The 545,661-nt window shown below is 37.2% G+C and overlaps 6 protein-coding genes and 1 long non-coding RNA gene across 11 annotated transcripts; 4 read left to right on the forward strand and 3 right to left on the reverse strand.

Annotated features, from left to right (window-relative positions):
• Positions 1–660: 660 nt before the first annotated feature.
• Positions 661–6,234, reverse strand: prelp (proline/arginine-rich end leucine-rich repeat protein). 2 transcript variants are annotated; one of them, XM_067387329.1, is made up of 3 exons: positions 6,027–6,234; positions 1,458–2,440; positions 661–1,380 (listed from the first exon to the last, which is right to left on the reverse strand). In XM_067387329.1, exons 2-3 carry the CDS (start codon positions 2,434–2,436, stop codon positions 1,217–1,219), a joined length of 1,143 nt encoding a protein of 380 aa, XP_067243430.1. In that variant the 5' UTR covers positions 2,437–2,440; positions 6,027–6,234; the 3' UTR covers positions 661–1,216. The 2 variants fall into 2 exon arrangements, with proteins under 2 accessions (XP_067243430.1, XP_067243431.1); XM_067387330.1 differs by lacking the exon at positions 6,027–6,234 and adding an exon at positions 4,872–5,783.
• A 9,840-nt stretch (positions 6,235–16,074) lies between these two features.
• zgc:113307 (uncharacterized protein LOC553753 homolog) lies at positions 16,075–23,828 on the reverse strand. The gene is made up of 4 exons (XM_067387331.1): positions 23,732–23,828; positions 22,706–23,339; positions 21,181–21,498; positions 16,075–16,226 (listed from the first exon to the last, which is right to left on the reverse strand). The coding sequence occupies exons 2-4, from the start codon at positions 23,325–23,327 to the stop codon at positions 16,075–16,077; spliced, it is 1,092 nt and encodes a 363-aa protein (XP_067243432.1). The 5' UTR covers positions 23,328–23,339; positions 23,732–23,828.
• LOC137021115 (uncharacterized) lies at positions 17,094–32,019 on the forward strand. Its single transcript, XR_010895277.1, has 4 exons — positions 17,094–17,214; positions 27,044–27,116; positions 28,115–28,231; positions 31,755–32,019. It is a non-coding gene; the product is annotated as an uncharacterized lncRNA (long non-coding RNA).
• A 1,512-nt stretch (positions 32,020–33,531) lies between these two features.
• Positions 33,532–35,945, forward strand: fmoda (fibromodulin a). Its single transcript, XM_067388241.1, has 2 exons — positions 33,532–34,433; positions 35,772–35,945. Exons 1-2 carry the CDS (start codon positions 33,551–33,553, stop codon positions 35,921–35,923), a joined length of 1,035 nt encoding a protein of 344 aa, XP_067244342.1. The 5' UTR covers positions 33,532–33,550; the 3' UTR covers positions 35,924–35,945.
• A 2,925-nt stretch (positions 35,946–38,870) lies between these two features.
• On the forward strand, positions 38,871–51,231 carry slc6a14 (solute carrier family 6 member 14). 2 transcript variants are annotated; one of them, XM_067388239.1, is made up of 15 exons: positions 38,871–38,931; positions 40,821–40,944; positions 41,136–41,304; positions 41,553–41,684; positions 42,014–42,151; positions 42,451–42,550; positions 45,238–45,370; positions 45,471–45,611; positions 45,701–45,929; positions 48,555–48,680; positions 48,758–48,876; positions 49,013–49,112; positions 49,207–49,316; positions 49,424–49,591; positions 49,722–51,231. In XM_067388239.1, exons 2-15 carry the CDS (start codon positions 40,879–40,881, stop codon positions 49,857–49,859), a joined length of 1,869 nt encoding a protein of 622 aa, XP_067244340.1. In that variant the 5' UTR covers positions 38,871–38,931; positions 40,821–40,878; the 3' UTR covers positions 49,860–51,231. The 2 variants fall into 2 exon arrangements, with proteins under 2 accessions (XP_067244340.1, XP_067244339.1); XM_067388238.1 differs by having other exon boundaries at positions 38,883–38,931; positions 40,809–40,944.
• A 7,909-nt stretch (positions 51,232–59,140) lies between these two features.
• On the forward strand, positions 59,141–78,349 carry taf4a (TAF4A RNA polymerase II, TATA box binding protein (TBP)-associated factor). 2 transcript variants are annotated; one of them, XM_067388242.1, is made up of 15 exons: positions 59,141–60,935; positions 62,628–62,767; positions 68,883–68,996; positions 69,109–69,204; positions 69,574–69,696; positions 70,724–70,813; positions 71,786–71,965; positions 73,064–73,208; positions 73,292–73,400; positions 74,777–74,946; positions 75,041–75,171; positions 75,421–75,546; positions 76,644–76,700; positions 76,793–76,912; positions 77,744–78,349. In XM_067388242.1, exons 1-15 carry the CDS (start codon positions 60,242–60,244, stop codon positions 77,909–77,911), a joined length of 2,463 nt encoding a protein of 820 aa, XP_067244343.1. In that variant the 5' UTR covers positions 59,141–60,241; the 3' UTR covers positions 77,912–78,349. The 2 variants fall into 2 exon arrangements, with proteins under 2 accessions (XP_067244343.1, XP_067244344.1); XM_067388243.1 differs by having other exon boundaries at positions 69,112–69,204.
• Positions 78,350–101,220: 22,871 nt separating this feature from the next.
• On the reverse strand, positions 101,221–384,226 carry cdh4 (cadherin 4, type 1, R-cadherin (retinal)). Of its 2 annotated transcripts, none has more exons than XM_067388245.1 (17): positions 384,048–384,226; positions 381,512–381,623; positions 269,789–269,812; positions 198,960–199,183; positions 183,837–184,025; positions 158,620–158,775; positions 150,270–150,414; positions 140,174–140,346; positions 126,417–126,554; positions 113,591–113,776; positions 111,871–112,124; positions 108,332–108,474; positions 105,591–105,827; positions 105,079–105,312; positions 104,455–104,594; positions 104,155–104,306; positions 101,221–103,006 (listed from the first exon to the last, which is right to left on the reverse strand). In XM_067388245.1, the coding sequence occupies exons 1-17, from the start codon at positions 384,111–384,113 to the stop codon at positions 102,787–102,789; spliced, it is 2,793 nt and encodes a 930-aa protein (XP_067244346.1). In that variant the 5' UTR covers positions 384,114–384,226; the 3' UTR covers positions 101,221–102,786. The 2 variants fall into 2 exon arrangements, with proteins under 2 accessions (XP_067244346.1, XP_067244345.1); XM_067388244.1 differs by having other exon boundaries at positions 104,142–104,306.
• Between the last annotated feature and the right edge of the window lie 161,435 nt (positions 384,227–545,661).

Consider the following 545,661-nt stretch of genomic DNA (forward strand, 5'->3'; position numbering starts at 1 on the left):
GTTCTGCTGTACACAAAGAAATATATTTGAATAAATGTTTGTCACCAAACAGATCTCGCCCCCATTGACTACCATAGTAGGAAAAAAATACTATGGTAGTGAATGGGGGCGAGATCTGCTTGGTTACAAATATTCTTCCAAATATCTTCCTTTGTCTTCAGCAGAACAAAGAAATTTATACAGGTTTGGAACAACTTTAACAGAATTTTCAGTCTTGGGTGAACTATCCCTTTAACAGAATGCAATTTACACTGACATATCTTAAAATATGTCAGTGGCATTGTTTTGTCTCAAGATGCACACCAGTAATGTTTTTTTATGGGCACGTTTATAAAAGCTACTTAAATGCCCTAATTGAACTAAGGCCTAATCCGGGTGTAATCTAAGCCCTGTCTGTGAAACTGGGCCTTAAAGATTCATTTACTCAATATAATGTACTGTACTTGATAATAGTTTACCACAAGATGTCACTATAGACACAATTTTCTTTTGTGCTGGGTACATTTGGCTTTGGAAAAGTTTGTGTCTTTTTGGTGGTGCGAGGATGGCATGAGGATCCTGTTGGAATTGCTCCATTTATTATTGTTTTATTGTATTTTTATGTTATATGAAGTGTGTAATATAGCAGGTGCAAGTATGTTTGAATAGAATTGTTTTCTTTTTATTTATATAGAAATATTGACACAAGATGAAGGCAGGACTACACACAGTACTTTAAAAACACAGGCACATTAAGGACATTTTCAACTACACAGTAGTTACATTATTCCCCTGTTAATAATTCTTTTCATCAAATCTCTAGTCTACCCCTATAGATCAGTATACTTCTTGCAGTTTATTCATTGTAACTACACTAGTTGTCTGTAGCACATACGTCAGTTAATGTACCTTTATTTTTAGGGTTTAATTATTTCCACTCAGCCATTGTTGCTGCTTCTGTTCTGTATAATCACATAGAAACGTTTAATGCAGAATACTCATGCTCAGTTGTATTCAAGACAGGAAATTCAATAAATACGATGCATTGAAGGTTTTTAGGTTACACACTGAAACATTCCTGAACATTAAGGATAAAAAAAAAAAAATGCATTGCCATTTGTTCTTAATTCCTTACTTGTTTTCTCTGGTACTGTTTGATTCAATCAGTACTGTCAAGTAGACAGGAAGGCCTGGTTGTGCACAGGCATGCATAAATCTGTTCATCACTCATAACGTCTTATATTACTATAGCATGGAGGTGTCTGAAGCACATTATGACATCAAAGGGCACAGGAGGAACCAAGTGATTGCCATCCAGACGCAGATATCTCAGTTTGGGTGCTCCGTTTTCACCGTGCGTGTTGTGAGAGTTAGTGGGGCAGATCTCAGTGCCATTTATATCTGCAAAGACAAGTAAATGTGTTATTTTGTGGAAAATATTCTGTGGCACAATACAAAAACTGAAATGAAGTACATACTCTCAATGTTATTGTTGTTGAGGTGAAGTTGCTCCAGCTCGGAGTTGAACATGGGAACAGTGCTCAGCTTGTTATGGGCCAAATGCAAATCCAACAGTGAGCTCACGTTGAACACCATCTTTGGAAGACCTTTGTCACTGAGCTGGTTGTTGTTAAGTCTCACAAAGGCTAGGTTTGTGAAATCCTTGAAGTAGTCCTGTGGAATCTCTTCAATGTTATTTCTGTCCAAGAACAGTTGGAAGAGGCTGTTGGGTATATTTGCAGGCATCTTCCGTAGGATGTTGTGGGCCAGATTGAGCTGAATCAAGTTCTTCAGATCTTTGAAGATGTTCTTTCCCATGCTGCTGTCGCTGATCCTGTTGTGATGCAGATCCAGAAGCGCAAGATGTTTCATCTTGCTGAATGCTCCAGGAGGGATCTTTGAGATCTGGTTGCGGCTGAGTCTAAGCTGCTCCAGACCGACCGGTAGGTCGTCGGGCACCTCCTTTAGCTGGTTCCTCTGCATATAAAGATAAAGGAGGTTTGGCAGCTTTTCAAACACTTGTTTCTCCACTGAACGGATGCGGTTGTTTCCCAGATTTATCCACTTAAGCTCAGTGCAGTTGTTAAAGGAGTCTGCAGTTACTTGATCAATGTAGTTGTTCTGTAAGTACAGATAGTGGGTTCGGAATGGGATGATCGGGACCTTCCGGAGGTTGCGGTTTTCACAGTACAGGGCATTTGGATAAGATGGTGGGCAAAAACACTCTCTGGGGCAGTCTGAGAATTCAGAGGGAGGGCCTAGGATCGGAGGGGGGAAATCTGTGGGTTCCTGGGGTTCGGGTACAGATTTGGTGGCAGGAGAGGATGGTTTCTTGGGGGCAGGAGGTTTCTTGGTGGTAGATGGGCGGGCAGGCTTTGGTCTTGGCCTTCGCTGGCCACAGACATCCGTGATCAGAAGAAGGACAAGAAGAGAGCAGTATGCAAGCCCAGCTTTCATGGTCCTGAACAGAGAAGCAGAAAAACAACATTGTCATTTTGCCTTATCCTGTGCTGATTAGTGCAATAATATAAATTATTTCAGAAATAAGGATTGTGTAAAGTAACACTTTATTTTAGGGTCTTTTAACTAGTTGCTTGTTAGCATGCATATTACTGGAATATTGCCTATTTATCAGTACTTATTAAGTACATATTAATGCCTTATTCTGCATGACCTTATACTACATTCTTAATGCTAATACCTAAACTTAACAACTACTTTACTAACTATTAATAAGCAGTTAATTATTAGTTTATTGAGGGAAAGTTGTAGTAGTTTGTGTTCCCTATACTAAAGTGTTACCGTAACTTTGTCATTTATTGCCAACTTAAGAGCACATGAAGATAATAATTAAAATTAAGTTCAATTTTAAAAGACTAAAATATTGAAAATTAAATAAGAGTAAGTTATTTTTTAATTTATGTTTTAATTTTTGGCATATTGACTTCACTTAATTGCATATCTTGCAAAATCTTGAGCACAATTTGAAACTCCAAGTGTGAGGTTTCTGGGATCTTTTTAGTCTTTTTGGGAAAAGAACCATAAGAAGGAGAGAAGAGACAACAGAGATATTAAAGATACATCTTCATTGTTTGTGTTTTTTTTTTTTCTTTCTATGATATCTTGATCAGGGTCTGGTATGACACAGCTACAAACTGTTAACTGTTTTGTTTTTTCTCTTTGTCAAAGCATGCTGTCATGTTTGCTTCCAGTTTGGCTGGATTATTATGACTTCTACAGACTCTACAGGTTTTCTGCACAGGGCTGTGATAAAGACTCTATTGTCCAATGCAAGACCTAGGAAAGAGTGAGTCTTAATGAGGGAAACAGGCTAAACACCCTAGGGAGCTTGGAGGAAACCAATGCTAGAGCAGTCATAGTGTTGCTATGCTATCTGCACCACTTAAAGTTGAATTGCTAATTGGTAGAACACCAAAAATGTTACATCATTACTTGGAGGATTAAATAAATCTTGATCAAACAGAGTAGCCAACCTGCTCTTAGCCAAAAGTGTTTTTTCAAGATGTTAGTCTCTAGTTTATAATTCAGCTGGTGTTCAAAGGCACAACATATAAAGATGAGCGATGTTACTTGATTTTTGTTTCACATAATATGAGACTATTTTTTAATGGAAGATGACACAACAGTTTAAAAAATTAGAATAATTGGTAACACTTTATTTTAGGGTCTTTTAACTAGATGCTTATTGGCATGCATATTAATAGAATATTGGCTATTTATTAGTAATTATTAAACACATATTAATGCCTTTTTCTGCATGACAGTATTCTACATTCTTAATCCTACCCAATACCTAAACTTAATAACAACCTTACTAACTATTAATAAGCAGTAAATTAAGAGTTTATTGAGGGAAAAGTCATGTTCCTATACTGAATTGTTACCGAATAATTATTATTGTGTATTTTAATAATTGTATACAAGTTTACATTTCTAAATTTCAAATTAATATTAGCTTTAACATATTTAGCAAAATTATATAATATTATAATATATTAATAAAGCACCTTCATCAGGCCAAACACTCTTATCAAGGATTCTTCATCTGTTTCTTAACTTGTATAAAAAACAATGTCTGCCACTAAAGCTTCAATAATTCGGTCTTTGCTGGACTTTAATTTTGCAGGACCTTTAACCCAGTCCCCTTTGAAGCATGTTTTAAAGCAAGTAATGCTCATTTTAGGCCACATATCTTTTGGGTTTATGTCTGAACTTTGACTAGACAACATCAAAATATGTTAATTTAGCTTTTTTGGCCTTTCTACTGTGGAGTCTCATGTCTTTAGATCACTATCTTGCTGTGTTATCGAACTGTGCTTCAGCGTCCATTTTTAGAGAAGTTTCCAGATGTTCTCTTTAGGAATGTTCTGATGCAAAGCAGAATGTTCAAGTTTTAGTTGCAGTTCAGCCAACTGGATGTTTTTCAGGGTCCTCGTGACTTCATCAATGATTTTAAACCACTTTTAGAAATATTTTGGAAGGTTGGCTGATGGGACGTTATCTCAAGTTGAAGACTTGATTGGAAAGAAAAAAAAAAACAGACTTTGAGGAATTTCAGAACCTTCAGGAATTTTCTTTGATAGTTCTTTTTTGAAAAACTTCATGATGGAAACTTAACGGTTAAAAATTGTGAAATTTTATTGAGCAGTGTTAATATAATAGGGTTAATAAACATAGTGGATTAAAACATGTCTAAAATATGTAAACATTATAATATTTGCTTACACTGGGTTACTATTATCTAATATTATATTTGATTTGACTAGATGGGTCAAGCACTAAAAACATCTGTGGTTAACTCCATTGTTTAGCCTAGAGGAATCCTTACACTAGAGAAATGAACATTTTATGAATCCTATGCAGAGACTCACACCCAGGCACAAAACAAGAAGCAGTGCAAGCGGGTCTGATGGATGATCGCAATCAGATGTTTGGCTCAAAGTGTCTGGCTGGATGTCAGCTGCATGGTCATGGAGACTAGGCAGCAGGACTCGGGCCTTGGGAGAAAGAAAACCTGGGAAAACGTTGATTTGTTTAGTTCTCTTCTGCATGCCTGCTTTAGGTCGGGTGTAAATGAGATTGTCCTTTTGCCTGCCTTGTGTTCATTTCAGTGTTGTAAAGCCTAATGATATGTGTGACCATATAAGGAGATTTGGGTCATTACTAGGCATAACAAACTCATAATAACGAAAACATGTTATGAGTCAGTGCTGGCAGGACTCAAAATGGGAGGGATTTGATGTGTTTTAGATTTGGTTAGAGGTCAAAAAAGACAAAAGAGGTCTCTTGGATACCATTTCTGAATCAAGAGAATAATAGTTTTGCCTAGAAAAAGCATTACAGGTCTGCTACCTAAGCAGTTAATATGATTAATGAAAATGTAAGAGTAAATTTCCTCTGACATATCGAGTGTAGGATGGCTCAGTTTGATAGATGTAACAGATGCTTATGGAATCACTATAGCCAGACTCTGCTGTATACTGTTGGGTATTTTAATCATTTTGACTGGTTTCTGACATCTTAAATGTTCACAGTAACAAGACTTTGATATATCAGGGTGGAGGATAGACCTGGACAGGTCGAAAGACAGCTGAATCATGTATAATTTATTTGTTTTCTTGTTCTATATTAGAACAATCTTCTTCTTTCATATTACAGTCAAGGAAACTTTTTAACATAAGTATTAAAACTGAGAACAGAAAACTTGCAAGGAAACATCTACCTGTTTCAGCATTGTACTCATAGGTGTCCATGTGAAAAATCTGGACATTAATTAAGCCCTAAGAAGTGCTGAAAGGTGCTGAGGGAACAGCCAAAGTAATCATGCCATTATTTTCATAAGCTTTGAGTAAATAAATTATTAAAGAATATAGACTTTAGGACTAAATTAATGCCTAAATTTATTCATTATTCATTATTTCATTTCTTGCCAGTATCCACAAATGTTCTGATCAGTACGTATATATGTTGCTTGTCTCATTTGAGACTGATTTGCAGCTATTTTGAAGAAACAAAGTCTTTCTTACCTGTTGCTGGTTCCTGCCCTCGATTGATGAATCCTCTAGCTGTCACTTCACTCTCACAGAGTTTTGCTCTCCCACCTTGCTTTCTCCTCCTCTCTCACTCTGTTTCTTTCCCCCTTTTTCCTCCGTACTTCCCCTGTTCTCCTCTGCTAAGCAGGCTGCTTATTGGGTCGTTCCCTCTTTTCCTTCTGAAGGTCAACAATTCTGTCTCCCTGCCCCTCCTTCAGGGAAAGTGCCTCAAATTAAATCGAAACGTCCATCCCTTAACACCAAGATCTGTTCTACCCTTCTGTAAACACGGATGCATATGAATGGGTGTTAAGGACCACAGGGCCAGTGGGACGGGGTGGAGATCGATGCAGAAAGCGTGGGGTCAACATTCTTTCCAGCACCATCGTCTGCCTGGTCACGCGGATCCTTGGGATACTTCATAAAAATCATGTGCTTTTTATTTAGTTTAGAACCACAGAATACTGGACAGAATTCTTTTTTTTTTTTTTTTTTTTAAATAAAACTTATTGCGTGAGCTCCCCAATTTGGTATTTTCTCTCACACTTCCTTTTTCTCTCTTTCCTGTGCTTTCAGGCCCATGAGTGTTTGTGCCTTATGCAGTGAGCTGCAGCTGCAAAACAATGGTGACGAGATGTGCAATACATAGTTCTTAATCCCAAAGAAACCTATTTGTCTTCCTCACACACAGTTGCACACAGTTGACAATAAAGTCAGACCCACCTTATATTATAAACCCAAGAGGACTTCAACATCTGGAGTAACAACATCTGTGATGTATGGTGTTTCAAAATTGTAAGTCTGAAGAGCTTCAGCATTTAATCAGTTACATTTTAAAGGGAACGTTCAGTGTTGTTTTCCTCTGAGATCTCTGGCAATGTCCCAGATTTGCACATTTGTGCTAAATAAGAATCATGCAATTGTGGGCTGTAATTGTGGTCAGCCTCATTCAGGGATTGATTGGATCTCTAAAACAGCCCAGGACTTATACACTGTAAATCTCAAGTTCAGAATACTCAAAACATTTGAGGAAACGTATTACCTAAAAATATTTAAGTGAACTAACTTTTTTAAGTTAATAGAACTTAAAAACTTTTGTGACAAGAGGGGCTGGCCGAGAGCCATGGAAGCAGAACAAGTCCAGTGTGGTGCACAGGTGTTTCTCATTAAAGGTGCCCTAGAATTAAAAATTGAATTTATCTTGGCATAATTAAATAACAAGAGTTCAGTACATGGAAATTACATACAGTGAGTCTTAAACTCCATTGTTTCCTCCTTCTTATATAAATCTCATTTGTTTAAAAGACCTCAGAAGAACAGGCGAATCTCAACATAACACCGACTGTTACGTAACAGTCAGGGTGTACGCCCCCAATATTTGCATATGCCAGCTCATGTTCAAAGCATTACACAAGGGCAGCCAGTATTAATGTTTGGATGTGCACAGCTGAATCATCAGACTAGGTAAGCAAGCAAGGACAACAGCGAAAAATGGCAGATGGAGCAATAATAACTGACATTATCCTTGATAACATGATATTTTTAGTGATATTTGTAAACTGTCTTTCTAAATGTTTCGTTAGTATGTTGCTAATGTACTGTTAACCCTCTGGAGTCTGAGGCTGATTTGGGGCTTGGAGAAGTTTTGACATGCCCTGACATTTGTGCTTTTTTCATTTGTTCATAAACATATAAATTACAAAAGTGTCATTACACTGTATTCAGCAAAAACTAGGCTACAATAATATGTGAGGAACATGTATGTACATGTTTGTGTTTTTGAAGGAATAACATTTATGCGTGGTTATTGAAAAACCAAAAAAACTTAAGTCACTGAAATAAGGCCAAAAAAAGTATAGTATATCTGTGTTCACAAGACTTTTGGGTATTGGAGGTTGTAAACTAGAGTTTTTGCTTCAAAATTATGTAAAAATTATGCTGCCTACTCCTTCATATAAAACAATATATTGATTTAGTTTTTGTAAGACACTTTTTGCCAAGAAACACAGTATGCGAGGAGGCGTGAATCACCACTGAAAATGGGCCATTCTCACCTGAGAAGACAAAAGAATTGGATAGTAATGAGCTGAAATGACTTGCATATTAATGAGGCATTTCAGTCAGGTAGGCTGTGAAAAAACCTTCTGTGATGTCTCAAGCTCATCATGATATATGAAACATACAGAAAAATATTATTACAACATAAAGTAATGGTTTTATATTATACTTTAAAATATAATGTATTTCTGTGATGCAAAGAGTCTGAATATAGGCTTTTAGTTTAAAAGTATGCACATTTGGAGAAATATTGGATTCTCATATGCTTATGTCAATTTTCTATACAGAGGAGTTATATTAACTTAATATTCATTGTCATTACTATGAGCGCTGGTGTTTTCAATTCATCCTTGAAGTCGGAGGGCGCTCTGTATATTTTTAGTCCACAAATTCATCTAAAAGAAGAAGAGGCTATTCCATGAATGGAGTTTCCAATTCATACAGCAGCAGGAGGGCGCTAAAGAAACAAAAACTCATCTAAAATTCATCTGTAGAAGAAAAGAAAACAGGAACTAACTGCATGTCTCCTAGAGATCGCTAGCCATGACTTTTACATCCAGATAAACACTTTTCAAGACAATAAATACACGATTGAGACTATGAATGCATGTATTGCCTCTGAATTTGTGTCTGAATAGCGCTGGCTCCGTGGGCGTGGCCGCATTAGCGGATAATGAGCTGAATCACGGATTTCTGACATGGCTCTCTTTTCATACAGATTACATAAACACAGAAGGTTTGTTTTCGGGGGCAGAGAGCGCGCTATTTAAAGGGGCCGCAACCTGAATCGGCGCATTTCTAATTATGCCCCAAAATAGAAAGTTAAAAAAATTAATAAAAAAAAAAAAAAAAAAAAATCTATGGGGTATTTTGAGCTGAAACTTCACAGACACATTCAGGGGACACCTTAGACTTATATTACATCTTGTAAAAAAACATTCGATGGCACCTTTAACAATCACAGTTCTCAACCTCACCCAACATCATAATGTTAATTATATACAGTTCATTTACATGAACATCAAATTCAGATCTTGGTTAAATGTTAGATAGCAAATAACACATGCTATTATAACTATCCAAGAGACTGTCATTATATACTTGCATGTATAAAATAAAAAAACACATAATAACACACATAAGTTTAGCTTACTACAATGAAATTTTATGTTCACAAAACTTTTTTCTTACAATGAACTTTAATTATTATTTGAGTAAAACAAACTCATTTCATTTAATTCATTTCATTGTTAACTTTTTTCAGTGTACCAGTCCATCACAACCCTCCACAAATAATCTCCCCTATATTAGCTATCACATGCACATAACAAGTTATAATAATAAATTGCAATTCTGAGAAAAAAAAGGTGCAATTGCAAGAGATAGTTCCACATTTGTTGCAGTTATAAGAAACAATGTTGCAGTTGTGAAATACAGTCGTGATAAATGTTGAATGTTGCAATTAAACAGTCACAAACAACAAATCACAATTGTGAGATATATATGTGTAATATTATTCCAAAGCTGAGATGCTTGTAGCAGAATGAATGATAAAGATACTTTAAATAAACATAAAGAAAACACCAGCAAAGCACATTCTCACTGAAAAAAAGTCCAAAAAATGCAGGAGGGAGGGGTTCTGGAGGAGGACGAAGAGCAGTTGAAGACCGATGAGACCCAGGATCTGGCAGAGGGAAACACCAGGGTAAATATGATGGAGAAAGGAGTGAGGGAGGATGCAATGGAGGGAGTAACCAGAGGTTGACCCAGAGCAGAGCCCAAACGAAGGCCCACGGTAGAATTGATGGAAGGAGGAGCCAGGATGGAATCAGGAGCCCATCTGACAGATGTGAAGTTGTATAAAAAGTGGAGACCCAGGGAGACACTGAAGGCCTGGTGGTGCCATAGGTGGAGATATGTGGATCAAAGTGCGGAGCCCAAAGTGGATCAAAGCACCTGGACAGATTCACTGAACAAGGAGCTGAAGGGAGAAAGCGGAGGCGAGGCCGAGGAACTGGATGGCTTTGGGAGAGGAGAATGAAGAGGCGGGGCAGGACCATCTGTGGTAAAGAAGCCTTGAAGCTGGGCAGAGCCAATGACGATGAAGGAGACTTTGGCAAACACTATGTAACAAACAATGAACGAGAACTCGGGCAAATATAGTGACAGGGAAAATAGGGAAAAAACAGAACACAATTAGATATTAGGTCACAGTTGTGTTTATAAAATCACAATTGCAAAATAAAGTCACATTATAACATATTAAGTCAATTATGATGAAAAAATAACAATTGTGAGATACAAAGTTGGAAAAGTGAGAAAAAATATCAATTGAGAAATAGTCACTGTAAGAAATAATGTCACAATATATGATGAAATAGTCACAATTGCTATATATATATATAAATATATATATATATATATATATATATATATATATAAATATATATATATATATATATATATATTTATTTATTTATTTATTTTTACGCCAAGGTTCATAATCTCCACTATATATTGGTATGTGTTAAATAGTTGTTTTCTTTGTCCACATTGTTGTTAAACTGTGATGTGAAAAAGTGTTTCTTGTGCTGGTCTAGTTATGTTTTTGGGAAGAGCACTTTTGTATGCCGCAAGATCCTTTGTAAGAGACTCCACATTTCATTTAAATCTTAAAATTATGAAAACTGTTTAGCTCTCACTATTCAGGCGCAGGCTGGTCTCTATCAAACATCATTACATCAGTGTTATAGTGGGTGTGATTTTGCATGTGTTGTAATGGCTCTTGCTCGGTACTCTACATGAGTCATTGTGACATTTACTCTGGTAGCTTGTGAGATCATTTAGGTCAAATATTCTGTATGGTAAATTCTCTGCCAAGACTATATTATTTAATACAGTTTCATTGTCATCTGAGGCACATCTAAAGTCTGTTGTTAATTAAAAGTAAAAAGCTGGAAAGGGTGTAACTGGAGTACCCTTTTGGCAAGGAAATGTCTTTCCTTTTTCTTACAACTTAAATTTATTTGCATATCAAGCTTAATTACATGCGTTAAGATTTATTGACAAGAGCTTAATGGTTTGGCGCAGAGTGAAAACAACCAATGTTAGGTTAGTCATACGGATGATGCAGGGTTAAACTGACCCTGAACATCTGAAGGAAGATTTACATTATTGTTCTTCTACTATTGCTAAGGTGTAATGGTTTCCTTCGGCATATGCTTGACAGATGATTGTGTGCTTCTGAAGTGTGCAATCTTGCCATCTGGGTTGTTTTTATTGTGTGTGCTTACACACATTCACAGACAGACACAAATGATTGACAGATGTGCATTCTCAGACACACAGTATGTGTGAACATCACCATCACTGTAGTGCAGTTTATGCTCCCTATATTGACAGTAATTTTGCATAGAATTATTATTTCTACTACATCATGCTTAACAAACCACCAAGCCTTACATTTTGTACTTCTGCCACCTAGACAAAAATAGTGACTTCTGGATCACCTCCCAGCTTTTTCCTCTGTGTTTGAGTTAATGAAGCGCTAGACTTGTAATGCAGTTGTGGCCACCATAAGCATTTTGATTATGTCTTTGGTGGAGGTCTGGTTGATATAAGACTGAGATTCATTAAGATATTTGCTTACCAAGCTCTTTCTCCCACCCATAGAGTCTGACACCAATAACCACCACAACTTGCCAAACCCTCAGGGTAGAGTATGTGAACTCAGCAAAATATCGGAGAAATAGTCAATAAAGCTAGAGCTCATTACCTACTTCATTCATAGCAGAATTTGTGAAAACATAGCAAGGTCAATGCATGTAGATTTGGCATATGATATAAGATGACATTTGAATGTATAGATTATTATGCAGCAATTATTGTGTCAAAGCAGGTTGTAATCACAAGCAACCTTTTTTAATAATAATAATGTAAGTGGGGCTGTAGACCAAATGAGGAAGCTCTAGTCTCTCGAGAATGAGTCCGTCGAAATAATGCAGGCATACACGTAAACTGGAACTTTACTGACTTTTATTTGTCAGAGCAGACATAAATTAAACTCACAGCTTGCGTCACATGCATTTCCTTCTTGCATGCCCTCTATCACACATAAAAACCACTGCGCATGTCATCGCGCCAATTCCCCATACCTGTCCATAACGTCACATGCATAAACAAACCAGATTATCCAACTTATATATCAATTTAATACATAATACAAAATCACATTTAATAATGATAATCCTTCTTTGTTTGTACTGTATTGCAGTAACTCTTTCTGTAGGTTATATCATTGTGTCAGTAGGTGAAGCACCCAATAATTCATACAGGAAATAAATGTTGATGAGTGAGCCAATGAATCATGCACTTAATTGATTTGTTAATTTAGGAACAAAAAATGTGACTGTCTTAATGAGTGAGTCATTGAATAATTCACTCAACCATTTTGTTCAAAAACATTGATTCATTAAAGAACATCACTTCCATGTCTTGCTTGAAATTATGCAGTGTTTAAGTCTACTGTGGCTTTGTTTAGAATAATTTTACAGACAAAATAGTGTGTCTTAAATGTACGTTATCTACTTCATGAATATCTTTGTGGAAAACAGTGAGCAAACAAAACTAAAAAGGGAAAAGGGATATCTTGAGGGATATCTTTTTGTTTTGTTATCTGGTTGGTCCTAGGACTTTTCAGGGACTTATTCCCTTTGTATATTGAAGGACACTTCAATATCTGTAAGTGTTAAGAAGGCATTGCTTACAACTGTCTTTGTCACAACTCCCTAACAATCAAACAAACACATCCAAACATTTTGAATAGTTTGAAACACTGGCCTCTGTTTGTTGGGTTAATTGAATGTTGACTTTGGACTAAATTTGTTGATGTTCCCTTTACTTGATGTTATTTGAGCCAAATTAACTTTTGAATCGACTTAAAGGTGCTAAAGAGGATCTTTTTGTCGACTGAGAATCCAAAGACTGTTAGTGAGTTTTTGAAATGAGCGCATGCGTAAGAACAACCCCCCTCCTTCACAGCTCATTTCGAGGGAACGCCTCCCAAAACTTGTGCATGAGTATTGAAACATGAGTGTTTACCACCGGCATTCGCTGTGTCGTGTTAGTGGATTCATTATGTCGGACTCACCGCAGGTAACTCATAATCTGTAGGTGTTACTCCTGTCTCCTGACAAAAACATTGCATGCGGCGCCTGTGGAGTGTGGAAAGTTACTGGAGCGCGCAGCCGCGCACGTCTCGCACAAGGAATGTCATGGCAGTGATTGACAAGCCAGAGGGACAATCGTTTACGTGATGATCGCATAAACGATTGGCTGATGTTTTTAAGGCCCTACCTCGTGCACAGATGATGTATATTAATATTATTCCTTTCAGTGCACCTAATAAATAGTCTTTTATCAGTTAGTAAAGACAGTTTCAAGTAATATTGCAAAAATGTATAAAACAAAACATCCTCTTTAGCACCTTTAATGTATTTCTGCCAAATGTTTTAGACCCGTTTGTCCTTAAAGAGTTTGTTGAAATTTCTTTTAATACATTGTGATGTGGCATTTATACACAGTGGTTTATTTGATGTGTATTTGCTATATTGATGTATTGTTTAGTAAGTGGATTTCTGGTTAATTGGGTAACTAAAGAAGGCATTTATAATAGGCTTCTATAGCACACAGTACTATTTAATTGCTATCAAAGGCAGTTCTAAACAACCACTGCTACAATATGCACCAGTAAGACCCATGTTTCTGAGGTCTGTTGTGGGCCCACCTCTTCCCTCAGAGGTGATATCAATCTGTCTTTTGCCTCACTAATGACTTTACCACAACTCAGCTATATATTATTCAGTTTAAACAAAACTGCCTCGCTATGTGGTTTATGTATTTTCTCAGCCTTCCAGCTTTGTGAATATATATATATATATATATATATATATATATATATATATATATATATATATATATATATATATATATATATATATACTCATATTCATATATATATATATGTATATATATATATATACTAATAAATATATTATTAATATACTATTAAATATTATCAATATGATGTGTATGGCTTTGTTTTGATGTGAATAAACATTATCTGACTGTAGTCCTCCTGGTTCATCCGTCTTTTCGTCGTTTTCCGGTTGTTTCTGTTGTCTTCACAAGGGAATGTGAAGTCCAAACCAGGCTAAAAAAAATCCTAGTGGAGATCCCAGAGAGAGTTATCTTGAACACATGGTCCATTAACTCAGATCTATATGGAATATGGAGGAGTCATTTATTTGGACTTATTGATCAAACATCTGTTATTTTGTGAAATGTTTTTTGATCCAACACAAGTCAGACTTGTGACGGCTATTGTGTGAAATAAGAGTTCAGTACAAGCATGAGCATAATGGTGTTATTTACTCGTCATTCCATTGGACTGGTGAGAATGAGCTCTCTTCAGTCTCTTGTCTACCATGTCTTAAGTGTTTTTGTCTGTCTACACTGAAAGCAAAAATGCACTCACTGCACAGTGAAAAACACTTAACTTGTATTGCTGCTATGCTTCTACAGATACAGTAGCATCTTTTTATGGTTTTCCTTGTCGAAGTTGAGTGATTGATTCGTCATATATTTGTCTCTTATGTTTTAACAGGATTTTGGCAACCAAATATGGAACTGTTATCCATGTATCCTATATTTAATAAGAACCATTGTAAGAGAAACAAAAGAAGCCAAGACATGTCATTCTTTATCATTAACATTTTTTTTAGTGGACACTATTTGTTTTAGCTAAATTAATTTTGCTTATGAATACTCACTGAGGGACCTGTGATCATTCTTTATGTCAAACAGTGGAATGTGTTTGTGTCCAAAGATTTATTTCAATATTTCAGAAGTGTTTGTCATAAACACTGGAACACAGATGAATATAATTACAAAGTCGATATAATTTGACATGAAGGTTTTTTTTTTTTATTGGAATCTTAGAACATAATTTTTTAAGTCAGGTGTTTGGAGGAAAATAAATTGTAATCAGAGAGGTGATGCAGTGATGGAATATTAACTTTGGACTATAGGTAACAAAAAGCCTTACATTACCCTTCAAAAATTTGGGGTTGGTACAATTTTGTAATGCTTTTAAAATAAGTCTCTTATGCTCGTAAGGCTACATTTATTTGATAAAAAAATTGTAAAACAATAATATTGTGAAATAATATTACAATATTTTTTTTTATTAATATATTAGTTTTTAATTTGTATTAATATTATATTATATTATATTATATTATATTATATTATATTATATTATATTATATTATATTATATTATATTATATTATATTATATTATATTATATTATATTATATTATATTATTAAAAAATGTTATTTATTCTTGTGATGGAAAAGCCGACTTTTCAGCATCATTACTCCAGTGTTCAGTGTCACATGATCCTTCAGAAATCATTCTAATATGCCGACTTGGAGCTCAAGAAACACTTCTATTGTTTTTAATGTTGAATAGGCCTAGTAGTATAAAAGTGAAAAAGTGAATCAATTTAATGCATCCTATTAAGTATTGAAAAAAACTTCCTGTCGCCAGTCTTTTGAACATTAGTGTATTTGCATATGTTTAACAGACTAGTTCTCATTATATCCTTAGAACATTTGAAGTGAAGACTAGGACAAGGCACAAGACTTGCATTGTACATCAAAACAAAGTATGGCTGCCCATATACACATCCAGAGTAAAATCATATTAAAACATTTTAAGAAAATGTACACATTGAATAACATGTTTATTCAAAATATTAGCACCTTGAATACTAAGCAATTAATTCTGCTGTCATGCTTTCTAATGCAGACTAAATACACATATTATGTTACAATATAATATATTATTGCATGCAATTTTAAAGCCTTTTAAAAGCATGAAAATGTAAAACCGCTCATGGTGATGACTGCTTTTATTAGATCAAATATAAATGTTATGGAGGACACGTAGACAGAACACCCAATCAGGAGGTAGCATGTGATACTCCAATTTATTACCGTCCAGCCTCAGGATCTTCATACGTGAATATGATGTGGGTCCTACTGTCCTGCAGAAACTGCTTACGTTGAACTCTGGATGACAGAACAGGAAAGTTATAGCAGAACAGTTTGGTGTAATTTAGTTGGCATGTACTGTTTTTTTAAAGGGGGACTTTAAAAAACAAACATCTAACCAATCAGCATTAAGGGGCGTATGATGGTCAAGGAGAGAGCAAGAGGGAGAATTGAAAATAAGAAATAGGACACAATACAAAAGAGCTCAGAAGAATATCACTGGAATGAAGGTTTATGACTGGGCAAGTGCTTTAGGACCCGCATTTATATTAGAAAAGCTTTCCAGCGCTGGAGAGAGCTAAATGGGAAGGCCAGAAAACAGATGCGGAGGCTGCTTTGATCCCGCTACTCATGTGAGTAACACTGGGTTTTGATTGTCTGGAGCTGCTGTGCTGTTTGTGACTAAAAACGAACACTTTGTACGTTCATTTTTTGTGCTTCCTTGTCGTTCGTTCATCAAGTCTACTTCACCTCACGTCAGCAGCGATTGGGCCGGGGTTCGAGACCGACTCGGAGCAGTGTGGTTAAGATTGAGTGTGAGTTTTGCAGGCGGAGCAATGAAGAGAGGGGTTGTTTTTTTTTTGGGTTGATTTCAAATATCAGCAATGTCCAACAGCATTGTTCCAATAATACTTACAGCACCTTTAATGTTCATGTCACATGTAAAAACATAAAAAATACGTTTATTTGATATATATTTTTAAATTATATTGTCTTGGTTAAGCAGTATGGCAGCAGTAGTGTTATCAGTAGTAGCATTATCATCACTACCAGAAATTATTTATTCATTTGTACTCATTTTTACATTTGTTACTATTTCATAGTAAGCTACCTGTACTTTATCTAGCAGGCTGAGATCCATTTGGATGTTTCTGATCGAGTCGGCCAGTTGACGGATGAACAGTGCAGAACCTGGTTTGGACTTGAGTCATGGAGTACTCAATTCCCTTAACTCAGCCTGTGCCTCTTTCTCTGGATCCATTTCTTGAGCATCTGGATGGTCCTTGTAAGTGCCTAATTTCTTTTTGGAAGTGCCTATTAATCAATAATATTCGATAGATTGATGCAAAAAAAAAAAAAAAAAAAATTCAAAAACAAAAGGATTAATGGTGTTCAATCAATTTATGACGCATAATATCATGCGTGTTGAATATGTGTTGGGGAGCCCTGTCCTACTTAGAGTATAAGAACTGCTGAGAGAGTGTGAAGAGGACAATGTTGGTGCTGTTTGAGCTCGCCTGAAGAAGATATAAAAAATTATCGAAATGTTTAGATGAAGCTTGAACAATGAGACCCTCCATCATTTGCAGGTGATCATGTAGAGAGCTGAAAAAATAGTTTTCTACACCCAAACTGATGGTCAGAGAATCAAATTTATATTTTTCTCCATCCAAAATGATGGTCAGAGAGCCAAATTTATTTACACTCCTCACCACTCTACCCTAAAACCTATCATTCGATTTCACACAGTTGGGACAGCCCGGGTCATTACCGCCCGAATCAGGGATTTTCTTTTATTTATTTTTTTGCATCAATTTGGGAGGATTTTTGGATGCTAGCTTTCTTCAGGGGATTGTTGGCTTTGGTTCATTTGGATGATCTGATCGGGGCGGCCAGTTGACAACCTGGCTCAGGTGTCTGTTCTGAAAAAATGATAACTGTGTTACCTCTTCCACTGTTTACTGTAGACAGAAATAGCAAGACAATGAGGTCAACATATTCAGTGAATAATGTGACATGCCTTTTCAGAGAATTTGAAGCAGACATCAATCCTTCACTAGATCGCACACCGCAGTCAAACTACAGCCCTCGTAAAACAAGAGCTGCTTCCCAAAACGTGTAAATAAGTTGCAGGTGCACCGGCCTTGGCAACTCTTCAAATGATCTGTTTCATCCTGTTTTAGGTACTGACTGTGATGGTAGCATCATAGTTGTGTATCTAAGTTCAAGCTGCTAATGCTAAGTTTGTAGTTTAGGGGGAATCCATGAACTGAAAGACCATGAGGTATCTCTGGTAACATTGAGACTATTTTCAGAACAGAAAATCAATATGCGTTTACAAAGCACTTAGGGTGTGTAACTATTTTTGTATCTGTTTTTCCACTCCTCTATCCAGCAATCCAGCAATAATAATATTATTACCATATTTTCTGAAAATCTATGTGAAAAAAACAGGCCATCCTCAGACTGGAGCATGGGCTTCTCAATACTTTTTCTATTACATTCTTTCTAATTGTTTTCTGAAGGTAGATCTGACAGGATGACAGGCTGATTAACCTTTTCCTACCTTCCACTTCTAGGTTATATATATATATATATATATATATATATATATATATATATATATATATATATATATATATATATATATATATATATATATATATATATATATATATATATATATATATATATACCAAATCATCCATTTTATCATTTTGAATAGTGGCTTGTTAATCATTAGAATATTATACTTCAATTTGAGCTGGTAAACCACTATTAATATCACAATTAGTTGTTTGACAGATTGTTTAATCTTTTCCTAACCTCCACTTCTTTATAATATAACAATAGACTATTTTATATGACTATAATGGTATGTTAATAATTGGAATATTATACTTCACTTTGAGCTGGTAAACCACTACTAAAGGCAAGAGATTTTGTTGTATGGTTCAAAACAGTAAATTATGACCACTGCCTGAAGAAAAAGAATGTCTGCTGAAGTCTTTACAGTTCACCAGTGGCACAGCTCTTGTAACTGAGCTCAGTGTGCTGCTGAGGAGGAGGGGGAGAGAACAGAGCGTGCTTTTAGCACATGTGGATTCCTTTTGGAGTATTCACAGATGTTCCCAAACCTTCCTTCTTTCTTTTCTCCCTCCTTCTCTTTCAGCTAACCTACTTTTTCTAGTCACCTAGTGTCTCTCCAGGATGTGTCTGTCTGCAAACACGTTGTGACAAACACATTAGAGATTGAGAAAGGGGGAAAAGAAAACCAAGAGAGGAGGGAAAGTTTGTTATTTCTCTTCTAAAATCCTGTCATATTTTCCGTCGTTTTCACATGGTCCGTCCGATTCTGAATGTTGATTCTCTCGTGCCAGGGATTATTTCATATGGTTTGAGAACATAGCCTCATTCTGTAAGACGGCTGATCAGGACACAAACATTTGAGCAGTTCTCAGTCAAGCGGACAGATTTGTTTTTGGAATAATTTCTGCACTTGGTTGATATTTAGGACTGTAGCAGAGAAGCTGGGTTGATAAAATTTTCATGGCCCAATATTTTTATGTGTAGGCATCACAAGGCATGGGACAACTTTCTCAGCAGATTTGTGCACAATACAAAATTGAACTAACAGTAGAATGCAAATTCAAAGTTTGACAAAGCTTTGTATGAAAGTTTAGAAACAAATAGGTTGTATTGACCTTTTAAAATCTGTTTGAAATACTTTTTTATATTCAATAAATGTATAGACAAAGATAGAAGAACACTTACTTTCCAAGAATACCATTTACTGTTGAATTTCTTAGAATCCAGTAAGTTCCAAACTAGCTTTAATTATGCTTCATATTCCAAAATTCCGACATGGCCAGTTACATTCCCAAGTGAAACTGAAATTGTATTCGGTTGTTAAGTCTGACGTCAAGCGGCAGCGCTTCCGAGTCCAAACTCTCTACACTCTAAAAAATGCTGGGTTAAAAACAACCCAAGTTGGGTTGAAAATGGACAAACCCAGCAATTGGGTTGTTTTAACCCAGCGGTAGGGTTAAATGTTTGCCCAACCTGCTGGGTAAATTTATTTAACTCAACTATTGTTTAAAAATTACTGTATTGCTTAATTAAAATTAACCCAAAGTATGTTGGAAATGAACATTTATTAATGTTCAATGAATAATTATTAAACAATAAACATTTATTAAATTGCTTATTATTAAATTTATATTAATAAACTATTAAATGTATATTAATAAAATATTAAAGCGTATTAATTAAACATTCACCTTTTGTCTATAATTGTTGCCTCTAATTGCATCTGGTTTTTAATTTCCCAACTATTTTGGGTTCATTTTAAGCTAGCCATATAGCAATTTTTAAACAATAGTTGGTTTAAATAAAACTGCCCAGCATGTTGGGCAAACATTTAACCCAACCGCTGGGTTAAAACAACCCAATCGCTGGGTTTGTCCATTTTCAACCCAACTTGGGTTGTTTTTAACCCAGCATTTTTTATATCTCATACCACAAGAAAACAACAAACGGTGCTAATATACACACACAATGTGGTGTAATACTACCAAAAAATTATAATCATAACCTTTATCTCCATATCAAAATCCCAGATGGCCAGACAGTGATACATCTTTTATAAATTCTTAAAATATTATTGTCTGTAACGCTGTGAGCACGGAGACTGTTGTGTAGACTGTAAGTATTTTAAATGTTTAACTTTACAATGGTAAATGTTTAATATGAATAAAAAGCGTTCATAAACGGCCGTCGAGATGGCATTCTCAAGTGAAATAAGCCGGGGTTTGGACCCAGAAACAGCGTTCCTTATGTCACGACTTAACAAGCAGATAGTTTGCCACACTGAAGTGATATTGTAGATCAAAACCTATCCATTGTTTCCTGAAGTCTGTCAGCGCTGCTTTATTTCCACTATAAACATCTTGTCTCTTGAAAATCTGCAGTAAGATTTAAATGTCATGCTCTCTCTTCTGTTGGAGCAATTTATTGAATCTTTTTTTAATGTAACATCATCACAGAGACAATATCCTAAAAAATACGGTTCTCTGTCTTATGTCTTGTCACAGTTATGCTGTCGATCAACGTGGCATGAAACACTCTTTTGGGCTGAGAAGTTTCCTCTGTCACATTGAAATTCAGCAGTGATGATTTTTCTCAGTGCAGTGCTAAAGAATAAACCTCAGTGTTTTTGTTTTTGTAAAACGAGAGCCTTACTTCAACTCACCTTGGATATGGTTAACCTCAAGGTAGAGGTACTGAAGGGTGGTGGGAACTGTTGGGATTTCTTTCAGCTGGTTATATGAAAGGTCCAGCTCTACCAGAGATGTGAGGTTAAAGGCGCCAGGTTCAAGCCCTTCATTCCTCAATTTGTTGTGTCCGAGCCGTAGGTAACGGAGTCCATTAAAACCATGAAGGCTGTTCTCGGTCAGGCCAGTCAGAGAGTTGTTGGAGAGGTAAAGCTGCTGGATAGATGGAGGCAGATGTTTGGGGAAAGTATCCAGGAGGTTGTGACTGAGATCCAAGAGGTTGAGGCCTCCAAGACCTGGAGAAGAACATGACAGATAGAGTTAATGCTGAGTTTACAGAATGATTCACTTTAATACTTATTGATGATTTATGTAGGGATGCACAATATGTTAGTCTCATGTCAGTTATCAGATATTAGAGATTTATTTAATTTTATTTATTAATTAATTTATTTTATCAGTATCTGTTGTTATTGGATATTTAAAGGTGCTAAAGAGGATGTTTTGTTTTATACATTTTTGCAATATTACCTGAAACTGTCTTTACTAACTGATAAAAGACTATTTATTAGGTGCACTGAAAGTAATAATATTAATATACATCATCTGTGCGCGAGGTAGGGCCTTAAAAACATCAACCAATCGTTTATGCGATCATCGCGTAAACGATTGGCCCTCTGGCTTGTCAATCACTGCCATGACATTCCTTGTGAGAGATGTGCGCGGATTGGCCCTCTGGCTTGTCAGTCACTATACCGTGACATTCCTAGTGAGAGACGTGCGCAGCTACGCGCTCCAGTAACTTTCCACACTCCACAGGCGCTGCATGCAATGTTTTTGTCCGGAGACAGGAGTAACAACTGCAGATTATGAGTTACCTGTGGTGAGTCCGACATAATGAATCCACTAACACGACACAGCGAATGCCGGTGGTAAACACTCACTTTCCAATACTCGCACAAGTTTTGGGAGGCTTTCCTTTGAAATGAGCCGTGAAGGAGGGGGGTTGTTCTTACGCATGTGCTCATTTCAAAAACTCAGTAACAGTCTTTGGATTCTCAGTCGACGAAAAAATCCTATCACCTTTAATAATGTATTATTACTTATTATTTATTATTGTCATTTCCTCTGTTTTTACATTTAAATTACATTTGCCATCATCAAAAACTCAAAGTTAATCTTTAAAGCTAATAATTTATTAACACTACTAAATATAATCTTTAGCTAATCTCAAAATGAATATCCATTTTTATACTGTACATTTATGATGTTGTGATGCCTATATTCACCTGTAGCATTTAGAACAATTGATTTTAGTGTTTAATTAAAACATTTTTTTAGACAAATTGGATATCAGTTTACTGTAATACAGTATAATGGCCGTTTATCAGTTATCGGCCATAACATTAAAATAAATATCATCGTATTGGTGCCAACCAATCATCTCTACATTTATCATTTGAAAGATGTGTTAAAAATATATTTAAAAAAACCAATAAATACCTTTTAAGTCACTCTCTTCAATAATCTTCAGGCGGTTGCCTTGTAACAGAAGTACTGTTAAATTGCCCAAATTTTGGAAAGCACCTGCAGAAATCTTTTCGATGTGATTATATGCGAGTCGCAGTTGCTTGAGTCCGCTAGGCAGTCCGGCTGGCACCTTTGTCAGCTTATTATGGTTTATAAAAAGGTTTACCAAGCGGGTCAGATTGGAAAACAACTCATTATTGAGTTGCTCACTCAGTAGTTGATTGTGATCCAAGATCAACCAGCGCAAGTTGGTGGCATTGGCGAACGCTCCCGTTCCAAGGAAAGTAATATCATTCCCTTGGAGGAACAGGTACTGTGTGTGTGACGGAAGGCCAGAGGGAAGCTGTTTAAGGCCCCTGTGGTCACAATAAAGGGCTGTTGGCCACTGAATTGGGCAGTCACACTCCAAGGGACAACTTTGTGCGTTCACAGCACGAAACCAGCCCGGGTCCATCCGGTCTTTCAAAGTCAACACGCTCGGCTCTCCCAAAAAACGGTTGATCCAGAGTGGTACGCCTCCATAGTCAAAGTCCAACGTGAAGGCCCAAGTCGGCCCACACACAGAGAGAAACAAAAAAATTGACTTGATATCCATTTGTTCGCCTGCCTGGATGAAACACAAACAGCCTATAATAATCCTTAACAGAGTTTATTATTCAAACTAACCAGGAAGCTTCTTTTCTTCTTGCAGCAATAAATAAAAGCTTTCACACATACAGTTTAGAGATAGTTTAGGATAGCTCTAAAATAGCTACAGCAGCAATTCCCAGCAGAGCTTTTGCATTCTTGCTTATTTAATAATAATAATAATAATGCTGAATATAACTTAATGTCTATATAATCTTTTTCATTATCAGCTACAGTTAAACTACTTTCAAGAGTGACCATGCAAGAGGCTAAACTGGTTAAAAATGCTACTTCCAAATGAATTTCTTCCATTCGCTTTCGTCACATTGCAAACACATGCATCATCTACATATGTGAGAGGAATGTGCATACCTTTCGCCTCTCTTCCCCGGCCAATTTTAGTTAGGAAAGTCTCTGAAAAGGTAGTTTTGTCGAGACTATCCCTGTAGACGTTTACGCTGGACACTGAATGGCAACCTGAAGAGTTTTAACTGGCTACTGAAACATTCTTCACACAGCGATGGCCTTTTCTTCCATACAGCTTCTTCTCACTCCTTTTTTTCCAACCTGTCTCGGAAGCCTATGGTTGGAGTCTAACCGCTGCACAACATTTGTCAGCAACGTGTGCTGGCAGCGTAGAAAGGGCAATCTTTACAGACAATGCTGTTGTGATTTAAGATCTTTTGCATTTAATGCACATAACATAATGTGTGGATAGAAATCATGTTGTTGACTGATTGTGACTTATTTCTTCAAAGCTTGATTATGTGTAATGTACAACTGATGTTGAATCATATGTTAATGCTTATGCAAACCATATACTGTTACATAAATGACCTCAGGCCGCTGACTGATGAACTGTAATATCACGTCATTGAGCCAGTGGGAAAGAGCAGTATTTTTGAAAGCAGTATATTTTCTCTTTGCAGACATGCTCTGCACAACAGTCAGCTCTGGAACATCTATAACACAGAGAGCAATGGTTACAGTCAGACAGTTGGAGGGGGCCTGGGGAGCCAAACAGACCCTGTTCGTCTATGAGAGAGCAGGAGAGAAGAAAAGCGGGGGAGAGAGAGTGGTTTAGTTAAGATAGCTTTAGTCCAACACTTCAAAGTCCTTCCATAGGGATGAGACAATGTTTTGGTCTATGAACATCTGAAAAGTCAGAGTGCCCCCTAGCACTCAAATCAACCATAACAATCATAATAATTTCAAAGGTTCTGCATGACCTCCTGTCCTATAGAAATATTGTTATGAATATAATAGAAGATTTTTAGATGATACTATTATGAAATATTATTATATACTTATTATTTATACTTATGATTATTGTTAATTTAAATTAATTGCTTTAAATTAATATTTTAATTACATCATATTATTATTATTGTTCGTTTTAGTTCCATCAACAACAAAAAAAAATTATAATATATATATATATATAATATATATTATATAATATTTTTAAAAGCTCTCTTTTTATTGAAAGAGGAAAAACATTTAAAAAAATATTAACATTAAAAGCACATAACAAATTTTACATTCTTCATTTAAAATTTTATTCAATTTAAAATATATTTTAAAACCTTTCACTTATAATTTATCAAATATATTCACCAAAAATGTTGTATGGACAACGGTAATATTTTTATTTGTGACACTGGACCACAAAACCAGGTCATAAGGGTCAATTTTTTTGAAATTGAGATTTATACATCATCTGAAAGCTGAATAAATAAGCTTTCCATTGATGTATGGATCAATTTTTGTTAGGATATGGCAATATTTGTCCGAGATACAACTATTTGAAAATCTGGAATCTGAGGGTGCAAAAAAAAAAAAATCAAAATATTGAGAAAATCACCTTTAAAGTTGTCCAAATGAAGTCCTTAGCAATGCATATTACTTTAAAAAAATACATTTTTGATATATTTACGGTAGGACATTTACAAAATATCTTAACTTAAAGGTACAATTTGTGATATTTTTTTCCGCTAGAGGTCGCTAGAAGCCTATTCAAAACAAAGGCGTAGTTTGATGACGCCAAGTTTTAGAGCGGAAACTTGGGACATGTGGTCTCCATCTCAAAGGACGGTGCAAAAGAATAGGGATTGGAGTCTGGAAGGACTCATGTTCGTGGATGCGATTATTAACGTTACTGTAGTATGAAGCAGAGTAGGACCGAGTGTTGCGGGAGCTGAACGAGGAGCTGGAGCGATTGATCAACACACGCCTCACGAGCAGCAGGACTTTTATTATGACACAGTCGCCGGCGCCGCTTCCGCTTTTCCGGTCATGAGTTTACGGGAGCTGTTCTTGTCGACAGAACCAGCGGCAGATGGTAAACAGTAATTATGTACCATAAATAAGTAACACAATCCACCATAAAACGTGCAAGAAGTAAATAAGGAACTGATTGAAGCAAGCAAGTGGTTTGCTGGACGCTAGACACTACTTCCGCATTTGTCCACGGCACTGTTGTCATGTGGTTTCTACGTCAGTAAAGGCGGTAACAAAGGGAACTGACGTCATTGACAGGCGACTGCACTGCCCCGTGTCACTGTTAAGAATGGGAATTTTCTCATGATTTACAAGTAGTTGAAAACATTAGAGATATTGTTTGTAATCAGCTGGACAAAATATATAACACTAGCCTAGTGGTTTTTGGATATTTTACTGCAAAAATTGTACATATTGTACCTTTAATATCCTAATGATTTTTGGCATAAAAAAAGAAGTCAATAATTTTGACCCATACAATGTATTGTTGGCTATATTTCTACAAATACACATAGCTGTGTGACTTATGACTGGTTTTGTGGTCCAGGGTCACATTTGTTCTGAAATTTCACAAAATGTTTATTTGTGTAATATTTTAATTAGATCATATATTATTTTTTTTATTATTAAAAGAGAAAAAATAAATAAATAAAATGTTTAATAAACTAAAAAATAAACTAATTTGACCTAAACTCACAATATTTTTTAAATTGTTAAAATATATGAAACATAAATATATTGTTTCTTGGTGTTTGTTTCCTAAACAAACACCAAGATGAACATGGCATGTCACTGACCCATATTCAGGATTTGAAGTCCTTTGAACTCTCTTTAAAGGCTAGACATGTAGTTTTTGAAAAACACTGACTTAACTGTGTAAGTATTGCTTTGAGCCTGAGCTGGAGTGTTTTTGAAAGGGGTGTTTATGTTATTCTGTTCTTTGAAACACTGTAGTCTGCCCGTGGCTGCCAAATTTATTTTCCATTTAAACAGAAGGAAATGAAGAACCTTCCAGTGTTTTTTGGAAATGTACTGACCACAAGAAGAAAAAAAATGTTCTTCACATCCATGATACAGCGAAATAGTTTTGTTAACACATTTCTTATAATAGAGGGATACACTTTATAGCATAACTGCATGTATTTAAATGTATTTCTAAATTATGTAGGGTTAAATTTATCAATGTCTTGATCTCATTCAGTATATTTAGAGCATACATCCATAATTCCACTCATGTTCTCCAGTCAGCATACATTCTCTGTATACTAACTGTACATCCAGTCAAAACACTGCTTACATGTGTTCACTGTGGTCTGTGTTTGCATTTTCATGAGTTCCAGTCGTGTGTGCTCTTTTTCTCTTGGCACGTTATGACTGAAGTCTTTGTGACTGTTTTGTGGTTAGCAGACTGCTGTAGCAGAGTCATGCCAAGCCATAGGCACAGGACAGGCAAGCTGGAGGAGATGTTACAGAGCTGGTAAGACGATCAGTTCACAGAACAAGATATTTCTGTTGCCTTGCATTTCAGAGCTAATGCATTCAAGTGCAAATGCCTTATGAGCGATTTACAGTTTGAGTGTTGCCTGTGGTAAAGAAGCCTGTGTTTTTCATTTCTCTCAAGGTCTTGTTTCATGGATCTATACTTCATGTTACTTTGAAAGCTTTGATAAAGCCTGTTGATTAATTCCAGTCTGTATGTATGGTTATGATCAGTTATTTCCTATTGAGATCATCTGCCTGTGAATATGACTCATGTTTTGGCTGCAGAATCACATGCTTTTCCCTAAACTGATGCCTAGAGGGAGCTATATCTCAAACTAAACATCATCACTACACAAAGTCATCAGAATGTTTTCTTTTCTTTAATTGTTAAAAAATAATAATAAAATGAGAGTTCTGATAAAACAAAATCATTATAAGGGTTTGACCAATGCTTTAGGTTCACTAAAGTGTACTTTGGGTTGTAAATTTATTATATGCTAAATTCTAGCTACTAGAATAATAGTAAATTCAGAGTGAAAATTATACGTCAGTATTTATGTCAATATTTATGTGATGTAATTTAAATCACATGAACAATTTTGTTTTATTTATTTATTTATTTTCCCAAAGGTAGTGTACTTTGGTAACCACAAAGACTGTGAGATGTGACATGTGAAAACAACAAAGACAAATCACAGTAAATATTGTTTGTGAGCAGAATATTTTATGGAGTGCCATTACTATCCAGCTGTTTTTGTTTGTTTGTTTGTTTGTTTTGTCAAATTATGAAGAAAATATTTGTAATCGCTTGTATTTAGTATACTTAAAGGGATAGGTCACCCAAAAATGAAAATTTTATGTTTATCTTATCCCCAGCGCATCAAAGATGTAGGTGACTTTGTTTCTTCAGTAGAACAAAAAAGATGATTTTTAATTCCAACCGTTGCAGGGTTTAATTTGGATTTGTCTGTTGTGTTTTTTTGACTCTTATAGATGGAGTTCCCATTTACACACATTATTCGGCTGACAGACCGCGACGGTTGGAGTTAAAAATCATCTTTTGTGTTCTACTGAAGAAACAAAGTCACCTACATCTTTGATGCGCTGGGGGTAAGCAGATAAACATCAAATTTTCATTTTTGGGTGAACTATCCCTTTAAGGATTTTAGCTATGAAATTAGCCTTAGCAAAAGAGAAAGCCATTTTATTCGTTAGATATTAATTCCAACACCTTAATTTCTGCTATAAAATGCTGTTAAACACAGTACATTATTTCAGATGTGGTGGAAATGATAAAAAAAAAAAAATAATAATAAAATGTGTCCACCAAAAAAGAAAATTCAGTCATCTCCTTCATGTGAAAAAAATAATAATATATTTTTGAAATACTTCTACTTACTTCTATCTACTATGTTCTAACATCTTTATGTTCCACAGAAGAAAGTCATACAGTTTTGGAACAATGAATGACTAAATAAATAATGACACAATTTTCATTTTTAGGCTTAGAGCTGTAGACATTAGAATAAGACAATTATACATTATATGGTTAACATTTCAGCGGAATAACTTGCTCTACTTTATCAATACTATTTTAGGCAACACTTTAGTTTTGGGACCAACTCTCACTATTAACTACAGTAGTTGCTTATTAGCTTGCATGCTATTATAGCATATTGACTGTTCATTAGTACTTATAAAGCACATATTAATGCCTTCTGCATGATCATATTCTGCATCCCTTAATCCTATCCCACACCTAAACCTAAAGGATTATCTCACATTAAAATAAAAATTAGCCCAAGCTTTACTCACCCTGAAGACATCCTAGGTGTATATGACTTTCTTCTTTCAGATGAACACAGTCGGAGTTATATTAATAAATATGATGAATCCAAGCATTATAATGGCAATGACAGGACCATCAAGTATGAAACTCAAGAAAGTCCATCCATTATAAACATACAGCACAGGGCTCCAGGATTAATAAAGGCCTTCTGAAGCGAAGCGATGTGTTTGTGTAAGAAAAATATCCATATTTAACAAGTTATAAAGTAAAATATCTAGCTTCCACCAGACCACCTTCTGTATTCAACTTACAGAAAAAAACATAACTGATGCAACGTCAGGTATACTTTCTTCCATAGTTGAATACGGAAGGTGGTCTGGTGGAAGCTAGTTATTTTACTTTATATCATGTTAAATATTGATATTTTTCTTATACAAATGCATTGCTTTGTTTCAGAAGGCCTTTATTAAGCCCCCGAGCCGTGTGAAGTACGTTTATATTCAACATGTTCTCCAACCAATACGACCATATAGGTCGTTTGTCACTTCTCTGAAATACGACCCATAGGAGCGTTTAATAAAGTGGCGCCCCTATCGACAACACGACACTTCCATTTTAATTCATGAAATACGACCCATAGGAGCGTTTGCTAAAATTGCGCCCCTTTCGACAACAGGACACTTTGATTTTAATGCATTGTTCCCTTTTATCTGCATCATATTTTGGGTTTTGCGTAGCTCAGTTGGTAGAGCATTGCAATAATGATATGCAATCATGCGATCGTGGGTTCGATACCAGGGAACGCATGTGCTCATAAAGTGTGTATGCACTATACATCACTGGGTGGGGTGGGTGTAGTTGTTAATAAAAAAATTGTTTTGCTAAATGGAAATAGGAGAAATGGTTTAAAAAGTCCAAACATTGTATTTAAATGAACACGCATTTTGATTGGTAATGACAGTCATACGTCATTTCATGACGACAGACGTAACACGATACTGTCATTATTTTTACGCCCGCTAGAGGGCGCATGACTTCAAAACGTAAATATAGGTCGTAATAAGGTGCTTGAAAAACGACCTATAGGGTAGTTTTTTTTTTTTTTTGGAGGACAGTCTCTTTATAATGGATGGGTGCACTTTCTTCAGCTTCATACTCATTGGTCCCGTTAATTGCCATTATAAAGCTTTTATGCCTCAGGATATTTATTAATATAACTCCGAATTAGTTCATCAGAAAGAAGAAAGTCATATACACATAGGATGTATTAAGGGAGAGTAAAACTTGGGGTAATTTTCATTTTAAAGTGAACTAATCCTTTAACCACTACAACTACTACCTTACTAACTATTAATAAGCAGTAAATTAGGAGTTTATTGAGGTAAAAGTCATAGTTAATAGTAAATATGTGTTCCCCAAACTAAAGTGTGACCATAGTTTCATTCTTCATTTACACACATGAGGTAATCACTCAAGATAATTTAAGAAAACACGTCTCAGAGTGATTCAGGTCACCTCTGTAGTCTGACCCCTGTGTGCTGAAACACAAATCACATATCAGCCTAAAGTTCAAAGAGGCTAAGTCACGGCTGGAGAGAGATCAGTATGAGCAGGGACAGAGATGGCAGGAATGTAAAGTGTTTCCTGATGCTGAGTTCACCACCCTCTGGGATCAGACCCTGTGCATTCTGGGCCTGAGGCTTTTTAGAGACAGTCAAGCTACGTGCAGCTAAAGTTTGAATAATATTTTAGAGGGCTGATTTGATCGAATCATCTTTACATGCATCAAAATAGTGTTCAGACTGAAGGGGTACTAGGGGGTGAGGAATCCCATTCTGTTTCATTGTATATAACCGGAATTTTCTGTCACAATTCATGCTAAAACTGGCTAGCTAAAGTTGTTTTATAGGTGATTAGCTCACTGATCTGAATAGACCTAAGTTAAGCAATTTACTGAAGTAGACTGGCATATCCTTGTGAAAAAGAAGTACACTTTAGTATACTTTTAAAAAAGAGTACTTATTAGACAAATAATACTTAAGTGCGAACTGAATGTAATGTTTTCTGTCACTTGCATGTTAATTGCAATTAAATTAATTAGTTTAAATTAAGTCATTTGTAGTTATTGTGTTTCTCTTCAGTGATTCTGGTTAACAGTAGGTGTTCATCACTAATGCTCAATCATAACTTAATTAATCGCTTAATTATCTCATTAACGTGAACTCTGCTCCAGTGTTACTTTAACACTATATAGAGAGGGACCATATGTAATCTGAGCAGTTTATTTAACTCTGGGGATTTTGTTGTGTACATCATCTATACACTTTTAAAATATGGTAAAAGTCCACTGATGAATGAATTGGAAACTAAAATATACTTTAATGTCATATCTATTCAAACTTGTATTTACAATTATATTTAATGTACTGATGTATATAGTAATAATAACTGGTTACACTTCATTTAAGGTGCCATTGTTACAGTATAATTATCCAAATAAGTATTGAGTAATTCTAAATAACAACATTACTTTGGTTTAGGGTTTTGCTTGTAATTATGCATAATTTGTACTATAGCACATTTAGTACATGTAAGATGTGTAACAGGGAGACAGTAAAATAAATTGTTACCAAATCATTAATATCATCTCTTATTGTTATTAAACAAAATTAAGTTACAACCACTTTATCCAATAACTGCATTTGGAAGGTTGAAAATGATTTTGAAAATGTTAATTTTTGTTGTTGACTTATTGGTACATTAAACCAAACATTAACAATTCCCTCTAACTCACCTATGTTTTTTCATGTTCTCCTTCCCTTCAAACATTAAATGAAAATGTAGGCTCCCTCAAGACCTGTGGCTGTGATGGTATATTCAGGAGCTGTCAGAACATGAAGCTTTCTGGCTTTGGGTCCTGCATTGAGTCCAAAGCACACCACCTTTAGCATGCCACAGATCTTCTTACCAAAAACCAGCTGGCTGCAACCAGCCATCAAAGACCACAAGAAGAGAGGCCTCTCAGGAGATGGAGGACCTGACATTCCTCAGGATGATTGCCTGGAGATATGAAACACACAAGAGATTGAATGGCAGATGAATGTTTAATATTGACCGCAGTGTTAGCATTGCCACTTCTTGTCTGGTAAATGACTTGAATCAGTAAGTCTGCATCTGAGGAAAATGTGATGAATATGTCTTTTTTGAATCTGAAACAAAAATGTATGTTGTGCCTCTTGGGAGGCTCAGAAGTAGGAAAAGTCTGTAGAGTTGTATACGGCTCCCTAATGCACTGTTGATAGTTTGGTCAGTCTCGCCGTGAGGGCCGCATTCTCCTTAACGAGAAAAGCTTGATGTATGCAGAAGCAGATGTCCCTAACATGTTCCACAGCTGGGAGTGATCGAGACCAGCCACTCAACACTGGTGAAAAAAATGGACTTGGGATGGAGAAAGGCAAGTCTTCTGTAATTGGACAGGGTTTGAGAGGGGGCTTCGGAGGGTGGAGGCAAAAAACCTTGTAGGGGAGAAGGGGTATTTGCAATCTTTGCCAAAGTCACTCCATATTGTTACAGGGACTCACAGTGAGACAAAGAGAAGGCAGTGCCTTTGTTGATCAGGTAGGTGGGATGCTGTTTGCTACTGCCAACATGTTACTGGAAGATTTATTTATTTAGCTATTTATTTTCTTGTCTTGTTTTGAATCTCTGCATCAATAGAGACTTGTTGAAATGTTCCTCTTTGGATTTGGTACTGAGTGGAATAAGCTCACACTAGCTGAATACAGGTTTTTGTTTTGCTGTTTGTTTCTGGGATATTTTCTTTGCAGGAATATGGTTAAATGTTTGTTGTTGTTCTTATGGTTTTCATTTTCCACCTTCACTACTGACTACTTTCTTTTGTCACCAACAGATGTGTTGCTGAGTGTATACATGAATTATGAACATTAAATGCCTGGGTACATGTTCATTTTGTAGAATACCAGTAGCCACTATTCTTCAGGTTTATCTTGCAGAAGGAACCATTTTTGTCTAATATACAATAATTTCTGTATCTTTATCTACATTTCCATTTTTGACCTTATGACTTTTCTTGGCTGTGAAACAGTTTTAAAGAAGCCTAAACTGATTTTCTGCTTTTATAGGGGTTTTGGTCATCCAGCCTGATCTGGTTTTCTAGTTTTAGATGGATTTTCGGGACTTTTCAGTTAGACAATCTGGAAGGCAAGCTAGTCACCCTGCTGAAAAAAAATAAAAACTGCTTAAATTAGACTAAGTTGGTCTTAGCTGGTTTAAACCGTCTTGTCCGAAATGGTATTCAGCTGTTCATGGCCAAGCTGGTCTTTAGCTGGTCAGACAATGCCCAAAACCTCCTTTAAAACTAGCCAGACTATATGCTGGAAGACCAGCTATAGCTTAGGCTGTTTTTTCAGCAGGGCACCCAGCTAAACCAGCTGACTATCAGCTTATCTGGGCTGGGATACCAGCTGGACCAGCTTAAACCAGCTAAGACCAGCAATCCATCTGTGGCTGGTTTTATAGCAAGCTTGCCAGTAATTAATTATATAATCATTTTAATTAATCCTATAAATTTTAAATTGTTCTTTCTCTCTGCAGCTGTCGAGTCACTTGTTTCTGTGACAATGCGGCTAGTCGCTCTCTTGCTATTGGGACTCCTGAAGTTCACATTGGCTCAGGACAGAGATCCCTTCCAGTGGCTTTCTTCTCTGCACAGCCATGGTTATGCCTCTCTGCAGGCTGACAACACCGGGGGAGAATGTCCCGAGGAGTGCGACTGTCCTCCAACCTTCCCAGTCGCCATGTACTGTGACAACCGCAACATGAAACAAATGCCCTACATCCCATCCCGGATGAAGTATCTGTACCTGCAACACAATCAGATCACCTCTGTCCCAGATAATGCTTTTGGAAATGCCACCAACCTTGTGTGGGTTATGTTACATGAGAACCACATCAACTCAGTGGGCAAGCAAGCGTTTGCTAAACTGGTGAACTTGCATCGCCTGTACCTGAACAGCAACAACCTAACCGAGGTGCCATCCAACTTACCTCGCTCACTACATGACCTTCGTCTTAATCACAACAAAATTAGCAATATGCCCCCCAATTCTTTTGAGGGCATGGAGAATTTGACCATACTTTTGCTCCATAACAATGGCCTCGAGGATATTGGTGGTGGCCTGAAAGGTCTGAAGTCGTTAACTCTGCTGGATGCGAGCAGTAACCAGCTCAAGAAGGTTCCAGATGGTCTTCCTGAGATGCTCCACCAGCTTTACCTAGAGTCCAACTCCATTGAACAAGTTCCAGCAAACTTCCTCAGCCAGTTCACCAACCTGCAGTATTTCCGTATTTCTCACAATGAGCTCACAAACAAAGGCATTCCCCAAAACACCTTTAACAACAGCGGTCTGGTGGAGCTGGATTTGTCCTTCAACAAGTTGGAGAGGATTCCGATTGTTAGTACCAGTCTGCAACATCTCTATCTTCAGGCCAATCAGATCAAAGGTGCAGCCCTTTTACATATATTTATATTTTAAACACTTTCATGACATTTTTTGTTCATTTACTTGATAAAATGCAACTATTTCAACCTTATTTATTAGAATTACTGTAGTGTTATTTTTTAATGAAGTATAATTAGATCATATTTCTTGACTGGACTAAACTTTTGTCAGGAATGGCTTGTGTAGATAATCCAAAGACGATGCTTGAGATGTAATTCTTTAACAAACACTGGGAACTAAAACACTACAATCCATGTAACGTTAACAAAAGACTCTCTTGACAGAACACAAGACCAAGAACTGAGGATGACAGAAGGCTTAAATACACAGAGGATGATGATTAACAGAACAGGGAAGAGGTGAAGACTAAAGATGATGATACACAGGGCTTGGGCATTTTCCCATTGAGAATAAGCAACAAGTTTCAATCTAAAGTATCCAGATAGAAATTTGTTGCCCATTCTCAATGGGAAAGTGTCTAAGCAACATCATTCGGCAACATTGCTCAAAAAGTTGCCCTGTGTATCATCCGTTTACACAACACCATTTTCAACTAAAAACTGAAGAATTTGTATGCGTTTTGGGCATTCATTTACACAACAAAGGCATTTTGGGGGCCTGAAAATGCAAACTTTTGAAAACGAAATTCAAATTGCAAGTTTTTGAAAAAGATACCGTTATTGTTTCCGTGTAAACTACAAAAACGTGAATTTGTGAAAACGGTGTCATCATGTGCATGCGTATTATGTCTTCAGTCTGTAGACCCGTAATGTTTCTTTACAAAGTGACATCGCCAACTACTGGCCTGGCATGCAGAATACAGCATTTTTAATCATTTTTGCAGATCTGTGTGAATGGGGATCGTTGTGACAATGTTGTCTATGCTTGAAAAACGCTAAGAAAATATTTTTCCGTTTTTAGTACATAGTTGTTGTGTAAACATACCCTAATTAGAATCCATGACAACAGATTAATGACTAGAACTTAGGCAAAACAGACAATGAAAATTATTTGAAACATGAAAACTATGACTAAAACTAAACAAGACGGAGAAACAGAACGTAATTGTGACATACTGCAAAGATCATTTCTTAAGTTTTGTTACTGTTTTTCATTAAAAACATTCTAAACATCCTTAAACAAGACACCTTTGTGTGAAAACAGACTTTCTTGTGCAAATTTATCTTAGGCTATTTAAGGTAGTCTGATATTTTTAAGGCTAAACTTAAGTAAACTTTCATTGCAATTCAGTGTCTTAGTTATTTTAATCCAATGCCCATGCTCGTGACATATATGTTGAAACTGTATATAAAACTTGAGTGTTTTCCATTTGTTTCAGAGTTTACATTGGGCAGTTTCTGCAGTGTGGTGGATGTTATGAACTTCTCCAAGCTGAGAGTCTTGAGGCTGGAAGGAAATGAGATCAGTGCTGGAGACATGCCCTCTGATGCTGCCCTGTGCCTTCGCCTGGCCTCTGATATTGCTGTGTAATGGCACTGACCAATCAGCAGGGGGCTCTTTTGTTCCCCCTCCAACATTATTATCTCAAAGTGACATAACATTGCATTGATGTACATTTTTATAGTAGGGAAATTCATAGTGCCTTGGGATTTTGTATGAGAGGAATCTAATTTCCTGTGGACTTTAGAGAGTAATACAAATACAGAAATGGGGGGGAAAAAAGGAAATTGAGAGATTTAGATAGGAAACGGAGATCCTCTGTAAAGGTATGTGAAGCCACTCAAAAGCCACATAGCCATTCATGCTTTTCTGTGCTTTTACTTTATGATTGTGTGCTTGTCTGTTGGTTATGACACTATTGGCAGCACTAAAATCAACTTTACAGTTTGATATTTTGTTTGATGCACATTTGATTTACTTTAGGTTTGTGCAACCTGGATTCATGTCTCTTCAGGAAAGGAGTTTGAACAATGCTGTGAGTATTTATTCTACATGTGAGACAGAAGAATAGAACTGAGAACAGAAGATCTTACTTGATTACATCCATCTAACTTGTTCTATAATGTGTTATCTGGTATGATTTAATCACAGGAAAAGGAAAGAAAAACCCTTTAAATCAGTAATCTCTCCCATATTCACATCTGAAAGAGGGGAAAGAACAAACTTTGAATTGTTGTTTTAAGAGCAAATATATTGCATGTGAGTTAATAATAAAAAATGACTAAGTTTCTAGTGTTTAAACATGCTTGTAGACCTTTCACGTGGCTCAATAAAACATATTATGTTGTTTTAAATGTTTTTTTCTGAGTATAATATATATGCAAACAAATCATATTTCACTAGTTCTCTGTATCAACTTTCATATCTTTATATCTAAATTGGCCTAATATGTTCTGTCCAAACCTGAAGTTATTGTAAAACCATATTTCTGTTCAATAAATGACAGCACACAAAGTGCTAATTCACTTTGTCTGATACTAATGTCATAGACTATAACACACATAGTCTCATGTTACCTTTAAGTCACCATTTAAAGGGTTAGTTCATTTATTACTCACCTTCATGTCGTTCCACACCCGTAAGACCTTTGTTCATCTTCGGAACACAAATTAAGATATTTTTGATGAAATCTGATGGCTCAGTGGGGTCTCTATGCCAGCAATATCACTGAACCTCTCAAAATCCAGAAAGGTACTAAAGACATATTTATAACAGTTCATGTGACTTTAATGGTTCTACCTTAATATTATAAAGCAACAAAAATTCTTTTTGTGCACCAAAAAAAAAAAAAAAACCCGAAATAACGACTTTTCAACAATATCTAGTGACTGCCAATTTATTTTTTATTTTTTTGAAAAGTCGTTATTTTGTTTTTTTCGTGCGCAAACAGTTTTCTCGTCTGGCAATAGAGGCCTCACTGAGCCATCAGATTTCATCAAAAATATCTTCATTCGTGTTCCGAAGGTGAACAAAGGTCTTACGGGTGTGGAATGACATGAGGGTGAGTAATAAATTACATTATTTTCACTTTTGGGTGAACTAACCCTTTAAGTTTAACATTCTTTTGATTTCTTTTTCGTATTAATTTCTAATGATCAGTTTATTGCTATTAATCTTAATTATATATCGACACATCTTTGAAATGTTGATGTTGCAGAACATTTGGACAAATTTTGAATGCAGAACATTTAGACAGATTTAGACCCAAATCAAGGAAGTAACCTTCAAAGAAAATGGACAGTTAGGAGAATGTGGCTTTTTGTGCTATACTGCCATGAATCAGTCACATATTAATGTAATTCAATTTGCAAGTCATGTGTTACTAGCCTGCAGGTCATTGGGAATTATTGTCACATTACACAGATTTGAGAACGTTTTGGGCTTAATGATGTTGTTTTGTTTAGTTTGAGTCACCATGTGTTTGTGACAATAGGGCAATGACATCATATTGTGACATTAGTAAGTGTGTAATAGGGAGTATGCTGTCCTGCAACAGTTCAAATGTGTGACTCATGCTCTTCATTTGTAATATTTCTATGTTTATGATCTTAACATTTTTAGAGTATAGCTTACTTTCTTTTTATCAAAGTCACTGCATATTGGAAACCACCAGCAAGATGCTGTCTAACTTTGATTTTTATATATATATATATATATATATATATATATATATATATATATATATATATATATATATATATATATATATATATATATATATATATGTGTGTATATATATATATATATATATTACATATCAAACCAAAGTTTATTCAGACACCTACAACATTTCACACATTGTCACAGTTTATTTGTTCTAGTTTAGGTCAACCAATTACCAAGCAGTGCTTAATTTTGTTCAGTCTGTGGTGTAAAAAGGTCACATTAGCAATTAAAGAAAAAAACATGATCAGGTCAAAGTGTCTGAATAATTTTTGGTCCCAAATTTTTATCAATTTTACTGGTAGTTCACTATATAAAGAATTTTTGGGTATAATATGTCACAGTTTACTTTATTTTGCTATCCTCACTTACATAAATGAAATAGTGTCCTGTACCCACTACTAAAAAATATATCAAAAATTATATCTGGTGTCTGAATAATTTTTGGTTTGACTGTATATACACCTATCAGGCATAACATAATAACCACCTTCCTAATATTGTGTTGGACCCCCTTTTGCTGCCAAAACAGCCCTGACCCGTCGAGGCATGGACTCCATTAGACTCTTAAAGGTATGCTGTGGTATCTGGCACCAAGATGTTAGCAGCAGGTCGTTTAAGTCCTGTAGGTTTCGAGGTTGGGCCTCAATGGATCTGACTTGTTTGTTCAGCACATCCCACAGATTCTCGATTGGATTGAGATCTGGGGAAATTGGAGGCCAAGACAACACCTCGAACTCGTCGTTGTGCTCCTCAATCCATTCCTGAACCATTTTTGCTTTGTGGCAGGGCGCATTATCCTGCTGAAAGACACCACAGCCACCAGGGAATACTGTTTCCATGAAAGGGTGTACATGCTCTGCAACAATGCTTAGGTAGGTGGTACATGTCAAACTCAATCAAATCCTTATGCTTGCCCATTTTTCCTGCTTCTAACACATTGAGGACAAAATGTTCACTTGCTTCGTAATATATCCCACCCACTAACAGGTGCCGTGATGAAGAGATAATCAGTGTTATTCACTTCACCTGTCAGTGCTCATAATGTTATGCCTAAGCGTGTGTGTATATATACAGTATATTATTGTAACTCTTAGACTATGATAACATGTTTCCTCTGAAACAGGCACTGTCTTTGAGGGGGTTGTTTGTTTCTTTTACATGTAATTACCTGATAAGCACTTTAATGACAGTCAAAACACTTCTGGGTAATAACATCAGGCTGCGGCAGACAGCACATGGCCTATATCTCACAAATGGCTTGTGTGAATCGGCAAACCGAACTATAATCCGACGCTTAACACATTGACAGTGAGTTATAAGGCTTAAATGCAGGTGGTGAGATGTTCAAACCTGTAGAAATGTTGAGGGTGTTGAGTTAATAAGTTGCCTGATTATTTCAGGGTTGTGCTCTCTTGTCAGGCTTGATTCAAAGATCTTATGTTTGCTCTCCATCTCTCAGTGTCCAGTCATTGAGGGTCTGTGGAATGTCAATAATGGTTTTGGAATCTGCACTTTAACATGCTTTGGGAGACAAAAAAAAAGAAAAAAAAAAGAAAGAAAAACAGGGAAGTGGATTAATTTAATTCCCGGAATCTTTTATTGTGCCTTGATAAATATTTTATGATAAATGTCCTTATTATAAATTTAAATACTGGCACACAATGAAAACACAATAAAACTTTTACAGAGTTTGATTACTGTGTTTTTCTATGGAATTGATTGAAATACAGTCAAACCAAAAATTATTCAGACTTTTTTTTTTTTTTACTAGTGGGTGCAGTAAACTATAGTTCATTTATGTAAGTGAGGATAGCAAAACAAAACAAAGTAAACTGTGATAGATCCAAAAATTCTTCATACAGTGGACTACCAGTAAAATTGATAAAAATTTGGAACCAAAAATTATTCAGACACTTTGACCTGACCATGTTTTGCTAAAGTGTTATCTGACATAATTAAGATCAATTTTTTCTCACACAGAGATCTTGTCATATTTTATTAAAAAATGTTTAAACTATAGTGAATAAACTGTATTAATGTATGAAATGTTCAAGGTGTCTGAATAAATTTTGGTTTGACTGACTATATAACTATTGCTCTGTAAAACCACAATATAATCTGAACTTCATATAAAACATGTTTTTATTAAGAAAGCCAATTTTGTTTCCCTGACATTCCCTGAATAGCACAGCCTCGCCTAAATGTTTATTAATAAATATTCATTTATTAATAAAATGTCATGGACGTGATATCACTGAATAAATATGAATAAGTCATATGCATATCTGAACTTTTTTTTTCTTTCTTTGTTGAATCACGAACAGATGACTTTCATGCTGTTATGACAGAGGATGACTGAAGCCCCATTTTTGAGGGAGTATCAGGGGCCTTAGATGATAGTACTTATTTAGTTAGACACTTACTTGAGACTTGGGAATTTCTCAAATGACTGACACCTAGTCATGACTAATTTAGCCCAGTTTATATATATATATATATATATATATATATATATATATATATATATACTCAAGCATATTTAACTATTCCAAACAACTTATTAATAAATCAAGCTATAATGTAAAATATTGATTTCAAGCTCAATATTTCCATCAGAATAAATGTAAATGCAAACCGAGATTATAATCAGTGTCTGTAATGTTTATGAACACACCAAATGTGATGTTTTGTCATGTTAAAAGGGGGTGGGGATGGTTGTATGTGACCTATTTAAGACTACCGCATACAGTTTTTCCTCAAGTTCACTCAGTCAGGTGCATCCATCACTTCAGCTGTCGCTCTTGAGACTGTGCTGAAGAATGAGGAAATACAACTTGAACAACATTACAGGAGCACTTTTCAGAAACTCAGCTGCAGCCGAGCAGGTAACAAGCAGATGTGTTATTCATGTCGTTTTTCTTGGCATGTTTTGATAATGATAACAAATGTAACTATTTTTAAGACTAAAATTGTAAAGCGAGACCAACTGGATGTTTTTTGTTGTTGTTGTTGTTTTTTTTTTTTTTTGGTGATGTGATTTAGTAATGAGTTTTTAGTATATTATTTTTGTTTGCAGGACAAAGATGGATCCAGCAACCCAGGTCCTCATGTTGGGAAGCAAGATGAGAACACTGACAGGGGGAATTGGAGTAGTAAACGAGAGTACATGCTGTCTATGATCGGCTATGCAGTTGGTCTCGGAAATGTGTGGAGGTTTCCTTACTTGGCTTACAAACATGGGGGAGGTAAGACGACTTTTGAGATTATTTTTCACAATCAGTGCATGTCAAGCTAAATTTGTACTGCATAATAGAGGGGCAAAATGTAAAACTAGACAAGAAAAACTGCTATATATTTTTACATTTTCATCATAACTCATAGACTAGTTCAAATCTACCTGCCAAGGAGCATTTATTACATGAGCACAAAATCTCAAACATCATTTTAAAGAACATTTCTCACAAATTTCTCTCTGTTTTGAATACATTTAAAGGGGCTTTCCTCATCCCCTACACTATCATGTTGGCTGTTGCTGGCCTTCCCTTGTTCTTCATGGAGAGCTCTTTTGGACAGTTCTGCAGCCAAGGCCCCATTAATGTGTGGAAAGCTGTGCCTATACTGCAAGGTAACAAATGAGCACTTAAATTCAACCTTATAGATCTTGGAGCTGCAGAGGTGATTTCTTCAGGTAGACTTTTTACCGTATTTTGAGGTCCATTAATGTGGTAAATGCCTCAGGGCTAGTTTCTACATGTATTAAACCAACCTTGAGATATGCTAAGGACAAATACTTTGCCGGCACTGTTAACATGCAGATTGCATACTTACATATGCCCTCAGGACCTTTGAATTAATGTTTAAGGATGTTTGTGGGCAATGTTCAAATCAAGTTCATGCTGATTTTAACAAATGTATTCAAATGTGTCATTTATACCTTAAACTTATCTTTTGTAGGTGTTGGCATCACAATGATGCTGGTTAGCACTTTTGTGGCAATCTACTATAATGTGATCATTGCATACAGTATCTACTACCTCTTTGCATCTTTTCAAAATCCTCTCCCCTGGAGTCTCAAGAACTGCAGCTCAACAGGTTTGTTATGTATACGGCTTCTCTTCTGTTGTGTCAGACATACTATGAATTTTTGCTCAGATAGTGAAAGTATTTGGATTTTTTCCTGATGAACTGACTTTTTAAGGGAAATTTGCTTTTCGCACTTAACCCTGTGACAAATTTCTCTGATGGGAAGTTCCCAACAGCTCCGTGCTTAATGATAAGAGTTAGATTTAACTACTGTCTCGCATGTTCAAAGTATTTATTTATCAAGATACTGTACAACAGAATAATAGTGGAGTAAATTGTTGTTTATACCTCATGTTGTATTTCAACAGCCTACAACATTTCTGCTGCGGCACTGAATTTGACTACACAAAATCAAACCTGCCAGGATCAAATCTCAGCAGGCCAGAGCCTCAGTGAGAAATACTGGGAGTAAGTTGATATTTGTTTTTATACAATACCGGCTTGTCAGAGAGACAGTTTAAAACACACACACATTTACTATCACAAAATATATCCTAAATTTGTGACTAAAATATTGTGTTGGGTTGTGTCCGTTTTTGGAGGTGGTTGGAACAAAGTTAAAGACTTGCGGGGTGTAGTTTCCTGTTTGGTATTGTTTCCTGTTAAAACAGGAAGTTTAGGTGGTTTATCTTGCCTTTGATGTTTACAACGCAGTAGTTTTAAAATGGAAGCAACAAACACAAAAGATAAAAATTTAAAAAGTGTAACATTTTTGTTTTAAATGATTAATAATTAATCATATCAGTTACCATAGTCAGTAAAAAGACTGCCAGGAACTAGAACAAAGGAGACAGTACACTGAATAGAAACAAACTGAAAAATCCATGAAAGTGAAAGTAAGACAACAAGTGACAGAATATGTGTTACAGGTAACAGTAACTATATGCTACTGTTCAAAAGTTTTAAAAAAATAAAAAGAATAATACATTTATTCAGCGAGGATGCAGTGACTGACAGTTAAGACATTTATAACGCTATGAAAAATGTCTATGTCAAAGAAATTTCTATTTATCAAAGAATCCTGAAAAAAAATATGGCATGCTTTCCACGAAAACAATAAGCAGATAACATTGATAATAATAAGAAATGTTACCTGAGCACAAAATCAGAATGATTTCTGAACAATCATGTGAAGACAGCTGCTGAAAATGTTAAGTTAAAATGAAAAACTGTTATTTTAAATATTAATATATATATATATATATATATATTTCACTCCTTTTGAAAAATAAATATACTAAAATGTATTTGAAATACATTTATTTCACGCTAAGTATACAACAAATGCATTTACATATTTATGTACTTAATGTAAATACCCTGCAACTGTACTTTTGTATACTAAATTGGTATACTTAAAGTCTGCTAAATTGGAACAAGCATTTTTGTGATGAGATCCAGCTAAAGATATACTTATATATATTTGATTGTGCTAAAGTGGAACTATTGCAAATATACTTTAGGTACACTTTAAATATCTTGCATTCAAATTATACAGTGATCATTTATCCTTTACTAATAGTGATATTAAACACATTTTAGGCTTTATATAAAACAAAAATGCATTGTGTAATAAAGAAGAACTCCAAATAAAGTTTCATTCGAATATTTATGTCAGTAAATATATTAATGGGTTTGTAGTTAGTATGAAATGAATGTAGATGTAAATATATTTTAGTAGATTTTTTTTCACTAGGGCAGACTCTGCATCCCGTTGGTTGAACCAGAAGCTGACACATATAGACCGCTATGGTTGATCTGTTTTTAAACATGCCATAAAGCCAATCACACTCACCAACAATAGTTTTTTCTGTACTTTTGCTAACTGAACTTGCTGGAGTGCACACTATTGGGAATCTGTGTTGCAGATATTGGCAATTTTGTCCAAGGGAAACCTTTAGAGTCTAGAAACTCATTGAAGCTAAAGACACAAGTCTCACCATGTATTTCAAATCTGAGAATGATGAAATTATTTTAGGTGATCTAAAAGAGACTTTCTTTTTGTGCAAACCAAAGAAAACATGAGGTATGAACTGAAACATCTAGTATGTTTCTGCTAACAGGTGCTGTAAAGGCAGAATTTTCAAACCCAACTTTTGCCTACAACAATTTGTAAATAAAATGATTTAATTTGTTAAATATTTAAGTACTACTTCAGTCATTTATTTTTGTTGAATCCTCTGTTGACCTGTTATGATTAAATGTACAATTCAATGAACTGTATTTGAGTTCTACTTGTTGAGTATAAAAATAGTATTGGCCTAGATAAAAGTTTACAGGAAATGTGTTGTGACTTGGAAAAAAAAAAAAAAAAGTTGACCTTTACCTTTTCAATAATTTTCCCACACTTTGAATGTCAGGTAGGCTATTGTTTAATTCAATTGCATTATGTTTTAATCATGAAATATTTTTTCAAACAAGTTTTATTACATGAAATAGTGTCAATTACGCAAATCAAAAAAGATTTTTGGGGGGGTACTTAGGGAAACGTTGCCATATGGCAATAGAAAATGGTCAAAAAAAGTAGTTTTTCTAAAAAAATATGATTTTCTTTTCTATTTAAATGCACATTTATTTTACATATTGATAGATTTACATACTTGGAACTCATGCAACTCATTTCATTGTGTTTTACGTCAGGAGCAGTTGTGGTGCATTGAGAGTTAAAGTGTGCAGAGACAATCGGCAGAGAAATGTTACATATAGTGTTATTTCTTCAACAGTTTAAAGTTTAATGCACTTTCGTGTTATATAGCTAAAGACCGTTTCACGTTTATTTTCAATTTTGAGTAAAGTTTAAAAATTGTCCTCACCTCTTTAATCTTTAGTCTTGAATGATGGAATCAATGGGTCCATGACACGAGGGCAAACTTTCAGATTTTACATGTTTGAAACACCCTGTTATGACCTTAAAAATAACCATGAGCCAAACAAGCCTGATCCCTGAGTACAAGACACAGTACATTCAGTGTTCATTCATGCGCTGTATGCAACTGGTTTCTTTCTCTGCATTCTTTTGATTCTTTTTTGTTATGTTTATGTGTTTTTCTGTGTTTTTGGATTGAACATTTCATGACTGAAATATTTGTCCTCAGTGAGGTGGCTCTTCAGCGCACTAGCAGTATGGATGAGACGGGGCCGGTGGTATGGCACCTGGCCCTCTGCCTGCTGCTCTCCTGGATACTAGTCGGAGCAGCTCTCTTCAAAGGCATCAAGTCCTCTGGGAAGGTTAGTGCTTCACTTCAGGAACATTAAGTTGTATCTGTACTATAAATTATTGATGGCCAGTGCATTTTGGATTCAATTTATCATAAATGGTTTGTTTCAGGTGGTGTATTTCACGGCTACTTTCCCTTACCTCGTCCTTTTGATCCTGCTAATTCGTGGTGTAACTCTGGAGGGAGCGAAAGATGGCATTGAGTTCTACATCGGTTCAAACTCCAACCTCACCAAACTGGCTGATGCTGAGGTCTCTCAACATCTAAACACAATAGTCTAACTGTACCAGAATACACAGACTGTAAATCAGACAGCTAATGTAGCCTGTTTTTATCATAGGTTTGGAAGGATGCAGCTACTCAGATCTTCTTTTCTCTCTCCATTGCTTGGGGTGGTTTGATGGCTCTGTCCTCTTACAATAAGTTTTACAACAACTGCTACCAAGACTCCATTATTGTGTGTGTTACAAACTGTGGCACCAGTATCTTTGCTGGCTTCGCCATCTTTTCTATCCTCGGACACATGGCGCATGTCTATCAGAGACCAGTGTCAGAAGTTGCAGATGCAGGTAAGAATGTAGTGTTTTTTTGTTTGTTTGTTTGTTTGTTTGTTTGTTTGTTTGTTTGTTTTTTAATTTAGAAATCAAAAACATGTAATTAAAAGTGTTTGCAGAACAATTTAATTGTTTTAATAAAAAGCAAATAATAAAATGAGTAATTTGTCATGAAAGCTATAGCTTATCCAAAAATAATATTAGCATAATTTACTCATGTTGTTTCAAACCCACTTTTCCTGTTGTTTCAGAGAAAAATAACAGTATACACTCTTAAAAATAGAGTTTTTTTTATCATCTATAAATCCATTAAGAACCTTTAGCATGCATGGAACATTTTCGATGCACAAAATGTTCTTTATAGTGGAAAAAGGTTCTTTGGTTCTTAGGGTCATTGTCTTGTTGGAAGGTAAACCTTCGGCCCAGTCTGAGGTCCTGAGCACTCTGGAGAAGGTTTTCGTCCAGGATATCCCTGTACTTGGCCGCATTCATCTTTCCCTCGATTGCAACCAGTCGTCCTGTCCCTGCAGCTGAAAAACACCCTCACAGCATGATGCTGCCACCACCATGCTTCACTGTTGGGACTGTATTGGACAGGTGATGAGCAGTGCCTGGTTTTCTCCACACATACCGCTTAGAATTAAGGCCAAAAAGTTCTATCTTGGTCTCATCAGACCAGAGAATCTTATTTCTCACCATCTTGGCAAACTCCATGCAGGCTTTCGTGTGTATTGCACTGAGGAGAGGCTTCCGTCGGGCCACTCTGCCATAAAGCCCCAACTGGTGGAGGGCTGCAGTGATGGTTGACTTTCTACAACTTTCTCCCATCTCCCGACTGCATCTCTGGAGCTCAGCCACAGTGATCTTTGGGTTCTTCTTTACCTCTCTCACCAAGGCTCTTCTCCCCCGATATCTCAGTTTGGCTGGACGGCCAGCTCTAGGAAGAGTTCTGGTCGTCCCAAACATCTTCCATTTAAGTTTTATGGAGGCCACTGTGCTCTTAGAAACCTTAAGTGCAGCAGAATTTTGTTTGTAACCTTGGCCAGATCTGTGCCTTGCCACAATTCTGTCTCTGAGCTCTTCAGGCAGTTCCTTTGACCTCATGATTCTCATTTGCTCTGACATGCACTGTGAGCTATAAGGTCTTATATAGACAGGTGTGTGGCTTTCCTAATCTAAAGTCCAATCAGTATAATCAAACACAGCTGGACTCAAATGAAGGTGTAGAACCATCTCAAGGATGATCAGAAGAAATGGACAGCACCTGAGTTTGAATACTTAGGACCATTTGATATTTCAGTTTTTCTTTTTTGATAAATCTGCAAAAATGCTGTGTGGTGTATACATTAATGAGGAAAAAAATGAACTTAAATTATTTTAGCAAATGGCTGCAATATAACAAAGAGTGAAAAATTAAAGGGGGTCTGAATACTTTCCGTACCCACTGTATTTATAGACATAAATATAGTAGCTAACATAGCATAATCAGATGCAGCTTTATTTTTAGTAACAGTAATACAGCATTTTCTCCATCATACAATACGTTTTAAAATTAATTGCATGCCATTTATCAACACAAGCCATCCAGCATTTAATATTATATTGTAAAATCAATCTATCTTACTGCAGTGTGTCTCAAACAAGTGTCTCACAGCAGCCGCCGAGCGAAAGCATTATAACATTTTAAACACAGTCAAATGTATCTAATATGATAAACAGAGCTGTGTTACCTTATACTCATGACCAGAAAAGCGGAAGCGGCGCCGGCGACTGTGACATAGTAAAAGTTCCGCTGCTCGTGAGGCGTGTGTTGCGCAATCGCTCCAGCGGCCTCGTTCAGCTCCCACAACACTCGGTCCTGCTCTGCTTCATAGTACAGTAATGTTAATAATCGCATCCATGAACATGATTTCTTCCCGACTCCTATCCGAATTCTTTTCCATCAGCCGTTGAGGTGAAGACCACATGTCCCAAGATTTCGCACTCAAACTTGGTGTCATCAAGCTACGCCTTTGTTTTGAATAGGCCTCTAGCGGACAAAAAATATTACATATTGCACCTTTAATTTATAGCATCAAATAAACATGAATGAATGTGAATGTTGTTTCAATCGCGGAAAGACGTCAGTACACACCATTTTTCAAGTTCAAGTCCACCTACTTTAATCTGCTAACTCTCCCCTGACTGCTTGGACGAAATGGTGGATTTGACGTTATGATTGGTTAGATCGCCGGTCAATCAAACTCCTGGCAAAGGGTCAATTGTGAGTTATAAAGTCCAATTCTGAGAAAAAATCAGCTCACAATTTTGATATTTTCTCACAATTTCAAGTGTATATCTCGCAATTCTGTCAGAACTGCAAGATATAAACTCACAATTTAGAGAAAAATAGTCAGAATTGTGAGCTAAATAGTCACAATTCCCTTTTTATTTTTTATTCAGTGGCAGAAACAAGCATCTTTAGGTTCTTCTGTAGCATAGCTGTGCAAACCCCCTTTTGAAACCTTAATTTTTAAGAGCGTACAGGTTTGGAATAACATGAGAAAGAGTGAAAATGGTCATCATCTTTGGATGAACAATTAATTAATTTACCTTATTAAGTGGTTTTAGGAAGAAGCTGAGCTGCAATTTGTGTTTTAGGTTTTGGATTGGCCTTCATTGTGTACCCTGATGCTCTCTCTAAGCTGCCCATATCACCCCTGTGGTCAATCCTGTTCTTCGTTATGCTTATTACCCTTGGCTTGGACTCCCAGTTTGCAGGAATAGGTAAAGAAAAGATTTCTATATCTATATAAAAAAAATCAGTAATCAAATATTTGATTTGAATTATAATCTGTCTACAGAGGTTATCACCACATGCCTCGAGGATGCCTATCCCAAAGTTCTGAAGTCCAAACGGGGACTTATTACGATAGCGGTCTGCATTGTTCTCTTTCTGCTCGGCTTGCCGTGTGTCACTGGGGTAGGCAAACCATTCTAAGCAGCACTGATTAGGAATATGTTCACATTTTCACTGAGAGACTTTCATGGAGATCCACTCACCATTACAAAATGAACCCAATTGTACATTTAAAATGTTTTAAATTTTGTTTTGAAAGGCAGGAATATACTGGGTGAATTTAATTGACACATTTTGTGCTGGATGGATTCTCCTGGTTGCTGGATTACTGGAGGTCTTAGGTTTAACCATCCTTTATGGTGAGTATATATTAGTAATATGTGATAATGATATAGTTGCTATCTACAATTATTATTCTGTTCTTTTCTAAAAATGCATGATGTACATTTTCAGGTGGAAATCGTTTCATCAAGGACATTGAGATGATGATTGGGACCAAGAGCTCCCTCTTCTGGTTATGGTGGAGAGCTTGCTGGTTTTTTATCACTCCAGTGGTTCTTTCTGTATGTACACAATTTTTAAACGTATATATGCAACAAACCTATATATAAATTGTACCAAATGATGATGTTGTTTTTGAAATAATGTTTTTTTTTTTTTTTTAATGCAGATTATTCTTGTATGGTCCTTGTATACTTTTACATCCCCCACATATGGCTCAGTTGCATACCCAGATTGGGGCATTTCCTTGGGCTGGTGTATGACTGCATTTTGCCTCATTTGGATCCCTATTCTTGCAATCTGGAAAGTGTACAAAGCTAGCGGAGGCCCCTGGCAGGTAAAGCAGAATGTTCACATTTTAATCTGTTGGCATTAAGATATATGTTAACATGCATAGTATATCAGTGGGGCATTGTATTCTTTAGTCACACACTATTCATTATGATCTCTTGGATTTTGTCGTACAGCGTATCAAAGCAGCCTGTTCACCTACAGAGGACTGGGGTCCTTACTTGGAGTGTCACAGAGGAGAGCGTTATGGTACAAGAAGCGTGTCTGATGCAAATATATTTGTAATCTCAAATAAATTAACTACTAAGTTGTAAAAAAAACGTTTAACATAAGCATACCTATTCTCCATAGTTTAATGAACAAATTAACTTAATATTTTAATGTATCAAATATTAATCCCTTTGTTTGATTGTATTGCATTCTATTTGAATTTTTTGTAGACTGTTTAAATGTTTACATTTATAATTTTAGGTTCTCTTATTGGAAAAATGTAATGTTTTAAAAATTTAAAAATTCATGTTTAATGAATATATATATATATATATATATATATATATATATATATATATATATATGAACAAATCAATATGGGTATAATTACCAGACAATCAACTGATAGATCTTGCATCTTATATTGCAAACATGTTTTTTAATCACAAAAAGGGGGTGAGAATACATTTATGGGGTACATATAATTCATATTGTTAACCAGTGATGTAAAGTATTTGAGTACATGTAAATACTTACTGTACTTAAGTGTCTACTTTGTAGTTTTAGAGTGTATCAAAGATATAAGCATCTTTTACTCTCTACTTGACTACATTTTTGAATAAGTAACCTGTACAGTATGTACTCTTTACTCCAATATATTTGTGATAAGTAATGCATTTACTGACATTTTGCATGGCACCTAACTTTTTCTGCAGCAGTTTATTTCTGCTACAAAAGAAGTGATATTGCCATCTAAAGGCATTAAAGGTACTATATATTGTGTGTTTTGCCCTTACTCACCCAAACTTGTCAACTAGGCTTCATTATGTGAATGCTAGTACATTAGCAGGTAGTTGTGAATCACATGTGTTTCATATTGTATATGAGATGAGGTCATGACTGCAGCCAGTGATTAGGCCAAAACCAGCACTTCCAGTGCAAGTAGGCTTTAACTATTTAATTTTACTTAAAATTATTTTATTTATCCTTTATATTGAATAGACTTTTTTGAAGGATATTGATTTACTTGAGCAGTTTTTGAGCACTTGAGCTTAACTGAGACTTGAGTGTTTGTAGACATTTGAGTCTGTTGTGGCGACATCGATTTATTGCAATATTGAGGTGTTCAGTTTTATTTTGATTTTAGAAAATAAATGTGATTTCTCTCTTCACAAATCAACTGTTTCTTGTTTTTCACTGGCATGTCTCTTAGGTGTTGACTATTGCATCTTTGAGCCTACGTTCAGTACAAGCAAAATACTTGAGTAATGTTGAAATAAGATACTCTTAATACTTTTACTCAAGTCATATTGGAATTGGTGATTTGTAACTTGTAATGGAGTAATTTTCGCTTTAAGGCATCTGTACTTTTGCTCAGTTATGGTTTTCAGGTACTCTTTACATCTCTGTTATTAAAATACTTGCATAATGCAGAGCACGTATAATTTACTAGATCAGAGTTTTTCAAATAACTGAGATATTCTATATACAGACATTATTATTCAGGAAACACAGTGTATTGCCTAATGTTATCATCCATATATATATTATATTTTTGAGTTTCAAACTCCATTGCTTCCTCCTTCTTATGTAAATCTCATTTGTTTAAAAGACCTCCGAAGAACAGGTGAATCTCAACATAACACCGACTCAGGGAACGCGAGATTTAAAGGGGCCGCAGCCTGAATCGGTGCATAGTTAATGATGCCCCAAAATAGGCAGTTAAAAAAATCTATTAAAAAAAATCTATGGGGTATTTTGAGCTGAAACTTCACAGACACATTCAGGGGACACCTTACATCTTGTGAAAGAATGTTCTAGGGCACCTTTAAGGGTTTATTATCCCAGACCATCATCAAGGTGCACTGGTGCCATGGCACCTCCAAAATTACATTTTATCAGCCACTGAATCTGTAAAGTTTTCAGAAAAACAGATTCACCTCTATGTGCAAGATTTAAGGAAAGACCCGAAGACCCTCACCAACAGCAGGTTAAACGGATATACTGTACCTCTGAAAGCAGCAATTACTGACATTTTATTAGCTAATGAAAATGTAAGCTATTAGAGTGATGGTAAAATAATGCTTTACATGCCCAGAAAGGTCTTGATGTTGTCATAGCCAACCCAAACACTCAGGTTGTTGTTTGCACAGGGAACCATCTGTGGAGAATCCCATGCCTGAGTCGCTCTGATTTTCAGGAAGCAACAGATATGAGGTAGCCTGACCTAAAATACATTGCCATAAAAACATTTTCATTTATTTTGTCAAATATTCTGTTGCATAAGATGACAACCAGAGAACAATTGTCATTTGTTTTCTAAAAGTCAACTCAGTATAAAGTGTTTAGTGGGTACAGTATAATCCATCAATTGCCAGGAGGGTCTTCAGATTGCTGAAAACCATACAATCATATAGTAAAGATACACTCTGAAAAAATGCTGGGTTAAAAACAACCCAAGTTGGGTTGAAAATGGACAAACCCAGCAATTGGGTTGTTTTAACCCAGCGGTAGGGTTAAATGTTTGCCCAACCTGCTGGGTAGTTTTATTTAACTCTACTATTGTTTAAAAATGACTGTATTGCTTAATTAAAATTAACCCAAAGTATGTTGGAAATTAACATTTATTAATGTTCAATGAATAATTATTAAACAATAAACATTTATTAAATTGCTTGTTAATAAATTTATATTAACAAAACTATTACATTTATATTAATAAAATATTAAAGCTTATTAATAAACATTCACCTTTTGTCTATTATTGTTGCCTGTAATTGCATCTGATTTTTAATTTCCCAACTATTTTGGGTTCATTTTAAGCTAGCCATATAGCAATTTTTAAACAATAGTTGGTTTAAATAAAACTGCCCAGCATGTTGGGCAAACATTTAACCCAACCGCTGGGTTAAAACAACCCAATTGCCAATTGTTGTTTTTAACCCAGCATTTTTTTAGAGTGTAGAATAAACAGAGAGCACAAAAAATGAGTTCAACATTGAGCCCTTCTTTGTTGGGTACATAAAATTACTTTTATTATAAACACTGACTGTGCATTACAAATCACTGATAGAGTAACAATAATGAACTTATGCATGTTTGAAATTTGAATCTGCATGGAGCCCATGGAGCTGCACGAGCAGCAGGAGAATCACACCTGTGATGCAAATACAATCATTTAAATCTCTTTTAGAAACAACTTGTCAAACATAACTGATTGAAAGAGTTTAGGGGAAATCAGGAGCAATTATCCACCTATTTTGTGCTATGCAGAAGTAAGCTATTTACTGTGAATGTGCAAGACTTCCAATTCATTAGCTGCTACAGTTCAGTCCAAAAGTTTGGAACCACTAAGATTTTTAATGTTTTTAAAAGAAGTTTCGTCTGCTCACCAAGGCTACATTTATTTAATTAAAAATACAGTAAAAACAGTAATATTGTGAAATATTATTACAATTTAAAATAACTGTTTTCTATTTGAATATATTTCACAAAGTAATTTATTCCTGTGATGCAAAGCTGAATTTTCAGCATCGTTACTCCAGTCTTCAGTGTCACATGATCCTTCAGAAATCATTGTAATATGCTGATCTGCTGCTCAAGAAACATTTAATGTGTACAATTGTACAAAATATTTGTGTACAATATTTTTTTTCAGGATTATTTGATGAATAGAAAGTTCAAAAGAACAGTGTTTATCTGAAATGTAATCTTTTGTAACATTATAAATGTCTTTACTGCCACTTTTGATTGATTTAATGCATCCTTGCTGAATAAAAGTATTCATTTCTTTAATTTCTTTTCAAAAAAATAAAAATTAAAATTCTTACTGACCCCAAACTTTTGAACGGTAGTGTATAATGCTACAGAAGCTTTGTATTTCAGATAAATGCTGTTCTTTTGAACTTTCTATTCATCAAGGAATCCTGAAAAAAAAAGTACACAACTGTTTTCAACATTGAAAATAATCATAAATGTTTCTTGAGCAGCAGATCAGCATATTAGAATGATTTCTGAAGGATCATGTGACACTGAAGACTGGAGTAATGATGCTGAAAATTCAGCTTTGCATCACAGGAATAAATTACTTTGTGAAATATATTCAATAGAAAACAGTTATTTTAAACTGTAATAAAGCTGTAATATTTCACAATATTACTGTTTTTACTGTATTTTTAATTAAATAAATGTAGCCTTGGTGAGCAGACGAAACTTCTTTTAAAAACATTAAAAATCTTAGTGGTTCCAAACTTTTGGACTGTACTGTATATAGGTAAATAACTAAGAAGAATAACAATCAACTGCAGTAAAAGTGCTGTAAACTGTAAAACTGTTTGAGCTGCAAACCAACGTATAATTAGGACAATGCATTAAAATATTATGATAGAAATGCCAGTTTGCTATATCAACAAGCATGTGAATCACACTAGAGGAAAAAGTGTGATCATCCTTTTGTGAGAAATTTTCAAAATAATAATAATTTGTTATATTTGGAGCTTTTCTTGGCAATCAAAGCACTTTACATGGAAAGGGGGGATCTCCTCAACCACCACCAATGTGCAGCATCTACCTGGATGATGCAACGGCAGCCACTGTGCCAGAACACCAGCTTATTGGTGGAGAGGAGACAGAGTAATGAAGCCAGTATATATCAGTATATATGGTAATGATTAGGAGGACATGATGATGGACAGAGGCCAATGGGCAACTTTTTCGAAGGACATCCTGGGTAACCTCAATAAAAGCTATTATTTTCACTATGATCAGGGCCGATTATATCCTGTCAATCAAAAGGGGGCGAAAAATGTGTCAGACTGCAACTCATACATGAAGACAATGTCTCATTTATTACTCATCCTCATGTCGTTCCACACCCGTAAGACCTTCATTCATCTTCGGAACACAAATTAAGATATTTTTGATGAAATCCGATGGCTCAGTGAGGCCTCTATTGCCACCAATGTCACCAAACTTCTCAAGATCCATAAAGGTACTCAAAACATATTTAAAACAGTTCATGTGAGTACAGTGGTTCTACCTTAATATTATAAAGCAACTGGAATATTTTTTGTGTGCCAAAAAAACTAAATAAAGACTTTTCAACAATATCTAGTCAAAGCTTTACGAATCTTTTGTTTCGAATCAGTGGTTCGTAGTATCAAAGTCAATTGATTTCAGCAGTTTGATATGCGATCCCAAAGACTGATTTGAAACAAAAAATTTGTAAAGCTTCGAAGCAGTATTTTTAAATCAGCCATCACTAGATATTGTTGAAAAGTCATTATTTTGTTTTTTTGACGCACAAAAAGTATTCTGGTCGCTTCATAATATTAAGGTAGAACCACTGTACTCACATGAAATGTTTTAAATATGTTTTTAGTAGCTTTCTGAGAGGTTCGGTGACATTGCTGGCAATAGAGGCCTCACTGAGCCATCGGATTTCATCAAAAAATGATTAATTTATGTTCTAAAGATGAAACAATGTCTTACGGGTGTGGAACGACATGAGGGTGAGTAACGAATGACATTATTTTCATTTTTGGGTGAACTATCCCTTTAAAGCAGGCTCTATTTGACCTTATGAATCACCCATAGTTCAAGCCAGGGTTGCCAGGTCCATGTTTTTTCCTACACCAAACGTAATTTGTAGCATGCCTCACATCCAATAATTACTGTTACTTCTGATAAAAAAGCCTCTGTATTCAAATTCAGTCCATTTTATGAAATTTTATGAAATTTTATTTAAAAATTCAAACAATAAATGGCATTGTGATGCTCTTAGATATGACGCGACAGATCACTGTAGCACCTCAGTTAGAGCGGCAGTGTGGGGTGCTGGAGTCTTTTTTCCTCTTTAATACAAATTATAGCATGAAAAAAACATGCATGAACATCAGAAAGTATGCTGAAAGATACCGTACAACTTAAAGTTACGTTCAGACTGCAGGCAAAATTGGCCGAAATCCATTTTTTTTCCCACTCATATTTGACTCAGATCTGTTTTTTTCATAACAATGTGGACAGCATTGTTATTTTTCAGGCTGCATGGTTCTATCCGATACAGGTCATACATTTTGCAAAGCAAGCTCAGTCTGAACAGTCATATCAGAATTCATGTGACTTTTCACTTTTCATTACTCTAAATCGATATTTGTCACTGGAGTCACTCCAAAAATTTTATATAGGCTACTGGTAGTTCTATGATAGACAACCATGATGGTAATCAGTGGAGGGACAGTGAAGTCTTAGTATCACGGTGACAGCTCTATACAAACAAAACGTACAATAAAATAGTCTAGTGTTCATTTTAACCTCTAATATTAACGTACCAATCAAGAGTGTATAGTTTACAGTATAAGTGTCAGGATTATGTTCAGTTTTGTCATTCTAAGTTGACCCAGTTCCTAGTGTGTTTCAGTTTGTTCCTTTGATTGATGTATTTTGTTCTGGTGTCCCATTAATTCTCTCATTAGTCCCTCTGTGTGTTTATACTCCCTGTTTGGTTCTGTTCTTTGTCTGGTAATCTATGAAAAGTGGATGCATTTGCCTGCTCTCCTTGTGTTTCTCTTACGTGACTGTTTGTATTATAATCTCCTTCTTCGTGAGCTCTTTATAGCAACCGCACCTTACAATTAGTTGGTAGAGATTTTTTTTTCCCTTAAAGCTGCAGTCCGCAAGTTTTTGGTGTGTTAAAAATTTACAAAAATTATATATACAACATGAATCCATTTTCCAAACCATGTTTTTGTCTTATCCTGAATCTTTATGGTACACTTATATTAAATGTTTATATTCGGACTATTTCAGACTGGACTGGTAGGACTCGCCGCAGAGTATCACAGTAACTGCGTGACTCGCCATAGACATAAGGTGCGTCCCAATTCACGTACTTGTGCACTATGACGTTTTTATGTATAAATAGTGCAGTAGTGCGTTCACATAGAAAATTCCAAAAAGAAAAAGTGCACTTTAAATACCCGGATGATGTGCTAAATTAACGGAAAAAACGAAGTGTGGAATGTTGGACACTTCATGCACTCAACTGTCACAGCTTTAATTACGTAGTGGAGGGGAAGGGAGGATCGGACTCCATTGTTAAATGACAAAATAACCTTATACAATTCATGCACTACATGAATGAGTGCATAGTGCACAAGTACATAGTGTATAAGTGCATAGTGTATAGTGCGTCATTTGGGACGCAACTATACACACGGAGAAAAGTAGCTCCGGCTATAATGTTCCTCCGCAAGACGTGTGCAGTTCTGGGCTGGGTTTTCCGATAACGTTGTCTCTTTGCATTTAACAAACTATAAATGTCTTTTTTATGCAGTAGCCTACTTAATTCAAATGTGTATTTAAATGTCTGAAACCTAAAATAAAGCGCGATGAGGTTAAAAACACCGAATAGTTGTGATAAAGTTACATGACAAGCGCAGAGCGCGCGTCTGTCTCTGGATCAGCGCTAAAGCACATTTGAATTTAGCAGTGAATTTGTTCTTTTCCATAATCCTAATCGAACACTGGGTGTATTACAGCTTCAGAATTATATTCGTATTGACTATAAACAGTGATAAGGTATAGCTAAGAGTGGTCCAGACCAACCTTACGCAAGTATGACTTACAGAAGGTATACTTAACTAAGAACGTTTCGGGAAACATGTATTAGCGTTAAGGTACAGCTTAAGGTATAATTTAAGAACGACGTAGAGTTAAGAAGGTTTCGGTAAACCCAGCCCTGTTTATTAACCACTAGAGGGCCAAAAATCGTGGACAGCAGCTTTAAGAAAATCAATCTATCAGTATTGGCAGATATCATTTTGAATAATCGGCTGTCATATTGGTGGAGAAATTTAGTATCAGAGCATCAACCATTCAAAAAGATGGCAGGCACATTTGTACTTGAAGAACAATGTTAAAGATTATAATATATAACTGATAATATTATAATTCACTAATATTTTTTTGTATAGCACTTTCAATCACTTTTGAAGAATATATCCACATTATCTAAATAAAGTGTCTTCATGAAATAAAAAAATGAAATATATTTGAAATAAAGTTCATTGTCATTCAAATAATCATGTGTTTCTCTGCCTTACTGGAGTTCCTTCAGATCTATCAGATTTGAAGAGCTATGTTTTCAAATGGGTTGAAGGATCTTAGGAAGAGATTTAACACTGTATTTGTTTTCACAACATTATAATCACTGTTTATATTCTGTCATTATGTCACTGTTTGCATAGTCATTGGATACAATTATAGTATTATGCTTTTCTCCATCTTTATATTTGAATCTCAGCCAAGCAGGAATGAATACATTCACCCCCCCCCACAGTTACAAAAAGAGCAGACTGTTCCAGAGCACTAATTATTTTAATTTAATTTGGACATACCTCTGGTGATGTTAGCATTCAGTCTAACAAGTTCTGTGATTGCATACATATCCTTTTCAAACCAGAACTGAAAGAAAAATCATACTGGATAAATCTGGATTACGTAATCAGATTTAAAAAAATAACTTGTAATTAGATTATACATTTTAAAATAATTGTAATCAGACTAGTTATGATTATGTGTTATTCTCACAATGGCTGTAATTTATTCATAATTCATTGGTTCTCCCAGCTACTTTTTTTTTTTTTTTACCTTTTACATTATCCTTTGTAAAAAAGCCTACAGCTTATACGTTCAGAAGGTCTTCCAGGTTTATGGAATTGCACACACAGACCGGTATAATAATAATAATAATAATAATAATAATAATAGGCTAATAAATAGTAATAAAGTTTATTGTTCTCTGATATGATAATGGTCAGATGACATTCTAAACAAATAAAATATTTCATCTTTTTTAGCAAGTGATTTATTTGGATTGTTCTTATTTTTAAATTATTTTAATAATTTTATTTATAATTAAATAAAATATATTTTAATTTTAAAAATTTTATGAATACCTTAATGGCTTATCATTAAACCCATGAACGCCAGTCTGGGAATCCCTGACGTAATGTAATATTTAATGTGCTTCAAGTTGTTAACAAAAAAAAAAAAAAAGGTACAATTAGGTATCCTGTTCAAACCAATGTGATAAAAGAGTAAAAAATAAAGAGTAATAAATTAAAAGTAATCAAGAAGTTTACACCACTTTAATTTTTTTATTGAAGCAATTCTTTATAACATACTATACATTAAACAAAATTTCTTACTAATTTTAATGCCTTTTGATGAATCAATAAATAGAATAAAAACAGCTTTGGGGAGAACTTTTGAGGACAAATGAACAGCCTCTTATACCGTAAGAAAAAAATACTACACTATATACTATAATGACCACTAAGACATACAGTAGTCTCCAAGAAAAAACAACAACTTTTTATTGGTTCATTCAAAGTATTTTATTGCCATATTATATGCATAATATGCTTGTAAAATATAGCTTTTACTCTGAGGTAACGTTGTGGAATAAAGAATTAAACTCGATATCAAAACTTTACCATGTAACTGAACGAAGTAATCGTGAGGATACTGTACTGTAAGTCAAATGGGGTTGGAGCAGGAACCCTGTGAACTATAGATGCAGTAGCACGCGTGCCCTCTATGGCCAGTCACGCTGGCAGAGGTGTGGCGCCTTTTCACGCTTTCAACACAGACGCTTCAAAACACGGGGCCATCTTGGGGGAAGACAGCCCGCTGTGAAGTTCACAGAATAGCCGCTACACGCTTTATAACCAACACATAACAGCTAAGAGTGCCTCTAGATGTACCCAAGAGCAATACGCGTATAAATCAATGGTTGTTTTTCAACTTCACAAGGCCCTTTTCTCGATGACAGACCGACTCTGACCGCGCTCCGCCAGAATCAACTGACGTTTCTCATGTCCCGCCTCCACGCAGGGAGACAACCAATGAAGATCCCGAAAAACTCCAGCGTAATGACGTTTCCGCTTCTGCGCGCATGCGCACTGTCATTTTGTCCAAAGCTCCTCACTGTTCACATCGAAGATGGCGGCAGGCTTTGACCTGCTATATAAGGATTTCTGTATTAAAAGAGTGGGAAAGAAACTTTTTACCGATACTTCAGGTTGTATTAGATTAGAAGTTTCCACATCTTGTCACAATAAGTTTGAGGTAAGCTCCCAGGCAGCCGGAAAATCACCCCGCTGACTCCGGGAAAAGAGGCAATTCAACTAGCTAATGTTGACATTCTGCGAGCTCTTGTACATATGAACATAATGAAAGCAGCTGCTCTTCAAGTGTGTTAGATGATTATTTCTCCCAAGAGCATTGTTACTAGTGGACTTGAGGTGACACGGGCACTTGTCAAATCCTTATTGACATTGTGACACGAGACTCCCCTTCACTCACGCTTGTTCCTTCGAAAAGCAACTGGAGGGAAAAGCGGATGAAAACCCAAACTTCCTGAACTGATGTGCCAGAGGCACAGATGGAAGACAGCTAAGGCGATCCAGTGTTTCTTAATGCTATGGTAACTACTTTGATCGGGACGTCCACAGTGCAAACTTTGAACGGAGGCAATGCAATGGATTCGCACACTGAAAGCGGCACTTCAGTGTCCAGTGGCCCATCATCATCATCGGACGAGGCTTCAACTTCTGTACCAGTTGTTAATAACGGGCCCGGGGTGGCGAAAGGACACGGAAACGTCACTGTCACCCCAAACCCAAATACAGTGATACAGTCTTCTTACGGGAATCCTCCAGCATCCGCAGCATCCAGTGCAGGACCCTCAGTGACAGTTGTCAGGCCATCTATGCAAACTGCTGGAACAGGTTTAACTATTAACGGGAGTAATAATAATACCACCGTTTCGGCGACTGTAGCCAATGTAGCGACCCCGGGAATAACTACTACTTCTACTACTACTACAACTTGTACTACTACAACGACACCTCTTTTAATGAACCAGACTCCTGCCTCTGTCTCCGCGAGCAAGTCCGAGTCCCCTAAAACTATCATACAGTCCGCCGGCGGCATGACTCTCGGTCCTGGAGTGGCTAAGGGGGCTGTTTTGCAGGGGGTTGCGAGAACAGCAGCTCCGGCAACTGTTGCAGCAGCATCCAGCCCTGCCATCAGGGCCATTGCGCCACAGGTGTTAGCGCCCCGACTCCCGCAGAGCAACCCTGGCCAGAACATCCAGAACATCCAACTACCTCCAGGTACCGGAACTCACGTTAGTTCTTAAATGTGTGTCTAATTATGTAAAACTGTGTAGTAGAGGAAGTTGAAGGGATTGTTTTAACACTCATCTGTGGTCTCGTGCGAAGTTTGTGAGCGCGTGCAGTGACGCGCGCCCTAAACTGGAAACAGTGCATTCAACAACTGCAACTCTATAAAGTGCAGTTCACCCTAGAAAGGCATTATTTATACATACTTAAGAACTTTATACATACTTCAGAACTTTCATTCTTGTGCACAATATAAAAGGAGATGCCAGCCATAATGACTGCTTCAGTTCAGGTTTGGACCAACATGAGGATGGATGAGTGTATGATTTTTGTTATTATTGGGTGAACTGTCTTTGAGTATAAATAGTTTAACCACACAAATTTTCTTTGGACACTGCAAGGGTTGTAATATGATGTCATGCTCTGTAGCATCTTGAAAAAAAAATATTTCACCTAAAAATATAAATTATGCTATGAATTTACTCACCCTCAAGCCATCCTAGGTGTATATGATTTTCTTCTCTCAGACAAACACAACCAGAGTTATATTAAAAACTATCCTGCCTTTTCCATGCTTTACAATGGTAGTGAATGGCGCTCACGATTTAGAACCCCAAAAAAGTGCATCCAACTATAAAAAAGTACTCCACACAGCTCCAGGGTGTTAATAAACGCCTTTTGAAGTGAAGCAATGCATTTTTGAAAGAAAAATATCCATATTTACTACTTTATAAACTATAATAACCAGCTTCCGGCAAACATCCGTACACAAGTCGACCTCTGATGTGACGCCTATGTTATTGCTTCACTTCAGAAGGCCATTATTAACCCCCTGGAGCCGTGTGGAGTACTTTTATGATGGATGGATGCACTTTTTTGGGCTTATAAATTGTGAGTGTAATTTGCTACCGTTATAAAGCTTGCAAGAGCAAGGATATATATATTTTTTTAATATAACTCCAATTGTGTTCGTCTGAAAGAATATAGTCATATACACCTAGGATGGCTTGAGGTTGAGTAAATCATGGGATAATTTTCATTTTTGGTTGAATTATCCTGTTAAAGTTTGTGTTGTTTTAATTCAAGAGGTCACGCTGTGATGAAACAATCTTATATTGGTCACACGTCTTTACACAATACGGATTCACAAGTCAGAGTTCACCAAACAAGCAAAATGCAATACTTCATTGTATGAGCTTGCGTTTGTATATGAATGGAAGTCATCGGAACGAAAAGTGTAGTGTGACCATCCCTTTTAACACTATTCTTTTACTTCCTCACAAGCACTGGTATTTCCTTCAAGAAATGCAAATCTAGTTATTCTCTTTCTAACGATTTTCCTTTTGACTGTATACTCTGGTCATTCTGACAAGCCTGTTGTCTGGCTGGACAGAATACTTGACAGATTTTACTAAAAGAGGCCATCTGGATTCTCGGACCAACCGTTTCTGTTCAGAACACATCCGTTGGTTCACACGGTAACGGGAGACGGAGTGTGTAGGGTTCTCAGTGTGCTGTGCAAATATAGGCCACCAACTGTGCGCTTTATTCTTCATGCCTCTAAGCAGGGCACGGTTGCCAGACTTGACTCCAGTCCGATCAATAGGAAAAGCTCACTAATGAATAGCAATTTTCATGGGAAGTGATGTCAGCCTTTCTATATGTGTCTGTTTGTTTTTCCAGGTATGGTGTTGGTGCGTAGTGACAGTGGTCAGTTGCTGATGATCCCTCAGCAGATGTTGGCACAGATGCAGGCCCAGTCTCAGGCCGCCCGCCCTGCTGCCCCCACCAGCACCACCCCTGGGCAGATCACCTCTGCACAGGTAATGCTATCTGACCACCCTCAACTGATTTAACATCAGCTGTACATATTTCTTAATGAATGGGGCTATGACTGCAGAATAATTAATAGATTTGTTGTGTGAAGTATGGATTAGGGATGCACCAATATGAACATTTTCGCCGATAGCAATAACCGATAATTCTTTATATTGGAAAGGCGATAACTGATATATTGGCTGAAAAATCTAAATCCAAATTTTTATATAATATAAATTATATACAAATATAAATAAATACTTATACTTGTAAATATTTCTCAAATATATACATGAATGTGTTTGTATTTATATATACATAATAATAACACACAGTACTCACACATATATTAGGCAAACTCAAACTTTTATTTTGTATGCGATTAATCGCGATTAATCGTTTGACAGCCCTAATCCCAAAACTGAAGCTGAAACACGGCAACTAAACCCAGAGAATTCACAATGTTTTATTACAGTTGTGTTTTCATTATAATGTCTTATTATAATGTTTTTTTAACGATTGCTTAAAAACAGGCGATTATTAGGGCCAATTATATCCTGTCAATCAAAAGGTGGCAGAAAAACATGTCAGACTGCAACTCGTACTGTTTGTGAATAAAATGTCTCTTGTGTTGAATTTACAATAACAATTAAGAAAATAGTGACGTTAAAGGGATAGTTCACCCAAAAATGAAAATTTGATGTTTATCTGCTTACCCCCAGGGCATCCAAGATGTAGATGACTTTTTTTCTTCAGTCGAACGCAAATTATAATTTTTAACTGCAACCGCTGCCGTCTGTCAGTCAAATAATAGCAGTGATTGGGAACTTGAACAATAAGAGAAAAAACTTCCATAGACAAATCCAAATGAAACCCTGCGGCTCGTGACGGCACATTGATGTCCTAAGACACGAAACGATCGGTTTGTGCGAGAAACCGAACAGTATTTATAATTTTTTACCTCTAATACACCACTATGTCCAACTTCGTTCAGCTTCCGGCTAGTGAGGTCTGATTGCGCTCTGACAACGGAAGTGATGTCTCGCGATCATTGAAGTATATGGGTGAGACATCACTTGCGTCATCAGAACGCGTTTTTTGACCTCACTAACAGGAAGCTGAACGAAGTTGGACATAGTGGTGTATTAGAGGTAAAAATTATATAAATACTGTTCGGTTTCTCGCACAAACCGATCGTTTCGTGTCTTAGGACATTAATGTGCCGTCACGAGCCGCAGGTTGTAATTTTGATTTGTCTAAGCAAGTTTTATTTACTGTTATAGTTGAAGTTCCCATCTACTGCTATTATTTGACTGACAGACGGCAGCGGTTGCAGTTAAAAATCATAATTTGCGTTTGACTGAAGAAAAAAAGTCACCTACATCTTGGATGCACTGGGGGTAAGCAGATAAACATCAAATTTTCATTTTTGGGTGAACTATCCCTTTCAAGGGATAGTTAACCCAAAATTGAAAATTCTGCCATTATTTACTCACCCTCAAGTTGTTCCTGTATGAATTTCTTTTTTCTGCTAAACACAAAAGAAGATATTTTGAAGAATGTCAGTAACCAAACAGTTGATGGGCCCCAGTGGCCCCGTATTTACTTGTATGACTTAAAGGCACAGTATGTTATTTTCATGGCTAGGGGTCGCTAAACTCTTCAAAACAATAACAAAGTCGTAGATTGATGACAGTTAATAAGCGTGGACTCATGGAACTTGTCATTCCAGTGAATGCATTCATGTTTTTAACATGAGAGTGGTATAAAGCAGGGCGTGGCCAAGAATCGCCAGCGTGATTGCTAATGAGAGACAGATATCAGTGACACACGCGAGTCCCAGGGGATACAAAGGAATGAGGACATTTCATTCTACCAAACTACTCGCAAAGCTGAAATACTTCTCACACGGGTCAGTTTATTTGATGAATTAAAATTGAGGTAACACAGCACTGTTTCACTTGGTCTAATGTTTCACTATCATACTAAACTGCATTTGAGTGTGTCAAAAAAGTTGTGTCGTTATGCTAAGTATTAGTTTGTTGGCTGTATGAGACTAACAGTACGCTAGATCAACATTAGAATATCATACAGATGATATTCTAACTTTTTATCATGTTGAGCTATGTAACATTTGATTAGTCTTATGTAGCCAACATTTGATTACCTTGTCTAATAACGTGCAAGAGCGGCATCTCTGTCAAGTCAAAGTTGTTGCGAAGCTCTCACCATCTCGGAAACGCCACGCCGATATTGATCCTTGTTTTATAACTCCTTTTGTCCCAAAGTTTGCTTGCCATGGTCCATAATGTTTGAACGAAACAACAACAGCATGTCGTAAGATGTCCACATCTGTTGCCATGGTTACTGTGCAGTACAAGGATACCAGGGATAACGCAGATATTACGTCATTGACAGACAAAAAGTGACAAGGGAGGGACGGGCACTATTTAAAATTGTGAATTTCTCTGAATTTACAAATTCTTGGAAAGCTTTTAGGATAATGTAAGTACACAGCTGATTGAAATATATAACACTGTGCAAGTGGTTTTGGATATTTTAATATAAAAATCTTACATATTGTGCCTTTTAATACCATAGTATTTGTTTTATCCATACAATGGAAGTCAATGGGGCCCATCAACTGTTTGGTTTGCCATATTTTTCAAAATGTCTTCTTTGTTTTTTGCCTAGCATTCTGCCGTTTCAGTCGCCATGAATTTCTTTCTGAAACGCGTCACAAAAATTAACCTTAGCTCATTAAGAAACTTAGCGTATACTTGCCACACAGACATGAGAAACATGTATCTTGAAATGTCTACTTTTAAATTAACCAATTTAAATTGAAATTAAATATTCTATGATTATGTAAACTGTATGAAACCAATGAGAGGTACAGTCTTTCCCATCTGAGCTCATTATCTGTAATGTGGTCACACCCACGTGCAGCACAGGCTATTTATACGGTAATCATCCATGTGAGCCATGCGAAAATGTAAATGCCCCCATCACCTCGATTAAAAAAAGCATCAAGCTTCGTCGGGTTACTCTACTTATCGTTTTTGGAAGAAGACGCGCTATGAGGAATAAACTTTGAATTTACCTCAGAAGAAGAATGTGACACGCGGCTTGATCCAGTGGAGGATTTCATTTACTGACAAGTAAGTCATTCATTCTTTTATATTAGTTAACATGTTTTTCCATAAACTTGTACATATTTTACTATTTGGGCTGACAAAAACATGTGAATTCAACTGAGACCTGTTGAAATATGAAGGTAGATAGGCAATATTTCATTCCATGTAAATGCTCTATAATATAATATAAATAAAAGCATAATATGATATAAAAGTAATGAGTGTTTATACTGTAACATGATGAATGTTACAGTCTAATAATATTTAGATCAGTGTTTACTGTGAAAAACTGTGTTCAGGAATATCTGCTCAAACTTAGATGTTTATAATGTGCAAAACAATAATAATTTAATTTCTGAAACGTAAAATGGCATTTTTGTACTGTATGATAATACAAACAGATCATATGTGTGTCAAGACTTTTATGGTTGTATGACTGTTGTTATCTGTGGGCAATATTAGTAGGCTATTAGTGATTTCTAATTTAATAATATAGTTGCTCCTTATATTATTATAACAGTTGTTTGCTTTTTTATTACAGCGATCAGATACCTGCACCACAAAGGAGTCCTGCTAACTTTCAAAATTCCATCAGCCAGCCGTGCAACCACATTGGACTGATATTCTACATGATCATGGTAAAATAAGCTCCATCACTGACTACTGATGTTGGGGTGTTTTTTTTCTTCAGTGCATGGCAAAGGAAGCAGCAAACACATTTGGAAATGCCAGGTATGGTTCACTTGTTTCTACAGTTGAACAGGAACTGTTTTCTGGAATGGCACAAAGGTGCATAACCGTTCTGTGCGTAAGTGTCTGTGTTTAGGTTTGTGCTCAATAATTTGCCTTTGAACTTCATTATGTATATCTTGATTATGTTGAAAATAAACTACAAAAAAAAAACACATTCTTCTCCCATCATCATTTTCCTCACATTCTTTTGTTTCCCTCAGTCCCATTCACATGGATAGGTCCATTAGGGGAGTGTCTTTGTCTTCTCAGGTGTAAATCACATCAATATTCATGGCCATTGACACTCTCTTGCATACAGCCTAGCATAAATAGTGTCTTACAAAATTTAAACTAATATATTGTTTTATGTGAATGAGTCAGGATGATTTTCACATCATTTTGTAGTCTTTTGTTTTATGGCCTTATTTCAGTGACTTTTTTTTCACTGACCATGCATAAAGTTGTATACAAACTTGTTGTATACATAATAGCTGTATACAAACATTTAAATTTTTATTTGTGTAATTATTATATCTGAAAATAAATAGCAGTTGAATATAATAGTTTGGGCTTGGTTGTTAATTTTAACCTCTAATATTATAGCAGTGTACCAGATGAGAAATTCCTTTGTATAGTGTACAGCATTAGATTGATTTGTTTTCCTTAACAAAATTAAAGTATCGTATCGGCAGATATCATTCTGAATAATCAGCCAATGGTATTGGCGGTGACATTTAGTATATTGCACCTCCTAATAATAGGATATATGAGATGTAGGATTTTAAAAATAAGGATTTGTTTTTATGCTGACTGAATAGATATTTATCATATTTGTGATGGAGTCTGGGACAATTTTGGCAAGGCAGGTAAAAATTCTGTTTAAAAACTACTACTATGATTTTTACTTTCCTTGTCACAATTTCCACACTCACCCCACCACAAATATGATAAACAGCTGTTTTAGGCAACATAAATATGTATATATCTTTTGTTGAACATTGTGTTTACTTTACAGAAATATTAATAATGTATACTATCGTTCAAAAGTTTCGGGTCAGTAACATAAAAAAAAAAAAAGATTTAGAAATACTTTTATTCTGCAAGGATGCATACAATTGTTTAAAAGTGACACTAAATACATTTATAATGTTTAAAAATATGTCTATTTAAAAAAAAAATGCTATTATTTTAAACTATATATTAAAGACATTTTTCTTGAGCATCAAATAAGCATATTAGAATGATTTCTGAAGGATCACGTGACAGTGGCTACGTTTAAATACACCAATTTTCATCAGTCTGAATGAATTGAATCCCACTGCAGATCTGTTTACATGTACTCTAAACATTGTAATCTGATTTAAATATACGTTTATATATGTTTTTATATACATTCCATTAAAACTTTTGCACACGCGCTCTGCGTGTGTGACGTCATATCAATGATTAAGGTGTTTACATGAACGTTTTTCAATCTGATTGAGCTGTCAATCCAATTACAAATGGATTATTTGGGTGCATGTAAACGTAGCCACTGAAGACTAGAGTAATGATACTGAAAATTCAGATTTGCCATCACCGGAATAAATTACTTTTTTTTAATATAGTCAAATAATAGTTATTTTACAATATTTAACAGTATTATATTTTGAATAAATGCAACTTTGGTGAGCATAAGGTAAACTTCGTTCATAACCATTTTATATATATATACAAATTAAGAAATTCTTCATACAGTGGACTACCCATACAGGATCCAAACTTTTGAATGGTAGTGAAACTCTGTTGGAAAAATGTATTTAAAATCAATTTAAAAAAAAATAATAATAAAAAAAATAAAAACTCTTGCATATGATGTGAAATATTACTGATTTTTTTTTTTTTTTTTTTTTTTTTCTTAACTCTAACTCTAACTTTTTTAATTCTAACTCATGTTTCCAAGACTATAGTAAGTAGTTCTGTGGCTCATCTAGGCTAGAAAATGTAACTTTGACATTACATCAACATGATTTGACACCAGTGTTCATTAGATCACATAAAGACAATGTTTTAAGACAAAAATTTAGTGACAACTCAGCACAGGTCCAATAGGGTGAGTGACAGTTTTTCCAAGTAGCCCAGAAATCTCTCACACTGGCCCTGGGTCCATTGGCCTATTGTTGAGTCCTGAGATGATGAAGTTTGATATTAACTAGTTAGTATTTGCAGAACTCTTCTCACTGATGTCTGTCTGATTTCTGCATACCTGCAGGCACCTGGAACTCCTCTAATGGCCCGACAGGTGACCCCTACCACCATCATAAAGCAGGGCTCTCCTACACCCAGCAGCACGGCCACTACCACACTCCAGAGACCACCTGTACAGGTACCTACAAAAAGCACATCATGAAGAAACAGCCCCTTAGAAATGAAAGAATAATCCTGCGCTGTGAATTGTATTTCTTCTCTCTTCATACTCATTCTCTCTCATGTGTCAGCAGGCCTCCTCTGTGGGTGCAGTTTTGTCAGTGCAGGCAGGAACTGCCCAGAGGACTGTGACTGCTGCCACGGGGACCACCGTCTCCTCGGCAACGGTGAGAGGCTGCGCTAACTTTGCAGTCACACAAAGACGTGCTGATTCACAACTGAAGAGACGGTGCTGAATATTTAGCTTCATGCTTAAAGGCTTCGTGAAGGGTCTGTTAACTGACCTGATCATCATGTTTTAAGAGCTGGTGAAAAATGAGTTGTTAAATTGATTTCCAAGTGTAAACCTAAATGAAAATCTGTTTTCTCAGACTGGGAATCCCCTGATATCCCCATTTGATGCTAGGCTCATGCTGTTAAGTCTTAACCTGAACATTTGTATGTATTCAAGGGACAGTTGCAAGATAACCTTAAGCTACTGCAGGAGGAGTAAAACTGCTTTGTGCTAATACAATCACTTTTCTTTTTTTTAATAGGAGACAATGGAGAATGTAAAGAAATGTAGGAACTTCTTGTCCACGCTGATAAAGCTGGCCACTAGCGGTAAGCAGTCATCAGAGACTGTCGCTAACGTTAAAGAGCTGGTCAAGAACCTGCTGGTAAGTCTCAGAGGTTGAGTGTGTTTGCATATTTTTTATTCTGTGAAAAAAGTTGACATTTTGTGAGTCATAGTTAAAGATATATATATGTAATATTTATTTTTCAATGATAGTACATAAAGCTGAATTGAACGGATTCCCTTTTAGTGACCATTAGTGAAAATTATTCTGTTTTATTCACTTGTTCAAAAGTTTAAGGACAATAAGATTTTTTAAATGTTTTATTTAAAATGTGTTTTAATGTTTATTTGATCAAAAATGTGGTAAAACCTGTAGTATTGTGAAATGTAATTACAATTGAAAATAACCTTATTCAATTTTGATATATTTTAAAATGTAATTTTTTCATGTGATGGCAAAACTGAATTTGCTCCAGTCTTCAGTGTCACACGATCCTTTAGAAATAATATGCTGATTTGGTGCTCAATAAACATTTGTTATTATCAATTATTATTGTTTTTTAATGCATTTTTTGCATAGTAAAATAAAACCTATAGTTTTGCCAAATAATTTTTTCAGTTAAATATCTTAACCAGGTTTAGTGTTTTATTCTACCCTAATATTTAAAATATTTAAAAATATAAATATTTTCTCATATTTTGATAGTTTAATTGAACTTGTAGGGTCATTAAAAACAAATCCCCAAACCAGTCCTCTCCGGACATCACATTTGGCCACTACTGTATACAGCTGAATAGAAAATTGTTCTTTGCAAATTATATTATTAATATATTTTAATTGAAACATTAATACAAATGTCTGTTTATATGGTTTGTCTTTCAATAGTACCAGCTCATCTCTACTAGTTTGTGTAAAGCCATATGATTATGACTTTTTGTACAAAGATACAGTACTGTATGTTCAAACATTTGCTTAGTTGTATAGAAATAGTACCAAATCTTATATATCTCTTCTTTATTTTGGTCTCAGACTTTTGAACCCCACTGTATTGGTCCTAGGAATATGAATCTCTAAAAATACTAAAATGTACCTATGTGTGAGTTGTTTTTGCTGTTTGTCCCCTCAGGAGGGGGCGATTGAAGCAGAGGAGTTCACCAGCAGGCTCTACAAAGAGCTCAACTCGTCTCCTCAGCCTTATCTAGTGCCTTTCCTGAAGGTAAAGATCTTTTTCTTAAAAAATTTTGATTCATGTAATTCAGTGAAGGTACAGGTAATTACCTTTTATTAAATAGACAATTATCCTAAGTAGTTTAAAGTCCACTAACAGGAGGGAAAATCATTTTGAAGCAAACTGGGATTAAAGGGATAGCTCACCCAAAAATGAAAATTTGATGTTTATCTGCCAGGGCATCCAAGATGTAGGAGACTTTGTTTCTTCATTAGAACACAAATTACGATTTTTAACTCCAACCGTTGCCATCTATCAGTCAAATAATGCGTGTCAATGGGAACTCTATCAGTAAGAGTCAAAAAAACACGACAGACAAATCCAAATTAAACCTCGGCGACACATTAATGTCCTAAGACACGAAACGATTGGTTTGTGTGAGAAACCGAACAGTATTTATATCATTTTTGACCTCTAAAACACCACTATGTCCATCTGTCTCGCGCTTATACTTCAATGAGTGCTAGACATCACTGTAGTTGTCAGAGTGCGATCAGACCTCACTAAGCGAGTGCTGAATGCAGTTGGACATAGTGGTGTTTTAGAGGTAAAAAATTATATAAATACTGTTCGGTTTCTCGCACAAACCGATCGTTTCGTGTACATCTTGGATGCGCTGGGAGTAAGCAGATAAACATCAAATTTTCATTTTTGGGTGAACTATCCCTTTAAGTTTATATGCAATGTTTATTTAGCAGGATCGTTATCTTAGTGAGGCCTGTTTTAAAATGCACATGTAAATAGCATGTTTATTTGGGAGGTGGTGTTAACAAGTTGCAGCATTCACACTGCCTGCATATGCTGCACAGTGCTGCTTATCTGAAGCGTAGGAGGAAGTGGAGCTGCATTAAATTGTTTTTTGCAATTGCTTGTAAGACAATTAATTGCAAGCCAAAACTCCATAATTGGGAGTGTCCTATTGCCCACATTTAATCCCTCTTCTTCCATGTGTTTCCTCAGAGGAGTCTTCCAGCTCTGCGACAGCTCACTCCTGACTCCACGGCCTTCATCCAGCAGAGCCAGGCCCTCCAGGCACCCACTGTGGTGCTGACCAGCCCCAACACTGCTGGAGCCACCGGCACAGCCCCTCGCACGCTTGTCCAGCCTGCCCTCAGCAACTCCAGCCAGACCGCCTCTTTGGTAAAGACAGATCTACATGCATAATTTACCTCATGTGTTTTTTTTATTGAAGTTCAAGGACACTATTGGGATTATTTATAATAAAAGCATATTACGGGTAAAATGAAGTGTTTAGTCTTAATTTACGCCGAGCTAAATAATTGGATGATTGTTTTAATTGCTTTAGTACATAGTTTAAATGATGTTGAATGGTAATGCCTGTATTTGCCTTGTGGCAAAGTATAAAATCACACTGAGCTGTGTCATTAAATACAAAGGTAACATCATATGCATATCATTATAACTAGCTGGTGTTTCTTAAACATTAGTGCAGAGTATTGGCCGTTGGCAACATAGAGTAAATTTTTGTGTCTGATAATATGGACAATGGGTGAGGGTTAAAATTGTGAATTTTTGGGCTTCAAAATCTCGCCCCCCCCATTTTAAAGCTTGGAAGAACCAGGATATATTTATCTGAAAGAAGATAGTCATATACATCTAGGATGGCTTGAGGGTGAGTAAATGGGAAAATGGGATAATTTTCATTTTTGGACCATTTTAATTAATGGACCCTTTAAAAAGATCAGTTTTGAATCATGTTAATATGGTTTATGTGTACTTAAGAATCACGAGACTTAAATCAGTATAAATTCCTTGTTTGTATAACAATGTTTAGGTAAATATACACATTCAGGACAGAGTTTTGTTGAAGTAAATATGCATTTATAAAAACATTAAAATATTTCATGAAAAGTAATATTTGTAAAATAGTTTAAATTCATTTTGAGGCCATTTCCTCAATATTATTATATAAAAAACTGAAAAGCATAATAATTATATACACATACATATATATATATATATACATACATACACACACAAACAAATAGTTATATACATATATGCTATACATGAATAATAATAATAAAAAATAAATACTTATTTATACATTAAAAAGTATTTAAAAACAAATATACATGATGAATGAATATGAGCTGCATATAATTATGCAGCATTGGCCCAAAACTCTCTGCAATCCATCTTTAATGTTGAGCCTTTACAATAAAATGTTCTCCATATGGTTGTAATTATAGAACTACATTCAATGTCGTTGTTCAGGTGTTGCAGCCTCCACAGCAGGGGGCAATAGTGAAGCCCCCTCAGGTTACCCTGACAACAACTCCTATGGTAACGCTCAGGGGTCAGCCCCACAGCCACATAGTGGTGGGTCAGCCTCAGGTGCAGCTCAAACAGATCCAGACAGGTGAGGGTGTCTGTCAGATCCATCACTGTCTGTTTTTCATAATTATAAAGACACAAAATGTAACATCTCTCTCTCTCTTTCAGTGGCAGTGAAGCAGGGTGTGGTGAGTAGCACTAAACTGGCTCCCGGCTCCGTGTCTGTAGCGATAGCTCAGAAGAATAAAGCTAAGGATGGTGCTGGAGGAACTTTCAGGTGTGTGTTGTTGTGTTAATTTAACTTTTGAATGATCTTCTATGAGACCCTTTCTGCCACCATGTGAAATACAGTGTATGTTCCAACAGCCCAATAGTGGTTTTCACAGGGTCATGGCCATCTTAAATGAGATTTCAAATCACAGAGAGCATATTAGTTTTGTCCGAATGGCACTACGAACAGCATATGCAACACTTGTGCATCAATAACTTAACAGGAAGTAGAGAATAGAGTTTACCACAAGGCATTGTGCACAACATGAGTACTACACAAAGTGTGGCTAATCTGATTTTGATGAAAAGGAGTTGTTTGTCATTCGGCTTAATTCATCTCAGGCAGTATTTTCTGAATAAAATATGACCATCACATTGCCACATAACAGTGTGATGTTCATTTTTATACTGAACCACCAATGTTGTTTTAATATTATGTACAATTATAGTATTTATATATATATATATATATATATATACAGTCATGCTCAAAAGTTTACATACCTCTTGCAGAATGTACAAAATGTTAATTATTTTAATAAAATAAAAGGGATCATACAAAATACATGTTATTTTTATTTTTTATTTTATTTAATACTATCCTGAATAAAATATTTTACATAAGATGTTTACATATAGCCTACAAGACAAAAAAATAGCTGAATTTATAAAAATGACCCAGTTCAAAAGTTTACATACCCTTGATTCTTAATACTGTGTCGTTACCTGGATGATTTTTTTTTTTTTGTGTGTTTGTTTTGTGATGGTTGTTCATGAGTCCCTTGTTTGTCCTGAGCAGTTAAACTGCCAAATGTTCTTCAGAAAAATCCTCCAGGTTCTTTGGATTTCCAGCATCTTTTGCATATTTAAAACTTTTACAGCAGTGACTGTATGATTTTGAGATCCATCTTTTCACACTAAGGACAAATGAGGGACTCATATGCAAGTATTATAAAAGGTTCAAACATTCACTGATGCTCCAGAAAGAAACACAATGCATTAAGAATCAGGGGGTGTAAACTTTTGAACAGGATGAAGATGTGTACATTTTTCTTATTTTGTTTAAATATCATATTTTTTCATTTAGTACCGCCCTTCGGAAGATACAGAAGATACTTACATGTCTCCTTGAAGACAAATTAAGTACAATTTACCTTGATCTTCAAATTCAAAAATGCATCGTGTTTCTTTCTGGACCATCAGTGAATCAGAGTTAATCTTTGGCATCAGAGCAATTATGTGGTGTCAGATTTTAGCAAAGACATGTTTATAACAGGCATTTTAAAGTCAGCATTTGTACAATTGGGGAAAAAACCTCAACCCTCAAACTTGATGCTAAGTACTCTTTCTAACATATATGCTTGTATGTCTTAATCTGTACAGGGATGATGACGACATTAATGACGTGGCCTCAATGGCAGGTGTTAATCTTTCGGAGGAGAGTGCCCGTATCCTGGCCACCAACTCTGAGCTGGTTGGCGCGGTCACGCGGTCTTGTAAGGATGAAGCTTTCCTCTCCGCCAGTATGTTACAGCACAAGATACTAGAGATAGGTGAGACTTCTAGTTATGTCAAAGTCTTCTATTAAATTTAATTAAAATGTACTGTTTTACTATAGCTGATAGTTGTTGCCCTGTACGTTGTCAGGCCAAAGGTTTGGAGTGACAGAGCTGGGTCCCGAGGTTGTGAACATCGTCTCTCACGCCACTCAACAGAGACTGCAAAACCTTCTAGAGAAGGTCTCACTGATCGCCCAGCAAAAGAACATGACTTACAAGGCAAGTCTGCAAACCTAGTTGTGCTAGTAATTGAGATTGTACTTGCTTTAGCAATATTTTAGCTTGTATTTTTAATTTTATATTTCTTTACCAAAAAAACTTGGATAGGAACCTTGGATAGGTCTCTTTTATGTCAGGCTTGGTCATTGTGGGTTTTGGTCTCAAAAGCAAGACACTCTATCCTTTGGGTGCCAGCTTTCGTTTTGAACCTGTAAGGCTGTGTGTAATGTGATTGATGTGTGTGTGCAGGAGGACAGTCGGTACGAGCAGGTGGAGGATGTTCGCTCTCAGCTGAAGTTCTTTGAGCAACTTGACCAGTTGGAGAAACAAAAGAAAGAGGAACAGGAGAGAGAAATTTTAATGAAGGCAGCTAAGGTTAGTAAAGCACCTCCAGCCACACACACACCTCTAATTCTACAACTGGCCAGAGGTTCTTATCATTGATTGAGTTTGGAAGACTGAACCTGTGCTAAACTTAAGTGGTAAAGTTTTTTCCTCTCACACCACAGTGGATTTGATTTTGTTGATGCTTGTGATTCAGTATCAATGATTAATGGCATTCTTTTATTTTTAAAGAACATGATTCAATGCATCACAATATCATATATGGATTCTAATATGACTTTTTCACGGAAAGACGAAAGACTGAGTCAGAGATCTCCCTCGCTTCACTTTTATCCAGTACCACATCTCACAGACGCAGCTCTGCTTTTTATAAACTTAAATGTAATTATATGAATGAACACACAAATATTAAAAACAAAACTGATACCTGAAGTATTAACGCAGTATCATTAGACAGAAGTAAAAGAACTGTTTTCATTAAAAATGTAAATATCATACTCAGTGACAGTACTGTAAATATCACCCACAATTGAAACACCACCATTAATCGAAATGGTAATGTGAACATCAGTATGTTAATGTAAAGGAATACAAGCTATCTGCAAAAACATCTTTACACATGTACACTATCGTTCAAAAGTTTGTGGTCAGTAAGATTTTTTTGAAAGAAACTACTTCTTACAAAAGATTTCTATTTCAAATAAATGCTTTAAAGTTTCTATTCATCAAAGAATCCTAAAAAAATGAATCGCAGTTCACAAAATATTACGCAGCACAACTGTTTTCAACATTGATAATAATAAGAAATGTTTCTTGAGCTCCAAATCAGCATATTAGAATGAATTCTGAAGGAAAGAGTTGCATAACTTTACCTTTGTCCACTGTAGTGGTTATATTTATATATTTCTTCCACACAAATTGTAGGACCCCATAATTACACACTCTTCTTATTCTGTAGACAGAAACTGCATGCGTTGATGCATTAACTGCGAAACATTTAGGAGATTAATCACAATTACATATTTGAATCGATCGACAGCCTTAATTTTTACATATTCATTTGATCCCAGCAGATGTCTCTGTGTGTTTTGACTGTTGATCCTCTAATTGCTATTTATTTATTGCAGTCACGCTCACGACAAGAGGACCCCGAGCAGCTGCGGCTGAAACAGAAGGCCAAAGAGGTAAGATGGCACACTTGAGATATTTATCTTGTCAGAGGACCATTGTGTTTGATTATGGGTCAGAGCTGATGTATGTGTGCGTGTGGCTACAGATGCAGCAGCAGGAATTGGCTCAGATTCGACAGAGAGACGCCAACTTGACGGCGTTGGCGGCTATCGGACCCAGAAAGAAAAGAAAACTGGATTCTCCTTCATTTGGGACTGACGCAGAGGTACGAAATATCTCTACCTCACCATGGCAGTCTGCTGCCCTCCACCTTCTTCTCCTTCTGTCCCCTTCTGTGCCCTCTTTAAATCTTTTAGCACCTGTTGGACAGGTTTGAGATGTCAGGTTGTGCTTCATGGGTCTCAGATTGTCACAAATGGCAGATGGGACAGTGTAAAAGCATAACAAGTCATTTTCAGCTAATTTTTACACAATAATAAAAACGTATTCCTGTATCATGCTATTTATTTTCATTTTATATTATATTATATTACATTATATTATCTTATTCACTTTTTTCAGAGAAAAAAAGCACAATTTAAAAACTATTTTAAAATAGAATTCTGTATCATGTTATTTTTTATTTTATATTAGTTTAATAATATTTGTTTAATATTTATATTATGATATATTATAATTTACTTTTTCAGAAAAAAAAAATACATTTGACTATTTTTGGCGCAAGAAATATATTTTGTAATTTTTTTGTAACATTCATTCTCACCTAAACTTTTGTTCCTCAGAACTTCCACTGTTAGATTACTCTATTACTCTATATATTTTATTTATAGTATGATTTATATTATATTTAGATATATTCTAATTTTTTTTTTTTGAATTTTTTTTCCCCAATACTTAAAATGTAATTGTGTATTGTTATTTTGATTTTATATTTGTTTATATTATATTGCAATATATTATCAGTCACAAAAATATTTTTTGAAGAATTGTCTCTATTAGATTACTCTTATTTGTTTTAATCTTCCAATATCAGATATAAAAAGGTATTTGTTCAAACAGTTATTACTGGTGTCAAAGTTTTTGTGTATGTTGACAGGGCTCAGGTTTGTGCGCAAGTGCATCCGGGGGCTTAAATGCAGGAGCGTCGAGGCAGTTCACTCGCCAGCGCATCACGCGTGTAAACCTCAGGGATCTGCTCTTCTGTCTAGAGAACGAGAGAAGCACCAGCCACTCACAACTGCTCTACCGAGCCCTTCTCAAATAGCAGATAGCCCATGCCCTTCACTCATTTCAGTCTTTAGGGCTCACTCCCTCATTCTTTCTTTCTGTCTTTTTTACTATTATCATTCTCTTTGTCATTCCCTTTTCGTCTTTCTTTATCTCACTTTCTGTCACTTTCTCACATACTCACACATACAGTGATACATTTTCCTTTCCTTTCTCGAGCTGACTTGTGCTCTTCTCTGTTTCACTCTCTGTTTTCTTTTAAGTCTTTTATTTTGCCTTGTTTTTAGCTCCCTGCCCTTTATGGATTTTACTCTTTAAATTGTGTTAAAAGAAAATTGCAATTATATATCATATGTTTTTCATAGAAGGTGGCTTTGTAATGTGCAAATTACCTATGTAAAAAAAGAATTCACAGTGGAACTACCCATTCATTTTATATTTGTGTTTTTATAAAGATGTTTTAAGAAATAAAAGTGGACAAAGTTTCTATAAAAAACTTTATGGTGTGGTTTTATAATATAACATGAAATGCTGTAAGAATCCTAATTGCTATATTCATTTAAAGCAAATAAGTTCATTTATACTGTTCATTAATTATCAATATACTGATTCAAATACACGACTCCTGATTCGTTTGCACCATCGCTCATACATGTTCTCTTGCTCGCCATTTTAGGTGCTGTAGTGAAAGTGTTATTTAGAAATTACGCTTATCACTAGGTTTTTTTTTTTTTTTTGTATAATTATATATCTCGTGGTCACCATACCTTAAATTTTACTTCCCTCAGGCGAGTGATTTGCAAACCAGTTGCGAATTGGTTCAAACGAGTGATTCAAAGAACCGGTTCAAAAGAACCATTCGTTAGCAAATGTACATCACATTGTAGTTTCCTTATTGTACGCTAGATGGCACTGTAGACCTGCGTTCATTGTGACGATGCTTCTGGGTTGATTTAGAGTAGCATGCTGCTAGAAATAAATGATAGTTTGTTGCTGAAACTCAAACATAATTACACATAAATTACAAATCAGACGTTTCTGCTTTTAAAGGGTCGTTTTCTGACTTATTTAATATGACTCCAGACAGTTACTGGATGTTCAAATGCTGTTTTTGAGCTGTTTGGAGGAACTACATTTTGGACTCATTTTCTTTTCTGTCGATTTGAGCAGTAGGGATAGATTAAACACTTCAGTGTTAGGCTTAGTTTTTAGGCCAGTTACAGTCACAGTCATCCATCCTGGATATACATAGGTTTAAGAGTTAAACTCATGACAGTTGGCAAGGCAAGATGGCATCGTTTGAGTTAATGTTTCTAGGCTACAAGTAGCTCATTCTGTCGCCTAGCACCTTTCAAAAAGAAAGATCACATAATAAGACCTAAATGATAGCAAAAATGTTGGATGTCTAAAGCTATGCACGTTCAAGCAAAGGTCAAAAGTCTCCCTTGATGGCTCGCTTACGTTTCCAAAACCACTCTGTACTTTATCCTGTAGATTTAGTGACTCATGACAGAATTGGCTACGAGTAATGATGCCGGTCGGTCCCGCACTGCAGAATCACTCTGCCATGTCCACCTCCCTCTTTTGCCCTTTGTGTGCGGGCGCAATCCAGTGTTTTCCATGGTAATTCCCTTCTTCGCTGCAAAGGGCCACTGTTCCTCTAGAGCTAAGCCCACATAAGCTCCCTCTCAAGAGAAAGAAAGAGAGATGGCAGAGGCTGACTGGTTGCCTAGCTACATCTCACAGAATGTTCTGTGTAAACACAGCGGATGGCGGAGGAAAAATCACACAGACTTTGGGCTTGATTGGGTGGAGCAGTTGTAACCCGACTATTATCCCGACCTGTTAGGAAGCCTAAATCTTACTGTTACAAAGACCCCCTGCTGTGACTTTTCATCAGACATATGATCGTATGCGCTACAGATATCTCGATCCCATAAAAATCGAAATTGTCAAATAATTGTTACACAAACCTAGGTAATATCAGGGTCCGGCCTCGTGTTTCGTGTGAAAGTCATGTGGCTCTGTGATGTAAGATTGCTTGTGTCAGCAGCTTGCTTTAGAATCACTGTTAGAGCGATTATGTTCCATTTTCATTGTGCATGTGTTCATTTGAGGTACGTCAATTTCAATCTATGAGACCCACCTCAACAGCTGCTCTCTCTCGTCCGTATTTGCTTTCACCTGTATATGCTCAATTATAGAGGAAACGCTCCAGTTATTTTAGTAAGGAGTGATGGCATATAGACGCTAATGCCATTCCTTTTGATACTGGCCAAATAATTGTCTTGTCAGCAACATGGATAATAGCCTAAGTTATGGACCATAATAAAGTTGCTTTTTGGTCACTAGGGCATTGCCTGGTGGGTTGCAAGTTTTTGGCAAAAACAAAAGAGCCCACCCCAAAGATGGCATGTGTAAAGGCCAGTTTACACCAACAACTATAACTATATTAATGTACACACGAACTGACAATAAAGTTGTGTTTATTATAAGTGGGCGCTGCGTTTGTCATCTACTTAAAATGCTTGAGCTCTTTAAAATCAGGTGTATTCTGATTGGATGTCAATGTTTTTATCGTTCATCAGCTGAAATAAATTGTTCTGAAAGTGATTCCAAATATTGTTCCTCTGTGTCATTACTGATACAGTGGCTGTGCTGTGGACTTCTCTATTCTCATACTTAAACTAAAACTTTAGTTATAATTATTGTCATTGGTGTGAATGCCCATTCGATAGTAATTATAACTAAAGTATTAAAGGGTTAGTTCAACCAAAAATGAAAATTCTGTCATTAATTACTTACTCTCATGTCGTTCGACACCCGTAAGACTGAATTCGTTCATCTTCGGAGATATTTCTGTTGAAATCCGATGGCTCAGAAAGGCCTCCATACCCAGCAATGTCATTTCCTCTCTCAAGACCCATACAAGGCACTAAAGACGTCGTTACAAAGTCCATCTCACTACAGTGGTTCTACAATCATTTTATGAAGCGACGAGAATAGTTTTTGTGTGAAAAATAAATAAATAACGACTTATAGAGATGGCCGATTTCAAAACACTGCTTCCTGAAGCTTCGAAGCGTTATGAATCAGTGTATCGATTCATGAGTCGGATCGCGTGTCAAACTGCCAAACTGCTGAAATCACGTGACTTTGGCGATCTGAATCATGAATCGATACACTGATTCATAACGCTTTGAAGCTTCAGGAAGCAGTGTTTTGAAATCGGCCCATCACTATATAGTCGTTATTTATTTTTTTTGCGCACAAAAACTATTCTCGTCGCTTCATAAAATGATTGTAGAACCACTGTAGTGAGATGGACTTTGTAACGTCGTATTTAGTACCTTTTATGGGTCTTGAGAGAGGAAATGACATTGCTGGGTATGGAGGCCTTTCTGGGTCCGTGTACGTTTTGATAGTTTGTTTTCCAATTTGAAATGAAATACGCAGAAACGAGAAAACGGTCGTTTCCCGTTTTTTCGTTTGTTAAAAAAAACCGGAAAAACGAGATTTTGACTCGATTTTCTTTTTTTTGGGGTCACGGATAGAAAACAGAAACACGACTTCAAAACTCGTTTTCCACATGTGGGCGTCATTAAACGCCCCTTTCAGCCGATTGGTCAATCAAATCTGAGCCAGTGACGTCATCTTCAGTTCATTCAACAAAATAACAGTCCTCTGCCGCTATATTAGTAGATGTCATAAATCGGCTTTTTCTTCTGTGCAACCTAACGCGTATTTCACAGAAATATGTTTGCACAGATAAAAGTAGTTTAAAAAAACTACAGTAAATTTAATTAAGTCTGTTTTTAAGCTGTCATTGTGTTTTTAAAATGTAAATTCCTCTACATCTGTTACCAAGCGCATGACATTGACATCCTTTGGGCTACTACCACCGATCAATAGGCTATAATGATAGACTATTCTCTATTATAGATCAGTGGCTACTGCACTCATTTTTTTTTTTTCTTATTTTAATGTTGTGTTTATATTTTATACATTTAAATTAAATCATTTAGCAGATGCATTCCTTGCAGTAAAATATGCAGTCATATTAGAAAATAGGCTATCCACTAGGTGGCAACACCTAATAACGGTATCACCATCGGGGGGCTTTTTAGTTTCCCTTAGCTTATAAATGGCCATGCTGATTTTATCTCTTAAATTAAACACTTTTATGAACACAGTGAACATTATCATATGTCACAGTTTACTTGCTATCCTCACTTTTTCTGTCTTTCCTTCGCTTTTGAATGAATTAGCTATGGCCCTGAACATTTTGCTTTCAATTTCGATTTAACGGCTATTGGCGATTCTGCGTCAATTGCTTTAGTGGACAACAGCAAAACAAAAACTCCCGTATATTAAACATAGAACTTTTATTATCCTTGTAATTATTTTTATTATATTTTATCATCTTTATAATTATTTTATTTCGTAAATATCCGTGGCTTAAACAGCGGGAAAATTTACTGTATGCAGTTCATGTTTTGAAAAACTTAAACTAAACGAAAATTATTGTTGCCTTGTCAATATAATTTCTGTTTTTCCCCCTGACTTTCAACTGATGCGATCATCGTTTCATTAACCGACAAGATTATATTAAATTAGAATTAAACGAAATTTGATAAATGTCTGTGAATCATAAAACAAAAACAAAAAAAATCCAAGGGGGTTAGTTTTAGCCTACATGAACAAATAGCAGAAAAAACAACAGAACATCATTACCCACCTGCCGCGCTTCTGTGAACGAAAAAAAAAAGGATTAAATTATATAAAAGGAATAAATAGCATATGTCTATGCGCGAAATTTATTTCACTTAAGTAATTAACATATTACGAAAATGAAAGGGGAAAAAATGCGACAATATGAGTGTCGGTTCATTTTTGAGAAGTTCAGAAAGGAAACCGAGTCTGCAGAAAATTTCTTTATTTTACGAGCAATGTTTTGTTTTTATTGTGAGTGTACAAAAATAATAGGCCTATTTAACCCTTCACAGATTCGAATGGTGTTACATTGACCATAAATGTCTGAGTATTTTATGTTGTTTCCGCTTTTATAAGAAAATTCAAGTGAACGCGTCGGCGCCTCACGCGCTCACACAACATCAGTTTTAGTAACTTGACATCACAGTCTGTTAATTGTCAAAATAACATAGGCCTACATTCAACCAAATATATAAAAAGTTATACTGCTCATTTTAAGTAGTCTGTGTAGGCTACAATAAAAGCGTTTAAATAATAAATAGGCTATAGTTTAGCCTCCAAATCGTGAATATTGAAACATTTGGATTTGTCAAATTAGAGAGGTAGGCCTAGTTATAACGCCGGTTTCTGTTTCAGTTCAGCTTTAAACTAATTCGTTTTGGCTTAACATTTATATATTATTTTTGTCATAACTAAAATAGCTATGTAGCTGTAATTATGATCTTTAATGTTTGATCTTTACATATTCCCTCAATCTTTTAACCAAAGGGTTATTAACATTAGCCTATATTCAGCAGGCATTAGGCCATATAAAATAAATAAATAAAGAGAGATGAGCTATTGTTCGTTTTTCAAAAGTTCTTACACTACGTATTTATTGTGATTTATTCTATTTATTCAAAATAGAATAAAATAAAAACGTTTTTTTTTTTTAATCTGCTCTTTTCATCCGCTCCTATGTGTGGGTAGTGCAGTTTCACTATGCATTACAACAGTCTGTGTGCTGATTAACATTTCTGAAATAAATATTCTGTGAAATACGCGTTAGGCAGAAGAAAGCCGATTTATGACATCTACTGATATAGCGGCAGAGGACTGTTATTTTGTAGAACGAACGGAAGACGACGTCACTGGCTCAGATTTGATTGACCAATCGGCTGAAAGGGGCGTGTAATGACCGCCCACATGTGGAAAACGAGTTTTGAAGTCGTGTTTCCGTTTTCTATCCGTGACCCGAAAAAACGAAAATCGAGTCAAAATCTCGTTTTTTCCGTTTTTTTTAACAAACGAAAAAACGGGAAACGACCGTTTTCTCGTTTCTGCGTATTTCGTTTCAAATTGGAAAACAAACTATCAAAACGTACACGGACCTTTCTGAGCCATCGGATTTCAACATCTTAATTTGTGTTCTGAAGATGAACAAAGGTCTTACGGGTGTCGAACGACATGAAGGTAAGTAATTAATGACAGAATTTTCATTTTTGGGTGAACTAACCCTTTAAGTCTGTGTGTTATTGTGTATACTATATTGAAGCTTGTATCTACGTAACGTTACCTGTTTGAGTTACCTATTTGAGAACTTTGAGTTCAGTGTGAGGTTATGATGGCTGGTTAAATTTGGTTTGGTTTTCAGAGAAAAAAAGGTGGCATCTGACTGTATTTTTGTTCTCGTAAATATCACTCTCACCTGAACACCTTTTTATATCCTCAGAACTGCCACTATAAAATTACTTTGATCTTATCTATAAACATCAGTATTAAAATAAGTCATTTCAAACAGTTCAGCTTTAGTGTCAAAGGGCCTTAAATCTGTGGGATTTCTTGTCTCTACTTGTTTGCGGTCTGCATAAAAAAAACTAAGTTCAGTCTGAGGTCATGATGGATGGATAGTTTGTTTTGGGCCATAGGCGATACTCCGTTTAGACAGGATTCATTTCTTTCATCTCAATACAAAATTCTGTGATTTAGTTTTTTCCAAGTTTAGCTACTAAAAACAGTTCATTGACTGCAGTGAATGTGTGTTTGCCATAATGAAACCTTTGAAGTTGCCAGTACACCTTTCTATCCACCTTATTTTTAGGGTTAATGTAAGAGCAGAAGACCATTTTTAAATGTGTCAGCTGCTTCCATTGCTGCCTGATACAGCAAATTGGAATTAGTTTAATTTATTATAATTATCAAAACCTCACTGGTTTGTACCGCAAATACTTTTACCATTTTCTGCACTTTGTTATTCTTCTACCTTTGTGGAAGTCTTGCACATTCACAGGGAATAGCTTGCTTCTGCATTGAAAAATAAGGTGTGTTGTCAAACGGCTACAAATAGGAATACGTGGTCATGATTTGAGGTGAATTTAGTAGTTTGGCGCCAATTTAAAGGTGTCATCAAATGTTTTTTTACAAGATGTAATATAAGTCTAAGGTGTCCCCTGAATGTGTCTGTGAAGTTTCAGCTCAAAATACCCCATAGATTTTTTAAATTCATTTTTTTAACTGCCTATTTTGGGGCATCATTAACTATGCATCGATATATAGGTTGCGGCCCCTTTAATTCTCATGCTCCCCCGCCCACGGAGCTCGCGCTTGCCTTGAACAGCATAAACACAGTTTACACAGCTAATATAACCCTCAAAATGGATCTTTACAAAGTGTTCGTCATGCATACTGCATGCAGGCATCAGATTATGTGAGTATTGTATTTATTTGGATGTATTACATTTGATTCTGAATGAGTTTGAGGCTATGCTGCGTGGCTAAAGCTAACATTACACACTGTTGGAGAGATTTATAAAGAATGAAGTTATGTTTATGCATTATACAGACTGCACATGTTTAAAAATGAAAATAGCGAGGTCTCTCTTGTCTCCGTGAATACAGTAAGAAACAATGGTAACTTTAACCACATTTAACAGTACATTAGCAACATGCTAACGAAACATTTAGAAAGACAATTCACAAATATCACTAAAAATTAGGGCTGCACGATTAATCGCATGCGATTGTCATGCGTGTCTTATCAGTAAAGCCGGTTCTGTGATTAGCGGTAAATGTCCATCACCTGCTTTCAAATGGAGCGGCACTTAATATACAGAGCCATAGTTCGTGGACAAGCTACACAATATCGCGTTCATAATCGCAGATGAATCGCCTTCGATTATGAACACGATGGATCATGGATCATGTCAGTTATTATTGCTCCATCTGCCATTTTTCGCTGTTGTTCTTGCTTGCTTACCTAGTCTGTTGATTCAGCTGTGCACATCCAGACGTTACTGGCTGCCCTTGTGTAATGCCTGGATCATGGGCTGGCATATGCAAATATTGGGGGCGTACACCCCGACTGTTACGTAACAGTCGGTGTTATGTTGAGATTCGCCTGTTCTTCGGAGGTCTTTTAAACAATTGAGATTTATATAAGAAGGAGGAAACAATGGAATTTCAGACTCACTGTATGTCTTTTCCATGTACTGAACTCTTGTTATTTAATTATGCCAAGATAAATTCAATTTTTAATTCTAGGGCACCTTTAAAACTCAACAACATTTATTTCTTAATGTAATTTTATGAAGTTATCTGAATGATGTAGATTCACATGAGATGAAGACGGTAATCATAATTTTCTTGAGTTTAATTAACGTTACATATGGTGCCGGTCACACCTCTCATTTTGCCATGTTGACACACGGTGTTTCACTAACCGTTGCTAGTAGCTTAGTGTTGTTTGGTGATGTGAAAAGCAAAAATTAGACAATGGAACACACTTATTATTGTGCTTTAACATCGGAGACAACGGAAGAATCAGTATTATTACAGACGAAGAAGCAGAAAAGGTCTGGAGGCAGAAAACAGAAGGACAAAACAAAGAGCATTTAGGCTACATATGGCATACAAAAAGGTGGAATGACGGAGAAAGTCCTGAGTTATGGTGCCCAAGTTACTTCTTTTTGCTGTACAGGTATGATAATGAATTATTGTGTAGACCGCTCTCTAAAACAGTATCAGTGTATTTTACTTAAGATTTATAGATGATCTTACTGCTCTACGTTACATCGATAGATGACAGCAGCGTGTAAGACCACCTAACGCCAAATAACTATTGAATTGAACGGTTTATTAGGCCTATTTTATTTTTTTTTTTACCGAATGCACCTTACTTGGGCTATTTTCACTACACAAAGTCATTTTCACTACAATTGGTAACTGAGACACAGACAAAAGCTCGAGTTCGTCGTGTGAAACGAGACATGAATGTAGCGCCGGTTATCGTCGACGTCGTATATTGGGAAATAATCAGAGTCAAGTATTATTCATAGGTATTATTCCAGAGAGCCAGCCACTTAATAATTATAATATAAACACTAATAACTTAAATCAAGTGTTATCATATGCTGTAATTTTAATAAAGCAAAAGCTCCAAACAAAGATAAAACAGGGTTTCTGAAATAGAGGAATCTATCAAGAATATTTCGCTTTTCTGCATGAAAGTGTGTTGAGCGTACCACCTCAGCAGCCCTGTAGTCGGGCAATGACCCAAAGGAGAAATTACATTTACTGGACCGGAGAATGTTTCCACCCCGGTGAGCTGGTGTGAGTCTACAACCACTCCAGTTTCATCAGCAAGAATCCAGCGCCTTGGGCCTCCCTCGGCAAGGATCTCAACGGATCAAAACTAGCATGCTGTTGCATCGTTGAAAGAGGCTTTGAGAAAGAAGTTCACATTTGCTTCTTTAAATTCTGTCCTGATTTGTCAGCTCAGTGACCATCATTGTGTCTTCTGATTTTCTGATCTTTAATACATATTTTTTTCAGAAGAAATATTATTGATGAGACACTGAAACAGCTTGTTCTTTCAAATGCCGCAGTTCCTGCTAGAGCCAAATACTTTTTCACAGCCAAAAATTTAGCGCTATACTTGGAATAAATCATGTATAGTGTGCATTCAGCAAAATCCATACTTTCATAATGCAATTTTGATAAACTTTTAAAGTTTAGATTCAACTGTGTACAGCCTGTGAATACAACCAAACACCATCCATCAACCATTTACGCTAATGTCTCTATTAATTGACAGTTTGAGCCAGTAATTATACTTTGAATTGATATTTTGAAGACATAATGCATCAAAACATGTTGATTTGTGATTATTCCTCCAGACAGAGGGCCAAAAAATCATCACGAACAAGTTGAAAGCATTTAAATGTCTCGCTTGCCGTCTTTATTTTCCATCAAAACACTGACCTGCAGGAAAGGCTCTGTCATCAACAATGTGCAGGCAAAAAAATAAAAAATAAATAAATACTTTGCCTCTCCACTGTTATTTTGGTCCTATTTAATGGATCCCACTGTTCTCAGATAAAAAAGGAGCCATTAACAGAGATGCAACGTACACAAACAAGCAAGCACACAGACAATCAATCGTTATCCACTCTCAAAGTTGCTGGTGAATTTATACTTCAAATGAAGAAAATTCTCTCAGGATGGTGCTTTCAGGACACAGAGGCAACCGCAAATGAGCACCTGCTCGATGTTTCTGTCTGTAATGGATGGAAACTTGAAGATTTGACATTGAATATAAACAGCGGATCTGTACATTTGCTGATTTCTATCTGTCTAATGAGCTGCGTCTCAGCTGGAAGGATAAACAAGATATTTTCATTTGGATGATACCACATGTCTGAGCATGTCACGTGCCACTGCAGCCACAGCTACCTAATGGTAATTGTTTGTCTGCCCATGGAAATTGTCAGCTTTAGCTGCGATGATAATGTCCAACAGCTGCTGTTCACTAGTGATCACTTTAGTGTGGTCAAAAAAAAAGCAAAATGTTTCAGACATGACTGGGGTCACGTACTGTAGCTTCAAAGTCACCATGACATCAAATTGGATTTTATTTTTTGATGAAATATTGCAGTATTTATTATAAATGATCTATCTGTGCACATCATTATTTTTTTAAAATGCATGTGCCATCATGATCTTTAATCAAAATAACTTTCCCTCCCTCTTGTAGCAAAATCTCTTCTCTGATGACGTGTTTACTGGTGCGAGGGGGGTGGGGAAAGCTGTCACTCACATGACATCACAGCAGTGGCAAACCACAACCATCTTATCAATTCCCACTGAACAAAATCAAGTTCCTCCCCACATTTTGTCTTGTTTGAGATGCCATTTCAATACTTCACAATAGGAAAGAAAAGACTATCGCAACTTCTGTTTCATGCCGACTTTAAGCATCATAAGGTTACCAGTAAGTTTATCTTATTTATTAGAATTAGAAATAAGAGTTTGAATCCATAATCTTTAGATATCACCTAAAGAAAAAACAATGAGTTTGTTGTTATAGGGTTCAGCTTCATGACAGTTAAGACACATGTAAAAACAATGCATATGCGATAAATAGCACATTTTTACTAATGAAATTGTGCAAATGCATTAGAATCGTCACATGTATAAGTACTATACAGCATGTGAGAATGAATTTAACAGCTTGAACATTGAATTTATTGCTTGAACATTGCTTGAATTTCCTGAAATGTTAGTTAAGATGGGATTTTTTAATTGCTTAATAATTGAAGTCCTAAAATAGTCTTACCCCATAATCCATGAAATTATAAGTAATTTCATTCAGACCATTAGGAAAATTGGTATGGGACTTCATCATTTACTTTCTCAACCATTCTACTTCTCAGTTGCCAGATTCTCCTCACCATAATGTAAATAAGTGTGTTGATTTATCTGATATTATCACTTCAAATTTCCCAACCTAATTAAAACCTAAAGGACAGATATTAATCCTCTGTTACTACAAAGCACTGTTCGTAATGTACTTTTTAAGTGATGTTACTTGTGCTTGACCCCAGCAAGAACACACCTAATTTGTTTATAATCCATTCTCATATTTGCACTCATAAAACTCATACAAAAGTAAAAAAAAAAGTATTACCCTGTACCAATTTTAGGCTGCTCTGTTTTTTAGCTAAATGAGAGACTTAAGGGTCTCTCAGACTCCAAACAGAAAATAAGGCTATAAAAGATTTGTAAATGTATTGTTCTAAAGTGATTATTCCCTTGTTGTCCATTCCAAAACTATGAACCAGAAGACTCAATGTTCCTTTTGAAGCATGGGCATTACTTCAAAGTACTGTTCCAACCTCAAATAAGTGTTAATTATAGAATGTAATTAAACTAGAAGAAGAAAGGGTCACAAAAAGGATAAAATTTATAATTTTTTGGGTATTGTCCCAACGTAAAACACTTTGAGGAGAAAACTACTTCACAAAAAATAGAAAATATCAATCTAAAGGCTTTAAAGTAAACACAAGTTTTCACTTTTGCAAATCATTTTACTAACAAAATGTGATATATTTCTGAGAGAAAACGGACATTCAGTGAGAAGAATAGTAGGACAAGACTTTGGGCCTGTCCATACGGAGACGAGTTTAGCTGTATACACAAAATTTTTGTATCCTATATGGCGTTTTGTCCAGATGGATCTGGTGTTTTCAGAAGGTGAAACCGCTGTTTTTTGAAACCGGGTCCCAGAGTGAATCAATCTGAAAATGACGGCCTTGCGTTTTCATGTGAACGGCCAATCCGTTTATTTTGTGAAACAATGATGTCATCACCTCACGTGTCGACCCTAGACAGACACCGCTAACAGCACAAAACGGCAACAACAACAACAATAGCAGACTACAGGCTTGTGTTCGTGCTGCAGAAGCTACCGAGCCTATTAGCTTTACTAAAATAAAGCTTTATTTCAAAATTTCGTGTGTATGCAGATATTTCTTGAGATGAGGAAAAAAAAAAAATCGGATCGGAAAGGGAAAGGGCTTAGTCATGGACTTGGTGAAAATTAATTTCAGCAATGGAGCAAGTTTATTTTTCAAGTAGCCGCCTCAGTGTTCTTATGCATTCTCTGTGTTGTAAGGCAGTTTTCACTAATGTTTTTCTTACAACCAGGTTTTTGTTATAACCTGCTCCAGATGCTTGTTCTAAATCAGGGATAGGCAACTTCGGTCCTGAAGGGCCTCTGTCCTGCAGAGATTAGCTCTAACCCTAATCAAGCAGACTTGAACAAGCTAATCAAGGTCAATAAAGCTATAGATAGCCAGGTGAGGTTTTTTTTAGGGTTGAAGCTAAACTCTGCAGGCAAGTGACCCTTCAGGACCGAAGTTGCCCATCCCTGCTCTAAATCATATGAATATTGGATATGCAGGGAGCAAACTGATTTCCCATTGCAGTTTCATGGACAGAAAATTATTGTATCAAACTCAATTGCAGAACATTCAAAAGTGCCTCACCAGGCCTGCTTGAGTCAGCATATCTTCTAAATGCTTGTTCTACTGCTTTTAGACCACTTTTAGATATTCACACAAGTACATTACATATACACTAAAATATTGGCAAGGAAAAGCACTGATTCAGGAGGGATGGTTTATTATAATGACTGCTTTTAGGTTTTAAAATATCCTGATCATCCAGACCATTTAGACCTGCAGGGATCTCCAACCTTATTATATTTGAGAGCTAAAATGAATGTATAATAACTCACAAATTAACAACAATCCTAAATGAAAGTGTTTGTGTACACATCACCCTTTAATGTCAGAGAAAAGAACAGAAACAGAGAATACAGTTCTTTATGGAAAACAGTACTTTGTATATTTTACTGTAGTTGTAGTTTACTGTAGTTAATTATAGTTGTTTTTATAGGTCATCATAACTAGAGATAAAACGATTTGAAAATTTCATATCACGATTATAGTGACCAAAAGAAGCCAAGAGTTTTTTGCTAGTGCTGCAAATTAGGCACACATCTTTCGCCTGCAAAAAAAAAAAAAAAAAAAAACATCACTCTTCCATTCCTCATGAAAATGCTACTCCCCCCCATCCCCCCACCCCCCTTTTATTTGCTTGTCTGTAAGTGTTGGATGGCCAAGATGGCGACCATGGAGGATTTATATTAGTGAGGTTGGGAAGTTTCTTTTCCAGATGCAGCTTTTCTGGTAATTATATTACCTTGATCTTAATTCAATTATCTTGTTTACTCCACTTTTGCGCTGTATTTGGTGTCAATCAATACGTCTCATCAGTAACGTGCAAGCTATTTAACATCACAGCAAGTTATGGCTGGAAAATGTAAAGACAGGCAAAGTTCCAAGAAAGATTCTTAAAAGGTGTGGATAGATGCTGAACAGGAAATTGTTGAAGTGCATAACACAAATCCCACAGCAACGTGAAACTTTGCTTTCTAAAGGTTTGACCAAACTCGATTCAACAAGAAATCAAAGAATGAGCCATCCCTCCTGGACCTGCAAAACAACATTGTCAGAATATTGACAGAAAAAAATAACGAAAGATCTGATGGTTTGGAAAACTCTAGATGGGATTGAGGCTCTCCATAAATCCACCGAATTCGAGTAGTAGCCATGACAAGAAAATACTGTATTAGGAAGTTAAAGTGAATGAAATGGAGAGATATAGAAGGCACTGTAACTTGAGGCTTTATGGTCTTCATGAACATGAAGGTCATGGACATCTGCACTGCAGTGCTTCCAGATGAAAAGGGAAAGTTTGCTACTGAAATTGACATGTTTCATTGCGTGGGAAGGAAGCTTGACATGATCCAGAAGGCAAGAGCTGAGATTCTTCTGTTCATATCCAGGCATATCAGATATTTATTGTGTGAAAAGTGCAAAGAAAAGCAGCTTTCTGAAAGAAAAGAAGTTGAGGTTTGCTGAAGATCTGATGGCAGTTGGTAAAGAAATCAGGAGTCAGCTGTGGCCAAGTGTCAAAGCTGCACGAAAAGCAGGAAGGAAGGGCTTATTTTGTCAGATAAACAAGAATTTACATGGTGTTCTAGTGACAGGAGTAAACAGACTTTAGACTTTTGAATCAAGTCAGCCAGGCTACTGTGGAAACATCTCTCCCTTACTGACCATAATGTCATAAAGTCATAATTTATTTAGTTATTCGCTTATCTGGAAATATTGGTAATAATGATGTAAGAACACATATTGGAAAATGGCTTGTTAAAAATAAATAAATAAGGAAGTTTAAAATTTATTTTGAGTTGCTGGAACAATGCAAGAAGGTCAAATAAGTATGGTTACCAATTGGGAGTACATGAAGTATCTTATAAGAAAACAAGCCATTTTTAGAGGAAAACTAATAGCACAGTTTAAAAGGACTAGAGAGGAGCATGTAATAAAAGAGAGAGTTAATCTGACAAGTATTAATGTAATGAATCAGCAGGACCATCTCAAATTATTCTAGTTACAGTTACAGTTAGATACAGTTCGAATAGCCAAAGGGCCATTTGTGAGGTCTAGAGGGAAATGGCTTAAAGAAGGGGAAAAAACTCCATGTATTTTTTTAATTTCGAAAAAAGAAATGCTGAACTTAATTCTGTATTAAAATTGAATATAAATGGGGAGGTGTCTGAAGATCCTGTTAAAATTTCCAATTGTATACCAACCTTTTATCAGAAATTATATAGTAAAGAGGATGATGATGGTAATATAAGACTACTTCTAGAAATCATTAAAGCAGATGCTAAATGTATATATCAGGATTGTATGACATTGTACGGCAAAGAAATTAGAAGAAGTTATATTTGGGACCAGTAAAATCTCCTAGTAACTAGGTTAGAGAATTTTACAAGGAATTTCAAGAACAGTTATCTGAATATTTATTATGTGTTTAATGAAGCTATAGAACATGAGTTACCTTTATCATTATGTCAGGGATTGATTAGTTTGAAAGGACACTACCCTAATTGACAATTGGAGACCTATTACACTGCTTGATGTTAAGGTGTTTGCTATTATTTTTGCAGAAAGATAAAAAAAACAAATGCTTAGAAAATATTATAGATTGCCAATCAGGATTCATGAAGGGCAGACATGCAAGTAATAATATTCATTTGGTCCTAGATTTAATTGATTCTAATGAGTACATTGATAGTGAAAGTTTAATATTTTTTTGATGATTTTTATAAAGCATTTGAAAAATTTGTTTTAGACTGGATTTTTTTTAAAGGGCCATTTATACTTTATATTAATGGGTGACATAGCTCAGTAAAACTTACAAAAATGAGGCATAAGGCTCTTTTTTTGGGGGGGGGGGGGGGGTTACTTGTAATTCAAACTACATTAACTCTACATTAACAAATTTTATAAAGAGAAATAAAATGTAAATTACAGAGATGATACAACGTTTGTTAGAGATAGATTAGAAATTAAAAGTGTGAATGATTATTTGAGTTTTCATTGGTTTCAGAGTTAAAATTAAATTTAATCAAATGTGAGTTGTTCCCTCCAAAAAAAGTGAAATTGAAATTGATATTAATGGATATTAACCTTAAATAATTCGGATAGTAATAGAGGTTTAAATATGCTTGACTTCAGCACTTCAAATAAAATTTTAAAGAATAGATGGATAAGCATTACTTTCATTACAAAAATAAAATTTGGTATTCAATTCCTAATCTATTCTTTGAAAAAATTGCAATGCAACTTTGAAATCAGTAAGATTCCAGTTAGATTAAGTAATATTCACAGGCAGGTCCTACTTGTGGGTATGTAATTTTTCTCCAATGCATAATTTGGAATAACAGGCAGTTATTTTTATTTTTTTTTATTTTTTAATGGGTTAATAACATAGACTATAAAAAAAGATGGACAACGCGATGCCGCTTCCTTCCATTGTATTGAACTGAAGCCAAAATGGGCTGATGAATGGGCGCTGACACGTTACGCAATGCGTCAAAAAAAAAAAAAGTTTGGAGCCTGGGTATGCGCAGAAGGAATCGTCAGTGGAGCCGGAGGCGGAGTAGCGATATCAAACTTCCGCCCAGACGACTGCGTCATCATTCATGTATTTTAAATAGACTATAAAAATTATATACAATTTAAAATTCTACCTATAAAATAATAGGCTATTCTGTTTCTAGAGCAATTTTTTTGAAACAGCAAATTCAGTAGATAAAATCAATATAATATGCCACTAGAAACAACTCTAAATCGTCAGAAACGGTCCTGCCATTTTAAACCAAGTTCAACTAACGTTACAGGAGATTGATTGCTGTAATTAGAGTAAGCTATCATTAGTTTTGTCCTGTTAATTATTATTTTATACCCATAAAAATAATAAGTAACTGCCAGATAACGATCACCTGATTTTTCCCGACATGGTTAACATTAGGTGTGTTATCTTAACTAATAACATTTATTAATTAGCTTATAACACCCATATTTAATGTTACAGAAAAAGGTTCAGTGATCCGTCAGATCCTGTAGGTCGGTTAGTACAGTTTACTGCTGAACAACTCATTTTGTTGGTGTTAAATAACAAAGATATCGAAAATTAACAGTTAGTTAATACATCTTCAATCTCCCCTCGAAGCTCCGACAGTCCTCAGACAACCTGTCAATCAAGTTCGAATCATGACGACACGCCCCGTTTTTATAGCATCAAATTGCTAGCTAAAATCTAAATCATCACAAAAACGAACAATTGAATATATATCAGTGTGATAACAACTACCTTAAATGACCAAAACCATCTTTCAGAAAGTTTTATTTGAAGCAGAATTTATTTTTATGTTTTCACTGAAGTCTCATTCGACTGCATTGAGAGGGCGGGGTTTATGACCTTTACTGCATCCAGCCTCCAGGGGGCGATCAAAGAGCCCGTGGCTTCACTTTTCAGAATGTATGAGACACACCCGGTTAATAATGGTTTTATATTTGTTAAACAGTTATTTAATAAAAATGGGAACGTGTACCTACGTAGAATTTCTTCAAAAGTAAAATATTCCAATAATCCCTAAAGGATATTGTATAGTGTTCGATGCTATACCATCCAGTTGAAATGTTTAAAGGAAATGTGAATAAGAAGACCTATATAATATGCATTTGCTGCCTAAAAAAATTGCATATAAGGTGAGAAAAGTACATTTTAAAATACTTCATCTTGTTTACCCTGTTAAAACACTTATTCTTAGGTTACCACCAAATATGGCCTTTATTGTTAATCTTTGATTAAATATGGGGAAATACATACATAAACAGAAATGGGCTACAGTAAAATCCAACTTTTTGTTATTTCATATAGATATGAAACATACTGAGTTATTACCTGGGTTGAAAAATATAAAGCCAACGCACTAGGTCTATGCTGTATTGTCTTTTTCTACTTCTTGTCTATATTTGTTCTATATTTGTCTATATTAGCTCACTCTGATTGGATGAAAAGTATGCCTTGGCGGGCTACTTCCAATCAGGCCGTGAGCCACCGGCAGCTCATGAGCGACGTGTTGGAGACACCTGATTTAGACCATTAAGAGATGTTCGTCTACCTGTAATCATGCAAATGAGGTTCCCATTTATATGATTCAGTGAAAGCTTCTAAAACAAAACCTGCACCGTACTAAACACGTCGTGAGCTTGCTGGCCCCCAGGAAAAGCACTTTGAAGCAATAAAATCCATCTGTTACAGATACAGGTCAGGTGTTATAAGCTTTTCTGTAGATAATTTTATATCTAAAACAATAGCATTGTTTATCCCCTGAAATCCCCATGTTTATTCCCCTTTTAAACTTAGTTTTGTCAGTTTTCCTACTGTACAACTTTGTGTCTAATATGATTCCTAGATTACACCATACTGTTTTATGAAAACTTAACCGACAAGTTTTTCCCCGATTATTGAAACTCAGCAGACTTTTTGTAGGCCATTGTTTTCTATTGCATTTGACGGCAAATTGCTCACTTCCCCACAAAAACCCCAAATATACTAAATGTAATTCATCAGACTCAGCAAAATGATATTATTGAAATAGAACAGTATGACACCTTCCAGCTGAAATGTATATGTAACAACAGAATCCAGATCCACAGAGATTGTATGTTAGGCCACAGCCAATTAGTTGTATCTCTTGAGACACGCCCACTGTGGGAAGAACCAACTTTACATCCCAGAGGGATTTCAGAGTTCTGCTAATGCTGCGTTTTGACTTCGGTATGGATTGTCATGCTGCTGAATCAGGATTTAAACATCACCTATAGTGACTAGTTCCATCTCAGTGTTATGCTAGCAAAACAGTTACCGGTAGTAATCTGATAAATTGTCTTTAATAATAATTTAGTGTCCAAAAGTGACATGCTATCTTCATTGTTGATGAAATATTACAATCTACTTCACAGTAAATGTACTTAAAATGCTGAACGATGGTTTAGTGAAACATGGACGGCCATTACAGCAGACGTTGACAAATAAACTACAAGGCGTCTTTGTATTCCATTTATTTACATAGCTTTCTGTGGCTGACTTGCATCTCACAATAGAATAGCGGAGTCAGCAAAGCCGCAAAGTGATTTAGTTTTTTCAGGATGCTCTCAGCACTTACCTGTAAGCATTCAATTAAGACACCCCGTTCAGTAATGTACACAGGTACACTCTCCAAATCATTTTCAAATTGATTTGTTCTCGTTCATGGCCTTGGAAATCTAGGCCTTTATTGAGTAAATGAAAAATATGTTTAAGTGTATTTGAAAGGGCAAACTTTATTAATAACACACAACGTTGGCCGCAAGCCACCTGTTAAGTTTGTATTCGGGAGAGAACAATCCATCAGTGCCTTACTATATTTTCCTGCCGCCGTGGCTTGGCTGCTTGAAAACGGACTGTACGAAGTAAATTAATCTTATAGCTTCATTTAAACACATTTCTTTAAAAATAATAGGAGCCATTATAAAGGGATTTTTCACCTACAAAATGAAAATTCTATCAATTCTCAAATCATTCCAAACCTGCAGGCCTTTATACAAAATAAGATATTTTTATTCTTTTCCATGTAATTACAAATGAATAGGGAATCGAATTCACAAAACTAGACTAGCTGATTTGTTCACAAATCAGTTCTCTAAAATACTTGAATGTGATAGGTCAATTGCAGTATTCAGCAGTAAGATTTTCCACTGATCTCTCACTATATTTATTTACTTTTTATTATGGATCAGAGCACATTTCTTATGCTGAATATCGTTACGGTCATCTGAGTAACTGAGAAACCGGCTGTGTAACAGTTCGTAGATACGGGAAGGAGGCGGTAACCGGCGAACATTCAACAAATCTTTAATCTCAAAATAAACAAAGAACAAAACGAAAGTAATGCCGGCCACACAAACATAAAAAACATAAAATAATATCAGGCCTGGTCCTCTCTCGTCCTTCACGGTCGTCGCTCCTCCTTTTATGCTCCCGGAGCTCCTCCGTGAGACTCAAGGGCGGTGCGCCTCCCAGGTGATGCTCGTTATCACTTGCGTCACTCTGGTCGCCACACCGGCGCTACCTTCTTGTCTGTCTTATCAGATTAACGCTCTCATTTTATATAAATGCAACTAGTGCCTTATTTCATCTGTTATCAAAAATGACCTAGGAGGACTATAGTATTAATATTATTGGAATATTATTTAAAGGGTCAGTTCACCCAAAAATGAAAATTCTTTCATTAATTATTCACCCTCATGCCGTTCCACACCCTTCGTTAGTCCTTCGTTAATCTTTGGAACACAAATTAAGATATTTTAGTTGAAATCTGATGGCTCCGTGAGGCCTCCATAGGGAGCAATGACACTTCCTCTCTCAAGATCCATAAAGGTACTAAAAACATATTTAAATCAGTTCATGTGAGTACAGTGGTTCAATATTAATATTATAAAGCGAGAAGAATATTTTTGGAGCGCCGAAAAAAAAACAAAATAACGACTTATTTAGTGATGACCGATTTCAAAACACTGCTTCATGAAGCATCGGAGCATTATGAATCAGTGTATCGAATCTGCTGTTCGGCGCGCCAGAGTCACGTGATTTCAGCCGTTGGCTGTTTGACACGCAATCTGAATCATGATTCGACACACTGATTCACTGTGCTCCAATGCTTCATGAAGCAGTGTTATGAAATCGGACATCACTAAATAAGTCGTTATTTTGGCGCTCCAAAATATTCTCGTCGCTTTATAATAATATTGAACCACTGTACTACCATGAACCGATTTAAATATGTTTTTAGTACCTTTATGGATCCTAAGAGAGGAAATGTCATCGCTCCCTATCCCTATCGGATTTCAACTAAAATATCTTAATTTGTGTTCTGAAGATTAATGAAGGTCTTACGGGTGTGGAACGGCATGAGGGCAATAAATGACAGAATTTTCATTTTTGGGTGAACTAACCCTTTAAGTATTTGTCTTATTGCTAGGGCATTTGTATTTATATATTGTAATGGCCTATTTTTTTTTTTATTAGGATGATATTATTTTATTTTGTCTGTACCTTGTCTTAAAGGTATATTTTACTCAAAAATGAAAGTTCTGTCATCATTTACTCCCCCTCAAGTTGATGAAGTCAATTCTGCTGAACATAAAGGAATATATTTGAAAATGTTTGAAACCTAGCAGATCTGCCATAGTATTTTTTCCCCCTACTATTGTAGTGAATGGGGGGCGGGATCCACTTGGTGTCAAACATTCTTCCAAATATCTTTGTGTTCAGCAGAACAAATGTATACATGTTTGGAACAACTTGATGGGGAGTAAATGATGACAGAATTTTAATTTTTGGGTGAACTATCCCTTTAACGTGTCTAAACTAAGAGTCACGTTAATCCTACTTTAGTTGATTAAATTGTACAAAACACAACTTTAAGACATAAGTCTGTACATTACATTAGTACAGTACTCTAAATTTCTTGTTCGACAAAAGCCATAAGTTTTCACTGTCTTCCTCCAAACATAGATGCCATCTTGTATGATCTCTCTCCCTTTTACTTTTTACTCCCCCCTTTTCTCTATCACCACCCCTTCTTGCATATAATGACACATGCTCTTACGGTTTTGCTCTTTCTTCATCCCTCTCTCTTCTCGTCTGTGGGTAATTAGCAGTGTTCTGCTTGATGAGATTAAAGCAAGGGATTAATCAGAGCACTAATTGATAGACACGGCCGCAGAGAGTTCCAATCCCCTACAGCTCTCACTCTCTCTGGTGTCTCTGCTCACTCTCTCTGTGTGCTGACTTACTGAAACAGCAGAGAGATACTCATACACAATTTTGGTACATGAAGAACAGATAAAACAGAACATATTCACCACCATTAGTATGCAATGCGTAACCGAGAAGCAGAGAGAGAAAGGGAGGCTGCGAGCTGGAGTTGTACTGATTGAAACAAATGGAAGAGCACTGATAAACTGTCGGTGTCTGTCTTTAAAATGGGCAAGAGGTTAATGAATGAGATCAGAACCAAAATAGATTGTGGCATATGCTATTGCACATGCTGTAGAGGTTATAGTCTAAACCATGCAGTTTTTCCCTTCATTTTATTGTCACTTTCACTGTATTATAAATATAAGGGCAGTGAATTTAAAAACGTGCCATTCACTGACTTCAACTACCTATAGGGGTCGTATTCCTGTAGGTAGACGTGAGTCACCTAGGAGTCAGCTGATGCAAGCTTGACTGATGTGACCTGCCAGAACTGACCTGCATGATCGTGACAAAATGTGGCGCTCATGGCGTAAGATGCTTTAAAAAACAAGATGTGATGCAACAGACAAAAGATGTCTGTCTGGTGTGTATATAAACAATTAATAAATATTGTGGATAGACCCATCCTGAGTGGACGGCCCCTAAATGGATTGCAAGGTGATAGGTTCATGATATGAAAATAACATATGAACTTTTATCTTCATTTTGCGCAACAGATATTAATGTGCAATTAATTTAATCAGTATATCATGCAGTTAGTTCAATTATAATGTTGTTAAATTGTTTGATAGTCATAGTAAAAATAAAGCATAAAACAAAATTATTCGCAACAAAATCAGTTGATTCATTCAGTTGGAACTGTAAAATCTCTCAAGAGAATTCACTCTTACATTTTTAATCTCATTACCCAATTGTAATTTCCTAAATTTTTATGGTCTTTAGCTTTAATCCCCTCCCAGAGAATCGTCATTAGTGGTGGCCTTATGTTTTAATTATGCCATATGCCCTCTGAGTACACTGACCTTTCACTGGGTTATGGGAAAGAAGTTCATGGCTCATTTAAATACATGTAAAAAGGCTGGGAAACTTTCTATCAGATAAGTGTTGTCATCACTGGACAGAGTGGTTCATTATTAATGCTTCTGAAGGCAAATGTGTAGGAGGAGCAGTCGTCCAAAGTTATGTTAAGTCAATGTTAATTTAATGGTAATGCATGGAAATTCAGAAGTTCTAATGATTATCACGCAGCCATTTTAAAATGGCCTTATTTTGTGGCTTAATCAGAAATCCCATAGTCGATATATCAGCAAAATTCAATTGTCACTTAATGGTGTGAAGCAATGCTCACTCATGCCCAGAAAATATTATGACAAGCAGCTGAAAGAAACATGGAAGTATGAGGTAGAAGAAAAGAGACATGAGCCTATTATGGACAGGACAGAGACTGAGAATTTTTCATGTGTTTTTTTTTTTTTTTTAAACAAAACTGTGATTGTTTATTCTCTAAAGCACATCCAATATTTGAGATGAATGGAAAGAGAAATCAGTTACACTGAATGGTGGAGCAGGCATGATTGTAAGCTTCTCTGCAATGCAGGTTTCAACCATTATCCAGGGACAGAACATACGAGACACACTTTCTTCCGCAAGATAAGACAAAAAATGAACGGTGCTGCATTTCTCATAGCCAAAGAATAGAACGTAAAACCTATGAAAAAAAAAAAATAATAATACAAAAGACAAACATATAAAAGAGAATTTAAAAATCCTGCAGGATATAGACAAACACACTCATACACACAGAAACCAAACAGGCCCAGACACTATCATTTAGCCCAACTCTGAGCTTGAAGAGCAGCAAATGTTTAAAAAAAAGTATTTTACAGCATTTTAAACATTTTTGAATCTTTTTTTTGTTTGCTTTTTATTTTTTCAGATTATATTTATTCCGTATGGTGTATATTCTTTGCCAACTACTTTTCACATTCTGACCACAGAGGAACAAGTGCGAGAGATTTGAGACATTGTTTTGAAAGAAGTCATGCACGTATAATATTTTAATCAACTTATAAAGTTAGAAAAGGGGAATGTTCAAGACAAAAAAGAAGGTTTCTTCTGATGCAGTCCTTTTAGAGTCGGGTTTCTTCAGCCATCACTTTTAGTCTCACTGTCTGGCAACTTGTCATGCCTAAATTACCTTTACAAATCGGAAACGCAACACAAAATCGTACAAGGCAGGCAAGAGTATGAGCTAAAAGGCATTCTCCAGTAATATTTTTTTCTTCTTTTAAAATAAAGACCTTGATTTTTTACACAACCATTATACAACATAACATTATATGGTCGTGGTCGGTCAAGTTTAAAAAACAAAAACAAAACAAAAAAATGATTTTTCGAATTGGATCAGTGTACTTCATACGTTCCAATTTCTCATCAAGGGAAAATGAGATTTCTTAAGGGAAAATGAGTCCTGTGTTTATCAACAAAAGTTTTGACAAAACATTCTCTGTTTCCTTTGTTTGTTTTCCACATAATAATCAAAGAGGTGTTGTGCACCTTTAATGCAGGGATGAAAGGAAAGCAAAAGGTAGTCGAGAGGGGCAGACAGGAACGGGGGAGTGTGTGCCCAACAGAAGAAACTTTTCAAAATGGCAACCGACCCTGAGATTGCAGGAGTCCGATACAAAACACACCACAAAAGGCACTTTATCAACAACAGTGCTTCTGTTCTACTGAAATTCAAGTTGAGAGAAAAAGTGTGTGGAACTCTCTTTAGTGATAAAGCGAAGGAAAAAAAACGAGCGTGCGCACTCGTTTTTTTTTTTTATTCCCGCACGCTGAGAGTTCGCCGCCCCCGTTGCAACTCGATTCCATCTTGAGCCTCTAGGCGGTCCGAGAGGAATGACAAAACAACACTGAAGAAACCACAATGCGAAATATTGTAAAAAGCCGTAAAATACTTGTGGATTGCAGCAAAGGTCCAGAGCAGGCTGCAGGGCAATATCCTCCCCTCTCAATGCCTCCGTAGCGTGCAGAGGAACTTTTGTTGAGAGATAACCAGCCCACGTCGGAGGCTTGGCGTACGGCTTCTCGATAAAACATCCGAGAAGCCAATTGTCCCTCCTGGCCCTCTCTGTTCCCCTCCGTCTTCCTCTAGTTCCCGACTTCAGTCCTCACCCCCTCCTCCGTAGAGGTCTGCCAGCTTTTTGAAGCGAGGACCCCAGTCATTGAGGTAGTCGTAGTCCTGTTCCCCAGAGCTGGAGGAGTCCAGGGAGCTAACGGAGCCCGCTGTAGAGCCGCTGCCCTCGTAGTCAAACACCAGCAGGGAGTCGTAGGGAGGAGCGGTGGGGTCATTATCTGCCGCGCGCAGACCCTAATATGACAGAGAGAGAGAGAACATGAGACAAGGCTGGTGGAACAGATGCGAACAAAACACTTTAAAAGCTACCGCTGTAAAGTGCTTAAAGAGGTCACATCAGGAGGAATCAAATTTCTCTCCATCGTTCGAGATGAAAGACCTTGATGCACTGTGAAAACACACTGTACTTTCCTTCTCTGTGAAAAATGACCAATTGTTGAAACTAAGCTGCAAAAATGACTCCTTTTTCATTCTATCTCATATCGGGCATATCTCATGAACACATGTCCATCCATGTTTAGTTGTCGATGATGGATCAGAAACTTTGTTCGCCCAGTGCAGTGTTGTTCTCATTAACTAAAACTATTCCAAATTGGTTTTGGTAATTGGTATAAAACTGAAATAAAATAAAATATAAATATTAGATTAAAAACTTTTTTTTTTAAAAAGAAAAATGTTGTCTTGGCAACTAACTTAAGTACTAAAATGAGTAAAATTGCAATAAATTAAAGTTAAATAGAAATATAAAAAGTTAATAAATATGGAAAAAGTGCACACAACAAAATTACAAAAAATTCTAATGAAAATATCACTGAAGATACTGAAAATAACACTGCCCCAGTCACGACGAGGAAATAAGGACAAACTGGGATAGATTATTCCTATTATTCGATCAAATGTGTGAATTTTTATCAATACTTGTGCTGTTTATTCTTCTGTAGCACCTGCTTATCTTAAATATCTTAAAGCAGCATATGGTTGAGAAAGTTTTACATTGATCATTTTAATCACACTTCATACACCACTTTTCAGCACAGAATTGGTTACATTTTCTTGTCTGAAGTCCACTTACAATCTTTTTTTTGTTTCTCTCTTTGTTCAAAAGACGTTTCTTAAAGACACAGATGCAACAAACAAACCAATTTTAAAGGTCAGACGGAAGATTCAAATTTGTGATGAAGTTATTTCTACCACAATAAACTAAGATTATATGCGGACCTCAATGAAGAAAATTGTTATGACCATTTTAAGTACAGCTTTCCAATCTCGTTGTGAATTAAAAATGTATTTCCTATGCCCCTCTGCAGGCATTAGTCAAACCTAAGGCCTAACTAGATTATCTTCATGATAAGAAACAGAGGAAGCGTACGTCAATGATGAACTCCCCGATGTCCCCTGGGTGTGGTACAGTTGGCCGAACAGGGTACTGAGATTCTAGGATAACGGGTCTTTCGTCCACTCTCCGCACACCTGCAGGCTTGCTCATTATGTGATCTAGAGACTCGGGCTGCTGCAGCTGACTCAGGTCATAGTCCTGCAACATAAATAAAAATATACCAGTGCAAGTCTCAAACAAGGTCAGAAATGCTCTTGCAGCAGACAAAGAAGCAGCAAACTATTGAAAATTAAAAAAACAGCCTTGACTCGTCAATTGATAAAAGCATGACACGTGTGACACTTACCTGATCTTCCTCTCCTCCTCCCTCTTCATCATACTTCAGAATATTATCTCTGACGTCATCCTCAGGGTCGATCAATAAGGGTTTTGTCTGACGTTCCTTCTCCCTTCGTTTCACCCACACCACAAAGAACAGAACCATACCTAAAAAAAAAAAAAAACACATACAGGGGCATCATGCACCTGTTTTCTAATTTTGAGGGGGCATCAGTGGCAGTCTAGACTTATTTGATGCCCTAGGCAAGATAAGACATGACCAAAGAAAACAAAACAATTTCTGACTATATATAACTAACATATGTGTAATATTTGTTAGTCCACTGTTACAGCACCCATTCAGAAGTTTGGGGTCAGTAAGGTTTTTCTAAGAAGACTCTTATGCTTACCAAAACAGTGTGTATTGTATAATATAATATAATATAAAGCTGAGAGGTTCATAAAGCTGAGAAAACATTGACTGACAGTTAAATGAAAATTAATAATCAAATATTAAATGACAGGTTGAAAGGTTATTAATCACAATTTGCTGATGTTGTGAAGATTTGGTTTTGCTGCATTCTCTGATTTAATCATCCATCCATTTATAAATCAAACCATCAATCTGTCCCCTGATTCATCCATCACTTACTGAGCAGTATAATGATACAGATGAGGATGGTGATGATAGCTCCAGTTCCCAGCCCGGCCACAGTCACCGCCCCGATCACAGTACAGTCTCCGTTTTCATCACAGGGACACACCTTCACCTTCAAGATTGAGGTGTTGGACAGGGGAGGGTTTCCGGAGTCGGAAACTAAAATGGGAACTCTGTACATGCCTGCCTCCAGGTACGGGATCCGCAGTTTCAACTGGGCATAATTCCCTAGATAGATAGAGATAGAAAGTTAAATCTAAAATTAAACATTTGGCTTTTATACTGTCACTGTATTGAGGCCAAAGTCAAATATTTGAATATTATCTTTTTTTTTTTCTATCGACTATTAATGTTAGATGTATTAGCCTGAAGAGAAACATTTTCAATTTATTTGTAAAACACTTTTCACAATTTATTAACACATTAACTAGAGTTAAAATGACCTGTTGAAGTGTTAAAAGCCTTGAAATACTTTGAATTTGTAATCTGTAAAATCCATATCTAACCATTCAGGCGTGAAATGGTCCAGTTACGGCGGGCGGAAGAGGGGTAAGAGGGCAACTCAAAGACATATGGGCCGGCATTGGGTTCTGAATCTAAATCCGAAGCTGTGATGTTGACCGGATAGCCATGTCGTGACCTCTCGCAAACCAGAGCCTCTTGAGGAACTAGGACAGGCACGTTGTCATTCACATCTATCAAATAAATCTGGAGAGTACCGGTTCCTGTGGCAGGAGGGGAACCTATGAGACAAAAAGAGGATAATGATAGTCAAGGGGTTATGGTCGTAAACTTTATGTATTTGTCCTGAAAACTCTCAGTTGTGTCAGATATAAGAAATGATAACTGCACATAAATATTTCACAAAGCTGTTTTCTCTTTAATAGAGCTGGGCTCTCTCAGAGGACAGATATGTGAAATAACTTTGCCTGAAGAAACAGACACATCTGCTCCCTACGGCTGTGCGTGAATCAAAGACAAAACATAGCATTCAGAGGCCAGATATATACATACTGGCTCTCACAACACAATCTGCCATCACAGACAAGGGGCATTTGTGGAAAACAATGCTGTATCATTCCCAGAGCTCTGACTGAGTAACAGGCTACACATTATAAAGATTGATTTTGTCAAATTCTGTTATTAGAAGGTCCAATGTGAGTCCAAAATACAACCCGTCAACCCCGGACAACTGTATCAGCTGCTAGACAAAGCGCCGGTCCCCAAAGACATATTGATTTAGGCCAATATGCCTTTGTTCAGATAGGATGCCTGACAAGGCCTGCCACTACAGACACCTTTGAAAACTTCTGGGAAAATCACACCAAGACAGGCAGATAGATTGGTCGATTTCCCAATCATACCAACCTCCCCTGAAGTTTTCTAAGCTTGTGAAGCAATACCCTGTTAAGCAATTTTAGTTTCTTCTTTTCATAGTTTGACTAAAAACAAACATGCAAATAAATTATAGAAACTCATCTAGTCATATGATGCTTTTTAATGTTTTCCTTTTCCTAAAGTGTGTAATTTATCTGTTTGTACATGTATAACATCTGCAAAGTTACAAAGCTTATAGTCTCCCACAAATGCCTCAACCGAAGTCCTGATATTACGTCCACAAACGTCTCCATCACAATGTGAAATGTTAGCCCACCCAAAGGCTTACACACAGAAAGAAGATATAATGCAATTATGGTAAGGGGCGTTATATTTCCGACATATGCTTCGGGTGTTTGGCCAATCACAACGCACTGGATCAGCTGGTCAATCAGAGCGCATTGGGCTTTTTGGAAGACAGACTAGTACTGCAATAATGTACAGTATGTGAAAAATTGTTTTTTGAACATTAAGGCATGTTAACCTATTCACAAGTTCACACTTATATATAATCGAATAGATGCATATGCATATTTGGTGTTTTGGCTCAGAGCCCAGAATGTGGCCCAAACCCAGAGTACTCACCCGCATCACTGGCTGGGATAGAAACAGTCGAGAATGAGGAGTTAGGGTGGAGGAGGGATGCTGGAAAACTGTCCTGGGACAGAGGTGAGTCAGCTATTGATATATAGGCCTCCTTGCGCTGATTGGGTAGATTATCTGAACGTGCTCCTCCCGAACTTTGTTAATAAAACTTCATTTCTATTACACCCAATAAACAAAATAATGAACTTTTAAAATAGCAACATATGACCCCTTCATATGATCCATATGATGCTAAATGTAGTATTTGAAAGTATGATAAATTCTGGTGAATTGGTTTGTCCTAAGCGAGCCTTTTTTTTTTTTTTTTTTCATATGTTGCGTTCGAAAGTCTGATTAATTCTAGTGAATCTGTTCATTCACACTGGCCTCTCTCTCATAGGCAGATTTGGAAAATCATTTTCATCCAAGACTTCTCATACAGACTGTCCCCTCTGATATAAAGTCTGATTCATTCTAGTGAATTGGTTAATTCACGCTGTATTCTCTTTTATGTAGCATTCGATGGTCTGATTCATTTTATTGAATAGTTTCATTTGGATGGTTAGGGTGAATGAACAGGTTAAAAAAATTCACAGATTTAAGTCACTGGACTATGTTTTTGTAAATATGTGTGTTTTGATGCTTGCAGATTGAATCTTGAAAAGATGATCTTTTCTAACCCCGCTGGTAGTATAGCTATTTTCTGATTCAAAACAATAGCTTGACTGTATTTTAATTAAAATTACGATTAGCGTGTACTGTAGTTTGGCAAGTTAGATTCATCAACCTTGGTGTGAGAACCCCTTATCCTCAAAAAACATTAACAAAACTATATGAGGTAAAATAAACAACGTAGACTACATTAAATATAGGTTCACCTGCAATAAGGATAAACATTTTTTGATTCCTTAAAGTTTTCTGAGGCTGTGAAGCAGCAACTTGTGTTAAGCAATCTAGTCTCTCCATTTGAAAAAGTTTGTGTAAAAATGGACAAGCAAATCAACTGTGATTGGACAGCAGCTTTGTTGGAACACCTTCTTGGTTGAATAGAGCATGAGAATGAAATCCAATCAGAATAGAAAAATGCCCCAGTGCTGATAGGTTATGAATCGATAGGCTGTGAACAGCTTTTTTGCTCTGTGGGACAAATGAAGTTCAAGCTAACCAACCTTTCTCCAAGCTGACCTACCCAATCGTTCAAATCCATTTTTTCATACACAGCACCTTTAATGCATCAACACACACTCAAAGTTGTTATTTCGTCCAAACTTTCCAATTTTCTTACCGTTATCCACTGCCAAAAAGGTTGCTTCATATATATTCTTCTTCATATACGGCGACTCACGATCCAACACCGCCGTGGTGGTGATCCTTCCGTTGGTCCTGTTGATTTTCAGCCAGTTGGCTGGATCTGACAGTTTCGAGTACCTGAAGGCCAAAAGCATTTGTTCATCAGATTACTTTGGATAGAAATCCATAAGCATCCGCAAGACTCTGTATAGAGCTCAACGTTCAATCATAATTTATGCTGTAACAGTATGGCTGAGGGTAATAATGTAGAAATTTGAGATCATCAATCCATTTAAATGCCGTTAAAATCATATTTAGCCTGTTATGAGGATATAGCATGTGGATTATTAAGATATGTCCCTCATTCAGTCGCAGCATGGGCTCTGTTCTGATCAATGGATCTGCACTGAGAAATGTGGCAACATTTACACTCAATCAAATCACAGATGTGACACATAATCTTTCTTCTATATATTATTGGGTAATGGATCAGGCTTCTGCACTATTAATCCAAAACACTGAAGTTAAAAACAGTTACAGCCTATTTATCTGCCAGACCAGATCTCAAAGTTGGTAAGAATGCGACTTCATTGACTGCTACTGGTGTTTGAATATTATCATGGAATATTATATTGCTAAATTTATATATAGCTATACTGCTAATATTGCTAAAAAATCAACCCCAGTCTTCTTCTTGTATGTTTGTCAGGGCCTTTTGTTTGCTAAGCACTTCCCTGTGACTTATTTGAGCCTATAACATTGATAGATTCAGAGAGCGAGAGCGCCACAGTGTGGACTGTATTGATTGGACTGTTCCTTGCACACAGTGATCTATGGAGCAAGTCTAGTGAAGGTCCCCCGAGTGTGTGAGTGAACGTGCATAGAGGCAAACTTTGGATCAATACTTCAAGCTGGCATCTTGCCCGCACACTTTTGAGTCATGGAAAAAAAAGAAATCAAGAGAGATCAAGCGTGAACGACTGATAGAGAGGGAGAGAGAGAGAGGCACAATAGAAGCAGTAGTGTGGGGAATGGTTCGGCTCATTACTCAATGACCTTTCACCCTGTTGCTTGGCAACCCAGGCACAACCAAGGGATTAGAACAGGAGAGAGTCAATTAAAAGCATTTAGCTGCTCCCAGGGGTGCTAATGGTGCGAACGATACGTGCTACATCACTTGACATACAGCACGGTATGGAAATTGCATGTACTTCTGGTGTTTGCTTACAAAGTCTGGGCTGGCATGCACTTGAGAGTGATGGATTTGTTTTAAGCCTGGTTTCTATAAAAATGTCTCTTAAACTCACCTGTCAAATAAAGTCCTCATTGATTTATGGGAATTTTAAAACTTAAAGCATGATTCAGCAGAAAATTGAAAAGTGAACAGAGTGGGTTGAATACACTACACTTTATGTGGGGAACACCTTAGTTGATTTGCTATTCATGTGTGTCACTCAGCTAATGAGTGCTGTATTTAAATGATCAATAAACATCGCTGAGTCAATTGATCATTCAATAAGACTCTGAAACTCTGAAAGCAACAATATTGTTTTTATGAAGCGTATATAAATGTGAAATGTCAGAACAAAAATAAGTTTTCAGGCAATGCGGAGTGTAACTAAACACTTACAGGTGCTGGTCATATAATTAGAATATCATGAAAAAGTTCATTTTTTTATTGTAAATTATTTTTAAAAATGAAACTTTCATATATTGTAGATTCCCTACATGTAAAGTAAAACGTTTCAAAAGTTGTTGTTTCTTTTTTTTTCAATTTGGATGATTAGAGCGTACAGCTCATGAAAGGTCAAAATTCAGTATCTCAAAATATTCAAATATTTCCTAAGATCAATCAAAAAATGGATTTTCAAAACAGAAAAGTTCAAGTTCTTTAAAGTATGTTCATTTGTACTCAATACTTGGTCAGCAGCACATATTACAGCAAATGACTTGCTCCTAGCACAAATTACAGCATTGTTGAAGTGATCAGCCTGTGGCACTGCTGAGGCACTATTGAGCCTTCAGATCATCTGTATATTGTTGGATCAACTGTTTCTCATCTTTCTCTTGAAAATATCCCATAGATTCAGGGGTCAGGCATGTTGGCTGGCCAATAAAACACAGTACTATCATGGTCAGCAAACCACTTGGAAGTGATTTTTGCACTGTGGGCAGGTGCTAAAGTCCTGCTGGAAAAGGAAATCAGCATCTCCATAAAGCTTGTCAGCAGATGAAAGCATAAAGTGCTCCAAAATCTCCTGGAAGATGGCTGCATTGACTTTGCACTTGATAAAACACAATGGACCAACACCAGCAGACGTCACCCCCACCCCCCCACCCCCTTTATCTGAAAAGAGGACTTTCGACCACTGATCACTGTCCAGTTATTTTTCTCCTTAGCCCAGGTAAGATGCTACTGACGTTGTTTTTGTTTCAGAAGTGGTTTGGTAGTCATTTTCCTGAAGATGTCTGAGTGTGGTGACTCTTGATGCGCTGACTCCGGCTTAATTTGACTCATTGTGAAGCTCTCCCAAGTGTTTGAATCGGCTTTACTTGACAGTATTCTCAAGCTTGTGGTCATCCCTGTTGCTTGTGCACCTTTGCCTACCCAATTTCTTCCTTCTAGTCAACTTTGCATTTAATATGCTTTGATACATCACTCTGTAAACAGCCACCACATTCAGTAATGACCATCTGTGACTTACTCTCTTTGTGGAGGGTGTCAATGATTGTCACCTGGACCATTGCCATGTCAGCAGTCTTCCCCATTAGTGTGGATTCAAAGAACAAGAGATACCCGGAATTTATACTGTAGTGATGGTCATTTAATGAAACTCAAATGTAAATATTCTAATATTTTGAGATACTGGATTTTGGACTTTCATTAGCTGTACTCTAATCAACAATTTAAAAATTTTTTTTTGAAATGTTTTACTTTACATGTAGGGAATCTAGAATAAATTAAAGTCTGATTTTTAAAAATAATTTATAATAAAAAAAAAAAGAACTTTTTCACGATATTCTAACTATATGACCAGCACCTGTGTATATATAGGTTAGTAAAGTTACTTTTTTTGGCCAGTAAAATGGAGTACTGTAACATTCAAGAAAACTCATTGATATTCATTATTCAAAAAATTCCTGGTATTTGTAAAACAACTTAAGAAGTATAACTAAAATAACTGAAAGTAGAGCTTTTTTGAAAATAAAGAATAAGATGTATATGCTCAAGTGTGTTCAAAATGTATTAAATTGTACTTGATGGTTAAACCACTTGACATTGAATCATTAAATCAGTTTAAACATTTTTCAAAAATGTGTGAAACCAGCTTGAATATGAAGAGAGTGTTAATCACAACTTGGCACTTTTGAACTAAACTGAATTTTCATCTCAGACATGCTTTTTCACTTTGACCCATGTGTGTGTTTGAGCAAGTAAGAACATAAATGATTGACATTTACGGTCGCTGACAAAGATTGACATCCTGAGTTTCAATCAGACAGACAAAAGCACTTCCTGTCATTCCTCTCTACCTGATAGTCTGCTGGATGAAGCGGTCTGGATCCAGTGCAGCGAATGTAGCCAGGGTGGTGTCAGCAGGAACTCCCTCTTCAAAGCGGATGATTTTAGGATTGGACGGGAACACGGGGGCCTCATTGACATCCAGCACTGTGATAGTAACACTAGCAGAGGAGGACGGCGAGGAGGGGATCCCACTTGCCAGGTGAGCTTGGTTTGACACCACCACCATCAGCATGAAGGCTCCGTTCCTCTCATAGTCGACTGGCTGCACACAAACACAAAGATTCCTTAAACTTTCAAAGAACTTGGTTGTGCTCCAACAATGTGAAGGTGATTTTAGATATGATAGCTTTTTTGTTAGAGGAAACATGATTCAATGAATCCATTAATTGAAACTGCAAAAAACATTTCACCTAAAAGATATTAAACTATTCACTGTCAGGCTGAATGGCTTAAAAAAGACTCCAAAAGTGTTAGAAGAGGAACAGAAAGTGACTCGGTTTGAGTTAGAAGATGAAGTGAACCCTGGAGTTGAGGTTAGGAAGAGTTGACGGGCAGACAAGTGTGAGAGGATCAGCTGTTCCGTGGATAGAAATGTGGTGTGCCGAACCGCATGTGACCGTGACAGCTGTGTAACACTTCCAAAGAGGCGGAAATACATTTTTAAGTATGCCGAGGGCTTCTATTACTCTCTCTTGCACGCACACACACACACACCACCATGCAAATGGTCAAAGAAAGTGTGCAAAACATATGCATACACAAAGTTACACATCACTGACTCTTAAATATTAAAGCAATACAGGCTATGAAACTGCAGGGAAAGATAAAAAATGTACGCATTATATATATACTGTAAATATCTGGGAGATATTCGCCTGTGTTGGGGTGCAGTATCCTGCTTCTTCCATTACCATGCAAAGTAATGGGTCAACACAATCAAAAATAATGTCAAGTATTCATTGTAATGTTGACAAGTAATTAATTTCAATGAATAATTGAGACACTGTAGTTTCAAACTATTTCTAGCAGTTTAAATGATCATTTTTATGATTCCTTAAATTGAATCGGATTTAATCTATATTAAGTATGGATATTTTAGTTGTAGTAAATGATCTTGTCATGATTTTGATAAAAAGATCATCATAAGGAATGGTAATTTGCATTAAGAACATTCTAACAATCATCTCTTACTGGAAATGTTTCTATTTAAAAAAAAAAAAAAAAACTAATTGCAGGTAAGGCTGCTTCATGTTTGAAGACTCAGTGATGGGATAGAGGATAGACATATGGGTCAATTTTTGGGATTTGTACATCATCTGATGTCATACAACTATTTGAATATCTGGAATCTGAGGGTGCAAAAAAATTGAAATATTGAGAAAATCGCCTTCAAATGAAGTCCTTAGCCACACATATTTCTTACAAAAATAAATGTTTGATATATTTACAGAAAGAAATTTACAAAATATCTTCATGGAACATGATCTTTACTTAATATTATGATTTTTGGCATAAAAGAAAAATCGATAATTTTGACCCATAGTCTACAATGTATTGTTGGCTGTTGCTACAAATATACCCGTGCGACTTATAATTGTTTTTTTGGTCAAGAGTCACATATGAGCGACTTAAATGTTTGAATATGCAGAGTTTGAGAACAAATCAAAAGATCAGCAGTCTGAGAACCGAGGATAACGTTTGATATTGTAACCAACTAGACATACCCACCTTAACCACTATAACCCTGCCGTCATTGGTGATCTCATCAGTGCGTATGGCGAAATGGCCCATTGGATCTCCTCCTGTAATCCTATAGACGGCGTTCCAGTTGGGTGTATGAGGCTGATCCTTGTCTCTGACAGTCAAATTGGCCACAACCACACCCACAGCGTTCTCTGGGGCCTCTCCAAGGAACTAAGACAAAGTGACGACACATAAATAAAATGAGACACTCAAATTCTTTTAAAATAAATACATGTTTTTCAAATACATTATATTGTCAGAATTGGGGCTAATGTATTACAGGGACAGTTGACTTGGAGGAACCTGGAGTTCAGTGGCTTGTGCAAGGATCAATGGTGATGGTTCGTGCATTGGTTATTAGGAAAAAACTCAATGAGGGTTTTGTTCTTGGACTCGCCAGCTTTTGGGGATGGCTTCGGAGTTTCGCAATATAGTTCAAGTTAGCATTACACACAGTGTAAAGGCTAAGTTTTATATCTTGTTTGTTACACACGGCTCTTGAAAGAATATCACACACTAGCTATACCCACAGCCCAAGGTGCAAATGTGCGGCAGGCTGTAGCACACAAGCTCATTACAGCTCAGTAATCTGCAGTTTAAAGGGGTTATGAAGTGTGTCTGCCAGATGCTGTTTACTGTAATGGCATAACCATCCAGCAGAGACTACAGCCAAATACACACTGCTACATGCTCAGTAGAGACCAGTGCTCCAGTGGAGGCTAACTGTAGCTTCCCAAGATACAAGGTACTCATAATTTGCACTGAGGTTACACTGAGGTCAAGCTCCCCGTAGAGTAGCCAGTTACATGAAAAAGTAGGTAGCTACTAACAAAAGCTATAAACAAACAAACTACTACTTAGCTATTAGAGTAATAGTAGAGTAGTTAGCTACTTTAAAAAAGTAGTTTGCCACAACACACGCTACTAACAAAAACTATTATACTAACATGGACTTATTTGTTATTCTTAAACTAGTTAGCGACAAAATTAGCTACTAAAAGTTACAAAACTATGCTAACAAGGAATACTAGCTATTAAAGGAGTTGGCTAGTTGAAAAGTAGTTTGCTACGCTACTTACAAAAGATACTAATAAGGACTGATAAGCTATTTTTTTTAAGTAGTCAGCTACATGAAAGATTAGTTTGACACTACAAGGTAGCCTACTATAGCCTAAACTAATAAGTAATAAGCTACTTGAAAAAGTATTCTACACTCCAAACCGCTAACAAAAGCTGCCATACTAATATAGATTAGGTCACCATCTACTTAGTGACATAAGAATAACCAATTCATCTACATTAAAAGATTATATTAAAAGTTAGCTTCACTGCAATCAACTAACAGTCAAACCAACCATTCTTAAAGTAGCTTCACCACAAGCTACTAAAAAAATTGCACTGAAGATGCATTTTTAAGATGCTGTACATCTACCAAAATAACAATAATTTTACACCAAATGCAACTACTAAACATCTCAATTTCTATAACAGTTGAAAACATGATGAACCACTTAAAGCTACAGTCTGTAAGTTTTGCCTCTTTGTCCCCATCTCTGTTTGAAATCTGCAATTGCATCCTCAGCGCGGATGAATCCAATGTTTGCTGTCAGTCACCACATCGGTGTGGATACTGTACTTCGGAATCACAGATTCTACATCTTGGAAGTATGACCAAAATAAGAATTTTCACCGGAAAATGTCATCTGAACAAGTAAGTAACATTACAATAAATCGCGCTACCAGTGGTGATTAAATCTAACGATCGCTTAGCTTGGATCATGTCAAACAGTGCAAATTATTATTACTGTTATACTTTGTTCTCAAATTGTTAACATTGACAACATCAGAATTGCATGTATATTTAGTGGGTATTAGTATTAGCTGTAGATTTCAATTTCTGTAGTCATTCTGCAGTCCGAAGACTTTTGCTTTTGACTACGGGTGAATCTCCAGTTGTCACTGATGATTGTCATTTGGACCTTTCTGGATTACAATCCGCCATCAAAATGATAAGTTTAATTATTGCAGCTGCTGTGAGAAAAGGCTATAAATGATCCACTACCTCACATGCCATATAGCCTACTAGCTGGGACTCCTTCTTTATGTTAAACAGACGTGACATAATGATGCAAAAACGAACGGCTGCATGATCGAATTTCCTGTGGAAACCCACAGTACCACCCGAATTAGAAAACATTATTACAAGCTTATCGTTGTTAATCGGACTAATGTAAAGAGATGGTTTTGAATACTGGCAGGTTATGTACTTGTTTAAAAATTGATTTTGCATCATTTTTAACTAGATAACTAGATGTAAATGTCACACAGCAGGGATTCTTCAGGAACTTTTCTGAACTGTTTAAATGAATTATTCAAATGAACATGTTAGGAGAGTTTATTTGATTATTTCCTGACTTCGCTCGATTATAAATGTGACTCATTGGTAGCTCAATAAGTGTTCTGCAATTTCAGAAAAATAATAAAATTAATATCAGTGCTACATTAACTTTGCAACTCCCCATCATTGGCAAAGACACTTACACATATACTTAAGATACTTGAAATAAAAAAAAGAAAAAAAGATGGTGGTTTATTTTCATGGTTTATTAGTTTAAATCGTTGAAAGGAGAGAATGATAGAGAGACAGGCACAGAGCGAGTAATATCTACTGGCTGTTGTGATGAAAACATCACAGGGCCGTCCCGTCTCTCCGGCTGCACGCTGTCTGGAATGCACAGCTGCATTTACTGATAAGCAGAAAAACACTCTGTTGAGATCAAACAAATGTGCTGTGTCCCTTCCTGGACGGGGTGCAAGAGACCAGCAGAGGACAGGACAGTAGACGACATGATTGAGTGACTGATTGATCTGTGCAAAATCAGAGTCCGCTTTCTCGATAGGCTACTGCTTCCGGTTTGATGAAAAAAAAAATCCTCTGGAGACTAGTTCAAAAAGAGTTTGAAAATAAATGAATGTGTGTGTACTGACAGAAAAAAAGAGGGAAGGAAAGTGATACTTGTTTATAATTTGTGGATTACTGTGGTGGAAATTTAGAGGACAGACACTCCCATTGGTGCTTTAGAACCAAGGACAACGTTTCAGCAAAATTCTCTTTAAATATATGTAAAGAAATAATTCATTAAAAAGTATGACCATCTCTTAGGCACCATATTAGATGCAGTAGTTTGATGTTAACAAAATTATCTATGACAGAAATGAATTAATTATAAGAATAATGGATTTACATCTTTCTTCAATATTCAGTGCATTTCAATTCAAGTCAGGCAAGTGAGTTGGAAGAGCTAAAGATATTCATTACTACTAACACTATTCATATTTAATGACAGGCTTGCCTTAAAAAAAAAAAACACAACTCTCATTTCAGTCAAAAGTTTGCATTTGAATTTTTGTAAACAGCTCTTTCTTGAAACCAATAAATAAATAAAAAACTTAAAATAAATCATATCAAACGTTCAAGTTCTTTGGTTTGTTGGATCTTTTTTTGTTTTATTTATTTAAATAAATAAATATATTACAGAAGCTCTAAAACACATTTTGCTGAGTTGTACAGTATTTTAACAGAAATCCTAATTTAGTTTTGATTTCATTAACGAAAATGAGGTGCAATCAACACATTTTTTCCATGACTAAGACGAGACGACACAAAGGTCATTAAATGATAACTGTGACTATATTACCATGTATAGTTGATGAAAAAGACGAGACTAAAATGTAGTTCAAAAATAAAAACTTTACCAAAAACTCTACTACAACGAGCTTCTTCCCGGGATAGTGACATCACTAACCCTAAAATTTAAACTGCCCAAACACGCAATAAAGGGGTGAGGCCATGTTGGACTGCTTTAGAGAAGAGGAAGAGTTATTGTAGTAGAGTGTTGTTACCATGCCGTCATTTTTTACGCCGGACAAGGGTCAATTCAATGCTGGATTTGCATAAAAGATATGTAAAGTATGTAAATTTACTTACTAACCTTTCAGAAACATCCAGATGCATTCTGTTTTGTTTTGTGGCAAATTTGACAAGCTATAATAAATGATCTGTGGGGTATTTTGAGCTGAAACTTCACAGATACATTCTGGGGACTCCAGAGACTTATATTACATCTTGTAAAAGGGGTATTATATCTTTCTCTGCACTGCAGAAGTGACACCGATAATCTGAAAACACCAACAAAGGAGAGCTGATATTCTACTAAAATGAAGGTGTTGTTCAGTCAGTTTGTGTTCCTTCACAATGCGCTTATGCTGTTTGCTGCGACTAAATCTGCAGTCAAACCTTCTCAGTGATGAATTGTAATAAATCCAAACATGGATCTCAACTATTGTTTGCGATTGTAGTTGCCGAATAAATGCAGTTACTATACCTCTGTGTGACAATACAAAGTCTTTTTGTCTTGGAACTATTGGAATTAATTTAAAATGTATTTTATTTCTGTGATGCAAAGCTGAATTTTCAGCATCATTACTCCAGTCTTCAGTGTCACATGATCCTTCAGAAATCTTTCTAATATGCTGATTTGATGCAGTTATTATCAATGTTGGAAACAGTTGTGTTGCTTAATATTTTTTTGGAACTTGTGATACATTTTTCAGGATTCATTGATGAATAAAAAGTTAAAAAGAACAGCATTTATTCAAAATATAAATCTTTTCTAACAATATAAATCTTTACTATCACTTTTGTCAATTTAACACATTAGAGCTGAAAAAAGTATTAATTTCTTTCAAAAAAAAAAAAAAAAGCAAAAAATTACTGACCCCAAACTTTTGAAAGGTAGTGTATATTGTTACAAAAGATTTCTAATTTAAATAATTGCTGATATTTTTTAAACATTTTATTAATCAAAGAATTCTGAAAAAGTATCACAGGTTATAAAATAATATTATAAGCAGCACAACTGTTTCCAACATTGATAATAAAGCAGCATATTACAATGATTTCTCAAGGATCATGTGACACTGAAGAGTAATGATGCTGAAAATTCAGCTTTGCATCACAGAAATAAATTATATTTTAAAAAATATTAAAATAGAAAACCATAATTTTAAATTGTAATAACATTTCACAAAATTATTGTTTTTTTCTGTATTTATTATGAAATAAATGCAGCCTTAATGAGCATAAGAGAGTTCGTTCAAAAACATTAAAAATAGTAATGTTTTCAAATTTACTGGCTGTTGTGATGAAAAAACACACACACATATATATATATATATATATATAACAGTATTAACATCTGTGGTGAGAGATTTAGAGAGTGTATAAAAATAAATATAGAGACTAGTGAAAAACAAAAACCTCTACACTGAGCCAAGATGAAAAACATGACTACAGAGACGTGATTTTATGGCGTCCTAAGGAAAATAGATCCATACCATCACAGAACATAAACATTAATGCCTCACAAGGACTATAAAGCCTGTGGTATATTTATGCTGTTTCCTGTGGCGATGAACTCTCAGGTCCACTGTCTTCATCGTCTTCTTCTAAACCATCATCATCATCATCATCATAATTGTCATTTCAGTCATCATGGTGCTTCAAAACAGAGAGAGATCAGTTGTATTTATCTTAAAATGCAGTACTATTGCACTTTACTCTCAAGAACCGCCGGCTCTTTCCATATTCATGTGGTTTTTACATGAATAAAACATACAGCTGTCTTCAAATTGGAAGCGATATATCTACTAGGTTTACACCCCCTCAAGCAATTTCGCTTAATTAGCTTGCTTACGTTTCTGAGGGTCTACTACAGCAAGATGTATACTGCCTCATGCCTCTGTCAAATGCAAATAATCACAGAACATTTCTACCCTGCTCCGACTCAGTCTGTGTGGGTGAACGAGAGAGAGAGAGAGAGAGAGAGAGAGAGATAGGATGGATGAAAAACAAAACAAATTAGTTCTAGCACATAACTCATGAATTCTGCTCGAAAGATGGTGAGTATGTGCTGTGTCTGTCGCAAACACGCAATTGGAAGAAGCACAAGTTGAACTCCACGGCCCAAACACATAAAACGCAGATGAAAAGTTGATTCCGACGTTCATATTCTCAGCTTTAAAGCTTTACTTTAATGAAACGTTTGTCTGCGTTTAACTAGCAAAAGATTTCTATGAATTTCAGGCACTTACAAGCAAATCAGTAAGCTCCACCATCAAGGTGATTGTTAGTTTCTTTCTACCCATTGTACTATTTCCAAAAAAACAGATTCAGCAAGTCTCTCACAAACCGCTGACTGAATCAACAAACCCTCACAAGTGTCAGGTCGTGCGAGCCTGTCGTAAACCAGTTGTGGGTAATTTTCTCTCGGCTCAGTGATATGTGACACAAGTGTTTGTTATTGGGAGCGAGAGCATGTGCTGAGTGTGGGACTTAATTGCTGGTGTCATCTGGGTTAACTTGCTCTGTTAGGACCTGTCATACGCATCGAGCTAAGACAAGACAACCCAAACGGCGAAGTTGTTCTTCAGCTGCACTGTATAATTACGGATGCTGCAATGGACAAGGACACTATAGAGCTCAAGCCTGCTTGGAGGGGGGGAAAAAACTTTCGAAACTTGACAATTTCAGAAAGTATCAAGAGTAATCAAGTGGGTGGATGAGCAATGAGTTCATTTGATTTTAGTCTTGCTTTCAATTTCGCTCTGTTTTCCCTTCACTGTTCATTCAGTCAGAGAAAGTGTCTAATGTACGGATGAGAGATTCTTAGTGTGTATTACTCAGGGGAGGTGTCAAGGAAAGATGGATGGAGGTCTGTCCTGCGTCTCTCCCTCCCAACTCTCCATCTCAGTATGGACCATAAGCGTTGCTAGACCCTATTTTAAATGTGCGATTAACTAAGCTGTCAGCACCCTTAAAAATCTGTGATTGTGTGATCTCTCTTCACGTTTCCTGAAAACAGCAGCTGTGACAGCTCTCTGAAGCTGTTCACTGTGAATCCTCATTAAACAACTTTCAAGTTTGTTATATTAAGTATTATTCTATTCTCTCTAGAAGATAGTTGTCATTCGTACTAGTTTTGAACTTCTTGTACTTAAATGGATAGTTCACCCAGAAAATTAAAATTCTGTCATCGTTTACTCACCCTCAAGTTGTTCCAAAACTGTATACACTTCTTTCTTCTGGTGAACACAAAAGAAGATATTTTGAAGAATATGGGTAGCAAAACAGTTGATGGGCCCCACTGATTGAAAAAAACCCACGACATTCTTCTAAATATATTCTTTTGTGTTCAGCAGAAGAAAGAAATGAATACAGATTTGGGATAAAGGGATACAGTGGGTACGGAAAGTATTCAGACCCCCTTAAATTTTTCACTTTTTGTTATATTGCAGCCATTTGCTAAAATCATTTAGGTTCATTTTTTTCCTCATTAATGTACACACAGCACCCCATATTGACAGAAAACACAGAATTATTGACATTTTTGCAGATTTATTAAAAAAGAAAAACTGAAATATCACATGGTCCTAAGTATTCAGACCCTTTGCTGTGACACTCATATATTTAACTCAGGTGCTGTCCATTTCCTCTGATTATCCTTGAGATGGTTCTACACCTTCATTTGAGTCCAGCTGTGTTTGATTATACTGATTGGACTTGATTAGGAAAGCCACACACCTGTCTATATAAGACCTTACAGCTCACAGTGCATGTCAGAGCAAATGAGAATCATGAGGTCAAAGGAACTGCCTGAAGAGCTCAGAGACAGAATTGTGGAAAGGCACAGATCTGGCCAAGGTTATAAAAACATTTCTGCTGCTCTTAAGGTTCCTAAGAGCACAGTGGCCTCCATAATCCTTAAATGGAAGACGTTTGGGATGACCAGAACCCTTCCTAGAGCTGGCTGTCCGGCCAAACTGAGCATATTGACAGAAAAACCTGCCAATATGGGGTGCTGTGTGTACATTAATGAGGAAAAAAATGAACTTAAATGATTTTAGCAAATGGCTGCAATATAACAAAGAGTGAAACATTTAAAGGGGTCTGAATACTTTCCGTACCCACTGTAGTTAAAGGGATAGTTCACCCAAAAATAAAAATTCTGTCGTCATTTACTCACCCTCATGTTGTTCCAAACCCATCTTTGGAACACAAAAGATCACAAAAGATATTATTAATATTCTCTCATCCTTTGAATCCATCCATTGAAAGTTGAGGCATAAAGTACAAAAATACACTGTAAAAGTAATCCCAACCCAGGCTCACTGGAAATGTGTGCGTATGGCGACATTCTGCAAAATTATATTACATCGCTTCTTGCATGTTTCGCAGCACTTTCAAAGTCCAGTGAGTGGTGCTAAAGGTGCATTCATTTTTATTCGAAACATGTTGTATGGCTGTTGTATGTAATGCAGCAGTTCAGAAATTAAATGTCCAGTGAAAGGTTAATGCTCTATTATGTATATAACACTAAACCCTACCCTAAACCTAACTGATAGTGTTATCAAAAACAAACATGAGACAAATACACATTTGCTGAAGCAGCCATGCCATTTCAGTTCGCTTCTACACATCTTTACGCTCTCTTATCACAACTCATATCCGAACGCTCCGGATCACAAGTGTACCAGGTGCACTATCGAACAAGTTTACTACATTTAAAAAGCCATACATACGGAGCTGGTTATGTGATGAAAATCGTCCCCTTTATTTCCGGAATTATAAGGTTCTATCGGACATTATTGACAAAATTGAGTTATTCACATATTCTTATTCTGTAACTTATTTATATTATGAGATGTTTTTTTAATGTTGTGTACATTTTGGGACTTTTTATCTAGAAAACAAAAAAGTTCTATCTACAAAAGTCGAATGGAATGCAAAAACGTTGATGCTTAATATCTCAGTACTGCTCAGTATGCAGATAGAACCTTATAAATCCAAGGGGACGAAATGTCAAAATGTATTAGTTTACAATCATGTGCTATGGTAAAATCATTTTGAGGTAATAATATAGTATTGTGCAAGGAACCACATGAAAATAAATGTTTATTAATCGATAATCTGCCTTTGTAATCATATTTTTGTGTGAAAAGGACTAAAAGTTGTTGGTGTTTTACTGCCACTAGTGGTCATTCATAGCTACGTTTTTGGAATCTTTACAAAAATTTAGGTAGAGGCACGTATTTCCAATGTGCCTATGTTCAGTAATCCATATGAATCTAGCGGTTTAATTCAAGTCTTCTGAAGAGACATGATCACTTCTTATGATGAACAAATGTAATTTAAAACACTGATCAACACGCATACATAGAGCACATACGGGAAAACAAAAGCTCAGTTTTACTTGCTTGATGCATGAAAACAAACCTCATTGGTTCTTACGCATAAAAAAACACCAAAAATTTTGGAATAAAAGTAGGGCTGTATGATTTATTGCACAATACAAAAAATATAGCATTGAACTTAAACGCAATTATCTCTTAAATGCGATTCTTAGTACGGTTATGAAATCGCAAAGGCTGTGATTATTTTTTTATGCGCACCTTGTGAATAAAGTATGGTTCCAAATGCTAATCCATCTGAAAGCACTGAGAGTTTGAGTTGCTTATAATGTACATTTGAAAAAGCAACACGCGTCAAACATCTTTCCAGAGTCATGAGAAGCATTTTTTTTAAATCTTGTCCAACAAAAGACAACATTTAATAACATGTTTTTACTCCAAACTCACTTCATAATGACAGTTTAGCATCCTTCTGTGAGATGATGTGGCTTCTTACACAGAATAATGCAGTCGTTTGTTTATTAGTCATATTTAATCAAAGTGTTTCAATCTTCTGTTTATTCAGCTACAGCGATATGACGCATGTTGTCTACTTCTACTGCAGTGCATATTTAGAGTTCCTGCGCTAGAGCACCCTCTGGCTTTCAGGTGGAGAAGCACTTACTACTGATCACAGAGCCGTACAGCTCTGACAAGCTGCGCATAAAATAATCGCAGCCTTTGCCAAATCGTGTGCGGTTTAATCGCGATAAATCGTTCAGCTCTAAATAACAGCCTAAATTAAATCTGTTCATCATATATAATAATCATATGTCTTCAAAAGACTTGGATTAAACAGCTCGATTCATATGGATTACTTTTACTTTTGTCTTTATGAACGTTTTGAAGCTTGAAAGACTTTCAGTGCAGGGACAGAGATCTCTCAGGTTTCATTAATATTTTCATTCTTTTCGTAAATGAAAGTCTAATGATTTTGAAATGACATAAGGGTGAGTAAATGAGGACAGAATTTCTATTTTTGGGTGAACTATACCTTTAACTAAAGAAACATTCCTCTGATTCAAGCGATGCGCGATGGGTTGTGACCCCAAGAAAAACCTTGACCTTGACCGTGTGATTCCTTGAGGCTTCCACTGTGGGCATAGGCAATATGCAGTTTCTACCCCTGTCAGCTCATCACATCTCAAACCCACCAACAACAGCAGCCAAACACTCGACATTTGCGGAGAGACCTGTCCACGAACATCTAGTCCACAAAAACAACATTTGAGAATAAAATGACACCAATTAAAATGAACAGCAAGATCGTCTGATGCCAGATGATAGATGTCATACTGATTCACTAAGTATCGTTTGGCCTTCAAATAAATATTACAGGTAGAAAAAATGTGCAAAATAATTCAGAATGCTTCAGCATCAGACGCTGTGGCAGAGGCCTGGGGATATTACTTAATGAGAGAGAGAACGCAAGGGCACCAGAGATGAGCACTGCAAGAGAGCGATAAAAGGGGGATGGCAGATAGCAGGAAATAAATGGAAATGGAGAGAGAGATAGACACCGAAAGCCAGAGAGAAGGATTGAGGGAAGGAGATAAATGGAAGGAGAGAGAGATGAAGGCTGACAGAAACAAACACTGGTAAATGTGGGAAGAGAAGTGTAGAGATACAGAGATAAAGAAAACAGGAGATGGAGGATGTAGGGAAGGAGAAAAAGAGGGAAAAAATGAGTGGATGAGTGGAGATTGAAGCCAGATGCCTGAAGAGGAACTACAGACACCTAAGGGGCAGAGTTGGCATGAGGACAGGAGAGAAAGAGAGAGAGAAAGAGAGGGAGAGCACCTGATCTCACATCCCTCTCATTCCCTACACCCTCCATTTCACTCCATCTCTTCCCTCATCACCTCCCAGAATTCATTGCTCTTAGTGAATCTCTCTTTGTTTCACAGCTCCAGTAGGTTTCTCCAGCTGTCAGACAGTATTGTGTGAATTAAATGAGTATCAAGACACTTTTAGAATTCAGAAATCGGGGTAATGAGGAGTGGATGCGTCCAAACAGGCAGACTATAGCTCTGTTCCAAAACCTAATCTTACAAGGCAGCATTCTAACCATCATAGCACCTCATAAGTGACTGATTTGGAACACTTTACATAAGCGGCAACTATCAGTGCCATACAAAAAATCTCAATAACAAATGTTTTCTATACAATTTGATGTTAGTAGAATGACACTCTAATATGCATAAAAATGGTGACAGTCAAAATACTACAGGCAAAAATTAATATCTATTTTTGAAGGTTTTTACAGAGGGGTTTATTTCTATATAATTTGTCTATTTTTTGGTGAAAATGTTTTTTTTTTTTTTTTCCCAGCTGTTGACAGTATTTTTTGCTTTATGCATAAAAAGAGATATCCAAAATCCCCTCTGTAAAAACCCTTGACTCTAATATGTCAGCAAAATTAAACAAAATTTTGAACCTGGCTTTATTCAATGATGACATTTCTGTTCTGGAAATGTATGCAAATTAGCGCATATTTAATTAGACAGTGTATTTGCATATTATAACATTTCAGAAAACTTAAGATGCAAAAAATGTTTGCAATTATTAATGTAATCAACTGGTGTATGGTGATATCTATATGTATTAGTTAAAGGGGACCTTCAGCTCAAAATACCCCACAGATCATTTATTATAGCTTGTCAAATTTGCCCCTATTTGGGTGTGAGTAAAAAACATGCCGTTTTTGTGTGTGTCCCTTTAAATGCAAATGAGCTGCTGCTCCCTGCCCCCTTTCCAGAAGAGGGCGGAGCTTAACAGCTCATGCTTCAGATACTCAGCAACAACAAAGCTGGACAACACTGTTCAAAACAGAGCTGGACACTGATGGAGAGGCTCAGGAAGATGTTACGACTTTTAGAATGCATCTGGGCATTTCTGAATGGTTAGTGGATAAATTTGTGTAGTTGCTGTAGTTGATTCAACTTATCGACGAGCATATGACCCTTGTTTGTGAAACAGTAAGATGACGGCATGGTAACAACACTCTACTACAACAACTCTTCTTCTCTAAAGCAGCCCAACATGGCCTCACCCCCTTTGTTGCATGTTCCCGGGGGTAGGGTTTCTGTAAATTTTGGGGTTTGTGATGTCACTACCCTGGGAAGAAGCTCGTTGTAGTCACTACCAGCCTGTAGTAGTCCTTAAACAGAGAATTCTTTAAAAGAAAATATTTCCCTTTGCATTGAACTTTGAGTGTCGTGACTTTGCAGATGTTGTTTGTGCTCACACAGCAACATTACACACTAACTAAAGTTTAAAAAGTTAAATTATAATCAAGGACCCCTTTAAAGTTTTTTTTACCCTATTCACCTATATGTTTTTAAGTGTTTTTAATTGACACTTTTCAGTAATGAACATTTATTTATAATAATAATTTTTAATTCCATACTTCTGGTAGAGTCTTTGTGTATATAGTGTATATATATGATGTGCTATATAGGCAGCTCACTAGGATTCGGAACACATTTTTGTATGTAAATGCTCTTTTGTTGTAGATACTCACCATTTTAGCATCCAGCTCTGGAGGGTTGTCGTTGATGTCAGTAATGCTAATGAGGGCCGTGGCGGTGTTGGACAGGCCGAAGTTCAGGCTGCCCTCCATATCGGTGGCCTGCACTATGACGGTGTACTGAGACACTTTCTGAAACAACACAGAACATGTCCATTTCAATCAACTGAAGAGACACACACCACATGTAAATGAGGACTCCAGATCAAAAGATTATATGTATTTTTAGAGTTAAAACAACAAGGGAAAAAAATCTAGTTTATGATGTTTAATCATGAAGTTTTTTTCTTTCTTTCCTTTTTACTGAGGACAGGTTTCACTTATGGGAACAACTGTACAGAAATTATATCATATGGTAATCCCATGGTAGAATGATATATACAATTATTATACTATTTTTCTCCACAATGGTATAGTATAAATATATTATATTGCAGTGTACACTATACTGTAACTATAATTTTATTTTATTTTCATGTTTATTTTTTATAACTTAAAAGAAAAGAATCTTGAACATTTAAATTAAAATTTAAATTAACCCACACATAAATTATAATTTATAATGATGATTTCATGTGACAGAACATTTACTGATTAAAATTTTAATTTAGTATATTATTAATGAGGTTATAATAACCATCTTTAAATAAAGCATACATCTTGATAATTAAATTAATAACTAATGCCATTTATTACATGGCTCTCTATAATATGCGATTCTGATTGGTCAATCGCAGCATTTATTCACTGTTGTCATGGCAATGCTGTATCATATGAATGCTGGTTCATACAAATTCAACTGCCGCCATCTTACTTTATTTTATTAATTGCATTGGAAAAAAACTTCAGTTCAGTATTAATATTGCTGTAATATTGGTGCACCCTGTCAGGGTTTATTTTGTTTCTGATCTCTTACATAACACTTAATAAACAAAAGGCAAGTTACAGCAGTGTATATTCTCCAAATATAATCCTGCATCTGCATAATATATCGCAACTGCATGGGAAGTTTAGAGAAATGAAAACAATTATGCTAATGTTATCTAGAATTATTCAAAATATTTTGTGCACACAGTAACAATATTGTGCATGTTAATTGCCACGATAAATAGTATTACCGAATGCCGGCACATGTCTACTTCAATGGCATGTTCTTTTTTCTCCTCATGGCATGGCGGGCCAAATCAAAGGTCATCACGGACCAACTTTGGCCCACGGACCCTGGTTTGGGCATCTCTGGTCTAGAAGTTTGGCATCTAAGCCTGAACAAAACCATCTTACAAAGACTCTGAGACTGTGTATGTTTGGGGAATGGCAGCCCTTTGTGTTTGTCTGGGGATACGTCTGTCTGTCAGGCTTTTCTGTTAATTAGGACAAGAGGCTACTGTGAGCTTTGTTCTGCTTTGATACTTTGCCACTCACTATTTATGGAAAGACACACACCCACATGCATATACACAAAGATAATCAGTGCGCAAAAACAACTCTTCATCAACGGACATGAACCACCCTATTTGTAACAACGGATGAAAAGCAAGGGTTGCGAGGGCAACAGATGGATAGAAACATGTGTGCGCACACACATCGAAGTGTTTGTTGTTGCATGGCCAACATTCCTTTGGGCACAGATCTGAAACTGTGCCCCTGTCCATGCTCGGGTGAATCTGACTCCAGTTAGTCCACACTGGGAGGAGACAGAGAGCTGAGCCTGAGCCAAAGCCTCTCCTCTGCCTCTTTCAGCTCCAGCCGTATTAATCCGGTTGGCCGAAAGCCTTCTGTTGCTGCAGACAGGAAGTAGGGGGAGTCAAGGACAAGTCAGTGTTCCACTGAGACAGGTCTGGGTGTCTTGGAGGGAGGTGGATGACTGTTGCTGTAAAGCAATGAATACCCTCACAAGACCTTGCTGAAGATCTTGATGGCTTCCTTTTGTTTTAGGAGATGACTGACCATGGGACATAAATTTGATCACAACTAAACATTGAGGGGGAAATGCCTTCTCTGACTTTCTGGCATAGTACTGCCTACATAGGCAGCATCATTACACTGTACCTGAATACGTTGGGAAAACTCAAAAAAAAAAAAAAAAAAACTGAGGCAATCCCTTACCTCAAAATTTTTAAGTTAAGAAATTAAAAGTTTAAGTAAGCAGAACTGGCAGATTTTTTGTTTTATTTTGTACTATTTTTTAATGAAGATTACATTTTAATTGTTCTTCACTTAACATGTTTGAGTACACATACATTTCACTTAAAATTACCATGTAACCCTGTTGTAAACATTTTTATCATTGTAAAATTAGCTAGTTATAACAACAAATTCAGAAAATGCTAAATTGATAAATTGCTAACATGTTAAAAATAGCACAGTATAGCACTTGCTGAATGAGTACAGTAATATAAAGTGAAATTTAACATTCTTGCTCACAAACCAAGCCGCATGAACCACTTGTCACCATGATGGCAACTCTCAAAAAACCCACATTAACAGAAACTTTTCTAAATGAGAATAACAAAACATGAATCACTACTAAATTGCACGTAAAAAACAAACAAAAAAACATTGACACTTAATTTTAGCATTTTACTCTCCCTTTTGAGTGCCATGGGCAAAGCATGCTGAGAAATAGAAATCCCAGCTCAGTTTCAGTTAAACTTAAGTTTGTCTAAGAAAAAAGTTAATTCTCAAAACAATGAAACAGTTTACTTAAAATATATCAGTTCTGTGAACTTGAAAGAAAAAGAAAGTGCTAAATACTCATAAAGTTAATGTGACAGCATGTAGATAGCATGTAGTAATCGGCCTGAGCTCAGACTCGGCATCGGCGTGTGTTAACCGGGCCAATTGTGGCCCATAGATCGCTCTTGCACATATATATCTGTTACGGCTGTAAAGCACATATCCCACAATCCTCTGCATGTGATGTGGCTGTTGGTGGAAGCTTAAAAAAAATGTAATTTAAAGGTTTAGTTCACCCAAAAATAAAATTTCCATCATTAAGTACTCACCCTCATGTAGTTCCACACCCGTAAGACCTTTGTTCATCTTCGGAACACAAATTAAGATATTTTTGATGAAATCTGAGAGGTTTTTTTATCCCCCATAGAAAGCAACGTAATTACCGTCATTCAAGGTCCACTTCCAGGTTCTACATCAAAATGCCGGCTGACCTGAACAGCATGAGGGTGAGTACTTAATGACAGAACTTTCATTTTTGGGCGAACTAACCCTTTAATTCATAAATATCCATGCTCTGCTACCATTTCTACTAGAAAATATTCAATTTAGTCAGTAAATATTCATTTGGTTATCTCTAATGCTCAACTGAATTTGTTCTAGCTCATTTGACATGACCGTATGATGCCTGGAAGCCTGTTTGAAACCAGTTTCCATAGTGTGAAACTTCAAATAAAAACGTTATAATTACTGACTGATTGGACAGGTTTAGACTGAGTCTTTCAATCAATCATTCTGTCTATGCATTCATATTTCTCTCTCCCTCAGGTAGTTGTATTTAAATGGCAGGTCAGAGACTCCTCAGAGCAGCGCTCCCAGTTTTAAAGCACTTAAAGAACTGCAGAGTACCGCGGACACACACTGAGAGTCATTAAAACCTGCGTCTTCTCGTTAATATTGCCCAGTTCGGCTCTATTAATGAAAACTCAATAGCGGCTGACCTTTATTAACACCATAATGAAATATCAATACTGTCTCCTCTGGTTATGCTCTGCAGAGAACAAGAGAAACAAATCAGTGTGTAATTAATCTCGCACACATTTCATACAGCGCCGGCTGTGGGGATGGGAACGTGACACCAAGAGACGAGCTTAAACACATTTCCAGTCCTGAAGAGAATGTAAAGCGATTACACCACAGGACTGGCAGAATCTTGGCGATGTGAGAGCAGATCCACCGAGAGACGAGTTTCACCCATACAGACTCTAGAGTCAGCTGTTATGAGGAGCATTTCACAGCCCAACGGGCCCTGACCTCACTTCTCCCCGACACCTCACTCGCTCCATTGGGAGAGAAGGAAAGAAGAGAGGTGATAAGGGGAAGGTGAGGAGGAAAGCGACATTGGAGGAGACGATAGTGGAAAGAGTGCAACCAGAAGTTATGATTCTCCTCATCTCACTCACACAGGAAGCTTTGGATCATCTGGGAATGACTCGGACACACACATACACACACACGCGCACTTCACACCGATCGATTCCCTAATCAGGCGCGGCAGAGTGGACACGTTCTAACCTAGACCTGACACAACTAGGCAAGCGCACACACGTGCAAATACGCGAGCACACGGACCACATGGCCTCTGGCAGAGACAAGAGACAGGTAATGAAAAGCAACAGCCTGGACAATCTGGCTCGAACAGATTCACAGAGCTGCAGAGACAGACATGCAGGGCTTTTAACACACACACAAAGATACACACAAAAGATTCAGCATTGCCACTGCAGAACTTTTAAGCACTTTTATTATATGTGATTCAAATTCCTGACAACACACTGTGATATAACATGACATTTATGCTACATTAAGTTGAATAGCACCATGGGATTTAAAGGCATAGTTCACATAACATCAAATTCCATCATCATTTACTCATCCTTGTGTCTTTTGAAATTGTGTAACTTTATTATATCGTGAACACAAACGGTGCTCAACCTATATAGATTTTTAAGTGTCAAAATAAAAGTCCTTATTGGCCAAACAGGTAAACTTTTTTTTACTTAAATTTCAATCTATTCCTCACACAAAGCTATCATATGACTTGGAGACTTGGAATTACCGAAACCATCAATATGACCATAACAACAATAATTATAAATAATTATAAAAATATTTAAAAAATAAAAATAATAATTGTATTTCACAGTACAACAGTAAAATAACAATACACTGTGTGCAGAATTATTAGGCAAGTTGATTTTCTGATCATATTTTTTTTCCAAGCACATTTTACCAATTCCAATCCACATCAATCTTAATAACTACTATTAATATTGTTTTTAATCATTTATAAGTGATATATAATTGTTCATGAAGGCTGGAAATGAAAAATGCCCTATATTCAGGTGTGCAGAATTATTAGGCAGGTTTTCTTTTACAGATAAAATGAGCCAAAAAAGAGATTTAACTCAGACTGAAAAGTCAAAAATTATTAAATACTCATGAGAAGGACGCGATACTAATGTAATACTAGAAATTGCAAAGTTAAAGCATGACCATTGGACAGTGAAATGCTCATTGGGTCAGCGGGGTCATACAAAAACAGCTGGAGAAGAAAAGACACGTTAACTGCAAAATAATTAAGAATTAAGGTGAAGAATTAAGTGTGAAACCATCAGGAACCCTTTAGTCTCCAGCGCCACCATTTCCCAGTACTGAAACCTACCTGGAGTCTTCAGAAGTGTGAGGTGTCAGGATCTCAGAGACTTAGGTTAGGTGAAGAATCCTAAAAATGACCCGCTCTTAATAAGAATCACAAGCTGAAGTGTTATAAAATACATGAAGACTGGGTTTTTATAGGCCTTATAGACAGACAGCTTGAGAGTGACTCCTGAAGGACCAGCACCACATCCTCTTGTACCACTGTTTGAAGAATTTATCTTCCAGAATCTGGCAGTAAGTTTTGGAAGATCATTTATTCCATCTCTGCAAGATGGACATTTCAGGATAAGAGATGGACTAAAAGTGAACTCCCACACCTTACTGCCAGATTCTGGAAGATAAATTCAGTGGTACAAGAGGATGTGGTGCTGGTCCTTCAGGAGTCACTCTCAAGCTGTCTGTCTATAAGGCCTATAAAAACCCAGTCTTCATGTATTTTATAACACTTCAGCTTGTGACGCTGGAGACTAAATGGTTCTTGATGGTTTCACACTTAATTCTTCACCTTAATTCTTAATTATTTTGCAGTTAACGTGTCTTTTCTTCTCCAGCTGTTTTTGTATGACCCCGCTGACCCAATGAGCATTTCACTGTCCAATGGTCATGCTTTAACTTTGCAATTTCTAGTATTACATTAGTATTGCGTCCTTCTCATGAGTATTTAATAATTTTTGACTTTTCAGTCTGAGTTAAATCTCTTTTTTGGCTCATTTTATCTGTAAAAGAAAACCTGCCTAATAATTCTGCACACCTGAATATAGGGCATTTTTCATTTCCAGCCTTCATGAACAATTATATATCACTTATAAATGATTAAAAACAATATTAATAGTAGTTATTAATAAGATTGATGTGGATTGGAATTGGTAAAATGTGCTTGGAAAAAAAATATGATCAGAAAATCAACTTGCCTAATAATTCTGCACACAGTGTACCAATATTTATGACTGTCATACACTGTTCATTTTCAAACATTAAACCATTGAATGCTTTTTGTCCTTTTGGAGCTTAAAGGCCCCGGTATACTTCAAACGAAATCGAAGAACGAACTGATGTGACGTCATTTCGAACTAAATCAGGGCCAAAATGAAGTTCGTTTTGTGTTCTTTTTGGAAGTTCGAATAGCGAACTTTCAGGAAAAGTTCATTCCAGCTGCAAATGCCTTCGTACTACCATTGGTCAGTGACGATAACGTAACAGGAGGTGTGCGCTGAGGCTCCGCCTTCACTCGCGTGGACTGCGTCTCTGACTCATTTGATCTGTTGAGTTTGTTGAGGTAAGATCTCCGCGGGTGAAAACATGAACACACTGGATAGCCGCTTTATAGTACAAAATAAAGTTTTGCTTGTAAAAAAATTAGGCACTAACACTGTTTTTCGTGTTTGATACTGTAAAGCTGCTTGATTTTAAGCAATTTATTGAATAAAGTGTTATATGAAGATGTGACGTGACTGGAGTGCTACTTTGCAGAGCTCGTGCTAACATTCCCATTAGGGCTGGGCGATATATCGCATGCGACTGTCACGCGCATTTCGTCAGTAAAGCCGGTTCCCTGATTGCCGCTAAGTCGCCATCACCTGCTTTCAAATGGAGCGGCATTTAATAGACAGAACCGTAGATCACCTACAAGCGACGCAATATCACGTTCATTATCACAGATGAATCGCCTTCAATAATGAACGCAATATTGCGTCGCTTGTCAGTGATCTACGGCTCTGTCTATTAAATGCCGCTCCATTTGAAAGCAGGTGATGGCGATTTAGCGGTAATCAGGGAACCGGCGTTACTGACGAAATGCGTGTGACAATCGCATGCGATATATCGCCCAGCCCTAATTCCCATGCTGTTATGATCAGACGCTTTCCTTATGCATTCTATAATAAATGCGTACCGTTTTCTCATTTTTGTTGTGTTTATTTTGTTACTGAGAAGAAAGTGCACGGCACATATTTACATATTCATCTAAACGTCGCTCTTAGCAGTGTGGTCGGCATCAGATGTTCGTTTACAGTATATTGCTGGTCACACATTTCGAACTTCGTTCACGAAAAAGAACGAAAAAGAAGTTTGTTTGAAGTATATCGGGGCCTTAACAGTTCCACCTTCATTGTATACAAAAGAGGAGCATGAACATTCTTCCAAACTTGTCCTTTTGTGTTCTACAGAGGAAAATAAGCCATAAGGGTTTGGAATGACATGAGGGTGAATGAATGACTTATTTTAACTTCTATCTGCAAAATGACGTCTTTCCTAAACCCATTAAAACACAGAACCAATTCCATTTAATTCCTGTATGATATTATATATTCATACTATTAAAGTGAAAAGAGAAGAAATAAACTGACAGAAATGGGAAAGGCTGGTTGTAAAATGCATAAAATGGACATATTTGCCATGAGGGGCATAAGACACGATGACAGTTGCAGTAAAAGGCATGCAGTGCAAAAAGACGAGGAGAGGGGCTGCTTGTTAGCTGCTGTAATCAGACAGGTGATGGCAAGCAGGTTAAGAGGTGTGTAGAGGTGATGGGGTCTCGGTGTGAGAGGGTAATTGGTATTCAGACCTGATCAGATGTGTGTGACATTAAAGTGAATGTGAACTCCCACCATTGCAAGCAACTGCACTAGGCTTCTTCAACCCACTAATTACTGCATAAATATTCCAATTAGACTACAGGTACTGATGGAGGAGGATTGCGCTCCTGGCGAGAAAATGTGTACGTGAAGGAGACAGATGGAAATGCAGAGAGGTAAATGTTAGGATGGGTATGTGTGTGTGTGTGTGCGTGCGTGTAGATAGCTGCCCATCTCCCATGTGCCACCTGTTGTGTACAACATTGAAATAGGGGAGCGTATTCATGTAAGACCACCTCTAAACTGTAAGTGGACATACAAACAGCAATGCCTCTTTAATGCATCTTTTCTGAATAAATGTATTAAATTCATAAAAAACAGATCTTTCTGGTACAAAACTTTTGCATGGCAGTGTACACTGTAAAATCTAACAGTTGTTCTAACAAACACTTTTTAGTGTCTTATCTTAATTGTAAAAATCGAATAGTAATCTGTACCATTCACATACTATGCCTTGTTTAATCAAGGTTAAGATTAATTGATTGATTTGAGTGCCTTTTTTTTCAAGAAAAAAAGAGTGGGGGTAATTCTTAAAAGATTTCCTCCAATTCTGCAGTTATCTTTCTCTAGTTGCATTCAATAATTTCCCAAAGTCATCTTGAAAGTTGAATTGTCAGTACTGAAAGATTTGAGAGAACATCACATAAGCTGACTTCATAAATTGATGTTGATTTTCCTGAAATGTTTTAGTTTGAACTCACCATTATGGTGGTCAGTGTTCCCTTTGGTTGGGCACATGGAACTTCATTTATATTATTGTAATTCTCTTCCTATTGTTGCAGTTATTTGGTTTAAAAGGAAGGGAAGTAATAAATAGGTTGCTTTTAAAAGGTGACCTAACTTCTAACTAAATCATTAACTAGTCTTTTATCTTCTAAATTATTATTGTTAACACTTATGTCATAAACATTTTGTGAAACCTTTAATTGTGTTGATATAATCCCTCTATATTTGTGAAATATTTTGCAATTGACCATGCTTCAGTCACACACAGTCTTCAACATTGAACATGCAAAACACAGCAATGGTTACAAACTCAAGAGTAAATCTAAAGAAAATTATCAAGTACTCTCTACAGTTCTTTTTTTTAGTTACTAGAACTCAAGTGTAAGTGAACTATAGCAAGCATTTGCAAGTACAACAGACTATTCATATTTCACTTTACTTAGGCAATTGGTTTCCGTTTTTGGTTTGTTTGTTTGTTTGTTTTGTTGTTGTTTTTAAAGTAAGTGTAACTAATTAGATTTTACAGTGCATGTATAATTCGCAAAAATACTACATGTATTTACTCATGCCCTTTTGGTATTACTCAACCCCATGCATGCCTGTAGTAATATTTGATTTTTTTGTGAATTTTGTACATTCTATCCAACAGCATTTGTATTTGATGGAAGAAAAAGTTTGGAACGACATGAGGGTCAGTAAATAATGACAGAATGTTCATTTTTGGCTGAACTATTCCTTTCAGTGTCGTCCAACAATGTCTTCACTGACAGAGAATGTGATGTTGAAAATCTTCAAAATGTTCCATTTGCGATGTGGCTTTGTAAACACATAAGTATGTCCTAGTTCTAATTGGAGAGCACAGGTGGAAGAGAGTGCAATCACTGCATTAGATTAATGAGGGTCGCTCTCTGGTCCTGAGAGGAGGACAGATTACCTGCCTGCAGTAGGCACCACGACCCACATTCATGCTCCTGTAGAGACCTTCTCAGCAGCCTGTCTTAGTCATTGGATTAGCAAGAGTTACTGCTCCAGGTATAGACTCATGATAACTTGTCGGAGAGAAAATAGCAAATCTTGAGATGACAGCAAACGTCATCTAACCTGGCATGAAGGGTAGAGAACTTTATGCGCCAAGTGAAACAAGATGCCAAAGGAATGATGATGACGGCTGTAATGGAACTGTATTGCCAAAAACCCCTTAAGCATGGGAAAATCACAGCAAAGTAGCTTATTTTAATAAAACACCACCAACAGTGATTTGATACAAGCCACTAATGTTCAAGGAGTAATTTAATAATAATACAACAACTGTTTTAACTGTTTCAATTGCTATTATTATCATATTATTACTATTGATGTTTTTATTACTATTTTAAAATAAAAGTATTTATATAACAAATAGTTTTGGCAATAAAGTGTAATTAATAATAGCCACACTTATGATGATGATGATGATGATGATACTACTACTACTATTAATAATAATAATTCCTATTATTTTTGTTGTTATTATTATAAAATAAATGTATTTATTTAACAAATAGTTCCATCACTAAAGTGTTACTGATATTAGCTACACATCATCATCATCATCATATGATGATATATGTTGTTATCACGGTATAAAATTCATATTTTTGTTATATTGTATTTGTTCTATTGTTTGTAATTAGCTTCTTTTTTATTTTTAATAACACAAATGAGATGAGATAAAATAACAATATTGTGATATATAGCGTTATTGTGAAATCAAATTTCTCATATCATGAAATAAGAATTTGGTCATATCGCCCACTCCTAGATCCCCATCAATTGTATTTGACAAACAGCATGATTTGTTGTATAATTAATACTTCTGAGAAAGTGGTCTGTTTGAATATTTTAATATGATGCTAATGAGAATGGGACTAGAATCTGTGACAAGAAAGGAAGGGATCACGTAGGATGGAGAGATAAAGGGGAAGTTGAAAGACTTCCCCGCAGGTCCGCTTAAGCATTCTGGGATAAATTGAATGGACCTCTGAATGACCCTGCTCATTAGTGGAGCAGAGGGAGGTTAAGGAGGAGCACACAACCGTGTGTGTGCTTGTGTTTGTTAGAGAGAGAGAGTGTGTGTGTCTGTGTGTGTGTGTGTGCAAGAAAGAGGGATCGCTAGAGTGATAGAGAGGGGGATTAATGAAGAGGTTAAAGTGAGGAACACGTCTGGTGGGAAGGGTCAGGCTCTGAGATTCAGATGAGTTATGGGAAAGCTGTTCCCATGACCCACAGAGTTCATTTGTGTGGGTATGTGAGTTATGCATGTATTGAAAATGAAGTCAACTGCATTCTAAAGCAGACACTAAGAAAACTCCAGTGATTAGCTGAATTAATTTTAGGTGGGGCTGGAAATAATAAGTATAACAAGACTCGAGAGCATGTACATAACTCTGCTGTACAACAGAGGACAAGCTAGAAAATCCCAGAAATGAAACAGGCTGAATACCTGTTTGCATACCGAGTGTGAAAAATACACACTATCCGGGGAATCAAGCAAACACTTTAAATACAGTATGAAAAAATGCCATACTTTTTGTGGATCATAAAAGTTTTTTGTCATAACACCGTCATTCCAAACCTGTATGATTTTGAAGAGCTAATGAAAAAGATAATTCAAAGTCAAACCAGTGGTTCTCAACCTTTTTGACTCAAAGGCCCCCGTTATCCAACGCAATATTCAAAGGACACTAAGATATTTCTGGTATTTCTGCTGTAATTATGACAAAGCTACCTGTTTTAAAACATTTTTTATTTAAATATTGAATTATATAATGTGTTAATGTGCTCCTCTAAAGACAGCTACATGACAACCACTTTGACTGAAAGCTCTTGGATTTCTTCAAAAAGAATGAATGAAAGTCTTACGGGTTTGAAACAACATGAGGGTGAGTACTTCAAGGGTTAGTTCACCCAAAAATGAAACTTCTGTCATTAATTACTCACCCTCATGTTGTTCCACACCCGTAAGACCTTCGTTCATCTTCAGAACACAAATGAAGATATTTTTGATAAAATCCAATGGATTTTGATCTCCATTGACAGCAAGATAATTTACACTTTCAGATGCCCAGAAAGCTACTAAATACATATTTAAAACAGTTCATGTGACTACAGTGTTTCAACCTTAATGTTATGAAGAGATGAGAATAATTTTTGTGCACCAAAAAATAAAATAATGACTTTATTCAACAATATCTAGTGATGGGCGATTTCAAAACACTGCTTCATGAAGCTTTGAAACTTTACGAATCTTTTGTTTCGTATCAGTGGTTCGGAGCACGTATCAAACTGCCAAAGTCACATGATTTCAGTAAACGAGGCTTCGTTACATCATAAGTGTTTCGAAACATTTCGAAATTTCAATGGTTTGGTTTCGTGAGTTTGGCAGTTTGATAAATGCTCCGAACCACTGATTCGAAACAGATTTTTTTGGCGCACAAAAAGTATTCTCGTCTCTTCAAAACATTAAGGTTGAACCACTGTAGTCACATGAACTGTTTTAATAGCTTTCTGGGCATTGAAAGTGTTAATTATCTTGCAGTCAATGCAGGTCTCACTGAGCCATCGGATTTGATCAAAAATATCTTAATTTGTGTTCTGAAGATTAATGAAGGTCTTACAGCTGTGGAATGACATGAGGCTGAGTAATAAATGACAGAATTTTCATTTTTGGGTGAACTAACCCTTTAAGCTTGACAGTACCATCCTTGACTATTATACGCCTCAATATGAATAAAAAAGTACTTATCATCTTCTGCACCACTGTCAAAGAGACCTGAATGATGTCATTTCTGGTAAACGATGTCACATATGGGTGGAGTCTAATTTATTATATCAAGAGAATGTTTGGCATGACAGGGTTGAGTTCATAACTTTAAAGCCTTTTTTAAAAAAATTAAATATCTTGCATCTTTTTTTAGAAAAATGTTTTTCAAAAGAAAGTAACACAAACAAATACTTAAAATAATGTCAAAAATTATAGACACTGTGCAATTTTGTGAAATATTTGTTTTGAGTACAAATTGAGTGAAATGCCCCAGGGACCTGACAAAAGACATTTTTTATAATAAAAATAATTTAATTGCAATAATTATTTTATTCATTATAATGGACGTACCAAAGTATTGGTAAATCACCACTTTAAAAATTACCCAGCTAAATTTCTGGGAACATTTCTTGTTAGCTGGGTTAGAACCCACTGACTGTCACTGTATGGACATTTTATTAAAAATGTATATATATATATATGAACTATCCCTTTAATATGGCCCTTCCCCCTCTGCAACATTTACAGCACAGAAAAACCACTTAATTTTTCATAATGCATGGGTTTGTGTGATAATAGCCCAAAAACCATACAAAAACTCTTTTTGCAGTCATTTCGAAATACCTTTACCACAGTGTGCTAGTATACAACGACTTGAAATGCACTGATCCTTACCCAGCATACATAGCACAGTATGCCAACTAAAATGATATTTGCAGCATTTTCAGCATCCTAGTCATTGAAGCTAGCTGTTGTCCTGCTCTGATAGGGTGTTCTGGGAGGGCAGATAGCTGCTCTTCAACGTGAAAAGGTCACAGACAGCTCAAAGGACAGGCTGATCATTAAGTTGATTCTAAAAGCACTGTTTGCTATAGTGCAAGAGTGTCTCTTCAAAATGTTGTTCACAGGAGACTAGGGACCATCCACAGCAAGTATGCTCAGACACATCATACTTGAGAACTAATTATGTCAGAACGCTAGGGGAGACAAAAAAAGGGAGGCCAGGACAAACATTCTTGGAACGGCAAGGTGTATGTAGTAAGTACGCACACTCGTACACTCAAATCCATTAAGGTGAGAATGCCAAACCCCTTACACACTAATCAACAGTTCTTTGAAAGACAAATAAAACGGTAGCAGGTTCTTGGAAGCATTCTAGCTTTTACATGTGCGTCAAAACCAGAGACGAGACAAACCTCTCTGTCGATGCCTGCAGCGATGGTGCTGATCTCTCCTGTGGCTCCGTTAATAGTAAACATGTTAGGAATGGGGATGTGTGGCGTCTGGCTCAGGATGCGATAGTGCACCAGCCCGTTCGCCGTGGTGCTGTCGTCGGCGTCAAAGGCCGTTACCTGCATTACAGAAGTGCCTGCAGAGGAAGAGAGGTAAACAAGCGTGAATCAAAACACTAACGCATGCATAATCGCTCAGTTTCTGTCACAAAGCAGCTGCGCTTGTTTGTCCGAGTCGCTATGAACAAACACGCTCAAGCGGTGGCTATTTGATCAGTGATTCAAAATTTGTGTGCTGCTCCCGCTGTCAGAGCAATGTCCAAACGTCACATCTGATCCCGCGGTCTTTCTCGCCTAAGCTGTCTCATCTTCATCATCCCTGATTCTGCTCTCCATACAAAATCTGCTCAGTAATGAGGGTCCGTCTGCCTCTCTCGCCTCTATTTCATTCGTTATCACTCAGCCCTGCGGTAGCTGTCCGGGCAGTTTTTAAATTTGAAAGCAAATTACTGATAAAAATGTTCCTTAAAATTTTTGTTAATATTTGAAGTTTCTAAAGGACTTTTTGAGGGTTTGTATTTTTGTCTAAAATAATGAAGACAAGACGAACAAGACTATGGACAACTAAACAATTTTACCTGTCAGCAAAAATATAATTACTAGTAATAATACTAATAATATATTTATATTTACTGTGTATAGTATAACTATTATATATGTATACTCAATATTTAATTACAATTTTAGAAATGATTTTTTATTATCAATTATATAAATTAAAAATTAATAATTATATGATCATGTTTATATATAAAAACATGATCATATAATTATTATTTTATTATCTTTACTAGGTGAACTAGAAATAAGCTATGTGAAAATATGTATTTCATATTGTGATTATGTTGTTTATATAACACAACACACTACACATAATATGGTGTTTTTTGTTCATATTTGTCTACTTTAAAACAAAATATTACAAAATTATGAGCTCATTCAAATTACTAGTAATAATACTAATAATATATTTATATTTACTACATATAGTACTGCATAGTACAACTTATATTTTATATATGTATTTAAATATTAAATACTCAATTTTTACATTTTAAATGTTCATAAATTTTGTTTTGACACATTTTCATTATTTTGGACATCATCATCAACTAATGATTTGACAAAATGACTAAATAACACACACAAACTTATATTTTATATATGTATTTAAATATTATATACTCAATATTTGATTACAATATTAAAAATATTGTTTTATTATAAATTATATAAATTAAAAAATAATAATTATATGATCATGTTTATATATAAAAACATTATCATATAATTATTAATTTATTATCTTTACTAGGTGAGCTAGAAATAAGTTATGTGAAAATATGTATTTCATATTGTGATTATGTTGTTTATATAACACAACACACTACACATAATATGAAGTTTTTGTTCATATTTGTCTACTTTTTAAAAAAAAATATATGATTAAAAAATTATGAGCTCATTCAAATTACTAGTAATACTAATAATATATTTATATTTACTACATATAGTACTGCATAGTGCAACTTATATTTTATATATGTATTTAAATATTAAATACTCAATATTTAATTTCTATTTTAATTTAATAAATGATTTTATATTATTTTACTTATTCTAAGTTATATTAATAATATTAATTAATATTATAATATTTATACACACATACATATATATATACATATATATATATATATATATATATATATATATATATATATATATATATATATATATATATATATATATACACACACACAGGTACACACACACACACACACACACTAGGTGAACTTGAAATAAGTTATGTGACATTATGTATTTCATGTTATAAATATGTTGTTTATATAACACAACACACTACATTTAATATGATGTTTTTTGTTCATATTTGTCTCATTTCCTAAATTTTAAATGTTCATAAATTTTGTTTTGACACATTTTCATTATTTTGGGCATCATCATCAGCTAATTATGATTTGACAAAATGACTAAATAACACAAACAAAAAAAGCCTCTTCTCTTGCCTCTATTTGTTCTAAGTCTATGTTTGAAAACAGCAATCAACAGCGTGAAATGTGTTTGCGCGAGTGTGAGGCGTCAGGTGCCGGATGATGCGAGCGGGGGTCCATATGGCCTTTAGTCCCCAAAACATGTTTATCGATTTCTGAGAGCTTGTCTCACACCATCTCAAATGTGAGTGAGCAATTAGGGGCCTCCAAATAGAGAAACAGAGGATAAACCTCCTTGCGACGTGGGCAAAATGTCACCCTGTCATTCCGTGTTAATGTCATTCTGTCGCTCCTGTGTTCCAGTCACTTCTGTCATTTAATATTAATGGCCACGGCGACCCAAAAAGCCGGTCTGAGGGGGGCGGCCGCACGTTTAGCCACGCGCAAGACCTCGTGCGTTCGCAGGTTTCTCCGGCCCAGCTGTAATTGTGTGGAGATAGTGCCATCATTTTGTGACAACACACCTACGAGGGGATAATTGTGGCTGAGAGTTCTATTTCAAAGTTCATTAAGTTTCAGAGCAGAATCTGTCACTACGCCCCATGAGAAAGAGGAAAAGGAAGAAATGAGCGAAGGGAGAAGAAAAACAATTAAGCCCTCTTCTGATAGGGCTACATCAATTTTTGAACAACCAGAGAGCAAGCGAGCACATGCGGAGGGATGAAGAAGACAAAAGAGTTGCATGTCAACTCTGTCGCCTTCAATTTTCAATGAGTGCCATTCTGTAACGGGATTAAATGCTCTTTATGTGTAAAAGTGAGAGAGATGACCATGCAGGAAACAGTTAACCCCTGGGCCTTTTCAATTGCTTTTTAATTTGAAAACTAATTCAATGCTGTAATTGCTTTTCGACTTAAACCACTGAAGCTCAAAATTCCTCCTTTCATTAGACGCATGCTGGTCGGGAGCCTCTCTCTTTCACAGGTATATAAGAAATTGGGGAGTCATTAGTTTTAACAAGTTTAACATAACCAGCCTGAGAATGGAAACCGACCCTTGCAGCGCCGGCTGGGTTAAAAGCAACTTATCTTTTCCAATCTTTCCCCATTTCAAGGCTCTCTGATGTGAAAATAGTATTCTTTTCGAACCCGAACACACAAAATCCATCTCGCCTCCACTCTGTCGCAATTTTCAATTGCTTATGGTACGGCTACATCACAATGTGCTTACATTGACAATACGACATAAAAGCTCTCTATACATGGCTGTCCATCCGAGACAAGCTGCTAGCCAGACTAAACCAGTCCTCCAAGCTGTTATCACTCCGTTTTCCACTGCAGATTACACTCAGCACTGTCTCACACCACCCTCACGGTGAGGCTTTCAAAGCAAATCTGTTTTGTCAGGGCCGTAGCCATATGGAGTCCTTTGAGGACTATGAAGAGGCAAATGACTTTTCCTGCAAAAAAGAGCCAGAGGCAGACGCCTACTTTAAGTCCATTAAACTGATTGAAACATTTCTCTCTCCTCTCAGCGCTCGCTTTTCCTCGCTCTTCTCCTCTCTCGTGTGCGGACGTCAGGGCCTAATTAACCCCCATGGCCAGCTGTCTGAGGCTGAGCGTCGAGTAGCGTCCTATCGTCCACTGTTAGCAAATTTCCTTATCGGCTGTGTGAGCTGGAAGTGTGAAAACAAAATTTTCTAGTCCTGCCACTCTTTTTTTTTTTTTTTTTTTTGCTGTGGCTTGTTTTTATCTGAAACAGACAGCGAAAATATCCCCTTGTCACTGGTTATTTAGGCGAGAGAAAAGAAAAGAAAGTAAACAAGGATTCATGTGACTAAAATATGAGGAAGGATCAATGTTGATTTTTGAGGCCAGTAAAATGCAAAACAACAGAGAATAGTTTGAAGATGGGAGGAAAAAAAGAGAGAAAAGAAATCATTTCAATGGATAATTGGCTAGCAGTTCCTCAAGCTCGCAAATATGAGTTTTCTAAACACTATTGTTGCGTGGTGCAGCTGACTTTTTGCCATGCACATTTTCTACAGGGTATTGAGGGAAAAAAAATTATGAAAATTATGCTTAATTATTGTGAAAAGTACAAAAAACTTTCTATTTCTTTTAGAATGTGAGAACTGTGAAACAGCCTTAACTGCTTCATAGATTGTTACTAAAACAGGATAATTCCCCAGAAAATATTTATAAGGACTACTTTGATACAGTGGCATGAAAAAGTATGTGAACCCCTTGCAGAATCTGTGAAAATTAGAATTATTTTAATAAAATAAGAGGGATAATAAAAAATGCATGTTATTTTTTGTTTAGACCTGTCCTGAGTAAGATATTTTACATAAAAGATGTTTGCATTTAGTTCACAAGACAAAACAATAGCTGAATTTATTAAAATAACCCCATTCATAAGTATGTGAACCATTGATTCTCAATACTGTGTGTTACCTGATGATCTACGACTGTTTTTATGTTTTGTGATGGTTGTTCATGAGTCTCTTGTTTGTCCTGAGCAGTTAAACTGAGCTCTGTTCTTCAGAAAAATCCACCAGGTCTTGCAGATTCATCAGTTTTCAAGCATTTTTGCATATTTGAAACCTTTTCAGCAGTGACTGTATGATTTTGAGATTCATCTTTTCACACTGAGGACAATTGAGGGACTCAAACTATTAAAAAAGGTTCAAACATTCACTGATGCTCCAGAAGGAAACACGATGCATTAAGAGTCGGGGTGTGAAAACGTTTGAAAAGGATGAAGATGTCACAATTTTTCTTATTTTGTTTAAATATCATTGTTTTTCATTTAGTACTGCCCATCGGAAGCAACAGAAGATACTTGCATGTTTCCCGGCAGAAAAATTAAGTAAAATTTACCTTGATATTTGAATTCAAAAGTTTTCACCCCTCGGCTCTTAATGCATCTTGTTTCCTTCTGGAGCATCAGTGAATGTTTGAACCTTTTTTAATAAAGTTGAGTTTAAGACCGGAAACATGAATTCAAGGATTAGTTCACCTCTGAATTAAAATTTCCTGATAATTTACTCACCCTCGTGTCATCCAAGATGTTCATGTCTTTGTTTCTTCAGTCTAAAAAAAATGAAGGTTTTTGAGGAAAACATTCCAGGATTTTTCTCCATATAGTGGACTTTAGTGGGGTTCAAAGTGCAGTTTCAGAGCAGCTTCAAAGGGCTCTACATGATCCCAGAACGAGGAATACGGGTCTTATCTAGCAAAACTTTTTCTAAAAAAAACTTAGTGTATAAACTTTTTAACCAGAAATGCTCATCTTGCACTGCTCTGCGATCTGCCAAGCATGACACAATCACGTTACAAAGGTCACACGTGACATGGGCGGAAGTAGCGATCCAGTGTCTACAAAGTAAACATGCAAAGATTAAGCCAAACTGCATTTACAAAAAAAAAAAAAAAAAAAAAAAAAAAAAAAGGTAAAAAGACAATATCTGACAATTTTGAAGTTTGAAGTTTTTCGCCCTACCGCGGTACTTCCACCTGTCACCTATGCTTACGTCACCTTTCTAACATAATGTGTGGCGGATCGATTTTTTCGCTAGATAAGACCCTTATTCCTCGTCTGGGATCGTGTAGAGCCCTTTGAAGTTGCACTGAAACTTTCCACCATTGAACCCCACTGAAGTCCACTGGAATGTTTTTCTCAAAAACCTTCATTTCTATTTGACTGAAGAAAGAAAGACCTGAACATCTTAGATGACATGGGGGTGAGTAAATGATCAGGAAATTTTAATTCTGAAGTAAAATAATCCTTTAAGAAAGTTGACAGGATCAACTTAGATTTAAAATAGTTTTATGTAAAGTGACCTCCAGAATCTGTAAGAGAACCACAATTTAATTTCCACATTTTTTAAAAATGAAAATAAAAGCTGAATTGACTTGACATGAAGAACAAAATAATATTAACTTACTTTTTATTAGACTTTTTGTTTGCAGTCATGCCAATGCATCAGCTCTAATGGGAAAAAAAGGTTGGATTCACACTAAACAGTTTAATTTGATCCAGGTCTGAATCACAGATGAATTGGATTCAACTTAAATTGGATCAGTCTTCTAAATGCGCGGTAATTGGGCGATTACTTGTGTTTAGGCAGCAACGAACACAATTCAATTACTCTATGTGTCTACACCTCCAAATAGGTATTTCGTTGGCACTGAAATCAGTAATGTATCATTTAAAGTTGGATCCCTCTGTTGAATTGATCTGATAAGTTCACATACATCTGTGGCTGGTGATAAGGACACTTCCCTGCATGCTCCTCTTTGAACGTGGCCTGTAGTGCAGGGGCTGATGGAAAATCCGCTGTAATACTTCAGAGACACTCTGATATGAGCATCTGTTTGGTCTAAGCTTCCCTTGGTGAGTTAAACTGATAAACATGTTCCTTTAACGTTCACGTTTAAAATATACAAAACATCTGCTGTGATTAAATCCTTGTGATCGCAGAAGATCAACAGGCAATATTGGCATTGCCATTTTCAAGGCAATGAGATTAACTGCGGTCTCATGAGAGCCGAGAGAGGAGGTTAGCTTGAATTCGCGAGGACTTCGTGTATTTAATTCAAGTAAAACATGGAGGATGTCAGCATGGACAGCAGAGGGATAATGGAACAGCCTGTAACGCGTCCGTTTTCCATGGATAATTTGCAGTGCTTGTTTGGCGTGGAGCAGACCCACGCTCTACTGAAGGGAAACAGAAAATATTGTGCTGCTCCTCTTTCTCTTTGTTTGTGAATTCCCATGAGAATCAAGTTTTCTTTGAGGAGAGCTCAACAAAATAAAGACTAAAGTTTTGTCCTCAGAGGCAAGCTTTCTGGGCCATAACATTACGAAAGTTGGACACAATCTGCTCTCGCTGCTCAGCCAGTCGACTCTGAAGCCTAACAAACCAAAGAGGTGGAGAATAAAGGAAGAATCTGAACCTGTGTTTGTTAGACACAACGGGAATGCTGGTTCAAAGAGCACAGAGAAGCGTTCACAGAAAGGGGTGATTCACATGGGGTATTCAATTAATCATCAAGGGAAAGCATAAGATTCCCTTGATCGTCTTGAATTATAACAATGAGAGTGATAATAATCTGACGCATACCGCATCATTTCATAAAAAAATCATCTTAAAAATAACAATCAGTACGTATATCTTGTTTATTGTCTGCTGTGCACACAAATACATAATCAATCAATTTGATCATGCCAAACATTAGGTGCTTTTTCACCGTCGAGCGAAAGAACAGTAAGGAATGGTTCCAGTTATATTTCCACTTGAGATTGGTTCGGCACGGCACAAACCGTTCTCGGCCCGGAATTCTGTGAAATATAACCATGTTGGTAGAATTGCAGTTATTTGCTTAATTATCATCTTTACGTGGGTTGTGCACGGCTCCTCAGCGCGGATGAATCTAATGTTTTGAGGAGAATGTGTGGTTGTCAGTCACCGCACCAATACTGTACTTCAGAATCTCAAATTGTAGTCTTGGAAGTATGAGCAAAATACGAATTTTCACTAAAGTAAAGCAAGTACCAAATCTGCCACTTTTGTTCTGACCAACTGAGAAAAAAAAGCATTACAATAAATCGCATTGCCAATAGACCACTTAAAAGTTTGTAAACATTTTAACGTTTCCTGGTGGGCGGGGCTTAGCTGGAGGCAAAAAGAGACGCTGGACTCAATGTTGACAAGCGTAAGCTAGCATGTTTTAGGAGGGATTTATTAAACATAGATGCAGAAGAAGGTTCAGAACTGTCCGAATATGTACAGTCACTGACTCTGCGGGACCGTGACAGCTATTTTTGTAAATTAACTAAAGTTTTGGATATTTCCTAGACAACATATGAATTACTTTAGGGTGGTTCGGGGAATTTTGTCAAGGCTTATTGTCTAATGTAACCTAACGCTGGGCTAACTATGATTATGGCTAGCAATGTGGATTATTTTAAGAGACCATTCAAAGGATGGCACACACATCTATCGCTGTATGTTTGTTTAACATTTAAGCTAGCTAATGCGCTGAAAGTTGGCGACTTTTCACCTATAAAACAAAAAACTTGCTGATTTGTACTAGATAAAACCAACACACCATTACATATGCATCGATTATTTTACCTGATATGAAGTGTGCACTGCAAACACGAGCATTATTATGCCGTATTGCATTCAACCACAATTATCTTTTTGATTTCTGTGAAGGAATGTCTGCCGGGATCTGGTAAAACTTTAGTTTTGGACCAAAAGTCCTGTTCCTTCTATTCTGGCATCCAAAAACACAACAAAACGACATTTTAAAGTCAAAACCTCAAACTTTTAGCGCGCCTGCTATGAGTTCTTATTTATGTTTTGCCTGCAGCTAGAGCGGTGACGTCACAGTGACGTAGGCGATTAAGGGGTCTATAGTGATTAATTAACGCGTACAATCACACCGGTGTGATCAGTCTTGGCTGGTCCCTGGAGCGTACGATCACACCGGTGTGATTACATCGTTCAGTGCATCACATGATCAACTGACAAATTCAAATGTGCATGCACGCTTTGGCTGGCGGACGGACCAAGAGACGGACGCACGCAGCGCTTTTCATATATTACATATATGCAGTGTTTTCAACCAAATTATGTTTATTTTAGGTTTCAGACATTTAAATACACATGAGTACTAACAAAACAATATATTTAGAGTTTGTAAAATACACAATGATGTCTATAGAAGCGGAAATAACAACGCTTTCCATTATATTTAGACGACACGTTTTATTCATATCAGATACACATTGTGAAAGTAACTTTAAAGCTTACTCTATTCTTCCCCAGTTCACCTACTCACTTAGTTTCATGTATTTCGGGAGAAGTGGATGAATTCACGGGTTGTAAATCCAACAGATCCGATTCACTGTGCGGCGCAAACTAACATGGCGGCGCCCATCGCGCATATGGCTCATATGGATCGTTATAAAGGTGTTTAAACAGCAAAACACATCCACTTGCACATATTTGGCAATCAGAATATTAGATATATCATGCTATAGTGAACACATTTGTGAATATTTTGAATAAAAAAGGAAAAATTAAATAAAAGCAGATCGTCAGTCATACAGCGCTGAGGTGTGTCATGTAACAAGCAATTACGCGTCACCATGGAAACCATAAATAACCGTCGCCTTAAAAAACTCACGCTGGGGGGTCAGCCAGAATATTTTAAACTTACGTGCGAAAGGGTTAAATCTAATGATGGCTTAGTTCATATCACATCAAACCGTGCAAAACTTATTTTTACATTTTGTTCTCAAATTGTTAATGTTAACAACATCAGCATTGCGTGACTAAGTGTATTTAGTGTGTATTAGCATTACCTGTAGATTTCATTTTCTGAACGGTCTAATCTCTAATTGCGCATTTGTCATACCATACAATCTGCCATCAAAATGATAAGTTTAATTATTCCAGCTGCTGTGTGAAAAGGCTATAAATGATCCGTCACCTGCAGCATCCTCATGTGATATAGCCGAATTTCGAATTTCCTGTGGAAACCCACCAGTACCACCCGAATTAGAAAACATTATTACAAGCTTACCTTTGTGAATCGGGTTAAGGTAAGGAGATAGTTTAAACATTGGCTGGTTATGCACTTGCTTAAAAAAGTAGCTTTAATACAACATTTTATATATATATGATGTGTGTGTGTGTGTGTGTGTGTGTGTGATCTCAATATATTATTACCAAATAAGTAGCCTATGTATAATAAGCCTCCGTATGAAGTGATATCATAAGCTGGTCATGATGATTTCAATCATTTTCATTACCAGCATTGTAACATCAATATTGTTGCTTATAATTTATTATAATCATGACATCATCCTTGTTAATTCATGATTACCTTATGCTTTTCCTTGATGGCATATGAAATGAAATTATAAACTAAACACATCATCACAACTTTATAAACTAAACACATCATCACAACTTTGTCATCATCATGAGTATAATCATCACCGTGACCTTTATTGTGGACACCTACCAGGTTTGGACCCTTCGGCGACTGATCCGTTGTAGACCTGGTTCTTAAACTCGGGTCTGTTGTCATTCATGTCAATGACATAAATGTACAAATCAATAGGAGGCTCCATTTGGTTCCCGTTAATATCCACTGCATGGGCTCTGAGCTGTGGATGAGACAACAAAAAAACCACATTAATTAACAATTCATAATTCGCCAATAACTTCACCTCTGCAGAGGCTGCTGTGGAAAGCACAATACAGATATTAAATCAGATTTAAGAAACTCAGAGGCATTAAAGATTTCAGTGTACTCGGCGGAGGCACTGAATGGAAATTACATTCATATTTCATACATGTTAGATACGGGATCCGTTGGGACAGTGTTGCCTTGTTCCTATCTGAAAACCATGAGTTATAATTCAGAGAGGACTTCCAGAGGAAGAGAGTGTGAGATGGAGTTTAGCTCCACCAAAAAAAAGCCTATTTTGGTTAGATCTCTGAAAAAGCGTGCAAGGCAAGATAAAGCTTTATTTAATTCAGATAAACAACCCCTTAAAAAAGTATTTTTTTAGTGATAGAACATTCCTAGGGGAAACAGGATAAAGGAGGGGGAAACTAAGAACAAAAGAGCAAGAGATAGTGCAAGAAAGAGACCGAGAGTGAAAAAGGAGAGGGATAGAGGAAAGGTTTAAGGCTGGATTAACTCCAAATTCTCTTCTTAGAATTTATTCACTACAGAATTACATGTGCACGCACTAAATAAAACTATTATCCTAAAATCCCTCACCAGAATTACATCCCAAATAAGCGGGTTGCATTGCTCCATATGCTATACACAGGAAATTCGAGATTCTATATGCATTTCTGCAGTAATACGACACCTGTCGCCAAAAGCTCTCATTTAATATTGCCCGAGTCGACAGGTTTTTGTTGTGCACGGCAAAACTAACTGTCAAGCGAACAAATAAATAAAGACACACAACAGGAAAATCTGTTTCCTCAGCTGCTGTGCTTAGCATTCTGCATGGGTTGGCTATGTGTGTGTGTGAGCATAGATACGTGTGAGATTGTCTGTTGTTAGTGACTGAGACACTGCATCTTTGATCTGTCGACCCATGAGAGCGTGCGGACTGCAAATGTGTGGCTTAATGGCATTATTAACATGCTAGCTGACAGAACTGAAACACACCAGATAGAGCGACAGAGAGAGATGGGCAGAGAAACAGAGAATCCTCCTCTAGTTCTTTATCCCTTTGTTTATTTTCTTCTCTTGCCATTATGTCAAAGCCATCAGCTCTTATATTCTGCAACACACTCTAGTGGTGGGAGACTTGTGGGCAGTGAAGGAAAACTATTGGAAACTCACAAAATGAGGGAAAACTTGAGATAGAAGGTCAGTGTACTGCCTGCAGCACATTCACCATGGTCATTTTTTAGTATAGGCAGTGTTTCCTAAGCAGTTTTACTCTTATGTACCCCACATCACCCCTTCATCATTATCATTAACATTATCGAAGTGGTCACTATTCCGAAGACTCACTTTTGAACAAAACGCAATCAATACTGTTAGTAAACTTTCCTTGTTTTACTGAGACACCTGAGCCTGTTTGATGTTTACAGGTTTTAACAGTTCTGGGCCAATCACGGAGAAACTTTAAGAAAGACTTATATGTGAACGTAAATAATGCAGGTTTAACAAACAAAAAGTTCATCAAAAATACAGTGGTTTATGTCAACATGAAAAACTGCATTTGCAGCCTAATTTACTTCCATAATGTTTAAAAAGACAGAATTGTTGGAGATGTGACTCTGAACATTCATGCCACTTCTCCACTATACTGTCAAATAAAGTGGCAGAGGAAATTATTATATTACCATTTAAAAGTTTTGGGTCAGTAAGATTTTTTTTTTTTTTAAGAAATTAATACTTTTATTCAGAAAGAATGCATTAAATTGATCAAAATTGACAGTAAATACATTTAGGATGTTACTCTTTTGTACTTTCTCAGAATCCTCCCAAAATGTATCACACATTCCACAAAAATATTAAACACAGCTTATTAAGCACAACTGTTTTCAAAATTAATAATAAAAAGAAATGTTTATCGAGCACCAAATCAGCATATTATAATGACCTGCCATTAAATTAGAAAATTAAATTTTAAAATATGTAAAAATAGCAGTTATTTTATATTCTTTTATATGACAATATAAACATACAGTAAGAGACTTATGCTAAAAAATATCTATTTTAAATGTTACTGACCTCTAACTTTTGAATACTAATGCATTATGAAAACAAACTTTTTTATTCCTTTTTATATATATATATATATATATATATATATATATATATATATATATATATATATATATATATATATATATATATATATATATTTTCAGTGACATTCATTGATGAATAGTACACAATAAGAGCACATTATGAAATTATTTTTTAAGTATTATAAAAGCAAATCTAGTCAGTTTTCGTTTTAGGTCGACTTTAAGATCAGCTTTAAACATCCAGTTACTAGTTTGGTTCCTGTGGCAAGGGAGTCATCACTATTGTTAACACAATTGTTGTTAATCATGAGCCATCACCATCGTTAACCTCAGGTTGCTCCGGGGGGATTGTCCTTTTAATAAGTTCATGACTGCATTCAATTGCAGCACCAGAGACACCAATTCTTGCCCTTGTGATGCACCGATAAATAAGCATTGTATTCTACTCAAGAAGGCTCTAATTGAATCAGCCTACTACTCACGTGAACAGCCATGGGTATACATCTGAGCTGTCTGCACTAGAACATCTAGAGTTAGTGCATATTGTGTGCAGATATCAGATATGAAGAGTCATATGGATAGTCATACTAACGGAGGGGCTGCATAAGCTAACCGCCGCACAAGACCCGAGGGGCCACTTAACCTTAACAGTGCTCATACGCCTATCGTCCTGACTCACTGACTGCAGGCAGTGTCTGACAGAAAGTAAACATGCATTTACACTCATTCACACAGAGAATCATACACATTAGCTCTGTTTCAAAACCTAGTGAGTTGTCTTGCTGACAATATTGTTTTTAAATTAAAGAAATGCAAATACAAACCGTACATGCACAAATCAATATATATATATGTATACAGTGGGTACGGAAAGTATTCAGACCCCCTTAAATCTTTGTTATATTGCAGCCATTTGCTAAAATCATTTAAGTTTGTTTTTTTCCTCATTAATGTACACATAGCACCCCATATTGACAGAAAAACACAGAATTGTTGACATTTTTGCAAATTTATTAAAGAAAAACTGAAATATCACATGGTCCTAAGTATTCAGACCCTTTGCTCAGTATTTAGTAGAAGCACCCTTTTGATCTAATACAGCCATGAGTCTTTTTGGGAAAGATGCAACAAGTTTTTCACACCTGGATTTGGGGATCCTCTGCCATTCCTCCTTGCAGATCCTCTCCAGTTCTGTCAGGTTGGATGGTGAACATTGGTGGACAGACATTTTTAGGTCTCTCCAGAGATGCTCAATTGGGTTTAAGTCAGGGCTCTGGCTGGGCCATTCAAGAACAGTCATGGAGTTGTGAAGCCACTCCTTCGTTATTTTAGCTGTGTGCTTAGGGTCATTGTCTTGTTGGAAGGTAAACCTTCGGCCCAGTCTGAGGTCTGGAGAAGGTTTTCGTCCAGGATATCCCTGTACTTGGCCGCATTCATCTTTCCCTCGATTGCAACCAGTCGTCCTGTCCCTGCAGCTGAAAAACACCCCCACAGCATGATGCTGCCACCACCATGCTTCACTGCTGGGACTGTATTGGACAGGTGATGAGCAGTGCCTAGTTTTCTCCACACATACCGCTTAGAATTAAGGCCAAAAAGTTCTATCTTGGTCTCATCAGAATAGAGAATCTTATTTCTCACCATCTTAGTAAACTCCATGCGGGCTTTCATGTGTCTTGCACTGAGGAGAGGCTTCCGTCGGGCCACTCTGCCATAAAGCCCTGACTGGTGGAGGGCTGCAGTGATGGTTGACTTTCTACAACTTTCTCCCATCTCCCGACTGCATCTCTGGAGCTCAGCCACAGTGATCTTTGGGTTCTTCTTTACCTCTCTCACCAAGGCTCTTCTCCCCCGATGGCTCAGTTTGGCCGGATGGCCAGCTCTAGTAAGGGTTCTGGCTGTCCCAAACATCTTCCATTTAAGGATTATGGAGGCCACTGTGCTCTTAGTAACCTTAAGTGCAGCAGAAATTTTTTTGTAACCTTGGCCAGATCTGTGCCTTGCAACAATTCTGTCTGCTCTTCAGACAGTTCCTTTGACCTCATGATTCTCATTTGCTCTGACATGCACTGTGAGCTGTAAGGTCTTATATAGACAGGTGTGTGGCTTTCCTAATCAAGTCCAATCAGTATAATCAAACACAACTGGACTCAAATGAAGGCGTAGAACCATCTCAAGGATGATCAGAAGAAATGGACAGCACCTGAGTTAAATATATGAATGTCACAACAAAGGGTCTGAATACTTAGGACCATTTGATATTTCAGTTTTTTTTTTTTTTTAATAAATCTGCAAAAATGTCAACAATTCTGTGTTTTTCTATCAACATGGGGTGTTGTGTGTACATTAATGAGGAAAAAAATGAACTTAAATGATTTTAGCAAATGGCTGCAATATAACAAAGAGTAAAACATTTAAGCGGGTCGGAATACTTTCCGTGCCCACTGTATATATAGTTTGTTGCAATGCATTCTGACATTGCCTTCTCCATAGAGGATTTATGCAGTGTCACCTTTGATTTTGGCCCAAAAGAGGTATCTTAAGAGACAGCATAATTAAGTTACCTACCTTTTGGGAGGGCCTACAGTATCATGCACTCGCGCACACACGCACACACACACACACACACACACACACACACACACACACACACACACACACACACACACACACACACACACACACACACACAGCCGCTAACTTAACCACCGCGGGTGCTGACTTATTCAGATATGCAGACACACTCTTATACACACACCTCGTGAGACAAGCCTAGCCGTAATTTAGACTGATAGGTAGACGCATGGTGCCACATCATCTACTGCTCAATGGACCGGAGAGTTAAGAGAAAAGAGAAGGAGAGATAGAGAAAGGGAGGCACAAGTCAAAAGTAGGAGCCGCAAACAGAGAAGACCTTGTTTTATATCTAAATATATACTAAGGGCCTATTGATACTTCCTGCAAAACAGCCGAGATAAAGAGGCAGTTATAATTGTAAGGAACAACCGTGAGAATCAAAAGCAGTGTGTTGTTTTGGGAGCGTGTGAGTGAATGACAGTCAGGGGAAGATGTGGCGGATGGAAGGCTGGCTGGCAGCCAGCCTGTGACAGAGGTGGGGTGACAGGCAGAAACATAAGGGGGCAGGGTCGCTGTTTGATTTGATTCCCCAGTTGGGTTAAAGCATCGGGAGTTGCATACTCATCGCTTGTGACAATTCAACACTATTTCATTGCCTTTCACTCTCTCTCTCATCTGCACGTTGCTACTGAACCTTCGTCTAATTGACAGTTTGACTAACTGAAAAAAACCCTGACGTGTCAAAGCAATTCTTTTCTTTGTCTCTAGCTTTTCTTCTTCACATTATTCATAAGAAAAAGAGCCACATAAACAGAATAGTGGAACAAAAACAAAACAAAAAAGCACCCTTAACAAGTGATGCCAGCCAGCAGGTCCGAAACGATTTGTTTTTAATGCATTGAAAGCAGTTTGAATAGACTTAATTGCACAATGAAGTATGAATTTTAAGATTTCTGCAAACTTTGCTTAACAAGCAGTAAGTCTGTAGTTTTGTCTTCGATTTAAAAAGGCTGACAAGGCAACTGCACTTGTTTTGATGGCTACAGTTTTCTGGAACCAATCAGGTTTGCAATCAAGTCAGATCTCCGTGTTTGTAGGTCTGATTAAAAAAGTTAGCTAGATAAAAAGTTTATAAAAATATTCATATTCATTCAGAACTGGAGTTTATATATTTATATACACAATGACAGCGAAAAGTATTTGGCCACTTAAGCCACTATGCATTTGCATTACATGACAAAATATAAAAAAGTGCCAGTTATTTTAATGATCTCTAGCACAAACACACTTTTCTATCAAAACATTTCACAAAATGATGTTCATTAGGTTTCAAAATATGAAGTAAGAAATATATTGCTTAAAATGAAGACAAAAAGTATACTTGGGTTGTTTAAATCTATGGAACACCAATTTTACTAGGAAGACTGTGTGAAATTTGTGAACTGACACTAATACATCCAATACTATATTCCTGCAATACCGGAGGCTTCAGTTTCAGGACCGCAGTTCTAGGTTTTGGGTAACACTTTTATTTTGACGGACCCCTATAGAGATTCTCTTTACTATAAGTAACCAAAATATATAAGTATAACTATAAGTGCACCTACGTGTCAACTAACCCTCATTAGAGTATTAGTTGAGTATTAGTAGACTAGACTGTCTGCTTAGTATCGGCTAACACTTTATTTATTTATTTACATGCTACTGACTTTAAGTAACTTTGCAAGTACATGTATTGTACAAAACCCCTTATTATACTACCCCTACCCCTAAAAGTCTACTAATACTTAACTAATGCTCTAACAAGAGTTAGCTGACATCTAGGTGCAACGTTACTTAAAGTCAACAGAATGACTAAAGGGGACCATCAAAATAAAGTGTAAATGTTTTTTTTCCCCCTGACCTAGCCAATTCTACTCCAACAGGGAAATCTGAATTAAATGTAAAACAAACAGATGCAAAGACCATAGACCCACAGAAATAATTATATATATTATATCATATATCTCAAGAGAGTTACCAATGATGGTGTTCAGGGTTAGGGGTTGGTTAGGACAATTTATCAATTAAATATAAATAATAATTAAACAAAATTCTAAATCTAAAGCTAAATCATCCCTGAACATTTTAAACTGCTAGTACATATAAACGCACATAAGAAAAAGAAAAGAAAAAAAGATGGTCATAGAAATGTGGTCCTTAATCTGCAGCCTTTGGTATTGCAGAAATACCATTCTCAATATATCCACAAAAAATTACCTTGAGACCATTTAGTTTAAGATTATTGAAAAGGTTTCTTAGAAAATATTAAACCAAGTAACCTCTGCAAACAAATTATTCTAAACCTTTTCCAGAACCAACCAACTTTCCTATGTAATTCAATGAATTCATTGTGTGTGTGTGTGTGTGTGTGTGTGTGTGTGTGTGTGTGTGTGTGTGTGTGTGTGTGTGTGTGTGTGTGTGTGTTACTGTGTTACTGTGTGTCGTACATGTGCACATGTACAATACTGTGCAAAAGTCTTAGGCCACCATTAGATGTTGTTTTAGCAATGGTGTAATGACCATATATAATTATTTCTCAGTATCTTTATTAGAATATAACCAGAAAATACAGGAAATGTGTATGTAGTATAACAAATAGAAAAAAAAACAAAAAAAAAAAACTGACTTCTATAGGCATGAATGATTCTATTCTAAAGTGGCAAGTATTTAGTGACCTCTCCTTACACTTGAGCAATAGCAATTCTCTTAAACCTAAATGGAATTGAAAAGGACTGGAAGGCCAATAAAATTTGCAAAATCTGAAGAGAAGTTTCAGATTTTCTTCTTTGATAAACTGGAAGAAGTCCAGGAGGTCACACTAAATACTGTTTTTTTGCTTAAAGAAGCCATTTTGTTCTGAATTATTTTTACATTCTGTGTACATATTTCCTGTATTTTCTATTTGTATCATAATAAAGACCAAATAATAAATATGGATGATCATTAAAACATTGCTAAAACAACAGGTGGCCTAATACTTTTGCACAGTACTGTATGTGTGGTTCAGGTAAAAACACAGAGAAACGGCTTACAAATCACACAGAACAATGTTTTTTGAAAATGTAATGCAGTACTTTTTCTATGATGGGTAAGTTTAGGGGACAGATTATAAAGTTTGTACATATTTACACAAAACCATCAAAAATAATTAATATTGTACACTTAAGGAAAAATGTTCTCAAGACAAAGATTTTTGCCTTGATTTTGCTATTTTGTTCTATAAAGCAAAGGATTCATATTGTCTTAAGTGTCCAAATCCTGTACAAATATTTTTTTGCCAACTCTGCATTTATTAAAACAAGCGAGTTAAGTTCTAGTTTTTTCCAACTGGCAAAAGGCCATCAACTCTTGCAAACTGGAGCATGTTTCTTAAATGGGTTTGAGGCCAGTTGCACTTTAAATAGGATCTGAATAGGGCAAAAAAATGATCTTCTCAAGCCAACTATGGAAAGAAAAGCACTTACATGGTAGGAGGCTCTCTCCTCTCTGTCCAAAGGTTTAGTGACAGACATTTTTCCTGTCACAGGATCAATAATGTAGACATCACTGGGAGGCTGGTCTGCTCCGGCTCCTGTTATGCTGTACCGGATCTCAATCTCTTTGTCCTGGTCCGATCGAATCTGCAATAAAACAGCACAATGAGTAGAGTTCTATAGATAATCAAACACAAGAAGCTTGATGTGTTTAAATGGTCAATTTACTGCTCATATAGAGCAGTGGTTCTCTGCAGTTTTTTATTTTTATTTTTTCTTTCAGTACCAAGATTTTACACTGGATACCAACATGATTTATTGTACAAACCCTAACCCACCAAAAAAAAAAAAAAAGAAAAAAAAAAAAAATCAAGAATCAAAGTATATTAATATTGCCATGAACAACAATGAAAAATAATTAAACGACATTGGCTGAATAGTAAATAATAGTGAATTTTGTAAATGCATTAAAGGGTTAGTTCACCCAAAAATGAAAATTATGTCATTAATTACTCACCCTCATGTCGTTCCACACCCGTAAGAACGACCCGTAATCTTTGTAACACAAATTAAGATATTTTTGATAAAATTCGATGGCTCAGTAAGGTCTGATTCAGCAGCAATAACACTCCCTTTTTCAATGCTCAGAAAGCTAAAGACATATTTAAAACAGTTCATGTGAGTACATTGGTTAAACCTTAAAGGAACACTGGCGGTACCACTTTTAGCATAGCTTAGCATAGTTCATTGAATCTGATTTTGGCGCACTGAACCACTGATTCAAAAGAAAAGATTCGTAAAGCTTCAAAGCTTCATGAAGCAGTGTTTTGAAATCGCCCATCACGCAATATTGTTGAATAAAGTCGCTATTTAGTTTTTTTGGTGCACAAAAAGTATTCTCGTTGCTTTATAATATTAAGTTTGAACCACTGTAGTCACATGAACTGTTGTTTTAAGTAGCTTTATGGGCATTGAAAAAGGGAGTGTTATTGCTGGCGATGCAAGCCTCACCGAGCCATCGGAGTAAAATATCTTAATTTGTGTTCTGAAGATGAATGAAGGTCTTACGGGTGTGGAACGACATGAGGGTGAGTAATTAATGACTGAATTTTCATTTTTGGGTGAACTAACCCTTTAACAACATAGAAAATGTGATTTACCAGCCTAACATATGGAACAAAAACTGGACAAAATATTAGCTATATTATTAAATGACAAATGAATTTTCAACAAAATACAGTTGTACGGTCATTGAAAACAGCAAATATATAGTAAGTTCTTTATCAGCCATTTTAATTTTAATTTTTCTATCCTAATTATATGCAATGTTTATAAGGTTAGTTGTATTTTATTATTTGCAGACCAGAACAGACCAAATACCTTTTGGTCTGAATACCTCATCCACACACTTCCATGACAAATGTCAGATAATTTCCATATTCATGCAATCAATGTCTAAATGGTTTCTGAAAACATTCTGTTATATATATCCACCGATGATTACATTCTTAAAGTTCGCAGAAACAGATGCTGCTCATATTTTCTGTGTTATAACACTATTGCACTGCACAACTGATCTAATCTTTAGGCTTTGGTACCATCAGGAAATTAAAAAAATATAAGATGGATAATATGGCAGTGACGTGTGGTGAAAAAAGCTTGTTTATTAATCAAAGTCAAGCCACTGTTGCTTCCAAAACAGTAAGTGGTATTCAGCATCAGGGTTTGAAGCTTGACAGTTGGATGCCAAGTGAATTGGGCCATTGATCACAATGATAATGCTTTAGCAGACACTTTCTTTTAGCTGCGTGACAATTGCCTGCCATACAAACTTGACTCAATAGGCCTGAGAATAATGAAAACAGGCAGAATGATAAAGGACTAAAGCAACATAGACTCATTAATTATAGTGTGTATATTTTTTCTGTTAAAATATTTTATATCTCAGCTTTATAAGAATAAAAATCACTAAAAGTCTGGTTTCCCTGTGGAGCTGGATGCAACACTGAAATCCAGAGAAATGTGGGAAGGGTCATCCTGTAGTCTGACCAATGGGAGAGCAGGGGGAGGGGCCAGGAAACCTAAAAACATTTTATGATGATTAAAAACAACTATGACAGTAGTGTCACAGAAATTACAAATCAGTGAAAAAAAGTCATACTGTATATACTTCCATTTACTGATGGATTGACCTAATGAGTAGAAAAGTGACATTTCTGGCCTACATTTAATTTAAGCTGGATCATTAATGCATATGAAATCCTCGCCTTCGTATTTTCCTTCCAAACTCTGTTTGATGTAAAGAACAGATGCATACACAATTCTCATTCTTCCCCCATCCATCTCTTTTCTGTCTCCCGTCTTTCTATCTGGCATCATTAACCATGGCATGGCTCAATGCGATAGACGTTTTCCTCTTCTGTTTTCCCTCTCTCTTGCATTGAAGCAAGAAACATGTTGCAGAACCGTGGGACATTAAACATCTGGATATCAATCTGCTTGATGCTTTTGGTTTGACAGAGGATGTTTCTTACAATGGTTCTTTTCATCAAAAGTGTGATTATAACAGATTTTGTTGAAGCATGTTTAGCCTGTTTATGCAACAAAAAGCTTGTCCTATAAAAACACCAGAACACAGTTTATGGCCTCCCTAATCTTTTCATTCTAAGTGGATCAGACACACTTACTTGGAAAAAAAAAAAAAATCAGACTACAGAAATCAAGACTAATTGCAGTATAATCATCTGTATAAGCAGATAACATGTTTGAGGACCATAATATTGGTGAATTGTGTGAAAAATTAAGGCTTAACGCATGTGATCAATTAAATGTGTTACATATCAGGGTTTTTCCTGCATTTTCCTGCCTATTTTGGTGGCCTCCAAAATGAACATGTATGCAATGTAATCAGATTACTTTTTGATGTAATGAGTAAAGTAACACATTACAGGTAATGTACATTATGTAATCAGATTACTTTTTTTGAAGTGACAAGTATATTCCAAAGAAATTTGGCATTTCTCACTGGTCGTCGGCCATCTTGGTTTGGAGAAGAAGAAAAAAATCCACATACAACGGATTGCCACTTGGTGGCAATGTATAGGATGATGCATAGTGTCCACTGTAGAGGTTGATGTGCAACTATGCCATCAAATCCCATGCATATGCAAGAAAATGCTTTTTGAATAGCTGTTCGCTGTAGTGACCTCTATGCGTGAAATGGTTAATTGTGTGATTGAATCCGATTGACAGTGATAAGAATGTCAATGGTAGGAACAAAATTATACTGTATGTCAAATGACCTGTGCATTAAGTCTTGAAGTGTAAATGCGAAATAAAAGACCTGCATAGAAATGATATATAATTTTTAGTGCTGTCAAAATTAGTGCGCAATTAATTTTTTCAGTTTAACGTGTTAAACTTAAGATAACTTCCGTTATTTCCCATCACAATTTGGCTAGTGTAACATTTTACAGTCTTAAATTAGTTAAATAACGTCTTAAATGAACTTAAAGAGTTGTGAGAAAATGAAATGCGCGTCAGATCTGTGTCATATTCGGCAGCGGCAGGTCTTAAAGTGACCGCAGCCTAATAAACCAGTTGCTGTGATGTCTGTCATTAATGTTAATCAAAGAACAAATGTACAAGAGAAAATTGTAGCAGTGAACACTGTAAAGTGTTTGATAACTTTAATCAATTTCTGTATATTTCCTATATATTTCCTATATATATATATATATATATATATATATATATATATATATATATATATATATAATATATATATATATATACGCATCAAGTGACATGAAATATGTACTGCTAACATAATAGATACACATTTCTGCATTGCAATGTGCTTTTTTGTTTACATCTCTGGCTTCACTATTTAATACCCACCCTTACAAATTTTACTGCACTGACTTTTCCGTAAACAGGAATACGACTGAAAAAAATGAGAGCAGAGTGGAAATATCTTTCAGGAGATGCATTTATGTGCCCACTTATGCATCTCTACTTTCAAGCGAGGCAACACTTCATGAAATATCACCAGATTTGAAATTATGACCATGTTTCTGTGTGTCACTGGGCTTTGCGATGCGCAAGACATTTGATGCGAGGGGATTTTGTGCTGAAGCAATCAAATGTAAACCCTGACGCGTTTGAGTCACGGGATATAAAACCCACACCCCGCCTACCCATTTCGTGAGCCGTGGGTCTGGAAACCATGCGTGAAAGTGAAATGACTGGTGAGCGTGCTACAGTCCTTTTTTTGCATAACGTATTCCGCAGACTGTGCGTGATGGCTTTCTCTTCATTTCACTCAGACACTGAACTCCCACACATGACCTTTCGGTGCAATATCTGAACCTCGCGCTCTCCCACTCTCTCTGCTTTGGTAAAGTTCTCTTTCTATTTAAACGGCTGCTAAAAACATTGAAGAGTTACGCAGCTCAGGACATTGAGACTAGGTATATTGATTTGGTAATAAAACGTATTCCTGGTAGCTTTCAGTACAGCTTGAGCCTGCATTCAATATCAAGGTTTTTCGAAAAGACAAAAAGCCAGAAATCAAAGTTCAGGAGTTTTTTTTTTTATTTATTTATTTTTTTTTATCCTACTACTTTCCTGTATGAACTAGCAATCAAATCTGAAATCACAGAAACAGTTCTTTGTATTCTGTTAAGAACATGTTGGCTACATATCAATTTAGAGCCTGAAAGGGATTGGAAATTTCTTGCGGTAGGAAAAATAAGATACCGCAGCATCCTCCTCGCAAACATTTGAAAAATGAATGGCTTTCTGGGAGGCTGACAGGTAAGAGATTGGTATGTGGGCTACATAGCATGGATCAAAGAGAGTTTTTCTGCTCAATAATTCAGCAGCCGCGGTGCACCATGAACACACACCTAGAATATCCACCTTTCCTGAATCAGATGAATCGACATTCGCCGCTCAAGCCATCCCGATGACACGTATGCTTAAATATCCCAGAGGGAAGGAGGTAAGGTCCCTTGTACATTTAAAAGTCTCTTTAAAATTCCTCCCATGGGCAGCCTGGAAGGATTTGTCACGTTTGCAACCCCAGCCCTCCAAACTCCCTGTTTAATGAATGTTCTTTATAATACTAAATTGAATAAATGATGATCGTGCCCTCGTTAAGTCCCCTGGGCTTGATTGAGTCATCTGAATTCAGTGCTAATGACAAAAAGCAATTTTTGAAATCTTCCTCCCACTCGTTAGTTTTTAGAATTACAGCGAGTGCAGGGTGAATAGGGGGAAGATGGCTAGCACGTGAGAAACGTGCTCTTTCCACAGATACCATGTTGGAGATAAATGCTGCGTTTCTAGGGCAGGTTCATAGTGACTTCTGCCTTCTTCTGACGAGCTTTTCAGTCCTGGGAGAGGTTGTATCAGAGCCCCTTTCAAAAGAGCAAATGGAGTCAGGCGAGAGATTAGCACCAGTGCCGCGGAGTAACTCATTACAAGTAGTGGCACAATATTAACTACATTTCTTTTTTTGCAGTAGTTTGAAAGTAGTTTTCAAAATAGTGAAGCTTTTCCAGTAACAAGCAACTCTTAGCAACAAGAAAAGTGTTACATTCAAGTCAAGTGATGCTTTTACTGTCATTGTATGGGAACAACAACATTGGTTTTTTTTTTTGCACTCCACACAGTTGCTGCATTAAAGGCACAATATGTAAGTTTCGCCATTAGAGGTCGCTTTTTCAAAACAATAACAAAGGTGTAGCTTGATGACGCTGTGAATGATTGTGGAATCATGGGAGTTGTCATCACCTACACAGCTGATAAAAAGCAATCCGACGGGACTCACAATCATATGTGAGCTAATGTATTAAAGTTTAATTAACGTTATTGTGGTACAAAGGAGGGCGGGGGCCAAGAGCCTGGGAAATTTTTCGTTGCTGTTTTTATTATGCTTATATGTGGTCGGCTGCTGCTGCTCCTTTCGTTTGTTGTTTATTTTACGATTAAAGTTACATTTAACTTCTGCCTCCTTCTTCCTTGAACTTTGTTACAGTTACATTTGATAACTTAAATTCACATTATTTTATTTTATTCTAATAAAACAACTGCTGAATCCCTACTCATACAGGTCACTTGATCTAACAAATTAAAATTGTGGGGTAATGCAGCGCTGTACTAAAAATACATTTGAGTGTGTTGAAAGTTATGTTGAAGTTACTCTGTGTATTTGCTCGGTGGCTGCTATGAGACACACTGCATTAAGTTAGATTGATATTAGAATATCATATTAATAAAAGCTGGATGACTTGTGTTGCTAAATGGCATGCATTTTAAAATATATTGCATGGTGGAGAAAATACTGTATTACTGTAACTACAAATAAAGCTCTTTCTGATAAAGCTATGTTAGCCACTTGACAAAATAGTGTTGTCTCTGAGGCATTGTACAAATATGTTATTCACGGTAAATCAAGAAAACAAGAGATTCAAACTATAAAGCCCCGTTCACACCGCCAGCAACATGCAGCGACAAAGTGACATGATCCCATTCATTTCAATGGAGTGCTGGTGACTTCTGGCGACACAAGCGACAGTGACAGTTGGCGACAGAATGTTAGCATATCAAGCGATGCAAGACACATGACAAAAGTTCAGAAATTTCAACTTTATGCAAATGACAAGCGAATTTCATGAGCAACAATCAATAGAAGTGAAGGCTCTCTGGAGCTCACATCACCATCTCGAGTGCAGGCAAGACAGACAGGACATAGTTCCGGAGCGATTTCACTGTAATATGATTTGACTGTATAACCACATCCATGGATATAATAAAATGATGTGTGGAAAAGAAGTGGTCGGCAGTCTTGTGAGTTTGATTCATACATTGATAGTTTGTGTTTTGGCACTGCTGCAGTTCATATTAGCCTATGATGATTGTTAAGGACAAGAAAATGTCAAATTCGAATGATGTTAGTAATTTTTGACAGTATGAGTGAGTTAATTAGTTAATGATTTAATGCATTGAGCACTGCTGTGGTTTATTCACAACACTCTCCAAAAGCATAATGTTACTTTTAATTCTTTTAAGCCTAATACCTAGTCATATTAGAATGATATCTTAGTTTTATATATCACCTATGATTACATTTTCTTTAGATATGGCCAGATGTGCAGTCTACCAATAACATTAGAGCGACAGGACTAGGAACTAGGACTCCATACAGAAACTAGCGACATACCGCGACAAAGTCGCTAGCGGTGTGAACGGGGCTTAAAGGGATAGTTCACCCAAAAATGAAAATTTGATGTTTATCTGCTTACCCCCAGCGCATCCAAGATGGTGACTTTGTTTCTTCAGTAGAACACAAATGATGATTTTTAACTCCAACCGTTGCTGTCTGTCAGTCAAATAATGGGAGTGAATGGGAACTCTATCAATAAGAGTCGAAAAAACTTGCATAGACAAATCCAAATGAAACCCTGCGGCTCGTGACGACACGTTGATGTCCTAAGACATTAAACGATCGGTTTGTGCAAGAAACCGAACAGTATTTATAATATTTTTTACCTTTTAAAACACCTCTATGTCCAACTGCGTTCATGCATTTGCTTAGTGAGGTCTGATGTCTAGCACTCATTGAAGTATAAGCGTGAGACATCACTGCCGTTGTCAGAACGCGATCAGACCTCACTAATGCTGAACGCAGTTGGACATTGTGGTAAGCAGATAAACATAAAATTTTCATTTTTGGGTGAACTATCCCTTTAAGACTAACAAACTATATAATAATGATTAGTTTTCTGTTGATAAAGGTACCCAAACAGCTGCTTGACTAATAAGACATATAATATATTAAAGCTTAAATATATAAAAAGTCTTTGGTGTTTCCATGCTACAGAAGTGAAGGGTAACGTGGATATGACGTCACTGACAGATGACGCAATAACATGGGCCATTTAAACGGGTTAAAATTGCTGATTTCTCTGAATTTAAACATTGTTGAAAACATTTGGCATAAAGTACACAAGTCAACAAAATATATAACATTGTTTTAGTGTTTTTTGGATATTTTAATCCAAACATATTGTGCCTTTAAACTAAAATAACAAAAGTTAGAGAAATAAAGTAGTTCTTTATTATAGCAACTTTTATTGTATTGTATTATTATAGCAGCAAAAGTTAAATGATGCTGTTCATCACTACTTTTCAACTCAGTTATATAAAATACAGTAGGTATATTTTTTCTAGTTGTAATCACATATATATATATAATATATAATATATATATATATATATATATATATACTGTAGCGCACAAAAACATGCCAGCCTAGAAAACATCACACAGAACAGAGAAAAGTCATTAAAAAATGAAAATCAGAAAAAGTCACAGACAAGTCAAGGGAACTTCCACATTGAGTAGTACTTTTACAAGTTAGTCTGTTCTAAAGTATTTCATATTGAATAGACTAGAGCAGAAATTGGTCTCTGTAAGTGCAAGTGCTATAAAATGATTTTTTAAAAACCCTCCTTCAGTATTCACAAATGATTAGAAAAAGTCATGGTCAAACTGTGCAGGAACCCTGTCATTCATTCAAAAACCCTCAATGTGCCCACATGTGCATGTGCTTAAATTATAACATTGAAATGTTTAATATTTAAGTGAAGCTGAAGCTACTTTTTGTTAGTAGTCTTTGGTGTGCTTTTTCAAAAGAATAGCATGCTGTAGTTTAACTACTTAATTAAGCTTAGTGTAACAACTGATCATCAAAATATTAACTGTAACAAATAGAAAACATGTTAATGCAAAGCAACAAACTGAGACATTCAAGGTATATTTTAATCAGTGTATGCTCCCAGGGAGTCGAACCCGTTACTGCAGAGTTGCTAGTGGCATTTCAGTTGAGAGGAACCTCATGACGTGCAGGGAATGTTCAAAATACAGCGTAATGCTCTTTTTACATCAGAGACTGAATCCTTCATTAGCTTTTCTCTGCATTGCCGTTTTTCATTTTGGGATTCAGCATAATGAAACAGACAACGTTTGAATAACAAATGTACTATTAATTTCAAGTTATCTGAAGTTATTCACATGTGCAACCAGCAAAGTATGAAAACTCAAATTAAGAGAGAGTGAAAATAAAAAAAACAACAAACAACCAAATCAAATCAGCTAAAAAGAAAAAAACTAAACAAAAAACCTTCTTGGAGTTCATTGAAATGCACGACTGAAGCTCAAAAAGTAAGTTTCTCTCTGGACTCAACTAAAGTGTCTTGATGGCCCTCTTTTATTTCTTGCCCATCAGTAATGGCTTTTTTTCTTGATTTTATAGTATTGCACTCTCATTTTACGACTTCTTATTGGCACTGTCTGCTCTTCCTATGAGAACCTGAGGCATTCAAGCAGGCTATGAGAGTCAAGAGCTTTGTGAGGTGGTTGATGAGCTGGTCAACGGGTGCAGTCTGATGAGTGTTCAGTCAGGCACTGTTCTCCAACCTACAGGCCACCTCGAGCTTCCTACAGGCTGCTTCGATAACTAAAGCACTGTGTTCCGGTAGTCTCACTGCAGTCAAGCCGGTCGAATTTGTCTTTTAGTGTCCTTTAGTGCTGCTATTTTCTACCACACACCTTATATTAGGGTTTCATTTGTGGCAGCACTCGTGTAACCTTTGCAGCAGAGAGCTTGCAACTCTAGTTAAAGTTCTTACAAAGTAGTTAACTACAAAGTGTTCTGCTATTCAACTGTGCGTAAATGCATTTGTGGGTGTACGTGTGTCTTTAGGAAGGCTCTCTGATTACATATTGTGCTACAACCATCACACTCAATAATACAAGCCCTTGCCCGACTATACGGAGACCAGGGCTGCTGTTTAGTTTCATTGTCTTCCTTCCAACATTCCCTAGACAGATGAATACTATTCACCAAGATGAATCATCTACCTGCCAGCATGCTAAAGGATGAGCAAGGCACCAAAAAAGAAACTGTGAGAAGCCAAAGAACAGGACTTATTGAGAAAAGAAAGAGCGGCTGAAAAATGTTTAGTGTAACGGTTGAAACTTATTGCTTTGGCAGACCATTCAAGATGCTTTAGGAAATAGTCGTGCACATTTAGAAGATTAGTCATATGCTTTAAGGCCAAGGTTTAAAGTAATAAACAATAAACCTCTCTACATCCAGAAATATGTGACCAAAACCTGGTCGCTTGAAATAAATTACCCTACAAGTACATCCAGGGGCGGCGCCAGAGAATTTTGAACGCAGGTGCTGAGGGGGTGCTAGATCATTGTCAGGGGAGCTGGGCAATTACTTGTAAATATGAGCAAATTTTTTTTGTAAAAAATTATCATGATTTTAACAGTAAAAGACTGTAAAAATGCTGTGGTGAAAAACTGTTAATTGGTTTACAGAAAGTTTCCGTACTAATGTATACGGTGAATAACCGTAATAGATCTAACGGTACATTTAATGTAATTTTACGGTAAAATACCGTTAAATTCGTAGATTTTGGAAGTGAAAAATAACAATTCATTGTAAAATTTACAGTGAAAAAACGTAAATTGACATTCCCACAATTCCCTGTGTGACACATTTGATATATTTTCGTTGAAATAACTGTTTCTTCTTAGTTTTTCTCATTTTTTCTAATCAGTTATGTACATTAGGGTTTTATACATCTAATGTTGTTAAATTAATGTTTATTGCATTTTTATAATTTCATGCATGTTACCATGATGGTGTTTAGTGTGTGTGTGAAAGACACTGTGCACCTTCTATATGTTAGTGTTGTCCTTATCAGCTTGTGGAAAATCTGGTTGTGATGAACTTTGATTCATCATGTGACTCTTATCACCACTGTGTTTGGTGACTGTCAGTGTATTATAAAGGTACAAAACAGATATTAGTACTTCATTAGGTTGGTAAATTAACATTATATCAGTTAATGAAATACGTTATTTTTATTTTTTTTTACGTTGCTACTGTATTTTTATGGTAAAGTTCTGGCAACCACAGCTGCCGTTTTTTTACCGTACATTTTACTGGGATATTTTTTTACAGTGTATGAATAATACAATAAATATGAAGAAAACTCACCCACTCAATTTTTAACATTTTATTACATGATTATTTGATTCAGCACAATTTAAATATATATATATATATATATATATAATATATTTTTTTTTTATGAAATGAAACAAGCCTAGATTAGTAAGTTCCTAATTTTTTTTATTTATATATTTTTTTTAAATAGGCATACGTTCACTGAACAAGCATTTCGGAATTTCAGTCAATGGAAAAAAGGCACTGGGATATATTTACTTGCTATTTAAAGTCTCAAACCAGACTTTGCTCTCTGTGAATGATGGCCAAATGTACCAAGTTGCTATTTCGGACATGCCCACAGTTGCTTATATGTCTTCAAATGTTAGAGACAAGTCACAGATCTCTCAAAAATAGAGAGTGTGTACAAATCAATAAACACATCTTTATATACTCCAAAAAGTAAATTAGTGTTTATGCGGAGGAGTGTGGAAATAGGTAAGAGGGGCACGTGCAATCTTTTTTTTTTTTTCAGCATCGGCAACTTCATGTTTGCAGCCAACACTGCACTGTAAAAAAAAAAAAAAAAAAATTTACTAAATAATTTTGGCAGCTGTGGTTGCCAGAATAATTTTGTAAAAAATACAGAAAAACTTTTACTGTATAAAACTGTAATTTTCAATGAGCTAAAGTATATACTGATATAAAGAAGGTGTACAGAGTCATTCACGCAAACGCAAAACACCATCATGGTAACCCACAACACTTACATGCAATAAACATTCATTAAACATCAGAAGATGTAACATAAAACCCCTAATGTACATAACTGATAACAAAAACTATTAAGAAACATGATTATTTAAACAAAATACTTTCAAATGTGGAGTGTCACACAGGGAATTGTGGGAATATCAGTTTACAGTTTTTGACTGTAAATTATACATTGATTTGTTCTTTTTTACTTCTAAAAATTGTAAAATTTACAGCATTTTACTGTGAAAATTACATAAAATATCTGGTTAGAGCTTTTACAGTTTTCCCTGTATATAGTACGCAAACTTAAGGTGATGATTCACGGGGCAACTTTTTGAGCAATGTTGCCATCAACGGGCAACCTGATGAGACACAGGGCAACTAATTAGGGCAATGGACAGTTGGCAGCAACTAATCAGAGAGGAGCAAATCTATTGCCAACCCAATAAATACTTTATTATAAACACTTGTTAGGCACTTTATTTCAACTTTTCAAATGTTTTCTTCATTTTAATAAAAAATAAATGCTTTTCCGATCTGATTTTTGATAGGAAAAGGGAGAAGAGCGAGTTCGGCAAAAGGCGGATTCGAACCCGCGTCAATCGCATCAAAAGCTACATTCATGTGCCATACGCCCTACAGCCTAAGCTACTACAGACGTTAAATGGGGCCTGTCTTTTTAGTATTTAACTGAAAACATTCGATGGCTTAATTACAGTTTACATGCATTACATTGGACAGTTGTTGCTATTTTAAGCAATATATGAGGTAAATTCCCTGTTTTGGGTTGACGCATGACAACTTACTAGCGTAAAAAGATATAAGTTCACACCCCTTTTCTCCGCTCCACTGCCGCTGAGAAGCCGCCATCTTGTTTGCATTTTTTTTCTGAAATCTCCGAACCAATCACGTGATCGGCTACTAACATTCTGATTGGAGGATCTCAAAAAATTGCCCATGACCGATATAACGTATCCAGATATATATTTGTTGCTCATTCTCAGTGGGAAAGTGCCCAAGCAACGTTGCTTGGCAACATTGCTCACAGAGTTGTCCCGTGTATCATCACCTTTACTGTTAACCTATTTACATTTTTTTTCTGTAGCGTTTTTACAATATTTTATCGTTAAAATCAAATGTGACAGTGTGACTAAGAAATCACTATAGTTTAAATATGTTTTAAATAGCGTTTTTCCCCCCAACACATTCATAATAATTACTTTTGCCGGCGCTTTGCAGCAAGATTTATACTCGAGCTTGAGCGCAAAGATAGGTTATAAAAGAATGGTTTAGTAGGCTATTATTATATTAATTTATTTAATATAAACGTGAGACTAAACGATTAATGGCCTAAATGAATAACTACTAGAAAAATCTTTAGTCAGGGGCATCTCTTGGCACAAGAAGTCAAATGTTTTTATGTTATTTCATTTGTTTCTTTTATTATCAACTTATTTATTAAATATAACACACAACCTGTATATAATTGCTGAAAAAATTTTTGGGGGTGGTCTTTCTTGGGGGTGCTGAAGCACCTGCTAGCCCCTCCATAGCACCGCCCATGAGTACATCGCTTCTAAAAGTGTCAATCAAACGGTTCCTCTCTTCGTAAATTTGACAGCAGTCTACTTCTGTCAGTTTTATACCTCTCAGAATCATAACATAGTTTCTTATGTTTAACATCAAGGTGATAACCCAACAAGCTGTCTCACTGTTCTCAAGGCGTTCTGTCACATTTTGATTCTAGATGGTGCATCTCCTCAAAGCCCTGTCAGGCGTGATGGAGATTCTGTGTCGATGATGGACAAATTCAAATGTGGAGATGAGCCATTCAAGCTGAGAGCGGACTAGAGAAGAAGAAAACAAATGGTTTTTTTTTTATGTTATCTGGTAACATTAGTAACTACAATACATCTGGAATTCATCACTCACAAATTAAAATATAAAGGTAGCTTTTATTTTGAACTTTTATTCATGGGTAAGTTCACAGGGAACATATTTTTGCATTTTCTACACTTATTTTGAAGGAAACTGAAAATCTGAAGATGAACAAAAATGTGTTAAATAGTGCTGTGTGTTCTATACTGTCAGAAAAGGTACACTTTAGTTTTATACCTTATCTCTTCCTAAAGGCAGCATATTAGTACCTTTAGAACTAAAATGTACACTTTAGGTATTATTATGTACCTGTACTAATATGAATTTGTACTTATATATTTGTACCTTATGTACTAATTAGTAGTAAAATACACTTTAGGTGCTAATATTTATCTATTATGTAATTAGTACTAAAAAGTACCCTTTAGGTGTTATTATTTATTATATATTATGTACTAATATGTACCTTTTAGCTACCTTAAAGGGATAGTTCACCCAAAAATGAAAATTTGATGTTTATCTGCTTACCCCTAGCATATCCAAGATGTAGGTGACTTCAGTAGAACACAAATGATGATTTTTAACTCCAACCGTTGCGGTCTGTCAGTCAAATAATGGGAATGAATGGGAACACAATCAATAAGTCCAAAAAACTTGCATAGACAAATTCAAAATTAAACCCTGCGGCTCGTGACGACACATTGATGTCCTAAGACACGAAACAATCGGTTTCTGTGAGAAACCAAACAGTATTTATATCATTTTTTTCAGTCTCGTGCTTATACTTCAATGAGTGCTAGACATCACTGCCGTTGTCAGAGCGCGATCAGACCTCACTAAGCGAGTGCTGAACGCAGTTGGACATAGTGGTGTATTAGAGGTAAAAAATGATATAAATACTGTTTGGTTTCTTGCACAAACCGATCGGTTTGTGTCTTAAGAAAACATCAATGTGTGTTCACGAGCTGCAGAGTTTAATTTGGATTTGTCTATGCACGTTTTTTCAACTCTTATTGATTGTGTTCCCATTCACTCGCATTATAAGACTGACAGACTGCAATGGTTGGAGTTAAAAATCATCATTTGTGTTCTACTGAAGAAACAAAGTCACCTGCATCTTGGATGCGCTGGGGGTAAGCAGATAAACATCAAATTTTCATTTTTGGGTGAACTATCCCTTTTAAGGTACTAATATGTATATGTATTTGCATATTAGTACCTGAAGCACTAATATTAGCACATTTTAGGTACTAATATGTGTACTAATACTAATATAGGTAGTACCTTTAGTAGTAATTAGTACTAAAATGTTCCTTTTTTGTACAAGTACTAAAATGTAGACTTAATGTAATAATATGAATATGTACTAACATTATTGCACTTTAAATACTTATTAATAATAAAATGAACACTTTAGGTATCAATATGCACCCTTAATGTACTATCATGTAAAATATCTACGTGCATGTCACTACCTTAAGTTCTAATTGGTACTGATATGTAAGCTACCATAAAGATACTAATATGACCCCTTTAGGTGTAGATAAGGTGCACAAGTGTCCTTTTGAGGGTACTGTCCATGTTGTATCGTCAAAAAAAAAAAATATATATATATATAATATATATATATATATATATATACAGTGTACACTATTATAGCTGAAATCATAATTAGCCAAATTACTTAATAAACAAACATGCAAGGTGCGGGCAATGCACAAAGGTTTGTGAATTTATTGAACTTATTGTTATTATATGGCAATCTTCAGAGTTCTATGCACACGGATTCAGCCTGCTTACGGACTACATGAAGACAAAATGGAATATGCATGAAAAAAGAAGTCACGTATGACGTCTTTAAGATTGAGTTCCGGATGCTCAGGTTTAATATTTCTCAAGTGAAAGCTGGAGTCAGTCAAATACTCTTACTCTTAAATCCCATTAGAAACAGACGAAACTGTCTGTTCCACACAGGCTACTTTATCATGGATCCTAGCCTGAATTGGAAAGGAATATAGAGCAGGAGTTTGAAATATGGATTTTGTTCTTCCCTACTTTTTTCTTTTGTCTCCCTGCCTCTTGCTTTGTCTATCTGGGTATGGACAGCATGAAGAGGAGTTCCATCTATATAAATGAGGTGGCAATGGAACATGAGGGGGTGATTCAGCCAGACTGATATTCGAAATTTAAACCGGCTCTATTCCAATGTACTGAAACACGTATTATTTGACTCTTGAAAGCTCTGCCTCATTTGACTGTAATTCCTCAGGTCCTATAGTGAGATTAATGGCCCGGCCTTAATTCCAACAGCGCTGGCTGTACCTATAAAGGTGAGTTTTGTAATCGTAACCTCATGTGACTTCGAGCTATCAGATAATACAAAGTGTAATTTAAAGAAAACTGTCCATGTTCCATGTGCTGTAGGTATGGGGAAAAATTCCCTGACACTGATTAAGTATAAAATGAAGGTATTTACAGCATGTGTAAGGACAGAAATTGGAAAGCTATGCTGATTATACACACTAGGGAAGCTGCTCAGACTGAATACAGGACGTAATCATAGAGCCAACCGATATCAGGAGTTTATCACGAGGAGAATAAAGAGAAAGACTGAAAGATGAGCCACATCGCCAGGGCTGCAGTCATGCGGATCTTTTGTCAACGTGATCGATTTCTCTGTCTCCCCTGAAAGTTGTTTTTATTTTGAGACATAGAGAGAGAAAGAAAGGGAAAGGGAGCGACAGTGCAGAAGAGAGAATAACCATCTGAGTGAAAAGACGAGAGGAACGGAGAAGGATGAAGAGAGACAGCCATCTGCACAGATACAGCCCAAATCAAATTGCATGAATTCACCACTGCATTCTCAGAGGAAGACGAACAGGAGATGAAGAGTGGAGTGCGCCAATAACTGCATGATGTAGACAAATAAAAAAATAATAACGTCAGAAGACGGCACAGACAGAGAAAAAAAAAAGGTGGAGCCTGTTGCTTTTGCGAGGTTATACTGTATGTTCTCCTATTTCAATGACAGTAAATAAAAGAATAAAATAACATATAATCTGAACATGTTGAAATGTTTTGTCGTATCATCTGCTTACTAAACATAAAGCAGTATTTGGACACTTAAAGGGTTAGTTCATTCGAAAATGAAAATTCTGTCATTAATTACTCAACCTCATGTCGTTCCACACCCATAAGACCTTCGTTCATCTTTGGAGCTCAAATTAAGATATTCTTGATAAAATCTGATGACTCGGTGAGGCCATTGACAGCAAGATAATTAACACTTTCAGTGCCCAGAAAGCTAGTAAAGACATATTTAAAACAGTTCATCGTTATTTTGTTGTTTTTGGCTCAGAAAATTCTCGTCTCTTCATAACATTAAGGTTGAATCATGAACTGTAGTTTTCTGGGCATCTGAAAGTGTTAATTATCTTGCTGTCAATGGAGGCCTCACTGAGCCATTGGATTTTATCAAAAATATAATTTTAATTTATGATTATAATTTATCATTTAATAATGTTCCGAAGTTGAACAAAGGTCTTACGGGTGTGGAACGACATGAGAGTGAATAATTAATGACAGAATTTTCATTTTCACTTCAGATGCAAAAGCCTCTAAGTGCCGTCTGAAATTTTCTTCTAAAATGAACATTTTTATCAAGCTCGTATGTTTAGGTTCAGTAATTTGACTTTAATGGCAATTAATAAGTCCTTTTCATTGCCATTAAAGTGAAATAACTGAACATAAGCATACAAGCTTGATAAAAATGCTCATTTTGTAAGAAAATTTCAGATGGCACTTAGAGGCTTTTGCATCTGAATTCTTCATATATCTCCATATTTAATAGATGGATAGTCTGCTTGCGACCAGTTGGTTAAAGATAGCTGGGATATACTGTATATGTCCAAATACTTCCTGGCAGTGGCGCAAAAAGTGGGTATGCGCTATATGCGGCGCATTGGGGCGCTGCACCATGGGGGCGCCAAAGTGGTTATTTTATTTTTTTTTTTTAATAATAAAAGTTATATAAATTTATATAAAAGTTATATATAAAAAAAGGTAATATAAATTTTAGAGGACTAACAGGCTAGAGTAGGCGCCGGTGCCCTCATAAGATTCCATCATAGAATTTAGACATAGAAGGGTAATATCGCGAGTGGGCGGGGCGCAGCGCTGAGTGAGCAGCAGTAACGTTAGTGAGTTGTAACGTTAATTGAAACTCGAAAAAGATGAATAAAGCAAAAAAGCTATCGGGGGCTAAAAATAGAAAAAGAAAGAGGGAAAAGGAGATGATGGTGAAAGGCAACAGGTAGGATTTAAAATGTGACGTCTATGCTTGGAGGCTTGCAAATACGTTATCCATGTTAACAGACTAGCTAGCGTTTGCTAACACTGGGAATGTAGCAGACAGAATATGTAGCTAGCTTAGAATATGCAAAACCGAGGTTGCTGAGGTGAAAACTGAAAAATATAAGGTAACTTAGCATGTACAATAAATGACAAGAATCTGGAAAACAACTTTAATATCTCTGGTTTACCGTGGAAATTATGCATATATTTGCTACCAAACTTGGAGGCTTGCAAATATTAATGTTGACTGACAAGTGTTTACTAACTTACTGCAAAATAATGTTGCTGATATCTACATTTAGATTTTGGTTAAACCCTTTGGTACCAATCCCATTCTTGACACATCTCAATTTTATTAAAGTAAAATGACAACTGGTAAATATAAGGTAGCATGCACAATAATAATGACTAGAAGCTGGAAAACATTACTTATGCAATAAGGCTGGTTTATCATGGAAAGAAATAGTTTTTTTTTTTTTTTAACATATATATGTGTACATATATACCATATAATTATGGTAGGCTTACAGTGGCTGTCTGATATACTTTAAAATAAACATTTTAAACCCATACATGATGATGTCCAGCACACTTATTTATTTAGAAGTGGGGGTGGGGCGCCAAAATTTTTTGCTGCATACCCCTCTAACACTGGATAGTTGCGCCCCTGCTTCCTGGAGACACTCCATGTGCCTTAAAGGCTTATTAATGCTGAGAACTCAATAAGACAGTCATCAAGTTATGCGTCAAAGCATTTGAATAGAACTCTACAGACTGAAACGTCATTAACCGTATTCACACACGCTCCGCAATAGCGGGCCAAGCTCTTTTCCCATCCGTAAGGAGGGGAATGGAATGGTGTTGAAATGAGATAATTAGGAAGAAAATGAATATTAATGGGTACTAAGAATTGAATCACAAATGCAATTACAGCATTAGCTTTGCAATTAAAATAGTTAGCCGCTGAATAGCTGGATACTCATGGAATTATGGGAGTTTTTCCACATATCAACAATGACATTAATTTCCCAAAGTCAGCACAATGGGTGAGGAGTACAAATAGAGCCTTTATGTATTCCCTAGTAGAGTCCCACTGTATTCTCCAGGCATAAGACTCTCTTTTTCTCTCCCTCTATAAAAGCGCAAGGACCCCAGAGACAGTGGCACAGGCTAATGACTGCTTTCAGTCCAATCACGCTGTGTCTATAGAAAAGCACAATGGACAAATCCCTGGGTACAAGCTAAGAGGTGGGGCAGCGGCGTGAAAGGGGGGGCTGGGTAATTAGAAAGACAACCTCTACACGTCTGCAGGAGAAGGAGAGATGCCGTTGTGCTGCTTCTGCACTTTTTCTACTGTGCTAGTCGCAGCCATCCACCTCGCCCATCTTTTCACTCTCACTCTCCACTCCATGCTCTTATAAACACACACACACATAGCATGAAGAATGGATGCAGGGAGAAATGTCAGGCGCACTGGTGAGGCAGGAAGGGATAGAGAATAAAGAAGGAGCCAGAGATGCAGATGAGAGAGGGACTTAATAAGGGGGATGGAGCGAATCATGGCTATCATAATGATGTCACTGGTTAATGGGGTGTTAGTTTAGCATTATAAGACTCCAAATGGCTTCTAGAATCTCTTGGGTGAAATTTATAGCTTTTCCAGCCACAAAATAAGTGTTTTCGCTACAAACCCTCTGATAAGGGCTAAGGATATGTTCGGAGTGACATACTACTGTTTACACTCCAAAGTGTATACACTACCATTTAAAAGTTTGGGGTCAGTAAGATTATGATGCATTAAATTGATCAAAAGTATCAAATTTATTAAATTTATAATGTTACAGAAAGATTTCTATTTCAAATAAATGCTGTTCCTTTGAACTTTCTATTCATCAAACAGTCGGTTCCCACAAAATTATTAAGCACCACAACTGTTTTCTTGAGCAGCAAATCAGCATATTAGAATGATTTCTGTAGGATCATGTGACACTGAAGACTGGAGCATTGCAGAGCTAGTGCAAGATGAGCATTTGTGGTTAAAATTTGTATGTTTTTTAGAAAATGACAGATCGTTTTGCTAGATAAGACCCTTATTCCTCTGCTGGGATTGTGTAGAGCCCTTTGAAGCTACACTGAAACTGCAAGAAGATTTTAAAATGAGTGGTCCATTCAGATCTTACCTTCATGCTGTGGAAATACAAACTGGAAGACAGAACACAACGAGCGCAGGGCTAAGAAGGGGCGGGGCTACATAAGGTCTATGGTTAAGTATATGCAGTGGTGTCTGGTTAAGTGTGGGGGAAAAAAAATATTTAGAATTTTTAAACCAATTTTGTACAAAAATGCCATAATTAATGGAATTCCGATCAAATAATGAGTAAGCAACTTTTACTTCCGGTTCATCCATTATGGGATACAGCATTGTGATCTGTGGTACACTGCTCATTTTGGTGAATGATTTTGGGCCATCTAGGTACTGAATGTGTGCATGCAGAAAATGAGCATACTGCACACAGCATACATACGGCATAATGCAGCAGATATAGCATGAATGTATATAGCCCTTCAAACAAACAGGTGTCCGATTATAAATATGCTTCTGTAAAGACATTAAAGTGTTCACACATGTAAAGAACAGGCCATGCTAGAAACCTCTAACATGTATAAACATATTGCATACAAAAATGAGGATTAAGTGGGTAGCGGAGACATGAGGGAGGTCAGCGACAAGCATTCGGCAGTGCAACTTTCTCACAGGCTAAATGAACACAATACCTTCTTACTGTAATAAAAACGATCAGTTCACAACATTCTCATTACAATATTTAAAAAACTTTCAAAGCTAACATCACGTACACCCACATACATGCTAGCAGGCCACTGCATTAAGCCATTTAGTGCAAGTTCTTGAAGCCGAAATCGTGTGGGCCCACATTCAAGTAAGTTCGGTACTCAGCAAGTGAACTTTCTAACACTTGAGCTAAGTTTCACATTACAAGTAGGCTACTATATGTCTTGCCTATTTAACGGCACAGTTATTCAAGGCCAGTGCGAGAAATAACGATCATTCAGACTCTCTACTCAAGTGAATATGTTACCCTCTGACCCATGCTTTTACTGCCTCTGATTAAGTTAGGCGGTAATAGAAGAGCCCCACCAGGACACTTACACTAGCTGTAATGCTATAGGCTATGTATGACTGCCAGTTTTATTCAAGGAGTATTCCATGAGATCTAATTACGCTTCTACCACACTGGATTTTTTGCTTGAGGTAGAGATGTGTAATCACATAGCAAGCAACTTAGATCAGAGCTTGATGTCTCCTTTGTGTGGGTGATCGCCCTCAGATATCTTGACTCCAGTCAAAACAGAAAATCTAAACTTCTGTCTTTCATTGGTATGCCCAAAGAGTTTGACGCAAAACTATTTAGATTGTCAATATGACAAAACTGCATAAACGTTGGCCAAGTCTTTGTTCTCTCAGCTTAAAAGGAACAGTTCCCTTCAAAATGAAAATTTTCTCTACATTTATTTACTCTTATATTGTTCCAAACCTGGATGAGACTGGAGATTTCGAAAAGGAAGCAAAAGCACCATAAACGTTATTATAAAAGTGGCTCATATGACTTCTGAAAGCAACATTTGAATCCTTTGTCACTAATAATCTTGACCTCGAGTGAGCCGTTAACCACTGGAACCAAATCACTGAATCAGTTCTGTTCGGTTTTCAGGATCAGTTCAGTTTTTTTTTAAAAAGCTTCAGTTCCAGTTCATTGTAACTGCATGGAAATTTCTCTTCAAAATTTCTCGTTCAGTGTTCTGTAATAGAAAGGTTACATAAGGTCAAGTAAATGATGACAGAATTTTCATTTCTGGGAGAAATATTCCTAAAATCCGTGATCTTCTAAACATAAACTGTTCCCACTGCTCTTTCTTTAGTCCTAACAACATCATTACTTTATTTATTCTTAAGGTACTAAAAACAAGCAGGTTAGAGTAATGTTGCAAACATCTCCAGGTTTTATGCCGCAAAAAATCCCTTTTTGTTTCTTTTCTTGGATCCCAGGTCCAGGTATCATCGAGCACCATTGTCAGGTGGAAGCAGCCATTAGCGGCATTAGCGCACATACCCCTTTGCAGTTCGTTCTGTAAATCATCCATGCGACGACAAAGCCTCGATGCTGCTCACCAAATAATAGGACACAGACAATGTGAATACTAGAGCTGGCCAGGTGCACTGAGCTTTCCTATCTCCCCTCGGAGCTAATGGACCGATATGGGAGAATGGAAATTGATTCGAGCTAGTCAGTAAATTAAGAATTCACCGCTTTCATTTTGTGTGCGTGTATTGTGGGGATGTATTGTTTATTGGAATTCGAATTTCGTAGGTAATTGGGGATGTAGAAAATGTAAACAAGAATAAATGCTGCTTTGCTTTTATTAATGCCAATGAAACACACTGTTGCCTTTCGGTGCTGTGCCTCTCAAGACAATAGGCAGAGAAATGACAATTGTGTTACGGAGGTAATAGCAGAAGTTTTCAACCTTGAAGTTGTGGGATTATTTATATTCTTTTTTTTATATATATATATACATACAATCTCTTCCTGTGAGCTTTTTGTTTTTCTATGCATTTTTGATAAAACAGTACAATGTGTTTTATAATTACACCTATCAGATCTAAAAAGTGTATTGATTAATTCTGTGAGCACAAATTTTGAGAGCTAAAAAATGGGTCAGGCTAGGCTGTGTTGAGTGAAATGTGCTCAGATGTGAATTTCAAGCATTGGGTTTCAACGTTTTAAAACAACATGCAAATGTATGGGTGTAATTCAAAGTCTTGTGTGTTACATCATGTCCTTGGTACTACAAGACTTCTTCTACATTATAGAAACTGTTCAGATATGCATAAAAGATAGGTTTTTCGACATTGAATATAAGCATCAAAATTCAGTATTCTCTATGTAAATAACTGAAAAGAGAGCTGAAAAGAAGCCATATATAGATTTTCCATAATTATGGAATAATTTGGTACAGAATAATCTGCCAAGTATTGGCTGCAGCAGGAAATCTTTCCTGGCCTGAAAATATCCAATAAAAGTAAAGCCTTACAGAACATGCCAGCACCACACACCCACAGACCCAGGTCTCTAAAGCCAAACTTTAGAGAAATTTAAGGCTAGAGGTGAGAAGGGTTATCAAAACTCCTCAAATGTATTCCACGCTTTTTCCCAGGTTTTCTAATCTTTCCATATGGGTGGTTTAAAGGGATGTCCATGTGTCTGCGTGTGCATTGGTGGAAAGAGATTGTAGTAATCCATTGGTGTAATCTGAGGTACAAGTGGCCGTGAGGGAGTTTATGAAGACAGTCCACAGAATGCTAAGGCCAGACTGGAGCCTGAATGACAGATAACACAAACTTAAGCTTGTAGAACCCCAGAGGAGCCCAGGCATGGATAACACACCTCAAAGTACCGCAGAGGTGGGTGCTTTTTTTTTGTGCTGGTTTCTATAAAAACTCTACATGAGAACACATCCTCTTCAACATTTGGAGTACCTGCAGCCATACCATCCTAGAATCATCCAATATAGTCTTCTTACACTGTTCTCTTAAATACTCAATTCTGATTGGTCAATAATGGCATTAAATAATGCAAGATAATGACTCAAAATCTCTATATTCCACCATTCTCACTTTCTCTTTTCATACCACCATAATTAGTATAGCTATCTGGCACCATACTGCAAATCAAAAGTTAGCTACTGACTACAGTTAACAAAATAGCCTTGTAGATATTCAATTTTACACAATTGTGCATTAAAACTTTTCATATATTACTGTTTTTTTGAAATTCAAGGATTGGGTTTCAACATTTTAAAACAACATGTAATGTATGGGTGTAATTCAAAGTCTTCAGTGTTACATCATGTCCTTGGTACTACAAGACTTCTACATTATGGAAACTATTCAGAAATGCATAAAAGATATTCGACATGAAATACAAGCATCAAAATTCAGAATTCTCTATGTAAAGAACTGAAAAGAGAGCTGAAAAGAATATATAGTCTTTTTTATAATTATTTCGGTACAGAATAATCTTACTTTTTTCTATCTATCTATCTATCTATCTATCTATCTATCTATCTATCTATCTATCTATCTATCTATCTATCTATCTATCTATCTATCTATCTATCTATCTATCTATCTATCTATCTATCTATCTATCTATCTATCTATCTATCTATCTATCTATCTATCTATCTATCTATCTATGTTTATAACCTTCAAACTTTTTAAAACTTTTTTTCCCATGTTTTTCCAACAAATTCAAATAGTTTGTCTTAAACTTTGACATTCTAAGTTAGAAATTACAGCTACTCTATATGAATTTCTTTTTATTTTTCATTCAAATTCATTTCAAATTTAGAAACTGAATTGGAATTTAAAAGAAGTTATTCGTTCAATTCTGAGTGCCGCCAAACTCAGGGTCGTACATTATGTAACCTTGCAGTGAACCCTATAGATATGATTCAAAAGATCCTGCAAATCTCATTTCTCATCTCATGCTGGAGAAACTTAAGGAAAGGCTTTGTAGAAGCATTAGATGGATGAGATATATTGATACCCTGTGTCAATCTACCTCCGAGCCCTTTCCTCATCAACCCTTGACTCAGAGAGGGAGCACAAGTCCTCTTCTTACCTTAGAAGGGCTCTCAGCAGCAGACGCAGAAGAGCTGTCTGAAAGAAGCCTCTTGAAAATGTTCACCTGTGATACTGCTTTTTAACCTCTTAGGTTTCTCTGCGGTTCAAGAGATGTGGCGAGGAAAGCTCTGTGTTTCAGAAGAGCAAAGCCTGAGTAAAAGCTTCTGTGAGGAGACTTGAGAGAGGCTTGTTCTTTTATGTCTCGAAGGGACACAGTGAAACTTGAGTTGTGGCACTGTCTGTTCTGAAAGACACAGCTTGCCAAGATCTTGAGTCTTTTCATTCATGGCTGAGTATCATATCTGTTTTTACTAATAACTGAACAGCATCTGTCAAAACATTCCATATGATCGTGGCAAAAGCTATGGAGATATCAAAGTAGGCGGAATACGTTAGGGTCTTGTGTGTTTAATCAAAATAAACCAGACTAATCTTCCATGCTGTTTATAACAAGCAAGCATTGAGCTGTAACTGTTACTGACCCTGACAAGAACTTGAGGGAAAGGTCCTCTGGAGTTTTCAGGCACGTTGATTGGTGGAATGACCCAGTCTCGCTTCTGTCGCCGCAGCCCATTGGACGAGCCTCGCTGGTGTTGTCGTGGAAACGTAATGAGCCTGGGATTTTGATAGTGGTTGTGGGAGGATCCGCCATAAATACCATCCCCAGCAATCTGTGGAGAACAGATATGTACACTCCATATGAAGCAGATCATCAAATTCACACACATAGAAGGTACATTAAAAAGAAACTTTAAAGAAGCTGATGCTATGAATAACATCATGATGATTCAATGGTTTTCTTGCACAGCATAGAGATGGAGAAACGGAGACAAAAGAATATATTCTGAAGAAAATGTTTGAATTGTTTTTCTCAGTACTATGAACCATGAAAATCTGTGAGGTTCAAAACAACACTGAAACTCATTGATTTTTATTGTATGAACAGACCAAAAAAAAAAAAAATATATATATATCTTTGGTGAACAAACTCCTACAGATTTGGAATGACATGAGGGTGAATACATAATGACAGAATTCATTTTCTCAATTTCTCAGATGATTCTTATTAGAATAATAACAATAACAAAAACAAAACAAAATAATAATAAAAAAAAAAAAATATGCAAGAACTGATCTACAATCAAATGTCAGAAACTCAATTGATCAATTTATGAATACAATCTTTAATATCTCCAACAAAATTACTGATGGATTTTTTAATGATGCTTCATTATTATTATTATTCCAGGTGTTTATTTGTATATATGTGATATACCTGATTATATATCAGATATAATCTGATATACAATGTGTTTGGGTCAGCATTATTTTAAAGGGGTCATATAATGCATCTTTTACAAGATGTAAAATAAGTCTCTGATGTCTCCCGAGTGTGTATGTGAAGTTTTAGCTCAAAATACCCCACAGATCATTTTTTTATAGCATGTTAAATGTGTCACTTTTTGAGGGTGAGCAAAAACGCTCTGTTTGTTTATGTGCCCCTTTGAATGCTGCTCTCAAATAGAGGGTGGAGTTTCAAGAGCTCATGTTAGCAGCGCCAATTACCTCAGACTCACTGAAAATGTCAGAAACTGTTCAGCCTTTTATGTTCAAACTGGAGTCGGACAATGATGGAGAGACTCAAGAAGAAGTGACAACATGTAGAATGCAACAGGACATTTCTGAATGGTTAGTGGATACATTTATGTAGCTGATGTGGAGTTAACTACCTTAAAGTCATTGATTAGCATATTCTGTCATGATAATCTGTAAATCGCTCATGTGGGAACTGTTGTTAGATGCCTACAGAGCCTGAAAATATATGCTGCATGAAGATAGATCAGGTATAGTTTAGTTTATTTATGGTTATAACTTATGTTGACATCTTGCTTTTTTGACATGCTATTGCATTTGTGTTATGTACTGTATTGCAATAACATGGCCTCACCCCTTTGTTACGGGCAGGGTTTATGTAAATTTTAGGGTTAGTGATGTCACCAACCCAGGAAGAAGCTCGTTGTAGTTCCAGCCATTTGTTGTAGTCCTTAAACAGAAAATATCTCCCTTTGCATTGAACGGTTTAAGCGGCATAACTTTGCAGATGTTGTTTACGCTCAAACAGCAACAATAAAAAAGTGAAATCATAATCAACCACCCCTTTAAAATATATTATTAGTATTATTTTAAATTGGTTTTAATTTTTTTTCTTTTTAGTTTTCATTTTAATTTTAGTTTTATTGTTTTATGTTCTTGACATTTTTGTTTTATAATATTTCTTTAGCTTTTGCAAAGCTTTAGTTTTAGTCATTTTTGTACACCAATTTAAAACTTAAACATTAAACATTTCTAATATTTATATTTTGTTTTATTTTATCTTTATTTCAATTAACAAAAACAATTTTTAATAGTTTTAATTTACAATAACATCGCTAGTTTGGGTGGGTTTATTAATCTTCTTAAATATAAATATTTGAATACTTAGTATTCAAAATTAAACCTCCTTTGTCAACTAAAAGTCAAATTTTAGTCCAAGTAAAACTAACTAATGAAATGGCATGACAAAATATCAGCACTGTTTGAAAGGAACGGGAAACACACTGAGAAAATGTTAAATCACAACTGAGAACTCATATAAGTCTCCAGAGTTTTAAAAGAGCACTTTAGACTGTACAACAGAAGGTTTGAAAAGACAAACACACTTTTAATAGGTGTACATACCTGTCCAATTACTACTAATCACTTATTATTTGTGAGGTAATGGTACGAAACAGTCGTGGAACGGTATGTGCACACCTGAGACCCGAGTCAGGATCGTAAACATAGCTGTGGGGTTTCTGCTAAAACGACCAATCAAAATGACAAATCGCGTCAAGGCCTCTGTAAACCAGCCCTTATAACACAGCAATACCACAGTGACGCATACCATGACATTTCCTCATGGGTGCCCAATGAAAAAGATTGATGAAATACCACATCAATAATTTAGACAAGAAAAACTAGAGCTGCCGCTGACCCTTACTTGATTCATCCAAAGGCCAAGGAAAGGGCTGAAGCAACCAATCAAACAGCCACCGTTTTTCACAGCAGCCGGCTGTGTGTGTGGGGAAGGGGACTGTCCTGCGGTTCATTTAATGTCTTTAGCGCTCATCTCTGAATTGTCAGCTTTTCGTGCAATCCTGTGTCGCTGTTTCTTCCCCTGACACCTCGACGTCTGTGGCACTGCATTTTCGAGCAGAGGCACTTTCGCAAAAAAACCCAGTCTTCTCTCTCTCTCTCTCGGTCTGTCTCGCGTCCCCCGGCGGGGGCTGCCAACTCAAGCATGCGTAGGCAGGTCAGCCTATCAATGTCTCACAAACATGGTTTGTCGGCAGAAGAGCTCGAACAGATGTGAGGCAAAACTGAGCAAACATATTGTATTTTTTCCCTCTTTTGTTTTAATTTTTCACAGCTTGATGGCTCTGGCTGCAGGGGCTCGGAAAATGGAGGGATTGTGTCGTGGCAGGGAGGGAGCCGTGAATGAGTGAGGAGGGCAGCTGTGAGGCGCTGATAAAATCACTTCCGCCTCAGCTCTGCTCATCCACGAAGCTCACAGGTACCTGCTGCAGCACGAGAGAGAAGCTGCAACGAGACCTTTCGGGAGGCGGCAGGTGGAATTACTGTGCATAAGGGGGTGAAATAGAGAAAGAAGAGGTTGGAGAATGAAAAAAGAGATCGAGGTGAAATCAAGTTGAGCAGTGAAGGCTAAATAATCCCCCCAGACAAAAGGCAAATCATAAGAAAGCATTCGAAACTCCTGCATCTTCATTGCCAGTTCAGCACGTGCCGACGCCTAGGGAAGCAATGGGTGATGCTGAAAATGCGGATAGAATCATGGCATTCGGTAATAATACAGTGTATAAAAAGAATAACAACAACAACATGGAATATCACACAATTTTTCTTCTGTATTTCATTTTATACAACAGTTCTTTCTGGTTCTCGAATCTGATTAGTTGAGAGGCGTGCGATATTCTCCCAGTATCAGCACTGGTACCGTTTTATATCACTCCCCTTGAGGTGACTGTCATAGCGGTTGAGCAAATCCACCATATTTTTTATAAATACTACTGTTGTTATGTCACGAAATATATATTTTTTTAGGCGTGAATATAGTTATTTAGACCTCAAATATGTGACTCATATATAAACATAGTGCATATTTTGCTTTTTGTTTTGACGCTTTCACAGATGCGAGCCCCAGGCCATCAGCAGCCGTTCAGTGCTCATGTACCCGCAGAGAACAGTTTCATCTCGGCCAGTCATTCAGGTGTTTGCCGCTGGCTCTTATGTAGATAGTGGTTAAAAACATAATACATGGGGTATATCAAACAGACAATCTTTGGTCTTATAAATCTATTAGCAAAATGATTTGGGTTAAGGGGAAATTAAATTAAATTCCACAACTTTATATTTAGGCTATATTTAACTTAAATCCTATATTGGAGCTTTGTTTGCTTGTGTTTATGTCTTTTATAATGGCTATTGTTGTTCATTGTTTAATAGATATTATTTTTAAATATTATTTTATATAAATAACATGCCATATTTAGTATTGAGAAAGGGTCCGTCAATAGTATCAGTGAAAGTTATATTATTACGCCATTAGAGGGTGGTAAAGACTCTCTATGAGTGAGTCAGAACAAGGAAGTTGTTTTAGCGCTGTCAGAACTTTTAAAATGACAAAGACAAAGATGTTGCGTTCCTCTGTGGACATTCAAACTGATGATTACCATCATAATCCGAATCACAGTTGTGCTTATATACAGCCATATCGCACAGCTACGAGTGTGATATTGCTCATTTAATAATAAACCTGTTGTGCAGCACTTTCTTTGCCAAAAAATAAAAGGAATTGTTACATTTTCGTTTAATTGCATTTTAAATGATTTGATTATCACTGTTTTGGTAAAAAAAAAAAAAAAAAAAAATGTTGTTTGCTAGGGGGGTACAGGGGCATGCTCCCCCGAGAAAATTTTGATTTCCCTGGTGTACATATGTGCATTTTTAAGACGTTTTAAGGCCAACAAATTGAATAACAATAGCTTTAAAACCATGTCAACAAATACATGCATGCACAGTTTTGAGGCAGCTTTAATCGCATGTTTGGTAATTTCATGACTTAACTTACAACAGAACAACGACGGTCATTGCTCGTAGTTTCTTTTGCGCTTTATTTAAGCTATAATAAAGTAATTAAATGCCGGCGCATTTGCTCGCCATGAGCACAGTATAACGGCTGATTGGACAGTCATGTTAATTTTTCTGAGTTTTACCGACCTAGCCTGACAACATCTCCTCTGACCGTAGTTCACTGTTGTTCACCTGTAGCCTACCTTTTCCGCTCGTTTGACTGGCGCCTGGCGCTGAGACGTTGGAAAGTGTCCCGTTTGTTGTGTCGTAATGAGACAGTTCTATATAAATGCAGCGTTTTACTTGGCGATGTTTTTAAAAAAAGATTTTTATTTTTGGTATTTTATATGCTCTGTTGGTAGTTTGTGGAGTAGCATCACCCGGGGGGATATTTTTCTATCCCCACCGGGGATAAAAATAATTCAGCAGAGGCAGGGATACATAGACCAGAAGGGGGAAATCCCCCCCATCCCCCCTACAAATCGCACCCTGTACTGTATATATATATATATATATATATACATACACACATTTAACAGTAAATCTTTATATTAAATTATAAATCCTGATAAAAAGTTATATAGGCAACAAATAACTCCTGACAACATGAAACATTTTGGGCCCTATCATACACCTGGCACAATACAGGCGCTACGCAAGTCTTTTTTTTTGTTTTGTTCTTTTTGTTGCTAGTTTCAGCCCCATGCAGTTATGTCCAGCGCCCACATTTTTTATATAGCAAATGCAGTCGTGCTCATCTGAAAATGAGGTGTGTTCAGGTGCGTTGCTATTTTAAGCAAAGTCCCTTTAAGACAAGTCATTTCACTCGGCGGCCATCTTTAAAACGCCTCTCGGGTATCCTGGGCAATCTTTTTGAATGGGGAAACATCAAATTCTCCAAAACTGTTTGCCAACCTTACGATTAAATTTCATATTTTAAATCACCAATGAAATCTAACTACAACCGGCTCATAAATTTAGTTTCTAAACACTCGAATCATGACAAAAAAACTGTATTTTTCAGGCTGGATCAAGCTAATGCGCATGCGCAGACCTAAATGCGCGTCTCTTTCTATAGAAACCCGTGATTCTAACGGCTGCTGAAGTGACGCGATGACTTTACCATTCGGCGATTGGCTCTTATTTAGAAGGCGGGACTTATTCTGCCATATTGCGCGTTACACTTTCTCCCATTCAAAACAATACGAGTGACATGTCTTGTGTTATTCTATTGTCTTTGTTTTAAGGCAACTGAAAACGATTGCACCTTTGGTCAATTAAAACCTGGTCTAAAGTCAATGGTGCAGTATTTATTTATTTTTTGTTATTTAAAGGGAGCGTTAGTAATATGTGCCTATAGGTGGGCGCACAACATATGTAGATTGTGCTTGTTACACACACACACAGGGCAGCAGCACACAAACATGCCAAATATTAAAAATAAAAGGATTACAATGTAAAAGATTACTATTGTGTACATAAAGATAAAAATGCCTACATGTCATAACGGATAGTCATTGCATGTATCAGAATTACCTATTTGCAGTAATGACGAATTAAATTGGCAAATTATTGGACCAATCGTGGCAATACACACATTTAAACTGACTTGTCAGGTTGAGGATGTCTATGTTCCGCCATGTAAATAGCAATCCACCACAGTGCAAACGCACCTGGCTTTTAAAGGGAATGGGAGATGGCACTCTGATTGGTTTATTGCATGTTATGCCCAAAACACACCCATGACTCATAATTTTTTCCCGTCATTAAACTATCAAAAGTGTATTCAGACATGCCCACGAGCACCTGTGCCATGCACTTTGATCGTTAAAATAGGGCCCTTCATCATAATTGTTAAATTTTTAATAAACAATTAAATTCAACTGATAGACATGACGCAAACTCAACATGCACCAATGCTAAATCTTCTATATATTGTAGTCATTATGTTGAATTCTAATGAATTACTTTTAATTAAGAACTCATTGTTTCTGGCTTAAATTTAAAACATTGTTAGCTAACTGCGAGATTTGTATATGTACATTGCTGAAATACATTACTTGGACACAGTCGCTTTTGATAAAAGATCGAAATGTAGACACATTCATTTTCTGTAAAGCTGCTTTGAAAAGATATGTATTGTGAAAAGTGCTATACAAATAAATGTGAACTGAATTAAACATGCTTTAAAATTTAATTAAACCAGAATTAAACAGAATGCGAATTTCATAGGGCCCTAGACGGCACATGTCCGGTCAGCAACGTGACCTTCGAGAGGACGCATTCAGAGACACGCCTTATCTCTCGCCTCACAGATCTGTTGATTAATGCAGGGTATTCATCTTCTCGATCTGTCTCTCACTCCATCTCTATCGTTTTTATGCCTGCTGAAAAACAGGACATTGGGAGCTGTGATAAAGACCTTGATTTATCAATCAGCTCTCACTGGCACCACAGAAGCATTCCTCCAAATGTGTAGCCAACAGCATGGGAAGATCCAGGCTGGTTTGATGCACCATAGCATGGCGGCGCCAATGAAAGGCACAGACTTACAACAGCATGCCTAATGAAAAGGCTTATTCCTCTGGTAGGGCAACAAGCACTGCACCCATTACAAGAGACAGTGAGGAAAGAATAAACTAGAACAAGCATGTTGTGTTGTGGGACGGCGCACGGCAGATGTAGGGAATGTGCTGCTATGTATACGTGCATGCATGTGTGTGTGTGTGGGCGCATTCGGGAATCAGCGTGTGTGAAATGGCTGCCTGGATTGCCCTGAGCTCCCGTAGCTCCAGAAGAACCAGCCCTGCCAGCTGGCTCCCCATCCCTCCCTGCTGAGAAGAAACCCGTTTGGGCATCAGTCAGCCTGCAGCTCTGCAGCAGACATCTGGAGGTTATTGTTCTATAGGGCCGCATTGCACTGCTTGCAACCCTGTCTGGAGTTTTCCATTACACGCCAGTATGCCACACGCCACTCATTTGCTACTTTCGTAATCATTCTTCGCACAAGACCTCACCGTCGGGAGAAACCAGAAATGTATCTGGATTATCACTGAAGTTCCATTATTGAAAAGACGAGAACAAACAGAGGGATTAGAATTAGTACTGCTCCAAGTGCTCCACTGTGTCAAATGAGTCTTATGAGTCAGCGTTATTTTAAAATTATTTATGTTATAATTTTTAGTAATATTTTGAATATGTTTATATTTTTACATTTTCAGTTTTAATTTATTTTATTTCGGTTTTATTATTAGTAATGCTTGTACTTTAACTTATTTTATTTCAGTTAGTTGCCAAGGCAACATTTCTAATTTTCATGTAGCCTAAGTTTTTCCAGTTTAAGCTTTAAAGTCCCCTGTGGTGAAAATGAAGTTTTTAATTTTGTTTATATGTCTATGTGGTGTTTTTATAACAAACCATGTGCAAATTCATAAGTCAACACCATTGCTGAGTATTTGCTGTGTTAAACTGCAGTGATCTAATGACAGTTTCTGACATCACAAACTACCTTGTGAAAGTGCTAGCGGGCATTAACTATGACCGCTCTAAAACAGCGGAGTCTCAAGAGAATATATCCTGGTATATTTTAATCTACCCCAAAAAATCGTGTAGATTTAGCAATATAGCGGGTGAATGATGTATATAACTATGTTATGATGAATATGCTTTTCACCAACGATGTTCTAAGGTGTTCAAAGCGTTCCTAAGGATACTGATTTTTAGAAGACAGCTGGCTCGTGAACGGGAACATGGTTTGTGTAACATTAGCAACAAAATATTAGCTGTTTGATAATGTAGTCAAGCTAAAGGCTAATCATATTAATTACTGCCTTGTGTCTGAATTGTAAAAAGTGATACCATTGTGCAGCGTTTACCTTGTAAATTGACCGAGTGGATCTCTGAGCTCCTGCAAGTGAGTGGAGGCGGGGCTAATTAGCATATTCATACAATCATGTATATTAAATGAAGCAAGGGTGTAGAGTTACATTCAGACTATTTTAATGCATGAAAAAAAAAAAAAAAAATATATAAATAAATATATATATATATATATATATATATATATATATATATATATTTTTTTTTTTTTTTTTATTTTTTTTTTACAGGAAAAAAAATTAAATTAAGGCTGTCAAAATAACGCGTTAATTTCGATTAATTAATCTGAGAAAAAATAACGCATTAAAAAAATAACGCAGATTAATCCATTCCATATTGACCTTTGAACCTGGAGCCATTCTAACCACCATTCGACTGTAAAATGAAGGAGGGAGACGACTGCTGCGCTGACGGACAGAACGAGCAGAACTCCTCCCTCGTGTGCGCGAGCTCTCTTTGTCTTTAAAGCAAGCACCGTCTTTGCACACTCTCTACCTCACACATAATAATCTAAATCAACTGACACAATGCTAAAAGTTTGAAAGACCGAATCCATGTTTCACGAGGCGCATTCTGAGAATGTTTTTCCTGAATAACCGCTGGGTGTGAATAGTGCTCAAAAGAACGTCACCCCATCTTCTCTGACAGGCGCCCTGCACGTGCAGCTGACATAAACCACACTTTCAGTAAACAAAAAGAAAATCCTATCCAGTGGTGAAGTGTTTTCTGTGTTGACAAATCTTTTGCTATATCCTAATAACAGTCGCGATTCGCAAACAACGCGTCAACGTCTGCTAATGTCCAATTCGCGACCTATATGACTAATTTGAACAGATACATTTTAATGAATCATGACAACAACTGATCTGTCCACATGGTCTATAATGAATCATTTACTCGAACAACTCTGAAATGAGAACATAAGTGTGCTTACCCCATTTAGCAAGAGTGGTTAGTAAAATTAGCCTTAATAATACACAATATTTTCAGGTTATTTAAATGACAATGTGTAGTAAATTAGGCCTACCTATAAAATCAGTTAGTTTAGAGGTGAAACCAGAACAAAGCAAGTTGTTGTTAGCTAGGTGCATTCAATTGTATATGGTAGAAAATTATATTATTAGTTAATATAACTTCGAAATGCTACTTTTTAATACTTTTCAGGTTTAGTAAAAAAGCATCTTCTCTTACAAAGCTATAAAATCACTACTTTTTTTTTTTTTTTTTTTTTTTTTTAGCAAAGAGGGTAAGAAATAATTACAGTGAAAGTGACGGGTACTTTATTGTCAGTATCGGGCTCGCAGATCACGTGGGTAGGGCACTTTTTACTGTTTGTGTGGATGACCATGTCTGTCACCACCAAAGACGAACTGAAATATTTAATAATTTCACAGCAAAAATTATGTATGCGATTAATTTAGATTAATTAATTACAGGTTATGTAATTAATTAGATTAAAATTTTTAATCGATTGACAGCCCTAGTTTAAATGTGTCACTTTGGTGATCAAAGATGAGTTTTAAGAGATACATTTTTTGACTACAGGGGGACTTTAATACAGTTACCAAATAGTTGTTTAGCTATTTTCATCTTACCACACACTGTTAAAACTACAGTGTTCAAACCAGAAATCGATTCCTGAACAAATGAGTCTTATGAATTGGTTATTTTCAGTTAATCAAAAACATACATCAAGACCACTGTAGTCTGATTCACAAATAAACTAGTTTTATGGGATGAGGCTTTTCATTGAATCAAAAACATACTGATGATTAAACTCCAATTCCTGAACTAATTAATCAGTTGTTTTTAGTGAACACAAAATCCAGTACGACCAGTGTAGATTTATTCCCAAACAAATGAATCTTGTTGCCTGTTCAGTGAATTAAAAGCATACAAAACAATCTCCAATATCTGAACACGAGTCTTATGGGTAGGTTGTTGTTGTTATTTATTTATTTTTGTTTTGTGAATCAAAAATACAGTAGTCAACATTTGAAGTGGATCAAAAAAGTTGCCCTAAGAACGAAGTTGTCCTAAAAAGAAGGTTTTAGAACAACTTTGATAAAAGGTTTTGATCCACTTCAAATGTTGACTACTGCCAGATTCCTGCACAAATTACTCTTTTGTTTTTGATTCGCTTATATGAAATGCCTCGTACACTGCATTTAGTGTAGTAGCAAAAATAAAGCAAATTATCCATACAAGTTTATTCTTTGAGAATCAAACATATACAGCTTAACTTACTGTGTTATGTTGTTCTTAAAGCTTGTAAGACATAAAATCAATTTAGTTTCTGACTGGTTGTTCATATGAATTTATATAATTTAGAGGAAAACAGAACTACTGTCAGCTGAACATAATTCCTAGCACTCATGAATTCCAAACTCCAGCTTCGGGCAGATGAGGCTCATATCTCGCTAAATGCCAGCCAAAGAACAGTGCTGGGTATTTTTAGACCTGAACCATCCAAAAGCATAGAAACTTTACTCAATAAAACATGTTGTGGGACAAAGCTACGGCACTGTTGTGCTGAACTCTAAAGCACTCGCTGGAACTTGTCAGCTCAGAAGGAGATACAACAGAATAGAATAGAATGAAAGCTGCATATGGATCAAACCAATAAAAGCCATGCCATCCGGGCAAATGCCATGCAAGTTGATAATCAACTACATGCAACCTACTGACATTTACGCTCAGCAGAGACACAAAGAATCGCATTGAGGGCTATCTTTGTTGGCACCCAAAGCTAGCTTCCATATCAGTGTCTTTCAAATCATCTCTGATAGTTCAAAGTAACAAAAGATTTGCTTACTAAGTAATTGAGGCATCTTAATTACTTTCAATGCAAACGAGTCATGGCGGTGTGTGTGTGTGTGTGTGTACATTTCTGTATGTAATGCGTGTTCTTTTAAGATGGCGCTGATCTTAAGCACTCATTTCTATGCTAATTCCTGCTCTACTGTACCTCTAAATATATCTATTTCAAGTCAAGAGGCCAAAATAAATTACATAAATGCATGGAAAAGTAAAAACTAAATGTATACTGTCTTATGGGAGATCAAACTTCCTGTCAGCACAGATAATTTAATGTACGTAATATACCCATACCCTTATTACTAAAAAGATAACATGATTGTATGAGATGGTAGTATCATGGTACTTTTATTATATGCCATGATTATCATAATTAAATACCATGGTAATTACATAGTACTGCAAGCTAATCTATAAAAAAGCATTATCATGGTATGATATAAAATAATAATAATTATAATTATCTTAAAATTGTTGTTATTGGAAATACTGAATTACATTAATAATTAAACATGATAATTATCATTTTAAAATTTTAATAGATTTAATTAATTACAACAACAACAACAATTATTATTATTATTATTATTTAGATATAAATAATGAAATATACATACTGTATATACAACAACAAAAATACAACTAATACTACTAATAATAAGAACAATAATAACAATTGTAATTTTATCATTATTAGTATGGTATTAGTAAGCAATAAGGTACTCGAGGCTGTGCTGTATCGTGAATAAGTCACAGCCGTGACTTATTCACGATACAGCACTAGCCTCGAGTACCTTATTGCTTTTATAAAACGGTTACCACACAATACAAATATTAAAGCCAAAAATATGTATCAGGGCAACTTCATGAAATAAACTTTCACTAAAAGCCTTCTTTCCGCCGGAAAAAATAGTCCCTGGCCATGAACAGCAAGAGAAGTTACATTATTATGCCATTAGATGGCGGCAAAGACTATCTTTATGAGTCTGTCAGTCTATAGTGAAGACTTTTAAACTGAAAAGACTGAATTGTTGTGAACACGGAACAACTGACAAATGCTTTGACTAGCGCTGTCAGTCATGGGAAAACCCATTAACTGTTAAAAGGACAAGATATTGCAGAGGACATTTAAACAGATGTTTTATTATGAACATAGGAATGACCTGAAGGAAAATGCTAAATCTGAATGCAGGTAATAAACTCACTTGATCTCATTCTCACAATAGTCTTCTACATAATACAGTAAGCTTCAATGAACAATATCAATTGAGAACATACAGTTTACGTTGCTAAGAGTGGTTGCTAAGGGTGTTGTGTTGTGATACACAGAACCATTGGGTGAAGCGGTCATAGCTGTGTTTTATCGTGAATAAAACAAAGCTAGTGACCAATCAGAATTAAGGACAGGAACTAAGGATGTTTTATAAATATTTATAATTAACTATTGAATAATATTTTTTTTTTATTTTTTAGAAATAATCTATTATATTATTAATTATTTAGTAATATAATAAAATAATATTTAAAATATTACTAATTTAGTAATATTTAAAAAATGCTAAGTAAAAAAATGAGATTTTTTATTCTGCTTGGTGTAAAAAACAAACTGTAGTGAACTGGGCACAAGCTAATTTGGCTAGCACCTTCTTACATGCCTTTCAGCAAGTCAGTTAAAGAGTACTGGGCAAACCTTATGATACTTAATTAATATTCATTAACCAAACTGATAAGCTTTGTAATAATGTCCCTTTACTTTGTCAGATTGTTCCTGTGCCCTGCTTTTTGGCACTTTAGTGAGTGATTCGAGAAATTAGTTTGTGGAAATCACATCTGTCGTGACTTAGAGACAACACATAAGAAATTCTGACACGTAAATAGATGCAAACATGTCTTAAATTCTGAGAGCTAAATGACTTAATAATTTTTTTCATTAATTATTTATAGTCTTCAACTAGGTCAGAGAGTTGCAAAGAGTCACATCTCCCAGAACACCCATGTATCTTGTTGCTCTGTGTGTGTGTGTGCGCGCGCACATGTGCGTTTGTCCTTCAGTAACCTGCCGTAACCGGCAAGGAGACATTTCTCTAAATGGTCGTGCAGAAGGAGAGGACATGTGTGGGGTTAGGGACACGGGGATAGGGCTCGCCAGACCAGACTCCTGGATCCCTAGAGGACCTGCATTCCCGCCTCTCTGCTTGGCATTTCTAGGTCACTTTGGATGCAGAAACAGTCCGATGCCAGTGGGAAAGACATCTATATAAAGCCGGTACACCTCATCTGCTCTACACCAGAGCACAGGACATGAGCATGACAGCCACATGTATTAAAAGTTTAATGATACTTGCCAAGCAGGACACATTGTGGCAGTCGTGTGTGTGTGTGTGTGTGTGTGTGTGCGCGTATTGGACGAAAACGACTTGGATGAATTATTACTCCTTTCATCTTTTGTATAAAAATTACATTTGAGCATTCACTTTCATAATCAGATCATGACTTCTGGTATTGTGCCAAGGGCTTGGGCAAACCCTGTAAAAGCACTCCACACGTGACAACGGAGTCTGTGCATACATGCACGAGAGGGAGAAACGAAATGTAATCAATTTAGAAACTGTAACTAGTTTTCAAATTCTGATGATTGCTTAAACGTAATAACATCTTGCTCTGTTATTGAATCTTGTTCTTGCTCTTGCTATAAAGGCAAATTATTACTCTGAGGCGGCACATCACCTCCTCCGAAACCCCCCTAAAACCATGAACTCAATCAATGTACATTATTTCATGCACTCCATTACTGAGCTGCTAGACTCGCACATGGCTTTTCACAACCAAAGAAAAAAAACCCACAAACTAAAATTAAGAATTTTTTTGGAAAGAAGTCTCTTATGCTAACCGTGCATTTCTTAGATAAAAAATAAATAAATAAATACAGTAAAAACAGAAATATTCTGAAATATTTTTACAATTTAAAATAACTGTTTTCTATTTTAATATATTTTAAAATGTAATTCATACATATGATGGCAAAACTGAATATTTATCAGCCATTCCTCCAGTCTTCAGTGCGTATTGATCAATTTAATGCAGACTTGTTGCATAAAAGTATTAATTAAAAAAAAAAATTAGTAGGTAGTATATATAAATAATATTGTATACAAGTAAAAATAAGTAAAAGTTTTTTTTTTTTTTTTTTTTTAAGAAATTAATACTTTTATTTGGTGAGGATGCATTAAATTGACTGAAATTGACAGTAAAGACATTTATAATATTAAAAAATTCTATTTTGAATTTTCTACTCATTAAAGAATTCTGAAATTAATCACATTTCTACAAAAATATAAAAAATAATAATAAAACAATTAATAAAATTCAGCTTTGACATAACAGAAATACATTACATTTTAATATATATTCGACTAAAAAAAAAGTAATAATATTTAACAATATTAATGTTTGTAGAGTATTTAAAAAAATGCAGCCTTGGTGAGCATAAGACTTTATTAAACATTAAAAAATCTAGCCAACTCCAAACTTTTGAATGGTAGTGTACCTTATAAATAATACAATTTAAATATAAATAATAAATATATATAAATATAAAATACAAAGATAACATTTATAATGTATAAAGTTCGACAAAAGTCTGTTAAGTGGTTCAGGCAAAAATAATTGCAGAAAACAGACAACTGACACAGACAAATGATATTCAGAAATAATATTTGATATAAATAATTTGTGCTTGCCTGGTTAATAGGAGGAGATAGTGAGTGTCCGGCAGGGGCCAGTTTAACAGTGGTCTCCCAGATATACTTGCCCGCGCTGTCTCTGGCTGTCACCATGAACTGAATCGGTTCGGTTAGATTTGTCACATCTTGCTTTGCGTAAAGAGAGCCATCCGGCCGAACGCTGAACTTTGGGTCACTGCTCTCAAAAGAAACCTCTATTTGCTGACAGGTCTCGAACTCCACTGCAGGGAAAGAGAGAAAGAGAGGGTAGAGGGTAAGAGAAACATAAAATAACAAAAAAACTATCATTGCTGACAGACGCAAAAATTGTTCAAAGCGATCTTATTTTCAGCCAACATGTTTCATTGCTCTTGCCTACACATTTGTCATTGTCTATCTCCCCTACTATGCTAGACTGTTTATTAAATGAAACATCATGGCTATATACAATAAAAACATGCATTACAGTTAAGGTGAACAGGGCATTACTGATTCAATACTTCATTCAACCACATATAATTGCAATAAATTAATAAAATGAATTATAAATGATGGGTTATAGCTGAATCTTATAATATAAGCAATGTACTGTGTAATATATAATAGGAACACAGGTCTAACGTGCATATATATATATATATATATATATATAAATTGAGCTTCTCTTAGTAACAGACTCCGCTGACAACTGAAGAGTTAAAATTCAGTTTCTCTTGAAATGTAAAAAGGTAGCAAACAGAATGAGTGAGTCATATGCTTTCGTTCACTTTGGTTGTTTGAAAATGGTTCTGGTCAACAACAGCAGATGGTCCGTTCAGCTACACCTGAGGGAAAGTTCCACAGCTTCAGCTCTACTTAAAGTGAGCGAGAGATAGAGAGAGAGCCATGTGCCACGTCTAGATTAATCACAGTTTAAATATTAGAGCTCTCTTTCACATACACCAGAAATTCAGTCCTAGTAGACCATCTATACTCTAAGTATATGGGAGACCAGGGCTAGTTTTTACAATTTGTACTCCTGTGAATATTTGTCAGGTTAAGATCTTTTTTTTTGAAAGGCAATTTCTGTAAAGAACACTGATCTATATAAATGACTGTCTTGCTCACTGCGTTCTAAACTGCCAGTAGGCGGTGAAGCCACCGGAAGTGTTACTATTCCCGGAAGTATATCTTACTATTCCCTACTGCACTGGGGAACTGTCAGTTATTATAAAAATAATTTTTACAAACTTTTAAATAATAGTTTAAAAAGTAAAAACTTAGCAAGTTCTAATGTTATTTTAGGAATTTATAATTTAACAATAAACATCTAAATCTTTTTGAGGAAATAAACCCTTCAAATCTGCCTATTCAGTTTAAATTGTGTTTTATTGACGTTTTCTCCATATCAGGATGTTTCCACATAACGCTTTCAGCTCTGTGATTGGTGGTCTAGCTGTGAGATTACAGAGATCCAAGCCATAGCAAGTCAATGAAAAACAATTTCAATTGACAGGAAAATTGATCAATCATATCATCCCTTTTAATGTGTGGGGCTTGTTATCAGTAGGTTTTTGACGCGTTCCTCCCACTGTGGGGAACTCGATCGGAAAAAACAACAACAAAAACAGCTAGCACTATTCGCTATTGAAACCGCAAGCAACATTGATGATGAGGATATTTTTGAGATATTAAGAATTTTAAATATTAAGCATGAACATATTAAGCATGAAATATATCTGGGATTATTAGCAGAAATTGATTTGAATATACATTAAATATTACAATACATAAAATTCCCTATTACTAAATTGTGCTATATTATATTAGGCTTCATGTCTATAAATCCATACGCAGTCAGTGTAGAGCTTAGATTCTCTGCCCGAGCCCGAGCCCGGACTCGGCCCGGCCCGACCCGTCATGCGCAGCGTCTCGTCCACTCGCAGTCTCGCACGCGTGACGCATCACACCTGTTGTGCGTGTTGTACTATTCAGTAGCTTAAAGCCTCGTTTAAAGCCTCGTTTACACTACACGCGTGCGGCGCGTTACGGCTGCGACGCGGCTACCGGAGCTGATACGCGGCCACTCTAGTCAATGCTCGTGTTTACACCAGCCGCGCCGCGGTGCGTTTGAGAAGCGTCCCAGAAGCGGCTCACCGCGCCGCTTCGCTAAAGATATTTTTGACGGACGCCGCGTCCAAGACACGCAGCTGAAATACAAAATAAAGTCAAAATAATCACCCTGAGTAAACTCCCGCTCATATTTCACATTAATACGATGCCAGAAACTGACGACAAGAGATTCGAACTTGAAATTTCTTGTTTTTTGTTGTGTTTTAACTTCATCTGTATGGCTACAGCAAAATAAAGTATGGCATAGCAATAAACACAATCAAACCGGACAAAATATAACCATTTAGCCATTAAAAACATGAAAAAATTAACGAAAACAATGTTTGCCAGGCAAATCTAGTGGTCTCGCGAATCCAGCCGCTTCGCTTCTGAAATGCTTCTGGTGTGAGTTGACACCCCTCAGAAGACGGAACAAAACCTTGTCGGAGCCGAAACGAGGCTTAAGTACAACATGGAGCTTGAAGAACCAAAGAAAAAAATAAAACAGGAGAATTAACTTTGAGCAAGTCTGGAGGAAAATCGGAGGTATGGAAACATTTTAAACTAGTTTTAATAAACAAACAACGCAGTTTACATGCTTCTTCCTTGTCGTATTATTCATTAAGATAATAATTAATAAATGCACGCACAATTATGAACTTGATAAATGTTACAGATATGTTTTACTATGCACAAACAAATGCTTTTCAACTTACATATGCAAAATTCTGAATTAAATGAATGTGCTGCAATTTGTACAAAAAGAGAGTCTAGCTATAGCCTACGTGTTTTAGCCATTAAATAAGCACATTTAGTTTCAAGTTTGTTAAGTTTTGTTTTGAAGAAAGATTTTCTTTAAAGTGAATTTCGTTTAGTATTAATTGTATCTTAATTTTAATACATTTTTCATCATCCAATTACCTGGATTTAATACATAAAAAGCAATATAGCAGACAATATAATATTGATATGGAGGCGCCGGCGCGCCACGGACACACTTACACCATTTGAAACTCGTAACACACGCTGTCACCGAATTTACAAATGCACATCTTGCTTGTTGCTCACACACATATTATGTTAAAATAACAATAGGTTGAAGTAACATTATTAATAATAATTAATCTTTAAGAATATTTGATTGAATGCTGAATGTTGAGCTTGTTCAATTTAATAAAATTAAAACTTTATTATAATTAAAATAATTTAATATTTAATATTGAGTGGCCAATTTTTGCTCATTTATTAATAGTATTTATATAATTTATATAACTGCGCAGCTCCCCCCTGTAGCCTATGATCTAGCACAGCAGCACCTGCGTTAAAAAAAATAAAATAATCTGGCGCCGCCCCTAGTTATAACGGCCCACATATTAAAAATGGTCGGGTTTAAATCGGGTTCGGGCTCATAATTACAGTGGACGTGTCGGGCCGGGCCGGGCTCGGACACAACGTGCTCGGGCTCGGGTAGGGTCGGGCTTGATTTGTTGGGCCCGATCTAAGCTCTAAGTCAGTGTTCATTTCTCTGAATAAGTTGTGAAGTGTGTATATTATTTCCTGATGTCCTTTTGTTGACCAACATCCACTTCAGACTCTTGGAGATCTTTGAAACCATAAAAAAAGAAACAGGTAAGCTTAAATTCTATGGCTTTTTATACTAGCATGACAGTTTGCATATAAATTAAGTGTTATTTGTATATATTGTTGAACTAATTATTAATTTAACCAACATTTATCTTTACAGCTTCAAAATACATGCTGTTAACGCTGTTGAATCATTTACAGTTACTGTATGAATATCCAAAATCCTTGTCTTTGTGGGGACACCATGAGGAAAACATCTGAAATCATACAGAATGATGTTTTTTGAAAATGTAAAAATGCAGAAAGTTATGTGTGATGGGTAGGTTTTGGGGTAGGGTTATAGAAAATACACTTTGTACAGTATAAAAATCATGTCAATGGAAAGTCCCCATAAAACATGAAAACACTACATTGCTTCGTCTGTTGATGGCATAGCCTTGTTGAAGTGAGAGGCCTGTTTGAAGTTGAAACCCTTGTCAGGTTGCTTTTAGTCATCACAGTTTCAAGAGCTGAGGCTGAAAGAAGTTTCAGTGCTCTTAAGAGACTGAAAACATGGCTCAGAAAAACAATGGCACAAGTGAGACTGAACAGTATTGCTGTGTGCCATGCTCACCAGGACAAACTGGACAATACTGATGTGAAACAAATATGCCAACAGTTCATTTCTGTTAATGACAGATGCAGACATGTTTGGCTTCTTCAAACAGTAAGGAACATACGGTGGCCCAGTAGTGCACAAAACAAAAAAGCAAACATAAGTTCACAACACAATGAAATAAAGCCACAACACTATGGAAACAAGCCACAACACAAATAAATCGAGCCACAACACAACGGAAATGCTCCCGACCACTAGGGGGCTCGCAGAGTTCGTTAAAGTTAGTTTCTTTGCCAATGTTCTATAGAGTCAACAGTCTTGCAAAGATATCAATACCATGATTACTTTTAAGTATGTAAACATTGTATATCGACATGAAATGTTAATTCAAAATCACCTGCGTGCACAATAGCTTCATATTCATACCTGTGAATGATTTGACGTGCTACCACGGCGCATGATGAAGGGAACATACACCAATTCCACCAAGTGGTTAAAACGAATAATTTGTATTCATTACAATGACTTTGATTTAACATTTAAAAACAGACATGTTCAAATTCTATAGCTTGTTAGTTCCTGTTGCTAAGACTGACTTACTACAGGTGACATTTTGTCAATACCTTTCTTCATGTACTTACAATAAACAATTATTTTCTGGAAAAAATTACAGTAATTCACCCAAAAAAAAAAAAAAAAAAAAAAATTATATATATATATATATATATATATATATATATATATATATATATATATATATATATATATATATATATATATATATATATATACAGCTATGGAAAAAATTAAGAGACCACTCCAAGTTCAGAAATCAATGTTAAGTGGTCTCTTAATTTTTTCCATAGCTGTATATATATAATGTATGTAGTAGTAGGTTGTAGTAGTGACCAGACTGACTTACTACAGGTGAAATTGTGCCAATATCTCCTTTTATGTAGAGTACACAATTTGTTTTTATTTTATTTTTATTTTTTTTATTATTACTGTAATTCACTTCTTATGCATTACAGGGGGTTATATAAGGGTTTTTTCACGTCCCAAAGCTTGCAGTAGTTTCCTTTTGGTAAGACTGACTTACTACATGTGAAATTATACCTGCCTGTACTGTATGTATTGTCAAAATCTCACCTGTAGTAAGTCAGGCTTACCAATAGAAACCTACTACAAGCTTTAGAATTTGAACATGTCTGTTATAAAATGTTAAAAGTAATTTTAATGAATACAAATGATACGTTTTAACCACTTGGTGGAACTGACAGACGTTCCCTTCATCTTGCGCTGTGGTAGCGCATTAAATTATTCACATATGAAGCTATTGTGCACGTAGGTGATTTTGAATTAATACTGTATTTCATGTCGACATACAGTGGTTACATACTAGTGTTGTCAAAAGTACCGACTTCGGTACCTAGTCGGTACTGAAATTTTAAAAACGTGACGCTTTGAATGCTGTTGAGTGGATTCGTAAACATCTCTGATTGGCCGTTGTTTTCACGGCTCATCGGATATGTCTGTGATAGGCTTCAATGATCAACGCTGTAAAAACGTTGTAAATAGTCATCAATTAATCTCTTCACTAAGCGCTTACACAGATACACACGGGAGCGTTTGAAAGCAGGCGTCTATCGCGGATCGGTCCACTGTTAAGACGCCTGCTTTCAATCGCTCGCGCTCCCACTTTCAAAACGCTTTCAAATTCAAACATGTCCGTGTGCTTTCAATCGCTCCCACGCGTTGATCATTGTAGCCAATCACAGGCATATCCGATGAGCGTGTCAACACAATGGCCAATCAGAGATGTTTATGAATCCGCTCAACAGAGCTCAAAGCGTCACGTTTTTAAAATTTCAGTACCGATAGGTACCGAAGTCGGTACTTTTGACAACACTATTACATACTATTAAAATTAATCGTGGTATTGATATCACTGCTTACTTACGGAGTCCCGCACATGACATGCAAGAAACAAAAATGAAATCGTGCGCACGATTTACTATTTCGTTCCATCAATTTAATAAATCGTGCACACGATTTACCAATTCATTCCCTTGATTTACTAAATCGTGTGCACAATTTACTAAAACGTGCACACGATTTACTATTTTGTTCCCTCGATTTATAAATCATGTGCATGATTTATAAATCAAGGGAACAAAATAGTAAATCGTGGGAACGGATTAGTAAATCATGTGCACGATTTAGTAAATTGAGGGAACGAATTAGTAAATCATGCGCACGATTTAGCCTACTATTTTTTCCTGCATGTCATGTCCGGGGCTCCTTACTGACTCTATAGAACATTGGCAAAGAAAACTATCTTTACCAAGCTCTGTGAGCCCCCTAGTGGTCGGGAGCATTTTCGTTGTGTTGTGGCTCGATTTCGTTGTGTTGTGGCTTTATTCTGTTGCGTTGTGAACTTATGTTTGCTATTTAAAGTTAAAAACCTTAATAATTTATCATATTAATTTCCTGAATTCTCAGCTTCTGTGGATGTCCCCACCGATTTCAAAATCAAACATACGCCCTTGTATTCGCTACTGTAATGAAGATGGACGTAACTTTTAATAATAAATAAATAAATAAATAAAACATTATACTGAAATTTGATTTAAGGACAGAATTCTAAAAAACTATTTCAGTTTAAGAGCTATGTTTAAGAGATGTTTGAAACCAACATATGAAACCACTAGAGAAAGTGCACAATTTTACAGCCACAGAGATACAGCCCTTGTGACAACTAGCCCCAGTCTCCCCTCTGCATTAAAGACACTTCAGTTGCATATTGTTCAGAATCATAGCCTTCACAGACTACCAGAGGGTCAAAGCATTCCAAACAGATTTGAGTGCCGCTTCTCTCATCTCTTTCATCCCTCAGGATCGAAAAGAAAGAAAGATGGAACTAAAATCACTTCCTACTGATTTTATCTCTTTTCCACAATCCTGCTGATAACAAGACAAATTGATTTCATAAATCACTGTGGGACCAAGTCACTTGTTAAGAGTGCTGGGCGAAAAATGTTTAAAGAAGAAGAAAAAAAAATCCGCCATGAAATATCTTGCACGACAAGCTTTTTATCAAGCCATCTATCCAATTTACCACATGGTTTCCTGCCAGAAGATGCACCAAAACAACAGGCTAATAAAGCATAGAATCCATTTCACCAATTGTGCCATGGCTCGCTCGATGCTCCGGAGTTTTGTCTGGTGAATAATTGCAAATGGGAGGGGAAGAGGCCCTTATGCAGTTTTCAGAATGAGCACTAAACCACTGACACATGAAAAACACGCTGCCTACTTTAACATGCGCTGCTCAAAACAGAAAAACAAAGTGAATCATACAGAAATATCATAACTTTTTACTCTGTTAGTTCTCCTGTCTGGAACATTTAAATCAAGAATCAGAGCGATTTCGCTATTTGGCAAATGTCACAAATGGCCTGAATATACTAATTGCATCCTGTTGTTGATGGAAAAATTGTTAATTTATTTTTCCCCTTCCTTACTAAGCATCAACAAAAACATCTGCTAGCAGGGACAGATTAAAAAAACACACTCATAATAAAAAAGAGAGATGGATGTTTCTGTGAAGCAACAACAGCAGTAAATGTTTTTGTAAATTAGGCTAATTTGCTTTAATGGAATGAGCTAATTATTGTCATTGAAGGCTTTTTATCACTTCACAACTGACATACAGAGTAAACCTGTGGATCAGGGGACAGAGGCTAAACTTTGGGTGTTTGCATAAGAAAAACATTGGATTCACAAGAGTTGGCCAACATGATATTGTTGTGTTATGGGATGGGATGTTGGCATGGGAACACAAGAATGCTCATCCTCAAAGTGTTATATATATTCAAACTGAACAAGCCTGAAGAGAATGCCTAACCAAAATCCTCTTACTCTATCTGTATTGGTCTATCTCTTGTTTTCATATTGACAAACAGGTTTGTACAGAAATCCACCCACTAGTCTCAGACTCATTCCATTTACTGATCCTCTCATGCATATTGACCGACGGGCTAACATTATACAGATAAGACAACTAGATCACACATATGTTTATACCATAGACTGTAAAAAAATATGGACGTAGTGTCTGTGACGTCACCCATAGAGTTCTGAACAGCATTTTTGATGCGAAAATGAGGCCGCTGCCATCTTAGCTGCGCGTCACCGCACGTCACTCCCGGATAACTGAAAATGGGCAAAGTGGCGGGACGTAATTGGAGCCTATGCGACTTGTTGCTGAAACCATGCCCACCAAGCATATCTATCTTAGATAATATCGAAAATATTAATAAAGATAACAATATCATTAGAAAGTACTAAAGGTTACTGTTAGTGTACAGTGTTTTTTAAGATAACGTTATAGATGCTCTAACACCAGTAGGCTAATTAATTTGTGTGGGGTGTGCAAATAACACAAAAAATCAACTGGGAATTCATACCTTTAATGAAATAGAGATTGCGAGATGAATCCAATCCGTTGCACTTGAGTAAAATGTCCATTTCAAAACATAAAAAAAACTACTTTTTGTTCATGAAAGCGTTAAATCCATGAAATCTTTATATATTATCCATTGTTTGCATTACATATCTTCGGAATGATTTGCTCTCCATCATCGTTCTTCAAGAAAGGATGCAATCTGAGCATCGTTTATAATGTAAAACTCTATACGTACATATATAGGTACCAGATATCTCTATAACTCTCAAATGTTCTCTCAAACTAATGAGCATGTGTCCAAAGTATAATTTTTCAAAATAGTGCAGCAGTTTTAGTTATATCCAAGCAGTGCTGTCGGAGTTGTATCTCCTCCTGGTATTGTCATTGTAGTAAATCTCAGGAACAGAACTTTTAGCCAATGCCACAACGATCCAACAACGTGTTTTCCCTTATGCGAGCACATGTACACAGACTGACATCTGTCTCGAGTATGCAGCAAGACATATATTGTATAAAATAATCCAGAAAAAAGGCACAAATACAGCTGAGATGCCAAATTCAGCAACTGAAATTAGCTGCTGAGGTAACATGACGGCTCACAGACAGCAGCGGCAATCCACCTGTCACTCAAGTGACCACGCCCTTAATTACGCAGAACTTTAAGGCTTAAAGCTGCGTTCACGTCACCTCGTATTTACCGGTATCTTGAAATGACAACACGTGACGTTATATTCGGAGCTGTTCACGTCCTTTGACTGGGAATTAAGCGTTTCCATGGCACCACTATCAACACCTAAATGAATCTACAGCGGCCACATGGTACATGTGGGAGCTTTCAGAAAACTCCCAGCTTACAAGCTGTAATTACGATCTCTACGAGGACGTGAACGCTTTTTACAAGCTAGAATCTCGTAACTACAGGAATTACGAGGCCGCGTGAACACACCTTAATATAATTTAAATGGATGAGTTACTGTTTTAACATTATGGTCAATGAGATTCTGCTCTCTTTTGGAGCCTGTCCCTAGCGGCCAGTCGATGAATCGCAGTTTAAGTTACTTCTGTGTTGGCTTCATGAGAGACTGGGGGAGGTTGTCGCTTGGTTTATACTGGTCTTTTCAATGTGTACAGTATGTTGACAGCATTTAGATACAGATCACATTTTGGCTACATTCACACGCCTTAATGTTTGCTCAGATCTGATTTTTTTTTTTTTTTTTTTTTTTGTAGCTGTTCACATTTTTTGTTTTAAATGTGGCCAATATCAGATTTCCAGTGTGAACAGATCAGGGTTCTGAACTGACCTGCATGTGTAAAAGAAAGATACAAACAGGGTTGCCAGGTTTCTTTTTTTTTTCTTTTTTTCTTTTTTTTACCACAAAATCCACTCAATTGCTTCTCAAAACTAGTCCAAAACTAGCCCAATCACGTTCTGTGGGGTATCCTCATACAAATCGAGTTCCGGGGGTTAAATATCGTGTTAGTGCAGTCGCTCTGTTGTCATGGGGAAAATAGATATGAGTCCAATGTGGGCAAAAAACAAAAAACAAAAAAACAGATTTTGGCCACATTTACCTGCAGTGTGAATGTATCTTTAATGGCAAGTGTAAACAGGACCTAGTAGTAAGTAAACTATCCAACAAGTAAATTCCACTTTGTTGTAGTACCAGTCTGTGAAATGAACTGTACCTTCTACCTTCAGATAATCTAGAAAAAAAAAAAAAAAAATCCAACAAGACGTAAATATTGAAGTAACTTACATTTTAGACACAATATTGACTGTTTGTCTCTGCCAACAAAAACAGCTCCAAATATAGCTGAATCAAACACTGCACAACTCCGAGCAACATATAATAGTGACACACAGTAGTATGTTTTGTCCCACAAATCAGCGTTTTTGAACAAATCCATTGAACGGATGATTTATGAAGACTTGGTTCATTGAATTAGCTATTTTGACTGTATGGTTAAATGAATGATTCAATGACTCACTGAATCATTCATTCAATATGTAGCTTGTTTCGTTTAGTAATCATTTTGATTGAATCATTTTTGACACTGAATGAATCAGCAATTTTTTGAACAAATTTAATGAATACGCTTGTTCAACTTCATGCAGTGCTGTGCAGACAGATCGGGAATTTTGTCCAACTTGAGACAGCGCCGACATCATGTGACTGTAACGTATGGCATAAAAGTACCACGAGAGTGATTCGGGAGCAGTCGGCTGAGTCAGCCAGTGCAGCTTCTCAAGAGTGGCTGCATGAACTCTGATGACGACACAGCTGTTCCATAATTGGCCAGATGCACCACATGACAACGATCATGTGTGTTTTGTGTACAAACAGACGCTGTAAGCAGTACATAAAGCACTGAATGAAAATGTCTCTGAAACATCTGTGTATTTAACAAATTTTGCATTTATTTCACTTCAGCTGTGATAAAGTATAAAAACGCAGTGCGAGCGTTACTGTAGAAAGCAGAAAGTGTCCATCTTCACGTCTCCGTTTTCAGCTCCTCCCCAACTGCAAGCGGCAACTCTCGACAATCGGTTGCATCCAGCCGCAGCCGATGTCACTTGCCGCCACCTACTGGCGTAACAGTGTAACCAGCAGGAAGAGTCACTGAAAAAAACCCTCCATTAACACACAGGCTGACAGGCTGTTGATATTTGCCTTCTGTTATACTGTGGCAAGTTTGATCCAATAAAACAGATCTTTTCTGTCCATGTAGGAGGTTCTTGGAATAGCAATTCAAAACAAGCCGAAATGTGGCCATGTGAAGTACAAAAATCCAGTATTATATACAATTACAATTTTTAATTCAAGTCACAAGCTTTAACCACAGCACACATAAATAAAAACAACAACAGCAAAAATCAATTATCGATTGACGTTTCAGACTGCACACGGCAGCTTTATTGAAACTGCAATTCAGATTTTGGAATGTCTAGGTCTAATGTGTAAGAAAAGATGTGGGAGAGATATTGACCAAGTAAGAAAAAGAAAAGAACTAGATGATCGTGTCTGTGTGTGAATGTGTATGGGGGAATATAAGAACCACAGTGTACAAGCAACACAGTAGGACTATGTCAGTAATGTGCCAAGTTAGTAATATGCTTTAAAGGGTTAGTTTACCCAAAAATGAAAATTCTGTCATTTATTACTTACCCTCATGCCGTTCCAAACCCGTAAGATCTTCAGAACACAAATCAAGATATTTTAGTTGAAATCCGATGGCTCCGTGAGGCCTCCATAGGGAGCAATGGCATGATGGCCGATTAGTGATTAGTGATGGCCGATTTCAAAACAATGCTTCAGGAAGATTCGGAGCACAAATGAATCAGTGTATCAAATCTGCTGTTCGGAGTGCTAAAGTCATGTGATTTCAGCCGTTGGCAGTTAGACACTAGCCTGACTACGTCAGACTTCCTACTTCCGCTCAATTTCATTTAGCTTCTGTACTCAGTCTGATACAGCGTCAGAGCTTTCTGTTTGCCACCGGTCTGAAAACAGCCGGGCCAATCAACGAACAGAGGGCGGGCTGAGAGCCATGACGTAGATGCTAAGCGCCGAGTTTTACATTGTAGGTTAGAGAAATCGAAAACCGAAGCGAGACACGGGATGTAATTCGCTCTGTTATGGAGAACATTCAACTCTTTTTCAAACGGTATTTCGCTCGCATCATCATGTGTTCATATCTGTGTCTGTGAAGTGGCTTGCACTTGACCACGGGCGATGCAAGTATGCGCCGAACGCGTCTTTCCGCTCATGGAGTTTCTTTGAAAGGCTCGCGGGAAAGGAAGTCAATAAATTGCAATGGACATCGGGAGAAATGGGAACACGGGGGCACCGCGACGCAACCGCAAAGGGTAGGCTACTTTAACTTTCACGATAAAAATGCACGCCACTGATAAGCCTTGTAAATGCAGTATTACAGTACACATACCAATTAAACGCGCAGGTCTCCTCTCGTGCGTCCTCCTCACTGGCTTTCAGATATCTGTTTTATAGATGCCATCAATGCTTTTACCTTTCTAGATGTATTTACCGAAATCAAAAAAGTCCATAAACTATAAATCCTCACGAAAACTTAATTCAAGTCAGCCCAGCTTGCGCGTCAACCTGAGAGATCAGCCTTCAAATTTCGTTTTGGCTTGATTGACATAACGTTTGGGCATGATCCTAAAACGTTTGCACTGATCGATGGTTTGGATGGTTCTCAGTTCGAGAGCGTATCATTGATTGTTTACGAACGAAAGCTCACAGAAACGTGAAAATGAAAATGGTCTCATTTGAAAAAATATCCTAAGCTAAAAGATGATGACAACGGTGCGCATGATAATCGTGTAAAAAATCCCTTATTTTTGGGATGGATTCCGGGAAATCTCCCTTATTTTCAGTGTTCAATGTTGACAGCTGTGTGTGTTTACAACAGGTTTATAGTGGAAGTTCAATCATAGATTTGAGTTCGATGCATGATGTCTGTGCTTCGAAGCTGCATAACATACGTCATAACTAAACGTATCTGATTGGCTTACGGGTAACCAATGATTTTAAACTTCAGACAAGCGCGACCTAGCGAGAGAGTAAACACTTCTCTATTATGCCATTCCAGACTCTGTCTACGAAGCAAAGAGAAGTAGCAGAGTCTGGTATTACCAGGCTAGTTAGACACGCGATCTGAATCATGATTCGATACACTGATTCATTTGTGCTCCGAATCTTCATGAAGCAGTGTTTTAAAATCGGCCATCACTAAATAAGTTGTTATTTTTTTTTTTTTTTTGGCACACCAAAAACATTCTCGTCACTTTATAATATTAATATTGAACCACATGAACCGATTTAAATATTTTTTTAGTACATTAATGGATCTTGAGAGAGGAAGTGTCCATTGCTCCCTATGGAGGCCTCATAGAGCTATCGGATTTCAACTAAAATATTTTAATTTGTGTTCCGAAGATTAACAAAGGTTTTACGGGTGTGGGACGGCATGAGGGTGAGTAATTAATGGCAGAATTTTCATTTTTGGGTGAACTAACCCTTTAAAGGTGAATTGTGTCATTTCTGCAGCGATGGATAGATGGAGGGAGGGAGGGAATGAGAAAAGGAGGACAGACAGACAGACAGATAGAATAATGATATAGAATGACAGACAGATAGATAGATAGAAGGAAAGATTTAGAAAAGGAGGAAAAGCATAGCCAGGAGCAACTGTATGATCCTGGGGATTAAGTTGCTGTAAGGTGTGTCCCGTCCATGTGCAGCCCCGAAGAGCTCATCTGCAGTACAGGTTAAGGCAGTTCAGGAAAGCCGCAGCATTTGATGTTCTCCACAGGCTCCCCTGAAGGTCATTCAGCCCTGCGCTCACAAACAGCCCAACATCACAAACTCAGGAGCTTTACAACATGCACTTTGCCTTATTGGGTAGTGTGTGGACACAGAGAGGAGCACAAGGGTCACCTGGAGCTCAAGATAAAGCCTTCTCACAACATTACATATCAACTGTAAGTGGAAAAACAACTCCTGCAATATGGATAGGATTATGAGGGAGATTTGTGGTTTTGACTTGATGTCTGTCCATCTGTCTGTCTGTCTGTCTGTCTGTCTGTCTGTCTATCTATCTATCTATCTATCTATCTATCTGTCTGTCTGTCTGTCTATCTATCTATCTATCTATCTATCTATCTATCTATCTATCTATCTATCTATCTATCTATCTATCTATCTATCTATCTATCTATCTATCTATCTATCCATATAAATCAAGTGTAGCGTTAGTTCTGGAAAGTCACGTTAGTCAAGCTCGCATCAGCTGACTCTCAGCTGACCCACGTCTACCTATAGGAATACGATGCCTATCACAGCATCCCTATATAAGGTCCATTCAGTACTATCAGCAGCTTTATTGTGTTGCTCGGGAGCTAATTACCCTCCTCCATCTCCAGCTCCGCCTCTCGTCCAGTCAGGACTTGGCCTCTGATATACCTCTTTGAATCAGACTAATTTTCTGGAATTATGTTGTTAAAAACATTAATGATATCTCAATACCTTTATGTTGGTTCTGTTCTATTTACCCTATAAGGGGGGTTATTGGTGCTAGGCTGCATGGATAGGCAGGGAGTTCTTGCCCAGAACAGAACCATCCCACTAGAGCTGCACGATTCTGGATAAAATGAGAATCACAATTTTTTTGGTTTCAAATAGAGGTCACGAGTCTCCCACAATTCTGAATATACAACCAAACAAAATAACATGTAATTTACTAGAGGTTGCTGACTCTAATTGCTGGAAAATGTTTCAATTAATTATTTAAAAAATGGTTTTAAATGAATTCAATGACTCATTAAGAAATACTTGTTTCATTGCTGGATGAATCAGTGTTTTTGAACAAATCTTTTGAATGAATGATTCAATGACAAATATAATTTTTAACATTCAGCTGTCGCCACCTAGTGGAATTAGATGTAACTGATACAACCGTTATTTGATGTGCCAAGTTCGTTTCAAAAGGTAGTGTGCTCTATTTTGAGCTCTATCGTAGACATTGATGTTTAAAAACTAACTTAAAACTTATATCTCAGTACTTCTGTGATAATGTGAATATTTGTAACCCAATGTAATATAATTAGTCTGGTGCAGCTTCACACATCCAACAAGTTGCATGGAATAAAAGCAGTTATTTTGGAACAAAACCAGCAACACTTGTGGTGTGGAGGGATCAGAAATAAACAAAAAAGTTTATTTCTGATCCCTCCACACCACAAGTGTTGCTGGTTTTGTTCCATATTATTTGTAACACAGAAATAACTAATGTGTGATTCAAAATGGCTCTCTTTGGCTCTGGCAGCACGAACACAGATTTGAACGTTCCGGCATGATTTTGTCAAAGGTTTAATAGACGCGGGAGAATTGTTGTCATTAATAAAGTAGGATCGTGTCGGTGCTTGAATCTAGATTGCGATCTTTTTACGATTAATCGTGCAGCTCTACATCCCACCAATCCAAACTGCATGCTAACTGTCAGTCATCTTTGACGATAGTGGCCCTAGAACTACAATTAGACCTAGAACTACTTTTACCATTCTTATTTACTGCTTTAAATCCCTTTTAATTCCTTTATTATTTAATAATAAATAATAAGACCTTCAAATGTCCCGTTTCAATTAGAAATATGCAAACACAATACAGGTTGACTGTCAATAACATCACATGTCATTGGTCACTATTAGGGTCAGTTTAGTTTTTTTGTTTTTTGGAAAAAAATACTTCTTGGAGATTTACATCTCAAGAGCATAATTTTGAACGGCATGAGGGTGAGTAAACAATGGTATTTTTATTTTATTTTTAGGTGAACTATCCCTTTAAAATGTTCCGCCTAAATTGTTGGCTACGGGAAAAAAAGGGTATTGTGTTAATGTCTTTGCAGGAATAAAAGATAGTCCTTCCCATTACCCCATGGCTGATCAGGTCCACCTGCCACACCACTGCAGGTAGTACTGGGAAAAAGGGGCATGACATTCACAACGACATCCACACACTCACAACTGAACAAATACACAGTGCAGATGTGTGCGTGTGCACACACACACACATCCACATGGCAAGGTCTTCAGGTCTGGTACCGGAGGGCTGCATTGTTCCGCTTGACTGACGGAGGAATAATGTACGGCGGCACAGAACTCTCTGTACGACCAGCAGACCCGCGCAACACAAAGACAGGGGGACAGTGAGGGCACCAAACTGTTACCCTCGCACACACGCACGAACCCAGACACACACGCACGCGGGTCCCCCCTGACCCAAACATTCTGTCACTTTTGACAATGGCTGTTATGCTTGATGAAGCGAAGTGGGTTATAACACTCCAAGACGATGCCGCTCTTCACCAACTTACACATAGCGGTGAAAATGTACTGCAAGAATGTGAGTTATATGACATTCACAGATGTGACTCATATTACATGTTGAGTAAACATTTTAATACATAGTTTTTGCGACGTTACCTTTGTGACATGTATTGATAGTTAGTTTGTGTCAGGAAAACAAGCTAAGACAGATGGTTTTAGCACTAATATTAAAAATTCCGGTGTAAGTAAGATTCTTTTTTTACTTTTTTTCAACAAGGATGCATTAAATTAATCAAAAGTGACAGTAAAGACATGCGTTATAACACTTTCGACACACTTCTAAACCTTGTAAGGGTGAAATTGTACTGCATGTGAGTAATATGACATTCTTGTCATATTGTGAGCTCAGGACATGTTGAGTAAACATTTTAATATGTCTTTTCGCAACTTCCTCTTTGGAATCACAAAATCTAACAAGTTGTAACATGTAATGATAGATGTGGAGTTTGTGGGGTAGTTTGTGTCAGGAAAACAAGCTATGGCAGAGAGATTGGACATGCTTCAAATCCTCCTCACAAAACCACACGACTGGACTGCTAATTAGTGTGAATGAACCAAAACACTTCTGTTTTTTCTTCTGCACACAGCACTTTTTGTGTGATGCTGCTAGGTGCCTGAGATACAAATACGGTGTAAAAAAACATCTACCTATCCTTTGTTATTTAATGTGCCTGTCTGAAAGAGCTCTCGAGAGCCATCTTTTACTCCTTAGCCTTGATCAGCAAGGTCTAGCAATGCCAAGGAGAACTTAATCAGCAGGTCTTGACACTTTATCCACAAATCAGAAGACAAAAACATTTAAGTGAGTTCACAACTACGAACTGAACCACTTGTTGTGAGCAATGCAGGCCAGTGGCCTGGAGTATGACAACTAATGCATGACTACAGTTGCTTCCATCCTTCAGGCACAAACTGTACCGTTCGTTCTCCTCTGGGCAGTTTTGCACAGAGAACAGCCATCCTCAGCTTCCCTTCTGCCATGTGGCAGTATTTTTTGAGAATACAGTTTAATTAGCCTAGTTTCTGGAGGTTTTAAATGTGCAGTGTTATTTTGAAGCAGCATAAACCTCGAAAGCACACGTGCAATTGCTTCAATAAGGGACACGGCACCACTTGATAACATATTAATGCATTATTACATTAAACTAATTATTATTACAAACTCAATCAAATGCTAACAGCATATATTCATTAAAATGATCCCGCTGTGTAAAAACAAGCCAATTCTGCACACCTTGAGCTACATTTCATCTACTAACATAAGTTGTTTATGAGCAATATGGTGCTTGAATGCTATATAATAATGAATAGCATATGGGATTTGGTGGTCTTCTGAAACTACACACACACTGTTTTTTATGTTTTAAAAAGAAGTCTCAAATGCTCACCAAGGCTGCATTTATTTGACCAAAAAATACAGTAAAATCACAAATCAGTGACATGGCGAAATATTACAATTTAAAATAGCTGTTTTCCATTTTAATATCTTTTAAAATGTCATTTATTCTTGTGATGGAAAAGCTCAGCAGCCATTACTTCAGTCTTCAATGTCAAATAACCCTTAGTAATCCTTCTCAATTGCCGATTTGGTGCTTTCTTTTTTTTTTCTTTTTTTCTTTTTTTGAAAGCTCAGGATTGTTTTATTTGAATTATAAATCTTTGTAAGCATGCAAATGTCTTTACTGTCACTTTTCACATCCTTGTTGAATAAAGTATTGATTATTTTGAACGGTAGTGTATATAAAGAATACTGTTTTTAAAATCTAATATATTTCCTACACTTCTTTAGGTTCTATGTTAATACTAATGCAATAGCTAACATATTATTTAATACAAAAATAAATACACTAATTAACAAATGAACAATTATATATATATATATATATATATATATATATATATATATATATATATATATATATATATATATATATATATATTTAAACAATTTATTTTGATTTAACACCACTGTATATATATATATATTTTTTTTTTTTTCTCATGATACTAACACATTGGCTAATGAATTTAACCTGTTTAATGTTTATTTTAACATTCTTTACTAAACCTAGTGGCATCACACTCTCACCATGTTTATTCTTTTTTAAATAACATTGAACACACGACAAACCACAGTAAAACAGTAAAAAGACTATCTTGTGGCAATTTTTGGGAGAAAATGGCCCTCAGGGGTAGAGAGTCCTTAAGGACACGGCCGTGTTTTCAGGCATCAAGTGTTGATCTGCTCCTAGAGACACTGCAGATCTCTTCTCCTTCTCTTATCTCAGAATTGGAAGCTCAAAGTATAGAAGGATGTAGTTTAGGCCCCAGGAATAAAGAGCGGACACGAGATAAAGAAGTTGTACGGAAGTTCGAGAAATGGAAACAATTAAAAGAGTGGGAAACGAACATCAGTCGGAGGTGTCAAAGTGATTAATACACCTCATCCGCATGAAACAAAGGCGTGTGTTTCTTACGAAAACATTAGTCACAGTGACATCCTATTGGGTGCGTTCTTTTGAATTGGTTCTTTTTAATAAACTGGCTGAACACATTTCACAGACTGGACTGAATTAAACCCAAGTTATCAGCTGAAACTGGATCATTTGAACTGATTGAAATGCTTGGACAGATTACAGTTAATCGCTCACTCAATTGATCATGTCCAACTTGAAATGAACCAAAAACCTTTGAATAGGCCGATCCCACATCACTTGAGCCATTAATTTAAAATTAGAGAAAAAAGGCTTTTGCTCATTTGCTAGGTTTATTTTATAGGTTATATAGGTGATTTTCACATTTGCATGTAGGTACTACAAGTGCAAAATAACATGTGGACGAATTAAGAAAAGCAACATACCTGTTATAAACCTATTTTTATTCTAAATGTTGGATAAAAACCATGCACAGACACAATGTAATTAGTGTGGCAGTAACAAATGGAGCAGGGAAACAATTTACACTAATTACAACAAAATTATCTCATTTACACAACATAAATGAAAACATGATAAACAGCACTATTTAACTAAATAACTATTAAGTAAAGAAACAGGTGGCTTCACAGGGACATCTAGGAATACTTTTGAAGGATGACTCAAATAGCTACATTTAAAAAAAAAAAAAAACGAATGATTGATACAAACTGTTTGAATGAATCGCCTTTAATTGTAGTCATGACCTGATTCAGGGGGTTTCAAACGGATTTCAAAAGGGGCCGCAAGCATGCACTAAAAATGTAAATAAATAAATAGTGATAAAAATTGACCAAAGCTAACTTAATTGCAGTTTCATTTTAAATACTAGTTGGAAATCATGACATTCATTATAGCGATGCACTGAAATCAAAATTCTTTGCTGAAAACGAAAACTATAGATGCACTTGGTTGAAAACCAAAACTGAAAATGACTTTTTAATAATTATTTCTTTCTTTTTGTATAACTGTATGTAACGAGGTTAGTAGATGGGGGCAGAAGGAGGCGGGAACCGGCGAACGTTGAACACAACTTTAATATAAAATAAACTAACAAAACGAAAGTAATGCCGGCAGACCCTCACGGACGTCTGCCGGCCACACAAACATAATAAAACATAAAATAAAGACCAGGCCTGGTCCTCTCTCGTCCTTCATTGTAGTCGCTCCTCCTTTTATGCCTCCGGAGCTCCTCCGTGAGGGACTCGAGGCCGGCACGCCTCGCAGGTGACGCTCATTATCACTCGCGTCACCGGCCTCGCGCCGTTCCATCACGGCTCTCGCCCGCCCTGCTCGTCACATACCCCCAACGCCCCTCGCAGGCCGGGGGGTACTCCCGCGACTGCGCTCACTCCCCCCCGGGGCCTGTCTCGGCGGCCGCAGCACCTGGGGGTAAGGACAGACGAGACGAGAGAAAGGAGACGGAAGCAAGGGGAGCGACAGGACGAGAGAGGGGAGAGAGGAAAAAGAGAGAAAAAAAAAATTCTTGGTCCGGTTCCCCGACACACTGCCGCTCGGTCCTCAGCCTGCCAAGAGGCTCTTTCTCGCGGTGCCATGCGGTGGCACTGGACGCTCGGTGGACGGCCCGATCCTCGGCCGCCAGGCAATGGCTCCTCCGACTGAGGGCAGCCGGCAGCGAGTCCCCCGTCCCCTGCTCCTCCCCTTCATGGCGGACGGCAGCAGGCTCCGGCCCACGGCAGACGGCGGCGACTACTCCGCTCCCTCCAGGTCCAGGACGGCAGCCACCCCACCTCGTCCCAGGAGCACGGCATCCGGGTCTCCGTCCCACCTTTCACTAGGTTCCAGTACCACCGCCTCGGGCAGCCTCTCGCGGTCTTCACTTCCACGCTGCCCGAACTCCGCAGCACCGCGATCCCCCTCAGCAGCGAGGGCTCTCCGACAGCATGTCCCTCCTTCCTCCCGGGTTTCGGCACCAATGTAACGAGGTTAGTAGATGGGGGAAGAAGGAGGCGGGAACCGGCGTACGTTGAACACAACTTTAATATAAAATAAACTAACAAAACGAAAGTAATGCCGGCAGACCCTCGCGGACGTCTGCCGGCCACACAAACATAATAAAACATAAAATAAAGACCAGGCCTGGTCCTCTCTCGTCCTTCATTGTAGTCGCTCCTCCTTTTATGCCTCCGGAGCTCCTCCGTGAGGGACTCGAGGCCGGCACGCCTCGCAGGTGTACGGTGTTCATATTAGGACTTCCTCACACCTCAGTCATACAACGAAAAGGCGTCATGCCTCAGACTAAAAGGCTTCAGTCATCGGACAAAACGGCATCGCGCCTCAGACTGAAAGGCTTCAGGTCTCAGGAAAAACAACGTCAGGTGTCAGGTCTCATACAATTAGGCATCGAACTAAACAGCCTCAGACCAAAAGGCTTCAGACGAAACGGCCTCAGACTAAAAGGCATCAAACTCAAAGGCATCAGACGAAACGGACTTAGAAAGAAGCGAATTGCCCCGCCTCAATGTGATGTCACGTGCACGCAGTTTTCAGTTAAATATTACACTGATTTGTATAAAACATATCCCACTGAGATTATTTTGTAAATTTGTATTATTCACTAGTTTTATTTGCATGTAGGCTATAAAAAGTTAGCAAAATAACACATTGCAACTAGCTTGCATTGCGAACACATACGAAAATTAACCATGGTTAAAAGTGTGTTAACTATGATTTTTTTTTTTTTGGATTGATAGGCTATTTGTATAACAATAATTTTACTACAAATACCTTAAACTATAGTATAGCAAAACCATGGTTAATTTGTGGTTACCATGGTTAACTACAATAACCATTTTGTTTTATTTGTAGTAAAACCATGGTTCATTTTTATAAGAGAGGTAAAAAAAATATATATTTTGAGCTATTTGAATGCGTAGTTATAAGTTAAGCTGCTTTGTGTACGTAGGTTACCAAGGAAACGGCTTTATTTCTGCTGTTCCAGCGGCACCTACTGTCAGAGAATCGATTAGGCAAGGCGATTTTATTTATTTAGCACATTTCATACACAATGGTAATTCAAAGTGCTTTACATAAAAAGGAAACAAATACATAAAAATAAAAATGGAATGCATAAAAGATTACAATAAAAACAGAATACCACTATCTGGTTGGAAGAGTCACATTTACATTTTCATTCAGCCCGTTGCTGTTTTTCTGCAGACCAATGTGAACATCGGCATGTTCTTTTCTGTTCTTTTCTTTTCTTATTCACATGAATACCATCAACAGATAGATTCTACATAATTAACATGCACACATACACACCTTAAATTAATTTGGGAATAGTAACAGTAAAGAAAAAGACAACTGAAGGACGACATATGATGGGATAAAAGCCAACAGAAAGTTAGGCTATACAAAAAAAAAAAGGAAAAAAAATGATGCCTTTTAGTCTGATGCCTTTTCGTCTGAAGCCTTTTGGTCTGAGGCTGTTTAGTTCGATGCCTAATTGTACGAGACCTGACACCTGACGTCGTTTTTCCTGAGACCTGAAGCCTTTAAGTCTGAGGCGCGATGCCGTTTTGTCCGATGATTGAAGCCTTTTAGTCTGAGGCATGACGCCTTTTCGTTGTATGACCGAGGTGTGAGGAAGTCCTAATATGAACACCGTACAGGTGACGCTCATTATCACTCGCGTCACCGGCCTCGCGCCGTTCCCTCACGGCTCTCGCCCGCCCTGCTCGTCACACTGTATTTCTATTAGTATTTTTAATTAAATTAAATAATTTAAATGAATCAAAATTTAAAAAAAGACAAGCCAATAAACTAAAATAAGCAGCAGCTATCTGCAATAGATGTTATTTACACTACAAAAAATAAATAAATAAATAAATAAAAAAATTATGCTGTTCACTTTATTTAAACAATTTATTTTGATTTAACACCACTGTATTAGGTAGTGCTCTGGGTAAAAATGGTATCACTTCTGGACTGCCAACACCAAATGTCACATCTATAAAGAAAAGTTATATTTAGTTTATGTAAAACACAGGACTAAACAGGAAGCATTATTTGAACGTCAATTTAAATGAAAACCTTTTATTTAAGTTAAACTAAAGCCATTCATTCAAATTAAATGAACACCATTTATTCTAGTTAGTTGTACGTGGTTGATTCTATAATTTGGTTTTACTTGTTTCGGTCACGTGGAACCAACCACTCTCTATGACTGAATCATGTTTAGTCAAAGAGCTATTTTTTTGAGTGTAAGTGTAAATAGCAATATATTCTATTAAGTGACAATAGCAGCATTTTCTTAGTGATATGCTATTTACACTAGGTGATAATAGCAACAGATTCTTTTTACACCATGTAAAAGTATCAGTTCTTTGCAATAAGTGTAAATTTCCACTTTTTAGAACATTATTTTCATTTTTATTGAAAATAAATGCCTTTCTGATGTGATGGGAAATGCAGAAGAGGGAGCTCAGCAAAAGGCGGATTCGAACCTGTGTTGATCGCGTTAAAAGCCAGGTCTGCGAGCCTTATGCCGCAGTCACACTAGACTTTGAACGTGCAAAATTTCATTGGATGCTGCAACGGTCGAGATATGACATCACGGTCTACAGCGTTTTTTTTTTATTAACAGAAATTCAACATATAACATATAGTAATACATTCAAAATGTAAAAATATACAACCTACTCGACTTTACTGCAAATATAACATTCTTTTAATTCGGCCAATCTTCTACTGGTCGCACGTCTTCACGTGATGTGAATTTGCAGGTCAGAGTTCACCAAACTTGAACTTTGGAATGCAGTGAATTGCAAAACTTTTCGCACAAGCTTGCGTTTCCGGTTTCTCGCTTTCGCATGCATATGACTGGAAGTCAATGGACGAAAAGTGTGCAATGTGTTTTTTTTTGTTTTTTTTAACTGGAGTGGCACAACCAGACATTGGTGGGCGGAGCTAGTGTAAATAGCGTTTGCCAACAAGAGATGCTATTTGCAATTAGTGTAAATAGACACTCAGTTAAAGGCAAGTCTGGTTATTTTATTCAAAGTCTATATTTACACATCCCTGGCAGTAACAATGTTCCTTAGAACAAACTAGAATACCTAGATAGTGTCCTTATCACTATCTTATTTGTGTGATGTGTTTTTGTTGGTGTCTCTCCAGGCATTTGTCCTGGCTTGTTTTAAGGACACCAGCCTTGAGGCTTTCTTGGGTGCTTATTTAAGTGTGGCGCAAGGACACCACAGAAGCCTGAAGCTACTGTAGTGTTGATCACCTCTCCAGAGGAACAAGATTACAGGTAAACAAGCAGAAGCAGAAACTGCTCTGTTCAGCCAGCCAGTTCACTTCAACATGCTGTTTGCATTCATACAAGCTGCCGAGTGTCACAGAGTTTGATATATATGTACATAGACAAGGCACTCATCCCTATTCATAGAACATAAGTACAAGCGTGATTATTCAGAAGACAAAAGCCAGTGAAAATGGAGGGCTGGGATGTTTGCGTTCTCTAATTCACAGTTCCCTTGTTGTGTTGAATAGTCTTAGGCACTCAGAATATTTCCCCAGAAGGCACATTTGATAAATAATAAAATACACAACACGCTTGTGTCAGGAAGGACTGACTGAAGTTTTGGGATGTTAGTAAGCTTTTAATTTGCGTTTCCCACTGCCTCGCTTTATCTCTCTTTAACACTTTATTTCTTTAGCATTTCTCTCTACTTTCTTGCCTTTTTTCTTGAAGGCAAGTAATCCCAACTCCCTAAATGGAACAGCAGTTTTAATTTGCTGCTATCATTTCTACCAGAGGTTTCTGGATGTTGTGTATAGCCATCCCTTTTTTTTTTTCTTTTTTTTTTTTTAAGTATTTATTTATTTTTATTTTTTGCACATTTATACAAATACATATAGATTTGAGAGAAGCATAAAAATCTTCAAAACCACCACCACCACCACCACCAAAAAAAAAAAAAAAAAGTTGAAAAATATGTATCTGCTGACTGGAGATTCGGTTTCAGAGTATAAAACACAAAAACACTCTGACAGCCTTCATCAAATAAACTGACTTTGTAACTTATGGATGCGCAAAACTACATATTTTCAAAGCTAGCCGGTTCATAGGCTGTCTGAGCGATCGGTCGACTTATCTGTCTGTATAATTGGGCCGGTTTCAGGTTCGCTGACCATGTTTCTTTGGGGGATTTTACATCATACACATGCTTAAATTTTAAAATGAGCATAATACACATTTTTTAGCTATTTTGATCTTCAAGCAGTTTCTTAAAAATGCAAAACTCACAGTGGGATGCTCAAAACAACATTGTGAGATGCGATGCAATGGCCAAAGATGTCCACTTTAGTGGTGGTGCTTTAAAGGGGAAGAATTCAAAAATGCTATACTTCAGGGTTTTACCATGCAAACTTTCAAACAGCTAAACCAAAGCACTATTTTTTACATCAAAGAGCACTTCTAAAAATATCAAAGTAAACAAATGTAAGAAAGAATCTAGATACACCAATAAACCTCACTAATAGGGCAGTGGTCTAACATCCATCGTGACCCATTTAATATACAACCATTTGATATAGTTATCTTTCTTTTTACAATTTTTCAGATTCTTGCTGTCACAAAAAAAATCTGTCAGACTGACTAATGCTGTCAATTGTTCATGCAATATTTCTTTTTACTCATAACTGTAAGATTTCTCATGTCCAGATGATTAAATCTCCCATCTGTCCCCGCTGTCACAGATTTACCAGCTCTGAACAGAAAACTGCCATTCAATACACATCTATAATTTTGTGGCAATTAAAAAGACTCCTTTCCAGAGCTGACAGGCAAAATTGGGTGCATGTTCAAAGAAAGTCAAAATACTATGGGAAGATTTCACTAAGAATGAATTGCACCAGCTCAAAGTATTTGCATAAACTGTCTGTGTAGTTTTAGCATCTGATTCTTTAAAGTGGGGTTTCCCAAACTGGGGTTCATGCATAAAAATGCTGTAGCACCAATTCATTCGTAAAAGCATTTTATTACAAAATTCAAAATTGATTATCGTTCGACTTAGTATGCCACACCAAATCTAAAGAGACCAGTCTTGTGAATTTTTGGCCAAACCATTCAGAAGTTAAAAGCAAAAACTCGCATCACTGCCATTCACAAATCCTCTCCCATGGCATCATGGGATAGTAAAGTGTCCATCATAGGCACACTTCAGAATCTCACCATAAGCAGTAGGTCATCTGGGTACTTTTTCCCTACTTTTTTTGAAAACTGTGAATTCGAACATACTTCTTTTGTCACATACTGTTGTTCGAATACTATATAGTAGGGAAGTATGCGATTTTGGATGCAGCCCATGTTTGGTCTGAATACGGTTAACCCTTAAATGCATGACTGTTTCGCCAATCATTCTTACATATTCGGGTCTTTATCGACCCGGATCAATATCTAACACGGAAGGATCTCTCCCTGTCGCAATAATATAAAAGTCCTCTGATATTAGAGTAACAATTACAGAAGAATAAAATAAAGCATATTTTGTTACCTTTTGGAGCTTGAAAGGGCTCCGTTTGAGCAGATGTTTATTTCCATCATCACTGTCCTCGTCAGAGCTCATTTCCCATATAAGCCCATTCGCGATCTCAAACGTATTCTCAAAACTATATAATTTTCAACATCTTCAAAATCAATATTTTGATCGCTAACAGTTACAATCCAGTAACAGTTACAGTCATATTTGATTGCGTTCAGTACTTGTTCTGCAGTAAATTACAGATCCATTTCATGTTTTTCTTATTATTATGAGTCGTCATTGAGTCGAGCATGAGTCGAGCATTGTGTATCAGACATTGCCACCTTGTGGAATAAAGGTGAATTGCACTTGTTCCATCATCTAAAATTCTATTATTGTTGTGCAGAAAAAAATGTATGTACACTCATACACACCTTGGGTCGTTTGCGACCCTATACAATTTTTACAAAAAAATGAATACAAAAATAGGCATTCTTTTATAATTTTATGATTTTTTTCTTGTTATATTCTTTATAATGAATGGATTGAGGAATACCAAGAAGGTTGATGTCTAACTTTAAAAAATGAACGAGGAGGAGGGTAGTGAATGGCGTCCCGGGTCACTAAAGACCCGAGGTATGCATTTAAGCGTTAAGACTTTTGGAGATATAGCCTCACGTCTACTTTGGCACGTGAGGCTATATCTATTTTTGTTGTTGTTATTGTTGGAATGGTCTGAAGATTCTAAGAAAATTCTAATTGGCAAGAATTTTTTTATGATGGAAAATTACATCAAATCAAAGGAAAAGAGGAACATTTTGTTTTTAGCTCTTACAGTTCAAAAGTTATTAGGATAAAGTTGGTGGCGCTAGGATTGTGGGTGGTTAGTAAATAAGAGGAAATAGAGGAAGTGGACATTTCGATCAAAGTAAAGATGTATATTTTCCTGAGAATTAATAAATGAATGTTGAATGACAAAAATAGTTTTCATGATTTGAAATGAGTATTATTTTCCAAGGAAATAGTTTTATAAGTCAAATATGATTTTGACTGGAATTATATTTGTTGTTGTTTATTTTTATTTATTTTGTTGTTTATCAATCCATCCATTCAGCAGTACCTATCCACCTCCTTCAGACAAGCTACTACAATCTGATCCAGTAATTCATCAAAGAGAAAATACTAGTGTGAAACGGTTTAATTATGTTGTCTTTTATTTTCAAAATATTCTGTCTAGCACCTTAAAAGAGACTGAGAAAATCAATACCTCCCTCACCAGACCTGCAACACTCTAACGGTCAATGACGCACCTTTCAGAAATGAATCCATATTTGTCTCCTGGAGATACCGTTTGAAGCGGCTGTGGCCTGTTCCAGAAATATCTGTTTATCTGAACATTACATTCATCTGAATGGTTCTGTTTCAACGGCTTCTTGCTGCTTTTGAACTCCACTTGTCTTTGACAAAAAGATGTTTTTTTTTTTTTTTTTTTTTTTTACAGCTAAAGCTAAAAATGACCAAAAAAGACTAATGAAAGATATTTCAAGGACATCTAATTTTCATCTTCTGAATGAGCTTTAAACTGATATTAAAAGCACAATAAACAAACAAAAATGAGCACATTTAGTTAAAATGAAATAATTTATTCAAAAATTATGTTTCCTGACCTATTTTTGAAAAGACTTCCAAAAGACGGTTTCGCCTGATCAAGACGACAGGTGACAACACAGCATGCAAAAATATAGTTTCCACCTGCGCTCTGCCTGCTAAAGCATGCTGAGTGCTGGAGACTGTAAGCTCAAAGAACGATATAAGACAGGAGTTTTGACCTTTCTGCGTCTAATTTACACATTCACATACACACATGCAAATACACACTCCCAAGGTTGCTCCCTCTGCAGGTTACTGTCAAAGCAATCTCTTCTTTTGCCATTTAGTGGCAGGTGGCCGTACTCTGGTCCACAGGGACACTCATTGTTTTCTCAAAGAGCAACGGTACAATAGGTGTGACAGGCCTCCACTGCCTGACTATCTCAGGCTTCTCCCCGTGCAACGACTGCTAAGAGTTTTTTTTTTCTTATCAGATTCTGATCTCAACACGGAACAAAACCCCTTAAAGGTCAAATGCTTGCGTCTTTGCGCCGCAGTATGTTTGCTTTCTTCTCTTTGTGATTTCCTGATTTCCTTTTTTTCATCCATTGATCATAAAGTTGACCTTCCAAAGGACATGCTCACTACAGGCCTTCCGGATCTCCAGTGACTTTTGAAACAGCCTTAGTCTTCTTGATTATATTTATTTATTTATTAAGGTGTGCAAGCAATGCGCCAGTGTGCTTTATTATTAGCGGGTCAGCTATTTTCAATCAATGATCAATTATTCAAACTATGTAAGGTAGTACAACTACAACTTTTCTTGAATCCAAAATGTTTTAATAATATTTTGTTACATATAAAGGTATTTTAAAGATTTTGAAGTGTCAAAAGGTCCTTTGGTTGAACTGTCCAAAGGCCAATACAGCCATTTCATTTGTGATTCAAATATCTTAAAATGTACTAATAATTTTTTTTTTTTTTTCTGGCATGATTTTATAACATCATACATTTAGAGTGCAAAATGGTATAAACATTATGTGTACAAGTCGTTGCTTTGTTATGAGAAAGAATGTCCGGAAAAAATAATTTCATTGATGTCATTTGAAGTATATAAAGGGACCATTTTGGATCAAGTCATGTAGTCAATATCATGTGACAGGATATGACATCATTTAGACACCTGCAAAGGACCACTTGGTCATGAAGCAAAGTAACTAACTCTCTTTTAATTATTTAAAAAAATCACTTTTTCACTTGCTCATATGCATGTCACGAAACATCAGGTCATTCAGTACAACCGCTATAAAACATGGAAAATTCTGTAATATTGTAAAAAACTTGTACTAAATATAAAATATTTGATTGTCCTTTTGTTTGCTAGCTTGCAGCCTGTTAGCACTGTTTGAAAATATCGTCATTTGGTATAACAATTAACACTTAATAAAACTTCAAAATGAATTATAATATATATATATATACACTTTTAAAACCCTTATTCGTCAATGACCACATACAATGAAAGACAATCCATAAAGGTAGCATGAACTACCAATCACCTGGTAAACTGTTAGTCTTCTAAAGTGAGACAATCACTTTGTATAATGAACAGATCAAAATGTAAGCCCTCAAATCATATCTCAACTTGCACATAGACTACAAACTTTGTGTGTCATATGACCAAACATCATGTTGATGACATGCTAACAAGAAATTAAATCATAAAAATGTAAATCTAAAATTTTAAAATAAAAACACTCAATATAAAACACTCACTCAAAAGATTTTATATGTTCACCTGAATGTCATGTGACCATTAAATAATAAAGATGCGACTTTGTTGTTAAAGTAAAAAAATATTAAGTTTGTGAATCCCTGTTTTACAGAAAGGATCCAAAACAACACATATGACAAAATGTGGGGAACGAAATTCTAATGGCAAAAAATATATACAACTCACTGTTCAACTGCTCGTTAGATTTTCACACACAACCATCTCTTGGGTTTACAGAGAATGGTCAGAAAAAGAGAAAATATCAGTTTCGCAGGCAAAAATTGCCTTCTTGATGCCAGAGGAGGATGGCCTGGTTCGATCGGATAGAAAGGCAACAGTAACTTAAATAAGCACTCATTCCGACTGAGGTATGCAGAACAGCATCTCCGAATGCACAACATGTTGAACTTTGAAGCAGATGGCCAACAGCAGCAGAAGACCACACTGGGTGCCACTCCTGCCAACTAAGAGCAGAAAACAGAGGCTAAAATTCGCACAGGCTCACCAAAATTGGACAATAGAAGATTGGAAAAACAATGCCTGGTCTGATGACTCTCGATTTCTGCTGCGAGTTTGGCATAAACAACATGAAATCATGGATCAATCCAGCCTGATATCAGCGGTTCAGGCTGGTGATGGTGGTGTAATGGTGTGGGGGATATTTTCTTAGCACACTTTGGGCCCCAACTGAGCATTGTTTAAACTCTACAGCCTACCTGAATATTGTTGCTGACCATGTTCACCCCTTCATGACCACATTGAACACATCTTCTGATGGCTACTTCCAGCAAGATAATGTGCCATGTCACAAAGCTCAAATCCTCTCAAACTGGTTTCTTGAACATGACCATGAGTTCACTTCACTGAAGCCGACACATCTGCAGCAACTGCGTAATGCTATCATGCCAATATAGACCAAAATCTCTGAGGAATGTTTCCAGCACTTTGTTGAATCTATGCCATGAAAAATTAAGGCTGTTCTGAAGGCAAAAGGGGGTCCAACCTGGTACTAGCAAGGTGTAATAAAGTGGCCGGTGTGTGTAAAAACACTTCCTGAAAGTGTCTTCCAATAAATTGTACAAAATAGCTCACAAAATAGTTTGGTAAAAAAATAATGCATGAAAAATTAGGATGTCAGTGACTTAATTTTTTTTTTCAAAATATCTTCTTTTGTGTTTAGCTGAAGAAACAATGCAACAGAGGTTTGAAAGAACACACGGGTGAGTAAATGATGACATATTTCTTTTTTTGCTTGAACTCGTCTTTTAGAAAGTCAACTTATTGCAATACAAGGCAAGTGTGATATTTTTAGGCATATTTGAATAATTCCATACCACATATTGTCTGCTGTATTTCCATTTTCATAGAGCAAGCATTTACAGATTTTCATTTTAGCTTGAAAGTCCTCCAAAATGATCAGGGCAAGGGAGTCTCACATACGCACCCACGCACTCTCACACAAACTGGCTTATTGTGTGTGGTCCAAAACCACATTCACATATTCCTCAACAAGGCTTCTCACCTCTAACACTATCTCATCAGCTCTGGAGCCTTTTGGCAGGTCCTCTGAGCTCCCTGTTAATAAATAAACATTTGCAGCATCAAAAAAAAAAAAAAAAAAGTTTAAAGAGGATGTGTATGACCTCTCTGTCAGTCTCATCGTAACTTTTCTGTGTGTTCAGCCATTGCAGAGCTGGAAAATCCATTAGACACGATTGCTGTGCTAGTAACGCTGCCGAGAGAGCTAAGCAAAATCCGTTTTCTGGGAGACTGAAAAATGCTAAGGTTGTCAAGCTTGAAAAGAACGACATAATACCTGACACACTTAATGGCTTACACAACCACAGTCGACCCCTTCCTATTTCCTGCTAATTCTTTCTCCGATACAGCATTACATTGGAAAGCCAATGATTTAAGTGCATAATTTTGATGTGAACTTTATTAGCCTCCATTTCACCATGTGAGCTTATTAAAAATTAAGACTTATTTACAATTCCAGCCTAGCTCTCACATAGAGGGCCAACTCTTTCGACATTATACCATTTTCACTTATAGTATACAGCAGCTCTTATTGAAATGAATCAATTTTCAGTCATCTTCAAGCTTTCATATCAGTCCATAAATAGCTTGCTAACATTCAGATCATTTTAACCACAGCCTGGAAGCAGGACACATTAATATGTGCAATAAATATATCCCTGGCCATCCAATGAGCTAGACAGCCTTTCATTTGCCTATTAAATCAGTGCAGTTACTGAGTCTTGCATATAAGGAGACTGGATTGAAATGCAGGAAAAGGTAAAGTGCTTTACTATAGATGTGATTAAATCATACTTTTCTATTAATTATAATTATTACGTTTAAAAGAGTTTACATATTGCTTGACATATTTATAAATACATGGTGACAGTACTAAAAAAAAAGGCCAAAATGTATTCTTGAATTTAATTACTGCTGGTTTTATACATCAGTAAATCAACACAGCACCTAAAAATTGTGTTTACATTAATGGTGTGAAATGAACTATAAAAATAAATATAAATAAGTTATAATTACTAAAGGTGCGACTTCAACTTCACACAGCTGTGAACTGTGAAAGTGGCAGTTTGATTTGAGGCCTGCAGGTTACCGCATACTCACAAGTGGTGCTTCCAAGACCCCCAACCATCAAGAAAATAATAATAATAATATATTTAACACAGAACTGTAATTGTTATTGGCTACTTGTATACTGTAAGGCATGAACCAAACACTTTATTATGCATTACTCTCTACATAGAGTTAAAATAACACTGAAGCAGAGTTAATGTTAATGAGATAATATGCTGTTTGTGGAGATGATTATTCAGATTTTAAGAGATTTAATTTCTTTTATCTTCAGTTGATTTCATCTAAAGCTGTGGCTGGAAGTCCTTTGTAGTTATTGTGTTTCTCTTCAGTGATTATGCTTGTTAACAGCAGGTGTTCATCACTAATGCTCAATCATAACTTAATCACTTAATTATCTCATTAACTTTAACTCTGCTTCAGTGTTACTTTAACACTATATAGAGAGGGACCATATGTAATCTGAGCAGAGTAGATTTAACTCTGGGGATTTTGCTGTGTAGTTTTATTACATTTTATGTAGCGATTGACAAACTATGTGTAAAATAATGTTTAACAATATATCGTTGTAACGGATGGGAACGGGACAACGGAGTTGGAGATCCACGTGCAGACTTTATTTACAGGAGAGCGTAGTCGTGCAGGCAGTAGGTCAAACACCAGCAAACAGAAACAAGAAGGCAAGGCAAAAGAGTAGTCCAATACACAGGTAAAGGTCAAGGCAGGCAGCAAACAATCATAAACAAGGAATCAGTCCAAGGTCAAAAACACAGGCAAGGCTAGGCAGGACAAGGATAGGATGGAATGCAAACAAAGTGCTTAACATTACTCAGCAATGTGTGTGTGTCTGAGCTTATAAAGTGTCACTGATGGGAAACAGGTGTGAGTGTGTGATTGGTTCCTAGATGGGGAATTGTGGGAAATAGAGTCCATAAGATGACAATAGAACACGGACCCAGGGCACATGTAACAATCGTGTTACAACATATCGCAAAAACAAAAATGCAACAATACCGTATTGTGGATAGTGACAATATGTGTTGTGTATAGTTCACCCAAAAGGGAAAATTACTGTGAGAGAAAAAAATCAAGTTCACAGAGTTTTACTGTCAGTACTACATTAAACTACTATATATAATATTGGATATAACATATAATAATGCAATGGGGGAATATTTGTGATTACTGATAATGCCAAATGTCTTATGTTACCAGTAAAAAGTGGCCTACATTATTTTAAATATATCTAGCCAGTGACAGAGTGCAAACATGTTCATATTCAGCATTAGAATCATGAATATTTTTATTCTGGTATCACCATTGTCCTGTGTATTGGTTTACCAGCACCAAATCCAAGTCTATTAATTTCCACCCCCAATGTAATACCAAATTTAGCATTTCACATTTTTTTGTTATCCTTTTACCATATGTAGCAATAATATTGTATTGAGAGTTCAGTATCGTGATATATATTGAATCGTGACATGAGGGTATCATTACAAGCCTACAAACTATACATCTCTAATGTTGACTTTTTACTTGGTATTACATGGTTTGTTGACCTCAGCAAATTCTACATCAACAAAACTGCAAGCTACGCAGCCTTTTTTGGTTTGCCACCCAAAGATTTTTACTGTCCCCATCTGGCTGCCCCATATAAAAATTCTTGGACGCTCCACTGGAGCTCACTGACTGTGTGCAGTTTGGGACTCCTGCTTACACTCCCATTATCATAAAATAAGCTGTTTGCAATGAACAATAAATGTCTTACTGACTCTGCGTCATGATGATTATAATGGCACTATTCTGTTTTTGTCGCATTGCTCACTTCATTGTATATTGGATGATACGAAATCTACATTGCAAGCCCGTGGTGAGACATCTAGCAAATGAAATGATTCTGAATTACGATGCTTTTCATTTGAGCTTTTTCGTTCAAGCACACAATAGAAATGCCTGTAATTGGTTATAATGCTCAACCACTGTAAGGACAACAACAGTCTAAAATGAAATGCTGACACATTTCACGATTTGTAAATAATAGTATCGTAATCTTCATCATTTATTCAATAAACTGTGTAGAAACCAACTTCCCTTTACATGTTGAAGATGGACTCAAAAAAGGGAAATAATATTTCTCATCTGCCTCCAACTTAGGTGGGTGGAAAAGAAAAAAGAGAATGTGACGCACACACTTAGACGTGATCCTGGCTGACAGCTGCATGTTCCTTTTATCCCTTTTTCATGTCTTGCAGGTGCCGTGCAGAGAGGGGATAGAGAAGATTGAACGATCATGGGTCACAGATATTTCAAATGCCTTTTGCGTAGTGGCCTTGGAGATAACACCACAAAATGGAAGATCCTCAGAGCTGAAATGTTAAGCAGGAGTTAGCACAATATTAAGCAGCAGACATGTAAGCGTATGTGATGAATGTTTTCTTACCAACAAAGTGGTCAAAGCGAGGCACGTACAAAATTATACCACATAAAAGATGCTTCTTCTCTGGATATAACCCTTTCAACTGATATACTTTAACTATACTTACAATTCTGAAGAGTATGTATGCAGATTTAGCAGACAGCCAAAGTGAATTACAGAAGCCTTAAAGGGATAGTTCACCCAAAAATGAAAATTCTCTCATCATTTATCACCCTCAAGTAGTTCAAAACCTGTATAATATTGCTATACACATATGAGGATTTTGGAATAATGTTTGTAACCAAGCAGATCTTGCCCCCCATTGACAACCATAGCGTTCCCACCCCCACCCGCTAGATTTAGCAATATGGCAGGCGTATGATGTCTATTACGATGTTATGATGAAGTTTTTCCAAAGCATTTCTAAGGATACTGATTGTTAGAAGGTGGCTCTCTGACTTGTGAATGTAAATGGTTTTTGTAACATTAGCAACACATGTGTCTGATGTTGTAAAAAGCAATACCACTGTGCAGCGTTTACCTTAGTAAGTTGACCGAGAGGATCTCTTCTGAGCTTGTGCGAGTGAGTGGAGGTGGGGCTAATTATCATATTCATAGGTCTGTGTATATTAAATGAGGCAAGGATGCAGAGTTACATTCAAGCTATTTTAAGGCATCAAGAAATTCTTTTTTTTTCACAGGAAAATTCATTTAAATATGTAATTTTGGTGATCAAAGATAAAACAGAAGAGCACAAACTAGCTGCTGTGTTACTAAAACTGGAAAATATTTTTCATGTTATAAATGCTGCATTTAGAATTGTTGGAAGAGCTCCATTATTTGTTGAGCACCACTTTTGTAATGCAAGAAGTGTTATAGAGGAGATATTGATTAGACATCACTTGCACACTGACCAGTCAGTTACTGAAGAACTTGCAGCTGCTGTGTGTATCAACAATCCAGTTTGTAATGCAATTGGTAAAGGTAGCCCACTTGACACATCATTTAAATGCCAGTCTTATACAGGCAGACTTTCAAAGCACATTTTGGATGACAAACACAAAAGAACAATGCAGTATGTCCCAATCTTGAAGTTTTTACAGCTGCTTTTGAATGGATCTTAGGCAAACCAAATCTGTTGTATAAGCCTGTGCATTGAAGCGGCATGCAATCTATGTGCTTAATTTGGCATAGCCAAGAGAACTGAAATACTACTATGAATTTGTTCAGAAAGTCCTTATGCAGATGGATTCTGAAAGGCTCTCTAAAATTTTAGGACTGAAAAACAAGTGTAATGTAAGTGTAATTCTGTAATTTTGCAGCAGGCATGTATGTTCCGTTTCATACAAAAATTTTAGTTCAGATGTAGCCTATACCTTGCACATGTTGTTCTAACATTTTTGAAATTACCTTACAAATTGCAATTTGTTGCTTGAAATGTGATTACTTCAGGCACTTCTGTTTTTCTTCTTCTTATTATTATTATTAATGGGCAATGCTATTAAACATTTCATTCTAATAAACTGTGGCTGGTTACTTATGTGACCAGATGTACAATTGACGAATTGAAGCATGTTTTACCTACAAAGAAACTGACTGTTGTTGCGCATGTTCATTACATTTGATGGCAAAGTCATTAAAGATAAGTTTAAATGTTAAAATAATTTTTGTGTGTATTTGAAGTAAGGGATAATGTATATCCATGTACAACCTGAATTCCGGAAATGTTGGGACATTTTTTAAATTTGAATAAAATGAAAACTAAAAGATTTTCAGATCACATGAGCAAATATTTTATTCACAATAGAACATAGATAACATAACAAATGTTCAAACTGAGAAATTTTACAATTTTATCCACTAAATGAGCTCATTTCAAATTTGATGCCTGCTACAAGTCTCAAAAAAGTTGGCACAGGGGCAACAAATGGCTGAAAAAGCAAGAAATTTTGAAAAGATTCAGCTGGGAGAACATCTAGAAACTAATTAAATTCATTGATATCAAGTCTGTAACATGATTAGCTATAAAAGGGATGTCTTAGAGAGGCAGAGTCTCACAGACGTAAAGATGGGCAGAGGCTCTCCAATCTGTGAAAGAGTGTGTAAAAAGAATGTGGAATACTTTAAAAACAACGTTCCTCAATGTCAAATTGCAAAGGCTTTGCAAATCTCAACATCTACAGTGCATAACATCATCAAAAGATTCAGAGAAACTGGAGAAATCTCTGTGTAAGGCACAAGGCCAAAGACCTTTATTGGATGCCCGTGGTCTTCGGGCCCTCAGACGACACTGCATCACTCATCGGCATGATTGTGTGAATGACATTACTAAATGGGCCAAGGAATACTTCCAGAAACCAATGTCGGTAAACACAATCCGCCGTGCCATCTGCAGATGCCAACTAAAGCTCTATCATGCAAAAAGGAAGCCATTGGTGAACATGTTCCAGAAGCGCCGTCGTGTCCTGTAGGCCAAGGCTCATTTAAAATGGACTGTTTCAAAGTGGAAAAGTGTTCTATGGTCAGAGGAGTCCAAATATGACATTCTTGTTGGAAATCACGGACACCGTGTCCTCTGGGCTAAAGAAGAGGGAGACCTTCCAATGTGTTATCAGCATTCAGTTCAAAAGCCAGCATCTCTGATGATATGGGGTGCATAAGTGCATACGATATGGGCAGCGTGCATGTTTTGGAAGTCACTATGAATGCTGAAAGGTATATAAAGGTTTTAGAGCAACATATGCTCCCCTCCAGACGACATCTATTTCAGGGAAGGCCTTGAGTATTTCAGCAGGACAATGCAAAATCACATATTATACCACATGCTGAATTGGCCTGCCTGCAGTCCAGATTTTTCACCTATAGAGAACATTTGGTGCATCATTAAATGAAAAATATGTCAAAGATGACCATGAACTCTTCAGCAGCTGGAAACCTATATGGACCAAATTCCAACACCGAAACTCCCAAAAAAAACAACAAAACAAACTCATATCCTCGATGCCCAGAGGTATTCAAACTGTTTTGAAAAGAAGAGGAGATGCTACACCATGGTAAACATGCCCCTGTCTATTTTGAGACGTTTGGACTCATCTGACCATAGAACACTTTTCCACTTTGAAACAGGCATCAAAATTGAAATGAGCTCATTTTGTGCATAAAATTATAAAATTTCTGTATAAACATTTATGTTATACTATACTATTAAAATATTGGCTCATGTGATTTGAAAGTCTTATAGTTTTTATTTTATCCAAATTTAAAAAACGTCCCAAAATTTTTCGGAATTCGGGTTGTACATGAATTACTAACTTTATTATATTCAAATCAACTAAGTTTAATTGAGCTAAGGTAACTAAATAAAATTGACTAAATTCAACTAAATGTGTTTAAACTGAGATAAAATCAATTGATTGCAATCACTTACCTTCAGTGAATCATTTTTTTCAGTGTGCCTCCTTTCAGTCTGTAAATTCCTATGTAAATTAGCCTCATTGTCAATTGTTCACATAACTACCGGGTGCAATCATCTCCCTTTAAAAGAGATGTTTGTGTACATTTTCTATTGATCATGACAGCAGTAATTCATCAGATGACTGAGAAGAGCATTACATCTGCTTACATTCAGACTTGCAGTGTAGACGAAAACACTTTCTGCATTTTAAAAAGCTGATTTATGTGTCTTGCAGAGCCTTGAGTAAAGTACACCAGATTGCATTAGTCTGCTACACCCTCCACAGAATCGACTTGTACGGAGGTGGATTAGACAATGCAACTCAATGCAATTAAAATGCAATCAGCATTAGGGTTGGAAATCATAAGAAATTTTCCGGTCCCGGTTCCAGTTCTGCCTAACAATTTCGGTTCCAATTCCTATTCCATTTCATGTGGAGTGTGCTCATATATTGAGACTGCAGACACTGAAAACATCAAGCTTGCTTGCATGTGTAGTAGATGAAACTGGGCCACTCATTCATACAGACATATGCAGACGTTGTATATTCACAGACACTAGTCCACATTGCCATTTCATTAACTGTACAGCCGTACTTTTGATTTATTCGTAAAAAAAACAAAAACAAATTATGTGACATTCTGAATTGCACAGTCAATTACATTTTTATGACTGGATTCCACAATACTTGCTTGTGTTTTGCATGTTGTGAAAATCATACAACTATTTAATAATTTACCCCCAGCACTTCACCCAAGTGTGGCACCAGAACCATTTTCAGAACCGAAACCTATGATTTCACACAGTACTTTTTTTTTCTTTTTTTTTCAGAGAACAAAACCAGCATATACTTTAGTCCTTCACCTGATTTGCATAATTCCTCAAGTGAATCTGGCGGTAAAACAACACACACAGTGAACAAATCCCCCCTAACAGCTTGTGAAACGGAGTGTATATGATTTCCTGTGAGCTTGCCTACTCACGTATAGAGCTGAGTAGGGACGTTTACTCACACAGGAGACTGAAACAGTGTCAAAAATTTCCAGAGACAGAGAGAGTGGTCGATATCTTGTCTCCTTAATGTTACTGGAATGCACCTCATCGTCGACAAGTGAGACCGCTGGCAAAGAGGCTGTCAAAACCTCTGCAAAACCTATCGTCAAAACAGACCCAGAACAGCTCAGAACGTAGAGAAACCAATCCCACGGAATGTCAGTGCACGACTACCATTTGTCAGGACTCCCAACCTCTTCCCATACCCATCCCAAACCTTGCTTTACTCTCAGAAGGAAAAAAAAAAAAATACTCGCAACTTTTATCACTGTCAACAAGCAAATGCCTAGTAAGTTGTATATGCACCACATGTCTCTCTGGTGCTGTGAGAGGTATCCAACTGAGCTTTAGCTATAACAGTCTGTCTGCCTCACCTCCTCTGGGCTGTTTTTCTCCTCATGAGGAAACAGCTCTGAGATAACGTGGAGTTGGTTGACTATCTGTTACCACAGATTAAGGAGGAGGAAGGCAAAATAAAGCTACAGCGAAGTCAGAACATCTTTCTCAAAACTGACAGGAGGATGGTTTACACAAGCATGAAAGAAGGAGCGAACACACACGTGTGTACAAACACCTGTCACTTGGTTCAAGATATGGTCGGACAGCAGGGGAGGGAGGGTACCTGAGACACCCCGCATGGAATTGTACGTCATAAGAGGGTTTACTACTGTCACTAGCAATAAAACCTCCTCCTGTGAGACTTCATAAGCACGGCTAGTGTGCAAGCTAAGAACATATTCCCTTTAGCGAGATGTCAGCAGGCTAGAAAGACTTCAGACACAGTCGGAGTGACACGCTCACATGAGCCTGGTGAGGTTACCAAAACGCAAATAGTTAAAAAGGCGCTAAAAGCCGAGATGTTGCTTATCTGTGGCAGACAGCAGTTAGTCGTCTCTTTTGTTGCGAGGGCCCCTCGGCAGAGCTCCATCACAAGGCCAAAGCCCCTTCGACTGTGCCGTGTGCTGGACTACAGGAATAAGTCTCCTGTCTGGATTTTTTCTGTTCCTGTTTTTTTAGTGTAACAAATTTGTTACGGTTTCATTTCATGTTTACACACATTTCTGGGTTACAGATAAATGGGATGCAGTGTGTACACAAAGCTTGATGCTTTGGTTTTGATGGAAAAAATAGGCCAAATTTGTCTTAAACTGAATAAGTTGTTATTTTGAATATCAGGACAGATGTTATATGATATATTCATTTATGAGTGATATTACTCTTATATACCTGTAAATGTTCAAGAAACTTATATTTTAGGTAATTTTGCCAGTTTTGTTTTCTATTTTTGCTCCACCCACAAGAATATTTTTTAAACTAGTGGCTTTTTTCCTTGAATGAATAAGTGTTTTTAAATTAATTGTTTGAGTAAATGATTCAGTGGCTGTACACGACATTGCACACTTCCCTACTATATAGTAGATAAAAACAGTATGTGAAAAGAGGAGAATGTCCGAATTAACAGTATTCATAAAACAGTAGGTGGAAAATACCGGATGACTCACTTCTTCCGTCAGATGGACACTTTATTATTCCAGGTATTATATTCATATATACTGCATACATTCTATACAAAACATGCTTTTTAAAGTCCATTTAAAAAAAAAAGTACCTACTTTGAGATTATGTGATTTTGGGTACAGTCAATGTTTGGTTCCTGAATCAATCAGGGTTTCGAACAAATCATCTGAGTAAATGATTCAATGACTCACCCATAAAGATGGTCAATTGTTTGGTTAACGAATTAATCAGGGTTACGAACAAATCATCAGTAAATTCAATGATTCACAATGTTGCCACCTACTTGTGCAATGATTTAACTTACAGAAAGATTCCCTGAAATATCCCCAACATAATTAACATAAAATATATTACATGAAATACAGATTTAGACAAATTAATGAATGTCTCATCAAGTTTACCCATTTTTAAACATTTAAGTGTTTGAAAAATAATAATATGCTAATACAACAAAGCACATTTTATGTGTTTTTTGTCTGTTACTGGTGAATGTTGTTTGCGTACTATTTAGTCACCTTCTTTTCAGACCATTAGTCAAAAAATTCTATGTACTGTACAGTAAACACAGCAGGTGTCATGAAGGTTGCAGGTGCGTAGGAGCAGATTTAATTGAACCGAGTTGAGTAGTTGCAAAAAAAATAAAATAACAAATAAATAAAACCTCGGCTCACTCACAGATCATCATTCCAAATAATTTCAAAATAATTTCGATTTGGAGAAGTATAATTTGCAATTAGTCTGTCTGTCTATCTGAACCAGTTGCACACATTAAAGCCATTTGGACTGTATGTAAGCGTGATAGGCCAATCACAGTGACATGGAGGCACTGTCCGCTCTTGTGACTTTTCACATACATTTCACACCCTGTTTGAGGATCTCAGTGAGAACTCAATGAGCTAAAAAAACACTACCACCCTCTTAAAACTTTATCCCCTGGTTTTAATTTATTGCTAAATAAGAACATTATTAATATGAATTAACATTAAGTATTTGTTTTATTCAATTTTTTTTTAAGGAGGCAATGTCAGCTTTTATGGCAAAAGGTCCCTGCCCTTAAATGTAGTTGTCATTGGCACCCAACAGTGTTTATGCAAAGATGCGGCCAAATCAGAGTAATGAGCTGCAGCATGTGTGGGACTGCAGATCAGACGTTCTGTAAATTATGGGTAGAGAAAAAGTAAGCGAGAAAGAGAGAAGTTGAAAAAAAAGAAAAAAGAACCTGTTGCTTCGATAATGGCTGAAGCTAAGGAAACTAAAATTTTATCATCAGAAAGTCTTGGAGGCTAAAATAAGGGAGAAAAAATGCAACAGAGAGCTAGAGAGAGAGAGTTTTGATAAATGAAATAGGAGGAAATAGTACACAGATAAGAAGTACAGCAGGGGGAAAGGAAATGCGTGAAGTGACTTAAGCAACCACAACATTCTCCACCTCTCTATTCAGCAGAGTTCCTGTCTCATTAAAAATGAATAGTTCCATGATCAGAACTCGCAGCACTGGAGTAGAGGTGAAAAACGCACTAGTGTGGGCAACCTCACCGTCTGCACTGCAAATCCTTCACACTGTGTCCTTCATTAATTCAAGGCGGCTGTTGATTCAGTTGGCCCATATGGAATATGTTATAGATTAGCGGATATAAACTATAGCATCCAACTGAAACCCCTCAAAAAAACTCATCCAAACAAATTTGATAATAACCCTAAAATAAGCATTACATGACCCTGACAAACACAAACTCTGATCCAGTGGAGTTCATTCAATAAGAAAGATTAGCAACCACATAAACATCATCTCCTGGAGGTAACACGTCCTGTGTTATTGATGTTCCTCCTGCAATCGAAAGATGGTCCAAACTATATAATCCCCATATGAAGAGGATTTCATTCTGTATTACAACAAGCAGCAGTGGATTTGTGAAAATAATCTAGTGTATTATGGTCATTGTTGTCACGGCTAACTCTGCGTTATGTGAGGGCTTGAGGATGTGTGCATGCCACTTATGCAGAGGACGAGCATGGCCACGGATGTAAACAGTGCAATCAAACAGATCTGCAAGTATTTGTTCAAAAGCTTTTGAGTGAACGTGTGTGGGATCGGGCTGAGCTTTTGCGGAGTGCAAAGTAAATCTGTTGCTTTGTGGTACAAAATCACTTTCCTGAACTTTCACTTTCAATGTAACTACTGTATCTGAATAGACGAGTGCTTAGCTACCAGTAAGAAAAAAACAAAAACAAAACAAACACAATTAACCCTAAACCACACCCTAATCCCAACATCAACCTATAGTAAGTACAACACAGTTAATTATTTACAATGTAGTGTATATATATATATATATATATATATATATATATATACACACAAACACACACACACACACACACACACATTACACTTACTTAAAAAAGCATGGAAACTGATTGGCATAAAAAAAAAAAAAAAAACTAAGTAAAGTGAAATAGGAATAGTCTGTTGTACTGACAAATGCTTAGTATAGTTCACTTACACTTGAGTTCTAGTAACTAAAAAAGAACTGTATAGAGTACTTGATAATTTACTTTAGATTTACTCTTGACTTTGTTTAGCTACCATTATTGTAACCATTGCTCTGTTTTGCATGTTGAAGTCTGTGTGTGACTGAAGCATAGTCAACTGCAAAATATTTTGCAAATATAGAATGATTATATCAACCCAATTAAAAGTTTCACAAGATGTTTATGACATAAGTGTTAACAATAAAAATTTAAGAGATTAATGACTAGTTAATGATTTAGTTAGAAGTTAGGTCACCTTTTAAAAGCAACCTATTTATTACGTCCCTTCCTTTTAAACCAAATAATTGCAACAATAGGAAGAGTAATATATATTACAATAATATAAATGAAGTTCCATGTGCCCAACCAAAGGGAACACTGACCACCATAATGGTGAGTTCAAACTAAAACATTTTAGATTAATCTAGATTAAAACGGCTCATTTGAATTCTACCGAAGACATTCAAAATATGTGTGCTACCCAAATAATGACTAAAAGTAATCCGCCATTTTGTCCGACAAAGCAGTCAGGAGTTAGAAGATTAACCTTGCCGGAGTTCAACTTGAAAAATTGTGTATACTAACATGTTTCCGCGTTTGAAACAACATTGATTCTCATGTTCATTCATGTTTATTTGATGCTATAAATGGACTAGTAGTAAGAGATGATCTGTTTACGAGCCTCTTGAGCTGAGGCGCTACAGCAATCTGTCACGACCATGGTCACGACACATTAAAGAGCCACAAAACGTTTTTTATTGTTTTAAGTTCTTAAAAAAACTACACCGTTTTAAAGCTGGGACTTTGTTTAATATCATAAGTAACCTGCTCTGTCTTGTCTGTCGACGTGTTGTCAGTGTCCTCTTTGCTTGTGGCGTAACAGCGCCAGGGCTTATCGGACAAAGACACAGTAACTAAGGGGGGCGGGTCTTTGTGAAGGGTCAATTCGGCTAGGTATACATCCGTGCTAAATCATCAAGGTGAAAGTTATCATAGCTTTCGTAGTATAGACCCAGCTCCCAACCCAACTTTGAGAATAGATTAACGGCAATATTTTTTTTATCGCCCGATAAGAGTCTCACATAATATATAGAGTCTTATATTATATATATAATCAAAGATTTTTTTTCATACACAGATTATATACAGATTTTTTTTTTTTCATTTTGTATATACATGTAACGGGAAATGCATGTACATTCAAAATGTAGGAACACTGTAAATAGAAGGATACAGTTGAGCTAAGAAAATATGCCTAAGTTGAAAGCTCTGTCTAGATGTATTATACAATCAATGAGTGGGTATAGCAATATGCATGACCATATTTTCCCATTAAATTTAAATGGTGGCCCCCAAAGCGCTTTGAATGACAGCTTCCATATGGGAGATGCCATTATGAATTACAGTGATTATCTGCAGCTGGTAAAAGCAGAGCGAGGGAAAAAATAATAATAATAATAACAGTGATAAAAAAAGCCTCCAAAACTGAAGGCATATCTCACATTGATGAAAAGGAATAGGCACACAGCACAATTCTTTCCGGCCATCGAAAATGTTCCACTAATGCGTACAAATGTCAACGTTCTTTTTGTCTCACGCTCGCTCTATCTTCAGCATAACCTTTTAAAAACTGTAACAATATGACCTTAAGAAAGAAAGAACGGAGGGAATGGCTACACTATAGGTTATGATGATGCCATCTCTGTTTGCTTTCAGGTCACCAGGGAAGGAATGAGACACAACCTATGTAATCTACTGACAAATACTATTTCTCTGCAACATCTCAGTCAACTCAGAGGTCAGAGTTATTAATGTGAGAACCATGGCGGGTTCTCATACACGTCAGCCGTTTCGCGCGGGATGACAGGGAAGGGAAACAGGGAAGGATGAGGGTGACATGAAAGAATGAGATAAAAAAGTATGAAAAGACAGAAATAGCTGCAAAATTAACAATGAGGATGGATGAGTGAAACAGAATGAGAAATGGACCAGAGATGTAAAGAAAGCAATGACATGAAGGGTGACTATTGAATAGTGAAGAGAAAAAAGAAGTGCATGGGGAAAAAAAAAAAAAAAAATGAAAGCCAGGTAGACAAAAAGAATCCGTACTTTGTGAGTCAAGGGAACGGGTTGACCTTAAAACTCTCTCAACTCCAACAACGAACTAACGCAATGTTACATCAGCCCTAAAGGTCACCACACATTGCAATATTTTAATAAAAGAAGAACATATGGTCAGACTTTGAGAACCATTCAACTGAATATTACTAGAAAACACTTTCCTCAAAGTCAGACAACAGCTACAGGACTAATTTATTATAATGAACAATTAATGAATTCTGTCAGGAACTCATTAGCTAACAACTTGCAGGGAGTTGCGTGAACCGAAAAGTGCAGAATAATTTATTTTTCATTTCTGAAACATAAGGATGTAGCCAAATGTTCAAGATTAGGGAGTTTGACAAATCTGCATTTGAAAAAAATAAGTAAAAATTAGATAGATAGATAGATAGATAGATAGATAGATGATGATAGATAGATAGATAGATAGATAGATAGATAGATAGATAGATAGATAGATAGATGATGATAGATAGATAGATAGATAGATAGATAGATAGATAGATAGATAGATAGATAGATAGATAGATAGATAGATAGATAGAATTAAAATTGTATTTTTATGCTCACAATGGCTGCCTTTGTTTGATAAAAAATAAAGTAAAAACAGTAATATTGTGAAATATTATTACAATTTAAAATAACTGTTCTCTATTTGAATATATTTCAAAATGTAATCTATTCATGTGATCCAGACTTAAGTGTCACATGATCCTTCAGAAATTATTCTTATATGCTGATTTGATGCTCAAGAAACATTTCTTATTGTTTTATTATTAATATCAATGTTGATAATAGTTGTGCTGCTTCATTTTTTTGTGGCACACAACACACACACACACACACCCCTAAAACATTTATTTTAAATTGTAATATTAAACAGGGCCGTTCACACAAAACACATTTTTCCATTCCAATGCGCTACTTTTCCATTGTTGTCTATGTAAACATGCTCTAGACGGACATGCATGACCATTGCGCTCATGTCTTGCATTTTTTTACCGTCTCTCGCATGACACGTCATTCTAAAAATGTGGTGCTCATGGTAAAATCAGTTAAACTTTTAAAAAACGTGCGTTTTTTCCCCATTCCACTGCCTGCATCTTGTGTTTTTCAAAGCAAAAATGCATTCTGTGTGAACAAGCCCTTACTGTTTTTTTTTTTTTTTTGTTGTTTGTTTGTTTTTGTTTTATACTGTATTTAGAATCAACTAAACAAAGCATGTGAGCATAGAGACTTACTGACCCCAAACTGCCATCTACCAGCAAGCATCCATCCATGCTAATTAACCAAACCTTAACCCCTTGGGTGCTACATCATTCTGAGACAAAATCCACAGCGGGAGGACAATTCCTCCAAAAAAAAAAAAAAAAATGGTGCTCAAACAGTGAACTTCTTCAACCCTCCACCAATTTGTTTACACATCTGGAATACCTAAACATGCACAGAATGTGACCTCAATATGCTCCACAGCCTTAGTCAGAAGAGTGCACACAGTCTGGAACACACTTACACACACACACACACACACACACACACAAACAGACATCCCCGTGAGTGTGGTGTCTCTACGGAGCAGTTAAGTCATTAGCGCACTGCTGCACACCACTAAGCACATAAGCATATGTTCTCTTACATCCTGCGCTCTCTCTCTTTCCCCATCGCTCACACCTACAGACATCCTCTCTTTCACGTTCTCCTCCTACTCTGCAGTATTGGAGACCATCCAAATACTAAAGCTGTTAATTAGCACACGATGCAAATCATCCCATTCACATCTTAAGGCAGCCTGGAGAGAGTGACGAATGAAAGTATCTGTCTTATTTAGACCTTTCACATGACTGGAGAGTTGACTTCACAGTCCCTCTGTAGGGTGTGCCATCATTACAGGGCTTTAAAGAGCATGAAAACAACAGCACAGTATGTTGAGATGAGTGGGTGTCATGCATCTTTGCGTTGTGTGCACGTGTGTGTGTGTGTATGCAAGCGCTGAGCTGTGCCGCCCAAATATGTCACGGCCCGACGCTCTCTATCGTTTCTGATTAATTGTATCCTGTTTCCATAATAAGTGTTTCTAAAGAAATCAAGCTCATTTTGGGATCTCTTTACACACCCCACCCTTCAGTCAGACTCTTAGCACCATTAATTTAGCCATTAGTAGCATTAATCCTATCTACCTCCATGCCAAATGTCAGCTCATTATGCGCTGTCTAAGAAAATGATTAGAGCTGACATTTTAGAGGGGCTTGTTGTGCGTAATGATAACTATGTTTCCCGTGGTCCTTCATGTTAAGCCTTTAATTGACCTCAGCACCTCTAATGTAAAATCAATGAACATTTTTTGAAGAATAATTTAATTGTGTTATGAAAGCTTTCATGAAGTTTTCATTATTTGAAATAACACAGAAGACCTGCTGTTTATTATCTGGGTCATTCCACAATTTAAAGGGTTTTTTAACCCAAAAATGAAAATTATCCCATGATTTACTCACCTTCAAGCCATCCTAGGTGTATATGACTATCTTCTATCAGACAAACACAATCGGAGGTATATTTAAAAAATATCCTTCCTCCTGGTTGTGAATGGGGGGCCGCATTTTAAAAAAATGCATCCATCCATAATAAAAGTGGGTTAATAAAGGCCTTCTGAAGTGAAATGATGGGTTTTTGTAAGAAAAAATATCCATATTTAAAACTTTACTAACAATAAAAACTAGCTTCCGACAGACGGCCGTACGCCTCGATTTGCGGCGGAATAGCAACCTCTGACCCGACACAATGACACAATGACGAACACGAAAGCGCAGAGGCTAAAGCAAACACCGGTCACAAATTAGAAGTCTAAAACAAGAAATTTTTAAAGAGAAATGTCAGAGGATTTCGATATAAGAGAAGAGGAGCTTGAGTTTGTTGTCCACCCCTATTGGTTTGAACCGTGAGAGGCGTCTAAGCTTACAATACTCCTACACCCTGCGTCATACATCGCCTCAGGGGATTACTTATTAGGCGCAAGTCAACTTGCGCAGTATGTATACGGTTGCCCGCCAAAAGCTAGTTATTTGAATAAGGATATTTTTCTTAGAAAAACGCATTGCTTCATTTCAAAAGGCCTTTATTAACCCACTGGAGCCATATGATGAATGCATTTTTTTTTTGCTTCAAAATGTGGCCCCCTCATTCACAACCATTATTAAGCTTGGAGGAGCAAGAGTATTTTTAAATATATCTCCAATTGTGTTTGTCTGAATAGTCATATACCCCTAGGATGGCTTGAGGGGGAGTAAATCATGAGATAATTTTCATTTTTGGGTGAACTAACCCTTTAAAGGTGCCCAATAATGCTTTTTCACAAGATGTAATATAAGTCTAAGGTGTTTCCTAAATGTGTCTGTTAAGTTTCAGCTCAAAATACCCCATAGATTTTTTTTAAGATTTTTTTTTAACTGCCTATTTTGGGGCATCATTAACTATACACTGATTTTGGCAGCGCCGCCCCTTTAAATCGCGTGCTCCCTGCCACACAAGCTCTCGACTATAATACAGTGCATTTACAAAGTTCACACAGCTAATATAACCCTCAAATGGATCTTTACAATATGTTCGTCATGCATGTTGTATGCATGCTTCGAATTATGTGAGTAAAGTATTTATTTTGATGTTTATGTTTGATTCTGTATGAGTTTGAGGCTATGCTCTGTGGCTAACAGCTATTGCTACACTGTTGGAGAGATTTATAAAGAATGAAGTTGTGTTTATGAATTATACAGACTGCAAGTTTAAAAATGAAAATAGCGACGGCTCTCTTGTCTCCGTGAATACAGTAAGAAACGATGGTAACTTTAATCACATTTAACAGTACATTAGCAACATGCTAACGAAACATTTAGAAAGACAATTCACAAATATCACTAAAAATATCATGTTATCATGGATCATGTCAGTTATTGTTGCTCCATCTGCCATTTTTCTCTGTTGTTCTTGCTTGCTTACCTTGTCTGTGCACAGATCCAGACGTTGATCCTTTCCTTGTCTAATGCCTTGAACATGGGCAGGCATTTATGCAAATATTGGGGTCGTACATATTAATGATCCCGACTGTAACGTAACAGTCGGTGTTATGTTGAGATCCACATGTTTTCCGGTCTTTTAAACAAATGAGATTTATATAAGAAGGAGGAAGCAATGGGGTTTGAAACTCAATGTATGTCATTTCCATGTACTGAACTCTTGTTATTTAACTATGCCAATATAAATTCAATTTTTGATTCAAGGGCACCTTTAAGTTTCCTTTTTTTTTCAAAACAGAACTTTATCAATACAACATTAAATGTAACACACACAAATTATACTATATTTATATATATATATATATATATATATATATATATATATATATATATATATATATATATATATATATATATATATATATATATATATATATATAAGAATTGTGTACATTGCAGTTTTTGCTATCTAAAAGCGAGTGACAGCATCTGCCACAGCGATTGTGAAATGATGTGGATTTGCTTAGGCTTGAGAGAATGAAACAGAGCCATTCATCATTCCTTCTTGAGGTAAAGACACCTGTCGCACAGTTATCTTAAGAGAGAGGAAGAGAGCTGGAGGGAAAGAAACAGATCTCCATCCTCCGTATCATCTATCTACTGACTTGCTGATGCAAAGCAATTTTTGGTCTGCGTTTGCTCTTGTGTTTATGTGCATAACCTACGGGTAGATGTCTCTTGCATGGAGCTGATCTCTTTGTCTCTGTCTCCCACTCAGATGCAATATCATTATTTAGCTGTTTGGCAAGAAAGTCCTTATCATCAGTGCTGCAAACATCCGGCATGAGAGATGGACTGCTTCAATCGACAATTACCCCATAAAAGGTGCATCGTAGCGATCTCACGGTAAGAACGGAGTATCTCTGATCCCCTAATGACTAGGGGTGTAATGGTACACTGAAGTCCTGGTTCAGTACGTACCTTACTTTTGGGGTCACAATTCGGTTCGATTTCGGCACAGTTGGAAAAATGGTCACACTTTAGTTTAGAGTCCAATTCTCACTATTAACTATGACTTTTGCCTCAACAAACACTAATTACTGCTTATTTATAGTTAGTAAGGTAGTTAAGTTTAGGCTATGTTAATAAGCAACTAGACAATAGTGAGAATTGGACCCTAAATTAAAGTGTTACCAGTCAATCCACAATGCTAGGTTTCTTTTACTTTCTTTTGAGCATACAGTAGTGCAAATCACAATTTGTTCCACCTAGTAGAATTTAGGCCACGTTCACACTGTCAGTTTTTGGGATTGACAACCACATATACTTACAGGTGTGAGTCTTGAAAAGTCTCATTCACACAACAACTTACAGTAGCGTCTGGAACACTGTCTGTATGAACGTGCAACGGGAGTCAAGCCCGTATTCTCTTACTAGTAACCATAACGACAGTGACCAATGTAATATTAAAGATGACGACATCCATAAAACTGAAAAGTATCACTTTTAACATGACGAGAGACTAATTGAACCACGAGTTCATCCATCAAAACTTCATTAACCAACAGCAGCATGTAAATATGCACTGGCCGGAGTCTTTAAGTGTTGCACACGCATCACGTCCTTTGAGACGTCTCGCGCATGACACAGCATTTGAATTTGGAAAAGAAACAAAACTGACGGGAGCCGCTCTGGTGGACAACAGTGACTGGATCTAACACCTTAAGATGACACATAGCTCATATCTCTGTCACTGTAAGTTACTGAAAGCGAATCCACACACAAAACACCTTAGCAGAGCGGCTCTCTCGCATTGCATGACGTGACAGACAACTAGTTGTCCAGTGCGGTTCGGTTCACACAGTGCGAATATTTCGAATATGCGGTTGAAATGCGAATGCGAATATGCAGTCCTGAAAATTTACAAGTGTGAGTTAGGTTATAGAATGCGGTTGTAGAATGTCTTTTTAAAAGATGTAATATAAGTCTAAGGTGTCCCCTGAATGTGTCTGTGAAGTTTCAGCTCAAACTAGCCCATAGATTTTTTTAACTGCCTATTTTGGGGAATCATTAAATATGAGCCGATTTAGGCTTAAATTCTTGTGCTCTCCACCCACGGAGCCTGCGCTTACCTTCAACAGCATAAATAAAGTTTACACAGCTAATATAGCCCTCAAAATGGATCTTTACAAAGTGTTCATCGTGCAGCATGTCTAAGCGCGTAAGTACAGTGTTTATTTGGATGTTTACATTTGATTCTGAATGAGTTTGTTAGTGCTAAAGCTAACATTATACACTGTTGGAGAGATTTATAAAGAATGAAGATGTGTTTATGAATTATACATACTGCAAGTGTTTAAACAATGAAAATAGCGACGGCTCTTGTCTCCGTGAATACAGTAAGAAACGATGGTAACTTTAACCACATTTAACAGTACATTAGCAACATGTTAACGAAACATTTAGAAAGACAATTTACAAATATCACTAAAAATATCATGTTATCATGAATCATGTCAGTTATTATTGCTCCATCTGCCATTTTTCGCTATTGTTCTTGCTTGCTTACCTAGTCTGATGATTCAGCTGTGCACATCCAGACGTCCTATGTTAATGTTGGCTTGAATGCTTTGAACATGGGCTGGCATATGCAAATATTGGGGGCGAACACCCCGACTGTTACGTAACAGTCGGTGTTATGTTGAGATTCGCCTGTTCTTCTGAGGTCTTTTAAACAAATGAGATTTATATAAGAAGGAGGAAACAATGGAGTTTCAGACTCACTGTATGTAATTTCCATGTACTGAACTCTTGTTATTTGACTATGCCAAGCTAAATTCAATTTTCAATTCTAGGGCACCTTTAAGGACTCAAATACAGGACTGACAACAGTATTCTGATGCTGTGTGAACGTGGCCTTAGTCCCCTAGTTGGTACAGTACAGCCTCCTAATAGCGTATATCAAGCACTAAGCAGTAAACACAATTCGCTCTTTGCACGGCTGATAAAAAAGCAAAAGGTATTTGGTCACAATCAGCTACAGAACTGAAAAGCATCTCATGTAATAAAAGTACAAAATCAATAGAATAATGAAAAATAAAACTTGTGCATTATGAGTGTTGCAATTTGCTAAACTTAAACTATTTTTAAACATTTAAAGCTTAAGCCCAACCCTCCTATACTTAATTGTATGCTTTCTGCTTTTTCCTGTTGGGGCGGTTAGCAAACAGCGTTGTATTACCAAGCACGCCCCTTTCTGGATTGGAGAGTGTATCACCCATGAATGACAATATTCATTGTCTGACTGTATGTACCGAACTGTGATGTCCGTACCATACGGTTCGGGATGAATACATGTACCGTTACACCCCTAATAATGACTCTTCAAACAACCTACAAACTTTAGATAGGAACAGACAAGAACAAAACAATATCAAACCTAAGGTTATGAGCTTTGCTCAAGGGTAAAGGTGTCAGCTACGACTAACACAGTACATGATAAAGTATCAGAAACAAGCAGGCAGAGAGACAATCCTCCCACAGTCCTGTGATCAGAAGGTCAACAGACACTTTATTAATAACCCATCCACCCTTTTATTATTCAGAATAAATTTAGCCACGCTAAAAAGCACAGTTTTTTACGCTCATTAGGCTGATCTTTTGGGCCTTTTTGAAGTACATTCATATGCCCACACACTGTGGTCAATTATACACTCAAGGCTGGATGTCCTGCTCTATTTGTGTTCATTTAACACACACGGCAGACATATTGTAAAGCTCATTTCCACTGAATCAGCACCCTGAGGATTCATTATCTATTCTTTAACATCCTCGACATTAGGAAGATTAAGCCGAGCTCACCGCAGCTCGCAAAGGCCACCGGTACAGCACGGCCTTCATACCCATAATGCATTTAGGTGAATGGCGATTACAGTGTTTACTCAGTTCAAAGTTGGAGTAATATTCTAAGGGGAAAACCACTGCATGCCAGCCTGTTATCTGAAAATGAAAGATAATAAGTGTGAATTCAAACCGTGCGCACACACAAACACCCACACGCTTTAGCAACCAGAACAAAACAGGCATGGTTGGTTCGCTCTTCTGAACTTTTGCCCCTCTTTAAAGCATTAGCCTTGAGTAAAGTGTTGTGTTCTCCATAATGAAGAGGCGAGACTTAATCTTAGATCAACCGCCCTTTAGAAGGACGGAGAGATGCTACTCTACGGTCCACATGTGAGATCTTCCCCCACCGCCCACATTCACTCCATTTTCTAGGCCCTTTGTCTAGAAAAGACCAGAGAATGGCTATTGATTCCTGATAAACAAGCTTCCACGTTGGGAGATCAGGACCTCTCGATTTCTTCAAGGTCGAGGAGAAAGGACAATAACATGTGGCCTGGTCTTCTTTTCTTCGCCTCTGCCCCTTAAGGCCAGCAGGGTCATAAGCATCCAGGCTGGATAATACAAGAGGCAGGGCTCTTTGTATCTAAAATGAGAATCTTTGATGAGCTTGAAGAGCAACTTCAAAAGGACTGAAGGAGAAGAGAGGAAAGTTGAGGAGTACCGACCACATGTTTATCAGGTTGTAGATACACGAGGGAGGAGGGAAATGCTTCTAAAGTAAATGAAACCAGATGGTGAAACGTGCGCCTGTGTGGATGCTTGCCCTTTGAAATGAGATACAGTGGTCAAATATCATTTTAGCATATCACTTTGATGTTTGCTAATTGAGAGAGGGAAATTTTGTGTAACCTTAAAAAGCATGAGTCGGGAAATGAGCTGGCAAATGAGGATCTCACAGGAGACTATAAACAGTTGCGGTGTAATTGTACGCCTCATCTATCAAAGTTCTCAAAGAAACGGCCAATACACAGATAAAATGGAGCATGGCCAGTCTGGCTGCTAGGAATTTGCAAAAGGACATTTTTTTTCAAAATCAATTAGTAGATAGTAGGTTGCCTAAAAAACTAGTTCACTAAAAAAACTGCTTTTTGTATGACTTGTTCTTGCAGTCAAAAACATCTAGGCTAAGAAAACTGGTAGTCTTGAAAAAAAAAAGAAAAAAAAAAACTTTTAAACTTTTAAAAGTGTAACAATGCCATCTTACATAAAAAAAATAAAATAAAATAAAATAAACTTAACTTAACTTAACTTAACTTAACCTAACTTAACCTAACTTAACTTAACTTAACTTAACTTAACTTAACTTAACTTAACTTAACTTAACTTAACTTAAATTAAATTAAATTAGGGAGGATGCACCAACATTAAAATTTTGGCCAAAACTAACAATTATTTAAATACTTTATAATTATTTTCATGTTATGGCTGATAACATATATCAAAATTATATACTATTATTTGTTTGTTTTTTTTAAATAATAAAAATAAATAATAAATAAATAAATAAATGCTTTTGAAAAGTAATTTTTCCTGAATTAAAGCATCACAACAATGTATAGTACAGTACATGTACAGTATACAGTGTGAAAAATAGGTATCTATTTAGAGATTAGCTAAAGATTACATATAACAAAATAATTAAGCTTTTTATGACGACAATCCATCCATCCATCCATCCATCCATCCATCCATCCATCCATCCATCCATCCATCCATCCATCCATCCATCCATCCATCCATCCATCCATCCATCCATCCCAATATATTTGGTATCCCTACAAAAAAAAAAAAAAAAGTAGTTGTCGGTCGACCATTGTGATTAATCCCTACTATCTATTCTACATGCATCATGATTTCGGGTTATCGCTCTGTTAATATTTCATGTAAAACATGTTATGTTTATTTTAAATTAATGAGGCATGCTGGAGGCAATTCATCCACGCCTTGCAACACCAATTGTTTCAATAGAATAATCATTACCATATGGACAGACAAATAGAATTAAGACAGTAACATATTATATGTTACATAAATTATGTTGAACAGCCGTAACATGATTCATTTATGGAGAGATCAACCGCCCCGAAGAGAGGACAGGTTGATGGAGTGTCCTAGCTGACCGGCAGAACAACTTTGCTGCAGCGGGACCCCTTTCCATGTGCCTGCCCTTTGGCAGGTCACGCTTTCCAGCGGCGCCTTACCCTGGCACGGCGTGACCCCTGCGTGCCCAACTACACCAATGCCAAGAGCCAGGGAAAGCGTTCAGACATGAGTAATGATGCCATTGTAACCAAAGGAACAGCCGGAGAGGACAGCACATGCTCTCCTGCATAATGGAAACTGGAATGCTTGCAACTGGATTCCCTTCCTAACAGAATCTGCCAAATCAGGTTGGACTGCAGAAATTTCCCATTCAGCATCAATGTTCCAAAGCTAAATCTGGAGAGGAGAGTAACTGGAAAAAAAGAAACATGAGAGGTTAAGCCATAGGTTATAAGAGCGACGGAAAACACGCCAAACATGGCGTCTGGTGTGCCAGGAAAGTAGGCTGCGTCCTCATGAAGAAGCTGAATGAAGAAGAGATACTCTCCATTTAAATCAATTACATCAACATATTGTGGCCAATACCAGTGCATCTGTCCGCCAACATATTAAATACCCACTCATGCACTGTATCCGTGTGCGCAGTCTATGAACGTATGAGCGTGCTTGCCAACTGAAATGATGAAGGGAGAGAGCGGTGACAGTGATGCAGATGGAACGGTGTGATGGGAGCGTTTGCGTGACTGAGGAGGAGAGTGTCTGAAAGTGGGGAGGGGCGGGAGACGTGAGATTTCGATCTGTGCGCACGCAACATCAGCATCTGTGAGACAGCCGCTGTCGTCTACTGGGCTAAAAGAATCAGAAGAAAAGGGCAGCCTCCAGTGGACCAAATTCTTTGGCTTTGTTTAGATATGCATCCAAATACAATCCATTTCGATTTTTGTGGTCTAAAGAGCAAAAAACCATAATGTTAACAGCCAGATTCTGATGTTTACAAACCCTGATTCAAACTACATCCTTATTATACCATGATGGACATGAGCAGAGGCATGATTTTCTGCTTTCCATCGCCTCTTTCCACGCTGACAGCTCCTCTCAGTAGTTCTATGTGAAAGTCTCTTGGAATTGTGCTGATGCTTACATTGTTACTATAGCAACCAATGTAGATACACTGGATACTGTCTACGCTGTCTGAACAAACCTGCAAGATGACATTGAAGACAGTCAATTGCAAGGGTAGGATTTGAAAACCAAACTGGATACGTGTCCAGTGTGAACAAAGCTGTTGATTTATTAAAGAGATAGTTCACCAAAAATGGATGTCTCATCATTTACTCGCCTTCGTTTCATGTCAAACTTGTATGGCTTTTTTTCTTCAATGAAACAAAGACAAAGATGTTTTGAGAAAGTGTTTTATTTTATTTTATTTTTTTTGGTCCATACAACATAAGTAAATGGGAACTAAACACTAGCAAGATTACTCAAAATATCTTGTGTTCCACAGGAAAAAAAAATAATAATAATAATAATTGTAAATTTAGTAAATGAAAAGAGTAAATGACAGCAGAATTTTCATGTTTAGGTGAAATAGCCCTTTAACCCTTAAATGCATACCTCGGGTCTTTAGTGACCCGGGACGTCATTCACTACCCTCCTCCTTGTTAATTTTTTTAAGTTAGACATCAACCTTCTTGGTATTCCTCAATCAATTCATTATAAAGAATATAACAAAAACAAAATCATAAAATTATAAAAGAATGCCTATTTTTGTATTCATTTTTTTTGTAAAAATTGTATAGGTTCGCAAACGACCCGAGGTGTGTATGAGTGTACATATATTTTTTTCTGCACAACAATAATTGAAGTTTAGATGACGGAATAAGTGCAATTCACCTTTATTCCACAAGGCGGCAATGTCTGATACACAATGCTGCAGTGACGACTCATTCAGACAGAAAACGAAATAATAAGAAAAACATGAAATGGCTCAGCAATTTACTGCAGAACAAGTACTGAACGCAATCAAAATATTGATTTTGAAGATGTTGAAAATTATATAGTTTTGAGAATAAGTATGGCGAATGGGCTCATATTCGTGAACTCAAACATAAAACTAGCCTATTATTTGATGAATTTACTGGCAAATGAGCTCTGATGAGGACAGTGGTGATGGCAGAAAACATCTGCTCCAAAAGGTAACAAAATATGCTTTATTTTATTCTTCTGTAATTGTTACTCTAATATCAGAGGAGTTTTATATTATCACGACAGGTAGAGATCCGTCTGTGTTAGATATAGATCCGGGTCGATAAAGACCCGAATATGTAAGAATGATTGGCGAAACAGTCATGCATTTAAGGGTTAAGTAACAATGCTCACAAAGTAAAACTCATTAATAATAGTGATGTCAAAGTAAGTAAGCTCAGCAGCTGTCTCACAGAAGCTTATGACATTTTAAAAATGTCATGTTACCCGCATTTTGAGCACTGTTGAGCAGATTCTTAAACACCTCTGATTGCTCATTATGTTCACGCACTCAACAGATACGTCTGTGATTGGCAGTTTTTTATCAGAGGATATACTAGGGTACATCTGATAGACGTCTTCTTTCAAACGCTCCAGTATGTATGTGTAAGCGTTCGGTGAAGAGTGTCAAAGATGTCTATTTACAACATCTTTTTAAAGTGTTGATCACTGTAGCCAATCACAGACATATATGTTAAGCACATGAACACAATGGCCAATAAGAAGTGTTTAAGAATCCGCTCAACAGCGCTCAAAATGCAAGGGGGAAATGCAGGTATTGTCACATTTTTAAAATTTCAGTACTGAAGATGGTACTTTTGACAACACTAATTAACAAACATACAAATTACAACAGAAGTCAAATTCAAGGAAATATATACATCAAGTGAACTATTTTTTTTTAAAAGTAGTCAAACTACATATTTCTAAAAAAAAAGCTATTTATATTTCTAAAATACTTTTAAACATTAATTTTATTAATTACCATATTATATAAGCGCTTTAATGAATCAGAATTATAATATTGTTTTTTCTTGATATATAAATGAATAATAAAAACAATGAAAAAGTATACAGTTAATAAAAATAATGAACAGTTAACACTTAATGTACAGTATTTAAAGCTGCAGTCCGTAAATTTTGCCTCTTTGTCGCCATCTCTGTTTAAAACCTGCAACTGCAGTTATTAGCAGAATTATTATCGTTACGTGCGTTGTGCATCGGCATAACTCCTCAGTGCAGATTAATCTAATGTTTGCTGTCAGTCACCTCATTGGTGTGGATACTGTACTTCGGAATCACAGATTCTATGTCTTGGAAGTATGAACAAAGTAAGAATTTTCACCGGAAAATATAATCTGAACAAGTAAGTAACATGTCTGGCACTTTTGTTCTGACCAACTGAGGAAAAAAGCATTAGACCTACAATAAATCTAACGATCACTTAGCTCAGATCATGCCAAACTGTGCAAATTATTACTGGATTAGATTCTGCCATCAAAATGATAAGTCTAATTATTTCAGCTGCTGTGAGAAAAGGCTGTAAATGATCTGCTACAAGTAGCATCCTCACATGATATAGCTACTAGCCTGTGACTCCTTCCTTTCTGTTTACAGACGTGACGTAATGACGCAAAGACGAACAGCTGCATGCTCAAATTTCCTGTGGAAACCCGACAGTACTGCTCTTATTATAAAATATTATTACAAGCTAAGGTAAGTAGATAGTTTTGAACACTGGCTGGTCATGTACTTGCTCAAAAATAGATTTTGGATAATTTTTAACCAAAAAAAGACTGCAGCTTTCATAAATAAAACACATAACTAATAAATAATTCCATAATTCATATAAATAATTAATATAATCAAATAATTAATGTATAAAATACTGACTTAAATGAGATCAGACAGCAAAAACTTTTTAGAGGCTATGTTTTAACATTAACATTTAACATTAAGTTGCACAAAATGAGACAGTTGTGTTTGGTCAAACTTTATTGGAAAAGCTACAAAAAGAAAACAGTTGAGCTATAGTATTTATTTAAAAAAATGCATATAAGTTAGAAGCGGTAGCATTTTCTAGGAAGAAAAAAAAAAAAAAAAAGTAAAACTGTCCTTGACAGCTTGATGTTAAATGTTGTTGTAGTCTGTATTGTATGTTTACACAATGAAAGAAGGTCTGCACCGAAACGTAGAACAGAACTCGATGCATTAATCCACAATATAAAGCTTTAGTTCTCTTTTGACTGACAGACAATTTGTTTAGGTGGAGAGCTTCCCTTGTTAAACAAAAGCAGCAAAGCAGAAGTTTGAACCTGAAGTATGACTTGCTTCAGAAAACCTGACAGGAAAGTAAAGTGAAGAGTTTCAAGCGGGTGTGTGACATGCCTGCTGTCTGAGGTGTGAGAATAGTGCTTGCATTCTCAATGCTTTGAATCAGTGAAATGTAATTCAGTATATGAAAAGCTTTCTCTTTCACACTCCCCATCCTTTTTATTTTAAGTCTTAACAGGAATGTGTGATACCACCTAAGCATCTAATAAACGGGGCTTGTTCCTATTCCTCCTATCTAGAGAGAAAGGAGAAAAAGGGACAGACTGGCGGTAATGAAAATGGTTTCCTTTTGTTCTTTGACTGTGAACAGGAGCAGAAAGGTTGTAATTTAACTGCTGGGAGTGCCATGAAGACATTGGATGTAATAATGGCTTTTGCTATCTAATTTGTGTAGGGATTTGCCTGGACACAGTTGATCTCCATAGGCCTTAATGCTACTCCGCCTCTGAACGAGAGAGAGAAAGAGTGAACGAGAGGTGTGAGCCTGTGTTAAAACAGCAGATGGAGTGAAAGTATTTGATGTAGAGCCTAAATGGAATCTTTATCCTTTCTATTTCAGGACAAGACGTACACAATGCAAACGGTTACAACCGGAGAACATGTGGACAAGCTTTCAGCAAAATCTTGAGTTAAGGTCAATAAAAGTTCACGATCAAAACAAAATCACAGTAGCAAATTAGAATTTCAGCCTTTAGGTGATATACGCATCATCAGATGAGTTCTACATTAATGTTGCTTGCAGTTCCGATGTTGCTTGGCAACCGCAAACAGCCTGCAGTCAGGCTAATGAACTATATCACTTGCCAGAAGATTTGTTTATTGTAATTATTATTCATAAGAAACAATTCTAATACTGTAATTATTCTTATTAAAGTAATACATTTAATTAATTATTGAACATTGCTGTTTCTTTTATAGTTGCTGTCACCACTTCATGCTGCCCAAATGCCCATACAATCTAGCTGTAGTCGTGTCTAAAAACACCTGCCTTAACCACTTTCTAATGGGGTCATGAATAGTTATCCTTGATCTTTTAACATGTAAGGCATCAATGTACAATAAAAACATACTGTACAAACATACCTATCAATACTGCACAATCAATCTCCTATTTATGTTGTGTTTGCACTGTTAGTTAAGATGAAAGCATTTGTGAGAGTACAGAGGTTGAGCTGCAGTGGTGAGATTATTGAATTTGTGAACTCAAAAGACTGCTATCGACAACAATGCTCAGCGCTGAATAATTTTTTGCATCAGAAGTAGATCTAAATATAATGCTGAAATCAACACTTTCCACAATTAATGATTCGCTGCAGCTGTAAAAAGTGTAGTAAAAGTTTTCAAGAGTTCCACATGTACACTAATACTTCATATACAAAGATGTAACCCATTCATTGCAGTCTGTTGAAGCCTTGGGGTGCTTTCACACTTTTCAGGTTTGGTTTGATTAGAACAAACTTTGGTGCTATTGCTCTGTTAGTGTGGTTCATTTGAACAAGTGTGAACGCTGCCATCCAAACCCTGATACGCAACAAGCGAACTCTGATGCAGTTCGACTGAAATATGAACTCAACATGGACCAAAGACATGTAAACGAACCAAAAAAAGGACATTATGTCACAATATGTTAAAGGGTTAAAGGGTTAGTTCACCCAAAAATGGAAATTCTGTCATTAATTAATCACCCTCTGGTCATTCCACACCCGTAAGACCTTCATTCATCTTTGGAACACAAATTAAGATATTTTTGACATTTTGGTACCCTTTGAAAGAAGAAAACGCAACAAATTTAGTCCCTGTTTCGGACTAAAACAAACAATCCATAGGTGTGAAAATGCAATAAGTGTGAACACACCCTTAGAGTGCTTTCCAGTTCACACTTAATGCATTTTCATACCTATCTATTTAAAGGAGACATGCCCCTTCAAATGGAGCATTTGTATCAGAGGGCTAAAATCAGGGTTATTATTGGTAACTAAACTAAAATCATAAAAAAAAAACAACAACAAAATTTTCTTTACTTGAAATAATATAAATATCAATTGAAATAAAATAAAACATAAAACAACTTTTATTCAGCTAGTTGCCAAGGCAACACTTCTCATTTTCATTTACTTTAAAGGTGCAGTGTGTAATATTGATAGCTAGTGGTTAAAATGGGTACTCCAGTCCAAATTTAAAATATTAGAGTCCTCCTTATATTTGATTCACACTGGTTGCCAGATTGAGGACAAGCAACAGGAATGAGAGCAAAAGACAAATAAAGGTGACGAGCCTTACACTGTAAGTTGATGAGCTGATTTTTTAGCTGGCTAAAACAATAGACTGTGTTTTCCACCAAATGACAACCTGGGGTGTCAAAATACTGTTGGGTAATTGGCAGTGGGCAGGATCACACAGACCAAAACAAAAACAGACATTCCGACATGGAACACACATTTCGAAGTAAAATAACTGGCTGTAGCATTGTTTTTCAGAGAAAAAAGTATGTGAATTTAGCATGTTTCCTAAATCTCTGCAAACTAGGGATGTAATGATTCACTCAACTCACGATTTGATATGATTCACGATATTTGTTTCACGATTCGATTTTTTTTTAACAAAATAAGATTTAAATGAAAAAGTGTCTTTTTTATTATTTCTCTAACAAAATGTTGCATATTTCTTTGTGAAATTATGCTACATAAAACTTCATAACAGCAGACAGGCTGCATGAGAATGAAAATTCACTGTCTTGACAGCAGGTGGTGCTTATATACAGTGCTTCCATGGTTACCGCTATAAATAAAGCACATATGCTGAAACTACATTAAAATGCATCGTACGGAAGTAAGATGAAAAGAAAACACCATCTTTGAAGCAGCACTGAAACTGTAATTTTGACCTTCAACCATTTGGGGCCATTGAAGTCCATTATAAGAAGAATAATCCTGGAATGTCAAAAATCTTAATTTCTTTTTGACTAAAGAAAGAAGGAGATGGACTTCTTGGATAACAGGGGGATGAGTAAATTATCAGGAAATATTTATTTGAAAGTGGAATAATCCTTAAAGGTTGAACCACTGTAGTCACATTTACTATTTTATAAATGTCTTTATTACCTTTCTGGACCTCAAAAGGTGCAATGTCGTTTCTGCCTTTTTCATCAAAAATATCTTAATTTGTGTTCCGAGGACAAACAAAGGTCTTACGGCTTTGCAACGACATGAGGGTTAGGGTAATACTTAATGACAGAAATTTCATTTTTGGGTGAACTAACCCTTTAAGCTGAAGAACTAAAAAACTAAATAAACTAAACTGAAAACTAAAACTTAAAGGTCCCGTTTTTCGTGGTTTTTTGAAGCTTTGATTGTGTTTATGGTGTGCAATATAACATGTGTTCATGTTTCGCGTGTAAAAAAACACAGTATTTTTCACATAATTTACTTATCTGTATACCGCCGTTTCCACTGTCATAAAAACGGGCTGATGACTTCCTTGTTCTATGAAGTCCCTCCTTCAGAAATACGTAACAAGTTTTGATTGTGCCAGCGGTTCCTGTGTTGTGATTCGACAGCAGCTTAGCGCTCCTTGCGCGGAAAGGTCACGCCTCTTACCATAACGTGTGCTGCACATAGATGTGGATTATTGTGGTGTTGTGCCGAATGAACACAAAAGACAATAATTCCCGAGAGACTGAACTCTTTAATCTCCACAAGCAGCGACAGAAAATGGACAACGTTAGCACTCACTCAGAAGAGTACCTCATACGGAAAACAGCCATATACATAAACATAGTCCCCTCTTGTGGCCATTATGTGCACTGCAGTCCAACATTAACTATTGCAGTAAGGATACCACAATTATAATTTTCGGGAACGAGTTAAACATAAATTGTAACCATTGATCTCTAAGTACAGCGTCCCTGGGAAGGCCAAACAAAGGTGATTGGACTGCGGGATGAAAATAACACCGTTTCGACGACATGGCGACAAACACACTCTACAAACGCAACTCTTGTGTATTCCTGTGGGCGGAGGTTAGTCAAAAAACTGTTTTAGTGACGTCATTAAAGAAGGAAGTAGAGGGATGTAGTCCAAACTGGCCGTTCGATGTAGGCGACTTCTGTTAAATAAAACATCTCGCTTGGCATTGAACTTTGAGCTTTAAAATTTTACAGATTTTATTTATACTCTAACAACAACATTACACACTAACTAAAGTTTGAAACATGGGATCACGGAGAACGAGATCTTTAAAAACCAAACAGATGTATTTAAAAATAAATAAATAAAAATTCCTAAAACTTAAAATTAAAACAGAAAATATAAAAATAAAATCTATTTAAAAATGTGAACAATAACTATGATAGAATATTAATATTAAAATAACACTGAACCATTTCTTAATTGACAGATTTTGTTGTAAAAACCCTATTAACATTATAAGTGCACATCCGAAAGCAATTCTTGACCCTTTAACACACATCTTGTGTCTTATTGCATTATTTCATAAATTACACAAATGTGTCAAACTATGAAATGTATTCATGAAACTTTAAGTGTAACGACAGGAAAATGTGTTTCACAATCTCCTGAGATCGAATTCACAAACATAACACTGGATGTTTGACCAAATTCAAAATTAGCAAAGAAAATAGGGCAGATTTCAACTCCAGGGAAGCTGAAATAATTCTGGTGTGTGTGTGTGGGTCAGGTTCTGAGGACCAAATGTGCCCTAAAGGATAGTAAAACCTGAAATCACCTACACAGAGGGATCAGCCAAAAATCCTGATGAAGAAAAATGCTTAATTAACTTTTTTTTTTATTATTATTTCTGTGGAAGTTGGGTTTAAGGGATAAAGTTAGAGGACGGAAGTCACAGTGATAGAAAAATGTATTTGTGTGTGATCAAATTTGGCTTATTAATTGTTTTCAATGTCAGTCCACATGGCTGAGAGCCGTCAAGCCCAAAGCTGTCAGCCTGGACCACCGCATGAACAGGTGTTAGCTCCAAGGTAAAAACCAAAAGCTGTTCATCCATCAGTCTCTTTAAATAGTGTCTTTTCCTTCCCTGTCCACCTCACTGCAGGATCCAAGAACTACACATTTATTTTAGCTCCTGAATCTGCGCCCTGCTGAACTAACTTATAGCTGTAATGCAGTTTACCACCGTTTTTCTAGTTTGGATGTGGAGCTCAGGCTTACAGCAGAGCAGATGTGCAGCTCTAGCGCAGCTGTGACTCTGTGAAATGTATTTACTAGTGTGCTTCAGTGACATGTGTCATTGTCTTAAGTCTTTTTATCATAAGAACAACATAGTACAGAGGAAGTGGATGTCTTCCATTTATATGAAAGCTAAATTAAAGTATGTGTTGAATCACAAACTATAAATCTGTGTTCCTAAGTGACAGTTCACTGGTGGTAACCCTCTATCACACCATCTGCCATGCCTCCTGTCCTTATATATATGAGATTATTTCCTTAAGGAGCTTATGATGCCAAAAGGACTGATGCTTTTAATTGGAACTCAAAAGCAGTGCAAACAAACACATGCAGATGGGTACAAACACTCACTCTCACACACACATACACTGGTGCTCTCGGAGAGCAGCAAGTTCTGTGATCCAGAGGCTGGCAACAGCTGTTGGCAAATAATGTGAGGTAATGTGTGACTCTTTAAAATCGTTAAAAAGGCAGTTCCCTAAATACTCAGAGTGTCAAACAATTAACTAAAATAGACTCTGTCATACTATACTAAGAAGCTATACAAAGAATTTTATACTTACTGGCCCTGATTTACTAAAATCCCAAAATAAAGGGTGTTAATTTGCTTGTGAAATGTATCAAACATATTGTGTGTTACATAAATGTAATTCCTTATTTGAAAATAAAATAAAATTTATTAAGATCCTAAATAAAGGGTGTTAATTTGCTTGTGAAATGTATCAAACATATTGTGTGTTGCAGAATTTTATGTAATTACTTATTTGAAAATATATAAATACATTTTAAATTCATATTAAAATATATAATATACAATATACAATATTAAAATAAAATAAAATAAAATAAAATAAAATAAAATAAAATAAAATAAAATAAAATAAAATAAAATAAAATAAAATACTGGCCGCACTATGTTTTCTCAGTTCTGCCAAAATAACAGCAGAGTGCACAACACCAATCACATTAATACCTGCTGTATTAATTCACCGTTTCTGAAATTACTTTTAGGATTAATAAATCCTGTGCTATAAATCCGGTGCCATTTAATCCATTTGCACTGACATTGGTTTTTATTTTTCATGTTTAAATCCACATCACAAATTACATATTCATTAAACTGACAAAAAAGACAACCTACTTCACGTGTTTGAAAGACACAATCATCAATAAACTGCATGAAAAAATGTATCCAAAAATTGAAACCATTTTTTTTTTATCTAAACCCCTCAAATAAACCATTTTACATTATTTAGTATACATTTTATGCATTTTTCCTCCCTACAATCCAAGCGAATTTAGGTTTTACCATCCTTGTGGGTTCATTTGGTCCTCACAATGTTGGCAAAACCTGACCCACACACACATACACACACTAAAACCTACCCTAATTGCAGAGGCAACACCTGTCATATCATTGCCAATCTACAACCAGCATCTCTATCCCACAATGCTAACATGATGGTAAAAGTCTGGACAGTGCTCCCACCAGAGGCAGCCAAATTGGACGTTTCACCTCACTGCATGACTACTAGAGAGCCACTCCAATGGCGGACCTATTAGCAGGACAGATATAGCTCTCCTGGGAAGATGGCTAGAGAGAGAGAGAGAAACGGAAGGAAAGAGCGAAAACCAAATGGAGGGGTGGGATTTTACCCAGCATACTAAGTATGAACTGTATATTTCTAGTTATCTGTCTTCATTTCTGTCAACTGGTTTTGGATCACACCCACATTAACCTCAGCTATTAAGTTCCTCTTATTCGCTCCTTAGCGCTGTATTAAAATCTAATACTCAAGACTAATGCATTTCCTACCATGGCATTTTTTTTAACATTATGACAGGCTAACAGGAGGGCCCATTTGAGACAGATATGCAGAATAAGAGGCTACGCCAAGTCCCCTGGGTGGGGGCATTCATTACAGTATTGTATTAAAAATACAACCGCGCTGAATAAGATATTGATCAAGCTGTGTGGACTGTGAAGCTGCCTGCAGAATTGCAATAATGGTGTAGAAATTGTTCACTGCAATTCATTGCAGCCAAAATAATGTTTTGATATATATTACATGCCAACAGTTAGACTCTAAAAATCATTTCCTTATTTGTTTTTTTTTTCTAAATTACAGATTACACACTTTTTAATCTTCCCTTTTTTCCATTTTTTGAGAAATCAAGGAAGACATCTGTGTTTCATTTGTCTGTGTGTGTAAACTAAAAAGCAGCATTGTGTTGTCTGTCACTGAATTTGATGTTCTAGCCGATGTGCTCTGTGATTTGGCTGTTGCACAGCTGAAACTCCTCTTTTGCTGTTTTTTTTTTTTTTTTTTTTTCCTGCCGTGCACCTGATGGGTTTGAACAATTTGCTCTGCTGGCAGAAAAAAGCATAATCAATCGGGAGATTACAGATAAAAGGCTTTAAAACCAGCCGACCAAGGCACTTTCTACTATAACAATTACACCTAGGCCTACCTCAGGTAGCGGCAATTAAACTGCGAGGGAGTGAGGGGGTGGAAAGAATGAGAGAGAAACAAAGAAGGGAAATGGACAGAAAGAATTTGCAGTGGAGGTGATTCAGGTGAAACATCGTAAAGTCAAGGCAAGCCACTCGGCGGCCATATTGGCAATGCTTCTTATGGAGCTATCCTTCAAAAGGTTGGGGTCAGTAAGATTTTTTTTTTTTTTTAAGAAATTAGCTTTAAATTGATCCAAACACTTTTGACAATAAAAAAACTTTTACATTTCAAAATGGGCACAAAGCATATGCACATTTTAGCAACATAATCAGTGGGTTTATAACTCACCCAAACAAACAAAAATATTCTCATAGTCCCAAAATATAAGAGTAATGGTAGTGAAAAGGACGAACTGAAACAAAAAAAAAGAAGATATAGACGAAAGAAAAAAAAATGAGTGAAGAGGTACGCATAAGCTGACAGTTGTAAAGCATTCTGTCATCAAAACCACTGAGTGCAGCCAGTCCCACACAAAGGCCAAGGACACAGAGTTCTCCTTCATTCACTCTTTCATCTTCATTGCTCTATCTCTCTTACACTCGCCTCCTTTGCTGCTTTCATTCCTTTAGTTTAAGCCATCAACCGGTATCCATGATGAAAAATGGAGGGGGCAGTGAGGAGAGAGACAGAGAGAATGAGCCCAACATTCAGCAAAAACACCTATATAAAGTATTGACAGTGTTTGTGTGTATGCAGAACCAGCATGTCCTATAGGTGATACAGGAGTCGGCTACGGCCTTGTAAGACATGTTAGACAGTCTAGAATAAATGACTAAATCACAATGCTGGAAGTGAAAACTCTTATCAAGTAAACCACACAAACTACAACAATAAAAAGCTCAGAAAAAAAGTGTACTGTGATTTATTAAATTATTATTATGAGAATATATTGAAAACTGGAAATCTATATTTTAATTATGATGTTATATTTTTAATGTTGTGTTTCCATGTACAGTATATAGGCTATTTAATCCACACCACCATTCAAATCAGTAAGGTTATTTGATGTTTTTGAAAGAAGACTTTTATGCTCACCAAGACTGCATTTATTTAATTTAAATAAACAGTTACAAAATACATAACAAAATGACTGTTTTCTATTTTAATATATTTTAAATAAACTTTAAACGGCACATTACTTCATTATTCAGAAATCATTTTAATATGTTAAACTCTAATATATAAATATGGTGCTCAAGAATAATTTCTTATTATTATCAATGTTGAAAGTCATGATACATTTTTTCAAGATTATTTGATGAATGGAAAGTTCAAAAGAACAGCATTTATTTAAAATAGTTATTTTTTTTGTTACATTAAAAACGCTTCCCTGCCAAACAGAATTTTCCAGCTTCCAGTGTTTTCATTGTTATATGGTAGGTGACACTATTACACATCTTCTTAAAGACTACTAAATCTCCTAATCAAAATACATGAGAAGAATATGCAGAAACAAGGGATATCATATGTAATCATATGCATATGTAAAATAATGTGATCACCAAAATTAAACAGCATCTATGTTGTTCTGAATCCGATCTAGATGTAGTCTTTGACAGAAACGTGATTTTGTTAGCATTTTGCTCAAAATGTTGCTTTTTTATGAAACTTAACCACATTAAAATGTTGATAAAAAAGAATACATGAAGCTAGAATGTTTAATTTTCATTACCTAAATTTGGGGCCTGTGTGCACATATAGTACATACAGTATATCTGTACATACAGCCATGTATATGAACATCTACAGTACATAGCATATACTCAATTACACCTGTAGTTTTGCAAATGTTTGTGAGGCATGTGTGTCTGCACCTCAGGTCTAGCCACTTTGAGTTACACTCATGGCTCTCGACAGGAGGGGAGAGTGTGTGCTTGTTTGTGCGAACGCATTCATGTAAAGCAGCCGGAGGAATAATGTCTGCTGTCTAAACAGTGACCATCACCATTACTGTTGTCAGGATGATGTCATCAACATCTTTCTACATCGCATCAACCATATGGCCCTTTCTTTCGTTTACACTAACACCACACAAACAAAGTAAAAAAAAAGCATTAAATACTAAAATAAAGAAGTTTTTTTTTCACATCCTTTTACAGCTATTCAAAGTGCTTGCATGAGCCATATTATTATTATCCATTATGGTGCATTTGCAGAAATCTTGAAGGGCAACGCACTATATGTACCAGCTTACCATCTGACAAAAGATCACTGAGCAAAGAAAGTAAAATGTGCTGGCCTGGAAATACAGACCCTGCTGGCCTGCACATATCCTATTCTCGTGCAAAGTGCAGAGTAAACAGAAAAACCGAACCCAGTGCCACGTCTTGTTTCCACAAAGCATTGTGGGCGAGTGTGCTTTGAGTGCAAAACATATACAGCTCGAGTTTAGGACAGGACTGCCCTTTAAGCGCAGACTCTGCAAGGCTTTTTTCCCTCCTTTGTGATCTCTCTCCTTCTTTTAATCTCTGAACGAATGCAGAAATGGTCAGCGCAGGTGTTATTTTCCAGTGGCCCTAGCAGCTCTGCAGGTGGACTATGCTTGTCACGCAGTCCATTATATCCCGCACATGCGCAATGCTTCCAACACTGCATTATGGAGGCAATTTTAGGCTCTATAACAGCATAAATTCAATAGCAAAAACATGCAATTTAAAAACTGCCCCCCATGGAGTCAAATGTACATGAAAAAGAGGTCTGTCTATACAGCGACTCCCAGGGCAAGTGCCTCATCTTTGACAAACAGCCAGACCGAACGCGTGTGAACCGTACAATAGAACCGCGAGGGGTGATTGACCGAAGTGAGTCGAGAATGATTGAATGAGCATGCTGGGAAAATGTGCCAGCTCTGAAACTCTGAACAGAATCGAGGGAGCAGAGGTGAGTCTTCAGTAATCACTAACAAAGATTGGGTTCTCAGTGTCAGCCAACAGACCTGAAAGTATGCAAAGTAAATTTCAGGAAAAAAAACCCCAAAGATGTACATCTGCTGCCGCAGCGATGCTTCGGTCGGATGGAGTCACGCGGGTTTGTGGACCAACATTGAAAAACAATAATCACATTTGAGATCTGGCATATTCAGAGTCATGCAGAGCTGTATCCGGGAACATATTTCTCAAGTACTCACCATGGCCAGATGACAGCAGGGTATCTACAAGTGAGAGAAATGGAGAGAGATGGTTAGAGGAAGAAAACAACTTTTATACACAAAATAGATATTAGTAAGTACCCTCAATCAACAGGATTCAGCACAAAAAAACTATGCCAATATGTACACATAATGGTTGAACATAATGCTTTAAGACACTAGAGAGAGATTAAATTAATACAATAATTGTGCTATTGTGGCTGGCCAATGTAGCCAATTAATTCAAAAACAGATTCATTCAAGTCAAGTAATTTTAACGGGGCGAGTCATTGAATCCTTTATTCAACCATTTTGTTCAAACACACTAATTCATTTAGAAGTGAATCAATCTTTTTAATCATTCATTCAATCAATTAATTCAAACATAGTGATTCATTGAAATGACTGTAAATATGAGTCACTGAATCATTCATTCAACCAATTTGTTGAAACACAGTGATTCATTTAGGAATGATTCAAATGACTGTCTTTATTAGACTTTTGAATCATTAATTCAAACAATGCATTTAAAAACAAAGATTTATATAAATTACTGTAAATATAAGTGAGCTGTTGAATCATTCACTCAAACAATTTATGAGTTATTAAATCATTCACTCAACCAATTTGTTCAAGCACATCTATTTGTTGAGAAATGAATCAAGCGATTATCTTTAAGAGTAAGTTAATTGATTCATTAAATCAATCACTTTAAGTTCAAAAACACTTAATGACTGTATGAACCACATAATCATTCATTCAACTGGAATGAAAACACTACACTCTAAAAAATGCTGGGTTCAAAACAACCCAAGTTGGGTTGAAAATGGACAAACCCAGCAATTGGGTTGTTTTAACCCAGTGGTCGGGTTAAATATTTGCCCAACGTGCTGGGTAGTTTTATTTAACTCAACTGTTGTATAAAAATTACTGTTTTGCTTGCTTAAAATGAACCCAAAATATGCTGGAAATTAACATTTATTAATATGTTTAATAAATTAGCATTTGTTAATAAGATAATTAATAATAAACCATAAACATTTATTAAACTGCTTATTAATAAATGTACACCTTTTGATTATTATTATTGCCTCTAGTAATTATGTGTCTGATTTTTAATTTCTCACCTATTTTGGATTCATTTTAAGCCAGCCATATAGTCATTTTTAAACAGTAGTTGGGTTAAATAAAACTACCCAGCAGGTTGGGCAAACATTTAACCCAACCACTGGGTTAAAACAACCCAATTGCTGGGTTTGTCCATTTTCAACCCAACTTGGGTTGTTTTTAACCAAACATTTTTTAGAGTGTATGCTTGGAGTCGCAAAAGTTGATCTTTGTTTGGAACTATTTCTGTTAGAGAAGCAAAACTACACAAAGTTTCTGGCAACATTTTTAGTTTTATTAAACCAGTAATATTAACTTCTTGCCAAATCACAGCCAACATTATTTAACAACAGCTCTCTTGCTTGTGTGATAATGCTTAAAAATATAATACTAACAACCGAGAATAACCTTGCGCTTGAATGCTCATACTGTTCTTCCAAGGTTTTCCCCTTTAATTTTACTTGTATATATTCAGAGTTCCACTTCACTCTCTATGCAAAATAGGAACGGGGAATTGAATTTTCAATGAGCCAGCTCAACTGACTGCATCTTCTTTGGGTTGAAATACAGTTTTGTCTCAAAGTTCATACATTCCTTTACCTGCGAGTACACAATCCACGTTTCAAAACTTCTGCATGTGGACAATCACACACATAAACAGACAAAATCCAGAGTGCTGTAGGTCTTCCGAACAATGTTCCTTTATTCTACATAAAAAACAATTTCTCATTTATTCAGTATCTCATCCCCCACTGCTGCGAATTCAGACAGTTCCTCTCTCCTCCCCAAGGCTTCACGCAGACTCATTGGCACACAATCTGGGCATTTTGGCATGGATGCAGACTCTAACGCAGCGTCTGAACTCTCGCCCATGCCTAAACCTTGTAGCGCTCACCAGGAGATGACTAACAATCACTGTTACGATTTCAGACTCCCAGCACGTATGGGGCAGACTTAGCCAACTGTAAAACATCAAGGAACTTGCTTCTACCCTGAAAGAAACCTTAAAAATAAATACTTCCTTCATTTGAATTATGAACTAAGAATCTCTCCTCTGCTGATGATTCATTCGAGATGCCGACACACGTTTAGGTTCAATTAAGCAGCATCTGCCTGAAGAAAATAATTGTATAAAACATTTTCAGCATGCCAAGGACCCACTCAGCCTTTCCTGTCTATACACTGTCTGTTCCCTTGAGTCACGAGCCCACGTTGTGTTTAAATCACTCTAGCTGGATGACTATACGTGCGCTCTTTCATACATCTTCGAAATGGAAAGGTCATCGCAATTTATTTCTCTCTCTGAAAATACAGATTACTCAGTTTCTTGTTCAATAGTGTTTTCGGTCAATGCCTGCATGCAGCATAAAAAACCCAAACTAAAGCCATTGACAATGTTTCCCATGAACCGTGCAGAACAAGTTCTGCTTTACATCTCGGCATTCGGGTTTTGTAGCAATTTCGACAGAGCATTGAGGTCTCCAAAGATCCTCTGCAACACATTACTGAGCTCATTCTTGTAACAATACAGAGCCAATATAATTAAAACTGTGCTAATGAACAAGCAAATGTACCAAAAAAAAAAAGGAAAAAAAAGAAAGTTTCATATTAAGTGCAGAAGTAACGCTCAATTCTGCTGGGTCTTGTTAAAACAAGCAGAGGGAGACAGAATGAGAAAGAAGACGATGCAAAGAAATATATCTACCAACAAAACACTCCCACAACAAAAACATGAATAATTCATTGCACAAATGGCAACAAACAACATTCTGTTCCACATGGATTTCTGTATTAATTGGAGTGAGTGTAGTGAGAAGTAGAAATTTCCATGTTTCCTCCATGTCTTTCTCCCTACTGGAGAGAAAGCAGGAAAGTTAGCTTCATACAAATTAATTAGTTGTCTGATTATGAAAAACAACAATGGACTTTATTGTTTTTGTTTGTTTTGATTAATTATTACTAATGGGTTGCGTGCAGAATAACAATGAGGTAAAACGTTCTTGATTGCTTTAATAAGCCGAAGTGCACTGCTGAGGGTTTAGGTCGTCAAAAGCAATGACAGTGAAAAAAAACATCATTCGGGGATTGTTTGCATTATTTGAGCTTCTCTAGAAATGGAACATACATTGTTTTAATGTTTATTGTCACTATATTGATAGGAGATTTGAACCTGAACCTCCCACATCAACACATGTGTTTGGATCCTTTTTTATATTTATTTGAATAATGTATTCAGCCACAAAAATATCAACTGGATACAAGCCAAACCAGACTGGAAAAAAAAATCCATCGTGTTTGCTTTAGTAAATTGCTGTTGTCTATTACTGATTATTTATGTGCAACAGGATTAAGCCAATAATATACTTTACGCAAATATGCCAAAGTAGACGCAACTGAACACCACTGGACATACTAAACGTGTGGAAATAAGCCTCAGTACTCAAGGGGGCAGTAGAGTTTCCTTGAAATGTCTTTGCAACCACACTAAATAGAGTACCTCAGGGATGACGCATTTTTGTAGGCAAAACCCGGAAGCGAGTTAGCATTTTAGGGCTTCCGGTTCCAACGGCGTCAAGTATATGGGTTTTTTGAATGGGTTTTTTGCTAAATCGCCTGAAATAAGGTCTGTGGTTAACAAAGCCTCTAAATATTTTCACGTTTTGATCTATGACATAAATCACACCAGTTATAACCCGCTTGTGATTTTTTAAACCTTTATTGTGTCTTAAAAAAGGCGGTTGCTAACAAATTGCTAAAAGGGACTACTTCCTTTGGCGGGGACTTTAGACGTCACCATGATAAACAGGACATTTGGACAGCATTTCTCTTGAAAAAGTGGATAAGTCTTCATACACAGCACAGATCATAATCAGCGAGCCTGTTTATAAATGATGTTGTTTTTTAAATACAGTTTGAGGAAGCTTGGTGGTGGTGACGTTGATCCGCGACCATGGTGTGCTTTATAGCCGACTGTTAGCTTTTTATATCTGACCACTTTATTTAGGCTTCAAAATGTATTTATGTTAGATTATCTTGATAGACAAAACGTGTAAGTGTCATAACCCTTTATTAAACACCGAGCTTATTTTCTGCGATTTTCCAAAAGTCTACGGGAAAAATGCATAGTCTTTCAACCGAGGGAACCCGTGCACCCCTAACTTCCGGGTTGGCCTACAAAAACGCGTCATCCCTGAGGTACTCAATTGTTGCTAAATTGTCGGACCCTAACCATAACCTTAAACAGTATTATTATACAGTTAGCCAGCTATATAAACATGGACAATTTAAATAATTTGCAAAGCTTTTCAAACTGTTGCTCTGACAATAGTTGACCTGAAAGAAATGGCCATAGAAGAAAACATGCTGTTAATGCCCAAAATAGTGACCATTGTGGCAACCCTGAAGGTGTGATTACATTCTATATTCAATAGTAATATGTAATGCAATAGTAATATGAAGCACAGTTCACACAGAAGTCACTTTCAAACCAAGCAGCTAACTATTGGTCAACATTGCGAATTCATGCGACAAAATTGGCAATGTGAAATCTGCCTGGGGAAATCTTTCATCCTCACAAAAATCCAGATTGTGTGAATTTCTATTGAAATCACTGGATTATGGCAACAAAAATTCAATGAACAACAGTAAATGTGACTGCACCCTAAAAATGCACTATTTGCATTATAAATTGCCATCTGACACATTTTAGAAAGCCACAACAACTGCATGAAAACATAGCATTTGCGTTTACGTCCCCGCATAGAGTTTATTTCTGGCCTTAAAGGGATAGTTCACCCAAAAATGAAAATTCTGTCATTAATTACTCACCCTTATGTTGTTCCAAACCCATAAGACTTTTGCTGATCTTTGGAACCCAAATGAAGATCTTTTTGATGAAATCTGAGAAATTTCTGTTCCTCCATAGACAGCTACTGTACGCAACTACCAATTTGACCCTTCAAAAAGTTCATAAAGAGATTGTAAACCTAATCCATTTGAATTGGGTGGTTTAGTACAAATTTTCTGAAGATACTTGATCACTTGAACAGATATAATTTAGGCTTTTATTCACATATAAGCATTGATCAGAGAAGCTCAAATGTGCTGCATAACACATGAGAACAAACCTCATTGGTTCTCACACGAGTCATGCAAACATGCTTGAGCTTCCGTTTGCCACAACTGATGTGTGAGTTGATGAATATTTATATGTGAATAAAAGCCTAAATTCACAGTTGATGGTTCCCACAGATTTTTTTTTTTTTTCATTCTATGGAAGTCAATTGGGTCAATAAACTGTTTGGTTACCCACATTCTTCAAAATATCTTCTTTTATGTTCAAATGAAGAAAGAAACTCATACAGGTTTGGAACAACTTAAAGGGTGAGTAAATGATAACAGAATTTTCATTTGTGGGTGAACTATCGCTTTAACTAGCCTAACCAGCACTGTTTTTGCTGGTGAACTCTAAGAAAAGTCATGCTGGTCTTTTCCACAGGGTAGGCTTTATGTTATCTATGTTGTAAACCCGGCAGAGTTTGATCTTGAGGATCTAGCTTTAGTCAGGATAAAGTGAAGATGGAAGTACAAACCATCTTCTGATCTGAAGTCCAAAGTGACCAAAGAATATCACTTTCAATCTAAGGATGTCTCAGTATGTCTGGAGCCTCCATGCATAATCCCATATCTCTAAACCTTTGCAGTTGTGGGCGCAGCCTCTCACTGTCATGTGACACACCATAAAAGAGGTAATATCCTGTAGGTGTGACATGGTTAAATCCGGCCACGTGCAACCATAGAGCAGATCAGGAGGATTTCACACATTCAGAGAGGTAATCGAAAAGAGTCTCCACAAACATACACACACACATGGCAGAGGTAACGGAACAACAGAGGGATGCACGTACAGCACAAACAGATTGTAAGGGTAATTCAATTTCCTGCTGCAGCGCTGAGGCTCAAATGGTCTCCATCAGTGGTTCAATCAGCGGCTGGTTCTGTAATTTCCCCAGCTGGACTCTCACCTCGTCTCACGCATTGAAGGGATGCACCCGGGCCAGCGCTGATACTCCACCAAAATACTAAAGTACAGAACTAGCACTTTAGATGATACAGTAGAATGCTGTAAGAATGCACAGCACACGGTCTGTTAAACCTGTTGTTGCTAAACAAAGGAAGATACACCGGTAACACTTTACAATAAGCTTCATTGGTTAACATTAGTTAACTACAGTAGTTAACATGAACTAATAATGAACTGCACTTATACAGCATTTATTAATCATTGTTAATGTTAATTTCAACATTTACTAATACATTATTAAAATCTTGTTAACATTAGTTAATGCACTGTGAACTAACATGAACAACTATTTTTATAACTAACATTAACAAAGATTAATAAATACAGTAACAAATGTATTGCTCATGGTTAGTTAATACATTAACTAATGTTTAACTAATGAACCTTATTGTAAAGTTTTACCATTACAGCTTGTACAACACAGCTAAAGGAAGGGTGTTGAAAATGACCTTTGAAAAATTGCAATACTAAAGTGCTGAAGATTTGTAGCAGGGGATGGATACACTACACAAGCATTATTTTTTACCACATTTTCAAAGAGAGGCATACTGTCTGGCAAAATAAAAAAAAAAAAAAAAAAAAGCTTATTTCCATCAAGAGGTGCATCATTGTTTGGTCAAGATTTTGTATTGACAATGCAAGAGTCCAGCACTCTGTAAAGTGTACTCCAGCACATCCCAAAGACTTTCATTTAATTTAAGGTCTGGACTCAGAGGTGCCAATTCATGTGTAAAAATGATTCTTAATCTTCATCCTCCTTCCCAACCATTCTTTCACAATTTGAGCCTTATGAATCTTGAATCTTGTCATCCTGGAATATAGCCATGGTGTGTCTTACTACATGGTTGTTTAAGAAATGAAAAGCTATACACACTCCATCAGTTAAGGTTGGAAATATACCATGCTATAATATTCATTGCAACAATGATCTAATCATAGACTCTTAAGCATTTGCCTATTTAAAGCTGCAGTCTGCTATTTTTCCTCTTTGTCGCCATCTGTTGTTTGAAACCTGCAATTGCAGTCATATGCGGAACAGTTATCTGTACGTGCTTTGTGCCTCGGCACAGCTTGTCAGCGCGGATGAATCTAATGCTTGCTATCAGTCACCGCACTGGTGTGGATACTGAACTTCAGAATCACAGATTCTACTCTTTGAAAGTATGACCAATATAAGAATTTTCACTGGAAAATATCATCTGAACAAGTAAGTAACATTTCTGCCACTTTTGTTATTTATTGCATTAGACCTACAATAAATTGCGCTGCCAATGATGATTAAATCTAACGATCGCTTAGCTCGGATCATGCTAAACCGTGCAAATAATTATTACTGTTATACTTTGTTCTCAAATCATTAATGTTAACAACATCAGCATTGCTATGACTATGTGTATATTAGCGTTACCTGTAGATTTCAATTTCTGTAGCCACTCCACAGTCCAAAGTCTTTTGCTTTTTGTCTACGGATGAATCTCAGTTGTCACTGATGATTGTCCAGTGTGGGCAGACATCGGTTCCTCTAGGGGGGTCCGGGGGCATGCCCCCCCGTAGGAAAATTTTGTACCTTTTAAATTTAAATGCATAAATCTGGGACTAGATCAATGAAGGAATTTGTTCTCTTGTAAACAATTTTGTGCTCTAAAAGTCATTTATTTATTGGTGATGGTAGGGCACATTAGTCATGTACACAACATATAGTAGGCTACATTTAAACCATTAAAAATATTTAGCAAAAGAGGTTACCTTTGTTGAATTTATTTATTAGTGGGAGCCTGTATCTGCATTTGTGGAACTAATGGTCACTCTTTGATTTGTTAACCAATCCAGAATGCAAATGATAAATAACAAATGAATAAAAATATATAATCATAAGCTGACCAATAAATAAGTAAACTAGGTGAGTATATAATTCAGCAACAAAAAGTATTCTAGCTTAATTCTTGAAAAAAAAAAAAATAATAATAATAATAATAATAAAAAAAAAACTTTGCACAGTAATTTTATAAATCCAAATGATAGTAAAAAAAGTTTTAAATTACTGTTTGTAAAAACAATTTATATTAGATTTATATGTAAAGAATTATATGTATTTATATTAATTTAAGATTAAAATATGCTTATTTTAAATCTATTGTGCAGCTTTTTAATGGGGCAACAAGATATGATAGATACGACAGAACAAAATAGGCTATTAATAATCTTTCAGTGTGCAAAACCATGATAATATGAAACGCTTCAAAAGAGCAGCAAAAAAACCGCTAATGCGCATCCTGGGTGCAGAATGATGTGCTAGAAGCAATATCGAGTCAGAGCGCGCAGTTTCATTGCGCATTGAAAAGTTTACGGTACAAAGAGAATCCTTGTGTATATCTGCATATAACAGTTTATTAATCATGTGTTTCTTCTCACTTTTAAATTTCAGTTATTGTGCGTGTGATGCCAATTCATAGTCCTTGTGTTGTGCGATCTAACAGACACCCTGTAGACAATATGATGACATCGTTCAGAAACAGCAATAAACTCCAGCCAGATAAAGTCATTTTATGCAAATCCACAGCCCTTTATCTACATCTACAAGTATTATAATGGGAATATATCATATTGGAGAGTTTTACCGTGCTGACTGTCGTTACCGAACGCGATGCACTGTTTGAGTGCTGAACAGAGAATGACTGACAGCTGTAGCAGAGGGAAGACGAGTTTCTGACCGTGAACTTATTGATTTCTTCTGTCCCTCACATGAAGCTATGGAATGGCTTCAGATGACTTTGAATATAGTGCACGAAAACTTAATTGGTGCTATTCTACTTATTTTGCTTTACGACTCCCACTTTTGACATATAAAGAGCGCAATTATCAGACGGTAATGTAAATATCGCGACAAACATAATTTCCATTTCATTTTGAGACTGTGGCGGGACAAATTAGAATGTGGCGGGCCGCCACAGTCTAGTCAATGTATGGGAAACACTGTTGTCATTTGGACCTTTCTGGATTACAATCCGCCATCAAAATGATAAGTTAAATTATTTCAGCTGCTGTGAGAAAAGGCTATAAATGATCCGCTACCAGCAGCGTCCTCACGTGATAAAACTAGCCTGGGACTAGCCTGTGACTCCTTCCTTTCTGTTTACAGACGTGACGTAATGACGCACAGAGGAACTGCTGCATGCTCAAATTTCCAGCGGAAATCCACCATGTCGCTCTTATTATAAAACATTATTACAAGCTTACCGTTGTGAATCAAGCAAAGATAATGAGATACTTTTGAACACTGGCTGATTATGTACTTGCTCAAAAATTGATTTTGGATCAGTTTTAACCAAAAAAAGTTACGGACTGCAGCTTTAAATTCAAACAGTGACTTTTTTTTTTTTTTTGGCCTGGCATAATATACATACATATTTTATAAGGTTTTACAAGGAATTATAAGGTTCTATCTGACATTGTTGTTGAAATTGATTTATGCAAATTCTTATTCTGTGACAACTTATTTACTAGGGGTGTATCAATACATATCACGATACTGAACTCACAATATGATATCACTGTGATACTCCAAGACATATGGTAAAAGGATAACAAAAAATGTACTGTTGATTAAAATGCTAAATTTGGTATTACATTGGGGTGGAAATGAATAGGCTTGCTAACCCAATGCACAGGACAATGTTGATACCAGAATAAAAATATTCAGGATTTTGATGCTGAAACACAGATTTATTTTAGATGAATATGTTTGCACTCTGTCACTGACTAGATATATTTAAAATAATGTAGGCCAGTTTTTACTGGTACCATAAGACATTTGGCATTATCAGGACCCACAAATATTCCCCCATTGCATTATTAAAGATTGTATTCAACAGCGGACTGGTCCGCGATAGACGTCTGCTTTTAAATGGTCCCCTGTGTATCTGTGTAAGCGCTTGGTGAAGAGCTTCATTGATGACTATTTAAAACCTTTTTGAAGCACTGATCATTGAAGCCAATCACAGACATATCTGACGAGCCGTGAACACAATGGCCAATCAGAGGTGTTTGCGAATCTACTCAACAGCGCTCAAAGCATCACATCAGACGTGGTACCAAAGTTGGTACTTTTGACAACTCAAAGTAGTATTGACTGTAAACTTGAATTTTTTCTCACACAGTAATTTTCATTTTAGGTGAGGTATGTACAACACATATTGTCACTATCCACGATATTGTTGCATATCGTATTGCGATATATTGTTACACAATATAGTGTTACACCCCAATTACCACATTATGTCATGTTCTTTTTTTAAGTTTTCTAGAAAACAAAAAGGGTCTATCCACAAAGGAGTATGGAGTGCAAAAACTTTGAAGCTCAATATGTCAAAACTGCTCAGAAGATAGAACCTTATAATTCCAAGGTGGTGAATTATGTTTAATGCAACAAAACTCAACAGTAATGAGATTAACAAGTTAAAAACACAAATTCCAGATCACTAAAGTATTCTAGAAGATAGTCAAACTTCTCTAGTGTAAATGAAACCAGCCCTACTGGTTTAGTCCCTATTAGTCAATTCCTGCATCAATTAATTTAACGTCTTGAATATTTCAGGCGAAAAAAAAAAATGTTATAGGGAGGTATAGGGAGTTTTTGTTGTTGTTCTTAGGGTGGGGAGTCTCTCTCTGTATTTACATGAACCCTACATCAGTGTCTGGAAAATGTAAAATAGGTAGCTGAAATATTCCATTTATTAAAGGATTAAATTGCTACATCACAGTGCAAAAGCACAGTTTTAGCTGCATGAACAGAAGATTCAACAAGGACTGCAAATTTACAAAATTACAAAGAGGTGAGGAGTCATTCCAGCAAGCAGAACTGAAAATCAAAAATGATTACAATGCCACATGTTTGGTGCCACAGGGGTAAAAAGTTTCTAACAGCATAGAAGTTTTATTCTATGTTATAAAACCGGTTCCAACTTTGCAACTTGGAATCATGGGGTTGTGCGTTCCACCGCTCACTGCTCTGTATAGCTCATTAAAAACTGCTGTAGTCTATCATTTCACCAAATGCTTTCACATTTAAAGCTAATTTGTGCTGAAATACTACATCACATACTGTAATAACCTGTTTTAATCTGTAAGCTGCATAGAGACTATACTATTAAAAGCCTTATGGTCAAATTTGACATTGTGATTCTCAGCACAAAGGCCTAACTAGACACAACTGGTGCTGATCCAGACTTTTGGATTCAATAACTTCTGCAAAATTAAGAGAACATAGACGTCTGACCATATGGCTCGCTGATTTTTGGACGAAAGTAAGCATAAATTCTTGCAAGGCTAAGATGCTCATAATATGCCTGCTTTGTCAGGAGCAAATTAATGCAATGCTGGAAAGATATTATTCTTTTTTGGGTAAGAAACTGCTGATGAACAATATTTATGAGTAAATCAACTGAACCTCATGTTATTAAGTTTCATCTATGAATGCAATATTACGCTCCCTTAGTGCAGTTTTCAGGATCTAAGAAAAACATGAGATAAGAGATACATTTTCTTGCATCAGTGTTGACTGGTGGCCAGAAATTTTTCCTCATCTCAAAATATTTGTATGTTTTGATGTCCATACTGCACATCAACGCATTTTGGTAACACCGCACAAAATATTTTCCCTCATTTTTATATGTGCCTGCATGTTTGTTTTTATCAGAGTGTTCTATATATGAGTATCATCAACTAATTAGAATTGAAGGGTAGTCAGACACAGTTTGTGGCTCCCCCTACGCTAATGTCACGAACAGAGGGGGGGGAGGGGGAATCTAAAAATCATTGTTGGTGCCAAACCAGCACTGACTGAGGCAGATTTTTTATTTATTTATTTATTTATTTTTTATGCAGTGCCCTTTGTGCTGTTTAAGAATAGAGAGATGAAAAGAGAAAAATCCATCTTTGCATCTTTGTGTTTGAAAGGTATTTTGGTAGATATGTCAGTAAAGAATGAGCTCAAAGAAAAGGAGGTAAACAGTGCATTTACAAACACTGCAACATAAATTCTCTTGACTACCAACAGAGAGAGATCTCCAAGGGCTAGTAGGGGGCCAACAGCTTCATCAGCAGATTTTGTTATACATAATCATTGAATTGTTTTTCACTCGTTGCCTGCTGTTCTGACAAACATTAAAAATTGGCTGAGAGTCACTAGTTCTGCAGTCATATATCTTACTGTCACACTGTTATTTTAAGTCACCTATCAAGTAAAGTGGATGATTTTGTATTTATCCACTGCACCACACCACTTATGCTGCTTTTAAATATAAAATATATCTCTGGTAATTAACACTTAAAAAAAGTCTGGTTCCCCATTTTAAAAAATAAATAAATAAATAAATAAATAAATAAATAAATAAATAAATAAATAAATAAATAAATAAATAATTTATATATATATATATATATATATATATATATATATATATATATATATATATATATATTATTTATAACTTTCTAATTATTATAATAATTTTATTAAACAACAACAAATAACAATAATTTGTCAATATTTTATATTAAATATATATTCTAATATATAATAATAATTAAACAAATAATATAAATAAATCTTAATTTTTATTATAATTTTATTAAACAACACTGTATAGATATTTTATATTGTAATATAGCTTAATAATAAAAATATGACAGTTTATGACAGTATGAAGTTCTTGTCATATTTTTTTACCATTTTTTTTTTTTTTTTAACTATAGCGAATAAACTGTGATAATGTGTGAAATGTTGAAAGCGTCTAAATAAATGACGTCAGAAGCCGGAAGTCTAATTTGCCGCTGATTTCTTCGAAATTTTCCTATGGGGTTTTATAATGCAGTTTTTCAATATGTATGAGTAAAATAAAGCCTGTGGTAAACAATACTTTGACGTTTTGTTCTTAAACGTACACTGCACATGCTCAGACCCCAAACTGTATTATCTAGTTACTTATTAAAAACGTACATTTTCAAAAATAAACATAACTGCTTCAAAATGTGTGTGTGTAATTTACATTGTAGAACAAAATGTCAGAGTATAGTTATATAAGTTATAAGTTATGTTTACCACAGGCTTTATTGTACTCATAAATCGAAAAACCCCATTAGAAAACCCCATTAGAAAATCTCGAAGGAAACAGCGGCGAATTAGACTTCTGGGTTCTGATGTCATGCCTTCATCACTCCATTACAGCTCACCCTTTTTTTTTTTTCCCTGTGCCTTGTGAATTCAAGTGAAGCTTGAACAGGCATTTTAAGCCAGCCAAGCAAAACAAAACTCTTAAAATATAATGATCATCTCCCAAATCATGAAGCAATGTGTGAACTTCTCAAATTAAGGAGGAAATATCTCCCGGTTAAATTGGTTGCTACGGTTGATCGTTAACACGTCATTATCTTCATCACAGCCATGAGTTAGTGCTCAAAGTAAAACAAAGACACAGTGTCTCTGCGGTGGGTATGTTTAGGGCCCACAGTCAGTAAACGACTGCACATACACGTATATTCAGTCTTATTTCTGCGTCTCTCAGTCACTTTCTCTCTCCCTGCCCCGTCTTTTCTCTCTTCCTTCATCATGCAGTCGGAGCCTGTGGGCACAGTGTGGGAGATAGTGCAGTAAGCTCTCCTCTCCTCTCTCTAATCTCATTTCCCACTGCCTGGATTAAACAAATGTCTGTCATTACCGCTCACTGGTGGAGGGGAGGAGGGTTTAGGGTCCACAGGAGCGGCAGAGAAAAAGGGAGGGCGGGAGTGACAGAACGGCAGAGAGAGAGAGACAGGGAAATGGAAAATAAAATAACTGGAAGAAAAAAGCGAGAGCAGGTACTAAAGAGACCATCAAATGAGGGACCCAGGGAGATAGCGAGAAATTGAGACAAAATAAGAGCAAGTGATGGAGCGGGAGAGTGAGAGGGAGATATTTTCAGAGCAGTCTTCTCTAACCTTCAACAAACCGCTCACTCTAACTGCCCACAGATGGGCTGCAGCCATAACAGGACTAAATACCACAAAAGAGAGCTGCACAATATTGAAAAAAACGGACATTGTGATATATACTTTTTCTGCCATATATATTGTAATATGAAGAAATACAGGATTGTTCTGCAGATGACTTGAATAGCTATGTTTTAAAAGAATTAATCATTCTAGAATGAGTGGCATGATTTTATTTATTTGTATTACTCTTTACAAGAATTTACACAAACCTCTTTCATTAATCATAAAGTGAACAGTTATATATATATATAACTTTAAATTCTTTAAATTCCTTTAAATTCTCGTGCTCCCCGCCCCCGAGCTTGCAACTGCCTTAAACAGCATAAACAAAGTTCACACAGCTAATATAACCCTCAAAATGGATCTTTACAAAGTGTTTGTCATGCAGCATGTCTAATCACATAAGTATTGTATTTATTTGGATGTTTACATTTGATTCTGAATGAGTTTGATGGTGCTCCGTGGCTAAAGCTAACATTACACACTGTTTGAGAGATTTATAAAGAATGAAGTTGTGTTTATGAATTATACAGACTGCAAGTCTTGTCTCCATGAATACAGTAAGAAACGATGGTAACTTTAACCACATTTAACAGTACATTAGCAACATGCTAACAAAACATTTAGAAAGACAATTTACAAATATCACTAAAAATATCATGATATCATGGATCATGTCAGTTATTATTGCTCCATCTGCCATTTTTTGCTGTTGTTCTTGCTTGCTTACCTAGTCTGTTGATTTAGCTGTGCACATCCAGACGTCCTGCCCTTGTGTAATGCCTTGAACATGGGCTGGCATATGCAAATATTGGGGGCGTACATATCAATGATCCCGACTGTTACGTAACAGTCGTGTTATGTTGAGATTCGCCTGTTCTTCTGAGGTCTTTTAAACAAATGAGATTTATATAAGAAGAAGGAAACAATGGTGTTTGAGACTCACTGTATGTAATTTCCATGTACTGAACTCTTGTTATTCAACTATGCCAAGGTAAATGCAATTTTCAATTCTATGGCACCTTTAACACTCTGAGGTCTGACGGTATCGCCGGCGATACCACCGTGGTTTTTTTCTTATCAGTGTGAAAGAGACTCAAAATACTCCGTCACTGTTGCACATACAATTAAGAGTTATACACCATTTTAATCTGTGGAATATCTTCTTTCATTTGTATACACTCAGAGTAAAAACAGAATGTTGTGCTTTTTGTAAAATAAAGAAAACTAACATGATGCGTGATCTCTCATCTCCCTCTGAACGAACTCCAATCTGATAGTTCTCAGAAAATGAACTGTAACTTAGTGAATACTAATGACAAAAAAATTACACTTATGTCTAAAAAAACGTTAAGATGTCAGGTTTTAAATCATGTAAGTCAAATCGAAAACAAACCTTCTGTGTTTATGTAATCTGTATGAAAAGAGAGCCATGTCAGAAATCTGTGATTCAGCTCATTATCTGCTAATGCGGCCACGCCCACGGAGCCAGCGCTATTCAGACGCAAATTCAGTCAATACATGCATTCATCATCTCAATCGTGTATTTATTGTCTTGAAAAGTGTTTATCTGGATGTAAAAGTCATGGTTAGCGATCTCTAGAAGACATGCAGTTACTTCCTGTTTACTTGTCTTCTACAGACGAATTTTAGATGAGTTTTTGTTTCTTTAGCGCCCTCCGGCTGCAGTATGAATTGGAAACTCCATTCATGGAATAGCCTCTTCTTCTTTTAGATGAATTTGTGGACTAAAATGCACAGGGCGCCCTCCAACTTCAAGGATGAATTGAAAACACCAGCGTTCATAGTAATGCCAATGAATATTAAATAAAAATAACTCCTCTGTATAGAAAATTGACATAAGCATATGAGAATCCAATATTTCTCCAAATGTGCATGTTTTTAAACTAAAAGTCTATATTCAGACTCTTTGCATCACAGAAATACATTATATTTTGAAGTATAATATAAAATCATTACTTTATATTGTAATAATATTTTTCTGTATGTTTCATATATCATAATGAGCTTGAGACATCACAGAAGGTTTTTTTCACAGCCTACCTGACTGAAATGCCTCATTAATATGCAAGTCATTTCAGCTCATTACTATCCAATTCTTTTGTCTTCTCAGGTGAGAATGGCCCATTTTCAGTGGTGATTCACGCCTCCTCGCATACTGTATTTCTTGGCAAAAAGTGTCTTACAAAAACTAAATCTCTCTATTGTTTTATATGAAGGAGTAAGCAGCATAATTTTTACATAATTTTGAAGCAAAAACTCTAGTCTACAACCTCCAATACTCTAAAGTCTTATGAACACAGATTTACTATACTTTTTTTGGCCTTATTTCAGTGACTTAAGTTTTTTGTTTTTTCAATAACCACGCATAAATGTTATTCCTTCAAAAACACAAACATGTACATACATGTTCCTTACATATTATTGTAGCCTAGTTTGTGCTGAATACAGTGTAATGACACTTTTGTCATTTATATGTTTATGAACAACTGAAAAAAGCACAAATGTCAGGGCATGTCAAAACTTCCCCAGGCCCCAAATCAGCCTCAGACTCCAGAGGGTTAAGTAAACTGAACTGTTTTATTGTTTTTAGTTGTATGAACTAATTTCTTTTAATTTAGACTAACTTAAGTTTAACTGAAACTAGGCTGGGATTTATATTTCCCAGCATGCTTTTCCCATGGCACTCGAAATGGAGAGTAATGTTTTGTTATGCTAATTTAGAAGAGTTTCTGTTAATGTGGGTTTTTAGAGAGTTACCATCATGGTGACAAGTGGTGCATGCGGCTTGGTTGGAGAGCAGGTAAGTTACATGTTTTAAGTTGCTGTTGTTAACATCCTATTCTTAACATGTTAGCAAATTAACAAGTTGCCGTTTTCTTATTTTTTTTTATTAGGGTTTATAGTAAATAACTCATTTGATTTGGAATACCTCAAAATAAAAAAGTTAATTAACTAAATATTTTATGTTAATTGCTATAAAAGGGTATGAGTTAGCTAACTCAGTACTTCAAGTTAGGAGCAATTATCATTGCAAAAAATGTGATGTAATCAGTTACATAACATTTTTTGAGTTAACCAAACTTTTTCGGGTTTACAGTGTATACCCACTGTTTTTGATTAATTCAGTATAAAATAATAATTGTTAAAATAATCATTTTTATTGCGACTATTAATATATCAAACAAAATAAGAAATATATTGTAACATTGTAACTATAATATTGTAAACTGTATAAAACAAGAAATCAAGTATTTAAATATAGCTGCAAGTTGCGATGATGGGCCCAAGCACTGGCTCCATTGCCACCCCAGTGGCTTGAGAAAACCTGTGCATGGCGGGCAACATACAATCTTAATTTAATTTAAACCAAACAATGATTTTACACGATATGAAACACTTCCTCTTTCCCTTTTTTGTCATTACTTTAATCCCTCGCCATGGCAACACAGTTTGAGATATTCTAAAATCGTTCACAATTTAGCATCTTCAGTCTAAAGCATTTCTTGAATCTCCAATGAGGAGTAAACTCAGAGCCTGATTATTCAAAAAATCGACGTTCAAACCAAAATATTTGACTACCTGTTGATCGGAGCCCCTCCTCCTTGCCCTTTGCCCATATCTACTGGCCGACAACTTTGAAGTGTATCTTGAATTTCATGCAATTTGAAGCATGCTAAAAGCCTCAAAAACACCCAAGAATATTATAAAAGTTTGACATGTTTCCATGGCAACATTACTTAAGATATCAATAATCCTTTCACAGGTCTACCATCTGCCATGTCTTGACATTATTCTGATGAAGTTTGAAGTGAATTGGGTAAAAATAAGAGGAGCGATTTCAGAGCATTTTGATAGTCACTTCATGTTGCCAGGTTGTGGCGCTATGACTTTGACTCACAATAGTCACATCCATGTGATCGGCCTCCTACAACGAACACACAGCTGAAGTTTCATCAAAATCAGTTAATGTATGCAGAAGTTACACTTCCTGTTTCCCTTTTCTCACAATAAATTTGTTTCAATGCCACGTCCAAGCCATTCGAGATATCAAAATCCTCAATGTCTTGACTTCATGCTGACTGAGTTTGGTGGTGATCGGATGATTCCCCTAGGACAGGAGTGTCCAAACTCAGTCCTGAAGGGCCATTGCAGAGTTTAGCTCCAACTTACCATAACACACCTGCCTGGAAGTTTCCTGTATGCCTATAAACCTTGATTAGCTGGTTCAGGTGTGTTTCCTTAGGGTTGGAGCTAAACTCTCCAGGACAGTGGCCCTCCAGGAGCAGGACTGGATACCCCTGCCACAGGAGAAGTATATCAAATTCCAGAGCATGCGTTTTTCAAACAACCTCAAATAGCCGAATTCCTGTTGTGCTGGGGTATGTGAGATCTATAACTGTATGAAGTTTGGCTACTGTATGTGAAAAGGGGTGTGCTACAGAGGCCCTCAAATACAACCATATAAAAGGGTTTGCCACAGAGCCTGCGGCCCTTATGGCCAACGATTCCTACGTGTGTGCAAAGTTTCAAGAGATTTGAGGATGATAAGGGGCTGTAAGAATTTTTTATTTTTTTTTCCCCTAAAGAAAACAATAGGACCTTCATCCTTTCACGGCTTGGCACATCACATAGTACAACTGTAAAATTACAATACTAGTATTTACATCTTAATTTCTTCATTTTCAAACGTAAAACATTTTATTTTGCCGGGTTTCGGCAAATGAATGTAAACACTGCCAAATTCAGAGTAAAGCTTGGTACTTATGTGGGCAAATCATGGCCTGATGAAGCACTGTATCATGGGCTGCACGCATGTGAAAAGCAGTGTCATTCTGGAGGTGGTTGCACATTTATGTATTTAATTAAATCGCAGTCTGCTCGATTTTAAAATCACATTAAGCCACATCACACCATATCAATTTTATTTCGATAAATCATGCAGCCCTAGCACTGAATGGAAAAAGAGACCGATACGAAGAAGAAGAGTTGACAGCAAGACAGAGCACGAAACGACAGTATCCCCCCCCCCACCCGTCGCTAAGAAAAATTGCCAGCGTGTGGTAACAGTGCATCAGAAGACCCAGTGGCAAGCCTTCCACCATCATCAACCAATCCAATGTCTTTTTCATTGAAAAGAAAGCAACTCTCCCACTATCAGCACATAAAGAGCGGTTATACACTCAAGGTACACCTAAAGCCCAAAGGGGGTCCGTTCCACTGCGTCTATAGTTCGCTTGGGGTTCATTTCAACATTACCGTCCCCTTTTCACCTCCAGTCTATTTACAGCCCGCTGGCAAGAGACGTTGTCAATCCTAATAGAGTTTATATTCCATATTTCAAAACAGACATTTAGATCCACAAAGGGCCCATTGAGGCTGAAATGGTGTGAATCTATTTCACCACAGGGAGGGTGCGGGTGGTATAACGTGGTCGCGTTCGTCCTTCCCGCCTCTGTCTGGTTTATTACACCGCACCTGACTGGCTGGAGGTCCCGGTTGATGGACCTTTAAGTATTTAGGACTACGAGAGCAGAAATAATTTCCCTCCGAGGGAACGCTCGCTCCAGGTCAGTGAAAGGTAGTCTGACCGTGTATGACTCACAAGTGGTTTTCTTTTCTGCAGCATTCCAAACATAATGGCCTGTGAAACCAGAAGGAGACACGGAAGCGGAATCATTCGACTTTATTTCGCTATTCAGAACTCGTCGGGAGGTCTAATCAGTGGTAATCTCGTCAACGAAATTGCTGACAAAAATGTTTGTTGACAAATGTTTTTTTGTCGGTGATAACAAAGAATTTAAGTATGCTTTTGACAAATATGGTGAGAAAAAACCACACTGAAAGATGTTAAAGGAAAAAATAGAAATGTCATGATTTACTCGCCCCCATGCCATTCTAACTCGTTAGAATGTAACATTTTCTTGCTTCTCTGAAACACAAACCATCTTGTGCAGAATGTCCTTAGGCAGATTTCTATACAATCAAAGTAGATAGGGATTTAAAATGCCACCAAAAAAAAAAAATCACAAAAAAGCACCATAAAATTGACATTATTATATTATATTATATTATATTATATTATATTATATTATATTATATTATATTATATTATATTATATTATATTATATTATATTATATTATATTATGTTATATTTATTATATTATATTATATTATATTATATTATATTATATTATATTATATTATATTATATTATATTGTGCTTTCAATTTTTCAATGCATTCTTAAACAAAGCTATAATACTGTTCAAAAGTTTAGGGTCAGCAAGATATTTTTAAAAGAAGTCTCATATGCTTACCACAGCTGCATTTATTTGTTAAAAAATAAAGTAAAAACTTGTACATGCAAGTTTATCTCTTCAGAAAACCTTATTCTAATTATACCATACATACCAGAAGAAGAAAAAAAGTTCAACTGTAGTGTTATGATACATTTTTGTCTTTTTTGGAGCTTGGAATTTAAAATCCCCAAGCGTCAATGAATGGAAAAGCTGCCTTAGGACATTTCTCATTTGTGTTTCACAGAAGAAAGAAAATAATACTGGGTTAGAATGGCATAGGATGAGTAAATGATGGCAATGCTTTCATTTCAGGAATTGCCTTTGACGATGCACAAACAGTGTTTTTAAAGATAAAATATAGAAACCACTGATCCAAATAATCTAATCATAGCATGTTGCGTATTGATTCACTTGATCTGAAAGAGCTGAACACCAGTGAACTCATCCGTTCTGATTAGTATAGTCAAACACATCCTATATGCAGTATGATATTAAATTGCCTATAACCACAACATAAACATGCAATTACAATTTATATGCAATACTACATCTACATTAACAATAAATGCATGGATGAACTCACACATTCTGACTTCCATATAACTTAGTTCATCTCACACTGTGAATACATTGTTGCAGTAACAACACACTACATAGAGTATAATGCAATATCCAGAACACAGAAAATGATGTTTGATTATGATTTTATACAATAGAACATGACCTTAATATTGAGCAACTTAAATTTTGGGCACAGTATTGTCAGGGTTATGTTTAAGGCTGTTTAGCCTCATTGTATTTTGGTTTCATTTTTCCTGTTCCTGTTTTGCCTGAGTTACCTGTCATTGTAAGTTCCCATAGTCGATAAGGAGTTAAACATAATCTGTTCCCTGTTCTATTGATTATCCCCCCTTGTATATATAATGCCTCATTTCCACCGAGTGGTACGGTACAGAACAGTTCAGTACAATATGCAATTTTTGCCATTTCCACTGTCAGCACAACCTACATAGCACAATAGTCCTATACAAAAGAGTGGAGCTATACTCACTGCAGAAAGTTGATTGGTTGACAGAGATCTTGCACGTGCTACAAGGGGAATGACAACACAAGAGGCACCATTTTTTAATAAAGTTGAAACACAATACCATTTCTTCTTGTGACAAACAGCCACATGCCAAGAAACAAGATCTGCTGTATGTCCTCCATTGTTGTTTACTGTGTTGCTTTCTTCTTCGCGCAAGAATGACATTGATCGCTAGTTTCCGGCATACAAGTAAGGGTACTGTTGGCGGTGGAAACGCAAGCCGGATCAGAGTTTACCATCCCGAATCGTACTGAACTGTACTGAACTGTCCTGTACTGCTTGGTGGAAATGAGGCATAAGCCTTCAGTTCATTCAGTTATTTGTTTGGTCTTGTTTATGTTTAGGTGGTTGTGTTTTTCCATGATTTCCCTGCATGATCATTATTAGATTGTGAAATAAAGACTTTCTGTTTATTCTCCTACGTCATGCCTACATTACAGCCAACAAGTATTGCCAGTTACCTGGTTTATTTGTGCTCTGTCAATAAAAATATATCCAAACAAAGCCGCATCAGAAAAATTGTACCTCACCAACCAACACGCAGTAGTGGTTTTGTTCTTGAATCAAGAGGTTTTGCTAAGAGCAAATCACTTGAGTGAATCATTCAATGACAAATTCATGTTTTGTTCTTAAATGAATCAGCATATTGAATGAATAACTGGCATGACGACCACTAAAAGTAATAATAATAATATCCTCATGCTGTTATTTTTATTATTATCCTTTAATAAATGTTTACCTATACAGTAGGTTACACGCTTAGCCTATATCATTTGGCACATTATCAACTAAAATTCTGTTTTTGTCGACTAAATTATGACATTTCAAAGTAAAAATGCACAAAATATTGACTAAATTTACAGGTGAAAAAACTAAAACACAACAACAGCAAAAAAACAAAACAAAAACTAATCAGGATGTGCAGGCCAACTAAGTACACACTTTCTGATCTCGCTAAAAAGGCAGAGACAAACACACAAGCCACTAGCAATGAGGCATCTCAAACGTCCTTCTGAAAACTTTACGGAAACCCATTTAACAAGTACTGGAGGCAACGTCGCACCGATCTAACTCCATATGTTCACAACGCCACATCTAATTCTTTATCCTGAGGCCTGATTCATTGATTGTGGGATCCTGTTCCTCCGATGTTCTCCTCCCTGCTCTCTTTCAGTTAGCACCTCCTCTTAAATGGCTAGAAATCCATTGCCCTGCTTGTGCCTGTCCCAACGGGCTCTGCACTGATTTTAATGAACAGGATGGAGTGGATGAAGAGAAAGAGAGAGCAAGAGAAAGAGCTGCAGGCTGCAGAAAGATCGTTAGAGCTTTAAGCTCCATTTCAAGACCTCCCTTCTGAGGTCTTGCGGCTCTCGCTTTCTGTCTTTCTCACTGGTCATGATGAAAGTGCAACAGAAGTGCTGAATACGAAGAGCAATTTGGAGAACAGAAGCGGAAAACAAAAGCCGTGAGTAGCCCAAGGGCACTACATTGGCCTTTGAGCAGGGCAGCAGTTCATACTTTTAACACAGCTTCTTCAGATCTAAACTGTGCATGTTTAAAAAAAAACAAAAAACAAGAAGTGATGATCTGTGTCAAAGTGTGGAAATTCAAAACATTGTGATTCAAAACACAAATGCAATTTGTTACAGAAAAGAAACCACCAGGATAAGCGCAACTCAAACTAACTCAAACATGTGAGAACTGCAAATGTAAAAGGGCTGAAGAATTTCAATGCATGACTCAATGAAACCCTAACAACCACTTAAGATTGTCCATGGATAGATGGATGGATATATAAAGGAAATTATTCAAGATTCACATTATTCAATAAGAGCTATGCGATTCAACAAGAATAAAGTATTGTATAAGGGAGAACCTACAGTAAACATGTAGCGCTCATTCACTATGGCAATATCAGTTGTTCTGAGCATGTGTAATACAATCCTCTGTCACGACTTATTTGAATAAGAGTGATAATGTGAACAAAACTGAACAAATCATGTCTTTTAAAGGAGTAGTTCACTTTAAAATGAAAATTACCCCAAGCTTTACTCACCCTCAAGCCATTCTAGGTGTATACTTTCTTCTTTCTGATGAACACAATCGGAGTTATATGAATAAATATCCTGATGCATCTAAGCTTTATAATGGCAGTGAACGGGACCAACGAGTATGAAGCTCAAGAAAGTGCATCCATCCATCATAAACGTACTACATGACTCCACGGGTTAATAAAGGCCTTCTGAAGAGAAGCGATGCATTTGTGTATGAAAAATATCCATATTTAACAAGTTATAAAGTAAAATAGGGAGCGCACTATTTAAAGGGGCCGCAGCATGAATCGGTGCATAGTTAATGATGCCCCAAAATAGGCAGTTAAAAAAATTAATAAAAAAAAATCCATGGGGTATTTTGAGCTGAAACTTCACAGACACATTCAGGGGACACCTTAGACTCTTGTGAAAGGCACCTTTAATATTAAGCAACTTACATTTTAGACAAATTGCAAGTTACCTGGTTTGTTTTTGCTCAGTCAAATATTAAATATTTTCCAAAAAAGCTGCCACAGAAACATGTGAATGAATCAGCGGTTTTGAACGAATCGCTTGAGTCAATGATTCAATGACCCATTCATGTTTCGTTCCTGAATGAATCTAAATTTTTGAACGAATCAGTTGAATGATGTATTCATTGGCTGCGTTCCAGTTCTTTTTTATTTTTTATTTATGCCCTTCCCTTGCTAACTTCCCTCAGTCTCGTTGACTCGGATGTACATCATTGCTTACGTGACATGAGTGCCCACTACTGGCGGAAACTATGCAATGGGCTGAATTGGAACGTCCTAAGCCAGGGATGGACAACTCCGGTCCTGGAGGGCCAGTGTCCTGCAGAGTTTATCTCCATCCCTGATAAAAACTCACTTGCCTATAACTTTCTACTAATCCTAAAGACCTTGATTAGCTGGTTCAGGTGTGTTTGATTAGGGTTGGAGCTAAACTCTGCTGGACACTGGCCCTCCAGGACCGGAGTTGTCCATCCCTGTCCTAAGCCCTTGATCACTTGGAATCCCCTATGGAGTTGATTTATTATTTAATTTTTTACTTTACAAAATTGTTTAATGTAGCATTCTATATGTATATAGGTGTGTTCGGGTTGTTTTAAATATTCAAAAACATAATTAATATATCATAGTGTGGAGTAAATTAAACGTGATATGCGGTGATGTCACAATCATATTGCACTGAGGTATATGGAGCTGCCTGAAGTGTACATATGATGTAGACTCGCTCCCTCAGTCAAAATCGAGGGAGCAAGGGTCTGTCCATATAGACTTCCCTCGTCCACTTCACAAAGTGGAACACACTTCAAAATAGCATCAGGGATTCGCCAGAGTGGAAGTGTTTAGTGAAGTTTGCGAGTGCGTGTCTAAAATTGGTGTGGAACGCAGCCCTAGACTCACTCATGGTTTTGTTATGAATCAACTATTTTAAATGAATCAGCCAGTTTGTTAGGGAATGAATCAATGTTTTCAAACAAATCAGTTGAACGAATGATTCAAATGATTCAATAAACAATAACTTGCCACCGCCGACTGGCGGAATGATGTAACTTGCAGAAAGAGTCACTAGTCAATCCCTACCAATATTCTATTCTATTCTATTCTACTCTACTCTACTCTACTCTACTCTACTCTACTCTACTCTACTCTACTCTACTCTACTCTACTCTACTCTATTCTAGTTGCAATTATAGGGGTGGATGCAAATGCACCTGATTTCTTATAAATATATTTGACACTGACAATGACTGTTACAATAATTATCTCTGCTCCTTCCTACAAAGTGTAGTACTGGATCGGTGCTGGTGACCAGGAGGTTGCTGATTCATTCCCTGTAAGGATCCATTAGCGTTGTGCCCTTCAGCAAGGCTCCAGGATCCTATAATAAGTTCATAGCAACATCACATGGAAGTCCACCAGCACTGGTCATGCAGCATTAAAATAAAAACAGCATATTGTTCATACATTTTATCATACTACTGTACACTCAGCAATCTTTCATGATGCAGAATGTCTATGGCATTTGGCCCATCATTAACATTTTCCAAACAGCTATAACCTTTGCAGTGAAGATTATAGTGGAGAATATAGAGGCTACAGTACCTCCTTACGGTCGGCTCAAAGTCAATATATGCTGATCTGGAAAGAATGTAAAGAAAGGCTCACTCTAAGAATGGCTTTGTCTGCGAGTTAAGCTTGAACTTTCTCTGATGTCTCCATGTGTGAGATGGGACCACTGTGTCTTCTCTTAAAGCACACAAGCCTTTGACCAAGGCCAGAGTTTCTAATCCTCTGCACACTGCCCACAGCCGGTCAATGGAGCAGATAAAAACAGGAAAGTGTGAACACAGAGTTTGAAAATTGACATTTACTTAACTTTCTAAAAACTTACAGAGGTTGGGCAGAATCCCTGAAGCAGTGCAGAATTAAGGGCTGTATTCTAAAGTAAATGGTCATAAAGCAAGACCTCAGAATGCTGACTCACCCTCACAACTGACTTGCAGCTTTCATATGAAATGATAAAGCAAGACAGATAATTTGACACAAAGTGATCTTTCCTACTACATGCCTATATGGGTCATTCTTCAAACAGTGGCACATTTGATCTTGAAAAATAAAACTTTTTCAACCTTCATCTGTTAAAACATTTATCAAGTCTGGGGATCTAATCATGGCCTTGATCATTCTTCAAGTGGATTTTGGTATAATGTGTGATAGTCTGAATATTTGATTTTGTATATGATGGTAATGATGTGTGATGGCAATTATTTTAAAGTTAGCAAGGAGTTGGCTAAGCTTAATAATTCATAATTATTCCTTGCATTTATATAGCGCTGGGCACTTTACATATCGAAGGTGGAATCTCCTCAACCACCACCAATCTGCAGCATCCACCTGGATGATGCGACGGCAGCCATATATTGCACCAGAACGCCCACCACACACCAGCTTATTGGTGGAGAGGAGACAGAGTGATGAAGCCAATCAGTATATAGGGGTGATTAGGAGGCCATGATGGAAATAGTCCAATGGACAAATTTGGCCAGGATGTCGGAGTTACACCCCTACTGTTTTCGAAGGACATCCTGGGATTTTTAACGACCCCAGAGAGTCCGGACCTCGGTTTAATGTCTCTTCCGAAGGACGGTGCTTTTTTTGACAGTAAAGTGTCCCCATCGCTATACTGGGGCGCTATACAGGGTGAGCACCCCCTGCTGGCCTCACTAACACCTCTTCCAGCAGCAACCTTGTTTTCCCAGAAGGTCTCCCATCCAGGTACTAACCAGGCTCAGCCCTGCTTAGCTTCAGTGGGCAACCAGCCTTGGGCTACAGGGTGATATGGCTGCTGAAAAATAACTTTGAACTTAAAAATAAAATTAAAATATTTGTTTATGAGGGTTTAGTAACAAAATATTGAAGAATAAAATGTAATGCTTTTCTATACATGTATTCAGTTTGCAAATGAAATATGGTTATTTATATAAGAAAATGTATGTAGAATAAAACATAGACTATTCCAGCTTTTCATTCATTCATTCTTTCATTCATTCATTCATTAATGCCCAATAAAAAAAATAAATAAACAAATAAAAATCTATACTATACTACCATTAAGGCGGAACTCAGTAAGATTTGCGAAGCTCCCCCTACAGGTTCCTTCAGTGAATCACACTGTCGTAAATACTCCAAGCGCAGCTCTGGACTACAACGACTAACGCTCACCAGCGCAGTAGCTTTGCAAATACAGTACAAGAAATCTCGATGGAGGTGGGTAATTTTCGAAATTGTCTTATAAAGTCATAATATACACATTGTTTTTGCATTACCGTAAAGCATTTTGTCACTCTCGCGTGAACATGAGGCGAGATTGTGTCGGGTCGGAGAAGCTTAACTTGCAAGTGCTGTTTTCTGGCGTAGACGTGCCAGAGGGTGTTAGTGCATGCCTCAAACACACCACTACAAGTCAATTAACCATCGTAAGGACTTAGAAAACTATTTATGAAGATAAAAAAGTTACTTAGTTCTGCTTTAAAAAGTTTGGGGTTGCTAAGCTTTTTTTTTTTTTTTTTTGAAAGAATTGTCTTTATATGTTCACCAAGGCTGCATTTATTTGATCAAAAATACAGAGAAACAATACTGTCTATTTGAATAGAACTGTCCTGTGAAGCAAAGCTGAATTTTCAGCAGCCATTCCTCCAGTTTTCAGTGAAATCATTCTAGTATGCTGATTCAGTTCTCAAGAAACATTCCTTATTATAATATTGACACCATTTTCTTTGATAAATAGTATGCTACCTTGAAATAGAACTACATAACCAGCCAGTGTTCAAAACCACCTCCTTACCTTAGCCCGATTCACAACGGTAAGATTGTAATAATGTTTTGTAATTTGAGTGGTACTGGTAGGTTTCCGCAGGAAATTTGAGCATGCTGCTGTTCATCTTTGCGTTACGTCTATTCAGATAAAGGACGAGTACCAGCTAGTAAGCTATATCATGTGAGGATGCTGTAGGTGACAGATCATTTTAAGCCTTTTCTCACAGCAGCTAGAATAATTAAACTTATCATTATGATGGCGGATCATTATTGTATGGTATGACAAATTAACGTTAGAGATTAGACTGTACAGATATTGAAATCTACAGGTAACACTAATACACACTAAATACACAATGCTGATGTTGTTAACATTTACAATTTGAGAACAAAGTATAACAATAATAATAATTTGCATGGTTTGATGTGATATGAGCATGAAGTGATCATTAGATTTAATCACCATTGGCAGTGCGATTTATTGTAATGCTTTTTTTTTCTTTTTTTCTCAGTTGGTCAGAACAAAGGCAGCAGATTTGTTACTTGTTCAGTTCTTATATTAGTCATACTTCCAAGACTACAATCTGTGATTCTGAAATCCAGTATCCACCAGTGATAAAGATAATTCCACAAATAATTGCAATTGCAGGTTTCAAACAGAGATGGCGACAAAGAGGCAAAACCTACAGACTGCAGCTTTAAAAATCATAAAAAGGGACATAATTGTTCTGTCTAATTGAAGAATCACCCTTATATGGACTGAAAACTGTTTTTTATGAAATGGAGTACTGAGCTCTCCTATGAAAATATTTTATGGGTAATAAATAAATGTGCGGCAAAGAAGGAAATGGAAATCATGATTTTATAAGCTGAAATCTAATTATGGCGTTTTGTGTTATCTGTGACTGTGCATGCCTTAGTATTTCCTCAGTCTAGACAGGACCATTAAAACACAAGCGACCAAAAAACATTAACGTTTTGATGTAGTAAGAACATGACAGGTTATGATTACATTTTATCCTGAGAAAGGGAAGCAGACGAAATGTAAGAGAGAGATGGCACGGCTTTAATTAACAGTAATGCTGGGAAAGAGAACCGAGGGATAAGAAACAGTTTGTTCATCTCGTGCTCTGCATGTTTTTATTTTGTTTTCACAGGTCTCGTGGGTTGTTACCTGTATTCCGTGACAATAAGAAGGTTAATTGCTCAGTAATGCTGGAACTCTCACATACTGTAGCGTACAGTCGACGAGGGCGGTCGGCAGAGGGTCGTGTAGTTTTCGCAACACATCCCTGTATTTTACCTCAAAATCAAGAGGCTTTTTCCTCGTTGTGAATGGTATAAATAATTTATAACACTAGACTGCTGTTGCGTTGTCTTTGGTCCTGTGGGAGAAACAGTTCAAAGTAATAAAGCCGGAGATAAACGCGCAAGATTGAATGCATTTATTAAAAGCCCTCAGAGTGGGAAAACAGCCCTGTTCTGCAATGGTCTATGTTGCAGTTCTGAAGGCCTTTGAAGTACAACTCCTGGCATTTTCCCCTAAAATAACTTCTTCATCTTTATCTGTGTTCCCTCATGTCCCTTGAGTCCACAAAAAGACCCCAACACACATACACACGCTCATACAAAAAGCATAATGACTTCTTTTGAAATCCAAACAGGTAATTTTTGCCTCCATTTTCTATTTTTACAAATGGACCATATTGTGGCCCACATTTCAAATATCTGTGCGACAACAACTCAATTAATTTTTTTCTGAAAATAACGATAGCTATCATTGCGCATGTGGATAGGTTCTCGTTTTTTAAAACACCCTACAATTGTGAGTTATATAAATACATTTTATGTTTTTTTCACATGAATGCAAAAAGTACAAGGTTATGCTAAGACTAATGCAACTAATAAAGGGGAACGGCAACATCACAGCAAACATTTGCTGAAGCGTCTCGGAGGCATTTCATCAACAAGACTGCTAATAAATTATTAACCTCGTAATGAATATATTGCTCTGAGGATTATGCAAACTTCCAACAAAGCCACAGTGGACCGCAATGCATCCTATTATCTTTCTGAAAAATACATGAATATATTTCTTTTTGATCTTAGACGCCTTCATTCCCTGGGAGAGGAACGAGTGCAACCCGAGCACCTGAGTTGGTCGTGGAAGAGATAAACTGTGTAAGTGGAGGCCGTACTTAAGTGCTGTAGTATTTTTTTTTTCTTTCATCTTAAAAATGGCAAAGCTTTTAAACATTTCGAGTAGTGTTCAAGCGCAGACACTTCCCAGAACACAAAACCACACGCACCAGACACACAAAGTGAGGGTGATGAAAAGGGAAGGGGATGAAAGCCTCCCGTGACTGAAGGCGATGAGAGGGACAAAACTGAATTTCGGAATTAGGAGATGACAAAATGACTTCGTTTCAAACCTCGAGCCTGGTTTTGAGTAGAGGTTTTAACACCACTGAAGGAACTGAGTGAGTTTTTTTGTATTATTTGCCAGGGTTAAACTAACACAGATGTGTTTAAAGTTAATTAACAGTGAATTAATAGTTAAAACTACTACTAAAACCAAGGACACAAACTGTCTGCTCAGGGCTTGCTGATATGTGACTCCATATGAATAAAGATGAGCCTGTAGGCAATAATGTGCTAGTTGCAATAACCCTGTTATTCATACAACAGATTAAAATAATAGACCAGCAAGAAGAAGGAATTAATTACTACAAAACCCTGTGCTGCTACTGTAAGGAGGAAAAGGCAAAGCATGCTTGGGAGAAGCAAAGACAGTATACTGCTAAGTTAACTGTACAATATACTACTCAGTATATATTCATTTTTGTAGGATTAATGCATTGAATGATGAACTTGCAACAATGGTAATATGCTAAATTATAATAACCGCATATCAGTGTGTTTAATTAGTGCCGCACTTTTATCATCTTGATCACATTCATCAAAACAGTTATCATTTATCACTTATTAAACTTTTAATCACCTATCAAAAGCTATTTTTCATCTTTTATATTATTTTTTGGGGGAAAAAAACAAAATCTTGGCAGTCTGACCTAAATTGTATGTTACTGCTTCACTGGAATCACATGTAAATGGAAGGTCAAGTTGTTCAGTGCATTGTGGGATACAGCATCCTGTGCAGTGTGCTTTTTTGTATACTGCACATTTTACAATGTTGTCATCTGGGCTTTCCATTCATACAGGTATGCTATAACCATGGATTGAAATTAGAGCACCTTTCTAGCATACTGCGTTTACTAGTTCTGCCATATGGTTTGCTGAATTCTGTCATGGTAATGTAATGGTAAATGTAATTCGAATCCGTGGTTCGGATAGCGTGTCAAACTGCCAAACTGCTGAAATCATGTGACTTTGGCGTTCCGAACCACTGATTCAAAACATAAGATTTTGAAGCAGTGTTTTGAAATCATCCATCACTAGATATTGTTGAAAAGTCATTATTTTGTTTTTTTGGCGCACAGAAAGTATTCTCGTCGCTTTAAAATATTTAGGTAGAACCACTCTACTCACATGAACTTTAAATATGATTTTAGTACCTTTGGGCACTGAAAGTGCAAATTAACTTGCTGGCAATGGAGGCCTCACTGAACCATCGGATTTCATCGAAAATATCTTAATTTGTGTTCCAAAGATGAACGAAGGTCTTACAGGTGTGGAACGAGATGAGGGTGAGTACTTAATGAAAAAAAAATTCATTTTTTGGTGAACTAACCCTTTTAGACAAACCATGTACAAATTCATAAGTCAACACTATTGCCAAGTATTTTCGCTTTAAAACTGCAGTGATCTAAAGACAAGTTTCAAAAACGCAGTTTGAAATCGCTACTATTTCTGACGTCACAAACTACCTTGTAACCAATCACATCAACATGCTGGCGGGTTTTAGCATATCATTAACTATAACCGCTCTGAAGCGGGAGAGTCTCAAGAGGTTATCCCGGTATATTTTTCTTGATATGAAAAATCGGGTAGATATAGGCAATATAGTGTGTGTATGATGTGTATGATGAATATGCCTTTCTCCACTGACATTCTAAGGTGTTCAAAGCATTTCTAAGGATACTGATTTTTAGAAGACAGCTGACTCGTGAATGGGGTAAAAAGGGATACCATTGTGCAGCGTTTACCTCAGTAAGTTGACCGAGTGGATCTCTGAGCTCATGTGAGTGAGTGGAGGCGGGGCTAATTAGCATATTCATAGATCTGCATATACTAAATGAAGCAAGGGTGTAGAGTTACTGTAAATTCAAGCTATTTTAAGGCATACGTTGTTGTTTTTTCACAGAAAAAACATTAAATATGTCATTTTTGTGATCGAAGATGAGTTTTAAGGGATACAATTATTGACTACAGGCCGGGGGACTTTAAGACATCCAATTTAGCCTTTCTATCTTACTACATGAACATCTGTACTTTTCTATAACAAGCAAACTATGTACCTTTTATACCAAGCAGCAGTATGTAAATTGTAATTCACCCCTGGTGTACACAAGGAAGGACCCCGTCAGCCATTTCTGCCACCTCAAACTCATTTTGCCACAGCGGCAGCAGTACGGACTGGCAAATGAACTCACTGCAAATGTACAAGCATATAATGAGCTGCATGTTCCATGTGCCTAAAGGTACACTTATGACCTTCAGAAACACACACGCCGCAGTGATGTGTGTTTTCCCCCGAAAGCCTTTGAAGTACGACCGCTGACATTTTTCCCCTAAAATGACTTCTTCATCTTAACTGTGTTCCCACCCGTCCCCTGAGTCTACAGTGCGTGGACCCTCCTGTTTGATGATGGCCCACACACGCGCACATGAGTGGACTTCTGCCAAAATTTATGTTCACTCTTATAGTGAGACCAATGGCTTATCTATGCCTGGAAACTATACTCAGAAAAGACATGGAGGGCCAGTATTCTATTACACAGGCACACACTCACACACACTACCTAGGCAATATTCTGTTCTGTTATATTGTTTCTATCACATTTTCCATTAAAACTGACATTTCATCTCAATAAAGCCCTTGAGGCGGAAACCTAAACACTAGCACAGAGGTAAGAATAAATGTGTGTTTGTAGGTTCTTCTGTATAAGTGTGTGTGTCTGTAAAAGTGGTACATTGAGAGAATGGAAAATGACACATACTGTCATTCTGTGAAGGTACAGGGGTTCATTATGCACTGTTATTGAAAGAGTAAAGCAATTACACCTGTCTGTGGTGGGGGGCGGTTATCAACGCACAAGACAATTATCAAAAGGACAAAATGAACGTCCTCTCGCTTTCTCGCAACCCTCCTTGTACTATTTCTCCTTCTTTCTGACTTCTGCTGTCAGTTCTGTGGATTCAAATCAACAACAGATAAATGTAACATTAAAAATGTCATTTTAAAGCACAATGCACTAGCTCTTCTGATGCATCTTCCCAAATCATCAGACATTTTCGACACCGATGTTTTGAGTAAGTTAATATGTATTGTCAATGTGATTTTCGGTGTTAGGTTGTAATTTATTTACAATAGATGAAATTATGCTCTTTCAAAAGTTTTTGAAACTTGATGATTTTGTCTTCTTCTCTGGTCTGATTTGGTCACAATGTGACAAAAACATCATTCAGTGTTCCTGTCTGCGTGAATGCAACAGCTGACCTAGACCTGTGGAAAAGAACATCCGACGCAATATGAAATACACCAGTGTTCAAATATTTGGGGTCAGTAAGATTTTTTTCTTCAAGAAATGAATACTTTTATTTAGCAAGGACCCTTTAAGTTGATCAAAAGTGACAGAAATCATTTGCAACATTATAAATCTCTTTACTATTTCTAAAAGTGGAGTAATGTCATGTGACACTGAAGACTGGAGTAATGGCTGCTGAAAATTCAGCTTTGACATCACAGAAATAAATTACATTTTAAAATATATTAAAATAGAATACAGTTATTTTAAATTGTAATAACATTTCACAGCATTACTTTTACTGGTATTACTGTATCAAACAAATGCAGCTTTAATAGATTTTAAACTACTATTGTATTGATATTATGCAACGATAAAACACGTTTAAAGTTTATTAAACTGATATTTCATTTACAATGTGCACCAAAAAATGCAGAATAGGTGTTGTGAATCTAAAATTAGCCTTAGTTTATTTCTAATTTAATTGTATCTGACTTAAATTATAAATGTAATTGATACTGTAATGACTGTTGATATATTACTTTCAATGCTTTAGGCTAAATTGTTTTTGAATACATGAGCAAAAACTCCTCTATTACATCTCTACATCTCCTTTCTGTTCCTCTGGCGCTCTCTCTCTCTCTCTCTCTCTCTCTCGGATGAACGAGTGATCCCATAGACCCCTGCAGAGTAGCTAAACCTTCATCTGTGAAGCGGACTGCTCTCAGGAGGACAATAAATGCACACATACCCACGCACAGTCTGACAGTTTGTGTCCTCTCCTGAGCAAAATACACAGTCACATATGGACGCATCCGGATAGAGATATGACCACTATGCCTCATTGCCAGCTTGTGAATTCCTCATTTTCCAGGCATTATATCTCTTTTTATTAGTTTTGATAAATATAACATAAAAATGGGTTTTGCCCCTTATAAGCACACAATATTTAAATTTCTCATGATGTATTTTTAAAAATCACTTTAATCATTTCACACTGATTTTGAGAGCAATTGAGAGCAATTTGTAAGCAATTATATATTTTGATAAAATAAAATAAAATAAAATAAAATAATAAATGACGAACTCTGTTCACCCTCTTTTTCTTTTAATTCCTCGTTTTCCAGGCATTATATCTCTTTTTATTTGTTTTGATAAATATAACATGTAAAAATGGGTTTTGCTCCTTATAAGCACACAATATTTCAATTTCTCATGATGTATTTTTAAAAATCACTTTAATCATTTCACACTGATTTTGAGAGCAATTGAGAGCAATTTGTAAGCAATTATATATTTTAAATATAGATGACAGCTGAGCAAAACTTGATTAATTTCCATGATTTTTTTTTTATGATATTGTCAATTTTCATGGTATTTTTTGGAAAATAAAATAAAATAAAATAAAATAAAATAAAATAAAATAAAATAAAATAAAATAAAATAAAATAAAATAAAATAAAATAAAATAAAATAAAATAAAATAAAATAAAATAAAATAAAATAAAATAATAAATGACGAACTGTGTTCACCCTCTTTTTCTTTTAATTCCTCGTTTTCCAGGCATTATATCTCTTTTTATTTGTTTTGATAAATATAACATGTAAAAATGGGTTTTGCTCCGTATAAGCACACAATATTTCAATTCCTTCATGATGTATTTAAAAAACAAAACAAAACACTTTAATCATTTCACACTGATTTTGAGAACAACTGAGAGAAATTTGTAGCCAATTAAATATTTTAAATATAAATTACAGCTGAGCAAAACTTGATTAATTTCCATGATTTTTTAAAATTATATTGTCTTTTTTCATGGTATTTTATGGAAAATTAATTAAATAAATAAATAAATGACAAACTCTGTCCATCCACTTTTTCTTTTAATTTTCCTTTTATTGAAAATAAACCACTTTGCCATTCCTGCTGCCGTTTTTACACAACACATGTATTGGTACATTTAATTGTTTTTCACCCCACATGTTTAATTATGTACTGAAGCTGTATTCAACAGTGGACTAATTGTCAAACTCAGTGCGAAGGTCTTTATTCTCTTTGTGGGGAATATTGGCTTTTCACTAATCAGGCAAAGAAAAAAAATCAATATTCAATTCCTTAAAAAAAAAAAAAAAAAAAGCAATCAGTGCATTCAGAGAGACTTTTTTTTTTTTTTTTTTTTTACAATGGATACTATTTCTATTAGTACGCGAAACAATAAAGGCATTGTGCATTTGTAGCAAACGCACGCACGCACGCTCTTCTATTCATGCAGAATTAGACTAATGTTGCTCTGCTTTATTACACCACTGAACAACAGATATCCGTGTGTGTGCGTTTTTATGTGTGAATCTATTTTAGTCTGATCCAATAAGGAGACGTCAGTAATGCTCAGTCCTGACAGGATGTGAAAAATGCAATGTTCCGCATCAATTACCTCCTACTGGGTCAAAGAAAAGGTTACCTGGCACCGCTACCCCAAATCGGGGAGGGTGACAGGGGTTCAGGGTGGGCTCCTATTGTGAGGTTCAGCATAACCCGTTTCACCTCTCCTCGAATGCTGATGATGACGAGGAGGTGAAAGACAAAAGGAAGCGTCAAGAACAAAATGAGTTCAGTCAACAATTAAATGCCTCAGTCTTGTAGATTAAAAATGACAGGTGAGAACAGGGAAAAAACGGAGGAAGAAAAACAGAGGGGGAGATGCGGGAGAGAACATAAAAGACATGTCTTTTCATTTAAAGAGATTATAAATTGGATCTGATAAGCAATTAATTGACTAATTGGCCATAGGAGAGCAGGTTATTTCCCAAGCGTTGGCTGATTTGCTTGCAGTGCTGCACTCGGGCAGAAAAATAGTGGTGAATCTACAGTACTACATTCATCAAGTGTGTGAAAGTGTGTGTCCATGGCATGTGGGTGCAGGGTGCATGCTATTACATCTCTGGAACAGAAAAGAAAAAAAAAAAGTGAGAAATATTACACATGCCCTAAAGGAGAATTTAGAAATGGCACATTTGTGCTAATTTACCTGCTATTATCGTCACACTGCCCTGGGATTTACAGAGTTGCACCTATAGTGCATTAGCACATTTCACTTGAAAAACTCAAGTGTCATTTGTCAGAAAGTCTCAGTGTTATTTTAGTATTATTTATACACTATAAAAGTAATTAATAATATTTTTTAAGCTTTTATTTTTATATTTTCAAGATTTATTTTAATTTTAGTAGTTTTTTTTTATATGCTTTTGTCATTTTTATTAGTTTTTTATTGTTTCTCTTTAGCTTTACTTTCAAGTTTTAGCTTGAATAATTTTAGAACTCCAAGGCAACATTTCTAAATTGTATCTAATATTTATATTCCAAGCTTATTGAAATGAACAAAATGAAAAGTATTCTATTCTATTCTATTCTATTCTATTCTATTCTATTCTATTCTATTCTATTCTATTCTATTGCTGCATAAATTTTTTTCCACTACAATTTACATTTCAACACTATATATATATATATATATATATATATATATATATATATATATATATATATATATATATATATATATATGGTGTATTATATGCATATTAAACTTGCAGAAGAAAGTTTTTTTTAAAAAAACACCATCAACTAAACGTTTGAAAACGTACTGTGATACTGCCCACGATCATATGCCAATACAAATGGAGAAAATACTGTGCATATTTCTGCCATTACATTTGGGTTTTTAAACAGAAATGATAAACTGTGCTTAACTGGGTTCCAGTGTGGACTAAATTCAAAAGTGGAACATTTGGTCTTCTCCTGTATTAATACCAGATTTCTAAATTCCATATTTCTTTAGAGCATTTGCCCAAGTATGTGCTGGCAAGCATCCTCAGTTGATTCCAAGTGCCTGTTAGTAAACAGAGTGATCACATTATCCAAAGCCATCTGCTAATATGTAAGAATGTGACATTCATCGTGAGACTGAGCTGGCCCGCTTCCTGTCTTGCTGTCGGTCATCGAGGACAGTGACTGTTGAACATGAACCAATGAATGTGGTACACCTAGTGAAGAGGGCACATGAAGCACTAAAAATAATTTGTTTGAAGTATGCCCTGACCATTTTTAATCAAAAACACATCAAATGTGTCACATAAATATAGCACATTGGAAATCACACAAATTAATATTAATGAATTTAAACACCCGGCGCGCCAGACTGAAAACTATTGGTGTCAATCATACAGGCCTGAAATATGTCGGCTCTGAAAGGACTATCTCTCTCACGCTTCCTCTATATTTTTTCTTCCAGAGCCATGACAGGTTGATCCACGGCCATTGGCTCCCATCTATAACTCCTGAGTCAGCAAAAACGTTGGCGGACAAACTCAAAACACACTTCTTTCTTTCTCCCTCTCCTCTCATCTCCCCAGCAGACCTCGCTGCTAATCTGAGAGGAGAATGTTATCAGGAAATCACTCTGCTTTAATTAGTTATGTGGCGTTACTCTCTTCAGATCTTGTCTCCTGCTGCTCTCAGCATGAGACTGAGCTGCTCAGATTAAAGTGTGTGTCTCTGTGTGTACATATGTGCATTAGTGTCGTGTGTATGTGTCCTTCAAATTAGATCCACTCATGCATCATTAAGCAGTTGCCGACATAGTTATTGCAGGATATGTTACATTTAAATTAATTTCAGACCCATAATACAATGACAAACTAGTACACACATTCAAACTAATACAGTTCTGAATTAATTGCCGGTTAAGTTGAGGGAATTTAAATGAAATGGTAAATTGAACTCATTTGACCCAAAAGGTCAAAAAAAAAATATATATATTTTTTTTAAATAAGTTTTGAATATAGTACTTATATTCATAAAGGATGGATTAAATTGATTATAAGTAACAGTAAATACATTTCTATTAAAATATTTCTATTAAAAATGCTGTTCTTTTAAACTTTCTATTTCCACAAAACTATTAAGATCACAACTGTTTTCAACACTGATAATAACAAATGTATATTGAGCAACATATCTTGTGCAATCACGTGTATTAAAGTATATATGTAAAATTTCCATTTCATTTACTTGAAGGTCAGACCGATGTGATCAGTGACATTGTTAAAAAGTAAATTTCAGCCATTCCTAACTTTCTTAACACAACACGGAGCTACCCTACTGCCAGGAATAGAACAATGCTTGGCAACTTCCCACACATTTACTTTTATCTTCATTTATACAGTCTCAACTAGAACAATATAATCTTCCTCTTCTGGTGTTAAACAACATTATCTATTTTACTTCCTCTTTATTACTTTACCAGGAATTGGAAGTTTCTCAAAACGTGGTAACCCTGTGCTAATATAGTAACTGTATATGTTAATGCTGGTAATGAAAAAAAGTAAATAATTGCATGTGCTAATGTGCTAATGCTAACGCACGTGCTAATGTGGCCGTGTGTCAATATATTCATCGTTGTGACTATATAAACAGTTTAAATCATGTAAATGATCTGCTAAACAGGAAGTTTGAGATGTGAAACATACAGTAGCTAAAAAACTCATTTACTTTAAGAGAAGTAAGAATGTCCTGTATTTCATTATATGCCCCTTTAAATGTTTCCCAGCTCAATTCCTTAAGGTGAGGAACAGAGCCTCAGCTCTGGGTTTTCAGGCTCATAAAAACTACATTGTTTTCCACTTGACATAAATACCACCTGAAGACCACCCCTGTGGTGGAGCTGCGCAGCACCGCAACGCTGTCTGAGAAACATATCAATTAGATTCCCAAACTGTAGTGAAACAAAGCACTGGAGGCAGCCTACTCTCCACACAACAGCAGCAAATTAACAACACATCTCCACCCACTCTTTACTGTCTGTTTAGATATGGAGCAGGAGGAAGACAAAGAAACGAGGAGGAGAGAAATAGCGAGAGAGCCTCGGTGCTATTGGAGTCGAGCCTGCTAATGGTATTCCATTACCATTAATGGCAGGCAGTCCCTGTGAAGACCCGCTATTTGCCAAGAGGCAATTCCTCACTGTTTGGGTCTGCCATTGACAACATGAACATTAAACAATATCTCAAGTATGGCAGCAGAAGAAGTAGCAAGAGACCAAAAATGATAAAGCAGCTGATATTAGATCAAGACTCCTGGAGAATCATTCACTCTAAAAAAAAACTGGGTTAAAAATAACCCAAACCCTGCAGTTGGGTTGTTTTGACCCAGCGGTTGGGTTAAATTAAATAAATAAATGTTAATTTATTAAACATATTAATAAATGTTAATTTCCGACCTATTTTGGGTTCATTTTAAGCGAGGAATATAGTTATTTTTAAACAATAGTTGAGTTTAAAGGGTTCAAACTTTTAAAAGGTTAGTTCACCCAAAAATGAAAATTCTGTCATTAATTACTCACCCTCATGTCATTCCACACCCGTAAGACTTTCGTTCATCTTCGGAACACAAATTAAGATATTTTTGATAAAATCTGATGATTCCACTGATTCGAAACAAAAGATTCGTAAAGCTTCGAAGCTTCATGAAACAGTGTTTTGAAATCGCCCATCACTAGATATTGTTGAATAAAGTCGTTATTTTGTTCACTTCATATGTCATGTCTTTAGTAGCTTTATGGGCATTGAAAGTCTAAATTAACTTGCTGTCAATGCAGGCCTCACTGAGCCATCGGATTTTATCAAAAATATCTTAATTTGTGTTCTGAAGATGAACGAAAGTCTTACGGGTGTGGAACAACATGAGTGTGAGTAATAAATGACAGAATTTTCATTTTTGGGTAAACTAACTCTTTAACCCAACTGCTGGGTCAAAACAACTCAATTGCATAAAATGGATCCAAAATAGGTAGTAGATTAACATTTATTAAAAAAGTTTAATACATAACAATTAAATAATAAAAATGTATTAAATTGCTTATTAATAAATGTTCACCTTTTGATTACTACTGTTGCCTCAAGAAATGATGTGTCTGATTTTTAATTTCCAACCTATTATGGGTTCATTTTAAGTGAGCAATATAATATAGTATAATGAAGGCCAAAATTCATTGTTAAATATTTTATATTTTGCAAGATTTTTACTGAGACCTGACATTGCAAGAAGACCGAGGTATAAAACATAAAAAAAAAAAAAAAAAAAAAAAAAACGGGTCTCTGAAAATGTGAATAATTGAAATTCACCTCCATTAATCAGCGTAACTTGAGGGTCATTATGTTGACATTGTTTAATTATTTATAACAGCTCTGTCTGGAAGAACTGCGCTACATATCCGAAATGACAGAGTGTCATTCCCCTTTAAAACGTACCCATCAGTGGCTCGTCTCTGCCATCTCAAGCTCACTGTTTTTTCCCCTTCATTTTTCCACTCTTAAAGTCCCCTATTGATCTACAACTGGCTGCCACAGCACAGGCAAGCACTTTTCCTCTATTTGTCACTCTCTCCTTCTCTCTTCCTACCGCTCCCCTGTCTTTTCTTGTAGTTTTTTCCCCCTCGTTCCCGACATCTGAGCCAACAATCAATGCGGTTTCATTCCGGAGAGGAACAAATGGAATTCCAGCTGAGAGAAAGATAGTGAAAGTTAAAGCGGAGGCATGCATACACACATATGCTCGTACACATCGAGGTCCAACGGGGGCGTCATGCGCAGACTGTAGACACACAAACACCCACGTACACCCACAGTGTCTTTATTCTGATAAAACTGAGGAGAGATAGTAGATGAACAGGTGTTATCGAGCAAGAGATTCACACTATAGAACATATTTAATGACTATGTCTCAGTTTGGTTGGGGCGAATTGCATGATTGAACCGAATACTAATGAGGAACAGAGCCCTCAACAGGAAGCTGTTACAGCTAACTTGCATTTAAATTGGTCTTGTAGAGAAACTATAAATTAACAGAACAGACAGTTCCTGTCTTGCTAAAATAAACAGTGCATGTTTTATCTAACGCAGCAATGTGCAAAAAGAATCATCCATAATAAAACTTCAAGTTGCTGTGAGTTTTTTGCTAAACAAATCTTTGCAAAATATAAGGTACATACAAATTAAAGATTCAATTTTGTGCTGTTTGCATTGATTAATAAATGTGAAATATGCACAGGAACACAGATTGAAACAATATGCAAACTTCATTTTTTGTAATGAAATTCGCTTTACTATGGAGATTTATATTTAAAACAGTGTGGAGGAAAAAACATTCCTTATCAAAAAAAAAAAAAAACTCAAACTCTTACTGTGATTGTTGTAGTTGTCATTAGTGTCAGAACACCTATCAACAATACAACCATTGTTACATTTGCATTTACATTTTGCATTCTTTCATTTTGCCATTTCCTTTCTGTCGAAGCGACAAGTGCTTGCAAATATGTAGCGACAATTTTTTTTAAAAACAGATGAAAACTTAGTGCAAGCGGAATCATATAATCTTTATCTTCTGGTGAGAAGAATAACAGTAGAATAATATCTATTCTAAACTGTAAAAAAAATATTATTATTATTATTATTTTAAGTTGTAAATACAACAAAGTAGAGCGGCATGATTCTGGTTAAATTAAGAATCACGTTTTTTTTTTGTTTCAAACAACGATCATGATTTTCCCATGATTCTGAACAGACAACTAAACAAAATAACATGAAATTTGCAAGAGGTTGTGACAAACTTAAAATGTTTAATTAATCTGAATGAATTATTAAAAAAAAAAAAAAAGTTGATTTGAATTTGAATGAATGATTCAATGACTCACTCATAAATACTTCACTTGTTACTGGATGAATCAGCATTTTTGAACAAATCTCTTGATTGAATGATTCAATGACATACATTTTTAAATAATCTATCGCCACCTGGTGGATTAACGATGTAATTGATACAATCATTATTTGAAGCACCAAGTTACTTTCAAAAGGTGATTTGCTCTATTTTGATTTCTACCGTAGACATCAGAGTTTATATCTGAAGGATAAACTTGTATCCTTTGATAATATGAAATATTGTAAGACAGAAATAATGATACTGTGTTGTTGAAAGCTGTGAAGCTGTTTCATATATATATACATGACAACTGCTCTCTCTGGCTCAGCAGCAACGCAAACACATATTTGAATGTTCCGGTGTGATTTTGTCAAAGGTTTAATAGACACAGGCAAATCATTATCATTTATTGAATGAGATTGTGTGGGTGTTTGAATCAAGATCACGATTTTTTAACGATTAATCGTGCAACTCTACAAACTTGACTGGAGAACGTTTTATATATATATAGTAAATACTAGGCCCACTCCTGTTTTTCCATTTCAAATTTTCAAGTTTAATTTTATTTGTTACTTGCCTTTTCATTAAGTTTTTATTGCTTAACCTGTTAACTGTCACGGGCCCACCGGTGGGCCCACAGCCATTACATATTTAAAACAGTAATATTCTATACTAAACCTAAACTAATCTTGACAAACTATATATCATTTGAAAGCTTAGAATCTGTAGTTTACATATTTGGTGATTGATTTTCAAAATAAATTACAGAGGAGCAGTAATTTATCAATTTGCAACAAGCATATTTTCATACTCATAAGGCATGTTCAGACCTTTAATTTGAAATAGCGATGAACATGAAAAATCATTAAAGATTGGTTGAAACATGTTTGTTTTCATGCCAAGAGTTCAAAAGATAACATCCATTCAATTTTTTGAGAAAAAAAGGTCTGAAAATGTTTTTAATAGAAAAAAAAATACATGTATGATTGTGGCGGTAATCTATAACCCACATACATGTTTTTTTTATGTTTATTAGAGGCTGAATTCATATCAAATTCTGCCAAAACTTCCCATACTACTTCTATATAGGATGTCTACTTCATAAATTGTATGAAAATAATGTAAATATATGGTTCAGATCACTCAAACCATATATAGAAATGGAGGCGCCTTTATATGGTCACCAATGGAGCTTGGTTGTCATCTAGTGAAAAAGTGTGGTACTGCGCCCAAACAAAATCTTACTGAAAGCTCATTTTTTGAGATATCAACCTGAAATTTGGAACACAACTTGTTCAGATTTTTGGCTTTGATTTCCTTGCAGTTTTAGAGTAAAAATTGTTTTGTAAAATATATATTTTATATAAAATATAAAATATTATATTTTTACATTTTACATTTTCATAAACTTAAACTTCTATAACTTTTTTTCTGTTTCACTTATATAAGCAATTTCACTTCTACAATAATCTGCCAAATGTCTTCTTTAAAACAAGACTTATGTCTATACTCCAAAGTGTTCTTGAATTACAACCATTTAAGTTTGGATAGTGCATTTTCTTGTCTAAAAAAAAAGTGGGGGTGACAGTTAACAGGTTAATCAAGGTAAACTCTTGTGTTCAGCTTGTATCAAATGCATCCAGAGAGATGTCAGTAAAAGAAATATATAGTTTAGTCATGAAACTCTAGATGGCACTGGTTGATGGGTCCTTAACAAAATGATAATTACAGCATTAACTACTTGGTCCATGTCTCTTATGCAGCCAATGAGCTTGTTGCTCACACATTTAAATGGCTGGCTACATTCAGTTTGCAGTGCACTTCAGAGTTCCTCTAAAACCCTCCACCTTCCCCAGCTCCACCTGTATAGATCTGCTAGGGGTTATTGATGCTATTTGTGCAGCAGCAGTATGTCTTACTCGCAGCAGTGTATGTATTGGCAGTAGCAAATTCTTGTACTTGCTCTGCTGCAGCAGCAATAATCTACAACAACAGCAATAATCTACAGTAGCAGCAATTCAGCAGCAGTGTAGCGAATCTATTCCACCAAGACCAAATACATTAACATTGTCATATCCATTACCATGCTAAAAATCTTCCGAGAGTTATCATGATTGAACTATATTAAGAAGGTTATTAAAATATTGAAAAACAGGGTATATGAGCCAACAAAGCTACAAGAGCTGTAAGGGTGTTTTTACGTGACATGTTTTGCCTTGTCTGTCTATAAATTTAAAAGTAGCGAGGCAGATGAAATTAAATTTGGTACCCTCAGCATGTGCTAAAGGCAGAGCCGCACGCCCTGAAGTCTTACCACGCCACCCTCTCTTGCCCATTCTCTCCCTGTCCATCTCTCTGGACGCCAGCTGCTTGTAATAGCCGCAGGCACATTTTCCCTGGCCCAGCTGACCAGCTGCAACCTCAAAGACGGAAAGAGAGACACAAAGACAGACTCTATAGGGAAGAGACAAATCCGAGATGGATGCATGACAGTGGAGGCTGATTATGGACAGAAGGAGACAAAGAAAAATGGAGAGGGATCAGGATATTGAGAAGGATATTCAAGAACAGGAAAAATAACCTTGATTGAAGGCGTACGGGGGCGGGAGGGAGGTGCAGGGGGATTAACGGATGACAGGAAAGGAAGAGGTCTAAAACATGTGTCCAGCTTTAAGCTTTAGCCAAACAACATTGACAATGTTTTGAAGAACAAAGGCATCAGCCATTCCTCTAAATCGCATCTTATCTCTTGCGGTTGGAAGCTATTATTCACAGCGGGAATAGAGGAGAAGGAAACGAGACAGTTGGTGTGAAGAAACACAACATGGGAATTGTGATTGTATTCAAAATGGTTGAAGACATTCTGTTCATTCAAGGACATACTCTGTGTATCAACTTGCAATTCACACAAAACCATTATATCAAAGAAATCAAAATGAGAGCTTCGAGATCAAACAGTTTAGGCTAAATGGTGACAAATTCACTTTCAGCAGAAATATGCATTTAAAAATTGATGACTCATCCTGCACCACACCGATTTTTGTCCAATCGAATCGCTCTCCTGAATGAAAATGCCCCATCCCACTGCAACCAAACAATACAGACTGCAAAAAGCAGTACATCAAATGAGCAGCATGTCTAAAAAAATTGTGAAACAGCAGGTGAATGATGCCTGGGTGACTTTACTATACAGCAGTTCATCTCCTGAGATTCTGAAATGTGCAACCAGTGGACACTTTGCTATTTTATAGACCACAGGAGCTAAGGAAGCATCAGATTTGATGAAAAAAAAAAAAAGGTGAACTTTTAGCCAGGTTGTTGTTTAAGTATTTTATTTTATTTATTTTACATCAAAAATGTTATTCCTTGAAGTTGAGTAAATTACTTTTTCTTTTTTTTTTTTTTGTGGTTGTTAGTACATCAAATATCAAATGCCAAAATGGCAGCTGTAGTTTGTCTGTTGATGCTCATCAGCAGTCGAGCCTTCATCGAAATCAGGTACAAGAACTAGGGTGCAACTACAGTCCATGGCTGTGACATAATTAATATATTCTGCACAAAGCAGAAAATCAACACATGAAAGAAAACTGAGCTTGTAAAGCAATTTCATGGGATTTTTAAATTTTTCCTCAGAGTCTAAAAAGATAATGAGAGTTGATTATCATCAAGGATTATGTACAAAATATATTCAAAAGATTGTTGAGCCAAGATTGCTGTAAAATAAAGCTACTTAACAACACAGAAAGGTTAAGAAAGCTGGAAAAAAAAAAAAAAAAATCAGCATGTGATGTGGATGCGCCGAGGTCATTCCCTCTCGGCGTATTTTGTCCCTCATTAAAAGAGTCTTCTTCCCTTAAAATCTTTATAAGCCTGGAAGCCTTCATAGCTCATGTAGTGCCAATTGCACATAACTCTCACACACACTAAATAAAAGAACGATGCAGCCTTTGACTTGTAGATTAAATCAAATGTGGACATTCTTAACCTCCATACTGCTGTCCCTCAAGAAACTGAACTTTTTCCTTGTTATGAGAACAAAGAAAACAGCCATTAACATATTATATACCCACATGCTAAATTAGCTCTCAGACATTAGGCTCATAACTTTGCTCTAATCAACTTAAAGATGCGGCAGTTGAAAAACAGCTTGTCTGTACTTAAAGGCCACAAAGTGGGCCTTCATTGTTGACTCTAAGTGCATTATTATTCAACTTTAGTTTCAATTCTCAATATGCAATTTTGCCATTCTAAGCCACCCATATCTTTCCAGTTTCTTTTCCTCTCTCGGTCTCTCAGCTTGCTATTGTCGCCACGCTTTCCCGCTGCCACCAGATTTTACTTTAAGAGAGATTTGTTTTGCTCAATCAGCTTAAGACAGCAGAAATTCATTCTCTAAAAGAGCATTTTAATACAGGCCCTTTCAAGTATAAGAGCCCTCTCTACTGTTACAGACCCCCTGAGTGAAGGGATGAGAGGCATACTGAGAGATCATTGGAAAGGCTTTTACTTTTGGTGCCCATCAAATGTTTGCCCAAGTATGTGACTATGCTTTTGACTGAAAGGCCTGGATGAATGAAACCCCTTATAGCATAAAATCAAATATTTTGATCATCACACAAACGGCAGACACTTTTATGTGTATTCACCACAGAACGGCACCACCTACAATTATATTATTTATGGTGTGTGTGTGTGTGGGGGGGGGGGGGGGAACAAGTATAGAATAAATAATAATAATAATGCATATAACAAAATAATAACACAATAAAAGTACTAATTTAAAATGTATAATACAAATCGTACACAAAAAAACTGCATTATCTGCTCATACTTCAAACAACCCTAGAATAAATCATTAACGACTAGCTCTTTCAACATAGACCACTGACTGTGGCTCAATATTTATCTCCCGTGTTAAGAAATGCAGATGTCGCTCTTTTACTCAGAATATTTCTCACTGCCTCTATATTGACATCTCCCGCAGCGATGGGTCGGTAGCTTTCTCGCACCAATGGACATTATCTTCCTTCCTCTCCAATGATTCAATAGTAGAAGGCATTGTTTTTTTGTTTTTTTTATCAACAGTAATATAAGGAGCTCCTCTGCTGTCCCTGTTCTGTTACCGATCAGTGTGGAGGACTGTCACTTACCAGACTGTTGTTGCTGCTACTAGTCATGTTGGGTACGGTGTTACTGTTGATAATACTTGGAACTTTCTTTAAATAACTGAACAAAGGAATTTGGTGCATCTGATTTTCTAATCTGGGTATTTTTTGTTTTGTTGTCCCATTCAATTTGTGTTCTGTTCTGAAAAACAACTTCAATTTTTATACTGTATGTAATAGTTTTAGGCCCCCCCAAGTAGTTGGAGGCCCCTGGGCATGTGTCTTGTTGGCCCATTAATCTGGGCCTGTGTACTATATGGTGTTGGGAAAATGTAACTCTAACCAGAGAAATAGACACACCCCTAGGGAACTGCAGGACAGATGAAGTCTTGAGCCTGTTCTAGAAAGGGAATACACCTATATATCCCCTGTTCTGTTTTAGCCAGTTATATATAAGCCCTCTCACATGGCCATATTTGGTATCTTTGGGTTATTAAATAATCAAGTGGAAGTGTGACATTTAGCAGTCAAGGTTTTATCTCATTATTAGCTCTTATCCAAGTTCCACATTATTAGCATCTGTCCATCAATATTTAAATTATATGTACCTTTCTGAAAACCACCCATGTGCAGTAAAATTGTCAAACAATGGTGACAGCATTTCTTTACTGATGACAAGGTAACACTAATGATGTGAAAACATCAATTTTAATCCCAGTCCACTATTTAAAAAAACACATACACTCACATAAGATGGTTATATTGAGCAGAATAATGGTCAAGAAATAGTCTTTAGCCTTACTTGACCCAATATAGACTGGACTGCCATTGCATCAGATGATAAATACGATTTATTTAAATATCTGTCAGAGTATCTCTTTTTTCCCCGTTTGAATGGGAATCTTACCTCAGAGACACCTGGACTAGAAATAGATGTTGAAGGACATAAGTGTGCATGTACTTCATGCATACATGTATGAAAGTATACCAAAATGCATCTTCCAGAAGGGTGTTTGCGTGTATTGCTACATGAAAACACCCTTAAATACAATCTCCTGGTCGACAAGACTTTCACCATCAAATCCTATGAAAAAGCTGAATACTTCACCTTACCAGTATGCGTATGCCCCAACATAAATGTGGGTTGTTTTTTTTGTTTTTTTCATTTTTTTTTTTTTTTTTTTTTCAAAAGCTGCCACAGTGTTCTTAAAATTAGTGAATCCAGCGTGCATAATTGAAAAACCAAAATGGGGCCAACTAATTATAAAGCAAAACACAGCAAGTGTTTAAAGAGCAGAGAGTTTGTTTAGGAACTAATTTTCTTGGCATCGTCTTTTTCAGCAACAAAACAGGGCAGAACTAATATGTGGTGATTCCAAATGGACTGATTTTTTATTTTTTTCCCCCACAAAATGTGATGGCATGGTACTATTTTAATTAACTTTAGAAGAGTTGGACAAAGAAAGGAAATGAAACTTACAGCTGCAGTAATGAGGAAATGGACCAAGATCAATACCAGAGACAGTAGAAAGACTATATGTAGAAAAATGAAATCAAAACATTCAATACGGAGGCTGGAAAAAGTCCTGCCTTTAAGATAAAAGAGCCAATCACATTAGTAAAAGTAAAAGCAAAAAATAAAAAAATAAAAAATTTATATATATATGCATCTCACAGAAGTGAGTACACTCCTTTTTGTAAATATTTTATTATATGTTTTTATGTGTCCACTTTGCTACAATGTAAAGTAGTGAGTGTACAGCTTGTATAACAGTGTAAATTTGCTGTCCCCTCAAAATAACTCAACACACAGCCATTAATGTCTAAACCGGTGGTCACAAAAGTGAGTACACCCTTATGTGAAAATGTCCAAATTGGGCCCAAAGTGTAAATATTTTGTGTGGCCACCATTATTTTCCAGCACTGCCTTGACCATTTTGGGCATGGAGTTCACCAGAGCTTCACAGGTTGCCACTGGAGTCCTCTTTCACTCCTCCATGATGACAACACGGAGCTGGTGGATGTTAGAGACCTTGCGCTCCTCCACCTTCCGTTTCAGTATGTCATAATACATGTTGGCATTCATGGTTCCCTCAATGACAAAAATTTACAAAAAGGTGAGGGTAGAGGGTAGAAGGTGAGATACTGTGTATGTATATATATATATATATATATATATATATATATATATATATATATATATATATATATATATATATAATTAAGAGACCACTTAACATTGATTTCTGAACTTGGAGTGGTCTCTTAATTTTTTCCATAGCTGTATGTTTCCTCCGAGTAGGCAAGGGAGGCAGTGCCTCCTCCAAAAAATTATCCATATTACATATAAAACAACACAAATATTACAAATTATGACATTAAAAAGAGCGCAAGTCACGCATATTTCTTAAGGAACACTGCCCAACAGCGACACCCGTAGGTGAAGTTATACAGAGGAGTCATGCTTTACAGTCTATTGAGTCATGCCTCCCTTTCCTCTCATAGGAAACCATATAAAATCATCAGAACCACGGCGTGCGGTGGGTTTTGTGGGGGGTAATTGAGAATTAATGGGGGAAAGTCACGTGAGAGGAGGCAATGTCTCCATCGCGCTATGATTGGATGTAATTGGTTATGATTGGATATGATTGGTTTGTGCGATAAATCCAGCCTCTCGTTGACATGCGCGTTCCGCGCGTAGGTTTGACTGAACAAATGGTGGCGTCAATCGGAAGACTAATCGAAAAGTAAGTAAACAGATTACCCAGTTAGATATCACCGCTTTATGACGCGTCAAAATCAAACTTGAAATGGACTGAAAGCATGATTACTGCGGGGGTTTTAGTGCAATCAACTTGGTTAAAATTAAAAATGCAATTCGTGTCTGTGACAGACGGTGTTAATGGAGCATGACTGATGATCCAAAATATTCTAGGTTGACAATTAAAAAGAAAAAAACGCAATAAACAAATAAAATATATTGTTTAAATTATTATTGCCTTTAGTTATTATTTTGGAATGAATGTAGAAATGCTTAAAACACTTCCCAGACAGCAACATAGTCTGGCCCAGATCCGGCCCACATCTGGTACATGTAGGTTATACGCGGACCAGATGTGGGCCGGATCTGTGCCGACACTATGTTGCTGTCAGGGTTGATGCTTGATGAGATTGACTTGGTTTTGATAAATAGAACATTACATTGTTAATGTAAAATTACAAAATAGAATTGTCTTTGGTTTCTTTTTTCTTTTTTGATGTAATGTTCCTTTAACAAGGAAGATATATATATATATATATATATATATATATATATATATATATCAGGGGATGTACATTTCTCTTATTTTATTTAAAGATCATATTTTGTTTTTTTTTTGTTGTTTTTTTTAATTTTCATATCATTTTCATTTTTATTGTCCTTCAGAAGCTACAGAAGATATTTCAGAAAAGAAATAAAATAATTAACATTTTGCAGATTTGCAGACATTTTGTAGTATATATAATAGTTTTAGCCAAATTTAAGAAAATTTGTTTGTCAAACTGAATGGGTGATTTTACATACATTGTTAATAAACAATATTCAAACTAACAAACTAACTGTTTTCTACTCAGACAGAAAACAGATGCCTAAGGGTGTTGTCAAAATGGCACCTAGTGGACTGACTTCCTTTCCTTGAAGGAACTTTCATCAGTATTGCCTGCGGCATAGCACTATTCAAAGATGCCATTTTGTATTTTGGTCATAAAAGGAAAAAAAAAAAAAAAAATGATTTGAATTACAAACACAATACTAGTCTATTTTGATGGTGTGCATTCGTTAAGAAATGTTTTGTAGCTTTGATTGCTACAGATCAAAGCCATTACACGACTAAATATGATATAAGGTTGTTAAACGTGACATAGCCACACACATTTGCAATTTTTAATAAAACATTGTTTAGTATGTTTATTAGCTATTGTTTAGTATGTTTACATTTATTATCTAGTCTAGTCATTTAAAATATTAGCTATTTTAAATGAGGACTCATGAAATGTCCTCAAATTTCATATTTACGTCATAATACCAGTGTAATACCCATGCCATTATACAAATTTGTGTCCTCATAAAACACAAAAACACGCACACGCACACACACCCACCCACACACCCACACACACACACACACACACACACACACACACACACACACACACACACACACACACACACACACACACACATACTTGTTTTTGTGAAATGTGGGGACATTCCATAGGCGTAATGGTTTTTATACTGTACAAACCGTATTTTCTATCCCCCTACACTACCCCTACCCCTAAACCTAACCCTCACAGGAAACTGTGCACACTTTTACTTTCTCACAAAAACTCATTCTGTGTGATTTATAAGCCTTTTGAAAAGTGGGGACATGCTGAATGTCCTCATATTTCACCTCTTTTTGTAATACCTATGTCATACCCATGTCATTATACACATTTGTGTCCTGATATTTCACAAAAACAAGTACACACACACACACACACACACCATCATTATACATCATTGATTCAGTGCATTATAATCTTGTGTGTTATTTTTCATGGACCCGCCAGACCTGCATTGCCAGATAAACACATCAATGCAGACAATGTAGACAGAGAGAGAGAGCGAGAGATAAAAAAAGGTCAAAGTGGACAGAGGTCAGTCAGTCCATCATGGTGAAAAACGACAAGTGATGAGACATGGGTGATAAGCTCGGTAAGCAGAGGTGAAAACTTTTCCTGCGACCACAAGATAATGGGCTCGAAGTTGCAGGAAAGGTCAAATGAAAACCATGTTCATTTGGATTAAACATTCAGTGAGGCTCACAAACTGAGACATAAGTGTTCTGTCCACTCACATGCCAGAAACATACCAGTTTACAAATAAAATACACTCTCTCAGCACATACACACAGAATGGATAGATTTAGATAGTCTAGGCTTTAAAGGCATCTATTTAACCAGTCAAATATGATGCAATCATTAGGGTTGTCAATCAATTACAATTTGTATTCATATTAATTACACAATATTGCTGTTTATTAATTATTGTTGAGCCCCAAAATGACATTACAAATAGTGGATTTATAATCAGTATATTATATCAATAATATCAATATGTAATCAATGTATAAACAAAGTGTTTACTGCCTTACAATTCACATTAATTCATTTTCATTCTAATGGCTGTTTTGAAGATGCTGTAACAAGTAAAAAAGAATTTCAGAATTAAAAAAAGAACCTTTTGTTCTGTGCCATTTGTTTGTTAATTACTTGCATTTTATTTTTAACTATTTTTAAATGTATAATTACATTTTGTTATCACTTAAATAACACATCACACATCAATGACAGAAAATTACTCCTACAAAATGTTATTTTAAGATTCCAAGATAGACATTTAAAACCACTTGAGAGAAAAAAAAAAAACAAAAAACACTGCCACTTCTATATACAAGTGGGGATGTAGTGTACTTATTATTAATAATGTTCTAGATAATGGAAAATGGATAAATAAATATATAAACAGGCAACAATGATTAAAAAAATGACATGTTGGTGTGTTGGATTCCTGTATTATCAGTAGGACAAAGAGTTACAACATCAGTGAATCTACATGACATTTTTAATTACAGGTGCTCTGTCTATAATGTAGTATCACTGAAGGTAATGAGCATTGTGTCAGATTCGATTACCCTCGTCAGGTTTTGTATCATCTACTCCTGCCATTATTACAAAACAAACAAAATGGGATATAAAAGATCCCTACTTTCAGAGTGACACCGTGCCCGGGAATGCCCTGCACGGTTAAGTTGCAAAACTAATTTGAAAGACGAGCATTTCAATATTGTAATTCTTAGAATGATTTCTATTGCAGCTGCAAATCTCTGGTAGTCTGAGCTTGTAAATAACATAAGCCCCTACAGCCTTTAATACAACACAACTGGCTCAACCCTGCTGTAAATCTAGAGCTCTAACATTAAAGTGGATAACAGATATTGCTCCTTAATGGATTTAAATTATATCAAAATTTTCCACATATGGAACTCTTGACGCTTGCATATCAACCCTTTTCCAGCTTGGGAAACCTCATTTTGCTGTTGACCGATCACTTCTTCAAGTAGAAGCTGATTTTTCATCCAGCTGACCTAATGTCCAATACACAAAAATGCAATTTTCAAAAGAGAGAGTCAGCATATTCACTCAATTCAGTGGCCACCACAGCATTGGACTAATATTACCAGACTTCACGGCTGGTGTGGTTCACTCTAGGGATTGCAAAAATAGCTTTTCAGTTTTTCCTTCAGATGAATGGCATATATTCTAAATCTGAAATGGATAGGGGGGAAAACTCTTCCAGATCGAAGTCCTCCCAGGAGGATCTGAAGCATGAGAACGCATGATTCTCCCAAATGCGCAATTTGGGAACAATCATAGAGAATTGTTTGAGTCCCTCCCTCCTTTGAATAGAGAATGACACCATTGTTCATAATGACAGCACTAGCTTGCTAACAGATATTATCCAGGGAATATCACAGTCCTGGAAAGGGAAGGAAAAGGGGGAATGTGACAAAGAAAAAAAGCTGCAGACCGCAGTGAAGACTACCACGACATACCACTGCACCACTGCGGTCTGATGTGGTTGTCACACTGTTTGTAATTTACAGAGTGCTAATTACAAGCGCAGCTATTTTTACTCTTTGCATATCCCACAATCCTATCGGAACATCACATACATACATCTCATATCTTGTCCTCCACAGTTGAGAATCCTCACACCCTGGCTTCAGAGCTGCAGATAATGGTCGTAATATGTCACACTGTGTGTTATAAGGCTAAATTTTGTAAGCAATGAATAATATAACAGTTCACTGTGTGTGTGTGTGTGTATATATGCATGATATGTGTGTATATATGACATAGCTCATTTTTGAATTTCATGACCGAAAGAAATATGTATCACAGTTTCCACAGAAATTTTAAGGAGCACAGAAGCGTATTAGAATGATTTCTGATCTACACAAACATATTAGAGGTTTTTATTAACAGAGTGTTTATTAACACTCTGCCCTTGTTGGCAAACGTTATTTACACTAGCTCCGCCCACCAATGTCTGGTTGGGCCACAAGTTTTAAAAAAAGATTTCAATGTCTTCAGTGGTGTAGTAGTAGCGAGTAAAGCTCGCAGACCTGGCTTTTGACACGGGTTCAAATCCGCCTTTTGCCAAGCTTTCTCCCAATAAGGCAGCATCCATTTAATAATTTTAATAAATATAATTATTTGCATTATTGCATCCTGTTAATGTACAAAAGTATTGAGGTGCAAATAATATCTGTCAATAAAAAGTATAGACAGCATCTAATTACTATTTACTCTTATTGCAAAGAACTGATACTTCTACATGGTATAATACCTAGTGTAATTAGTATATCACTAAGGAAATGCTGCTATAGAATATACTGCTATTTGCACTTGGTGTAAATAGCATATATCACTAAGAAATATGCTATTTTCACTTAGTGTAAATAGCATCTATCACTAAGAAATATGCTATTTTCATTTAGTGTAAATAGCATATATCACTAAGAAATATGCTATGTTCACTTAGTGTAAATAGCATCTATCACTAAGAAACATTTGCTATTTTCACTTAGTGTAAATAGCATCTATCACTAAGAAATATGCTATTTTCATTTAGTGTAAATAGCATGTATCACTAAGAAATATGCTATTTTCACTTAGTGTAAATAGCATCTATCACTAAGAAAATGGGTAACACTTTACCGGAAGGGGTGTGCATAAGACTGACATGACAGCTTCATAATAATGACATGACACATGTCATGAATATGAAGGAGGTTTTATGAATGTTTATGACAACTGTTATTAAATGTCATTCACTCAATTATGTCATTTTTAATGCAAAGATGACATTGTTTGAGATGTCCGAGTTATGACAACTTGACATAAACCAATACATCATAACCTGTCAGTGTCTTTGTCTTGACAACTTGGCATCATTTAGCTTTATCGGTTAACATTACATTAAACTGTCATGTCGTTGGTTTTGACATTGGCTGTCATGAGGCCATTATAATATTGTCATAAATATGTATCTTGAGCTCAAGTACAGTGGTACAAATTGAACTTGTCATTAAAATGTCATTAAGTGACAATACTCTGACAAATAATTTTATAACAGTGTCATGACTATGTTTCATTTCATTTTTTTTTTTTTTTTTTTTTTTTTTTTTTTTAAGTTTCCTCCAACAGAAGGTCAGATAAAAGACCATTTCAAATTTCGTAAAAAAGATGACACTGTTATAAAATAATGGCAACACATTATTTTAGGGTCTTTTAACTAGTTGCTGATTACTATTAGCATTCATATGGCTAAAATATTGGCTATTTATTGGTACTTATAAAGCACATATTAATGCCTTATTCTGTATGATCTTATTCTACATTCTTAATCCTACCCAACACCTAAACCTAACAATTAACTATAATAAGCAGCAAATTAAGAGTTTATTGAGGGAAAAGTCATAGTTAATCGTGTATGTATGTTTTCACTATACTGAAATGTTACCAAAATAATGTAATGTAATGTTAACCCATAAAGCTAAGTAGTTTTTTTTGGTTTGATAATTCATCTTCAATGTCATGTTTATGACAGGTTATGATGTTTTGCTAATGTCAAGTTGTCATGACAAAGACACTGACAGGTTATGATGTATTGGTTTATGTCAAGTTGTCGTAACAAAGACATCTCAAACAATGTCATCTTTGCATTAAAAATGACATAATTGAGTGAATGACATTTAATGACAGTTGTCATAAACATGAATAAAATCTCCTTCATATTCATGATATGTGTCATGTCAAGATTATGAAGGTGTCATGTTAGTCTTATGCACACCCCTTCAAGTAAAGTGTTACCAGAAAAGGTGCTATTTTCACTTAGTGTAAATAGCATCTATCACTAAGAAAATATGCTATTTTCACTTAGTGTAAATAGCATCTATCACTAAGAAAATATGCTATTTTCACTTAGTGTAAATAGCATCTATCACTAAGAAAATATGCTATTTTCACTTAGTGTAAATAGCATCTATCACTAAAAAAAATTGCTATTTTCACTTAGTGTATATAGCATCTATCACTAAGAAAATATGCTATTTTCACTTAGTGTATATAGCATCTATCACTAAGAAAATATGCTATTTTCACTTAGTGTATATAACATCTATCACTAAGAAAATATGCTATTTTCACTTAGTGTAAATAGCATCTATCACTAAAAAAAATTGCTATTTTCACTTAGTGTATATAGCATCTATCACTAAGAAAATATGCTATTTTCACTTAGTGTAAATAGCATCTATCACTAAAAAAAATTGCTATTTTCACTTAGTGTAAATAGCATCTATCACTAAGAAAATATGCTATTTTCACTTAGTTTAAATAGCATCTAATTGCTATTTGCACTTAATGCAAATAGGCGCTGCCTTTTATTCTCTCTCTTTCTCTCTCTCTCTCTCTCTCTCTCTCTTCAAATAAATTCATTTATAATGAACATTTTCTTAAGGCTAAAAAAAAATGATCTCAGCTAATGCTGTAAACTATATACATGGAGCCTTTTCTTGCACATTACTAATATTAAAGGTTGTAATTAACAACATATTCACTTGCTATTTATTTTTTATATATTATTATATTTTATATTATATATTATTTAATTAACATCTAAATCTAATTATAAAATAACTTTTCAATTAATTTCATATAAAAATCATTAAAACATTACTAACATGGTAAAGTATAAGCTAATATAGTGCATATATTTAGTGAAATGCTCCCCTCTAGAGAACTAACATACTGTGGACACTGAATGACTTGCCTGAAGTAAATGTAATGCTACGTGAGATATCAAGCTGTTTTATTGATGTCTTTCCATGGTTACAACACCGGTTGAGAGATAACATCATCAGTGTACTATATATATATATATATATATATATATATATCTTTTTGCATGCAATCTGCAAGCGAGTACATCATTACCACATGGTATAAGCTGATTGGCCCCTGCTTGAGACTACTTGCTCAACATTTTAAATAGTCTGGTTCAGTGTTTGCTGTAGGCTAGTCCTGCAGCTCGCTATGAGAGTTCCTCTGAAACTCTCCACCTTCACTCGCTCCACCTGCCTAGATCTGCTACAGGATTTATCTATGTTATATTATAAACTGATTTTTTTTTAAAAATGCATTTAAAAAAAAAATTAAAATACATTACATCCCTTTTACGATTCCTTTTTCATTGAAAACTGTACCACAACAACTATCTATTGTACAGTATCTCACCCCAGCCACCAAGGGAGCCAAGACGGCCACTGGTGCCCCTTAAAAAATGACAAGCATGACTCCCCTGAAATGCTCAGTGTTTGTTTCAAACTTTTGGGACAATGCACAGCCCTGAGTGTTTAATGTCCTGTACCACTGTTCCATACTACTGCCTTTCAACCTGGAGGCTAGAATTTAATAAGCCAAGGGAAATAAGCCACACTTGGGGAGAGTGAGTACCTTAGTCTGCGTCATCACTCACACACAGCCTGAGACACTTTCAGTCTCAGTTAGACTGGAGCAGATATCAGTCTACTCCACTAGCACCAGCTCATTTCACCCATGAGTAAACTCAAGAGAGAGAGGGAAAGAAACAGAGAAGGAGGTGGAGAGAGAAAGAGAGAGAGAGGGATGAGAAAGAAAGACAGGTAGGAGAGGCAAATGGAAAGGATGGGCAGCTCCATTAGTTTCCTTTCACACTCCTGTTCTCCCCCTCTATCATGAGAGGATGGTGGGTCGGTGTTAGGGCCTGTCAATGTGCCTTTGGTTTCAATTTTGGACTTGATTTTTGAAATGGAGACATGAAAGGCCCGAGGCAGGAACAAATTGTACAAGGACATGAATTCTTAAACGTATCCTCGCTCTCTCTCGCCGTGAAAGATTAGCACTGTATATAACAATCTATAACAGTACATCTCACCAGATATGCTGGACTCTCTGGGCTGTTCATTATGACCATTATGTGGCATTTTCGGTTTGTTCTGTCCCAGTGATATTCAGAACGTTTATACAGCAGCCACAGAAACACAGGTGAATAAATTCATCTTTACAATTATGCCCTTGGACATAAGTTGGTATTGACATAAGTTGAGATATAAATGATACAATTTTGGGCTAAATTGTGCAGCACTACACACAAGCACAGCAATCCCACCCCACCCAAAATCATGCAGCCCTAACTAGATGTAACACTATCTGGATCCAAAAATCATCGGTCCCACTTTATATTAAGTGGCCTTAACTACTATGTACTTACATTTAAATGAATCATTTGATACAATGCACTTATTGTGTACATACATTTTTTTACATTGTACTTATATTTTAAAAACACCTGCATGCTATTACATCTGTAATTAATTTCTGTTGACCCTTCCTTTACACCTTACCCCTACCCTTAAACCTACCCATACCACCAAAGCTTTCCCTAACCTTACCTATATCCCATCTCAATAGCAGCAAATGTGTTTTGCAATTCAAAATGAACCCAACAAATACATTGTACTTATTCTTGTTGTAAGTACATAGTAGTTAAGGCCACCTAATATAAAGTGGGACCCAAAAATCATCTTTATCTATTAATTGCCATTCATAAGTAGCTTTTTAGAAACATGCAATGGCTATTTTAGCCTACCTTCACTGTAGCTTACTGTAGCTCAGGCTAGCCGCTAACGAAGGACTGTGCATGTTTATGTAATGTCATGATGACATCATTTTCTTGTACCTCTTTTATGGTACAAGTGAACCTGGATGCAGAAGTGAGAAAACATGCAAATTGTGTATTTCCTTTGCTTGACAAGCAACTGCTATTGAGGTGAGGCAGAATGTTAACCGATAGCTGTGTCAAAGTATCTGCTGTATGCTAACAAGGAAATCTAATGCATTTTTAAACATGACATTTGAAAGACAAAAGCAAAACAAACCTTGAAAACATAATCAGAAGTAGCATTCGATAACTCAAAGCAAAGAACAGCTAGCTTATACGTTAGCTAACTGGCAGCTTCTTTAGAAGCTCAACAGACTACTAAAGAGTTTAGATACTAGGAGTCGCACTCTGGTCCAACAAAATATTTTTTGAACACTTAAGTCATTCAAGTGTGCGATTTTCAAGTCAGCTTCCACAAAAAAAACAAAAAACAAAACAAAAAAAAAAACCTCTGTCATTTCCCTGGCAGTGAAAGAAGGGGGTTGAACCATTGTGTGTCAAAGCAGCAGTGAGCCGCTCAGAAACAGCGTGCTAGCCATGAACCAGAGCTAGCTCTATCTCTCTTCTTCTTAAACAAGCAGGGGCTATTAGAGCTCATTGCTCATTTCAAAAAGAATTCATACATCTCCAGCGCAGTCTACCGGCCTTGTGCTAAAGCTCGGCAGGGCATTAAAATAGTCTCACAGACATGCAGTGGTGTTGTATTCTCACTATGCTAGTGTTTTAACAAAGCCCTTTTCATCCATGCTCATTAGGCAGTTGACAAAGAGAAAGTAGCAAAGAGCGTTTAAAAGAAGCCAGTTTTTCACTGAGCTCCATTTAAATTAGTTATAAAACTGAAGTTATTATTGCTCTCTTCTTTTGGAGAACCTGCTGTTTAATGCTAGTATTTGCCCTGATACGACAAGGGCACTTCTGCCACAGCGATAATGCCAACTGGCATAGAACATGATCAGATAAGAGACGGAGAGGGCACGGCGGTGCCATTCCGACTTTCTGTCTCTTTCTCATACTCTCTGTGTGTTCCCATGCCTACGGAGCGTCACATGGCTTTAAAAAAGAGCCTACATAAATTTGCAGTTAAGATATGTGCGCTAATGGCAGCGTGAGGGTGAAGTTCTCACAGTGGTTGGTCTGGTCCGGCAGTGTTAATGTCAGGAGTCGTGAGAGTGCTCTCACATTATTATTATCATTTAGTGCGATTTGACAGGACTGTCTTCTAACCCCGATGACCCGATCATGCCGGGGGTGGTACTTAGCATGACATTCAGCATTAATGGGTGGTAATGGTTTGTCCATTCCTAACAATTGTCGCAGCGTCTGCGGCTTTGTCAAAATTCGCCGGTGCATGTTGTGAATATAAATAAATATTAAAGAAAAGAAGCAAGCTGAGAAATCGTAAAACTTGTATGTTACAAATGCATTTCAAGCACATATGTTCAGTGAGAAGTGTTTCTCTTCAACACAAAAAATGCTGTGCTCATTCACAGTTGATCAAAGCAATAATTGATATACAGTTATGTGGAGTGGGACTATGGACCAATGAGATTTCTGCAAAAACAGAAATAGAAGCATAGTACACTAGTATGCTATTGCGAATTCACCCATAGTTTGTCACTTGAAGCTTATCACTTTATGCTTTATGTTGAACGTCACATGAACAGCCAGGAAAACAGGCCTCTGTCTGAGGTAATGTTAACAGAACTATGAACTGATGGCGATATCTATGGACTTTTAAGGATATCTAAAGCTGTATTTTTTATTGTTGTTGTTTTATTCAATTTTAATATTCAAAAGTAATCGGTTATGCTCATCCTGTTTTACAGAATATGAAAGTTTGTTGCGCATAACCCCTATTGTCCACATAAAGATTATCTAAAAGATATACAAAGCAACAAACCACGGTTTGTCTTGTTAAATCTGAAATAGATGATACCACAATAATCAATCAGTGTGGAGAAAAAAACATCATGTGCTGATTTCTGCAAACCTTCGTATAGACTGTGAAATCGTTATAAATGACAGTAAAGGCATGTATAATCTTACAAAAGATTTATATTTCAAATAAATGCTGTTCTTTTGAACCTTCTATTCATCATATAATCCTAAAAAAGTAATTTAATATATACATTTAAACAAATCAAATGTTTTGCTTGTAAATTAACAGTGCATTGTTATAGTTTCTAATTACATATATCTTGTTAAATTAACTGAGCAAAACATTATGAGCTCAGTAAACAGTGTCCCTTGGTGCTGATATAATACCAAACAGAACGTGGTGATATTTAAGACAAATTCCCACTGGCTGTTCAACAGATAAAACAAAATTGCATTGCAGCGTATGATGCTGGAGAGATACGATATGATTGTGAGAAAGATCTTTCGGAGTCAGGCTGGGTGGATGATTACGTGTGTGTGTCTGTGTGTGTGTTGGGAGGGACCTCGTGGGAGGTACGAAGATGTGGAAATGTGCCCTCTGTGTAATCAGGTTTTAGGACAACAAGAACCTGAAACTGACAGCTGCACTAAGGCAGCAAGTTGAGGGGTTGGAGTGTGTTTGTGTGTGTTTGTTGGGGTGGGGAGTGTGCTTTGTTAGGAAGTACGGAAGGGAAGAAGAGGAAGAGAGGGATTGCACCTGCATAGGGGCAGAGGGGGGTGGAAGCTGAGAGTGGAGCTCTAGGGCTGGATTGATTTTTCTCTTCCTTGCTCTCTGCTTCAGCAGCCACTGCTCTCAGATAATGGAGCTCAAGTGCTATCTCTAGTCCCCAGTGTCTGTGAGAGAACCCGACTCCTCACCCCAGTACACATACAGTGTGTGTGTGTGTGTGTGTGTGTGTGTGTGTGTGTGTGTGTGTGTGTGTTTGTGTTTAGGCACATGTCGAAATGAAAGATATAAAGAGAAGTTGCTCACACACCTGTTGGAGTACAGTATTTTAGTGCATGCGGGGGGGGGGGGGAGCTATATACATTAAAGAAGGAGGGGAGAAGAACAGAAGGACAGATGGAGCGATAATAAGGGAACACAATAAAGGAAGGAAGAGTGGGTGTATGGAAATTATAGAGAGAATGAATCAAAGGCAAAAGAGGATAGAAGCTTGTGCACCTGATAGAGCATGTGTATTCATTTATATGCTTGTTTAGGTCTGTGAAATGAATATGCATTATTAGACGGGGACTTCTTCTCAAAGGCTAATAAGGAGTCCTAATCAATCTTTCGTCATGCGATTGAACCCTTTGAAAAACACATTTCCTTGTCAATATTGTAGGGATGCCACAAACTTCAACCAATCAAAGCCTTCGCTCAGACTCTACAATTAATGTCCTGTTCTCTTAACACTTTGAAGAGAGCGTGAATGATTATCAAAATTTGAAGTAGCATCCACATGGATGGCAGGACCCAAGGTTTCCCAGCAGAACATTGCCCAAAGCATCACATTGCCTCCGCCGGCTTTCCTTCTTCCCATAGTGCATCCTGGTGCCACGTGTTCCCCAGGTAAGCGACGCACGCGCCCCCGGCCATCCACGTGATGTAAAAGAAAACGTGAATCATCAGGCTAGACCACCTTCTTTGCTCTGTGGTCCAGTTCTGATGCTCACGTACCCACTGTTGATGCTTTCAGCAGTGGACAGGGGTCAGCATGGTCACCCTGACTTGTCTACAGCTATGAAGCTTCATACACAACAAACTGCGATACACTGTGTATTCTGACACCTTTCTATATTAGAACCAGCATTAACTTCTTGAGCAATTTCAGCTACAGTAGCTGGTCTTTTGGACTGGACCACACGGGCCAGCTTTCGCTCCCCACGTGCATCAATGAGCCTTGGCCGCCCATGATCCCGTTGCCGGTTCACCACTGTTCCTTCCTTGGACCACTTTTGATAGATACTGACCACTGCAGACCAGGAACACCCCACAAGAGCTGCAGTTTTGGAGATGCTCTGACCTAGTCGTCCAGCCATCACAAATTGGGCCTTGTCAAACTCGCTCAGTCCTTACGCTTGCCCATTTTTCCTGTTTCTAACACATCAACTTTGAGGGCAAAATGTTCATTTGCTGCTAATATATCCCACCCAAAGGTGCCGTGATATTCACTTTTGGTCATAATGTTATGCCTGATCGATGTAAAGTGTTATACATTCATGGCTGTCAAGCTGCAACTTGTTTTTGATAGATAGATAGATAGATAGATAGATAGATAGATAGATAGATAGATAGATAGATAGATAGATAGATAGATAGATAGATAGATAGATAGATAGATAGATAGATAGATAGATAGATAGACAGACAGACAGAGAGACAGATAGATAGATAGATAGATAGATAGATAGATAGATAGATAGATAGATAGATAGATAGACAGACAGACAGACAGACAGAGAGACAGATAGATAGACAGATAGATAGATAGATAGACAGACAGATAGATAGATAGATAGATAGATAGATAGATAGATAGATAGATAGATAGATAGATAGACAGAGAGACAGATAGATAGATAGATAGATAGATAGATAGATAGATAGATAGATAGATAGATAGATAGATAGATAGATAGATAGATAGATAGATAGATAGATAGATAGATAGATAGATAGATAGATAGATAGATAGATATTTTGTTCAGATAACATAATATTTTGAGTTAGTTTTGCACTTCTCTAATTTGAACAGTGCACCACTCATCACTGTTTGACTTGTTGTCAGGTTGAGAAAGACGACAGCTTCTCTTAACCTGTCCTTAGCCTCACAGGTTTCAGGTGGCTGTCTTGAGTGGATGGGTGGGTTGAGGGGCACAGACAGAAGATATGTCCTTCTGCTCCACCTCCTGATTGCTCCATTTCTCTTCCAGTGCACTCCAAACACCAAGTGACCTTCTAAAATTGTTTCCTGAGGGAGTAAAGATGGTGGATGGCATCGGTACGACCTGACCTGCCTCAGTAAGGCACACAAACTCACTCTCAACCCGAAGAAAGGTTTAGGTCAGTCAGTAGGCGAGTTTTATAAATCCAGAAAAAAATTCAGAAATATGGAGTATAAGAATATCAGCTTTAAGCCTGGGAGGAAAAAAATGATAAAAGGGAAATATGGCAGCTTTGCTTAAGTACTGCACTCATCTTTAGTGGTTTTGAAAAGCAGCTAGCGCTCTCAGAGAAGAGCTGTGAGTTCCAATGTGCATGCGTTCGAGATTTAAAATGCTGATGCTAAGGAAAGGTGGCCGTATCTCCATCCCTTAATCCCTCATTCGCTGGCCCGTGGATGTGTTAGCTCACAGTTAAAAGGGAGGAGGTGGCTAAATATAGCAAGATGCTAACGAGCTGCAATGCTGCAGTGCTATCTGCCTATTAGCACCGGAGGAAATTGGCCTGTTATCTCTTCTTTTCGCTCGCTCCCTCTCGTTCGTATCCCTCCCTACCCCTCTTCCCCATTTTAGTCGACACCCTCCTCCGCCTGATGCTATTTTTCCCCCTTTTTTCCTTACAAGTGGCATCTAATGGCTTATGACACTGATGTTCGGAGGCATTAGCGCTCTGATTGGTGAAAGCAAAGGGCCCGCTGCGTGGCTGAGTGAATGGACAGACCGTTATTTGCAAAAGCAGGTCGCCATGGCTCAATTATTCTGATTTCTTCCTGAAAACTAGTCCGCTATACCTGGAAAAGAGCTATTTTATGAAGTGCTGAAATTAGCTTAGATTCCCAGTCTGACAGGCTGACTGTATTGCTCATTTTCCTCGTTGTGTTAAACACGAACGAAAGGTCAAAGTACACGACATATCAGACATCGGCACTTGTCCAGTAAAGCTTTATCTGTATCTCCCTTTCTTGCCAAGCAGTGCCGTGTAGCACAATGCTAATTAAAAACGACAGGCTTTTTAAAGGCCTTAATTAACTCTGATCATAATCAAAACATGACAGACATTAAATTTGTCACAGCCTGCCATTGCCGCAACCTGCGTTCAGGCTCTCCATCCGCGTGAGAGCTCGTTTCCACCTCTGAAATGTCAGGACAAATAAATCAGATAAGCTTAGCATGTGGAGAAGAACTGTCAACAATGAATAGTTTTATTGTTTTTATGCAGCTGCCACAAATTAACTGTGGAGCTTTACTATTCACCACGAAATGCAACCACAGGACAGTTTATCTAGAAATTTTAGGAGTAGACCGAGCAGATTTGCTTTCAGCATTCAAGGGTCATGGTATAAATCTTTTCATAGGCCGGAGCAATCTGAAATGATCCACATAAGCATTCCGACACTATCCTTTTTTTTTTTTTTTTTACAAAAATAAATAAAATGATGGCTTTTTGTTTGTCAGTCCAATCCATTTCCGGTATGCAGAGACTGGCTTGCAGAGATGAATTAGTGTGGAGCAGCATTTACTGTGATACTGAAAAGCATGAGCTGCTTAAACGTGCCATGCTTCACTCGGACATTATATATACATATCCATATTGTGCCATATAAGCCATATTGTGATTTATATTAATTAATTGTGCAGCCCTAAGATATATTTCCAGAGATATTCAGTAGCAATTTTGCTTGGTTTATTTAAACATTTTTAACTGGGACTGCTCGTGTTAAAACTAGTTTCACTACAACCATGCAGACAGATAAAACTACCATAATGCAATGCAAGAATCAATGCAGGCAAAATTGTATTTGAGTTTTTGGGAGCATGACTCGTATGATGCAAAGAATGTACTATTCACTGAAACATGGGCTGATAAAACAGAAATAATCTAAATTTAAATAATAAAAATGTTCCAAAGACAAAAATAGAGATAAGCCTTTAGGACATAGTGGTTTGGGATATTTGAAGACAAATGAATAGCCTGTGGTCTTAAATGTCTAGACACTAAGAATAATCAATTCTCGTGAATACACACACACACATGCACAAAAAAAAAAAGAAAAAAAAAGAAAAAAAAAAAGTTTTTATTAGAGTCTAGTATGATACAACATGTCCTGACATGATAAGAGAGTATCATGCATCAGATCTGCCAAGCTGGTGTAAATGCTTTGGATCTGCAGCAGCATATGGGCCAAGGGTCTTAAACTCAGATTACAGGGGAGCCAGTGGCCAAATTCAACATTTATTTAGTGTTGCTGCCTGACAGCATGCAGTGTTTCTGCTGAGATGGATGAACCACATTTGCTTTGAGGGAGTTGGCAGTGGACACCCTGACAATTGCCTGGAGATGGGCATCAGTCAGTCTAGTTTATTTATTTATTTTTTTTATAGTTCACAGTTGTGTCACTTTGATATTGTATTCACTTTCCTCACAAATCAATTTTTCAACTGGTGCATGCACCAAAACATCTTAGAGATCCCGTCGAGTTCATTCCATTTTGGATTAATCTGGCCACAGAATACAGAGGATCTATTTAGCTTTGAAGGAATGCTCTGTGTACAAGTTAAGCTCAAACTGCATTTTTTCACATAATTTTGATTACCACAGAAAATAATTTTGATTAAATCCATATTCGTTTAAATATTTATTTTAAAAAGCTAAATTTGTGGTTACGGTAAAGCACTCACAATGCCAAAATAAACATGTCATGCACTACTGTGTTATATACTACTTGATTTTTTTTAATTTATTTACTGGTTTATTTTTCAGAAGATTTTTACTTTTGTTTAGGAAAGATGTATTGATTAATAGTGACAGTAAAGACATATATAATGTTATAAAAGATTTATATTTTAAATATATGCTGTTTTAAACGTAATATTTATGTATCACCATTTCCACAAAAATATTAAACAGCACAAAGGTTTATTTTAACAAATAATAATGAACCGCCCCAAAGTTTTGAATGGAATGTCTTCTAGTAAGCATTTGTATTGCGCTAATTTCATATTAATGTATAATTTTTAAGTCTTGTGGCAATATACACTACGTTATTTACATTTTATTGCATATCCCTGTTTAATTCCATTATATGTGCCTTACTATAATTTCAATTGTTGCTTGAATGAATCTGAGGAATGATTCTGAACCATTTCCTGTGGTAAACAATATTTTATCAGTTGACCTTAACTTAACACTGAATCTAGAATATTGCTTTAATTTTGGTTTGCTCTCAGTACTTCAATCATGAGGCACCGGCTAACATTAAAACAGATTTTCTGTAAGCATAATGTTCTCTGTTTGCCCTCATTTTTCTCTCCCTCACCCCTCTCTTGCCGTCAATCCCTTTGTCTAAATGTTCTTGTTTTCATTTCGTTTCCACCTTCATCCTCAGCTTGACAGAGTGAAAAATACTCAATGAAAAGAATTAACAAGCCTTTGTGTATTTCATCAAGCTAATGCTAGTCAGTGCTCTAGTTTTGCTCGTGCCTCTACACATTTATTTGCGTGCTCGCATAAGAGTTTGTGTGTGTGTAACATATGGATAGGCAGATCTATATCTAGTCCCGAGGGTCTGTCGGTTCATATCACACCACAGATTCATAATGAGAGGAGACGTGATGCGAGCTAGGAGCAACAGCTTTACCCAGCTGCTTACGCAATAACAAAGACTTAATACAACAATAAAACACAACATATAGCTTTTAAGAGCAACAACAACAACAACAACAACAACAAAAATCTCTTTTGAATTGTATAAAACAGCCATCAATAACCTGGGAAATGGCTGTATGGGAAATTTCAATTTCACTACAATGTGTGAATTTAAAGTCAGCATTAAATCTTAATTGATTTACTTTCTTAACACACGTTTCTAGTGATAATCGGTCTGTAAAACGACTTTTCTTCCATGCTGGTGTCAGCAAGACTGCTTATGTTTCAAACAACAGGTAGATTTCCACAACTGACTGCAAAATCTGGTATGAAATGCTCACATTTCAATCAATACTCAAGTCTCATCCACATTTTAAAGCTTTAAAGCATCAAAAAAAAAAAAAAAAAGAAGGGAAAAAAAAAGGTCATAATAGTGGTTCTGTCACATCTGTTTTAGTTTTATGTTCAAGTTTTTAAGTCTTTTATTTTGTATATCATCACATTCTAGTGTCATGTGACTCCCCTCTACTCCCAGTCATGTGATCTCTGTTTCCCGCTTGTTTTGTGTGTCATGTTCTCATTGGTTAACTGTCTTGTCTTGTGGTTATATCTGTTTGTTCATTGGTTGTCATAGTCATGTGTTCAACCAACAGTAAATACCGTAATTACGAGATTTCAAATTGTAAAAAGCATTCGCATCCTTGCAGAGCTCGTAATTACAGCTTGTAAGATGGGAATTTTCTGAGAGCTTCTACTTTTACCATGTGACCGCTGTAGATTCCAGTCAAGTTAATAACTCATGTTTCTTTCGTTTCATGTTTTCGATTTATTTCATGGTTTATTTTTCAGGTTTTGGATTTTGGTTTAATGTAAATAAAAAGCACTTGCACTGAAAAAAAAAAAAATAACTTGTAGGATTAAGTGCAAATGTTAGTGCAAATTGTTACAAAATCCTCAACAATTTGCACTAACACATTTTAATTCAATTTTACTGCCACTGCTCTGTACAACTTACTTGTTATTATCAAGTAAAATCTACTTACTATTGAACTAAACATTCATAAAGAAATTAAGTAGCTATTACTTAATTATATTTAGTTAATTTAATTTCACATAAAGAATTAAGTAAAATGTACTTAACTAAGTTAAGTAAATTTAACAAAATTAACTTTTTACTCATATAATATAACATTGAATTGAACCATGTTTTTAAAGAGACTTCAGTACTTGATACACATTACACAGTGATGGTAACATTCGATAGATAGATCATTTTTGAGTGTGAATGTGTCATTTTAAGTAGAAAATGAACTCCAGATGTCACAAAATCGCAAGTTACTAAACCTAACAACCAAAGCAATGATAAAACAGTGTAAATACAGTTGGATAACTGTAAAAAAAAAAAAAAAAAAAAAAAAAAAAAATCAACCTTATTAATTAGTCATAACCCAGTGCATGATAGGAACACCAGTATCAGAAAAGTTGAGTAGGTTTTACTTAATTTTATATCGTTGATATTTACACTTTAATTTCTATAAGCTTGAACTGAGTACAAAAATAGAATTTACTTTATTTTTTCAGTTCTTGTCTGAACTAACTTTTTCATGTAGAAATTACATTTGTTTTTTTTCTGTAGTATTTACTTCACCACAGAATGATTTTATCAGTGTGGGTTTGCTACGCTATTGTCTTCAATTCACTGGCTTAATGATTTAGTCACAGTGATTCACAGTTTATGGGAGGGGGGCGATTTTCAATGAATAATGGCATGAATTCTAGTATGTTCTTCACACAATTCAAGTGAAAAAATTTTAATTTTTGGGTAAACTATCCCTTTGCAGTTGATGCTTTTTATGCTCAGTTAACTGATCTCTTAGATAAATGATTGGCACAGATTCCAGTGCTTTTTGGGATCATTATGTAGATAGCACAGGTGGGAATGGAGCAATTGGACAAAAAAACAGCAAGAGCAGATTTACTCAGCTGGGCACATGAGCTCACTCTAATTAAATCACACCCGTTTTTTTTTGTTCTCCATTTGTGTGATTTGTTTATTTGGGATGTGTGATTGAAGGCAGACTACTTCAATTATGAGCACATATTATCTGTAGCCCCGCAAGCATGTATATGAAACTAATAAAAAATTAATCACAAAGATGTCTGTATATTGAGCTCAATGCAGCATTGTCTCAGCATTATAATAATAATACTTATGCTGTCTAACATCCTGTTTTGCTAAGTGCTCAGATTGAATAAAGCCGTGAAATATGTGATAATGAATACTAAAATGTCATGATAAGAGAGGGCAGTAAATTGGCAAGCTTTTCTATTCTTTTTCTTGCTGATTTGACCATGAAAGCTCTTCAACATCAAGTGACGGATCATTTAGATACTCAGTAGGGTAACTTTAGACTGATGTAACACTTTTATCATAAGCATCTTTGAAAAAGATACAAATGCTATATCTTTTTTGTATGAGAACAGTTAAATGCTGTTTATATTGTAATCAATAAATTGACATTTTAACCTCCATGGATGTTCTTGTACCTGATCCCCCAAGTTTGCTCAGATAAACGGCACACACACACACACATGCATGGAAACTCTCCAGGGGCCAAGTATACTATCTAACCCCTCTTGGGAGAGTTCATTGTGGTAAGGCATGGATTGTCAAAAACAATTATCTCGTCCCGACTTTCATTCTTCCTTCTAATTTAAGCTGATAAGCATCTCCTCGTAAATTAGTGTCCAGCCACAGGGCCGTCTCAGTCTCCTGAGATAACAGTATGGCAAACTGTGCATTGTAGAGTGAACACCTAACCTCCCAAGAGGAGACAGACGGAGAGAGAAAGATTGAGAGAGACTGACTAATAATAGCCCTAGAACAGGGTTAGTATTTAGCAGGGCAGTGACCCCAGCTCTCCAACTTCACAATCAATAGTAATTTACTGTCACTCAGAGTCTAGGGACATGGCTCAGGCCAAGCAGCATTAGTGAATGTTTTCAAGCTCTCTTCTCCGCAATGGGGCGTTCTAACCAAGAAGGTGTATGTACTTGGAGAGAGCTATAATGTACATTAGTGTTTCCGTTCAATTCCAAGCTACTTGCTCGACTGGTGCAGGACCACCCGGAAGTAAGGGATTTGAAGTTTGCAGGGGAATTTTGAATAGTGTCCATTTACTGCTAAAATACAACAGATGGAGCCTTTTTACATTTCCGGGGTTCTCAGTAGCGGAAGTAGTCATATGGCGCTTTTCGACTGCATGGTATGGCTCGGTATGGCTCGCTTCGATACTAAATGTGACGTGTAAACACTGCAGATCACTGATTGGACAGAGAGGATTGTTACTAGTATCATTGGATTGGAAACACGAGACACCAAACCCGCTAGATTTAAATAGTCAGTAACAGCCACCGCAGTATAATTTGTTCACTCAACTTTTTTTTAAATAACTTGCTTTAAATGATCGTTGCATGCAACTTGAAAAAAGAAATGGCTGTATCGTGGTCAGTGGATGAGGTGGAGACACATATTCACTATTAAATAAGACTTTTGCTATCAATAAACTCTTAATTTACTGCTTATCAATAGTTAGTAAGGTAGTTTACATAGCATTGCAGTTTAGGTACGGGGTAGGATTTAGGGATGTAGAATACAGTGGCATGAAAAAGTTTGTGAACCATTTCTGTGAAAATGTGAATAATAAAATAAGTGAGATCATACAAAATGCATGTTATTTTTTATTTAGTACAGTCCTGAGTAAGATATTTTACATAAAAGATGTTTACATTTAGTTCACAAGACAAAACAATAGCTGAATTTATTAAAATAACCCCATTCATAAGTATGTGAACTATTGATTCTCAATACTGTGTGTTACCTGATGATCTACGACTGTTTTTATGTTTTGTGATGGTTGTTCATGAGTGCCTTGTTTGTCCTGAGCAGTTAAACTGAGCTCTGTTCTTCAGAAAAATCCACCAGGTCTTGCAGAAATTTCAGTTTTCAAGCATTTTTTGCATATTTGAACTCTTTCCAGCAGTGGCTGTATGGTTTTGAGATCTGTGTTTTCATACTGAGGACAATTGAGGGACTCAAACACAACTATTAAAAAAGTTTCAAACATTCACTGATGCTCCAGAAGGAAACACGATGCATTAAGAGTTGGGGTGTGAACATTTTTTAACAGGATGAAGATGTCACAATTTTTCTTATTATATTTAAATATCATTGTTTTTCATTTAGTACTGCCCTTCGGAAGCAACATAAGATACTTGCATGTTTCCTGGAAGAAACATTAAGTACAATTTGCCGTGATATTTAAATTCAAAAGTTTTCACCCCCTGGCTCGTAATGCATCTTGTTTCCTTCTGGAGCATTAGTGAATGTTTGAACCTTTTTTAATAGTTGAGTTTGAGTCCCTCAGTTGTCCTCGGTGTCGGATCTCAAAATCCTTCAGTCACTGCTGGAAAGGGTTCAAATATGCAAAAAATCCTTGAAAACTGAAGAATCTGCAGGACCTGGAGGAATTTTCTGAAGAACAGTGCTCAGTTTAACTGCTCAGGACAAACAAAGGACTCATGAACAACCATAACAAAACAAAAAAATATTGAGAATCAATGGTTCACAAACTTTTGAATGGGCCATTTTAATAAATTCAGCTATTGTTTTAACATGTTTTATGTAAAATATTTTACTCAGGACAGTACTAAATAAAAAATAGCATGCATTTTGTATGATCTCACTTATTTTATTAAAATTATTCACATTTTCACAGATTCTGCAAGTGGTTCACATACTTTTTCATGCCACTGTATAGTCATGCAGATTAAGCTATCAATATGTGCTTTATAAGTACTAATAAACAGTCAAAATGCAAGTTAATAAGCAACTATTTGAAATGATCATTGTTCCATACTAAAGTGTTACCGGTAAACTTCTGGAGTAATGGATGGAAACTACAACAAATACAATTTTTGCGTTCACATTTGCTCCAATAGAAAAAGAAAAAATCCATGATAAAATTTCTCTTCACAAAAGATGAAAAAAAAAAAAAAAAAAAAAATCGAATCAAATTAAATATACTTAAGTGTATCTTTAGTTGGACCTCAGCACTACTTCCAGATAACTAAAGTGCATTAAGTACAATTAGTTCCAATTTAGCAGACTTTAAGAACATAAATGTATTATACCAAAAATACAATTGCAGTGTATTTATATTAAGTACATAAATATGTATTTTATACTTTTAGCTTATAGCATAAAATAAATGTATTTCAAATACATTTTGGTATTTATTTTTCACTAAGAGAGAAAGATGTTAAATTGACATCACACCCTCAACTGTTATATTGGAAACACTGACGCAGCAGCTTTAACTAGTTTTCTGTAATTTAATGTGAAAGTAATATAACACAAATTATAGTGTTATAAATGTTCATTATTTTTTAAGTATAAAAAACTTGCTAGATTTACAATGTTAATATCTGTGGATAATTTCAGCTCAAAATCTTTTAATTAAAATAGCAATTGCTAAAATGAAAAGTAAAGATTAAGAAAGCATAACTGTACATAAAATGATTGTTCATAAAAAGTGCATGTTTTAAAAATGTGATAATTAGCAGCTTCTATAGTGCAGAAGAAAATTAAAGCATCTTATCCCATATTACACTATATTATAGTACAATATACAAAATTAGTTTAGACGGTGCAGTTACAGTGTATACCAGCAGGTGCAAACCGGCCATGCTAACCAGCCAGACCCTGGCCCTATGACGAGAAAATGGCACCACAGTGCAAGATATCCACATCCACCAGCTAAATAAGGAATGAGGGTAAAGAATATCGATTAAACTGTTCGCTTGGCTGACCAGCGCCCGGCAGACTGCGCATCTATGCAGTAAACCAGGTTAATTGCACTTTATACCTAAATTTGTATACCACAAGGCTGGTGGCAGAAATCAATAACAACATCATGTTGATAATGAGCAGAACACTTTGAGCTTCTCAGTGCATGAGTGAGAGAGTGAGTCAATCAATGAACGGATGAATGAATGACGAAAAATGTTTTTTTGAAGTGAAGTTTATACACAATAACAGCGGCTTAATGTGAATCAGGTACAAGTGCACTCTTTTAGCAAAGCACTTTGCTAGAAATCTGTTTTGTGCGGATGGAATGATCAAAGAAATATGAGCAATGGATCAGACACTCAGTCGCCACTATAGCAGCACACCCCCGTGAATGCTGGCACCAAAACATCAGCAAGAACAAAGTGTACATTTATCCAACACTTTACAGAGAGAGAGAGAGAGGCAGGGAGAGGGAGAGCGATGGTTCAAAAAGACTTATGAATAAATGCACCAAGGAAAGAAATAGACTTAATAAGTTCTTTTGAACACCTGGTTTGGACCACCAGTTGAGATGGCAAAGGGTCTTGTGCACTTGCTTTGTGGACAGAATGCCACTTCAGCCAGACACAAACCAAGTGAACTCAAACGACAGCGTCGTACACGGCAGTTTGTGGGAATCACGCATTTTGCACATGTATTCTCTTCCATCCTGTGGGGCAGTTGCTTTCGCTTCGTGTAAGCAAAACTGACATCCTTTATGAAAGATTTATGAGGCTAAGATGCAAACGACACAGCACAGCATCTCCAGGGAAACAAAACCTCCATCTGCGAGCAAAGTCACCTGTTCGCAGGTACGCCCGGGCCAGGCTTGAAATTTTACCTGTGAAAACCGTTAAGCGTGGCGAGGCAAGACAGAGCGCGCTAGACAGCTGGAGCCTTTTCTTGAGGAAAAAGTAATTGAATGTCCTAATGCAAAAAACACTATTATTTTCAAAGATAGATTAAATTACCTTTGGAGTTTTGTGAGAGAGAGAGAGTAAAAAAAAGAAGATTAAAAGAAAGAAAAGAGAAAAATGGCTCGAGGCTATAGAAAAAATAATTGGGAACGTGTTCTTTGATGCATACTGAGTATTGAAGGAATAATTTATATTTTGCACACAAGCTAACTTTCTAAGGATAAACATTGTCATTTGAAACAAGCATGTGAATGTGGAAAATTTGTTTTCAGACAGGATGCCAAATCAAGGGCAACATTTTAATGTGATCAACTGCTCAGTGGATCAAATAAAACAGCTGTTTGGTTTAGGACGGTTTGTAATTGTCCTCACATTGGCACAGAAGGGTGATTAAACATTTTTAAAAGAATTTTATTTTAAGCTTAAAGTGATAGCTTACCCCAAAAATGAAAATAATTAAAATTATGTAATTTACTCACTTATACAAATTTATTGATTGATTGACTGACTGACTGACTGACTGATTGACAAACTTATTAATTGATTGATTGATTGATTGATTGATTGATTGATTGATTGGTTGATTGATTGACCGGCTGATAGATTAAGTGATTGATTGATTGATTGATTGATTGATTGATTGATTGATTGATTGATTGATTAAAGGTGTTATAGAGGATGTTTTCGACTGAGAAACCAAAGACTGTTAGTGAGTTTTTGAAATGAGCGCATGCATAAGAACAACCCCCCTCCTTCACATCTCATTTCGATGGAATGCCTCCCAATCGTTTACGCGATCATCGCATTGGCTGATGTTTTTAAGGCCCTACCTCATGCACAGATGATGTATATTGATATTATTCCTTTCAGTGCACCTAATAAATAGACAGTTTCAAGTAATATTGCAAAAATGTATAAAACAAAACATCCTCTATAACACCTTTAAGTGATTGATTGATTGATTGATTGATTGATTGATTGATTGATTGATTGATTGATTGATTGATTGACAGAACCAAACATATTGTACAAACAAGTGTACATAAAACCAAACATATAAGGGGTTTATAGGGAGAAAAGAAAAAAAAATCATATTAAACTGTTGCATAGTTTGTATTGCTTTCATGTTTTTAGATATTGTATTTAGAGTTTATGAAAATTGCGAGCAAGCTAAAATCAAATATAAATACTAGATTTTTATCATCAACCAATGTGAAATTGACAGACTTCTCTCTGGTGATGGATGCAATGCTCACGTCACAATATCGAATCAATAACCAATGCACAAAACCAAGTCCCAGCCCTACATGTTTCATTTTTGATAATCTGTTACACTTGTGTGTACATCATAATATGAAAGAAAATATCCAGCTACTTCCATTTTATCATGGCTTTGACTTTAAAGCAGTAAACAACAGGTGACTATGGCTTTCTTCTGTGGGACACAAAAGAAGATTTATTTATTTATTTTTAAGTGTTTTGTTGTTGTTGTTGTTGTTGTTGTTGTTGTTGTTGTTGTTTTCCCATACAATGAAAGTCATTGCAGACCATTGTTGTTTTGGACCCCACTGACTTTCATTGTATGAACAAAAACCGTTGAAATATTCTTTAAAATATATTCTTTTATGTCTCACAGGAGAAAGAAAGTCATACAAGTTTGAAACAGATTTTTCATTTTTGGATGAACTGTCCCTTTAAGGGACCATCTAATGCACTAATAATGACTCATCATCAATATCTGAGTGAAAATACAAAGCTGATACTGCATACTGCAAACGTAATACCATAATTTGTGTGGGGGTGAGAGCATATACACAGTTTAGTTTAACATAAGCAGCTTGACCAGTATTACAAACAGTCTGACCCCTAATACCATTCCCTTTGTAAACAGCACTTAGTCTGCCATTTATCAAAAAAATAAATAAATAAATAAATAAATAAATATAGGGAATAGCTACAAAGATGTGCTGAATTCTGTTCCTAGACAGTCTCTTTCAACCGCATTTCCCCATAGGCACTGACTTTAAACAAAGAGAGCTTTGTCAGGTCGGGCAAATTGTGTGCCCACGCACACACATACACCACCCCTCCCTGTTTCCCAGGCACCCTCTCATCACCTATAGCCTTAAAACCCACAAGACAATCCCATCCTCAAGTTCAAAGAGAGGCTGCACTTGTAGCTCTCAGAACATTTTCTTCTCAGGACTTCCAAAAACAACAGCACTCTTCAGCCACTTCTCATTCAGGACTTGCCAGTTATAAAACACTGTCACTTATCTACCCATGACCAGGATCGGTGCTAGTGGGAGACAAGGCGAATGTAAACTTACAATAAACTGAGGCCTAGGCATACTAGTCAGCCTATTTGAAATTGCTGGGGTTTTTTCTTAAGAAATTTTTTAGTCTCGTATGTTCATCAAAACTGCATTTATTTGATCAAAAATGCAGTAAAACAGTAATACTGTGAAAAATTATTCTGATTTAAAAATACTGTTTTCTATTTTAAAGGTAGAGTAGGCAATTTCAGACCGGCTAATAATAGCAAGCTAGCTTTGAAAACATAAGATCCCACCCTCCCTTCAGAGTACTCTCCAAAGCCACGCCTCCTCCAAAACACATGAACATGCACAGCAAATCGTCACTAGACACAGTGTTAAATTAATTACCTCATGTCTCAAAGCACATAACTTTACAATAATAATGAACATAAACAACTTAGAAAGCCTCTGACTTATACCACTTGACTGCTGCAGATTCATTTCGGCGTTGACAGTGTTGCCGCATTATTCCAAGGAACAGCTCAGAGCAGAATGTCACATATTGGCATCTCTTAATCACGGTAGTTACAACATGGCGTGAATGCAGCTCGTGTCTACAACTTTGCATTGCCTCATGGGACATGCTGATGACGTGTTCACAAGCAGGATTTGTGGAGGTATGCAAATGCAGGTTGACAGACAGTAAGGATATCCTATTATTGCATTCGGACAGAACACAATGGTTGGACGAATATTTTTTTGTCCTGAGACTTCCACAGAAAATATGTGTACTTTTTATTTTATTTATTTATTTATTTTTTTTATTTAGACCTCTTCTATTATTGATTTCTATCAGGATGTGAAGAGAGTTTCAACCTGTATAACAAAAAGTGTTTATGAAAAAAACATTGCCTACCCTACCCTTAATATATAATCCTTCAGAAATCATTTTAAGATGCTGATTTGGTTCTTAAGAAGCATAACATTCTTATTATCATCAATGTTTTCTTTTTGTGTATTTTTTATTTATTTATTTTTTTTTTTTGGAACCATGAATATATATGATATATGAATATATTTTAAAAGGTGCATTTATTTGAAATAGAAATAAAATCTTTTGCAACAATATAAATATTTTACTGTCTTTTTTTTCCAATATAATGCATTCTTGATAAGTAATTAATTTCTTTCCCAAAAAATATAATAATCTTACTGACCCCACACTTTAGAACGGTAGGGTACACTCTAAAAAATGCTGGGTTGTTTCAACCCAAGTTTGGGTCAAAAATGGACAAACCCAACCATTGGGTTAAATTGTTAAATGCATTTTTTTAACCCAACGGTTGGGTTTGTCCATATTTGACCCAAATTTGGGTTAAAACAACCAAGCATTTTTTAGAGTGTATATGCTAATTATATACTCTTAAATGTTGACTACATTCGCTTTTAGCATCAACTGGGGCAGGCGCAACAAGTGGAGGATTCCAGCTGTGCTGCCTGATGCATGTCAAACACAGCCATGGAAAAAATAGGGCTGAACAGTAGATTGGCATGTTGTGGATGTGAGAGATAGTGGAACAGTTGGATATACACAACGTGATTAAAACTAATCAGTATGGAAAGAATTCAAGCAGCGTCAAATTAAAGTGTCAGTTCACATATGCAGATCACGTACAAATATACATATGTATACACTTTTGTGAGCTCAAAAAAAATCAACAAACACATACAGTATACACTACTGAAATCTGTAAGATTTTTTTTAAAGAAATTAATTCAGCAAGGATGCATTAAATTGATTAAAAGTGACAGTAAACACATTTATAATGTTACAAAATACTTTTATTTGAAATAAGTGCTGTTCTTTTGAAACATTCTATTCATCAAAGAATCCTTAAAAAAATTATCAGGGTTTCCACAAAAATAACTGGTGAGACTTATTTATAAAATAAGAAAAGAAACTCTTACTGAACTAAAACTTATACTCATAACTTATACTCAAAACTTTAACTCATAATTACAGTAAATATGTTCTCAAACCTATACAATACAAATTGTTTATTGATGAAGGAGCTTGTTTTACATGTTTAAATATAGCCTAATCCCTGCCCTAGTTCTTGTCGAAGAAAGGTAATTGTTCAGTAGATTGTTTTTCATTACACATTTTTTTTTACGTAACCGGCTGATGATGGCACATACACTATCACCATCCTGTCCCTTCAGTACTCGCCTCATAAAACATTTCTGAATTGCTTTGATACAACAATTTCAATATACAACCAATGTAAGTGGTGTATTCATATGTGATGAATCAAAAGTGAATCTATTGTTTGATAGAAGCCCAACTTGAAATGAAATGAAAATTAAATAACATTGAACTCAGTATGTACATGATTGCCAGTCTTTTGCCGTGTGATTCATTTTCAAATACTTTTTTTTTTTCTTCTTCTTTTATTTTTCAGATCTAGGAGAGAAAATATTTAACGTACAGTACGTTCCAAAACCTAGAGTGCTGCCTTGCTGCCTACTTAGTATTCCAACAGAGAAGGAACCACATAAGTGTCTGGTTCGGAATGCCCTACATAAGCAGGAACTCTGTGCGCCACACAAGAGAGTATCTCAATTGATTCTAATAGAGTTTGACATTAGCATTTTGCAAAGCTAAAGATTAGCCTGATAGTCACAAAGCGGGGCAATTTTCTGAAATTACCTTAAATGCATAAACATAGATAGCACACAGCAATATTGGATAATCAAAAGAAGGTTTTCACAATGATGCCATAGAAGAACCAATATGGGTTCCAAAAAGAACCTTTCAGTGAACAGTTCTTAAAAGAATTTTCTTCTTAATATTTTAATAATCTGAATAACCTTCTTTCAGCTATAAAGAACCTTTCAAAGTTTCTTCAATGAACCATAGATGCCAAAAAAGAACATTTATTGTTAAGAGTGTAGTTCTTTTTATCAACACTTTTCAGAACTGAATGAATTGACCCTTCGCAGGGAGTTTGATTGACAAGCGATCTAACCAATCAGAACGTCAAATCTGCCATTTTGTCCAACAAAGCAGTCAGGAGTTAGAAGATTAACCTCGGTGGAACTAAACTTGAAAAATGGTGTGTACTGACGTCTTTCCACGTTTGAAACAACATTCCTTCTCATGTTCATTCATGTTTATTTGATTCTATAAATGAACTAGTAGGAAGAGATGATCAGTCTTTGCGAAGGGTTAGTTACATTAATAATCAACAATAGTTGTATATACATAGACACCTCATTAACGGTTTTTATGGGCTGCTATATGTTAGCCCTCCGCCATATTGGAACAGTCAAAGCCAGTCTGTGAACACTCAAGAGCAAGTTGACTGCATCTGAAACCGTTAGATGCACATACTTTATCTATAGTTGCAACTGACTTCAGCAGAGAATTTTGCTAAACGAACACAATACAACAAGACGAAGCATTAGCTAACACAACGTTAAAAAGTTAGTAGTTTAAAAACCTGTAATATTGAGTTTTACATATAAAAACCCAAACCAACACTCACCTGTGAAATGTTATCCCATTTATTCGGGAATATGAATCTTGCCGGTTCCACAACCAGAAGCTGTGGAATGTTGTGGCATTATTGATTCTTACTGTGAGTGACGACACGTTGACTGTTCCAAGATGGTGGACACGCCAAAGTGTCTGGAGCAGTTGAATGTGACATCTACATATACGTATCAATGTAATCAACCGGAGAGATTTTTACACTGAGCTTAGCACAATGCACTCTGGGATTGTCACTCCATGTTACATGTAATGCTGCCTTAGAATTTGGCCAACACTAGGTAGCAAAATTAAGTTACCTACCCTTTGCTTCAGGAGCATGTCTATTATGCCTCAAAATAATGTCTTGGAGGCAGCTCACTAGGTTTAGAAACAGAGCCTTAGTCTTAACCCAGAATTATTATTGAAAATGTCACTGATTATATACATGATCAAATATATATCTAAGGAAAGATGAGTTTCTAATTAAAAACGTTTTTGAACTACATAGTTATCTGCCTGTCTTTGAAGTTGCAGTGATGGAAAACTGATGCAACATAAGCTGACCTGAATGTGTTAAATTTGCAATGTTCAGTAGCTGTAGTGTAAACTTCATTACTCTTAAAAAAATACTGTAAGTGAATGATTATTAGCCCCATATTTTATAGTTGAATGCATGTTTATGTTTTTTTATAACAAAAATCTCAATGCCATCCCACCAGAGCGATTGCTGGCCCCTGCCCAACCACCCGTGTGAAAAATCCCTGCCTCCGCCAGCATCCACGACACCATATCAAACACACACACACACAGCGCTCCATCTCGCAAGAGAGACCTCAGTCCTCCGCTATTCTGTTTTTGACTCCATTCATCTTTCCACAATAGAGACCTGCTTAGTTCTGTTTTCATTCCCATTATTTCTTCAATGTCAAGCACATACTTGTGAAATATGGCAAATTTGTCACTGAATATTGACTGCACAACGTGCGAGTGCCATCATTTAGAAGGTCATTAGCATTTTTCATAGACTGTTTTCATAAGATTGGTGTTCGACAATAGTCATTCCTCAAAAATCAAATGAATGACCATCTGAAGATGGGTGAAAAAAAAAAAAATCCCAGACGAATGTAAAAGCAGAATGAGATAAATTATCCTCATCATGTTCTCCCGGTTTAATGAAACGTTCTCCACAGCGCTGTGGAAACCACCGTCATTTAAAATCCATTACCAGAGAGAGATGGGGATGTGGCCACCATTATACCAACATTAATTGCACCATGTGGCCATTACTCTTGTAACCTTTGACCTTTAAAATGTCTATTGGAGGCAAGTGACGTAAAGCCATTTGGGTCAAAAATGAACTTTCAGCAACGGCCATTCTCGACCATTATTTCCTTCAACTTCAGAACGGCCTTCGCCATATTGCCGTATCAAGTTTTCTTTGAAGTCCAGGGACACAGACAGGTCAAAGCAGACAGTAATAGTAGCCAGCATAAGGTCGCTGTTAATAAAATATCTCCTCTCTCTCATTTACTCTCCCTCTCAGTTTAGATCTAATTTACTCCATTCGACACATGCTGCTGAGTCGACTGAATTCACTCGCTGCCTATTCCTTCTCTCTACACTTCTCTTGGCCCAGTTCACCGCCACACACACCCACACACACACACCAAAATATCGAATTAAGGCGTCGCCATGCATCACAGACCACTTTGAGAGGCAGACGCGCACACACAAACACACACCGCCACACTTCATCAGATGACCAGAGCTCTGTGAAGGGCGTCCGAAGAAGAGAGCCAGAAGTCGATTCAAGTCCACACAGGCTTTGCTTTGGGTGAAGAAGTGTGAAATATTAAATAAATGAGCATGATACCAGGTCAGTGACAAACAAATATACCATAATTACACACCAACTGTGAGCAATGATTAAGTGAAACACATTTCAGAGAGGCGCTTTGGTAATGGGGGACACAAAGATATTTATGACAGCAGTGACACTTCTAGTTCACAATCTCCTGACTACATCTACTATATAACAAATCAAATTATTTACGGCTGCTGGTTTTAATGCTTCATTTGCAGTAACAGTAAACTACATAGGCCTAACAACAAAGCACAATAGTGGTACAGTGATTGTATCAGATAGTAAAACTATGGTACTTTGATATTAAATGGAAAATGGATACTGTAATCGTCAGTGTTGGGGAGTAGTTAACTACATGTAGCGACGCTACTAGTTTAACTACATTTAACTCAAAGCTTTATCACTGCATGTGCTTTGAGTTTATCCTGCATTTTTCTGTGTATCCAATTTAAGTTGCATATATTTTGTTCTTGCATGGATGCAGATGCAGGTGCAGGTCCGGTTCCAGAATCAAATCACTAAGGGTGCTCCTGAAATTAGTCAGGATGCTATAGTAAAGTGCAGCTGTAATGTGTAAGCAATGGTTCCACCATAACAATTGAGACATTTAAGATTTTTTTAAGTCATTACTTTACAAATAATTGGAATAGAATTTCAAAAATATTGATACAAAAATTTAAATATTTTTCTGCATTTACATTGCTTATTATTATTGCATATTTTTGTCCTGTGTTATGGTTATGATAGCAATTTTGAGAGTGAATCCTGCATTTATATGTAGATATCACTTCTGAAACTGTGGAGTGCAGTTGGTCGTCGGTCCTCTTATAGCATGAAAAAAAACCTTTGTTAAAATTCTGAATGTATTATATAAATAGTTCCGTTTGAGGGGTGCTAAGGTGCGTAGAACCCGGCCTGCAATGGAGTGACATTTGTAGCAGTTTTGCACTTTGACAGTCAGTGTGAGATATAGGCTACATTTGAGTTATGTATCTTTTGATATGAAATGATATGAAATCAAAAATCAAAGTAGTTTCAATGTAGCTAGCTACATTTTCATAATCATCTAGCTGGTGGGCTGTCTGAATGACAGGAAGTCCTGTATAATTTAGAAATGTTATCAAAATACATTTTAAGTTACTAAATTTGAATAACATTTGAATTATGAATACTATGTATACTGTAAGTACTGTACAATTCTACTGTAAGAAGTAGAATTAAAAATAATTGAATTTCAAATAATACTTAAACCAAGAGAAATGTGTATTTAGCTATTTCATTTAGCTATTTCATCATACTTGTTGAATTTGTTTAGAATTGTAATTCAGTTTCCAATTCCTCTTTGTGCCATTCAAAGTAAATTCAACACACACTCATGAACTAAAAGGGAGACAATTCTTCAATTATGAAGTTTTAATTCTGAAAAAAATAATAATAATATTTTTTCTTTAATACTGAATAATACTTAAAGGATTAGTTCACTTTAAAATAAAAATTACCCCAAGCTTTACTCACCCTCAAGCCATCCTAGGTGTATATCCTAGGTGCCAGACCACCTTCCCCATTTAAAGTTAAGGATATTTATTAATATAATTCTGATTGTGTTCATCAGAAAGAAGAAAGACATATACACCTAGGATGGCTTGAGGGTGAGTAAAGCTTGGGGTAATTTTCATTTTAAAGTGAATTTGTTACATGAGTATTGCTTTGATGGATAGTTAACCCACCTTACTATTCAAATAGTATCCTGACCTATCCTCATACAGAACTTTTGTCTAAATGCGGTTTGCGCTGCTCTCTCACTGTCATTTTTAAGCTTTTTCATATATATCTAGAACCAGAGCCCATCTCTAGGGTCTACATTCCTCCATTTTCACCCACTTTTCAGGTTCCTCCATCACGCTCTCTGTTAGCTCAAGGCTCGGGCCTTGCTGACAGCGCTGGGACTCTTGGAAAGGAAGGGGACTGAGATTCTCATAATTGATTTGGGACCAATTCCCCTGTATAAGTGTTTGCACTTTTTTTGTTCACACATTATGTCCCTGTCTTGTTGAATAGGATTTCGAAAAAAGGCTAAATTAGACCCACTGGCTAATCCAGGCTTGCCAAGTTCATGGAGAGAATGAGAGACACATTCAAGAGGAGCTTAGCACAGATACTATCTTTGTGTCGCTGTTGACAATGCGAGAACAGCTTTATGTCTGAATTTCGAGAAGCTAAACCGTTGGCAACCTTCGGATAAGTGTGCCGTTTACACTCAAGGGCAGCGTTGAGAAAACAGCTCGTACCCAGACAGACGCCACTTTTGCTGTGAGCTGTATTTTATGTGGGTCTGCATTAAAATTCAGTTCATTGAGTTAATAATGTCCCCAGTGATTACCAAACTGTCAGCTTTTTGCTAAAATTAGTAATGGGTCCCATTGGGAATGGATCCTGCGGTACTGTGTGGAGGTACCTCGCTCAGGAACGAGTGCAAGTCTGAAGGAAACATATGCTCTGTGTCATCATTCTAACAACAGGCAACACCTGTTTGACAAGTACAGGGGAAAAAAGTTCAGTTGCCAAAAATTTCTCATCTGAGCATTTTTATGGCAAAATCCTGGAGGTTAATAACCTGCTGTGCTGAAAAGCATATGTTGTGGGTGGGATGGGATGCTGGTGTGCTAGTGTTCCCACTAAGCTTTTTAAGCTAACTTAACCAGCAAGACTTCGTCCAGAGTCATCAGAAAGGCCATGCTATTAATTTGTAACAGACAGACCGGCACCAAACTAGCACTAACTGCTGTTGTTTCATTTTCTATCCACTTTCCTTGCTGTAATTTTGTTTTTCAGTTAACAAATTCAATGTAAAAAGAATTTGAAATAACAAACAGCAAAATGAAATAAAGATTAAGTAGGCTTAAGTAGAATATAAAACAAAATTACAGAGAGGAAAGTGGATAAAATATGAAACAACAACAACAGCAAAAACAGAAGGAAAAAGAAACAATAATCATACAGTAATGACAAATGAAATAAATAAAATAAATGGATTTTTTTCCCCTGGTTTTTATTTTGTAAATTTGCAGCATATGTGCAAACATATCAAAATATAAAATATAATATAAATATAAATATTATAAATTTATGAAAAATTACAAACGACCAATATCAGGGGGGAAAATGGCAACCATAAATCAAAGAAAAAAAGTCAGTGCCATGTTTAATTAACTTTGCTAAAGACAAATGTTTTTAAAACTTACAACTTATGTGTGGTATCAGACTTTTTTTGTGGCTGAAAGGCTCAGCCAGATGGTAGCTGGAAGTCTTAAATGCCTTCCCTAAGTGAGTAACACTCAGATGAATACCAATTTCTCCAGGGAGGAGGTAGATTGAAGGCCTCCTGTTTCTTTTGAAGGCAACTACAGGGGAAGGCTATTGTGCGTGTGTTCTATTTGCAGAACTATAGTTGAATTCTACGCATTCATTAAGCCTCACTGAAAGGGACCCATGACACTGGAATTCCGTTCATTCAGACCCTGACATGGCCAAGCTGATGAAAAGTGATGGAGCCTCTCCAGTGAATAGCACAGAGAAAACGGCACAACTCAAACCCAATTAAAGAGCAATGATTGCAATTCTCAGTTACGAGGCCATTTTGTTCCAAGCTCATGTGGAGTAATTGAGAATCCAGACATACCAGTAGTGCTCTACTTTGCACATCTTCTGGAATGGCAGAAAAAGAAAGGACAGAGAGGAAGAGAGGAAGAGAGAGAGATAGAAGAGGTCAACATTGTCCAGGCAACTAGAATATCAAGTATGCAGCAATCAATTGCTACTTGGTTGCTAGTTGCTAATTGGTAGTGGTGGTTAATATAACACTGAACAAAAACAGTAACTGTCCACTTTTTTTTCTGCAGCCTTGGTTCTGGAAGTATTTCTTTTAGTAGTCATTAAAAACTTAACGGACGAATTATGGAATGCACTACAATCCCATGAAGCATTGACAATTAAAAATTATGCAATATATATAAAAATACTATATAAAACGATTGATTTTTTTTTTTTCACTGATTTTAATGGTAACACTTAGTATAGAGAACACATATTCACTATTAACTATGACTTTTCCCCCAATAAACTCCACATTTACTTCTTATTAATAATTAGTAAGATAGCTGTTAAGTAGGATTAAGAATGCAGAATAAGGTCATGCAGAATAAGCCATTAATATGTGCTTAATAAACCAGCCAAGCCAATAGTCTAGTAAAATGCATGCTAATAAACGACAAGTTAAAAGTCCGTAAAACAAAGTGTTACCATTGTAATTATAAAAAATAATATTTATTTATTTTTATTGATAACTACAATTGTATTATTTTTAATGCAAAATATTTCAAATATTAGTAGTCTGAATTAGGATATTTAACATTGATTGATTCATTCATTACATTGAACCATACTGAACTATGACTTCTACAAAAGGATTATATTAATAAGCGACTAGTTAAAAGACTGTTAAATAAAGTTACCATTTTAATTATAAAAATAATATTTACTTTTTATTGATAACTAGAATTTTATTATTTTTTAATGCAAAATATTACAAATATAAGTAGTTTGAATTAGGATATTTTACATTGATTGATTGATTGATTGATTGATTGATTGATTGATTGATTGATTGATTGATTGATTGATTGATTGACTGATTGACTGATTCATTCATTCATTACATTGAACCATACTGAACTATGACTTCTACAGAAGGATATACATTGGGCCAACAACAGTAATGCCTAAAACAGTTTCTCTATGAGCAAAATGAAATGGTATTTTTACTTCCAGAACCTGAAATCCAGTATTTACAATTTTAGTCTATTTACTGAATTCCTTTAGATTTAAAGCATAATCTGCAATATATATGCAATGTATGGAGGCATTTGATTTCTTCTGAGGGACACATGTTCTTTAATATTTATGAATGCCCTGGGTTTTCCCTGTACAGTCTAGCAGTAGTAGCAGATGAAGGCCTCCTTATTTTTTCTACAGCTATTTTCCACATGGACAACTGTAACCTGAAATAGCTGGCCACTGTGAACATGAAGTTCTGATATGATTGGTGACTCAGCCTTCCACGTCCTAGACCTAGACTGACCAGCACTAATCTAAATGAGCATGGACAAAGAGTTATCAAACTGGACACTGATAGATCGAATGATTTTACTGGGCAAAACATTAGTTCTATTCAGCTTACTCACTCACTGTTAAATAGGATTTAGTCACTGACATTAAAAAGACATTCCTTGTTTCTCAGGAATATGTTAATGTTGGCTTGTGCAAGTGTAGTGAGTCATTTATTTTTGTATTTTTTAAAAAAAAATCTATTTGCTAAGTGTGCATGTGCACATTTAAATGAGATAGTTTACTCAACTATAAAATTTTGTCATTATTTACTCCACGTCATGTTGTTTCAAACCCAAAAGCTGTTATATTTTCAGTAAAACACAACAATGGATGTTTTTGAAGCAGATTTATGCAGTTGTTTTCCATAAGCAGGACTCTTAAGCTCCAAAACTGACAACCAACCAACCAACCAACCAACCAATCAACCAATTAATCAATCAATCAATCAATCAATCAATCAATCAATCAATCAATCAATCAATCAATCAATCAATCAATCAATCAATCAATCAATCAATCAATCAATCAATCAATCAATCCCTAAATAAATATAATTTATAAAAAAAAATGAATGACTGAATGTGATGTTATTGGTGTTTCTTGCCATTTTGGATTTAAACAGCCATGGTCACTATGAACTTTCATTGTATGGAGAGTATCTGTTTGATGAGACAGAAAAAAAAAAGGGGGGGGGGGACTTTTTGATGAGTAAATAGCAACAGCTTGTTATTCTTGGGCTTTCTAAGCATATGTTTAGGTTTGCACGTGTGCCAGTCCATATTCTCACACAGTTGTGCATGTGTGTGTAGTACAGCCCCTTTAGCCTCCTTGAAGCTAATACAAGCCAAGTGAACCAATCTAAGATCCATCACCAGAGGACAGTGTGATAAACGGCTCTGTCAGGCCAGGCCGCTATGGCCTTGACTTGCAGAGCGAAAACATCACATCTCACCCTGCACCTCAGAACCCCTCAATGTTTTTCCCTGACCATTTTCTGGATATAGAAAACCTTTTGGCACATTTACTGCATGTCAATGCTGCTTTGTTCTGCATCGGAATGATTTAACGACTCATTTGTGACTTGCATTTGTTTTATAAGCTGATCGTTTTGTATAGTTTTTTTTTTTCTTTAGATGGTTTTTAGAATTATAGTTTAAATATTTTACAGCACACATGGTAAATACCACCGAAAAATGATAGCAAAGTAACATCATCTCATTAGGAAAGACATTAAGAGTGTGCAGAATTAGCCTTAAAAGCACTTCACAGAGTAATTGTCTCTAAAGAAATGGGTGTATTTAAACCCTGATGTTCCCTTTGTTGACCGAACATTTTACCAAATGAACCAAACGCGACATTGCCGAAAGCACAGTGGCAGTAGCTAATGAAATCTCATAGAGTTAATGAAGTCATTTAAATAAACTAAGCTTCATCACGTACAGTCTGTGAAATTACAAATATTTCTGTATGTCAGGCACATCTTTTGCCCTTTCTGGGGTGTTTGTGTGGGTGGACAGTTGGACAGTATGTAGTTTTATGTGTTTAAAAAAATTAATTATATGTCTGTCACATTTATGATGTGAATAGGAGCTCTAATAATGGACACAAAGGTTGGACGATTGATCCAAGACAGCAATACAGCCAGAAAGGGGGAAAATAAATGTGGATGTAAATATAAATAGACAGATAAAGATAGACAGACAAAGAGACGGAGTCACCCAGAGGCAAAAAATAGCACCCTTCATATTTCGTCATCTTTGGCAGTGTACTAAAAATGACTCAAGACCCTATGACATCAAAACTGGAATTTTGTGGCTTCTAGACCATTTCTATTAGCTTTGAGGTCATCTATATACTAGCTTATTCCCAAAAATAAAATGACAGATTGCACATTTAAAGTTTACAGTCCTTTTTCTGGGAAAATGGACAAAATATACTGATGCCTGCTCATACTACCACATATCTCTGACTAACAATAGCACGTGGTCTATAATACGTGGAGACGGCTATCTGTTAGAATTCCCATTCATCTTAAAGTCAGTAACTTGGCTGGTCCTGCCCCAACTTTCTGTCTAAACAGAAAATATATCAAAATAGGCATAAAGAACTGCACTTGTCAAGCTGTTTAATGGGGTCTGTGAAGGTTCACTTGCATAATATCCCACTGCGTATTACTCAATTAGAACTAAACAAACCAATTTCACTAAGAACCAGAGAAATTCATCAGTCAATTTGTCCTTCTATTGTTAGATTTTGTTGTATTTGGCTGAGCAGACATTTTGGTGGCTCGCCAGTGTATTAGATTTCTCTAATACATAAAATAAATAAGCTTGTGCTTAAAAAGAAATAACATTAAGAAAAAATAAGTAAGCTTCTCGTGGGGAGAAGAATTTATTGAAGGTATTTAGGTAGTTCGGTAGTAGGAGTGATAAACTCTCGACTCCCAAAATCATCTAACTGCTTGGCGCAAATTATGTTAATGATGCAATTTATTTACGTTATTTGCATTAAATTATTTGAAAGCGTTAAGGATTTTGAATTACTTGCATGTGTTAAAGTGTCAACATTGACAGTACCAGATAATATAATATAATATAATATAATATAATATAATATAATATAATATAATATAATATAATATAATATAATATAATATAATATAATATAATATAATATAATATAATATAATATAATATAATATAATATAATAAAAAAGCTGAGTCTGAATCTTAGCGGCTGTATGCATTTTAAAGTAAAAGATTTTACACAGACAAAACAGAAATAAATAATTAAACACTCATTAACAAAACTACATGGGAGTGCAAACAAACAAACAGGAACATTAACACAGAATCCTTAGACTTTATTAGACTACTGTCTGAACCAATAAATCAAATAAACAGAACATAACTAAGTCTTGAGATGAGCCTCATAAATAACAAATCAGTGTTTCGCTTGGTTGCATGTTCATACAATCTAAATAAGGTTTGGCATGGAGGCGTTCAAACATGATCCGCCCCAAAAGACAGTGCAATCACAATATCAAAAGACACATTATATTAAATTCAAATCTTGCCCTCCACCACAGTTCCCAACTCTGGGCACTTTTGGTTCATTATACACTAACTTCAAATATGCTCAGATAGGTTTTGACAGCTATGGTAAACAACATAAGGGAGACCAGAACATTGATTTTTAAGTGAGCTTTCATTTTAATTGCATCATATACCCTTATATGTGCATCTGAAAATACGCAAAATAAAGTTTCTATACCTTCAAATATTTTTCTAAATACCTTAAAAGACTTTTAATGTTATGGGACTTAAATAGCTAACTATCCCTAAAAGGGTGTGGAACCACACCAAACAACAGCTAAACAGGCTAGAGTGAATCCTAGGACTTGTTATCATATTGGACAGATGGATTCTGACACCTGTAGTCCCTGTTTCTGTTTGAAAAGCACGGCTGGCCTCCCAGGGCCCAGCTTCTTTCTGCACTCTTCTGTCAGCTGTCACTGAGGCAGAGACCCCTCGGGCCATCACCGTCACTGTGACGAGGGTTACTGTTGGTGACACATGGATAACTCCTGGGACCTGGGCGCTGGCTCACAGCCTTGCTTGCAAACAAAGGTCAAAGGTCACTTTAGAAGAAAGTTCAAATACAGAAGATTTACATATAGAGGTTTGTCGATGTGGAAAGCAGGCCAGTGCCGAAAGCCATGGGAACGGATCGAGTGTAAATGAGCATCGCCTGCGTGCCACACCGGTCTCGATTTCAACGTGGTACACGTCTTTTCGCTGTGAAATCTTCAATGTTTTTTTATAAAGTGAACATAAGAATACCTCTTATGTTTTTGGTAAAATTTCAAGTTTAACACTTACTAGACTGGAGTTTTATCCACACATAATTTTTTCATCTTAAATTCTGAGTATCAAATATGATACATCAGGCTTTAAAGAAATGTTCATTTGTATATATATTTTGCCCCCCACAATAAACACTACAGAGCTCTGATCATAAAACTACATCATACAAAGAAATATTATTGCAAGATATAGAGTGATGACTGATGTCACACACACACACATATATATATATATATATTATATTATACACACACACACACAAATTATATATATATAAATACATTTTCTATTGATCATTGCTGCCATGATCAATAGAAAATGTACACATACTGTACATCCTTGTTTAATACAATTTTGTTTACCATCTGCTTTCTGTAGTAGGATATAGCGCAACAGTAATTGTGGCAAGCAAAAAAAAAAAAAAAGTTTTATAAACAAGGAGTAAACCTTAAAAAGCCTTATTTTCATAACAAGTCTTGTTTGTGCATTTAGTGGCTGATTAAATTGTACTGCTATTGATTAGTGAATAGGACAGATTTTTGTGCTGAAACACTGCAGTTGTTTAGTGAATTCACCCCTTAAAGTTATACAAATGACTTACAGAAAAGCTAACAGATCTTTTCATTGTTATATATTGAGAAATTTTTACAGCAAACCATGTTCAATTTCACTTGAGCAACTTTGTTTCATCAGCATAAAACACAAATCCAGATGGTAGAAAATCCCATTTTCAGCCAGATAGGTGCCAACAAGAATGAAAAGATGGCAGCTGCGAACAACCACACCAGCAGCCACATCTCACGTTCGTAATTAGAGAAAAAACAATTATTCTCTCTCACACAAAGACATGAGACAGCTGCATAATCCCGAGGGCACACACTATGGTGCTCTTTAAGTAGGTGATTTGCTCATGATTCTTGAGTCAACATCCATGTCTATGCATAGTTAAGCATGTTGCATTGCTGCCAAGGGGGTGTAAAGAAATATGGCATTGTGGGCAACCAAACTATCATTGATCTGATGTCAATGGTATTCAGAAAGCTACTCAAAATATGCAAAATATGCTACTAACACTACAAGCTATACAATATAATAAAAATAAAATATAAAAGATAGTCAGCTGTAACTTGATCTAATAAATGTTTAAACAAAGTACAACATAAAAATATTGCCAGCTGCAAAAACTAAAAAATAAATAAATTGTTCTTAAATGTATTCTAACTATCCATGTTTTCATCAGTATAGCTCTGGTGTGGACTTAAATATAAATAATAATAATAATAATAATAATAATAATAATAATAATAATTAAAACTATAGTTGTAGTTATCAGCTTTGGTGTGAACTACTCTTTAACCATGAGAGGAAGTAATAATGTAGTGCACATTGTTAAAAACAAGTATCTCTACAACAATATAAATCTAAATACAATACAAAATATAAATATATTGTAATAAAACCAAACAAACCCAACAAATACTGTAAATAGTATTAGTGCATACAGAGAAATTACAATATCTAAACAAGTGTCATGACACGACAATAAAACCGTAGTATACAATTCTTAACATATTCATGTAGCATACTATCTATGGCATCCTAAAGCACTTAAAATAACAACATGGCACTACCCTGGTACTTTCTGTAATTTGTGTATTTTTCACTGTTAGTGTTTTGATACTCTCTTAGTTGGCAAATGTGCCTGCAGCACAAGCTACACCTGCTTGAGTAGAACGTAATAAAGAGCTACTTCATCCACACCAAATCAGGATGCATTTGCAGGTTTGGTTTCAACTGACTGTAAGTAAATATCCAGTTCATCCAGTATTCTTTTTGTTCGCTGCTTTCTGAAATATCTTGTTACTCTTGTACGAAGAGTGAAAGTGCTTCAAATGAATTACTGTATGAGCTGTCCGTATGATTCTCACTGAATTATGAACCAAGTCAGACTGTTTTGATAACCAGTTCTACTGCCTGACAGTGGATGCCAAATCAACCTTTTCTTCTCAAATATCTATGTCTGATTTTGTTCCAGAAGATCAAACAGACCAAACACAAAAACATCTACACACAGTGAGAAATATACAGATATATTCTTTTAAAACAGCAGTTCAATAAACACGTTAATATTGATTAGCTTACATTTTTTATAGCAAAACTGAATTCTATTTGTAAATCTGATCATTATTTTCCTGTTTATCACTGTAAAGCTGCTTTGAAACAATCTGTATTATAAAGCACTATATAAATAAATTACTGTTACTCTGTTTGCTTTGACAATGAAAATATATCCTAACAGAGGCATTACAGAACACTCACGTGTCTCTGATCAACACAGCAGTGGTGTGTTGTTTCTAAATGAATGTTTTTCAACAAATCGGTTGACTGAATGATTCAACGACTCACCAATTTGTTTTGTTACTGAATGAATCAGCATTTTGAACAAATGATGAATGAATTACTAAAAATGACAGACTCATGCTGTATCCCAATTTGCCTACTTATACTATGTCCCAAAAGTATGTACTCTTTCTGTGAAGAAAAAGTAGATACCTTTGACTGTGTAGCAGAAGAGCAGGCAAGATTTGGAATATTTTTTAATTTAATTTATTTAATTTAATTTAATTTAATTTAATTTAATTTAATTTAATTATATATATATATATATATATATATATATATATATATATATATATATATATATATATATATATATATATATATATATAATTAAATTAAATTAAATTAAATTAAATTAAATTAAAGTAAATTAAATTAAAAAATATACCAAATCTTGCCTGCTCTTCTGCTACACAGTCAATGGTATCTACTGTTTCTTCACAGAAAGAGTACATACTTTTGGGACATAGTATAAGTAGGCAAATTGGGATATATATATATATATATATATATATATATATATATATATATATATATATATATATATATATATATATATATATATATAATATATATATAATTAAATATATATATATATATTTTTTTTTTGTCAGGTTAGATATTGATTATTAATAATTCAAACCCCCTTTCCAGGGTGTCTGTACTTAGCGTGATTTTCCCCCCAAACCAATTCAGCGGAAATCCTGCCCTGAGGTTACAGTGATGGGTAGTTTAGGGATCAGTGTTTGCTGTGGGCAATCGTCCGCTGAACTGGATTGGGAGGAAAAATCACGCCTCTAACTGCTGGTCTCATGCACATCAGCCACATTTGTAGTTCTTTTTATTCTTATTTGTAGTTCTTAACCAAATCCTTCTCCAACGCCCAGTGGATTGTGGGCATATATAGAGCCGATAGAGTGTGTATCCATACTTCTACCAGATCTACCAGAAGTAGTACACTATAAACACTTATTCTAATCTCACTTACTATTTAGGATGGAATCTGTTCACATTGGGACACAGGGGTAGCCAAGTGATTCATTCCTAAATAAATCAGTGTTTTGAATGAATCAGTAATGAATTCAGTGATCCACTAATAAAAACACATCACTTGTCGCCACCTACTGCCGTAAAAATGCAATCTGCAGAAAGAGTCATAGTAAAATGTCCTATATATATATAGAGAGAGAGAGAGAGGGGTGGGAATGGATCTAAAATCCTGTAAAAAGGTAGCCAGAGGCCACAGGATCAGGAAGTAACTAGCAGCCTTTTGATCTGTGTAACCTACCAGTGATGGTGCTTCCTCCAATATCATTATACTTTCAGATGAAATCACCTCCTCAGCTCAATACAGAGTGTGTCTTTGAATGGATGTGTGTTTTTTTGTGTGTGTTTGTGTGCAAGGGTCCTGTGTGCACTTTTCCGTCCACTGACTATGTGTGTGTTTGTGTATTTTCTAAGCTTTGCAGCTTCAAAGCAATAAAGTGAACCTTCAGTTTTGTAACTCCGTAGGTGGCAGAGAAAATCCTGGTATTTTCCGGTACTGTTGTTTGGAGAGAATATAGAAGATTCCTGCCGCTACAGCTGTGATAGGCATTTCTCCTGAGATCTAAACACAATGACATCACAGAACACGGCCGCTTAACGGCACATTCACTGGGATAGCAAGGATCGGGTTTGCGTGCGCGCACATGTGTCTGAACATCTGTGCATCTTTGTGCATTGTATTGAGTTTGTATATATGTCTATAAAGTAGCTCGTACAGGGGCCTTTTTAAACAGGAGCACAGCTTAAAAGGAATATTCTGGGTTCAGTACAAATTAAGCTCAATCACCACAGTTTAGGCCTACTGTTGATTACCAGAATTATTCATTTTGAAATAAAAAGAAAATCCTTAAAATGACCATTAAAATGATAAGAACAACTTTACAGCTCAAATAATGCACAAGTTTAAATTTTGGGGTTGGAACGATTTTTAAAATGTTTTTTAAAATAAATCTCTTATGAGAAGAAGACTGCAACAGTAAAAGCAGTAATATAGTGAAATATTACTACAATTTAACATGACTGTTTTCTATTTTAATATATGTTTTAATAATGTATTCCTGTGATGGCAATGCTGAATTTTCAGCAGTGTCATATTATCTTTCAGAAATCATTCTAATATGCTGATTTGGTGCCCAAGAAACATTTGTTATTATTATCAATATTGAAATCAGTTGTGCTGCTTAACATTGATGTGGAAAACATAATACTTTTCTTTTAAGATTCGTTGAAGACTAGAAAGTTTCAAAAGATATTTATTTGAAATTGAAAACTTGTGTAACATTAAAATGTCTTTACTATCACTTTTGATCAATTTAATGCATGTCACCTGAACCACAGTATTAATCTCTTTCTTAAAAAAAAATGACTAAACTTATAAGTTCCATATCTCTGCTTTTAAATCCTTACTTATTTCAAAAAAAAAAAGAAAGAAAGAAACAGGAAGGGCAAGTCAATATTATTTTGCATGGAAGTCAACATTATGCTACAAATGTTAACTGATCTTAACTTTTACTGACCCCAAAATATTTCATAAACCTTGCCAACATCATTTACAAAATCACATATACATGAACAGACACAAACAGCTCCACACCATAAGCAAAGCCATCTGCGGTCTGCTGGATCCAACTAGTACAGCCAAATCCACAGGTATATTATTTAATGACAGCATTGATGTTTATGATGACCCTCAAAAAGACTCTCAGAGCCAAGGCCTATACATATGATTTTCTGTCTGCTATTTTATCATTAAAGGAAAAATGTAAAATACAAATAGAATATTAAAGAAAATACCTGTGGATTGACAAAAAGCGATGTCTGGATTTTCTGAATGTGAACTAACAATGTACTTCACAGCACTGCAATAATAACACTCTTGCAGTACATCACCATGGTGATAATTAGTTTTTACAGCACCAATGCCATTTACCGTGTCAAGCATATATGCAGATTCAAAACTCAATGACAAGAACGTTACCCATCCCAGCACCTTGACTCAAGGCTTACAGAGTGGCCTTAAATACATTCAGACACCCATTTACTTTCCATCAAGAGGTTCGATTGACAAATCAAAGCCATTCAGAACTATGTCTCTGACTCTTTTGTCATTTCTTGGTATAGACTTCTTATTCAATAAATTACTGGCAGCACCTGTTTAAATGTAAGTTATTATTATTTCACTTGAAGTGCTTAATTAAATCCATCTTACAGTTATACGTAACCCCCACAGCGAAATGTTACAGGGTTATTTAAATCCGAGACCCTACAAGCGCAAGTGCGGCGATGACTCAGCGAGTGAAGCGGAAATGGATTTATTTGTGCTATTTAGTGAAATTTCACATCTAGCACAATGGTCGTTGGACATTATGGATATTTCATTCACATTCAGGTCTCATACCTCACCTCCAAATTATCTGTTGTAAACAGCATTCATGATTTGAATAAATAAATAAACCGAATATCAGCCTAGGGTCTGTTGGTGATGTTTGCTTTTTTTTCTATGAAACTGCTGCATTTTGTGATAATGAATATTGTACACACTTGCAAAATTCAAAATTAAGCCACTGGTAGCCAGGGATGAAATTTGAATAGTCCTTTTGCAAACATAATTTTTACCCACCAATGGCCAAGCTCTTTATCAGAGCAAAAGTGCTGAAGCCTGTGCCAACATACGTCTTTTTATTTACAGACCACAACAGTTCAGTGAACATGAAGAGCTTGTTGCAGGCCTGTGGAAAATTTATACAAAGTCTGAAGAGGACAATTTAGAGTCCGAGCACTTGCAGAAGATATTTTTTGATAATCATATTTGCATTCCTGGCCAACGTCCAGGGAACTCCAGCAAGCTTTGGAAATTTAAGAAGACACAGACCTTGAATCCTTGATTTCTTCCCTTTTCTGCTGCCGCAATCTCACCTGGCTTCTTGTCCTTCAGCATTTTTACTTTTCAAATAGGTTTGTGTTTATACGAATGCATGTATGAACGTATAAATAAAACTACAAAGATTGTTCTGAAGAGGCGATCAATGCTATAAGTGAGTGACCATGTTGAACTGGCAGCACGGTGGAAATTTGTATTGATTTTTCCTCGCCTTACTCCAGTCCCCAAAGCAACTCCAGGATTCTAGAAACGTCTACAAGTTCGAGCTGATATTCATAATATACAAGAGATGCCTCCCCGTTATGGACAATATAAACGACTTAATAACAAAAGAAATCAATGAAAGGACAGACGCAGATATGGATAGTTCAGTCTGCTCCCGAGACTGAAAAGAAAAAACTGTCAGTGTAGACAATGGCTTGGAATCAATCAATAACCAAATGCTTGGGATTTATATTATGAAGTCCACAATATTTCTATTATTATCTTTCCCTTCTTCATAGTCTGATTTATTAATCTGCCATTTCAGCGGCCTGAAAAGCATATTTCATAATTTTACAAAACTTCTCAAAAAGTGTGCCTCAAAGCAAACTTCAAGTTCACCTCATGCCGTTACAAACCCATATGACTTTTTGGTAACACTTTAGTTCAGGGTCCAATTCACTATTAACTAACTGCATATTAGCTGTAAAAATATTAGTAAAAATATTAGTACTAGTATTATATTAGTACTTATTCTGCATGACCATGCATCCCTTAACCCTACCCAATACCTAAACTTAACAACTACCTAACTAACTATTAATGAGCAGCAATTAGGAGTATATTGAGGCAAAAGTCATAGTTGGTAGTTAGTTAATAGTGAGAATTGGACCATAATCTAAAGTGTGACAGACTATTTTTTTCTATGGCACGCAAAAAGGTACATTTTTTAAAAAGATTCCATATAATGAATATAAATGAGGAACAAAAGTCTTCATTTCTGCTCTACAAATGACATAAAGACTGCAAAAACATCTGGTACATCGACACAAAGACTGCAAAAACATCTGGTACATCGACACCATTTGATGCAGGTTCTTGTATGCGACCAAAAATCAGTGACGCCGCATTGTATTTAAGAGCTACCGGGAACGCTGAGTTATTGTTTTTGTTAATTGAAATAAAGCCAAAATTATACAGTAGTGGCCAAAAGTGATGTCCGGAGGGTATATTTGTTTTTTATGACCCTACAAGTTTGATTAAACACTCAAAATGAGGAAAATATTTGTTATATTTTTTAAATATTTTAAATAAGAAGGAAAAACAAAACATTAAACTTGGTTATCTGACAAAATTGCTTGTCAAAAGAGGCAAACAACAGCTACAGGTTTTATTTTGCTATGCAAAAAAAATAAAAAAAAATAATAATAATAATAATAATAAATTAAACAAAACTGAAATTCATATGACAATTGAAAATATATAAAAAATAAAAATAATAATAAAGACTAATAGCATTTAAAAATACTAAAATAACATTGCATCTGTCTTATAAATACACATTATATATATATACATTATACATTATATATATATATATATATATATATATATATATATATATATATATATATATATATATATATATATATATATATATATATATATAAGCCAGATGCAGTGTTATTTTCCCATAGACAATATTTTATTGTGGTGAGTCATTTTGGACTTTGAGAGCCAAGACATTTAGAGAGAGAGAGAGAGAGAGAGAGAGAGAGAGAGAGAGAGAGAGAGAGAGAGAGAGAGAGAACACTTAAACAGGTTTGGAATGACATGAGTGTGAGTAAATTATGACAGTATTTTAATTCCTGGATGAACTATCTTTTTCAAAAGAACATCATGTGCATGATAATATCATCTACAATGACACAAGGTTTCAATAAAGATTATGAACACGGAGCCGAGCGAGATACCAAAAGACTAATCTTCTCTTCCTAACACCTAAGTTTCTTCTCTTCTCTCTCTGTCCCTCTCTCCTCCTACTCCTTAATGAGTCAAGAGATTGACAGCTGGATTACTAGGCCAGTTTGTAATCCTTTAATTTCTCCATTTAAGATAATCACTCACTGAATGGAGGGATGCTTCCACTTCCTGTGGCCCTTGTCAATCAAGTAAAAAAGCTGTAAACACTAAACGCAAACCCAAAGACAACCGAATGACAAACTGTCAGGCTTGAGAACAGTCTGTGTGCGATTCAAATTCATAAAACGTAAGTCAAATATCCACAGCAACACCTTTTCTGTTTGTCCATTTGTATTTATATTTCCTCTGGAGTCCTGAATTTACAGAAGTAAACAGACTAAAAGCATGTCCGACAGTCCCTGACCACAGCCTTCTCAAAAGAATTTCTTTAAGACAGCCTGAGGACTTGAAGTGAAGCTGTCTGGAAGATTTAAAAAAAAAAGAGAGAGAGAGAGAGAGAGAGAGAGAGAGAGAGAGAGAGAGAGAGAGAGAGAGAGAAGCGCATAGATAAGGATAAACTAAGGCTGCATCTTATGAATACAATTAGCATTCCTCACCTCTTGTTCACATGCTCCCTTCTTCATCCCTCCCAGCCCTTCTCCAATCTCCAAAACCGAGAAAAAGTGCTACACCTCACCTCTTTCCTATTTCCTTCTTCTGTTCGGTTTAGATTGGTGCCAAACCTCAAGACTCTATGGGCTGAATCATGTTCGCTTTCCCGGTGGCGTTTTAGTATTTGCTCCTTAAAATAAACCCACCATGTCAAAGGAAGAAGTAATTAAAACAGAACCTAAGGGCACGATGAGGAATTAAAGACACCGGCAGGTCAGAGTCATGAAACACATAATGGCACGCTGTGAAAACACATGGATATGTATATAGAAAAAGTGAGAGAGTTTGTTTAGTTTAACACTCATGTTGTGTATAAACATGCATTTTGTATATTATACATACACCATAAGGCAAATACCCTTAAAGGGACAGTACACTCAAAAAAAATAAAAAAATAAAATTATATATATATATATATATATATATATATATATATATATATATATATATATATATATATATATATTATTTATACAACAGTTCTGTCTGGTTCTCGAATCTGATTGGCTGATAGCCATGCAATATTTCAGTGATAACAGCACTCCTACTGCCTTTTCACCGTTTGTATCACTCCGCTTGAAGTGACCGTCATGGCGGCCGATCAAATCAACCGTAATTTTTCAAATACTACTTCTTGTACCACGAACTGTAGTTTTAATAGTTTTTTAGGCGAGAATGTAGTTGTTTAGACCTGAAATATGTGACTCATATTTAATAACAGAGCCCATTTTACAATTTGTTTTGACGTTTTCGGAGATGCGAGCTTGAGTGCGTCAGCGGCCGTTCAGTGCTTCTGTAACCGCCGAGAACAGCTTCATTTCGGCCTGTGCCTCGGGGATTTGCCGCTGGCTCTTATAGTGGTTAAACACGAGACATAATTCAATTTGAGTACATAGAACGGGCAATCTTTGGTCTTATTAATCTATTATTTGTTACAGAGCAAGTCGAATTGTGCTATATTAAATTTGATAATAATAAACGTTACGTTACATCCTTATATACCACATTGACTACAACTAGACGGGACATATCAGACTCTTCTCCGCTTCAAATATGTAAAACATTAAACTTTATAAACATATGTTTTTTTGAGTAAAGAAAACGCTTTACAATTTTTTTCCAAACATCAGATCTTTATTTACCTTTGCATTGCACAGAGGTGTCCAAACTGCGTGCGCACTTCATTCACGAGGTGAGGCGGATTAATGAGGCTTGATTGACAGTTTGAGGATCCAATGGAGTTATGAGGTTTTGTCACAAGCTCTTTAAAATCCTTTTCATTTGTTAAATATTTGTAAAACCCACATACCAGCGTAAATGGTGACCTATTTTTTTTATAACTAGTGCTTTATGTTTGACTGAACTGTACAATTGTGTTTATATGTTGTTCAATAAATATTATTTTATATAAATATGTCCATTAAGTAATATGGATTGAGTGAACATTACATTAATACGGCATTAGATGGCGGCAACACTTTACAGGAGAATTAGTCAGTCACAAGAGACTTTTAAATTGAAAGGAACTTTTGCAAAAGGAAGTTGTTTTAGCGCTGTGGTGTTATGGATGGAAAATTCCCAAAGCTGAAAAAAAGACAAATACAAAGATCGCTTACCTCAGCGGACATTCAAACGGACTTGTATAAAGGATGTAATATTATGGACATCGACTTGAAGAATGAATGTAATGCAATATACCAGACACAGGTAATAGCCTACTCTCTTTCTCTCACACTCTCTCTCTCTCTCTCTAAAACTGTAGAAAATTCAATGTGTTTCAATGAAGCGACTCAACGTTCCTTCGTTACTAGTTCTAAAGTGACATTTTAGAGTTAGCAACGGAGGCTTGGTTCAACTGACAACTTGAGTTTTGAAACGTTCCTTCGTTACTAGTTCTGAAGTGACGTTTTAGAATTAGTAACGGAGGCTTGGTCCAACTGTCAAATTGAGATTTTAATCCGTGGCGGAAGGAAGTAGTGCTGCACAAAAGAGGGTTTTAAAGATACTCCGTTGTTATTCTTATTTATTTACACACTCGTGCCGTCGAACTGTTGTATAATATATATATATAACTGTTGTATAATTATATATCAGCACGCTGTGATTACCTACGGCACTCGGCCTGCGGCCTCGTGCCTACGGGCCAATCACAGCGTGATGATATACAGCCATATCGCACGGCTACTCGTGTGATATTGCTCATATATATATATATATATATATATATAAAATTTACTCACCCTCATGTTGTTCAAAATATGTATGTAATTTCTTATACAAATCTATAATATGGGCAGTGTTGTTAACTAACAATAAAATAAAACTTTTTTTTTATCTTAGTTAATTAATATAAAGCTGAAATGCAATAAAATAAAATCTAAATATTAGATGAAAAACAGAAACTCAATCTTAGTAGTAATGAGTGAAACGAAAATGAACAAATACTACAATTGTCACGTGTGGTTGTGCAAAGCACACAACGCAGGAGAATGAAGCAAATGCTGTTTTTAATGAATAAATCCAGAGGGGAACACTCAAGAGATCACAAGGAGAAATATAGCAATAGAAAACAAGCATGTAAACTATGATGACACCCACCAGAGAACTGGGAGAACTGAAGACTAAAAATACACAGGGCAGCTAAACGAAAGAACATGAAACAGGTGCGTAACATGCGGAACATTATCAGTAACCATGGAAACTAACTAGCGAATACAGAGGGGCAGGTAGACAGGCAAAAACGAAAAGAAAAAAAAAACTGATCATATATCTGACAACAATAGTATATAAATAATGCTAAAATAACACTGCAGATACGCAAGTATCTTGCATGGACAATTTTTTTAAAGATATTTTAATGCTGTACTTTTATTGTGCTTTTTAGGTATGGCAGACCATGAGAGCCCTTTTTATTATATGGAAAGAGCAGTCATTTTCATGTTGTTTTACTCTGTGCAACAAAAAAATGATATTTTAAAGAGTACATGGGAAGTTCCCTTTCGAGGGAACTCTATGCTGTGTCATTACTTTGACGCTATGGGAACGCCCCCAGAAGTGACCGGTTTCTGAAGCATGTGTGAAACACGCCAACTAGCTGGCAGACAGCAGTTTGTCAGTGTGAGCTTAAGCCAGTTCAGAGAGTGTGTATTACCAGCTTTCATTATGGCCAGTGATGCAAACAAGCTCTGTGTTATGAGAGAGAAGCGAGTGCTTTCAACTCTTGAGGGAGCTGAATGCATGCACTGTGATGAGTCAGGGTGGGGAAACTCTACTTTCGCTTGACTTTTTTTTCTTGAGGAATGAGAGTCAAGCATCTGTACCTTGTGGTTTGGACCCCATGTCTGCTGGGGCATAGTGGCAGCTTTGATCCTGGGGATCACGGTCAAACTGGCGGACGAATTTAACAAGGGAGTTCCATTTTTCAAGCTTTTCCAGATAGCTCCATTGCCCTTATAACAGGGAAGCCTGCTTTGCGGCCACTTCCGACCTAACTGAGAGCATATTACGTGTAAGCATGTCAAGCTCTGAGGAATTTAGATGTAGAGGTGGATGTTTTCAATATACCGCCTCTTACCCTGCACAGTCTGTGAGTCTTCATTTCTCCAAGATTTCCACATTGAGGTGTCAAAATCGTAGAGGAGTGTGTATCCCCCAGGTTAAGAGTTACTTCTGAGCTTTCTTTCTTGAGAGCTGCTTGTGAGCCCTCCTTGCACTGCATCCTCTTTGAGGACGCCTGCCTTGCCAATGTGAAGAGTGTGAGCTTACTTGGCTCTCGAGGGAGCTGAATGCACTCACTGTGATGAGTCTGACTCTTTTCGTGAGTGATCAGTCGATGTGCTGCATCTCGCGGTTCGGATCACGGATTTGCTATAGCAATGCAACAATTTCGATTGTGCAATTGCAGTGGGAGGAGCTAGGTGAATGTTATTTCGCTTCCTCCACCGTACCACCATATTTGGAGGGCGATAACAGCCAAAACTTAGCATTTAAAGGGGCTCTATGCAGGAATGACACCCAGTGTTCAAAACAGGTCCAAATTCAAAATATTGTTAGGCCCGCCCCCTCGTTCAAAGACGCGGTTGCCAGCAACAACAGGGAGCGCAATTCACAGTGAAAGCTTTGGAGACTTACACACTGTAACCTGATGAGTTGATTTATCTGTTCTAATATGCTGTTGTTCATAGAGATTTTTAGATGGATTCAGAGGCTTTTAGGTCAAGTAGAATCTGCGATTCTCTGACCCAGTTTGTTTGTTGGTTTCCATGGTTGCAATACACGGTGTTTTCCGACAACTGGCAACCTGTGATGTCGAAATATTATTGGATAAACTCAAGCACACGGTTTCACACAGACCAAAACAAAAACAGACGTTCCGACACGGAACGCACATTTTCAAAGTAGAATATCTGGCTGTAGCATTGTTTTTCTGAGAAACAAGTAGGTGAACTTAGCATGTTTCTTAAATATCTGCAAACGTATCGGGGTATTTTTATGCTTTATTAAAGTCAAAAACTTACATAGAGCCCCTTTAATGGCAAGGCATGTGAGGTGGTGTGTCAGGCCATGGGGTTCTGCACACAATGGAATCTATCTAATCTCCACTCAGCAAGGCTGCCAGAGTGTGGCACTGTGGATGTGCCTGAACTAAGTATATATGACTCCGGTTTAAGTCTGTTAAGTTATTTTAGTGCTAGCTCACTATAATTGGCATTCCCATAGCATCAATGTAATGATGCAGTGTAGAGTCTTGGGTTATGTATATAAAACCGGCTCCCTGAGAAGGGAACGAGATACTATGTCGTATTGCCATGCTTCAGGCATGCCTGCGCATCTCCTTCAGACAATGAAGGTGATGTCATCAAATGCAGGCACTCTTTAATACACATAAGCATACTATGTGACATCATAAGAACATCTGCAATGTAGTTGGCGTGTTTCACTCGTGCTTCAGACACCGGTCACTCCTGGGGGCATTCCCATAGCATCAAGATAATGACGCAGCGTCTCGTTCCCTAGATGCCGCCCCCCACACCCCATACACAATTACAATGAATGGGAAATGGAGCTGTTGAGCTTTAAAAAATTACACAATAGCACCATTGAAAAATAGTCCATATGACTTGACATCTCCCCCAGCTGTCCTGGCATATTCATGAGAGAAGTATAGTACCAATTTGAGGATTAATCATTCTTTTTGAGTCAAATGTGGTCAATAAATCTGAGTCTGAATGATTTGTTCATAAATTATAAATAAAGAACTATTTCTTTCTTATATTTAATTCTAGTCTTTGCTAGTCTGATCACATAGAAATGTGTTTTAGATAAAAGTTGTGCTTTTGGATTGGCATGCCCTTGCGTACATGTCATATTTTTCACCCTGGTATATAATTAATTAAAATTTCTACATATAAAAAAGGAAGTATTTACTTCAGTATTGGTAATAATAATAAACAAATCAACATCATTTTTTCTTCTTCTTCTTTTCTTTCAACAGCAGTATTCTCAAGGACTTCCCACAGAATCAAGCCAATGTAAATGAGAAATGCCTTGCTGACTAATAGTATACACACAGCCAGCAGTGAAAAGTCTGCCTTTAAGATGAAAATCCAATCTGATTTATATTCAAATAGACATTGAACCATGGTTTCATATGAAAACTTAATTAAGAACTGCTAGGTGAGTGGTAGAAGGAGAGTATGAGTATGAGAGAAAGGGATGGGAAGGAAAATATCTATACAAGTCAGGATTTTTCGCTTTAATATATATACTCACTATGCACAGTGTGGGGAAAAAAAAAAAACTAGATGGAAATGCAATGGAAAAGTAAATCAGGCATGAAAAAAACAAGTCTGTCTGTATAGTACACTCTTGTATGCTTGGTACACTTGAGCTGAGTAGCAGACCTTGCTGGTTTGTGTTGTATAACAGCATCTAATGGTAGGAATACCACATTTGCATCTTAGAAATCATTGTAAAACATGTGCCTTACATCCTTGAGCAATACAGAACAGATAAATAGAAATTTTTTTTAATTGCTCATAATGCTAAGTTGTTTATTACAAAACCAAAAGCTGTAGATTTTGTAAGCTGCTATTTTCCAATACATGACCATAAGATTCAACTGAAGAAAATGTGTTAAAAAAAATGAAAATAATTTTCCATAAAATGTATCAATATAAATAAATATATTATAAATATAATAAAAATGATACAACAAATTAATAACAAATGCAAATAATTTAATAATAATAATAACTGAAAATTAAAACTGTAGATATGTGAAGATTAACAAAATAATTTATTATATCTTTATCAACAACAAAAACAACAATTATAATACATTATATGATATAATACATATTATTATTATTATTATTATTATTATTGTCTGCTGTTCACACTGACTTTGAATGTTGCGCAACCAATCAAAAATCAGTCGAAATCAGTTTTATAATAAACTCTTAACCCTGATCTGTTTGCGACCGCAAAGCTCCAAACAGGGCTCAAGCAGTACCATCCTAATGAGCTTCTGTGAATGTCTGTATCCATGAGAGGTTCCACAGCACGGCGTAAGTATGGAGAGCAATGTGTTTGCTAGATAATGAGGTAAACTTTAAGACACGACTGGAACGCAGAGAGAGAGAGAGCCCGGGAGTCCATGCGCAGAGCGTCTCCATCTCACAGGTGGAGTCCTAGTTCTGGTTTTATTGTAAAAGTGCCTTAAGATGTCTGTGCGTTTGGATTTAATGAATGTCCTTGTGGGAGAGGAATATTTTTTTAAAGCGAAAGGACAACTGAAGTGGGGATTTACTATATTTTATTGATGATAAAATGTGGTATATACGTAGAATATCTTGGAAATCCAAGCAGGCACTATATTTTGTGGCACTGCAAATGCCACAAATCTGCCAGAGAAGTCAAATGACTCTGACTATGCATAAGCACTAGTAATTAAGATGATTAATGGCCGCCTCTGAACTAACGGCAAAGGCGACTGACTTCCATTTCCCACCAGCACTGTGTCGGATATTAAAGGGTTATGCACTGAAGTTCATCGCTCATGTTCTCTTGAACACATTCTGACAGCATCCTTTCAGACCACCGTTTAGGGGTAAGTGCAACTCAAATCAGATTGCTCTTTTGTGTGCGAGAGTGTACCTGTCCTCCCTCCATCTCCATCTCTCTGTCTTTGGCATCAAAGTGCCTGATCCTGCTTTTAGGCCAAGATGATGGTTTACACTACAATGTGCAATCAGTGGAATATCCGTTTTCATGGCTTATCTCTCCCAGGTGGGGTTCTGCTCTGAAAAAGGCCCACGCTCAAATGCTCTGTTCGTTTTCATGGACGATATACTCTCATATAATTTTTTTTTTTTTAAATGTAGTATATTTTCTCTTCATGTAAATCTATATATCTGATCATACATACTCTATACTGTTCAAAAGTTTGGGGTCAGTAAGGTTTTTTAAGAAAATGCATGTTTTAATTCAGCAAGGATACATTAAATTAATCATATTACAGTAAATATATTACAAAAGAATACTATATTGTAAATAAATGCTGTTTTTATGAACTTTGTATTCATCAAAGAATGCTAAAAAAAAAGAAGTATCACGTTTCTACAAAAATATTTCGCATCACAACTGTTTTTAACATTGATATTATTAAGAATTGCCTCTTGAGCACCAAATCAACATATGAAAATGATTTCTGATGGATCAGGTCACACTGAAGACTGAAAGGCTACTGAAAATTCAGCTCTACCACCAGAAATAAATACAATTTTAAAATATATTAAATTAGAAAACAGTTATTCTACATTTATTATTTCTGTATGTCTTAATTTTTTTAAAATTCATTTATTTATTGCTTTAATGACAGCGGTAACATAACAATAATGTCACATTAGTTATGTTTAGTTAATGCATTGACTAACGGTGAGAAATACATTTGTTACAATATTTATTAATCTTTATTAACATCAATCAATAAAAAAATACATCTGTTAGTTCATAATTAGTTCAAGTTAGCTACATTAAATACAAGTAAAAGATTTTTTTTTACATTTTATTTTAATGATGTATTAGTAAATAAATTCACTTACATTAGGATTAATAAATGCTTTTTCATTGTAAATTCATGTTAACTAATGTAATTAACTAATGTTAACAATTGGAAACTTATTGTAAAGTGTTACCATGACAGCAGCACACGAACTTCATGAACTCCATAGATTCGTGACCTTTTGTACACACGATTATTGTCAAAAAAATTTGCACAAATGTCACGTATTTGTTCTTCTTATATACTGTATATAATGCTCCTTTGTTCTTTTAAATCTCATATCTTGAATGTGGTCTCAAACACTGGACCCCACCGTGCACGTCAACACAGCAAGATGGGGTATTTATGCATGAGTTTATACGTCTATAAATGTTTGCATAAACACCTGAAGACATGACGTAACACAATAAAACCTCATAAAACATCATTCTCTCCTGAGCTAGACTGCCTACCGCAATAACGAGCCATGCTAAATGATCGCATCATCAGTCAATGTTGAATGCGGTTCAAACCTTACCATCTAGGATCTGGAATCCAATCATGTAAAACACAAATGCTTACCATACCTATTTACTGTGGCCATGTGGGTGCCTTTCATATGCTCCCGAGGCCAGCTGAATACGTGACAACCCTGGCATTTATATTTTGTCAGCATAAATGATGAATCTTTTCACATGCTGAGTGAAGACGAATCACGTCTAGTGAGGCAGAGCGCCTGAAGAGACTCACGCTGTCTGTTTTTACTGTGTAAAAGATATTAGAAATGTTGGATGGTTGAATTATAACCACTCCGGTCAACTTAATTCAAGAGCCATTTCTTGTTATCCTTAGTACAATAAAAGTGATCATGAAGATTGTAGGATAATAGGTATAAATGTGCTGCCGTTGTCATAATACCCAAACTTTGCTATAATTAAAATGCCCAGTGCGAACAAACACCTTCATAAATGAATAGAAAATAAACACAACAAGCTACTGGTGTAATTAAACGGAATCAGCAAATTGCATCGTAAGCAGCTGCGAGAGCAGCAGACAGCTGGCAGACACCCTGACTGCTCTGGCCATGAAAGAGCAGTCATATCTGATTCTGTTTGGATGGCCAGACTTTAGAGACCAATGCTAAGCAGTACCTAGAGAACTGAGATGAATCGCTCACTCTCACCCCAGTGCACCGCAGCCATATTAAACAGTTATGGAAGCAACTCAAGCGGAACTTTCTACTCTCGAATCCTCCGCCAAGTTCAAGTCTCAGACCGCACCGCGCTCCTGAGAATTCCCATCTCGGCATTAGCATTCAGACCAGTGTTTACAATCACAGCTAAATTGACGCTGGATTTTCTCGACTTGAAGCTCGCCGGCCCAACCGAGCGCACCGGCTCACCCATTACTCTCCCCTTTGACGGTTCTGGGTTACACAAGGCTGTTATCATTAACGTCCCTGTGAGGCGACCCCACTCCCCGATTACTACGGTTCTTCTGAACACATCACCCTTCCTCCAGGCCGGCGACTGTACATTAATCACTCTCTGTAAGGGCTCATACTGCAGCCTGACGATATACACCCAAGTGCCAAGTTGTGCTGGGGTAAGCATGTTTTTAAAATGAAGAGTGCACTATTGGATATTGAAGGAAAGGTGGCTGCCTGCACGCTAGTGGATATTGTGGGCACAGGCTCGATCCCAGCAAAATGCTCATAACTAAATCCGCGAGTAAACAAAATGATTGACTCATGCGCGAACACTTGGACACGCATGCCAACACTCAACCGACTTGCTGTGTAACAAGCGCATCTGACATGTCAATGACTGACAATGTTCCCTTAACACCACCACAAGCTGGAATCAAAACAAACAGGCCATAGAAGTGTGATAAACAGGGAACAGTATGTATAACGAATCAATTATAAATAACTGCAGCATGTATTTCCAAACCAGTTGCGCAGTTTCTGCAATTACAGCAAAAATTCGATTCTTGCACTCCCGCATCAGCGCAAAAGTTGCAGTTATATTGAGAACAACTAATAAATCTCTCTCTACACAACCACGTTCATGCGAATAAATCCATTGATTACTCTGATAACAGTTACACTCAATCAAAGTTTGAATGCGGTGGAAAAAACAGGTAATTGATTGAATCAATGTGCCATTTTCTTGTATGATTTGTTTTTGCAAGTCCAATTTTCCCCCGACATCTTTTCTCCTAGCATAACAGCAAAACAAATTCCACAGATAAAGCATATCCTTGCATAACGCACACACATGCACGCACAATGGCAATGAAAAGCGACAGAATAAAAGGACGGCTGAAATCTTGCTGAAAAGAAGTGGGAAAGAATAGAGGAACTGTATTACATGCAGGACAGAGGGGGAGCGGGGAAAAAAAAGCAAAAGCTTAAAGCTCAAAGCAGCAAAAAACACCCAGCGGGAGCTGAACAGAAGATTTAAATGAGGCTTCTGTAGCCAGCCGAGCCACTGAACTATCCATTAAATTCAGATTATGGGTTTATTTCCATTTTTTATTTATTTGTGTTTTTAATCATCCAGCCAAGGTTTGTCTGATAGTCAAACTAAAGCTGAATAATATGCATATTGATTGTGATCAGTAGGAAACACTGGCTTTGCACATCTTTTTAATGCAGACGTGTGCCAACTGTAGCTCTCGACGAATTGGAACATGTATACGCTTATGACACCCACCTAGATGGAAGCGTCGTTTCTGGCACAGCATGGATATGTTTCTTTAAATGCATCACCTGACGTTTCTCAGACCTTGAAAATTGCATTTGAGAAGCATAGTGTGTTTTAAACGTGTTCTAATTGCATTACAGGTCCTGTGTGTACTATCAACATTCAGCACGCTGGCATATCTGCATCTCTGCTCCTCCTTTCTAAACCATTTATTTGTGCTTGTTATTCCGCACTGTGCTTATTTTGAAGCCGGCTGAAACTGGTTTTGAATCACTGTTAACACCTTTTGAGGAATCACACAGCACAACTAGTCTAAACTACTGCATATGTGAGAGTACCGAAGAATATTCAACAACATCCACCTCCTGTTAATTTGGGAGTCATTCTGCATTCTCCATAAATATGCAATAATCAAGCTAAAATTATATTTAACATATTACATTTAGCCTACACACACAGAAAGAGGAATGCACAAGCATTTACATTCATCCACAAACCTGTTGCTAAAGCTCCACTGAGATTAACACACACACACACACATATATATATAAACCTGTGCCGAATCATGCAATGCACTGCAAGCTCTTACCTTTGTGAATGTTCAGGCCTTGCAGCACACCCCTGGGGACAAATACGGTGTAGAAGCTCTGGGAGAAACCTGGTCTGCATGGAGCGATGGTCTGAGCGCTTCCGTGACTCCCCTGAGAAAGACAGACATTATTGGCTATGAAGACACAGGAGAGGGGAAGTGGTTAGGCAAATTGATTTGTGACCACAGGGTTGTGGTTCTTATTCAAGGTTATCGAAACCGATATAAATACCTTCAGGAGGCAAACTCACAGAGCAGGGATGCAACCGTTTAACAATAGGCATGAAAAACTGTTCAATAGACAAGTGCTTCAAACCTTTTTGTCTTATGTACGCTCCGTTTCACCTTCATTAAGGCTCAAGTAAAATATTGACAGCAAACCAGAAATGTGTTCCTTTTATCTGAATATAATTTAGCTTTATTATTAATATTATTATTACTAATAAGTCACTTTTAACCGATTATATTATAATCACTCTAGTCAGTCAGTATCATCAGTAAAATCAATAAAGTAAATAAATCAATACGTAAAATTAAAACATAAATAAACATGGGTCAAATATGTGACCCTGGACCACAAAATCAGTCATAAGGGTCAGTTTTTTTGAAAATGAGATTTATATATCATCTGAAAGCTGAATAAATAAGCTTTCAATTGATGTATGGTTTGTTAGGATAAGACAATTTTAGGATAAAACTGAGATAAAACTATTTGAAAATCTGAAAAACTATTTTTTGTATGCAAATCTAAGAAACTAGAACACATTACATTTTTGTTTTAAATAATTTCTTAAAAGATTCTGGAAAAGTCTTGAGATTAATCAAGATTAGTCAATTATTTAAACATTTAAACATATATATATATATATATATATATATATATATATATATATATATATATATATATATATATATATAATATATAATATGTATATTATTAGTATTGTTTCTATTTTGTAGCTGTAACAAAGCTAAATCTTTCCAAGAACCCCTGTAACCTGCTTAAATACCCTCCGGAGTGTATTTGCAGCGTTGCGAATCACTGCTGTAGTCCAGCTGAGTGTGTGAATATTCAACATCTATGCAAATATGCAAATGAACAAATTCTAAATCAAAAGCAGCAAATCTGCGATTTAATTCTCATTCAGAGGCCTGCATTCTTATGCCCTGATGGTGTTTTTTTTTAAATGTATACGAGTGAAAACATCAAGAGATTCTCTGAAAATTTAATAAGAGCTAAATGAGCCTGTTTGATGATTAAAATAAACCGAGGGAGAAAACAGGGATGCGTTGGAACACAGGAAGTGCAGAGGAAAGAAGGTTGCGCTGGAGTTCTGCCATGTGAATCAGTAGAGAAATTGTGCCCATTACAGTGGCATCTATTTTAGGATAGTGACCTAGTGTGTGTGAGAGTGTGTGTATGCATCAATGAATAGTGCTCACCATTGGAGATTTAGCATAATTAGATGGTGGGTCATATTCAGGTTACCCCAGTCTCAGTATGGTGGGCTTTTCTAAAAAGATTCAAGGTTCAAGCTCAGGCCTCGATGTGTCTAAACTGAACGAGAGGTTGCCTTTAGGGGTCTCTCTCTCTCCCCCTATATATATTTTTTTCCATTCTGGAGCACAGACAACTATGAACCTGAAAATCAAGACAACAAAGAGCCGACGCACTAAGCTCTTTCATATATCCACGGAGGAATAGTCTGTCAAAGCATCCCTACAGATCACATTAGTCAGAGGGCTGTGAGATGGTTACTTTCTAAAGCAGCGCTTCCTCTGCCCACCATGTGAATGCAGCTCTATAGCTACATTTCACCTCCAGTTGGATACAGATTTTATTCTGAATGAGTCATCAAAGAGAATGTCAATATCTGCCATACATCCAACAGTAATATGCGTCTTATTTCCAGAACTTATATTTACTCATCACCCAGCACCTCCTAGATTTCATTTACTGGTAGCCTACATGTGTATGTTTCTTCTTCTTTCATAATTCCTAAATGTATAAGACATCACAGACCAAAGCAACTAGTTCCCTAGTGTGCTACAAGTTAAACCATTCCTGACGTTCCCATTAAGAAGAGGATAATGAATACTCTATAGCATTAATATTAATATTATAATACAATTGATTTGCATATTCACATACTCCTCTAGTAACGACAGAGCAGCACTATTACCAGACACACCACAGGCATCGCCGCATCCTCTGCAATGTGTGTTAAAAGTGCAGCTGCAAGCCACTGCAGCTTACTGATAGACAGCCAGTGTTCAACACAAACTGATTTCCTTGTTTGAATGTTATTTAAGAGAAAGAAGGCGAAAAAAACGACTGTTATAGAAGTGCTACGAAAGCAATTTTTGATTTCCAAACAGACAAAGTGAACGCTCGATGCACCACTGTATTCTTTTAGTAAGTACGGACATAAAATGCACAAACACAAGTGTACTACTCCATGTGTTCAGCCTACTAGTATCTAATTTCAAGTACTAGTACTTCCAGAATGTTTGTAAATAAAACATTTGGACTTACCAAAGATGTGCCCACAACTAAGGCACACGCCACAAGAATCGCGCAGCCGGTTTTCATTTTTGCCATCAGCAGAGGAGGCAGGTGTTTGTTATTCACAAACGTGGAGATAATTCCTGTGAGATGTGCTGTCGGTAGCAGGGTTCCGCTGAACGATGCGCAGAGAATATTGTCCCGGTCGGTCTCGCGCCCTACTGCAGGTGGACAGGCGCTGTTCAGCTCAGCACCACGGCTCCGCTGGCGGCGTCACAACCGCTACAACTCCTCCTACCGCAGCGTACTACTTAAAGACACACACTGAGACGCACTACAGCACGCTTGACAGTTAACCAGGCACGTATTATGTTCATTCTATATATCTACTTCAGATTAAATTAACTTGCAGCTGAAATCAGGTAGAGAATTGGTAAAGGGGGTTTAGAGGGGCGTCTGGCCACCCTAATTAACGTTTGCATTTGCATGCATTTTACATAATTGTATATTTAAGCAACGCGAAAGTTTTCGCTAAATAGACGTGAGCTAAAGGGAGTAAGTATAGCAACAGTTCGCAGCTCTATAGCACTTATTATTTTTCAGTCTATTATAGATTTAAACATTGCAAACATTCCACAAAATGTAAGTGTAAAATTTGAAATATTGATAGTTGAACTACTCTACACATAAAGAGCACTTTTCTTCAGTGATCAAAAGTTTTGCTTCTATTTTGCTTCTGTTAGTTCATAATAGTATGATATTTAATAATCATAATCCATAATGCAGTACATAAAGTAAATTCTACAAAAAAACGAATGTAATTTCTACATGAAAAGGTTAGTTCGGGCAAGAATAATAAAAAAAAATACTCAATTCAACCTTATCAGCATTATAAAATTAAGTAAAACCTACTCAACTTTTCTCATACTGGTGTTCCCATCATGCACTGGGGTTATGAACAGTGTTGGGCTTGTTACTCAAAAAATGTATTACTCGTTACTAGTTCAAATGTAATATTATTACGTTACTTATTACTTTCTGGCAACAGTAATTAGTTACACTACTAGTTATATTACTTTTCCTTTATGCCCCACAGAATTGTGTATCTTCCCCATAATTCTTCTAAAATGTTACTAACAACATATTTCTGCCTCATCGTTTGACCAAAATCCACATTGGATCGCAGTCAGATGTTATTACAATCATTCAGTGGTGATTGATTGTGACTTTTAAATAAAAAATAATTTAATTAATTGCCATATGTAGTTAATTATATTTTTTTGTAATTATAACTTGAAGTTATTTATCATTTCTCTGTTACCCATATACTCTCAAAAAATGAATTGTTGGATTTACTTAAAAAATAAGTGTCAAGTGGTTCCACGCAACAATATTGAGTCATTTGAACAAAAAACTATTTAGTTGAATGAACAAAAGAATTCAAGTAAAGCTGACAAAATATCTTTGAGTAAATACAAATCATTTGAACGTCACTGTTACATAATATTTATATGTGCAGTTTACTTAATAATGTTATGTTGATTACGTAAGGTGAACACTTTTTTTTTTTTTTTTTGAATAATCATTTAAATAAAAAGGATACAACAGATCACAATGCAGCCCCTCACCCCAAAATGCACTGAAAAAAATAACTAATTGAACAAACTCAATTGAACTGAGAGCAGGAATTTCATCCTATAAACATGCGTATAATGGGTCTCATTCATGAAACATTCGTAAATATACTAGTAAATATGTGAGTGATTTGCGCGTAAACAGACTTTCCCGAAAACTCTCCTCCTGATTCACAAATACTTCGTAAACGTCAGAAGTGATAGTGAAATGTGTGTGTGTTAATGAATTCCAATCAGTTGTAAATGGGACGCGCGTGCACGTTCATTCTCAATTACCATAAATCCCGCCCATTAAATCCGACTGACAACTATATATGGGCATCATATTATGACAACAAATGAAGGATTTTGGCCATTTTATAGGAAACAAGTTCCATAGTTTGCCCAGCCCTATTGAAATCAATTCATTATTTGATTAAAGTGCTCCGTTTGCAGATGCTATAGGTGCGTTCACGCGGCCTCGTAATTCCTGTAGTTACAAGATTCTAGCTTGTAAAAAGCGTTCACGTCCTCGTAGAGTTTGTAATTACAGTTTGTAAGCTGGGAGTTTTCTGAAAGCTCCCACATGTAACATGTGGCCACTATACCACCTGACCGCTGTAGATTGATTTATTAGGCGTTGATAGTGGTGCCATGGAAACGCATAATTTCCAGTCCAAGGACCAAAAGGACGTGAACAGCTCCGAATATAACATCATTTCAAGATAGCGGTAAACACAAGGTGACGTGAACGCAGCTTAATACTGGCTCTCACAACAAAAGTAAAAAGAAAAAACGTATGTAATTACTATATATAATATTTTTTTCAAAATGCTGTAAATATGTACCTTATTAAGGTGAATTAAAATGCAGCCTTATTAATGAGCAAAACGTTTGGATGTTAAACACACTATTTACGCGTGACTGGGAGCAGGTGTAGATTTCTTTCGTACCAACTAACATTTGGAAAATACGAACATTTTAATGAATCCGAAAATTTACGCCAGAACCACTTTACACACGATTTACACAAAAATTCGTTCTGCTCTTGTTTCAAGAATGAGACCCATTGAACGCTCACAGCCAAAACACAGGCGACACTCTTCTGCATGATGGTAACCACAAAATTCACAAACATTACAGAAACTACTGTAAATGTCCAACATAACTGAACATTAAACACTAACATAAACTAACAACATCTTTCTCTTTAAAACAATAAGACAAACACATAAAATGACACTTTAAAGGTCCAGTTTTTCGTGTTTTTTTGAAGCTTTGATTGTGTTTATAGTGTGCAATATAACATGTGTTCATGTTTCGCGTGTAAAAAAAAAAAAAAAAACAGTATTTTTCACATAATTTACTTATCTGTATACCGCTGTTTCCACTGTCATAAAAACGGGTTGATGACTTCCTTGTTCTATGAAGTCCCTCCTTCAGAAATACGTAACGAGTTCTGATTGTGTTGTGATTCGACAGCAGCTTAGCGAACCTAGGCCGGAGAGGTCACGCCTCTTACCATAAGGTGGAGATGCACGCACTCAGTGTTATTGTAAACATGTCTTTAATTTTACCCTATCAATTTGAGCCGGAATCAAACCCGGTGATTGGACTGCGAGAGGAAAATAACAGCGTTTCGACGTCATGGCGACAAACACACTCTACAAACGCAGCTCTTGTGTGTTCCTGTGGGCGGAGGTTAGTCAAAAAACTGTTTTAGTGACGTCATTAAAGAAGGAAGTAGAGGGATGTAGTCCAAACTGTCCGTTCGATGTAGGCGACTTCTGTTAAATAAAATATCTCGCTTGGCATTGAACTTTGAGCTTTAAAATTTTACAGATTTTATTTATACTCTAACAACAACATTACACACTAACTTAAGTTTGAAACATGGGATCACGAAGAACGGGACCTTTAATCCCTAAATTTACTCTCTTAATGCAGCCCCTTGCAAAGCATGCTGGGAACTACGGATCCACTGCACAGTTAGTTATGTCAACAATAATGTGTGTGTGTTTCACACAGCAATGTTAAGTTGACTGAACAAACACTTGCTAAGTAAAGCTGACAATACTCAATTTTAGTAGAAACAACGCAGTTAAATTACATTCGTGTAGTTACATGAGTTTTTTAAGTAATGTGAAAAAGGGTGGTTTGAGTGAAACTAACAACAGTGAAAGTTCATTTTTTTATGATTATATTTTACGATGCATTTTATCAAAAGAAATCACATAAGTTTTTAAGAAAATGTTTTGTTTTTCAAAACGATTTTTAATTATAGTAATATAATTTATATAGGGATCAGAGGGATGTAGTGGGCAAGCCATGTAATGCCAGAGTAAAGTAATGCCACAACTTACACAACGGTGTTGAAATCATCTTTTGTCCTGACAAAATCAATGTAACAGCAATATTTCCATCCGCTGAATGTAAGCTTTTCCATATTCCAAGCTTGCCTGCTGCACTGGTGACTTCATGCACCTGTGCGAGTTGTAAAAAATTATGAAAATAAATCTAGGAATTATTGGATTGGATTTCAAATCAGTCAGGGTTGAGGCATCAAAAGTAAGTAATGAGCTGTTTTATGGACAATAACTGTAATATTATTACTGAAACCTTATTAGTAATTAGTTACACTAATAGTTACTGCAAAAAGTAATATTATTACTAACTAGATACTAGTTACTGCACAACACTGGTTATGAATAATTAATAAGGCTGATTTTTTGCTGTTTTCCATATGTATTTACCATTGCTTTTGTTGTTAGGTTTAGTAACTTGCAATTTTGTGACATCTGGAGTTTATTTTATACTCAAAATTACATACTCAAAAATGATCCATCGAATGTGACTGTCATTGTGTATAGGGGGCCAAGTATTGAGGTCTCTGTGTTCAGATGCCACTTTACTTCTATAGATATGGCGTATACACAATATCTATTGTATTATTTACTTAGATGTTTCTAATTAAATCATACACTTTATAAGAGTGGTTTAATTCAGTCATATTATTTGAGTAAAAAGTGTTGCAAAGGACTTTAACTACATACACACACACACACACACAAATGACTAGAGAAATGCTAAAATTAAGTTTACTTTATGTGCAAATTTTCTATCAACAAACTGAAAAATTAAGTAGTTTGTACAAAGACTAGTCTTGTTTGAATTATGGTATATTTGGTGGTAACTATGATTAAGAATAAGGAGTGTTGAAACAAGGGCTGAGTTGAAACACCAACAGTTTAAGAGAGAAATCACACGACCACCACTTTCCTGGTACAACAATGTGTGTAAAAATATAAAAGATTCACAAAGCAAACAACAATTGAATATTAAATCAAAGTTTGAGACATACACATAGAATAAAAAAAGCACTGAGTTACAGATGTTTAAACACTCCAGGTTCTCCCTGCCATGGTAAAATTCTTGTAATTATGCTTCTGGCCTCAAGTGTAAACTCTTGACTGGCTCTTTCCTCGAATGAGTAAAGGTTGCCCTTAGGCAAAAAACGTCTGTCTTACAGGCTTCATATAACCGCCTGCATACTATATAGACTGCAACACGGGAAGCTATTTCACACTTCACTTGTTTCTCCCTCTTTTGATCATAGCTGAGTCGGCCGCGTTACATGCTGTGATCCGTTGTAAAAGACCTGTATCCCATCTGACGTAACTGTTTTAAACCAGTGATAAACAAATATAGCTCTCCAAGTTATTCATAATTTACTTCCTCGGTGACAGTCTTTTTGCCCAGAATGAAAGTAATCAAAAGGCCGTCGTCCACATTTTAATGACGCTGACATTTTCTCGCTCATCTGAGTTGGTAGCTCAATTTCCATATCAGAAGGACGACGCTAGTCTGATCCAATCAAAAGAAACATGAGAGAAATGTGAACGTGCTCTTTTATGCCAATTAGGACAGAGCAATTCGTTTACCTGACTTTTTAACATTCTTCTCTGCATACTAAATAGAGAACCGGTTTAAGAAGCTATTTTGGTACAACTTTATTACTCAATTCAAATTAAAACAAGAAGTAGAATAGCACAGTAAGTACCACTCCACCAAATTTGAATGAATTCCCTGCTTCAAGCTGCGAGGTATTCAACATCCACATGTCTGACTGTAGACACATCTTTACTTGGAGAAAGAACCGTTGTGGATTGATCACAGAGTCTTTGAGGAACCAGAGTGTGTTGACTCAAGTTCACAATGTCAGAACTGTCCGTAAACCTATGTGAATACAAACGGATATCCAGGAAAGACTTTTTCTCTTCGTTTTATTGTTGAGCTGAATATCAGCAGAGCAGCATGTGGTGAATTATTCTGAGTTCAGTGGATTGCAGGGCTTGAAGGTACTGTAGCAGGGCTTTTTTTTTAAGGTGTGTAAATTATTCTACTTGAGTACTGAACATTTGCCTAATAAAAACACCATCTGGGCACTTGAAGTGAATTGGTTTAAGGCCGTGTTAAATTATTAAGCAAATCTCACGAAATGGGTCCCACTTAACATTTTTACAGAAGACGAGAGTTACGGGCCAAACACTGTAGATATCCTTGAATACTCTGTTACAATTTGAGAGCGACACACAAGAAGCCATTGGTTTATTTAAATGCCATTTCTCAGGTTACACTGACATTTTTAAAGTAGTTTGACACTAAGATTTCTCTCACGGCTTTGGTCTGCGGTTTCTCAGTTTTCGCTTGTTTGACAGAGGTAGAGACACACCAGACGTTAATACCTATACTTAGCATCTGCAGTCTGGCTTTGTTCATCCAACCATACTCTACATTTAGTTCCTGTATTTAAATAACATGATCAAATGTAATCCAATGAATGAGAAGCGTAGCATAAATTGAATGGCATTTCCATCACAACCAAACTAACGTGAGTGTCTCAGCTCCGCATGGACAGTTAGTGTTATAAATAATCCATTATTACATTTAAAAATTCATGACCGTGTAAGTTGTTGGTGTCATCAGCCTTAATGGTTTGAAGACACCTGTATCTCTCCAGCTACTTGAGGGAGTCTGGATTGATTGTCCAAGCACTTATTTAAGTGTTCCAAATGCCTCGCGCTGCAATTTGTGGATAGGGCCAATTTTATGGTAAGTGTGTGCAACACAGCACTTGTTCTTATGACTGATAATAATGTTGCTATTTTGTTTTAAATGAAGAAAACATGAACAACATCTGTGAGAGTTCACAAATTCATGGGGTGAAATTGGAAAAGGTCTAATTAAATTTCATTTAAGTATTCAGTGTTGCGTCAATCCCTGGAAAATGTTTACAGCAGACACAGCACAAAAAACACAAACAAGCAAAAGGAGAACACGGACTCGTAAAGACTAAACAGTTTCTTCAAAAACAACAACTTCGAGATGAAAACAGCCTTTTAAACAGAGAAACACAGCACTACATTTCCAAATTAAATGGATGCGATTTCAGCGCATCATATGAAACCTCGTTGTCCTAGGTTGTCGAAAGTGAAGGCAAACCTCTTCCAAAAAAAATGAAGGAATATTCTGGGATCAATTCAAGTTAAGCTCAATAAACAGAATGTTGTTCACCACAAAAATTAATTTCCATTGGTCCCTCCTTTTCTTAATCTAGGTTACAGTAAGGCACTGGAAGTAAATGGGGTCAATTCCTTAAAATACTCACTGTTTCAATAGTATAGCTAGAAGACGCAAACAATGAGTGTTTACATGATTTTAGTATGAAAAAATTGGTCACACTTTAGTTTAGGGTCCAATTCTCACCATTAACTAACTATATACAACGATAAACTCTTAATTACTGCTTATTAATAGTTAGTAAGGTAGTTGTTAAGTTTAGGTATTGGGTAGGATTAAAGGGTTTGTTCATCTTCAGAACATAAATTAAGGTATTTTTCATAAAATTCGATGGCTCAGTGAGGCCTGCATTGACAGCAAGGCAATTAACACTTTCAATGCTCAGAAAGCTATAAAGACATATTTATGTGACTACAGTGGTTCAAACTTAATGTTATGAAGCGACGAGAATACTTTTTGTGCGCCAAAAAAAAAACAAAATAATGACTTTATTCAACAATATCTGATGAGCAATTTTAAAACACTGCTTCATGAAGCTTCGAAGCTTTACAAATGTATTGTTTTGAATCAGTGGTTCGGAGCGTCTACCAAACTGCCAAAGTCATGCCCCCCAGTGGTGAACCACTGAAATTTCAAAACACTAAATACCAAGTTTACACTATAGGACTTTAAATGTCGGCAGATCGCTATGCTGTTCAGACTACATGACTTGCTGTGGAGTCTTGAAGTCGTTGTGGTGTTCACACTACGTGACACTACGTAAATGATCTGCAACATGGGGTTACACACTACACGAGCTGACAACAACCCAATGACTTTATTTGAAAATGGATGTAAGGAGGAAATTAGATTACATTTTAGATTACACTTAAAATACACTTAAAACATCCTAGCTGACCTACCAGAGTTAAGGCGACTGTTATTTTAGAATGTTTCCCCTTTATTGTTTCCACGACGAAGCATCATGCTTGTCACACTGTCGGCCACACTGTATGACATATGTATTGCTTTTCTCACCATGTCATCAACTATCTGATATTCCGATTCTCAAATATGTGCTAGTGAGTGTTTTGTCATTTAAAAACCTATATAATGACCTTGATCTTAATATATAACGTGAATTCATCCATTTGTCCTGAAATACATGTGGCCGGTGAACTGGTAGAAGAATAGAGTGAGCTTTATAGTTACTTACACAATGTGTATCTGATATGAATAAACGTCAGCAAATTATATTTGAATGGATTGTTATTGCTACTTCCATAGACATCAGTGTATATTTCATAAGCTGTTGCGTCGCGACATGTGACACCACAGGATATCGAGTCGGCCCACAGCTACAGACATTTAGCATGCTAGATATTTGTCTGGCGTCAGTGAGCCTCTTTGATGCGTCGTTGAGTAGTTCACACATAAAGACTGGCAAGTGCCGATCACCCACTGATTTTCCCCCGATCACGGCCCGACCTGTCGGCGAGCTTATTAACCTCGTTTACTGAAATCACGCTACTTTGGCAGGATAAAAAAATAAAAATAAATAAATAAAGAAATTCATAAAGCTTCGGAGCTTCATGAAGCACTGTTTTGAAATCGCCCATCACTAAATATTGCTGAATAAAGTTGTTATTTTGGCGCACAAAAATAACATTAAGGTTGAAACAATGTAGTCACATTAACTGTTTTAAATATGTCTTTAGTAGCTTTCTGGGCATCTGAAAGTGTTAATTGTCTTGCTGGCAATGGAGGCCTCACTGAGCCATCGGATTTTATCAAAAATATCTTAATTTGTGTTCAGAAGATGAATGAAGGTCTTACGGGTTTGGAACGACATGAGGGTGACTAATTAATGAAAGAATTTTCATTTTTGGGTGAACTAACCCTTTAAGGGTTGTAGAATGGTCATGCAGAATAAGGCATTAATATGTGCTTAATACGTAATTATAAACAGTCAATATCCTGGTTATATGCATGCTAATAAGTAACTAGGTAATAATGAGAATTGGACCATATACTAAAGTGTTACTGAAAAAAATATTAATAATCTTTTCTCTGTAAAATTAACCACCATGACAATGGAAGGGCAGATGCTAAAACCCTGTTAAAATGATAATTTAAACAATTTTAAAGCTTAATATATAGCCTTTTTTTTTTTTTTTTTTACAGGAAAAATAATATATAGTAATATTTTATAAAACCGTATTGTGAAATACATCAGATTAAAAAGGATTATTGGGAAATAAATGCTGGGCTGGGCTTGGTTTGATCCATTGGGTGTTGATTGGATGGAGGCAGATCTTAATGTGAGCTTGCAATTTATTGTAAGAAAGGCCTGTGGTTTTAGCTGATGAAATTATTAAGTTTGGCATATGTCACCAGAAGATCTGAAATCGTATTTTGATTAAAAATTACAGTTTAAGTCAAATTATATTATATGATCGCAAATAAAGAAAAAAAAAAAAAAAAATTTTAAAGCTTAATATATAGCCTACAAGTATTTTTTATTTATTTCTTTTTTTACAGGAAAAATAATATATAGTAATATTTTATAAAACTATAAGCTTCACATTTTATAAAATTCTCTAAAACTTGGCCCCTATCATGTCCATTGTAAGTGTCTCATCATAACCTCTATTTGAGAATTCTAATTGAAAATTATTTTTTACGATAATCAACATTATGCCACGAATGCTATAGCTTAACTTGCACTGAACCGAGAATATATAAAAAGACACTGCAGAGAAAATATTTCCACTGCCTATCTACATGCATGGCGCGCAGGCAACAGAGTCACGGAGATATGAAAATCCGGAATGTATAAGCAATTTCATCCATGGATGAAACTTGGGAACCTCTTGACTCCTGGTGCAAAGTTACAGATAAATATTTGTGTGTGTACACAACACAATCCACACAATAAGTCAGAATGTAGCAATATTGCAGCGTAACAACGTTAGCTTGTTGTGCAGATCGAATCACAAAGGAAGAGAAAGTGAATAAGCAGCTCTTCTCGCACCAGCCACATGCTACAGACAAAAGTTGTCATCCAAGTAAATGCATTTCGTATCACCGGAGACAAATGGAAGAGGTGTGCTGTCTGTTTCTTCGCATGACCTTTTAGCTGCAGTTTTGAAACACAATGATTGCTTGATAGGCATGCAGAGCGAGCGACATTGACAAACGACGGCAGATGTCATTTGTATTTTCAATTGAACCGTAACCCCGAATACACTTTGCTTAATTAACCTCACATTGGCTGTTCCTCTTGGAGGGCTTCCTATTCACATCTTACCTTAGGGAAGAGGTGCAATCTGCTCCTGTAGATCTTGCATTTCACACACAATTTGCAACGATGGAGACGTCGCACGTCACGGCACCACAATGAAATGAACATAATGTTTTCTATCAGTCAAAAGGGTCATTAAAGTAATGTAGCTGTTTGGCTGTAAAAATGCATTCTTTGATACTAACATCATCAGACAACATTTGCGGAGTGCGCGAGTTATGTAACCGGGCGCCTCCGGAATGTGATTGTGCAAATGTTGTAACACATTTCAAATGTGTTAGTTTAACTTCTATAGCTGGAGAGCAGTCCTAATCATCAAGATGACTTAATAGAATATTCCAGGTTCAATTCAAGTTGACAGCACTTTTGATGGTTCTTTCAAGGTTCTTTACACAAGGTTCTAACAGTTCTATTTAGAACCATCATGAACATAACTGTCAAAAAATCCTTTCAAAGCCACCTCATTGACCATCCAACAACACAAACTGACGAGTAAGTGACAGAGATACTGAATTTATGATCCATATTATTAGTTTTTAATTATTACTTGAGTTTATGCATATACATGCCCAGTCACACACGCACACACAAACAAACATTAAAGCTTTAATGACATTAATGAATTTTTAATCTCTTTTTCCTGTGTGAAAAGTTCACACAGGCTACTGTCCATTCACAATGGCTTTTTGGCCTTCATAAACTTAATTGCTTTTACTTAAACAAGGGACACAGTGTGACTCTAAACTCATTTGTGCATTTCTACCCAGACAGATGCTCTCGCACCCCATGACCTCCTCATCTGCGGAGAGAAATTGCCACTTAATTGCATCAAAATACATAGATAATGATGGACGTAAAGACACTATAGAGGATTGTGGATCTTGGCCTTCATTACATTTAATTTGGGTTTCTATTTTGTATTTTATTTCTTTATGTATTTATTCATTTGTTGTTATTTTTACTTCAATTTCCCATTTCTTAAAGTACTTAACTTTTTTTTTTTAAAGTAAAAGGTATTATAAGACCAGGTAGAGGGGCAAAAAGTGTAATATTAATAAATAAAAGGTTCTTTACAACACCATTAAGGTTCTTTTAAAACAGTTAGTTCCTGTCCTTGATTCTGATTAGTCAACAGCTGTGTTTTATTCAAGGCTATAACCGCTTTACCCAATGGTTCTGTGTATCACAACACCCTTAGCAACCACTCTTAACTGTTTGTTCTCAGTTGATATTGTTCATTGAAGCTTACTGTATTACGTAGAAGAGTATTGTGAGAAATAGATCGAGTGAGCTAGTTTATTACCTACATTCAGATTTAGCATTTTCCTTCAGGTCAGTCCTATTTTCATAATAAAAAAATCTGTTTAAATGTCCAATGTATTATCTTGTCCTTTTAACAGTTAAGGGGTTTTCCCGTGACTGACAGCGCTAGTCAAAGCATTTATCAGTTGCGTTTTGTTCCGTGTTCACAACAATTCAGTCTTTTCAATGTAAAAGTCTTCGCTGACTGACACACTCATAAAGACAGTCTTTGCCGCCATCTAGTCCCACGGTCAGGGACTATTTTTTCCGGCGGAAGGAAGGCTTTTAGGGAAAGTTTACTTCATGAAAGTTGCATTGATACATATTTTTGACTTTAATATTTGTATTGTGTGGTAACCGGTTAATAAAAGCAATAAGGTACTTGAGGCTAGTGCTGTATCGTGAATAAGTCACGGCTGAAGGGGTTGCAGGCACTCCGCTTTGCGTCGAGATTAACAGCGCCTTTCAGCCGTGACTTACTGTATGTACGAAAGCATGGTTCTTTACGGAAACTTATAAAAACGGTTCTGTTTAGCACCAAAATGTTACAATTGCTAATGTTACATGCCAAAGAACCCTAATCTGGTACTATTTAGAACCATTTTTCTTAAGAGTGTGACAATGTTGATTAGTACTAGAAAAACACTTGTTCCTCCTTTTCCTTAAAAAAAATAAAAAAAATACATATACAATGCATAAACATTATAATACTCAATACTTGTAGTACAGCCATAAAACAATATGTATTAATATGATTTGTGATAAAAATCACTCACTAACCTTTTCTGTGTAAAGTTATACAGCATCCAGTTTTACAACTTTGTTAGCCTGACAAGGTAACACCTAAAACCCTGAAACGAAAATGATGTGAACAACTTCACAGCTCAAATAAAACACCAGTTTTAACAGAAGAATGTAAGTTCTTTTGTAAAATAAGCTTCAAATTTCTGCTTTTAAATCAAAAAATGTCCCTCATTCACTTCCATTGTAAGAGCCTTGGTTTCAGCACATCAAAATTATTTACTTTAGCAACTTTAGTCAACATTATGCTGTCACTTGAGCTTAATTTGTATTGAACTCTGAATATTTATTTAAAAGCCGTAAATGGAAGTAGCAAAAGATCTTTTTCTTCCGTATTGTGAAATACATCAGATTAAAAAGGATTATTGGGAAATAAATGCTGGGCTGGGCTTGATTTGATCCATTAGGTGTTGATTGGATGGAGGCAGATCTTAATGTGAGCTTGCAATTTATTGTAAGAAAGGCCTGTGGTTTTAGCTGATGAAATTATTTGAGAAGTCTGGCATATGTCACCAGAAGATCCGAAATCGTATTTTGATTAAAAATTACAGTTTAAGTCAAATTATATTATATGATCGCAAATAAAGAAAGAAAAAAAAAAAAAAAGAAACATATGAATGGATGAATTGTTCACAATAAGATCAATAAAATGCATTTAGAAAAACAGACTTCCATTTCATGTCAACTTAAAGTTTAATTCAACAGTCTAATTGATAAGTGCTCTCCAACTCATTTCCTGTTGGCATCTTGTCATATTTTGTTAGAAAGGCCTCTTGACCCTGTTACTTTTTATATTTACTTTTTCATCAATTTAATGGAGGTTTTATTTTCTGTTTGGTTTGTTCCCTGCTTCACTGATAGATCTCTTCAGGCAAACAAACAATACAGCTGGCCCAGCAACTTCAGCACAGCACCAAGAGGATAAAACTTTCCCCACTTCACCATCATATCAGCACAATGCCTTGCCATTCCAGGCAATAATATAAACAACAGTGTTGTTGCTTTTTCGTTTTGTTTTTTAAGCTCATACTGAAAAGTGTTTTGCTCATTTTGAGTAAAATGCTAATGCAGCATTCTAAAGGAATGCATTCTGAATCTCTTCTATGCTCATTTTTGGAGGTGGCGGGGGATAAATTAATAATAAATGGCATCTCGGGAGGGGTTTCGGGGAGAACGTTTTGCTGTTCAATAATGGCAACCTCACAAGTTCTTGTTTTTCAACAAAAATGCAATAATGTGCAAAAGTGTTGTTTGAATAATGCAGAGGCTGCATGCATAAATAGTACATTAGAACTGATTTAATTATGCCATGGAGAAAGCCTAGTTTGGTATTAAACAAACAAATGCAAGAAAGCAGAATGAGTCGACACTGTGGCGCTATGATCACACGACTCCTGTACTGGTTCAAAAGTTCGATGTCTGAATCAGGTCTTTTTTCTCTCTTCAAGGTCACCCATAGCAGTCCAGGATTACTGCTGGAAGTAAGATAAGACATGACCAAAGAAAAAACTCTTTATGAGTGAGTCATTTCGGTCATTCATTCAACTGATTTGTTCAAAACACTGATTTGTATAGGAACGAAGTGAGTTCATGACATGTGCTGTGTCTGAATATACTTTCTTCCAAACTATATAGTAAGCAAAAAAAAGTTTACCAAAAAAAAAAAAAAACATTAAAAACTTCAAAACTACTTCTGCCGAGATTGCTATCCCATGAAGCCAGGGAAGAGGATTTGTGAATGACAGTGAAGCAATGCAATTGATGCTGGTAGGTCATGTGACAGTGACAACAAGGCAGGGGAGGTACGTCCAAATTTCATTCATGCTACCAGTCTGTCACACAGGGTCTGAAGATGAAGACGAATGAAGACAGGATTAACATATAAATGCGGTTGACCAAAAAGGCAGGCAGGCGTAACAGTGCGCACACGAACACATACACAAACAACAACTGAAGACTGAACACAGAGGAACTAAATACACAGAGGTAACAAACTAAATGATGAGCAGCTGTGGTGGATGATTAGTATCCAAGGAAACAGATGAGTGGTGGAAAACAAAGAGAAAGAAACATGTGACTGATGAAAGCAAACTGAAAGTCAATGAAAAACGGAAACAAGCTGACCATAACTGTGACATAATCATACTACTTTTTTAACAGTTACAAAATGAGTTTCAAACCAAATGTAGTAGTTACTAGACAGTATTAAATTTTAGACACAGCTAGAGTCATTGAATCATTCACACAACCGATTATTCAAAACACTGATTCATCTTGCAACGAAAATGACAGCTTTAAAGGTGCGATCATCGCGCAAACGATTGGCCCTCTGGCTTGTCAATCACTGGCATGACGTTCCTTGTGAGAGACGAGTGCGGCTGCGAGCTCCAGTAACTTTCCACACTCTACAGGCGCCGCATGCAATGTTTTTGTCAGGAGACAGGAGTAACAACTGCAGATTATGAGTTACCTGCGGTGAGTCCGACATAATGAATCCACTAACACGACACAGCGAATGCCGGTGGTAAACACTCGTGTTCCAATACTCGTGCATGAGTTTTGGGAGGCGTTCCCTCGAAAGGAGGGGGGTTGTTCTTACGTATGTGCTCATTTAAAAAACTCAGTAACAGTCTTTGGTTTCTCAGTCGACAAAAAGATTCTCTTTAGCACCTTTAATGAAGGCACTGAATCAACTGATCTGTTAAAAAATATTGAATTCTCAAATGAAATAACACCTCTGCTGTGGCTTTCTTTGGAAATATTTTTTGTTGGCAAAACAAAAACAGACAAAGTGACTGACAAAAGTGACTAAAATGTAAGTTACTCAACATTAACGTCTAGTTTATTGAAGTGTTGTATAAAAGCAAAATATCACACAATCACGCTGCCTCTTACACTAATAATTTCTCGGAAACGACACAGGTTGTCTTTGCTAGTTCTAAGAGTGTTTCATGTCTCCAGTTTCGATGCATGTCTGCAGGTGGATTCTAGGAAGAAAGGTATATTTCAGTGTGTATTATATGTTGCAGTCTAAAGTGTAAACATTTTTGATAGATTGCAAAGTTGAGGAAGTTGACAGGACTCATGATTTGTTAACAGCAATGTATGAATATGTTACAACTTTGTCTTATTTGTATGTGCTATCACCTTCTGATAGATGTGAAACGTTGACCTTGATCTGCCTTCATTTCAACTCAGTAACTCATTATATGGTAAGCACATGGGCTTTTTTTAAAGCAAGCTCCAGAGCTTCGGGAAAAGCAGAGGGTGAGAAATGTGAACTGATTGGTGACTCCCTTTCTAGGTTGGGGAGTTTAATATGAGGACCTTAATCTGGACTGCACACCTGCACCATCAGAAAATAGGGGTTGGCAGAAACGAAGTGAAGACCCAATCTACCTGGAGCCCGTGGCTAGCATTACACCGCACCTTTGAAAGTGATATTTCGCCGTTCTCGTGGAAACCTGCCTTGAGAACAAAACAGGCCTTGTTCAGAGTTTCATAACTCTGGTTAGAGAACACTCTACTCCTGCTCCTCCTGAAAGAATCAAAGCAACAATTACTTTACAGCAAATAAAAAAGGTGCATTCAGTAAATTATTATAATGTTTCACTGACTATTCACTAAGTTTGTTTACTAACTGCTGTTCACAGTAATTTTTTATTTTATTTTATTTTTATTTTATGCTATGTAAATCACCTTGAATACTGGATGAAAGTGCTAGATAAACACATTATTATTGTTATCATTATTAAAATTATTAACTTGAGTCATGTGATCTCAACATTTTTTTTCTAAAATAGAGTTGTTTTTTGATGCGATAGATCATCAAATATTTCAAATGAGTGGTATATTTTCATAAAGACCCATTTATATAATGAAAAAGATATATGCATGTGGGTAAAACATTATCCTGAAACTATATTAATATTAAAATATTATTTTAAAATAGATTAATATTAAGATTAAGATTACAATATAGATTAATATTTAAGTATATAAATAAATACATACAAGTACATGAATAATATATACATAATATATTTATATATATAAATAATATATATTATTCATACTCAAATATACCAAGTATAAATTTGACACTATCCCTTAATGGGATAAAAAATAATAATAATAATAATAATAATAATAATAATAATAATAGTTTTATAGCAGAAGGAATAATGCCAAATTTTATCATTATTGTTGTTGTTGTTGTTAATATTTATAATAATAATTATTGTTATTATTATGAGGATTCATTCTTTTTTACATTACATTTCTCAAGTGTAGCATTCATTTCCTTGCAAGTAAAACTATTATAATTACAAACCATTAGAGCATTTAAAGGAATTCTGGATAATATCAGATTTCTCATATTGTTAATTATAACACATTTATTTTGCTCCATCAGTGCTGCACATAAAAAGCTGTAAAAGGACAAGTAGCATAATTTGAGAGATAGATGTGAATTGCTTTTAGACATTTGACCTTTATCGCCCGCATTCAACAAGCAACACAGTCAAATGTGTGTGCCGTACATCTTTGCCTATTTGCATTGCAACTGCCCTCTGTATCTCCTTCAAGTTATAGATATGATATATTGACTGGAAGCTCAGGGGATGTGGGTCCCCTCGGCTATTCCACTATCAAAGTGCCAGCACAGCAGATGGGGGGTAGAGAGGAGAAAGAATCAGTCTTTGAAAAAGAGGGAGGGATGCCTGGGAGAGAGGAAGAAGCCTCTTAGAATAGAGTGCATAAAAATGAATGTGGGTCATAAAAACAGATCGAGGTCTCTTAATGGGCAGTAATTACATGCTAGTGGTGGATTTGGCTGTTCTGTGGCAAAAACCAAAGCAAAGACGGGAAGGGGAAGAAGTAGGCTGTCTGTGGGTTGAGCTATTGTGGCCACACTGAAAACAAACAGTAGCTTTGTCATTATGCGTCTAAATGAGAACAAGTGTGTGAAACTAAAGGGTTCTTCAGTTTTTTTTTTTTTTTTCTCAGCAAGTTTCTCAGCAAATAATCTCTTGGTTTGCAATTGCTTCTTATGAATGTCCATAGTAAAAGCATAAAAGCATCAATATCTAAGTAGCATGCAAAAACTCCAATTAGCGAGAGACTCGGACCATTTGTAAGCCCATTACGTGCCTCTAAAGCAGATCTTTCACTGTTTATCAAAGACAACTGGACTTTATAAATGAAAATAATGCATTTTAATTAAAGTCATTGTACACTGCACAATGATAATTAATCAAAAATAACTTCAACTTAAGCTTAACTAATATCAATAGAAAGAAGATACAGTATGTTTTTAACAATCACACTGCACCAATAATAATCAAATGCACCAAGTGTTTGTGTATATCATGATATATTTCCCATATGGAGTAGTTCAATTCAGAAACATATCTGTCAATACAATCATTTGCTGTTCTGTGTGCATCAGTTCAATTTCCAGTAAAAAAAAAAAAAAAAAAGGACCAATTTTTGGTTTAGCCAGAGCAGCAAGCCCCTAATAATGACCCACATAGTGTACAGTTGCATTAAATGCAATTTTCTTGAGTCTCTATATCATTAATCTCTATCAAGTAAAATATCAATATTTCATATTTCTAAAATCCTTGCCAAATGGTTTCCAAAGCCATCATTATCAGTTTTATAAAATACAGTAATATTTCATAACTTCAGCACCTTAACAATATGACGTTTAAATTCTAAGTGTGGCAGCATTTTCTCACTTAAAGTGATTGTTCACTCAAAAATGAAAATACAGTCATCATTTACTTCTGATGCTGAACATAAAAGAAGATATTTTGAAGAATGCTTCCACTCTTTTTGTACATATACTAATAAAAAAAATAAAAAATAGAAATAATATATATATATATATACATATATATATAAATATTACATTCATACATATATACTGTATATTATATATATATATATATATATATATATATATATATATTAGGGGTGTAACGGTACATATATTTGTCCTGAATCGTTACCGACATCACGGTTCAGTTAATGCAGTTGCGGGTGATAGACTTCAATCCAGAAGGGGGCGTGTGTGCAGTAATGCTACCAGTAAAAAGCACAGAAGAAAAAGAAGAGATGATCAATCGATGTGTGTTTACATGTAATCTCTCAATCAGTGTTTCAACTGTCGAAAGACATCAATAAAACAGCTTGAGAATAATATCTCACGTAGCATTACATTTACCTCAGGCAAGTCCACAGCATGTTACTGTAGTTCACTAGAGAAATGAACTCTAGAGAGAACTCTCATTTCGCATATATATTCACTATATTAGCCTTTTCATTCATGTATTATAGCACATCACTCTGGGGCACATCACTCAGGGGTCCCTGCTCTCTGCACCAAGGGGTCTGACAAAAATGGAGAGATCAGAACCTACTTTAGAACACAAAGGACCACTTCAGATTAGAAACAAAATCAAGATTGACATGCAATAACACTCATATCCCAAGATGCTCTATACGTATTTCAATCATTACCTCATGACTTGAAGTAATATGAATATTAATACAGGAAAGCAAGACTTATCTCAAGTGGGTATCATGAGTACTTGACAAGAACTCTGACGTGCCACAAGTATCCTACTTAAGTACTCTTCATTTGCATCCTCTCAGGAAAAACTAAATCATACCTCTTTCTGGCAGTGAAGTTCTCCCAAAGAAATGGATGTCCTTATTTAAAAGAAGGCCTTTACAATACACTTTCTCTTATGTGTAGTATAATGAACAATGCTTAAGATTCAAGACAGTTCTGTTCATGAATGGAGGGGTTTCATCTCTATTAAAGTCTAGATAAAGAGCTCAGGCCTGGAACTGGGCCTAATACAGATTGCAAGGAAACTTTGTAAAAGATTGTGTGACAAAGAGCACTGAGCATGGGAGGTAGGCTAATAGTTATATGTGCAAGGGTGAATTTACACCATGTTTCTATAATTATTTATTATTAACAGTTCTAGTACGAAGCAGTGCTGCTGGGAACATGACAACCTGAAGGATTCTTGGATAATTGGTTTGTGAAGCTACCTGTGAGTCTTATGTGAGAGGCGATTGTGGATCTGGCTATTGTGAGGAGAGTTACTTTTATACAACAACTTTAATAGAGTATTTCTATAACTTCATCCACAATACATATCACTAGCAAAGCCTAGCAACTAGCTTAGGACATGCTAGCAACAAGGTAAAAAATGCTAGCAAAATGTTAAAGCATGCTAGCTATGTGCTAATTCATGCTATCAAAATGTCAAAAACACACTAGTGACATGCTAATTCATGCTAGCAATGTGTTAAAATATGTTAGCATCATGCTAATTTATGCTTAAACATTCTTGCAACGTGGTACAGTAATTCATGCTAACAACATGCTAAAACATACTAGCAACAAGCTAATTCATGCTAGTAATAAAAACATGCTAGCATAGTTAATTCATGTTAGCAATATGCTAAAATATGTTTGTTAACAACATGTTCAATTGTGCTTGTAACATAATAATTCATTCTAGCAATGTGATAATTCATGCTATCAGCGTGCTAAAACATGCTTGCAACATGCTAAACCGTGCTACAAACGTGAACAAAATGCAAAATAATGCTAGACACATTGTAAGACATGCTAACAACATTATAAAACTTGTTAGCAAACACGATAAAACATGCTAGGAAGTGTATAACTCTTTCAAACTTTCAGACAAGGCTTTGTCAAGCCAACATAAAAGTCCTTTACTTTCCAGTTCATTATTGCTTTTCCTTTACATTATTATTCATACTGTAAATGGGAGACCAGGGCTAATTGACATACTTTTTAATCACAAGCTAGATTTATTCTTTTAAAGTCAGTTTCTATACAGGCACATAAAAAAAAAAAAAAAAAAAAAAAAAAGAGAGAGAGAGAGAGAGAGTTCATTAAGCAGCTGGGTATGTTGTTACACTACTATATGTGTCCATTAAAAATCCTCTTATTTTAGCAAAACTTGATGGTAAAACTACTATTAAAAAGCATTTTTTTTATATATAAAATATAATTTGGTCAACAAATATTATAATTAATGAAAAATTCTAACACATTTATTCAATATTGATAGTTCTTAATTTATTTACCAATATTAATGATATTTTTTATATTAATTTGACTTATTTTACACTGGATTTATATTGATTATGTCTTCTAAATCTAATATATGGAATTTCCATAAGACTGTAATGCTGTGCAAAGGGTGATGTTGACGCTTCATTAATTTCTTCTGGTTCCAGGGAAGCGCTTCTCTCTGTAATTGCAGGAGTGTCTGCATTATCTGCAAAAGTTAACTGATAAGGAGTAGCTTCCTGCCACGGACACTGACTTCTTTGTTTCATTTGTGCTTTAAAGGAGATGTTTGGAGATTGTGTGCTTTTTATATCAGACTGTGAATATCTTCAGATGCTTATTCTCTTTCTTCCTTGGAAGCTTTCATAATAAAGATGTCTCGCACCATCACGCTATGCAGCTAGATTTTTGGCTTAAATAATAGGAAATACAAGAAAATATATTGTGATTTTATTCAGTCTGAATGGAAAATAAAATATGTATCTTCTTTTTCATATTTTTACAGCACCCTGCTCCTCTGATTATTAATAATAACTTGGACTTTCAATGTAACATTAATTTAATAAAAAATTAATTTCTGTATTAATCATAAAAAAAAAATGCATTAATAAAACGTGGACAGTGCAGTATGCCAGTGATATTGTCAGGCTATCACCAGACTAAGCTCAATTTAAAAATGAACATTGGTCTGGGGAGTTTGCTATGTATTTTTTACTGCACAAGAGGCGTGATCAACGAGCAATTATTCACGCAATTGGATAGTCCTTCAACCAATCAGATCAACGATCCGGGTGACGTACTTTGCAGAGCGACGCGAAAACTCCAGACAGGTTTAGTTTGTAGCATTGAGCAGCGGTTTGCAGAAGCAGCAATGGCATCAAGCGATTTTTGCAAGTTGTGCAGAAAAAAACATGAAAGTGAATGGTATTTACACCCACTCGAGCGATTTAAACTAAAGAAGTCATTCAGCATCGTCGAGAGGTTAAAAGGAATTGGATGGATGGTTGTGCTTCGCCAATAGCGAGCAAGGTGGATAAAGCCAGTCTGTGATTGGTTCCCGCAAAAGTGTAACAGAAGCAGTAGAAATGAATGTACGGGTTTCCTGAGTTGCCGGGCGAAATCAAATCGCCGGCAGATCAGGCTGGGTTTACCCAGTCTACCAGTGATAGGCTTATGTTCAGTGATATGGAAATAAAACAAACATGATACTTTAGATTTACTATGTGAATTTATATTCCTCATCAGCAAGCTACTCCTAATCAGTTACCTTTGAAGACAATGCAGACACTCTTACAGAGAGAAACGCTCACTGGTTCCAGCAGAAATTAATGAAGCTTCAACATCACCCTTTGCACAGCATTACAGTCATAGGGCTATATATATATATATATATATATATATATATATATATATATATATATATATATATATATATATATATACACACACTGTAAAACTCAGTAAGTACTGGCTATATATATATATATATATATATATATATTTATATATATACATACTGTAAAACTCAGTAAGTACTCAAAACATTTGAGGAAACTTATTACCTCAAAAAATTAAGTAAACTAATTTTTTTTTAAGTTAGTAGAACTTACATTTTTTGTGACAAGTGGGGCGGAGCAGAGAGCCGTGGAAGCGGAGCAAGGCCAGTGTGGTGCACGGGTGTCTCTCATTAACAATCATCATCCATTCGCTCCCACAGTTCTCAGCTTCGCCCAACTCATCATAATGTTTATTTATACAGTCTGATGCAAAACAGCTTAGAATTAGAAATCTGCTGCAACTCAACTTAATCATATTAGGTTCAGCTTACTACAATGAAATTTTGAATTCACGCAACTTTTTTTCTATTAAATACAATGAACTTTCATTTGTTAAATTTCTTTTAATTAATATCACTGTTTGGATTTACAGTGTGTATGTGTGTGTGTATATACACTCTAAAAACTGCTGAGTTAAATATGGACAAAACCAAGGATTGGGTTGTTTTCACCCAGCCATTTTTTTTCAACCAATTTTGGATTTATTTTTTTAGCCAGCAATATAGTAATATAGTAAAAGGCGTGTTTTTGCTCACCCTCAAATAGACTTATATTACATCATGTGAAAGTGCCTTTTAACCCAACCTGCTGTTTGTCCATATTTTACCCAGCTTGGGTTTTTTTAACCCAGCATTTTTTAGAGTGTATATACACTATATTGACAAAAGTTTTGGGACGCCTGCCTTAATGTGCACATGAACTTTAACAACATCCCATTCTTAATCTGTAGGCAGTCTCCGCTCTAATTCATCCCAAAGGTGTTCTATCAGGTTGAGGTCAGGACTCTGTGCAAGCCAGTCAAGTTCCTCCACACCAAACTCGCTCATCCATGTCTTTATGGACCTTGCTTTGTGCACTGGTGCACAGTCATGTTGAAACAGGAAGGGGCCATCCCCAAACAGTTCCCACAAAGGTGGGAGCATGAAATTGTCCAAAATGTCTTGGTATGCTGAAGCATTAAGAGTTCCTTTCACTGGAACTAAGGGTCCAAGCCCTTGAAAAACAACCCCACACCATAATCCCTCCTCCACCAAACTTTACACTTGGCACAATGCAGTCAGGCAAGTAGCGTTCTCCTGGCAACTGCCAAACCCAGATTTGTCCATCGAATTGCCAGACAGAGAAGCGTGATTCGTCACTCCAGAGAACACGTCTCCACTGCTCTAGAGTCCAGTGGCGGCATGCTTTACACCACTGCATCTGACGCTTTGCATTGCACTTGGTGATGTAAGACTTGGATGCAGCTGCTCGGTCATGGAAACCAATTCCATGAAGCTCTCTACGCACTGTTCTTGAGCTAATCTGAAGGCCCCATGAAGTTTGGAGGTTTGTAGCTATTGACTCTGCAGAAAGTTGGTGACTTCTGCACACTGTGTGCCTCAGCATGTGCTGACCCCGCTCTGTGATTTTACTGAGTTGCTGTTGTTCCCAATTGCTTCCACTTTGTTATGATACCACTAACAGTTGACCATGGAATAGTTAGTAGTGCTGAAATTTCATGGATGGACTTATTGCACAGGTGGCAACCTATCACGGTACCACGCTTGAATTCACTGAGCTCCTGAGAGCGACCCATTCTTTCACAAATGTTTGTAGAAGCAGTCTGCATGCCTAGGTGCTTGACTTTTATACACCTGTGGCCATGGAAGTGATTGGAACTCCTGAATTCAATTATTTGGAGGGGTGTCCCAATACTTTTGGCAATATATACGGTTTACATTTTGATGAAAAGCCTATAAAAGATCATCTTTTTGGTTCTTGTCTCTGCAAACAAATAATAAATCATCATATCATGGTTAATTTGGTAACAAATTTGAATCGATTGACACCTCTAGTAATAACTGAACATAGAGTGTTTTTACATACTGTATATCAAACATTATTCACTGTTATTTTTGTGCGAGCGGCACACATCCAGAAGCTGGATATGGAGGTAAATATATGTATTTGCTTTTCTGTGTAGCGGTATTTGTGTGCCCTGCTTGCTGTGCATCTGTATTTATAGGAGCCTCTCACTCTGCACAAGTACTTCTGTGCATTTGTCCCTCTGTGTACAGGTGTGTGTTTGGTCTTTCTCTGTCATGTCCCTGAGGGCTGAGAGCTGGCAGCAGAGGGCCAGCGCGAGCGAGAGCGAATGCTCATTATTTAGTCCTCCAGAGGCCTGTCCACTGTTGCAACAACAGCTTCTCTCTGGGCCCGCAGCAGCCTGACTGACCCCATGTCTGCTGTTTATGGAGAAATCACTTCATTAGCACGGTGCTATGCTCAACAGACATAAGGGTGCGCCATCTGCCTCTCAATCACGGCCAAGGTTAAACGCGCTTACCTCTGGTCAAAATCGGGCTTGGGATGGAGCTTAGTATTTTCATTATTTTCATTACGCCGTCGCATTTAGAACAATAAGTGTTCAATGTATCTGAAAGAATAAACAAACAAACATGGTTGCGTCTGAAAGCAAACAAGCCTCCTTTAAACAGCCTATCCTTTTGGCAGTCATGACTTGTTCGGCTTCACACCAGCAAAGCAGAGCACTTTAGGTGCCACAGAAGCACACAGGTTAGCCTGTAGCTAAGTGGGCCCGGTAATATGGCTAATTGTCTTACCTGCTCAAATGAGGGAGTCCATTAGCAAAGGCCGTAGCCTATCCCTGGAGCTCTGATTCAGCAAGGCAATTAAAAACAGCATTTTAAAAAGTGCTTTTTTTGCCAGAAATGTCCTTTGCTAAACTAATAACGTGGAGAATAAAAGGCTGGCAAAACATAATTTCATCGTCGCTAACTAGCAAGGCAAAGGAAATTGGCATCTTAAAAGCATATAGTGTGGAAACGCAGACGAACGCGCTCATAAACATTTTTCCTCGGCTAAAGATGGCTGAAGCAATTTGTTGAAAATGATACAACAAATTGGATTACACAATAATCGTCAGGCACTTTGTGACGGCGATAATGAAGAAGAATGACCCTTTGGAGTGGGATTGGGAAGAGCAAACAGTAGCTTCTCAGTTTACACAGAGCATAATGATCATTAGAGAGAAGGAGTGGAGCTCCTCACAGAACCCTCCACGTCTTAACGAGCGCTGCTAAAAGCGCACCGCCACCGCACTGGATGGCTTATATTAAAATGAAGAAAAGGTTAGGTGATTTTTAGCCCCATCCCTGCGAGTCTAATTTAATCCTCCAGGGCCCTTTTCAATAAGACGTGATGCATTACTTCTCGCCTGTCCCTAATTAATATCGTATCATTTATTATTAGGAGCTTTGATTCGCTGGCTCCCCCCTCTGTTTATTTCCAGCTCATCTGCCAAAGATCTCAACTGAGGCTTGTGGAAACGCTGGGTAATACAAATAATATTTTACGCCTCAGTGACGGCCGTTTGCAGCCAGGAGGAGAGTTAATCATTCTCTGAGGGATGATGGGATTGGAAATATCAAGGCAGAGCCAATGAGGTTATTCTTATCAAAAAGTCAAATGAAATCAGATACTGAGACAATTACAGAACCTGGGACACAAAGGACTCAGCACTGGTCAAAGCTGATGCCAGAACGGTGGATTTTTATCATATGTTAGTTTGCTCATCCCAGCCATTGATTAAAAGCTATCCCCGGTGTGTGTGTGGATACAGTGAGCGCTCCATCTCCATACAAATCTCCATTTACTTGAGGCCCAATTACACACCGACCGAGCAGGAGAGAGAGCAAGAAAGGAAGATGGCACGAGTGAAGGAAAGGGAGAGGGAAAATAAGACGGAAAAAGTTGCCTCAGCACCACTGAGCAGGCAGCACAGGGAGAGCTCTAATGGCCCTGACCACATGATTGGATGCAGAAATGCAATGTACAAATTAATGACAACACATATCATCGGGTTGAATCCAGCACTGCATATGATCAAAATGCATTGTTTCTTAAAGTGAACGTGAAACGCAGCTTGCAAACTATTGTACTTCTATATTTGGATATATTTCAAATTAAAATGGACATTCAAAATAAGTAGATCATGACTAAAAAATAATATACAATAAATTAATAATAATAATTAATTAATTTATAAAAATAAATTGTTAAATGTTAATTAGTTTGTTTTAAATTTATTCTAAAAATCATTATAATTTATTAAAGCTGTAGTCCATAAGTTTTGCCTCTTTATCGCCATCTCTGTTTGAAACCTGCAATTGACCCTTCGCAAAGACCCGCCCCCCTTAGTAATTCTTACTTTGTCCGACAAGCCATGGCGCTGTCATGACACACAGAGTGAAAAATATATTGCGGAGCAAAGAGGACACTGACAACACGTCGACAGACTTATGATATTAAACAAAGTCCCAGCTTTCAAACTATGTAATTTTTTTAAGAAATTCGAACAATAAAAACCGTTTTGTGGCTCTTTAATGTGTCGTGACAGATTGCTGTATTCAATAGTGATGTGCGGGTCGGCTTTTTTTCCAACCCGCGGGTCCCGCTTTTATGAAGTTATTTGGCCCGCCCCAGCCCGCCCTGCACCATTGTATCTATGAACACAATTCGTTCAATTTCACGTTGTGTTTTCCTCCTATATTAAACCGCTATAAAGAAAAAGCTTAACGTCGTTTAATGTAGCCTAAGTCAGAGATCAAATATCAAATTCTGCACAAAACAATTATTCTATATAGTATGCTTTATTTATATGGTATTTACTAAGTATGGTTTGTTAATAACACTGCCTTAGTAAATTAAGCAACGTTAAGCTCTTTCACATTAAGCGTTTTATATATCCCTTACAGATTTGAATAGGACAACCGTTTACAGCCTACGCTACATAACCACTGAACTTTTGTTTTATTTTTTCACACGGAAATGTTCATTTACCGTTTTTATGTTCACTGTGCAAAAAGGAATGGCATCCACTGTACCGGGGTTTAATCTATTTTGCCTAGACTCCACCTGCGCTTGCTTGATGCGCTTGTGGCCGTGATAAAGAGAATAATTTCTGACACATTGGCAAGCACAGGAAAGGCGACTGACTGCGACTACAGGAAGCTTAGAATGTCCTCTCCGTCCCAGAAGAACTCAATGTAGCGTTTTATTTTGTTTTATTTCTCCGTCTTTGTTGTCGTGGCGGGAGCTGCTTGGCGTGCCGCTTTTGTGACGCCAAAGGTTTGGGGACATCACGCAAGTTACGTTACGGCCTTCGTAATAAAATATGAAAATAGATATTCCCAAATATTTAATATTATGCTATAGGGAATTGCTCGCAACATACATGGATTTTTTTTTAATGACCCGCCCCAACCCGCCCCGCAAATAAAGTGACAATTTCTTAACCCGCCCCAACCCGACCCGCGGATTACCCACGGGGTCCACGGGTTATGAGACGACCCGCGCATCACTAGTATTCAAACGCGGAAAGACGTCAGTACACACCATTTTCAAATTCAAGTCCACCGAGGTTAATCTTCTAACTCCTGAATGCTTTGTCGGACAAAATGACGGATTCTGTATTATGATTGGTTAGATCCTTTGTCAGTGAAACTCTGCCACTTGCAGCATCTTCACATGCCATATAGCTTACTAGCTGGGACTCATTGTAAACAGACGTGATGTAATGACGCAAATATGAACGGCGGCATGCTTGAATTTCCAGTGTAAACCTACCAGTACCACCAGAATTATAAAACATTATTACAAGCTTTCTGTTGTGAATTGGGCTAAGGTAAGGAGGTAGTTTTAAACACTGGCTGGTTATGTACTTGCTCAAAAAAAAAAAAAAAAATACAGACTGCAGCTTTAAAGGGATAGTCCACCCAAAAATGAAAATTTGATGTTTATCTGCTTACCCCCAGTGCATCCAAGATGTAGGTGACTTTTTTTCTTCAGTCAAACGCAAATTATGATTTTTAACTGCAACCGCTGCCGTCTGTCAGTCAAATAATAGCAGTAGATGGGAACTTCAACTATAACAGTAAATAAAACTTGCTTAGACAAATCAAAATTAAACCCTGCGGCTCGTGACGACACATTAATGTCCTAAGACACGAAACGATCGGTTTGTGCGAGAAACCGAACAGTATTTATATAATTTTTTACCTCTAATACACCACTATGTCCAACTTCGTTCAGCTTCATGTTAGTGAGGTCAAAAAACGCGTTCTGGTGACGGAAGTGATGTCTCGCCCATATACTTCAATGATCGCGAGACATCACTTCCGTTGTCAGAGCGCAATCAGACCTCACTAGCCGGAAGCTGAACGAAGTTGGACATAGTGGTGTATTAGAGGTAAAAAATTATATAAATACTGTTCGGTTTCTCGCACAAACCGATCGTTTCGTGTCTTAGGACATCAATGTGCCGTCACGAGCCGCAGGGTTTCATTTGGATTTGTCTATGGAAGTTTTTTCGACTCTTATTGTTCAAGTTCCCAATCACTGCTATTATTTGACTGACAGACGGCAGCGGTTGCAGTTAAAAATCATAATTTGCGTTCGACTGAAGAAAAAACGTCCTCTACATCTTGGATGCACTGGGGGTAAGCTGATAAACATCAAATTTTCATTTTTGGGTGAACTATCCCTTTAACAAATGGTAAGTTAATAGAACATAGGTTCAATTTTAAATTCATGTTGATTTTAATTAAAACATGTTATTTTTGCTGTTTTGTGTATTAAACACAGTCTAGTATCGATTGTTTAAACATAATTGTCTGTTGAACAATTAAATTACCTTCCATTTTGCTGACTTGTGTGAATTGCAGCATACTGGAAAACCACACAATGTACACGTTACAGAATATCACAGTTCACAATTTTGTCCAGTTTCTCACAAACACGCACACACACATGAATGCACACATACATCTGCCTCTCACACAAGAAAGGAGCAGCAGCCTCTTAGCAGAAAGGTGAAGCGAGGGACAAACCATCAGAAAGCAGTGGGACAGTTGTCTGACAGGACCACAAACTGACAAGCTGAATAGATCTCTCACCCTCACTCTCTTTCTTCTTCTTTCATGCCTCTCTCCCTTCTTTTCTCTATCTTTTCTCCTCCCTCAGCTGTCTCCTCGCACCTCGCAATCACTAATCATACAAGCCTCACCTCTGCCGAGAGGACAGTAGGATGAAGGAAGAAGCTGACAGCACAAACTGTCAGCACAAGGCGTGTGAGCTGTAGCCGACAGCAAGGATGTTTAGATTTCTTCAACACCTTGCAAAAACTGTAAAACACAGTAGAGCATAGCTTCTGACAGCAAGTGCTATAGGGGAGAGATACGAGGCAAAACAACAACTGACCAAACAATATGTGCTGAATCTCCTGCACCGTGGAGTACTGTAGGTTATGAGTCAGAGTTTCTGGTGCATTTTTCTTCAACTCTACATTGGTGTTGTTTCTGAATCAACTGCAAGTATTAAACTTTATTATCAAAGGAGGGACGTTAAAAGTAAAGTGTAGTCGTAAATTAAAATTTTGAAATTCTGTCATCATTTACTCACCTTCATTATCGTTACAAACCCAAATTACTGAGATATTTGTCAATGCATGCTCAACTATTAATTTAATCAAAAATGAATTTAAAACACTTTTTTTAACATACATTTCTTACATGATGAGCATGTTTTTCATTTCTGAATTAAAATTCCTCAAAAAAAAAAAAATGTCAGTGTGATACAAGTGTCCTATCATACTGAAGAGAAAAGATTATTAAAAGAATTAACTTATTTCAAGAAAACACTTAAATAGTTTGACCTAAATGGTTATTATAACTAGAATGAGTCCTAAAACCTAGAAACAAGTTAGTATTTTTGAACTTTTTTTCCATTGCCCCAAAGTTATTTAATTTCAATTTTGTTTCATTTAAGTTGGCATGAAATGGAAGTTGCAATGTCTTTTCTTCCCTGTTGTGATGTATATCTGTGTGAAATGGCTTTTTGAACAAGAGAAAACTGTAGGACAGGACTTGATTTTGTCCTTAGTGGTGGTGACTATGAAGTTTATTTATAGCCAAACTACAAACCCGATTCCAAAAAAGTTGAGAAACTGTACAAATTGTGAATAAAAACAGAATGCAATGATGTGGAAGTTTCAAATTTCAATATTTCAATACAACATAGATGACATATCAAATGTTTAAACTGAGAAAATTCTTATCATTTTAAGGGAAAAATAAGTTGATTTTAAATTTCATGGCATCAACACATCTCAAAAAAGTTGGGACAAGGCCATGTTTACCACTGTGTGGCATCCCCTCTTCTTTTTATAACAGTCTGCAAATGTCTGGGGACTGAGGAGGCAAGTTGCTCAAGTTTAGGAATAGGAATGTTGTCCTATTCTTGTCTAATACAGGCTTCTAGTTGCTCAACTGTCTTAGGAGAAAAATTGCACAGCAAAGAAAACTAAATATTACAAAATGGTTAAACAATTACAGAAATTTTATTCATTTTAAGGTTTCAAAGTGTAGTCTCTTTTAACATTATGTAATCCCCCGAAACGAGTTTGCAGCACGATTTAAAAAAATATATATTTTGGAGTGGGCGAGGGTGGGGGGTCAGTAATTTTTTTTATCAATAAAATGTTCCCAAATGAACCAAAAAATGATGTGGAATATTTTTATTTATCAGATCATCAGATCATGTCGAACATACGTGCGCAATGTGAGTCAAGTGTTGCATCAGTCTTTTTGTGTGATGGAAACGCCTGATGCCTTGCATACAATTTTATGATTTTATTCAAACAGATACAGAATATAAATACTCAGGATGTTAAAATATGTTCTCAGAATTGTACACTGATTATTTATGGACAGGTTATAGAGTCAGTCACAGCATTCCTCAGCTACGATTCAAACACAGGGCGGGGGTTTGAAGTTAGCAGTTCCCCCGCCAAATGCGAGCCATCTCTGGCACGAGATCCAGTGTATTATAATATTTAAGTAAAATGAATCAACCCATTATGCTGGGTTAAATAAACAACCCAATTTGCTGGGTAAAATTACCCAGCCAAGTGTTTTTTATTTCTCAAAATATCAGATAATTCAAACTTTTTATGGTTTTATCGCTTAATGAGATTTATGAATTAATTATTCAAGATATTTGTGAAAAAAATATATATATTTGAGAATATTTTTTAAAGACTAAGATGTGTCATTAAAAAAGAAAAAAAGAAATGATTGTATATGCTAACTTATATACTATAACTTATATATATATATATTCTTTTTTTGGTGGAAAACAGAAGGAGATTATATATATATATATATATATATCTCCTTCTGTTTTCTACAAAAAAAAGAAAGTCACAGAGTTATGGAAAGACATGAAGGTGAGAAGGTGAAGACAGATGTTTCATACTTAGGTGAACCATTCCTCTAATTCAAATAAGACAAGGGGAAGGGAAAATATGCGGTAAAAATAGGATCCTCTCACCACAGGGCAAAACGATCTTGACGATATCTAAACTAAGCCTGCTATTCCCTGCAGAACAGGTGGTAAACACACTATATCCACATTACAGCCATAATGCTTTTTATAGCCTGTCTGCAAAGCTGAAGAACTGTAATGGGGAGTGAGTTATGACAATAATAACTCTGTCTCTTCATAATCAGGTAATCAATTCAATCTTCTGCCAATTGTCTCAGACAAATGCTTCTTCCGCATCCCCTGTAGAATGTAATTGAAGGGTTCTGTCGTTATTGACTCATGTAGAGTAAACACCTGTGAGGTCGTCATCTGTTGTTGTGGGTGTCCATTAATTTCAGATGAGTAAGATTAACAAGGTGTATGTAAATTCATATTTTGCCCCACTTGAAACTTCTTTATACAACTTGAGGTCTCATTACTAGCATTAACCTACAGACATATCATTGGAATGCATTTTTTAATAAAACCTTAATATTTATTATCCCACGAATAAAAACAACTTGTTAGTACACATAAAGACGGTTTTCTTTGGGGGAATAAATATGATAGATTATATTGTAGATGGAATTAGTAAAATATTTTGGTCAAACCTTAGCTTAGGGTCCAATTCTCAGTAGTAACTAACCATTAACCATGACTTTTGCCTCAATAAACTCCTAATTACTGCTTATTAATAGTTAATATATCCTAGTAATATGCAACTATAGTGAGAATTGGACCCTAAAGTGTTAGCACATTTTATTTATCTCTAAACATTTTATGAGCTTTTAACAGGGAGATATAAAAAGACAACAGAAGTTGATGTGTCCGCCTCTCCAGGCATAAGCGATGGGATCTTTTCCTGCAGAGGAAATGCTAAGCTGTGGGAGAGATGCAAGGAGCAGGGAGCTGTATTGATCGGAGCTTTAGCAAAATCTACCGTTGCATCTGTGCCAATGAGAGGAAGAAAAATTAGATCAAAACCTTCTGTCCGCGATTGAATCATGCTGGTGTCACTCAAAAAAATCTCTAAGAGTGAGGCATGGCTCCAAAGAAATCAATATGGCATGGATAGATATTAATGTTTGGTATTATCAAATCCAATTGAAATCACATTGAACAGAAGAGACCTAATCGTTTTATTAACAGTTTATACTCAAAGCATGTTACAAGTCTCTTCCATCTTTTAAAAGACGAACCCACTAGCATTGAAAACAGCCATTGTCAAAGTCATTCGGCTAAAAATGAGAATCTGTATTGATCTGGGCTTTCAGAGAACAACTGTGTAGGACCCTCTTGTAAATCAGAGAGATGAAAGCATGACAACAATTGGACAATGACAGACTTTTAGTGTTTTCTTTAAACAATTGTGTGTCAGTGGTCAATATTTTCTTCTTTGACTGGGTTTGACCCAAAGAGATTTTTAAGAAAACAAAGATGTGCATCGCAACCCTGGGATTTTGCTGCGGTTGTCAGAGTGACAAGTTTATTCTGCTCATACACAGCAGAGGATCAAAGATACTCAGTGGATGATGGCGAATCACACAAGAAAACACGATTCTTGCGTACAAATAATGCATAGTCCTTTTTGCAATGTGAAGATGATGTCATTGTTTTCCACATTTTATTTTTATCATTTCAGGGTCACTGAGGTCTGTCTGTGAAAAACCTGCAGCACAATGGAGACACAAACATGGCTAGCCCTTACCTGAGGCAGAAACACACTGCAGAATTCATGACAGATCACTGTTGTGTATAGCTAACTTCATAAGGCTCAGGGTTTGATCGATTGGCATGGCCCAGTTAGCTCCTGTTGGCAGATGTTGTAACTACACCTTTTTGGCATTGATGGCTATTTAAAACATGCATACACTGTAGGATTTATTTTGAAACAATGTTCACTCCGAAATTGCTAGCAATTTTCACAATTAATTACAAGTAACACTAAATTAAACATGACATTTTGTAGTAAAAAGACTAAAATAGTGTTGTTCTGTTTAAAAACAATGCACACAATCTAATGGATTCATTTAAATCGTAAAGGACATTTATAAATATTCATTGGCTTAATTAATCACTTTGCCTGTAGATTTATCCATTATTGCAAAAGACTGATACTGTAACGTTCTTAATAATGAAAAAGCTAGATGAGGTCAAGATTTGAAACAAACAGACTTTGCAGAGATTGACAAAATCAGTTTAAAGGGTTATAGTTCACCCGAAAATGAAAATGCTGTCATTAATTACTCACCCTCATGTTCTTCCACACCCGTAAGACCTTCGTTCATCTTCAGGACAAAATAAAGTTAATTTTGAACAAATCCAATGGCTTTGTGAGGCCTGCATTGCAAGCAAGTTAATTTACACTTTCGATGCTCAGAAAGAGACTTAAGACATATTTAAAACAGTTATTGTGAGTACAGTGGTTCAACCTTAATGTTATGAAGCAACGAGAATACTTTTTGTGCACCAAAAAAAAAAAAAAAAATAGGTGATTTCAAAATGCTGCTTCATGAAGCTTTGAAGCTTTACCAATCTTTTGTTTCAAATCAGTCATTCGTAGTGTGTATTAAACTGCCAAAGTCATGTGATTTCAGTAAACGAGGCTTTGTTAGGTTATAAGTGTTTAGAAATTGCAACGGTTCACCACTGGGTGGCAATGATCTCTATGAACGCATGAATCAAGCTCAAACCGGTGCGCAATGTTTTGCTACGGTTTCCAGGTTGAACGACATGTTTCCTGGAAATGGTGTGCAACAGGGTTTGAGATACGTTTTCTCTTGTTTGGTGTGCGTGTCAAAATTGTCAGCCCAATCAGCAACAACATGCATATTAGCCACGTGGTATTAAAGAGACAGCTCGCACAAAGTAAAGTCGTTTACAAATGTGTCTGCTGTATCTCAGTGTACGCAACAATTAAAGATATTAGAAGACATGTTTGTCGTAAGAGTTTTATAGTAAAAATATAGCATATAAATTCTTCGAAAAGAACACAAAGAATGGCCTTCTCAGCTGCCATAGTTGCAACTCTTGCATCATCAGAACAGGGTGTTCAACGTTTTGTCAGGGCTGAACGCAGCCCGGTCTCTATAATCATTTTTATACATTTGTAGATGTTTTAATGAGACATTAAAAAGAATAATATTAGTTAATAGTCTCTTATTGACCTGTTTAGCAGAGCCATCCACAAACAAAACAAGCCCTGAAAATTGATAAAAAAGGTATTTTATATATACACTTGATATTTAATCTTATTATATGATTTATAGATTTAACTTTCAATAAAACATTTGCAATGGGTTTGTAAAATGTGTTTATTTGCATGAGTTTTTATAGCAGGATTCGAACCCAGTCGCAAACACTATCCACTCCCCAACACACTTCCTTGTTTGGCACAGACAACATGAATGTTTAAATTTGTCAACGCTCGTCTGAATCGCTGTCAAGGTTATTTCAGATCAGATGAACACATGCAAGTGACCACTATGTCTCATTGTGGAGACGTGGCGAATTGTTTCGAATCCTTGACACAATTCGGTTCATTTAATTCAACTGTTTCAGTTTCACAAAGCCTCTCTGCCCATCACTAGTTCACATAGTTTATTGCCCCCCAGTGGTGAACCATTGAAATTTTGAAACTATGGAGGCCTTACCGAGCCATCGGATTTTATCAAAAATATCTTAATTTGTGTTCCGAAGATGAATAAAGGTCTTACAGGTGTGGAACGACATGAGGGTGAGTAATTAATGACAGAATTAATGTCATTTTTGGGTGACCTAACCCTTTAACAGTGGTTTGTTCTGTGTGGTTTATCCAATCCACCACAATAAATCTGTGACAGGAGAGGACTTTTAAAACACAGTTCATCTATATTTTTGAGAACAGGGTCTGTCTAAGTCTCCATGGTGACAGGTTTATTAGGTAAAGACATGTTTTTAAACCTTTTGCTAGGTCTTTGGTTGAGGACCTAATAGATCATTACTGAGCTTTGTGATTCACTCTTTGCAGGCTATTATAAAAAAGACATAGCTGGATGTGGAGAAGATATAAACATTTCTACTCCAGGAGGAACTACCCATACTTAATGTGCGTTTTGCATTTCTGTTTAGGATTTAGGTGAGTCAAATCTGTGATCCATGGTTCATGAAATTCAAATCTGTGGTCTTGTCAACAGCGTGAGATGTTCTTTTCCCTCTTCCCTGTCATCACTGCTGCCTCCAGTTCAAACATAAGAGTGTGAGAAGTTTATCTCAAAATTGGTGGTTTTACAATAATTCTATGTATATATATATATATGTATTATATTTAAATACTAAGAATTTTAACCTCCAACAAATTATTTTTGAGGATAAGGCACTTGAATTCCTAGTAATGTGTTTAGCAGCATAATAAAGATCTTTTGTGCTGTTAGAGAGCCAACTGTACTCAGCACTATTTTTGTCCGACTGTTGAATAATACAACACATGTTGAGTTGTGTTTGTCAGGCAAAAAGCAGAAGGCAAAACCAGACCACCTACTGCATAAAACATTGCATTAAGCTAAATACAAGGTACCAAGGAAGAAATGAATATTAATATACTCAGGGGAGCGCAGGTGGTGTAGAGCAAATATATGAAGCGTTGAGGTATAAGGTGCATTTTTAAAGTGTTATCGATGTGAAATCTTGATCGTGATAATGGAATAATCAAAAGCCATAAAAAGTAACTTAAAAATGTAAGTAAGGAACAGGTGAAATATAATGACACTAGTGTTACTTTTGGGAGTCATTAAAATAAATCTCTCATTGATCCCTCATTGATTCTGCGAGTGTTAGCAAAAAACACATCTATATTTGGCAAGTCTATGTGTGTTCTAGATTATATAGTTTATATATTTATCACTATTTAATCAATAAAGAAACAAATAAATACAGTTTTGTTCAAAATTAGGTGTTTGTGTTGTGAGAAAGGTATTCCACAGTGAATTTGTCTTAATAACCTAAGTCTAAATATAGCACTTTTAGTCAAATGCCTATTTATACCACTATAGCAGTTGCAAAAAAAATGTGGGGTATTTCACACAGCTCGGGGACTTATACCCGTACTATGCATGGACACCATAATAATAATAATATATAACAAATAGTGTAATAACACACCCTGTCACCAATTAAACACATGACTGAAAGCCTATCATTAAATCTCAAGTAGCACAATAAAACCCATTATCTGAAAGGAAAAGTCGACATTGTGCAGAATGCATATCAACAACCATATGTTATTAATGAATAATGTACACTGAGTGGTGTGAGACAAGGATTTGGAAGTGGAAAACTATTACATTGACTGGCACGCCATCATTGGTACTCTAGAAGCAAATAGCCATAATAATAATAATACCAACGGCAAATTGCTTTGGTTTTACCTATGATTCCAAACATATTTTGAGCACAAAATGTGTCAACAAAAAAATGTCACTCATCAATTTGTATTAGCCAAAATTGTCAGTATATACTTAAATACAATGGTGCTAATTAGTGATGCTCTGTTAAATAGAAATGTGCGACATTCATATATTCTTCAGATGGTCAGTGTGAACCCTTTGTAAAACTGACTCAAAAATAGACTTAACGATATCAATTACCTGCTTGGAAGGTCATAAGCCTTTAATTTATTTCAATACAAAAACTGACTGTAACACCTGAGAAACGCATTAGTGCTTGACAGACAACCTTCCTGGAGATTTTATTAAGAACAGTGAGCCAATATAGTGTAGCAGTATTGCACATCAAAACAGCATGACTTCTAAAAGCCCTGACAGCCCTGAAGTCAAGTAAAGTGTTGCAGGTCTATATTTTTAATCATTTGACAGCTCATAATTAAGCTAAAACACCTTCTATATAAGATTTCATCTTCTTTTATTGTTTGACATAGCATACACTGTAGCCTATTAAAGCAGTAGTTGTGTGATGATAACAGATGACACAAGAATGACTACATTTCCTTTGCACTGAAAACAGTGGAAGTATCTTGGACACAATGATTTAATAGCTATTTGCAGTATCACATAGAGGCCAGATTCCATTCTTACTTATTTAAATAATTTTCATTAGTGAGACATTTATGTAAAGCTTCTTAAGGGGCATGATGCTGGGACAGGGCCTGGAGCAGCCCACGGTTAAGTGCCTCGCTTAAGGGCACAACAGAGGAGGGAATCTCAGTTATTCTCCACTTCAGTCACCTCACCTGCAAACGAAACTGGAATGTGTGTGTGTAGCATACAGTATATTCACCTCCACAAGGAAAATGTGCTCAAATGCACAAAATGCTCATTGTTTCCTAAATTCAGCATGTCAACATTCAGTCAAGACCATTTACCCTTAACTAAAATCAGCCCTCCAGCCATTCACTAAGCATAGAGCATCCCATACTGTTGGAATGAAGTGTAGATTTTCATGTGCTCATAAAATTCTAAGAAAATGATTGGATATTATTATATGGGCTGTAATTAAGTTTGACATTGTAAAGTATCTTTTATCTGCTGTTAAATATTAGATTATGGAGTAACATGATAAAAAAAAAAAAAAAAAAATGCAGAAACTGGCAATTAGAATTGAGACATTTCCAAATTCACAGTATGACATTTATCAAATGAATATCAATGAAAACGTGCAAACATAAATTTTAGTAACATTTATTTTAAAACTATCCCAACACATCCGACTTCCAAAGACATATGTTAGAAAAAAAACTTGTCTAAATATGGAGCATGGCAACAGTTGCTAAGGTAGAATTGGTCAAAATACTTTTAAGGTGGGCCAGTTTCTGCAACAGTACATTATTAAGCACAGAATAGAACACAAAGGAAAAATAGTACTTTTCTCAAAAGAAGCCATGATGGGAAAAAAAAAAAGTGTTCCTTTTCGAATGGAACTCGACACTGCGTCACAGCCATAGACTGTAAAAAAATATGGACGTAGCGTCCGTGACGTCATCCATAGAGTTCTGAACAGCAGTTGACGCGTAAATGAGGCCGCGGCCATCTTAGCTGCATGTCACCGCACGTCACTTCCGGATAACTGAAAATGGGCAAAGAGGCAGGGAGGTGGTTTGAGCTGATATGACTGGTTGCTGAAACCACGCCCGTCTAGCTTGACGTGACCATGTTAGCAGGCAAAGGAGCTATCCATCTATCTTAGATAAAATATTAATGAAGTTTTATCATCAGAACGTTCTAAAGGTTTACTGTCAATCTACAGTGTTTTTTTAAGATATAGATCCTCCAACCCTGTTGGGTGTGCAAATAACAACATGGAAAATCAAATGGGACTTCATACCTTTATAATGAAATAGAGATCGTGAGATGAATCCAATCTGTGGCACTTGGGTAAAATATGACTGTCCATTGCAAAACAAAAAAACATGTCACATTTCTTCTGAAAAATCTGCTCTCTGTCATCGTTCTTCAAGAAAGGATGCAATCTGAACAGCCTTTATGTTGTAAAACTGTATATGATCGTATCTAACAAACAAATGAGCCTGTGTCCAAAGTATATTTTTTTCAAAATAGTGCAGCAGTTTTAGTTATAATATCCAAGCAGTGCTGTCGGATTTTGATATCCTCCCGCCATTGTCATTGTAGTAAATCTCACAACCAAAACTTTCAGCCAATGCCACGATCCAACAACGTGTGTTCGGTTTCTTCCGCATGCATGCACATCTACACAGACACATATCAGTCTCGAATATTATGCAGCAAGCCATATTTTATAATTGTATAAAATAATCGAGAAAAAAAATGGCTGAGATGCCAAATTCAGCGGCAGCTGAGGTAAAGTGACAACTCACAGACAGCAGCGCAATCTACCTGTCATTCAAGTGACCACTCCCTTGATTATGCAGAACTTTAAGGCTTAATATAATTTAAACGGATAAGTTATAAAAAAATTCACCCCCCTCAGAGTTGTCATGAAGGGCAAAAATAGCAGTATAGACCAAAACCACAATTTGAACCAACTTGTAAACATGTTTTTTTCTGCTATAAACTTGGCCAATTTAAAATGGGACTCTATGAGATTCTGCTCTCTTTTGGAGCCTGTCCCTAGCGGCCAGTCGATGAATCGCAGTTTAAGTTACTTCTGTATTGGCTTCACGAGAGAAAGGGGGAGGTTGTCGCTTGGTCACAGCGTTGACATTCTGGAAATGCTTCAGCGTGACTGGTGTCTGATGCATGTGTGAAAACACACCAATCATGAATAGCTTACGTGAGGTCAAGTGGCGAAGCATAACCATAAAAGGAATGTTGAAATGTTGTATCACACGGCTATGTCAGGGAATCCCCAGCTTCTTTGTCTTCAGAGAGCTGCTTATAGCAGAAATGCTAGAGATTAGGAGATATGATCGGCATGTTATGTGTTTGGGAGCGGAGCACACTCAGTCAGCACTTGAAAAGTGTTTTACGGTAGAGGAAAGTTCGCTCTTGTCTGGCTCTCTTTTTGAGCGATCAGAGTCAGGTGTTTGTGCTTCGTATTTTGGTAGTCCCCCTTTCTCTTATCCACAGACTCTGAGAATCCCTTTTTTCGGATTAAGAAGCTTGCTCTGCAAATTGTTCCGATCTGAATGACTATCCAATGCTTTCTGCATCTGGCTCCAAGGAGTTAGATGTGGTCAAACCTGACACAGTTACAGCCTTCTGTGACAGCTCATTTGGACATAATTCAGGCCTTGTTCCTTCACTGCATGTATCACGGGCGCAAGAAAGGCTTCACCTATTCGCACTCTTAGGATTTATGTCCACCGTTAACTATTGGTCTGCTTGGAGGTTGCAGCAAGGGGTATTCAGTCAACTATCACACTTCGCTTTGGATAACAGATGCAATTTTTCTGGTCTATGAGGTGCTTTGAATGGCTTCACCTCTAGGTGTCAGAGCTCACTCCACCCAGAGTATAGCATCTTCCAAGGCATTATCCAAAATCCCTGAGACCGTTCCCTCCCGGGAGGAATCTGGGCATACCTCAACATTGTGTGCCAGATTTTCTTTTGGGTTCTAAGGGGGCATCTCTACTTATCCTGGCACGCTTGGGGATTTGAGAGTTGGAGGTGTCCGAAGGGCCATTCGCCCCATCTTCGCACAAGAATGAATCCTCCCTTCGGTTAGTTTGGGCGGTTCCTGTCAGTTCTCTGTTTTAGGGCCTCACACAGACTGATACTATCAAAAAAAAAGAAAAAAGAAAAAAAGATTACTCTGTCAGACTTTGTGGCAGCATTGGCGACTTCTGCACCACATCTCTTAGTCTCTCAAGATTTTTGTGCTGTGGCATGCTGGTCCTCTCCATACATGTTCATAAGATTTTAAAGTCTGGACATGGATTCAACCCCAGGATCACAGGTCATTCTGGGTTGATCCAGTCTTTATGCTCAACAAATGTCAGTGTCAGTGTTTCACAGCCTTGATAGGCAGGCATCTTCCCTCAGTGTGGCGGCGTTGCTACTGACATTCCCATAGCGTCAATGCCATGACACAGCATCTCATTCCCTTCTCAGGGAACCGGGTTACATACATAATCTGAGATTTTAACTTTATTTCAACACATTAACAATGAAAATTAAATATACAGCCTACAATTTAAGAGACTCAATAATACAAATATGAAACATATTTGAACATTATCTGAAATAAATTTCATGTTGGACTTCATAATCTAAGCATGGCTAAACTTGATCAAACAAAATCATAAGCAGTTCAAATTCAAATGCACTTTGAAAGGTCACTCTCCAAGTCTCCTTGTTTTCCCAAGACTTCTTGTGTGGGTTTATTCAAAATTTACCATGTTTGTAAAAACAATACTGTAAAAAGTCCTTTTGAAACATGAACAAACAGTATTACCATAGACTTAAACTAGAAATAATCTACAGTGGATTTTTTAACCCCAGAATAGAAAAGTCATAGGAAAAGGAGTTTCCCTTTTGTGGGAACTGTCGATGCTGCGTCATGACGCATTGGGAACCTTCTGCGTGATTACATCGTTGAAGCACTCTTGTATCTAACCAATCGTGTAGCGAGACGTCAGAGGCGGGTGACGTCACAGACCAGGAAACTATAAAGTATACCAGGATTCAAAGAACGCTAGCTTCTGTTGTCTTCAGCAAGTGCTCTATGTTTTCTTGTGTGTCTTATTTGGTGTTGTTTATCTACCATCTGCTATTAGATAGAAAGACAAGATCTCTTTGTCTGAGGACAAGAGTTTCTGTTTGCACAACACAAACTATATATATATATAAAGACACAAAATGGTGGAGAAACAGCAACATTTCAATAAGTGTGTTCATCCCTGCACCAGGTTCATAACTCCTTGAGATACACACAAAATGTGTGTTGTTTGTCTGGGGGTTGAGCACGCACAGGCATCTCTCGAAGGGGCTGTCTGCGTGCATTGCGATAAGCTCACCCTCAGAACATTAAAATCACAGGCACTATTTGACAAAGGGTGCTGCAGCTGGTGTTCCCCGCAGATCCCCCCTCTTCCCCAGCATATGAGGAGCTCTTGGAGGTGGTCACCAGGGCTGTGGCTAAATTAAATATTGATTGGCCCGCAGAGAGGGGAGAAACGAAACCAAAAAGTAAACTCGATGAACGGTTTCTCCCCGCCCGGTCACTACCCCAGCGTCGGGGTTTGCCTTTCTTCCCCGATCTCCACACCAAGGTGTCGAGATCGTGGAGAAGGCCTGTCCAATATAGAGTTTTCAGCCCCCAGACTTCAGTCTACAGCAATATAGTGGGGCTGAAACAGCATGGCTATAGGGCGATGCCTCAGGTAGAAGAGACGCTCTCAAGCTATCTCTCGCCCAAGTCTGCATCGTCCCTAAAAACCCCGACGCTGCCCTAAGGCCCTAAAGACAACATCTGGCTTGGTGGGCAAGGCTTATGCGGCAGCAGGTCAGGCAGCGGCATGTTTACACACAATGTCACTGCTACAAGCATATCAAACTGACCTGCTGGGGGAAATCGATGAAAGCGGGGAGGCCACATTTGAGTGCATCCAGGAGCTTAGAAAAGCGACAGACCTGGCTCTCTGTGCCACCAAAGAGACGGCTAAATCAGTAGGCCGTTCTATGGCAGCCTTGGTGGCCACAGAGAGGCACTTGTGGCTGAACCTCTAGGACTTAAGGGACAGAGACAAAACAGCCCTTATGGATGTGCTGCTGTCTCCTGTGGGCCTTTTCGGCGACGCTGTAACATCAGTCGTCGAAAGGTTCCAGTAGACTAAGAAACAATCTGCGGTGTTCCAGAGGTTCCTCCCCCGTTGTTTAAAAATTCCCTGCGAGGCTGCTGTGCGGGAGCAGCCTCGGCCGTCCACGAGCTCCTCCGCGCATCACAGAGCACAACAGAAATTTAGTGTGGCCACCCGTACTTCCCCGCAGAAAGCCTGAGGACCGGGGCGGTCCACAGAAGCGAAGCCTTCGAGGGGTAAGACGGATCTGTGGACTGTAATTATCACCAAGAAGGCTTCAAAGCGGTCCTGACATCTATGGGCCAGGACCCATGAGGGCAGCCCCCTCAGGAGGGGGTCCTGTGTTAAAATATCTGGCACCAGTCCCCCTTCGGTGCCCTCAGGGGGCCGTTATGCTAACCCTGCCACCCAGTGTGCATCAGGGCGCAGCGGTCTCCACCGACCCTCCGAGGAGGGCAGGTCATCACTTGATTCGTCTGTCTTCTGCCGGTGCGCTGCTTCAGAACATCAAATCAAGTGCTCAAAAAACACCAGAGGCCAATCTCGAGAGACTGGTTGCCTTAGTAGATTTTATGGCAGAATGGAAACTTCTACTGAATATATCGAAATGGGTGCTGCTCATCATAGAAAAGGGTTACAGAATACAGTTCGGGTCTCCCTGCCCAGATTCAACGGGGTCCTTCCCACAGTGGTGACCCCCGAGCAGTCTCTGATTATGGAACAAGAGGTTATGACACTCTTGCAAAAAGGAGCTATAGAAAGGGTTCCTCCTCCCAGCAAGCTGTCAGGCTTTTACAGCCGTTACCTCATTGTTCCAAAGGAGGATGGATGACTACGTCTTATCATAGATTTACGCATACTAAATCGCTCCATACAAAAGCTCAAATGCAAGATGCTTACACTCAAACAGATTATCCCACAGATAAAGTCTGAGGACTGGTTTGTAGCGATAGACCTGAAAGATGCGTACTTTCATGTGTCCATCCATGTGTCCTTCATCACAGGAAGTTCCTGAGGTTTGCTTTCGGGGGCGAAGCTTACCAATACAAGGTTCTTCCTTTCAGCCTATCATTATCACCCCGCACATTCACAAAGTGCGTGGATGCAGCTCTGGCTCCGCTGAGACTCCAGGGCATCCGCGTACTGAATTATATCGACGATTGGTTGATCCTAGCTCAATCAGGCTCAGACTACCAATTATCTAGGTGTAGTTTGGGACTCCACCACGATGCAGACACATCTGTCTCCTGCTCATGTGAGTTCCATTCTCACAGCTGTGAAAGTGGTGAAGTTAGGCCGGTCGCTCACTGTAAAACAGTTCCAGAAACTGTTGGGTCTGATGGCAGCTGTGTCCAACGTGATACATTTTGGCCCTCTGCACAGGAGACCCTTACAGTGGTGGCTCAGGACCAGGGGGTTTTCTCAGAGGGGAAATCCTTTTTCACATGATCAGAGTCACACGGCGATGCCTTCGTGCTCTGGTCATGTGAAAACATGCCTGGTTCCAGTCCCAGGGACTCGTGCTGGGGACTTCTCGTTGTCACATAATGCTTACAACAGATGCTACCCTCACGGGCGGGGGGGCCATCATGAGTGGTCGCTCAACTTAAGGTATATGGGAGGACCATCAGCGTTCCTGGCACATAAATCGGCTGGAAATAATGGTGGTATTTCTTGCACTAAAATACTTCCTCCCAGACCTGAGGGACCACCATGTGTTGGTCCGTACAGACAACATGCGGTCTCGCCAACTTTATTACTTGGCCCGTCGGACCCTCCTGTGGTCCCAGGGGAAGCTTCTCTCTCTGAGAGCAGTTTACATCCCAGGGTATCAAAATGTGGGAGCAGACCGGCCGAGGCAGGGGCCGAGGTCCGGGGAGTGAAGACTCCACCCCGAGGTGGTGGAGCTCATATGGAAAAATTTCGGTCAAGCGGAAGTCGACCTGTTTGCTTCGGGAGAGTCAACCCAGTGTCCACTGTGGTACTCCCTAACACATCTAGCACCTCTGGGTCTGGATGTGTCATGATCACTAGTGGGAGTGCCCTAATCGGCCACTAGAGGGCACTCAAACCCAGACTCTTGTTTTCACTTTTGGACTTCATTTCCCATAACACACTTCCCGGACTCATTATCCTATTTCACTGCACCCAGCTGTTTTGTGTTTATTCATTAGTGTCTGTCTACTTATACCCGGGTTGTTTCTGCTTTTGTTATGGTGTTTTCATGTATGGTTGCTGGTTTTTATGTTTTGGTTTTCCTTGTATTTTTTCTTGTTTTTGTATGGACTGTTTCTGTGGATTTTGACCCTTGCCTGTTGGATTACGTTTCTGGATTACCCCATTAAAGCTGCACATGGATCTAACCTACTCGTCTCTGTGCCATACGTGACAGAAAACACCAACAATGCCTAGATCCAGCAGCAGAAGGAGCTGGCCATCTGCTGGGGCTGGGGATGGTCAGGCTTGTTTGACCACGTTTCGTCAGAGGGGAATGGAGGTGAGGGCCTTCACCCAAAGGTTTTGGTCGCGGGCAGAAAGGTTTAATCTCCCAGATGCGGTCCTCAAAGACATTTTTAATAAATGCTTGGATGACCCTTTGTCGCAGTGGAAGATGGACCTAGTAAGGACCCGCTCCAGCTCATCAGTCCGTTCAAGTCTGTGGATCCTCTCTAGCCCGTGAGCCCGCTCCAGCCAGTGAGTCCGCTCCAGCCAGTGAGTCCACTCCAGCCAGTGAGTCCACTCCAGCCAGTGAGTCCACTCCAGCCAGTGAGTCCACTCCAGCCAGTGAGTCCGCTCCAGCCAGTGAGTCCGCTCCAGCCAGTGAGTCCGCTCCAGCCAGTGAGTCCGTTTCAGCCAGTGAGTCCGCTCCAGCCAGTGAGTTCGCTCCAGAGCCCGCCCCAGCCTATGAGTTTGCTCCAGAGTCCACAGAGGAGGTGGGCACAGAGTCACCGCCTCACTCACGTAAAAGGAGAAAGGGGAGGAGGAAGGCTTGATTCATCCCTCAAGGCCTGGAGACCTTCCCAGAGCCCGCTCCAGCCCGTGAGTCCGTTCCAGAGTCGCACGCTTTTCCTGTCAGCCCTGCCATGGCCAAGAAGGCTGCCTTCACCTTCTACGTTTTGGTTGTCCTGCGTGCTTGGAGGATGCATTCAGGCTCCTTTGACCATGGACCAGTCTGCCAGCCTGAGGCCGCTACCGTCCCGGAGCAGCCCGAGCCCGCTGCCGTCCCGGAGCAGGCTGCCGCCATCCCACAGCAGTCCGCTGCCATCCCAGAGCATCCCGCTCTCCATGTCAGTTCGGTTATGGCCAAGAGGATGGTCTTAACCTTCTACGTTTGGCATTCTTGCATGCCTGGAGGATGCACTCAAGTTTTTTTGACTCTGGACCAGTCTGCCATCCTGAGCCCGCTGCCATCCCAGAGCAGCCCGTTGCCATCCCAGAGCTGTCTGCTCTCCCTGATATGGCCTTGGAGGCCGTCAACGAGCAGCCTGCTCTTCCTGGTATGGTCTCTGAGCTCCCTTGGTCTGCCCTGCCAATGCCGCCCAGGCCGTTAGACCTGTTGGAACCCGCCTGGACTGTTCCTCCAGCACCATCCTGGCACTCAGCTAGGACTCTGACTTGGCTAGACCCCCCATGGTCTGTTCCTCCGGCTCCCTCCTGGCCCTCAGTCGGGGAGTCTGGACCTGGCCCACCATCCCTCCCCCTAGTCCTCCTCCTGTCCACCTCCCTTCTGAGAGTTTTTCTTGGTTTGTTTTTTGTTTTTTTTTGTTTTTTTGTATCCGCTCCGTAGGGAGGGGGTACTGTCATGATCACTAGTGGCCTCCAACGGCACTCCAACCCGGACTCTTGTTTTCACTTTTGGACTTAATTTCCCATTACACACTTCCCGGACTCATTATCCTGTTTCATTGCACCCAGCTGTTTTGTGTTAATTCATTAGTGTCTTTCTACTTATACCCAGGTTGTTTCTGCTTTTGTTATGGTGTTTTCATGTATGGTTTCTGGTTTTTACGTTTTGGTTTTCCTTGTGTTTTTTCTTGTTTTTGTATGGACTGTTTCTGTGGATTTTGACCCTTGCCTGTTGGATTACGTTTCTGGATTACCCCATTAAAGCTGCACATGGATCTAACCTTCTCGTCTCTGTGCCATACGTGACAGGATGCCATGGTGCAGACGTGGCCGAGGCTATGTCTGTACGCATTTCCCCCCTTTCGCTCTGCTCCCGGGAGTTCGTACAAGAACTCCGGCCTGGGATCTGGCCATGGTATTGGAAGGGTTAGCCGAGGCTCCCTTCGAACCACTAGAGGAGGTTCCAGAAAAGTTCCTCACTCTAAAAACTATCTTTCTACTAGCTATCACTTCTCTGAAGAGGATAGGAGATTTGCACGCACTTTCAGTTGCTCCTTCTTTTCTTGAATTTGCACCAGGAATGTTAAAGGCATTCCTACACACTAGACCAGGCTATGTGCCTAAGGTCACCACCAACGTCCCAGGCCCAATTGTACTACAGGCCTTTTATCCTCCTCCATTTGAATCTTCGGATCAGGAAAAACTCAATCTGCTCTGCCCAGTGAGGGCTTTGGATGCTTATGTCCACAGAGCTGCCCTGTGGCGTAGGTCAGATCAACTATTTGTCTGTTATGGGTCCCCTAGGAAAGGGGGCCCAGCATCTAAGCAGAGGATGAGCAAGTGGGTGGTTGAGGCCATCTCACTTGCATATGAGGCGGCTGGTCAGCCATCTCCATTAGCTATCCGCGCCCATTCTACCAGGGGTATGGCGGCATCAAAGGCTTTGATGTCAGGAATTTCCATCAATGATATATGTGATGCAGCTGGATGGTCATGCCAGCAGACATTTATTAGGTTTTACAACCTTGATGTTGGCTCCACTCCGGGGTCGTCTGTCTTGTCAAGCTAACATAAAGCAAATACTTGACGTTACGATGTAGTTGGGATTGCGTTCCCAATGTGTCATGATGCAGCGTTGACAGTTACTAGGCCCACTACACTTTTTTGCCTGCTGAAATAACGTCTCAGGTTACGTATGTAACCCTGGTTCCCTGAGTAGGGAACAAGACCCTGCGTCACCTTGCCGTACACCCAGCATACTTGCGAATGCTTACTTCAGACTAATTTCAGAAGCAAGCGTTCTCTGAATCCCGGTATGCTTTATAGTTTCATGGTCCATGACGTCACCCGCCTTTGACGTCTCGCTACACGATTGGTTAGATACAAGAGTGCTTCAACGACGTAATCACGCAGAAGGTTCCCAATGCGTCATGACGCAGCGTCTTGTTCCCTACTCAGGGAACCAGGGTTACATGCGTAACCTGAGACGTTATTTCAGCAGGCAAAAAAAGTGTACAACTTCATGCTCACACAGTCAAAGTGAAGTTTCTAACTGTATCCTTGAGCTGGCAGACACAGTTTTCATCTAGCCACAAGTACCTTGTGTGAAGTGGTTGGGATTATTTAGTTTAAAAAGTGAGAAAATGAGAGAAAATCCAATAAAGAGAAATGATTAATGAAGGAGATAAATGGAGGAGAAGCATTCAGAGGTGATTTTGGGACACAGGCAGTGTGGTGGAGTTACGCAGCAGGGTGGATGTTGAAGGCTAGCAAGAAAGACATGAAGTGTTTCAGAGAGTGTGTGATCAATTCAAGGAGTTATACCTTATTAAATTCAATTAACTGCACAGAAAAACCTCCTGGAACTCACGAAAACACATCAGGTGGAGGTAGACGCACAGTATAGATTTCTCCAAACCAAAAAAATAAGCTTTTTAAAAGCACTTTAAACGTAAAAGACAAATTTTATTGGAAATTTTGGACCTAGACACAAATTGATGCCTTGAAATGTTGTATCATGCATGCGGTGGTTAAAATATTATACACATAAACATCTTGTCTCCCAGCTCTACATGTCAGAAGACACACAAAAAAATCCTTTAGTTTTTTAGTCATGTGTTTATAATACATTTTTAAAAACTATCCCATATAATTATGGGCCTGGAGCTTTGTGTCAGAATTATTATTTTTTTCCTCTGCCTCTATGCAAAAAAAAAAAAAAAAAAAAATTATGTAAATATGAAGTAGAATGTTCACGCATGACCATCACCGAAGAGCTGTAATGAAACTTTGATGAGTAAGTATGTTTGAAGTGTCAAACTGTGTTGAAATGGAAAAGTATGAAGATGAGGAAATCTCTGAGTTCAGTGGCTTATCAGCAGCATACAGGTTGATGGTAATTGAGAACTTGCATGAAGCTTTCAGAGTATTTAAATACCAAGTAGTGCCTCTTGGTTTTCCTGGAGAAAGCTCTTGAGATAAAAGGTAAGTGAGGGGCATATTTGCTATGGTCAGGTGATTTTAATAGATTGATATATGCATCCCTTTGAAAATCAATCTCATTACACTCAAGAGAGCTCAGGCCTTTGATATTACTATTTGTTGCTGACAAGAACAAAATTCCTCTTTGTTGGTAAGACAGGGCACTATTTACAAAACCCAAGTTTAACATATTTTATGTTTATGTGTCATTATCAGCCTGATGAATATTTGTTCAAAACACATTTTTTCTATTCTGCAGAGTGTGTCAAGCTTATGAGAGAAAAAGCAACGTCAATATAAATCATAATATTTGCAAGCAATGAACCTTTGATATACAACAGATGAAAGTACTTAAAGACATCCATCTAGTATTCATCCATTTATCCATCCATCCATCAACATTGCACAGCCTCTGATTGTAAAAACAGCCGAGATTTAAAAACAGCCGAGATTTAAAAACAGCCGAGATTTAAAAACAGCCGAGATTTAAAAACAGCCGAGACAGTCAGCTTGCTCTTGAACCAATATGGCGGACATATCTATCTACCTGTCTGTCTGTCTGTCCACCTATAGGATATATATATTCATCTATATCCACCCATCCTTGGAAAAATCTTGCATTTCAAAGGAAATATACCAGAATGATCAAAGTGATTGAGTCACAGACCTAGAGATTAAACAACATAAATTACTGTGATTTGAAACTGTGATGCAGGACATAAAACCATCACTCTGGCTAAGATCACCACAGGCATAACAGACTCCGGCCAAATGCTGTCACAGGGACAGTCACTCTTAAACCTCATTAAGAAACACAAGTGTCAAGAGTCAGGCGACGAGATGATTTTCCCACCGCGTGTCCCCTCGGGCAGAAGAAGAACATAACCACCCAGCATCTGATGAAGACAGGCGTCTTAGAGATGGACATTGTGATGTCCTTAATGACCATCCCCGCAGGGCACTTGGACGGATGGATGGATGGACAGAGAAGACTTGCCAGCAGGCCAAATGAGCAGGAGAAAAAAATCAGCTGCAATAAACTTGTAATGAACGCAAGCTGTGTCCCTCGGGCCAGGTTGGGCCACTACTATTGTCTTGAGTAGAAAGAGGATGTGAACGAACGGTATTGAATAAAATCAAAAAGTGACCTTGTCCTGGTGCAAGTACACACCTGCAGAATACAATGATGCAGGGGTGTTTTCTTAGATAGGCAGTAGCTAAAATACCTGTACAAGAGCACAACAAATATAACAAAACAATATTATATTATATTATATTATATTATATTATATTATATTATATTATATTATATTATATTATATTATATTATATTATATTATATTATATTATATTATATTATACATTTTAAAATTGTCCATGCAGAGATTAAGAATTTATATCTGATGTTATCCGTGGTTTAATATAACACACATGCATTCAAGGACAAAAAAGGGCCATGCAAATTTCAGGAATTCCACCGACTACATTTCTGTCACCATTCCACGGCTGCCACGTGACATTTGCACTTGAGCAGAAACTTGACCAAGAAGAAGAAAAAGAATATCTAATGCACAGACACACAACCAAGTGTTAAGCTACCAAACAGTCCAATGATTTGTCTCTAATTTCAAGGCTTTGGACGATGGATTTGTCTCTTTCTACCTACAGTAAATGACAAACGAATTGACTTATGAACCCAATCTAGTGACTAAAGATTTCCGTGACTGTCAACTTTAAGGGAAATCATTGCTTCTGAGGATCTCCATGGAGAGAAAGCCACAAGTGCATTCTCAGATATTCAATCAATAAAGACCAGCCATTCCCTTTTAAATTATCTCTCCCAGGGAAGACAGCTGTGAGCCGGACATAATGCCATTTACAAATTCCAGTTCTCTAATCTTATTCAGGCGACACGTATGAGGTAAAAACCAGGTTACACAGAGTTCAGTGCCAGGCCAACCTCACCTCGCAGGTCCTAAATCCTCACATTTAGGAAATGTGCTTGCTCCCAGTCCCCTAAGACCACCCCTTTCCCTCACAAGCTCTTAGCTGTTTCTGGGGGCTGTTTCACATGCTATTTTCCAGTGCAGTGGCTTCTTAGCTTATAGCACTTAGATTCTCTCATACCACCCCGACCCCTCCACACCAAAGCCCTCCTAATGCTTCATGTGCCGTTTCCACAGTGACGTCTCACTGTATGCTACCAAAAGTGTTGCAGTAATGCTGTGAGCAACAGAGCGCTGTGTGATAATTTACGAGCAGTTGGTCCAGCTCAGGAACATTCATTATGAGCACCACGACCGATTGGAAAATGAGGGATGACTGTGCCTTTGGCATGACAAACACAATTCTCACCCAGCCGCAGATTAAATTGTTTGTGTGAAGTGGTTGGGATTATTTAGTTTAAAAAGAGAGGGGACGAGAGAGAATCCAATGAAGAGGAATGATTAATGAAGGAGATAAATGAAGTAGAAGTGAATTTTTGGACACAAAGTGTGGTGGAGTTACACAGCACACAGTATAGAAAATGTCTTGGATCAAATAAACAATGATGAAAAAAAACAACAAAAGAGTTATTTGATTATTTACTTGAGTATATTTACTATTTCAATTTGGCATTTAAGTTTGGCATGACGCTCATCCTGGACTTGCTGTCATAGCAACAGGTCCGTAAAATCAAACCTGCTCGGGAGCAGGCTTATTTCATGTAAACAGGATTAGATTGCATCTTTTTACCCTAATGTAAACCAAGGACAATATGATTTAAAAATAAATTTGCAAATAATACTATAATGCCATGTAGTGTCATAATATAGACACAGACAGTTTTACTCTTTGAGAGATTCATTCGTGAGGGAATAATTACGTAATCATTTTTATTGGAGTCTTACACACATGATGTACAGATGTCTATGCCGTACAAGCATTTGTGCATTTGAACCGCGACATATATTATGGGAGTGGCTTGATGAAGTGCAGGAGATGCAGATAACTTGATCTTGACCCTTAAGAAACTTTAATTAATGCTGTCAAATATGCTTCAAAGGTAAATTAGTTGCTAATTACAACATTGAAATAAAAAAATCGCCTGTACAAATAGTACAAATTTCATTTATCTATTATAACATTTATGTCGTTCTTCTCTCATTTATTCGCTTGGCCGTTTCCTTAAAAATGTCTAGAAATTCGTCAAGTTTTTCGTCAGGTGTCTTTTCTCATTCTATGATGTCATTACATTGCCGTCTTGACTCCAGCCAATCGCTGCATTGCTGATCGTGGTTTTGTGTATCAATACATCTGTCCTTTTCATGGAACACGAGAACACACAGTAATCTTAGACAACTTAATCCAGATATTTTAATCCAATCTGCAAATTCGTTTTAAGAACCAAATTAGCCAGAGTTCAGTTATCGCGATTAGAAGATCTGGCATCTCTCAAATCATCTCAGATGTATTAAGCGAGGTACAAAGAATATGCCCCTGGACTATGGAGTCCAGACTTAAAATAAACTAGATTAATTTAAAACTGTGCTAATCTGAATTAGCATGAGAGAGGTTGCCTGTAAAACATGGAATGAACCAAGAAAAGCTTAAAATTGCATGGAACTGAGAAGCAAATCCAAGGAAAACAAATGTAGCAGAAAAAGACTGCAATCCAAAAAAAAAAAAAAAAAGAAAAAAAAAAAGCTTTACAAAACAAGAGTGCTTTTAAAGCAAGCAAAATACATCAGCTGTGAAAAAAGAGAAATGCCTGGAAATCTGTTTGTAATGAATTCTATTTAAAAAGATGAATTCTATATATATAGTAATCCTATGATTATTAATGCTTTTGTTTTGTCTTTACATAGCAACAAACTAAACATAAATATACATAATGGTAATCTCCAAAAAACACTACCATATCAAAAACTTTTACATAATAGAACATTAAACAGTAAAACGTCTCTCCATATTCTCCTCTTTCTAAAAAATGCATATAACACTTTTTCAACATTTACTCTCCCAATTCAGCACGGTGCAGGGCATGATGGGAAGTGAAAGTCTTATTTGATTGGGTTACTTGACTGAAACATGTTATTTCAAAATGAAAACATCAGGTGAGTTCTAGTAGTTCCAGTTCCATTTCAAGTCAATTTAACATGATGCAATCACATTTGAACCAAAAACAATGGTGTAAAATCAAAATAAATTGTTTAAATAAAGTGAACAGCATCAAAAAAAAAAAAAAAAAAAAAAAAAAAAAAAAAACAACATTAATTTAAGCCTCAATTTAGTCCTGGAGTAGCTCTAGTCTTCCTTCAGGAAATCAGCTTATTAAACTCTGGACTAGACTAAGTCTAGGACTATTTTAAACCATGATAGAGAAAGCATATTTCTGTTAATCTGGTTTAAAGGGCCATTTTATTCTAGGACTAGGCTTAATCTCTGTCCAGTAAACCGCCCCCTTATGATATTTTGAAAGTTTAAAACAACAGACACTTTGCTCTTCATGCCATATTTCTTACATAAACAAGGGATGAAAAATAATTCACGAGTACACATTTATATATAATTTAATAGAGTTAAATTATTCGTATTTGGCGTGCTGTCCGGGGGAGGGCTCCAAGTTCGGAATTTTGGCCCGAACCCAGAGTACTCCCCTCGGTTGTGGTAAGAATAGATGGAGAAGTGAGGAGATGGGGTGGAGGAGGGATGCTGATAAACTGTCAAACGAACAGAGGTAATTCTGCTGTATTTATACCTCTTGTCATTGGTTGAGTTGATTAAAAAAAAAAAAAAAAAAAATCATGCATAGCACACATTAAGTTAATACAACAAAAGAAATCTTAAGCCGTGTTTCCACCGCAGGAACTTTCCCCAGGAACTAGGAACTTTGGGGTGGTACTCTGTGTGTTTTGACGGCAGGAACAGGGTCTCAATGAAAGTTCAGAGAAAAATTCCCCCTCAGAGAGTACCTGCTCGCTATTTAGTAACATAGACTGCAATAAAATAGTTAGTACTTTTTCAAAGTTCTGGAACTTCCAGGGGTGGGACTTGGGTGCTAAACATGTTGATTTGTTGAGTTCACATAGCATTTTGATTGGTTAACTCCACGCAGCATTTTATTTCGACTATCGTTTTTTTAAAGTCTGTTGAGGTGCGTGCAGTAAGAGTTGTTTGCTATTCGTATCAACAATGCAGTTTAAAAAAATATGACCGATGGACTGACGATGAGGTTCAGACTTTATTAAGCTTATATGCAGAGGACAAAATCCAGCGGGAACTGGAAAGTCACGCACAGTCCTACGTCACCGGACTATCTTCACGGTACTTTAGACCGCTATGGAAATGCAGCTAGCAATAGGTCTGGGGGGGAAAAAAAGTTCCTGGGACAAATTCTTCCAGGTAATTTTGGTGGAAACATGGCTTTAGTTAATCCAAATAAATAATTGTTACATTGATGTCAGTTTTTAAGTAATGGAAATTTGACATTTCAAGTTCACTCAAGACATTTACCTAATATTTAAGAATTTCACTTTGCATAATGTTGTACAAAACTCTCACTTTTTGAAGAGTAGATAAAAAAAAAGCTTATAAAAAAAGACATGAGTTTGAAAGAAGTGTTAATCCTTGAGAAAATAGCACAGATATTTGTTTTTGGTTTTCATACTTTTTATATTTCACTGAGATACATCTTAAATTACATATTATATTTTGTTGATAACAATGAACAGCTGGATATTTTTCTTTTTAACTAACATTAACAAAGATTAATAAATATAGTAAAAAAAAAATTATTACTCATGTATTAATATATGAATTAATACATGAATTAAAACAAATGAGACATTATTGTAAACTATTTCCAAAAAACTTAAATGAACAGAAGAATGTGTATAGAACACATTAAGTTAATGCAACACACAGAAATCTAATTCAAATAGGTACATTGTTATATTGATGGCAGTGTTTAAGTAGTAGCGATTTGAAATTTTAAGCTCACTCAAGACAAAAACTTTTTTTTTAAGAATTCTTTGTGAAATTATGTTCGAACAGCTTATTTTGGCAATGTATAAGGTGGATGAAAAAGGCTTAAAGAAAAAAGTTGGAAAGGCGAATATCAATTCTAAGTGTTAATCCTTAAGGGGACGCCACAGATATTTGTTTTGGTTTTAGATTGCATTTACATGGCCTATGCTACTTATTTTATAAAGAAACATCTTCAAATATAACTAGATATGCAGTTCTTTTAAAAATAAGCTACAGCACAATGTAATCCACAGCTCAGAGAGAAAAGCTGGTGTCATGAATACTGCATCATTCCTGTACCAGCGCAGGAATGGAGAACAAGGAACCCAAATGTAATGTGTGTGTGTGTGTGTGTGTGTGTGTGTAATGTCATTAACCCTCTGTTCTGCTCTACATCTGTAATGGTCTGCTAGGTCAAAAGTAGACAGTTGCTACATACCATCACAAATGATCATAACCCTCTTAATGGTGCAATGGGTCCCAATTACACCCAACAATATGACAGCTGCTGCAACACACACACACACACACCCTTCATTATAGAAGAGAGACTGCTAGAGAGACTGCTGTCGCAATACACATTCACACACACTCCATCTCTCTCACACGCAAAGACGCACACACCTTCGTCTGATGGCAGAAAGCAGAGAGAGGAGATTGTTAGCAGAGAGGTCATTCGGGAGGCCAGTGTCTCAGTAATCCCAACAGAATAGAATCTAAAACACACGACTCCACTGTATACAATTAAAGTGTATCAGGAGCCTTCCGCGATCTGAAATCTGGCCTTGATGTTACATCACAAGCGCTTCCAATTACGTTGATTATCCACAAACATTTGGACAAAGCCTGACTAATTATTGACGTGAGAACACTGGCCGGTTATTATTATAATTATTATTTTTTTTGTAAGAACAGAAATCGGTTCAATCTAAGACATGTTTAGAAACCTTCCAACTGAAAAGCATTACTGAGAAAATTATGATGGTAAATTCATCCAATTATTTTTCATCTGGAAGGCTCTCTGATGGCTCAAGGCTCCAGCGTTTTTTTTTTACAAGTTCTGTGGAGAAAAGTAAAAGCTCTTTGGTTTATTGTCTGATTAATTAATATTCTTTAAGAATACAAGCTTTGTGGCCAGAGTCCAACAGGGCCGACAGATCACGGGTTATTATTTTTCTTTAACTAATCATCTAAATATTAATTGCACAGTTTGAGGCCCAGTGGAATATGTATAACTACTGGCAGTGTTTTAAAAAATACCCGTTTCTTTCTGCTTTCTTTTTGACAGGTTTATTGGATAGGTATTATTCATCCCGGTAGACTTTTTTTTTTTTTTCCTGGCTTCATGAACATTGACTCATTTGTGACTAGAACTGAAGACTTCATCTTAACTTGCTAAAGTATTTCATAATTTTTTAATGACAGGGATGAGGACGGTATCTCAGTGGATAACTAGGAAGTCAAAACCATTTATGCAGCTCTGCTGAAGCATGACATTAAAACAATAGTCCAGGTTCAATACAACTTAAGCTCTGTGCCACAGATACTGTTGCTCTCCACTGAAAATAGTCATCACTCAATTTGTGTAAACAAAAATCATGTTCACAACAAATGCATTTATAAAATGATGCAACTGTTCACTAAGTATTGTTCACAGGGAGCAAACTCCACTCGCAGGAGTTGCACCAGGAACAGACAACCAGAGGTTCATTATTATAACCAAGGTTAGTCTAAAATATTTTCTGTCACAATTGGTTTTGAACGAGCTTAAAAGCTAGTCTATCCAAATATTTAAATTCTGTCATAATTTACTCACCTTTATGTCATTCCAAACCTGAATGCCTGTTCTTTTGAATATGCTGGTTGCTCTTTTCAGTACATTTACAATGAATCGAGACTAAAGCTTGCTTCAAATTATGGAAAAATTAAAGGGTTAGTTCACCCAAAAATAAAAATTCTGTCATTAGTTACTCACCCTCATGTCGTTCCACACCCTTAAGACCTTTGTTCATCTTCTGAACACAAATTAAGATATTTTTGATGAAATCCGATGGCTCAGTGAGGCCTGCATTGCCAGCAAGATAATTAACACTTTCAGATGCCTAGAAAGCTACTAAAGACATATTTAAAAAAGTTCATTTGACTACAGTGATTCAGCCTAATATTATGAAGCAACAAGAATAATTTTTGTGCGGCAAAAAAAAAACAAAAACACAACTTTATTCAACAATATCTAGTGATGGGCGATTTCAAAACACTGCTTCATGAAGCTTCAAAGCTTTACGAATCTTTTGTTTTCGAATCAGTGGTTCAGAGCATGTATCAAACTGCCAAAGTCACATGATTTCAGTAAACAAGGCTTTATTACATCATAAGTGTTTCGAAATGGGGGGCGTGACTTTGGCCATTTGATACACACTCCGAACCACTCATTCATAACAAAAGACTAATAAAGCTTCGAAGCTTCATGAAGCAGTGTTTTTAAATCACTCATCACTAAATATTGTTGAATAAAGTTGTTATTTTTTTTTTTTTTTGGCGTACAAAAAGTATTCTTTTCACTTCGCAACATTAAGGTTGTACCACTGTAGTCACATGAACTGTTTTAAATATGTCTTTAGTAGCGTCAGGTGTGGAACGACATGAGGGTGAGTAATTAATGACAGAATTTTAATTTTTGGGTGAATTAACCCTTTACTGAGGCAAAAGTCATGGTTAGTTAATAGTGAGAATTGGACCCTAAACTAAATTGTGACCCAGAAAATTGGAACAACATGACATAATTTGGAAATTATGACAATATTCATTTACTTCTATGAAATACTTCTATTAAATTTAACATATTGTTTAATAGTAATGCGTTTTTACTGATACATGGAATAATAAAGTAACATATGACTGCACAGTTTAAAATATTATAATATATATATATACATAAGCATTTTATTTTCTCAGTGGATGGGCTCAGAAATTGTTCAGATTAGGCAGCACCATTATTCAAATGGAACTAAAGCAATTTCAACTCCAGCTATTATTATCAGGTCAGGTCTTGTCCAATTTTTCCCTTATACTGTAAGGTTACACAAAAATCTGAGGTTCATTTTAAGTGCATTTATCTTGGCGCTAGTGCTGTGAAAGCTTGCCCTTGTGTAGGACAGAGGTAAAATGCTAAATGAAAAATAGACCGGGTGTGTATGTGTGTGTGTTTGAACATGCATGCCCATCTTACACATTAACACTCCCACACTCCTGTTCAGATGGCATATTTGTGATTTATAGTACTTAGCGTTTCAGTATAATGTAGTCAGCTCTGCCTAGCGTGTTTCCAGCCCTCCTGGTGACAGCTTTTCCCTATTGCAAGATATAAAAAGAGGGACAACATGCTGTGGTCAAATTACTTTCCTCATCACTGCTGTCTTTGAAGTGCAATTGGACATTTTGTCACTTTGGTTTGTGTCGACCATTATGTTTGAGATTCGCAGCAAGCAGTGCAAATGTAGAAAGACTTCAGGATTCTGCTTAATCTTATGAATTAAAAGTAGTGTCGAATGACTCACTCTGTGTTCCTAGTTACAAATTGCATTTGTCTTCTGATTCATACTGTGTATATATAAACCGTATCGGTGCCAACCTGTCTGTCTATCCCGGTCTATCTACCTACAGATTGTGATCTCATTAGTAATTGCATTTTTATATACACATCTATCTATCTATCTATCTATCAATCTATCTGCAGCTTTTTAATGACGTTCCTTGTACTTGGCATGTTTGAACTATTTAGAAGAAAAATACACTGTATAAATGTGAAAATGCATAAAATTATTATTAAGATTAAAATGATAACAATTACAAAAAAAATTACTTGTAAACGTTGCATCGGTCTATTAATTGGCTTCTGTTTCGATTTACACAAAATGTGTCTGTCAACTCCATTCAAAAACTTTAAAGGGCAAAAATACCCCACAAATCATTTTTATAGCATGTTAAAATTGCCACTTTTTGGGGGGTAAGCAAAAACAACAAGTTTTTGTGTGTGTCCCTTTAAATACAAATAAGCTGCTGCTCCTGGCCCACTTTCAAGAAGAGGGCGGTGCTTCAAGAGCTCATGCAACAAACAAACAGGACAATCTCATGCTCTGAAAATATCAGAAACTGTCGGCAGTTCTTGTCCGCTACAGCTGCTGGAGAAATGGCGGACAAAGTACAACTCGCTTAGGGCGGGGTCTATGCTAATACGGCAGAGTCCGTCAGTGGGCGGGGCCTGTGCAATATGACGTCACTTTGCCCAGAATCTGCAAACGGCTTGTTCTGATTTATGGGGATTAAAAAAAAGAGGAGCAGGTGGATTTTTATCATTATAGGGTGGTTGTATACACACACTGCTAACACATATTTATGTTCAAACACCATGTAAAAGTTAATTTTGCATAATAGATGCCCTTTAAATGTGAGGGTTAAAAAAACAATCAATGTCCCTATACTCACACACATACACTTGGAAAAAGAACATCTCTCACATCTGCAAAAGTGTTTACTTGGCAAGACGCACAAAACACTTCAGAAACCTTGCAAGCGTCACAACACCTTTTCATGAACTAAAGCTAAATGCATTGGTAATTTAAATTCCATGGGAACAGGAGTGTGTCAGTTTCCTGCACACAGGAGAATAAATTAACCCTTAGAAACGCTTTATCCTTCAATCTAAACAAATGTAAAACATTATCAGGCAAGAGTGCAGAGAGTTATCACCTGCTCGGCTGCTGGAGTCAAGCCATCCACCAAGCCGGAGGTCGTTCCAAATCTCAGTGACATGAACGAACTGATAATTTACCATTATATGTCATTTAAGAGCACATGGCTTTTTGGGCAATTTCCTACATAAAATTACTCAGATTTTATAATGACATAATGTTCGTATGGACAGTGCAAATCTGTTCCAGTAAAGAAAGTCTGAGCTGTAGTGCTCCATAACTCTAATGGATGCTTTACCTGGAAGAGGCTGCTGGTTTTACAAACATGAGGAGGGGGATGTCTGCTGTGAGTGTGTAGCTAATGTTGATGGAACAGGAAAGTGGGTAATAATTTCCTTTCCACCCGCCTGCAGCTCTTGCTTTTGGCGTGTGCATCTCCAGAACTCAGCCTCCATTTTTTGACGCACGAACTCCAGGAAAAGGATGAGATTTTTTTTTTTTTTTTTTAAAAAGGACATAGAACTTGGCCTTGCACATAAACAGACAAGCCGTGCATACATACTTAATGTAATTCCCTGTGCATTTTTCATTTCATGACCTTACAATGCAAGCTGACTGCACTAATTCAAGATGGTACATTTTATATTAGGCCTGAATCCACATGAAATCCCCATCAGATAGAATTTGGAGTTCACTCCTAAACAGTGCCTAATAGCAGAATGTGTAAGAACACTTCAAACACTGCGTGTCCTACCAGCATCTATCCCGGGGATAGTCTTTGATCACTGCAGTACCCTTAAAAGCCTTAATTTCACAAATGCCTATATCATCAAAGGGATGCAACAATTAACGGATTTTTAAGAGCTCTTTCTTTGCACTTTAAGGCACAGCATGTTTTAACGACTTCAATTTAGAGAAATCCGCTGGTAAATGTTCATAGTACAAGATTTTGCAATGTTTATTGAATTTAACATAAATGTCTTGATGGACTGTGTTAGGTTACGTCAGCTCTCTGAGTTGATGGCTACAGCTCATATTGCATTTAAAAGGATAATTTACAAAAACAAAAAAGCAAAACTGTTTTTGCTCATAACCGGTCCATAAAATGTAGCTTATACTGTATATTGGACACCACTGACTGTCATATCAGGGCTCAACAATAAGGACTGACCAATGTGTGAACGACGCTCGGGATAGTTGACGGAACTGTCACTTGCCCAATCGGGCCAGTGCTGTAGGGTGCGCCTATGATATGATAATTATTGATTTAACGATCTTACATTATAGCATATGTCCATCACTTTACAAAAGCCCCTAGAATTCAAGATAAGGGGCAAAAATATCCTTGTATTTCTTTAATATTTATATAATTTTATATAGTTAACCAATATTACACGAAGAGCGCAAATTTTATCCAAATATAAGCATGATTACAAACGTGATATTGATTTTTATACAACGTACTGTTAAATAAACAATCAGTTTATATTAAGTGACTTACATTTTAGACATCAAATCGTTTGTTTCGCTCTATTTCGCAAACGAAAATAGTTCCAAACAAAGTTCACAGCATTGTTTTGCGTCTCAGAGCAACACTTCCAGAATGAATCGGCCGTTTGAATGTATCAGTTGAATATCAATGACTCACTCAATAACAGGGACTTGCTGCCACCTCCTGGCGGCTTAAATTTCACATTTAAAATATCTTTTCATTTCATAAATAATTTCAAATAACAGTCAGTTAACATTTTATATTTTACATTTTATTATTTATGCATCTGTAACTGCTCTTGACGGATTATTTGTTCCTATTTTATTACTTAGGCCTACTGTTAACTTGTCTAACAATATTTAAAATTTAAGTGAGTTAGCTTTTAGTGTCATAACCTTATGTATCAAAAACAACGAAAACAATAACTGGCTATATATACAGTGGGTATGGAAAGTATTCAGACCCCCTTAAATTTTTCACTCTTTGTTATATTTCAGCCATTTGTTGAAATCATTTAAGTTCCTTTTTTTTTTTTTCTCATTAATGTACACACAGCACCCCATATTGACAGAAAAACACAGAATTGTTGACATTTTTGCAGATTTATTAAAGAAAAACTGAAATATCACATGGTCCTAAGTATTCAGACCCTTTGCTCAGTTATTAGTAGAAGCAACCTTTTGATCTAATACAGCCATGAGTCTTTTTGGGAAAGATGCAACAAGTTTTTCACACCTGGATTTGGTGATCCTCTGCCATTCCTCCTTGCAGATCCTCTCCAGTTCTGTCAGGTTGGATGGTAAACGTTGGTGGACAGCCCTTTTTAGGTCTCTCCAGAGATGCTCAATTGGGTTTAAGTCAGGGCTCTGGCTGGGCCATTCAAGAACAGTCATGGAGTTGTTGTGAAGCCACTCCTTCGTTATTTTAGCTGTGTGCTTAGGGTCATTGTCTTGTTGGAAGGTAAACCTTCGGCCCAGTCTGAGATCCTGAGCACTCTGGAGAAGGTTTTTGTCCAGGATATCCCTGTACTTGGCCACATTCATCTTTCCCTTGATTGCAACCAGTCGTCCTGTCCCTGCAGCTGAAAAACACCCCCACAGCATGATGCTGCCACCACCATGCTTCACTGTTGGGACTGTATTGGACAGGTGATGAGCAGTGCCTGGTTTTCTCCACACATATCGCTTAGAATTAAGGCCAAAAAGTTCTATCTTGGTCTCATCAGACCAGAGAATCTTATTTCTCATCATGCGGGCTTTCATGTGTCTTGCACTGAGGAGAGGCTTCCGTCTGGTGGAGGGCTGCAGTGATGGTTGACTTTCTACAATTTTCTCCCATCTCCCGACTGCATCTCTGGAGCTCAGCCACAGTGATCTTTGGGTTCTTCTTTACCTCTCTCACCAAGGCTCTTCTCCCCCGATAGCTCAGTTTGGCCGGATGGCCAGCTCTAGTAAGGGTTCTGGTCGTCCCAAACGTCTTCCATTTAAGGGTTATGGAGGCCACTGTGCTCTTAGGAACCTTAAGTGCAGCAGAAATTTTTTTGTAACCTTGGCCAGATCTGTGCCTTGCCACAATTCTGTCTCTGAGCTCTTCAGGCAGTTCCTTTGACCTCATAATTCTCATTTGCTCTGACATGCACTGTGAGCTGTAAGGTCTTATATAGACAGGTGTGTGGCTTTCCTAATCAAGTCCAATCAGTATAATCAAACACAGCTGGACTCAAATGAAGGTGTAGAACCATCTCAAGGATGATCACAGGCAATGGACAGCACCTGAGGTAAATAAGAGTGTCACAGCAAAGGGTCTGAATACTTAGGACCATGTGATATTTCAGTTTTTCTTTTTTAATAAATCTGCAGAAATGTCAACAATTCTGTGTTTTTCTGTCAATTTGGGGTGCTGTGTGTACATTAATGAGGAAAAAAATTAAATGATTTTAGCAAATGGCTGCAATATAACAAAGAGTGAAAAAAATTAAGGGAGTCTGAATACTTTCCGTACCCATTGTGTGCGTATATATATATATATATTAAATATATTAAAAAGCGTGCATGTACTTGACTAGCAACTATGCATACTGTATGATCTAAGTGAGTTTGAAGGTAATCCAGCTAACAACCAGACTGTACAAATAAAGACTGCATGGTACAAAGACTCAGTGATTTGATTAAATAACCAATAAGACCTTTGATCCTGTAATTTCAAAACAAAACAAAGTGACTTCGTTAAATTAATGCCCTGAAATAATAACGAAAAGGTCTGCAGATTAAAAGATCAACTCGGAAGGGGCCGTTGGAGACAAGCTGAATATAAATAATCAGACATTACAATTAAGAAGTGCTCTAGATTTAACGCTGGCGGGAAAAAATTATTATCTGTGGGCTCTGATCCACCCCGCCTCTCTCGCACCAGCCAACTGTAAGCTACACATCTCAAAGGTTGTATCCCTAATAAAGGAGAAATGAAGTAGTTTAAAAATCACTTGATATCTCCACCATCCCGTTGTATGCATTTGATCTGTTTGGCTTCACGCAAATTCTAGTTTAAAAGAGGAATTGAATATTTTGCACTTCAGAGGGACCTTCAGTGGCATGTTTGTAGCTCAAGTCATAGGAGATATAGAGGGGCGTTTGAAAATTGTTGGTGGTGGGGAAGAAAGAAGGAGAGAAGGAAGGCAAGCATGAGAAAAGAGATGGCAAGGCAGTGCTATGAATTCAGTCGCAGTCAGAATCTCTCTATTTCCGATAAGTTTTATCTTATGTCTGTATTAATCTTCCTCTCACTTTTTATCTCTTAAATTCCCAACGCCTACTTCTAGCTTCTAGGTGCGCTTTCCTTTTTGACCTGAATTTCAAGATTTTTTATAAATTGTTTTTATGTTCTTTTATCTTAAGAAGCTATAATACATGCTAGTTTAAAAATGCACACATGGCCCCCTGGGAATTATTTACTGTAGGTGGAGTGTTTTAATCCCCATAATCATTTCTTAGTTTGATTATATGTAGGTAATTCTCTTTAATTAAGAAGCTAATTATGTAGCTTGATTAGTTGCTCATACCTTCATGTAATGTATGAAGGAAAATTGCACAGAATACACCCTCAGCTGCGGTGCAAACAGCAGTGCACACACACACACACACACACATTGGGTTTCCATGTTTAATGGGGATTTTCCATAAACATGATGATGTTTATATTCTACCATATAACCCTAAACCTACCCCTAAACACAACCCTGACAGAATTATTATAAGCTAGGGATGTCCAGATCCGATCACGTGGTTTCAGACTCGATCGGAATCGGACGTTACCTCCCGATCAGGACTCGGATATATATGTATTAGGGGTGCAACAGTTCTCGGTAAAAAATCTAACCGGTTCTCCACTTACGGTTCGGTATGCACTTGCACCGCGGTCCATCTCGAATGACGACGCATCTATTGGTTAATATGGTTTGTTTAAAATAGCAATGTGGAAAACAGACAGAGTTCAGATAATGTATGTTTCCGTCAATGGATGCACAAAACATTACAACAACGATAATCAGAAAGCAGTCTAATGTCCAGTCATTTACGCCGTCATCACCCGGGTGTTGATAGCGCGCGAGCGCAGGTGAGACCTGAACAGCACACGTTGCTATCTGTGTTTAAACTAACTCATTTAAGCCTTGCGGATTTAAACCTTCAAGAACAAGACGCGAAAGAGAACTCGCACGCACTGTGAGAAGATTTGTGTGCGCCCATTATTCCAGTCAGCTCGCAAATACTGAGTTCTCTTTCAAGTCTTGCGCTTCGGCAGACAAATTCATACAAAAAATTGTCTACATGCCCGTCCTAGCGAGTATCCTAGCAAACATAGTCGGTTATGTCTGAACGTATATTAGTCGAGAAAGACAGCGCATGTGGAACAGTATATGTACTGGATCGTGCATGTCTTAAAGGGAAAACAACTATTCCGGCTGCCTGTATTTAATGTTAAATCAAACAACAAATAACAAAGAAATCACTCACTGCTCTTGACTGAATAGTTTTTGTAACTTGTAACTAATGATTAATCTTTATTTATTTTATACAGTAAAAGATAATATGCAGTGATATTTTATATTTGATTACTTTTTGATTGCTGTTAAATACCTGAAAAACCTGAAAAGCTCTGTTCCTGGATCCGTTTTTTCGCTCTTCTTTATTCTTTTTTATGTAGGCTATTTTATAAGTATCGGATCGGGACTCTGTATCGGCAGATACTAAAAATCAAATGACTCGGACTCGAGGGCAAAAAAACGTGATCGGGACATCCCTATTATAAGCGGTTTTCCTCATGGGGACCAAAAATGGCCCCATAAGGTCAAAAAAATCTGGTATTACCATCTTCCCACAGCATAGGGAATACCTGGACCCACACACGCACTTTTCTATTTAAATACATTTAAAATGTAATTTATTCATGTGATGGCAAAGCTGAATTTTCAGCAGCCATTACTCCAGTCTTAAGTGTAACATGATCCTTCAGTAATCATCCTAATATGCTGATTTTGTGCTCAATAAACATTTCTTATTATTATCAATGTTGTAATAATTATAAGCAAGCAATCAGTTCTCATAATCAACATGTTGGATGCAGAGGAAATGGGCAGGAATAAAGATCTGAGCAACTTTGACAAGGGCCAAATTGTTATGGCAAGGCAACTGGGTCAGAGCATTACTGAAATGTTTGTGGGTTGGTCCGAGGAGGGATAAACCAAAAATCGGCAACAGGGTGTTGGGGCCCAAGTCTCATCGATGCACAAGGGCAAAGAAGGCTATCCTGTCTGGTCCAAGCCAACAGAAAGTCAACTGTGGCACAAGTCAAACATTTAGTTGCAGCCACAGACCAATCAGAATGCCTATGATGACCCCTGTACACCACCGAAAGCATCTACAATGAGCACGCGAACATTGGAACTGGACCTTGGAGCAGTGGAAGAAGGTCGCCTGGGTCCGATGAGTCCAGTTTTCTTAACATCACATGGAAGGCTGTGTATGTGTGTGCCATTTACTTGGGGAAGTGATGGCACCAGGATGCACTGTGGGAAGACAAGCCAACCCGATCTCACGGCAATTCGAACGTATTTTACGAGGTGGCTAATTCGTACAAATTCATACCACCTCACTCATATGAATTCATATGTTTTTTTGCTAAATTGTACATATTTTACAAGTTGACAAATTCGTATGAACCCTGCCCCTAAATCTACCCGTCACTGGGGTTTAGACAAATCGTACGAATTTGTACAAATTAACTACCTCGTAAAATACGTACGAATTGGTCGTGAGATTGCATTTAAGCCATTGGAAAGAGTACTGGGCAATGTTTTGGAAACCCTATCCGGTCATTCATGTGGACATAAATTTGACATACCAGTGGTGTTCCCTGGTGGAAGTGGCATCTTTCAGCAGGATAATGCACCCTGCCACACTGCACAGATTGTTCAGGAATGGTTTGAAGAACATGATGAAGAGTTCAAGGTGTTGCCCTAGCCTCTAAATTCCCCAGATCTCAATCCAGTTGAGTGTCTGTGGGATGTGCTGGACCAACAAGTTCAATCCATGGCAGCTCCACCTTGCAACCTACAGGTCTTGAAGGATCTGCTGCTAATCTTGGTGCCAGATACCACCTTCCGGGGTCTTGTCGAATCCTTGCCTTGGCGGGTCAGTGCTGTTTTGGCAGCAAGCGGAGGACCAACAGCATAGACAGGTGATCATAATGTTTTGGCTCATCGCTGTACACTATATAGACAAAATTATTGGGACACATATTCACTAGGGCTGGGACAATATATCAAAGCATTGTGATTCGTGGATCAATTCTGATATTTTCTGAATGCATTGCGATTCTCTTTCGAATCGATTCTGAGCTTAGCTTTTAACAGCAGATGGCGCTCTAGGCTAGATTTTAACCACAAGCTCAAATGATCTGGAAGAAGAGCGTGCTCATGCGCTAGATCAATTTATTGGCTGCATCCAAAAACTGAAAAATGCTGCCTTTGGAGGACGGATTCCAAGGTAGGAAAGCATCAAGGCACGTCCAAATCCAAAGTTAACTTCACTTCCTGTCTCATGAGATGCCTACATCTGATCGATTTTTGAAGGCATCATAGATGTATCCTTCACTGCCTTTGATGTCCCACAGTCCTGTGCTTTCCATTCTGTGAGACTTGAGCTAAAAAATAAAGATGGAAGTAAGGGGCCTAGCGCAACCCCAGAAAAACAGCCCCATGCCATTATCCCTCCTCCACCAAACTTTACAGTTGCAGTCAGGCAGGTAAGGTTCTTCTGGCATCCGCCAAACCCAGACTCACCCATCAGACTGCCAAACAAAGAAGCATGATTCATCACTCCACTGAACACGTTTTCACTGCTCCAGTGTTCAGTGGAGTGATAAATCATGTTACATTTAGACCGTATATATATATATATATATATATATATATATATATATATATATATATATATATATATATATATATATATACACACACACACACAAAAATACCAGACAATAATGATCTCCCAAATGTAGCTTCTTTAGCTCAAATCAAGCTGAGTAGCATGTATTTTAAGGTGCATATTTATGAATGTGCATTCTACAGTAAACAAACACAGTCAGAAATGTTCGGATATTATCTTTCATGTATTGTGTAATCCCCTTCAAAATGTCTCTAATGAACCACAAAAAAGCATGGAGGAACAAAAAATAATTCAACTATGAAAAAATGGCTAAAAAACCTTATTTCATTCTCACATGCTCACATCTACCCTCATGCCCTCTATTTCACCTAGTACAGTCTAATATTTAACTGAACCACTTACTGTTATCACTTTTTCATTCTCAGGGGCAAACCATCAGCCTGCTTGTCACCATGTTGCTTTTACCTGATAACCGTCAGGTCCTCAGGCTATTACCCAGCATAACCCCTCCCCCAACACCCAGCAACATTTACAGTGGCCATTTCCAAATAACCACCAAGATTCGTTCCTGTTGAAAAGACCAGAGTCTGGCCATGATAGCTGCTCTCAAGTCAGCACGGGATCAATACCACTTCAAATCTCTAGTACACGGTACACATTACACCTTCTGGATATTAAAAGAGTGAAGAGGTGATGTTCAGTTCACAATGTAACTCCTGAACAGTTTGATCTAGATGTACTTCAGGAGCTTTTGTCATGAGAAAAACATTTTGTGTATTCCTTCTATCTCTATTTTTTTTTTTTTTTGTCTTTGTGTATGTTACATAAATAAATGAAAAAGAAAGGTAGAACGAGAACAAGGAAAAGCTTGAAAGAGAATCGGAGAGGGAAAGAAATACGATACAGACCATACTCAAGGTCACCGTCATGGTCATGAGGCCCTTTGATGATATCAAACCCTTCACCTAGTCCAGCTCCAGCATCATAAATGAATGAGGGAGCGCGAGAGAAAAACACAGAGCATCCTGTCAGGCTCATCATAAACAATACATCAGACGCAAGAGAATTCAGGACATGATAGGTTGATCTTCACAAGACCTTGCAGCAACAAGTGATTGCCGGGCAGCTTCGCCTTCATTGGTGAGGAGCTCATATTTCTCTTTCTGGCAAAGTGCAAATTTCGCTTGCGCCGATTACCTTGTTCTTTACAACTGCACCAAACACATACATTATAAAACAGCTCTGTTAAACGGGGATCTAGCTTGTTTCTGGAAATGTCTTCTAGAGGAAAGCGCATAAGGGTGCAGAGCAATTTCCATGAATATTTAATTCACCCATCAGGTCCTTAATGACTGTCCGTAACGCAAACAGCTCTTTCCCCAAAAGGAGGGGAATTTGACTCCTCATACCCAGATTAACACAGACATCAGGCAATTAAAGCACAGGACAGCTCTCTCATCTCTCCGATTGATGCAGATTAAAGAGATGGTTCAGCCAAAAATGAAAATTCGGTCATTATTTACTTACCCTCATGTCTTTCCAAACCAGCATGCTTTTATTTATGTCCATTACACACAAAAGGAGGAATTAGTCACGCAGTTCTTTTATAACATTTCAAAAAGGACCGCAAACACAAAAAAAGCAACATAAATGTATCATCATTGACGTTTAGTCACACAAAGCTTCTGTACTGCTTCAGAAGACTTGGAATATAATAAACATTAACTATTTTTACAGAGCTTTTTTTGTCCTTTTCGGAGCTTGACAGATATAGTCATTAGGGCTGAGTTAAAAATATTGATTTCTTGATTTTAATCGATTCTCATTTTGATGAACTGATCTTTTAGTCTATGCTGTCTTCAGTTGATGAATGACAAAACTTTGTAGCGTGCCTCCCATCCCCTAAAAAAACTACTATTGCTACTATTGATATGAAATAAAGTCTCAACTTTCAAATTCTGTCATTCTTATTATGAAATTCAAACAATAAATACTGTTTGGCATTATTTTATGTGGAGTGACAGATCGCTGTAGCTCCTCATTTTAATAAAGCGGCAGCACAGAGCGCACATAAACGTATAATCTATTCTGCTTTACTACTAGTTACAGCACAATATAACATTAATGAACATCAGAAGGTATGTTGAAATATACAGTAAAACCTATCGAAATCTGTATAATTTCTCATGTAATCGCTCAATCAGTGTTGCAACCGTGGAAAAATGTTGCAAAACCAAACAATATGTCACATGATGTTACAGACACTTGGAGAAAAGACATTGAGCCTGTCCAAATACCCACACTTGCCATCTTTGCACTTGACCACTTGTCTACTTACATGACGTATTTCCTGTATTTTGCCCAAGCGTTCAAGTGGGCATGATGACCAGAAGCATGTGTAGAACCTTTTATTTCCCGATGGGACACACTTACAATGATGTAAAAATGCAAATGTTTATTTAGATTTTCGATACTTTGCATTTAAAATAAACTTCTAAAGTTTCTTCTAAACTTATGAAGTTCAGTAACTCCCCGATATCACAGATGACACAATTTAGTGAATGTGGTGCTTATATATATATATATATATATATATATATATAATTAATTTAACTTACATTGGAATGTTTTTCTCGACATCTTGCAATTTCAGGGCATGTGAGTTCCTGAACATGATGCATGATTAGCCTTAGCCTCAAATACCGCTTTGGAGTGTGGTGTGGGTTTAGTGTGTGTTAAGGGCACTGATTGTTGGCATTCATCTTTTAAGTAAGTCTTGTGCACTTACTTCCTGTTACGTGCTCTCAAGTGGCGAAGACTGCGAGCAAAGTCCCTTTCAAGAAAAGTCTGTTCACTCTGCGCCATTTTTTGCAATGCCTCTGGGCAGCTATTTCGGGCATCCAAGACCAAGTCCTATCTATTTGAATGGGGGAATCATGACATCTCAAAAACTGCTTGTTGATCTCACAATTAAATAACATATCAGCAACAAAATATGACATGAACTGTCTCATAAATTTTGTTTCTTATGCTCAAATAACATAAAAAAAAATAAAAAATTCAGAGCCAATACGCATGTGCGCGACTCTCAGGTTTCTATGGGAACCGGAGCTTCTAACGGCAGCTGCAGTGACGCAATGACTTTATCAATCAGCTATTGACTCTTTTACTTGGAAGGCGGGACGTATTCCACCATATTATGGGTTTAAGTTTCTCCCATTCATAACTAATAGGAGTGAACCGTCTTTCTATATCTATAGTCTTTGCCGCAAGTGTGGCTATTTGGATAGGCCTAATCAATGACCATAAACTCGATAGTTAGCCAGAAAAATTATGTCATATGAAAGGATTTTTTAAAAATGTTAACAAATTCACCATGTTTTATATTGACAGACGTGACCACAAATAACTTGTTTTATAGAAAAGAGCTGCATGAAAGGTTATTGTATTCCAAAATGATTTTTTTTATTAGTATAATACTATTATTTATTTATTTATTAAAACAAACAAGCAAGCAAGCATATGAATTTGGAAAAATATGAAAAATGATGTTAATTTTTAAGTTAAGGAAATGTAATCAGAAGCTATTCTGTAAACACTGTTACTGTACTTTAAGTACATAGTCTGGAACAATAGTCTCATCATGGTGTTCTGAAGCTTTAAAAGACACATCATGAGTGTTTTATGCATGTTTTACTTTGTATGTGAGAGTTCCAATACAATTAACAGTGATGTGGAAACACGGTGATAATCAGTTAGCTGACACAATTAACAAGTAATTTAAGTAATAATTTACATAGGCTAAAGCAGACAACTGCATTATCATGTGCAGCACCTTGCTCTTTCTTCGTCTGGACTGTAAATGATTCCAATCAGCATTCCTTATCCCACTGCAATCATTCCTTTAATTAAAACATTCCAAGCAGCCGTCAGAATAATTACCCAAAGTGGACATATACGTCAGCAGACAGATTAGTAGATTTTAGGCGGAAGAAAAAGACAAAGTAAAAGAAGGTGCTTAACTGCAGAATTAGAGGGAGAATGGGTTTTTAATCGCACAGTTAATGTTGAGGAAATGTGCAGCTTGGAGATGGCTGACAGTGCAAATTACCTTTTATAGTTCATGAAGGATATGACACCAGCTGGGCTCCACTTCTGACATCGCTCCCACACACTTGCTTATTCTGAGTTTGGATGTTCTAGCAACAAAGGAAACGGTTCAAATAGAAGAAAATGAATGTGCTTTTGATGGACAGTTTTCATCATCGTACCATAAAAATTAATCACAGTGTATCTCGAAGGGTCTTTATCTTTGTCAAGGCTGATCTCGGTTTATTGAAACAATGATGTAACGTAGTGTGCGCCCTTCCAAGAAAATGAAATGATCAAACTTCCCTACACAGGAACACAACCCCTCTGTTTCAACACGTCATCCTTTAGTTTGCTCTCTGTTCATCTCTTTTCCATAAAATCTCACTCATGGATCAAGAATAAGCACATGCATTTTATGCCTTGTGAACATTTGGCTTTAGTAATGTATTAGATAATTGTTGCAATAAATTCTGTTGATTTAAATATGACACCAAAGGACAGTTATTTGGCTGGCTACCATAAACAGTTTGGGGATGGTGATATTTTTCATGTTTTGACAGAAGTCTCTTATGCTCACCAAGGCTGCATATTAGTAATATTACTAACATTTTAACATCCACCAACTTATTCATAACCTTAAAGGTTCAGTATGTAAGAATTCTGTCCGCTAGAGGTCAAAACAAAGGCGTAGCTTGATGACGCCAAGTTTGAGAGTGGAATCTTGGGACATGTGGTCTCCACCTCAACGGATGTGCAAAAGAATGGGGATAGGACCCAGGAAGAAATCATGTTCATGGATACGATTATTAACGTTACTGTAGTATGAAGCAGAGCAGGACCGAGTGTTGTGGAAGCTGAATGAGGCCGCTGGAGCGATTGCACAACACACGCCTCACGAGCAGCGGAACTTTTATTATGCCACAGTCGCCGGCGCCGCTTCCGCTTTTCCGGTCATGAGTATGAGGTAACACAGCTCTGTTTATTATTAGATACATTTGAGAGCATTTAAAATTATGTTATAACGTTACTCTGTGCTTTCGCTCGGCGGCTGCTTTGAGACACTTGTTTGAGACACACTGCAGTAAGATAGATCGATTTTAGAACGTATTATATGATGGAGAAAATTCTTACTGTTACTAAAAATAAAGCTGCATCTGATTATGCTGTTAGCTACTAGACAAAATAGTTTTTTTTTTCTTTGAGGCATGGTAAAGCATGGTACTCGCAAAAAATCAAGAAAATTAGATTTTAAGACTAAACGTGTTGAGCTATATAACAACAATTAGTTTTCTGTCTATAAATATATCAAAACAGTTGTCCATTGTTTATTAAAATATGTAATATATTAAAGTGTCTTTGGTGTTTCCATGGTTTCTACAAAATAAAACCGGAAACCGAGGCAGACCGAGGGAAACACGGGTATGACGCAATTGACAGGCGACTCCTCACACGTCCCAGAGCCTTGGATAAAATTGCAGTTTTCTCATGATTTACAAATAGTTGGAAACCTTTGGGATATTGCAAGTACTCAAGTGAACAAAATATATAACACTGGACTAGTGGTTTGTGAATATTTTACTGCAAAAACATTACATATAGCACCTTTAAGGCTAACATACTACAAACTTAAACTTATATTTTGATTTCAGGGGGACTTTAAGGATGCTGATTGTTAGAAGTCAGCTGTCGGACTCCCGAATGTGAACATGGTTTTTGTAACACATTAGCTGTTTGATAACATGGTCAAGCAAAACGCTAATCATATTAATTACCGTTATGTGTCCGACGTTGTAAAAAGCGATACCATTGTGCAGCGTTTACCTCAGTAAGATGACGAGTAGATCTCGGCTGCGTCCGAAAACTGGAAAATGCTGCCTTCTGAGGACACATTTCAAGGTAGTAAGGCATCAAGGCACGTCCGAATCCAATGTTAGCTTCACTTCCTCTCTCATGAGATACCTTCCTCAGATCGATTTTTGAAGGAAGCATAGATGTATCCTTAGCGGCCTTTTATATCCCACAATCCTGCTTTCCATTCTGTGACAGTTGAGCTAGAAAAATAAAGATGGCGTCCGAAAGTTGCGTTTGCTGCTCAGTTTGTGTATAAATGTACGATTTTGACCAACATATTTCAATTTTGATATCATTTCTATCGAGAAATTACTACTGTAGTAATTAAATCTTTGTTTAGTTCTCACCAAAGCTCGCGCTATATTGCTCTATATACTGTAGATCATTAAACTGTTACACTGCCTCAGAAGTCTGTCCGAAATCAGTTTCGTGAGTTCATGCACAAACGTTGCCGTACAAGTCATTCTCTTATAAGACAACGAGGCAGCAAGACAGCTACCTATGTTTTCAGACGCAGCCTTCATCTGAGCTCGTGCGAGTGAGTGGAGGCGGGGCTAATTAGCATATTCATAGATCCGTGTATATTAAATGAGGCAAGGCTGTAGAGTTACATTCATGCTATTTTAAGGCATTAAGAATTTTTCACAGGAAAAACGTTTAAATATGTAATTTTGGTGATCAAAGACAAGTTTTAAGGGATAAAATTGTGACCTGCTCTGGCGAAATGAGTCGGAAGTCGCAATGTTCTATTTTAAAATATGGGCCAATAATGTGGAAAAACAATCGATTTTTTTAAGCTAATTTCAAAGAACAGACTTTCAAAAGTTTCGTAGTCCAGATAATTGAGTAAAGGTATTTAAATGGTTATTAAATTTGACATGGTTTTACTAAATTCGCTGGAAATTAACTTCTCAACTCCTCTCATCACTTAATATGAGCATTTCACGGTATCCCCTGAAACGCCATTATTTCTGCTCTACAAATGGTGTTACACGTTGTATAGAACCAATCAAAAAGCTTAGAAATGTAACGTTAAACACACTGACCCAAACGCTGATTTTTAACAATGGGAAGCCCCGTTTCGACTGACAGGCACGCGATCGGTCCAGCCATCCTCCTGTCAGACTAGCGCGCCTTAAATAAAACTCCCATTTGCGTGTCTCTCTTTAAAAGCCAATAAAAATTGAATCCATATAGGTAGCACAAAAATTATTTTTGCATACAAAACCAAAGACTTTAAACTTTAATATCAAGCCTCCAACATGCTTCTGTTGCGTTGTTTTCACCCTCTAATGAGTCTGAGTAATATGCGTTTACAACAAAAATAGCACAGCAGCTAACTGAATACAAGTATGTATATTTCACGTGCTCATAACTTCATGAAAAATGCACAGATCATAAAAATGGCACATCGATATTTAAAGCAGATTCTCAAGATTAAAATGAATCCAAAATCAATATAATATATTGCGATGATCACAAGATATTACTCACGGAATGATTTAACATACTTGGCTAAAAACATGTCTCTCATCTCTCCGGGATGCAGTCTGTATCCAATGTTCCCGGACCCATCCATGTTCGTTTTCCAACGTGGAATAACACAAAATAGATATCATTTTAAAGCTTAGAATCTCATCTTTTTAATGCATCTAACCATTTTGAAAAACTCATAACGAGTGCTGAGAAGCACCTCTAAACCGGAGTTTACCGCCCGTTGGCGCCACCTGGCTGCGGAAAAAATGAACAACAATTTTTCAAACTATTCTTTATGCTATCACCACGAAATTTGAACCAGATGCAGCTCACATATAGGAGAGCATCTTATTGTGTTCAATAAGTTATTCCATGTCAAATAATAAAAAAGAAAAATTATTTAAAAAAATAAAATAAAAAAGTATATATATTTTTGTCTTAGCTGTTTCTCAGCAAGAAAATGTCCAAATGTAATGTAATTTATATTTTCTTAAAATTTAAATTGTTTTCTATCAAATGATAGGGTGAATTGCCCTAATGTGGGACATTTTTTTGCATTTCAGACTTCTGTGACATATTGCAATTTGTAGCCAAAACATTAAATTCACACACAATACCATTTTAAAAATCCCAGGATGTCTCCTAATCAAATCAAAAGAGAAAATGGGGATAACACATTCATAAAAGAAATTATAGACATATTAGTGTTCTTAGTGCAAGTCGTCTAAAAAAATCTGGTGCTTCCTAATGTGGGACAGTTGTGTCCCTAATTTGGGACACTGAAAATTCTATGATAAAAGGCCAAAATCTGATGATGAAAATAAGAATAATGATAATAATGATGATAATAATGATAATAATAAATAATGATAATAATAATAATAAAAGGTCTATGAAAAGGCCAAAATCATTTGATTCATGCAGAATAGTAAAAAACTTCTTAAGTTAGTAATTCTCTTCTTGGTTATGGATGGACTGATTGATAATTGAACATCATCAGAAAAATAATACAATATGATAGTTTTGATGCATTTATTGTAAAGACATTAAGCAACTATTTTCATAGGCTATGTTATGTTATATATAGAAAATAATTAAATGCACAGTCAGAATTCTTTACTGTTCTCCTCAACATATAGCCTATAGGCTTATTTGAAGGCAAAATATAAAATCTTGCAACCTGCAAAAAATAAATTAAAAAAAGCCTTGAACAAACTTTAGGCTGGATTTAACATTGAGTCAAAATTCATAAAAGTGCTGCAAACTGCATAAATGTTTATTTGGCCTAATGTTTTCTATTTCACTAAACAACAAACACACACAATCATTCTATTATTGCATAAAAACACTAAAACACTGTAAATAACCATTTTTGTCCCACAAACCATGCCCCACCACATATTTTTGACTGACTAAAGTACTGTCCCACATTAGGCAATCATACTGTCCTACTTTTTGAAACCATATTTCCTAAAGTGGGACAGTAGGAAATTTGATAAAAATATAAAATATATTTCATTTCATTTTTTTTTTTTTTCATTTATTTATTTATTTAAACAGGGACAGTGTAAAATATACATTAAACCTTAAAAAGGCGAGATGCATTTTACCAGGTTGTAGCACTTGTGCTAATTTACACCTGCAGTCCCTGGACAGGCTGATGTAAACAAATCAAGCTAATAATACATTTATCCCAAAACAACATTAAAGTAATCACACACTGCATCCATTCTACAACACACATTTACAAATACACTCTCACATATACAATAAATACTAAACATTATGTAAACATGTTTGTTGTGAAAGAAGCCATTTTTTGACCCGATGTGAAAAAATGTTAAAATTCACGCATGTGGTTAACTCTGTTGGCCACTTATTCCACTGTCTGATGCTACACTTGGGAAAGCTGAGCTACCGAACGCTGTTTTACACAATGGAATCCTACACTTGCCCCGAACAGTCGACCGAGTGGCTCGAGATGGATTTGCTGAGCTCAGTAAGATATACTTTTTTAAGGGACGAGCTGCAGTACCATTTATTATCTTAAACAAAAGAAAGATTTGAATATATGATTATATTTTCAAAACTTAATAAGCTACGTTTTTTGAGAATATGACAATGATGAAATAACCGAGATTTATCAAGAACCTTAAGAGAACTTTTGTACAATGATTCCAGAGGCCTCATTGTTGTTTTACAGGCCTGTGACCAACTCGTCATGCAGTAACGAAAGTGCGAGAATATAAAAGCATTTAGATATAAATTAGATGCATCTGTGGTCAAAGAGTTCCTAATATATCTAAACTGTGCTATGTTCATTTTCAACGTATTAGTTATCTTTTTAATATGTTTTTTAAAATTTAAATTTGGGTCAAGAGTAACTCCTAAATATTTAATTTGGTCAACCCTTGCTATTTCCTGACCTTCAATTATAATTTTTGATTCAGTTTTACATGACGAAAACTTACGGCGATTTGTGAAGAGAAACCGTTTTGTCAACATTCAATGTTAAGTGAGAGTTTTTCAGCCAACTGGAAATCTTTTTCATTTCCTCAGTTAACTTTCGGGCAACATCCTTAACAGTTTTACCATGAATATACACCACTGTGTCATCAGCATACATTATCATTTTAGCATTAGTACACACAGATGGAAAATCATTTATATAAAGAGAAAACAACAGGGGCCCTAATATAGAGCCCTGCGGCACACCCATGGTACATGCTCGTAGGGAAGATGATACATTACCAATACACACTGCTGCCTTGCACTAAGGAAAGATTGAATCCAGTTTATTGTACTTCTACTAATAGAGAAATGTGTTAGTTTATCTATCAGTATTTCATGGTTTACTATATCGAATGCCTTACACAAGTCAAGAAAGACCGCCCCTACAACTCCTCCACTATCCAAACTTGATTTTATTTCCTCTATTAAATAGCAGCATGCTGTCTCCGTTGAGTAACGTTTTCTGAAACCAAACTGAAGAGGATGTAATGCAGCATTATGATGAAGATGTTCCACTAGCTGTGCTGCAACTACTTTTTCAAAGACTTTAGACATAGTGGGAAGGATGCTTATTGGTCGATGGTTAGAGACCTGGAGCTTGTCTCCTGACTTGTGTATAGGCTTAACTATAGCTGTTTTCAGAGCTATAGGAAAAATACTTTCATTTATTGACTGATTTATAACTTTAGTTAATACTGGAGTCAAAATTTCCTTGTGCTCTTTTAAAAACACAGAATCAATGGCAAAGATGTCTTTAGATTTACTATTATTTAAGTGTGATATTACTTTTAAAACTGTCCCTTCATCTACATAAGATAGTTTAAAAAATGACTCATCACAATTAAATGTATGTACAGAAATTGGTTTCAGAAACATCAGCCAAATCCTGCACAGAATCTAAAAAATAATCATTAAAATGTGTTGCTACCACTGTATTATCATTTTGAATAGCTCCATTTATTTTTAGTTGTACTTGTTCACAATTTATCTTTTCTTTTCCAAGTAATTTATCCATATTTTTCCAGAGAAGTTTACTATTACCTTTTACATCTTTAATCAGATTTAAATAAAAGTTTGCCTTGGCTTTTCTAAGCTGCGTAGTGACTTTATTCCTTAAACTTTTATATACATAATGATCAGTGGACATTTTTGATTTAAGAAAAGTTTTAAGTGCGAGGTCTCTCTGCTTCATTAGATCCCTGAGAGAGCTACTAAACCATGGCAAATTCTTTTTATTAGTTTTATTTCTTTTTAATTCTGTATGTTTGGTAATAGTCTCCTGTAAGGTTAAAATAATATTATTGCATGTATACTCACAGCCCTTACTATCAACTTTAGACTCCCAATCTATTTCATTTAAATCATTCATCAGTGCAATTTGATTTCTCTTAGGAATATGAAAAAATGTATTTAATTTATTTATTTGCTGTTTGTCTCTATACCTAGATTTGTTTAATTTTCTAGCAACTAGAGTAAGGTTATGATCTGACAAACCAGTTATTAAATTGTATGTTTTGGTAACCCTATCTGGTTTATTTGTAAATATGAGATCAATCAATGTTTGAGAATTTCTTTGTCAGTCTGGTTGGTTTATTTATCATTTGAGTCATTTTTACAGAGTTCGTAATGTCCTTAAGTTTTTTTCTTTTTTACTTTATCAAGCCAATTTATATTAAAATCACCCATTAACAGAGTTTCTTTTGTTTCATATTTTTTTTAAGTATTTCAGCTAAATCTAAATAGAATTCATTTGTCACATTTGGTGGTCGATATACAGCAAATACAATGAATGACATTTGTGCTGAAAGGGTTATAGTAACACCAACACACTCCAAAATTTGCACTGGAATATCTATTTGATGACTATCAATACCGTCTCTCACATAGATTAAAACTCCGCCTCCTTTCCCCTTCCCTCTGTCCCGTCTATAAACATTATATCCAGGAATTGTAAACACAGATGAAGGAGTCGTAGGTGTTAACCAAGTCTCTGTAAGACACAGGTATTCAAGATTTGAGTCCAAAAGTAAATGTTCCAATTGTTCCGTTTTTGAAATCACACTACGCATGTTTAAATGTCCGCCAAATATTCCTTTTGGTTTTGTTTTAGGATTCCATAGCACCGATGCATGATTGACTGTTTGAAAAAGTTTAGTATTTCGTTGTTTGGAAGTTACAATAGTCTGCAGCGAGTTGAGTTCAGCCGGTTTGGACGCACAGCATGTTAAGATGTTACCTTGTAGCATTGAGATCGCTGATGTTGCCGTGGATGTATTTAGCTTCGGTGAATGTTGAAAGACCATCGGGCCAGGATTTACATGAACATCTCCGCATAGTAATAACATAATGCAAAGAATCGCCGCATTCCCTCGCTGAACTTTTTCGTGACGAGCCACTCTCCGTGCGCGTAACTGACCGCATCGCTGACCACGGCGATCATCCTGGTAGACGGCTCGCCCACCGTCCAGCACATTAGAGTAGATTATATACTGGCTCCAAGAGTCCAGGGGAGCAACGAGCGTCTTTGACACACCGCCAATTAAAGTTGAGCGTTCATGAGCAGCTACCCAGCTCCCAAACATTTGCGTAGTAATAAGAGCCATCAGGTAAAACAGAACAATTAGCACACTTAAGGCCCAGGCAGTTACGGCAGTTCTTATATCAGGCTGGTTCCCAGGTGTTTTTAGGATGCCAAGCTGCTCTTGCCTACTACTGCCTGCTGCCGCCATTTTGCCGCCCATTCACTCTCTCCTGTAATATAGATTACACATACATTGTTATAGTATTTTTTGATGGACATACATTTCATAAGCACATTAGGCCAAAAGATATCATGATTTTTTTTTTTTGTTTAAAATTAATTTATACTCCTTAATGTCAAGTTTGTCAAAACTCTATGTCATTGACCTTTGGGTGGCTTTCACACAAGGTCCTTCCTTTTTGATGATTGCTACAGTCTCATATATGACTGGACATTTGAGAAGCTATGTGATTTTGATCACATGGCACCACAGCTTCAGATAACCTATAGTTTCACTGACATTCATGTATTTATGCGGGACCTACAAACACTAAACCTTAGGTGTCCCACATTAGGCAGTGTCCCACTTTAGGGCAATTCACCTTACCTACCTTTTGACTCTCCTTGCTAGAGTTTTGGAGTTATGAGTCTTTACCTTTGTGTGTGTCACTCAGGAAAAAAAAAAAAAAAAAAAGCCTTCAGGTGTTAAAGGGTTAATTCAAATAAATACTTTCAAATAGCTTCAGCCTGGTTTAGCATTTATATATATAAAAATGTCTTTGGTTAAATTAAGATGTAAAATAAATAGTTTATCCCTTTAAATGCAATGGATTTTGAAAGATATCAAAAAAAAAAAAAAAAAAAAAAACTTTAAAAGTGATTTTCTCAGGTTCCTGGAAAAGAGGGCAGATGACCATAATTCAAATGGGTATATCTTTAAAACCATTCAAGGTATGACTTTGACTAGGATATCATTTTAAAGCTTATTGTGTCATCATTCCATTGTTTTCTATTCTAATATATTTTAAAATGCAATTTATTCTTGTGATGGCAAAGCTGAATTTCTTATTATTATTATCATCAATGCGGTAAAGTTGTGCTGATTAATATTTTTGTGTAAACCATAATACATTTCCTTTCAGGATTCTTTGATGAATAGAAAGTACAAAAGAAAAAAAAAAAAGGAAAAACACACACACACACATACAACATACAACACATACTTATAGTTGACCCCTGATACTCATCGGAAAAAATCCATATAGCTTCAAAACATCCACAAATGCACTGAATGAAGGTTATGCTATTGAGACATATGGCACTATATGTATATAAAAAACTGCACAATCTCCATAATGGGTCACAGATGGGTCCAGTCATCTAATAATGGAGGGTTGTGACAAAACTCGGATACAGCTACAGTTTCCCGACCCTAATGAAACTACATGAAGAGCTCTCATTAGGATGGATCGGTGTAACAAAATGGCAGAGAAAGAGAGAGGGAAAAAAAAGAACAACAGAGAATAGCTGGAGAGCTCACTCTTCATCTCAATTTGTTCCAGGGCTACATGACCTCCATTAGAGATTCAGAAACGAGGAGGCATTATGAAAATTGTAAAGTTCTTTTTACACACAGTTTTTCTGAATAGTGTAACCTTTGGGAAGTTAAGAGATCTTTCGTGAATGTTTTCAAGCTTTGCCTTTGTGGATTATTCCTCCCTCCCATTCTGCAATTCACCTCTGTAAGTGTGAGGTACCAAAGTGAAAAAAAAAAAAACCAGAAAGTACTGTTTTGCAGATCCTCTGATTATGTGCAAATTTTACAAGAGCAAAGGGGGTGAGATGACTTTAATGAGCGGGATTTTAATGTCAATGAGGGGGCAACGTGGCTTTCTTTTATCATTTATTGAATGTGACATCCATCTAATTCTGCTCTTTATAGGCTTGTGAGCACCACAATAAACGGATCCTATATGATTGTAAAATAATAGGAGTTCACGAGCTGACACAATCAGTATTGAATACAGTCCATGCATTACTGTCAGACTCAGTTCAGATGTTTGGAGCTCGACGGCACTAATGCTGAGTCTATATTTATTCATTGTGGTTGTGGATAAAGGGTTTTAATATATGTGACGGCAAGCAGATATAACACTGCATGATCAATGGAGGCGAAAGAATAATCTCATCAGCTCCTAGCAACAGGTTCAATGTCTTTAACTATTATCACTTTGAAAGTGAAGTAATTGTTTTGATGTTAAAAAAAAACTCATATAATACGCAGAGACAACTATAATTAAAGGGATAGTGACTTTGACTTACTGCATGAACAAAAAAAAAAAAAAAAAAAATTCCACCAAAACCATCTTCAAAATATGTTTTGTTATGTTTTGGGCATGAATGTAATAGCATAATGTCTGATGCTCATATATGTTTGTTTTAGGTTTCGTTTATGAAAACTGTGCTAAAAACATCAAGCCACACAAAACAGTTTAAAGTTAAAGGTGCAGTAAGCAATTTCTAGTAAACGCTGTTGATAATTGAAATCACCTTTGTGGTTGATATGCACCCTTAATGCGCCTAGCCCTTTTGCAAAGCCCAATACTGAAGCGAGCTCCACAGCAGACTTCTACCCAACAGTCAAAGCACCATAACGTCATGAAAGCGCAGACTCGGAAGAAGATCACAAGGGCTTAGGGTTCCATTTGGGGCCGGGCCTATGGCGGAATCTGCTGTGCCTGCCGCCAGGGGGTATGATGTCATCAATAAGTGAAAGCATTTTTTGTGACTATGATAGTTCAGGCCAAATGTCTACTTGTTATTTAGCTCCTCTTCTTTGATGGCAAGATCATCCCTTCCATCCCAAAAAACAAACAAACACAGTTTTCATGAACAGCTCCATACATAACATGATAGTCGAAGTAACTCATACACCGATCTGGGCTCGTATGTATAAAGCCGCTCAGAGTAGAATTTTAGTCTTAAGTGTCAAAATTCTAAGAATGATGTAATTTTACTCTTATTCCTAGACTTAAAGCTGCTGTCCGCGATTTTTGGCCTTCTAGCGGTTAATAAACAGAACTGCACGCGTCTTGCGGACGAACATTCTAGCCGGAGCTACTTTTCTCCGTGTACAGGTATGTCTATGGCAAGTCATGCAGTTACTGTGATACTCTGAAATAGTCTGAATATAAACACTTATTATAAGTGTACCATAATGATTCAGGATAAGAAAAAAACACTGTATGGAAAATGGATTCATGTTGTTTATTCTCATTATATAATTTGTGTAAATTGTAAAAAAGGTTGCGGGCTGCAGCTTTAAGAATAAGTATGATTCATAAAGTTTCCTAAGTGTCAAGACTAGGTCTTAACTCCTAAATTATTTAGGAGAGCTGGAGAGGTCTCTTAACCTAGTTAGGAGTACAACATGGCAGCAAAGAAGAGGAGACACACACTCTCCAATAAAGATATGAAGTATTGGAGTTATATGATGGCATGGAGTTGATAAAATTATATAAACTTGATTGTCAATTCTTTTTGTATCTGACCTAATAAGAAATGTAATAACTTTAAATAAATGTAATAAATTTAATAAATATTACTTTTACAATTATTAATATGTTTAATGCATTTTAATACATTTTATGACTTTGAATAAACTTTTTATAACTTTAAATGTAAAAACTTCTCCCACTCTATAAATCAATGCTGTAACTGTAATTACTTTTTTTGGTAACTGTAAATATGCAGCAGTGCACCGGTGATGACTTGGACCCATCAGTCAGCCAAAATTGATGTGCAAATGTTTTTTTTTTTCTCTCTCCTTTTAAATGACCCTAGAATTTAGTTTGAACCATCAAAATATGAAGAAAATATTTTTATTTTTATGTTTATATTATTTAAATGTTTTAAAATATGACATTGACCACACCATAATCAGTTTTTAATATTTCATTGGTTCTCTCTTGTTTTTGCATATGTTCATAATTTCTTTGCATGATAGCCTGGCCAAAAATAATTCGAAATAATTTGAAATTGAATTTCATTATCACATATGAAACAATTGACTCCACAGCTACATGATACTTACATCTTTTAAAACATTTTTTTAAATATTTGAATTAAGGTTGAAAATGTCAGTTTTCCAATGGCTGGACATCACATTTGGCCACTACTCTATGGCATTTCATTGGCTTTCCAACTGACAATCAAACAATGCGGCAAAAGCAAGTCACTTTTATGTTGATAGTGGGCTTCCCTGGAGTTGTTGGAGCCGTTGATGAACTCATGACACATCACTGCTCCAACTGTAGATGAGGAGACATATATCAATGGAAAAAGATTCCACATTATCAATACTAATTTGTGATAATCTTGCACAATGCAAAGCTATTTTTAAAATAAATTTAAATATTAAAACATTTCAGTGTCTTGTTCAATTATTATTATTTTTTTTTTTATAAAAGCATTGTGCTGCTGTGACTTCACCCTTGCTTGCAATTGGCTGATTTAGAGGTTGAGGGCAGCCATTTTGAATTGACATCATTGTAGTCCTTAGTTCACAACACTTAAGTCAGCACTTAAGATTCAGTTTTATACTTTGCTATAAGTTTCTTTTAGCTTCTTTATAAAAGTCTCCTACTCTTAGAAAAGTCCTACTCTTTACTAAGATTTTTTTAACACTGAAGTCAAAAAGTAAGACTATTCTTAAGAGCATTTATGAGAAGTTTTATACATATGGGCCCAGGCATAACATTATGAAAACTGACAGGTGAAGTGAATAACACTGATTATCTCTTCATCACGGCACCTGTTAGTAGGTGGGATATATTAGACAGCAAGTGAACATTTTGTCCTCAAAGTTGATGTGTTAGAAGCAGGAAAAATGGGCAAGCGTAAGGATTTGAGTGAGTTTGACAAGGGCCAAATTGTGATGGCTAGATGACTGGGTCAGAGCATCTCCAAAACTGCAGCTCTTGTGGGGTGTTCCTGGTCTGCAGTGGTCAGTATCTATCAAAAGTGGCCAAAGGAATGAACAGTAGTGAACCGGCGACAGGATCATGTGCGGCAAAGGCTGGCCCATGTGTTCCAATCCAACAGATGAGCTTCTGTAGCTCAAATTGCTCAAGAAGTTAAAGCTGGTTCTGAAAAAAAAAGAAAAAAAAAAAGTGTCAGAAAAGTGTCAGAATACACAGTGCATTGCAGTCTATTGCGTGTGGGGCTGCCCATGCTGAGCCCTGTCGAAAGCACCAACAGTGGGCACCTGAGCATCAGAACTGGACCATGGAGCAATGATGAATCACTTTTCTTTTACATCACATGGTTGGCCATGTGCGTGTGCGTCGCTTACCTGGGGAACACATGTCACTATGGAAAGAAGGCAATCCGACGGAGGCAGTTTGATGCTTTGGGCAATGTTGTGATGGGAACCTTGGGTTCTGCCATCCATATGGATGTTACTTTGACACATACCATGTACAGTACCTAAGCATTGTTGCAGACCATGTACACCCTTTCATGGAAACGATATGCCCTGGTGGCTGTGGCCTCTTTCAGCAGGATAATGCACCCTGCCACAAAGCAAAAATGGTTCAGGAATGGTTTAAGGTGTTGACTTGACCTCCAAATTCCCCAGATCTCAATCCAGTCGAGCATCTTTGGGATGTGCTGAACAAACAAGTCCGATTCATGGAGGCCCCACCTCGCAACTTACAGGACTTAAACGACCTGCTGCTAACATCTTGGTGCCAGATACCACAGCATACCTTTAAGAGTCTAGTGGAGTCCATGCCTCGACAGGTCAAGGCTGTTTTGGCAGCAAAAGGGGGACCAACACAATATTAGAAATGTGGTCATAATGTTATGCCTGATCGGTGTATATTACAAATGTGACAAGATTTAGGGGTTATAGAGATCACTAAAAGGGGGACCTTTTATATTAGGAGTACGTTTTCTCACTTTTCTGACACACTTTGGGAGCCTCTGTATATTACTATGGCATCACTGTCAAAGAGTAATTAGCTGGTGAAGTGGATTTACTTATTGTAGAGTTAACTAAAGTTATCATGAGCATTTTAATGTTTGAAGTGGATGTCATAAATGTCCGTAGACAAGGATTTTAAAATGAGTGGTTCATTGATAAATGCATAAGATCTTACTTTCATGCTGTGGAAATACAAACTGGAAGACAGAACAACGAGTCCAGTGCTGAAAAGAGGCGGGGCTACATAATGTCTATAGTCAATATCTATTAGAATAATATATTTACCAATAATCATTAAATAAATCATCAAATTAAATTATATAGATAAAATATAGATACAATACCATTTTTTTTTAATTCTACAATTCAATAACCAATTCAATAGATTATCTCCATTATGCCATTGTGGTATGATTTTAATATTTAAGTTTAAATATTTAAATAATCATTATTAAGTGACTTTGTGAAATGTTATGTTTTGCAGATGAAAAAAAAAGCCATACTGGTTTGGAACTACATGAGGGTGAGTAAACAATGATCATTTTCATGGATGAACTGTGCCTTTAAGCTATCTGTTGGCTTTTAATACAAAAAAAAAAAATATCATGACCTCTTGTGCTATAGCTCCCACTGAGATAAATGGGAATGGATAGCTTTCTCTGGGTATCATACACATCCTTGGTTTGAAAACAGTTGTAGTTCTGCTTGGTGATGTTACTGGCACAGAAATTACAAGATACAATATACACAATATACTTGGCTAAAAATGGAAGCCAAAAAAATTGCATTTAAAATTAACATCACATTGTTATCTGCATCTGCATGCACACTCACTCAGGTGCGAATGCTACGTTCTCCTGAATTTTGGGCAAATTATATGGACTCTGGTCAGAAAAGAATCAAAACCTACTAACAATAGGCTAAACAACATTGGGTACCAATTTTAGTGAGATTAGATCTTGTAATGAAAATGGTCTGTTTGAATGACTTAAAATGGGCTACAGCTGAAAGTCTGAAATGGGAATTCAATCAGAAGTTGGCTGCAGTGCTGACACAATAAACAAGACACTTTCCATTTCAAGTTTTTCAAAGATGTCAAATTATAGTTTATAGAGACATTTCCTTTTCCTTCCTAATATGCCCTAGTGATGGCAGCTGTGGGCAGGGAGGAGATTTATTTTTCTTTTGCAGAAATTTTGACTCCCAGAGGGTGGATGAGATTTGAAGTGTTGTTATTATATAATTTCCCATACAGCACAATTTGGAAATTTTGTGTGATAGACCAAATGGAAGAAAGTTTCCTCCTGGTTACCTCAAATGCCTTTGAAGGATCAGGATTACAAAATGTATCAACTTTGATTTTAAGAAGCTGCACTACCAGAGTGCATTGTTTTCAGCAGAGCAATCATTTTTGGACAGTTAACAGTTCTTTTTTCTAGTATTTGTTCATTTTGAAGAATAACAAGAAGCTAGATCAAAGCTTGCTGTCACATAGGACTGAACAATTGACTGAAAAAAACGGAGACTACGATTACTGCTGTCATGAATGACTAATTGTAGGGGGAAAAAAAGTGTCAGCATGCAAAACGAGTAAATACAAATGAAAGGCTGCATTTAAAATGTTTTTTTTTTTTTTTGCAGCACTTAAGGATTGTAGCCAACCACATCTGTTGTGGTTGGCTATCTGTTGAATGCAATAGGGAATTTACATAATCTTTGTCTGTCTGATTCACATTTGGTACACGAAAAAAGAAAGGGGCCTGAAAAAACATATTGACCTTTTTGCTTCAACAAATGAACAAGAGGGCAAACTAAATTTATAAGTAATGTTTGTTTTTTTGCAACCCAATAGTTTAATACCCTGATTTGTTTGATTTTGCAAATTCAAGCAATTAAAGATTCAGTTCTGTTACTACTTGGTTTTTTAAAATAATTCTGAAATAAATAAGATAAAATCAGGCATTTGGACGTAAACACAGAAGTGCTGAACTGCGTTCACTATGAAAACTGCATAGGAGACTGACGGGGAGAGAAGAAATTGTTGAATAAAGTCGTTATTTTTGTTATGATTTGTGCACAAAACATATTCTTGTCACTTCATAACGTTAAAGGTGCCCAAGAATGCTTTTTCACATGATGTAATATAAGTCTAAGGTGTCTCCTGAATGTGTCTGTTAAGTTTCAGCTCAAAATACCCCATAGATTTTTTTTAATGAATTTTTTTAACTGCCTATTTTGGGGCATCATTAACTATACACTGATTTTGGCAGCGCCGCCCCTTTAAATGGCGTGCTCCCTGCCACACGAGCTCTGGACTATATTACAGTGCATTTATAAAGTTCACACAGCTAATATAACCCTCAAATGGATCTTTACAAGATGTTCGTCATGCATGCTGTATGCATGCTTCGAATTATGTGAGTAAAGTATTTATTTTGATGTTTACGTTTGATTCTGTATGAGTTTGAGGCTATGCTCTGTGGCTAACGGCTAATTCTACACTGTTGGAAAGATTTATAAAGAATTAAGTTGTGTTTATGAATTATACAGACTGCAAGTGTTTAAAAATGAAAATAGCGACGGCTCTTGTCTCCGTGAATACAGTAAGAAATTATGGTAACTTTAACCACATTTAACAGTACATTAGCAACATGCTAACGAAACATTTAGAAAGACAATTTACAAATATCACTAAAAATATCATGATATCATGGATCATGTCAGTTATTGTTGCTCCATCTGCCATTTTTCGCTGTTGTTCTTGCTGGCTTACCTTGTCTGTGCACTGATCCAGCAATAATACTGCCTTTCCTTGTCTAATGCCTTGAACATGGGCTGGCATATATGCAAATATTGGGGTCATACATATTAATGATCCCGACTGTTACGTAACAGTCGGTGTTATTTTGAGATCTGCGTGTTTTCCGGAAGTCTTTTAAACAAATGAGATTTATATAAGGAGGAGGAAGCAATGGGGTTTGAAACTCAATGTATGTCATATCCATGTACTGAACTCTTGTTATTCAACTACGCCAATATAAATTCAATTTTTGATTCTAGGGCACCTTTAAGGTTGAACCACGTCACATGGACTATTTTAACGACGTCTTTATTACCTTTCTGGCCTCAAAAGGTGCAATGATGTTGCCGCCTATGTGTGGTTCAGAAACCCTCAGATTTCTTCAAAAATATCTTATGGGTCTTAAGGTCTTATGGGTTTGGAACGACATGAGGGTGAGTACTTAGTGAACTAACCCTTTAACAAATAAAACCTTATTGTAAAATGTTATCAATTCTAACAATAACCATTAAATAAAATAAAAATTCAATAAATTGTCTCCATTATGCTATTGTGGTATGATTTTAATATTTCAATTTATACTTCAAACACTCAATCATTATTAAGCGAATGAGGTAAAATGTAAGATCTTCAATCATGTTACAAGAAAACCCTTTTCAACATCATATGAAAAGAAGCGTGGGAGAAAATTTCCAGGCCAGCTTCTTTGCATACGCAAAAGGATATTCTCCTGCATTGTGCATTCCTTGTGTGATCCAAAAACCAGCAGTGTTTCTCCTGTCTAAGCATTTTCCACAGGACTGAGGTGTCATGTTCAACTAGAACAGACTCTCTCCCAGTGGACTAGACCCGGCTCACATGGAAAGGGCCCTTTGAGGACGGCTAAGCATTAAAAGAAACACTTAACTCAGCTTGGCTAAAAGATAAAGGTGCTTCTCTTGGGAACTGTGCTGTGATGTGGGCTTACATTATTAAGAGATATACCATCCGTACCTTTGATGTTTAGACGATCTGTAATGCATTTTGATCGCTTTCAGCCAATATTAGATAAAACATCCATGTCACTGGTGAAGAAAGCGTTAAATTATGGACCAATAAAGCGTGCCATTTTCCTCACTATGGTGTCAGGAACACTGTAAATAAACTATAACTTGTTTTTAAAGAGTGAATTTATAGACTCTCGCATGAGGCTACATGGCAGTCCAGAGACATTCATTATTCCAAAACAATTTGATAGATGTGATCATTAATTCGAAGACATGAGCTAGCGCGCAGCAGAGGCTGGTTGTAAAGGTTGGATTTATCATGCTGACATTTGGCAAGACGACATGCCGCTCTCACTTTTGAATGCGGTCAAGTAGCTCTGTGTTCTTTACTGCTTTATCACCTATGAAACACGTTTCATGATTTACCTTTTTTTCTACATTTCTTGTTGGGAAGGAAACATGGAGGCGTAAAGAGCAGCAAACCGAAAGTGGGGCAGCGACAGATAGAAAAACCATCCAAATGCAAGACGTCCAACTTGGTGAAGATTTCACATGCTCACACATACAATCAACTCTTGTCAGTTGTCGTCACACCTCATACGTTCTGCTCAGTGGCATGATGTGTGTGGAAAAACACTCAAATTAAAGGTCAGAACCATCAGTATCAATCTCAAACCCAAACGGTGAGAAGAGTTTCCATCCATGAGCAGAAACCAGTGGAGAAAGAACAGAATGGGAATGGACATTTTTCTCATTAATCTATAGCACAAAAAATCCAACTATTAAAACATTTTTTGATCTATTGCTTTCCCTGCAGGGTCCAAAATTAATGGCCACCAAGTGCCAAATGCCAGAAAAAAAAATTGACCTGTTGCCCAGGAACTGCAATAGTACATAATTTAAAGAGAAAATTAATATTCTGCCATTATTTACCATCACCATATTCCAAATCCACTTTACTTCTGTCATTTATATGTCACCAATATATTGGTGTCCACCCCATGATTACACGTATACAGGACTGAAGAGTTCAAGCTTCAAAACACACACAGCTAAAAAAAAAAAAAAAAAGTTGTAACTGACTGATAATTGTTTTCTCCATTGAACTGTGAGTCAGTGAGCCATCAGTCCAATTTGTGATTGAATCATTGCTACCTGTTTTGTGAAATATACTTTTCACTGGAAAAAAACTTCCTAATGCGGAAGGAAGTTACTGTATGTCGGATGTCAACATTTTCAGTGACTCATACAAGATTGGAACGACTTGAGGGTGGAAAAAATGATGACTGACTTTTTATTTTTGGGTGAACTACTCCTTTAAGCAGAAATTCAAACGATAGTCGGAACTTTGCCAGTGTTTGAGATGAGCTTTTAAAATCAAAGACGTACAAACTGCCTATTAAATGTTGCATCCAACGTGTCTTCTAACAACTTTATTTCAGTGGAAATTTCATCATTGTAAGTTCATCAAGAACTCTGAAAACTGGGAACAAAATTACAATCATCAGTCTTAAAGGGGTGGTTCAATTTGTGATTTGATTTTTTTAAAGGTGCTAAAGAGGATCTTTTCGTCAACTGAGAAACCAAAGACTGTTAGTGAGTTTTTGAAATGAGCGCATGTGTAAGAACAACCCCCCTCCTTCACAGCTCATTTCGAGGGAACGCCTCCCAAAACTCGTGCACAAGTATTGGAACGAGTGTTTACCGGCATTCGCTGTGTCGTGTTAGTGGATTCATTATGTCGGACTCACCGCAGGTAGCTCATAATCTGCAGTTGTTACTCCTGTCTCCTGACAAAAACATTGCATGCGGCGCCTGTGGAGTGTGGAAAAGTACTGGAGCTCGCAGCCACGCACATCTCGCAGAAGGAACGTCACGGCAGTGATTGACAAGCCAGAGGGCCAATCGTTTACGCGATGATCGCATAAACGATTGGCTGATGTTTTTAAGGCCCTACCTCGTGCACAGATGATGCATATTAATATTATTCCTTTCAGTGCAGCTAATAAATAGTCTTTTATCAGTTAGTAAAGACAGTTTCAAGTAATATTGCAAAAATGTAAAAAACAAAACATCCTCTTTAGCACCTTTGACTCTAGTTAGTTTGTAATGTGGCTGTTTGAGCATAAACAACATCTGCAAAGTTAGGACGCTCAAAGTTTAATGCAAAGGGAGATATTTTCTTTTAAAGAATTCTCTGTTTAAAGACTACAACAAATGGCTGGTAGGGACTACAAAGAGTTTCTTTCCGGGTTGGTGACATGACTAATGGTGCGTTCAAGTCATGTCGGAAAGATCGTATTTACGAGCAGAACTGACATGAATGCCACCACAATGTCGTAAATACCAGTGGGAAGCTCGTAATTTTCTTTAAGCTCCGATCTGTACGAGTTGGGGGCGTGTCAGTCAGAAACATGGCGAAATACCACAATATTACAGGTATTTAGCAGTGAATTGTCAGGCTTTTCTATTTACAACAAAGTAAGCTGATTCCCAGCAAAAAATACAATAGCATCACAGTATAAAAATGTAATATGCAACAATAAAGTTTACAACAGCTTCATAAATTAATTAAAAAACATAAAAAAGCAACATACAACTAATGTACATTATTTGCTCTACATTTTCTAGAAGCAGAAGTGTTGTAATTTTGTGTAATTAATTTAGAGAAGGCACACCGCCATCATACTCCGACGAAAGTGACTTGAACGCACCTACCGTCGTACACACGTTTTCCCACCTCGTAAATACGAACTTCCCAGGAAGACTTGAACGCACCATAAGCCTAAAATTGCGAGAACACGCAACAAAGGGGTGAGGCCGTTTTATTGCAATACAGTACGTAACACAAATGCAATAGCATGTCATAAAAGCAAGATGACAACATGACAAGTTATAACCATAATTAAACTAAACTAAACTATACCTGTTCTGTCTTCATGCAGCATATGAAGAGTTTGGTTCCAAAACGCTATAAATCCATTTTGATTAATTTGAGTAAAAAGGTGTTTTCTTTACCAAGAAATTGGCAAAATGAAAACCACTCTTTTCTGTTTCAAACTTTCACATAGCATCTTTTGGTTATAAAAACATTAAAAATTCAAATCTAGATTTTGATTTTCAAAGGTTTATTATAAAAATTTATTATTTTTTCCCCAAAATGCAATAAATGCATGACACGTTTTTTTGTTTTGATTTTTTTTTTTTTTTTCAAAATGCAATTAATCCATCAATATAAAAGTTATTTTTCATATTGAAAGTAAGTTAATTCACATATATGACAGCCTCTGAACTTTGTCAATACTAATCGTATGTACATGCATTTGACTAAAAATACATTCAGTCATCGCTCCCAAAATGAATTCAACGAGTCATCTTGTTAATCTTATAAATGAATTATGTCTCTGTTTGTCATTACCGATCAAGGCGTATCTGGCGTCACCGCATGGTTAAAATAAACAGTTCAGTTTAGGGAGCGTGATAGAAGTTTGATGCTGTCGTGAAACAAGCAACAGCCGGCATTTTTCCTCCTCCCGACTCGAGTGCCTCGCCTTCTTAATCTCCTCACGTAAATGATTTCGATGGCTTGCGTTTCTTCCCCACCGCAGAAAGCACCACAGGTTCAGCAATGTTCATCGAAATTATTAATTTTTCTGTTTTTGTTGATCACAAAGTACAAAGTAGATAAAGGATGCGGGGTGTATTCAGAGCGCCGCCATTACTGTTTACAGTGCATGGAATGGTGCGCTGTGATTGGTTGAGCGGATATATCGCGTTCTGCAGAGAAGTGAGACTGGCGTTTGTCGCGTTTTGGAAAGAAAGGGAGAAAACATGACAGAATAACACAACGGATATCGCATTTTGCGCAAAATTAATAAATGACTTTTCAATACCGACCAGATACAATACTGATTTTGGCGGAAACTCAATTTTTTTGAAAATGGCGTTTATCGCGTTTTGGAACCAAACTCTTCATATATTCTCTGGCTCTGTAGGCATCTTACAACAGTTCCCACATGAGCGATTTACAGATTATCATGACAGAATATGCAACTTTAAGATAGTTAACTCCACATCAGCTACATAAGTTTATCCACTCACCATTCAGAAATGTCCTGTTGCATTCTACATGTTGTCACTTCTTCTCGAGTCTCTCCATCATTGTCCGACTCCAGTTTGAACATGAAAGGCTGAAAGATTCTGACATTTTCAGTGAGTCTGAGGTAATCGGCGCTGCCAACACGAGCTCTTGAAACTCCACCCTCTTCAAAGGAGTAGCAGCTCATTTGCATTTAAAGGGACACACAGAAACAGAGCATTTTTGCTCACCCTCAAAAACGGACAATTTTAACATGCAATAAAAAATGATTTGTGGGGTATTTTGAGCTAAAACTTCACATACACACTCTGGAGACATCAGGCTTATTTTACATCTTGTAAAAGTGGCATTATATGACCCCTTTAAAGGTGCCCAAGAACGTTCTTTCACAATATGTCATATAAGTCTAAGGTGTCCCCTGAATGTGTCTGTGAAGTTTCAGCTCAAAATACCTCATAGATTTTTTTTTAATTATTTTTTTTAACTGCCTATTTTGGGGCATCATTAACTATGCACAGTTTTACACTCTGCACCGCCCCCTTAAATCGCGTGCTCGCTGCCACACCAGCTGTCCACTATATTACTGTGCGTTCACACCGCCAGCGGCGAGAGCGTCAACATTCGCCTTGGCCGCCCTGCCAACAACGCTGTACCGTTCGTTCAAACTGCCGCCGACGGGAGGGTCAAAGCAGAGCCAAAGTAAGTGACAAGTCGCGTCAACCAATCGGAAGCCTCTCAAGCGAGGACCTCTACATTCTAATTGGTTGCCGCCGAACCGCGTCATAGCTCATTACCATAAAGTTAACCTTATTTCAACTCTCCTCGTCGCTCTCACCGTCCAAGACGCGCCGCGCCGCTCTCGCCGGAGCTCGCCGCCGGCTCTCATTGAAAATGAATGACTAGCGTCACTTTGACGCTCTCGCCGCTGGCGGTGTGAACACACAGTTACAGTGCATTTACAAAGTTTACACAGCTAATATAACCCTCAAATGGATCTTTACAAGATGTTCGTCATGCATGCTGCATTCATGCTTCGAATTATGTGAGTAAAGTATTTATTTGGATGTTAAAGTTTTATTCTGAGTGAATTTGAGGCTGTCCTCCGTGGCTAATGGCTAATGCTACTCTGTTGGAGAGATTTATAAAGAATGAAGTTGTGTTTATGCATTATACAGACTGCAAGTGTTTAAAAAATGAAAATAGCGACGGCTCTTGTCTCCGTGAATACAGTAAGAAACGATGTTAACTTTAACCTCATTTAACAGTACATTAGCAACATGCTAACGAAACTTTTAGAAAGACAATTTACAAATATCAGTAAAAATATCATGATATCATGGATTATGTCAGTTATTATTGCTCCATCTGCCATTTTTCGCTGTTATTCTTGCTTACCTAGTCTGATGATTCGGCTGTGTGCAGCTCCAAACGTTACTGCCTGCCCTTGTCTAATGCCTTTCATAATGTTGGGAACATCATGGGCTGGCATTATGCAAATATTGGGGGCATACATAGTAATGATCCCGACTGTTACGTAACAGTCGGTGTTATGTTGAGATTCGCCTGTTCTTCGGAGGTCTTTTAAACAAATGAGATTTATATAAGAAGGAGGAAACAATGGAGTTTGAGACTCACTGTATGTCTTTTCCATGTACTGAACTCTTGTTATTTAACTATGCCAAGGTAAATTACATTTTTGAATCAAGGGCACCTTTAATATTTCTGACAGAAGATTTACAGACTATTGACAAGCTCACGTCATATATGATTCTGTTAGTGACACTATAACCTGTACCATTTGTCACAAATATGCAACAGCTAAATCACATTGTAATAGGGACCAAATATATATTTTTATTTATAATTATAATGCAAGATAAGTTTAATAAGAAGCATTTATAGCTGGTAAAATTCATGACAACAAAAACAAATTCATTTTTGATCCCCAGCTGTCACATTTTACACAGTGACAATTAAAAACTTTGATAGCACAAATCATAATTAACTTGTCAAAATCTCTCCTCATCTTGTTAAAAAAGGAATGAACAATAATAAATCAATAAATTGCAACTAAGCATACACAATATAAGCTAGAAAAGTAGTCTCAAAAGCTATGATAATAGCATATTCTGAACAGACTTCAAAAGAGAACAGTGGTTTAAAGCCCACTAATGGGTAGACAGACAGTAATGTCACAAAATAAAGTAGAACCTAAAACCCCATCAGAATTTCAGTAACATAGGATGCATAACGTGGTAACAGACAAAGAATAACCAATCACAACGTCTACTGCCCACTGACCATCGTGCTATGGTATAACATCTTTTAAGTGCCATTCGGTCTGTTATATCACCACAACTGGTACATCCTATGGTATACACACTTTACTCATACAATCAAAGAAATAATTTGTTTGGTGAACTGAACTTAAATTACTGTATGTATGCATTGCATGCATAACTTTTTTTTCTTCTTCTTCTTTTTGGAATGTTCACGATGAGTGAGTAAGAAGTGATTTTCACTAACATGTAGGGCTGGGACAAGAAATCGATTCTCGATTCATGATACAATGATTCTGGATCGATTCTGATTTTTTCCTAACGTATCGTGATTCTCTCTTGAAACGATTCTGAGCTTAGTTTTTAACAGCAGATGGCACTACATGCTTTAGAAACAGCCGTAGACTGCTTGCTTCCAATTCCTTACACACACACCACTTAAACCGAAAATAATCATTGATAAAGTTTGAAAAGGTTGAAGCGAAGTATGAGGGTGTTCGCAGTGGGCTGTGTTAACATTAATCTTGCATCATAAAAGCATTCTGAACCGAAGTGCAAATATATTTAACCATTTACATGACTCAGCCGAATGCACGAGCGCGCTCCAGCACTCTTCTTTATGAGCATTTGAGTGTGCGGTTAAAAACTAGCCTAGAGCACCATCTGCTGTTAAAAACTAAGCTCAGAATCGATTCGAGAGAGAATCGCGAATCGAGAATTGATTTATTGTCCAAGTAATAAATTTATTGTCTCCAGTAATAAAAAAAGGATCTTATAGGTCGGCAACATAATTGAACATTAAAAACTTTCCTGTTACTTAAAAACACATAAAATCATACTTAATTTCAACATTTAATCTTTCAATCTATGCAAGTCTACTAGAACGCCATAAAGGGTGAGTACTTAATGAAAGAAATTTAATTTTGGGGGGAACTAACCCTTTAAGGAAATAGATCAAGCAGCAAAATAAAATAAAATACTTCAGGTATACATGCAGCTGTAGGATTTAACCACTTATGCCACAGTCCTCACATAACAATCCCTTATACACACAGCTAAATCTTTTGTTAGTTAAAGGGTTAGTTCACCCAAAAATGAAAATAATGTCATTTATTACTCACCCTCATGCCGTTCCACACCCGTAAGACCTTCGTTAATCTTCGGAACACAAATTAAGATATTTTTGTTGAAATCCGATGGCTCCATGAGGCCTTCATAGGGAGCAATGACATTTTTCTCTCTCAAGATCCATTAATGTACTAAAAACATATTTAAATCAGTTCATGTGAGTACAGTGGTTCAATATTAATATTATAAAGCAACGAGAATAAAGACTTATTTAGTGATGGCCGATTTCAAAACACTGCTTCAGGAAGCTTCGGAGTGTTATAATTCTTCTGTGTCGAATCATGATTCGGATCGCGTGTCAAACGGCCAAACTGCTGAAATCACGCGACTTTTGCACTCCGAACCGCCGATTTGACAGGCTGATTCATAACGCTCCAAAGCATCCTAAAGCAGTGTTTTGAAATCAGCCATCATTGTTTTGTTTTATTTTTTTGGTGCACCAAAAATATTCTTGTCACTTTATAATATTAGTATTGAACCACTGTACTCACATGAACTGATTTAAATATGTTTTTAGTACATTAATGGATCTTGAGAGAGGAAACGTCATTGCTCCCTATGCAGGCCTCACGGAGCCATCGGATTTCAATAAAAATATCTTAATTTGCATTCCGAAGATTAACGAAGGTCTTACGGGTGTGAAACGGCATGAAGGTGAGTAATAAATGACAGAATTTTCATTTTTGGTTGAACTAACCCTTTAAGTCAACACACTTTCAGACTGTAAGTAAACATCTCCTTACCATATCCAACTAAATTTTAGAAAGTTATGTTATGGCTAGGTTAATTGCCCCAATATTGCAATTTACTGACCCTTATATTGTATAAAACCTGTAAACAGTTTTTCAGTCCAAACAACTGTGAAACAACACCATGAAAGTAGCATCAAATGCACCCTTAGTCTCCAAATCTACACAGCAATGGACCTTTTTTCAGAGGATATGAAACAGAATGCAGAAAATAGTTTTCCACCTACAGTACTTCCTCCCTCAAAGAACTGGAAGCCTTTGTTCTTGAAAAATGGTGCAAGATTGCACTAGGACTGAAGACAAAGAGTGGGCTTCATAAGGTCCTTGAAACCAGTACATCGCCAGGTACAGTACTTGTGATAAACCCAACGAATTAACTGAACGATGCGTCATACCGCGATAAATATGATCTTGCATAATCTCACTTTCAGCTGGATGCAGCGAGGTCATTTAGATTTCTAATTGCCTTGAATCTGCTATCGCTACGCCTTGTCATCGCCTCAAACGAACCCAGCAACAGACAAATGGGGCCATGAGCATTTTAATAATGGCATAACTCTGCAATTACAGGGGGGCCGATCTAGAAACATGTCAAACACTTGCATTTGAATTTCAACACCTGTCAGAGCTCAAGGACTCGCACATGTTCCCTAAAACTCTTCCCAGAATAGACAGAGCTTGTGTGTGTGTGCGTGTTTATGCAAGGGAAGCTTTGTCACTTGAGTAATGGAGGAACTCTGCGCTCTCAGGAGCTTTTCCTCCAGAACTCGTGAGCTATGCTCAATTAATCTACTCTGGTCTTAATGACCCTGGAAGGTGACTCTGGAGATAAAGCGCAATTACACTGGAAACACGGGCGCTGCCAATTAGGCTTCAAGTTTTTCTCCATCTCCCGAACTCATTCCACCCGTCCCACCGCGCCAAGCTGTTTGTGATTTCATTAGCCAGCCTCTTCAAGGGGAAATTAAAAGTAGTGCTTGTGTGAAGAGATAGGATCTTCTCAAAGTGGCTGTCCACAGATTAATAGGGGAAATAGGGGATTATGGGAAAGTGATAGACCTTTTTATGTGAAGAAAGCCTTGACACAAGAGATTCTCTGCTTTTTTTGCTTCCTCCTTTAATCATATTGTCTTTGGTGAAGAGTGCTATGTGGGATTTTATCTGAACAGTACAGCGGCAGTCCACCTGTTTCCTGTTTTCCTGGAAGACCAAAGACGATCATCCAAAGCTCATATACCTTTGACTGCATTTGTGGTGGGAAATGTAACCCAACAAAGCTCATAAACCCAACAAAGCAATAATTCTTCCCTCTCTGGCGCTCTCCTGTTCTTTCGTTCACCATCACAGCTCCTTCCCAATGATGTTAATGAGCCACCCTGGTATGAAGTCGTCTGCTGCTACGGCCCTTGTGCCAGCTAGTGAGTCGCAGTGTAATGAGTGTAACTAATGCTTCCTGGCACAGTCCCTCTATACCCCTCTCTCTCTCTCTCTACCTCTTTCCCTCCCTCTTTTTCCTTTTCTATTTTCAGCGCGTTTTTCACCTTAAATGGCAGAAATAACTAGAATTTGGTCAACAGTAGGGCTGGGTATTCATGCGGATTTCCTGATTTCATATTACAAGAGCCAGTTCCAATTAATTTGACTTCGGCTCATAATATGAGTAAAAGCTATTCCCCTTTTTGTTAATGCTGTAATCATATATTGGTTGGGCTATATATGTTTTTGATTCAATAAAAAGCATCAGCTCAGGAGTCATTTGTTCACAAATGGATCTACACTGGTCTCTTTGTATGTTTGTTTTTGCATGCGTACACTGAGAACAACTCAACAAAGATGTTCTACAGCAGAACAAATTATGAAAACCAGTCAAAACCACAATAACATCAGCTTCCATGCCATTACAAGCCCATATGTGTTTAAAAAACCATAACTGGATGTCCTAGAGCGAGGCATGTCGGATGAAATCAAGACCAACTGAGCACCGCAAGCCTGTTAAAACCTTGGAGTGCTTAAGGTTATGACACTCAGCATTAAGTATTCAGAAGGAAAGACCATCATGGTTGAAGAAGGAGGGAAATACATAATGAGTCGAGTTTCCCGCCTCAGGCTTTGCAGGTTCTACCTGAGGATGAATGTTTCTGGGATGTCAGTGTTGGCTGCAGATAAGAAGCGTATGGGAGAATCTCATTAAGACCAGCATTGATTCACTCCCCTCACCAAATGAATCATTCTAACTGACTCCGAATTACTCTCCAATAAGAAGGCGATTGATCATCTGCTTCGCCCTGACCTTTGGACTGTGGCCATACCGGGGACATAAAGTCGTAATCTGTACAGTCTTCTCGGTTTATTTAAATGGATGAGTTTTAGTTTGTAGTATTAGAGACGGGACCTTCTGTGATTTATTGTAGCAGAAAGTACTGGAAAAAGAAAGTTTGCGTGTATTTGAAGGGGGAGTGGTGAAGGGATGGCCTGTATAAGGGACAGATTATTCTGTGAACTTACTTTGTCTGAGCATAAAAAATGTTGTTTTGAGAGTATGCATTTGTTTGTGTGCGTCTGTATTCGGCGGCGGAGGAGGATGAATGAGCTAGTCAAGGACAAGGCTGAGACTTAAAAAGCTCTTTATACATTCACGTTGAACCATAATGCAAGCACTCTCAAGAGCTCTTTCTATAGCCTTTTAATGGATATCAGAAAGAAACTATTTCTCATTATTTTAACTAGTACAATGGCCTGCACTCAGTGAGCGTATTGCTAGCTCAGTATTTATGAAATGTCAACCATTCAAGCTATTTCATTTGAGCGCACACACACTCGCGGCATTATTTGATTGATTATAAGACAGTCATTTAAAAAAAAAGAGCAGCTACAGCAGCATGAGGAGGAATAGAGTAGCAGAGAATGAAACTGTCAGTTGAAACACATATCTGAGCATGTAGAGCTTCAATGAACCTTATTGATTAGACACAAGCAAAGCTAAACCTCAGGGAAGGTATATTGAGAGAAGCTGGCAGCCTTAAGCCGTGTTTATGTGGATTTCCAATCCATCCTGCACAGTACTATCAGGATATTGCTTTTACTTCCAAGTGTAATTGTTCCAAATGTTTTGTAAGCAACCAGGGTCTCTGAATTTATAGCTGGGATTTTACAGCCAACACTTAGTGGTAGATGTATTAGCTTTCAGATTGCTGTGTAAATGTGAGTCCAAAAAGAAAAAAATATTTAAAAAAATCCTTGGCTTGTGCTAAAGTGTGTGTGTGTGTGTGTGTGTGTGTGTGTGTGTGTGTGTGTGTGTGTGTGTGTGTGTGTGTGTGTGTGTGTGTGTGTGTGTGTGTGTGTGTGTGTGTGTGTGTGTGTGTGTGTGTGTGTGTGTGCCTGCGTGCGTGCATGTGTGCGTGTTTCAAATAAATGCTGTTTTTTTTTTGGTACTTTCTATTCACCAAAGAAGTTAGCAGCACAACTGTTTCAATATCAATAATAATAATAATGTTTCTTGAGCACCAAATCAGCATATTAGAAAGATTTGTGAAGTAATGATTGCTGAAAATTCAGCTTTGTCATCACAGGACAAATTTAAAATTTTCTAAAATAAACTTATTTTAAACTGAAATAATATTTCCCAATATTTTGCTATATTTGGGTTCAAATAAATGCAGGCTTGGTGAGCATAAGAGTTTTCAGTGCATTAAAAATATATACATTTAGCAGTAAAAAAACAATGTATGTATTATTTTTGCATTGTTGATTTGGATAAAAGTATCCACAAACACAAGAACATTAATTAAAAAACAAAAAAAACCTGAAACACTTCCAGGAAAAAAAGAGATAACGTTCTCTTGAAGGTCTTCTATAGAGATGGCTTCATTTAGTCTGAGAATAACAACATTTTTTCTGGTTCTGCCCATTCTAATGTTAACATAGCACATCTTATCTTAAAGCTAAACACCAGCAGTTTCTGCCTGCCTTTTGTACAACCTGTTCGACTGCATAACCCACGTTTGGCCTTGTCTTTGAGATGAATTTTTTAAATGAACAGATAAGCAAACACATTATCACAGCAGTGCAGCTGAAAAGATGGAACAAATTTTATGCATTATATGAGGAGACTTTGGACTAGTTTGGACTACCACTTCTTTCTTCGTTCTTTATGTTCATTCTTTCTTTTGTATTCAGCTCAGTTTGAGCGTTCAACAAAGGTTTAAATCACATGACTGTCAAAACTAGAATGTTTGCAGATTCCGATGAACAAAACAATGCTGGAAAAAAAAAACTGCAACAGCAGTCCACTGGCAGAAGGACAATTAACTTCTATACATATTCAAGTAGCAATTCATAATATTGTTCATCATCTTCAGTAACAGATTAGCATAGTGCACAAATCTACGGGGAATGCAGCGAAACCATGGAAACATGTTTTCTACCAAAATTACACTTGGTAGTGTCTTAGAGAATGTACAATTAGTTTGTATTTATATACATTTCACATTCAAAATGATTTGATATAGGCAAAGACATCATAGTCCAAACTTGCAAATGCAAGTTAGCAAAATTAAATATTTAAGATTTTTTCGAATTCAACAGCATTCCAGTATATCTTATTTTCTCAGGAATGATCTGAAATTACAGGATGTTTTCAGTTTTTGTGAGTGATGCAGGGATGCCGGCAAAACCCGGAAGACCAATTCGCCACTGGTTCCCTTGAGATTTTCCTAGGGGGTTTTATAATTTATGAGTAAAATAAAGCCTGTGGTAAACATATCTTGACCATACTTTGACATTTGGTTCTGCAATATAACTTACACACCCATACCGAAAATGCACATTTTTAAGCAATTATGTTTATTTCTGAAAATATGTTTCTAACAAGTAACTAGATAAGACAGTTTGTGGAGTGAGTTTGTGCAGTTTATGTTGTAGAACAAAACATCAAAGAATCGTCAAAATATGTTTACCACAGGATTTATTTTATGCATACATTAAAAAAAACTTAAAAACCCTATAAGGGTTTTTATAATCTCGAGGGAACCAGTGGTGAATTAGTCTTCCATTTTTTGATGTCATCCCTGCATGGATCTGATTCACTCTGACATTTGATTCATAAGTAAACTTTACCTCAGTAGACCACGTCAGATTTGTGAATTTTGTCAAGCTTATGTGAATGTTTATGAACTTCTAGTCCATATATATAAAAAAGAAAAAGAAAAAGAAAACAGCTGGACTCCTCCATTACCTGAAGTGCATGTATGTAATCTTTCGCTGTGTCTGCCACTCTCTTTTCCCTCCATGTTTCTTACTCTGAACAACTGTGCGACAGCTCCGACAGTTCCTCAATGACATCATGATGGCTGTCACACACATATTAACACTCAGAGCTTGACGACCCCCAATATTTAAAGGTAATTATTACCACACTTTAGTCTTTGTTATTGTGCGCTTTTACATACTGCACACTTTTTATTTTAAAATGTCAATGGACTCAGTAAGATTAATAATTTTAACACTGAAAATAGTGAGGACATTTAACCTCTATAGCAAAAAATTATTAAAATTCTACCGAGTTACATACTAAAAAAAAAAAAAAAAAGCTCTACTGTGGAGGGTTGCATCCATGAAGGTTAAAGTCAGGTTCAGAGAGACCGCGGCCCTGTGGGAACTCTCACCTCTCAACCACAAAACTATCCGTCCATCAGGTCAGCACCCGCGCCCCCGGATCAAATGTCTGGGTTAATAGATTTCAGCAAGAAGAGATGGAAAACAAAATACTGTTGGGACTAGAAAGAAACTAAGGATGGGGAAAAGGAGGAGAAATCTGCAATTTATAGCAGAAAGCACAACATAAATCTTTTGAAGCCAAAAAATGGTACAGTGAGGCAGGAACACTTTGAAACTAGCAGATGATATATTATTTTGTAGAGTTATGTATTATGATTTAATAATGTACAATATAGTGGTACTGACAGCATCTAAAGGGTAAAATTGAAGACTTCAGATGCAAAAGCCTCTAAGTGCCATCTGAAATATTCTTATAAAATGAGCATTTTTATCAAGCTTGTATGTTTATATTCAGTTATTTCACTTTAATGGCAATGAAAAGGACCTATTAATTGCCATTAAAGTGAAATTACTGAACCTAAACATACAAGCTTGATAAAAATGCTCAATTTAGAAGAAAATTGCAGACGGCACTTGGAGGCTTTTGCATCTGAAGTCTTCAATTGTAATTTTATTGATTAAATACATTAAGATGAGCAAAATAATTCCTTAAAGGAACACTCTTTTTTTGAAAATAGGCTCGTTTTCCAACTCCCCTAGAGTTAAACTGTTGAGTTTTACCGTTTTTGAATCCATTCAGCCGATCTCTGGGTCTGGTGGTACCACTTTTAGCATAGCTTAGCAAAGTTCATTGAATCTGATTAGACCGTTAGTGTCACGATCACCGTCTGTTCCTGTCAGTTCCCGGACTACATTACCCACAATCCTCCCTGCCAGTCACATGGTCACTCCACACCAATCACCTGTCGCCACATACAGCCATGCACACACTCCTCACTAATCACCACACCCAGCTGCAGTACATTAACAGGACTATAAAGGACTCACACTCACACCACCAGTTTGCGAAGTCTTGATTCCTTGTGACAATTCTGAGCGTTTCCTTGTTTTCTGTCTGCCTGTGATTGATCTTGCCTGTTCCTGTTTTTTGACCCGTTGCTGCCTGTCCTGACCCTTGCCTGTCATACTGTTCTGTGAATGATATCTGCCTGTCCTGACCATTGCCTGCACCCTGATTACGATCCTGCCTGTCCCTTGCTGTTCTCGTCTGCTCCTGATTGACCCTGCCTGTACGACATTCTTAATAAAGCTTGCATTTGGATCTTACCATGACTCCCGCATCGTTACAGAAGACTTCGCCGCCACCAAGATCCAGCAGCTTTCCCGGAGGATCTCATTACGGTATGGACATTAATCTATTGCTATTGTGGAGTTCGCAAGGCACGCGATCGTTGGAGGAATATGTGCAGGAGTATCTAAACATTGCTTACCTCTCTGATCTTCCGGACTGTGCACTGATTGACTTTTTTTGTGATGGCGTCAACCAACCTCTCCAGAATAAATTAAGTCGAGAGGGACCGCGTTCATCACTTAGCAGCTTTATGGACTATGCATTGTTGACTGTTGGCTCTCCATTTACTGTGGGTGTCGCGGAGGAATGCGACACCATGGTGAGTCCCGTAATGGCCGCCGCGCCAGGTAACACGCACAAGATGGCGGCTACCATCACAACAGCAACAGTTCACGTCTCCGCTGATCGCCCAGAGTCACGTCACGTCTCCGCTGATCGCCCAGAGCAACGTCACGTCTCCGCTGATCGCCCAGAGCAACGCCACGCCTTCGCTGATCGCCCAGAGCAACGCCACGCCTTCGCTGATCGCCCAGAGCAACGCCACGCCTTCGCTGATCGCCCAGAGCAACGCCACGCCTTCGCTGATCGCCCAGAGCAACGCCACGCCTTCGCTGATCGCCCAGAGCAACGCCACGCCTTCGCTGATCGCCCAGAGCAACGCCACGCCTTCGCTGATCGCCCAGAGCAACGCCACGCCTTCGCTGATCGCCCAGAGCAACGCCACGCCTTCGCTGATCGCCCAGAGCAACGCCACGCCTTCGCTGATCGCCCAGAGCAACGCCACGCCTTCGCTGATCGCCCAGAGCAACGCCACGCCTTCGCTGATCGCCCAGAGCAACGCCACGCCTTCGCTGATCGCCCAGAGCAACGCCACGCCTTCGCTGATCGCCCAGAGCAACGCCACGCCTTCGCTGATCGCCCAGAGCAACGCCACGCCTTCGCTGATCGCCCAGAGCAACGCCACGCCTTCGCTGATCGCCCAGAGCAACGCCACGCCTTCGCTGATCGCCCAGAGCAACGCCACGCCTTCGCTGATCGCCCAGAGCAACGTCACGTTGCCGCTGATCGCCCAGAGCAACGTCACGTCTGTAGATCAGTCCGGGAGCGGAGAGGGTTGCGTTCCAGTGTGGCTGATCCTCCACTGACTACGGTCCGAGCAGCTGGCATCCCCAAGTCCTCGCCGGACGCTTCGCTCTCAAGCCAGCCTGACGCTTCGCTCTCAAGCCAGCCTGACGCTTCGCTCTCAAGCCTGCCGGCCGCTTCGCTCTCAAGCCCGCCGGCCGCTTCGCTCTCAAGCCAGCCTGACGCTTCGCTCTCAAGCCTGCCGGACGCTTCGCTCTCAAGCCTGCCGGACGCTTCGCTCTCAAGCCTGCCTGTTGCAACGCTCTCAAGCCTGCCTGTTGCAACGCTCTCAAGCCTGCCTGTTGCAACGCTCTCAAGCCTGCCTGTTGCAACGCTCTCAAGCCTGCCTGTTGCAACGCTCTCAAGCCTGCCTGTTGCAACGCTCTCAAGCCTGCCTGTTGCAACGCTCTCAAGCCTGCCTGTTGCAACGCTCTCAAGCCTGCCTGTTGCAACGCTCTCAAGCCTGCCTGTTGCAACGCTCTCAAGCCTGCCTGTTGCAACGCTCTCAAGCCTGCCTGTTGCAACGCTCTCAAGCCTGCCTGTTGCAACGCTCTCAAGCCTGCCTGTTGCAACGCTCTCAAGCTCGCCTGTTGCAACGCTCTCAAGCTCGCCTGTTGCAACGCTCTCAAGCTCGCCTGTTGCAACGCTCTCAAGCTCGCCTGTTGCAACGCTCCCAAGCTCGCCTGTTGCAACGCTCCCAAGCTCGCCTGTTGCAACGCTCCCAAGCTCGCCTGTTGCAACGCTCCCAAGCTCGCCTGTTGCAACGCTCCCAAGCTCGCCTGTTGCAACGCTCCCAAGCTCGCCTGTTGCAACGCTCCCAAGCTCGCCTGTTGCAACGCTCCCAAGCTCGCCTGTTGCAACGCTCCCAAGCTCGCCTGTTGCAACGCTCCCAAGCTCGCCTGTTGCAACGCACTCAAGCGCCCTGGACGCGATGGACAAGATGGCTGCTTTGCCAGTGCCTACGGGCAAGATGGCCGCCCCTTCGGTGCTCACGGAGGTAGGGGGCGTTCCAGCCATTGAGTCCACTCCAGAACCCGCTTCAGCCAGTGAGTTTGCTCCAGAGACCGCTCCAGTCGGTGAACCATCGCCTCACTCTCGGAGGAAGAGGAGGAGGAAGAAGGCGTCCTCCTCTCCTCAAGACGCTGACGCCATTCAAGAGGTCGCTGTGGGCCTGGAGACCACTCCAGAGGTCTCTCCTGCTCTGCCCAAGCGTCATGCTCTACCAGCACCGCCTAAGCGTATTGCCCTGCCGGCGCCTACTGAGCTCCTCGCCCTGCCGGCGCCACCTGTGCTCCTCGCCCTGCCGGCGCCACCTGTGCTCCTCGCCCTGCCGGCGCCACCCGAGCTCCTCGCCCTGCCGGCGCCGCCCGAGCTTCCAGCCCTGCCGGCGCCGCCCGAGCTTCCAGCCCTGCCGGCGCCGCCCGAGCTTCCAGCCCTGCCGGCGCCGCCCGAGCTTCCAGCCCTGCCGGCGCCGCCCGAGCTTCCAGCCCTGCCGGCGCCGCCCGAGCTTCCAGCCCTGCCGGCGCCGCCCGAGCTTCCAGCCCTGCCGGCGCCGCCCGAGCTTCCAGCCCTGCCGGCGCCGCCCGAGCTTCCAGCCCTGCCGGCGCCGCCCAAGCTTCCAGCCCTGCCGGCGCCGCCCAAGCTTCCAGCCCTGCCGGCGCCGCCCAAGCTTCCAGCCCTGCCGGCGCCGCCCAAGCTTCCAGCCCTGCCGGCGCCGCCCAAGCTTCCAGCCCTGCCGGCGCCGCCCGAGCTTCCAGCCCTGCCGGCGCCGCCCGAGCTTCCAGCCCTGCCAGCACCGCTCAAACTCCTTGCGCTGCCAGCGCCATTCAGGTGTCTTGCCCTGCCGGCTTCACCCACACGCCTGGCCCTGCCAGCGCCACCCGAACTCCTTGCACACGAACCTGCGACGGGCTCCGCTGAAATCCCCAAGAACTTTTTTGGGGGGGGCAGTATACCTAGGGGTGGGGAGCTGGTGGGTGGGGACCCTGCCCAGCCACTGCTGTCAGGGCCATTTATGGACTCATTGCTGCGGCTGCCCAAGCCACCTGACCTGCCGTGGTTGCCCAAGCCACCTGACCTGCCGTGGTTGCCCAAGCCACCTGACCTGCCGTGGTTGCCCAGGCCACCTGACCTGCCGTGGTTGCCCAGGCCACCTGACCTGCCGTGGTTGCCCAGGCCACCTGACCTGCCGTGGTTGCCCAGGCCACCTGACCTGCCGTGGTTGCCCAGGCCACCTGACCTGCCGTGGTTGCCCAGGCCACCTGACCTGCCGTGGTTGCCCAGGCCACCTGACCTGCCGTGGTTGCCCAGGCCACCTGACCTGCCGTGGTTGCCCAGGCCACCTGACCTGCCGTGGTTGCCCAGGCCACCTGACCTGCCGTGGTTGCCCAGGCCACCTGACCTGCCGTGGTTGCCCAGGCCACCTGACCTGCCGTGGCCGCCCAGGCCACCTGACCTGCCGTGGCCGCCCAGGCCACCTGACCTGCCGTGGCCGCCCGAGCCACCTGATCTACCGTGGCCGCCCGAGCCACCCGACCTGCCGTGGTTTGCCTGAACCACCCGACCTGCCGTGGTTTGCCTGAACCACCCGACCTACCGTGGCTGCCCAGGCCATCTGACCCGCCATGGCTTCCTGACCCACCGTGGCCGCCCGAGGCTCCTGACCCACCGTGGCCGCCCGAGGCTCCTGGCCCGCCGTGGCTGCTTGAGTTCCTGGACCTGCCCTGGAGACCTCCATACCCGCCTGCACATCCAGTATCTCCTGCCTGTAGGTCTCCAGGGCACCCACCCCCCCTCCCCAGTTGTGCCATCTACGGCGCGAGGACGCGCCTTCCGGGAGGGGGACATTATGTCACGATCACCGTCTGTTCCTGTCAGTTCCCGGACTACATTACCCACAATCCTCCCTGCCAGTCACATGGTCACTCCACACCAATCACCTGTCGCCACATACAGCCATGCACACACTCCTCACTAATCACCACACCCAGCTGCAGTACATTAACAGGACTATAAAGGACTCACACTCACACCACCAGTTTGCGAAGTCTTGATTCCTTGTGACAATTCTGAGCGTTTCCTTGTTTTCTGTCTGCCTGTGATTGATCTTGCCTGTTCCTGTTTTTTGACCCGTTGCTGCCTGTCCTGACCCTTGCCTGTCATACTGTTCTGTGAATGATATCTGCCTGTCCTGACCATTGCCTGCACCCTGATTACGATCCTGCCTGTCCCTTGCTGTTCTCGTCTGCTCCTGATTGACCCTGCCTGTACGACATTCTTAATAAAGCTTGCATTTGGATCTTACCATGACTCCCGCATCGTTACAGTTAGCATCTCGCTCAAAAATTACCAAAGAGTTTCGATATTTTTCCTATTTAAAACTCGACTCTTCTGTAGTTACATTGTGTACTAAGACCGACGGAAAATGAAAAATTGCGATTTTTCTAGGCTGATATGGCTAAGAACTATACTCTCATTCCAGCGTAATAATCAAGGAACTTTGCTGCCGTACCATGGGTGCAGCAGGCGCAATGATATTGTGCAGCACCTCTCACAAATGGCTCCATGGTTGCAAGGCACGTTCCCTGTCCAAACAGGGGGTCACAGGCACTGCGTAATATCAATGCACCTGCTGCACCCATGGTACGACAGCAAAGTTTTAAATTGGAAAAATATCGAAACTCTTTGGTCATTTTTGAGCGAGATGCTAACGGTCTAATCAGATTCAATGAACTATTTTAAGCTATGCTAAAAGTGGTACCGCCAGACCCGGAGATCAACTGAATGGTTTCAAAAACAGTAAAACTCAACCGTTTAACTCTAGGGGAGTTGGAAAATTAGCCTTTTTTTTTTTTTTTTTTTTTTTTTAAAAAGTGGAGTGTTTCTTTAAAGGTGCCCTAGATTAAAAAATTGAATTTAGCTTGGCATGGTTAAATAACAAGAGTTCGGTACATGGAAAAGACATACAGTGAGTCTCAAACTCCATTGTTTCCTCCTTCTTATATAAATCTCAACATAACACAGACTGTTACGTAACAGTCGGGGTGTACGCCCCAATATTTGCATATGCCAGCACATGTTCCCAACATTATGAAAGGTCTGGATGTGCACAGCTGAATAAACAGACTAGGTAAGCAAGCAAGGACAATAGCAAAAAATGGCAGATGGAGCAATAATAACTGACATGATCCATGATATCATGATATTTTTACTGATATTTGTAAATTGTCTTTCTAAATGTTTCGTTAGCATGTTGCTAATGTACTGTTAAATGTGGTTAAAGTTACCATCATTTCTTACTGTATTCAGAGAGACAAGAGCCATTGCTATTTTCATTTTTAAACATTTGCAGTCTGTATAATGCATAAACACAACTTCATTCTTTATAAATCTCTCCAACAGTGTAGCATTAGCCGTTAGCCACGGAGCATAGCCTCAAACTCATTCAGAATCAATGTAAACATCAAAATAAACACTGTACTTATGCGATTAGACATGCTGCATGATGCACACTTTGTAAAGATCCATTTTGAGGGTTATATTAGCTGTGTGAACTTTTTTTATGTTGTTTAAGGCAAGCGCGAGCTCTTGGGGCGTGGAGCACCAGATTTAAAGGGCCACACACCCTGAATCGGCTCATTTCTAATGATGCCCCAAAATAGGCAGTCAAAAAAATGAATTATAAAAATCTATGGGGTATTTTGAGCTGAAACTTCACAGACACATTCAGGGGACACCTTAGACCTTACATCTTTAAAAAAAAAAAAAAGTTCTAGGGCAACTTTAAATAATATATTAACCTAAAAATGTACTTTATGTCTCTTAAGCTGTTCATACAAAATGCTTGCATTTTCAAATATTAAAAAAATATTTTATAATATTTTTTCAAATTATATAAATGTATAACACTTACAGTATAATGCTACAAAAGATTTCTATTTCAAATAAATGCTGTTCTTTTGAACTTTTTTGTTTTTGGATTACAGTTTCCACCAAAATATGAAGCGGCACAACTGTAACCATTTTTGATAAATACTTTTTAGGAAATAATCAGAATATTAGAATGTAAAGGATCCCCACCAGATTTTTGGGTTCTTCCAGTTTTAAAAGCAAATTAGAAAGCAGCACGATAATGCATCAAGTCATGATTTGCACTGTTACCTTCACAAGACATTAATTGAAAAGAACCCAACTGTGCCTCACTAGAAAAATGTCTCTTTCTCTTTACTACGCTTGTAAAGCCAAGCTGCTATTGATTGTTTGTAAAACAGCCATTCATTTAACTCGCATGCACATTTGCTTTTACCGTTTCCTAGTTTCATGTCACACCACGTATTTTGCACTAAAAAATAACCTATTGCCTAACTAGCTCTAACTTTTCATCAAAGACAGATCAAGCAAATAACATGGTCTGAAGATAAAGAACACGTGTTAGCGATACAGAGTTTGGCCACATGTTTGCAGCCACCGAATTAATGTTACTTGTTACAGTTACACACAAAGCTATTACATGCAGCTTTGTACCTATTGATTTCTTTAAAACCTAGTGAAAGGTTTTGCTATAAGAACAGTTAACAATCACTGTAGCCCATGGACTTGAGAGGCTCTGTTATGCCTTTGGCGCCTTGAGGGAAAAATAAATAATTGGTGTCGGAATGATTTATTGTGTACTACCATACATGTCTTCTTCCCGTCAGGTTCATCTCATCCCACAGGATGCACTAAATCAAGAATTTCTCTCTGCCCTCATTTGCTCACTTGTTTGAATCCTAATAGATGAGAAAAACAGGTGCAGAAAGGCTGGTGGTGCCAACACAGTGCTTTCCATTGGCTGTCATTTACAGCAGCACCTCTGATTCATTCATTAGTACTGTTTGTTAAATTCAACAATATTTTCCTTCAGTATCTAAATCAAACCTGTTTTGTTGCCCTGATTGGGCTTTCACGCACACAGTGAGTGATATCTACACCAAGGTAAACAGCAACAGTGAAAAAAAATTGGAATGGATATTCTACTTCAATGAATAGACATAAGTAAACAGACCTGCTAATAAGGCTCATTAGAGGTGGCATGGCCCTGTCTGCCTCCATTAAAACCAGAAAAAACATACATTTGGACTGAAACTGCAATTTCAAGTCTTCAAGTGCAATTTTGATATCACCACATGCTTATGAAAAAGACAATGTTGATTATTTTCTGGCTGTTAAATAGTACTGTATTGGAGGTCATTGCTAAAGGTGGATCCACGTGGCACAAAGTAACAACTATGGGGTCAAGGTTTGGCTGGTTAGCATGACCTCATTAGCCACTGCGGGTAGATAATGATACATGAGGGCGAAAAAACTTTTTTTCCCTATTCAAATATGTACCATATTTTTTTTTTTTTTTTTTCATAATATAATATAATATAATATGATATCTGTATAGAGAGGAGAGAAATCAGCTGGCAGGACAATTGGGAGAAGCAAATAGGTTTAGATTTATTATCAGAGCTACATATGATGTGCTTCTATAGCCATATAAGGGATTGGCAGATGGTTTGTGCCCTCTGTCCAACTCCAGCAACAATCTGACATTAAGTTACAAAACTAGCCTCACTCAAGGCAGGTACACAACCAGGTCCTGAAAAGGCTGGCAGCAGCAATTGAGACCAAGAAGATGACAACCAACTCCTGGCCGCTGAGCATAACCAAAATGGCAAGACTGATGTCATTCATCGTCAGGAGAGACAAAATAAATAAATAAAAACAACAACAACAAAACACAACAAAATCTCCCTCATAAGCTAGATACTAGATAGAATATGGACCCATAAGTATACTATTATTGCAATTTAAAAGAACTGGTTTTTCATTTTAATATATTTTACAATGTATTTTATTTATTTCTTCAGTCGAAAAGAAATTAAGGTTTTTGAGGAAAACATTCCACGATTTTTCTCCATATAGTGGACTTCACTGGGGTACAACGGGTTCACTGACTTCACTAACGCACAAAATACTTAACTAATTTGAGTAGGACAAACTTAATTAAATTATTTCCGTTAAATTAACTTTTGAGTATTTAGAACTTTCTTTTTCTTTTGATTTCACAATATATTTCAAGTAAACTGAACTGTTTCATTGTTTGAATTGTATGAACTAATTTCTTTTAATTTAGACTAAATTAAAGGGTTAGTTCACCCAAAAATGAAATTTCTGTCATTAATTACTCACCCACATGTCGTTCCACACCCGTAAGACCTTTGTTCATCTTCGGAAGACAAATTAAGATATTTTGAAGAAATTTTTTTTTTTTTATCCTCCATTGAAGGCACTGAAATCACCATCATTCAAGTTCTAGAAAAGTAGTAAAACATAGTTAAAATAGTCAATGTGACTACAGTGGTTCAACCTTAATATCATGAAGCAACAAGAACACTTTTTTGTGCACAAAAACAAAACAAAAATAAAGACTTTATCAACAAATTCATCTTTCCCCGATTTAGCAGTGATTAATGTTTTGTTATGCTAATTTAGAACAGTTTGTTTGAGAGTTTGTTTGGGTTTTTGGAGAGTTACTATCATGGTGACAAGTGGTGCATGTTGCTTGGTTTGAGAGCAAATAAGTTACATGTTGCTGTACTCATTTAGTAAGTGCAATACCATGCTATTAACATGTTAGCAAGTTGGCATTTTCTGAATTAGTTTGTTATAGCTAGAAAAAATATTTACGTTGAGATAACCTCATAATTTTAAGTTAAATGTATAAATTAGTGTTTTCAAATATTTAAAGTTAAGAACAATAAAAATGTATGAGTACAAAATAAAAAATCTTATTCAACTTTGACTTCTGACAACTTACTAGGGTTTACAGTGAAGTAAATAACTCATTTTATTTGCAAGAACTCAAAAAAAAAAGTGAATTAAATCTTTTATGTACTATCAAAATGTATGAGTTAGCTAACTCAGTACTTCAATTTAGGAGCAATTATCATGCATGAGTACTACAAACTCAAAACTTGATAGTTCTGCTTACTTAAAATTGGGAACATTATATCTCAAATTTTTTTGATGTAACTGATTACCATAATTTTTTGAGCTAGCCCAACTTATTCAGCTTTACAATGTTGAAGGTCCAAACTGCAGTTTCAGTGCAGCTTCAAAAGGCTCTACTCGATCCCAACCAAGGAATAAGGGTCTTGTATAGCGAAATGATTTTCTAAAAAAAAAAAAAAAAATTATATACTTTTTAACAACAAATGCGATGTGCAATGCATTACGTAATTACTCTGTAAAGGTCATGCATGACACAGACGGAAGTACCATGGTAGGGTGAAAAATTCCATATAATTTTGTCCTCCAGCTTCAAAATCATCTGACAATGTTGTTTTACCTTTTTTTGTAAAGGGTGTTTGACTTAGTCTTTTCATGTTTGCTTTGTAGACACTGGATCAGTACTTCTAAATTACTTTTTTTCCCCAAAATTTTATGCAGTCCCACTAGAACCCTCTGGGAGTCCATAAAACCCCATTTGAAAACCCTTGGTCAATGTCGACCTAACATCCTATTGGAAGATTCAGTAGATGAAACACACAAAAGGCAACTGGCAGCAGATGCAAAACAACAGGACTGGAAAACCACAGAAAAGTGTGGTTCAGAAGTTTTACAGCCACATCCACCATAAAACTCGAGAGATCCATTTAGACTTACCAAAAAAAAAAAAAAAAAAAAAAAACATCAAATATGCATCAGAGGCAGCAGAAAGATGTAGTCGATGGCTATGGATCAATCAGAAATATCTCTCCTGGGCTCCAAGATAACTTCAAGAAATGGGGAAAGACGTAAAGGAGGATGACTCTAGGACACCAAAATTTATTTTCAATCCCTGCGAAAGCTAGTCAATGAAACATCAAGCAAAGAAGGGTGACCATTTGAAAAAGCCCTACGTGTCAACTTTGTGTCACCTCTAACATCAAGGCTATTTCAGAAAACTGCTCACTACCTATTGGCAAAAAGAAATACTTAATAACATCATCTCCTGTGATTTTGATCCTAAAAGTTATGCTATTACCATCACTAATCAGAGACTGTTTTCAGTGATAGTGATGAAAAAGATTACATAGCCAGGTTCTTAAATTATCTCTCACTTTTCATTGTTCTACCCCAAACGCTTTTCTCACCTCATAAACACCTCTTATGGTTTTGTGGCAATGTTAGATTTAAACCTGGAGCTATTCACACAGAACTTGAAAGCTTTGTCTTTCTCTGAATCTGATTTAAGTTTTTCAGTTGTGATAATGAACTAAATTACCACAATCAGTGATATTTGTTTGGAAAGATAAAAAAACCGAAGAAAACAAACTAAAAACATTGCCTCTAGGAGTCTTGATTAAAGCCCAATCTGTAAAACCATCCACAACACATTCTCTCCGCACAAAGAGGGATAGGATTCCCTCTCATTGTGAGACATCTCACGCATTGATAATGTGATGGCATCTTAAAGCGATGCCTACAGTGTTGCACTATTTATCTGGCCTTTGTGATATTCTCTGTTGTGTTTAAATTTTTGCTTTTGTATATGTCTTCACTGATTAATTTAAATTCATGAGCACCTCTCTAAACTTGAGGGTCTGGACAAGAGTCATCACTCTAGCTTTTATGCTTTTACCTCCAGTGCTTTTCTCATTCACATCTCAAATTATTCACCTTAAATTGTTTTCCAAATGCTGTTTTTATTTGCATTCTATCAGTGATGTTTGGCTTGCCAGGAAATTAGCATAACATCCCAAAATTTTACTGCTGTGGCTCCATGATGTGATGCTGAATTATTTTGTGGAATCCCATGCAGTTGAACGATTACCTTGGATCCAGCGTTGTAGCAAGACACTTCATTACAGCAGATTAAAAGCTGCAATGCTCTTTTGTCTACCCTGAGACATTAGCAGGGCACATTCTTTCAAACTAAACAGCACTGCGTGTAGATTAGAATTTAAGACTACGTTTTGTTCACCCGCAGTCTTACAAGAAAAATCTTTTACCAAAAGGATTCTTTAATCTCAAAAGATATAAAGAGTGCAAACTTCTAAAAAAAAAAAAAAAAAAAAAAAAAAAAAATTGATTTATTATTGAATAATTAGTATGACTAATAATAATTATTATTATTATCATTGTTGTTGTTGTTTTATTTTAAAGTTTGCATATCCATTGCATATTTAATAATAAATTACTATTATCAAAACAATAATATAGATTGATAATTATTATACAATTAATATATTTAATAATTAAAATGTATCATTAAATCATAATAATAATAATTATTATTATTATTAAAACAACATTTATACAATTGCATATCCAATGCATATTTAATAATAGAGTACAATTATGAAAAACATTTTTTTATATATTTGGTTCAATGATGTGACTGTCACGTGAAAAGAAGACTGGATGCAATAGCAAGTATTTCACTTTAATAGTGCTTCACGCCAGGTAGTCAGATATATACACACAGTACAGTCACAACACAGACAGCAGGAGAGATGGTAACACAGGGACTGGATGGGCGCTGGTGTCCGTGGTGAGTGGTGCTCCGTGGTGAGAATCCGTGAGATGAGATGAGCAAGGTAAATCCAGAACAAGTATCCAGGGGAACAGACAGGAAACAGCAACGAGAACTCCAACTCCAGGAAACAAGAAACACGGTAACACAAGACAACACCAGGACTCCAAAACAACGATCTGACAAACATGAGACGAAAGACAAGGCGTTAAATAGGCAAGATCTAATAACCACCAGCTGCCGCTGATCAGTAATCAGCGGCGACGCCCACACAGAACAATCAGGTGACACACCCCACAACCCACACACAGACAACAGAATGACACAGTGGATCTGCGAACCGTGACAGTACCCCTCCTCCTAGGAACGCCTCTCGGCGTTCCCACCACTCCTTACCTGTTGATTGTAATCATCAATAAGGGAGTGATCCAGAATGTCCCTCGCAGGTACCCAACTTCTCTCCTCCGGACCGTAACCTTCCCAGTCCACCAAGTACTGGAATCCGCGTCCCCTCCGCCTCGAGTCCAGAATACGATTAACCGAATAAGTTGGTTCCCCGTCTACGAGACGCGGCGGTGGAGGAACCGGAGCAGGCGGATTAAGTGGTGAATGAAAAACTGGTTTGATTTTGGACACATGGAAGGCGGGATGAATCCTCCTGTACGCCGGAGGCAATTTGAGGCGGACTGCCACTGGACTAATGATCTTAGTGACAGTAAACGGGCCAATGAATTTGGGAGCAAGCTTATTAGCCACGGAGCGGAGCGGAGCGGAATGTTCTTAGTAGAAAGCCACACTTTTTGACCAACGACGTATACGGGTGGCTTTGACCGGTGGCGATCGGTCTTAGCCTTGGTGCGCGCCCTCACTTGCAACAGAGTCTCGCGGGCTCTGTTCCAAGTGCGATGGCACCTCTGGACAAAGGCGTGGGCAGAGGGGACCGCAACTTCGGACTCCAGACTGGGAAACACAGGTGGCTGGTAACCTAGGTTACATTCAAACGGAGAAAGGCCCGTAGAAGACACTGGTAACGAGTTGTGAGCGTACTCAATCATAGAGAGTTGTTGGCTCCAGGAGGAAGGATTCTTGGACGCCAAACATCGCAACATTCGCTCTAAATCCTGGTTGGCTCTCTCGGTCTGACCATTGGTCTGGGGATGGAACCCAGAGGAAAGACTAACCGTTGCCCCCAGTAACTTACAAAACTCTTGCCAGAATTTGGACACAAATTGGGGACCCCTGTCAGAAACCACATCCACCGGGAGGCCATGTAGCCGGAAGACATGATCAATGACAGTAACCGCTGTCTCCTTAGCAGAGGGTAATTTGGCTAAGGGTATAAAATGGGTCACCTTCGAGAACCGGTCCACAACGGTCAAAACAACCGTATACCCTTGGGAGGGTGGGAGGGCGGTCACAAAATCTAGCACGATATGGGACCAGGGTCTCGAAGGGACAGACAGCGGTTGGAGTAACCCATCTGGAGGGCGGTTGGAAGTTTTACCAGTAGCACAGACCGAGCAAGCCAAAACAAAATCGCAAATGTCGCGAGCCATACCTGGCCACCAGAATCGTTGCTTGACCAAAAATCTGGTTCGATTAACCCCTGGATGGCAAGCCACGTTAGAACAATGACCCCACTTGATGACGCAGGACCTTAACTCATCTGGCACAAACAAACGGTTCGGTGGGCATGCGGGCGGAGGTGTTACCCCTTCTAAGGCCGCCAGGACCTTCGATTCGATCTCCCATGTAAGAGTGGAGACCACTAATGTCTCGGGAAGAATACACTCGGGAGTAGACGGGCGTTCGGAGGGATCAAAAATGCGAGAAAGAGAATCGGGCTTGATGTTCTTGGAGCCCGGGCGGTACGATAGAGTAAAATCAAAACGACCGAAAAAAAGTGCCCACCGAGCCTGCCTGGAATTGAGTCTTTTAGCCGATCGTATATATACTCTAAATTCTTATGATCAGTCCAAACGATAAAGGGTACCCCTGAACCCTCTAACCAGTGACGCCACTCTTCCAACGCTAATTTGACTGCCAACAACTCTCTGTTACCAATATCATAATTGCGTTCAGCGGGAGACAAACGATGAGAATAATACGCGCAAGGGTGCATCTTGTTATCTGAGGGAGAACGCTGGGAGAGAACTGCACCTACCCCCACCTCTGACGCGTCGACCTCCACCACGAACTGACGCGAAGGATCAGGGGCTATCAGAATGGGGGCCGAAACGAAGCGGCCCTTCAGTTTGGCAAATGCAGCCTCGGCTGCATCTGACCACCTGAAGGTCGTTCTGGAGGAGGTCAAAGCGGTCAGAGGTGCGGCTAGTTGGCTGAAATTGCGAATAAAACGCCGGTAAAAATTGGCGAACCCCAGAAACCGCTGTAGGGCCTTACGGGAATCTGGACTTGGCCAATCCACCACAGCCTTAACCTTGTCAGGATCCATGCGAATTCCCTCAGACGAGACGATGTACCCTAGGAAAGAAACAGATTGTGCATGAAATTCGCATTTCTCCGCCTTGACAAAAAGCCCATTCTCTAACAGCCGCTGAAGCACTCGTCTGACGTGTTGAACATGCTCCTGGAGAGACGATGAAAAAATCAATATGTCGTCCAGGTAGACATAAATGAACTGGTCAACCATGTCTCTCAACACGTCATTGACGAGTGCCTGGAAGACCGCGGGCGAGTTGGACAGCCCGAAGGGCATGACCAAGTATTCAAAGTGCCCTCTAGGGGTGTTAAAAGCGGTCTTCCACTCATCCCCCTCCCTGATGCGGACCAAATGATATGCGTTTCTTAAGTCCAATTTAGTGAAAATGGACGCTCCTTGCAACCTCTCGAAGGCTGAAGACATCAACGGCAAAGGATAAGTATTCTTTACCGTGATGTTGTTCAGCTCCCGGTAATCAATACAAGGTCGCAAAGACCCGTCCTTCTTCCCCACAAAAAAGAACCCCGCCCCCACTGGAGATGAGGAAGGGCGGATGAACTTGGCTGCCAGGGAATCAGAAATATATTTCTCCATGGCCTCTCTCTCGGGAACAGATAGAGAGTACAACTTGCCTTTAGGCGGAGACTTACCCGGAACTAAGTCTATTGCACAATCGTAGGGACGATGCGGAGGGAGAGAAGCAGCTCGGGACTTACTGAACACCTCCTTCAGGTCAAGGTACTCCTTGGGCACGTTAGACAGATCCACCGCCTCATCCTGCAAAACAGAAACAGACACCGTGGGACAAGCAGACAATAGACAAGACTTGTGACACTGGGTGCTCCATTCAGTGATAGTTCCGAGTTGCCAGTCGATGTGAGGGTTGTGTTTGGTGAGCCAGGGGTGTCCAAGAACGACAGGTGTGTGAGGGGTGTCCATGAGGAGGAACTGTGCTTCTTCTGAATGGTTACCGGAAGTGACGAGGGTGATGTAATCCGTAGTGTGGGAGAGACTGGAAAGAGACTGTCCATTGAGTGCGTTGACTGAAATGGAGTGCTCAAGGGATGATGTAGGAATTCCATGTTGTCGTGCAAACGTGATGTCCATGAAACTGCCCTCCGCCCCAGAATCCAAAAGTGCGCTACAGGTGATGTCGTGTGTAGCCCATCTCAGTCTAACCGGGAGGAGGGTCGATGGCGAGGACTTCTCGGCGGAGATCCCGCCCGATAGTAGCCTTGAGTTTACTATCGGGCTTGGTCTTTTACCGGGCAGTTCTTGATGATGTGTCCCGATGTCCCGCAGTATAAGCAAAGACCAAGGGACCTCCGCCGCTCCCGCTCCTCCCGAGAAAGCCGAGCTCTCCCTACCTGCATGGGCTCAGGATCGGGTGCTGGGCTAACCGCATCCACCGGGCTGACAGGAAGACCGCTGTGCCTCTCTCCGGATTCCACTAGTGACTCCACTCGTCGGAGGCGAGAATCAACTCGAAGCGCCAGCTCAACAAGCCCGTTGAATGTCTCTGGAAGGTCCAACGTGTATATCTCCCGGTGGATACGATCAGCCAGCCCATGCAGGAACACGTCCCACTGCGCCTCCTCGTTCCACCGACACTCTGCCGCGAGGGTGCGGAACTCGATGGCATAGTCAGCGACCGTGCGGTTGCCCTGCTTGAGAGCGGTGAGTTTGCGGGCGGCCTCTTTTCCCGCAACCGCACGGTCGAACACCCTCCTCATCTCGGCGGCAAGTGCCGTGAACGAGGAGCAGCACGGGTCCTGGTTTTCCCAAACCGCCGTTCCCCATAGCGCCGCCTTCCCGGTGAGCAGGGTCAGTACAAACGCCACCTTGGACTCCTCCCTCTCAAAGGTGCGTGGCTGCAGGGTGAAATGGAGAGAACATTTATTCAAAAACGCTCGACAAAAATCTGGCTCACCGGCATAGTTCTGAGGAACGGGAAGGCGGGGCTCCGACAGGTCTCTTTGTACGGGTGTTGGTGGGGGAACGGACTGTGGGGCTGGCGCAGTGGGAGCGCGAAGTTGTTGTAGCTGCTGGGAGAGCTCGGACACCTGTGTTACCAGCGCCTGGACGGCGCGTCCGGTGGATGAAAGACTCTCCTGCTGCTGGTCCATACGATTAACAGCATGACTGATGAACTCCGTGAAAGCTGCTGAACTCGCTGCATCCATAGTAGATGGTCAGATCGTTCTGTCACGTGAAAAGAAGACTGGATGCAATAGCAAGTATTTCACTTTAATAGTGCTTCATGCCAGGTAGTCAGATATATACACACAGTACAGTCACAACACAGACAGCAGGAGAGATGGTAACACAGGGACTGGATGGGCGCTGGTGTCCGTGGTGAGTGGTGCTCCGTGGTGAGAATCCGTGAGATGAGATGAGCAAGGTAAATCCAAAACGAGTATCCAGGGGAACAGACAGGAAACCGCAACGAGAACTCCAACTCCAGGAAACAAGAAACACGATAACACAAGACAACACCAGGACTCCAAAACAACGATCTGACAAACATGAGACGAAAGACAAGGCGTTAAATAGGCAAGATCTAATAACCACCAGCTGCCGCTGATCAGTAATCAGCGGCGACGCCCACACAGAACAATCAGGTGACACACCCCACAACCCACACACAGACAACAGAATGACACAGTGGATCTGCGAACCGTGACAGTGACGCAATTTTTTGTGTCCATGTGATTTAATTTAATTTAAAAGGGTTAAAATTTCAAAATAAATTACCAAATTACTTGCATACATTCTCTTTTTTGAGGACCAAGTCTGTTTTAATTCATTTTGAGAGAATATGTGGAGGATGACTGCAAAAATGTCAATGTGGTGTAACCGTAAAAACTGCATACCAAATAACTTGTTTTAAAAAGTCAAAAATAGTCAAAAAAAAAAAAAAAAAAAAAAACCTGTTGAAAATAGTTACAAATAGTAGGTTAGATTATATTACATCAGCATCATAAACTATGGATATTTGACTAAATTGGCCCCTATAACAGAAAGGCTTGTAATAGGAGTCAAATTGTGTAATCGGTTACACCATTTGACATTTCAGTTTAAAATCAAATATGACAGGCATTATGATGGACACCTATGTAAGCATGGCCTTGGTGGGTAATATTTCAAAAAGTTAATACTGGTCTTCTTGCACAATTTTAATGTCTCTTTGAAAGGTGGTTACACCACCTTGACACTTCAGGAATTTGACTTGACTCGCATGATTCCACAAATTAATTATAATATCCAGAACAATGTGTTCCATTTACTTTTATTTACTGAGAATTATTATTGAGAATTTATTTGAGAATTTCACCCTTTTTAAAACAAGAGCAATTATTTGGTACAAAGTTTTTACGGTTACACCACATTGACGTTTTTACAATCATCCCCCAAATATTCTTTCAAAATGAATTAAAACCAGAAATTTAGCTTGTCCAAAAAAAAGACTTAGTTACTTAGTCCTCAAAAAAACAAAAAAAAAACTAAACCATATGGACACAAAAATAGAGTCATGTCATTGACCCATATATATATATATATATATATATATATATATATATATATATATATATATATATATATATATATATTATATACACGTGTACATACACATTATATGCATTAACGCATGTTACATATTTAATTATGACAGAACTGTTTTCTACAGCTTCAAATGGTCAAATGGATTTGTTTTTGAACAAGGACACATCCCAAGGCTCTGAAGACCAAGGGATGATTGGAGTGCTCTCCATGGTTCTGAAAAGATGAACTCAACAACTAAGGCTGCTATTGTCAGTGCTTCTGACCTAGTGTGCTATCCAGGGTCCTGAAGTACATGTTCCAAGGCCTCACAAACTCAGACATTATAAGGCTAATGCAAACCAGTTCTCCACAGAGCCACTCCATGTAGGAGGGCACATCTCCTCCAGAACAGAGCAAACACACCTGATCCCTCTCAGGTAGCCCTCAGATATTTGAACAGATCAGTGAAATAAAACAGGTGTGTTTGTTTTCATCCAATGCCAAAATCCACTTGCACTCCTGAAAGGAGAATTTGGTCTCCTCTGTTCTTTGCTTGCCCACAAATCCAATCCCATTGTGTTGCATGTTCTTTATCGTTTCCTGTGTCTTGCCCTATTCTGGCTTTAAGTGAGGGATCAATGAGAAAGAAGCACCGTTCGATTGGTTGTTAACGTCTACTGGAGCCAATTAGAGTTGAGACAGCTCTCTGCCACCCTGATCCATCTAAGCCTGGCCTGGGGGCAAAACCTTTCTATTTAATCTCCCCCACAGATTTACATTTTACATCAGTCATCATTGTTGCAATGTTTTCATATTATGAGAGCCTAACAAGCCGAAGTAGATTAAAACAAGTGGTGTGCGGAAGAATGATCACGTTTAGCTTTCATGCTGATTGCGTTTGGTTGGGGACATGGAGAGGTCAGAGAGAAAGATCATTTTTTAGCATTACAAAACTGAGCCTTGTCAAGCTAGATTTTTTGATTGTGCACCTATTTTATCTCAAATATTTTCTTGTTATATATTTAATTAATCTATAATGTATTACTGTTGTATGTTATAAAGTTTATTACTCAAAAAGAGAAATCTAAAAACTATTGTATACTCTAAGCCACATCTTTGAAGAAGATATTCTGGATGTCACCTGAACACAGTACAGAAACTGCTTTATCAGCAGCAGCAACCACTGGGTAAAATTATTACTGTAATGATTTTTTTTTTTTTTTTTTTTTACATATAATTCATCATCAATAGTTTATCTAAACAGCTGTAAAACGTCCAACTTCCATCTTGTAAATAAACTCTATTGTAAAAGGTTGACTGAACTATGAAATGTAGAGAAAGTTGACATCACATGTTAAACAAAGTCAACTTTTAGGCTATTTAAAGGTGCCATCGAACTTTTTTTTACAAGATGTAATATAAGTCTAAGGTGTCCCCTGAATGTGTCTGTGAAGTTTTAGTTCAAAATACCCCATAGATTTTTTTTTATTAATTTTTTTAACTGCTTATTTTGAGGCATAATTAGAAATGCGCTGATTCATGCTGCGGCCCCTTTAAATCGCGCGCTCTCCTCCCCCTCCCGAGCTCTCGACTCTATCACTGCATAAACGTAAAAGTTTACACAGCTAACATAACCCTCAAAATGTATCTTTACAAAGTGTTCATCATGCATGCTGCATGCATACATCGGATTATGTGAGTATAGTATTTATTTGGATGTTTACATTTGATTCTGAATGAATTTGAGGCTTTGATCTGTGGCTAACGGCTAATGCTACACTGGAGAGATTTATAAAGAATTAAGTTGTGTTTATGAATTATACAGACTGCAAGTGTTTAAAAATGAAAATAGCGACGGCTCTTGTCCTCATGAATACAGTAAGAAACTATGGTAACTTTAACCACATTTAACAGTACATTAGCAACATGCTAACAAAACATTTAGAAAGACAATTTACAAATATCACAAATATCACTTTATTTCGCTGTTGTCCTTGCTTGCTTACCTAGTCTGATGATTCAGCTGTGCACAGATCCGGACGTTAATACTGGCTGCCCTTGTTTAATGCCTCGATCATGGGCTGGCATATGCAAATATTGGGGTCGTACATATTAATGATCCCGACTGTTACGTAACAGTCGGTGTTATGTTGAGATTCGCCTGTTCTTCTGAGGTCTTTTAAACAAATTAGATTTATATAAGAAGGAGGAAACAATGGAGTTTGAGACTCACTGTATGTAATTTACATGTACTGAACTCTTGTTATTTAACTATGCCGAGGTAAATTCAATTTTCAATTCGATGGCACCTTTAATATATATATATATATATATATATATATATCTATATATATATATATATATATATATATATATAAACATGGAGCTTCATATAACGATTGTATCAATTACATTGTTAAGCCACCAGGTGACAAGTGACTGTTAAAAATGCATTAATTTGCGTCATTTGCTCAAAAACGCAGAATCATCCCATAATGAAACAAGTGAACTCTTTATGTGTTAGTCAGTGAATCATTCATTCAAACTGATTAAAAAAAAAAAAAAAAAATTCAGATTAATTAAACATTTTTAAATAGACTGCAGCAATTAATATTATGTCAGAACCTCTAGTTTTTATTTTATTTTGTTTAGTTGTCTGAATTGTGGGAGAAACATAAAATAGCCGGCATTCTGATGTATAACCTGGAAGGGCTGAACATAAACAGTGTACAAGAATGACACAGAAAAGAAGATATTGTTGAATAAAGTTGTTATATTTTTGTTTTGTTTTTTTGCGCACAAAAAATATCCTTGTCACTTCATAACATTAAGGTTGAACCACTGCAGTCAAGTCGACTTTAACAATATATTTAGTACCTTTCTGGACCTTGAAAATGGTGGTTAAATTGCTGTCTATTGCAAGAGTCATATACCTCTCTGATTTCATCAAAAATATCTTAATTTGTGTTCCGAAGACGAACAAAGGTCTTGTGGAACGACATGAGGGTGAGTAATTAATGACAGAATTTTCATTTTTTTGGCTAACTAACCCTTTAACTGATCTTTCAAAACTGATGACTGTCCATTAACTACAATACAGGTCGGAAGTTTGTTTACCCAATTACGGAAATCAGATGAACTTAACCATTGGAAGTGTAAAAAAAGATTTATTACTTAACAATTGCACAGTCGAATTTAAGCAAAAAATTAATAAATCTTCCCGCTTTAGGACAATGCAGAAATTCTAAATATAGCAAAACGGCATGAATATGCAAGACTGGTGGTACGCCTTTAATTGTCTGAGTGGATGACTAATTTACAAATGAGAATCCATGCTTTTGTTTTGGTTTATTTCAGAAACTAGGATGTTGTACCAGATAAAGTGTGTGGCAGGAATATTCATCCATAGAAAGCTAATAAGTTGTAACATAAGGAAAAGTTAATTGAACAATTAATCAAAGCTTAGCATGTCCATTACGTTTATTGGAACAGGATGATTCATTGGGGCTGCCTGCTAATTTAGTTTCGAATTATCTAATTCTGATTCACTTCAGAAACGTAATAACCGTTGATGGTTTGAATTACCTACCAAACAATTTTACTAATTATTAAAAAAAGCACAATTCCTCACGAGGACATCTGGGAAGCTTTGTTCCAAATAATCAATTCAAAAGAGCTGTGCAAGCAATTTTACAGTTTTGTGCTTTCCAAGCATAAACTATTCATAACAACACAACAAATGTCAGCTGACAAAATATGCTCTTAGAAATGAAGATATACACATCTGCTGTCTGGATCCAGCCGTACCAAACAAATATCTCCTCACAGCTACTAGTATTCATGAAACATGATGCCATATCTATCTAGAAACATATGGAGGGGCTGAATGTAACAGGACAGACGTTGTAGATGGACTGACACTCCCAGTCACAATCAGGCCTGAGATAGTTCATTTTCTCTGTAAATATTTCGTTCCTCAATTCATCTCTGACACGTAAATTGCTTTTGAGCCAGATCCTCTGAAGACTTTGGCTTAGTTGGTGCTCTGTGCTCCGATGTTAAATGACCTTTGAAACAATTTGATTATGATGTTCTGCTGACAGGCTCAGATTTTTCACGGGAGGGAACACTGTAATGGATCCAAGCAGAAGCTTAGAAGAGGAGGAGGAGGAGGAAGAGGGAGGGAGGGAGGGAGGGAGGGAGGGAGGTGGACAGAGGAAGAGACACAGGAAAACAAGAAGGCAAATGCCAAGAGGAAATGAACAGATTAAGAAGAACATGGATAGATGGAAATTTTGTACATGCACATCATTTTCAAATTATCCTCCATATTCTATTCCGATCAATACTTTATTTAATAAAAAAAATAAATAAATAAAAATAATAATAATAAAATGTATGCCTATATACTTTAATGTGAATATAAAACAAACATGCTTATTAAGATGCTAACATGCACTGAATACAGGAATATGGCATTTCTAAAACAGAATATTGACTGAATCTGGTTTTGACAAGATTAATGCCGCATTTGTGTGCTTGCTTGAGCATGATGAACAAGAAGCGAAGCAGGGGAGAAGAAACAAAAGAAGAAAAAAAGAGACTTAAGAGCATAAGGAGGACCAACAGAAGGTACTGAAAAGCTCAGGGGAAAATAGACAGTCAGCATAGGCTACATAGTTCCTGCAATTTTCCATAATTGATCAGTTTATTCAGATAAGGGGCCGTATAATACACCCGGCGCAATTTTCTCTTTTTTATATTCAAATAGAAAACAGTTATTTTAAATTGTAATAATATTTCACAATATTACTGTTTTTACTGTATTTTTAATTAAATAAATGTAGCCTTGGTGAGCAGACGAAACTTCTTTTAAAAACATTAAAAATCTTAGTGGTTCCAAACTTTTGGACTGTACTGTATGTGTCGTTCCACATCCGTAATACCTTTGTTCATCTTTGGAACACAAATTAAGATCTTTTTGAAGTCTGAGAGGTTTCTGTCCTTCCATAGAGATCCAACACAACTACCACTTTCAAGGTCCAGAAAGGTAGGGAAAACGTCTTGGTTACGTATGTAACCCTCGTTCCCTGAAGGAGGGAACGGAGACGTACGTCAGTAGTGACCGACGAATTGGGGATATCGCTTAGAGAGCTCTATCAGCTTCGTGTAAACTAAAACAAGCCAATGGAATTGGCGTGCGATATTTGCATAATGCACATCGCCTCCGACAGGTGTATATAAATAGGAAGCAGATGCAATCGCACTCTGTTTTTCGCTGAGGAGACAACTGGTGTCCGCGCTACAGCGAGGGTACAGAAACTGTGGCGACGGGACGTACGTCTCCGTTCCCTCCTTCAGGGAACGAGGGTTACATACGTAACCGAGACATTCCCTTTCAGTCGGTCACGTTCAACGTACATCAGTAGTGACCGACGAATTGGGATCCCAACTAAAGCGCCACAGTTACGAAACCCCTTCCAGCGCCCAGCGCAAGCTCAGCCGCCCATAGCACCGGCTGGACGGTGAAGGGGGCGAGCTCACGCTGAGAGAGTTTACTGCTGTCTAACCAATACCCACTAAGTAAACTAGACTACACTGGGGAAGCGAACCCGTAAGGGACGCTGCGGAGGCCACTACCTACCCAATGGGGGAGGAGTTTAAGTGGAGAATACACATATGGACTGGCCCGGGGGGCAGTACGCATATGGAGTCCCTGGGATGGCTCCACCTGGTTAGGGGGAGACTCATCTGACAGGTGACAGCAGAGCTGGCTCTGCTAAGGGAAAGACACGGAATCACCATAGGGAGTTTTAAACCGTGGATAATTACACATATGGGGCCGCTCACGTAGAGGGGTCACGACATATGGGCCTCAGCCAACAGACAGCGTCAGCGACGGATGTAGGCCTGGCATCAGACACTCCGCAATGTCCGAGCCGAAGGGGGAGGCGGAGGAACTCGACAGGGTTCGCCAAGCGGGGAACACGACTGGAGTGAAAGTATGCACGTATCCGGCCAGTGGGCGGGAATGGCATTGCAAGCCGACACTTAGAGCGGGTACAACACGTCTACCGACTAGTGGATGCAAGTACACGTGAAGATACCGGCTCTACACGTAGGCTATAAAACCTAGCGAACGTGTTAGGTGTCGCCCAGCCCGCAGCTCTACAGATATCTGTCAGCGAGGCACCATGAGCCAACGCCCAGGAGGAGGCCACCCCTCTGGTGGAGTGGGCTCTCAACCCGAGCGGGCAAGGCACGCCCTGGGATTCGTACACCAAGGCGATGGCATCCACTATCCAGTGGGCCATCCTCTGCTTGGAGACAGCCTTTCCCTTCTGCTGGCCTCCGTAACAGACGAAGAGCTGGTCTGAGGTCCTGAAGCTTCGCGTTCTGTCCACGTACACACGCAGAGCGCAGACGGGACAGAGCAAAGCTAGGGCTGGGTCTGCCTCCTCCGAGGGCAGCGCTTGCAGGTTCACTACCTGATCTCGGAAGGGAGTGGTAGGAACCTTGGGCATGTATCCAGGCCGGGGTCTCAGGATGACGTGAGAATCACCGGGCCCGAATTCTAGGCACGCTTCGTCGACCGAAAATGCATGCAGATCCCCTACCCTCTTCAGGGAAGCCAATACAACCAGAAGAACCGTCTTGAGAGACATTAGTTTCAGGTCGACTGATTGCAAAGGCTCAAAGGGATGACCCCGGAGAGCTGTGAGAATCAGGGTCAGATCCCAAGAGGGTACGGAGGAAGGGCGAGGAGGATTCAGTCTCCTCGCCCCCCTCAGGAACCTGACGATTAGATCGTGTTTCACCAGGGACTTACCCTCAACTGCGTGGTGATGTGCGGTGATAGCGGCAACATACACCTTCAGGGTGGAGGGAGACAGCCTTCGCTCCAACCCTTCTTGCAGGAAGGAATGCACGGATCCGACCAAACATAATCGGGGGTCCTCTCGGCGAGAGGCCCACCATTCGACGAACAGGTTCCACTTCAGCGCATAGAGACTCCTAGTGGAAGGAGCTCTAGCGGAAGTGATGGTGTCTACGACCGCTTGCGGGAGATCACTCAGAACCTCCGCATCCTGTCCAGGGACCACACGTGGAGGTTCCATAGATCGGGACGCGGGTGCCACAGGGTGCCCCGTCTCTGAGTCAGGAGGTCCTTCCTCAGAGGAATCGGCCAGGGAGGGGCTGTCGCGAGGAGGATGAGGTCCGAGAACCAGGTCCGAGTGGGCCAGTACGGAGACACTAACAGAACCTGCTCCCCGTCCTCCCTGACCTTGCACAGGAGTTGTGCGAGAAGGCTCACTGGGGGAAACGCATATTTGCGCAGACCAGGGGGGCCAGCTGTGTGCCAGGGCATCCGTGCCGAGCGTGCCGCCGGTCAGAGAATAAAACCACTGGCAGTGAGCAGTTTCTGGGGAGGCAAACAGGTCTACCTGGGCCTCGCCGAAATGCTGCCAAATCAGCTGAACCGCCTGGGGGTGGAGCCGCCACTCGCCCGCAAGTGGAGGCTGCCGTGACAGCTCGTCGGCTGCACGGTTGAGCACACCTGGGACATGAGTGGCCCGAAGGGACCTCAGATGCTTCTGACTCCACAACAAGAGATGGCGGGCAAGTTGCGACGGGAGCGTAGACCACCTTGACGGTTGATGTACGCAACAGCCGCAGTGCTGTCTGAGCGGACTAGAACGTGCTTGTCTGACAACAGCTTCTTGAAGCGGGCCAGCGCAAGACGTACCGCTAGCAACTCCAGGCAATTGATATGCCAATGCAGCTGAGGCCCCGTCCAAAGGCCCGCCACTGCATGCCCGTTGTACGTGGCCCCCCATCCCGTGGCAGAGGCATCTGTGGAGACCACAGCATGCCTGGACACTTGTTCAAGGGGTACTCCGGCCCGCAGGAACGAAGGGTCCGACCACCGGAAAAGGGTGCGATGGCAGCTCGGTGTCACGGGGACACGGAGCGTGCCGCACTGCCACGCCCATCTCGGGACCCGTTGAAGCGGCCTCATATGGAGCAATCCGAGCGGCGTGACCGTGGCTGCAGATGCCATATTCCCCAGGAGCCTCTGAAAGTCTTTCAGTGGGGCCGCTGTCCTGCGCTTGAGCGAGCTCAGGCAGTTCAACACCGACTGCACGCGCCTCGGTGAGACGTGCAGTCCGTGCAACTGAGTCTAGCTTGAGACCGAGATAAGAGATCCTCTGCCTGGGGGCGAGTTTGCTCTTGTCCCAGTTGACCCGAAGACCCAACCGGCTGAGGTGAGCTAGAACCATGTCCCTGTGTTCGCACAACTGCTCTCGCGAGCTGGCCAGGATCAGCCAGTCGTCGAGGTAGTTGTGGATACGAACGCCCTGTTCCTTGAGGGGAACAATGGCCGCCTCCACAACCTTCGTAAAGACGCGGGGTGACAGGGCCAGCCCGAAGGGTTGGACTTTGTACTGATATGCCCGACCCTCGAACGCAAACCGTAGGAAGGGTCTGTGTCGAGGCAGAAACGAGACATGAAAGTACGCGTCTATCAGGTCTATTGCTGCAAACCAATCCCGGGGATGGACGTATTCGAAAATGCGCTTCTGCGTGAGCATCTTGAATGGCATCCTGTGAAGATACCAGTTCAGGACGCGCAGATCCAGGATTGGCCGTAGCCCACCGCCCTTTTTTGGTACAATGAAGTAGGGGCTGTAGAACCCCGACTTCATATCGGCTGGAGGGACCGGCTCGATTGCATCCTTCGCCAGTAGAACAGCAATCTCCGCCCGGAGAACAGGTGCACTGTCCAACGACACTTGAGTGAAGTGGACACCCCTGAAAACCGGGGGACGCCGGGCGAACTGAATCGCATAGCCGAGTCTGATAGTGAGAATGAGCCAGCGGGACGGGCTGGGAAGCGTGATCCACGGGCCTCCAGACTCCGAGCCAGCGGGACCAAAGGCACCACAGACGCACCGGGGGTGGGGCAGCAAGGCAGTGAGGGACCCGACTCGGACGGCATGGGAGCGGCCCGGAGTGAGGTCGGACTCTGCAAGGCAGCAGTGCGTATGGGAGACGGCGCACGGGACGCGGCTTGCACCTTCACACTGCCACCTGCTGGCGGAATGGGAGGGGGCTGCGGCGGCGAGGCGGGGCCTGGCACACTGGCAGACGCGCCCTCTTGTGACCTGGAGTTTGAGGAAACTGCTCTTTTTGTGACAAAGTGGGTACCGCTGGACTCCGGAGAGCCAGCGGCGGTAGATGGACAGACGCCACAAAATCCCCCCGGCCCTCCTCCGGGGGTGGGAGAGCAGATGGAATACTCTCCCGAATAGCAGGAACCTTCCCCTCCAGGTCGCCCGTCTCAGGGCCGAGTTTTCCTCGACCGCTTGCCACCTGGCTTGGCAGAAACGGGCTGGGCACCACGTCCGCGACCGGCACCCTGCTGTTTGGCTGGTGTTGGCTGCTGCTTTGCCGACTTAGCAGGGGCGGAGGAAGACGCAGGCGGGCGCCCTCGGCGACGAGCAGGCTGAGGCTGAGCCACGGGCGGCTGGGTGGAGGCAGCAGCGGACCGCCGTGGCATGAAATGTCTGATAGCCTCAGCCTGCTTCTGTGCAGCGGAGAACTGTTGGGCAAAGCTCTCCACTGCGTCGCCGAAAAGGCCGACCGGAGACACGGGGAAATCCAGGAACCAATGTTTGTCGGTCTCCCTCATGTCTGCCAAGGTCAGCCAGAGCTGGCGTTGCTGGACTACCAGAGTAGACATCGCCTGGCCAACAGAACGCGCTGTCACCTTCGTTGCCCGGAGGGCAAGGTCAGTGGCAGCGCGCAGCTCCCCAAGCAGCTGTTGGTCAGGACCTTCCTGGGGCATTTCCGACAGCGCCTTTGCCTGGTAGACCTGCAAAAGGGCCATCGCATGCAGGGCGGAGGCAGCCTGCCCACAGGCTCTGTAAGACTTCTCAGTCAGACCGGCTGAGAACTTACAGGCCCGGGACGGGAGGCGCCAGCCAGTGGCCGTTGGACACAACTGCATCGCAACAGACCGCTCGACTGGCGGGATCCTCGCGTATCTCCTGGCTTCCCCGCCGTCCAGGGAGGTGAAGGCGGACGAGGGACCAGGCCTTGTACGAGCCCTATACGGAGCTTGCCAAGACTTGGTCACCTCATCGTTTACTTCTGGGAAGAAAGGCATTGGGGCGGGACGCTGGGTTTGACCAGTGCGACCCCCCCCCCCCCTAAGTACCAATCATCCAACCGAGATGGGCCCGGGAAAGCACAGCCGTCAACTCGGGATCCGACTCGGACAACGCTACCGTCCCAGAGGGCGGCAGCGCGTCCGGATCTTCCTCCCCCGAGGACTCTGGCTCACCTTCCGATGCAGAGATCGACATCTGATCCGCCGCCGGCGCATCAAAGGTAACGGCTGGACAGTCCTAGAGGGCCCAGCGGAAACCAACAGTGGCACGATAGGTTGCGGTGCTGATGAGGCGGCAGGGGCCCGAGGAGCATTTCCGCTCGGCGGGGAAGCCCTGACCGTAATCCTCAGGTCACCCTTCCTATACACCGCCGAACCGTCATTCCGGCCCGGGCCGGAAAAAACGGTCGAACGGGGCATAGTGGAGGGGACCCCCGCTTCCTGAGACTTCAGGAAGGAGAGTCTCGACCTCAGCACCGCGATAGTCATGTTCCCGCAATGGGAACATGAACCATCCACAAAAGCTGCTTCAGCGTGCTGAACGCCCAAACACGAGATGCAACGATTGTGCCCATCAGCAGGGACCAGGGAACGACCGCACCCATTAACGCACAGATGAAATGACATACTGTCAGGGTTCGTCTGTAAAGCTCTTTTAGAAGGGGAAACAGTCAACTCGCTCGTGCTGAAGCACACAGGGAGTGACGCGATGTGCCAGGTACACCACTCCCTGGACACACCGAGGAACCGGCCCAAATCGCAACACACACACTTTCACTCTTGGCGTGTTCCTGTGAAAACAGCAGTTTGAGAGCTTACAGCTCGGCTCCTTGGAAGCTCGCGACCTCGCTGAAGCGCCGTGACTACCAGCACACACGGCTGCTGAGAATCCTCTTCTGAGGCAGTTTAGTTTCTAACGAAGAAAGGAGTCGTCTGAAAATAGGACACCACTGTATGGCTCCGAAGCGAAAGACAGAGTGCGATTGCATCTGCTTCCTATTTATATACACCTGTCGGAGGCGGTGCGCATTATGCAAATATCGCACACCAATTCCATTGGCTTGTTTTAGTTTACACGAAGCTGATAGGGCTCTCTAAGCGATATCCCCAATTTGTCGGTCACTACTGACGTACGTCGAACGTGACCGACTGAAAGGGAACATCATTAAAGTACTCCATGTGTCTCCAGTGGTTTAACTTCAATTTTATGAAGCGATACGAGTGCTTTGTTTGCACAAATGAACAAACATTTTTTTTACCACTTTGCTTACAAAAATATTGATCTCGTGTTCACTCGAATCGCTTCATAAAATTGAGTTTAAGTCACTGGATCTTGGATCTTTTCTGGATCTTGGAGTGGTAATTGCATTGGATCTCTATAGAGGAAAAGAAATCTCTCAGACTTCATCAAAAAGATCTTAATTTGTGTTCCGAAGATGATTTCATGATATTTTGTTTTTGCCTATGCTGCCTTTCACATCTCATCTCAGAATAGTTGATAGTGAAGGGTTTGGGAATGTAATAAAAACATGACAATTAAATAAATAGGTAGATTATCTAAATTATTAAAACTTATTATTAAAACATTTAAAAATGTATTATTAAAACAGTTTGGGACTGCTTCAATTTTTGTGGTGTCATCAGCCAATCAGGTTTGTCATTACATAAATTATATGCTGCCTTGACTCTCGGAATTATCATAAATACGAGTTTCCTAGGTAAAAAATTTCACATGAACGCCCTCCTATTTCGAAGGAACGCCCTCCTATTTCCTATTATAAATAATAATAATAATTATATATATATATATATATATATATATATATATATATATATATATATATATATATATATATATATATATATAATTATTATTATTATTATTTCATACTTTTTCCATTTCGAGGCATTATGATTACTTGCGTATTATCTGAATGACAAGTCTCAGGGGCCAGTTGCACAACGTAGCACAAACATTTATGATTAAGTAGTAGGCTATTATATTTAATGGGAACTTATTTTTACTGTTAGCTACGTGAGGCAAAATAAGTCAGAATGAAGGATAAACTGAAATTCAAATTGTTGAAATTCACGGAATTTCAACAACTTCTGCTCCTGTATTTGAAGGATAACTGAAGGTAAACGTCATATTATGCGACTACACATTACTTTACGGAGACCTGACGAGCTACTAGCTACTAGCTACGTGCACCATTAAGAACAAATGGTGCAACCGAATAAAGTACAGAGTTAGTTACAAACTAGCTAGTAGTTACTAAGCCACTAGTGTGGACTTTACGTTCCAATTTAAGAAAGAACTTACGAACGGCTGGTGCAACCCTACCCAGGTGACAGTGGCCGCTGCTGTTATGAAGAGAATATAGATGTAGAAGGCGGCAGGCAGGGAACGGCGTCGTCATCCGTGCTTACCTGGATTAAAGTGTTTTAGTTTCATCATCATGAAAAGGTCAAAGCCATCAGGGGCTCAGTATCGTAAAAATAAAAATGGGGATGAGAAAAAGAAAGCGAAATATACAGGTATACTAATTGGTTAATTGTTCTGTTCTACTACAACCTAGTTGCTCCAACATCACGAGCAAAACACGGCACCGCATATCACGCAGCATAATGCCAGTAAACACAGAACGTTCCCCTAACGTTTCAATATGGTTCCCGTTTGGTTATTTTTTGGGGAACCAAATAAGAACGTTCTGGGAACGTTCTGTATTGGTTCCTCTTTTTGTTAACCTAAAGAGAACATTCTATTTACGTAAAGAAAACGTTCGACTAACGAACAGGGAACGTTAAAAACTTTGTTCTGGGAACGTTTTGGTACCCAAAAATTGTTAGCTGGGATATTATAGCATATAATATGAAATAAATGCATTTCTTTATGCTGTAATAGTGCCGTTGAAGGCACAGACAGAATCTGTTTGTTTGCTAGAGTATTTTATATTAATGGTATATACATGATAGGTGCACTCAACAAATTTTTAGAGAATCACAAGGCAGATGATACTAGGAAGAGGAGCATCAGAGGAAATCCCCAGTCCTAACTCTAAGTGTTTACTTCTTGTTTAAAGCTTTAGCTATAGTTTCAAAGGGGTTTAAAATGGTATGTGGCAATGCCATGTCTGATTGTATGCGCATAAACAGGGATGTTTCCAGGCAGATGTGATGACATTGACGTTGTTCAGTATGTTCAGCCTCCCTTGCTTCTTCCAATGCACCCAAACTGACCCCTAAAATAATTTTCCATGGATTTACTGAAATCAAGCATTCTGCACTCAAAAAAATAACTCTTTGAACGAACATAAAAAAATCATGGAAAGGATTTCCACATGATTAAGTTGCTTTATTTCAGCATTATGCAATTCTGTTATTCCAATTTAATGTACTTACGTTGGGTCAACTTAATTTATTAAGGTTGATTCAACTTATTTACTATGGTTGGGCACAGCTTAATTTAATAGTGTCAGCCCAACTAATTTGCAATGTTTTGGAAAATACATAAAAAGCAATAAATAAATAAAAAATAAATTGTTTTCATATACATCAATTTTTACAATTAATTCTTCTTGTTTAATATTGTGGTGTTCTGTGTTAGAAATCTAGATGTGATACTGGATTCATCCTAAATTGCCTTAACCAAAAACATTGTAAAGCCTAAAATGATCATAAGTGTATTGGTGGCAATGGCTTTACAATCAACATAGGCTTACAATGCTTTTGGGAAATGCAACCCAGAGCAATAACATAGTGATTATTTCTTATTAAAGTAATTTGAAAGTTTGTTAGCAGGTCCTCAACCCAAGCACAAGTGCAACAATTCACCACAATGGTAACCCTAAAACTATTAATTAACAGAAACTTTTAAATACCAACATAATAGAACAGTAAACAATAAAAAGTCTTTCCATTTTCTCATCTTCCTAAAAGCTGCTTAAAATAACACTTTATTTCAACATTTACACTCCTAGTTCAGCCCCTTTGCAAAGCATGATGGGAAGTGAAAATCCTGTTTGATTGAGTCCTGGTTGGGTTTACTTGATTGAAACATGTTATTCCAATATGAAAACATCAAGTTAAGTCAAAGAGTAATTCTCTAGTAAGTCAATTTAACATGAATCAATCACATTTAAACCAGAAACCTGATACAATGGTGTTGAATCAAAATAACTGAACAGCATCAATTTTTTTTTTTTTTTTTTTTTTTTTTGAGTGTGCGTCAGTTCAGGCAGGCCTCGTAGTCAAGCTTTGCTATCAGCTGATTTGCAAATTTCAACCCCACCCATATCAGCTGATCCGATTTCTATGGACTCCATTGGCAACTCTAAAATAACGCGCATTACTTAAACGCATCTTCCATCTCTCTGCTTGCTTGGTTGCTTCAACTGCACACTGCTTGCAACCCACCTCCTCCCCAGCTCCTCCTTAAACTTGTATAACTTAATCAGTGTCATTCTGTTGTCACTGATACATGCTCTGTTCTCAATAGGGGGATTTTCTGCTGCTCTCCCAGTTAAAAAATGGTATTGCCCCCAGAAGCTGCTGCTGTTCCCGGTCTTGGCTTTCATGGAGCTCATGGAAAGGACAGGGAATTTAGAACAGAGCCATGCCGCCAAATTGTAACTTTAGCAAAATATGCCAATAAAAATTGACTAAATTTTGTCTCTTGTAATTTTTGACTTAAGTGGTCCTGACTGAAATACAGTAACACAAGCTGTAATCATTAAATTTTCGGAATATATTAAGGAATTATCATTCTTTATTAATATTATGTTGTACATATTTCACTAAGGAAAGCAAAGGATGTAAACGATGAAATAATTTTCTCTTTTTTATAACTATTTCTTGCTTCACACTGATGCACTCATATAGATAGATACATAATGGCAAAGAAATTAAAAACAATTTTAACTAATCTCAACACTGACACAACATATTAGGACCAATTCACACTGCCACAAAAAAAAAAAAAAAAAAAAAAAAACCTTGTTGGAGTTGCTGAGACCTGATGTGGCAGGTCTTTCTCTATGCATTAATCAAGTGTTCACATTCCTGAGTAATATGTGCAAACATCTAATTCTCAAGAGAACATAATGCTATTAGTAGACACAGACAGCCATCCATATACAAGCAGAGAGAGGTTTGCTGTGTAGGTGGAACTGGAACGGACTTCTGTTCAGGTTGACATGGCTTCTCTTCTGTTTCTGTCTTCACAAACTGCCCTGAAATATAACCAACACAATTCAAATGTCAATGAAAATGATTATAATTTACACTTTTACATTTACAAAGCTCATTTGTATAGATGAGAGTCTGTAATGTGTCTCAATCAGCTCCCTAGCTTGTAAGTCAATATGTCATGTACACAAAGTTGGATATTATTCAAATGTGCAAATTATTTTATATTAATAGCCTAAGCCTACCTAAATAAAATGTTTGCAAATGTTGCCGTTTTGTCTGGTTTTGATTTTTGTAGTAATATCATATTTACGCTTTGTGGCTAAGTTGACATGAAACGGAAGTTGTGATCGTATTTTCTTCCCTATTGAGGCGTAGGCCTGTATCAGAGTAATCGGCTTCTCAAATTAAATTAAAAAAAAAAAAAAAAAAAAAAGCTGGGCTTGATTTTGTCCATAGAGAGTAGGGTTATTATAGTTGACTAAAACTAAAACCATTAAAAAAACATTTTTGTTACTTGGAATAAAATAAATCATAAAAAACATACTTAAACTTATTTTATTTCAGCTGCCAATGCACCATTTCTCATTTTCGTTTAACTTTCGTTTAACTTGATGTACTAAAGTAACTAAAACTAAAACTCAAATAAAAAAAAATAATGAAAACTACATAGACATATGTTGTGTGATAAAAACATACAACAGAATTACTAAAACTTTAACTTTAGTTAAAATGAATATGAAAAATATAATACTAAAACCAATTTAAATTGGCAGTGGCTATTTGCACTAAATGATAGATGCTATTTACACCAAATATCAATTAAGATATACTCACACTAGGCACAGCTGCCTTGATCTGAGCCCAAGCGCGATGTTTGCCGTTGTAATGATGACAGTAGTACACACAAATTAGCAGTTCTGTTCTCCGGCACGGTTAGCGCTCACACTGCATGCGTAGCACGCTCAAGCCCAACTGAACCGTGCTCTGGCCAGGGATGGCTAAATTAGAGCCCGATCACACGAAAATGTGTATAAATAGTACAAATGTGTAATCTCGTTGAATATATACGGCAAAATGAGTTTTGACGTGCTTATGGTACGCAGTTTTTCGCGTGCATATGATACGCACTTTATGGCACTTTATGTTTAATATTATTAAACACTCGTTAGCAGTTTATTTCCAATTTTAAAACATTATTTTCATTTTTATTGAAAATAAATGCGAGGTCGGCAAAAGGTGGATTCGAACCCGTGTCAATCGTGTTAAAAGCTAGGGTTAGGAGTCTTACTCACTAATGCTGCGCAACTGAAAACTTTGAATTTTTTTTTTTTGTTTTTAATTCTTGAGTGGCCCAACGAGACATTGGTGGGCGGAGCTATTTTAAATAGCATTTGCCAACAAGGTACACTATAGAGTGCCCCAGGGATGATGCGTTTTTGTAGGCAAAACCCGGAAGCGAGTTAGCATTTTAGGACTTCCGGTTCCAACGCCATAAAGTCTATGGGTTTTTTGAATGGGTTTTTGCTGAAATAAGGTCTGTAGTTAACAAAGCCTCTAAATACTTTCACGTTTTGATCTATGACATAAAACACACCAGTTGTAACCCACTTGTGATTTTTTAAACTTTTACTGCGTCTTCAAATTGGCGGTTGCTAACAAATTGCTAAAAGGGACTACTTCCTTTGGCGAGGACTTTAGACGTCATCATTAAAAACGGGACATTTGGACAGCATTTCTCATGAAAAAGTGGATAAGTATTCATACACTGCACAGATCATAATCAGCGAACATGTTTTTAAATAAAGTTGTTTTTTAAATACAGTTTGAGGACACTTGGTGGTGACGACGTTGATCCGCGACCATGGTGTGCTGTAGTTCGTTTATAGCCTACTGTTAGCCTTTTATATCTGACGACTTTATTTAGGCTTCAAAATCTATAAATGTTGTGTTAAAGGAACACTCCACTTTTTTTGAAAATAGGCTCAAATAGGCTCCCCTAGAGTTAAACAGTTGAGTTTTATCGTTTTCGAATCCATTCAGCCGATCTCCGGTTCTGGCGGTACCACTTTTAGCATAGCTTAGCATAGTTCATTGAATCTGATTAGACCGTTAGCATTGCGCTTAAAAATGACCAAAGAGTTTTGATATTTTTCCTATTTAAAACTTGACTCTTCTGTAGTTAAATCTTGTACTAAGACCGACAGAAAATGAAAAGTTGCGATTTTCTAGGCCGATATGGCTAGGAACTATACTCTCATTCCGGCGTAATAATCAAGGAACTTTGCTGCCGTATCATGGCTGCAGCAGGCGCAATGATATTACGCAGCGTCTCTCACAAACGTCTCCATGGTTGCAAGGCACGTTCCCTGTGCAAGCAGGGGCTCACAGGCGCTGCGTAATATCATTGCACTGCTGCAGCCATGGAACGGCAGCAAAGTTCCTTGATTATTATGCCTGAATGAGAGTATAGTTCCTAGCCATATCAGCCTAGAAAATCACAACTTTTTATTTTCCGTCGGTCTTAGTACACGATTTAACTACAGAAGAGTCAAGTTTTAAATAGGAAAAATATCAAAACTCTTTGGTCATTTTTAAGCGCAATGCTAACGGTCTAATCAGATTCAATGAACTATGCTAAGCTATGCTAAAAGTGGTACCGCCAGAACCGGAGATCGGCTGAATGGATTCGAAAACGATAAAACTCAACTGTTTAACTCTAGGGGAGTTGGAAAATGAGCCTATTTTCAAAAAAAGTGGAGTGTTCCTTTAAATTGTAAAGATTATCTTGATAGACAAAACGTGTAAGTGTCATAACCCTTTGTTAAACACAGCGCTTATTTTCTGCGATTTTCCAAAAGTCTATGGGAAAAATGAATAGGCTTTCAGTCGAGGGAACCCGTGCGCTGCTAACTTCCGGGTTGGCCTACAAAAACACGTCATCCCTGGGGCACTCTATTTGCACTTAGTTAAATAAGGCATTTATGAAAACTATACATATCAATGATACTAAAATAACACTATCTGGAATTGATTAATTTTGATTAAAGATTATGAGGGCACATGATTTTAAAAAAATAAAAAATAATGTGCAATTATTTATAATAAATACTACAATATTCCAAAATAAAGATCAGTTTTGAATTGGGGGCTTTAACGAAAATACTTTACATCAGTTTGGTATTTTCACAACAGATTTCAAATCACATAGGCCTACTTGCCACTTGGAATTATAGTCTTTAGGTACTAAGGTAGGTATACACCATGGCAAAAGACATCTGGCAAAGATCCTGGTAGTCAAAGATTAGCTTTTACCTGGTTTCTCTCTATAACATCCACGCTCCAGAACACACTCTCCACTGAATAGCACGCTATTGAGGAGAATGAAGGCCAGCATACACAAAGAGATTTGAAATGTCATTCATGGGTCTGGCCCTCTGTGTTTAACACGCTGTCTGTCTTGCCTTTCTCTCCCTCTTCCATTTGAATCCACTCCCACGTCCTATAAAAAACAGAGATGCATAGACCTGACTTGCACTTTTGGCATTTGTTCAGTGCACACTGTAACTGTGTCAAAGGCTGGCGAGGTTTCAAAGCCAAACTTCGTCTATAGGAGAAGCAGGCAGACAAAGGCAGACATAACACTGACATCACTTCTCAAGTTCATGCCAGGTTTTATCTGTTTCTATGCGATAAATGTTACCAAGGAAACCAATGTGGTTACCCTGGGAAGGGGTATTATCGGCCTGTCAATCAAACTGAAAAATATCTTTTTGGCTTTAGACAGACCTTTACTTTTAAGTTACGGGAATTAGTATCGGCCAGACGTGTCACAGTGCCGTGCCACTTGTTTTCTTGGATGTCTATGTTGGCAGCATGAAAACTGAGCCGTTGCAGAGTTTCCAGAACAGGGGGAGGTATCTTTACCGTCTACCGACTGAAACTGAGCCCTTCCCTAGCATCGATTTTAGCTAGGTGTCCCTCACAAACTGCAAAGTGTCACTTTATACAAATACAACTGAAGTGACAGACCTCTAATAGGAGGTGAGGTTATCTGTCAGCGATCTGCACGTCGGCTGTTGCGTTTGAAGAGGAAACATCACTATCCTCCACTATTATTATTTGGTCTCAGTTTAGATGTGGATGTGCATGTATGAATTATAGGTGAATATAGCTTGCAGCTAGCAGCTACATTGGCCGCATGATCAATTCCTCATTATTTCATAACCATGTTCATAGTTGGCCTTTCTGGAGCGTAGCGATCAATAGCAACAGGATTATTTTACATGGTAACATTGATTATTTCTGACATTCTCTAATTTAATCTCAAATAAGACAGAATATTGGCCAGGCAGCAAAGAGCCTTGGGTCTATTGAACTTGTGCCTAATGTGCAAGGCATACACAAAAATGGTCACACATTCTTGTTTTAATTGCTTTGGTACACATGGAAAAACTGCAAAAGTTGCAAATTGCTTATTGCCTGAGAGGATTTGAGCACTTGGGCTGTGTTCAGATTCCAGTACAGCCAAGATCTAGCTGTTGACATGAAACACATTTTTTTAGAGGTTCTATTTTTTCCCTTAAATATATTATTTTTTACTAAAATTCCCTTTTTTAAATTTTTTCTCAGTTTTTTGTACTGTGCTCTTAGTTGATCACAGTACAAATATTTATTTAAAAATAAATAAATACATGTCCAAGATGTCCAGTTCATGGATTATTAATCAAGGACAGGTAAAACTTTATTTAGATAGTTCCTTTTGAATGTTCTGTTGACTATAAGTGACTTTGCAACTACATGTCTACTAGTCTCAGCCTCAGACGCTATGTCCACGGACTGTTGGCTGAACGTCTGATGCATATGGTACACTTAACTGGAAACACTTCAGTATTTTCAAAGTCGTCATCTGGTTGGTTGAATTCTATAGGATGTCCAGGAGACGTGTGTGTCGCGTTCTTTAACGGTCCACCTGGAAACAAATGCTGAGACGCCAAACTCCCGTGTGGAAGAAGAACGCTTTATTATAGGGAACAAATATAAACTATTAACTACCACTTTTCCCTCAATAAACTCTTAATTTACTGCTTATTAATATTTAGTAAGGTAGTTGTTAAGTTTAGGTATTGGGTAGGATTAAGAATGAAGTATAAGGTCATGCAGAATAAGGCATTAATATGTGCTTAATAAGTACTAATAAATAGCCAATATTCTATTATTATGCAACTATTTAGAAGACCCTTAAACAAAGTGTCCCCGAACGCTCTAGTGTTTACAACTGTGACAATGACTGCTTACCAGGATCAACTAAATGCTGGATTTTCAAAAGTAGGCTATGTAAAGTTTGTGGCTCCACTTTTGCAGTAAACTTGCATAACGTTCTTGAATGAATAATTTATTAGCACGCCAGTCAGTTATTGTAGGGACATCAACTTTACATTTTCAGGCCCCTAAACATGACAGAGAACAAAACGAACTGTGATTGGTTGTGTTACATGTCAGTCAAACATCCTCTTTAATTAGGCGTTGATAAAGCTGAGATAGGGTCCAGCTAACCCATCAGCACTGAAAATAATAATTGTTGGATTAACTTAAAGTAAGTTAACTGGTTGCCTTAAAACTTTGAGTTCATTGAAATTAAAAATTTGAGTTAAAACAATGAAGGCTCTGGTTTAATTAACAGAAACTAATGTTATCTGAACTACATGAATTATCTAAGTTGATTTGACAAAAGAAAAAATGCCATGATAACAAATCATGAAAACAATTTGAAGGTCTGGCTACGCAAGACTACATCTCAACTAACTCTCATTAGAGTATTAGTAAACTGTCTGCTTAATATCTGCTAACTCATTATTGTAATGGTCCCCCAACAGACATTCTACTGACTATAAGTAACTTTGCATATACATGTCAAGTTATTTTAACCCTACCAGTTAACTAATACTCTACTAACACTCTAATGAAAGCTAGTAGACATGTAGGTGCAACATTACTTATAGTCAACAGAATGTGTTAAAGGCACCATCAAAATAAAGTGTAACCCAAGGACATACTAAAGATGTTCCATTTAAAAAAAAAAAAAAAAAAAAAAAAAAAAAAAAAATTCAATGCACCCATTAAGTGGGTTTTGAAATTGTCCCCTGAATGCAGAATAATGCTCTATGAAGTGAAAGTCCAGAAAAAAAAAAAAAAAAAAGGATTTACAGATAGATAACCATGCTTACTCAATGATTCTGCATCAATGCACAAAAAATAATTTTTAATTAATTAATAATAATTTTGTTTATGAAGCATAAACATACAAATGCTACATGATGTGTAAAAATCTGCCACACTTGAATTGCGACATTTCAGAAAAATGACTAATGTCATCCTTGAACTGTGAAGACACATGGAGGGCACATCTGAAGTGGCGTAAAAACCACAGTGGTAAACAGTGATAAACTGAATTTACACAAACGTGGAGGTGGAATAAATGTATGTATACAGTAATCACATTCATAGGAGACATTGTGTTTATTGTTGTAAACAGTGCCTGAAAACCAGATGGACACTGATTATTATTATTATTTCAGTCATTCTATTTCTATGGGGGGTCAGAGCTGGCATTTATTAGTATGGCTTTTATGCAGTATTGAATCTTATACTGCATGTTTTATTGCAAAATATTTGTATCCCTGCTGCTAAAATTGGAGATGATTCAAGAAATGTTTTGTAAATCATGACACTTGGAATCAAAATTGAATAAAGAGGTAACTATGAGTGGCTATAGCATGTGCACTAACTGCTAATAAACAGCTCCAATAGATCCATGCTTTCCACCATTCCTCTACTTCAACTGCTGTAGTGTATTAAAGAGGTCATCATGAATATTATTTGTTGAAACTTAGCTGAAAGATGTCTCTTTTTGACATTTTTACAAGACAAAGAGGGCCCTTACCTGCAAGTGTTAATTCTTAAAGGGATAGTTCACCCAAACAATGGAAATTCTGTCATCATTTACTCACCCTCAAGGTGTTCTAAACCTGAAACAGTTTCTTTTGCTCTGCTGAACACAAAAGAAGATATTTTGAAAAATGTTGGTAACCAAATAATTATGGAGGTAGAATTGTAGCAAAATTCCAAATAAATAGATTATGATCCACAAATAAATGTAAAGAGATAAAAAATAATAATAAAAAATAATAATAATAATCATATCCACAAATGAATAGAATGAGATCCACAAATATATGTTAGGCGTTTCACAAAAATGAATTAAATTCACAAATATATAAAATGAGATTTTCTAATAAAAAACATATTCACAAATATGTCTTTATGTCACAAGCACAACTCTACTTGCATTTATTTGTGAATCACCACCTGTACATTTGTGAATTGCTTTCTGTGCATATACATATGCGTTACGGAAGCATCACTTTATTCAAGATAGAACAGAAAGCCTCAATAATTAGCTATTAACTTATCTAACTGGATTTAACCTTGTGATAAACATGTTAGTTTGCAAAATAGATGAAAATGTAATACAACAATAGCCAACAGCATTTCCCAGTTTATCAAACATTGACGGACATGAGCAGCAAACCAGCTATTAATCATTATTTAACAGGCCCTTTAGTAATATTTTAAACATTAATCAAACGTTTTAAGGTTACCATTGTTTGTAGAGAAGATATAGACTTTTTAAACATGTGACAGGTTGTTGAATTCCATATAGATTATGCATTTCATTTAAAAGTAAAATGTCCAGCAGTTTAACACTTGATCATACAAATAATTTTTTTAATGAATCAGACTTAAAGGTGCAATATGTAAGCATTTTGCAGTAAAATATCCAAAAACCACTAGGCCAGTGTTATAAATTTTGTTCACTTGAGTACTTACAATATCCCAAATGTTTGTAAATATTTGTAAATCGCAGTTTTAACCAAGGCTCCAGGACGTGTGAGGAGTCGCCTGTCAATTGTGTCATACCCACATTACCCTCGGTTTCCGGTTTTATTTTGTAGAACCCATGGAAACACCAAAGACGCTTTAATATATTCCATGTTTTAATAAACAATCTTACTGCAGTGTGCAACAAGTGTCTCACAGCAGCAACCGAGCGAATGCACAGAGTAACGTTATAACATCATTTTCAACACTCTCAAATGTATCTAATATGATAAACAGAGATGTGTTACCTCATATTCATGACCGGAAAAGCGGAAGCAGCGCCGGCGACTGTGACATAGTAAAAGTTCTGCTGCTCGTGGCATGTGTTGCGCAATCGCTCTAGTGGCCACGTTCAGCTCCCACAACACTTGGTCCTGCTCTGCTTCATACTACAGTAACATTAATAATCGCATCCATGAACATGATTTCTTCCCGAGTCCTATGCCAGTTCTTTTCCACCGGCCACTGAGATGAAGCCCACATGTCCCAAGATTCCAAACTCAAACTTGCCGTCATCAAGCTACGCCTTTGTTTTGAATAGGCCCCTAGCGACCTCTAGTGGCAGAAAATATTACATAGTGCTCCTTTAATAGAATTTGACTGTAAAAGTTGTTTACAGGATCCAAAATAAATCATTGCAACCTCTTTATTTGCATGATCCAAAACCATAGCTGCAGTGATGCTGAGGCTCGTTCTGTTACATCACTGATGGTCATTCAGGCTCATATTTGCTATTATACAATATCATATTGTGCAAGTGTGGTATTAAAGCTATACTGTAGAACAGGAAATCCTTTTACTGCCACTGAATCGTGTCGCACCATGCCGCTTATAGACATTATAGCTGCATTTACATGGACACTAATATTGTAATCTGTTTGTTTATAATGATTATAAAGCCTACTATTTGCTGCATCGCGCCCCACCACACCACTCGCATCAGGTAGAGGTGTTATAGCTCGGGATCTGTGAATGATCATAATTCATGCATAGTCCTTTATCCCAATTCACTGATCCTGTTGGCAATATAAAGAATATACTCCAAAAATCTTTTGTGTAGTGGACCCCGTCTGAATGATGGTTGAAACTTTACTGATGAGTAAGTGAAAAAAGATGAAGTTTTATTGTACATTAGCTACCATGAAATGTCCGTTTTTAACTACAGAAAATCACTGCCTTTTCAAGGGGTGCTTAACAATCTGGTAAACTTTTGATCCATAAGAAAGAAAACTGAACCATAATAATGTGCACTACACATTCTCTTGTTCATTACTGTCGTGATCAGTTTCACTCGGTAGGCTATAATACCCGTCAAAAAAAGAGTCAGCTTATTGTAAGACGGATAATACAGACCTTATACATAATTACACCCACAAAAATATGTACAAAAACAAATTAGAAGAATAATCACAATGAAGTCTGTTACATTTTCACATACAATTCGAACAAGCGCCCAAGGTGGAATAGCGCGGAGCTCCTTTCAGGGGTGCAAAATGAATCTGTTCCCGCCTGATTGTAAAGCAAAACGTGATTGTGGCGAGAGTGTGCTGCGATTGGTCAGTGCAACGTGGCTGTTTTTTGATTGGCTTGAGTAGTCGGTGGGTGGAGTCGACCTGTTTGTGGATTTGTCTGCAGTCGTGATGCTATTGTTTCAGTCGTGATGCTAATTGTTTCAGAATCCACAAATGCTTGAGGTGATTTACAAATGCGCAGAAAGCAATTCACAAATGTGCATGTGGTGATTCACAAATAAATGAAGGCAGAGCTGTGCTTGTGACATAAAAACATATTTGTGAATATGTTTTTTATTAGCAAATCTCATTTTATGTGTTTGTGAATTTAATTCATTTTTGTGAAACGCTTAACATTTGTGGATCTCATTCTATTCATTTGTGCATATGATTATTTTTTTTGTGAATCTCTTTACATTTATTTGTGGATAATAATCTATTTATTTGGAATTTTGCTAAAATTCTACCCCCATAATATGATAACAGAATTATTAATTTTGCACACAAAAAAAAAACAAACAAACAAAAAAAACAGACTATTTAATTACAGTGAGGTCTGAGGGAGTGAGTGGAAAGTGGCCACAAAACAAAATGAGAACTGAAGAAAAGTAAGAAAATAATACTATCACTTTATGGTCTAACATTATAAGTGGACCACAGAGAAAAATATTGTGATATAGTAAAACAATAATTAATCTTGCCATTTTAATTTTACATTAATAGGCAATTCACTTTTATTTAAACTGCAAAAACATACATATTTGCTTGATGCTCATCTGCCGATAATTCATTCAGAAAATCCTCTTACACCATTTAAATTATTGTCATTAATCTCATATTAGGCAAGACACTTCTCTATGTCTTTTTTTTAGAGAACTGCTCTCAAGAACGTAATTAGGCATTTAATTGGAGGGCAATTTAAATCATTTCGCCACAAATAAACACACAAACATGTTCGCATACACTCAAAACACACACATACACACTAAAAAGTCATTATTTGGTAAAGAAGCTTATGTAAATACTAATGAATGGCAATTTGATTGCAGGGTTTTTTTTTTTTCGTTTTTTTTTTTTTTCTCCACTATATACTCCAGCTTCTCCTCCACTTGTCTTTTAGAGAATGCTGACTAAGCAGCAGTTGTTGGTGCAGTCTTTGGATGCTCTGTGAGCAGACAGATCAATAGACTAAGATTCAGTACAACCTGCAAATAGTCATGTGGAGTGGCCTCCCATTTGGACTTCACAGAGCTGCTTGTTGGTGGGGGGAGATCAATCGTTTAAGTTCCTTGGAAAATGTACAGAAGATTGATTAACCACGTAGAAAATGGCCATTTGGCTCCATCACAAGTCATATTTGCAGGATACTATACACTGGATGTGTCCATGTAATAGGCCTGCGGCAACTGTCAGACTCTGTGAACTGGACAGCGTTTGAGCGATAGAGGAAGCAGCACGTAGAACAATGTTAATCAAATTTGGAAAGCTCAGGACCCACAAAACCTTTAGCCTCAGTGGCCACACTCTTAATCTTTATATTAATAATTTTATATTATACTACGGGGCTGTTGAATGCTAGAATCTGATTGGTTGATCAACGTTCTAAGGTGTGCAATTATTTTCAAGGAAACGCACGGCTAAAGTAGTTCTAGGCAGGGCTTGACCGCATTACAGTTTCATATCACTCTGCCAAATTATTTCAGTTATTTCAATAGGTCCTTACAGCCTACAACCGCAAAAGAAACAAAACCCACAATGACACCGACCAAGCAAATAAATATAGTAAACTATAGGATGAAAACAACAAATTATTGTCATGGTTTTTGCCACAAAATGTTTCATTGTGTCCTGAAAGCGCATACTCTCTCGCACTCTTTCTCTCTCTCTTTCAAACCTACACACGTACTGTGTAGTAGGGACACAGACTCGCACAGAAATGGTTTGTCAGTGCTGCTCTGACGAATTAATCAGTAAAATAGCAACTTAAGATACATGACTCACCAGCGAGGTAATAACTGTGTAAACTGCTGCCTTTAGAGACGCACAGACTCAGGTAGGCTAATTCATACGTGCTGCTCATTCTCTCTCTCTCTCTCTTTGTCTCTCTCTCTCAACTGCGTTAATAACTGTATCAACGGTATTATTCTGCTATCAAGGCTCAATCCTCCATTACTAGTTCTGAAATGACATTTTGCAATTAGCAACGGAAGCTTGGGATGAGATGCATAAGAAATTAGTCCCACACACAAGTAATGTCATGAGGTGTGGTAACCGTAGTATAAGCGGAATAACTGACGATGGACCATTGAATTCTAAGAAAATAATACACTCCGCTTCTGGCTGCATTACTACATCAGGAGTGCATTATTTTCTTAGAATTCAATGGCCCATCGTCAATTGTTGCTTACATAATGAGACAATGTATATGGACCAAAATCACATATCATGGTATGGGTAATATTTGCTGAAAATTACACCCAATTTTTTTATATATATTATATAAATACAAAGTTCTGGCATGAAACTCTAGATGGCGCAGGCTAATAGGTCCTTTAACACACCTGCTAATCATCACATCATTATCTATAGGTCACAGATGATTGGTTCCTCCTGTTTTAGTAGCCAATGAGCTGCGTGCTTAATCTTTAAATACATGAGTTAGCATTGCTTAGTAGCGCAGCGTGCTTCAGAAACCCCCCACCTTCCCCAGCTCCACCTGTATAGATCTGCTACGGTTATTCATGTACGCTATATCGTACAGCAGCAGCATGTCTTACTTGCTCACAGCAGCGGGTCGTGTATGTATTGGCAGTAGCAAGTCCCGTACTTGCTCTGCAGCAGCAGCAATAATCAACAACAGCAGCAGCAATTAAGCAGCAGCAGCAGCGTAGCAGATCTTTTCCGCCAAGACCAAAAATATCTACATTGTAATATCCATTACCATACCAAACACTCAGAGAGTTGTCATGACAGAAATATATATAAATAAATAAATATATTTTAAATTGCACAAATGTGACCCTGGACCACAAAAACAGTCATAAGGGTACATTTTTTGAAATTGAGATTTATACATGAATAAGCTTTTCCAAATGGTTTGTTAGGATATGACAATATTTGGCTGAGATACAAAAAAAAATCTGGAATCTGAAGGTTCAAAAGAATCAAAATATTGAGAAAATTGCCTTTAAAGTTGTCCAAATGAAGTCCTTAGTAATGCATATCCACTCAATTTACATGTTTTATTCATGGAACATGATCTTTACTTAATATCCAGATTTTTGGCATAAAAAAAAAAAAAAATCGATAATTTTGACCCATACAATGTATTGTTGGCTATTGCTACAAATATACCCTGTGCAACTTATGACTGGTATTGTGGTTGTCACGTTACAGTCAGTTCCTGGACTCCAACTCCCATAATCCTCCCTGCCAGTCACATGCACACACTCCACACCATTCACCCATTGCCACATACAGCTAAGCTCATTACCTGGACTATAAAGGACACACACACACACACCAGTACATCGCAAAGTCATGTTTACCCTGTTTTACAATTCCGAGCATTACTATCCAGTCTGCCTGTCTGTTACTGATCCTGCCTGTTACCTGTTTACGATTTTCTGCCGCCTACCTTTGGACTGTTTGTATGTATATTATATATATATAAAAGGGTGATAGAAAGGGTGATAGAAAATATGGTTTGTACAGTATAAAAACCATTACGCCTCTGGAATGTTTTACAGCTACTGCTGCTACACCACACACACGTTTTTTTTGTGTGAATTGTGGGGACATTCAAGAGGCGTAATGGTTTTTATACTGAACAAACCATATTTTCTATCACCCTACTCTAGGCTTGTTGCGATAGTCGGTGTTACCGGTGATACATGGTGTTTAACCCACCTACCGGTCATAGCACTTGACCACCGGCACCGTCCCCAAGGATGGCGTAAGATCCGGTTTCAAAGCGAAATGCAAAAGCACCTATTTGGAAATATTTTGGATTCAAACCAAATGCCAACAGGGAACGAAGTTTTTGATGTTCGTTCGTTTCATATTCGATGGTTGTGCGGTGTTTTTGTTTTGTTTTGTTTTTTGCTGAAAAAGGCAGGCACTTATTTAACGAATAGTGAATTTTTTTATATAATTTCTTGTTTGATACTTGCACGATGTGTGCAGTGGTTCGTTTTGTTAATAAATGCACTTTAAAGGTGTTTCATAAGTGCTTTTGTTTAGTTTTTGCATGGTGTGTTTAAGTTATTATTCATTTTGCAATAAAGATGTGTGTAATACAAGCGAGTGTCTTATTGTTTTGTGTATTTTTATTAAGAATAAAATAAATTAACCCATGATTAATTCAAACAAATGCTAATGAATTGCTGCTAATTAAAGTGAAAGTAAATTGAGACGTGTGCACGTCTGCACGACCGCATTTTCGGCCACCCGAAATCCCAGACACGCAACCCCGGTGACACCGGGATTACCGTTTTTTTTTACACGTCGATTAACCGGTGGAAAAAATCCGTCACCGCAACATCCCTACCCTGCACTACCCCTACCCCTAAACCTACCCAATCACAGGAAACTGTGCACATTTTTACTTTCTCAAAAAATTTCATTCTGTAGTATTTATAAGCCTTTTGAAAAATGGGGACCATGGGTAATGTCCTCATAAGTCACCCCTCTCCTTGTAATACCTATGTCATACCCATGTCATTATACAAATTTGTGTCCTGATATGTCACGAAAACGTGCTCGCACGCACACGTACACACACGCACACATGTATGTTGCATCCAAGGCAATGGCAAAAATAACTGTCAGGGTTTTATAATGAGCTGATTTTTGATAATTACCAGCATTTTTCATGAGCTTATAAAACCATTAAATGATGACAACGTCAAGTGGTCAAAAAAAAAAAGAGAAAAAAAAAGACAAACACCCACATGTTGCAGGGGTGACTTTGCAGCAAGCATAGTTTAAAAAGTTGCTTGCTGCCACAGGCAACTCTGTTTTTTTTCAGTGTTCCAACTGACGTCAAGACTCTTTTCAACATTGAAAAGAGAGTGTTTGGCCAGTACAAAGCAATCATACTGGTTTTCCTGTTTCTCTCCCTGTACCAGCTCACCCACTGAGGCCTATCTGTCAGAGTGAGAGTCAACACAGCCTTATTTACAGATACAGTAGGCAGCTCTCTCTTTTTCTCTCTCTCTCTCTCTCTCTCTCTCTCTCTGCCCACGGGCCTCCATCCCTCACTCTTCACTTTATCCAGTGCTTAAGCAGCCGGTAAATTGGGCAAAGTTGCTTTATCTGATTAAAGTAGTGTATCACTAACAAGCACTCCAGGCAGTCTCTCTGATTTATCCTCACTGGTCCTGGGAGGACTCGCCAGTGAAAGAATGCATGCCTGACAGTACCGGTGTTAATGAAGCTAAGCGGAGATGCAAACTTAACAATTAAAAAAAATGTCAGCGCCACTACAATATAAAAAGTGTCACAAACGGATTAATCATTTAGCCGGTATAGGAGGTGGGTCAGCGGTCGAGGTGAACTCTATCTTGACCTGCAGTTGACTGGCTCATTGAAAATATAATAAGCTGTAGTTAGTAAGACTACTCTCTATCAATTAATCAGAGAGGGATTTGGGATCATAAGCCTGAATCTTAGGTTGCTTTCACACATGGTTTGATTGCTTGGTTTGATTTGAGCTCGACTGCAAACACCTCTATCTGCTCTATCAATTAAAATCAAAATTTCAACAATTGATTTTAAAGGTACAATTTGTGATATTTTTTTTCCGCTAAAGGTAGCTAGAAGCCTATTCAAAACAAAGGCGTAGTTTGATGACGCCAAGTTTTAGAGCAGAAACTTGGGACATGTGGTCTCAATCTCAACGGACGATGCAAAAGAATAGGGATTGGAGTCTGGAAGAACTCGTGTTCGTGGATGCGATTATTAACGTTACTGTAGTATGAAGCAGAGCAGGACCGAGTGTTGCGGGAGCTGAACGAGGAGCTGGAGCGATTGATCAACACACGCCTCACGAGCAGCAGGACTTTTATTATGACACAGTCGCCGGCGCCGCTTCCGCTTTTCCGGTCATGAGTTTACGGGAGCTGTCCTTGTCGACAGAACCAGCAGCAGATGGTAAACAGTAATTATGCTCCATAAATAAGTAACAATCCACCATAAAACGTGCAAGAAGTAAATAAGGAACTGCTTGAAGCAAGCAAGTGGTTTGCTGGACGCTAGACACTACTTCCGCATTTGTCCACGGCACTGTTATCATGTGGTTTCTACGTCAGTAAAGGCGGTAACAAAGGTAACTGACGTCATTGACAAGCGACTGCACTGCCCCGTGTCACTGTTTAGAATGGGAATTTTCCAGTGCCCAAGGAAGTCGACCGGAAGTTGAAGTCGGCCACGTGCTGCCATCTCGTAGCAGAACTTCACTTGAGTTAGCATCCCCATTGACTCCCATTCATTTTGGCATCACTTTGACAGTGAATAACTTTACATCTGAGGCGTTTAAAGACTCCATTTGTCCATTATTTATTTCCAAAGATATACGACAATGTATAAAGGGCTCCATTACCTTCAATGTTACATTATGGCCCCGTAGAAACAGTTTTTGTAAAAATAGGCTAACGATTGCGTCATAACCACTCGACTCTCTGTCGCACAGTAGAGAAATTACCGTACAGACAGGAGGAGAAGCTCGCAGGCAATCGGGGAGATTATCTTAATATGGCGTACTGGCGTTACATTTTAAAATACTATACAAACTAATTAATCAGAATACTTACTCCTGCTCACTCACGCCAAAGATCTCCCCGCTCAAGCTCGCCGTCTCTGCAAGATTAACGATGGCAGTTTGCACGCACAGCTACTAGAAGATTTACATCTGTCAGACAGGTTGCGGACGTCATCAAGCTTAGTGTGAGTCTGCGCGTCAGAAACGGAAGTGCTAAAAATCGCTAAAAATGGGCTTCACTTGACTCAATTGAGTTCCAATGGGGTCGCTGTGTCCATTTCTTTTACTGTCTATGGAATTTTGTCATGATTTACAAGTAATTGAAAACATTAGAGATATTGTTTGTAATCAGCTGGACAAAATATATAACAGTAGCCTAGTGGTTTTGGGATATTTTACTTCAAAAATTTGACATATTGTACCTTTAATATTTATTTTTAATTTGTTTTTACAAAACAGTATTTTAATACTTTAAATTATTTATATTAAAATTTATTCAGTTTAATTCTATTGATTAATGAATTTTATTTTTCCTTTTTATGAATCTTAATATGTTCTTTATGAATTTTAATCATTGATTGCTATGTATTCATTTAATCATCCTTAATTGTTATATTCATTATGCTGCATGATTATTCTTATTATTCACATGTTATCGATTTTTTTAATCATTTACATATTTCCTACTCTGATATGTTTGATTATTCTCAAATGTAAGAAGTTTTGTGTCTCCTCTGTGCTGTAACATCCCATTGACCGGGTATGTTTTCCATCAGAATTGATTACACGATGTACCTCGGTTTGTTTCCATCTTAGCAGACATGAGATAATGCAAGAAGTGCGATATCCTTAAAGTTGATATGAGCAGTGGTGGTTTTAACAAGTTATTCTGTGTTCCTTACAAGGGCCATGATGACCTAATAAGATTTGCTAGGGTACACTTTGTCTTGAGCATTATTGCAAGAGAAGTACAAAGAACTTCAATAGGTACTTTTCTAAGTCATGTATTGGCATATAAAAAGTGTCGTTTCAGAAGACTCCGGGCTTCTTCTGCTGCTTCTTCCTCGTCTTGTATTCTACAAATATCTTACTTGTTCTGATCGAGATTTTAATGGTAAAATACTGTAAAAATTCTACGGTGAAAAACAGTTAATTGGTTTACAGAAAGTTTCAGTACTATTTAATGTGAATAACTGTAATAGATCTAACTGTACAATTAATATAATTTTACAGTAAAATACTGTTAAATTTACAGTTTTTGGAAGTGAAAAATAACAAGTCATTGTATAATTTACAGTGAAAAAACGTAAATTGACATTCCCACAGTTCCCTGCGTAACACTTCACATTTGATGTATTTTCGTTGAAATAACTGTTTCTTTTTCTTAGTTTTTTTTCTAATCAGTTGTACATTAGGGTTTTATGTTACATCTAATTTTGTTAAATTAAGTTTTATTGCATTTTTTAAAATGCAGTGTGTGCACCTTCTATATATTGGTATTGTCCTTCTCAGCTTTTGGAAAAGCTGCTTATGATGAGCTTTGATTCATCATGTGACTCTCATCACCACTGTGTTATTGGTGGTTGTCCTTGTATTACAAACAGATATTAGTTATACTTTAATAGGTTAGTAAATGAACATTATATCAGTTAATGAAATACGTTTTTTACTGTAAATTTAAGTTAAATCTGTAAAACCTAAATTGCTACCAAATTTCTTATGGTAAATTGCAACCACAGCTGCCGGGTTTTTTTTTACCGGGTTTTTACAGTGTGTAAAATAAACAGTTATGAACCCTAATTATTACAATAAAAACCTTAAAATTATACGTTTTTTAACTGTAAAATAGACAGTAAACAAAGTGCTGTCCTGGAAAACCTAAAATGTTACTAATGTATTTTCTATGTTACCATGTTACTATGTTCTGGCAACCACAGCTGCCATTATTTACAGTAAATTTTACGGGGATTTATTTTACAGTGTATATTGTGATCTTTATGATCTTTAATTATTTTTTCATATCTTGAAACTGATTTGCTATTACAATTTTAATATTTATTTGATTCATTTGTTTGTCTCTATAATTTTACATTTTAATAAAATGTGTTATTCTGGATCTAACTGCATCAATACTACATATTTTGTATAAATTTAATATATGCCATTTAATCGGTTATTGGCCATAACATAAAATGAATAATTGACTTACTGGTACTAGCCAGAATTTAGTGTCAGTTCACTTCCAAATGTTGCACTTTTCCCAATTGTAGTTCACATCAGACCATCCTTTCATACGGCTTCAGGTTTCGTTCACCCAAGTTCAGAAAACAACTTTCATAGCAACCAAATGAAACACACACTGATGTCAAACAGACTCAAGTCTACATCAAAAGCTCTAGTAGGAAAGTACCCTGTGGGTTTGACTTCCTCGGGATGCCTTATGTTTCTGGGCTTTGTGGGATGGGTGAACTAGCTTTTCTTTGGTGCCCTCAGCGATTCCACTAGCAATTTGGCACTGGTAGGTTGCATGAGAAATGCTACAGGAAAAGTAACTTGGGCTTCCATATGGTGATGCCTGCAGGTGTAAAAGACCATACTGCTGATGTATCTTGCAGCAGAGAATGAAGACAGATCCAGCGGGATTAAAGATTAGTGGCACTTCTCAGGGAGACTTTTCTCTTCTCTTTTTGAGTAAAGTTTAAAGTGAAGTAAAGTGTGAAGGGGTTAAGGTTGCAAAACTCCAGATGGTGTTAACCAATCATGGTTTGGTGTCCTCAGCATGCTGGGAAAGTGTCAAAGAAGTGTATATGCTGAAGAGGGGACTATGTTAGACCAGTAGAACAGATCACATAAGGTCTGTAATGGAGAAAGCAAGCCATTAGCCATTAGTCATCTCAGTGGCAGTCGCTCAGCTGGTGCAGGATCCCATCCAGAGGAATGTGGTTTGAAATCTCCTATCTTTCCTAATGGGCACTCAGTTCTGCATCTGTAGGATTTTTTAAGCCAATCACTTGGTGTGAATGAGCTGTGAAATCAAAGGCAGCAGACAAGGAAAAATAGTCCAATACATGTTTTTAAGAGTCCTGCAAAAATATAAGACAAATTGTGAAAAATGAGTACTGGTAAAATATTTACTATAGGGTCTTTTTATATATATATATACTTCTGTATTATGTGCTCTACTATATTCTGTATTGTACTATTGTTGTATTGAGTTAGTAAAAAAAGCGCTATATATATAATAATCATATTAATGACATGAAATATTAATCATTAAAAATGCAGCTCATAGACACAAACACTTTTTTAATATGGCAGATGCTTTTATAAAAAGAGACTTACATTGCATTCAAGGTATACTTTTTTTTGTTGTTGTTCATTAGTTCATGCATTCTCTGGGAATCGAACCCATGACCTTTCACGTTGTTTGCACCAGGCTATACTGTCTGAGCTACAGGAATTAATTAAGATTTATCCTGGTATTTTTAGGGGGGAAATAAAGTAAAATAAAAAAGAACTACCCCCCCTTAAAAAAAAAAAAACGTGTGTAAAATGCATAAAAAAATGCATTAAATATAAAATGTTTTAAAAACTGCTTCACTGCTTATTAATATTTTAAACCTCTGTGAGGTACAACCAATGAAATAATGCAGAAAAAATGTGAATTCTATAATATAATTTATAATATTTATTTCTTAAAAATGCTTTCCCCCCCCCCCCCCCAAACCATGAGATACAATTATTTTCAAGAACTTGGTAGATTTTAAATTTTTGTGCTCTTTTTTGCTATCTTGAACACACTTTTTTATCATTTAGCCTGTAATATAATTTTTATGTTGCTTGCAAGCTATTACTAAATAGCCATCAAAACAGAAATATGCTTATTTGAGCCCAGATGTAGATGTAGTTACACTATCAAGGGCTAACTGGACCATGCTAAGAAGCCAAACCTTGACTTCTTAAAGGCTTAGTTCACACAAAAATGAAAATTCTGTCATCATTTACCCACACATACAGTATATTGTTCCAAACTTGTATGACTTGTATGAAAATGATATATTGTGAGAACATTTTTTTGTCCATACCATGGAAGTCAAAACTGTTTTGTTACCAATGTTCTTCAAATTATCTTCTTTTGTGTTCCACAGAAGAAAAACATACAGGTTTGGAATGATATAAGGGTAAGGAAATCATGAAACAATTTTCAAGCAGCTTGTACTTCAGGACACCTCTTGCATTTTTGGAGGACATTCAGCAACATAAGACATACCATGTTAGATTTATACATTAGCAGCGGTGAAAGGGTTCAGTAAGCATTGGAATGTGTCTTATCACATGATGCCTTTTCTATTTTCACATGCCTCCATGTTCCTGTATTGAGGATGAACGTGGGCCGGAAATAGGAGAGAGGGTCACAATGACTGTATGTAGGCGGCCCCTCTGTCACAAAGTGGTTTTGATGACAAACTCGTGGGCTCCAACTTTTCAAATTATTGTGGGAGTTGCACCATTATTATAATCTCATAATGCCATTACGGTAAATGCTGGTTGCAAACATAAAAAGAGAATAAGTAATGGAATAAAAGAGATTTCTTTCTACGCTCCTCCTAACTAAAAATATCTTGACTCATAACGTCAAGATTGAGGCTCTTAATGTCTCTGAAACCTCTAACGGTTACCTACTGTGTGACAAATATGGTTCTGAGCAGCCTGCCCTAACCTTTTTGTTATACAAGCATTTTGAGCAAGGCTGGCATTTACAGTAATTATACATAGCATGCCTATTACACTCCAGGCTTCTCTTTATGTAACAATACAGCCATGATTAAAGGACACTGAAAGTTTGTAGCATACAATTCTGCTCACAGCCTACTGTATCCATGTAGACTGTACAGCAAACCTGGCCTCAAATAAGCTGTTCATTCAACTTATAAAATTTTGGATTTTTCATTTAAAGAAGTCGTGACATAAGAAATCAAATTTGCCTTGATCTTTTGACATATAAGAGATCTTTGTACCATTAAAGCTTCCTGCTAGTTTCATAGCTTAAAACGTCTTCCTCATTATAAACATAGCATTTAGATAATCAAGCTCCAAAAACAGCTTGTTTTGATATTGCTGGATTTGTGACATCACACAGGCAAATACATTTTCATAATGACTGCCTCCAGACCACGGCATCATCAAATAGTTATACATCATTGCACAATAGGCCCCGCCCACTGGCATTCATAATAAAATAATAATACTAATAAAAATCCACGTCATGACCCCTTTAACAAAACTGCAATTCAGTTAACTATTAAATTCATTTTGTATTAGTAGATCAACACAGAATACATTAAATTAACACAAACAAGTCCATGAGTAACAACACAAAAGAAGATATTTTATGTTTCTCTCTCTCTCTCTCTCGCCATACAATGATGGTAATCAATGGTAACCAAAACTGTTTAGGTCTGTCAGGTCTCTGTTACTAATTTAAAAAAGTTATGTTAGCACTAGCAACAAAGGTTTGGGCCATTTCAACCAAAATATTTCCAAACAGAACCACAGCAGAAATAGGTTAATTGAATGATTCAATGATTCAGAGTCACTTGTTTTGTTTCTAAATGAATCAGGGGTTTTGAATGAATCTGTTAAATGAATAAATCAATGACTCACTCACAAAGACACTACTGGCATAATGATATAAAGGATATAATATATTATACACAAGTCATTACCAATTATTATGATTTTTACAGTAAAGATGTATTTTAGCTTGTATTGTATATATAAATACATATATAAATAAATTTGACTTAACTTGCTAAGTCAATTCCATGTGTTCCATGTTTTTGTCGCCTGTTTATTTTGTTAGTTTGTTTCAAACATTTCACATATTGTTTCCTGTGATTGTGAATCTTTACCAATATATATTTATGTCGCCTATGTGCCACGTTAAAAAGAACTGTTGTTCATAAAAACTCTTTAGGAACAATATTTAGGGCCCGAGCACCGATGGTGTGACCCTATTGTAATTGCTCAGTCAATTCTTCTTCTTCTCCGAAATGAATAACATTTTTGAGGGCGTAAACGTGCTTGAAAACTCGCATCAGACACACACATCAGCACACGCATCAGAAGTGGTGAAAATTTACGTCTGATATGGGTTTCAGAATTAGGTATGGCAAAATGGCTCAATAGCGGCATCTACAAAATTTCAATTAAGCACCCTTCGCGCTACGTTTCATGTACAAGTATGAAATTCAGCAGACACATTTAACAGCCCAATACCTACAAAAAAGTGCAAAATCTGAAAACCCAGCAGGAAGTGAGATATTTTGAATTTTCTCTGCAAAATTTTAGCATTGAAGGGCGTGTCTGTGGCGGCCTGACAAAGTCTGATGTTTCTCCATGAAAGAGGAAGTTGTTGTAACTCAGGCATACATTGTCCGATCTGCTCCAAACTTCACATGTTTGATAATAGTCCTGGCCTGAAGACATCTACATGCCAATATTCAGTTACAGTCAAAGCACCACCTGTTGGCTGCAGGAAGTGTGACACTTTGAAATGACTTTGCCATAATTATCCTGTATTTATTCGCTTATATGCATGTTGCCCACTGTTCACAGGTTTCCTAAGGCCAAGGGTGCAAGGGCCCTTCATCGCTGCTTGCAACTTTAATATGTTTTGCAATTCCATTTGCTGCCACTAACGTATCAGAAATTACACATTTGGCCTTGAAGTCCCGCAGAACTCTTCTATAGTACCAATATTAAGGAGACATATTCATCACAGTTTTTTTTTTTTTTTTCACATGAAAACATACAGAGATAAGAAAATCCAAACAAGATTAAAATGAATTGAATTTCAAATTCAAAGGCTGATGACAAGGCAAATAGCTAAATCGGCACCCAGGCTTTCAACATATGTCTGATGCGAGAAGAAAACAGCAAAGGAGACGTAGCCAACTATTGGCCTCCAACTGAGAGAATCTCTGTTTACTGAGAATGAGTTCTATTACACCTCATCAAACCACAGCCAGGCCAATCTTGAGAGAAAGCCAAGAGACGTGAGAGAGAAAAGTCTTCTGAGTGTGTTTGTGCACAAATACTGCTATATATTCAGCAATTGAAAGATTGCATTTTGTTATCTTACCTTTTGAATTCATCTTCCTGCACTGCAAGTAAGTGTCAGTATTCATATACAAAAAAATACTATTGTCCCATAAAGACATCATTTTGTGCAT

Source organism: Chanodichthys erythropterus, chromosome 6, assembly GCF_024489055.1.
Source record: "Chanodichthys erythropterus isolate Z2021 chromosome 6, ASM2448905v1, whole genome shotgun sequence".
NCBI lineage: Eukaryota > Metazoa > Chordata > Actinopteri > Cypriniformes > Xenocyprididae > Chanodichthys > Chanodichthys erythropterus.

Bases quoted from the DNA above. Each gene is read 5' to 3' on its own strand.
- prelp (XM_067387329.1), bottom strand. From the start codon at position 2,436: ATGAAAGCTGGGCTTGCATACTGCTCTCTTCTTGTCCTTCTTCTGATC. The intron at 1,381-1,457 runs GTATGTACTTCA...TTGTCTTTGCAG, and splicing joins CAACAACAATAACATTGAGA to ATATAAATGGCACTGAGATC.
- zgc:113307 (XM_067387331.1), bottom strand. From the start codon at position 23,327: ATGGATATCAAGTCAATTTTTTTGTTTCTCTCTGTGTGTGGGCCGACT. The intron at 21,499-22,705 runs GTATTTATTGGT...GTTCTTCTCCAG, and splicing joins TGAAGAGAGTGACTTAAAAG to GTCTTGGAGGCCTCAACCTC. The intron at 16,227-21,180 runs GTGAGTTGAAGT...TCTGTCATCCAG, and splicing joins TGAGGTTAACCATATCCAAG to AGTTCAACGTAAGCAGTTTC.
- fmoda (XM_067388241.1), top strand. From the start codon at position 33,551: ATGCGGCTAGTCGCTCTCTTGCTATTGGGACTCCTGAAGTTCACATTG. The intron at 34,434-35,771 runs GTGCAGCCCTTT...CATTTGTTTCAG, and splicing joins TCAGGCCAATCAGATCAAAG to AGTTTACATTGGGCAGTTTC.
- slc6a14 (XM_067388239.1), top strand. From the start codon at position 40,879: ATGAGGAAATACAACTTGAACAACATTACAGGAGCACTTTTCAGAAAC. The intron at 41,305-41,552 runs GTAAGACGACTT...ATACATTTAAAG, and splicing joins GGCTTACAAACATGGGGGAG to GGGCTTTCCTCATCCCCTAC. The intron at 48,681-48,757 runs GTAAAGAAAAGA...ATCTGTCTACAG, and splicing joins CTCCCAGTTTGCAGGAATAG to AGGTTATCACCACATGCCTC.
- taf4a (XM_067388242.1), top strand. From the start codon at position 60,242: ATGGTAACTACTTTGATCGGGACGTCCACAGTGCAAACTTTGAACGGA. The intron at 60,936-62,627 runs GTACCGGAACTC...TTGTTTTTCCAG, and splicing joins GAACATCCAACTACCTCCAG to GTATGGTGTTGGTGCGTAGT. The intron at 75,547-76,643 runs GTTAGTAAAGCA...TATTTATTGCAG, and splicing joins TTTTAATGAAGGCAGCTAAG to TCACGCTCACGACAAGAGGA.
- cdh4 (XM_067388245.1), bottom strand. From the start codon at position 384,113: ATGGCAAAAATGAAAACCGGCTGCGCGATTCTTGTGGCGTGTGCCTTA. The intron at 199,184-269,788 runs GTGAGTACTTGA...CTTTCCCTGCAG, and splicing joins CCTGCTGTCATCTGGCCATG to TGGAGTTCGAGACCTGTCAG. The intron at 108,475-111,870 runs GTAGAGAGGAAT...TTTGGCCTTCAG, and splicing joins TTCATCCAGCAGACTATCAG to GTACTCGAAACTGTCAGATC.